The 482,500-nt window shown below is 39.8% G+C and overlaps 2 protein-coding genes, 2 non-coding genes and 3 pseudogenes across 4 annotated transcripts; 4 read left to right on the top strand and 3 right to left on the bottom strand.

Annotated features, from left to right (window-relative positions):
- The first annotated feature begins 12,454 nt into the window (after positions 1-12,454).
- On the top strand, positions 12,455-12,596 carry LOC130034849 (uncharacterized; annotated as a pseudogene).
- Positions 12,597-108,434: 95,838 nt separating this feature from the next.
- RAB32 (RAB32, member RAS oncogene family) lies at positions 108,435-124,543 on the top strand. The gene is made up of 3 exons (XM_056126186.1): positions 108,435-108,735; positions 122,720-122,997; positions 123,915-124,543. Exons 1-3 carry the CDS (start codon positions 108,471-108,473, stop codon positions 124,062-124,064), a joined length of 693 nt encoding a protein of 230 aa, XP_055982161.1. The 5' UTR covers positions 108,435-108,470; the 3' UTR covers positions 124,065-124,543.
- LOC130034845 (uncharacterized) lies at positions 120,431-120,552 on the bottom strand (annotated as a pseudogene).
- A 9,902-nt stretch (positions 124,544-134,445) lies between the features above and the next one.
- Positions 134,446-136,337, bottom strand: LOC130034500 (zinc finger CCCH domain-containing protein 15-like; annotated as a pseudogene).
- Positions 136,338-165,122: 28,785 nt separating this feature from the next.
- Positions 165,123-389,411, top strand: ADGB (androglobin). The gene is made up of 35 exons (XM_056126354.1): positions 165,123-165,222; positions 210,551-210,707; positions 211,245-211,337; positions 215,630-215,701; positions 218,876-219,085; positions 226,027-226,166; positions 228,826-228,912; positions 234,295-234,545; positions 252,559-252,693; positions 254,771-254,865; positions 259,514-259,688; positions 266,092-266,182; positions 289,063-289,192; positions 294,267-294,301; positions 298,964-299,152; positions 302,129-302,192; positions 310,255-310,357; positions 312,215-312,356; positions 322,940-323,054; positions 328,873-329,040; positions 333,676-333,808; positions 334,730-334,867; positions 336,576-336,669; positions 338,911-339,045; positions 340,212-340,365; positions 342,864-343,051; positions 346,857-347,041; positions 357,163-357,356; positions 358,713-358,824; positions 365,974-366,149; positions 369,438-369,614; positions 370,920-371,016; positions 383,555-383,642; positions 384,898-385,081; positions 389,141-389,411. The coding sequence occupies exons 1-35, from the start codon at positions 165,149-165,151 to the stop codon at positions 389,321-389,323; spliced, it is 4,764 nt and encodes a 1,587-aa protein (XP_055982329.1). The 5' UTR covers positions 165,123-165,148; the 3' UTR covers positions 389,324-389,411.
- Positions 301,800-301,906, top strand: LOC130034915 (U6 spliceosomal RNA). The gene has a single exon (XR_008794210.1). It is a non-coding gene; the product is annotated as a U6 spliceosomal RNA (small nuclear RNA).
- A 32,606-nt stretch (positions 389,412-422,017) lies between the features above and the next one.
- LOC130034879 (U1 spliceosomal RNA) lies at positions 422,018-422,183 on the bottom strand. The gene has a single exon (XR_008794193.1). It is a non-coding gene; the product is annotated as a U1 spliceosomal RNA (small nuclear RNA).
- Positions 422,184-482,500: the final 60,317 nt, after the last annotated feature.

The raw sequence follows: 482,500 nt of genomic DNA, 5'->3' as shown, positions 1-482,500 counted from the left end.
TATGAATACAAAGAAGGGACTTGGAAGTCACTACTTCAACTCTAATTACAAATAAAAAGTTAAAAAGAGTGAAAAACTAACTATAAGAAAGGCAAAGTCACAGGAAACTTACCACCTTATATTTTGAGAGGCAAAATGGGGCAAGTAGTTTCAGAAAAGAGTTGATTGGAGGAAAGATTCACAAGAGCAAACTGTGCTGGGAACCTTTGTTAGGATTAGGAAACATGACTGATAGTTTATCAAAAGCTACAAATTTCATGTGTATACATCTGGGAGTTCAAAACTCCAGGAAATCCCAGTTACAGAGGCTTTCACTATTTTGAAAGTTCTAGAGATTTACCCCAAGGAACTAAGCCAAAGTCGCATTGTGTGGATATTAGAGATATTTTTCTTATGCTTCCGATGAAGCAGAGGTTAAGGAACCATTTGCATCCTAGAGTACTTTGTTCTTAAGAAAAAACACCCTCAACAGAAAGTCTTTAAGCCTAAATCTGAGGTGATTTTACATGCTTCACTGGGAAGAGAAATACCCCATTCTAGACCTCACTCAAGCCATCCTCTTTCATCTAAAATGAAGAGGAGTAAAACATTAAAAAGAATCACAAAGCTCCAAGCCCAGAGACTTAAACCACTCAAAGACTGAATGTCAGAACTAGAAGCGTTAAAGATATTTATAGTGACATTAGGATATCAGAAGATAATTATGAGTTATATGCCATATTTTCTAATGTGATAATTAGGAGTCTTTTTGGTATATACAATAATGTAATTTGTGGGCCATGCATTGTCATCTTAAAAATTAGTCAAACATTGATTAACTCACACCTAATGTGATGGCTGGAAATGGCTTCTCTTGGGTGAGACATGTGATGTTCACTGGTATTGATGTTGCTACTCACGACTGCTTTTGCAGGTTGATGTTGTTCAGACTGAATCAGTTTTAGACGTTTTGAAAAGAACTGCTCACAATATCAGTAGCTCTGAACACAGATATTCAATGCATTTCTCCTCAAAGTGGGAAATTTTTGCTGTTTATGTAATGCTTATAGAAGTCAAGCAGCAGAAGGTTATTGAACCTGGCTTTCTGCTCATCATTGCTCTTAGCAGAATGATTTCATGTTGCATGTTATCAGGCACATCAGTTGGTTCCACATGGTACGATGCAGAAAAGATGTTCAATTTCATTTATCTATTTTTCATGTCCTTGAATCTTTCATTAAATGTCTCAAATGTTTCACACATTCATTGGATTATTCAAGTGCCATAGAAAGCCTTTTTTTCCTTCCAGAGTGGAAAATGCTCTGTATTATTCATTTCGAGTTGCACTTTTTGCAGCCCTAACTTAGCTTCTAATGAATTTGCATGGGAAGACAGGAAGCCAAGAAACTGGTTGGAGTTGCTGATTGAAGCTCAGCTCTGAAAGGTACTTGATAACTTCCTCCATAAAAGTTAGACCACGTGGCCATTTATCACCGTTGAGTTTTCTGAGGAGTTTTCATTTTCTCTCCATGAAATGCTTGATTTTATCCTACATTTTGTAAAATTTCATGAGCATTTTCCCTGAACTCTGCTACTATAGTAGCAGAGTATACTTCACAAGGATAAACAAGATCCTCATACTCAGAGTCAAGCTTATATACTCCCCAAACTGGTGATTATTAAACCCTACGCTTCTGACAGGCTGGAGCAATAGCACAGCGGTAGGCTGTTTGCCTTGTGTACAGCTGGCCTGGCTGAGCCGGATTCAATTCCTCCACCCCTCTTGGAGAGCCCGGCAAGCTACTGAGAGTATCTCGCCCGCACGGGAAAACCTGGCAAGCTACCCGTGATGTATTTAATATGCCAAATGCAGTAACAAAAAGTCTCACAATGCAGTCATTACTGGGCCCGCTCAAGCAAATCGATGAACAATGGGAGGAGAGTGCAGAGCAGTACGCTTCTGACAATATTTATATAAAATTCTACTACTGACATCACACTGTTCAGTCTCAACAATTGTGAACAGTAAACTTTCTTGGCATATCATTAAATTCCTTGGATCAAGAATGAGATAATACAGTTCCTTTTTGACAAATAAAATTAACATTGTGTGTGTGTGCGTGTGCGTGTGTGTGTGTGCGTGTGTGTGTGTGTGTGTGTGTGTGTGTTATCCAGCCATAGATGAAACTTGATCTGTATTAAGGCCTTAAGTTCTCAAATGTTGGCTCTAGCTTGTTCTTTGATTGAACAAGTTGTTGGAACAAGCCCTCACTTCTTGTAGTGCCATGCAAGGTTTCTAAGGGACAAAAAATCTTATTTGTCAAACTCTATAGTTATCCCATCAACAAAAATGACTACTTGGGTGAAAACTGTTATGTACACATCTTGTCGCAGCTAATGAAAAAGATTAGAAATTTCTTGCAGCAGAATCCTTTGATGTTTTCCAATATCATGTGTTAAATTAGCAATACTACCTAAGATGGTTCTCTTGACAAATTAATACTCAAAGAATTTCACTTTGTCCAATACCAACAGCGTCTCAACAGTCACCTTGCACATTTCCCACAAACAATCCCTCAGCTTGAGGATTTAGCTCTTTGAGAATCCCTCTCTCGCCATACAATTTCTCCAAATAAAACATGATCTTTGTCACAGTGAGATCTAGTGACAGTGACTGCTTCTGATTCTAAACATTGCTGAAGACATTGATTCTATCTAGAAGCATTTGACCTGACCTACCAATTTTTTTTAGTTTAGTATGTTTTGATCTATAATAATTCTCTTTTTTTAATTTCTGCAAACATATTATCAAAGTAGTAACCCAGATTTGCCTTTGACTTCGACACAATAATAAATATTTGTCAATTTTTATAGAAATATTAATACTCTGTGTCAATTTTTCTTTTCGATCATCATTTATAGGATGTGCTGGAGCGATAGCACAATGGTTGGGCATTAGCCTTGTGTGCAGCCAGCCCGGCCAAGATGGGTTTGATTCCTCTGCCTTTTTTGGAGAGCTCGACAAGTTACCGAGAGTATCTTGCCTGCACGGCAAAGCCTGGCAAGCTACCCGTGACATATTCGATATGCCAAACACAGTAACAAGAAGTCTCAAAATGGAGACATTACTGGGCCCGCTTGAGCAAATCAATGAACAATGGGAGGACAGTGACAGTGACAGTGATTTATAGGATGTCACACCACTTAAGTTTTAAGAACTATCCAGTAAGTTTAGAATCTTCAATGCAAGTATTTTGCTTTGGTCACCATTTTAAATCTGCACCTTGGATTTGGAACATATTCAGAGTCATACCAGACTCTTGTGGCATTTTCTCTGTACTGTAATTCTCTTTACTTTCATCTGACATTTAGTTTTTGATAGAAGTACTAATGGTGGGCATGTGGATAAAGATAGGGTAGGGGTCTATGTCCCCAACGTGACACCAATCCCCCGATGAGGATTGAGGATCATCTCACATTGGCCCATCAGTGGATTGCAGTTGCATCACAATGTATTAAACTTTTTCACTGTCTACACTCCCACACTTCCTTGCATTGACTGTCCTTTCTCTGAGTCACTACTATGCATGTAGATGGATGGACCATAAACAGCCAATGTAAAACATACATGTCTGTCCCATCATATATTCCAATATGTCCTATCTATCTCATAGTAAATAGTCCTTATTAGTCCCTCACAAGTTATTCTATTATGTCTCACTTAACATAAAGTTATGTTGCTACAGCAAAAGCTTCTGAATATATTGAATTTTGAGTTCCACATGTTATTGCTTGGCAGGGCCAAACAAAATTATTTTGTGGCCATAGATGGCCCACAAGCCAAACATTCTCACCCCTGCTGGAACAGATAAAATAACTTGCAAATGTAGTGGGGCATTGTATGTAACAAGATAAAAATCAGATAAATCAAAAAGAGATTATAAAGATTTAAAAAAAATTGGTTTAGAGGTGAAATGGTGACCGCAGTGGTTTAAAAGTCTGCCACTTCAAATTATCTTTTCGGCAAAAGGTAGATTTCACTGGAGGGTCTCGGAAGGCAGACGGAGATTGTCTTTGACATTTAGTAATAGAAAAATAAATCTAGACACAGACATCTCCTTTTAAAAACTAATTAAAAGTGGATCATAGAACTGAATAAAAATGTCAAACTATAAAAACTTCTAGAAAATAACAGAAGAAAATTCAGGTGATTTGGGGTATGGTAGTGACTTTTTGGTATAATATCAAAGATATAATCCATGAAAAAAATAATTAACAAGCTAGCCTTAATTAAAATTTAAAAATTCTACTCTGCATAATATAATGTCAAGAGCACTTAAAGACAAGCCTTCTAGTGGGAAGAAATGTTCACAAAAGACACAACCAAATAAAGGACAACTCTCCAAACTCTATGAAGTCTGAAAACCCAAAAGAACATTGAATTTAAAGAATATAGTTTTAAGAGAAGAAAACAATTTAGAACTGAACCAAAAACCTTCATGATAGAGGAGATACACAGAAATAATTTTTTTTTAAAAAGCAAATGGAAAAATGCGAGTCATTGCATATCACCAGGGAAATTCAAATTAGGACAATATTCAACCAAGACCAGTCAAAATCTGGAACTTTGGCAATATCAATAGATGTAGGATCAAAAACACTGTTTTTGTCCTTCCTGCATAACCCCAGGTAGTTTCAGTTTATTGGGTTGCTTCCATCACAGTGCTCCTATTCCTCTACCTATATTTGTAACTTCTTTCTTTGTGCTCTGTTGACTTGGAAATATTATTTTTCTCTTCTCCCTGAGTCCTTTGCATAGTTTATTCAGAGCAATGGTCCTTTTTGTGTGGACACAAGAAGAAATGCTTTTGTAATGTGACTCTCAGTGATATTTCCCTCCTGGGCATCTGTTCTCTCACCTAAGCCTCAGCTGCCTTTACTTCCCAGAAGCAGGGTCCTGATGAGGGACTGGATGGAACCAGGGAAAGCGGTAAGCTATGTGCCACCCTGGCATCGAGATGGGCCTGGCCAAAGTCCATAATGCTTAACTATAAGTTAAGAGCTTGATCATGGACAAATGATGTCATGATCCAAAACTAATAACTAGATTTGGATCCTGCTAGAGTTAGGAATGATTAATCTGGCCTGGGCTCTGTAGTCTGAGTCTGTGGCAAGATGGTCCCAGGAGAGCTGCCCTACAAGTCTTAATGTTAACTCTTACTGTGTCCATACAAAAATAGCTAGTATTTATATGTTGATAGTTATTGGACTGAGGAAAAGAGTAAAACACCTTAAGAGATATTTTGCCCCTGGGCAGTCAGGAATGGTTTTGGAATATCCTAGATGGGGTTCCCTTTGAACTTGGTGGACCCTCAGGAAGGGCTTTCTTATGTTGATTTGGCTGAGGGAGTTCAGTGTCAGCCCAGAGTGCTGGGAAGTTGGAGGCAAGAGAGTGGGAGAGAGATAGCAGGGCGGCAAGATGAACCAAGGAGAGACTAGCAAGGGGGACAGGGAGAGAAAGATGTAGAGAAATACAGGAGCAGGCACATGGAGAGAGAGAGCCCAGGCTGCAAGATGGAGCATGGAGAGATGAGCGGGAGAGACAGGAGGAGATGGCAATGAGACCGTGTGAGACTAGAATGGGAGGCTCAAAGAGACTGGGGCAGGCGCATGGGGAGAATGGAATAAACGCATCTGATCAATCAACCGGCTTGGCCATCATTTCCTCCACCATCTGTCCCTGGCCTTCCCTGGCTGGAAGAACAGGTTAGGCGCAACCTGAAAGCAGGCAGTGAGGGGGAGAGCCATCCAGGCCCCCCTGGCCTCCCCCAAAGATATTTTACAAATAGGTATTATGAACTTAAAAAAATTAAGGAGCTCTTCATTGCTGGTGAAATGAAAAATGGCTCGCTCCCATCATAAAATGTCTTGATGCTTTCTTACTCAACTAAATTAACCATTTCACAAGCAGAGATTTCCTTGGTGTTTAGCAAACGTACTTGAAAATGTGTGTCCACACAAAATTGTTTTGTTTGGGGACCACACCAGGCTGTTCTCAGAACTTGTTCCTTACTCTCCATTGAGGGGTCACTCCTTGTGGGGCTTGGGGGGCCACAGGGGGTGTCAGAGATTGAATCTGGATTGGATATGTGCAAGGTAATGACTCTATTGACTGTACAACATTTCCAGCTGCCATTCAAAACTTTTCACTGGGATATTTATCTCAGATTTATTTGTAATAGCTAGAACTTGAAATTAGTCAAGATGTTCTTTTGAAAGTTAATTGATAAATAAACCATGCCACATCAAGGTCATAAAAATTATTATTCTGCACTACAAATAAATATGGTATCAAGCCACAAACAGACACAGAAAAACTTTAAGTGCATATTTATATGTGCAGGAAGCCAATTAAAAGCTACAAAAATGCATTTTCAAGTATGATGTTCTTTAAAAGGCAAAACTATTTTATTTATTTATTTATTTTTCCTTTTTGGGTCACACCCAGCTGTTGCTCAGGGGTTACTCCTGGCTCTGCACTCAGGAATCACTCCTGGCGGTGCTTGGGGGAACATATGGGGTGCTGGGAATCAAACCCAGGTCGGCCACATGCAAGGCAAATGCCATACCTGCTGTGCTATTGGTCCAGCCCCGAGGCAAAACTATTTTAAAATGTGAAAAAAAAATCATTGATTTCCAAGTTGGGGCAATGGGGTAAAAAGGCAGAGGACAGATGATTTTCAGAATAGTGAAAGTGCTCTTTATGATATTATAATGATAGATAATGACACCACACATTTGTCCAGACGCTTAGAATATACAGCACCAAAAGTAAATACTAAGTATTAAAGTTCATTAAACAATGGACTTTAAAAAGATTCCAATGTATGTTGTTCAGCTGTATTTATGCCCCACTCTGGTGTAATCTGTTGGTAATGGGAGGATGTGCAAAAACCTCTATGTTTTCACCTTAGTACTAGTATTAATGCAAAACTGCTCTAAAAATATATTTAAAAGGATGCTAATTGTGTCAGAGGAGAAAATGGTATAGATGTACAAATAAGAATAATTACATTTGGGGCTGAGAGATAGTACGGCAGTTAGGGTACAAGCACTCAACACCACGTGTCTTGATAGCTGGCACCAGACAGTCTCCAAATATTATTAGATACAGGTTTAGAGCCCCTCTCCAGAACTGTCAGGGTGGCCTGTATAATTCACGACCGTACGGGACCTGAGCGGCACTGCATCTTCAGATCCTAGCATTAAATTATAGGCACAATTGCCTGAGAATTTCTGGTGGGACCTCTAAACATCCTGAGCACTGCTTAGGGGGACTCCTCCCAAACATATATCTCTAATAAGGTAAGTTGAAGTATTTTCTGATAAAATTTGCTGATAATATTTAGAGAATATCCACTCAAATCGTTCAAATGGACTCACTTCCCACAACTGCCACTGTATTCACTCCCCTGCTGGTATTGTCTCACCAATTCATGACTCCAAGGGGATGCAAGACAAGCAGTTAAAATATATGGACACACCAGTCCCATGGTTGAAAACTCTGTGGTACCCTTCAGAGGTGGGCAGGCTGAATATATCCTATCTGTCAAAGTTCGAGCAGCCACCCCCAAATCTCAAATCCACCACTTCACTAATGGCCCAGACCATAGATCCTGATGTCATTGGACTGCCTGTCTGTGAGACATCTCTTAATTCCTCAATACTGATATTCCAGTAGAAGCACAGAAAATTAGATGGGAAAGTAACATAGAAGATAACTAAACTCAAAAAACAAAAACAACACAGAAGGCTCAACTAAAGAGCTTAGTATATAAAAATCACTTATCACTTATCACTTAACTTCCCGTTAGTCATCGATTTGCTCGAGCGGGTGCCAGTAACGTCTCCATTTGTCCCTGTCACGTGCTAGTGTAGCCCAATGATATCTGTTCGTTCTGGGAACATGAAGAGCCTCAAACCAATCGCTCATGATCTTGAAGAAGAAGTCTGACCATCTGGTAGGTGGGCAGCCACGCGGTCTTTTGACATCCCATGGAATCCAGTCAGTAACAGCTCTAGTCCAGCGGTCATCTTTAAATCTCATTACGTGACCAGCCCATCTGATTTTTGATACCTTGGCAAATGAGACAGCGTCCCTGATTCTTGAGCGTCCATGGATGTCAGAACTCCGGATTTTTTCTCTCATTTGAGTGAAACGTGATATTCCAAGCATAGCTCTTTCTATTCTTCTTTGGGAAACCTGAATAGCGTTCTCATCCTGTTTGGGTAGGGCCCAGGTCCCTGAGGCATATGTTAATGCAGGAAGAACAGTGGAATCAAAGAGATGTGCCTGGAGCCGGAGGTTCTTCGTCCTCTTAGCTATTTTTTTTTCTTTTTTTATTAGTGAAAAACCATGAGGTACAGTTATAGGCTTACAAATTTTGTGCTTGGGTTTCAGTTATACAATGATCAAGTGCCCATCCCTCCACCAGTGCCCGTCATCCATCCCCATGGGTCCCAGCATCCCCCCCCCACCCTCATCCCGCCCCCCGTCCCATCCTGCCTCTGTGGCAGGGTATTCCCCCTTGTTCTCTCTCTCTTCTTTTGGGTACTGTGTTTTGCAAGAGAGGCTTTGAGTGGCAATCATGTTTGGTCTATCGACTACTTTTAGCATGCTTCTCCCACCCTGGGAGGACCCTCACAACACCCTTCATTTGGTACTCTCTTCTCTATCTGAGCTTCCTTTTCACCTAGAGCCTGTGGCTGGCCTTCCATTCATGGAGCAAAAATTCCTGGTACTAATCTCAGCCATTCCTGGGTGTTACTCTCCCTTTTTGTTGCTTTATGGTCCCCAGATGAATGCAATCTTTCTGTGTCTATCCCTCTCTTTCTGACTCATTTCGCTTCAACGTTCTTGAAGGCGTTCCAAGCCGTCCTTTTCCTCCTGCGCAGCTCGGGTGCCAGGTCATTTGTCATGTTGACTTCTCGACCTAGGTACACATAGCTGTTGCATTCGGAGATGATCGTTCCGTTGAGAGCGAATGGGGCATCAGGAATGAGGCTGTTTCTCATAAACATTGTCTTCATAAGATTCAGCTGTAGTCCTACCTTTCCACACTCACGGTCAAAGTCGGCCAGCATTTGTGCCACTTGGCTGATGTTTGGTGTTATTAAAACAATGTCATCAACAAAGCGGAGGTGGTGTAATTGCCGACCATCTATCTTCACTCCCATTCCTTCCCACTCCAGTCGTCGCATGATATTCTCGAGGGTGGCACTGAAGAGTTTCGGTGAAATGGTATCACCCTGCCGAACCCCTCTCTTGACATCAACGATCACTTCTTTGTAGAACGGTGAGATCCTGGTAGTGAATCCGCAATACAGCTCACGGAGGATCTTGATGTATTGGTCTTGAATGCCCTGATTGGCTAGGGCTTCAATGACCACTTCCGTCTCAACAGAATCAAAGGCCTTCTTTAAATCAATGAACGTTAAACAGAGCGGCATCTTGAACTTCCGAGAAACCTCAATGAGTTTGGTTATTGTGGAACCCGGCTTGCTCACATGGTTGTCCTTCATCTAGTGTTCTGCGAATCCTATTTAGGATGACTCGAGTGAACAACTTGTAGATGACAGACAATAGGCAGATAGGGAGATAGTTGCCAATGTCATGGATGTCTCCCTTCTTGAACAGTAGTACGGTCCTGCTGGTTTTCCATTGGGACGGAACCTTGCATTCAGACAGGTAGCGAGTGAAGAGCCGAGCCAGTGTATTGATGAGTACTGATGGCAGGTTCTTCAGGTGTTCAGGTCTGACCTTGTCTGGGCTGGGTGCTGTTTGTTTCTTTACCGACAAAATGGCGTGTTGGATTTCAGAAGGGAGAACGTTGGGAACGACATATCCATCCTGTGGAATTTGGTATGTCGGCAAGTGGACATGGCTATCGAAGAGATTTGAGTAGAAGTCATGGATAATCTTCTCCATTGCCGTTCTGGAGGATGTGATGGATCCATCAGGACGTCGGAGGGCAGTCATCTTGGTCTTGTAGTTGGCGAAGGACAGGCGGGCGTTACGAATACTTTTCCCGGCTTCTGCCGCATCTACCAGTACTTCTGCTCTTCTCTCTTTGAGGTCTTCCTTGATCGCATCTCTGCACTGCTTTGCAAGCTTGGACGTTAGTTTGCGGTTGCCTGAGGCATGCGCCAAACCATGCTGGCTAATGAGCTCAAGAGTTTTTGAAGACAGGTGTTTTTTTGTGGCCATCCCTCTCTTGGCATTCCTCACACATTCATGGAGGTGCTGAACCAGTCGATCGTATTCCTTGTCAATGTTGTCAACAATGGTATCTTCCTATGTTGCCGCAATAGTGCCAAAGAGTTCCCAGTTGGTGGTCTTTCTGGGAGTTCTCTTTTTGAACTTTGCAGCCCTTTCTCCCTGCTCTGTGAAGTAGAATTTTGCAAGAAGGAAACGATGGTCCGATCCCGTTCGAAATTTTGGGACAACTGTTACATCGGTCAGGCAAAACCGTTGATTGAATACGATTTGGTCTATTTCATTGTGGAATCGTCCACCGGGAGACTCCCATGTCCAACGTTTAGATTCTGCCTTCTGGAACTGTGAGTTACCATGGATGGTCCTGGTCAACATGATGAACTCAGACAGTCTCTCACCCCGTTCGTTCCATTCTAGGCCATGGGTCCCGATGTGACGTTCTTCAGCTGATCTTCTCGGTTTTATCTTAGAATTAAAATCACCCACAATTGGAGAGAAAGGGACACTCCTTCACTGTTGGTGGGAATGTCGACTGGTTCAGCCCTTCTGGAAAACAGTATGGACGATTCTCAAAAAATTAGAAATTGAGCTCCCATTTCACCCAGCAATACCACTCCAGGGAATATATCCCAGAGAGGAAAATATGTATAGTCGAAGTGACATCTGCACTTGTTTGTTCATTGCAGCACTCTTTACAATAGCCAGAAACTGGAAGAAACCTGAATGCCCAAGAACAGATGACTGGTTAAAGAAACTTTGGTACATCTACACAATGGAGTACTATGTAGCTCTTAGAAAAGATGAAGTCATGAAATTTACATACAAGTGGTACAATATGGAAAGTATCATGCTAAGCGAAATGAGTCAGAAAGAGAGGGATAGACATAGAAAGATTGCATTCATCTGGGGGATATAAAGTAACAAAATATGAGATTAATACCCAAGAATAGCTGAGATCAGCACCAGGAGGATTACTCCATAACTTAGAGGCCAGCCGGGTATCCTAGAGGAAAGGGCAGTTCAGATAGAGAAGGAAGCACCAAATAAAGGGTGTTTGGAGGATCCTCCCAGGAGGGGAGATGCATGTTGAAAGTAGACTATGGACTGAACATGTTTGCCACTCAATGCCTCTTTTGCAGACCACAACACCCAAAAGGAGAGAGAGAACACAGGGGATTGCCCTGCCACAGAGGCAGGGGGATGGGGGGGATGGGGGTGGGGGGGATATTATCCATGGTGGTGGAAAATGGGCACTGGTGGAGGGATGGGTATCTGATCATTGTATAATCGAAACCCAAGCACAAAAAATTGTAAATCTACTACTGTACCTCATGGTGTTTCACTAATAAAAAAAAAATCACCCACAATGATCTTGTAGAAGGTGTGGTCTTTATAGAACTTCTCAGCTCCATGTAGAACTTCTCGATTTGTCTTTCATCATAATGAGATGTTGGTGCGTAGACAATGAAGATAGAAACTGCAGGCAGTGAGCCACATCTATTCAAATGTAAACGTCCGATTCGGGTTGTTAGGCATTCAAATGAATCAATGCTCATGGTCAAGTTTGTGTTGACAAGGACACCAACGCCTCCGACACCTCTTTTATCGCATGTTCCAAGGAACAATTCCTCTCCAGTGTCGAAAACGGCATGGTGAGATTCGTGCCTTCTTGTCTCGGTCAGACCAATGATGTCGTACTTGATCATTCGCGCTTGTACCATCAGGTCCTCGATGGATGCATCTGATGCTAGCGTACGTGCATTGAAAGTACAGACCATCATTTTTGTCTTCCTTCATTGTGGCAGTCTTGTTCGGCCTTGAGATTTTGTCGGCCTCTCCCTTCTCATCCTTCTCAGTGCTGCCATGTCCGTGAAGCCTTCAGGGTCAGGTGAATGAGACCAGTTGTAGTTACTGGTTTTGGCATATCGAATACACAATGGATAGCTTGCCAGTCTCTTCCGTGCGGGCAGAATACTCTCGGTAGCTTGCCAGTCTTTCCGAGAGGGATAGAGGCTTTTGGGGCGACCTCTAATCACCCTTGTAGGTGTTACCATAATTGAACCCTATCAAATATGGTACGACAATTCCGGAAGATAGGTATTTAGTGTCTTATGATGTTTCGCACGGTCGCTTTGCGGCCGCCCGGGTCCGGAAAGCATCCTGGAGTGTGGCAACGGCTGGGTAGTGGAGGTAGTGTCGATATTTACCTGGCAGGGGAGACACCATGATCACGAAGGTGGTTTTCCCAGGGCAAGGCTTATCCATTGCACTCCGGATGTGCTGACCCCTGCGATTTCTCCAAATGTGGGAAACTCGACTGCATAATTTGTGGTAGTATATAAAAATAAAAGGAAATAAATAAAAGTAAATAAAAATAACCAGCCTAGTAAATTCTTAGACAAGGACTTATCAATCCCATGATGAGATATAACAATTTTTACATAAAAATTGATTTTCCAATACTTTTAGGCTTTATCATTGGAGTTTTGATATCTAATCAATTTCAGCTCTAGAACTATAAGAACAATTGTGTTCTACATCAATTTTTTAAAAGTTCAAATGTAAATAAAAAATTACTACAGAGTAAGAAAGTGTGGAAAATCTTGCTAACTGTTAAATAAGAATGTAAACATATAGGGAACTAGTATATTAATTTGAATACTTTTGCCTTATGGCTAATGGTACATTTTACTTTTGTTTTGCTCTCCTTTGGGAGAACACTTATAGCGCTGAGGACTTTTACCTAGCTCTGCACTTAGAGAACACTCCTGGTGGGGTTTGAAGTAAGGACCGTATGTGGTACTGGGGATTGAACCTAGGTGAACTGCATGCAAGGCAAATGCCCTACCCACTCTACTGTTGCTTTTGTCACCCAAGAAACACATTTTAATAACTGAAACAAAAAATGGTTCTGGGCATTGACTTCTGAAAGACCTCTACTTACAGTGTTATAGGACCCCATGTCTTTGCATGTGCAGGCTGAATAATTTCTCTGGGTTTCCAGAACTGTGTGGCTGTGTTAGTTCCCTACATTATACTCAAATGACACACTTTTTTTTTACCTCCTGCAGCAAACAAAGGGACTCAGCTGTAACCTGGGCAACACCTAGGTACTTTGTGCTTATATTAACTCATTTTTTGCTTCATCCAACTAGCCCACAAAATAACTCTCACATGCCTGCATGTAAGAAATAATAAAAATCTTAAATTATAGCTGGAGGAAAGGCAGGCCCAACAACAGTAAACATCTCCCTACAAGCTATACCTGAGCAAAACTTTACTGAGATAGATCAGACATGAACGAGAAGAATAACACTGAATTCCTCAGAGAGTTGCCTTGAGGGTTGTATCTGGGGTGAAGTCTATAGATACACCACCAGACTGAAAAAAAAACACCAGGAGGAAGACACATAGGATTTTACCAAGTTAATGAGTCATTATACTAGCCCAGAAGGCTCAAGCACCACTAATCAGTCTATAGCCTCACTGATAATGACTTTAGACATGCTAGCTTGAGGATGTGTAATGAGGTAAAAGAAAAAATTCTACAGGTAGTCAATAAAGCACAATAATCACAAGAGCAGAAATGATAAAACTTCAGTCAGAAGTGTTAGAACTAAAAAGTTTGGTGTGTGAAATAAAAAAGAAAACTCATTGGAAGTTCTTGGCAGCAAAGAAATAGCAGCTGAGGAAAAAAAATTAGAGAGCTCCAAGATGAGATACAGGAAATCTCTAGAAAAAAACAGAAGATGAAAAAAAAAACAATCTCACCAGAGAACTAGGAGATGAGTTCAAGAGGAATAATGAAAGAATCATTGGGGTTTCTGAAGTATAGGAAAATAAATTCGATGAACAGATTCTAGTAAAAAAAATTGTAAGTGATAATTTCCCAGAGTTGAAGAATGCATGTAACTAAATTCAAGAGGGCATAGGGTCATAGTCAAAATAGTCACAAATCAAAAAACTCAAGACATATCATAATCAAAATGACAAAAGCAAAAAACAGAGACAGGATATTGAAAGAAGCAAGGTCGAAGAAGTAACTAACATACTAATCACCCACATAAGATTCACAGCATCATGTACAAATTTTTTGTATATGACACAAAACTTCATATACAAACAATAGTTTAAGAACTTCATAGCTTTGAAAGTAGTGTTTCAAGAACTATTAAGAGGCATCTTTAAAAGTCAATTAAAAACATCAAAAACATACATAACTTCTATTAAATGATGGCAATAATTTCCATCATCTCAATAATCTCACTCAACATCCATGGCATGGATGCATCACAGTGGCAGACACATCAGAAAATTAAACCTGTTTCCACTGCCTACAAGAGGCACGTCTAAGTCAGGGCAAGTCCAGATCCAAAGTCAGAAGGTGAAAACAATATTACAGGCAAACAATTCCCTTATACAGGCTGAGGTTTACATAATGACATAAGACAATTTGACTTAATATTTTAAAAGGCTATATAAAATAGAATAATCATTTTTAATGATCAAAGGATCTGTGCTTTATGAAGATCTCATACTCCTAAATATTTAAATGTCTAATGATAAGCCATCAAAAATATTTAAAACAACTTCTAATAGACCTGAAGTAAGATACTGCCATAAACAACAGTAGTCGGAAAATTTAGCACAGCTCTGTAACCTCTGGATAGATGAAGTTGGCAAAAACCCAATAGAGAAACACTGACCCTGAAGAATGAAGTATAATAGATGTGCCTAGAAAATACACATACAGGGCCCTGAATCTTTCAAAATAGAGTATAAATTCTTCTCCAGTGCACATAGAACATTCTCAAAGATAGACCACATGCTGGGTCACAAAACATATCTCTATAGTGTCAAGAAGTTAAATTTCATCAACTATCTAGTCAGACCATGATGCTTTGAAAAATGTAAATTTATTAGAAACAAGTAAAAAATAGTTGGAAAGTAGCATTGTAGCACTGTCCTCCCGTTGTTCATTGATTTGCTAAAGCGGGCCCAGTTAAGTCTCCAGTGTGAGACTTGTTACTGTGTTTGGCATATGGAATACGTCATGGGTAGCTTTCCTGGCTTTGCCTTGCTGGCGAGATACTCTCGGTAGCTTGCCGGGCTCTCTGAGAGGGAAGGATGAATCAAACCTGGGCCAACTGGGTCGCCGCGTGCATGACAAATGCCCTACCCGCTGTGCTATCACTCCAGCCCTAGTTGGAAAGTAAGCATCTTAATACAAAACAACCAGTGGGTCAAAGGTAATACCAGAAATACAATCAAGTTTCCTGGAAATAAACAAGAATGAAGACATAGGTTACCAGGAGCTGTAGGATATAACAAATGATGGTAAGGGGAAAGTTCTCCTTTGAACATGTACCTCACTAATACCTCTCTGTCTGCCTGTCTGGGTTGCTTGCTTGCATTCATTCTTTCTTTTTGTGGGGGCCACACCAGCAATTATCAGGGTTTACTCCTGGACCTGTACTCATAAATTATGTCTGTTGGTGTTCAGGAGACCATATGAGATGTCAGGGATAGAAGCCATCAACAGCCTGCAAGGCAAGCTCCCTACCACTAAACTATCACTTCGTCCTTACATCTCTGTTTCTTTGCTGCTTATCCGTACTCTGAAGAACACTGTGTTGTCTCTTGAACACATATTTCTCCATTTTCTCTCTATCACATCTATTTTGCTCAAGAAAAACTACTTTGTTTCACAAAAAAAAATAAGAGAAAAAATGAGAGGGAAGTTCACAGTGGTGTAATTGCTCCTGTGGAAGCTAGAAAGAGCTCAAATAAATAACCTAAAAAAAAATAGCAGAACTCAAGGAACCATAAAAAGGCCAATAATAAGGCTTACCGCAGAAATTAATATTTGAAACTTAAACAATTCAAATGATCAATAAAAGCAAGAATTGAGTCTTCAAAAGAATAAATAAGATTGATAAACTATTAGCTAGTCACAAAGAAGAGAGAGTTAAGAAACAAAATCAAAAACGGAAAGGGGAATGTAGCTTCAGATACCTCGAAATTCAAAAGATCATCAGAGGTCACTATGAAAATGTTTATGCCATGAAATTGGAGAACCCAGAAAAATGTATAAATGTTTAGACTCAGTCTTCCAAGGCTGAGTGAAGAGGAATCAGTATATCTGATCAAACCAATTACTATAAGGTCATCAGAAGTCTCCTCCGAAACAAAACTTTAGCCTAATTGATTTACTAGTGAATTCTTCTAAACCTCTAAAGAAGATCTGCTGCCAATCCTTGAGACGTATTGCCAATTCTTTCCTGGGTATCCCAGAAAGGTAAAGAAATAGAAACTTTCCCAAGCAGGATGGATTTATGATGAAACATTACACTTATAGCAAAAGAAGACAGGTGTTGCGAAAAAATAAATGGGGGGGAGGGGAACTAGATGCTTTTATCCCTGATGAATATAAATCGAAAGACCTTTAACAAAATATTAGAAAAACAAATCCAACAACATGTCAAAAAGATCAATAAGTATAAATCCATGGCATTAATATACACAAAAATAAAAGGGAAAAATTCATAATTGTGCCTCAAAAATAAAGTGCTTTGCAATCAGCTTTTTAAAAGTGGTGAAGAATTTACATAAAATTACCAGACATCTCCTGTTTATGGAATGGAAGGATTAATGTTGTCAAAATAATAATCCTGTTGAAGCCCATATAAAAATACCATAATATTTTTTAACTACTATACCAATTTCTACTGAAATATATATAGAGTATAATCATCATGGTCCTCAGAATAATCGAAGTAATCATAGGAGAAAAGGTTGGAGGTTTTCATTTGCCAATTTTAAATTATACCATGAAGCTATTCTTAGGCCAGTGGCATATAACTTAGACCCCAGACACACATCTTTGTGTATACGAACAGCTAAACTTCCACAAAGGAGCAAGAATATAAAGTATATAATAGAAACCACTTCAACAAATGTTGGGAAACTCATCAGTCACATGTTCGAACTGAACTCAGACCCCTATGTCATACCATGCATAAAAGTCAACTTTAAATGAAATAAGTATCTTGATATCAGACTACAATCCATAAATTAAAGTGATGAATCATAGATAAACAAATGAGATTGTAGCAAATTAAGAAGCATCTGCAACATAGAAGAAGCAATGAATAGAATAATAACATACCTCAAAGGCTGGGGTAAAATATTTTCCCACCACTCATCTTATGAAGGGATAATATACAAGATATATAAGACAAGTGTCAATCTAAAATGAACCCACCAGAACATGGAGAGAAGAGTTGAACAGAAACTTCCCCAAAGAAGCCATGCAGGTGTCCAATAGATATATTAAAAAGTGCTCTGCATCACTTATCATCAGGGAAATTAAAATCAAAACAGTAATATGAGGTATTATATTATAATAATATATCTCAGTGAGACTGGCATACATCAAAAACAGAAACAACCAGTGTTGGACTGGATGTGGGGAAAATGAAACCCTCATTCACTGCTGGTGTAAATATTGGTATTGGTCCAACACTTTTGGAAAACATAGTATGAGAACTTCTCATGGAATACTACTTGACTACAAGAAAAGTGGAAGTCAGGCAATTTGCCACTGCTTGGATGGAATTGGAGAGGATCACTCCAAGTGAAGTCAACCAGAGGTAGAAGGAATGAAAGAGATTGATATTTCTAATATGTGGAATATAAAGATAGCAAGGAAAGAACAAATGGGAAAAAAAAACTAACCCAATCCGTGGACCGAGCTGTAGAACTGGATTTACCATGGTGGAGAGTTAGGGTGAGTGAAGAGAAGTTTTAAGTGGGAGACCCTGAGACCACAGTGGAGGAAATACACACTTTGACAGAGCATGTGGTGTTGCAATGTTGCACGTCTGAAAGCCTGTTATTTATAGTGTTCCAAATTGTAATGACTAAAATTTAAAAAAAAATTTAGAAGGTCTTAAAGTAAAAACTGAGCCTGGGGTTACAATTCTTCCTGGAGGTGATCAACTTGATGATAACCTTATTATGCCTAAGACTTACTCAGCATGTCAATAATTACATTAAATGCATACATTTTGTGAGATCACTTGATTACTTGATATCCTGTTACTCATCAATTTGCTCAAGCTGGCGCCAGTAATATCTTCATTCATCCCTGTCGTGTGCTAATGTAGCCCAATGACATCTGCTCATTTTATGAACATGAAGAGCCTCAAACCGATCATTCAGGGTCTTGACAAAGAAGTCTGACCATCTCATAGGTGGGAGGCCACATGATCTTTTGACATCCCATGGAATCCAGGTGGTAATGGCTTTAGTCCAGCAGTCATCTCCAAATCTCATTATGTGTCCAGCCCATATGATTTTTGATGCCTTGGCAAACGAGACAGCATCCCTGATTCGTGACCATCGACAAAGGTCGGAATTCTGTATTCTTTCTCTCATTTGAGTGAAGCGTGATACTCCCAGCATAGCTCTTTTGATTTGTCTTTGGGAGACACGAATAGCATTCTCATCCTGTTTTTGTAGGGCCCAGGAATCTGAGGCATATGTTAATACAGGAAGAACAGTGGAATTGAAGATATGTGCCTGGGGCTGGAGGTTCTTTGTCCTCTTAGCAATTTCTTCGACGTTTTTGAAGGTGTTCCAAGCCACTCTCTTCCTCCTGTGCAACTCAGGTGCCAGGTAATTCGGCATGTTAACTTCTCAACCTAGGTACACATAACTGTTGCATTCGGAGATGTTTGTCCCATTGAGAGTGAATGGAATGTCAGGAATGAGACCATTTCTCATAAACATCATCTTTGTTTATGTCTGGCAAACTCCCCGTGGCGTACCAAATATGCCAAATACCAGTAACAATGATGGGTCTCATTCTCCTAAATAGCCTTGAATATAATCTCAGGGCTAGGATGAAAGAGACGTTACTGGGGCCTGCTCGAGGCAATCGACGAATAACAGGATGATGAAATGAAATGAAATGAAATCATCTTTGTTAGATTCAGCTGGAGTCTGACCTTTCCACACACACGGTCAAAGTCAGCCAGCATTTGTGCCGCTTGGCCGATGTTTGGTGTTATAAGAATGATGTCATCAGGGAGTGGAGGTGGTGTAGATGCTGACCTTCTATGTTCACAACCATTCCTTCCCATTTTAGTTGTCTCATGACATTCTCAAGGGTGGCACTAAAGAGTTTCAGTGAAATAGTATCACTCTGCTGAACCCCTCTCTTGACGTCAATGATCACCTCCCTGTAGAATGGTGAGATCCTGGTAGTGAATCCACAATACAGCTCATGGAGGTTCCTAATGTATTGACTTTGAATGCTCTGATTGGCTAGGGCCTCGATGACTGCTTCATTTTCAACAGAATCAAAGGCCTTCTTTAAATCAACGAACGTTAGACAGAGCGGCATCTTGAACTCCCGAGAAACCTCGATGAGCTTGGTTATCATGTGGATATGGTCTATCATGCTGAATCCTTTTCAGAACCTGGCTTGCTCGCATGGTTGTCCTTCATCTAGTGTTCTGCCAATCCTATTCGGGATGACTTGAGTGAACAGACAACAGGCAGATCGGGCGATAGTTGCCAATGTCATGGATCTCTCCCTCCTTGTACAGTACTACAGTCCTGCTGGTTTTCCATTGGGATGGAACCTTGCATTCAGACAGGTATCGTGTGAAGAGCTGGGCCAGTGTATTGATGAGTACTGATGGCAGGTTCTTCAGGTGTTCGGGTCTGACCTTGTCTGGGCCAGTTGCTTTTTTACCTACGAAATGGCATGTAGGATTTCGGAAGGGAGAACGTTGGGAACGACATATACATCCTATGAAATTTGCTATGTGGGTAGGTGGATGTGGCTATCAAAGTGATCCTAGTAGAAGTCATGGATAATCTTCTCCATTGCCCTTCTGAAAGATGTGGTAGATCCAACAGGACTCGGAAAGCAGTCATCTTGGTCTTGTAGTTGGTGAAGGACAGGAGGGCATTGTGAATGCTTTTTCCAGTTTCTGCCACATCTGCCAGCACTGCTGCTCTTCTCTCTTTGAGGTCTTCCTTTATCGCTTCTCTGCACTGCTTTACGAGCTCGGACATTTGCTTGCAATTGTCTGAGACTTGCGCCAAGCCATGTTGGTGAATGAGCTCAAGAGTTTTCGAAGACAGTCGTCTTTTTGTGGCTATGTCTCTCTCGGCATTCCTCACACAATCATGGAGGTGCTGAACCAGACAATCTTATTCCTCGTCAATGTTGTCAATGACGGCATCTTCCCATGTTGCTGCAACAGTGCCAAAGAGCTCCCAGTTGGTGGTCATTATGGGAGTTCTCTTCTTAAACTTTGTAGCCCTTTCTCCCTGCTCTTTGAAGTAGAATTTTGCACAAAGGAGACCATGGTCCAATCCCTTTTGGAATTTTGGGAAAACAGCAACATTTGTCAGGCAAGACCTTCACCTTTGATTGAGTATGATGTGGTCAATTTTGTTGTGGAACCGTGCACTGGAAGACTCCCATGCCCAACATTTAGATTCGGCCTTCTGGAACTGTGAGTTACCATGGATGGTCTTGGTCCACATGATGAACTCAGACAGTCTCTCACCCTGTTCATTTCATTCTAGGCCATGGATCCTGAATCTTCTCAGTCCTATCTTGGCATTAAAATCACTGACGATGATCTTGTAGAAGGTGTGGTCTTCTTTAGAGAACTTCTCCAGCTCCATGTAGAACTTCTCAATTTCTCCTTCATCATAATTGGATGTTGGTGTGTAGACAACAAAGATAGAAACTACCAGCAGTGAGCCACATCTATTCATCCGATTCGGGTTGTTAGGCATTCGAATGAATCAATGTTTATGGCCAAGTTTGTGTTGACAAGGACACGACACACCCGACACCTCTTTTGTTGCATATTTCGAGGAAAAATTCTTCCCCAGTCACGTTGAAAACAGCGTGATGTGATTGACATCTTCTTATCTCAGTCAGACCAGTGATGTCATACTTGACCTTTCGCACTTGCACCATCAGGTTCTCAATGTATGCATCTGATGCCAGTGTACATGCATTGAAGGTACAGACAGTTATTTTTGTCCTTTTTCATTTTGGCAGCCTAGTTCGACCATGAGATTTTATCATCTCCTTCCTCATCCTTCTTAATGCTGTCATATTGATGGCTCTTTCAGGGTCAGGGGAATGAGACCCATTGTATTTACTGGTTTTGGCATATCAAATACACCACAGATAGCTTGCCAGGCTCTGCCGTGTGGGCAGAACACTCATGGTAGCTTGCCAGGCTCTCCGAGAGGGATAGAAGCTTTTAGGGCGGCCTCTAATCACCCTCACAGGTGTTCCCATGCTTCAATCCATATTTCAACGCATTCAAATATGGTGCAGTAATCTTGTGTTAAGTGTTTTAAGTATTAAGTTTGCCGCTGCGTGGTCTGGAAAGTGTCCTAGAGGGTGTCCGCAGCTGGATAGTGGAAGTAGTGGAGGTAATGGAGGTCTGTCGGGCTGCTGTGAGATAATACTATCTAATCCCTTAGGGTTTATTTAATATTGCACATAAGACTATATCATACTTTGTACTACCTGCATGTGATTTGATCTCACAAACAAGTTTTAATGGATGTTTATTTGATACAGTCACAAGCAAATTTGAGTTCCAAGTTAAAAGCATATCTATGGAAAAATGTTTATTACTGCATTGATATATGTCTGACAAAAGTATAAGAAATGTGGCCTCTTAGCCATAAGCATATCTCTAATAGTGAAACTGGTCCAGATCCATCTCTTCCTTGGCCTTCAGGATCTTCAAAGATCACCATATGCCATACAAACATGGTTTTGTGCATCTATCTGATGAGAATTTTTTTTTTACCAAGTAAATGAAGTAACAATGCCCAGTAAAAAGAAAGGAAGTCCTTTTAGAGGCAAAACATATATTTCCTGAAGTGTGAGACCATGTAACTTTGTGTCAAAGATCAGTTTTTTTAAAAAAAAGTGTGCTATACAGAAAATTATAAGTACAAAATGATTTCTTAGATTTTGGAAAGCATTGAATGCAATTTTTTTTAAAGAAAGCTATTTTTCTAGTCTAAAATTCTCTTTTTCCTGTATTCCTCTAAGGTAACTATAATTATTATCATCATCGGTAATATTTTAAAATATTATATCAAAAAACACTAAATCATAATTAAAGGTAATTTTAATAAGTCAAGTATTAAGTCGTAAATCAATTTTTAGAGTATGAATATATTGAAAATCCATAAAAATATGGCAGAAATTCACCTAGGATATAAAGAAATAAAAAGGAGTTGGAGAAATAGGTCAAAGATCTAAGAGCTTGCTTTTCTTGCAGGAGGACTGGGCTCAATCCCAGTACTCCTTGGTCCTCCAGAGCACTGCCATGAGTAGTGCCTGAGCAACAACATGTGCAACAACCCTCCTCCAAAGTAAATTAAGTAAATAATACATTTAAAATTATGAAAATTATTTTTGACTACCTTGCAGCTGATTCTCGTGACACAGCAAATTATAATTTTGTTTGTTTGTTTTTTTAATTTTTATTAGTGAAACACCATGAGGTATAGTCGTAGACTTACAAACTTTTGTGCTTGGGTTTCAGTTATACAATGATCGAATACCCATCCCTCCACCAGTGCCCATTCTCCACCACCACCAGTCCCAGTATCCCTCCCACTCCCCTCACCCCCATCCCACCCTACCACTGTCAGGGCATTCCCCTCCCTTATCTCTCTCCTTTTGAGTGCTGTGGTTTGCAAAAGAGACATTGAGTGGCAATCTTGTTCGGACTATAGTCTACTCTCATCACGCATTTCCCATCCTGAGAGGAACCTCCCCACACCCTTTATTTGGTGCTCCCTTCTCTTTCTGAACTGCCTTTTCCCCTAGCGTGTGCGGCTGTCCTCAAAGCCATGGAGTAAACCTCCTGGTACTTATCTCAGCTATTCTTGGGTGTTAGTCTCCTATGTTGTTACTTTATGTTCCCCAGATGAATGCAATCTTTCTTTGTCTATCCCTCTCTTTCTGACTCATTTCACTTAGCATGATACTTTCCATGTAGTACCACTTGTATGTAAATTTCATGACTTCATCCTTTCTGACGGCTATATAATATTCCATTGTGTAGATGTACCAAAGTTTCTTTAACCAGTCATCTGTTCTTGGACACTCAGGTTTTTTCCAGATTCTGGCTATTGTAAATGTGCTGCAATGAACAGACAACTGCAGATGTCACTTCGACTATACTTTTTTGCCTCTCCGGGGTATATTCCCAGGAGTGGAATTGCTGTGTCAAATGGGAGCTCAATTTCTAGATTTTTAAGAATCATCCATACTGTTTTCCAGAAGCACTGAACCAGTCGACATTCCCACCAGCAGTGAAGGAGGGTCCTTTTCTCGCCACATCTGCACCAGCACCGGTTGCTTTTGTTCTTTTGTGGGCCAGTCTCTGTGGTGTGAAATGATATCTCATTGTTGTTTTGATCTGCATCTCCCTGATGATTATCGATGTAGAGCATTTTTTCATGTGTCTTCCAGCCATTCGGATTTCATCTTTGATGAAGTTTCTGTTCATTTCATCTCCCCATTTTCTGATAGGGTTGGATGTTTTCTTCTTGTGGAGTTCACCCAGTATTTTGTATATCCTTGATATCAACCCCTTGTCTGATGTGTATTTGGCGAATATCCTTTCCCATTCTGTGGACTGTCTTTGTATTTTGGTCACTGTTTCTTTTGAGGTGCAGTAGCTTCTTAGTTTAAGATAGTCCCTTTTGTCTATCTCTGTTTTCACTTGCTTAGCCAGTGGCGTGACATCTTTGAAGACACCATTAGCTTCAATGTCACGGAGGGTTTTGCTGACTTTGTCTTCAATGTACCTTATGAATTCCGGTCTGATGTTGAGGTCTTTAATCCATTTTGATCTTACTTTTGTACATGGTGTTAGGCAAATATCTGAGCCCATTTTTTTGCATGTAGCCGACAATTTATAATTTGTTTTAACAACAGACAATGCTCTGTTCCCATACTCAGCAAAATAAAAATGAGAAAAATCTTCTTCATAGTTTACATTTTCCAGTTATTTATTATATGAACAAGCATAAGGGAAGTAGAAAGTTATAAAAATAAGTCCTTGATTCTCTGTACATTTATTCTTCACAACCGTAGCACTGTCTTTCCATTGTTCATCGATATGCTTGAGCGGGCACCAGTAACGTCTCCATTGTGAGACTTGTTACTGTTTTTGGCATATCGGGAAGCTTGTCAGGCTCTGCCCTGCGGGTGGGATACTCTCGGTGGCTTGCCAGGCTCTCCGAGAGGGATGGAGGAATCAAACCTGGGTCAGCTGCGTGCAAGGCAAACACCCTACCTTCTGTGCTATCACTTCATCCCTTCACAACTCTACTCCACCCCAAACAAGATGTTTCTTGATGCTCCTGATCTTTTAAGGTGAAACAAAAACTACGGTTATATTTTAAATAGAGTTGCACTTACTATTACCTTCTTTTTTGTATACTTAATCTTTATTATTTATTTGTGGTGTTTTGTTTTGGAGCCACACCCATTGGGATTCTGGGATTAATCCTAACTCATGGATCACTTCTGGCCCATCTCAGGGAACCACATGGGACACCAGGATTTGAACCTGGGTAGGCTGCATGCAAGGCAGGTTACTCATTTACCTATCTCTCCAGCCCCAATACACTTAAGGACTTGCTTCTGGAAGCCTAGCTACTCCAAGCATAACAATTATAGAATGCTAGTATCCTTTAGTTTTCTACTTCAAATCTGATCTCGTTTTTTATAAACCTAAAACGGTACAATGAAATGATTTCTGTAGAACGGAACTTGAAATGGTCAATCATAATCCCATCAGTATTGTACTACAAATAATTATCATTTGTTGAACAACCAGTAATTACTGAGCATGTCTCAGAAACTTTTCTACATTTTGCTATTTAATCATCACAACTCTGAAATACATATATATATATATATATATATATATATATAATCTCCAAGTGAATACAAGCAAGAAGTTCATGAAAGTTAACTACTTCATTTAAACTCTGTGGGAATTCATCTTTTCTATTCAGTATTAATTACAGTTGTTTCTTAGTTCTTTCTCTGTAAGGAATCTATCAACACTTCCCATTCTGTTCAACATATTTAGGCTGAGTTTGACCCTGTCTTGCCTTTTGGAAATAAAAATTTCCTATGACCTGGCCTAGCCAGAACATGTAGCATTTCTAAGGTAGGATCATATCCTAAGTTTTACCAATCTATCAGCATTAATGATGGTGTTCTGGGAAGGACATATTAAATGAAAAAATAATAATAGATTTTTCTGGAGTTCATTAGTGACCATCTTGATACAATGCAGGGAAAGCACAAAAGGCATGAGACAAATTTCTAAGGACATCAGGAATGTCTATAATCTGAGCTCTTCCTAGATTTGTTATATAAGTGGATAAATCCTTTTTTTCCTTTTTTAAATCTGTTGGTTGATCTTTTGGTTTCTATGCTGAAGTCAGCAATGAATGATATGATCACTTAGCTGATATTTGACAAAGCCAGAAATGAAACTTAGATTTCCCACTTTAATCCCTTTACATGGCAGTATTGGGATTTGATGTAATCCTTTGCTACTTCTAAAGAACCTGGACAAATTAGCAATATTTCACTATTAAAAAGAAACAGTGATTTAGTCACTCAAGGTCACCCAGAGATCTGTCCTAAAGAAAAGATTTATATTGGTATGGGAAAGGGAAACAGAGTCAGAAAGGAGGAAGAAACCTAGGAAAAAATTTTGGAGGTAATGCTGAAGTGCACATTACATGACAGAGTGCACTTGGTCTCAGGTGGGTGACTGAGTTTCCTGATTATAGCCACAGGCTACACCACAATGGAATAGAGAGACTACTCCAGGTACCTCTACAATTGCAATATTGGAGATATCACCAAAGAACCCAATGGAAGTCCTCTGATGTAAGGTTAAAGTAGAACTTGTTTCTTTGGTGTGGAATTTGTTTCCCATTTCATGGTCAGAAACTCCCACAACTCAATAATTTTCTTTGATGCCAGAGAGTACTTTCCTATCCACAAAACCTCTTTCCCACCAAACAAACGTAAACTCCACCTAGCAGAAATAACCTGGCTTTTACAGTGGAGAAACAATCAAGCTTATATTGATGACATTTTTTAATTAAAAATGAATTAACATTATTCCTAGCACTGAATTGTCTTCATGGGGCAAACTTCATTGGGCTCCTGAAAAAAAAAATCATATAGTGGTGAAGGTGTAGCCTCCACTCACAAAATGTGATAAATTAAAAAATAAGACCTACAAAGAGGTGACTACTCAATTAGTCCCTGAGTGTGGCTCCTACACCAAACTAACTGGTAAACAAATGAAACAAAGTTGAACACCAAAGAGGCACAATGTGTCCAGACATCCCGGAAGAGACCCTGTAAGGACACAGCAAGAAGGAATCCAGCTTCAAGTCAAGGACAAAAACCTCAGAAGAAATCAAGCATGCTGATATTTTGATCTTAGATTTCTGATCCAGATATCTGAGAAAATAAATCGTTGTTTATTAATATTAATATACTCAGTCTGTGTATTTTAAAGATAGCCTTAAGCATACATGCACTTGTCTTTCAAAACTGTTTCTTAGTTTCCCATTCCAGTATCCCATTATTTCTGATTTTGTGTAAGGAAATGACTGTACATAGGGAAAAAATTGCTTCCTGCACAGTATTTTGGGGGGTCACCTCCAGCGATGCTTAAGGGTTACTCCTGGATCTGCACTCAGGAATTACTCATGGTGGTGCATAGGGAACCATATGGGATGCTGGGGGTCAAATCCAGCTTGGCTGTGTGCAAGACAAATGTCCTACCTGCTATTCTATTGCTCAGCCCCTCTCCATAGTATTTTGGACTTACCATGCAAAGAATTTAAAAACAAACAAATCCAAGAAGAGAACAGAATTATTTTTCCAAAAGGAAATATTATAGAGACACATATTCCACATTCCCTGACAATGTAATCTCAGCAGGCAGAAAGTTATTCTTAAGACTATAGCTCAGAGAACACAGTAAAGTAAGCATGAAGATCAGACATAATAAAACCAGAACCCAGAGTTCAAGTACATTTGTTTTCAGAGAAAGAGCACAGGATGGGATAGAGTCAAAATGAAATTTCCCTTTGGTCTCCTGGGTCTAATTTTAGCTCACCAGCTGTATAAAAACTACTTATAAACACTAAATACTCAATAAAAATAAAAAAATCTTTTCATATCATGTCTATGACTCTGAAAAATGAATCTAGGAAATCAAAGTCATATATCTCCTTAAAATCGTCTTCCAAGGGAAATAATTTCTTAAATGATTTTTATTGAAATCCCAAGTGCAACAAATAAATCCAGAAAAGCAATAGCACTTTTCAAGTTGAAATAGAAAAAAAGAGTAAGATATTAGAGCAAATACAAGAGACACTATGTGCTTCTCTTCTTGAAATTCTAATGTTCTAAAACAGATAATTCTCACAGTAAACACAAAGCATCTTTATATACAAAATCCTCTTTGAACAAAAGAATCACATAAGAGAAAACATAAAGTTCAAGTTGAAAGAACTCATCAAAAATTTTGCCTAAGTTTAAAATTATCACATAATATTTCTTTTGTTTGCTTGAATAATAAATGTATTTTATATTATATATTTCTATGAATATAATTGTTGTTCTTCAATAAAACTTTAAATTTCATTTTTGTAGTGGCACCTCCACTACAGGGCTCAGGGCTCACGGCCTAGTTCTGTGCTCAAGGATTGCTGCCGAGGGTACCATCAAATAGGATGTCAGTGATCAATTAAGTTGCATTTTTAAAATAATTAATCAACAGTCATGAAAAATGCCAAAGCTGAGAATAGTTTGGTTTCCTAAATATAGGCTACAATTTAAAATATTCCAAGAAAAGACCCGGACTCAGAACTTTAGATCCACATGTGTTCTATATTTTTACCCTCTACTCAGAGCCAGGAAGACAAATTCTTTCAGACATATTTCTTCCTTGTCACTTGCACCAGTAGAAAAATCAAGCAATGTACTTCACACTTATGTGTATGAGCTGCTAGAGCCCGTGAGAGGACAGAAACCATATGAGCCTGTACTTTGTCTGGACTTTGGAAGTTGTCAACTAGGAGAAGTGACAGTAACTCATTAAACATCAATCCAGGTGTTGTTATGAAATCACTTTGTACGTAGAGTCAAAATTAACAAAAATTTGACTTTAAATAAGGGAAATTCACTCTGGGTGGACCTAATTCAATCCAGTGAGAGACCTTAAAATTAGAGTTGAGATTTCTCTCCTGAACAATATGGCCTGTGAACACAGCTTTAGTCCACATTCAAGAGGCTCCAACTGCCCTATTTCAACATGTCCTACAAATGTCAACGTTGCTTGCTTAGTCAGTCCCCACATCTGTGTAAAGCAATTCCTTGAGACAATAGCTTCAAACAAACAGATTCAACATTTTTAGCTGGCCTTTGACTCATATACCAATTATTTGAACAGAAAATATTTAATTCTGTTAAATATTTACTATTTAAATTACTACAGAAAATAAATAATTCTTTTAAACAATCACTAGCTGGGTAAGAAAGCTTTTAATTTGGTCAACTAAAAGAATAAAATGTAGGGACTGGAGCAATAGTATGGCGGATAAGGCATTTGCCTTGCAGGCAGCTGACCTGGGTTGGATTCTCAGCATCCCATATGGTTCCTTGAACACTGCCAGTAGTAATTCCTGAATGCAGAGCCAGGAATAATCCTTTGCATTGCTGGATGTGACCCAAAAAAGCATAAAAAAGAATAAAATGTCTTGGCATCATAGAGGTAGCAACCTATGGAAGAACCCAGGCATAAAGGACAGTGAGAGGATGGAATTATTAAAGTTTTTAAAGTTTGAGGCAAGAGCCTGAATCCTGGGACAAATATCTCAGTAGGCAATGCTGATGACTGGTACGGGATCTCAGATAAAGCAGTATAGGAAGTTCATCGATACAGAGTAAGTGCAAATTGACTGAGTTGCTGCTACAGGAAGCACCAGCTATGCCAGTGTAAGGAGTCAGTATAGGATGATGCCCATTGGTACACAAGCAGACAGATAAGGAGCAAAAAGGAAGGAGCATGCCCATTTCTTCTCCTTCAGTCTTCTGTTTTCTTTATAGTGTTTCCTATTTTTGAAACCTATGACAGATCTAGCTGGCAAATAAAATAGTTTTAGTATCTAATGCAAATATTCACAAAGAAAGAAAGTTAGACTCATATTTGCTGTTGTCTTATCAATCAAGAAAACTTGATTAGAACATGGTTCTAATGCAGAATATAGGTTTGACAATGAGAGAAAGTAGAATAATTATTGAAAGAGCATTTTTATTTTTCTCAGATTTGTATATAGAGTATATAAATACACAAATGCGTATATGTGTGTACATACACACAAATATACATGTTAGGAAGAATTTAAAAATGCATTTGAGTGGATTGAAGTAAGTACATTAGGTAAGGTTCTTGCCTTGTAGTTGACCTGAGTTTGATCCTTGGTGCTACACCTGGTCCCCTGAGCACTGCCAGGAATGACCCCTTATCCCAGAGCCAGGAGTAAGCCCTATGTATTGCCATAACTAACTCTTGTAACTTGAAGATCTCAGTCATGGGTTCCCTGCCACCTCCCTCTTGGGTAAGGCTAGTCCGACCATGTGGGGAGTGGCCTTGAACATGGCTGCGGTTGGGTTCTGAAGGTTTTGGGCTGCTGGAGTTCTGTTTGGGGTGGGAGGGAAAGGCTTACTCTTGACTCTGCTTAGGCATCACTCCTGGAGAGCTCAGGGATCATGGAGTATTGGGCACTGAATTTGGGTTGGCCATATGCAAGGCAAATGCCCTATCTGCTGTACTGTCACTCTAGTCCCAACATTTTGTTATTTTTTTTTGTAATTCTGGCAATAATATCCACTGCATTAAACATTTGAGGCATGCACTCTACCACTGAGTCATCTTTCATCACTATTATTTTTTATTAACTATATAAAAACTCCCGCCATCTAATATTTTTATGAAGTATTGAAACAATTGGAATGCCTTCAAGAGCATTGAAAAAATAACTAAGAGGACAAAGAATCTCCAGCTACGGGCACATCTCTTTGATTCCACTGTTCTTCCTGCATTAACATATGCCTTAGAGACCTGCACCCTACGAAAACAGGATGAGAACGCTATTCGGGTCTCTCAAAGAGAAATCAAAAGAGCTATGCTTGGAATATTACGCTTCACTCAAATGAGAGATAGAATCCGGAGTTCTGATCTCCGTCAACACTCAAGAATCAGGGACGCTGTCTCATTTGCCAAGGCATCAAAAATCAGATGGGCTGGACACGTAATGAGGTTTACAGACAACCGCTGGACTAGAGCCATTACTGACTGGATTCCACGGGACGTCAAAAGATCTCGTGGATGCCCGCCTATAAGATGGTCAGACTACTTCATCAAGACCCTGAATGATCGGTTTGAGGCTCTGCATATTCCTAGAATGAACAGATGCCATTGGGCTACACTAGTACACAACAGGGATGAATGGAGATGTTACTGGCACCCGCTTGAGCAAATCGATGAATAACGGGGGATCAAATGATCAAGTGATTGAAACAATTATGTGAACTTAACTATTAACATTTACTGTTTTGGTTTCCTTATAGTATGCTATACCAAGTCTTTTCCTTCTATGACTAATTCTTTTGGCTTCAGAGTGATACCACAGCGGGTAGGACGTTTGCCTTGCACACGGCCGATGCGGGTTTGATTCCTCTATCCCTCTCAGAGAGCCCGGCAAGCTACAGAGAGAATCCCGCCCACATAAGATCCTGACAAGCTGACAAGCTCCCCATGGCGTGTTCTATATGCCAAAAACAGTAACAACAAGTCTCACAATGAAGATGTTACTGGTGCCCGCTTGAGCAAATTGATTAACAATGGGAGGACAGTGCTGCAGTACAACCCTCCCAAGACAAAACAAAACAAATTGGCGTATGAGTGGGTAATTTGTAGCACAGAAGTTATTGACTCTTCTAGTTTATTAAATACAGGTGAACAGGGGAGACCAGAGAGATAGCACAGGAGATGAGGCACTTGCCTTGCACACAGTCACTTCAGCTGCAGTTCAATCCCCAGCACCTTCTATGACCCCCTAAGCATCACCAGAAGTCATCTGTAAGCATAGAACCAGAAGTAAGCCTTGAATACCGCTGAGTGTGGTCTAAAAATCAAAGCAAATAAAAAAACAATAAAATAAATACAACTAAATGTATCTACTGCTGAAGATTTTAGTATTCAGTATTTAGATACAGACTGCCTTTGTTTTGGTGAGCTTAAAAACTTAATTTTTACTCAAGACCTTGTCAACTGCTTTTTATCCAAATCTACTTAAAATCATAAATTAATCACACTAATTGACAAGAGACTTTCTAAAATAACAAAACTAAACGTTTGAATTGGATCAGAAGTAAGGATATAATAGGGGTAAGTACCATCTACTTAGGAGTAAGCAATACTCCAACTGTAAGTAAGCACAGTAGTAGGATTAGAAAGCACTATGATAAAATGATAAATGTTAGAAAGAAATGCTTGGAGCATGAATAACTAAAGAGGAGGGAAATCTAGTTTCTTAAACAGCGTCACAACTTCATGGGCCAAAAACTTATCACAAGGTTCGCCTTCTGCCTGAAATAATTCTCTTTTCTTGTCTTTCTAGAAACAATTCCTTTGTATTTCTCAATTTATGTCTTACTAATAATCTCCTTTGACACTCCCCATTCACAGTATTGGACAGTTCTAGAGAAAATATTTCATGCTTTGTATAAATAATACTTTGTGAAATTATATAGCTTTGACCTCCAGGCAAAGTCTGACTAGGGCAGCTGCATTTGTATCTAAGCACAGTATTATTCACTTTCTATTCATTTACCTATAGAAATATTATTACTGTTGTAATTATTATTATCCTGCTCGGATGCTAAAGTAAAGTTAATGTGACATCAGTGGCATCACCATTGTCATCCCATTGTTCATCTATTTACTGAAACAGGTGCCAGAAATGTCTCTATTCATCACAACCCTGAGATTTTAGCAGCTTCTCCTTACTTGTCTTTCCCAGCGATTTTCGCTACATCTTTCCCAATGATTGGAGGCTCTTTCAGGGTCAGAAGAATGAGACCTGTTATAGCTACTGTTTTTGGCATATCGAATATGCCACAGGGAGCTTGTCAAGCTCTGTCCATGCTTACGGGATACTCTCAGTAGCTTTCCAGGCTCTCTGATATATATATATATATATGATATATATATCACTTGATCACTTGACATCCTGTTACTCATCGATTTATTCAAGCGGGCACCCAGTAACATCTCCATTTGTCCCTGTCATGTGCTAGTGTACCCCAATGGCATCTGTTCATTCCAGGAATATGAAGAGCCTCAAACCATTTGCTCAGGGTCTTTATGAAGAAGTCTGAACATCTTGTAGGAGGGCAGCCACATGATTCTTTGACGTCCCATGGAATCCAGGTGGTAACGGCAATAGTACAGTGGTCGTCTCAAATCACATTACATGTCCAGCCCATCTGATTTTTAATGCCTTGGCAAATGAGACAGCATCCCTGTCTCTGATTCTCAATTGTTGACAAAGGTTGGAACTCTGGATTCCTTCTCTCACTTGAGTGAAACATGGTACTCCAAGCATAGCTCTTTCCATTCCACTTTGGGAGATCCAAAAGGTGTTCTTATCCTCTTTGCATAGAGCCCAGGTCTCTAAGATATATGTTAATGCAGGAAGAATGGTGGAGTCGAAGAGATGTGCCTGGAGCGAGAGGTTCTTTGTCCTCTGAGCTATTTCTTTGACACTCCTGAAGGCGTTCCAAGCAGTTCTCTTCCTCCTGCGCAACTCAGGTCAGGCCATTCATCATGTTGACTTCTCGACCTAGGTACACATAACTGCTGCATTTGGAGATGTTCATTCTGTTGAGAGCAAATGGAACGTCAGAAACAAGTCCATTTCTCATGAACATTGTCTTCTTGAGATTCAGCTGCAGTACGACCTTTCCACACTCATGGTCAAAGTTGGCCAGCATTTGTGCCACTTGGCTGATGTTTGGTGTTATTAGAATGATGTCATCAGCAAAGCACATGTGGTGTAGTTGCTGACCATCTATATTCACTCCCATTCCTTCCCATTCCAGTTGTCGCATGATGTTCCTGAGGGTGGCACTGAAGAGTTTCGGTAAAATGGTATCACCCTGCCAAACCCCTCTCTTTTTTTTTCTAAATTTTTATTAGTGAAACACCAGTTGTAGATTTACAAATTTTTGTGCTTGGGTTTCGATTATACAATGATCAAATACCCATCCCTCCACCAGAGCCCATTTTCCACCACCATGGATCCCAGTATCCCTCCTACACACATCCCCCCCATCCCACCCTGCCTCTGTGGCAGGGCATTCCCTTTTGTTCTCTCTCTCCTTTTGGGTGTTGTGGTCTGCAAAAGAGGCATTGAGTGGCAATCATGTTTGGTCTATAGTCTACTTTCAATATGTATCTCCCATCCTGGGAGCATCCTCCAAACACCCTTTATTTGGTGCTCCCTTCTCTATCTGAGCTGCCCTTTCCCCTAGAATGCCCGGCTGGCCTCTAAGCTATGGAGTAATCCTCCTGGTGCTGATCTCGGCTATTTTTGGGTATTAATTTCCTATTTTGTTACTTTATATCCCCCAGATGAATGCAATCTTTCTATGTCTATCCCTCTCTTTCTGACTCATTTCGCTTAGCATAATACTTTCCATGTAGTACCACTTGTATGTAAATTTCATGACTTCATCTTTTCTAACAGCTACATAGTACTCCATTGTGTAGATGTACCAAAGTTTCTTTAACCAGTCATCTGTTCTTGGGCACTCAGGTTTTTTCCAGATTCTGGCTATTGTAAAGAGTGCTGCAATGAACAAACAAGTGCAGATGTCACTTCGACTATACATTTTTGCCTCTCTGGGATATATTCCCTGGAGTGGTATTGCTGGGTCAAATGGCAGCTCGATTTCTAATTTTTTGAGAATCGTCCATACTGTTTTCCAAAAGGGCTGAACCAGTCTGCATTCCCACCAACAGTGAAGGAGTGTCCCTTTCTCGCCACATCCACGCCAGCATCGCTGAACTCCTCTCTTGATGTCAATGATCACCTCCCTGTAGAATGGTTAGATTCTGGTTGTGAATCTGCAATAAAGCTCATGGAGGATGCTAATGTATTGAGTTTGAACACCCTGTTTTGCTAGGGTTTCAATGACCACTTCAGTTGAGTTGAGTTCTCGACCTAGGTACAACAGGTCTCAATAGAATCAAAGGCCTTCTTTAAATCAATGATTGTTAGACAGAGCGGCATCATGAACTCCCAAGAAACCTCAATGAGCTTGGTTATTGTGTGGATATGGTCGATCTTGCTGAATCCTTTTCGAAACCCGGCTTGCTCGCATGGTAGTCCTTCATCTAGTGCACTGCCTATCCTATTTAGGATGACACAAGTGAACAGCTTGTAGATGACAGACAATAGGCAGATTGGGCCTTAGTTGTCAAGGTCGTGGATGTCTCCCTTCTTGTACAGTAGTACAGTCCTGCTGGTTTTCCATTGGGACAGAACCTTGCATTCAGATGGAACCTTGCATTAGACTGGCTCGTGTGAATAGCTGAGACCTATTGATGAGTACCGATGGCAGATTCTTCAGGTGTTCGGGTCTGACCTAGTCTGGGCCAGGTGCTGTTTATTTCTCTCTATGATTTGCTGTCTACTCTCTAAACCCTATAAAACATAGTGTAGTAATTATGGAAAATGGGTAGAAAGTGTATTATGATGTGTTGCGCAGTCATGAAGTTGTTCGGAAAGCGGCCTGGAGCATGGCCACAGTTGGGTAGTGGAGGTCATCTGCCAGGCCTTGATCCCTTGGTGCGGGGAGGGTTCTCACCAATCCCTCTCTCAGGCGCCCCAAGTGAAAAAAGCCTGGCATAGAGTCTGGTGGCATGCCCATGGGAACCTCATTTTAGGCTCCCTTCTGGGAGAAGCAGCCATGAGTTCTAGAGGGTAGCCAATGAAGAGATTATCTGGCACTGGCAGGGACTGGCTTATGGGTGTGACCCCTGGGTCACCGGAAACTGGAGGAAGCAGGCAGAGGATTGCTGCTCCTGGGTCCTGTTGAGCCCAGAGTCCAAGGTCACAAGGTTCCGCATTACCTGACTTTCGTGGGATTTCATCATGCGTGAGGCTTGTTGTAGCATCCAGAAAGTAGTCTGAAGCATGGCGGCAGTTAGGTATTGAAGGTTAGCTGTTTATGTGACATAAAGAATAGAAATTGATTTAAGACACTTCTCAGGACTAACAAATTGAGATCAAAACCCTGTCAGAACTGATTTCTTATATTGTCCTTTCCTGCCTTGGGGATAGTTCTCTTCTTTTTTTAAAATTTATTTTATTTATTTTTGATTTTTTCATTTTATAAAGTAGCTCACAATAATTGATTACATTTATATTCAAACACCAATCCCACCACCATTACACCTTCCCACCACTATATTTTGGTGTTTCCATCCTGAACCCCAAGCCCTGCCCCAAAGCAGAACTGAAATAATATAATATTTCCCTCTGAGGTCGGTTGCCTCCTACTTCAAATCTTGTCAAATGTGGTGCAGTACTCTTGGAATGTGGATAAAGCGTGTTCTATGAAGTATTACATGGCCCAGAAAAAGGTTGACTCGTGGGTGAGGCTCGGCCCAAGCATGTGGAGGATGGCCATGAGCATGGTGGTGGTTGCGTTCTAGAGGTTTTTGGCTGCTGGGGCCGGGTCCCTTGGGGCGGGGAAGGGTCTCACCCAACCCCCTCTGAGGTGCCCCGAGCCAAACAACCTGGTGTGAATTCCAGTGGCATGGTTTTCAGGGATAGTCCTCTTCTTGTTTTATACTCACATTGCCCCTTCTATGAATAAAAGTGGGGAGAGACACTAGTACCTTATATTCTCTCATTCTCTCTTCTCCTTACAAGAATGTTAGTCCTATCATACTAGGGTCCACATTTAAGACCTCATTTTATCTAATTGTTACCCAAAAGTCCCTATCTCTAAATACAGTCACTTCAGGGCTTAGAGATTTGAGGGAAATATTTCACAGGATTATGTTGTAGTCTTTACTGCTTCATTTTCAGGATTCTCCTGATTCATTTCCACTTGAATTTTCTCCTGATTCGTTTCCACCTTGATCCAAATTAATTTATGGTAAAAGTTTGTGTTCTATAGATCTGTATTGTACACTAGAGATGACCATTAATACTTTGCAACTGGCAGGTGGAGAAATGTTTTCTCTTTCTTAATTTGGACACGAATGATAATTTGAACAATAGATTATTGTAGAAATACTATTGTTTCAGGTCCTGTCTACATCTTTAGAAATTGACATTTTCTACTTCCTGTTTCTTGGAATACTGGTTTTGGACTCGAGCCACTTTACAAAAAAACCTAAGTAAATCCAGGGAAAAACGTATATAGGAAGAAGTCAAGATCTCTAATTGAGCATCCTGTTATTGGCTGGTATCCAGCACCAACTTAATTCTATCAATTCTATCATCATTAAGCAATCACTTAATTCTATCATCTTAATTGTGATTTCTCCAGTCCAGTTATCACATAGAGAAGACACATATTGCGCCTAACAAATTTTACTCAAACTCCACATTTTTGGCAAAATTATCAGTATCTTAGTTATGGAATGGCTTACAACCAATATACAACATTCTAACCCTCAATTTATTCTTTGCTTAGCACAGTGGCTGATTTTAATAATAAATATATAAAGGAATAGTGAACATTAAAGTTCTATCAAGTTCTATCAAGATGAAATGCATGTTAAGGACATGTTAATGTACAGTTTTGCTAGCTCTGAACTTATGGCCTGTTGAGAAATAAGTCATACATATCACTACAAGATATATTAGAACAAATCATATAAAATTTGAATCCAAAAATACTATGATACATGAAAAAATTCTAAGAACTATACACTTCAATAATCTTTAAGTTGGAAGCAAATAGAACACCTGGTATAAATTAGTTCAAATAATTTAAAATATAAGTTGAATAATATAAATACAAAATTCTGAAATGGGAATGTGCTTAGTCAGTCATGCACTAGTTGGTTCATCAATGTTGTTCAAGACCTACTTTCTACTATTTTCTCTTATCTACTCCTATGATTTCTTCTTTAGCCAAAATTTTTATTCCTTGTGCTTATTCCATGACAGCAATAGCTATGATAGGATGATATGCTTCATTTATATGCTTCCAAGAAGTTCAAAGGGAATCTTCACTAGAAAATCTTATAACTCCTCCCCTCAGAAGTCTCTAAACCACAAAAATAAATCTTAGCATCTCAGTCATGTGTCTGTTTATAGACCAATCTCTGTAGCCAATAATGGAATGGGATGTGCTTGGTACTTTAAAACAATCAGCAACCAATCCCATAGGAGTACTGTGAATTACATAAGGAGGTGGCAATGCATAATATTTCAACCTAAAGAAGGATAATCTCACCAGCATAAGGGAGAGTGGATGTTGCATAGTCAAAATTCCCAATAAATATCTATTTATAGAAGAAGCAATATTTGAAATAGGTTTTGAATTATGAGGGTATGGAGAGAAAGCATTGCCTATAAGGACACTGTAATTAGAGTTAGGGGTCAAGTACATTTTATTAGCTATTTGATAGAGAAAAACAAAGGTATGTTTAATCTAGAAAACAGGGGTAAAAGAATGTTTATGTGTGGATTTTTATGTAGGGGTAAGAGAATGTTTATATGTGGATTTTTATGTAGCTTTGAAATCCCCTATAGTAATGAAAAAGATGTTTGGTTTATGGATATGAAGGCATTATTCTGGGGAGAAAGTTTATATAATTTTTTTAAATTTTAGAAACAAAATGTCAACATAATTATTAATATGTGGATTCTAATAAAACAATACATTATTTATTTATTTATTACATTTATTTATTTACATTTATTATTTACGTTTATTTATTGAATAACCGTGAAAACAGTTGCAAAGATTTCAGTTTTAAGTCTCAGTCTTACAATGGTCAAACATCCATCCCTTCATGAGTGCGTATTTTCCACCACCAAGAACCCCAATATATCTCCATCCCATCCCTTCTCATGCCTGTGAGGCAGATGATTTCCACTTAACTCTCTCTCTACTTTGATTAAATTCACTGTTTCAACAAAAACACTCTAGCACTGTTCTCCCGTTATTCCTCAATTTGCTCGAGCGGGCCCAGTAATGCCTTCATCGTGAGACTTGTTACTGTGTTTGGCATATTGAATACGTCACGGATAGCTTGCCAGGCTTTGCCATGCAGGTGAGATACTCTCGGTAGCTAGCTGGGCTCTCCGAAAGGGGTGGAGAAATCGAACTGGACTCGGCCGGGCCGGCTGTGTGCAAGGCAAATGCTCTATTGCTGTGCTATCACTCCAGCCTTCGACAAAAGATGCACCATTATTATTTGGAATTTTACCTCAACAATCAGACTTGCTGAAAAGGCAGAGTGAAATAATTTGTTTTCTATTGCTGGTTATGAAGACCATATGATGTCTTGGATTTTGGATTTCTGATATTTTGCTAATTTAAGTCTGGAGGGATTTCTGCCAAAAGTCTCTGGGTCCATGGCTATGCTGGAGAGCCGCTCATGGGGGGGGGGGGGCAACTCATAGCCTCGGTGGGGCAGGAAGGATGTGCCAATTCTGCCCCCCCCATCTCATGAGGCCATAGTTGCCCCGTCACCACCCGCTCATACCTGGCTGTCCAACAAGCTCTGAGGCAGGGGCCACTTTGCCCCCGGGTGGGGGGGAAGGCAGAAGGGACAGACACCCTTTCCCTCTGAGGGGGTGGAGGGGGCATGGCGCCATAACTTAATGCATAGTCCATTCACATTTCTGCCAAAAGCTGCTGGATTCCAAATTAGATCCGTGTACCTCTGGGTCCATGGCTGAGCTGGAGAGTCACTCGTGGGGGGTAACTCGTGGCCTCCATGGGGCAGGAAGGACCAAAACAATGCATTTTAATGTGTCCTTTTATTGTAGTTCATAATGTTGTTCCAGCATTGAATTCTTAGGTACTTAAGTAAGCTTAAGTTCTTCATCTAATGAGGAAATTGAAATTAACTCAGTAAAATTTATTTTTTATTAAGAAAAATTAAAATTGCATTGCTAAAGATGCCATTTTTGTTTTATATAGTTTAAAAATGATGCCGTATTGGTGAGTCAATATTTCTTAGAACAAAATGAAACAGCGATTAAAAGCATAGCAGGGGAAAACTGCACAGAGAAAAAAGGAATATGTTGAGTGCAAAAGTTGGTGTTCTTCAAGCCCAGGATATACTATTTGTACTTAATTGAAAGGATGATATAGCTGCTCTAGAATGCATAGTGGGAGAATCTGCTGACTTGAATAGCAGATAACAAATTCAACATTAGGTTAAATTTAAAATGATGGTAGAGCAGTTCTTAGTAGAGAATGAGAAAGAAAAACTGATAACATAATAAGTGACGCTGAAGATGAAACTTGTAGAAGTTTCAAAACAGAAACTAACATAGTGATTAACCTGTGGGTGCTGTCAAAACAACAGATCCTAACACAGTCCGACATATTCTTTTATTGTAGTTTTAATATATGATTTTGTTCTAAGGTTCAATTATTGGGCTCTAAACTAAATTCAGGTTATGGCATCTAATGAGGACTCTGTGAGGGAAATGAAATTGACTTGTAGATTTCATATTGTACTAACAAAAATAAAAAATAAAATTTGCATTAATAAAAATTCAAGCTTAATTTTATATAATTTTCAAAATGAGATAGTGTCAATAACACACGTCTTACCATTGTGATTCTTAGATGATTTTTCTTTATTTTTGTTTTTTAGCAAACCAGCTTTTCTGGAGTCTTACTCCTAGTTTTGCCCTCAGGGATCGCTCTGGTGGTGTTTCAGAAATTCTACAGGGTGCTGTGAGGGAACCTGGGTTAGCCACATACAAAGTGTCTTAGCCCTTTCACTATCTGATTTCCTCTTGGATTCTTAAATCTGTAACATGACAGACTGTTTCAGACTAATTACTATTTGTTTTATGAGGTAGTACAACTTATTAAATACATTTTAATCTATAAAGAATATTTTACTGTAGAAAAATTCCAGAGTTATCAATACAGGTTTTCTGCCAAATTGATGATCAAGATTTGAATTTTTTTTAGTCATTTCCAGGTGTTTTTTAGAATAATAAATAATTTCATTGTATAACTTGCAATGCAGATAAATCACTGCAGTCACAAGGTAGAATGGGAAAGAAAAGAAATCATGTTATATACTTTTTAAAAAATTTTATTTATTTTTTTTATTTCGAATACCCATCCCTCCAGCAGTGCCCATTTCCCACCACCATGGATCCCAGTATCCCTCCCTCCCCCCACACCCCCCATCCCACCCTGCCTCTGTGGCAGGGCATTCCCTTCTGTTCTCTCTCTCCTTTTGAGTGTTGTGGTTTGCAAAAGAGTTAAGCCTGATTATCAGGGAGAAATGTTGGATGATTTACTTTCCATTGATCACTTTGTATATATAAGGAGATGTTGCGCGGCCGCTTACGCGAGCTATGCTTGTAGAGACTCATGGTCACCGGGGTTCCATTTGGAGAAGGCGGGATGTGGCAACTACCCCATCTGGGACCTCCCAGTGAGATCGGCTCTGTTTGGGACCTGGAGCATTCTCCAGGAGCTGTGGTGCCCTCCAGCAGTGTTCTTTGTTGCTGTGTGCTGTCATGTTATATACTTTTTCTGTGACGTTCAATTACTCTTGTAGTTTAATTTGAAACTACATGGAAGTGCTAAATAAAATAAAAATATTTGTTTCACTTGATCACTTGACATCCAGGTTACTCATCGATTTGCTCAAGCAGGCGCCAGTAATGTCTCCATTTGTCCCTGTCACGAGCTGGTGTAGCCCAAAGGTGTCTGTTCATTCCAGGAACACGAAGAGCCTCAAACCAATCATTCAGGGTCTCGACCAAGAAGTCTGACCATCTCGTAGGTGGGCAGCCATGCGAACTTTTGATGGCCCGTGGAATCCAGTCGGTAATGGCTCTAGTCCAGTGGTCATCTCCATATCTCATTATGTGTCCTGTCCATCTGATTTTCGACGCCTTGGCAAACTAGACAGCATACCTGATTCTTGATCGTCGATGGAGGTCTGAACTCCGGATTCTTTCTCTCATTTGAGTAACACATGATACTCCAAGCATAGCTCTTTAAATTCCTCTTTGGGTGACCCAAATAGCGTTCTCATCCTGTTTTCGTAGGGCCCAAGTTTCTGAGGCATATGTATGGAAGAACAGTGGAATTGAAGAGATGTACCCAGAGCCGGAGGTTCTTCATCCTCTTAGCTATTTCTTCAATGCTCTTGAAGGCTTTCCAAGCCACTCTCTTCCTCCTGTGCAACTCGGGTGCCAGGCCATTCGTCATGTTGTCTCCTTGACCTAGGTACACATAACTGTTGCATTAGGAGATGTTCATTCTGTTGAGAGCGAATGGAACATCAGGAAGGAGACTGTTTCTCATAAACATTGTCTTCATGAGAATCAGCTGTAGTTCAACCTTTCCACAGTCACGGTTGAAGTCGTCCAGCATTTGTGCTGCTTAGCTGATGTTTGGTGTTATTAGAACAATGTCATCAGGAAAGTGGAGGTGGTTTAGTTGCCAACCGTATATCTTCATTCCCATTCCTTCCCATTCTACTCATCACATGACATTGTCAAGGGTGGCACTGAAGAGTTTCAGTGAAATGCTTTCACCCTGCCAAACACCTCTCTTACCATGGATGATCACTTCTTTGTAGAATGGTGAGATCTTGGTAGTGAATCCATAATACAGCTCACGGAGGATCCTGATCCTGGTTTTATCACTTAATCACTTAACTTCCCATTAGTCGTCGATTTGCTCGAGCGGGCGCCAGTAACGTCTCCATTTGTCCCTGTTGCGTGCTAGTGTAGCCCAATGGCATCTGTTCGCTCCGGGAACATGAAGGGCCTCAAATCGATTGTTCATGATCTTGACGAAGAAGCCTGACCATCTGGTAGGTGGGCAGCCACGCGGTTTTTTGACATCCCGTGGAATCCAGTCGGTAACAGCTCTAGTCCAGCGGTCGTCCTGATCCTGGTTTTATAAGATAATTATTTCTCTGGCAGCCAAAGACCTCCAGGACCAGCCACCACCATGCTGAGACCACTCTCCGCACACATGAAGGTACTGGCAGAGGGACAAAGTCACGCGGGTTCCGGGGCCGAGATCTCCAAGCCTACTCGGATTTGGGCCGAGCATCCTCCACCCAGATCCTCCAAATTCCAGTAGGCGGGGGTCACAACCACCAACTGGCCCCCTGGTGCCGTGTAATCCCATCAGCGGCTAAGACTCAGAGACTAAAAAACCAGCTCCCGGAACCACGCGGCCGCATTCGCTGCCGTGTGACATCTTATTATGACATCTTATTATCTCATTCCTACTTTGGACAAACTGGCAGGTTACCGAATGTAGCCTGCCCACACGGCAGAGTTTGGCAAACTCCCCGTGGTGTACCTAATATGCCAGATACCAGTAACAATGATGGGTCTCATTCTCCTAAAGAGCCTTGAATATAATCTCAGGGCTAGGATGAAGGAGATGTTACTGGGGCCTGCTCGAGGCAATCGACGAATTTCTCAATAATTTATTTCTCTTATTTTGTATTTTACTTATTCAACCATAGAAACATCTTATCCTGCAATATATATCACTTATAACAAGTAACCTACAAATACCAACTTAGCACAAGGATCCCTAACAAAGCTTTTAACATTAGCTGATCTCTGCTTCATTTCAGAGTAGTGACAGTTTATATAAACATAAATACTCATGATCCTGTGAACTTACAAACAGGGTAAGAGACTCTGTGCAGAAAGACTAATTATCTCCCTCTATTTCAACAGTAATTCTAGTATGGGGCATCAGAGGAGAACTTTGTCCTATAGAAGATTCTTAGAGAACCTTGTCCAGATAGAAGATAAACGTGGCAGATGGTCTTTACCACTGAGAAGAGAATTTCCCTTCGTCTTGATACTAAAACAAAATTACCTTCATTATTATTCATTTAATCCTTGTTCATTTGCAAGGGAAAAATTATAGTATTTGTAAACCTTTGTGGTTTATTTATTGTGAATGGCAACTTCAGAACTCACAATCAAACATCACTGACTTCTCTGAATTTTAAATTAACTTATACCTTTTAGGAAAAAGATGAGTTTGGGAAGACATGGACTGTCTGCCGAGGCATACAGATTCCAAAGAATTCAACTAAGATTTTTTTTTTTATTTGATGATTCTCAGAGGCTACTCCTGACTCCTGTGCAAGGGTCACATGTGGCAGTGCTTGGGAGACTGTGTCCTGTTGGGGATCAAATCCAGGCTCCATGCCTGGATGTAGTATGATAGCCATACTGTGCTATCTCTCTGGCTCCAACTCAAGTAAATTTCATGGGGATTGTGAGAATGAGACAGCTGAGATAATAATTATTACATATAAAATTTGATCCATATATATTATATTATGAAATTATTTTTGGTTTACCAATACTTTGAAATGTTTTTTTAAAATTTTTTTAACTGAATCATTGTGTGATAGACCCTTACAAAGCTGTTCGTGATAAGATTTCAGTCACATCCATCCCTCCACCAGTGTACATTTCCCAGCACCAGTGTCTCCAGGTTCCCTTTCCCCACGGCCCTCACCCCCACCCCCAGCTTGCCTCAATGACAGTCTTTTCATCTTTCTCTCTCTCTCTCTCTCTCTCTCTCTCTCTCTCTCTCTTTCTCTCTCTCTGGGCATTGTGGTTTTCAATGTTGACACTGAAAGGTTATCAAGAATATATCTTTGCCTACTTGTAGCACTCAGATCTTGTCCAGTGTGATCATTCCTAGCTATTATTGTCATACTGGTGCCTTGACATGTTTTTTCACTCATTAGCAGTTTGTTCTTTTATAGGAAATAAGCAATCTCTTTTGTTTTATATATATGTACATGCATACATATATAGTCTCTTTTTTTTAGTTCCACAAAAATAAAGAACTCCTTCAGTTCACAGTTCTTTTTTTAATTAAAGGAAATACATGTTCCCTCTGGCTATGCTTCTTAACACTAAGAAAGTCTCCTAACTGAATTAAGGTAAGATTTCCTTTCACAACCCAGAGCTTTGCAACACACAGAGTATCCATTCTTAGGAATATTGCATTTGGCAGTACTCTCACTGATCAACCCTGGCTTTACCAAGAGCATGCAGACAATTTCATTTTTTGAGCATGGTTTCCTTGTATATTTATTGGCCTTGCAATTCCAAAGTGATTTTTTTAATCTACCGTTTTTCGCTGTTATTGTTGTTTTGTGTTTTGGGTCACATCTGGGTATGCTCAGGGGACAAACCAGACTCTGCACTCAAGAATCAATCCGGTCAGGACTCGGGAATATAAGGGTCCTAGAAATTTGACCTAGGTAGGATGCATGCAAGGCAAGTGTCCCATCTGTACTCTCCAGCTCTCTTAATAAAATCTATTTTAAATAATGTTCCAATGAAGATAGATAGGAGTTCTAATGACTTTCATTTTTTATATATTTTTATTTTTTTATTAAAGAATCATGATTTACAAAGTTATTGATAATTGAGGTTTAGGCATAAGGTATCTTAACACTAATCCCACCAACAGTGTCAACCTCCCTTCGTCATTGTTCCCATATTCCTCCCTCATCCCTAATTCCTGCCCCACCCCTCCCTGTCAATATAATAGGCACATTTCAAAGCTTCAGTGGTTGCAGCTTAGATCTTGTATCTACAATGCTGTTGAGTCTGCATTTGGATAGAAGATTCTTCCACTCCCATAACATCAATATAAATGAAACCCTGATGCCTTTTCACCCATTCTCATTTTCATTCCTTGTTGATTTCTTTCCTTTCCTATCCTTCTCTCTAAACACTGGGGTTAGGGTGATCTAAACACCCTTTCTTACATTTCATCCAGTATTCAATTGGCATAAGTAATTGAGATCATTCTTTGTTTATCTTTTTTGTTCTGGCTTAGTTCATACGACATGCGATCTTACTTGTGGCAAATTGCATGATTTCATCATTCCCTGCAGGTACATAGTGTCCCATTACATATGTATGAAATATTGAACTTTTTTTTTTTGCTTTTTGGGTCACGCCTGGTGATGCACAGGGGTTACTCCTGGCTCTGCACTTAGGAATTACCCCTGGCAGTGCTCAGGGGACCATGTGAGATGCTTGGAATCAAACCCGGGTTGGCTCCGTGCAAGGCAAATGCCCTACCTGCTGTGCTATTGCTCCAGCGGGGTTCACACCCACCAACTGCCCCCCCAACCCTCTTCCCCCTGCCATGTAATCCCATCAACAGCCAAGACCCAGACACTATAAAACCCAGCTCCCGTAAGAGAACAGCACAGAGTCTCCTGCCCCCGTGCCTTGCTGTCCTCGCCTGGTCACCTTGGAGGGGGGCGGGTTGAGTTTCCCTCCCCACCCCAAGCTGAGCCTTGGCAGCTGAAGACCTCTGGAACCAGCCACAACCATGCTGAGACCACTCTACACATGCATGAAGGTAATGGCAGAGGAACAAAGGCATGTGGGTCCCGGGGCTGAGATCTTCAAGCCTGCTTGGACCGGGGCTGAGCATCCTCCACCCAGATCCTCCATCTTCCAGTAGGCAGGGATCACACCCACCAACTACCCCTCCCCCCCCCCCCCCAGTAATCCCATCAATGGCCAAGACCCAGAGACTATAAAACCCAGCTCCCGTAAGTGATAATAAGAGACATCTTATTATCTCATTCTTACTTTGGACAACCTGGCAGGCTACCAAATGTAACCTGCCCAAACTTCCCGTGGTGTACCCGAAATGCCAAATACCAGTAACAATGATGGGTCTCATTCTCCTAAACTCGAAAGAGCCTTGAATATGGCACTTTTTAGAATCTCAGGGCTAGGACGAAGGAGAGATTACTGGTGCCTGCTCGAGGTAATCGATGAACAACAGGATGATCGTGATCGTGATATAATATATGGGCTGGAGTGATAGCACAGCAGGTAGGGCGTTTGCCTTGCACATGGTCAACTGGGCTGACCTGAGTTCAATTCCTCCACCCTCAATTCTTCTGCACCACTCAGAGAGCCTGGCAAGCTATCAAGAGTATCTTGCCCACACAGCAAAGCCTGACAAGCTACCTGTGATGATATTCGATATGCCAAACACAGTAACAAGTCTCACAATGTTACTGGGCCCGCTTGAGCAAATCGAACAATGGGAGTACAGTGGCAGTGATAATATATACACAGTATTCCATTGTGTGTATACATAACAAATTATTCACTACACCCACAATATTGTGGGACTCTTTTTATAATGCAATACTATAATGCAATTCTATAATGCAAAAAAAAGAAAGTGAAACGTTATTTGAGTATCGACTAATCAAGTCTAGTCCAACACTTATCTACAATACTTATCTACATGGCTTCAGGGTGCAATCAATAATTATTTTATTTATTTATAGTGCGAAAATTTATGAAATCCTCTGCCTCTGTAAACTAGTCATCAATTTCCCCATAAAAGGCTGTACAAATACAGTAACTGGATAAGTTTTTAATCCATACATAAAGGAACAGAATTTGGCTTCTTGTCACAGTAGCAGTAATGTTCTCAGAGAGAGGAAATTGTACTGTTATTCACAACATATAAAATGTTGTTCAATGTGAACAACATGGGCCAAACATTCTTTCATGCTTGAGTAACCCTGTTCAAACATGAAAAACGGCTAATATGGCAGTCAATGAAAAAAAGAGATAGAGTTAAAATATGTTAGTTTTAACTCTGCTAAATTGTTTTTCACAGAACACGTTTTATAATTGATATTTCTTAGGGAATTTGCAATATAACTGTCACTTTAATTACAGTGTTCTATTATAGACTTCTGAATAACTTTAGAGAATTATGCTGGGAAATGCTCAGAAAACTTATTTCTCTAAAATTCTTAAAGTTACCCTCTGATGTCCTGAAAATATTGATATTTTGTTGGTGAGTGTAGTTTAGTAACATATATGTTGACAAATTTTACCTATTAGCTATATACAGTCTTGCATATAAAAGTAAATGAATGAAGTATTTCATTGGGAGGCTTACTATTAAGACTTTGACTATATCAGATATGTTGGAGCTCTCTAAGTTCTCTTAAACTTGATGTCTTTAAAAATAGGAATATTCATAAAACATTAGAGTAGGGAGAATTAAAAGAAACAGAGAGAGAGAAAGGAGGGAAGGAAAACACTCGAAGTCTGTGTTGAATTAACAAAGAAAGGTAGAGGGCTCTTAGAGAGGAAAGGAGGGAGAGAAGAATGAGTTTTTTGCTCGTTTTCAATTATACTGTAGCACTGTCCTCCCGTTGTTCATCGATTTGCTTGAGCGGGCCCAGTAATGTCTCCATTGTGAGACTTTTATTGTTACTGTGTTTGGCATATCGAATACGTCACAGGGAGCTTGCCAGGCTTTGCCGTGCAAGTGAGATACTCTCGGTAGCTTGCCGGGCTCTCTGAGAGGGGTGGAGGAATCGAACCTGGATTGGCCGGGCTGGCCATGTGCAAGGCAAATGCCCTACTGCTGTGCTATCGCTTCAGCCCATTCAATTATATTACTCATCTAATTATTGCCTACTATGTAACTGAATCAGGATGGTTCATAGATATGGCTAAGATGAGGAGAATTCATTAATTCAAGTAAAGTTAAAGGTCTGCAGGTTACATATGAACTTGCTCTGTAACAGACACAGTTCTTAAAATCCTTGCATATAAATTTCCTTATTTTCAAAATGAGAATATTATTAATATACAATTACAACATAAAATTTTGTTGTAGAGAATAAAGAGTATTTACAAAGTTTAGAATGCTATTCGGGTTCTCTTTTTAAAGTATAAATCAATAATAAGCTTATCTAAAATTTAAACGTTTGACATATAAAATTGTATAAATTTTGGATTTACAAAATGTTGAGTTTATACATTTATATATTGTAAGATAATTAGCATATCTTTTTCTCGAGTCAACAAATTATAATTTCTTGTTTTAATGACCTCATAATGTTTAGACTTGGTTCAGAAGTCAGGCTTTTGTAAACAATAATTCTGTCATTCTTTGTTTTATCACTAATAGTACTTTCTTCTAGAAATTTGACTACTATAAGTTTTATTAACTTTATACATCTGAACTATGAAAAATTTAAGTGGATACATTTTATTTCACTTTGAAAATCTATCTTCATAGAAAATCCATGTTCTGGTATATATGGGAAGACAGATAGGGAAATTGATGTTTTTCATATTCCCTTTATGACTATCACAGTTTTAATGGTAGATGTTAAAATTTCTATTCAGGGTGAAAAAAAATCTTACACTTAGGGAGGTAAAATATCAATGATTTTCTAAACCTTTCAACTAGAGAAACCCTTTTAAAGATTAAAAAAAGTCATAATTATTCATTTTGACTGAGAAAATATATAGTGACATGAGTACCAAATTATTGTAGAGGAATTACAATTGGAGAAAAATAAATGTGGAAAGTGGATTGATTATTTCTTTCAGTCTATAAATCATGGTAAATATATTAGCCTGCATCTAGTCTTGTAATAATTTTGAGGATCTTTATAGCTTCTTAATAACTAGTTTGAAGAACAAAAAAAACTAATGCTTTCCCATTGATTATGTAATATGTTTTGCAACAGTTTTGAAATATTTGTATTTGAATCTTTCATTATTTTAGACTAAACTTATTGAAAATTTAAGAGCTTATGAAAATGAGATTTACTAATGCAAACTTTAGTACATCATTGCAGTGTTATTAAAATAAGCACTGTCTACTTATCTAGATTCTATGTGTTTTAGACAAGAAGACGTGAAGTCTCACAGTAATACTAAGAACTTACTTGTACAAGGCAGTGATTGACAGTTACAGAACCAACATTAATTATAGAGTTTTTTTAACAATAGAATTTATATTCTATCCATAGTAATATTAGGAAACACATAGTTACCACCAGGATTGATAAACCACTGGTCTTTATCTGATGAGTTTCTTTTAAAAAAATAGTTCTACAGGTCTAAGAATAACTGGAAATCATATTGCCTATGATTTAGTCTTAAAAACACCCTCTTAATACACATTTAAGGTGGTCTCCTGTTTTTATTCCCTAAAATGTTGTATAGTGATGGCTTTCAAAACTACTTCCCCATCTCTTTCTTTTTTTACATTTAAAGCAAGTAACAGAAACACATAAAGTTCTTACTTTTAATTTTTATCTACTTTTACAATTTATGCAATAGAATACAAGAAACAGAATATTTACTGCACTGTACTTTCCTAAAAGCAGCTCCTAAAACCCATTTGTTTAAAAAGCCTTTATTGTCTCATGGAAATGAACCAAGTCCTTATTCTTCCACTTACAGATACTACGAGGCAACCAGACTATTGTACGACTTGATTTAAAATGAAATTATTTCTTTGTATTCTTATTATTTTGCCACCAGAGCAGAACTGTTATGAAAAATGTCATCACAATTTAAGCCAAATGGGAAAAAAAAGCACATCAATTTAAAATTATTGGTATCACTGTATCACTGTCATCCCGGTTCATCGATTTCCTCGAGCAGGCACCAGTAACGTCTCCATTCGTCCTAACCCAGAGATTTTAGCAAGTGCCACATTGGAGGCTCTTTCAGAGTCAGAGGAATGAGACCCATCATTGTAACTGGGGTTAGGCATATCGAATATGCCATGAGGAGCTTGCCAGACTCTGTTGTGCAGGCAGGATACTCTTGGTAGCCTGATGGGTTCTCTGAGAATGAGAACTAGACAATAAGAGGTCGCGCTTCTGGGAGCTTGGTTTTACAGTCTCTAAATCTTGGCCATTGGTGGGATTACATGGTGCTGGGGGCAGTTGGTGGGTGTAATTGTCTAGCTACTGGAAAATGGGAGATCTGGGTGGAGGAGGCCCATCCCTATCTTAGCAGGCTTGGAGATCTCAGCCCCGGGTCCTGCACACCTGTGTTCCTCTCCGGGTTCCTTCATGTGTAAGACTCCTTCAAGAGTGTGGAGAGTGCTCTTGAGCATGGTTGTTGCTGGTTCTGTAGGTCCTCAGCTGCCGGGGTTCTGTTCTGTCGGGGTGGGGAGGGAAACTCAACTTGCCCCCCTCCAAAGGGCCCTGGTGAAGACAGCCAGGCGTGGGGGCAGGAGACTCTGCCGAAATTATTGGTAGATTTGGTAAAGTTCCTCACTACTGGTCATCTTATCTACAAGTGAAATGAAAACAGAATGACCATCAAAGAGTTTTATAATGGAAGAAGCTCTTATAAGTATGCCTGGATCTTGGGGAAATAAAAGTTGAATGTCAAAATGGTATCATCCTTGATTTCTGTTTCTAACCAAACAGAAATTTGAAGTTGGCATTGAGTGCTTTCAATGCTTTAAGAGTTAAGCATTTAAGATCTGCAGAAAGGGGGCTGGAGCAATAGCACAGTGGGTAGGGCATTTGCCTTGCACGCGGCCAACCCAGGTTCGATTCGCAGCATCCCATATGGTCTCCCAAGCATCGCCAGGAGTAATTTCTGAGTGTAGAGCCAGGAGAAACCTCTGAGCATCAGCTGGGTGTGACCCAAAAAGAAAAAAAGAAGATCTGCAGAAAGGATGGAGCCCCCCCCCCCAAGCATTCTCACCCTTTCTGTGAGTCTCAGCTAACCAGGCTGGAGGTTCAATAGGCTGCCCAAGCTCACAGAGGTATTCAGCATGGTGTTTCGGGGATTGACCAGTGGTGTTTCCGGTCCACATCAATGATGCTCAGGAGACCTTCTAGGCTATGTGGTGAGGTACTGTGTGGTACCAGGGATCTAATTAGAGGTAAGCAAGTCAAGTGATTTAACGTCATACACTATTTATTCATCCTAAAGAATAAAAAGCTTTTCAGTATTTAAATAATATCTCTAGTAGGTGTCAACTTTTGATACCCCAGTACTCATGTTTAGCAGACACACGATAACAGGAACATGTCATGCTGACGGTGCTGCTCTGATTGACGCTCTGGGTATTTATGAATTTAAAGCTATCATTTCCAAAAGTGGGTAGACCCATACGCATGACTTTTTCACTGAAATGCTTGATTTGAACCAAGAAATTACTGATATTTATTCAATAGACTTTATTAAGCTTGAATATGGATGAGAGGGTTAACACCTATGTTAATAAAAAAAATTAAAGGCCATAAATTCATTGAGTATCACTTGTGCCAATTTCTACTTAGAACTCTGGAGATACACTGAAGCTAAATTTTAAAAGTCAAAGTGGTCAAAATTTACCATGATGTACACAATGTTGGTGAAACAATATTTCTTAAGTTCTGGATCACACTTTTATATCCATTCAATCTTTTATTAATCCCTCCTATGTGTCCACAAAATGTATGCCATTTGTGCTGATTCTGTACGCTGAGTGGAATTTTAGTTTTCCATAGTGGGTAATGCAGTATTTACATCACGGTAGAGCCTAGCAAGCTACCTGTGATGTATTCGATTTGCCAAAAACAGTAACAATCATGGGCCTCATTCCCCTGACCCTGAAAGAGCCTCCGATATGGCAGAGTTGGGAAGGACAAGAAAGGAGAGGCTGCTAAATTCTCAGAGCTGAGACAAATGGAGACATTACTGGCACCCACTAGAGCAGGTCAATGAACAACAGGACTACAGTGCTATCGTGCATATTGGGTATGATGATCAACTTTGTTCCTGTTTTCAAAAAAGGAGGCTCTAAAGGGAGCATCTGGCTTCATTGCTGAAGAGATAAAAAATCCTGACCCACACAGGCCAATGCAGCTCTGGTTGTGCACTCATGCAGGATTTTCATACAGCTCATATGGTTTACATGCTTGACAAGCTGAAGAAAATTTACTGGTCTTCTGGGAAGACGCTGGAACATAATCCAGATTTTGGCAGCTCATGACAATGCTATTGTTGAGATGGTTCTTAAGAAAATTGTGTGTATAAAGTTTCTCTTATTATTTTCTCTTGGAATGTTGCTCCTTTCATGCTACAAGGCAGACAGTTGCTATTGGTATCTTAATAATAATGAATAAGAGGTTGCTGGAGTTGGCGAGGTCACCAAATCTGCTCAGAAAGCTGACAACCTAATAAATATTATCTGGAACACTGTACAAAATCTTAATTGGTTTTGGAAGAGTGGGTCAGAGCTCTTTATCTCACTTGGTCATTTCGATTTAATGGGAAAAGACTTGTTAATGATATAAAGGCCTTGTAAAATCTTTAGCAAAAAAGGAACAATGGAACATTTTACAGGTTGCATGTATATATGTGGGTGTGTGTAGAAGTTTTAAAAAATATTTCATAGAACTTTAAGACCCATTAAAACATAGAATTTTAAGACCTATTAAAACAAATTTCAATATTAAACCTGTTATTTTTGGTCAAAATCAAAACTTTCTATAGCACAGTTTAGTAGAAGTTTAGAGAAAATGCTGATTTTGATCTATGCCTGGTGTTCTTGTTAAAACTTGATGCATTGAACTTTTCAGCGTTAATTTTAGATATTTCAAAGTATTTTCAGAGCCAGGGTTGAAATGTATATATTTTTAATTGCTGTCATGATCTAGTTACCTATAGATAATAGAATCATTCTTTCTGTCATCCCACCCTTTCTTTTTCTTCATGTTGAAGGATTAGGGGTCACAAGTGTTTGTTGTGATGTTCTCCAGGGACCACCTATCTGTCTCTAGTGCTCAAACACTTAAGAGAGCTCAGTGGTGATAACACACTTTACAAAGGTGCCCACATGAAGCTATGTGCTGGAAATCACACACTATATGGCACTGGGTTCCCCCAAGTAGAGCCACCACGCTCTGGTGATTGACTTATCACTTCTGACTGCTGACCCGGGTTCAATCCCCAGCTTCCCATAAGGTTCCCTGAGCATGCGAGGAGTGATTCATGAATGAAGAGCCTAGAGAAATCCCTGAGCAGTGCTGAGTGGAACTTACCAAATTATGTAAGTTATCTTATAGGAGGGCTGGAGCGATAGCACAGCGGGTAGGGCGTTCGCCTTACAAGCGGCCAACATGGCCGACCCGAGTTCGATTCCTCCGCCCCTCTCGGAGAGCCCGGCAAGCTACCGAGAGTATTCGATATGCCAGACACAGTAACAACAAAAGTCTCCAATGGAGACGTTACTGGGCCCGCTCGAGTAAATCGACGATCAATGGGAGGGCCTTTACCTTTACCTTTATCTTATAGGAAAATCAATGTTCTGCAATATTTAAAACCATATAGCACAGCAGTAGGGCGTTTGCCTTGCACGCAGCCAACATGGCCGACTCGAGTTCGATTCTTCTGCCCCTCTCAGAGAGCCTGGCAAGCTCTCGAGAGTATCTCGCCCAAACGGCAGAGCCTGGCAAGCTCCCCGTGATGTATTCGATATGCCAAACACAGTAACAACGAGTCTCACGATGGAGACGTTACTGGGCCTGCTTGAGCAAATCGATGTTACATAATTTATTTTTACTTTTGCTGTAGTCTTACAAAAATTGAGTAAAGTTGATGTGATATTTTAAGCTCAATTAATTAGTTTTGAATGCAGTCTCCCATATATAAACACTGCAAGACAGCTTGTTAGATCCAAAGAGTTTGAACTAAAAGGTTAAGAACAATATACTGGTTTGCTTCTATGGGTTCATTCTAAGAAAATAAAAATATAAAAATACTGAAAATAAAAGCTGTTTCAGAGTTCTTTAATAACGGTACTTTTAGAACTAAAAATGGGAAATAAAAGGGCCAACATGGTAGTACAGTGAATAAGGCATTTGTCTTGCATACTGCCTATCCAGGTTCTATCCTGGGCACCATGTATGGTTCCCTGGGCCTTTCAGGAATGATCCTAGAGCACAAAGCCAAGATCAAATGCTGAGTACTTCTGAATGAGGCCCAAGGACATAGCAGAAGATAGAATTAGTAAACTAAAAATAAATTGAATAAATTAAATGCATGACAAGTATAAATAAAATAAACATACAAGCTGAAAGCACAATGGAGAAAGAAGGAAAGCCAAACAAACAAAATAAAAAAAAATCATGTGCACAACCAGTCAGATCAGGAAATGAGAGAGAAAAGTCAAAACCAGTAGGGAAAGCAAAATATATTATAAAACATCTCACATCTACTGAATGATAGAGACTATTATATACAAGAAAATCTGTATTCCCTATGTAGAGTAAAAACAAAAGAAAATATAGTCATGATAAATATAAAGGAGCTGCTAATGATAAAAAGAGGAGAGATGGTGAATAAAGGAAAAAGAGACAATATCGAATTTTTTAATTAAGTTACAAGTAAAGTAGCAATTAAAATATAAAATGTACAGAATTAATAGGAGACATTACAAATTGAAATTATATATATGCATATATACACAAATATATAAAGCTGGAGAATAAAATAACAGTTAAATAGAGGGCAGGAAAACACATCTACCTCCTAAAAATCTAATTCTTACTAATATACAAAATATTTTGATATAATTATACAACTACAGAAAGATCTTGTCTGCTATTTCTGTCTTGTGGAGTTCAGTTCTCGCTAGATACATTAGTTTATTTAGTCTTTACAAGTAACCTGATGAAGTAGGTTACTATCATTTATTATTCATATTTCACAATTAAACAGACAATCATATAACTCAGCCAATGTCACACAATAAAAAATCAGTGAGCCAGGACCTGAGTCCTGCATTCTGATTCCATTGACATTTATAAAGACCAATACGCTTAGTTCAACTTACTTAAAATTCTCTAATGGGCCTCTGGAAGTTGGGATCCTCATAGTTCAAGTTCTCACAATTCCTGAGTGGTTATAAAGTGATAGAAATAAATGAGCCATTCGGCTATGGTTATCTGGCTCTAAAGTAATCTCAGTTACAGTTGGAGCCCATCTTACTGCAATGTGCTACCTCTGGCCTCATCTGCCATGTGAGGGTAACAGACAAGTGTGTCACGTCCAGCTACAACCATTTTACATGAGAGATTGGGGGGATAACTCAGCAGTAGGACACATGCATCACATATGTCAGGCCCCAAGGTTGTTCCCTGGCACCAAAAGTAACCCGTCAAGGTAAGATGAAATGCAATTCTATTATTCCAAACACTCTCAACCAAGATTATTGCAGACTATGACTACTCAGAGACTGATCATTGCTCTTTGTACCAAAAGAATTTTATTTCATTTTTTTACAAATAATTTGATTTCTGAGCTAAGTTTTTTTGTTTGTTTGCTTTGTTTTGCTTTATTTTTAGCTGAGGCTGTGGAACCTACCTTATGTGGAAATTGTAAGAATGAAGGAAATAGCCTAAGAAAATCTAACATGCTAGTTTCATTTTTCTCTACTGTCATTATACGGGGTCTAGTCTGAAGACAGAAAATGAATCCTAATCCTCCTCAGCCTGTGACTTGATCAGAACAGGTTATGAACACTGCAGCGATTCCCCTGAAATCTTAAGTGTAGCGCTGTGCCCTTTAGGAACTGTGTCTAGACTAGCCCTGCAGTAGCAACAGACCAGTTACCTCCTTGAAATAATCAGGCGAGGCAGGTTCTAAGACATGTAGGTTTTCATCTTGACTGCAGATTTGCAGAATTCAAAACTGTGCTCCAAAATAGATTATATAACACTTGTAGGAAATCTGCTGGTTTAAATGATAGGTGGTATAGGAAAAGAAAAGGACTAATCTAGTGCAGGATTTTTGCACCTCATTCATCAAAAGTATAATGAAAATTGTAGCAAAGGATAGCATGATATTATCACCCTAAAACTTCTTCAAAGATCCTCATAGGGGGGAAAAAACTGCTCACATAAAAAGAAAAAAAAATGTCTCGGGCACAGCAGATGGCTTGATGTACTACCAGTGATTTGTGTACACACAGTTTCAAATGACAGGTTTTATTGTTCCCTGAGCATGGCTTTTGGTGACAGAAGCAAAGTCAAGAGGCTTAAAAATATGCAGACGTGTTAATATAATTTTATAAAAGGAGATTGCACTTCGTCTATTAAAAAAAATCTCAAGGTCAGTGCTTACCATATGCCAACATGTTACTGGCTTTACTGAGGGAAGAAAAATAAAATCCGGAAAAAGCTATCAGGCAGCAGCCACCAACTTCCAAAATAGAAGTCATCACAGAGAAAACCAAGGGACATCTATCTTTAAAAATACTCTGGTTACCAGGAGAATGCATCATGCATTCCAGTGCATTAATTACAAATGTAAGAGACAAAGCCAGAAATATTAAATAAAAGTCAATTAAAGATTACAAAATTTAAAGAAGCAAAAAGAGAACAAAGAGACTGTGTTTAAGAAGAGAACTCAGTGGCAGACTAGTGTAGTATTAGGGGGAATTTCAGATACAAGAGTGAAGAACTTTTAACTAATAAATATGAGCCAAACTGTGTTTGTGGGGGGAAGGGGGGAGAAAGGGGAGGTGGTTAATCTAAATATAAACTGGAAACATTATTTCTTACAGGGAATAAACACTCAAAGTGAGGGATGTACGGATGTAATTATTAAAAATTCCTATCAAAGGGGACTGGAGCAATAGCATAGCGGGTAGGGCGTTTGCCTTGCACGCGGCCAACCTAGGTTCGATTCCCAGCATCCCATATGGTCCCCTGAGCATCACCAGGAGTGATTCCTGAGTGCATGAACCAGGAGTAACCCCTGTGCATCGCTGGGTGTGACCCAAAAAGCAAAAAAAGAAAAAAGAAAAGAAAATTCCAAGTAAAGGATGTAAAATATTTCAATAAAGATAAAGAAAGCCAAAATCACATTTCTCTTCCATCTTGTATTTAATGAGTAGAAAGAACCAGAGAGTTCCAGAATTTAAAAACTATATTAAAACAGCCCCGACCAGGGCTCCGGCAGCCGAAGACCTCCAGGACCAGCAACCACCATGCTGAGACCACTCTCCGCACACATGAAGGTACTGGCAGAGGGACAAAGCCATGCGGGTTCCGGGGACGAAATCTCCAAGCCTACTCGGATTGGAGTCGAGCATCCTCCACCCAGATCCTCCAAATTCCAGTAGGCGGGGGTCACACCCACCACCTGGCCCGCTGGCGCCCTGTAATCCCATCAACGGCCAAGACTCAGAGACTATAAAATCCAGCTCCCGGAACCACGCGGTCGCATTTGCATTCACAGCCGCGTGACATCTTATCAGGACATCTTTTTATGACATCTTATTATCTCATTCCTACTTTGGACAAAGCAGGCTATTGAATGTAGCCCTCCCACAGGGCAGAGTCTGGCAAACTCCCCGTGGCATACCAAATATGCCAAATACCAGTAACAATGATGGGTCTCTTTCTCCTAAAGAGCCTTGAATATAATCTCAGGGCTAGGATGAAAGAGAGGTTACTGGGGCCTGCTCGAGGCAATCGACGAATAACAGGATGATGAAATGAAAATGAAAATGAAATTAAAACATAGATAGAGAAAAAAACAGGATAGATAAAATTAACAAATGTTTACACAAGAATAACATTTGGATCTGTCAATTATTGATTGTGCTGGAAAATCAAAAGGTGACTAGCTATCAAAAGGTGACTAGCTATTTATCAAATGGGGCAGTTGAAAAATAAATGGTAAAACTTTTTGCACGTTAATTGTTTTGACCCATTCTATTTACTTGATCACTTGATCACTTGACATCCCATTACTCATCCAGTGGTTGTCTCCAAATCACATTATATGTCCAGCCCATAGAATTTTCAATGCCTTGGCAAAGTAGACAACATCCCTGATTCTCAAACGTCAATGGAGGTTGGAAATCTCGATTCCTTCTCTCACTTGAGTGAAGCATGATACTCCAAGCATAGCTCTTTTGATTCCTCTTTGGGAGACCCGAATAGTGTTCTCATCCTGTTGTTATAAGGCCCAGGTCTCTGGGGCATATGTTAGTGCTGGAAGAACAGTGGGGTCATAGGGATGTACTTGGAGCCGGAGGTTCTTCATCCTCTTAGCTATTTCTTCGATGCTCTTGAAGGCATTCCAAGCCACTCTCTTCCTCCTGTGCAACTCAGGTGCCAGGTCAATCGCATGTTGACTTCTCAACCTAGGTACACATAACTGCTGCATTTGGAGATGTTCATTCCGTTGGGAGTGAATGGAACATCAGGAAGGAAACCATTTCTCATAAACATTGTCTTCGTGAGATTCAGCTGCAGTCTGACCTTTCCACACTCATGGTCGAAGTTGGCCATCATTTGTGCCAGTTGACTAATGTTTGGTGTATTAGAACAAAGTCATCAGTGAAGCAGAGATGGTGTGGTTGCCGAATATGTATCTTCATTCCCATTCCTTCCCATTCCAGTCGTCGCATGATGTTCTCAAGGGTGGCACTGAAGAGTTTCGGTGAGATGCAGCAATAAAGGAAGTGATGCAGCCAATATCAAGGAATTGGACCTGTATATTTCTTTCCTAACTTTGGCATAGGGGTAGTTCTTCCCTCACTACATGTATTTTGGTTATCCTCTTTATTTTTTGCAAAAATTTGAGAAGAACTGATGTTAGTTTATCTTAAAATGTTAGGTGAAATTTACCACCTGATTCTGGGTCTTTTTGGTGTTGTTTGGGATTTTTTGATACTAATTCAACCTTTCTACTATTAGCCTGCCCATATTTACCATGGCTTATTATTCAGTTTTGGTGCATGGTGTTTCTAGAAATGCATTGTTCTCTTTTAGGTTGTCTAATTTAGTGGCATGTAATTACTCATCAGTCTCTGTGATCCTTTTTATTTTATGAATTATAATGCTCCTTCTTTGACTTATAGTTTTGTTTTGGGGACCTTGTCTATTTTTCTTTGGTTAGTCTACTAAAGGTTAGAAAATTTGTCTGCTTCTCAGAATGTTCTAGATAGGCTACCTGGTTCAGGTAGTTTCCAGCAGCACTTCCGATTTATTTACCTTTCCCTTTGGGGTCATAAATTAGCCAACACAGTTCATCATCAGGCAGAACCACTCACTGAACTCTCTGGCAGGACAGTCATCAGCTTGATTCAAGCTATAAATTGAACTAAAAGATATGATCTCTATTAGGGAAGAGTTGAAAGGAGGAAAGTGCTGAGCAGTGATTGCTACAATTCACCCCCACCTCGGTGGTATCCATACTGATATTCCCTGTGATCCTCGTGATGTAAGACCACAGTGAATTTCTATCACTTTGATAGCTACTCTCAACGTGAGTCCCTATTCTCACTGGATGACTGGAACTCTATCCCAGTGTAGTTCAGCATGTGCTGGGTGGGGGAAGGGGCATTCTGCTCAAAGGATTGACTTTCCAACCCAAGGTAATCCTATGTCTTTGTGGTCACCCACTTGTGCTGAGATTTTCACAGTCATGTCTTGTACATTTGCTGATTGGAGTGTCTTTTAAGAGGACTATGAATTTGGGACAAATTCTTATCATCCTTGATGACCTACTTAATTCATCCAAACTCATCACATGGTGACTCCTACATCTATTTTTGGCTTGAAGGAACTTTGAGAGATTTTCATTTCCTTCAAAATGACACTCAAGGGGCTGGAGCAATAGAGCAGTGGAGAGGGAATTTGTCTTGCATCAGCTGACCTGACTTTGATCCAAGGCATTCCATATCGTCCCCCCCAGCAGACCAGGAGTAATTCCTGAGTGCAAAGCCAGGAGTAACCTCTAAGCATCGCTGGGTGTGGACTAAAACTATCCCTCCTCAAAAGAAAAATATAATGTCACTCAAATTTCCTGCTTTCAAGAAGTCAGAGAGAGTATTGTGAATAGGGTGCTTGCCTTGCAAGTGGACAACCCAGATTCAATCCCTGGAACCATATATGTTTCCCTGAGCCTCCCAGGAATGATTCCTGAGTGCAGAGCTGGTAATAAGTCTTGAGTACAGTCAGATGTACCCTCTTGCTCCTCACAATTTTCCTGCTTTCAAGATACTTAATTTCCACTCATCTTTTGTAAGTACCCACATCGTAATTTAAACTTTAGTTTCAGGGAACTGCTTTCATCTTCTTGATTAATCCAAGCTGAATCTCAAATATTTACTATTTATATTATCAATGATACTAATCTGTTTTTCCCTCAGTTTTGTCCTGACAAATTCATCTAGGCTTTACTCATATGTTTAGGAATGATTGAGAAATCTTTCAATATTTTGTTGTATGTTCTTTATGTTGATGCAACTTCCTGGGTCTCTCAATCACAGCTCTTACATAATGGTCTCATTCTCCCACCAGTTGGTAATAGCATCGATCAGTAAGGTCACATCTGCCCTGATCACTCTTGTGCTAACAATATTTGATACTCAAAAGTATTAGTTATTAATACTGTTGGATGAATAAACATAAATCTTATTAATGGATCCCTTTTATAAAGCCTGATATTAATTTGGTTATACTTACCATTTAAAGTTTTCCCATTTCATAGAACGTTTGGAGCATAGTTATATTTTTAAAGTCCATAGTTTATCTGAAATTCAAATTTAGTTAGGTGACAATATTTTTTATTTATTACATATGCACACCTATTAAATTTGGCATTTCTCTTATGGGGGGTTGGCAGTGGAGCCAAACCTGGGGGTGGTGATCAGGGGTTCTTGGATCTGTGCTTAGAGAATACTCTTGACAGGTTCAGGGGACCATATAGGGTCTAGGGGATTGAAATCGGGTTGGCTGCATGCAAGGCAAATGCTTCACCCACTCTACTTTGACTCCAGCTCCTAAATTTAGCATTTGTGAGGCTCTTTGCCATGGCCTTTCCAAAGTACCATTCAAAATACCATTCACATATTCAAATACCATTCAAATATTTCTAAAAACAATGCATTCCCCATTGGTTCTAATGGCAACCATGTTTACAATAACCACTATTCGTTCCCTGAACTGCTGAATCCTTATCTTTATTGTTTTGCTAACTCAGCTTTTGGATTTCCCCTTTGCATAACTTCTGCCATTCATTCACTTTCCCACTAATGTCTGTCCCCCTCTTTATTATTTTTTGTTTTTCAATGTTTAGCATTTGAAACTACCTTGTCTATTATCTCAGACTGCATCTGCTTTACTCCAATGCTGGAGCATCATACCTGAACCTTGGTGTGAGAGCTCACAAGAGTGTTACATTGGCAGACAGTTTTTAAGTATTCGGGTCTCTGTTTTTGTGTTAGACTAAAATTGTTTTCCTGAAGGCTTTGACTTTCAATTAGGACCATAAAGTTTCAATAAAGTTTGCTTTCCAAGAGTAGAAAAAGGTCTTTTTACTTTGTTATGTTCAGTATCTATGGGAGTGATGAGCTCTCGGAGGGTTCTCAATATTGCTGAATAAAAAGAGAAAATATTCTTTTCTTTAGATCAATGCCATATGAAGTAAATTTCTTATCTATAGACAGAATTCAAACATGTGAACAATATATTTTTTTTTCTTTTTGGGTCACACCCGGCAATGCACAGGGCTTACTCCTGGCTCTGCACTGAGGAGTTACTCCTGGCGGAGCTCAGGGGACCATATGGGACGCTGGGAATCGAACCTGGGTTGGCCGCGTGCAAGGCAAACACCCTACCCACTGTGCTATCTATCTCTCCAGCCCCAAACATGTGAATAATATTACAGAGGTATGCATGAGTCTTGTCTCTTGCATTTCTTCTTCCTTATATCACTTTTCATTTGAGAAGCAGTGTACTTGAAAAAGAAGAGGCATTTGATAAATGTTTGTCTACTAAGAATTCCTTCATACTTAATTTAGAAGTGGCAGATAGTAATATAAAACCAAAAGTGCTAGATACAGTTTTAAAATATAGGAGCCAGAGGGATATAAAACAAGAAGTAAGGCATGTACGTGGCATGAGGTCAACCTCGGTTTGATCTCTGGCATCCCATGTGGTTTTCCCAAGCACTGACAGGAGTAATTCCTGAACACAGAGCTGTTGTAACATCTGAGATCTCTGAATGTTACACCAAAACAAACAACTAAAGAATAAAACATATAGATATTACCTATAGATATTACCTATAGATATAGCATGTAGATATAGGTTGTGTTAAAATATTAGTAGTAAAAATTATCTAGGCAGCCTTCCAAATTTGATAGGAAATCAATCTTTAAGTGAAAAGTAGACATAAAATACATTGCCTAGATCTTTTAAAAAGGCACGCATATGCCTTTTTTAAAGGCATGCCATGAAAACCAAATGAGTTCATAATTCAAGATACTTTAATTTTGAAATGAAATACTCTAATTATTGTGATATATTAAAAAACACTCAGCAACTGTCCAATCTTACTGCTTTTCAATTCCCATACGCCATACGCATATGAGTTGTCTGGATATAATTCTCTGTTGCATTCCACATGTTATACTAGAGAATAATTTTTTAATGAAGTGCATTTTTCATATTCTTTTGAAATAATTCACAGGAAGAATGCTTATATCATCCCATTGTTATCTGGCAAAGAAATATGCAGAGAAAGGAATCAAAAAGAAATGGGGCTGGAATTATAGTACAGTGTGTAGGGGGCTTGCCTTGTACACAATGGCAATTGGTTTCATCCCAAACAACACATATGGGCCCCTAAATCCATCATGGGAGTGATTTCTGAGTGCAGAGCCAGGGTTAATGCCATAACACCATAGAGCGTGGCCACAAACAAACAATGAAATGAGAAACTAATCTAAAAATGAAATGGAAGAAAAATCACACAACAAATATCTGTGGTCACATGTAGGTGCTAGATACACCCTAATTAGGTCATCACATGGGATGTAGTTACCAACACATACTGAAAGTAACATAATTTTTTTCTTTTAATTCACTTATGAAAATTAATATCTATATTCATATTATATCCATATTCATTTAAAATGAATGTTTTCATTGGTCATTTACATTCAGTAGAAAAAAGCAATATTTTAAAATAAGTAATTTAAGCAAAAAATATTTAAAATAGAATGAATAAATTCGCAACCATCTTTTACTGATAACACATGAATTGCATAATAATCTATCATTTTTACTGTCTACAAAATATTAGTAAGATGGAAAAAGGAAATATTTATTCTATAATAGATTTGCTTAAACTCACACTACAAAAACAATGTCTAGATTAATAATTGCAGAATGTTCAGGTGTAATTAAATAAGTGGCAATAAAGAAATATTCTCTTAATCAGTCTCCCTTAAGCAGGTGTATTTTAAGCATATAAACGGGGAAAGTGTTGAATAGAGTTGTTTATAACACCCCCTTAATCAAGAGTTTCACCATTAAAAACAAAAGAAAGCTTTTTTAGAAAACATTTTTTGTGCAGGTACTCTGGGCGTGTATATATTTATACTGTGCCTGTGAGTAGGGGGGAGGAGATTTCATACACTGGCATGTTGGTTCTAAACCATAAAATAGCTCAAGAAATAATGTTGATTCTATAGCATGTGAAGCTACTTTTGTCTTAGTCTGTTTTGACTGTTAAAGCAAAGTGCCACAGACTGGATTGCTTGCATAAAAGAGAATTTCATTTTCTACAGGTCTGACGTCTGAGAAGTACAAGATCCAAAATCGAAGCGATGACAAAATCAGGATCTGAATCCAGGAATGGCTGTCTCCTCACTGTGTCCTTACATGATGGAGTAGATGAGACAACTCTCTGAGGTTTCCTTTATAAGGCAACTAATTTCACAAGGAAAGCAGAGCCCTTTTAACCCAATCTCCTCCCCAAAGCCCTGCCTCCTAATACCACCAAACTTGAAGCTAGGATTCAAGCAAAAATTATGGGGGAGGAGGAGGAATCTGGGACACAGTCCTTCCTAAGAATCTTCTTCCCGTCAAAAGCAGTAGATGTTGCATGCAAGCCAATGTAAGGACTTTCTATGTGCAGTTGCAGAGCTTGTGTTTATTTTCCCTAAAGAACTAAATGGTAGTCCTCCTGCTCCTCCCCTCTCTGTCACCCTCATGTCTTCTCTGCTTCACTTGCTATATGCTATTTTTTAATAGAAGGTTTGAGGGGGAATCCCTGGAGTAGTTTATAATAGGCTGCCAAGGGAAAAGCTTCTATTTTAAAAGAAAAGGCAGAAAAGAGCATATTTCCTGGCTCTACGATACTCCTAGCAAGCTGCAGTTGAAGACGAATCTGTTGCTCCTACTGCCTCCAACCATTTTATGGAAGATAATAATAAGAGAAAATCCTTTGTGAAGAAAATGTTTCTCTTTTGGAGATAAGTCCTATGAGAAGTGGTCAACTTGCCCTATGGGAACACACTAGCCAGGAGAGATATTTAAGATCCAAATCGACATGCAGAACTTCTCTGACTGTTGTCAAAAATGATCCTGACAGTTGAATTGCCATCCTTCTCACAAGGCTCTGCTGCCTTGTCAGAAATGAGGGAGTCTGAGGTCCTAAGGGTTTTCTTTACTTGAATTGTAGCATTTATTCAAGCTGTGTCCCAAAGCCCCTGACTGTGCTACTAAAAATAATATGACTCCTGAGACAAATAATGAGTAATACTCTGAAGAGTGCTATAGGAAAGAAAGATATTTGCAGCTGAGATTTGAAAAAGAAGGATCAGGAAGGGAGAGAGATTTTAAAATGACTGCAGGAGGTGATACGGTGATATAAGACATAGTGTTTTTCCATCCAGTGCCACTGATAAATTAAAGAATTGATCAAAGAGAATCTTGGAGTGTTGACCTTGGATAATTACATATTAAGATCAAGAAATTTGTAAAGTTGAATTAAAATTCTTCAAAGTGAAAATAGAGAATCCATGGACATTGTAAAATGTGACCATAAGAGGGTACAGTACAATTTTGTCTCAAAAATGGGAAAAACAGATTAATTGCAAAAGGTGTGATTCAAATTTGAACAGTTTGATGATGATGTCAGTGCCATAAAAATAAAACAAGCAAAAGAGCTTGCCCTGAGACTTAGTGTCACACCTCCAGAGAAGAAGGAACAGTCTAAATATATCCCCGTTTGAGTCGTGAAACAAAGTTTCCAGCTTTCCATCACACGGGGACAGTTGAGAAACCATAGAGTCTCTTATGAATAATTCTAAATGAAGCTCTGAAAAAGAGCATCAGTAATACTTAGCCATCATTAATCAGGAATTGCCCAATCAGTTAAGATGGATGAGATCGTTGTGGGAATTGTACTAGAAGTATAAAGGCCTAGTTGTATACTCCTGCATTCTTTCAGAGGAACTAATTCAGATAATCCTAATTCAAAGGACACTCATTCGTATTATTTTTTTTTTCATTTAAGCCATTAGTTTATTTAAGACCATTGTCCTTAGATGCCACTACTCAGTATGGATTCAGAGTGACTTTGATTGAAAGCATAAACTGCCAAGTAAAACTTACTTAAATATAAATACCCTAAATAAAAATTAACTCAAAATAAGCAAAACATTATTAAATTCAAAAACATAAATTACAGTGAAGAAAATAGAGCATACCACGATATTGACTTCAGAGATCATCTCCAATAATTCAATGATATTGACTAAAAATCAAACAAAACCCCACCAAATGGAAATACATTAATGAATACTACATTGGAATAAAAAGTAATATTCCTGATTAAATATGAAGAGAACATAAAATGTATTGTACAGTCTTTAGTAAATAAGCAGCATTCTATATTTTTAGCAGGATTGGAAATATCGAATTGGCAGATATACTGGATAGGCAAGTATGATCAAGTCAGTTGTCAACTTACAAACTTTAAAATTTTAAAGTTGAAGAAGTAATGAAGTGATTCAGTTGCATTTTTTAGATTCAATATTTGTTAATCACTATGTTATTAAACATAAGACTTGATGTTTTATCTTCAGAATCTTGAAAGAGATAAGTTACTGCAACAATAGAGAAATACTGTGTATTCAATATTCAATTTAAATTTTTTAAATTTTTGCTACCACCATTTCTTTGCTTCCACAGCCTCAGATAATTTTGTGATGAAGAACAAACAGCACAGAAGTGACAGAATTCGTCCTGCTTGGACTAACGGATGCTCCAGAACTGCAGGTTCTTCTCTTTATCATGTTCACCCTCAACTACCTCATCACTCTGACAGGAAACTTGGGGATGATCGTGTTGATTCTGTTGGACTCTCGTCTCTATACCCCCATGTACTTTTTCCTCAGCAACCTGTCTCTGGTGGACTTTTGTTATTCTACAGCTGTCACTCCCTCTGGATTTCTTTTATTATTATTATTATTTTAATTTATTTATTGAATCACAGTGAGAAAAGTTACAAAGGTTTTGGTTTTGAGTCTCAGTCATACAATGATCAAACACCCATCTCTCACAAGTGCATATTTTTCACCACCAAGGACCCCAATATACACCCCTTCTCACCCCTCCCGATGCCTGTGAGGCAGATGATTTCTACTTAACTCTCTCTCTACTTTGATTACATTCATTATTTAGACAAAAGATGCACTATTATTATTTGGAATTTCCCCCCAACAATCAGAGCTCCTGGAAAGGCATTGTGAAATAATTTGTTTTATATTGTTGGTTATGAAGACCATATGCTTTTGGATTTCTGATATTCTACTAATTAAGTCTGGCGGGATTTCTGCCAAAAGCCGGATAGTTACAAGATTGGTTTGTGTGCCTCTGGAGCCATGGCTGTGCCAGAGAGATGCTAGTGGGGGCAACTTGTGGCCTCGGCAGGACAAGAAGGACGTGCTGGTTCCACCCCCCATCCCATTAGGCTCCAGTTGCCCCGTCACCGCTGGTTCATACCTGGCTTTCCAATAAGCTCTGAGACGGCTGCCACCGTGCTGCTGGGGGTGGGGGTGGGAGGGAAGATGGAAGAGACAGACACACTTTCTCTCCCGGGGGTGCACGACATCATAGTTTAATGCATAGTCCATTCACATTTCTGCCACAAGCTGCTGGGTTCCGAATTAGGTCTGTGTACTCCTGGGGTCATGGCCGTGCCAGAAAGCTGCTCATGGGGGGCAACTCCTGGCCTCGGCATGGAGTGAAGGAGATGATGGTTCTGCCCCCCTCATTCATATTATTTTTAGAGTTAAAGAAGTTATGTTTATTATAACTTATAATTAATAAAACAATAATTTTGTAAGTTAAAATAATCATCATAAGACAAATTTAATTTAATAATACAGGAACAAAAGCAGACTTTTCCATTTAAATGAACAATATGGATTTTTAGGAAAGTTGTCTTAGGATTTAAAAACAAAAAATAATGTGACTTCCTATTCCACATATCTATTGCAATCTGAGCCTTCAAACGTTCTAATAAAATATCTTTTCTGATCATTATGACACCTATCCCAGGACATCTTGCAAGGGTTTATTATTTATTTTACATTAGAATTTAAATTTTATATCTTTATATAAAATTTTCTCTGTTTTTCACTTCAAATGATATTCTATTACTGGACCAACATTGTTTCTTCTATTATTATTAATATAGAGTGATGGACGCACATTTCCCCAAATACCAAACAGTGATTTTTAAATCATTGATCTACTGGTAGGAGATAACTAGGGGAATCTTTTCTCAAGGTATTCAGTGAAAATTTCAAAGATCATTACAGAACAATAAATCACTTGTAGAATTTAGTATCTTCATTCAGATCTACTTATTTGAACAGTCCCATTTCCACAGTAGAACTAGGATACGAACTTGAGAACAATGTTAAAAGTAAAGTTTGAGAGAAATGGCTGATTTCTACACAGTCTGTGGTGACCTTTGTATTACTATTGGTACATGTGGAGGCTCGATTTAGAGAACAGTTGAATTCAGTATTGTTAAATTATGTTTAAGAGTTAATCCAATGAGAATTATGTCCTATTTAAAGTTACCCATTGGAGTCATCGAATTGGAGTCAAGCATCTTCCACCCAGATCCTCCAAATTCCAGTAGGCGGGGGTCACACCCACCACCTGGCCCCCTGGCGCCGTGTAATCCCATCAGCGGCCAAGACTCAGAGACTATAAAATCCAGATCCCGGACGAGAGCAGTGCAGTCTCTGCCCCCGCGCCTCGGTGTTCCTTCCCGGAGTCCCTTGGAGGGGAGCGGGTTGAGCTTTCCTCCCCGCCCCGGCCAGGGCTACGGCAGCCGGAGACCTCCAGGACCAGCCACCACCATGCTGAGACCACTCTCCGCACACCTGAAGGTACTGGCAGAGGGACAAAGCCACGCGGGTTCCGGGGCCGAGACCTCCAAGCCTACTCGAATTGGAGTCGAGCATCTTCCACCCAGATCCTCCAAATTCCAGTAGGCGGGGGTCACACCCACCACCTGGCCCCCTGGCGCCGTGTAATCCCATCAGCGGCCAAGACTCAGAGACTATAAAATCAAGATCCCGGAACCACGCGGCCACATTTGCATTCGCGGCCACGCGACATCTTATCAGGACATCTTTTTATGACATCTTATTATCTCATTCCTACTTTGGACAAACTTGCAGGCTGTCGAATGTAGCCTGCCCACAGGGCAGAGTCTGGCAAACTCCCCGTGGCCTACCAAATATGCCAAATACCAGTAACAATGATGGGTCTCATTCTCCTAAAGAGCCCTCAATATAATCTCAGGGCTAGGATGAAAGAGACGTTACTGGGGCCTGCTCGAGGCAACCGACGATTAACAGGATGATGAAATGAAAAAATGAAAAGTTACCCATATCCCTATAGAATAATAGCTCATGAGAGTTTCTTTGTTTCTCCTAGTCTCAAAGTCACATTAAGGTTTGGAATCTAGGTCCAGAAATTGTTATATTTGCTTGGGGAAGAGAGGAAAAATTTAGAATTGGTCAGGGATTTATCAAAATGCATTCAACATTTCCTGTCAAGGGCTGATAGTCCAGGAGATAAGATAGTCCAGGAGGTAAGGCACGGGCCATGCTCAGAGCTGACCGAACTCTTATCCCTGGGACCACAGAGACTGAAAGGGGATTTTTCCTCCTCTGGGAGGTCCTTTTTTAATATCTTTTTTAATTTTATAAAGTAGTTCACAGTATTTGATTACATTTAATATTCAAACACCAATTCAACCACCATTGCACTTTCCCACCACATATTTCAGATGTTTCTACCCGAACCCCAATCCCTACCCCAAAGCAGAACAGAAATAATATATTTTGTATGCTTGTTATGAAACAACTGGAGTGATAGCATAGCGGTAGGGTGTTTGCCTTGTGTGCAGCCATCCTGGCCGAGCCAGGTTTGATTCCTCTGCCCCTCTCAGAGAGCCCGGCAAGCTACCAAGAGTATCTCGCTCGCACGGCAAAGCCTGGCAAGCTACCCATGATGTATTCAATATGCCAAACACAGTAACAACAAGTCTCAAAATGGAGACATTACTGGGCCTACTCAAGCAAATCAATGAACAATGGGAGGACAGTGTTTGTTTGTGTTTTGTTTTGTTATAAAAATCTGCAGAGAATGCTAGAATAAAAAAATATCCTTAGAGGAAAGAGTGTGAGGGTTGTTGTATTCCTTCCAGGGGCCATTAGACCCTTCTATAAAAGATCACTAACATGTTGTTAAAGGTTGAGTCTTGTGTTTAAAAAACTGTATATTTCCCTCTAAGCTTGGTTGCCTCCTATTTTGACTGCTGTCAAATGTAGTGCAGTAATCCTGGAGGATGGGTAAAGTATGTGGTTTGAAGTATCGCACAGCCGCATTTGCGGCTGCATGGAGTGGTGGGAGATTCTTAAGAACTGTATGAAAAAATTGCATACCAAACTCGGGAGATTAAAAGTTAGAGTGTATTGTACATTTTAAGTAGATGGGTTCAGGTCTTTCTCCATCTATCCAGGCCTCTCCTTTACCCATGAATGGCATCACAGATGCCATGAATGGCATCAGTCCTTGGTACTGCCCCATCTCATGTATGACCTCCCTGCCCTGTCCAACAAGGTTAACTCTCCTCCCGTGTACAATGGCCAGGTCCCAATCCTGCATCACTCTCTGTCCCATGCACACTTTCCCGATTTGAAATAGTATTCCTTTCAAAGGTCTTTCCTGGACTGGACCCCAGTGGTTCTCTGACATCTTGTCTTAACTTTCTTGGTCTTTGGCCATGGATGCATGCAAGTGGGTCTTGAGTCAGCCCAGAGTTGGACACTTATATGGCCTGCATATGCACTTTTGTGATACCCACCTCCCCAGATTTCACATCTCCAGAATCCCTGGAACCCACAACAGGAAACTACCTACCTGTCCTTGGTGCTAGCTAACCTCTGTCCCAGGCCTCTGTTACTTCAACATAAACCCACCCCGAAACAAGGCAGGTGTGATCCTCATTAGACCCTCTTCTGGCTTGCTACCCACATTGCCTGGGAGCACTCTCTTTCCAATAAATACCATTTCAGCCTAATTCTCATCTTGGACTCTGTTCCTTTCCCCAACCCTATCCTAGACCTTTCGGTGGCCAAGAGCCCTGCACTCTTTACCTGTTGTCCAGCCTCTCAGCTGAACCTTAGCAGTTCCAGTCATCCGGTCCCAAATTTCTTTGGTGCACATGGCTGGGACTTCTGTGTATGACCCTGCCTAAATATGCTATCTCTCTGGGTGTGCAAGGGCCAGACCTGACCTTGCATCCAGCCTGGACACATGCAGAAAATGGTGGGTGGGAGAAACAGGGGAAGAGGGGAGAGAACGAGAAGGGGCTGGGACCCCCTTTTATGTGCTGCTGTAAGGGTGAAACTGGTGCCATGACAGGCAGCAGAAATCAGCAAAATCAGGTAGAACTCAGATTCAGTTCATGGAACTGAAACAGTTTCAGTTTTCCAGAAATCAAACAATTCTTAACTAGCCAGCCTGGCACACCTGGAAAGTTCCTGGGCCCCAGCAAGTGGGCTCAATCAAACACAATGTGCTAGAAACCACAGAGAATGCAACTATAAACTGTTACTGGAAACTATTGTTTAACTGCTTACTTAACTTTGAAACCTATATAAACTGTTTGTGGTTTGGAGTCAGGATTCTCGTCAAGACTTCACTGTGTTGGATGAGACTTGGATCCTAGCTCCAGCTAGTAATAAAGTTCCTTCGCCTTTGCATTATTGTGTGTGGACTTGGTCTCTCCACAACTGGATATCTAAAATTCGGGCACAACACTGCCATCTCCCACCCCAGCCATCCCTTTATCTATTTTAGTTGGCTTCCTGTTTAATGGGCTTCCTGTCCTATAGGGGTGATTTAAAGTGACTAAATTCGCTTGGCACTCTACCCTTACACACATACACATACCCTTACACACATCACCAGGGGTCACTCCTAAACACAGAGACAACAATAACCTCTGAGCATGCCAACTAAGCCCCAATCCTATCCCTACTCCACCCAGCCTCCCAAAAAAGTATTTTTCTAAGAGAAGAAGCTCTGAGATATACTACGGTTCTTGAAAAACCGGGTAGATAGCTATTTTTGCTTATAGAGTTATAACACAATAAAGTCAGAACTGGTTGTGCCTATCAAAAAATTTCTTAAAAGCAGAGAAATGTAAATTTAGTCCCTAATTCCAGCAACTCTTTTGAAGAGGTCAATCCAATTTTACTTAAACATATTTAGGAAGCTGAGCTATGCCCTGTGATAAGCACTGTATTCGGGCAGTGCGAGCAAAGACATGAAAAGATTAATAATTAAATTTATCGGTATTTACCAAGTGCCCGAGTTAGGAGCTGCTGTGAAGCCCAAGCCTCCTCTAGGGCCAAATACTGATTTTCCTTCTCACAAGATAAAGGTTTCCAGGGCTGGCCCTGGGCCTCTGTTCGTAGCAGGATAGCCTATCCCATGAGGAAAGAGGGGAACGTCAGCAAGACAGCTTCAAGATCTTTCCTTGAGCAATCACGCTTGCTGGTGTTTTGTGTCTATAAATATTAGGGGAAGGCTGGTCCCTTTGTGTCTCAACTAAGGCAAAAGCAAATTGCAACTGTGTGCTGCCATGGATACCCAGATTCTATCCAGGGAATGTAAATAGAAATGGGGAGAACCCCCAGTCTCTGCAGGGGCTTCAAGTGGGCCTTGAGTGTGGGGCTTAGCTAGAAACTGAGGACTGAAACAGTCCTGGTTTCTGGGAGGCAGCTCCACCCCCTCCAGGTGACTAAACAGAGGAGCATCAGAGACAGTGCTGCTGAAATTAACCCAAGTTCCCCAAGGAGGACAAAGCTGGATAAGGCAATGGACAGTATATATACATAGAATGGAATCCTGCCTCCTATTAGAAAAGTAGAAATCTGAGCCTCTGTTCGTTTGCTTGCCTGTTTTTGAGCACAGTTACTCCTGGCTGTGTGCCCAAGGATCACTGCTGGCAGGGCTGGGGAACAATCGTGTGTGCCCTGGTATTTCTTTTTTATAATTTTCTTATTTTTTAACTTTTATTAGTCCTGGTATTTCTGGTGCAAGGAAAGCACCTCACCTGCTATATACTCTCTCTCTCTCTCTCTCTCTCTCTCTCTCTCTCTCTCTCTCTTTCTCTCTCTCTGGACCAAGAAAGATGGCCTTTTGCAGCAACCTGAATGGAACAGGAGGGCTGAATTTAAGCCAGAAGTTTGAGTGGGGAGAATCAGGAGAAAGACAAGTATCAAATTATTTCACTCCTATCCCAGATATAGAAAAGCATAGAGCAGACATTGTGGGCCTGAAACTCAATCATAAATAACTTAGTAACTCACAATGATACATAAAAACAACAAAGAAAGAAAAAGAACAGAAACCCAAGGGAGCAGACAACACCGAATAAGAACGACGGTGTCAGAGAGAAAAGGAGTTGAGAATATAGAGGAGAGAGTCCAGCAGGTTGTGGTGAAGGAATATTGGTAGTGATGCCGGTGGGGTCCCCGGGTGATCTGTGGGAAGTGGGGAGGAGAAAGGTTTCAGTCTCAGGAGGGGACTCTGCCACTTTCTCTCTACACGCCTCTGTCAACAGGGAGGACTAGGGGAAATCTAGAACTGCACGCCTTGCTCCTCGCAGGAAAATAAAGTCATCCCTGGACCTTACCTGGGCCTCTTAGGTTCTTGCTTTTCTCTGAGAAAATAATTTCAGGAGAAGGCAAGCAATGAAATATAACAGAGTTTTGGAACTTTTCAGGAAGGTGGTATGGGCAGGGGGGAAAGAGGGGGGGGGAGAGAGAGAGAGAGAGAGAGAGAGAGAATGCGAGACAGATAAAGAGAGAAAGAGCAAGAGAGAGCAAGAGAGAGAGAGAAAGAGAAAGAGAGAGAACAACATACACAAGAGAGAATGCAGATTTCACCAAAGTGGAGAGGGAGCCCAGTACACATCCCAGCATTAAAGGATGAAAGTCCACATCCAAGAGGGGAGATATGAGATGCAGGCAACACGTGTACTCAGTTACCAATGTGCTTGGCAGCTGCTCACGGGCACAAGCAGCAGCACATGGGCCCATGGAACCTATAGATGCGCTTCCTTTGTTCAAGTTGGCTTTTATAGGGATTCTCCCAAGCTGCCTCATAGGAGGCTTTCTACCTAGGTTAAGAGTCCGTTTCTAGGGTGGTTGCCAAGAGGTAGAGTTTGGAGAAGTTGCTGGTCTTCTTTGATATTCCTTCCCTGATCTCTGTTCCTACTGTTTGGGAGGGGAGGTCCAGCCTTCTCTGGGTATGTGCTGGTGAAAGTCTCCAGACAAAGGTCTTCAATACTAAGTGAAGGTTGGGGACTATTTATTTCATTATTTCCCAAGAGTTCATTGCCATGAGGGACCTTCCCTATCTACCTGCCTGTCCGCTTCAGTACTTCATACAGTTCGAAGTAATATAACATTGTACCCCTTCACGGTCTTGTAAACCAGCATTTTCTTAATTGAGAAAAGAATAAACTGAAAGATGTTTATCTGCAGCTGTGTGCTGAAAACATTGCAAGGAATTGCTGTAGAATATTTCTTATTAAGAATAAAATGGGGAATAAAAGAGTAGTGGAACCATTGGGTATTTCCCCTTAATGTCCTGTAATTTCTTTTGATAATATATTATTTTTTATCTTTGAAGCAGTGCAGAGGGGACCTGGGGCCATTCCTGGTGCATCTTAGATAACCTGGTCAGAGGTTGCATGCCAGGGCCCGATGATGAGCTGCACAGTCCCTGCAGTGCCCTGGGCCACCGGAACAGGCCACACCTGGGGGTGCTGGGGGACCACGTGGTGAGAGGGAGCACAGGCCTAATTCCTAAACGATTCAAAATGGAAATCTCAGTTTCCCCTCGCTGACGGTTATGGACAGCTACATTTTAATTGTCTTTATTTTATATTTTAAACATTCCTCAAATTTCTGGACTCCTTTTGAGATTTGGAAGTTTATAATTTCCCAAGATCATAAATTCTTCCTCAGATATTGCACTTACATGAGACTAAGAGATAATGGGTAATGCTGGGCAAATAGGTAATACCAAGTGTCTTAAATAAACAAATGGTCCCTAATGGTTCTGGTGGGAATAAAAGATGTTAAACTGTTAAAGTGGGCCCTCAAGGCATCACTGGAAAACAAATGAAAATCTTCTGAGACTTTGATTGATAAGAAACATGCATACCAAATTTTCCTATGAAAACAACTTACCAAATTTTCCTATGAAAACAACATGAAATGAATCATGCATAATTTGGTCCTATACCAAGTCCCTCCCTGGTCAAGCAAATTATTTCTTACTTTTTAAAAAATTTATTAATTTATTTCTTTTTATTTGTATTAGTGAGACATCATGAGGTACAGTTGTAGACTTCCAAATTTTTGTGCTTGGGTTTCAATTATACAATGATATTTCTTACTTTTTAATAAACTTTTCTACCTTTCCAACTTTGAATCTTTAAATTTAAATTACTTGATCACTTGACATCTCATTACTCATTGATCACCTCAAGTGGGCACCAGTAACGTCTCCATTCACCTTTGTCATGTGCCAATGTAGCCCAATGGCATCTAGGAACATAAACAGCCTCAAACCGATCATCTGACCATCTCATAGGTGGGCAGCCATGTGATCTTTTGATGTCCAGTGGAATCCAGTCGGTAAAGGCTCTAGTCCAGTGGTCATCTCCTGATCTCATTACATGTCCAGCCCATCTGATTTTCGACGCCTTGGCAAATGAGACAAGTCCCTGATTCTTGACCAATGATGGAGGTTGGAACTCTGAATTCTTTCTCTCATTTGAGTGAAGTGTGATACTGCAAGCATAGCTCTTCAATTCCTCTTTAGGAGACCCAAATAGCATTCTTATCCTGTTTTCATAGGGCCCAGGTCTCTGAGGCATATGTTAATGCAGGAAGAACAGTGGAATCAAAGAGATGTGCCCAGAGCCAGAGGTTCTTTGTCCTCTGAGCTATTTCTTTGATGCTCTTGAAGGCTTTCCAAGCTGCTCTCTTTCTCCTGCACAACTCAGGTGCCAGGTTATTTGTCATGTTGACTTCTCGACCTAGGTACGCATAACTGTTGCATTCAGAGATGTTCATCCCGTTGAGAGTGAATGGAATGTCAGGAATGAGACCGTTTCTCATAAACATTGTCTTTGTAAGATTCAGCTGTAGTCCAACCTTTCCACACTCCTGGTCATAGTTGGCCAGCATTTGTGCCGCTGGGCTGATGTTTTGTGTTATAAGAATGATGTATGATGTCATCTGCAAAGCGGAGGTGGTGTAGTTGCCAACCATCTCTCTTCACTCCCATTCCTTCCCATTCTAGTTGCCGCATGATGTTCTTAAGTGTGGCACTGAAGAGTTTCGGTGAAATGGTATCACCCTGCCAAACCTCTCTCTTGACGTCAATGATCACCTCCCTGTAGAATGGCGAGATCCTGGTAGTGAATCTGCAATACAGTTCATGGAGGATCCTGATGTATGATATTAAATTCCCTGTTTGGCTAGGGCCCCAATGACTGCTTCAGTCTCAACAGAATCAAAGGCCTTCTTTAAATCAATGAACGTTAGAGCTGGATCTTGAACTCCCAAGAAACCTCAATGAGCTTGGTTATTGTGTGGATATGATCTATTATGCTAAATCCTTTTAGGAAACCAGTTTGCTCGCATGGTTGTCCTTCATCTAGTGTTCTGCCAATCCTATTCAGGATCACTTGAGTGAACAGCTTGTAGAACAACAATAGGCAGATTGGGTGATAGTTGCCAATGTCGTGGATGTCTCCCTTCTTGTACAGTAGTACAGTCCTGCTGGTTTTCCATTGGGACGGAACTTTGCATTCAGACAGGTAGCATGTGAAGAGCCAAGTCAGTGTATTGATGAGTACTGATGGCAGGTTCTTCAGGTGTTCAAGTCTGACCTTGTCTGGGCCGGGTGCTGTTCACTTCTTTACCGACAAAATGGCATGTCAGATTTTAGAAGGAGAACTTTAGGAACAACATATTCATCCTGCGGAATTTGGTATGTGGACAGGTGGACATCGCTATCGAAGAGATCCAAGTAGAAGTCATGGATAATCTTCTCCATTGCCCTTGTGGAAGATGTGATAGATCCATCAGCACATCGGAGGGCAGTCATCTTGGTCTTGTAGTTGGTGAAGGACAGATAGGCGTTGCAAATGCTTTTCCCAGCTTCTTCCACATCTGCCAGCACTGCTGCTCTTCTCTCTTTGACGTCTTCCTTTATCACTACTCTGCACTGCTTTGTGAGCTTGGACATTCGCTTGAGGTTGCCTGAGGCTTGCGCCAAGCCATGTTGGTGAATGAGTTGGAGAGTTTTTGAAGACCGATGTCTTTTTGTGGCTATCTCTCTCTCTCTCTCTCTCTGCATTCTTCGTACAATCATGGAGGTGCTGAACCAGTTGATCATATTTTTATTCTTGAAAATATTGGAGCCCCTGGGAAATTATGGATTACTGAGACCCTCCCTCACCACCCATGTAATACTACCTACCCTACCCCTTTCTCTTTTAATTTGTGTCTCCTCAAGAACCAGACCTCAAAGATGTTTTTATCACAGATTTCCTACTCTCAGATTTCCTACTGTAAGATTTTCTTCTAATCTAAGGTGTTTACATAAATCAGATATTCATATTCCTTAAAGAACTTTGTTCTAACCAGAATCTATAAAGGTTTAACAAAGTACCAGTTTTATAAGATTTGAGACTCTAGCAAAAAAAAGGCAATACTAGAAAGTAATACTACAAAGTTATAAGTTCAAAACAGAATCCGGTCATTGTTTGAAGAAAAATTAACATATAGTGTTATTATGAAAAAAGAACAAAGATATTTCTTCTAAGATATGTGGGAAGCAATTAACTAATGGTTCACCACCTCATCATGGCAAAAGGGTGGCAATGGTGCCAACTGTTGAAGAGCTAACCAACATAGATCGTTACAACATGCCACCTGCAATGTAGTGCTTGGCAAGCTACCTGTAGTGTATTTGGTATGTCAAAAATAGTAAAAAAAAATAGGCCACATTCTCCTGATCCCAGAAGAGTTCCCAAATTGGCAGTGTTGAGAAGGATGAACAAGGAAGGATGCTAAAATCTCAGGGCTGAACTAGGCTCCCAAAATGAAGAAGGACTAAAATGACTATCTGCATTTTTAACACACACATGCTGGCATCAGAAGTATCCATCAAGGGCCTGATGGTGCAAGAGCAGAAGAATAAGTATGACACCATTGGATTGACAGAGATGAGAAGGCACCCATCACATCATGCCTCTTTTGACACTGGAGAAGAATTGTTCCTCGGAACATGCGACAACAGAAGCATTGGTGGTGTTGATGTCCTTGTCAATAAGAATTTGGCCATGAGCATTGATTCATTTGAATACATAACAACCCAAATCGGACAATTACACTTGATGTGGCTCACTGCTAGCAGTTTCTATCTTCATTGTCTATGCACCAATATCCAATTATGATGAAGAAGAAATTGAGAAGTTCTACATGGAGCTGGAAAAGTTCTATAAAGAAGACCACACCTTCTACAAGATCATTGTTGGTGATTTTAATGCCAAGATAGGACCAAGAAAATCAGCCAAAGAACTCCACATCGGGAACCATGGCCTAGAATGGAACAAACAGGGTGAAAGACTGTCTGAGTTCATCATGTCGACCAAGACCATCCATGATAACTCACAGTTCCAGAAGGCTGAATCTAAACATTGGACATGGGAGTCTCCCAGTGGACAATCCCACAATAAAATTGACCACATCATATTCGATTGACAGTTTTGCCTGACCGATGTTGCTGTTGTCCCAAAATTCCAAATAGGATCAGGTCACCGTCTCCTTCATGCAAAATTCTACTTCACAGAGTGGGGAGAAAGGGCTGCAATGTTTAAGAAGAGAACTCAGATAACGATCACCAACTGGGAGTTCTTTGGCACTATTTCAGCAATATGGGAATATGCCATCATTGAAAACATCAACACAGAATATAATTGACTGGTTTAGCACCTTTATAGTTGTGCAAGAAACACCAAGAGAGATAAAGCCACAAAAAGACACCAGTCTTTGGAAACTCTTGAGCTCATTCGCCAATGAGGTTTGGTGCGAGCCTCACGCAATCACAAGCTAACATTCGAGCTTGCAAAGCAGTGCAGAGACGCGATAAAGGAACACCTCAAAGAGAGAAGAGCAGTAGTGTTGGCTGATGTGGCAGATGCTGGGAAAGTATTCGCAATGCCCACCTGTCCTTTCCGAACTATAAGATCAAAATTACTGCTCTCTGATGTCCTGATGGATTTATCACATCTTCCAGAAGGGAAATGGAAAAGGTTATTCACAACTTCTACTTGGATCTCTTCTATAGTCGTGTCCACCTGCCCACATACCAAATTCTACAGGATTTATACGTTGTTCCCAATGTTCTCCCTTCCGAATCCATCATGCCATTTTGTCAGTAAAGAAGCATAAAACACCTGGCCCAGAGAAGGAGAGACCCGAACACCTGCAGAATATGCCGCCAGTTTTCATCAATACACTGGCTCGGCTCTTCACACACTACCTGTCTGAATGCAAGGTTCCATCCCAGTGGAAAACCAGCAGGATTGTCCTGTTGTACAAGAAGGGAGACATCCACAACATAGACAACTCTTGCCCAATCTGCCTCTTGTTCTTCATCTACAAGTTATTCACTTGAGTCATCCTGAATAGGATTGGCAGAACACTAGATGAAGGACAACCATTCAAGCAAGCCAGATTCTGAAAAGGATTCAGCACAACTGACCATATCCACATGGTGACCAAGTTCATTGAGGTTTTGAGAGAGTTCAAGATGCTGCTCTGTCTAATGTTCATTGATTTAAAGAAGGCCTTTCTGATTCTATTGAGACTGAAGTGGTCATTGAAGCCCTAGTCAAATAGAGCTTTCAAACTCAGTACATCAGGATTCTCTATGAGCTGTATTATAGGTTCACCACCAGGATCTCACCATTCTACAAGGTAGTGATCATCAACGTAAAGCGAGGGGTTCGACAGGGCAATATGATTTCACTGAAACTCTTCAGTGTCATCCTCAAGAATGTTATATGATGACTGGAAAGGGATAGAATGGGAGTGAAGATAGATGGTCGGCAACTACACCACTCCATTTTGCTGATGACATCGTTCTAATAACACAAATATCAGCCAAGCAGCACAAATGCTGGCTGACTTTCACCAAGAGTGTGGAAAGGTCGAACTGCAGCTAAATCTCACGAAGACAACGTTCATGAGAAATGAACTAGTTCCTCACGTTCCACTTGCTCCCAATGGAATGAACATCTCCAAATACAACAGTTATATGTACCTAGGTCAAGAACTCAACATAACAAATGACCTAGTACCTGAACTGTGCAGGAGGAAGAGAGCAGCATGGAATGCCTTCAAGAGCATCAAAGAAGTAGTTAAGAGGATGAAGAATCTCTGGCTCCTGACACATCTTTTCGACTCCACCATTCTTCCTGCACTAACATATGCCTCAGAGACCTAGGCCCTATGAAAACAGGATGAGAACGCTATTCAAGTATCCCAAAGAGGAATCAAAAAAGCTATGCTTGGAATATCACATTTCACTCAAGTGAGAGAAGGAATCTGGAGTTCCAACCTCCATTGACAATCAAGAATCAGGACCCTGTCTCGTTTGCCAAGGCATTGAAAATCAGATGGGCTGGACACATAATGCTATTTAGAGATGACCACTAGACTAGAGCTGTTACTGACTGGATTCCATGGGACACCAAAAGAATGCTTGGGCACCCACCTATGAGATGGTCAGACTTCTTTGTCAAAACCCTGAACAAATGTTTTGAGGCTCTTCGTGTTCCTGGAGCGAGCAGATGACATTGGGCTACACTAGCACGTGAACAGGGACGAATGGAGATGTTACTGTCGCCCACTAAAGCAAATCGCTGATCACTGGGATGACAAGTGATACAATTAATAAAATATCACTGAGTTTTGGAATTAAATTTTTAAAATAGCTATATGTTACTAAGGAAAGGATCAAAGTAAAAAATGGTGTGCCAAAATAAAAATAGAGAAAAAAATAAAATAGGACATTGGCTGATATATCTTGATATATCTTAGTGAATAGCTGAGGGAGCTTTTCTAGCTTTCAGAGTTTTATTTTGCCTCATCTACTAATCCAATATAGGATGGAACGCAACATGAATAAAACTGTCTAGTTCCTAGTTGCTGGACAATCTTAGGAAAATGACTGAATTAATCCCAACGCAGTGTTTTGTACTTCTCAGCAGGAAAATAAAGAGGAATGAGGGGATATAATAGTGCTCCTTTTTAAACAAAATGTTTTTTTTTAAAAAATACATGTGAAAATGGATATTAAAGGAAGTAGGTCAGGTGTTAAAGCATGTAAAACACACGTATATTACACTAGTTTGAATATCTGAGAAATGAAAATTGGATCTATCATGAAAATTAGAGTAGTTAAGCATGACTGAAAGGAGTCCTGTAGGCAGATATTCTCTTTTGGTATGTTTTTTCTTGGGGGTGGGGTGCACACCTGGCTGAATTCAGTGCTTACTCCTGGCTCTATGCACGGGGATCACTTCTGGGAGGCTCAGGGGACCATGTAGTCATAAAGTTCATAAAGGACAAACTGTGACTCAAAATGCATGTGTTTATTTCCCTTTACATAGTTAATTCGACTTTGAGTTTTACAAGCATATCAACTTTTTAAAATGAATTTGACATAGATAATTTTGATTAATTTGAAAAAGAATAACCACTGGATGCTAATTACTTACATGGTCTCTTGGGAGCTTTATGACCACATACATGTTACAAGTGCTCTGTTAAATAGCGTAGCAGTGACAGCCAAGAGATAGAATACTTAACTTTTAAACTTGAGAGCTTTTGCTTAATTTGGACAAAACAGGAAGTGAATGATAGCACTGGGAAGTTGAGTTTTCCTGCTTCTGAGACATAAATAATTCACTAATTTAGCAGTAGCTAGCTCTTACATGCAGAATATAAATCAAGAGACTTTATGTCAACACACTTGTAAATGAACAGGTTTTAGTTCCAGGATTAGATATAATAAAATAAATATTGAGTTCATAATATTTCCTACACACAAAACTTTTACACAATATTTTCTACATTGGAGAAATATAGGAACGAGCAAAACTAAACCCAGCTCTCAAAGGTTTACAGTCTAGAATGACAAAATAACTTATTTCAGACATACAGACATGAAACAGGAAGGGGAATAAAAAATGGAAAAGGCATGGATGCTTTTTTATGTATTAAATATTAGGGTAAACTTCTTCAGTAAGTTAACTTTTTTTTTTTTGCTTTTTGGGTCACACCCAGAGACACACAGGGGTTACTCCTGCCTCATGCACTCAGGAATTACTCTTGGCGTGCTCGGGGGACCATATGGGATACTGGGAATTAAATCCGGGTCAGCCGCGTGCAAGGCAAACACCCTACTTGATGTGCTATTGCTCCAGCTCCCAGTAAGTTAACATTTTAAGGAAGACATAAGTGTGGGAATATACTGGCTGAGAATATGTCAAACAGCATAAGCCCACACTTACATCTTCCAACCTTAAGAACTAAGATCAGAGAGGTGGGTTGTTCGTGTTGGGAAAAAAAGCAAAAATGCTGATGTGACTGGAACAAGCTGAGAGATAAGGGGGCTGTTTTTTTCTCTACTCCAAGAGGTTATCAGAGCAATTATTGTAGGATCTATTTCACATAGAGCCTTGAGGTTTTTAAAGAACTTTTGCTTGAAAGGGTATGAGATGCCATAAGAGGGTTATAAGCTGAAAAAATGTTTGATGTGATATTTATTTCAAAATAATTATTCTGGATGTTATGGAGATCTCAAAGTGATATGGGGACAAGGGGGGAAAAAAACCAAGGCCTTTATAATTCAGGAACATTGAGATGCTTTTGTTCAGGATACTAGGAATTTGAAAGTACATCAAGTTAAAAGTAACTTGAATTGTGGATCAATTTTAAAATCATCATAACTTGAGGCAGAGTCTCCTGCCCTCACGCCTGGCTGTCCTTGTTGGGGTTGAGTTTCCCTCCCCGCCCCGACCAGGGCTCAGGCAGCCAAAGACCTCCAGAACCAGCCACCACCATGCTGAGACCACTCTCCACACGCATGGAGGTACCGGCAGAGGAACAAAGGCATGCGGGTCCTGGGACTGAGGTCTCCAAGCCTACTCGGATCGGGGCTGAGCATCCTCCACTCAGATCCTCCATATTCCAGTAGGCAGGGGTCACACCCACCAACTGGCCCCCTGGCGCTGTGTAATCCCATCAATGGCCAAGACCCAAAGACTATAAAACCTAGTCGTGGCCACAACATCTTATTATCTGATTCTTACTTTGGACAAAATGACAGGTTACCGAATGTAACCTGCCCACACGGCAGAGTCTGGCAAACTCCCTGTGGTGTACCCAATAAGCCAAATACCAGTAACAATGATGGGTCTCATTCTCCTAACCCTGAAAGAGCCTTTAATATGGCACTTCTTAAAAAACCTCAGGGCTAGGACGAAGGAAACATTATGAGGGCCTGCTCGAGGCAATCGACAAACAACAGGATCGTCGTGATCATGAACTTGAGGAAGCAATTTTTGCTTTTATGTTTGGGCTAGAGCGATAGCACAGCGGTAGGGCGTTTGCCTTGCACGCAGCCAACATGGCCGACCCGAGTTCGATTCCTCTGCCCCTCTCAGAGAGCCCGGCAAGCTACCGACAGTATGTCGTCCACACGGCAGAGCCTGGCAAGCTACCCATGATGTATTTGAGATGCCAAACACAGTAACAACAAAGTCTCTAATGGAGACGTTACTGGGCCTGCTCAAGCAAATGGATGAACAACGGGAGGACAGTGACAGTGACAGTTTCTTTTATCTCATTTTATATAAATATTAGACACAATATAGTATCCAGAGTCAAAATTATGTATTTTTAAAATTTTGAATGATGAGGATAATTGAATTTTTATTTTGGGAATGAGATAAAGAGTCCAAGAAGATCCAGAATTTTTTCACTGTAGAAAGAAGTGAAGATGATGCTTACGATTGTGAAAATTTCAGGAAAACAAGTTGTCAGGTGAAAACTGAGACTTCAGTTTAGGCCATAGTAAATAGGTAAGTAGAATAAATATAAGATATTAGAGTTCAAGAGCACAGGTCAAGACAAACGTTTGGGAATCAGTAAAATCCACATAAAATATAAAACCATATGACTGAATGACTTCACCTGTCACTGTCCTCCCGTTGTTCATCCATTTGCTCAAGCGGGCCCAGTAACGTCTCCATTGGAGACTTTGTTGTTACTGTGTTTGGCATATCGAATACATCACGGGGAGCTTGTCAGGCTCTACCGTGCAGGCGAGATACTCTCGGTAGCTTGCCGGGCTCTCTGAGAGGGGCGAAGGAATCAAACTCGGGTCGATCATGTTGTCTGCGTGCAAGGCAAACGCCCTATCACTGCGATAGCACAGCGGTAGGGCGCTTGCCTTACAAGCGGCTAACATGGCCGACCCAACTTCACCTAGGAAGTAATATAAAAAGAAAAAGATTATTCTTGAGGAACACTTTAATATTCTGGTATAGGGGGAAAGGAGGATCACAACAGTTGTTTGAAAAAGAGCAAAAAGGAAATGAGAACAGAAAATGATCAGGGAGATTCCAGAGATGTGAGCGCCAGAGTTGTTTTGTGAATTAATGATGGAAAGATCACAGTTGCCCTTAGAACAGAGAATGAGGGAAATGCAAATGGAATGCTAGCTTTAGACGGCTTCGAGACTTTTCTTTTTCTGTAAACAGGGATAAAAGTGAAATATGGTGGTACCGGATAGCTTGCCAGGCTCTTCCGTGCGGGCAGAATACTCTCGGTAGCTTGCCAGTCTTTCCGAGAGGGATAGAGGCTTTTGGGGCAACCTCTAATCACCCTTGTAGGTATTACCATATTTGAACCCTATCAAATATGGTACGACAATTCCGGAAGATGGGTATTTAGTGTCTTATGATGTGTCAGCGGCCGCGCGGGTCCGGAAAGCGTCCTGGAGTGTGGCGACGGCTGGGTAGTGGAAGTAGTGTCGAGAGTGGAAGTCTGCCAGTGGGGTATTTATGTGGGTAGGGTGGGTCTCCTGTGCACAATTCGATCCCTGGGTGGTTGATGGAAGCAGACAGGGCAGGGTAGGGTGGGGCTCCTGATTAGAATCCCTTTGTCACCTGTGGTGGTGGGAGCAAGCAGAGAAGCTCTGTCCCTGGGTCCGCCGAGCCTGGAGTCCAAGGTCTCAGAGAGTTCCGCTTATCTTGTTCTGTGGGTCTTCAGTCGTGCGTGGGTCTCGGCCGGAGCTGCCACGCGGGTCCAGAAAGCGTCCTGGAGTGTGGCGACGGCTGGGTAGTGGAAGTAGTGTCCACTACTAGTGGAAGTAGTGTCACGTTTCACTCAAATGAGTGAAACAATATGGAGTTCTGACATCCATCGACAATCAAGAATCAGGGACGCTGTCTCATTTGCCAAGGTGTCGAAAATCAGATGGGCTGGTCACGTAATGAGATTTAAAGACGACCGCTGGACTAGAGCTGTTACTGACTGGATTCCACGGGATGTCAAAAGACCACGTGGCCGCCCACCTTCCAGATGGTCGGACTTCTTTGTCAAGATCATGAACGATCGGTTTGAGTCCCTTCATGTTCCCGGAGCGAACAGATGCCATTGGGCTACAGTAGCATGCGACAGGGACAAATGGAGACATTACTGGCGCCCGCTCGAGCAAATCGACGACTAACGGGAAGTTAAGTGATTAAGTGATTAAGTGATGGTGGTACCTGAGAGTCCTCAAGGGATTGGTTGAGATATTAGTCAAGTAGTAAATAATAAATACAAAATCTGAAAACAATAAAATATTTTGTGAGTAGAAAGAAAAGATGGCAATAATCCTTTGAATCTCAGAATTCTTTTACACTGATTTTCTCCCTGTAATAAAATTGACTGCATATACATTTGAGATTGTTCTCTACAGTAATAGCTCTAATTCTAAACTGTGTTCTTGCTTGTACAATGTAGCACTATAGCACTGTCCTCCCATTGTTCATCGATTTTCTCGAGCGGGCCCAGTAACGTCTCCATTGTGAGACTTCTTGTTACTGTGTTTGGCATATCGAATATATCACAGGGAGCTTGCCAAGCTTTGCTGTGTGGGCAAGATACTCTCGGTAGCTTGCCGGGCTCTCCGAGAGGGGCGGAGGAATCAAACCCGAGTTGGCTGTGTGCAAGGTAAGCGCCCTACCTGCTGGGGTATCGCTCCAGATATTTAGATATTGTACAATATCTAAAATAAACTAAGTGCCCTACCTGCTGGGGTATCGCTCCAGATATTTAGATATTGTACAATATCTAAAATAAACTAAGTGCCCTACCTGCTGGGGTATCGCTACAGATATTTAGATATTGTACAATATCTAAAATAAATAGCAAATGTTTTTTCCTTTTCCCACTCCTTTGTTTCTCTCCCTCCATTCATTTCCACACATATGTAGATCAAACGGCATAAATTCACCCTAATTTATCTGATGGCACCTTTGCTGGCCAATCCTTCTGTCATTTTTACTTGTACAGCTCAGGATTCCACAGCCTCCTTTGCTTGGGAAATGGCCCCTTCCCCAGACCTCCACTTCCAAGTCTTTCACTTAAAGAGGCAGAGGAGGTTCTCCTTATTACCACTCCCTGTCAGAAAGAAATCTCATAATTATCAGCCAACATCAAAAGCCTGGGAGGTGGCTAAATTGTTGCTGGGTTTTACAGAATCAACTATGAAGGATGACTTATTTAAAGCCAAGTAAATTGCTGTGAAATTTTTTTAAAAAATCATACTATTATTATTTCTGAAACACTGTCAGAGACACCTGAGCATATTAATTGGGATGGTTCTATAAAATAAACTCATCACGCAGAAAGAGGTAATAAACCAGGATACTGGAGAAATTAAAATCTAATGAGAAAAACATCTTCAATTAATTCATTTCACTGAAGGTTGCTTTGTGCAGGCACTAGCAGAGGTCTATGAAAAATATAACCAAATAAGAAATAGCTCCTAACTTCAAAGAAGGAAAAACAAAAAACAAGGAGAATGCACTCATTTATTCGCAGCAAGCAGAAATCCACATGCAACACAAAGTAGTTACTGGCCAAACTCAAAAAGAATTTTCACATAAGTTTTTTTCTGCCTCTATCCCAACTCCCTAAGGCCCTCCCCTTCACATTCTCTGCCTCTGAACTCTTACCAGATTTTAAGGTTCAGCTTCCCAGGGATTTGTAGATGTCTACAAAAGAGTTAACCCTTTGTCTCTCATTTTTCAACTGGATCATTTTTCTTGCCAGTTTGTACACAACTGCTCACTTAATCAGACTTGACTATTTTGAAACTGGGGAGCTGGAATGATAGTACAGTGGGTAGGGCACTTGCCTTGCATGCAGCTGATCTGGATTCAATCCCTGACTTCCCAGATACTTTTTTGAAGTTCATCAGGAGTGGTCACTGAAGGCAGTGCCAGGGATAGACCCTGAGCACCACTGAGCTGCCCCATGCCCCCCAAAATAAAAGAAACTACATTTTATCCTCTTTTTGAGTTTCTAGCCCATTGCTTTTACCGTAATAAGAAAATAATAAATCATTCGTGGAACTAAATTTTCTCAAATATTATCAGTCCTAGAGAGTTCACACAAGGTCCAAAAGCCTACAGAATTGCTGGCATCTTATGAAACATTGGCTAGAATTGATTAGACTTTGTCAATGCCAAGAACAATTGAAACTCTATCCAACTAGATACAGTAGTGCATTTCCTTAGATGCTCACAAAACTTCAATGTGGAAAACTTAGAGAGCCTTCAAAGAGGATAAGTAAACTTGGCCAGACGTGGCAGGGCTGAGATTGTGCCCTGGGCTCTGTTCCCAGCCAGGTTCCCTTTTAGGCACTAAGCATGATTGACCCAAGACCGCCTGCTCATTGAGTTCTCTTTGTGCTCCCAGCTTATTTCTAATGCTCTGCAAACCATCTCTTCTCCTTTGTCCTTTTCTTTCCTTCTTCTTCTTTTTTTATTGGTGTTCCTATTTTTTAATTTTTTTGTGCTGGAGCAATAGCACAGCAGGTAGGGCGTTTGCCTTACATGTGGCCAACCCGGCCGAACTGAGTTTGATTCCTCCGCCCCTCTCGGAGAGCCCAGCAAGCTACCGAGAGTATCTCGCCCGCACGGCAAAGCCTGGCAAGCTACCCGTGATGTATTCGATATGCCAAACACAGTAACAAGTCTCACAATGGAGTCGTAACTGGGGCCGCTCAAGCAAATCGATGAACAATAGGAGGACAGTGCTACAGTGCTTTGTTTTCAGAGCATGCCTGGCTGTGTTCAAGACTTACTCCTAGCTCTGTGCTCAGGGTATATGGTATATTTGGTATATGATGTATGGGGGGATCAAACTTGGATCAGTCACGAATAAGGCAAGGGACCCGTCTGTTGTACTAATGCTGTGGACCATTCTCTTCTCTTTTGTAGAGAGTAGTACAGTTTTCTGATCCTTATACCATAAACCATCCAATAGCTTAAGGCTTCTCTTCTCTGGATACTGGGGATCCTCCTTCTTAGGAACTTTCCAGGCAGCTGAGATGAAACCACTTGTCAAAGCACAAACCTCTACCTCATCCCTAGCCCAACTCACAAAGGGAAATGTTCTCCCGTCAGCCCATTCCCCTCATCCTGCCCCTCTCTTAAAATTATCGCCCTGATTACTGATTTGTTTCTTTATACTTCCTTTGCCAATTTTCATGATTTGTCAATCCAGTTTGCACACTTTACATTTTTTTTTAATGAAACACCATGAGGTACAGTTATAGACTTACAAATTTTTGTATTTGGGTTTTAGTTATACAATGATCAAGTACCCATCCCTCCACCAGTGCCCATCCTCAACCACCACGGGTCCCAGCATCCCTCCCACCCCCCGTCCCCCCATCCCAGCCTACCTCCGTGGCAGGGCATTCTCTTTTGTTCTCTCTCTCCTTTTGGGTCCTGTGGTTTGCAAGAGAGGCATTGAGTAGCAATCATGTTTGGTCTATAGTCTACTTTCAGCATGCTTCTCCCATCCTGGCTGGCGTGGATGTGGCGAGAAAGGGACCCTCCTTCACGGCTGGTGGGAATGCCGAGTGGTCCAACCCTTTTGGAAAACAGTATAGACGATTCTCAAAAAATTAGAATTTGGTCTCCCATTTGACCCAGCAATACCACCCCTGGGAATATATCCCAGAGGGGCAAAAAAGTATAGTGACATCTGCACTTGTTTGTTCATTGCAGCACTCTTTACAATAGCCTGAATCTGGAAAAAACCTGAGTGCCCAAGAACAGATGACTGTTTAAAGAAACTCTTGTACATTTACACAATGGAGTACTATGTAGCTGTTAGAAAAGATGAAGTCATGAAATTTACATACAAGTGGTACTACATGGAAAGTATCATGTTAAGCGAAATGAGTCAGAAAGAAAGAGACAGACATAGAAAGATTGCATTCATCTGGGGAACATAAAGTAACAAAGTGGGAGACTAACACCCAGGAGTGGCCGAGACTAGCACCAGGAATTTTGCTCCATGACTTGGAGGCCAGCCACATGTGCTAGGGGAAAAGGAAGCTCAGATAGAGAAGGGAGCACCAAATAAAGGGTGTTTGGAGGATCCTCCCAGGATGGGAGCACACTTTACTTTTCATAATGCTTCTTTTCCTTTTCAGGAGTTAAGTGGAGATTGGAGTGGGAATGAGTCCAAGTGGGGAGGAGCTGTTAATCAAACATGCAAGAGTTGCCCAGGAGTGGAATACACTGGGTTAAAGTAGGGATTTATTTTTATGCCTCTGATGGGGAAAAATTAAATACAGAAGACAGAGGATTTCTAATTGGTACAAGTAGAATATGGTTATCCTGAGGTGGTGACAAAATAACAGGTACAAGAAAGATGAGACAAGATTTGGAAGTCCTGGTGATTGACAGAAGGTGCAACATGATAGGAGAAATAGCTAAGGGTGGGCACTGATTCCTTGATGAGGAATCCAGGGCACAGATGGCCTAAAAGCTTCAGCTGGAGTCAAATCATCCTTTCAACCTCTCTGCTGTCCAAGAAAACAATTTGAGAATAACAGTTGCCAGTAACATGAGCGAAATACTGTCCAGTGCATTTAGAGTAGCCTTTAGTTATGGTATCCATCAAATTACTCTCAAACATTGGCATTCAATCACACTTTGCTAGTAAATCTCACACTTAAGAAAACCTTTCTCAAACTGTAAAACAACTGAAATTTTCAATATTAACACAGAGTTGAATTACGACACAAAACAATTTTATTCCCAGTGACCACATGAGCTTTCCAGGGAGACCGTAGCAGCTAGCATTTCAGAAATCATGTCGTTGATCCGTTTTGGAAAGATATTCTTCTTTAAACATATTATCCTTTGCTCTTTTTTTTTCCATTAGGCTGGTTTGGTTAAGAGCCATACCTGGAGGTGCTCAAGGATCACTCCTGGTGATACCTGAAGGATAATCTGAGGGTACAAACACCTGCTGTCTCTCCAGCCCCAGTTCTCCTTTGCTTTTATCCTGCTTCATAGTCTATCCTGAACTTTGCTCTTTCTTGAAATTTTTTATTCTTTTCTGTATTAGTATTTCCCCTGGGCTGGAGCGATAGCACAGTGGTAGGGCGTTTGCCTTGCACACAGCCAACATGACTGACCCGAGTTTGATTCCTCCGCCCCTCTCGCCCCTCTCGGAGAGCCCGGCAAGCTACCGAGAGTATCTCGCCCGCAGGGCAGAGCCTGGAAGCTCCCCGTGACGTATTCGATATGCCAAACACAGTAACAACAAACTCTCCAAAGAAGAGTTATTGGGCCCGCTCGAGCAAATCAACGAACAACAGGAGGACAGTGACAGTGACAGTATTTCCCCGGGTTCAATGAGATTCATTTCAAGCAACAATACAGATGCCGATGAAGTGCCATGTTTTGTCACTTAGAGGATGCAAGCAGCACCTGCTAGCAATGTGCTTAGGATTCTGCAGCACTTGTCAATTCTGATCATGGTAGAAAGAAACAAAACTCACGTTTCTTTTTCTTTCCTCCTGATCTGCTCTGTAGTTTTTCATATTTCATTTTTATTTTTTCCCTCTGGGGTGACTCAGAAGTAAAATTCAACCTTCTCATTCTTTTGTTTCAATGCTTCCTCTCCTTCCTTCTTTCTTATTCTCATTTCTATTGCCTTTTGACAATTTTGTGGGTGAAGAGCCTCCTTCTGAAAGGGTAGAAGCCCTTCTATCAGAGCACTTAGTTTAATTACCTCCAATGCAAGCTTATGATAATTTGTGCTTTTTTGCAATTCACTAGGGTGACTCTGGAAAAAGAGAGAGAAATAAATAGCAGAACCAGATAGTCTGTCTTTGTGTGAGATACAAACTAGAACAGTACCGGGCACACTGGAGAAACCTCATAAAAATGGTAAATATTTATTAATCTGGAGTGAGAGGATTTAATTATCCCCCTGCTATTATTCACTGTAACACAGACAAAGCGTTTTACCTTTTCACACTTGTTTCCTCTTAACAATACCTTTCGATAGAAAGAAGGACTGCAGTCATTTGTGGTGTATAAAACATGAGGCTGACACCTAAGGAGGGTAGATACATGGGACAGGAAGACTGCTCCATATCTGGAAGCCTGCCTCATGAGCAAAGGGGAGAAGGCAGTTGGAATAGATAAGGGATCACGAAGAAAATCATGGCTTGAGGAACCGGTCGTGATGGGAGATGTGTGCTGAAAGTACGTAATGAACCAAACATGATGACCTCTCAGGGTCTGCATTGCAAACCATAATGCCCCAAAGCAGAGAGAGAGTATGGGGAATATTGACTACCTTGGAGGCCAGGGGAGGGTGGGAAAGGGGAGGTATACCAGGGATATTGGTGGTGGGGAATGTGCACTGGTGGAGGGATGGGTGTTTGATCATTGTGTGATTGTAACCCAAACATGAAAGCTTATAAGTATCTCACGGTGATTCAATAAAATTTTTTAAAAAATACTTTTTTTTCCTACTTACTGTGTAAACTGGAATTAAGCTACTTAAAGTGTCTTAAATATTGCAAAATATATGTGTATGCATACGTTATCATGTTAATTCTAAGTTATGGTGTATAAACGACTTTGGGAAAAGTTTAAATGACTATTTCTCAACATAGATTTTTTAAATTATTTTCAAGGGGATACTAACAGTGTGTAAAGGCATATTTGGTTATGATGCCTGACTGCAAGATAAGTGTTGGGCACTTATACCTAGAAATATATGTTTGCTAAATGTCATACAATTCCAGAAGGTGACCCAACTCCCAACCAGACCTGGCAAAAAAAAAAAAAAAAAGAAACATTTTAAAATCTATGATGTGAATTTGATACATGATGATACATAGCATATATATAACGTGTACCTTACCAAATACTTTTTACAAGCAATTATATATGTATGTGGGCCCATCATATCTATGTACTTAGAACTATTGGAAGAATTCCCTATATTTCACAATCTAAATATGATATGCTCATTCTTTGTTTAGTCTCCTAAAAACACCGATCAACACAGCAAGACTTCGGATTTTCTTGCGTTTAAGAAATGAGAAGTGGGTCTACCAACCCCATCTCTCCACGGCCTCATGTACGCAGAAAGAACATGGCTAGTTCTGAGCAATGTAATGGGAATCCCAGGTGCATGTGTGATTTCAGATTCAGAGCATGACATAGTAGGTGCCCGATTGTCTGCTTTCTTCTTTTCCTGTTTGAAAATGACAGGAGTAGCAGGTAAAATGGCACCCAGCAGGAAGGAAATGACGTGGATTCCAGGTTATCTTTCACCTGGTGGACCAATGCTAATGTCACAATCAGATCCCTATCAAACTTGCTCTGTGCAAAGGATCAACCTGGTGCAGAGAAAGTTACATAGTTTGAAAGCTATTTATTCATAAAGTTTCTGCTAATAATGCTTAGATGGATCTTAACCGCTGTATTAATGAAAAAGACCACAATCATTACACTGAACATAGTAGACTGAATAATCCCCCCAGTGAAATAAACCTTCAATAAATAGGCTAAAGAATCATTGATGAATAAATGATAAGAGAATTATGAACACTGTAAGCTTGATTTTTAGAGTGTCTTTATCCAATTGTGACAAATATGTTGGTTCTGATCTCATGGTTTGGTTTTCCAAGGGTCAGATCCAGGAACAGTTCACTAAGGTTTATTGTGTTATATAATCTTTTAAATACTGACATCCCCTTGATCTCACTGATTCAAAATGCCATATGCACATATACTAGATAACCTTTGCCTGTGGTTTCATGGTATTTTTCTGCAAGGAATCTCCAGATAAATTCGTTGTGAGCTCCAGGATGTTGTCATTATTTACCAGAATTGAATTTGCAAAGCTTGCCCTCTTGTGGTCAAACAGTTCCAAAGTACAAATTGTTGCCCCAGGATAATAAAAGAGAACATTGACCCCCTTTAAGCCACTTACTGATGAGGGCTGAAATCTATTGTACTCCAAACTGAAAATCAGAGACTCAGAAGCTAGATATCTGGGGCCTGATATTATTTAGTTGGGTCATAGGTAAACTATTACCCTCAACAGTAAAAACTAATTTCCTCATCAGTAAAGCATAAAAAATAAAAGTGCCCTGTTATAGAACTCTTGAGTTAAATGTGTAAATATTGGGCTTACCATATTTGTCACAGAGATAATATTCAAATAAGGTGAACATATTTATATATAGTGACTCTAGTATCTGTACATTTCCTCAGATAATGCATATACTAATAAGCAGCTCTTATTCTTAAAGACTATACATTCTTTACTGATGGAACTATTTGAAATATACTTCAAACAGATCCGATCCAGTAAAGAATTCTAAAACATAATTTATGGCCAATGTGCCTCCTAAATCATAATCATATCTCCACATAGCAGTCTATCAAACTGTGAAGATAGTTTTATAAAGAAGTGGAAATCCAATATTTGTCAATATTCACATCATCTCAAATGACACTCTTGAGTGGTCAGAAAAAAGAGGCAATTGTTAACTATGCTTTCTCCCCTACTTTATATTCTCTTTAACACTTTCAGGAAATTGAGTAATAAATTTAGCAAGTAATTTAGAATAAAAAATTGTTACAGATGAAAGGAAAGATAAATTGATTCAAAATGAATGACTTTTGGTGGGCACAAAGAGGATTTTTAATTTTTTTTTTTGTGCGTAAGTGCCAATCTTGTTTTCTCACAAAAAAGGATTTCTAATTTAAGAATATCTCAGCACCTGGGGCTGGGGCGATAGCACAGCCAGTAAGGCGTTTGCCTTGTACGCAGCCAACATGGCCGACACAGGTTCGATTCCCAGCATCCCATATGGTCCCCCGAGCACCGCCAGGAGCAATTCCTGGGTGCATGAGCCAGGAGTAACCCCTGAGCATCGCTGGGTGTGACCCAAAAAAAAGCAAAAAAAAAATAATATCTCAGCACCAGCAGAAAAATCAGTAATAAGATTGAAAAAATAATACATTTTCTAGAAGACTGTGTCAATTAGCTCCGTGAAGAAAAAGTGGGAAAGTATAAGCTGTGTCCACCATGGAGCCTCCATATCTGCTCTTCAATTATAATCGCCTACAAATTGAAAAGAGATTAGAGCCTTATTTGGCTCTGTCATCTTGTGGATATTAGATTGTCCTGTGCCATTTGGAAACAGAAGGCAATAAAGAGAATCATACAAACTGACTAGAATTTTACTTAAATTTTTCCAAGCTGTTCGATATTAACCATTGAAAATGGTAGGAAATGAACATGAAATTAAAATTATAATGGTTAAATCAGAAAACATAGTCAATGGGAAAGCATGGCACAATTTAATGGTCCGACTACATTTCAAGTATTGAGCAATGCAGATATAGTCAATATTTTGTTGATAAAATTGGCATTTTGTGTTTTTGTGCCTAATAACATTACATGACTATGCACACAGAAAAAAAGGATACTGGTATTTAAATAAAAGAGCAGAGAAAACACACTTATACATGCGAAGCAAACAACATGGCGGGAGCACAGTATCATGTATTCAGAAGCTTCTTATATTAAGATGGACTTTTAGCATATTTTATACATGTATAAAATATTCTAAACATTAATGAATAGTTTCCAGCAATAATGTTGTACACAAATCGGGTACTATATTAACTCCATTTATACTATGAAAACAGGGACTAGAGATTACACAAGAAACAAAAGAACCAGAATCTAACTTTAGACCAGGTCTAAAACACTTCTATTCCAAAATCACAGTGAGTCAATGGATATATTGAGTAGGAATGCACACAGGTACTGTGCTCAGTCAATATGCAATAATCAAATATTTAATGAGCACCCACTACATAGAAACTAATTGTTGATGTCTTCTCAGTCAATAAAATGACACTGTTGCCCTAAGGTAGAGTGGGACACAGACTAGAGTGACCAATAAACAGATGTACTTGAAGAAGCAAAACAAGGGCAGTCATCTGAAACTTAGAGAACGTTTTTAGAGCAGATGATGTCTAAATTGAAGTTGAAGATTATTAGAAGTCAGACCAGGAAAGAGAGAGGTGGGTGGCATTTAATGCCTACTTCCCAAGACAAAAGAAGGTATGGCATTTTTAAAACTGGAATTAAATTCTATCATGATTGTGGAGTTGGTGAGAAACAAAAAGTGTCATCTTGTCATGTCTAAACTTCAGACTGGGATTTGTGGGAAACCATTGATGAATTTTACACAGGGTTGAGACATGGTTTTATTTTAATTTTATAAATGTCACTCTGACTTCTGGTTAAGTAAAGAAAACTGAACACAGGCATTTGTCAAAAATGTTCTTACAATTCCAGTAACATGATAATAGATTACTGAATAGAGTTGAAAAATCTAAGATATCATTATATTGACAGGAGGTAATAGTAAATGGGAAATGAACTCAAATATTTTGAATATTGGAAGAATTTTAAAATGGCTTCCAATGTATTAGGCAGGGATATGATGAAAAGGAAAACATCTTTAAGTTAAATTTATTTGTTTTGATTTTTAAAATAATTTTCATTTTTATAAAGTTGTTCACAATAATTCATTACATTTAATTTCAAACAGGGCTGGAGCGATAGCACAGCGGTAGGGCGTTCGCCTTACAAGCGGCCAACATGGCCGACCCGAGTTCGATTCCTCTGCCCCTCTCGGAGAGCCCGGCAAGCTACTGAGAGTATTCGATATGCCAAACACAGTAACAACAAAGTCTCCAATGGAGACGTTACTGGGCCCGCTCGAGCAAATCGACGATCAACGGGAGGGCCTTTACCTTACCTTTACCTAATTTCAAACACCAATCCCACCACCATGCACCTTTCCACCACCATAAGAGGAAAGTGTGTGAAGATTGTTGTATTTTGTCCTGGAGTCATTTAAGCCCTGTATAAGAGATTACAAACATGTATGTTAAACCCAAACAAATGTGTGCTACTTTTGTACATCACTAGATTATGGGAGGTCTCTCCAGGAATTCTGAAATTTAGAATAGGATTTAGAGCAGATTCACTCATGGGTAAGGTCTATGTCACTCTCTTCTTGGCCACTGATGAGATTATATGCCGCCAGGGGCAGTTTGTGTGTGTGACTGCCAAGTTACTGGAAAACTTGGGAGCTGGGGGGGAGGAGGCCCAGTCACTCTCTGAGTGACTTTGAAGATTTCAAAGGTCCTGCATACCTGGGTTTTTCTGCAGGTTCACTTGTGATTGAGGCTCCTCCGAGCCTGTGGAGAGAAGCCTTGAGCATGGATGAAGTTGAGTTCTGGAGTTTTTTGGCTACCAGGTTTCTGCTAGGGTGGGGAGGGAAACTCAATCCCCTCCTCCGAGTTTCCCCGGTGAAGATAGCCTGGTGTGGGGTCAGGACCTATTTTGATTTTTGTTTAGGGACTATGATAGAAGATGCTCAGGGGTTGCTCCTGGCTCTGAGCTCAGGAATTACTCCTGGCGGTGCTCAGGGGACTATATGGATGCTGGGGATCAAACTCAGGATGGCAGCATGCTATAATGTCCTACTTGCTATACTCTGATCCTGTAACTTAAACTTAGATAGCAGAACCAAGAAGAGGAAATAAATAAAATTTGAGATTTATATGAGAAATATTCTCTAGGAAAAAAAGTGTTGGTTAGGTGTGAAAGAGAACAAAACCCTCATACACAGTTGGTAGGACCGTAAGCTAGTTCATTTCTAGAAAACAGAAATCAAGTTCCTCAGAATATTTTTTTAAAATAAATCTACCATATAACCCAGCAATTATAATTCTAGATAGGTATTCAAAGGAAAAAATACTAACTTGAAAAGATATGTGCACATCTATGTTCATTGCATAACTAGCCAAGTACTGAAAATAACTGAAGTGCCTAATAACAAATGGATTAATGGATTAATTAATAAAAATGGATTAATAAAGAAATTGTGTTATATAAACACAATGGAACATTGCTCAGCTATAAGGTGAAATCTTGCATTTTGTCAGAAGTTTTTTATTGGAGGGAATAATAATATATTATTATATATTATATATTGTTATTATTATTATATTCTATACTAAATGGAATAAGTCAGAAGAAATACAAAAAAACAGATCTATTCAAAGACAATGAAAAAATAAAACAATATCCATTAAAAGCAAACCCTTGGATTCTGAGGACAGACTGGGATTACCTCAGGGTAGATCAGGGTAGATCATGGTTGGAAATGTAAGAAAAGGGTACAAGGGATAGTGGTGGAGGGTGACTGGTACTTTAATTGTACATGTGGCATGGCAATATTGTATTCGTATGAAATGTAAACATCTACTCTTTGTAAACCAGTGTTTGTACATTTTATTTTATTTTTTGTTGTGTTTGTACATTTTAATAAGAAATTTTTAGTAATACATTTTTACAATTAGTGAAAGAGCATTCCGTGTCAATAAAATGCAGTAAAGAAGAAAAGATTCAGACCAAGAGAGGACTCCTGACTTATCAGAATATTAAGCATAAAGAAAAGGACAAAACACACAGACTTATTAAGCAGATTCACTGTATCACTGTATCACTGTCATCCCGTTAATCATCGAATTACTTGAGTGCCAGTAATGTCTCTATTACTCCCAGCCCTGAGATTTTAGCAGCCTCTTCTTACTCTTCTTTTCCCAACCATTGGAGGCTCTTCAGGGTCAGGAAAATGAGACCTATTGTCGTTACTGTATTTGACATATTGAATATGCCACGGGAGCTTGCCAGGCTCTGTCTGTGTGGGTGGGATACTCTCGGTAGCTTGTCGGGTTCTCTGAGAGGTATAAATGGGTAGGAAGTGTCTAATAATGTGTTATATAGCTGCTTTGCAATCTGGAAAGCAGCCTGGAGCATGGCAGTGGTTGGGGAGTGGAGGTCGGCTGCAGGGCTGGGTCCCTTGGGGTGTGGAGGGCTGTTCACACAGCCTGGCGCGGAGTCTGGTGGCATGGTTCTGGGAGCCTTCTTTTATACTCCCATCTGGGAGGAGCATCCATGAATTCTGGAGGGTGGCCTGTGAGGAGATTATCTGGTGCCGGTAAGGTCTGGCTTGTGGGTATGAGCACTGAGTCACTGGAGACTGGGGGAAGCAGGCAGAGGATCTCTGTTCCGATCCTGTTGAGTCCAGAGTCCAAGGTCACAAAGTTCCACATTATCTGGGTTCCATGGGACTTTATTCTTGAGTGAGGCTCGGCCTGAGCATCCGGAAAGCAGCCTGAAACATGACAGTGGTTGGGCAGTGGAGGTCGACTGCCAGGGCTGGGTCCCTTGGGGTGTGGAGGGCTCTCACCCACCCCACATCCTGGCGTGGAGCAGATTACACATGAAAAATAGTCAACAGCATGGCATTGAAATTAACAAAGCAGTGCTAAATGTGAGAATTCAGTAAACAAATAATATTTTATTTAATTATTATTTATCATTTGATTTGGGAGGTTGCACTTAGCTGTTCTCAGAGTTTACTTCTGGCTTTGAGTCAAAGAATCACTTTGTTTGGGGTTTGGGGAACCCTATGTGGTGCCAGGAACTGAACCTGGTTCCACCACATGCAAGGCAAGCAACCCACTTGCTGTACTATCTCTACAGCCTCTGAACAAATATGTTAGACCTACAAAGTAGTTTTTAAATATTTGTTATTTAAATATTTTTTATTTCTAATACTAGTTTATTTAAAATTTTTATATATATTGATTGTATACTTGTGAAAAAATGTGCACTTTTCTAAATTATTTTTTGTTTGTTTGGGGGGAGCTGGAGCGATAGCACAGCGGTAGGGCGTTTGCCTTGCACGCGGCCAACATGGCCGACCCGAGTTCGATTCCTCCGCCCCTCTCGGAGAGCCCGGCAAGCTACCGAGAGTATCTAGCCCGCACGGCAGAGCCTGGCAAGCTCCCCGTGACATATTCGATATGCCAGACACAGTAACAACAAAGTCTCCAATGGAGACGTTACTGGGCCCGCTCGAGCAAATCGATGATCAACGGGAGGGCCTTACTTACTTTGCTAACTTACTGTTTGGGGGCCACACCAAGCGTTGCTCAGGGCTTATTTCTTTCTCTGTTCAGGGATCTCCCCTGGCCATCCTAAGAAGACCATAAGCAGTTCTAGAGATTGAATTGGAGGCCAATGCCTACAAGATAAGCACCCTAACTTCTATACTATTTCTCCAGACCACTTTTGTAATTTTTAAATAAACCCTTTTCATTAGAATGTAATTCATATAAAGTATGCAAATAATAAGTTTACAAGTTGATGATTTACTGAAAATTAAGTACCCATTAATATATCCATTATTGAGAGTTGAGTCTAGATAAAAATTTATATGCCAGAACCATAGAGTCAAAGTCTGTCCCATCCTGAATATTATTTCTTATGTTCCTCCAAAACTAAACACCATCCTAATGTCAATACCCATAGTCTTGCTATGTTTTGTAAGTGTAATCAAACTAAACTACATGAATTGAGTTGGGTATGATTTCTTTCCTTTAATATGTTTGAGATAGTTCATGTTGTAAAATTAAGTTTTTTTCTTTATAACTTTATTGTGAGATAGATTATTACATACAAAACTTATGTATTCCAATTTATAGACATGTTATGGTTTTAATTTTTCATTCATTTTTGTGAACATCTGTGTATATCTTTCGACAAATAGAAATGTAGGTCTTCTAACTTCAGTAGAAAATTACAATTTATAAAGTGGTAGACAAATTTACACCCTTGCCTCTAGTGTAAGTAAGCTTTAATTGTTTCACATCTTTGCCAACAAGTGGTATCATGGATAATTTTTAATTTTAGCCATTCTGATGATATAAAAAAGACACAGATTTGTAGTTAAAATTAGCCCTTCCATGATGAAAAAAGACTGATCATATTTCCTTATGTGTGGACTGTTTGAATCCTTTCTTCTAAAGAATTATTTATAAGCTTTTTTCTCATTCTTGTATTTTTATTATATAAAATTAAAATATTGTTCATATAGTCCACATTCAAAAACTTTATTTAAATATATTTTATATTTAGTATTTCCCAATCTAACATTTTATTTTTGGGGTTTTTTTTACTTTTTGGGTCACACCTTGCAATGCACAGGGGTTACTCCTGGCTCTGCACTCAGGAATTACTCCTGGCGGTGCTCAGGGGACCAGACGGGATGCTTGGAATCGAACCCAAGTCGGCCACGTGCAAGGCAAACGCTCTACCCTCTGTGCTATCCCTCCAGTCCCTCTAACATTTTATTTTTTAATTGAATAATTTTTAAAGGAAAAATGTTGGGCTTTATGTAGTATAATGATTTTATTGTAACTAATCATATTTATGTCTGTTTAAAGAAATTCAAATATTCTAATGTCATGAGAAGTCCTTTTAGGTCATGTTCTGTAATAGTGTTGTCTGGAACAGAACTACTACATGATCTCATGCCTAGGTATATTTCACAATCTCCAAAATATGGGAACAGCAATAGTTTAAGCATCTGTCAATGGATTGGTAGCAATAGATGTACAGATAAAGAGATGAGATCTGAGAAAGGAGATTTCTCTCTTTCTCTTCCTCTGTCTCTCTCACACACACTCCCTTGTGAATTATTTATTCATGAGCAAGAAGAAAATCTTGCTTTTTTCAGCAACACAAATGATACTTGAAAGTACTAGAGTAAGTGAAATAAGTCAGACAAAAACAGATATGCACTGTATGCAGTTACTTAGATGCAGAATTTATAAATGCTGAACTCAGAGAATGGAGTGTTGTTGTTATGAGGAGTTTGAGGTGCGTTAAATAAGGAGATGTTGGTCAAAGCATATAGACTCCCAACTATAAAATGAATGAGTTCTTGCATATAATATCCAGTGTGGGATCTATAATTAACTGTACTATATTATTTACTTGGAAGCTGCTAAGAAGGTAAAAATCTCACCACAAAAAAGAAAGGTAATTATGTGATGTGATGCAGGTGTCAAACTAACGCTATGGTGATGATTATTTTGAAATACATTAAATGTATCAAATTAGCACATCATAAACTTTAAACACACAATGCTTATGTGTAAATTTTAATTTAATAAAGTGGGGGGAAGAGAAGAAATTTCGATAATGGCAAAAATATTTTCTGTCAGCGCCAACCAACACAGTAGCCTACAATCATATTTAGCTATTGAACACTTAAGTTGCGCAACTGAGGAAATTGCTTGAAACTTTAATTTTAATTAATCTAAATTGCTACAGGTAGCTCGTGACTGACATATTGATATAAATCATTCAACTATCTTCTCATCTTAGAATAAGATCAAACTGGGGGAGAAAAATAACAGAAAGATCGCCAGGAGATCCAAAGCTATTTGGAAATTAACATAGTTCTAAGTACTCCATTGCTCAAATGAGAAATATTAATAAAATATTTAAAATAATCTCTACTATGGCCTGAGAGATAGTATGTGGGTAAAGGATTTTGCTTTCCACACCACAGACCCATCCTGGATTCATATCACCTTCTGGCACCCTATATGTTTCTGGAATCACACCAGAAAAGAACCTGGTGTAAACTCCAAAGCATCACCAGGTGTAGCTACCCAATCAAATAATAATGTTAATAATATTTTAAAAAAACACAATTTATAAAACTTCTTGGGATTAAGAAAACGGGAGCTTACAGGTTAATGTATAGCATGAAATATATTCATTTAAAAATAAGAGATATCTAAAACCTTTGGTTTTAGAGGTAAATATATAGCATCAAATATATTCATTTAAAAATAAAGATATCTAAAACCTTTGGTTTCTACATTAGAAAACTAGATTAAAACTTAGTTAAGCCTGTAGCAAGAGAAAGAAAATAAATAATAAAAATTACAACAGAAATTAGAAAATCAATAGAAAATATCAATAAAACCAAAAGCTTTTCCTTTAAATGCAACAATAAAACTCACAAATCTAGCCTCACTAACAAAGAAAAAGAGTAGAAAAATGACTTGTTTTGTATCTGAAAGATTAGTCATCATTAGAAAATCCATGTTAATATTAATGACAAAATAATTCTACTACTAATTCTCTGAATGTAAATTTGAGAGGTCAAATGGACCAGTTATTTAAAGACAAACAAAACTCACATAAATACCGATAACATGAATATATATACATATTTATAAAGACTTTAATTAGTTAATAAACTCTGAAGACTAAGGCACCGGGCCCATCACATCTTTTGCACAAAACAGAAGCAGAGTTCCTATTCCATTCTATAAGTTCAGAATTATCCTAATCTGAATTTTAAGATAAATTCTATGAATAAACCCATGAGCAGATGAGTGACCGTGAGTAGACAAATCTGCCATTCAGGAGGATTTCAAATACTGTAAGTACCACTTTCCTTTGGGAGACAGTTTACTGCTCCTCACTTTCTCAATATTGTCTATTCACAGTGACCTCATTTCCAAGAGAATCATGTGGGGATCAGGGAGAATAAGAAAGTTTACAATGGAGAAATCTGACAAGGCTGACATCAGCATTGATAAGTCAGGTGGATTTTAATTGTGTGTAATGTGATTTATGAGAGTTGAACTAGTTTATGTGATTTTTCATCCCCCAAATCCTGCTCTAATTTAATGCTGAGAAGTACTTCAGACAATTTTTAGTTGAGCTATAGCTTTCAAAATAGCTATAGTCATTTTTCTGAAAATGGATAAGGTAGAAACAGAAGACAAACCGGTGAGAATATGGTATAAAACTGAATTAGTTGGGAAAGACTCAGAAACAGTTGCATTCCATGGCAAAATATTATCCAATACAGAAAATGCAAGGCTGAACAAATACAACATTCTTTCAATCCTTTGAGCAAACATTTATGTGCTTACACAAGGACCACTCACTCATACACCCTGTCCTTGAACATATCAACACCATTCCATCTGTGATCACTTTCCATCTATAAAAAGATTTCTTCTTGCAAGTTTGGACATAAAGCACAGAAGCCTGTATTTCTTCCAACAAAGTTAATGAGGGTAGGACTCACTGACCAGTACATTATACTCTTCTTTTAATGCATTCAAGGCCTGGAGTAATAGCACAGCGGGTAGGGCATTTGCCTTACATGCAGCTGACCGGGCCGACCCAGGTTTGATTCCTCTGCCCCTCTCGGAGAGCACAGCAAGCTACAGAGAGTATCTCGCCCACCCGGGAAAGCCTGGCAAGCTCCCCGTGACATATTCGATATGCCAGACACAGTAACAACAAGTCTCACAATGGAGATGTTACTGGGCCTGCTCAAACAAATCAATGAACAACAGGAGGACAGTAACAGTGACATGTTATAAAAATTGCATCCACATGTGCCACAACAGTTTACGAATTTTTATGTCAGTGTCCAGAAGTAACATAATACTCCAACAGAGATTTCAGGTGATGCCTTGGTCCAGAAAATCATCACCCTACTAACTTCCATCGTCTCTAAAATTCTGTTATTACTTTCTCCCATTTCTGTATCTACATAACAGAAATGTGTGTAGGAAAGACACTAGCCCTTGGTGAATGGTTAGAATCAACCACAATGGCATGGAGGGTGGAGGGTAGGTAAGGTAGAGAAGGGAACAGTATGGCAGTAATAGCTAGAAATGATGATCATTTTGGAAAGGAACTGAGTGTTAAAAGTAGGTAAAGGGATATTCCTGGTAGCCTTTCAGTCTCTGTATTGCAAACCCCATTGCCCAAAAGGAGGGGGGAGAGAGAGAGAGAGAGAGAGAGAGAGAGAGAGAGAGAGAGAGAGAGAGAGAGAGAAGAAAAGGACCTGCTGTAGAAGCAGGCTGTAGAAGCAGGGAGGGAAACTGGGGACACTGTCGCTGGGAAATATACACTGGTGGACGGATGGGTGTTGGAGCACTAATCACGAGCAACTTTGTGTCTATTTCACAGTGATTCGATATTGTTTTTAGACACTAGTCCTTCTAGAATCTAGCTTCATAAACTGGGTTATATACCTGAAAGCTGCAGTCATGAAAAAATTGACAACATTAACATTTTTCTGAGTGTACAATAACCAAAAAGTAATTAAAAATTGAGCACAGGATGAATTCAAAGCATTTGGGACAGTTTTCATCTGTATTGCATTTCTTTTGTTCTTTCTTCCTTCCTTTTTGTTTTTTTGTTGTTTATTTGTTTGTTTGTTTTTGGACCAGATTTGGCAATGCTCTGGGGTTACTCCTGGCTCTAATAGTCAGGAGTTACTCCTGGTGGTTCACGGAGGGGACCATATGGGATATAGAGATAAAACCAGGGTTGACCACATGCAAGGCGAGTGCCCTACTCACTGTACTATCTGTCCTATTCCATTTCTTAGACCAAGAAGAAAAACAGTGACAAATGGACAAAGTTTTAGAAGTTAGGAAGCTGATGATATAGTACAGGGATTAAGGAATCCGCTTCTCATTCAGGCAAACCGGATTCTAATCCCATTATCTCACATGGTCCCCAGAGCACTGTCAGGAGCCCTGAATACAGAACAAGGAATAAGCCCTGAGCGTAGCTGATGTGCCCACACTGCCCCCCAAATAGAAGTTTCTTTGCGTGTGTGCTTTTAGTATATTGCTTGCCTTACTGGAAACAGTGCTGGGCTGGAGCGAAAGCACAGCGGTAGGGCATTTGCCTTGCACACAGCCAACATGGCCGACCCGAGTTCAATTCCTCCGCGCCTCTCGGAGAGCCCAGTAAGCTACCGAGAGTATCTCACCTGCACGGCAGAGCCTGGCAAGCTACCTGTGATGTATTCGATATGCCAAACACAGTACCAACAAAGTCTCCAATGGAGATGTTACTGGGCCCCCTCGAGCAAATCCATGAACAACCGGAGGACAGTGACAGTGACAGGACTGGAAACAGTGATACTGCCTTTGACTTATGCTTGCACTCTGATTCTTCAGTGTATATTCTGCTTTATTAAACTATTTTCTATCATTTTTTTTTGTCTGACTCATTCTTGAGTGCTTTTTTGGGTTGACAGCATTAGCCCTCGCTGGGCTTTTCCTACAATGGAATCAGACACTAGAAAGTCTGAGAAACTGTTTAAGACAAAAGGAATCTAAGCCATGTGTTGACCAAATGCAGCGTGTTCGCCTAGATGGGATTCAGGCTGGCAAAAGCAAGTTCAGTCAAAAAGAAGTCAGGCTGAACAAAGTACAGGTTTGACTTCATGTGCCTATATTGGGTCACTAATCGTTACGGATGAACCATACTAAGTTCATAAATTAACCACAGGTGAACTTGGTATGAGGGACAAAGGAATGCTATCTTTGCAAATTTCAAAATGTCAAAATTTGTAAATCTAAGACAAGTTTTCATGAAAACTTCATGACATGAGGGGGATGTGTTGAAGTTTTCTCTCGAAAAGTAGGTTTTAGCATGTGGCTTGTCAGCAAATATTGGTTATAGCTCTGAAGTCTAAAAAAGTCCAAAATCAAGATCAAGAAGCTGGTAGATTTGATTTCTGATGCATCCAAAGTCTTAATTCATTGGTGACCGTCTACTTGTGATCTCACATAGCAGAAGGAGCAGGAGACCTCTCTAAGGCTTGGAAGCAGACCCATCTCATTCTCGAAAGCTCTCTTCTCATGATCTAATTACTTCTGGGAGGCCCATCTCTAACCTTTTGGCATTAGGATCTCAGCACATGAAGTTCGAAGAACACTCACACTCAGTCCTTAATACCAGCTGATATGAATTCACATGCCTACTACTGAATTATAATCGAAATCACCTTTTGGCTGGAGCGATAGCACAGCTGGTAGGGCGTTTGCCATGCATGCGGCCGACTCGGGTTTGATTCCTTCATCCCTCTTGGAGAGCCTGGCAAACTACTGAGAGTATTCTGCTCACATGGCAGAGCCTGGCAAGCTTCCCGTGGCGTATTAGATATGCCAAAAACAGTAACACCAAGTCTCACAATGGAGATGTTACTGGTGCCTGCTCGAGCAAATCAATGAACAATGGTAGGGCAGTGCTACAGTGCACCTTTTGGCATTAGGATCTCAGCATATGAAGTTTGAATAACATTCACACTCAGTCCTTAATACCAGGTGAGATGGATGTACAGGTGTGTGCTGACTACTGAATGATAATCTAAACCCTTGGTAGCCAAAATATAGCCTTCGTACATCACTTGGGAACTTATTTAAATCTCTAAATTTCAGGCCCCACACCAGCTAGGAGTAGAATCTGCACTTACACAAAACCCCAGATGATTCTTAGGAGCTTGAAAGTTTAAAATGCAAGGGCCATGTTTCTAGTGGACCCACCAGATCAGCAATACCTAGGAACTTGTTTGGAATGTGTGTTTCCTGGCTCCATCCCAGTCCTAACTGGCGTAGAACCCTCACTAAATGAGCATCATCACCTATTTTAACAAATTCTTAAGATCACATTTTAGAACCATAGAATCGAAGCCACTGTCCTGCCTTTAGTTGGTAACCACTTCTCATTTGAAACCCCTTACCAAATACAGTTTTTGACAACACAATTCTATTCCTTAAGTCAGCGGAAGCAGGAAAGTTAGAGCAGAGGGAACTTGACGAAAAAACAAAAGCAAAACTGGAGGAAGACACAGTACGCAACCATATGGCGTAACGGGAGGATTTCCTCTTTCCCCAAGCTGAGACACATCTTGTAAGGATTCTCTATGTTGGGACAGCAGAAAAGGCACATATAACGCTTCCTGGCTATCCAACTCGTTTAGAGACAGAGCCATCAATTTTCAATAGTCATCCAAAGTTTCACTCCCACCTTTACCCTTAAGTTTGTCAGGGGTGGGGGTGGGGGTGGGGTGGAGGGATTACAGCATGGATTGCGGCATTAGCAGGTGCTTAGATGATTTCTGAAAGCAATGCAGAAATTCTCTCTCTCTCCTCTCTCTCTTTTCTCTTTCCTCTCTCTTTCGTCTTCCTCTCTTCCCTTTCCTCTCCTCTCTCCTCTTTTTCCTCTCTCCTCTCTCTTTTGTTCTCCTCTCTCTTTCTCTTTTTCCTCTCTCCTCTCTTTTCTCTTTCTTCTCTCTCCTCTCTCCTCTCTTCTCTCCTCTCTTTCCTCTCTTCTCTGTCCTCTCTCCTCTCTTATCAATCTCTCTTCTCTCCTCTCTCTCCTTTTCACCTCAAATCAGCCACCGTGGGGTTCCAACCTATCTGAAAACAAACCAAAACAAAACACTGTCCTCCCATTGTTCATCCATTTGCTCAAGCGGACCCAGTAACGGCCCCATTGTGAGACTTCTTGTTACTGTGTTTGGCATATTGAAAACAAATCAACACCAGAAAAACTGAAGTCGGTACAACTTCAGGACTATTACTTCCCAGGAAATCTGCTGCCCTCGCCTGGGGAGGGGACCTTCCCTATCCACTCGCCCGCTCCACCAAGTCCCTTTGTGACGCTTGACTGCTCTGTGGCTTTAACCTAGGTCAATAAAAACTTGAAAATCACATAATGCAATCCGACGCCTCGTTTTCACCCGCCTACATCAGCTTTCCTAAACTATACTGCTTCCATTTCATTTTGTACTGGAGTCTCACCGGGGTCATAATCCTGTTGGTCCCCTGGACTCTTCCCAGCCCCGCCCCTCAGGCCTGGTCTGTGGGTCGGTCTGGACACTCGGGAGCGGCTCCCGCGGATTGCAGTTCCCCCGGCGGCCACCAGGGGGGCGCGGGATCCTGGTCCCGGGAGGAAGTTCCCCGCTCTGGCCGCCCGGGCCTCGCCCCGCCCCGCCCGCCCGCGCGGGTTCCGGGTCCTGTGACCGTCAGGAGGCTGCGGCGGCGGCGGGGGTGGGGGCGGCCCAGCTCACGGCAGCCGGCGGGAGCGCAGCGGGCGCGGATGGCGGGCGGGGGCGCCGGGGACCCCGAGCGGCGGGCCGCCGGCTCCGCCAACGCCGCGGCCGCGGCGCCCGAGACCCGCGAGCACCTGTTCAAGGTGCTGGTCATCGGCGAGCTGGGCGTGGGCAAGACCAGCATCATCAAGCGCTACGTGCACCAGCTCTTCTCGCAGCACTACCGCGCCACCATCGGCGTCGACTTCGCCCTCAAGGTGCTCAACTGGGACAGCCGCACGCTCGTGCGCCTGCAGCTGTGGGACATCGCGGGTAAGGAGAGCCCGGGACGCGCGTGCGCGTGTGCGTGTGCGTGTGTGCATGTGCATGCATGCCTGTGTGTGTGTAGGTGTGCATGCCTGTATGCGTGTGTGTGTGTGTGTGTGTGTGTGTGTGTGTGTGTGTGCGCGCGCGCGGTCCCTGCAGCTGTGGGACATCGCGGGTAAGGAGGGCCCGGGACGCGCGTGTGCGTGTGCGTGTATGTGTGCGTGCATGCCTGTGTGTGTGCATGCCTGTATACCCGTGTGTGTGTGAGAGAGAGAGTGTGTGTGTGCGAGTCCCTGCAACTTTGTGACAGTGCGGGGTAAGAAAGACACACGTGTGTGTGTGTGTGTGTGTGTGTGTGTGTGTGTGTGTGTGTGTATGCATACCTGCAGCTGCGGGACTTTGGGGTAACTAGGGGCCCCCAGGGGAAGGGCGGCCGCTGGGTTTCCGCAGCCCTCTGAACTTCTGTTTGCTTTGCCTTTACTTTGTCCTCAACTTGAACTCGCCTGCATGGGCACGCTTGACTGTGTGCGTGTGTGAATGCTTGCCTGTCTGATTGTGTGCGTGTGTGCGTGTGTGTGTGTGTGCATGCCTGTGTGTGCATGCCTGTTTGCCCGTTTGTGTGTGGGTCCCTGCAACTTTGGGACTTTGTGGGGTAAGGAGGAGCCGGGACACGTGTGTGTGTATTCATACCTGCAGTTGTGGGACTTTGGGGTAACTAGGGGCCCCCAGGAGAAGGGCAGCTGCTGGGTTTCTGGGTTTCTGTTTGCTTTGCCTTTACTTTGTCCTTAACTTGAACTCGCCTGCATGGGCACGCTTGGCTGTGTGCATGTGTGAATGCTTGCCTGTCCAAGTGTGTGTGTGCGTGTGTGTGTGCGTTTGTACGAGACCGATCCCTTAGGGAGATGGTTCCCCCGCCCCCGGGACTCCTGTGAATTCAGGACAGCCCAAGTTGAATGTTAAAATCGGGCACGGTAAACACATATGTGCCTGAGTAACTCAACCAGATGCTTCTGCTAAGTCTGTGGATTTTCCTTTTTGGATAAGTGAGCTCTGAGACTGAGTTCCCTCTCGGACAGTGGAAAATCCGTAGAGGCCATTGGAAAATCCGCAGACAGCAGTGGAAAATCCGTGGAGGACTTTGCCAGAAGTTTCCCCCTGAATCATTGCAGTACTCCCGGGAGAGGAGGGGAGAGGGCAGGTCTCCTCATTCTTTTTCAATATCCCTGAAAAAGTATCACTGATTTAAACAAAGTTACATTCCTAGCTATACATGGAGATGAGGAACCAGGTTAGTTTATTCAGTTTTATTTTGTTTTGTTTTGTTTTGAGGGGACTCACTGGGCAATGATCAGGGTTTACTCCTGGCTCTGCACTTATTCTCCGTTCTTCAAATGCCTTGTTCCCTTCCCTTCCTGGGTCAGGTTAATCGAGTGAAATTTTTCTAGGCGTTCCTCTCAAATTGACACCAAGATCATAGTATAACTGAAACCCAAGCACAAAAAATTTGTGAGTCTACAACTGTAACTCATGGTGTTTCACTAATAAAAATTTTTAAAAATTAAATTTAAAAAATTCCTACACACACAAATACACACACACATACTATCATAATTTTGTGGCCTCGGCTTTGGGTTTTTATTTAGAAGCATAGTATCTGTCTTTGGAGGCCTGGCAGGCAGGAGAACATGTCTCTTTGCTGTAAGTTAGGGGTGTCAGTTCTGGCAGGCGTGTGATCATTTTAACGCGAAGATGTTAGCTCTGGAAAGTTTCCATATGGAAGTGGTGCTTGGAGTGTCCCTGCTCAGTCATTATAAGTGTCAGAGAGCTCAGCCCGCAAAGGAGCACTTGAGTGCCAGCATGTCAGGGCCTGCCGCTGGTAGCAGAGTGTGTGTGTGAGGTTGGGGTGCCCACGGGCTCCTCAGCTGTGACCATGTGGAAGAAAGCGCTGAATAATTATTACTCATTTAAGAACAGAGTTCTCTACCACATGGATGTAGGAGAATCCATTACAGCACTTTTCCACCTCTAGAGAAAGGGGGATTGATCTTTCTACTGTGGGCACCTTTTATTTTTTTTGTTTTTTTGTTTTCAGAATACCAAAAGTTCGTTTGAAAAGTCATCTTGTGAAGCCAGAGGCTTCTTTCAAAATACTTCCTGTTGTTTCACAGTGCCCCGACAGGAGTTGTGCTGCTTCTAGATAAAGCCAGGGATTCTTCTGGAGTCATTCTCAGGAACTTCCATGTCGCTGTGCATTTCCATGCAGATGAGTTTTAAACTCCATCTAGGCAGGCTCTTCACCATATTCTTCATGGAAAGTTAATGTGGCGTTTATCTGTTATGACCGGATCCCGCTGCCTTTAGAGAAATGAGTTTAGATAAACTCGATTCCATGTCATAGTATGATTTTTTTTTTCTTCTCCCAGCCTTGAGGAAAAGTGCTTCTTCTCGATCCTTCCAGATCAAACCTCCCAGGGGTCTGACGCTGGCACATACCTGTCTGCATGAAGTTACCTTGCAATTTTGTCTAAATCTAAAGTTTCAGCTTTGCCAAGGAAATCAGACTTTTAAGATTTCAAGAGAGGGGCCAGAAAATAGGATGGAATGTAGGGTGCCTCCACAGCCCCACATGGTCCCCTGAGCATCACGGGGTGCAGCTTCAAAGGGTGCACATCATGACATAGGGCCCAAGCAGCTGTCATATCCTTGAACCCTTGAGCTGAACTGCACACCTAATGAGGGAGAATTTTCAGTCTCCTGAGCACTTACTTGGGAGGTCAAAATAAAGCAGCAGAGAGATCTCTGGGGTTGTAGAGGCTGTATAGTGGGCAGAGCATTTGCTTAGCACACAGCCCAACAGAGTTTCATTCCCTGAACCCCATGTGATTCCCGCATCCTTCCAGGAGTAAGTTCAGAGCACTGCTGGGCGTGGCCCCCTACCCCTCAAAAAAAATTCAGTGGAAGTCCTGGATATTTATATCAGTCAGCAAATACATGTATCAGTGAAGTGAATATGATTAGAGGTCAATTTAGTTTTTCAGCTATTATTAGGATAAAAGGCTTTGTAAATAGACTTTTTGCCATTTTGGAGGGAGGGGGGTTTACCCAGAGATGCTCAGGGCTTACTCCTGGCTCTGCACTCAGGAATTACTCCTGGTGGTGTTCTGGGCACCGTATGGGATGCTGGGGATAGAACTCAGGTCGGCCACATATACGGCAAACACCCTCCCCACATACTATTGCTCCAGTAAAGGGCTTTTGGAAGTGGAGACGATATATCTGGAAATTGAGAGCCAGAGGAACTTATTTTTAAGTTATACTTTATAAAACGGCATGATATCATGAACTTAGTTTGGTTTGACTTTTGCATCTGCAAGTGAATCTTAGCTTTTGTGCCATTTGAATTAAAGCCTAATGATATAATGAAGGCTGAGGCCACTTGAAAAATTCCCCTCATGGCTAAACATTTTTGCCGTATGCAGTAACAAAGTATTTAATCCTCAGAGGATAGAAATATTCCTAGATTGCACAATAGTATGTAGATCTGGTCTCTGGATGTGACTCACTCCGCTGTTACTGGTTAGTTTTGTTTTTGTTATTCTAGAGATGGGAAAAATGGTTACTGATCCCAGTGTTTATGCCTGAAAACTCTGAGAGACAAGAATTTTCTAGATATTTTCTGTCAGTGTTGCCTAGCAGTTTAAGCTAAACTTAAACTTTAATTTAAAAAAACATACTATTTCCAAGGCACCCTTTCTGATGGTGTGAAATTAGTAGAACTTTAACGTACAGTTGCAATTTATTTCAACTATTCTCTTAATTTATACCCAATTCAAGACTGCTTCTCAAAACATGACTGACATCTACCAAAATATTGAAATCTTTTGTAAGGTTTCTAAAGAGGATTTAATAAATGCCTAGGAAATGAAAATGCAGTTTGAAATATCTCTGATCTCTAAATGCATAATATAGATGAAGTAGTGCTGCACATATGTTTATTGTATGCTTCTTGGCAATTTTATAGTCTTTCAGGAAAGTTGAGTGACTGGCTTAGGCTTAAATTTTTTTTGGGGGGGAGGGGGTGGCAAACCAGATGATTGCTCAGGGATCACTCCTGACTGGTTCTGGGGGGCCATATGTGGTACTAGAGATTTGACCCAGTTACCACATGCAAGGCAAGACCCTACCCGCTGTACTCTCTCACTGACTCCTTTGTATTTTATTTTTAAGCTCATTCACTTAGAGCTTTTCCAAAAAATACAGTTTAGTCTTTATGTAATCTTTGTCTTTGTTGCGGAGTCAGATTTTTCCTTCTCCCCTCTAAAGAGTTTTAGACAGGGCTTGAGGATTAAGTTGATGTAAGACAACTCCCAAGGAAAGTTATGCCGGTATGGTTTATAAGTTTTACATGACATAGAAGCCCTCTGATATAAAACAAGGAAATGAAGACCCAAAGCAAACTTAGCTTGTCAGATGTTATCACTGAGTTGAACTTGAGTGGTAATTGTGAAAAATAATAAGCCACTGAAATATAAAGAGAGGCTGTGGGGAGATCAGGGTGATTTTATCAAGGTCAGTAGGTATGGAATTCTCCCGTCACAGCCGTCTACTGGTGAGAATAATTCTTCCTGGCACAGGCGTGAGCTGTAGCTCCTGATTTCAGAAAGAAACAGGGAGATTAGGGCACCCTTCTTACAGCTGCTAATTTTTTTTTGTCCTTTAGCATGTTTTAAATTTTATTTTATTGTGTTCGGGGGAGTCTCTTCACTGGGGCTCACGATTCCCCACTGCACTTCCTGCTACTTGTCCCAGCGAGTGGTTTGATGCTAGGGCTGAGGATGTGGTTCTGCTGTGGGGCCTTGCAGTGCCAGAGACTATTATCCAGCCCCTCCCCCAGCCATGCTCTGGGGCTCCCTGAGCCACCCCCAGCAAGGCTGGGGGAGAGGAACCTAGGGTACCTGTGATGGAATGAGAACGGGCTGTATGCACATCACACACCTTGACCCCTGCCCTATCCTTCAAGTCTTCTAAGTGCCTTTAGATTAATCCTCGGCCCTCACTTTTCAGCATCAAGTTTCCTTGAAAAAAAATCAGAGAAAATTTTCTTTCCAAAAATCAAGCGCTCATTTGGACTGAAGAGCAAACCTAAAATACATGGGTAGAAAACTCACTGCATTAGAGAAACCACATTTGTGTACGCTTTTTAATTTGGGGGTACCCATCCTCGTTAGAACAGTGGTTCTTATTTTCTTAACTCATCTTGCACCTTGCTAGTTTCCAGACCTAATGATTTACTCTAATCTAGAACATTACCCCCAAGTACTGTGTTTGGTTTTGTTTTTTTTTTTTTTTTTTTTTTGCTTTTTGGGTCACACCCAGCAATGCACAGGGGTTACTCCTGGCTCTGCACTCAGAAATTACTCCTGGCTCTGCACTCAGAAATTACTCATGGTGGTGTTCAGGGGACCATATGGGATGCTTGGAATCGAACCCGGGTTGGCTGTGTGCAAGGCAAACGCCCTCCCCATTGTGCTATGATCCAGCCCCACCCCAAGTACTTTCTATGGTTGTCTTGTTTGGGGTCACACCTGGCAGTGCTTAGGGGTTACTCCTGGCTCTGCACTCACGAATTTCACCGGGTGGTGCCACGGGAACCATATGGGATGCTGGGGATCGAACTTGGGTCTGAGGCATGCAAGGCAAAATGCTCTATTGTACTATCACTTTGGCCCCCTTTTTGTTTTGTTTTATTTGAGGGGCTTGCTCCTGGCTCTGTGCCCAGTGATCCCCCCTGACCACATGGCACGTGCGAGTCCATATGGTACGCTGGGAAGCATCAAACCCAGGCTGGCCACGTGCAAAGCAAGCAAACCCCTTACCCCCTGTACTCTCTCTCCCCCAAGTGCTATCTTAATTTTCCAAGTATCACTCAGGGATTATTAATAGTCAGGTTTGTTGTAAATATGAAAAAGCAGTGCATTGAGCTATTGGCATGTGTTATTTGTAGTCTCTGCTTCTTGATGTTGTTATGAGATCACAATTGGCTGTGCTTGCTGGTCGGGATGATGTGGTGTCAAGAATTGAACCCCAGGCCTCCCATGTACAAAGCACACTCTCTATCACCATGTGAGCTGTCTCCTCTGCCCCTGTTTTCTCTGTGTCAAACACTTAATGCCACGGTGACTTCCCTGGGTTTGTGGCCACCTAATTTAAGGAATTTAAAAAATCTTTATTACATTCAAGCTCTGTCCATGAGAGGTCAACTTCAGCTTTATTCAGACTCTCTTACTACCCTGACTCATTCTAAGCAAATTCTATTGTTCATTTTTATATCAGTAAATAATTTCTCAACAAGTGAGTTCAGGGAGACCATTTGTTCTTGCCTGTCTGTTCCATCCGAGCACAACTGACCGGCAGAATAATCAACTTAATTGCATACTTGTGCTAACTGCACCTAGAAATTCCCCCTCATAATGATATGCCTCTTATGTTGTCTTTTTTTGAGTGTGGGCTGTCTGATTGCCTCCATCAAAAACCCTAAACCTTGACTTTGCTTCCAAACGTTTGCCGAGTAATCCGACCATTTGAATTGAATCCTAGACTTTTATCGCTTCCATGACCTAAATACTGAGAGCTGTAGAAAAGCTACACCAGGAAATTTTAGGTCATCCGGGACACTATTCAGGGCCTGTTTTGATTCTGAGATAGGGAAACAAGTTCTTGATAGCAGAGAAAGTTTTTACTCCATTGCTGTCAAGGCAATCATGAATTTTCATCTGTCTTTTCAAATGCTCTGGTTATCCTTATATTCAAGTGTATACTTATATTTTATACCCTTTACTCATTTTTTATTCATTGATTTGCTCAAGAGGGAACCAGTAATGTCTCCATTGTGAGACTTGTTGTTACTATTTTTGGAGCGATAGCACAGCCAGTAGGGCATTTGCCTTGCACGTGGCCAACCCAGGTTCGATTCCTCCGTCCCTCTCAGAGAGCCCTGCAAGCTACCACGAGTATCCCGCCTGCATGGCAGAGCCTGACAAGCTCCCCGTGATGTATTCAATATGCCCAAAACAGTAACAACAAGTCTCACAATGGAGATATTTACTGGTGCCTGCAAATCGATGAACAACGGAAGGACAGTGCTACAGTGCTACTCATTTTTTATGCTGTTCTAGTTATTATACTTAATTGGGGCTGGAGCGATAGCACAGTGGGTAGGACGTTTGCCTGGCATGCAGCCAACCCAAGTTCGATTCCTCCATCCCTCTCAGAGAGCCCAGCAAACTACCGAGAGTATCTCGCCCTCACAGCAGAGCCTGGCAAACTGAGGGCCATGGCATATTCGATATGTCAAAAAACAGTAACAGCAAGTTTCAAAATGGAGACGTTACTGGTGCCCGCCAGAGCAAACCGATGAACAACAGGAGGACAGTGCTATACTTAATTGAAAAGCACGCCATTCCAAGTTAGTCTTTCTATTTTTCATTTTCTCCTTCACTTTCCCCTCTGCAATTTAAATGATGTTTTCATTCACATTGAATGAAACATGTGGACTTGTTTGAAGATCAGAGCTGTTTAGTAGATAGTTGCTTAGCACGTCCTGGGAAAGAAAGCACAGCAATGAACACAAATTGCCTGCTCCACATGGGATGTCAGTGATGAATCCAGTAAGCCATGCATTATTCCCTTCAGTGTTAATTTTGAGGATGGGGGTAGAATTTTCAGCTACACGTGACAGTCCTCAGCACCTGTTCCTGTCTCTGTGCTCAGAGTGACCTCAGTGGTACACTAGGGACTGTATGCAGTGCTGGGAATAAAATCAGGGTGGGCTACATGAGAGACAAGTGACGTTCCTCTTGTATGTCTCCAGCCCCCATTCTGTGCTATTATGAAATACATTTTAGGAGAAATTATATCCATCATGGAGATGTTACCCTGACCTTCCAATTTTTTTTCATTAAGCTTCTGCTATGGAAATTCTAGGGATTCTTGCTCTGTGTTAAAATGTACCTGATATTGTTTTTATCCAGATCTGGAGAGAAATCTCATCAGTGGTGATGGCCATTGAAAAGATAGTATTGGGGCTGGAGCTATAGGACAGCAGGTAGGGCATTTGCCTTGCATACGACCAATCCAGGTCCCATCCCCGGCATCCCATATGGTCCCCCAAGCATCACTTAATCACTTAACTTCCTGTTAGTCGTCGATTTGCTCAAGCGGGCACCAGTAACGTCTCCATTTGTCCCTGTCATGTGCTAGTGTAGCCCAATGGCATCTGTTCGCTCTGGGATCATGAAGAGCCTCAAACCGATCATTCATGATCTTCATGAAGAAATCTGACCATCTGGTAGGTGGGCGGCCACGTGGTCTTTTGACATCCCATGGAATCCAGTCAGTAACAGTTCTAGTCCAGCGGTCGTCTTTAAATCTCATTACGTGACCAGCCCATCTGATTTTTGACACCTTGGCAAACGAGACAGCGTCCCTGATTCTTGATTGTCGACGGATGTCGGAACTCCGGATTTTTTGTCTCATTTGAGTGAAACGTGCATAGCTCTTTCTATTCTTCTTTGGGAGACCTGAATAGCATTCTCATCCTGTTTGCGTAGGGCCCAGGTCTCTGAAGCATCGCCAGGAGTAATTCCTGAGTTCAGAGCCAGGAGTAGCCCCCTAAGCATCACTGGGTGTGACCCAAAAAGAAAAAAAAGAAAGAAAGAAAAGAAAAAAGTAAAGTATTCCTCACTGTTCCAGAATGAGGATCCAGGGCCCTAGGGGAACACTAGGGTTAGTAAAGAACAGAGCCCTGTTTTTTTGTTTTTTGTTTTTGCATGAAGAAATAGGGCAAATTAGGTCAACTGAGCAAGATAAGAATTGGATAGGTCGAAAGATTTTAGTAGTTTCTGAGCAATAACGTGACCCCTCTACCATTGTCTATGGCCTAGCCATGAAGTGTTTTTGATTAGGAAGCTAAGTGTTCTGGACTGCAAGAACCTGAGAAGTGGAGAAGAATCTGGACTTGAAATTTGTGTCTTTTGTGTATCAGAGTTGTGCTACCAGCAAGTTCTTTGATATCTCAAGGGGCTAGATAATCTGGGAGGGCAGTTCTTGCTCTGGTCTGCAAGGCCTCTAGCTGTCAGAATCTCTGAAGACATGTGGAAATTTTCATGATCATATTTCATTCCTAGATACTTATTAAAATAGATGAAGAGAACATGTTCTTCCTAAGTTTGGAGGGCGTCGACTTGTAGCGCAGTAATAGCAGATTCTTAAAATAGTTAGAATTTCACACTTAATCAACACCTAAGTAATAGCGAGTGGGTTTAGTTGGCAAGCTCTGGTGAGATTCTAGTTACAGAGATCTTCTCTTGGACAGTGAAATATGTGCGAACATTTACGTGTGTGCATACTGCTGAAAGGTGAGATAAAAGATTTGGAGAAGGGTGCTGTTGAAATCAGTTGTCTTTTCAGAAGAACTTCAGTACTTTCTGCAGTCCAAAAAGTCATGGAGATGTCAGCTCTTCACTCTTCTTGTGAGACAGATCTGAACAATAATTGGATACCGGGTTTTGTTTTGTTTTCAAGGATCTCTGTTTTATATTCTTGTTTATATTCTTTTCACTTCTTCCTGATAGTTTCCTGAAGTGTCTTCTGCTGTGATAATTTTTGAAACTTCTTGAAATTAAGTTAAATATATCACGTGATCACTTGACATCCCGTTACTCATCGATTTGCTCGAGCAGGCACCAGTAACGGCTCCATTCGTCCCTGTCACGTGCTGTTAAGTTAAATATATATTGAAGTATTTTCGGTGTGATTGTTATGGAGACTTCATCAGAATTTTACCTGGGGTTCTCCAGATGCAGACTTTTTAGCATATGGTAATTGGTCTATTTCATTTCAGCTCGTTAATATCCCAGATAGTGTGGGTCAGCCAGAAAGAAGTTCATTATCCCCGCCTAGAAAGTTTGGACATGGATGTTTGAAAGCATCCCCAGGAAAGCTTTAAACTGCTGTTCTACGACTGGGCTATTCCTAGGCATTTGTCTTTGCTGTCCAACCGAGTGGACAATCCTATTTTCAAAGGCTTCTGGGAAATCTAGGGGTTTTGTATTATTTGAGATGAACATTACTTGTGTTTCTAAGGCGCAGGGGGACAGGCGACTGGCAATCCTCTCTACTTGCCAAATCAGAATTCCTAAGAAGTAACACCTAGAAGTTAGTCCCTTAAAAGGCACAGAGGGTATTCTGACTTATACCCATGTTGAGAATTACCATTCTGCTATCGGCTTTACTGTACCTGGCAATTGACCCAGAGTCACTGTCTCTTGTTCTCCACTGAGACTAGTCTGCTGGTTCCCGGGCTTCCTCTCATTCATCTCCCGTCTTCAGTTTCTTTCTCAGTTTCCTCTTACCTTCTCTGTCTAACAAGAGCTTCCTTTGAAGGTGTATAAAATACAAGGGCAAGAGAATTTATAGGGTAAAGACAGTCTGTTTCTCACTCTTGTCAAATTAATTGGTTAAGAAAGAACACAGCAACATATTAAACTCTTAAATTATATCTTTGGATGTAATAAAGTCTCGTGCTTTACATACATTATACATATATAATTGTATTTATTTCCAAAATATAAATATCTATATATATTTATATAGATATAACTAGATCTGTCCCTCACTCCCTTTAGTGTTTTTTGTTTCGTTTTGTTTTTAGGTGAAAATAGATATCAAATGTAGATGAAATTCCATAACTAGAAACATTTTTGGTGTTGACTCTCATAATAATAAACATTAAAAGTATTCCAGTGTCCTTTGTTTTACTTGCCTTCTCAATTAAACTTAAAAATTTGGAGAACTTTGCATGATTCCAAGTTTACAGATGAGTAAACTGCAACTCAAGAAGGGTAAGAGGTTTTTCCAAGACCTACAGACCTATATAACTTGAAAAATCAGGGCATGGATCCAGCTAGTTCTCTTCCCAAACATTTAACTTTCATGTGACATGATACTGTCTCCTCATCTGAGCTATGATGAAAGGAAACCAGATAATTCACTGCGATTATAGGAAGTCATGTGCATCCTTTAATTTCTTAGTGGTCAGAATGAAACTATGAATCTCCTAGTTTAATAGTGCGTATTTCAAACCCAATGCTAATTTGATGGCTTCTCTGTTAAACTTATTTTATCTGAGAATAATAGAATCACTTCTTTGAAAGAAAATTGTGCAAGTCAGATGAAAAGTAGGAAAATTAGCAGTATTCTACTTTTAGTTACATTGATGTCTATGTTAGTGTTATGTTAGACTTTTTAAATGTAAAAAAAAATTACTTCTAATATTGCTTTAATTTTAGCATGTTAAAGTATAATTCTGGAAGTAATTTAATGACTTGATAAAGTAGTAGTATCATGACTCAACTTGATGTCCTTGAAAATTTCTAGCTGTCTAATTGTAGTGTGAGGTGTATGTGTGTGTGTGTATACATATATATGTAAGATACAAATTATATTATAATGATATGCATGGCATTTATAAATAAGTAAAATTAAAGTTCATGTGTTTTCGAATCAGTGGCTTTTAAATAAATTTTTACCACTCAGGAATATTTGTGTAGCACTGAAGAATTACTACAGAAATTATTTACTTATTTTTAGTCAGGGTTGATGACCCCTTCCACATCATAGGCTGCTCTGCTCCACACACCAACCATGTAGAACCTCCAAATTCACTCTGAGGAGCACTGCCCAGTCCCGCAAAGGCAAGAACATGCACTTGTTTAAAGAATTTTTTAAAGAATGTTTAAAGAATTTTTTTAGAAGAAGTTAATAACTCACTAAAACAGTCTCACAATCTTTTTGACAGATATGCTAACCCCCCCCCCCCCCCCAATTCATAGACTTATCCTTTTGATGCTGGATTATTTCTCTTTGATCCCCACCGCTGTTGCTGTCTGGATTCATGACTTTAGAATCTTTAGGAAAACAGTAAAGCATAAAAGGTTGTAACACAGAAGCTGCAACTTGAGAATGTGAGAACTGGAAGGGCTTTCGGTGATTCCTGAAGATCTCTACAGACAATTGACTTTTGCAGGCTTGCCTGGAGTGGGCTTGCCTGTTGGCGCTTGATTTTTTGACTTTCTCCTACTTGCTGTGCTTTTAGCATGTTCGCTCTTGTTCCTGTGCCAGCTTTTTGCAGCTCCACAAGTAGGACCACCTAGCTAGTTAATAATCCACAGGGCTTTGTCTTCCTTTACTGCTGTCTTCTCCTGCCACCCCACCCCCACACTCCCACTATTGCATTAAATTATCCAGTACTTGGACTGCTAACAGCTGGCATTTATGCAGTGCCTACCATGGATCGGGCATTTTACACTTTTTTTTTTTGGAAACTGTTGTATAATTTATAATTTGATGGTTGACAGTAGAAGTCAAGACAATTGCAAGAGAGTTCAGAAAATTCTGGCATATTCCATTTGGTATGTGTGAGTCAGAAGACATGGGTTCTAGTCCCTGCTTCTTCTAGCACTGTCATCTCGGCCAAGAGGCACTGTGTGTGTATGTGTGTGTGTTTCCCCTGCCAGATGAAGATAAAGGTCCTTCCTAGGCCAAGCAGTGGTAGAGATTTCAGATAAGCAAGAGGAAACTTTGCAGAGCTCTCTAGAATAGTTCAGCCAGTGAGTCAATCATTCCCCCCAGAGTTTCCAATGGCCCCGGTTATGTTCAAAATAAAGTGATACTGAAGCATTCTGCAATTCAAACTTTTTTGTTTGTTTTTCTTTTTGTTTTTTTGGGACTCACACCCGACAGTGCTCAGGGATGACTCCTGGCTCTACACTCAGGAATTAGTCCTTGGCGGTCCTGGGGGACCATACGGGGTTCTTGGAATTCAACCCTAATCGGCCTCGGGCAAGGCAAACGCCCTCAAACAGTGTTTAACACCACAGCGCTCTCTTTTTTTTTTCCTTTATTTTTTTAATTTTTATTAGTGAAACACCATGAGGTACAGTTATAGACTTACAATTTTTTTTTTTTTTGCTTTTTGGGTCACACCTGGCAATGCACAGGGGTTACTCCTGGCTCATGCATTCAGGAATTACTCCTGGCGGTGCTCAGGGGGCCATATGGGATGCTGGGAATTGAACCTGGGTCGACCATGTTGGCTGTGTGCAAGGCAAACGCCCTACCCGCTGCGCTATCGCTCCAGCCCCGACTTACAATTTTTTGTGCTTGGGTTTCAGTTATTCAATGATCAAGTACCATCCCTCCACCAGTGCCCATCCTCCACCACCACCATGGGTCCCAGTATCCCTCCCACCCCCCATCCCCCCATCCCACCCTGCCTCTGTGGCAGGGCATGCCCTTTTGTTCTCTCTCTCCTTTTGGGTGTTTAATACCATAACTCTCTTGCTGTCTTTTGGTAGATTCGTTTGCATGTGTCTGTCTCCTTTGAGGAACTCCATTTTGCAGACTGAGTCCAAAGTAGCTATAGGCCCGTGAGGTGATGGAAAGATGAGTTGAGTACAGGAGCCCTTTCCTCATGCCCACTCCTAATCTGCTCAACTGGCATTTTACCCACATTAATACATATCTCCTTCCTGCAAGCTTCATTTTGTTCTATTCTTGTCCTTTCTTCCTTCCTCTCCCAGCTTTCCTTTTCCTTTTAGCGTCTCTGATCCCTTAGAGCAAAGAGAACGCAAGGAGAAAATGATGGACCCTGTAGCTTTAAGTGCGATGTTTGTGTAGAACGGGGGCGTCTAGACCCACAGGACATAGAAACGGTTAATCATCTCCCCAGAGCACGAGCTCCACCACTTCTGCTTTATGGGTCTTGTTTCTGTGTCCCAGTCCTTAATTCCACCAACTTCTATTTGCAATAAAATGGGAGATGCTTTTTTATAGCCTTATAAACGGTTAGAAATAAATGTAAATTCTGTCTACAGTCTATATATGGACATCTCTGATCTCAGCATTGTAATCTCCTATGATTAATTCTTAGGGCAGGAGCGGTTTGGCAACATGACCCGAGTATACTACAAAGAGGCTGACGGTGCCTTCGTCGTCTTCGATATATCAAGAGGTTCTACATTTGAGGCAGTTTTAAAATGGAAAAGTGATCTGGATAGTAAAGTCCATCTTCCAAATGGCAGCCCAATTCCTGCTGTCCTTCTCGCCAACAAGTGTGACCAGAGGAGGGACAATGGCCAGAGTCTTCCCCAGATGGACCAGTTCTGCAAAGAACATGGCTTCTCTGGGTGGTTTGAAACCTCTGCGAAGGTGAGATTTGTTGTGGGTTTGTGTCTGCTCTGCGGTAAATTTGCAAACTAGGGCTGTAACTACAAAGTACTTAGATAGATTCATGTGAGTGGTTTGGAGACGCCTAGAGAAATTAAAAAAAAAAGAACTGCAGCATAATAGGAATATGGTATTTTCTTTCAGTGAGCAGCAGGAATGCTTTCAAAGTTGGCTAATGGGGAGGTGAATGGAAGGGCAGATTTTACATTCCAATTAAAATGGGCTATTATGTAGACTCTAGAACAAAGGTTTTCTGTGAGTTTGAGTCTTGCAGTGAGACCAGACTGGAGCTTATGGGGCTTGAATGAAGTATCTCATCAAGCACAAGGACACATGATTTTATCGAAGGCTCAACAAAATAGCCAGAGCCATGGCCATGGTAAAGGCAGAAGTCATGGGCAAGACTCCCCAAAGCATTGAAAAGGTCAGGCAGATGTTTTCACATGATGCTTGAAGGTCTTAGGCCCCCTGTGTTCAAAAAAAAAAATAGAACAAGTCTGAAATATGCTTTATCTCGAGTAAGACTTTTATCTGTGATGAGAAACGAGATAAAATTTATTTTAAAGACAAACAAAAAACACATAGGTCAGCTGGTGAATAGCTTAAACATCTAGCTATGAAGATAGCAGAGATGAAAATCACAGGCAAAAAAAATGGAGGCTTGAGGTGTTTGTGTTTTTGTGTTAAAAGTTTCACATTGGAGAGTCAAATAATATCCTTATATAATGACAGTGTTGGAGAAGTTGTGATGATACAATTAAGTCCATAAATTGAGTGTAATCTTAACCCCATTCCAACTTTCGATATTCAAGACAGTGGAACCCAGTATATCATAAAAGCCCCTCGGATGAATTTTTCAAGTTCCCTGCATTGGTGGTAACCTCATCTCTTCTCTGCAGGATAACATAAACATAGATGAAGCAGCTCGGTTCCTAGTGGAGAACATCCTCACAAGCCAGCAGAGCTTTTCGAGTGAAGAAAAGGATGTGGATAAGATCAAACTGAGTCAGGAGAACATCACGGCAGAGAGCAAATCCCAGTGTTGCTGACTGCTCACTCTTGTCTGTCTCCTATGGGATGTGGCCTTGCCCCATTCAGAAAAGGTCCCTATTCTGAGAATAGCCTACAGTGGCAGACTCCCCACTCTGTGAATCTCCTGGGCTGTACTTCCAAGTGACAGTAATGCCATCCTGGGGATTCCACACTAAAGTGGTCCATGGGTGGAGTGGTCTGGCTATACCTTAGTGTATGGGCCTTAACCTGTCATCATTGCCATTGTGTTCAGGATAATGTTTACATCCCTTTAAATATCCTTTTATTTTTTTTCTTTAATGGCATCTCCTCGGGATTCAGTAAGACTTCAGAGTTGTAATTTGTAGGATACGCGCTGGGGTGGTAATGAAACTTTACCTACAATCTGACAATAAATTTATGAGTCTATTTCTATATCCATAGTCCCTACTCAGTTGCCAGTGAGGTTTTTTAGACTATCAGCCAAAGGAAAAATCAGAGTTACTGTTTAGTCATGTTTTCTCTCCAGACCTTTGTGTTGTTCTTTTTTTTTTTTTTGTAGAGTTATTCTTAAGTATTAAAATTTACCTACTCCTAGTTAGTGTGGCATGTGATTAGTACTCCACTTGAATGTCAACCCTTCCTAATATCTCAAAAATCACTCACATCAGGCTGGCAGCCGTCTCTGGTTCCTACCAGTTGAAACAGTACAAACGAAAGTTTGTTCTCTCTTCTTTCCACGTGTTTGTATTTCTTTCTGGGATATCTGATGGATATTTCCTTTATGGTTCTCTCTAAGTAGAACTAGTGTTTTCAACTCTACACTATAATAGTAATAGTCAAAGAATTTATTTCAAATTATAAACAGTTATCCCATAATTCTTGTTGTTCTTGTGTGTGTGAAAGAAACTAGGCCTAGTGTGGTTTTCATACAAAGTTTTGAATTTAAAATATAATACATGAGAAACAAAATGTCAGATTCATGATATTTCTACTAATTACCATGTAACTCAATTAAGAAAATGAAGAAGTATTTTCAATGAAACTTTGGTTCTGGATTAATGTTGTTCCAGAAAGATAATGTGGGACATGTTTTCTACCTTCAAAAACTGTTCGCCTGTGTCTTCTATTTTTTAGGTTCTTACTGATATTGTGTGAAAGAGCCTCTTAATTCTTCCAAAGAAAATTTAAAGTCCTTTGTGACATAATCTAGAGTTGGTGCAAATGAGTCATTGAACAGATTTGTCTTATGTATGTATTACTGTGAACTTGATAAAAAGGCATCCATGAATTTATTGAAAACAGGAAAATTCCAGCCTAGAATTTCATGTGCTCTACTGGAAATGTTTGAGGAGTGAAAATTAGGAATTGTCTTTTACACAAACTGTAATCAATCTTTGAATTAAACCATTGAAACTTGTCCAGGAATCATAAATATGTTTCTATGTTTTATATTGAAATAAACTTTTTGACTTCTTTGGACCTGTTTTTTTTTTTATGAAATCACATTTTCTGAGATTCAAGAATAGAAATAAAATCCTAATTTAAATAACATATCTTTAGTAAATTAAAAATATTAAATACATTTTCCCGAAATAGTATGTCATGCTCTAATAAACTTTCTAGTCTCGGTACAGAGCAGAACTTTTGACCTTTCTGTAACTCTAAAAGTCCAATCATGTAAATTGTATAAGATGTTGGTCCTATGCCAAATTGTTAAAAATATAAAGCTTCTTAGGGAAATAAGCTTTCAAGAAAAATCCCCTCTCTTTCTCAGAAAGAGAGGGAAAGAGAGGGGGATTTTTCTTGAAGATGTCTTTTTTATATGTGGGCTTTATTTTTTACAAAAAAGGCACCAGAGACTAATAGGCAGAAAGATTGTAATTCCTATGCTCCTCTTTACAATATATGTGTGTAAGTATATATGGGCTACCTCCAGAAGTACTCAGGGATTACTCCTGGCAATGCCCAGTGAACCATATAGAGTGCAAGGGGCTGTAGGGGTAGGTTTTGGGGCGGGGGGGGGGGGGGTGATCAAACCCAGATTGGCCACATGCAAGGCAAATACCTTACCCACTGTAGTATCTCACTGGCCCTCATATTTACCGTATTTTCTCCTAGGATAATTTTGAAGATTGTCAGTATTTTTAAGTTTTTTCCGTAAATGATCAGAGTTCTGTATATTGATGAAAGATAAGCTTTTGTTCTGACAATTCACAAATAAAAACAAGTAACTATTTTGCTTTATTCCTAAATTCTTGACACAATCTACATTGGGAATATAAATGCAAAGTTTTGAATTTAAGGTAAATAACAACAGTGGTTAAAGTATTTGATTTTCTTGGGGCTGGAGAAATGGCACAGCAGGTAGGGTATTTACCTTACATGGGGCTGATCCAGGTTCAATTCCCAGCCTCCCATATGGTCCCCCGAGCACCGCCAGGAGTAATTCCTGAGCGCATGAGCCGGTAGTAACCCCTGTGCATTGTTGGATGTGACCCAAAAAGCCCTCCGCCCACAAAATAAAACCAAATTAAGTACTTGACTTTCTTATTCATTTCATTGCTAAGCAAATAATCATGAGCCTTACTTCAGATTTACAGTAACAGTTTTCACAGGATAGACTTCCAAATCTGATTTTTTAAAAAGTGGGAGCTTAGTACAGTGGGTAAGGTGCTTGCCTTGCAGGTTGCCAGCGAATGGTTGGCCTGACACTCCATATGGTTCCCTGAACGTGCAAGGAGTGATCCCTGAGTACAGAGCCAGGAGTAAATCCTGAGTACAGCCAAGGTATACCCCCAGTATCCCCCTCTCCCCTGAAAGGGAGAATATCAAGATGGCCAAATAGGCAAAATTTGTATTTACATCCTTATATGATCACAGAAAAATCTGTACTGAAACTTGAATTAATTTGTACAGAAACAATGTGAAATATTGGTAAGCAAAGGTTTTAAAGCAAGGGATAAAAAGACGTCATTCCAGTAGGGCGGAGGCAGAAAGGTAGAGTGTTTGCCTTGCACATGGCCAATGTGGATTCAATCCCCAGCACCCCAAATAGATCCTCTGAGCTTTCATGAGTGATCCCTGAGCACAGGGCCAGGAGGAAGCCCTGAACACCATTTGTTATAGTCTCAAAAACAGAAATTTTATAATTGCATATAAAGAAGTAGCCAAGATTTTAAAAAATCAACTAGTAGCACTGCAGCACTGTCCTCCCATTGTTCATTGATTTGCTCGAGTGGGCACCAGTAATGTCTTCATTGTGAGACTTGTTACTGTTTTTGGCATATTGAATACGCCGAGGGGAGCTTGCCAGGCTCTGCCTTGTGGGAGGGATACTCTTGGTAGCTTGCCGGGTTGTTGGAGAGGGATGGAGGAATCGAACCTAGGTTGGCCGCATGCAAGGCAAATGCCCTACCCGCTGTGCTAACTGAGTCTTCAAAAACATTTTTAAGGTAATGGTAATAGAAAGTTGCTGTGGTCAGGGTTTGGATAAATTAACATGAAGAAAATGTTAACTTGTTAGAATGAAATCTAATCCCCTTCTACCCCCTCCATCTACCTGTCTCTTTCAAAGATAACAGTCAGTATTCAGTGTGATGGTAAAAATAATAAACAGTGCTATAATATATGTGTATATATGTAGATATATATGCTTCATCCATGCTAATTTATTTAGTCTATAATAATCCCTGTAACAGATACATGATAAAGGCACAGGCATGTCTCAGTACCCAGAAAGGGAATCTAAACTGCTGTGTGTGTGAAATGCTTTTTTTGTTGGAAGTACTAATAGTTGAGTAGTAGAATAAAGAGATGAAATGAAATTCCTTTCAGTGAGTAGCACTCCAATAAGGAGATAGAGAGAGCTGGGAAATAAAGCAGGGTGGAACAAAGATCCAAATCACAGGAGGGCGGAGGGAAGGAAAAGTCAATAAGCCATGGTAAGTAGTTGTCACTTTATTCTACAGATGAAGGAGTGTGATTGCCTCTTTAGGGGAAGGTACGATTGGGAACATAAAGACCAGTCATGAAAATCAGTTTTAGGAGCTGGAGAAACAGTACAGCTGGTCAGGCATCTGCCTTGCCTGCCCTGACCCAACTTTGGTCCCTTATAGTACAGACCCCAGCACTGCCAGAAGTGAGCCGTTGAGCACAGAGCCAGGAGTAAGCCCTGAGCACAGCAGAGTATGGGCCTACCATCCTATGTCACATGCACATTATAGAAAAAAGAAAACTTATTAAAAATTACAGGTCGAACCCCTGATCTGCGTGGGACGGGCACAGAGGCCCAGCTCTGGGCAACAAAGCTGAACGGTTCCAATTCCAACAGGTACAGCCCGCCCCCAAGGGCCTGGGTCCCTTTCTGGGCACGCGCAGCTAGAAACAGCCCCTAGACAGCCGGTTTTCAACCCCTGATCTGCGTGGGATGGGCACAGAGGCCCAGCTCTGGGCAACAAAGCTTAACGGCTCCAATTCCAACAGGTACAGCCCGCCCCCAAGGGCCTGGGTCCCTTTCTGGGCACGCGCAGCTAGAAACAGCCCCTAGACAGCCGGTTTTCAACCCCTGATCTGCGTGGGACGGGCACAGAGGCCCAGCTCTGGGCAACAAAGCTGAACGGCTCCAATTCCAAACAGGAGACCTTCCCAACTCCTCGCCCAGTGCCAGGGACTCTTTCCGGAGCCGCGGCCGCGTCATATTTTCCCACTACATATGTCATAGGAACCATAAGCTAACTTCTTAGATGGAAACTTCTCTATTTTAGCTCAGCCACTAGAAACACAGTACCCAATAACTCATAAGCCTATCTTAACTCACACTGCATATCAAGCAGAATAGTAACAGTGAACGTGAAGGACTAAACTACACCTCTCACAATGGTAAAGCAACGCAAAAGCCCACCAAACTTTCATATTGAAGAGTCGAGCCCAGATGACACCAACAGTACTGTAGTGTTAGACAACCTCTCTGACAAGGAATTCAGGAGGGAGCTACTTAGGATGATTAGGGAATTAAAAGAAACAATGGAAAGCAATGCCAATAGAAGACAAGAGGATCTAAAGGCAGAAATGAGGAAAATGAAATCAGAAATGTCAGACCTGAAAAATCTCGTAGGCGAATTGAAAAGCTCAGTAGAAGGCCTCAGCAGCAGAGTAAGAGCGGCTGAGAACAGAATCAGTGAGCTCGAAGATGAAGTTCAGAGACTATCCAGAAAAGAGCAGAAAATGGAAAAGAGACTCAAAATTCGGGAACAGATGGCAAGAGAAGATCGTGATGAAGCCAAGAGGGGTAACATAAGAATTATTGGAGTCCCAGAGGGAAAGGAAGAAAACCTCGATGAAGAAGAAACTGTCAAAGAAATCATTGCTACAACATTTCCAGAGCTGAAGAAAACTTGTGACCACATTCAGGAGGCCCGAAGGGTACCAGCTAGAAGAAATCCGAATAAAAATACCCCAAGACACATTCTGATCAAAATGACCAAAACCTTAGACAGAGACAAAATTCTGAAAGCAGCAAGATCGAAGAAAGAAATCTCTTACAAAGGAGCATTCTTAAAATTCACAGCTGATTTTTCTGATGAAACCCTCATGGCCCGAAAACAGTGGTGAGACATAGTAAAAAAACTCAATGAAATAAATGCCTCCCCCAAAATACTTTTCCCAGCAAGACTCTCATTCATAATAGAAGGAACAACACACAGTTTCACAGACAAACAACAGCTCAGGAACTTCATAGACTCAAAACCATGGTTACAAGAACAACTAAATGGGCTACTTTAAGGCAAGAAAGGCCCCTCAAATACACCAAACTTTAACAGAACAATGGGACAAAATCCCATAACAATAATCTCTCTCAATGTCAATGGGCTAAACACACCAATTAAAAGACATAGAGTGGCAGGATGGATTAGAAAATTGAACCCAACATTCTGCTGCCTGCAAGAAACGCATCTCAATAGTCAAAGCAAACACAGAGTCAGAGTCAAAGGCTGGAAAACAATCCTACAGGCAAACAGTTCCCATAAAAAAGCTGGGGTAGCCATCCTTATATCAGACCACATCGATTTCAGAGTGAGGAAGGTCATAAGAGACAGTGAAGGCCATTTCTTATTGATCAGAGGATCTGTACAACAGGAAGAACTTACAATAATAAATGTATATGCACCTAATGAGAGACCAGCAAAGTACTTAAAACAACTACTCATAGATTTGGAAAAAGACATCAATAGCAACACAATACTAGTGGGAGACTTCAACACTGCTTTGTCACCTCTTGATAGATCAACCAGACTCAAGCTTAGCAAGGACATACTTCATTTGAGGGAAACAATGGAAGAAAGGGACTTAGTAGATATATACAGGACACTTCATCCACAAAAAGCTGAATACACATTCTTCTCAAGCGTACATGGAACATTCTCCAAGACAGACCACATGCTGAGCCACAAAACATGCCTCCATAAAATTAAGAAGGTAGAGATTGTATCAACAATCTTCTCAGACCATAATGCGCTGAAATTAGAAGTAAATCACACACAAAAACAGAAAACTAAATCAAACACCTGGAAATTAAACAGCGCACTATTGAACAACGAGTGGATTAGACAGGAAATCAAAGAGGAAATCAAAAGATTCCTAGAAACGAATGAAAATGAGAACACGAGTTACCAAAACTTATGGGACACAGCAAAGACTGTGTTAAGAGGAAAGTTTATAGCTCTACAAGCATTCCTCAGGAAGGAGGAGCGAGCACACATAAGTAACCTAACCTCACAGCTTAAGAGCTTGGAGAAGGACAAAAAAAGGAGCACAACCCGAACAGGAGAAAGGAAATAATAAAACTCAGAGCAGAGATTAACGAGATGGAAACCCAAAAAACAATCCGAAAGATCAATGAAACCAAAAGCTGGTTCTTCGAGAAAATTAACAAGATCGATAAGCCTCTAGCAAAACTCACAAAGAAAGGGAGAGAGAAAACCCTAATAAACCGAATCAGAAATGAAAAGGGGGTCATTACAACAGAAACCACAGAAATTCAGAGGATCCTCAGGGAGTACTTTGAGAAGCTTTATGCCACGGAACATCAAAACCTCGAGGAAATGGATAAATTCCTAGACTCCTACAGACTCCCAAGGCTGAATCAAGAAGACCTGGAATACCTGAACAGACCTATCACCATCAAGGAAATTGAAATGGTAATAAAAAGTCTCCCCAAGCACAAAAGTCCTGGCCCGGATGGATTCACTAGTGAATTCTTCCAAATCTTTAAAGAGGACTTACTCCCGATGCTCTTTAAGCTTTTCCACGAAATTGAAATATCAAAAACACTTCCGAACAGTTTCTATGAAGCAAATATCACACTGATACCAAAAGCAGACAGAGATACCACAAAGAAAGAGAATTACAGGCCAATATCCCTGATGAACACAGATGCAAAGATCCTCAACAAACTACTAGCAAATAGAATCCAACTACTCATCAAAAAGATCATACACCATGACCAAGTAGGATTCATCCCAGGGATGCAAGGATGGTTTAACATTCAGAAATCAATCAACATAATCCACCATATCAGCAAAAGAAAAGATAAAAAGCATATGATCATATCAATAGATGCAGAGAAAGCATTTGATAAGATCCAGCACCCCTTTATGATGAAAACCCTAGCCAAAATGGGTATAGAGGGGACCTTCCTCAACATAATTAAAGCCATCTACCACAAGCCTACAGCAAGCATCATCCTCAATGGGGAAAAACTGAGAGCCTTCCCTCTAAGATCAGGGACGAGACAGGGATGCCCACTCTCTCCACTGCTGTTCAATATAGTACTGGAAGTACTTGCAATAGCGATTAGGCAGGAAAAAGATATTAAGGGCATTCAGGTAGGAAAGGAAGAAATCAAGCTCTCACTATTCGCAGATGATATGATACTCTACTTAGAGAACCCAATAACTTCCACCAAAAAACTCCTAGAAACAATAGACTCGTATAGTAAAGTTGCAGGTTATAAAATCAATACCCAAAAGTCCATGGCTTTCCTATACGCAAACAGTGAGAGAGAAGAAAGCAACATGAAAAAAACAATCCCGTTCACAATTGTGCCCCAGAAAATCAAGTACCTAGGAATCAGCTTAACTAAGGAAGTAAAGGACCTGTACAAAGAAAACTACAAAACGCTACTTCAGGAAATAAAAGAGGACATGAGGAAATGGAAAGATATCCCCTGCTCATGGGTCGGGAGACTTAACATTGTCAAAATGGCAATACTACTGAAAGCATTGTATAAATTCAATGCAATCCCTATAAGGATACCCATGACATTCTTCAAAGAAATGGAGCAAACACTCTTGAAATTTATATGGAACAATAAGCCCCCACGAATAGCTAAAGCAATTCTTGGGAAAAAGAAAATGGGAGGAATCAACCTCCCGAACTTCAAACTGTACTACAAAGCAGTAATAATTAAAACAGCATGGTACTGGAACAAAGGCAGAACTGCAGACCAATGGAACAGGGTTGAATACACTGACATCTCTCCTCAATCATATGCTCATCTAATCTTTGATAAAGGTGCAAGTAATGTGAAGTGGAGTAAGGAAAGCCTCTTTAATAAATTGTGTTGGCATCACTGGACGGCTACATGCAAAAAAATAGGCTCAGAACTCTGCCTAACACCATGTACAAAAGTAAGATCAAAATGGATTAAAGACCTCAACATCAGACCAGAAACCATAAGGTACATTGAAGATAAAGTTGGCAAAACCCTCCATGACATTGAAGCTAATGGTATCTTCAAAGATGCCACGCCACTGGCTGAGCAAGTGAAAACAGAGATAGATAAATGGGACTATCTTAAACTAAGAAGCTTCTGCACCTCCAAAGAAACAGTGACCAAAATACAAAGACAGTCTACAGAATGGGAAAGGATATTCACCGAATACACATCTGACAAGGGGTTGATATCCAGGATATACAGAATACTGGTTAAACTCCACAAGAAGAAAACATCCAACCCCATCCAAAAATGGGGCAATGAAATGAACAGAAACTTTCTCAAAGAAGAAATCCGAATGGCAAAAAAGCACATGAGAAAATGCTCTACATCATTGATCATCAGGGAGATGCAGATCAAAACCACAATGAGATACCATCTCACACCTCAGAGACTGGCCCACATTCAAAAGAACAAAAGCAACCGATGCTGGCGTGGATGTGGCGAGAAAGGGACACTCCTTCACTGTTGGTGGGAATGTCCACTGGTTCAGCCCTTCTGGAAAACAGTATGGACGATTCTCAAAAAATTAGAAATTGAGCTCCCATTTGACCCAGCAATACCACTCCTGGGAATATATCCCAGAGAGGCAAAAATGTATAGTCGAAGTGACATCTGCACTTGTTTGTTCATTGCAGCACTCTTTACAATAGCCAGAAAATGGAAGAAACCTGAATGCCCAAGAACAGATGACTGGTTAAAGAAACTTTGGTACATCTACACAATGGAGTACTATGTAGCTCTTAGAAAAGATGAAGTCATGAACTTTACATACAAGTGGTACAATATGGAAAGTATCATGCTAAGCGAAATGAGTCAGAAAGAGAGGGATAGACATAGAAAGATTGCATTCATCTGGGGGATATAAAGTAACAAAGTATGAGATTAATACCCAAGAATAGCTGAGATCAGCACCAGGAGGATTACTCCATAACTTAGAGGCCAGCCGGGTATCCTAGAGGAAAGGGCAGTTCAGATAGAGAAGGGAGCACCAAATAAAGGATGTTTGGAGGATCCTCCCAGGAGGGGAGATGCATGTCGAAAGTAGACTATGGACTGAACATGTTTGCCACTCAATGCCTCTTTTGCAGACCACAACACCCAAAAGGAGAGAGAGAACACTGGGGAGTGCCCTGCCACAGAGACAGGGGGGATGGGGGGATGGGGGTGGGAGGGATATTATCCATGGTGGTGGAAAATGGGCACTGGTGGAGGGATGGGTATCTGATCATTGTATAATTGAAACCAAAGCACAAAAAATTGTAAATCTACAACTTTAAAAAAATAAAATAAAATAAAGGGAAAAAAAAAATTACAGGTCATGGTCACGGTCCTCTCCTTGTTCATTGATTTGCTGTAGCGGGCCCAGTAACGTCTCCATCATGAGACTTGTTGTTTCTGTCTTTGGCATATCGAGTACGTCACAGGTAGCTTGCCAGGCTCTGCCCTGCAGGCGAGATACTCTTGGTAGCTTGCCGGGCTCTCCGAGAGGTGTGGAGGAAACTAACTCGGGTTGGCCATGTTGGCCACTTGTAAGGAAACGCCCTACCACTACCACTTCATTCTGCACTTCATGCCAATTCTTAAGTGCATAATCTCTCTCTGTGCAGTGCTCCAACCTTGTAGAACCTGCATTCTTTTTTTGGATTTTAATGTAGGATGGTCTTTATTTACAACTCTATTGGTGAAAAAGAGGGGACAATTTAAAACAATTTAACAATGGGCATTGTAGATGATCTTATCATTAAAGAGGTTTCATTTTAAATATCCATCTGACTGACCAAAGATGTACAATACTGAATCTTCTTATTTAATTCCTTTTATTAAGTACAGTACTCATATTTTAGGCATCCTTTTAAACATATAAATACAAATCATTCATTACAAACTGTATTGAACAAAAGGTATCTAATTTCAAATATATGTTTGTCTTGTAATACATGCCCAATGGCAAAAAAAAACCTGAGAAGCAGTAACACTCCCTATATGAATAAACATTTACAACAATCATTTTCTGTAATGACCCATTATATTTTCAATTTATCATGAACTACTCTTAACTTACTATGAGCTGTGTAGCCAAAGTTGGAAGACAAGATGTAGGAATATCCTTTTTTTGGAGGAAACTAAGCCCTCCATATTCAGCATGGGAAATAAACATCCTGTTGAAGAATTCTAGGTGAAAAAAAAATACTGTAGTCAATTTCAACTCATGCTGAGCTGACTTAATTTTTCATCAGTTTGTTTTGTGTCAATCTTCTAAGTCAAGTGTGTTTAATTCTTCTAGTTCATCCAAATCTTCTCCAGTAAAAAGATTTTCATCAACAGGAACAGCATCAATGGCTCCATTTTCCTGTCCCTCCCCTTTGTTGTCCTCTTCCAAGTCACTTCTTTCACCACTTTCAGCCCTACCACCTGATGCTTCACTTAATTTGCTTTCATCCTTTTCTGAAGTGTATGTACTAAATCTTTCAAGACTTGCTACAGTAATACCCGTCTCATCTACAACTCTTGGTATATACAGGCTTAAATCTATGTTATTTACGCTCACTGAATCTTCAACCTCATCACTACCTGCTCCCTGGGTGTAACGAGTATCATCTGCTTCCTTGTCATCATCGTCAACCAGTTCAGGACGAAATTCAAATACTTCACGACCACTGATCTCTAGCGTTTTTCCTGCTTTGAAGTCTGCTTTCCTTCTTTCCGTATCTTGCTCAAGTTTATCAATCTTTTCTTGTCTTTTTCTTTTTTCCACGCAAGAAAAGATTCTAGAGTGATTTTGGTAACATTTGGTCCTAGGGCAGAACGCTCTCTTTCAATTAGATCTTCTAATGAAATTTCATCTTCTTTCTCTTCTTTCTTTTTATCCTTCTTTAATACAAATCCTGGAGGAAGTCCATGACGATGCATGCAATTATCACCCCCTCCTGGGCGTACCCAAAACCAGACATATTTGTTATTTTTAATAACTTCAAGGAAATGCTTGCAAACTATTTGAGTTTTTGTTTTTTTTCTTTTCCGCCTAACCGTGCTTCTTGTTCACTACTTATTCCAATTTTTTCTCATCCCAATTATCCATTGTATCTTTCTCAAACTCTTCATCTCTTGCATCAATATAAACACTTTGCTTTTCACACTTTCTCTCCAGAGTTAAGTCATGAGAGAACTTACACTTATCTCCTTTAGTACACTGTCCTTGCTTGAAGAATGCACATACTACAGATTTCGGATCTGCACCTTTACTTATTTTTTGAGCAGCAACTACTGGCTTGAACAGTTCATTTAGTTCTTGTAATTCTTTCTTCTTATCATCTTCAATTTCTTTTCAGCTTCACTTTGTGCTACCTGACGAGGATTTTGTTGACCAAATTTAACCTGATACGTGACAGCCTTGATAAACTTCTGTTGCTTTGCTCCTTTCTTATTCTTTAAGCCAAAAGTCTTGTCTTCGATAATCTTTTCCTTCTTCTGCTCCGCGTTTTTGCTACCCCCAGCCTGAGCCTGTTTCTTGGGGGGCATGGCGGAGACCACAGACGGCGCTGGCCAGTCTCAGGAGCGCAGCTGGACACCGTCGGACGGCGGGGGCAACCGGCCCCGCGGCAAGAGTAGGACAAGGACGCGGGCCACCGTAGCTCGCTTCCCACAGCCGCGTTCTCTTTTTTTTAAATTTATTGTTTATTTTAAAATTTTTTTTGAACCTGCATCTTTAAGGGAAATTTCCTTTTTCCCCCCACCTTCCTTGTCTCCCTTTTTGGTGAACCCCATGTTTCCTTAGAGTTAGTGTTCCGCCTCAGTAAAATGATTTTACTTCAAAATTAGCAGAATGGATCATGTAATTTGTGAAATTGCTAACTTGATCACTTCACTTGATCACTTGACATTCCGTTACTCATCAATTTGCTTGAGTGGGCACCAGTAATGTCTCCATTTGTCTCTGTTGCATGCTAGTGTAGCCCAACGACGTCTGCTTGTTCTAGGAACACGAAGAGCCTCAAACCAATCATTCAGGGTCTTGACAAAGAAGTCTGACCATCTGGTATGTGGGCAGCCACGCAATCTTTTGATGTCCCGTGGAATCCAGTCGGTAATGACTCTAGTCCAGTGGTCATCTCCAAACCTCATTACGTGTCCAGCCCATCTGATTTTCGACACCTTGGCAAATGAGACAGCATCCCTGATTCTTGACTGTCGATGGAGGTCAGAACTTCGGATTCTTTCTCTCATTAATTGAAGCATGATACTCCAAGCATAGCTCTTTTGATTCCTCTTTGGGAGACCCGAATACCATTCTCATCCTGTTTTCATAGGGCCCAGGTCTCTGGGGCATATGTTAATGCAGGAAGAACAGAGGAATTAAAGAGATGTGCTGGGAGCCAAAGGTTCTTTGTCCTCTTAGCTATTTCTTCGAAGCTCTTGAAGGCGTTCCAAGCCACTCTTTTCCTCCTGCACAACTCAGATAACAGGTCATTCGTCATGTTGACTTTTTGACCTAGGTACACATAACTGTTGCATTCGGAGATGTTTGATTCCATTGAGAGCGAAAGGAACGTCAGGAATGAACTGTTTCTCATAAACATTGTGTTCGTGACATTCAGCTGTAGTCCAACCTTTCCACACTCACGGTCGAAGTTGGCCAGCATTTGTGCTGCTTGGCTAATGTTTGGTGTTATTTTAATGATGTCGTCTGCAAAGTGGAGGTGGTGTAGTTGCCTACCATCTATCTTCACTCCCATTCCTTTCCATTCCAGTTGTCACATGATGTTCTCGAGGGTGGGACTGAAGAGTTTCAGTGAAATTGTATCACTCTGCCGAATCCCTCTCTTGACATGGATGATCAATTCCTTATAGAATGGTGAGATACTGATAGTGAATCCGTAACACAGTTCATGGAGGATCCTGATGTATTGAGTTTGAATGCCTTGTTTGGCTAGGGCTTTGATGACTGCTTTTGTCTCAACAGAATCAAAGGACTTCTTTAAATCAATGAACGTTAGACAGAGCGGCATCTTGAACTACCGAGAAACCTCAATGAGCTTGGCTATCATGTGGATATGGTCGATTGTGCTGAATCCTTTGCGGAATCCGGCTTGCTCTCATGGTTGTCCTTCGTCTAGTGTTCTTCCAATCCTATTCAGGATGACTCGAGTGAACAGCTTGTAGATGACAGACAATAGACAGATAGGGTGATAGTTGCCAATGTCGTGGATGTCTCCCTTCTTGTACAGTAGCACAGTTCTGCTGGTTTTCCACTGGGACAGAACCTTGCATTCAGACAGAGCCAGTGCATTGATGAGTACCAACGGCAGATACTTCAGGTGTTCGGGTCTGACCTTGTCTGGGCTGGGTGCTGTTCACTTCTTTACCAACAAAATAGAGTGTGGGATTTCGGAAGGGAGAACAGTGGGAACGACATATGCATCCTGCGAAATTTGATATGTGGGCAGGTGGACATGGCTATCGAAGAGATCCGAGTAGAAGTCATGGATAATCTTCTCCATTGCCCTTCTGGAAGATGTGAGAAATCCATCAGGACGTCAGAGAGCAGTCATCTTGATCTTGTAGTTGGCGAAGGACAAGCAGGCATTGCGAATGCTTTTCCTGGTTTCTGCCGCATCTGCTAGCTCTGTTACTCTTCTCTCCTTGAGATCTTCCTTAATTGCTTCTCTGCACTGCTTTGCGAGCTTGGACATTTGCTTATGGTTGCCCGGGGCTTGTGCCAAATCTAAATAAGCTTGAGCAAATAAGCTCACGAGTTTTCGAAGACAGGCATTTTTTTGTGCCCATCTTTCTTTGGCATTCCTTGCACAATCATGGAGGTGCTGAACCAGTCAATCATATTCCTCATCAATGTTGTCAGTGACAGCATCTTTCCATGTTGTCATAATAGTGCCAAAGAGCTCCCAGTTGGTGGTCATTCTGGGAAATCTCTTCTTAAACTTTGCAGCCCTTTCTCCCCACCCTGTGAAGTAGAATTTTGCACGAGGAAGACGGTGGTCTGATCTTGTTTGGAATTTTGGGACAACAGCAACATTGGTTGGGCAAAACCCTCGATTGAATCTGATGTGGTCGATTTCATTGTGGAACTATCCACCCGGAGATTTCCAAGTCCAATGTTTAGATTCAGCCTTCTGGAACTTTGAGTTACCATGGATGGTCTTGGTCAACATGATGAATTCATACAGTCTCTCACCCTGTTCCTTCCATTCTAGATCATGGGTCCCCATGTGGAGTTCTTCAGCTGATTTTCTCAGTCCTATCTTGGCATTAAAATCACCGACAATGATGTTGTAGAAGGTGTAGTCTTCTTTATAGAACTTCTCCAGCTCCATGTAGAACTTCTCAATTTCTCCTTTATCATACTTGGATGTTGTTGCATAGACAATAAAGATAGAAACTACTGGCAGTGAGCCTCATTTATTCAAGTGTAATCTTCTGATTCAGGTTGTCAGGCATTCGAATGAATCAATGCTCATGGCCAAGTTCGTGTTGACAAGGACACCAACATCTCTGACACCTCTTTTGTCACATGTTCCGAGGAACAGTTCTTCTCCAGTGTCAAAAATGGCGTGATGTGATTGATGCCTTCTTATCTCAGTCAGTACAATGATGTCGTACTTGATCTTTCACGCTTGTACCATCAGGTCGTCAATGGATGCATCAGATGCCAGCGTATGTGCATTGAAAGTACAGACAGTCATTTTTGTCTTTTTATCTAATTTTGCATTCCTAATTAATATTAGTTAATATTGATAATTAAGCCATTATTGGTTAAAACCTATTAAAAATCTAATATCTGAGGATTCGGTCTGGGAAATAATAGTCGAAAAAGATTGGAGTGAATTCCAAGAAATGAGGTATTTGAAAACAAACTTTGCAAATTTCTGACAAATTCTGGGAATATATAAGACCTCTACAAATATTCAGGACTGTGTGTGTATTCAACGTTATTTGTAAAGGCCTTAAGCTTCCATTTTGGGGTCTTATGTCCTGGGGGAAAAGGAAGATAAATGATTACAGCTTTCAACTTCTACTGTTTGCATTGAATACATGACTCAGAACAAGGACTGGAAAGTTTTGTGGTTCAATGCATTTAAGGAAATCTTTGTCCAATCATTAACTGGTTACTAACTTAACAGAAGAGCTCGTTAGTGGTTTCACGTGACAAAGGATACATACTTTCCAGAATTAGTTTGCAAAACTCATTGAGCAAGCAACCAAGTAAACAAAGAACTACTACAATAAAAGCAGCAGGTCATCTGGGAGTTATAAATGCAAGAAAGTATATTTTTGGAGTTAATCAATCTTAATATTCTAAGTGTGCAGTTTTCAAGAAAAAAAACTTTCAAAGTATGTCAAGAAACAAAAACACTATTTCTGAATAAACCCAGGGAATGGATAGCTTAGAAAAACTCTAAATTAACTATTTTAGGTACATTCAAAGTGGTAAAGGGAGTAAAAGAGTGTACAATGGGTAGTAAGGGGCTTGTGGTACATGTGTCAGATTTTGCTTCAATTTCTGGCCACACAAATGGTTCCTCAAGCCCACCAGGAGTGATCCCTGAACACAGAACTAGGAGTATGTCCTAAGCACCATCCAGTGTGTCCCCCCAAACAAGGCAAACAGCAATAAAGGCGGTGGAGGAAATTTCATATGATAAACTAAAGACTCATGAAATAATAGAATATGCATAAAGAAAATAAGTTACAAAATTTGAAATTCCAGACTTTCAAATTGAAATCCCAGAGTTAGAAAGTAAAATAACTAGTATGAACTATTGGTTAGAGAGAATTTCTTATTTTGTTTTGGGGCCAAATCTCTCAGTGCTTCGGGATTACTCTTGTGTCTGTGCTCAGTGATCACTCCTGGCATCCTTGGTGAACTATGTGGGGTGCCCTGGATTAAACTCAGGTCAGCTGTGTGCAAAGCAAGCACCTCACCAGCTGTATCATTGCCCCAGTACGGATTAGGATGACTTAATGTCATATTTCCCAGGAAGCAAAAAGAATCAATTACCTTCAAAACTGAAAGCACCAAACAAAAAGAAAGGGAAAAGGGAGGACAGGGAAATGAATGGAACTTCAAAGACCTGTGGGGCAGCATATAAATATTTGAAATCCCAAGAGTAGAAAAGAGAGAAAAAATCAGAAAGTTTATCTGAGGTAGTCCCAAAGCCCCATTCTGATTATATGAAAAAGAGTAGCACATATATAAAAATACACAATAAAATTCAAGTAGGATAAACTTTAAAGTTTAAAGGATTCATACCTGAATGAGCTGCTTAAGCCATGATCCCAGAGACTCAGAAACAAATCTCAGAACCGAGCGGCTTTTGGTAGAAATGCATCCAGACCTGGAATTAGGTGACCAGCCCCAGGTCACCCCACGTGGGAAAAGGTGCCGATCCACTGCCTGGTCCTCTGGCAGCTCCGGTTTTGCCATCTTCCAGATTCCAGTGGACATCCAGGTAGGGGCCTGCAGTGACAATACAAGAGGGGTCTCATGGGATAGGGGTGGGGCCGGCCCTTTCCTCCCCTGCCCCAACAAGACCCTGAGTTGCTGCCCACAAACAGGCCCTCTGGCTTCTCAACAAGCTGCCTAAGGTATGATCCCAGAGACTCAGAAACAAATCTCGGAACCCAGTGGCTTTTGGCAGAAATCCCTCCAGATTTAATTATTACGATTTTACTATCACTGTCACTGTCCTCCCATTGTTCATGGATTTGCTCGAGCCGGCATCAGTAACATCTCCATTGTCAGACTTGTTGTTATGATTTTTGGCATATCGAATACGCCATGGGGAGCTTGCCAGGTTTTGCTTTGCAGGTGGAATACTCTCGGTAGCTTGCCAGGCTCTCTGAGAGTGGTGGAGGAATCGAACCTGGGTTGGCCGCGTGCAAGGCAAACTCCTTACTCGCTATGCTATTAAGATTTCAGAATTCCAAAGTTGCCTGGCCACTACCAAGGCCGTACCACATCATATGCTATTCATTATTAGCAATAGAAAACAGGTTGTCAAATGTTGCCTTTTCGGCAGATGTGAGTATTGGGGTAAAATTCCAAATAATAATGGTGGGTCTGGTGTCAAAATATTGAATGTAATCAAAGTAGAGAGAGAGTGCAATGTGGAAATCATCTGCCACACAGGTAGGTGGAGGGCTTGGGATGGGAGATATACTGGGGTTTTTGGTGGTGGAAAATGTGCACTGGTGAAGGGATGGGTGTTTTATCATGTATGACTGAGACAAACCTGAAAGCTTTGTAACTGCTCTCATGGTGATTCAGTCACTTGATCACTTGATCCCCAGTTATTCATCGATTTACTCGAGTGGGTGCCAGTAATGTCTCCATTTATCCCTGTTGCATGCTAGCATAGCCCAATGGCATCTGTTCATTCTAGGAAAATGCAAACATTGTGATTCAATAAATAAATTTATAAAAGTAAATAAATATATAAAGGATCCATGCTTAAGACCAGAGAAACTCAAAGGGATAGTATAGCATTTGCTTTGCATGTATGAGGCATGGTTTAATCCCCAACACCGCATGGTCAACATACCCTAGAGAAGGAGCCTGAGCACTGAAATCAGGAGTATCCTCAAGCATTTCTAGGTATGCATCCTCAAATCCATTCTTTTATAGTTAGGACTATTATAACTATTCCAAAACAACATAGCCTTAAAGCAGTGAGAGAAGTAACTTATTATTTGCAAATTTTGCTCAAAAAAATAAAAATAGCAGCTTCCCAGTAAAAACTATAGAGGCCAGAAAAAAATAGGAGAGCATATTCAAAAGCATTGAAGAGAATTTTAAAGTTCCAAACAAGAATTAAATGCCTGACACAATTATTCTTTTGAAACGAAGACCAAATTAAGCACAATCCTAGATTTCAAACAAAACCAAAAACAGCTATGAGAGTTTGTCTTACTGGCTTGTCACAGAGCAAATGACAAGTTTTTCTAATGTAATTTATTGTTCAGTGTTATTTGGGCTAAAATGAAAATAGATTTTCCAGAAACCAGGAGCTAGCCCAGAAGATTTCATTACATATTCCTTTCAGCATCATCTGGGATGGTCTTGGAGACTCGGGGGCACTGCAAGAATGACCTAGGTAATCCTCAGCATTGCAAGGCCCAAGCAGCACTACAATTTCAGATTTTTTCATTGAAACACTGGTCTCATTGGCCAAGAATCAGGGCCAAAGAGATAGTACAGTGAGGAAGATGCTTGCCTTACATGTGAAACTAACTGGGATTCAACCCCAGTCACCATATATGGTGTCCCCAGCCTCACCAGGAGTGATCTCTAAGCACTGAGCCTGGAATAAGCCCTGAGCACTACCATGTTGATTATTCAAAATAAAACAGCCAACCAACAAAAAACAACAAAAAAATCCACCGGTTCCTAGGAACAAGATCACTTAATTTTTTATTGAAGCATTAATAAAAGATAATTAATCAAAAATGAGTTTAAAATATATCCGAATTTTAAAACAAATAAAATTATTCCTAGAAATCAAGTTATTTCTATTTGTATAAATAGATTCTCAGTAATTATCTTATATCATCTACAAAAATTCTGAAGAAACCACTAGAAACCTGCCATGCTAGTTTCTACTAAACTAGTTCAACAAAGTGGCAGTATACAAAATCAATATACAACATAGATAATTGATTGTTTCTGTATACAGTGAAAAGTGAATAATCTGAAAATAAAGTTGGTAAAACGAGTACAATAACAATATCATCAAGGAGATAATATTGAAGAATAAAATACTTAGGAAAATACGGATAAATTTCACCAAGAAAGCATAACATTTATACACTGAAAACCACAAATCATTCTTAAAACAAATGAAAGAAATTCGAATGGCAAAAAGGCACATGAGAAAATGCTCTACAGCACTAATCATCAGAGAGATGCAGATCAAAACCACAATGAGATATCATTTCACACCACAGAGACTGGCCCACATCCACAAGAACAAAAGCAACCGGTGCTGGCGCGGATGTGGCGAGAAAGGGACCCTCCTTCACTGCTGGTGGGAATGCCGGCTGGTCCAACCCTTTTGGAAAACAGTATGGACGACTCTCAAAAAATTAGAATTTGATCTGCCATTTGACCCAGCTATAGCACTCCTGGGAATATATCCCAGAGAGGCAAAAAGGTATAGTCAAAGTGACATCTGCAATTGTTTGTTCATTGCAGCACTCTTTACAATAGCCAGAATCTGGAAAAAACCTGAGTGCCCAAGAACAGATGACTGGTTAAAGAAACTTTGGTACATTTACACAATGGAGTACTATGTAGCTGTTAGAAAAGATGAAGTTATGAAATTTACATACAAGTGGTACTACATGGAAAGTATCATGTTAAGCGAAATGAGTCAGAAAGAGCGGGATAGACACAGAAAGATTGCATTCATCTGGGGAACATAAAGCAACAAAAAGTGAGAGTGACACACAGGAATGGCTGAGATTAGTACCAGGAATTTTGCTCCATGAATGGAAGGCCAGCCACAGGCTCTAGGTGAAAAGGAAGCTCAGATAGAGAAGAGAGTACCAAATGAAGGGTGTTGTGAGGGCCCTCCCAGGGTGGGAGAAGCATGCTAAAAGTAGTCGATAGACCAAACATGATTGCCACTCAAAGCCTCTCTTGCAAAACACAGTACCCAAAAGAAGAGAGAGAGAACAAGGGGGAATACCCTGCCACAGAGGCAGGATGGGACGGGGGGGGGGGGGGGGATGAGGGGGGGGGGATGCTGGGACCCATGGGGATGGATGACGGGCACTGGTGGAGGTATGGGGACTTGATCATTGTATAACTGAAACCCAAGCACAAAATTTGTAAGCCTATAACTGTACCTCATGGTTTTTCACTAATAAAAAAAAAAGAAAAAAAAAATAAAAAAAAATAAAAAAAAAAAAAGAAAGAAGACCTAACTAAATAGTATATCCTGTGTTCATCGATTAGTAAACACACTATAGATAAAATGATAACAGTACCACAAATGATCATTACATTTAATGCAATCCTCACCAAATTTTCAATAACCCTTTTTTTTAACAGAACAAAGGAGAACTTATACGATCTTAAAATTCATGAAAAACTGTAAGAAACTACATAACCAGAAACAATCTTAGAAAACAATCAAGTGAGGGAGCCCACACCTCCTAATTCCCACACCACTAAACTAAAACAGTCAAGATAGTCATCAGCTCTCCAAAGAAGTACAGCAAGTAAATTCCTCTTCACTAAACACAGTAACATTATTTGGTAGGACATTTTAAAAATATTAATTTTGGAATAAAATGGAAATGCTAATGAAAAGGAAAATAATGAATTTCTAGCTTAGATTTGCAACACAAAAATTTCACATATGTTGAGTTTGCTCCTATAGGAGTTTATTTTCTTTAACACTTAAGCTGTTCCTTTTTTGGGAGCAGAGAAAGAGGTTATCTTTGCAGTTTGCAGAGCTCAGTTCTAAGCTGCAAGTCTGACATTGTGGCTTCTTTCTGTTGCTATGGGCAAGTTGCTTGAATGACTTCAACAGATTCTTGAACTGCAATTGCTTCCCACTCAGTTATAATTTTACCAGGCAGAGGCTAGAAATTGGGAATAAATAATGGGAAAAGGTCATTCAGGTTCACATTTAATGCACTGTGTGGGATGTAGCTGACGACTGGAGAGGGGAAACGTGACCTTGTGGCAGAAAGATTTTACTTTTATGATCTGAAAGACATTCTGGCGTCTGTGACTTTAATTTCTCATTTTAAAAAATGGGCGAAAATCTATCACAAAGGAACAAAAGCTATAGCTAAATCTTGGTCATTTAAAATTTTATCTCACAGGGCTAAAGAGATGGAACAAGATGGGGGGCACTTGACTTGGATGTGATCAACCCAGGTTTGATCCTGGCACCATAAACGGTCCCCCAAGACCAGTTAGGAGTAGACCCTGAGGACAGAGTCGGGGTAATCTCTTTGCCCCAAATTTAAAATAAAACAAAACAAAACAAAATAATGAACTTTTTGTTAGAGAGATGATAAGGAAAAGCCAGGAATATGGAATTTAATTTGATAATGACTTGCAGCAGTTTTTTTTTTCCATAAAACTGGCATATGATTAAACTCAACCTCGAAGAAATTTGAGAACAAACACTATCTCAAAATAAACCTTTTATATAATCTAGAATTTTGTACAATTGAATATAATTGATGAATTCAAATATAGCCACAATTTATTTGCATCTCTCTCCTTTGAGATATGAAATTTATTTGTAGTTCACCTGACTATCATTTGGTTCTGACTGCTTAAGCAACCAATTATGGCACTGTGAAATCAATTCCATTCTAGGTGTTGCCTTTTAGAGTACTGGCAGGTAAATTATCTTCTGTCATCTGGGAATGCTCCACCTAATTCTATGCCTCTTGGAATTCAATCTCCATCCTGTTAAAAGTCAAAGTCACATTAAAATGCATGGTTTGGTGCTATGATCAGTGCACCTAGCTCCTCTCCCAGAACTTAGCCAACACCATTGTTAGCCATGGAGCGCCATCTTGGATGTTTTACTCTAACAGAATTTTTCACTGTCTGTGTCCTCAGGTGATATGCACTATTAGAACTACCCAGGAAATCTCTATTATCCCACAGAGTGAAAAGAATGATGAAATGGTTGTTCATCTGTTAAATTTTGGTGGGTTCATTATAGTTCTCTAAACAATCATTTTGCATAAATATGTAGACTGTTAGTTCAAAGTGAAGTGTTAAAGTTGGCACAGCAAATGAAAAATTAGCAAATTTGACCTGTAAGAGACTCTTCAGTACTAGTATTTAGTATTTTAAAAGACTGCTTTCAGTCTTGATCTCTTTGTCAAAAGCAAGTATATAGTCCACTAGGGTCCAGGAAAAAGGATGTGACATATCCATGAGGAGGTCCAATGATATCACAGATGGTCTCTTCTCTAAGCATCAAGCATTGAGGCAAAACTCCAATTGTTTACTTATACCTTAATATCAGTGCCATTTATTTGTTTTTAAAATATTAAAAAATGTTAAGAAGTAGTTTTTATATTTTTTTACTCTCATGGTATGTTTTAAAAACATTAAAACAAAATAAATCAATTCCAAACATAATGAACCTAGTTATTTTAGGTTTAGGAAACTATCAACAGAAGTAAGTTTTTCCACATAGAATGGAACATTATTCTAGGCCATTGGTTATATGAATATGTAGCACTGTAGCACTGTCCTCTCTTTGTTCATCGATTTGCTTAAGCAGCCACCAGTAACGTCTTCATTGTGAGACTTGTTACTGTGTTTGGCATATCAAATACGTCACAGGTAGCTTGCCAGGATTTGCCATGCGGGCGAGATACTCTCAGTATCTTGCTGGGCTCTCTGAGAGAGGCGGAGGAATCGAACTTGGGTCAGGCAGATGGGCTGCGTGCAAGGAAAATGCCCTATTTGCAGTGCTATAATATTAGATCATTGAATAGAAAATTGCTTTTTCTATCAAGCCACATAAGCTTGATAGAAATTATTTTAATAACCTATATATTCCAATTTTATTTTACTTCAGCTCCTATAATTCTTACTTTGTTGCCTCTGGAACAGTCACACTTAACTCCTTGGTATTTCTACAAATGCCTCCATTATCATTGTATGTTGTTGTTCCAAGTTGTCAGTCAGCAGTGACCTAAGGGTCCTCTGGTGCATTCGGAGCAGATCACTGTCCCCTGACTGGCCAACAATGAATGAAGGAATGGGCCACAGGCAGGATAGCAATCAGTTACAGAGAAATCATGAAGGGTTGAGGGGAGCAGTTAACATCCTCATAAACAATAAATAGATGCAAAGCTCTTCCTTCAGGCGAAGTTCTTCTAAGAGATCCACCCATGGACAGAATCTCATCTAGGGGCTTCCAGCGCTCCATATTTCTACTAGGAGATCAGCCTAAGGTCAGAATTTCATCTAAGGGCATATTGCTTTCTCTTTTCCTTTGTTAGTAATCTATTTAAACAATCATATTAAATGTACTTCTTAGTAATATTTCTATTCATTTTGTATGAACACAGTAAGAGATATATTAAGCTTACAAAGTGGCTCTTCCTGGGGACATCTTGCTATATATACCAGCCTATAGTCTTCAGGCCAGATTTGTTTTTCCTAACCTCCAACAGTATCCTTAGTCAGTAACTTCTTTTTGGGTCATCAGCTTGTCTCATGACTGTGCTCTTAACTTATTATACTTCTTATGGGACTACCTGAAGCTCAGGGAAACAATCCCAACGAAAAAAACACCGTCAAACAAATCATTGCTGAAAAATTCCCAGAGCTCCGCAATGCAGCCATTCAGGTTCAAGAAGCCCGAAGGGTGCCAGCTAAAAGAGACCCCAACAAAAACACTCCAAGACATATCATAGTTAGAATGATCGATACTGCCGACAGAGACATAATACTGCAAGCAGCAAGGGCAAAGAAGGAAATCACATACAAAGGAGCACCCCTTAGATTCACAGCAGACTTATCAGAGGAAACCCTGCAAGCCTGAAGGCAGTGGCGAGATATACTCAAAAAACTCAGTGAAATGAATGCTTCACCAAGAATACTCTATCCAGCTAAACTCTCCCTCAAAATCGAAGGAACAGTACACTATTTTCTACATAAACAGCAGCTCAGGAACTTCATAGACTCAAAACCAAACCTAAAGCAAGGGCTAAAGGGGCTACTATAAGACAAGACAAACCCTACAACCACAACACACCCGCACAGAAAATGACACAAAACCCCATAACCATACTCTCTCTCAATGTCAATGGTCTAAATTCACCATTTAAGAGACACAGAGTGGCAAAATAGATACAGAGACAGAATCCAACATTCTGCTGCCTACAAGAAACTCACCTCAACAGCCAGAACAAACACAGACTCAAAGTCAAAGGATGGAAAACAATCCTGCAAGCAAAGCTCCTTCAAAAAAGCTGGGGTGGCCATACTAGTATCCGATAACATTAATTTCACGTTGAAAAAGATTAGAAGGGACAGTGAAGGCTATTTTCTCCTCATCAAGGGATACGTACAGCAGGAAGAAATCACACTCTTAAATGTATACACACCTAATGAGGGAACAGCTAAATATCTAAAACAACTGCTAACAGATTTTAAGGAGGACATCGCTACCAACACAATAGTACTTGGAGACTTCAACATTGCCTTATCAACTCTGGATAGATCAACAAGAACAAAACGCAGCAAGGAATTATTGGCTTTGAAAGAAGAAATAGAAGAGAAAGGGCTTATAGACCTATACAGGGCTTTACACCCCAAAAAGAAAGAATACACAATCTTCTCCAGTGCGCATGGAACATTTTCCAAAATAGACCATGTCCTAGGACACAAAACATACCTCAACAGAATCAGGAAGATAGAAATAGTATCAGCCATCTTTTCAGACCATGATGCACTGAGGATAGAAGTGAATCACACAAAGACATGGAGAACAAAATCAAACACCTGGAAATTAAACAACTCGATGCTGAACAATGAGTGGGTCAAGAACGAAGTCAAGGATGAAATCAAAAGATACCTGGAAACAAATGAGAATGAAGACACAAACTACCAGAACTTATGGGATGCAGCGAAAGCTGTATTGAGGGGAAAATTTATAGCTTTGCAAGCATATCTTAGGACTGTAGAAATGATGCACATAAAAAACTTGACCTCACAGCTCAAGACCTTAGAAAAGGATCAACAGAAAGAGCCTAAACCAGGCAGAAGGAAAGAGATCATAAAACAGAGCAGAAATCAACGACATGGAAAACAAAGAAACAATCCGAAAGATTAATGAAACCAAGAGCTGGTTCTTCGGGAAAATAAATAAGATAGATAAACCACTCGCAACACTCACAAAGAAACACAGAGAGAGAGCCTTAATAAATCGAATCAGAAATAAGAATGGGAATATCACAACAGAAACTAAAGAAATTCAAGAGATCATCAGAGACTACTTCGAAAGTCTGTATGCCAAGAAACAAGAGAACCTAGAAGAAATGGATAAATTCCTGGATTCCTATCATCTCCCAAAGCTGAATCAAGAAGATATAGAGTACCTGAATAGACCTATTCACATCAAGGAAATTGAAACTGTAATCAAAAGTCTTCCCAAAAACAAAAGCCCAGGTCCAGATGGATTTACTAGTGAATTTTTCCAAACATTCAAAGCGGACCTATTGCCAGTTCTTCTCAAGCTTTTCCAGGAAATTGAAAAAACGGAAACTCTCCCAAACAGTTTCTATGAAGCCCATATCTGTTTAATACCAAAAGGAAACAAAGACACCACAAGAAAAGAAAACTACAGGCCGATATCCCTGATGAACACAGATGCGAAGATTCTCAACAAAATACTAGCCAATAGAATTCAGCAACTCATCAAAAAGATCATACATCATGACCAAGTAGGATTCATCCCAGGGATGCAAGGATGGTTCAACATTCGGAAATCAATCAACATAATCCATCATATCAACAAAAGAAAAGATAAAAACCATATGATCATATCAATAGATGCAGAGAAAGCATTTGACAAGATTCAGCACCCATTCATGATGAAAACCCTTGCGAAAATGGGGATAGAGGGGACTTTCCTCAATATAGTTCAAGCCATCTACCACAAACCTACAGCAAACATCATCCTCAATGGGGAAAAACTGAGAGCCTTCCCCCTAAGGTCAGGGACGAGACAAGGATGCCCACTCTCTCCACTGCTGTTCAATATAGTACTGGAAGTACTTGCAATAGCGATTAGGCAAGAAAAAGATATTAAGGGCATCCAGGTAGGAAAGGAAGAAATCAAACTCTCACTATTCACAGATGATATGATACTATACTTGGAGAACCCTAAAATCTCTACCAAGAAACTCCTAGAAACAATAGGCTTGTATAGTAAAGTGGCAGGCTATAAAATCAATACCCAAAAATCCATGGCTTTCCTATATGCAAATAGTGAAAGAGAAGAAGTGACATGAAGAAAACAATTCCATTCACAATTGTGCCCCAGAAAATCAAGTACCTAGGAATCGCCTTAACTAAGGAAGTAAAGGATCTGTACAAAGAAAACTACAAAACGCTACTTCAGGAAATAAAAGAGGACGTGAGGAAATGGAAAAATATCCCCTGTTCATGGGGAGAATCAACATTGTCAAAATGGCAGTATTTCCCAAGGCACTGTACAAATTCAATGCAATCCCTATAAGGATACCCATTACATTCTTCAAAGAAATGGAGCAAACACTCCTGAAATTTATATGGAACAATAAGCCCCCACGAATAGCTAAAGCAATTCTCGGGAAAAAGAAAATGGGAGGAATCAACCTACCTAACTTCAAGCTCTACTACAAAGCAGTAATAATCAAAACAGCATGGTACTGGAACAAAGGCAGAGTTGCAGACCAATCGAACAGAGTTGAATATACTGACACCTCCTCCCAAACATATAATCATCTAATCTTCGATAAGGGGGCAAGAAAAGTGAAATGGAGCAGGGAAAGCCTCTTTAATAAATTGTGCTGGCAAAACTGGTCTGCTACATGCAAAAAAGTGGGCTCAGATCTCTGCCTAACGCCATGCACAAAAGTAAGATCGAAATGGATTTATGACCTCAACATCAGACCGGAATCCATAACGTTTACTGAAGACAAAGTTGGCAAAACTCTCCATGATATTGAAGTTAATGGTATCTTCAAAGATGTCACGCCACTGGCTGAGCAAGTGAAAACAGAGATAGACAAATGGGACTATCTTAAACTAAGAAGCTTCTGCACCTCAAAAGAAACAGTGACCAAAATACAAAGACAGCCTACAGAATGGGAAAGAATATTCACCAAATACACAATTGACATGGACTGGAGCGATAGCACAGCGGGTAGGGCATTCGCCTTACAAGCGGCCAACATGGCCGACCCGAGTTCGATTCCTCCGCCCCTCTCGGAGAGCCCGGCAAGCTACCGAGAGTATTCGATATGCCAGACACAGTAACAACAAAGTCTCCAATGGAGACGTTACTGGGCCCGCTCGAGCAAATCGACGATCAACGGGAGGGCCTTTACCTTTACCTTACCTTACACAATTGACAAGGGGTTGATATCAAGGATATACAAGGTACTGGTTAAACTACACAAGAAGAAATCACCCAACCCCATAAAAAAATGGGGCGAGGAAATGAACAGAAACTTTCGCAAAAAAGAAATCCGAATGGCAAAAAGGCACATGAGAAAATGCTCCACATCACTAATCATCAGAGAGATGCAGATCAAAACAACAATGAGATATCATTTCACACCACAGAGACTGGCCCACATCCACAAAAGCAACAGGTGCTGGCGCGGATGTGGCGAGAAAGGGACTCTCCTTCACTTCTGGTGGGAATGCAGGCTGGTCCAACCCTTTTGGAAAACAGTATGGACGATTCTCAAAAAATTAGAATTTGATCTCCCATTTGACCCAGCTATAGCACTCCTGGGAATATATCCCAGAGAGGCAAAAAGGTATAGTCGAAGTGACATCTGCAATTGTTTGTTCATTGCAGCACTCTTTACAATAGCCAGAATCTGGAAAAAACCTGAGTGCCCGAGGACAGATTACTGGTTAAAGAAACTTTGGTACATTTACACAATGGAGTACTATGTAGCCGTTAGAAAAGATGAAGTTATGAAATTTACATACAAGTGGTACTACATGGAAAGTATCATGTTAAGCGAAATGAGTCAGAAAGAGCGGGATAGACACAGAAAGATTGCATTCATCTGGGGAACATAAAGCAACAGGAATGGCTGAGATTAGCACCAGGAATTTTGCTCCATGACTTGAAGGCCAGCCACATGTGCTAGGTGAAAAGGAAGCTCAGATAGAGAAGAGAGCACCAAATAAAGGGTGCTGTGAAGACCCTCCCAGGGTGGGAGAGACATGCTGAAAGTGGTCTGTGGACCAAACATGATTGCCACTCAATGCCTCTCTTGCAGAGCACAATACCCAAAAGAAGAGAGAGAGAATAGGGGGGAATGCCCTGTTACAGGGGCAGGGTGGGATGGGGGGGTGGACGGGGGGGTGGGAGGGATGCTGGGACCTGTGGTGGGGGAGGATGGGCACTGGTGGAGGGATGGGTGCTTGATCATTGTATAACTGAAACCCAAGCACAAAAATTTATAAGTCTATAACTGTACCTCATGGTGTTTCACTAATAAAAAAATAAATAAATAAATAAATAAATAAACAAAAAAAAAACAGAAAAAAAAGATAAATACAGAGAATTAGGAGTGCCGGGTGGAATTGGGTGTGCCTTGGGAGCACTGTGGTGGGTGTAACTCAATAAATCTAAACTCCATGAGAGGGCAGACAGGACAAACCAATGTTACTTCTTAAAATTCTTAGACCTATAACTCCAAAATTGTATTATTGTTCTTTTTTATTGTGTTTGCACAGTGGTCTACCCCAAGCATGTCTCATTTTTCACTCTCTTGAGATGTTTTCTCATATATCACCAAACATTACTACAGACAATTTTATGTAAATAAACTTCCCACCCTGCTACATTTTCATTCAGTTTATCTCTGACATTACATTTCTGTGTTGGACATCCCACTTTATTCCTGGTGATCTGGTATGACACCTACTTTTCAAATTCCTGTACTCTTAAAAAGTATCCTGATTAGGAAAATACTTATCTACCTACACTTATTCTGATGCATTTTTTTTCAAGGCACTTACCAATGAGTGTTGTGTCATATTATCTACATTCACTTATTTCTTTTTTATCTCTTCAAAGGAATTACAAATTCCAAGTGATCAATTTAATTTGTATTGCTGACTTTCCTATTTTCAACAACTGGTACATTGTCCAGAACATTTTATTCAGTCAATATATGTTGTATTAAGTAATCCTTAGTGAGTATATTAGCTGACTTTAAGAAACTCACTTTGAGTTTTAAATTTTTTTCTGTCTTCAATGTAAAACAAAGTCCTAGATTAAAGGAAGTTATTAAGAACATCCTAGCTCTAAAATAAAATGATTGCAAAGAAACATCACCACTTTGTCATACATTTCACTATTTGTATAATATCATGATACACATAAAAGAACTTTATCATGAAATACACATTTAATTTAAGACAACAGCTACTTTGTGTATAGGGATAACACTAGAACAATGTTTTTAATAAGTTGGAATAATCATCTAAAGCAATAGCAGACACTGTTCTAAGTGGGATTTTTTTCTAAGTAGCAGATTGATTAGAAGTAATAATTAGGGTGACTTTACTTGTAAAAATATTCAAGCATGAATCCTGATTAATAATTTTATGGGTTAAGATTTATCTAATCATCTTATAATATTTAAAAAATTATAGGTGATGGGTGAAGCTATTTAGGGTATTAATCTTATGATAATGATAAGTACATCTTGGTCTTCAGTTCAAATTTGTCATTTGAACTCCAAACTCAATTCATATACTCACTGCCTATATAAATTCTCAGCTTGTGCTTTAAATAGATACCTCATCAAACATGTTCAGACTCCTAATTTCTTTTTCAAACTTTTCATTCTCAAAGGTTTTCTCATTTCAATATCTACTAAAATGAGGAATAGTTCCACCTTTTTAATTGCTTAGGCAAAAATCCTGGCTTGTCATTCTTGATTTTTCTCTGATCTTCTACCCTGTATCCAGTTTATCAGCATCTCCTTTGGGCTGTATCTTTCAATACACCAACAGGTCAGATCTGGTCCCTCCATACATGTTCAGTCTAGTGTAGATATACGCATCACTTTGAAAGCCCATCAGAGCGTGTTGACCATCTTCCTAGACTCTACCTTCCTCTCACCTCAATTCTCATGTAAGTCTATTTTCTACAAAGCACCCAAAATAGTCACGTAAAGAAAGCGTAAATCAGATCACATCCCAGATCTCTTCCCAAATTCTCTAACTGCTCCCATCCCACTCAGTACACAAACCATGTGTCTGACAGCAGTCTCTGGATTCAGCCACTGGGTTGTCTCTCTGGCTTCCTGCACACTCAGATCTAATTTCTAATGATTGCCCTCATTTGTGGAATATAAAAAAACAATATGAGACTATTTCCCATAGACAGTAGAAAAGGCCCTGATGATTGCCAGTAGTTGGAGACTTGCCACGAGTGTGGGGTTGATGGCAGGATAGGAAGGATGGTTAGGATAGAGAAGGTACCACTATGACAATGATAGCTGGGAATGATCACTATGAACTAGAATTGAGTACTGAAAGTAGGTAAAGGGATCTACATTATAAAGTTTCAGTACCTGTATTGCAAACCATAAGGCCCAAAGAAAAGTGCCTGTTGTAGGGGCAGATTTGAGGTTGTGGGGGACTTGTGGTGGGAGGGAAACTGGAGACATTGGTGATGGGAAATGTACACTGGTGAAAGGATGGGTGATGGACAATTGTATGACCGAAAACCAACCATGAATAACTTTGTCATCATGAATCTCAAGTAGGTGATTTACTAATAAATAAATAGTTTTAAAGAAAACTTGTTTAAGAAGATAAAAAAATGTGCAAGTGCAAATACTGTAAATGCCCAATCTTACTTGCAATCATCAGCCTCTAGCTAATAAACACATACTTGGAATCTGTAGCACTGTAGCACTGTCCTCCCGTTGTTCATCAATTTTCTCGAGAGTGCCCAGTAACATCTCCATTGTGAGACTTGTTACTGTGTTTGGCATATTGAATACGTCACGGGGAGTTTCCCAGGCTTTGCGTGGGAGAGAGATACTCTCAGTAGCTTGCCAGGCTCTCAGAGAGGGACGGAGGAATGGAACCTGGCTCGGCTGGGCAGGCGGCTTGCAAGGCAAACACCTAGAATCAAGGATGCATAAATAAAATTCCAGATCAACCCTCCTTTGCTGTCAGAGAAGAGGGATGGCTGGTAGGATCAAGGTATTTTGATGCTTTCTGGCATTGCTGGTTTTTCCTGCTGTTTTTTTCTGCAAACAGTGCCCAGAGTGGAAATTCTTAAGCTACTTCTAGTTTAGATATCCCCATTGCAAATTTCCTAGCAGGATCTTCCCCAAACTGTTCTTTCATTTTGGATATGCAGACATTTGTGTCACACTAAAAGGATCTGAAACTTCATCAAACTCACCCTTGATGATTCTCTTAAGTGAGGAAAGTGGAACTTTCGAAGGTAAAAGAACCCTCTAAAACCACTCAAAACTGGCCCCTCAAATCAGACCTCCAGTTCCAGGTTCCCATTAATCTCCAGTGTCTTGTATCACATTATTTTAAGAATAAAGAACTTTGAAAGTTCAACAATAGATTAATATCTATGTATGTTTCTAATGGTATCCTGCATGGCTATTAAAAATCATGGTATATAAAATTATTTACATGCATAACTATTTGCTCGAGCGGGCCCAGTAACGTCTCCATTGGAGACTTTGTTGTTACTGTGTCTGGCATATCGAATTATTATTGGCAACAGAGCTAAATGAAAAGACTCGTATAGAATGATTTACATTTTATAAAATATATAAAAATGTGAAAAAATTTTTTGAACTTTAAATAAAATTTTTTATTTATTTATTTATTTCTAATGGAATCACCCTGAGATAGACCCCCACCAAGCTGTTTATGGTTGGGTTTCAGTTATACAGTGTTTTATTACCTCTCCCTCCCCCACTGTACATTTCCCATCACCAATGTCCCCAACTTCCTTCACACTCCTCCCCCAACTCTCTCTTCCCACTAGACTCTATGGCAGGCACCTTCCTTCTCTCTCTCTCTCTCTCTCTCTCTCTCTCTCTCTCTCTCTTTCTCTCTCTCTTCCTCTCTCTCACTCTCTCTCTCTCTGTGCATTATGGTTTGCAGTACAGGTGCCAAGAGATCATTGTGTTCGTTCAGGATGTTCAGTATTCTTATAAGGAAGGTATATATGGAAAATATTATTTTTTTAACTGGGTAGCAGCTTTGGGGTATGGATGTGACTGCTGGGGCTTCTGGAGGTACAGGGAGTTGAGGGGAGGTATCCATCTCAACCTCAAGAAAGCCTGGAGATTTCAGTCACAAAACCTGCAATACCTAAATTTTCAGCAGATTAATATCATGGTGATGTCCAACCCAAGATGGTGTGTCTGGCCAGGGGTACAGTAGCAATTTTGGATTGTGAAAACAAGTGGCTGCCTGGGGCTCTCTTTGGGTGGGCATCTGATCAACCCTGTTCTGTTCAGCCTCGTGCAGGTACTAGATTAATTGCAGCTTTTGATCGCTTTTGAAATTTAGAAAATGTGAAATTTTTATACATCAAAGCGTTAGTACTGGTTATTTTTGGAAGACTGCATTAGAGAGTTTTTGATAATCTTTACCCTATTGTAGTTTCAATATTGATATTCTAATAATAAAATATTTTAACTTTTCAATGTGCCACATTTTTATTAACCTATGGACAATATGATTTCCCACTAAGAGACCACACCCGATATTTCTCAGGGCTTACCTCTGGCTCTGTGCTTGGGGATCATTCTTGGCAATGCTCAGGAGACCACATTTGGCGTTGGGATCAAATCAGGGTCAGCTGTGTGCTTTATGTGTGGTTCAGACCCTGCATTTAAAACTGCTACAATAATAATCTGATATTATATTTGTTTAGGAATCATGTCAAATATATTTCAATAAAAATGCAGGGAAAATTATTAATCTTCAAAGAAAAAGGTAATTTCTAGAACTTAAGTAATAGAGGAAGGTTGACCAAATAAATCAGGTATGTAATATAAGGGTGTTTTAAGGGAAATATACTCGTTATTATAAACATTAGACCTTGCTAATTTTCCTTATTATCTCATTTTGGGTTGACTTTTAATTCTACTGTTATTGAATAACATTTGATTACATCTGTTTTATTATATCATAGCAACATATATCTAATTATATGTAAAATAATTTACTGTATATTAATATTTACACAATATTTAAACTATGGGCTGGAGCGATAGCACAGTGGGTAGGGCATTTACCTTGCAGGCAGCCAACATGGCCGACCCGAGTTCGATTCCTCCGCCCCTCTCCGAGAGCCAGGCAAGCTACCGAGAGTATCTAGCCCACAAGGCAAAGCCTGACAAGCTCCCTGTGCCGTACTCGATATGCCAAACACAGTAACAGGAAGTCTCAAAATTTGTTGTGAGATGTTACTGATGCCCGCTCGAGCAAATCGATGAACAACGGGAGGACAGTGCTACAGTGCTACAGTTAACACTATATTTTCAGGTGTTCATCCTTAAATGCAACATGTGTATAGACTGCATTCAATTCATTATTTCTGTCTATCACCATGTTACCACCTGATTTACTACAGTGTGTATTACCCTATAGGTTACCCAAACAGTTTAAAGTGATGTGACTTCATGTTTTTCTTTATTTTTTTGAAGAGGGGTTGGATTTGGGACCATATCCAGTGATGCTCAAGGCTTACTCTTGACTCATCGCTTAAAGAGCACTGCTGGAGGAGTTTCAGGGGACCATATGTGGTGCTAGGGATCGAACTAAAGTTAGCCATTGAAAAACAAGTGCTTTACCCTTTGGACATCCTATTTATCTAGATAGTCCCATGTTTTCCTTCCTTAAGCCAAATAACTATTTTCCACTATAGCCCTGCAAGCTACCGAGAGTATTTCGCCCACATGGCAAAGCCTGACAAGCTCCATGTGGCATATTCAATGTGCCAAAAACAGTAACAACAAGTCTCACAATGGAGATGTTACGGGTGCCCACTCAAGAAAATCAATGAACAAAGGGAGGACAGTGCATAATATATATACATAATATATATTACAATGAGGATTGTAAATATGTATATGTGGGAACATATATATACATGTAAAACATATATATTATATATTTTGAATTGGATTGTAACTTTATCAATCATCCAAAGATGGGAATTTAAGTTTTTACAGCTCTTGATACTGTAAACAATAATGCAATAAATCTAGAGAGTATCTATAGCTCTTTAAGTTAGTAGAACTTTTTTTATTGGGATGTAAAGATGCTTAGTTAAAACATCCTGAAAATTAATCATATTTTACCATCTGAAAAGTTTTAAAAATCATTCAAAATGTATTTAAATCAACATAAAAAATTCTACAATTGTATTTTTTAGATTATTTTATCACTTTCATATAGGTAACTATGGTCCTTCATTTGAGAAGACTGTTTTTAGATTTATTTTGTTTTAGTTCAACAGTAACAACAAGTCTCACAATGGAGACGTTACTGGTGCCCACTCGAGCAAAATCAATGAACAACGGGAGGACAGTGACAGTGACAGTTCAACATTTGCATCTCAGTCAATTTTCCCAATAATCAGTTTATAACTATTCTTTTTTCAGGTGACTAAAATGAAGTTCAGAGGATCTAAATAGCTTTTCTAAAATCATCATCAGTACGTAATGGGGATCAGTTGAAGTCTGAGTACAGATGTCAATAAATGAATGCTATGCAATGTACACAAAATCTTAATGAACTTAAATGTGTTTCTTAGCGCACATGAGAAAATGGGAAATTTACTATCATTTTCTTCCATTTACTTTTTCACTTTAATTAGGTCCCTCATTAAACTAGTTTGCATTCTCTAGAACTTCTTGCTACAGAAAGCCACATAGACCCACTCCATGACCCATATTTAATTCTCAGTCCCATGCGTCACAGTGGATCTGTCCTGTGCCTGAGTCCCGTGCTCTTAACCTCAGCTTGAAACAAGTTTCTCATTAAGCTGGCTGATGCCACTCCTTTGGACTCTTTACTTCAACTTTCCTCATTCACATCTTCCCATAAAATTCTTTGCATGGGTTTGGCAGTATCTATCAGTCCTAGTTTCTGTTTGTTTCACAAGATTGTGAGATTTTCAAGAGTAGGAAACATATCAATCATCTTGTCATAAATACTCAATATATAAAACGTAAACTCCAGATAAGCGGCATTCAATTGACATACAAAAGAAATAAATCATTGGTATTCATAATATATTATACCAGCACCAAACAATATAAAATGAACAATGACCTGCAGCTAATAAAGAAAGACTGCAGTTCAGGAGGAATGTGCCATTCCACTGGGAAGAGAAAAAGAAATCAACTGAAACTGACCCAGGAAAAAAAGTAGGTGATAGTTTGAATAGATATGGTCATTAAAACACTGAAGTAACTGTGTTTTTGTCACAGTTTGAAGATGGCAAATGCCAACAAGCAGCTTGGTCCTTATAATGGTTATTCTCCTGCACCTTTCACAGGCCCAAGATTTATTTGCTGTGTTATCCTAGTACCCTGTCCTATTTTACTACAGATTAAAATAGAACAGCTGCAATGTAATCCTGATAATGTGATAAACACCCCAACAGATGTGGGTGAGCCCCACAGTCTCATTTTAAGACCTTTCTATGTGATTTTTTTTTCAATCCAGCTATGATATCCTTAAGTGTGCTTTTTTGCTTCATGTTTACAGGACTTTGAGTTATTGATTTGTGAATTTATAAGCTATTCAAAAGCTTGGGGATTTTTGTGGCATGAATTTCCCCTTTAGTTTCCCATATTCTCCTCTCTTACTATTTCCTCTCCTGTTCATTCAGAATCTCCAGACACCCGTGTATTTGTCCAGTGCAGTTGCTGGGTTGCACCATCATCTTCTCTCTTCTTTTTGTAGCAGGGGTGGGAGAGGAGAGGGAGCTGCCAGAGCATGCTAGCCAGTGAACCATGCCAGACACCTCAATGTGAGGACCTGGCAATGTGTGTTGTTCATACCTAGGGTTGCTGGGGCATGCTAGAGTCATACTTGTGGTCTTTGGGAGCCATGCAGTGCTGGAGGTGGAATTCAAGGCCTGGTCCAGGCAAGGTTCACATGCCAAACTTTCTCCCCAAGATTTACTTCCTCCCCAACACTTTTACTATGGATGATTAGTTTTATTAGTTAAGATTTTTAATTCACGCTCCTCATGGACCTTTCAATAGGTTATAGTACCTTCGAAGGGCAAGAGAGTTCCAGCTAAGAATAATTTTACTTACTGTGCTCATAGTTTTAATTTACTTTTTTTTGAAAAACTTGAAGTAATAGTGCATTGCAATATGACCATCACTGAATATCAACATGTGTTCAGACCTCAATAAGTTCAAGAATAAAGGTTCAATTCTGTATTTCATCATACAGTTGTTTTAGTTCAACTGAGCTCCTTATTCCCTTTTTCCATTTCTCTTCTGATGATTCTAATGATCATTAATTTGTCTAAAGAAACTTATTCTAGATAGCACATCCAAGTGAAACCATATATTACTTGATTTTGTTAAAAATTTTGGGGAGGGGATAAGAAGGCTGACCTTACCTACTGGTACTCAGGGGCTATTATTGTATTATTGGCTCTGTGCTGAGGAATGATAGTGACATTCAAGGGACCATTTGTCTTGCCAGGGATCAGATCCAAGGGTTCTACACGCGAGACACATACCTTACGTTCTGAGTGCTCTCTCTCTCTCTCTCTCTCTCTCTCTCTCTCTCTCTCGTTCCCTTCCTTCCCTCCCCCAACCTCTCTCTCACCAATATTCTCTTTAGGAGACTTTTTGTTATTTATACTGTCCTTAGATTGCTACGTTCTTATCAATCTGTTCTTTTGAAGCTGTTTAGACCTAGGATCCCGGTCTTCTGAAAAAGATAAGGACTCGCTCATTCTATAAAAAAATAAGTAAATAAAAATTTTAAAAAGTGTAAATTTTAAAATTTAAAAAATTTTTAAACACTTTAAAAAGTGTTTCAGATTCAACTGTATTAACTTGTTTCTTTTTACTGGTTAATCTTCAATTTCAACAAAGTGGTTACTATTTTCAGAGTCAATATGGGTATTAAAAATTGAGTAAACTCTCTGTCTCTCTTCTCAGTGTCACCTTTATCTTCTCTCAAGCCAGAAACTACAAGGAAGATTTTAACAGGTGACAAAAAGAGCCCTAAAGAAAATGAGGAATTAATGTCTTTTAAAAGAGAAGTGACAAATTAGGCAAACCAGAAAGGAAAGTTAACCAGATATGTTGCCAAGCAAGTAGAATATCCACGGGATCATCTGACTCCTTATATTCAAATTCACTTCATAACTGACTAATTGCAAAGAGGTGGCTGAATTGGGCCACTTGTAATCTCTTGTGGTTGTGGGACCAAGTGTCTGAAGCTGCCCAGAGTCCAGCTTTCAGGCACAGAAATGCTGTCCTCTCCTGACTCACTCCACCCTCTTCCTCCCGGTGATTTGGGAATTCTTGCAGTAGGTGGAGATTTGGTTACAGAAGTAATAGAGTACACTTCTCCTTTTGGGTAGATCCCTTAGTACCCCTAAGAAGGAGCACCCTGCACTTTCTGTTTCTGTCAAGAATGGGGAAGTGAATATTTCTAACCACTTCCCTATGGACCAAGGGTTACTTCAGCCTGAAAGTTCCTTTCCTTCTCCGTGTTCCAGTTTCTTCACCTGAAAAATAATGGTCATCTTAGGTATTTTTGAGAACTTAGGATCTAAACACATTTGAAGTAGTAGTTGTGAATCAAGAAAACGGGATTCAGAGAACTTAAATAACTTGCCTAGGTCAAATCAACCAGTAGGAGTTAACATTTATAGTTAGGTCTATCTGCAATGTCTATGCTCTAAGATTCTGGCACCTTTGCTATTCTTGGCATGTAGCAGGAACCCCATAAGTAAGAGCTATTACTAAAGTATACAAATGTCATTGAACACATTTTGTATTAGCACATGAGACATGGCTTAAATTCACACAATTAAAAAAAATGCCCTTTTCATGTTGCTGTCTGGAAAACCATCTTCCAACTTATAGTGGAACATACTTGCCCCCTGGAATCCTAACCTGATCAGAGTTTAGCTCCAGAAAGAACATAATTTTTATTCATGCATGTTGCATATCAAACACTAAACTTTAAAAAGAATAAAAATTTACAAACACTTTATATTTTTCATAAAGATGACTTTATTCTGCCCTGAAGTCAACTCTCAGTACTTTAATCATCACTGCCACTGTCACTGTCACCCCGTTGTTCATCGATTTTCTCGAGTGGGCCCAGTAACGTCTCCATTGTGACATTTGTTACTGTTTTTGGCATATCAAAAATGTCACGGGTAGCTTGCCAGGCTCTGCCGTGCGGGCAAGATAATCTTGGTAGCTTGCCGGGCTCTCCGAGAGGGGCGGAGGAATCGAACTCGGGTGGGCCATGTTGGCTGTGCGCAAGGCAAATGCCCTACCGCTGTGCTATCGCTCCAGCCCATCATAATTTCAAAAATAAAAAGCAGTCTCTGAGTAGAATATCAGTTGCTTGGCTTAAGTCAGTATTTTTTCCTCTAATGGCTTTAGTACGTTTCACCATTAAGTGACTGTATGCTTTCTTTTACATTAAATTTCTCTTGGTCTTGGTTTTTTTTTATTGACCTAATATACTGAACACCAGATCGTTTGATTTCCAAGATTTTTCTTCACTGATCTTTTTCTGATCCAGCAATTTTTAACAAGAGCTACAGGATGCTTCTGGTTCATGATGAAACCCATGTGTCCAGGGCAAGTTGCTTAAAACTGTCTCATTTTGCTCAATACTCTGCCTATGCTTAGGATACACCTTTGGTTATTCTGGTAAGATTTGCTACTAAACAATATATAATCAAACTTGTCTTTCCTCTTCTAATAGGAGATTGGCAATCTTTTTTTTTTTTTTTTTTTTTTGGTTAATACTAGAGCAAGCAAGGCACACATCTGCATTGTCTTCAAGAGATGCTTATAGGGATCTTCTTCCTCACTGTAAGAACACCATGGATTTACTTAGGAATAATTCAACTAGCACTTAGAAGTCCTAAGTGCTAATTAGTACTAAGTGTGTAATTTCCATCTGATGGCCCTCTCTGTAACTTCCAATAATTGAAATGGTCTGACAAAGCAAAGGAGGAGTGGACATTCACTCATCTGAGTAGCTGACATACTTCTTTGCAGGAAGTTGCATTGTCACTGCACAGTTGGGCCTCTGAGTAAGCTCAGTCTCAAGAGTTGAAAGGACTTCTTTATTTCAAAATTATTATTTCCAGACTAGTAGGAAAAACTGAATCCTGGTCGATGTCCTACACCTCACCTTCATAGTCAGATCTCTCTAAGTGACTCAGTACTGGCCTAGACAAAATTTGTTTCAGCCCGTTTTAAAGTTTTACGGGTCTGGGTATTTGTTTCCTTCTCTTCTATCCCCTACTTGTTCTCTGGTACCCTTTGAGGTCCCATTTCTTCCAAGAGCTGCCCTTATAAACTCTACTTTCCCTGGGTGTGAGCGATGCATGCTATTTTGCCTCCAAACAAAAGGTCACTGGGTTATGACCATCTCTTTACCAAAGCTGAATAAAACAAGACTCCAAAGGGAGAATTGGGGATGTGAGCTAGTACAAGATTTAAGGTGCCAACCTCTGCTCAGTCCCTCACACAATGATCCTGAGGGGGTGTTAGTGCCTGTAAGGCCTCCAAACCCGTGGCCCCAGGCCCCTGAACACTACTCTGGAATTTCACCTGCAAAAAGAGAAGACTTCCTTTAAGGCAAAGAAGCAGAGATTCCCTGAGGGCTTGGGCGACCCTTAGGTTTCACACCAAACAGCTCTTGTGCGTGGCTCCTTGATAAACTGGTGTCCACGGGCTGTGGTATACGTGGTGATGACCCTGCAGGATCCCTCAACTCTTAGGGGTGAGGCCCCGTGGGCCCCGGGTGCAAGCCTGAGCATCACAGCATCTCTGGGTTAGTCCTGAGCATCACAGCATCTCTGGGTTGGTCCTGGACAGGCACCCCGTGAGCACTGCTTGGGAGCACCCTCAGGATCCCCTTCCCTTGCAAGGGCATTGAAGTAACCGAGTTTATCCACCATCGCCAAACCTTCCTGCACTCGGTAGCCAAGATCTCATCCCCTGCCCTGCTTGCATGGATTGGTCAGACACCCACCAACTTCTCACTGAAAGGATCAATGTCCATAATGTGCCCATAATGTGCCCTTGGTTATCCCGGCAGGGCCGGCTCCCGGGCGAGAAGATCAGGGGTGCAGGGACCTTGCCAGAACATTCCTATTGCAAAGGCCAAAAAAAAAAAAATCCCAGAGCGAGACTTGCGGGTCAGAGGGGGGCGACTCCCGCCCGCTCTTGTCCTGCAGCCGGGCGGGATTCCAAGACTCCCCGGATCACACCGCTGGCCGCGAGCTCCTGGCGCCCGCACCAGCCCCCGCTCCGTCTCCCGGCAACAGCCGACGCGGCTCCGAGGCTCCCAGCTCGGCCATGGCCTCCAAACAGATCCGAAAGAAAGATGTGCACGGCATCAACTCGGCGCACAGTTCCGATAAATCCAAAGAGTAAGGAAGGGGCGGTGTTAGGGCGGGGGTGGGGGGGGGGTGGAGCCGCGCTCTCGTTCCCCCGGGCTGTCTCCCTCCTGGGGGTGCGTCTCCCTGGCCTTAGCTTCTGCTTTCCTGGCCTCGACCCACTTCCCAGTCAGTATCTGGCTCTCTCCTGCCGCCCCAGCTCGACCCATTTGCCTGGATGCTTCCCGCGGGGCTCTTGTCACCTCTCCAGCCCACCCGGGCTCTTAGCAGAACCTCCTGAGTCCCCTCTGCCCAGCCCCACCACTCAGGACCAAGAGGGAGCAGGGTGCAGGGGGGGCGCAGAGGGAGGGGACTTTATTAGCTCCAGGTTCTGTCCTCACAACTCCTAGGGAGGCAAAGGTGAGAGCACCAGCAGAGCAGGGAAGAAGTCAGGTTTCAGAGGGTCTCCAATTCCCCTGGTGAACACAGTGAACATCAGACACTCAGCCTTGTGTGGTTGCAGTGCAATCGGTTAGAGTTGGAGCCCAGGCCCACTGCACTCAGTAACAAGAGTAATAGTAGTTCTGCTATTTTAATAGCATACTGATCTCAGCAAAGGCCATGAACCTATAGGCCAGAATTTATTTCATTCGCAGTGTAGGGCTGTTTATTAATTTCTTCATGATTTTCCACACTTCACGCGCCATATCTCCCTCCCTCCATCCCCTTCTCAGGAAACCTTCGGTTCATTTATCTGCGGGTTCTCTCGTGTGTCATCTCCTCGCGAATTTCCTTACGTTATATTGTCCACGTAAGCGAAAACATCCAAATGCTTTTGTCTATTGACTTATTTTGTCCTGGCCATTTCTCTAGCATTTCTTCCATTTCACTGTGAATGGCAAAAGGCCAGACTTTCTATAGCTGAACAGTGTTCACATGTTTGTCAATCACCCACCGACAAGCACTTTGGGGCTTCCATACTTAGCTAGTGTGAAAAAGACTGCATTAAATATTGAGCTGAATATAACTTTTTTGTTACTGATGTTTCTTCCTTCCTCAGATTGATACTCAAAAGTGAGAATGCTCTATCCCGATTGGTCATCTGTATATTCTCTTTGGAGAAGTGTTTACCCAGATAGTCTATTTTTTGATAAGGTTGTTGCTGTTAAATTATTTATATACTGTGGTTCTTAACCTTTTACGTAATGTCTGGGTGTCAATATCCTTTTCCCATTCAGAATACTGTCTGTTTATTTGTGTATTTTATTACTCTTTGTAAAAGATTTCCATGCGAATACTCCCAGTTATTTATGTTTATTTCCAAGGGCAGTGGATTTTGGTTTCCCAAAGCCATCTTTAATGCCAATGTCATGGAACATCTCATACATGTTATCTTCTATGTGCTTAATGATTTCAGGCCTCCTGTTAAAGGTTTTCATCCATTTTACTTTGATTTTTGCTTATAGGGTTACATCAGTCCTGTTCCGTATTGCTGAGCAGACAACATATCATCTTAGATGATTTGTCATAAGGGCAAATTCTTTTAGTTTAAACTATTTTTATTTTTATTATTTCTTTATAAAGACCTGTATTGGCATGAATTTTTTTTCTGAAAAGCATTAAGTTTTGGGGGGAAATTATTGTTATTGGGCTCATAACTTTGTGGGATGGAGCGATAGCACAGCGGGTAGGGCGTTTGCCTTGCACACAGCCAGCCTGGCCCAGCCAGGTTTGATTCCTCTGCCGCTCTTGGAGAGCCCAGCAAGCTACCCAGAGTATCTCGCCCGCAGGTAAAGCCTGGCAAGCTACCCGTGATGTATTCGATATGCCAAACACAGTAACAAAAGGTCTCAAAATGGACACATTACTGGGCCCGCTCGAGAAAATTGATGAACAACGGGAGGACAGTGACAGTGACAGTGACCTTTGTGGTGCTCAGGACTAACTCCTGGCTTGTGCTAAGGGATCACTCCTGGTGGTGCTGAATATATCATACAGGGTGCCAGGGATGCAACCCAGGTTGGCAGCGTGCAAGGCAAGAACCCTTGTACTATCACTCTGGCCCCTTGCTTTTAAAAACTAGAAATATTTGTTGTCTAACATGAGAATTGCTGTACCACCTTTTAACATTGCACTTTTCGGGTTCGATTCCTCTGCCCCTCTCGGAGAGTCCGGCAAGCTATCAAGAGTATCTCGCCCACATGGCAAAGCCTGGCAAGCTCCCCTTGATGTATTCGATAAGCCAAACATAGTAACAAGTCTCACAATGGAGACGTTACTGGGCCCGCTGGAGCAAATCTATGAACAATGGCAGAACAGTGACAGTGATAGTGACTTTCAACCTTTTACTCAGCCTGTATTTGCTTTGAAAACTGTGTTTTCATCTGTAAAAACATTGGATTTTTTAAAAAAAATTCATTCTGATACTCATATGCCTTGTGTTAGACAAATTTGTACCATATTACTTAAGGTAATTGTTAAAAATATTTATGTATTTGTTGTCATCTTCTTATTTGTTTTATGTTATTTGATTTATCATAGTTCTATTCTTATATTTTTTAAAGCATTATTTTCTCATCAGCTTCACATGTTTTCATCCATAGATTTTGTTTAACACAGACCCGTGAAGTTCAGTGCTCGTGAAATATTACATTGGTTTTGCATTTGTTTTGGTTCATTTGCACTCTTCTTTCCATGTGCCCATACATTATATGATTTTGGAGTCTTATTGCCTGCTTTGCTTTTTGCTTCCTGATGAATCATTTAATATTTCTTGTCAAGTCACTGTGGTGGTGATGAGCTGTTTTAATTTTTGCTTTTGTTTTTATTTCTTCCTCTTTTATTTTCTTCTGCTACCCACGTAATGCAATATTGTTCCTCTTGATGTGGTTCCATAAGACTCTTACACTGTTTCACATTAAAGTGACAGCAACAACAAGAAAATACAACTTCGTGGACAGGGCAATAGTCTTATACTTGACCAGCTGGGATTCGAACTCTGGCTTCCATTTGGTCCCAGCCCTGCCAGGAGTGATCTCTGAGTGCAAAGCCAGAGATAAGCCTGGAGCACCATCAGGTGTAGAAAAATCAAAACAAACAAACAAAACCAAAACCCACGCCCCCCCAAAAGAAATCCCACACCCCCACTTCTCTCTTTGTGATGAAATTCCACTGTCATACTTTCCAACACAGCTCTATCAACCCTTTCTTATGTTGTGTTTTTCAGTTCATCTACTATTTGTTTGTTTCTTTTTTAGCATTTTTCTGACCTTGTTGTAAGTCTCATATTCTTTATCCCATGTTTCCTCTCTTTCATGTAACATTGTTACAGCTCTTGTTTTAAACATGTTTTTAAGCAAGCTTCTCAGTTTTGTTACGCATGAACTTTACCCTTATCAGGCCAGAGCTTCTGTTTTGTTCAATGACTGGTGATGAATGCCTCAACTTCCTCATTTGGTTGAATATTGCATGTTAATGAGGAACTGGTTTCCTTCAACTGACTGTGTAGAGTGTAGGGTACTTGTAGTCTGGCAGGATGTAGTAGCCTTCAAGAACTGCCATGTGGCAGGATTTAATTCTAGGATATTTACCCAGGTGGTGCTATATATGCTGCATTACAGCCGGACAGTTCTGCATCTGTTTAGATGATAGGAGGCCAAGTGTCTATACTGGGTAGAAATAGAAGCAGCAGAGAGATTAATGTTGGAGGGAACATTGAACCCAACAGCACTAGAAAAAGATCATCCAGCAACTCCTGACCTCCAATTCTACCTTCCTTAAGGTGAACGGTCACAGAAAGCAACCCCCAACTCTACCTCAGGGAACTACCTCTCCCCTGGATATTTCAGAGCTCCCTCCGGGAACAGCATCTCCCATTTAAGGAAAACATCTGAGTCTAAGGGCTAAATCCTGCACCATCCATCTCGGGACAGTTCTGCCGTCCTGGCTTTCCCGGCCCCTTCAGTTTAGCATTTATCCCTCTGTTTACTCCTTCCTATGGGCAGTCTGCTGCCTGAGTTATTCACAGGAGTGCAGAAAGGAGCTGAGACTTTAGCTGACCCTCACTGTGAGGGTGATTCTCACATAGGTGCCTTCAGCATGAATTTATCAGCCTGACGCTGAATTTAATTCACTTGCTATTGACTCTGACGAGAGGTGAGAAGCGTTATGGTTAAATGAGTATTGATTGCTATATGATTACCATGTTATTATAACATTTATCTTATATTACCCCATATTTAAGAATCTATGTTCATCACAATGTTGCATTTGAATTTTTATTATTGCATGCATAATGCATGTTGTATCACAGCACAGTAGCACTGTCCTTCCATTGTTCATCGATTTGCTTGAGTGGGCCCAGTAACGTCTCCATTGTGAGACTTGTTGTTACTGTTTTTGGCATATTGAATACATCATGGGTAGCTTGCCAGGCTTTTCCATGCCGGCGGGATACTCTTGGTAGCTTGCTGGGCTCTCCAAGAGGGGAGGAGGAATAGAACCTGGGTTGGTCATGTAAAAGGCAAACACCCTACTCACTGTGCTATCGCTCCAACCCATTGTATTGTAGAATATGATTAATATTAGAATGGCACCTGTTCTATCTCCAGTATGGCTAGAACAGATTTTTGCAGAATCCATAAGCAGATGAAGGCAGAGCTTTTGATGTGGAGATCCCAGTTGGTGTTGACTGAATTTTCAGCAAGCTCTGAGTTTGCAAACTCAGGGCTAGAACATCAGTTGCACACACCCTGGGGTCAGAGGCTAAATTGCCAGTGTGAATAAGGGCTGTAGACACTATCTGAAGGGCTCAGGCATTTTTAATTTTCTGTTTGAGCTTCTTGGTTGTCTTGTTGGTTGTCTGGTTTATCATTGCTGGTATCTAATCTAATTTCTTCCCTTGCACTTAATTTTGGGGTTCAGTTTCCAAATGTTCCACTGTTCTCCAGAGGGAAGAATCTTTGTTTTGCACCTGGTCATGCTCTAGATTCATAACCTATCTTTCTCTTTCAAACCCTGGTACCCCGGGGCATACCACGTGATCTTGTTAACAATTTTTCCTCACCTATTCTCTCCTCACCTTTCCCTCACAAAACAGTTTCTCCAGACACTGGTCTTTCTTCAGGGCCTATGAATGGATTCTTCGATTTCTGGATGCCTAGTTAGTCAACTCCTTCCTCACCTGAAAGATTCCACATTGGATTTTTTAGTATTTATACTTCTTACTTTCATAAACTTCAACACTCATTGCTATGTCTGTGTTTCACCAATTCAGTCATCTCTCACAGGCAGCCTTGTTTCCAGCTATGTGGAAGTGCATGTGTTCATTTTATTAAATTGAATTTCACTGTATTTCTGTGTGTGTGTGTGTTTGTGTGTGTGTGCGCACGCGCACGCGCACTGGAAATCTATTCTAGGGCCTTGCATATACAAACAAGTGCTTTACCATCAAGCTACATACCTCCCTAAAATCTGAAATGTAATATTACATTCCGATGTAACATTATACGTGAAGTTATAGTAATAGTATTCTGCTACCTCACAGAAAGCTAGATGAGATTGTTTCAGCATTTTTAATGGTTTCCAGTTGTAAGTAATTTTTGTTTCGGTCCTCCAAGGTCCTCAAAATGAACTCCTCTTTTACTTTTTTGGACTTTACGTCTCCTTGTTCTCTATACTAGCCCAGCTCACCACTCCTTACATAGCTCAGTGCTTTAGTCCAATTCCTATCTCAAGGAATCACTTGGAGTTTCCTCTACTGAAAGCTCTTCTTTCAAGGTTTCCATGTGTTTTTTTTTTATCTCTTAACTCCTTTAGGTCTTTTTCTAAATGCAGTATTTTCCCTCCCTGTATACTTTTGTTTTCTTTCTCTTTTATTTCTCTTAGTTAACATATCATATATTTGTGTCTTCCTAATAAATAAATAGTTTCCATGAAGGAATAAATTTTCATTTTTTCTATTTTATACACTATTAAATAAACTACCTAGAATGATTTCTGGGAGATATATATGTATATATATATTCAAATATGTTTCTTTACCCTGGTGGACCTCAAATTTTATGATCGGTTCTCACCCATGACAGCAACATTGTGTAACGAATAGATGACAACAAGTACAATATAGAATATTCTGCCAATATTATATCAGAATAAGGTTGCAAAAGAACTTTTGATTCCACTAAATAAACTTAGTTAATGATGATTATAATAAATCTATGTTAAAGTTTCATGGGAAAATCCTTGACTTTAATAGTTTCATTACTGAAAGAGAAAAGATTAACTACGATAAAGAAACTGATCAAGACCCAGTGTCATAAACAGTTCGTGACTCTATCCCAGGACACTGGCATCACATGCTAGAGATAAGGTTCTGCATTAGCAGATAACAGTGGTACTGCTCTTACTGAGCTTACTGAGATGTTCCATTTCTTTCTGAAATGATGTTATTTTAATATATGCTTTAACATAAAATATCTGAGTTGAGACTATGTTAATAAATTTTTATACAAGTTTTTAAAAATAGATGCATAGGATAAATACATTTATAAAATCTAGGTATTGCTAAAATTAAATCTCATGTGTAAAATCACATGTTTTTCTTAAGGTGTTATGTATGATGGGTATGAAGTCTATTGCAAATCACATCTAGCTTCTGTGTTTTTTTGAAGGGTAGGAAGGTTGTTCCCTGGTTGTCTGGGAACCACTCAGGAGGTCATGCAGTGAAAGGGATCAAACTTGGTGTTCCATACATGCAGGGCATGTGTTTCAGCTGACTTAGCTCTCTCTTCCTTTCTCCAGTCCCACTCCTTACTTTACATTTTACTTGAAAACTAACTATAGATACCAGGGAAATTAGAAAGAAAAGACAAGGTAGAACCTTGTATGGTTCTAGGGATCAAAGTCCAGAAAGGATCCCATGTACCACTTAAGATATACTGGGGATGGAGGTTCTCTCCATGGCTCAGAGGCCAGCCACAAACACTAGGGGAAAAGGCAGCTCAGATAAGGAGAGCACCAAATAAAGGTGTTAGGAGGATCCTCCCAGGATGGGAGATGCATGCTGAAAGTAGACTATAGACTGAACATGATTGCCACTCAGTGCAAACCAAAGCACCCAAAAGGAGAGAGAGAACAAAGGGGAATGCCCTGCCACAGTGGAGGGGGGGTATGGGGGGTGGGTGGGAGGGATACTGGGATCAGTGGTGGTGGAAAATGAGTGCTGGTGGAGGGATGGTACTCGATCATTGTATAATTGAAACCCAAGCAAAAAAAAAATTGTAAGTCTACAACCATACCTCGTGGTGTTTCACTAATAAAAGTAAAAAAAAGATATACTGGGGATATTTAGAGTAAGTCTGTATGTGTCATTTTACTATACTTTCAGAGACTTGAAAATGACTGTCCCATAGAATCTCATTCTTCTAGAGCTATCACATGCAACACAGCACTGTTATTCCGTTAATTTGTTCCATAAATTAGTTTCAACCTACTAAGGTGGGGGGCTAGCACTTAAGTACTCAACATTTGTTTATTAATTGAGCTCAAATTCTGCTTAGCAAACTTGGTTTTTATTCCTTCTGAATTTGAGGCACAATTCTCTTTATCTTTTTCACCTTAAGTTCTGTTAGCAAATTTAAAAACACTAAGATGTCCAGTTGAGAAAGCAGAATCATTTACATCTACCCATTACCAAATCTGTAGGAAAACATAATTTTGATTCACGAAGAAACCTATGCCTATGCTCTTTCAGTTTTTATAGTAAATTAAAATACTTATCTTTTAAATTTCAGCCAGAATTTAACTTCTTTCCTGGGGTTACTTTCAGCACCAGTATTTTGGTGACATTGAATATATAAATTTGAATATATAAATAAATATAAATATATAAATTTTTATTCTAATATTTAGTACTCAATCAGAGAGATCGTTCAGGGACTAAAACACTTTCCTAATCTCCTGAATGATCCACCCGAGCACAGAATCAGGATTAATTAGGTTTAGTAATCAGGTTTAACATTTGTGTATGAATACACAGACAAGTAAAACTTTAGTTTTTTTTAAATTTATGTTTTAATGGAACAGTGAATTACAAACTTACAAAAATATTTACAATTTAATTATAAATATCTTTGTAATTTAATTACAAAGTTACAAAGATATTTACTACTGATCAAATTTCAGGTTACAATATTTCAACACCAATCCCTTCATCAGTGTCCACTTAGACAAGTAAAGCTTTTATCCAGTAGTATAGGAAAAGCAGATTAAGGCCTTTGTGTGTGTGTGTGTGTGTGTGTGTGTGTGTTTTGGGGTGGTGTTTTTTTCCAATCATCTGTTGGCATTTCAGTTGTTTCCAGATTTAGGGATTATAAATAGTGCTGCAGTGAATATAGATAGGTATATCATCACAGTCACAGTCCTCCCGTTGTTCATTGATTTGCCCAGTAACGTCTCCATTTTTGAGACTTGTTGTTACTGTGTTTGGCATGTTCAATACGTCACGGGTAGCTTGCCAGGCTTTGCTGTGCGTGCGAGATACTCTCAGTAGCTTGCCGGGCTCTCCAAGAGAGGTGGAGGGATTGAACCCGGTTCGACTGGGCCGGCTGCGCGCAAGGCAAACACCTACCACTGTGCTATCTCTCCAGCTCCAGATAGGTATCACTTAATCACTTAATCACTTAAATTCCCGTTAGTCTTCAATTTGCTCGAGCGGGCGCCAGTAATGTCTCCATTTGTCCCTATCGCGTGCTAGTGTAGCCCAATGGCTTCTGTTCGCTGGTAACATGAAGAGCCTCAAACCAATCGTTCACGATCTTGATGAAGAAGTCTGATCATCTGGTAGGTGGGCGGCCACGCGGTCTTTTGACATCCCATGGAATCCAGCTGGTAACAGCTCTAGTCCAGCGGTCCTCTTTAAATCTCATTACATGACCAGCCCATCTGATTTTTGACACCTTGGCAAATGAGACAGCCTCCCTGATTCTTGATCGTCGACGGATGTCGGAACTCCAGATTCTTTCTCTCATTTGAGTGAAACGTGATATTCCAAGCATAGCTCTTTCAATTTTTCTTTGGGAGACCTGAATAGCATTCTCATCCTGTTTGCATAGGGCCCAGGTCTCTGAGGCATATGTTAATGCAGGAAGAACAGTGGAATCAAAGAGATGTGCCCGGAGCCGGAGGTTCTTCGTCCTCTTAGCTATTTCTTCGACGTTCTTGAAGGCGTTCCAAGCCGCTCTCTTCCTCCTGCGCAGCTCGGTTGCCAGGTCATTTGTCATGTTGACCTCTCGACCTAGGTACACATAGCTGTTGCATTCGGAGATGGTCCTTCCGTTGAGAGCGAATGGGGCATCAGGAACGAGGCTGTTTCTCATAAACATTGTCTTCGTAAGATTCAGCTGTAGTCCTACCTTTCCACACTCACGGTCAAAGTCGGTTAGCATTTGTGCCGCTTGGCTGATGTTTGGTGTTATTAAAACAATGTCATCAGCAAAGCGGAGGTGGTGTAGTTGCCGACCATCTATCTTCACTCCCATTCCTTCCCATTCCAGTCATCGCATGATGTTCTCGAGGGTGGCACTGAAAAGTTTTGGTGAAATGGTATCAACCTGCCAAACCCCTCTCTTGACATCAATGATCACTTCTTTGTAGAATGGTGAGATCCTGGTAGTGAATCCGCAATACAGCTCATGGAGGATCTTGCTGTATTGGGCTTGAACGCCCTGATTGGCTAGGGCTTCAGTGACCGCTTCCATCTCAACAGAATCAAAGGCCTTCTTTAAATCAATGAATGTTAGACAGAGCGGCATCTTGAACTCCCGAGAAACCTCAATTAGCTTGGTTATCGTGTGGATATGGTCGATGGTGCTGAATCCTTCGTGGAAACTGGCTTGCTCGCATGGTTGTCCTTCATCTAGTGTTCTGCCAATCCTGTTTAGGATGACTCGAGTGAACAACTTGTAGATGACAGACAATAGGCAGATCAGGCGATAGTTGCCAATGTCATGGATGTCTCCCTTCTTGAACAGTAGTACAGTCCTGCTGGTTTTCCATTGGGACGGAACCTTGCATTCAGACAGGTAGTGTGTGAAGAGCCGAACCAGTGTATTGATGAGTACTGCTGGCGTTCAGTACTTCAGGTGTTCAGGTCTGACTTTGTCTGGGCCGGGTGCTATTCATTTCTTTACTGATGAAATGGCGTGTCAGATTTCGGAAGGGAGAACATTGGGAACGACATATCCATTTTGTGGAATTTAGTATGTCGGCAAGTGGACATGGCCATCGAAGAGATTTCAGTAGAAGTCATGGACAATCTTCTCCATTGCTGTTCTGGAGGATGTGATGGATCCATCAGGACATTGGAGGGCAGTCCTCTTGGTCTTGTATTTGGCAAAGGACAGGCGGGCATTACGAATACTTTTCCCGGCTTCTGCAGCATATACCAGCACTTCTGCTCTTCTCTCTTTGAGGTTTTCCTTGATCGCATCTCTGCACTACTTTGCGAGCTCAGACATTAGCTTGCTGTTGCCTGAGACATGTGCCAAACCACGTTGGCGAATAAGCTCAAGAGTTTTCGAAGACAGGCGTTTTTTTGTGGCTATATGTCTCGGCATTCCTCGCACAATCATGCAGGTGCTGAACCAGTCAATTGTAATCCTCGTCAATGTTGTCAACAATGGCATCTTCCCATGTTGCCGCAATAGTGCCAAAGAGCTCCCAGTTGGTGGTTGTTCTGGGAGTTCTCTTTTTAAACTTTGCAGCACTTTCTCCCCGCTCTGTTAAGTAGAATTTTGCACGAAGGAGACGGTGGTCCGATCCCGTTTGGAATTTTGGGACAACGGCAACATCGGTCAGGCAAAACCGTCAATTGAATATGATGTCGTCTATTTCATTGTGGAATCGTCCACCGGAAGACTCCCATGTCCGACCTTTAGATTCTGCCTTCTGGAACTGTGAGTTACCATGAATGGTCTTGGTCGACATTATGAACTCAGACAGTTTCTCACCCTGTTCGTTTCATTCTAGGCCATGGGTCCCGATGTGAAGTTCTTCACTGATCTTCTTGGTACTATCTTGGCATTAAAATCACCCACAATGATGTTGTTGAAGGTGTGGTCTTCTTTATAGAACTTCTCCAGCTCCATGTAGAACTTCTCAATTTCTCTTTCATCATAATGAGAAGTTGATGCTTGGACAACGAAGATAGAAACTGCAGGCAGTGAGCCACATCTATTCAAATGTAAACGTCTGATTCGGGTTGTTAGGCATTCGAATGAATCAATGCTCATGACCAAGTTTGTGTTGACAAGGACACCGACGCCTCTGACACCACTTTTATCGCATGTTCCGAGGAATAATTCTTCTCCAGTGTCGAAAACGGCATGGTGAGATTTGTGCCTTCTTGTCTCGGTCAGACAAATGATGTCGTACTTGATCATTCGTGCTTGACCATCAGATCCTCGATGGATGCATCTGATGCTAGCGTACATTCATTGAAAGTACATACGATCATTTTTGTCTTCCTTCTTCGTGGCAGTCTAGTTCGGCCTTGAGATTTTATCGGCCTCTCCTTTCTCATCTTTCTCAGTGCTGCCATGTCGGTGAAGCCTTCAGGGTCAGGTGAATGAGACCAGTTGTAATTCCTGGTTTTGGCATATCAAATACACAACGGATAGCTTGCCAGCCTCTTCCGTGCGGTCGGAATACTCTCGGTAGCTTGCCAGTCTTTCCGAGAGGGATAGAGGCTTTTGGGGCGACCTCTAATTGCCCTCTTAGGTGTTACCATATTTGACCCCTATCAATTATGATAAGGCAATTCCGGAAGATGGGTATTTAGTGTCTTATGATATGTTGGTCCTGGTAGGGGTAGGGTGAGTCTTCTGTGTGCAATCCGATACCTGGGTCTCTAGTGGTTGGTAGGAGCAGACAGGGCAGGGTAAGGTGGGGCTCCTGATTAGAATCCCTTTGTCACCTGTGCTTAGTGGGAGCAAGCAGAGAATCTCTGTCCCTGAGTCCATTGAGCCTTGAGTCCAAGGTTTCAGATAGTTCCAGGTAGGTATATATTTTTTTAATTTGTGTTTCTGTTGTGTTCTTGATACCAAGAGGTGGAGTTGCTTGATCATAAGGAAATTCTTCTTTGTAGGTGGGGTGGTAAGTTTGGGCAACACCCAAATTATGTTGGCTTGTAGTCAACCCAGGTCTGATTGCTGTCACTCCATATAGTCCCCTGAGCTCACCCAGGTAACTCCTGAGTATAGAGCCGGTAGTAAACACCTGAGCACCACAAGTGTGGCCCCAAAACCTAAACAAAAGTTCATAGTCTCTGGTTATCACAGAAATGCAAATCAAAATAAGACTGATAAAGCTTCACACCAGAGAGAATAAATTTGATCATTGTAGTATCAAAAATGTCAGAGACAGGTGCTAGAAGAGATATTAAAGAAAGGAACTCTTTCCCTATTTGTGGGATTGTAAACAGGCTCAGTGTCTATGGAAAGCAACATGGATTATTCTCGGATACCTCTCAAAATAAGAAAACTAGAACTTTCACATAATTGAGGTCAGAGCCATAATACAGCAGGTAGTGCACTTGTCCTGACTGTGGCTAACCTGGGTTTGATCTCTGGCAACCCAGATGGTCCCCTAAACACCAGTAGTGATCCCTCAGCTCAGAGTCAGGAGTAAGCCCTGAGCATTGCTAGGTGTTGCACAAACACCCCTCCCCCCACCCCACAAAAAAAAACTTCCATAGGATCAAGCATCTGTCCTGAGCATTGTTAGAAGATTAAGGTCTTTGAACTCTGTATAAAGGGGATACATAGCTTTTTGATAATTATCTTCAGAGAATTTAGGCTGGATTAAGAATAATAGTAGCAAGAAATGAGATGTTTATTTGCAATAATGGGTGCATACTTGACTATGAATAAAATTCACAAGATATTGGAAAACACTTAAAAAGGGTGGGTGGTAAGAGCAGATCTGTGAGATAATTGTGGTTAAAGTCTGCAAAAATATAAATTTCTAGAACTGAAGTGATAGTATAGCTGATAAGGCACCTGTCTTGCACTTGGCTGACCTGGGTTTGATCTCCCATCCCAGAATCTCATACGGTCCCATGAGGATTGCCAAGGGGTTCAGAACTAGGAGTAAACCCTGAGCATCATCAGAGGTGGCCTTCAAAAAACTGCCAGTTGAATGAAGGTCTGGAATTTTGCCATTGTTTTCTTCATGCACATTAATTGTAATCTAAAAATTTAAAACATTTTTTGGTCGTGCAGACATTTAAAACATTTAAGATAGTCAAAACTAGGTCATGTTGTTTTATCTTTTGACTTCATTGACATATGTGTTTTATTTTATTAAAATATTTATGGGCTAGAGAGTTGGCACAGCAGGTAGGGTGCTTGCCTAGCATGAGCCCGAACTGCTTTGATCTCTGGCATCCCATATGTCTCACCTGAGCCTGCCAGAATGATTCCTGAGCACAGAGCCAAGAGTAAGCCCTGCTTACGTCCAGATGTGGCCCAGAATTAAAAAAAACATATATTTGCCCATAAACTTTTATGGGTATTGAATTTTTAAGTTGTACTCTTTATCGATTCCTCTAACTCACTGTGAATACGTATATGAAGAAAATGAAAATTCAGTTTTTATTCTCAAACAGAAAAATTTAATTAGAATAACAAAGTGAATGGGTAAAGCAAGTATTTTTATTGGTACAGGAGAAGTAGAAAATTTGCTTCCAATTTGGAAAATCAATGATAACTTCATGGAACAGTAGACCTAACAACATGGACATAATTGTAGCACTGTCTGTAGCACTGTCCTCCTGTTCATCGATTTGCTTGAGCGGGCCCAGTAACATCTCCATTGTGAGACTTGTTGTTACTGAGTTTGACATATTGAATACATCACGGGTAGCTTGCCAAGCTTTGCCGTGTGGGTCAGATACTCTCGGTAGCTTACCGGGCTCTCCGAGAGGGACAGAAAAATTGAACCTGGGCCGACCAGGTCAGCTGCGTGCAAGGCAAATGCCCTACCTGCTGTGCTATCGCTCCAGCCCCTTTTCCTTATGGAAATAATTAGGGGTAGGAAAAAGAGAATGGGGAATAAAGGATGAATAGAAATAGTATGTTATTATTAATTTTTAATTTAATAATTACTATCATATTCATTTTGTTCTGGATTTATTTATTATAGGTTTAATGTTCATTTTGTTTTCAGTTTCTTAAGATGGGAATTGAGCATATTGTTTTGAGTATATTGTTTTGAGACCTTTTCTTTTTGGATATACACAATAAGAATATACATAAACATTTATAGTGCTATGAATATTTCTTATTTTACTCTTGTACTGGTATCTTATGGGCTGAGTGATAGCACAGCAGTAGGGGATTTGCCTTGCACGTGGCTGACTTGGCGGACCCGGATTGGATTCCTCTGCCCCTCTTGGATAGCCTGGCAATCTACCAAGAGTTCTCGCCCACACGGCAAAGCCTGGCAAGCTACCCGTGATGTATTCAATATGCCAAAAACAGTAACAACAAGTCTCACAATGAAGACGTTATGGGGCCCGCTCGAGCAAATTGATGAACAATGGGAGACAGTGCTGTGCTACAGTGGTATCTTATATAATAATGCATCCTTTAATTATTTAAAATTTGTTTCTTATAATATTTTTGCTAGTTAGGTAATGTTCCTTCCAATTTCTTATTTATCAGTGTGGATTTTTGGCTATTCAGGGTGTTTTATGATTCTCTACAACCTTTGTTAGTGACTGTACTAGGTCCTTGAAGAATGTCCTCTGAATTTAGATGAGGATTGTATTGAATCTTTATAACAGCTTTACTAGAATAGTCATTTTGACAATATTGATTTTTCCAACTCATGAAGTATTTTTACACTTCATAAGGTGACTTACAGTTTTCAAGATATAGATCTCTCACATCTTTTGTTAAGTTGATTCTTAGGTACTTAATGTTTTTGGACAATATTTTGCATGCAGTGGACTCAGATCTCTTTCTCTGGTTAATTATTTGTATGTTGGAATGCACCAGATTTTTGTGTGTTGACTTTGCAGCTGGCTATTTTGCTGTATTGATTTATTGTGTAAACTCAAAAAAGGGCACAGCTGAGGCGGCGGTGGCTCTGTCTTTCCCGCCGCCCGCGTTCGGTAGTCTCACCCTGCTTCCCCCACCCCAGGAGGCCGATGGCGATGGGCAGATGAAGGAAGGAAACGAGGGCCAGGCTGGTTGGTCTTAGTTGCAGTTTATTCCTATCCTCTTTCCCTCCAATCCAGTCTCTCTTCTCTGCCTCTCCTCCTGCTTCTTCCTCCACCATGCTACTTCATTCTCCTTCTCCATGCCCCTTCATCCTCCTTCTCTGGAGTCTGGATTCTGATTCTCATCCCCCAGCCCACTCTTACAGTCTAGTTAAATCCCAAAGCACAAGGGGTTGGGGTAACAATTATACATAGGTGCTATCATAATCAATAGGGGTAGAATTCTTTCCCTCGGGGACATCCGCTCCTAGGACAGATCCTCATTATCAGATCAATCTACCTTAGAGCGGATTCCCCTGGGTGTGTTTCTCCTCTCCTTGTCTAACAAACCTATAAGCATATATAATATAAATCATTTTGTATGGATACAGTAAAAAATACCTTAAACTTATAGAATTGCCCTCCTAGGACCATCTCGATCTCAGACTACGGTGCTCAGGACAGATAGTCTTTTTTACCCCTAGCAGGATGCTAGTCTCATCATTACCTTTGGATCATGACAGCATTTGAAAAACTGAAAGCGTTCCCTCTGAAATCAGGCACAATAAAAGTCTGTCCACTGTCTCTACTTTTATTCAATATGGTATTAAAAGCACTAGCAACAGCATGAGGAAAACTTAAAAAAAAAAGAAAGGAAATCACAAGGATTTCCTTGTGCATAGCAAGTGTGTCCCTCACCCCAACAAACAAACAAAATGGGTTTATTGTAGATGTTCATTACTATCTTCATTTAAACCCTTAATTTATAGTTCAGAATTGTGGCACTCTGGCCTAGCCCATTTTGATGCCAGGGTAGCTCACCGCTTGCCCTGGGTCCATTCAGTCCCTCGTCGGGACCCTGCTTTTGGGGTGTTAGGAACTAAGGGCAGCTGAGGCTTAAGTCGAGAAAGCAGATGCCCGGGAGTGAATAATTTTCGAAGCCAATTAAATCCTAAATTACAAAGCATAATGTTAATGGTCTTCCTGTATCTATACAAAAAAAGGGCATTGCTTTAAAGTAAACTATTCATAAGGCATAAGGAGAGGAGAAAGGCAATGTTACACTCATACATATAAAATCATAGATTTCTGAGGAATCTAACCTTACAAGTTAACAGAGTCTGATTAGGGGGAAAGCTGATGAACTGGTTGGGGAGGAGAGCATAGGGAAGAATTTACAGATAAACACAATGGAATGGAAGTGCCTCAGGAGCACTGTGATAAACCTGAGTTCCTCATGGAGAAAGGGAGAAAGGACAAAGCAATGTCATCCTACAGTTTATAGTTTCTAAGAGTCTTTTAGTAGATTCTTTAGGGTCTTCTCTGTGTATTATGTCATCTGCAAATAGTGATTGTTTGACTTTTTCTTTTTCCAATTGGATCCCTATGATTTCCTTTCTTTTTTTAAGTTTTCCTCATGCTGTTGCTAGTACTTTTAATACCATATTGAATAAAAGTAGAGACAATGGACAGCCTTTTATTGTGCCTGATCTTAGAGGGAATGCTTTCAGTTTTTCATACTTCATTGCTGTTGGGGCAAGAGTGATAGTACAGTGCATAGAGTGTTTGCCTTTCATTTGGCAGACCTAGATTCAGTATCTGGAATTGCATATAATCTCCTGAGCACCAACAGGATTGATTCCTGAGTGTAGAGCAAGAATAAACCCTGAGAATTGCAGGTGTGTCCCTCACCCCAACAAACAAATAAAATGGGTTTATTATATATGTTCATTACTATCTTCAGGAAGGCTCTTTTCAACTATATTTTGTAGAGTTTGTTTCTTTTATCACCCTTGTGAGTAGAGGTTGGATCTTGTTGAAATCTTTCTCTGTATCAGTTGATGCCAGAGTGCCAATACAATTTTTTGTCTTTTCTTTTATTGATGTAGTATATTATTTAATAGACTTGCATATGTTAAACTACCTTTGCATGCTCATGATGAATCCCACTTGATGGTAGTATATGATATTTATATATGCTGTTGGATTCAGTTTGCCAAGATTTTGCTGAGGATTTTTGCATGTGATTTTTCATCAGGGAAATTGTTCTGAAATTTTCTTTTCTAGAAGTTCTCTATCAGCTTTGAGTATTGGTATAATTTTGGCTTTATATAAGTTGATATGAAGAATTCCTGCTTCTTCAATATCTTGGAAGAGCTTAAGGAGTACAGGTAGTAAGTGTTCTTGGAAGGTTTGATAGAACTCATCAGTTAACTATGTTATAAAACTATGGAACTCAAAGCAACATGGTACTGGAATAAGAATAGACTTTCTGACCAAGGGTTAAAAGTGAAGTGATGTAATTTACAATACTGTTTATGTTAGTTTCATGTATCCTAACATCAACCCACCCATCACAAGAGAGGCCAAATTCTTCCATCAGTTTCCTCCCTTGACCCCCATCCTCTACTCTGGACTCTGTTTATTATTATTATTATTATTATTATTGGGCTGGAGCAATAGCACAGCGGGTGGGGCATTTGCCTTGCACGCAGCCAACATGGCTGACCCAAGTTTGATTCCTTCGCCCCTCTTGGAGAGCCTGGAAGCTACCAAGAGTATCTCGCCCACACGGCAAAGCCTAGCAAGCTACTGGTGACATATTAAATATGCCAAACACAGTAACAATTGTCACAATGGAGATGTTACTGGGCCCATTCGAGCAGATCGTTGAACAATGGGAGGAGAGTGACAGTGATAGTGACATCATCATTAGTGGTAGTAGTAGTAGTAGTATTTTTGCTTTTTGGGTCACACCCAGCGATGCACAAGGGTTACTCCTGGCTATGCACTCAGGAATTACTCCTAGCAGTGCTCAGGGGACCATATGGGATGCTGGGATCCAACCCGGGTCTGCTGCGTGCAAGGCAAATGTCCTACCTGCTTTACTATTGCTCCAGCCCTCTGGACTCTGTTTTGTAATACAAAATGTCCTATTATTTTGACTTTGGCCTTTTGATGCTACCTTACTATGTATATTTATAGCACACATATGAGATAAATTATTTTGCATATGTTCTTTTCCTTCTAACTGAATTCTAGTTCCCACCACATAATGGCGAACTGAATGAATTCACCTTTTTTACTGCTGCAGTTTACTCCATTGTTTAAATTTACCTTAACTTCTTGATCCATTAATTTTTAGTTGGACATCTGAGTTGTTTTCATATCTTAGCTGTGGTTATAAGCATTGTAGAGAAGATAGGTGTGCAAGTATTCTTGATTTTATTTTGTGTCTGCACCCAGTATTGCTCAGGGGTTATGCTTGACTGTGCTCTCAGGGATTACTTCTGGTAGGACTCAGTGTACCATATGAATTGCTGGGAATTGAACCTGAGTCAGATGCAAGCATCCTACTGCTATACTGTGTTTCTGGTCCTTGTTTTGAATTAATTTTTTGTACTTTGGGGGTAGATGACGACAAGTGATGTTTCTGGGTTGTATAGAGTTCTATTCTTGCCTTTTCAAGAGATCTCTATGTTTCTTTCCACAATGTTTGAGAGGATGACGTGACCACCAACTGTGAATGACTTCTTTTTTTCTCACCAAGTCTCTGCAAACGTTGGTTATTTTCATACTTTTTAAAATATATATATATACAATATATATATTGTTCTCCTTAATGTGAGATGGTACATTTTTGTTGTTTTGAGTTGTGTTTTTCTAATTAGTGACAAAGAACACTTACACATGCTTCTAGCTATCTGTGTGTCTTTTATGAGAAAGTTTATATTCATCTTCTCTCCCCTTATTTGGATATATTGTTTTCTCTGTTGACATTGTGCGTGCATATAAATCTTGGATAATAGCCCTTTATCTGATAATGCATTTTATGCAGATATTTTCCCATTTGTAGGGTATCTTTCTTTTGACATGCACAACCTTTTCTTTCTTTCTTTTTTTTTTTTACAAATTTGGTTTAGTTCAGTTTTTTAATTTTTGTTTTTCTTGTCTTTGCCTCTGTGGTCTGCTTGTTGAAGCCACCTTGGCAGTCCATTTCCTGGAGAATTCTTCCTGTGTTTTTTGGCAATATATTTTGGGATTCAGAACTAATATCAAAGTCTTTAGTCATAAAGTTATTTTTAAAAATATATTTAAGGTTATTCACACCAGTGGTGCTCAGGGGCTAGTTCTCGTGCATTGTTTACTATTTTCAATACTTGTTTTGCGGTCAGAGAGGTAGTACAATGGGTAAGGCACTTGCCTTGTATGCAGCTGATGTTGTTGTAACCTCAGCATCCTGAGTCTCACTAGGAGTGATGCCTGGGTGCAGAGCCAGGAATAAACCTTGAGCACTGCTGGGTATAGCCCAAAAACCAAAAAGTTTTTTTTTTTTGGTTTTGATTTATCTTTGCAAGGTATGTACTATTTATTTTTGACATTATTCTTCATAGATAAAATTAATTTTTGTACATAGCATCAAGTTTAGACATTTCCAGCAATTTGATCATCTATTTTAATTCAGGATTTTTTACCACTCACACTGCATAAATCTGTTAATATGATCTTTGGGGCCTGTGGTTATATATTTACTGTTTCTCTTTTGCATCTGCCATGTTTTATATAAATAATTTCTATGTTTAATTTAACTCATTTTGGGCTTTTATCTATTTCTTTTTTGCATTTTATGATGATCCATTTACAGTTCATGGTAAATACCTTTTAACATGTCATGCTTGACCTTGTCTGTTTTGAATACTGAAGCAACTGCATTATCAGAAACTCATATGAAACTTATCATATTAATTTCAATTGTCCATTGTTGAAAGTACAATTTTAACATTCATCATTATAGGAATGGTGTGTTTGCCTTGCAAACAGCAGACCCTGTTCTCAATCCCCTGAGTATCAACAGGAGTGATCCTTGAGCACACAGTCAGGAGTAAACCTTGAGTTGGGGGCCACGTTTGACCCAGAAGTTTCTCCTCAAATCGTTACAGATCTGCCCCCTGTCTTGCATGGGGCAAGATTTGGGTTCTGTTCCCACCACCACAGTTAGCTTTGGCAGCCCCTGAACACTTCTGGGGAAGTAACCCCCAAAGAATTAAAAGCAGCATTTGTACATAATACCTTACTTTTGATATCATTTAATTTAATCTTTTTTGTAAAAATGAAATATCTATATCCACCCCAACTCTATGCTTTTCTCCCACTTTTCCCCAACTATTACACCTTTTAAAAATATTTTATATATCACTTTTTGTAAATTATGACAAAAATAGTAAATAAATAGTAAAACACCTACTATATCTATGTAGTTATTACTTCAAATTTCCTTCTTTGTAATAATACAAATTACTATTAGGTATCATTTTATCCTTTTGCCTAAAGAAATCCATTTTCTTTAAATTGTGATGGTGATTTTCTCTGATGAATGCTTTCAGTTTTTTATGTTGGAAAAATCGGGATCCTCACATTTAAAATAGATATTTTAACTAGGTATAGATGTTTAGCCTGCCATTTATCGTTAGTCTTTTAAGATGTTTCTTAGTAGTTTGCTTTGTTTTTTCACGCAACACAGAAAATTAAAGCAAAACTTGCTACTCCACTGTTTTTGTTCTGCATACCCTGTGTCTTTCAGGGTGCCTTGTAATATAAACCATTTGTATTGTACCTTAGCATAGTTTGTATTTGTGTGTGTTGAATCTGTGGATTGGTATCTTGACTAGTTTTTTTAAAAACTTTTGAATATTGCTTCTTTTATTTTCCCTGTCTCCAACTTCTTCTTTGGTGACAGAAGCACTTAAAAAAATTGACCTGAAATTACTGCAGAATTGACTGTATTTTCAAGTTCATTAATATTTAGTATAGTGCTGCCTTTAACAAATTTCTTGTGTATCTTAGATATGAATTAAGGTTTTAATCATTTAAAGAATAGCATGTGAGTAAAAATCTACCCCAAAATAGAGAAAATGCCCCATAAGTATTACTCAAATAGTCCCAGGAACAGCCCTGTTATTGCTAATCACAATTCAAAGTTGGAAGAATAAAATAAAGATTAGAGTAGAGGCGAATCAAATAGATTAAAAAATAATACAAAAGAACAGTAAAATCAATAATTGCATCTTTGAAATATCTAGAAACATTATAACAAAGAATACAATTACTAAAATCAGAAATAAAAGTATAAATGTTGCTGTCAATTTTATGCAAGTTAAGAGGATTACTAGTGATAAACAATCATGCATTAAAATTTTGATAACCTGAATGGAATACTTTCTAAAATCACTGAACCTATCAGTTTAGATTATAGAGAAATACAAAAATTAAAATAGATATCTTAACAATTAAGTAATTAAATAGCTCTATCCAAGAAGTTCTGTGCCTGTCTGTCCAAATGAATTCTACCAAGCATTTCAAGAACTCTCCGAAGAGAAGCACTGTCCTCCCGTTGTTCATCAATTTGCTCAAGCGGGCCTAATAACATCTCCATTTTGAGACTTGTTGTTACTGTGTTTGGCATATTGAATACGTCATGGGTAGTTTGCCAGGCTTTGCCGTGCGGGCGAGATACTCTCAGTAGCTTGCCAGGCTCTCTGAGAGGGGCAGAGGAATCGAACCCGGTTCGGCCTGGCTGGCTGCGCACAAGGCAAACGCCCTACTGCTGTGCTATCGCTCCAGTCTGCTTCAAGAACAAATATAGGTAAGGTAAAGGTAAAGGCCCTCCCGTTGTTCATCGATTTGCTCAAGCGGGCCCAGTAACGTCTCCATTGGAGACTTTGTTGTTACTGTGTCTGGCATATCGAATAAGTCACGGGGAGCTTGCCAGGCTCTGCCGTGCGGGCGAGATACTCTCGGTAGCTTGCCGGGCTCTCCGAGAGGAGCGGAGGAATCGAACTCTAGTAGGCCATGTTGGCTGCATGCAAGGCAAATGCCCTACCGCTGTGCTATCGCTCCAAGAACAAATATAATTTGAAAAATTTTACAAAACCCTGTAATGGAGGGAACAGTTCCTCCTAAATCAGTTTACAGAACCAATGTACCCTGACACTGAAATTAATATGGTGATTTTCAAGAAAATTAAAACACAGTTCACGTTTTCCTATAAAAATTGATGCTAACACCACCAACAAAATTTTAGCAAACAGAATTCAGCAACATTGTGGTCAAGTGGGATGTATAACTGAAATGCAGGGATCTTTTAGCGCATGAGAATTTAATATGCTACAGTAAGGAATATAGAGAAAGTTATGATGATGCTAATGGTACAGATAAAGCAGTTAGCAAAACTCAATGCTCTTTCATGATTACAACATTCAACAAACAAGGAATAAAAGAGCTACACAATAAAGTCACACATACAAAATCCATAATGAACATCGCACTCAATGTTGAGAGACTGAATCTGCTTGTATAAGTCTAGGAACAAGGCAATGGTGTTCATGGTCATTATTTCTGTTCAGTGTACTGCTGAGATTTCTACCAGAGTAAGTAGGAAAAATGAGAGAAATACCCTGAATTTGTAAAAGAAGAAGTATGTTTCTATTTGCAGTGATGCAATCTTATATGTAGAAAACCCTAAAGTTTATACTTAATGATTAGACTGTGAGTTTCAAAAGAAAACCGTGGGTTCATGAGGGTCTTGAGCATTGGGTGGCTGAGAGCCATTCAGTGGATGGATGGATGAAGGACCAGGGAACAGAGAAACGGGGCCCCAGGCTGGTCAGTAGTCAATTTCTTTCTTTCTCCTCCCCAGAGAAGTCCTATCTTTCCCTTACAACACAATTGTGGCATAGTTTTGGCCCAGTCATCATAGTTCCATCACCATTGTTCCATCCTCCTTATCATCCTAGTCCCTTTCCTCTTAGTCCTCGACTTCTTCATTTCTTCATTGTAAGTCTCTTAGTTCTAGTCCTTATGTTCCTCTTCTACTTCCCTCTTACCCCTTACAGCATAGTTATATAAAGAAATCATCAAGGGCAGGGGTACACCAACAAAACAGATGTAGAGCCCCTCCTTCAGGGGAAGTTCCAGGAGATTAACTCAAGGACAAAATCTCATCTGAGGGTTCAGCATTCTAGGTTACTAGGAGATCCACTCGAGGGCGAGATTCCATCTAGGGTGTATTGCTTTCTCCTTTCCTCAGCCAGTAATCCATTTAAATAGTCATAGTAAATTTACTTCTTACTACTTTTCTATTCATTCTGTATGAACACAGTAAGAGATATATTAAGCTTACAGGGCGATTCTTCCTGGGGAAATCTTGCTACATATCCCAGACTACAGTCCTCAGGCCAGTTTAGTTTTTTCTAACCCCAGAAGGGTCCTTATTCAGTTACTTATTTTTGGGTCAAGACCAAGTTTGTTCCATAACCATGCTCTTAATGTATTATACTTCTTATGGCACTTAGCTTGTCCCTTTCTTGTCCCTTTCCAATGCCAGAGTAGCTTAAAGGTTGCCCTGGTGACATTTCATTCAGTCACTTCATTGGGCCCCTCCTTTTGGGGAGGTTAGGAAGTAAGGGCAACTGAGGTTTAAGTCAAGTAAATATGATGGATGCCCAGGAGTAAATACTATTTGGAGTCAATTACCATGCTACAAAAGCATATCATGGACTTTCTTCCCTTGTATATACAAAAAGGACATTGCTAAACCATGCAAGTGACATAAAGGAAAGAGAAAAGCAATATAGGATTATTAGTGCTTGACGGAATTGGGTGTGCCACAGGGGCACTGTTGTGGGAGTAACTCAATAAATCTAAGCTCCCTGAGGGAGGATCAAGGATAACCCAATGCTATCCAAAAGACTTATACCAACCAATTATGTTGGAATTAGTCAAAGTAACAGGAGACAAAATAAACATACAAAAATGCAGTTGTGTTTTCTTATAAAGGCAGTGAAATAGTATTTAAGAGGAAAAGTATGTAATAATTTCTATTTGTGATGGCCTCTGGAAATGTAAAGCTTTTAGTAATTAACCAAGGAAGTGAAGAATTTGTACAACTATCAAATATTACTGAAATAAATTAAAGACATAAATAAATAAAAGCACATTTCACGCTTCTAAACTAAAAATCTTAATGAACCTTTAATGTCATTACTACCGAAAGCAATTTAGAGATTCAGTGCAAACTGTTAAAATCTTAGTATTTTTTACAGAAAATGGAACATGCAGCCTAACATTTATATTCAGTAGGGGAACCCTCTGAAAATGTTGAATTTTATCTCTGAAGCATTGTCCCTCAGGACTGTCTAGCAGATGCTTTCTGCCTCGCTCTCTGCCAGACTCAATCTTCTTTTAGGGATACTTTGAGTCTCCTGGGATGTACCTGAATTACATACATCTTCACTGAAACATAGAAACTCTCATGGCCGTAACGATAAGGATCGCTTGTCTGTTGTCTTTGAAAAATCATGTTCTGTCTTAGCTTAATGATTATATCTTTAAAAACAATTTTCTGTTCTTTGATCAGGGTGAATGGTAAATTCCATTCTTGCTACTCTAAAATGTACATCATAGTACACAGTTTGTGACTTAAAGATTACAGTTTCTAAATATTAAGATTAGGAATTTTAAATCAACATTTGTAAGTGTCTCTGTCACTGTCCTCCCGTTGTTCATCGATTTGCTCGAGCAGGCCCAGTAACATTGTGAAACTTGTTACTGTGTTTAGCATATTGAATACATCACAGGGAGCTTGCCAGGCTTTGCCATGCAGGTGAGATACTCTCGGTAGCTTGCCGGGCTCTCTGAGAGGGGCAGAGGAATCAAACTCGGGTCGGCCATGTTGGCTGCTTGCAAGGCAAACGCCCTACCCACTGTGCTATCACTCCAGCCCATTTGTAAGTGAATGCCTATAAATAATATATTTTGAATGTGTATAAAGTCTTTCCCTACAAATTTAGTCCAAAATTGGATATAGTTGCCAGTATATATTATGTTTATAAAATTCTTTTTGATGGTATAAAATCTCTGATATAAAACATTTAATCAAAGGATTAAACTTCCATATATGACAACTGATTATTGTAAATCAAACCTTTGTAATAATTTTCACTTTTAAGATGTGTTGTAGGGGCTGGAGCGATAGTACAGCGAGTAGGGCGTTTGCCTTGCACATGGCCCACCTGGGTTCGATTCCCAGCATCCCATATGGTCTCCCGAGCACCACCAGGAGAGGATTCACAATGAGTAATTCCTGAGTGCAGAGCCAGGAATAACCCCTGTGCATCGCTGGGTGTGACTCAAAAAGAAAAACAAAAAGATGTGTTGTAACTTTAGTGCTCCTCAAACTTTCTGTTTTAAATCAATGATCCCTTATGAGTTTAAAGATACCTATCTAAGAAAGAAATATTTGTTTCCTCTATAATGACAAAGTTGAGCCTTACTAGAAATAAGATTCAAGCTTCTCAGCAAGATCTCAGTGAGCAATTCCTTGCTGCCTTGTATTTTCTTCAGCCTATTCTACACTACACCTGTGGCCACATTTTATATGCTCAATCCTACTGTTCTGTGCCATGTGGTTTTGATGATGTTCCTGGATGATTTGCTTCTACTGCTGCTGAAATATAATTGGATTCACTACTGAAAAAGACATGCTAGCTGTTACGGTACTGAAATATTTCTTTGGCAAGTATATAATTTCTTGATTTCCCCAAGGAATACCCTGGTCTCCATACATCCTTTGAGAACTCTGGAAACTATCTCCAGTTTTGCTGCATCATGGTTAATCCTCTATTTCTTTTGGACCACCTATTATTTTGGAAAGTATGCATTGTTTTTATACTGTAAGTTGGAGGGGTTGACACTTGCTTCAGTTCAAGGTAAGGAGCACATGAATGACTCTTGCTTTGTTTCTTTTTAAGACTGTTTTTCATCTCCTGAAGTTTTTAGGGTAAATTTAGATCCCTGACACCCCTGAAATAGTCTTAGAGACTTTTAACTTGGACAACTACTGCTTAAATTCAGTTTCCAGGACCTGCTTCTGTTCCTACTATATCGGCACCTACTATACTTTCTGTTTTTTTTTTTTTTTAACATTTTTTTTTATTAGTGAAACACCATGAAGTACACTTATAGACTTATAAATTTTTGTGCTTGGGTTTCAGTTATACAATGATCAAGTACCCATTTCTCCACCAGTGCCCATCCTCCCCCACCACGGGTCATAGTATCCCTCCCCCCCCCCATCCCCCCCCCCCCCCCCCGTCCCACCCTGCCGCTGTGGCAGGGAATTCCCCCTTGTTCTCTCTCTCTTCTTTTGGGTGCTGTGTTTTGCCAGAGAGGCATTGAGTGGCAATCATGTTTGGTCTATAGACTACTTTTAGCATGTCTCTCCCACCCTGGGAGGGTCTTCACAACACCCTTTATTTGATGCTCTCTTCTCTATCTGAGCTTCCTTCTCACCTAGCACATGTGGCTGGCCTTCAAGTCATGGAGCAAAATTCCTGGTACTAATCTGAACCATTCCTGGGTGTTAGTCTCCCGTTTTGTTGCTTTATGTTCCCCAGACGAATGCAATCTTTCTGTGTCTATCCCGCTCTTTCTGACTCATTTCGCTTAACATGATACTTTCCATGTAGTACCACTTGTATGTAAATTTCATAACTTCATCTTTTCTAACAGCTACATAGTGGCTTTCCTATATGCAAACAGTGAAAGAGAAGAAAGTGACATGAAGAAAACAATTCGATTCACAATTGTGCCCCAGACAATCAAGTACCTAGGAATCGCCTTAACTAAGGAAGTAAAGGATCTGTACAAAGAAAACTACAAAATGCTACTTCGGGAAATAAATGGAAAAATATCCCCTGTTCATGGATGGGGAGAATCAACATTGTCAAAATGGCAATACTTCCCAAGGCACTGTACAAATTCAATGCAATCCCTATAAGGATACCCACGACATTCTTCAAAGAAATGGAGCAAACACTCCCGAAATTTATATGGAACAATAAGCCCCCACGAATAGCTAAAGCAATTCTTGGGAAAAAGAAAATGGGAGGAATCAACCTACCTAACTTCAAGCTCTCCTACAAAGCAGTAATAATCAAAACAGCATGGTACTGGAACAAAGGCAGAGTTGCAGACCAATGGAACAGAGTTGAATATACGGACATCTCCTCCCAAACATATAATCATCTAATCTTCGATAAGGGGGCAAGAAAAGTGAAATGGAGCAGGGAAAGCCTCTTTAATAAATTGTGCTGGCAAAACTGGACGGCTACATGCAAAAAAGTGGGCTCAGATCTCTGCCTAACGCCATGCACAAAAGTAAGATCGAAATGGATTTATGACCTCAACATCAGACCGGAATCCATAATGTTTATTGAAGACAAAGTTGGCAAAACTCTCCACGATATTGAAGTTAGTGGTATCTTCAAAGATGTCACGCCACTGACCGAGCAAGTGAAAACAGAGATAGACAAATGGGACTATCTTAAACTAAGAAGCTTTTGCACCTCAAAAGAAACAGTGACCAAAATACAAAGACAGCCTACAGAATCGGAAAGAATATTCACCAAATACACACCCGACAAGGGGTTGATATCAAGGATATACAAGGTACTGGTTAAACTTCACAAGAAGAAATCACCCAACCCCATCAAAAAATGGGGCGAGGAAATGAACAGAAACTTTCGCAAAGAAGAAATCCGAATGGCAAAAAGGCACATGAGAAAATGCTCTACATCACTAATCATCAGAGAGATGCAGATCAAAACAACAATGAGATATCATTTCACACCACAGAGACTGACCCACATCCACAAAAGCAACAGGTGCTGGCGCGGATGTGGTGAGAAAGGGACCCTCCTTCACTGCTGGTGGGAATGCAGGCTGGTCCAACCCTTTTGGAAAACAGTATGGACGATTCTTAAAAAATTAGAATTTGATCTCCCATTTGACCCAGCTATAGCACTCCTGGGAATGTATCCCAGAGAGGCAAAAAGGTATAGTCGAAGTGACATCTGCAATTGTTTGTTCATTGCAGCACTCTTTACAATAGCCAGAATCTGGAAAAAACCTGAGTGTTCGAGAACAGATTACTGGTTATACTTTCTGTTTTGATGGGTCACACTCAGCAATGCTCAGGGGGTGTTCCTGGCTCTGCACTCAGAAATTATTCCTGGCGGTGTTCTTGGGATCATATGGGATGCTGGGGACTGAACCCAGGTTGGTTGTGTGCAAGTAAACATGCTCCCCACTGTGCTAATGATCCAGACCCCACTACTTTAAAGTCCTGATCTACCAGTGTAGTTTTTATATTGCATACTGATATTTTCAATGAATTGGAATCATGGTTAAGACATTTTAAATTGATATAGATATAGATATAGACTGTAATTGAAATATGCATGTCATCCTAACACCTTTGCATATGACACAACTTTTTACTATGTATATATATATGCACATATATATTATGTTTGAAGTGATTTACAAAATTGTTTATAATTTAGTGAGATATTCAGTGTTACACCAATCTCATCATGAGTGTGACCTTCCCACCACCATTGTTCCCATTACTCATTTCCCTTCTTAAAGCTTTACCCCTTTGCAGGCACAAAATAATTTACTTTATATTAATTTTTACAATATGGTGTTATTAAAATCATTTTCTAAGTGTTTGCTGACCTGCTGGTGCTAGATGAGCCTTCTGTGACTTTATTTTTGCTCATCGAGCTTAGTGGGATTCTACACAACTTTCACATCTAATTTTCTCAGCTCGTCCTACTGGGCTGTCAGTACTGTGAAATTTGGAGATGTTCAAATACATGGCCATGTGCTCCAGGGATGATTCAACTGCATGGCATTTCTGCTGGACCATTTATATTGGTGGAAGTTGGGTATGGGTGGAGCACTGGACCAACAGGATAGGACCCAGCCTACCCCTAACCCAAAAAGGCTCGAAAGATCTGGTCCAAATAACCTGGACATGTCTGGATCAACTTATCTGCAGTGTCTCTACAGGCCAGATTTTAGTTTATGAGCTTCTTTCCTCACTTTTATTAACAGATATTTTAAAACATCTCTATTTTTTTGTCTATGTAGTCATGCACCATTTGCCTGAAGACTTGATTTTTAATTTTTTTTGTATTTTTGGGGGGCACATCTAGTTGTTCTTAGGGTTTACTCCTGACTCTGTGCTCACTCCCACTCCTGATGAAACTCAGGGTAGCATATGGTTCTGGGGATTAAACCAGAATTGGCCTTATACAAGGCAAGTGTCTAACTCACTGTACTATCTCTTGGTCCTTACTGTGTGCTTAAACATATATTGATCTTTGAAAAATTTTAATATAACCTACAGTTTTTATGAATTATTAATTATTACTTGGATTTAATACTTTGAAATAATGTAACTATGTATATCCCTGATTTTTCAGTGTTGCACTGAAATATCTTAGAATGTTTGAATTTTCCAAAATTTCACAACATTTATTTCCCAATAATATCAGTTACTAAATACTCAGCAGTCATGTGTTGCTTTTGTGTGTAAAGACTATCTTGTTCTCACAATTAAAGGGACCTGAATTAATAATGTTATTTGAACAATTTAAAGGAGTTCAACTGTATTAGAAAAATTCACTATCAGTACTACATGCTGATAGTAAATTGCAAACACGTATTGTGTGGAGGGTTTTAAAAGCAAGATTTAAGAGAGGTCATTTGTATTCTGTATCTATTTGATATTGGGCTGTGTTTGGACATTTGTTTATGTTGTGTTTTGTGCTCTAGGTGTGGTAATGGACTGGTGTAAGACAATTCTAATGAATCTTTTTAAATGGTCTTCAATATACATGGAGACAAATTTGACATTTTACAAGGAAAGAAGGAAAATTAGCAATAAAGCTTTGCAGCTTAAGGGAGGGAGTAGAACACTTTGTTACACTTGACAGGATGAGGTGGTAGGCAAAACAACCACAATCTCAGTAGTTCTCATATATTTTTTTTTTCTTAAGAATTAAGATTCACCTTTTTCAAAAATATATTTTAAGGTTATGAGTCCCTTTCATGAAATAATTTTTATTATTGCCCTGATGGCTACAAAATCAGCAATTTTATTTTTGGGGGCTTTGGGAGGTCATACCAAGTGTGATTGCGGGGTACATAATGAAAAAAATCAAACTGAACTTTCCAGCATACAAAACTATTTGAGTTCTTTCTGCAGCCACTAATTTCTTTTTACCTATTTAGGATTAAACTGTACCCAATAAAATAAATACAGATAATGTATTATTTTAGAACTTGAATTTTCTATGAATATATTTTCAAAAAATCCTCCTTCCCCTGAAAATGTCTCTGATCATCAATCTTTCTTATATTTTCTTTTATTAAAATTTTGAGGTTTTTCTTTGGGGGGTGGTTAACTGTGTTGAGGTCGAGGTCTTACTCCTGGGTCTGTGCTCAGGGATCACTCCTGGTGGTGCCTTGAGTACTAGCCAGGGTGTCATAGAGCAAACCCAGATTGACCAAATGCAAATTAAGTGCCCCACAGTCTGTACTATTTATCCTACCCCTTTTTTTGATTTATTACATGATGCTTAAAACATTCCTTTATCACGATCACGATCATCCTGTTGTTTGTCGATTTCCTTGAGCAGGCACCAATAACATCTCCTTCCTAGCCTTGAGATTTTAAAAGAGCCATATTCAATGCTCTTTCAGGGTTAGGAGGATGAGATCCATCATTGTTACGCATTTGGCATATTGAGTACGACACAGGAAGTTTGCCAGACTCTGCCATGTGGGCAGGATACTTTTGGTAGCCTACCAGGTTCTCCAAAGGAAAAAATAAGATGTTGCACAGCCGCATTTGCACTTCTGGGAGCTGGGTTTTATAGTCTCTGTGTCTTGGCTGTTGATGGGGCCAACCTGGCGCTGGCAGCAGCTGGTGGGTGTGACACCTACCTACTGGAAGATGGGGGGGGGGGGGTTCTGGGTGGAGAATGCCCAGTCCCAATCTGAGTAGGCTTGGAAACTTCAGCCCCAGGACCCGCATGCCTGGGTTCCTCTGCCAGTTCTTTCATGCATGAGGCCCGTCCAGACGTGTGGAGAGTGGTCCCAGCATGGCCATGGCTGGATCCGGAGGTCCTCAGATGCTGGAGCTCTGCTTGGGGCGGTGGGGGGCAGAGAAACTCAACCCTCCTCCCTCCAAGGGGCCTTGGTGAGGACAGCCAGGCGCGGGGGCAGGAGACTGCGCTGTTCTCTGGGAGCTGGGTTTTACAGTCTTTGCGTCTTGGCTGTTGATGGGACCAACCTGGCGCTGGCGGCAGCTGGTGGGTGTGACGTCTACCTACTGGAAGATGGCGGGGGGTCGTCTGGGTGGAGAAGGCCCAGTCCCAATCTGAGTAGGCTTGGAAACTTCAGCCCCAGGACCTGCATGCCTGGGTTCCTCTGCCAGTTCTTTCATGCATGAGGCCCGTCCGGATGTGTGGAGAGTGTATGTTGTAATGTATGATATTTATACCTTCTTTTCTAAGAAGATGTGGATTAACAATTTTTAGATGATGCTTATAAATACTTACATTGACAATATAAAATATCTCACAGACCAGAAATGACGTATCTGAAGGTCAGACAGAGCGTTTTTCACTCTAAGCTACTTCTCAGAGGAAATTAGGAATCTATTGTTTAAACACATATTGGGCAAAGCCTTTAGCCCAACATGTGTTTCTTCCTAAAATGGAAAGACTGTATGCTCTAACCACAGTGAAGGCTTATTTTTTTCAGAGGGTTATTCTCTTTTAAAAGGTGAATGAAACATTTCACATAAGTACATAGGATTTTAAGAAATCTTTTCTTGGTATTTGTGTTTGGAAAAAAAAAAGAAAAGAAAAACGTCTTTGAGAAATGAAAACGTGTACTGAAATTTTAAAACGTTGCAGATCTAATTTTAAAATACATATGAGTTCCTGAATGGTTTATTCATTTGGGATCTTTGATAAAAGGAAAATCAATGTTACATTGAAAGGACATTCCTTTAACACTGGATCCTCTTGGGGGGAAAAAGGATTAGAAAGGAAGAAAGCTGTGTAGAGAATGAATTCCCAAAACACAAGAATATATTGATGATAACAGACAAAAGAATCAAAATAGTATGCTGAAGATAAAAATAACCTGTAAACAATGTTATCATACATCATAATATTTTATCTTAATCTTATATTGGATATATCGTATATTATACTATAAATACATGGCAAACACTTATATCCTAAAATTTGCATTCAATATATGCTCACTTCATATGCTTTCTCCATGGAGAAAGAATGATGTAATGCTAGCTTCAATATCCCTCTATCCCCAGGTAAAGGTAAAAAAGGCAAAGGCCCTCCCGTTGTTCATCGATTTGCTCAAGCGGGCCCAGTAACGTCTCCATTGGAGACTTTGTCGTTACTGTGTTTGGCATATCGAATACGTCATGGGGAGTTTGCCAGGCTCTGCCGTGTGGGCGAGATACTCTCGGTAGCTTGCCGGGCTCTTCTGGTCAGCCATGTTTGCTGCGTGCAAGGCAAACGCCCTACTGCTGTGCTATCGCTCCAGCCCTATCCCGAAAAGAGGCTAAATTTTCAGCATTTATATTAGCATCCAAGTAGAAATTTAGTAGGTTTTACAGGTGCTAAATAAGGATTTTTGGCTCCTACCATCCTGAGGTGGGATGGAGTGATAGCACAGCAGATAGGGAATTTGCCTTGCATGTGGCCGACCCAAGTTCGATTCTTCCATCCCTCTCTGAAACACCAGCAAGCTACTGAGAGTATCCCGCCCACACAGCAGAACCTGGCAAGCTCCCTGTGGTGTATCTGATATGCCAAAAACAGTAACAACAATTCTCACAATGGAGATGTTACTGGTGCCTCTCGAGCAAATCGATGAACAGTGGGAGGACAGTGCTACAGTGCTACCATCTTGTGGTATTGTCCTAAGTTCTTTTCCTATGGTCTCCTGATAGGATTGCGTTATTCATCAAGCAGAGAGAAATAAGTGCTCACAAAATGCTTTATGAGCCTCAGATGACTATAACACATCCCCCCACACGCTGTTCTGTAGAACAATGTTATCAAGGGCTAGCCAGAGATAAAAAGAGGGTATGGGGAATATAGAAAACTGAAAATGCAGTTGCTGGTCCTCTTATCACTTTCTACCTACACACACAAAGTATTAAAACAGTCATAGGTATGATGCAAATGAGCTGTAAAAAGTCAGCTTCTATTTCATGGAAATAGAGTACCAATAGAAATTGTTGTTGTTGTCCTGTGTTGTCCAGGCATTGTGTTTATGTTATCCAGGCATTGAAGAGAAAAATGACATGGAAAAACCCATATTTCTACTATTTGGGAAATTTCCTACATGAGTAAACAAGAAACACATAAGTAGTGAGATAATTGGCAAGTGTTATACACAGGAAGGAACATTAAAGAATGCAGAGAGGAATTAGGGTATTCTAATCATTCACTCTAATTCTTGCTGCTAGATGGAGGACTTTGTGAAAGACCTTAATTTTTTTTTTTTTACCAGTGAAGCATTGCTCATGCATTTATTTCTTAAACAAATAAAATAAAACTGCATTTCTTTCAGTTTCATCAACACTCCAACCTCTTTAGTAGGGTCTTAGGGTTCTTGCCATACACTGTGCTTCCACCTGAAAAGAGTTTCCGGAAGTCTGGAAAGCTGCACCTCATTGTTTGGATTTCTGTGTGAAGGCAGGATTCACAAATGGGCTTTGCTTGATTATTTTTTTTTTCCCTTTATTGTATTTTATTTTTTTTTAAAGTTGTAGATTTACAATTTTTTGTGCTTTGGTTTCAATTATACAATGATCAGATACCCATCCCTCCACCAGTGCCCATTTTCCACCACCATGGATAATATCCCTCCCACCCCCATCCCCCCATCCCCCCTGTCTCTGTGGCAGGGCAATCCCCTGTGTTCTCTCTCTCCTTTTGGGTGTTGTGGTCTGCAAAAGAGGCATTGAGTGGCAAACATGTTCAGTCCATAGTCTACTTTCGACATGCATCTCCCCTCCTGGGAGGATCCTCCAAACATCCTTTATTTGGTGCTCCCTTCTCTATCTGAACTGCCCTTTCCTCTAGGATACCCGGCTGGCCTCTAAGTTATGGAGTAATCCTCCTGGTGCTGATCTCAGCTATTCTTGGGTATTAATCTCATACTTTGTTACTTTATATCCCCCAGATGAATGCAATCTTTCTATGTCTATCCCTCTCTTTCTGACTCATTTCGCTTAGCATGATACTTTCCATGTTGTACCACTTGTATGTAAATTTCATGACTTCATCTTTTCTAACAGCTACATAGTACTCCATTGTGTAGATGTACCAAAGTTTCTTTAACCAGTCATCTGTTCTTGGGCACTCAGGTTTCTTCCAGTTTCTGGCTATTGTAAAGAGTGCTGCAATGAACAAACAAGTGCAGATGTCACTTCGACTATACATTTTTGCCTCTCTGGGATATATTCCCAGGAGTGGTATTGCTGGGTCAAATGGGAGCTCAATTTCTAATTTTTTGAGAATCGTCCATACTGTTTTCCAGAAGGGCTGAACCAGTGGACATTCCCACCAACAGTGAAGGAGTGTCCCTTTCTCGCCACATCCATGCCAGCATCGGTTGCTTTTGTTCTTTTGAATGTGGGCTAGTCTCTGAGGTGTGAGATGGTATCTCATTGTGGTTTTGATCTGCATCTCCCTGATGATTAATGATGTAGAGCATTTTCTCATGTGCTTTTTTGCCATTCGGATTTCTTCTTTGAGAAAGTTTCTGTTCATTTCATTGCCCCATTTTTGGATGGGGTTGGATGTTTTCTTCTTGTGGAGTTTAACCAGTATTTTGTATATCCTGGATATCAACCCCTTGTCAGATGTGTATTCGGTGAATATCCTTTCCCATTCTGTAGACTGTCTTTGTATTTTGGTCACTGTTTCTTTGGAGGTGCAGAAGCTTCTTAGTTTAAGATAGTCCCATTTATCTATCTCTGTTTTCACTTGCTCGGCCAGTGGCGTGGCATCTTTGAAGATACCATTAGCTTCAATGTCATGGAGGGTTTTGCCAACTTTATCTTCAATGTACCTTATGGTTTCTGGTCTGATGTTGAGGTCTTTAATCCATTTTGATCTTACTTTTGTACATGGTGTTAGGCAGAGTTCTGAGCCTATTTTTTAAGATCCAGCACCCCTTTATGATGAAAACCCTAGCCAAAATGGGTATAGAGGGGACCTTCCTCAACATAATTAAAACCATCTACCACAAGCCTACAGCAAGCATCATCCTCAATGGGGAAAAACTGAGAGCCTTCCCTCTAAGATCAGGGACGAGACAGGGATGCCCACTCTCTCCACTGCTGTTCAATATAGTACTGGAAGTACTTGCAATAGCGATTAGGCAGGAAAAAGATATTAAGGGCATTCAGGTAGGAAAGGAAGAAATCAAGCTCTCACTATTCGCAGATGATATGATACTCTACTTAGAGAACCCAATAACTTCCACCAAAAAACTCCTAGAAACAATAGACTCGTATAGTAAAGTTGCAGGTTATAAAATCAATACCCAAAAGTCCATGGCTTTCCTATACGCAAACAGTGAGAGAGAAGAAAGCAACATGAAAAAAACAATCCCGTTCACAATTGTGCCCCAGAAAATCAAGTACCTAGGAATCAGCTTAACTAAGGAAGTAAAGGACCTGTACAAAGAAAACTACAAAACGCTACTTCAGGAAATAAAAGAGGACATGAGGAAATGGAAAGATATCCCCTGCTCATGGGTCGGGAGACTTAACATTGTCAAAATGGCAATACTACCAAAAGCATTGTATAAATTCAATGCAATCCCTATAAGTATACCCATGACATTCTTCAAAGAAATGGAGCAAACACTCCTGAAATTTATATGGAACAATAAGCCCCCACGAATAGCTAAAGCAATTCTTGGGAAAAAGAAAATGGGAGGAATCAACCTCCCGAACTTCAAACTGTACTACAAAGCAGTAATAATTAAAACAGCATGGTACTGGAACAAAGGCAGAACTGCAGACCAATGGAACAGGGTTGAATACACTGACATCTCTCCTCAATCATATGCTCATCTAATCTTTGATAAAGGTGCAAGTAATGTGAAGTGGAGTAAGGAAAGCCTCTTTAATAAATTGTGTTGGCATCACTGGATGGCTACATGCAAAAAAATAGGCTTAGAACTCTGCCTAACACCATGTACAAAAGTAAGACCTTAATTTTTTTTAATTTCCTCGTCTTCCTCCTCATCCTCCTCCTCGTCCTCCTCCTCCTCCTCCTCGTCCTCCTCCTCCTCCTCCTCCTCCTCCTCTTCCTCCTCCTCCTCCCCCCCCTCCTCTTCCTCCTCCTCCACCTCCTCCTCTTTCTCCTCCTCCTTCTGTTTTTGGGCCACACCCAGAGATGCTCAGGGCTTATTCCTGGCTCTTCACTCAGGGATTTCTGACAGTGCTGGGACATCTTATGGGATGCTGGGGATTGAACTTGGGTAGAGGCTTAACATAGTCCTACCTGCTGTACTATATTTCCAGTCCCCAATATCTTAATTTTCTTTCCACTAAGTTCATTATCTATTTTTTGTACTTTATCTTGTTTGATTTATTAGTAGTTAACACAACATTTGAATCTGTTTCTCATTCTAATATTTATATTTTTACTCATGCCCTGTGATTTACACAACAATCTTGGCATTAATGTTTTAGGTATATGATGTTGATATACTACACAGCCTTCTTTCATTTTTTTCGCCTATAATTTGATATATTCTTTGCACTGGTTGGGGGTTTAGCCTCTTCTTGGATGCACCCTCTACATAAGTTTTCTTTGAGATTACCATGTAGTTTATCTCTGAAGTTCTGTGTCTGTATTCCCTCTTAAATTTGAAGCCAATGAGATTCCTGTGTGTTGAACATGGTTCTGTTATTCCTCTCTTCCTACATTATGATCTCCAAGCAGGGTTCCTTTGTCTTTTAAAGGAGACAGTTTATTCTCTCAGGCTCTTGCTTTCAAGCACCGATTCTCAGATTCTTGTCCACAGGGTCAGAATTGAAATCAAGTGACCAGAGAGTACAAGTGAATAGCCAAAATTAGAAATTATTTTTCTTAAGAGAAGGCAAATGAAGGGGAGAAATATCAGGGAAGCTTTTGGAAGAATGGGGAGGTCTCCTTAAGCAGAATTGCTTTCTCATTTGATATCCTTTTAAGAGGGGAATGGCTGGGTATCAGCTTTGCCTTTGGCAGTGGGCCCGTAAAACAGAGGTTTAGCTGTTGAACTTTATCTTCTGGTGCCTAGTCATAGTTACTCATATAATGGGAAACATCCTGGGCCTGTTATTGTGACATTCCATCCCAGTAATTCCTTTCCTTAGGGCCCTATTCCTGACCTGGTCCAGCCTATTCCACTTTGTCCCTAACACATCTTGCAAAGTTGGACTCATGGATATGAATTTCTGTAGCTGTTATTTGTGTATGAAACTCTATCACTTCTTTGAATTTGGATCATAATTCAGCCTGGTAGAGTATTTCTGTTGGGGCTCTTATTTCATTCATTCAGTTTGCTGTGTCAAACCATTCTCTTCTGCCTGTAGAGTTTTGTTTGACAGTTTTGGTATGAAAATTACCAAGACTTCCATTATATATGTAAGGGTCTTTTTTTGATTTGATGGTCTCAGGGTGCTCTTTTATTTTTATTTTTTTTGTATAATTTTAACTATAATATATCTTGAAGTTATTCTTCTGAGTTTATTTTTGAGCTTTGGAAATTGGGGATATGACTCAGCCCTCAAATGGGGAAAGTATTTGCTATATTTCTTTTCTTTACTTTTTGTTGTTGTTGTTTGTTTTGGGTTACTCCCAACTGTGATTAGGGCTTATTCCTGGATTGTGCTCAGGGTTCACTCCTGGTAGGTTCAGGGAATCATATGTGGTGCAGGAGATTGACGTTGGGTTGGCTACAAGCAAGGCAAGCAAGCACCTTATCCACTGTCTTATCTCTCTGGTCTTTGGGCTGTACTTCCTTGACTAATCATTTCTCCCATTCTATCTTACCTTTCTTTCAGAGACTTTTCTGAATGTAGATGCTTTTCCTCTTAATACTGTTTCATAAATTCATGATGCTGCCTTTATTTCCTTGAATTTTTTTCCTTCTATTCTGTACTCATTTTATGTATTCTATCCTAAAACACAATGATCTCTTCTTTGGCTTCTGTTACTTGACTGTTGAGTCCATCTGGTGAGTTTTTCACTGTTCATCAAACTAACATTTTCAGTTCAGTGACGGACTGAGGTTTATTCATATTGCCACTTCTCATACATTTTTTAAATTTCAGTGCTCACAGAAAACCATGAAAATTTATTCAGCTTTAGGCTTATTATTCAACGAAGCTGGTGGTATCATAAAACACAAACACCGTCCTCCCGTTGTTCATCAATTTGCTTGAGCAGGCCCAGTAACATCTCCATTTTGAGACTCGTTGTTACTGTGTTTGGCATATTGAATACGTACGGGTAGCTTGCCAGGCTTTGCCGTGTGGGTGAGATACTCTTGGTAGCTTGCTGGGCTCCAAGAGGGACGAGGAATCAAACTTGGGTCAGCCAGTGGACCGTGTGAAGGGCAAATGCCATACCCGCTGTGCTATCACTCCAGCCCCAGCTAACACCTCAAATCCAGTTAATTACTATTTCTATTTTTTGTAATGAAAAAAATTGAGATCTACTCTTAGATATTTGAGTAATGTATATGCATATATAAGGTAAAGGTAAAGGCCCTCCCGTTGATCGTCGATTTGCTCGAGCGGGCCCAGTAACGTCTCCATTGGAGACTTTGTTGTAACTGTGTCTGGCATATCGAATACTCTCGGTAGCTTGTCGGGCTCTCCGAGAGGGGCGGAGGAATCGAACTCGGGTCGACCATGTTGGCCGCTTGTAAGGCAAACGCCCTACCTGCTGTGCTATACAGTATTATACTTTTATATATTTTAATATTATATTTATATATTAATTAAATGTGTCTATTTTTATTGAATCGCTGTAAGATACACAGTTGCAAAATTATTCATGATTGTATTTCAGTTATCCAATGTTCCATCACTTGTTCCTTCAGCAGTGGACGTTTCCCTCAACCAGTGTTCCCAGTTTCCTTCTTGTCTGCTTCCTCCAAGCTGCCTTTATGGGAGTTACCCTTCCTTCCTTCCTTCCTCCCTCCCTCTCTCCCTCCCTGCCTCCCTCCCTCCCTCCCTCCCTCCCTCCCTTCTTTCCTTCCTTCCTTCCTTCCTTCCTTCCTTCCTTCCTTCCTTCCTTCCTTCCTTCCCTCCCTCCTTCCTTCCTCCTTCCTTCCTTCCTCCTTCCTTCCTCCCTCCCTCCCTCCCTCCCTCCCTCTCTCCCTTCCTTCTTTCCTTCCTTCCTCCCTTCTCTCTCTCCCTTCCCTCCCTCCCTCCCTCCCTCCCTCCCTCCCTCCCTCCCTCCCTTCCTTCCTTCCTTCCTTCCTTCCTTCCTTCCTTCCTTCCTTCCTTCCTTCCTTCCTTCTTGTCTCTTTATCTCTCTCCTTTTGGGCATTATGGTTTGCAATATAGATACTGAAAGGTTATCGTGCTTCTTTTAATGGAAGTATTTTCTATTGTTTTTCACAATTTGTGAAACTTCCTCACAAAGGCAAGAATGGCCCCTTTCAGAACTTCATCAGAGAGGTTAAAGCACTCTTGGATGCTTAGGGGAAAGGGGAAATGACAGAGCTTTTGTCATTGTCCATTTTCTGGTGGGGTCTAGAGGAGGTTAACAGGCTTGGATATCAACTTATCTTCACATTTGCCAATTCACGTTCACCAGGGCCTGTTGCACATTCACCAGGGCCTGTTGGGCTGAGTTTAGCACAGCTTCCTGAGCTGCTGAGACTTTGCAGTGCTAACTGGCATTGCTGTCTGCATCGACAGTTCCTGTTGCCTCCGCTCTCCCCTCATCTTGGTCTCTGACAGCTACATTCAGCAGAACCAGCCTTTTATAGTCCTTGGATCAATTCTCATGTCTGAGTTAGATTGAATGCCTGCACTCAGCCAGAGGCACTGTGGAGAAGCAGTGACTTTAGTTTCCATCAGGAGCAGGTGGGTGACTGTCTGCCTGACACCTTATTCCTGAATATTGCTGGTTGCACACTCCTATGAATACCCAGCTGTCAGTGCCAGCCTGGGACCCTGCCAGCCCCAGGTCCAGACTCCCACTAAGAAATTATGAAGGCAGAGATTGATTCCACAATAGGTTTCATTCTCTCATTTTGAAAATAATCATTCTATTTGGCTTTCAAGGCACTGTACTGTGTTTGCCCCCTAATTAACTGATTTTATTTTATTTATTTTTTGAAATTTTATTTTCATAAGGTTGTTCACAGTAATTCATTACATTCAATATTTCAATGTGGATCTTGCCACCATTACACCTTCCCATCACCATTATTTCAAATTTTCCCACCACCATTCAAGTCTGCCTGCCAGGGGCAGATGCTACATAATTTATCTTCTATTGCTTATTATGAATATCATGAGAGGTCCTGGAATTCTAATATTGTAAATGGTTGGGGTCCGAAGACATCTTTGTAGGGAGCTAATCCATTTTGAGATTCATTTGTGAGTCTCTTGATCAGGGCTGTTAATGCACTAAGATGGTGTCTGGAGGCAGTTCGTGGGCATGACAGCCAGGACCCCAAGTGGGCAGGGATATGGGAAGGAATGGCCCATGTCTGATGCCGCCATGTGGCCTGGAGTCTTAATCCTTGATCCCACGTACTTGGATTTTTCTTCTGGAAGCATGTGGCCATCGGGGGTTCATCTGGAGTACACAGAGAGGAAACACCTGGTCCATCTGAGATGCCCAGGATCTAACTGACTTAGAGCCAATACTTAAAAAAATGGTAACTTGACACAGGAAAACAGTTATTTGTTTGTTTGATTTTTTTGTTGTTCTTGATGCCAGATGTCCTGAAATTTATTCCACTGAGCTAACATCCGGTGGGTTCTCCCATTCTTCATCGATTTGCTCGAGCGGGCCCAGTAATGTCTCCATCGTAAGACTTGTTACTGTGTTTGGCATATTGAATACATCGTGGGTAGCTTGCCAGGCTTTGCCGTGCAGGCGAGATACTCTCGGTAGCTTACTGGGCTCTCTGAGAGGGGCAGAGGAATTGAACGCGGCTCGGCCATGTTAGCTGCGTGCAAGGCAAACGCCCTACCCACTGTGCTATCAAGTTCAGCAAGTCAGGCTTCCTTTCTGGAGACTAGAGAACTCACTTCCTTGCCTCTTTTAACAAATGGTCCACATTCTTTGGCTTGTAGTTTGCTTCTATCACCTTTAAAATCTGCAGTTTTGCACTAGGTGGCATGAGTCACACCTCCCTCTGAACTTCCAGTCTCTTTCTTCTGCTAGGACCCTGGGAATCTTCTTAAGTATACTCTCAAGGGGAGTTAGAGAGATGGTATGGTAAGTAGGTCTCTTGCCTTGCATGCAGCTGATATGGATTCAACCACTGGCATCCCATATGGTTGGAGTTGTGCCTGTGTGCAGGACCAGGATTAAGCCCTGAATCCCTCTGGGTGTGGCCCAACCCTTTCCCCCAGACCCTTTCAAGGATCATGGGGATTACAGTGGACCCAGATAAATATAGGCTAATATCCCTATCCCAAGATACTTAGAATAGTTAGAAATTCTCTTTTGCCATAAAATAGAATATAGTGGTTCTGAGGATTAGAATGTAGATACATTCATCATGGTGGTGGTGGGGCATTATTTTGTGCCCCACATTCACTGATCACATTTCTCAGTTTTCTCTTTGGTTTAAATATGGAGAACCAGGGTTGAGTTATGATCTTATTTGCTGTTAGCATATTAAAGTATTTTCTATTGATTATATAGACTATAGCACAGTGGATAGGGCGTTTACCTTGCGGCTGACCCAGTTTCAATTCCTCCGTCCCTCTCGGAGAGCATGGCAAGCTACCGAGAATATCCTGCCTGCACGGCAGAGCCTGGCAAGCTCCCCATGATGTATTCAATATGCCCAAAACAGTAACAACAAGTCTCACAATGGAGACGTTACTGGTGCCCAATCGAGCAAATTGATGTGTTATCCTGCTTAGTACTTGATGTGCATATAGAGTACATAGCAGAGCCTGGCAAGCTTCAAGTGATGTAATTGATATGCCAAAAGCAGTAACAAATTATGGGTCTCTTTCCCCTGACCCTGAAAGAGTCTCCAGTATGGCACCATTGGGAAGAACGAGTAAGGAGAGGCTACTAAAATCTTAAGGCTGGGATGAATGGAGACGTTCCTGGTGCCCATTTGAGCAAATCGATGAACAACGGGATGATAGTGATACAGTGATATATACACTAGCCTTACCAATAACCTTACCAATAAATCTGAACCCTTGACATCTCACCCTTGTATCCTGGCCCACTTCGAGGTCCTGTCTTCCTTGTCCTACTACTTATGCAAGCATGTTTTCCATAGAGAGTAGTTCTGAGAACACTGACCTGTCTTCCATTTAGCTTGGTCTAGACTCACTGCTTACCAGATATGCGTTTTGAATAACATCCAAAAATGACTCTTCCTGATAAGTGTTATTTCTTTGGTGATTTACTCTACTCTTAAGATTTTATCATCTAAATGCTGCCTGCTCTTAAATTTTTATTTTAGTCTAATTCTCATAAACCTCAGAATTCTAGCTATCATGAATATCTAGAGTGCAGTTCATTCAAAGATGAGGTAATGCTTGATTTCCTGCTCAACCATGAATCTTTTCCTATCTCATGACTTTATGTGACCTAGGAAATTTCATCTCAATGTACTTTCTTTGCCTTAAATAATTACAAAGAGGACTATTTCTAAACCTTCTCCATCGTTACCAATGTGGTCCGGGTGGAGCGATAGCACAGTGGTAGGACGTTTGCCTTGCACGCAGCCAACATGGCCAACCTGAGTTTGATTCCTCGGTAGCTTGCCGGACTCTCCGAGAGGGGCGAAGACGTTACTGGGCCCGCTCGAGCAAATCGACCATCAACGGGAGGGCCTTTACCTTTTTCACCTTTACCAATGTGGTCCAAACCATCAACTTTCACCAATTATGATAAAAATTTCCAAATGTTTTATGTTTTTCAGTCTTTTCTCAACACAGCAGAAAAGTGATGTTAACATTTTAATTGTGTTATATTTTACCTTGCTTTGAAGTTTTATTTTAATTTCTCACCTTTCTCAGAATAAATATCTGTACTCTTCAGTTTAGCTTCAATTACCTTAATAATTTTTGTGTCCCATTATTTCTCTGATACCATGTTTTTATCTTCTGTTTAGTTGCTCTAACCTTATTCTTCAAATAAACTAGAATGTTGTTTATATATGGACTATTCTTCCTTTGTTTTTGTGCATTCTTTCCCATATATCTAGAACATTCTTTCAAAATATCTATGTAAATTAATCTTTTTTGTTTCAAAATTTGCTTAAGTATTTCTTTATCTGGATACATTCATTAGTCACTCCATTAATAATTGCATGTGTTAATTCTCCACTTACACTTTCTGTTTTATGGTTCCCACTATCAGTTTTTACTTTTTAACACACAAGATATTTTAATTCATGTTGTTTATTTTGTGTCTCCACCACTAGAAAACGAACTTCAAAACAGTAGAGATTTTGGTTAGATTTGTTCTCTATTAATCTCAGGTATAAAAAGATTCTAATACCATAAGTAGTTATGATGAACTATGAAAGAAAATGTCTATTTGCACCTTAAAAAATCATAAAATGAAGAAAGAGTAAAATATTTAGATTTCTCTATTAAAACTGCAATATGCTAATGGCATGAGTACAAAACATGTTCAAATTTTCCATAGAAAATATTTCAAAACATGCTATAAACTTTAAATAGATAATATTTTGATGTTATAAATTATTAATGAAATAATGATGCATGTAAAATTTTGGCTTATTGAGTAGCCATCATCATTTTTTTTGCTTACTAATCATAGCAAAAAAAAAAAAAAGTAAAGAGAGCAAACCTGTAAGTTTCCAAGTACAGACACTTGCAAACAAAAATATGATACAGTCATACAATTGGATAGTATACAAACCCCAAATTGGTATTTTGATAATCACTAATGGCATTGAAAATATAAACAATAAGTGGACAGAGCCTTCTGAGAAAGAGAATACACTGAAATGAGACAGTTTTGAAGGTGGGGAAATTTGGACCTACCTGGCAGTGTGGTGGCCAAACTTCTCAGATTCCTCCTAACTAGGCTCAGGGGATCATACCTTGTGCTGAGAATTGAATTCGGAGCAGCCTCGTGCAAAGCAAATCCCCTCCTTGCTGTACTCTCTCTCCAGCTCCTGAAATGAGACAGTCTTTTCTAATAAAAGAGGTCTATCCTTTATATTACCTGAGAGGGTAGTTATTGTTATTGCGCTTTATAAAATAGGGTGAGTATGCCTATTGTATTTAAAATAAGATTTGCATATTTAAATTTTTCTTTTAAAATGATGATCATGTAGCATTTATATACTGGGGTAAATAAATGACATTACCCTTGGATTGAACTTCAAAACGCTATAACATGCAAATGATTTTAGTGTGAATGGGCTGGAGTGATAGCACAGCAGTAGGGCTTTGCCTTGCGCTCAGCCAGCCAGGCCGAGCCGGGTTCGATTCCTTCGCCCTTCTCAAAGAGCCTGGCAAACTACCAAAAGTATTCAACATGCCAAACACAGTAACAGGAAGTCTCACAATGGAGACGTTACTGGGCCTGCTTGAGCAAATTGATGAACAATGGGAGGACAGTGTTTAGTGTGAATGGTATATAAATATTCCATTTTATAGTATTATTTTGCTTATGACAATACTATGTACTTAGTTTTAACATCTTCCAATAGTAAATAGAGAACACTGCTCAAAATTTGTTTATATAACCATCTCTTTTAGATTATTTTAATCTTTAGAACTCTAACCATGTGGAAACTCTGCTATATGTATGGAAATATATATATGTACATATATATTTTTAAATCTATTTAGCAAAGCTGTTGATAAAATGTTTTACTTCGCATAATTCAGTTAGCCCTATATTTTGCCTCTGAGATTTATATTAGAACTCACACACTGTTCTTCTCTCTCTCTAGTCAGTACTCTTTAGGTGGTGGTGGACAAACTTCTGGTGAACAGAAGGGGAAATTCTCAATCTGGCCAGAATGGAATGAATCTGACATAAATTCAGAAAAATGGGATGCAGGCAAATCTGGAAAAGATAAGGAAAAAACAGGAAAGAGCCCATTAGTGGTAAGTAGACAGAATGTGACTATATTTTATATTGGTCTGTAATTATATAATGGAACTAGATGTATTGCAAGAAAATTTTCTCATTCTTCCCCACAATCTGCACTCAAGAGAGTAATCATGTCTTTGTTCACATGGCTTCTGCGATTAAAATTAGTCTCAGTCTAATTTTCCAAGCTTTAGTCTGAGCTTTGGTGAATCCGTTTGGGTAAATTGGAAGAGTTACAACTTAACAAAAAAGAAAATTGGCAGAACAGGCAATTTTTGGTTAAAGCTGAAAGTTATACAACTTGAGAGGCTAGTTTGATGATGAGCCCCAATAGACCAGTCAGCTAGTATCTGAGGGGTAAAAAACTTGGTTTGGTTTTGGACGTGTTATAATTGTTAACTTTAATTAAGAACTCTAATATAACTTTGATCTAATAGACAACTGCTTCTTTATTTCATATATTATTTAGTAAAAATCTCATACAAATTTTATTAGTGCTGAGCTATTTTTATAAAAATTATACATAGAAAATGAACATATTTTTTATGTAGCATTTCTTTGAAGACCCTGAAGGAAAGATTGAATTGCCGCCATCATTGAAAATTTATTCCTGGAAACGTCCACAAGATTTTCTAATTAATCAGGTCAGAAAAAATTTTGCTATTAATCAAGATAACATATTAACTGTGAGATATAGTATTCTACTTAAGAATATCTATATTTTGAAGCAGTCTAAGGTAATTTTTCCTGTGGCATTCAGTAATAGTAGTTGCTTATTTTGTTATTTAAATTAGATATAAATGTTTGTCAATAAAACTGAATATTTCTTGAACTTGTCTTCAATAGAATTTTGAAATTTTATACAATCTTGAATTTTCTTCTTTGCCCGATAGACTCAAATGTTGTTAGGAGTGATCCATTAACTTCAGATATTCTGTTAAATCTCTGCTTCTAAGCAACAACTTAGGAGATGTGATTTTTTTTTAAGAGATATGTCCAGAACCATTCCAAGGCATTTGCACTTGGATTACTCTATTCTAGGGATTTTTGAAACTATTTCCCAAGGTAACCTTCATTTCTGGACTTTGTGCTCAGCCATTTGAATCATATTGATGGGCTATCACCCGGAAACCTTCATTTAAAATAGCATTTTATATACATGAAATCTTTAGACCCGTTGGTGAGTCTTCCTAATAGCTGTGTTAGTTTGATTGTTTGGTGTTTCTAATGGTTTAATTATCACTAATGTCTTTTTTCTCATCTTAAATATCCAACTATTTTTGTTGAAGGCATAAAAACCTGTGGCTAAATTAGTTACTTAGTGCCAGTCACATGTAATGAAGCTAATTCTTCCGTATAAATGAAGTCCGTTGAATCTCTTTTCTACACAGTGATTTTATTTCTAAAAGTTTTAGCTTTGGTAAACACTGTTACTAATGCAAGAAGACAGAGTTTTCCACCATTTTTCCTCACTGCTGTTACTTGTTGAGAAAATTGAATACTCTGAAATTCAAACTATTTAGTAAAATGAGAAAATAATGTATATCTTTGCCCATTAGAGTATCAATGAAATGACTAGTGGTAGGACACTTAAATGAAATAAAATATGTGTCAACCATACCTTAAAATTACTCTTGATATTTATGTAAAGAATGTACATTCTGATGTTAAAATAATGCTCTTAATGTCACTGTCACTGTCCTCCCGTTGTTCATCGATTTTCTCGAGTGGGCCCAGTAACGTCTCCATTTTGAGACTTGTTACTGTGTTTGGCATATTGGATACGCCATGGGTAGCTCGCCAGGCTTTGCCATGCGGGCAAGATACTCTCGGTAGCTTGCCGGGCTCTCCAAGAGGGGTGGAGGAATCGAACTCGGGCCGGCCATGTTGGCTGTGTATAAGGCAAAAGCCCTACCCGCTGTGCTATCACTCCAGCCCAATGCTCTTAATATTAAATTAAAAATATTTCATTCAGCAAAGCAAGCTTATATTTCATGCAAGTAAAGGCTACAAATCCCACAAAGCGGTAGTGTTATAATTTTGAGTAGATAGAAACTTTTATATACCAATATATTATCTTTCTTTTTATCATTTCTAAGTTCTAATAGACACGCTTGTACTAAAAATAAATTTGTCATTGTTTGTTCATGACATTTACACCTGCATTTTTATGATAACTTTGCACTTCCATCTCATTGTTCTACTTCACTTCAGCGCTGTCTTCCTTCGTCTCCTATGATTTAGTATGAGCAAAAATGCCAGAATTCAAAGTCTAACTGAAGAGGAAAGTCTTATAATAGTGTTATTTAAATGTTAATATCTAAATTCAAAATCGTAATTACATCTTGCATTAAAATAGATTCTGTATATAAAATTTAGGCAACTTTACAAAAGCAATAATTTTCCTATGTAAAATTTACTCCTAGTTCTCATATATGTAGCACGGTAGCATGGTCCTCCCGTTGTTCATCAATTTGCTCGAGTGGGCCCAGTAGCGTCTCCATCATTAGACTTGTTGTTACTGTGTTTGGCATATTGAATACATCACGGGTATCTTGCCAGGCTTTGCCAGGCAGGCGAGATACTCTTGGTAGCTTGCCAGGCTCTACGCGGGGGGCGGAGAAATCGAACCCGTCTCGGCCATGGCCATGCCAGCTGCATGCAAGGCAAATGCCCTACCACTGTGCTATCGCTCATGTGTGTGTGTGTGTGTGTGTGTGTGTGTGTGTGTTTGTGTGTGTCATTGAATGACTGTAACCTACAAGTTACAAAGCACAATTAAACTTGAAAACATGCTCCATATAACTCTAAGAAAAAGTGTATTCAAATAAAATGATTTAAATGCAAGAAGTTCAAGAAAATAGAAATAATACTCCAGTATGACCCAATGATACCTCTTCCTGACATCTACCCCAAACTACAATAACATTTTATTTGAAAGGATATATATATGTGTGCATATATATATAAATATATATATATATATTAGTGTTCATCAAAACACTAGCTATAAGAGCCAAGGTATTGAAAAAAATCAAATTTCCAACTATAGATAGATGCACCAATATGTTGTTGTATATGCACAGGGTGAAATATTCTGCAGTTCTAAGGAAGAACCAACTCACTCAACTTGCTGCAACATGAATGAACCTAGAAGGTATCATGCTGAGTGAAATTAACCAGAAATAAAGGAGTAGATAGAAACAGAATGAAGTCTTTGTTATGTGGGGCTTAAAGATACACAGCAGGGTAACAACAAAGGGCCAAATGAAAAACTATGGGAGAACTGCTCCATAGAATTGAGTCTTTGTTTATTTTTTGGGGGGTGGGGTTAAATCCCAGTACCTCGAGCAATAATGAGAGTTTAAAAAACACATTATTTTAAAAGTGAATAAAAACTGAGAGGAAAAACTTGAAATACAGGTATAGGCTATTGGAGTCAACATGCAAGCAAAGTTAAGGTGAGAATCATAATGAGGATGATCAGATCATTCTGTCTGTTACTGAGAACCAGGTTTTTGATAGCTCAGGACTATATACTTTGCCTATACTGAAAAGTAACATATGAAGGTTTACGTTCCTCCAGATAAAGGAATAGGAAAGAGAGGGAAATGCTATGTGATACTTTAAGCCCTCTGCCTTACAATTGGCAGTTCCTCTTTTTTATTAATTGACAGCTGACTACTAATTCTAACCCTTCTTTCTTAAGTATCCAATACTTGTCTATGAATAATTAATGCAGTTTGGCACTCGCTGAGAAGTATAGGTATTTTACAAAAATGTCCTAACATTCAAATAAAAGTATAGAGTCCTAACAACTATGTTTATAAATTATGAGTATAAGAGTCAAATCAGACCATTAAGATAGTCATATATAAATATTTCTTATACTTAACAATTGTTTTGGGGTTGGAGTGACAGTAGAGCGGCTAGTTCATTCGCCTTGCATGTGGCTCACCCAGGTTTGATCTCCAGTATCCCATTTGATCCCTGGAGCACTGCCAGGAGTAATTCCTCAGTGCAGAGTCATGAATAATCAATCCCCTGAGCATCTCCAGGTGTGACCCAAAAAGCCAAAAAAAACCAAATTGTTCCAATAAATTCTCAAGTTGGTGTCTGTACAGATTGAGAGTAATTGATAGCTATAGCTTTCATTTAAAATCTGTTTTTTCTAATCAAAAGCATTTCATGTTAATTTTACATGATATATAAGCTTGATATGAACGATTATTTCTGAAACCTATTGTAGTTCTTCTATTTCCTATTAGGTTTCTTCTTTTCTAAATAAATAAGTATACTCTATTAAATAATTACTACTACTTTCTAAGATAGGGTTAAAGTTGAACTAATTTTTAAAAGCTGTTCCTATTATATTAATATTTTAATCTGTGATGAAGATATTTTTTCAGCTCCCAGATATTAACTTAGCTTCAAACTAAATTTGAATTTCAAATCTCTTTTTCAACTCTAATAATTTGTGTGTATGAATGCTAAGGTCACATCTTCATACTACATCTTGTAACAGTATAGTTGTTTTGTGGAGTGGGAGTTGAGTTATATCACTGATGTTCAGAGATCAATCACATCTCTGGACTGAGGGATCACTCAAAGCAGTATTTAGGGGAAATATGCAATGACAGAAAGCAAACTGGGATAGGTTGCTTGCAATACAAATGCCTTAACCCCTGTACTACTTCTCTGGCCCATTTGTTTGTATTTTAATATACCAAGTCTTTGTAGACATCATGAATAAATTAATGTCACCCAAAGCTCTAACAAGATTATAAGAAATGATGTGCTTAAAGTTTAGTTCAGTTTTGGAAACACTTTTTTTTTCTAATGTTCGCTTCTAACATTTCAGCACTTGAAACATAATAAAATTAAGCTACTTTCCCCCTAAAGAATAATATAGGTTTTTCTCTTTTTCTCATTTCAGGTTCCAGTTGTTGTGAAAAATGAAATGGCATTTGACTTGTTATCAGAAAATGAACATTTATTTTGCAGTGAGGTATGCTGGGAAGTAGGAAATGAAGTCACTGCAGGATGCCTTCCAGGATGCCTGAACAATTCCTAGTCAATTTCAGTTCTCATACACTTCTGTTTTTATCCAACTGAGAATTTTATGATGCCAGACATTTAAAGGGGAAGACAAGTCTCTTGGATAGGGTTTGGGGTACATATTGGTGAAGAAATATTCCTATTGCCATTCATAGCTTGTGACTCTGTTTTCCTTCCCAGGATTCTCTGGCAGCTGGATTTTTTAAAAATTGAATTACCGTGAAATACAAAACTTTTATGTTTGAGTTTCAGTCATACAATCATCGAACACCTATCTCTCCACAGTGTACATTTTCCACCACCAATCTTCCCAGTATAAGCCTCCCACCTTTCCCGCCCTTCCCCTGCCTCCATGGCAGACAATTTCCCCCATACTCTCTCTCTATTTTGGGCATTATGATTTGCAATACAGATACTGAGAGGCTATCACATTTGGTCCTTTATCTACTTTCAGGACACATCTCCCATCCCAAGCGAGCCCTCCAACCATCTTAGTGATTTCCTCTCTATTTCATCTGCCTTCTCCCCAAGATGAGACAGACTTCCAACGATGGAGCAATATTCCTGGCCCTTGTGTCTACTGTCCTTGGGTGTCAGGCAACTGGATTCTTTGTGTGTATTTCCACCCTCTCTTGTGCCTAGCATGGGCATAAGTAGCCACAGGTCTTGCAGTGCATCATGTCCCAAATTAGGGTGATGGATGTTGTCGTGCTCATTTAGGGGATATCATTGTTTGCAGGGTTTTTTTTTTTCTAACACATTATCTAAACAATCAGATTTTCGGCACAACATTGCTTTCTTTCCTATAGATGCCCACCTCCCCTGCTTCCTGACACCTCGTTTCGCTAATTTCTTCCTCTCACACATCCACTTTTGGTTTCATCCATCAGAGAAAACCTGTTCTCCCCTATGGTAGTGTTGTCAGAAACAGGCTTGTCTTAAATCTCTTAAATAGACTCATACTCATAAGCTTTCAGAAGCCAGAGAGATACTATGGCTGGTAAGGCATTTGCCTTGTGCTGTCCCCAGAACCCACCAGAGAGATCAGACAGAGTACAGAGTCAGGACTTAGCACTGAGCACAGTTGGATGTAGCCCCAAATTTAAGCACAAAGCTAAAACAAATACTTTCACAATATTTTCTCCTAAGATTCAACCAAAGCTGTTGGGTGAAGGAAGGGGCTAGAGCAATTGTACAGTGGGTGGGGCATTTGCCTTGCATGCGGCTGACCCGGGTTTGATTCCCAGCAACCTGTATTGTCCCCTGAGCACCTCCAGGAGTAATTTCTGAGTGCAGAGCCAGGAGTAACCCCTGAGCATTGCTGGGTATAACCCCCCAAAAAACCAAACTATTGGGTGAAATCATTATTGATTAAAACACATCATCTTTTTTTTTAATATTTTGAACAATAATGAAATAAAATTTTTTTGGCCATTTTCCTATCATGTACTGAGTTGCTGGCTTTATTGTTAATTGAATTAAATTTTTTTTGTTAAAATATACTTATTTTATGAATCATATACATACACTGACTTTAGCTTTTACTTCTACAAAGTAAAAAAAAAGTATAAATATACTATAGTCATACTTTCATATATACAAAAGTACTTTAAACTAAGTCAAAGTAATTTAAGAAATTTTCTAGAAAAAAATTGATAAAAACACAGATATTATGATGTTTGTATCAAATATATAATTTCTGTATAAGCCAGGAGACTAAACCTGAGCTGAATATTTCAAAAAAATGCCACATTATTGAGATAGTTATGGCTTTATTGAACACCCAAATGTGAGAGAATTCTTATATATCATTTCTATTGCTTGCAAAAATACTGATAATAGACACTAAAATATATGCATATGCATGAAAAACTACACTCAAGAGAGGCAGAAGAAACTAAGCTCTCTGCAAAAAATTTGCAAAACAAATTCCCTTAGAGAAGTTCCACACGTAGAAATCAAGGCATGCAGTAAGAGGTTGAGCTTATATTTAATTGTGTGTGCGATTTTAATTATTTCCTTCTGTAATTTTCTTGATTGACATGGAAAAAAATTTTCTTCTAATTTCAATATTTACACAAGAGTATAACTTATTCATTTGTGAAAAGTCAATTATAATAATTCCAAAACAATATTACCGTTTTAATACCATCATGATTCCTCTCAGAAGCATTCAGTCTCCTGCCCCTACCCCATATGTATGTGTATACACACACACACAAACACACACACACCACACACTTGAAAGAAAGGACAATGTCAATTGAAGGTCAATATCAAATCACTGACATTGTTCTCTGGAAGATAGCTCTCAACTAAGAATATATTTGATATCCTATTATTGCTACTTTCTGAAAACAGAAGCTACACATGATTTTTCTCTGTAGCACTGTAGCACTGTCCTTCTGTTGTTCATCGATTTGCTCGAGCAGGCAGCAGTAACGTCTCAACAAATTGTGAGACTCATTTTTACTGTTTTTGGCATATCAAATACGTCATGGGTAGCTTGCCAGGCTTTGCCATGCGGGGATACCGGGCTCTCTGAGAGGGGTGGAAGAATCAAACCTGGGTCACCGGCATGCAAGGCAAACGCCCTACCCGCTGGGTAAAAATGTCTTGAAACATGAACCAAGTAAAAATAAATAAATAAATAAAAATAGCCAACATTTATCTCACCTGATTTGCTGAAGGGTTAGTAAGCACATCACAGATTATAACATGATCTATTAAGGTGATACCATTTAAATAAATCGCTAACACTAATTTTCACTAATGTACTATTATGGAAAACAAAAAAAAGCACATTTTAATGAATACATTTTGAAATGCGGGAATTCAAACTCAAAAACTGGATACAGTCTTTTGTCCACTACTAAGTATATCAAAAGAAAACTTATTTTGAATAGATTTCTTAATATTTCAAATAAATACAACCAAACAAATAGAAATCCAAAAGTTAAATTTTTTAAGTCAAAAATTGTCAAAATTTCTCTGTAGGTCATCAATATAAATAAGGGACACATACTTTAGAATTTAATATTACTGTTTGATGTAGGTGTTACACCTCCCCACAATTACAACCAGTGAAAAACAACGAATCAACACTGAGGTTTCTTGCCTTTAGCTAATGAGATGGATAATCAGTGAAATTTATGCAGTCTGGAGGATACGCAATGGAAATCCTTCGAGCAACACAACCAGAACTACTCCAGCAGACCCACCCGTTCTCTCCTGGAAGCCCTGGGAGCACATATACTCCCTGTGCAAGGCAGTAAAGGGCCACATGCCATTGTTCAATAGCTATGGAAAGTATATTGTGAAGCTCTACTGGATGGTAAGTCCATGTTTCTGTGCGTTAAAATCCACGGGTCTTTCCAAGTGTAGCTTTCCTGCTACAGTGTGTGTTTCCTTCCTCAATGGCTTACATGCTTGTTACCCTGTCTGATCCGAGAAAATGAAGTTCCGTTAAGATAGCAGATGTGTATAGCTCTGGGAGGAAACGTGCTACCTGTGTAATTCAGTAGGAAACACTGTGGATTCTCTTGTGATAACCAAACACCTCTTCAAAGAGAGACTACAGAGAGGTGGCCCTCTCTGTGTCAGCCTCAGGAGGTGGGTGGCCTGAATGGGCCCTGGTTTGTGGAATTCTCGTCCTCTCTCCTCTGTATACCACAGAGGTATACTGGCCATGGAAAGGTGAAGGAAAGGGGTTGAGGAGATGCTGAGTGTCACCCTGTCCTTCTCTCTTAGTGTTTACTGATTCCATCCCAAGCTTCTCTGACAAGATTGAGATTTTGGTTTTGCTTTTCTATAGGGGTGCCATGGGTCTGTGTGGCCACATCTGGAGGGGCCCAGGGGTCATGCTCAAGGGACCATATAATTCCAGTGAACTGATCTAGGTGCTACATGTAAGACAAGGACCTTACCTCCTATATTATCTCTCTGGCCGTGTAGAGGTTTATTTTCATGTGAACAATATTTATTCTGACATTTCAAGTTTTTATCTTTGCCTGTTTGAGCAAAAAAAATTATCAGGAGCATTGTCACTGTCACTATCCTCCCGTTGTTCATCAATTTGCTCGAGTGGGCCCAGTAACGTTGCCATTGTGAGACTTGTTACTGTGTCTGGCATATCGAATACACCACAGAAAGCTTCCCAGGCTTTGCCATGCAGGCGAGATACTCTCAGTAGCTTGCTGGGCTCTCCAAGAGGGGCGGAAGAATTGAACCCAGGTCGGTCGGGTCGGCGATGTGCAAGGCAAACGCCCTACCCACTGTGCTATCACTCAGTAGCATTGAAGGAACAGAAATTGAGGATTGCAATTCCCTTCGTTAATGTGTCCTGGGAGATTCACGCCCTTTAGCAAGGCTAGATTATATTAGACATCTTTGGGTTTTTAATAGTGAGATGCTGTTCTCTGAAGGACCAGTATCATCATGGTCAGGACCAGATATATGATTTGCAGAGCTCATTGTATTAAGAGTCTCAAGACCGTAATAGCAGCATTTTAGACTGAACACAGTGCCCTTCTAATCTAAGTGTGTAGTCCCATGTGGTTTTAGAGACCTGAGGAAAAAACTGTTCTTTAACATTCAAGAAAGCTGCATGAGTGTAAAACTTTGATTACCCCATTAAGGAACATGACATTTTCCTACAGAAGACCAACCCATCTATCTTCCTCGGAGGGGAAATATAGAAAGGCCAGTGCCTAGGAATTAATAAGATCATTGCAGCAAGGAAGTAAAGGTAAAGAAGGAATATTAGTCTCTGATAATGGACTGGGTGGGTGTTGTTGATATTCACAGCCATGCAGTGAACCTTAAAAGTCAAAACAGTTAGGCAAGAAAAGCAGCTTGTGAATTACCAGAGATCTCTCTATGTGGAGCGATAGCACATCGGTAAGGCGTTTGCCTTGCACGCAGCCGACCCGGATGACCCAGGTTCGAATCCTCCGCCCCTCTCAGAGAGCCCAGCAAGCTACTGAGAGTATCTTGCCCGCACATGATGTATTCGATATGCCAAACACAGTAACAACAAGTCTCACAATGGAGACATTACTGGACCTGCTCAAGCAACTCGATGAACAACGGGAGAACAGTGCTCTCTACGTGACAGGAAGTGTTCAGAATTTCAGGCCTTCATTAGTGTGTCCTCTATATAAGAAAAACAATAAAACCTATTTTTTCCACTTTGCATACTAAATAAATAGCTTTAAGATTTTTTGACATTGGCCAGATACGAAGATTATTGAAGAGCATTAACAGCAGTTTTGAGACAGGGAGCAGTTTCTTCCTTTCACATTGCTGTAACAAAACAGCAGCTGGTCTACATACCATTTCATCAGGTACTTTCCAATTTCAACATTCCTCTGGCACCATTATGGGGACAATGAAGCTCTTGCTCCCCACTTGAAATACAGATATTGCTATTGGCAGGCGTGCTCAGAATAGCTCAATGTTTGAATTAGTCTGTAAATAAATAGAAAATGCACCCACTGCTAACCATCCTCAGTTGTTAATCAATGTAGTGATAAGAGAAAAAGTATTTGCTTTTGTTTTTGATTGACCCTTAGCCATTTCTTGCTCAGTATTGTAGAATGCAAAGTTTCTTGTAAGGGCGTGTACAGAAAAGCATCAGGAACAATACCCCTTCTGGTGATCTGCCCAGATCACCTGAGACAGCCTCTCTGGATTGAGGCTGCGGCGTGACATTTGCAGCTAACTCTCTCACCCACTGCAGAGAACCATGTTTACAGCATATACTACTGTGAATAATGACTATTTTACTATAGCACAATTACCTTTTCGCCAAATGAGAGCTTTTTTATTCTCCTTTCATTTTTAGTGACATTTTGCATGCTTTTAGTAAAACACATTCAAACTCGATTACCTGCTCAAAATAGAAAATTAGTTTCCTGTGACTCCATCATACATAGTAAATGATTATGTAAATCCTCCTACATCTATTATATTCTCTCTGTATGAATGTACTATAGAACATAAATGTCTTCCAACAATAGGATCGATATATTTAATGTTCTGTAGACTATATTTCCTCTAACAGTAAACACTAAGTGCTAACCAATACAAATCTACCTTGTGGTTCATAATATAAATGTGAAAATAGAGGTATTTCACACATTTCATCTCAATGGGTACTTAGGTTACACCCAGAGGTTTTACCAACCCAAAGTTTGTGATAAAAATTTTATATGCACTTATATGTATATGCATTTCCCCCAATTTCTTGTATTTTTTGGTAGAATGTATACATACGGAATTGTTTAATCAATATGATGTGAAAATTCTTAATTTCAAGAACTATTTCCCAGTTCATTCTTGCTCATATTTTCTGCACATTTGATTTAATTGGGTAGCTTTTTATTTTATCTATTCTCTCTATATCTCTGGATTTATCTGTTTGCATTTTTCCTTTGTCTGTCCTCTTTTGTGTTTCTTGAGTATTCCTTAGAATTCCATTTGCATGTCACTACTGTTGTTGAGTGTATCTTTATATACTGTTTTCTAGTGTTTGACTTAGAGATGAAAATATTCATGTACAGTTAGTTTATCATAGTTCAATGGTATCATTTACCACTTAAAATGGAATATGACTTGGTCAGTAAGTAGGGCCCTTCATACCCTTCCCTTTATAATATAATTGACATATAGTTACCATGGGCTGGAGCGATAGCACAGTGGGTAGGGCGTTAGCCTTACAAGCGGCCAACATGGCCGACCCGAGTTCGATTCCTCCGCCCCTCTCGGAGAGCCCGGCAAGCTACCGAGAGTATCTCACCCACACGGCAAAGCCTAGCAAGCTCCCCGTGACGTATTCGATATGCCAAACAATACGTAACAAGTCTCATGATGGAGACATTACTGGGCCCGCTTGAGCAAATCGATGAACAACGGGAGGACAGTGACAGTGACAATGACAGATCTAATAGTTACCATACATACTCCCTTGGCCAAATTGAGGCCTTTATCATAATTCTGCTTTTAAATGTCATAAACAATTAATAAAATTTACGAGAACATTTCTCTCTCATGTCTTGCCGTATGTTTTACTTTCTCCTTTGCTATTTTTCTTTTTGATACCCTAAAATTTCTTGCATTCTCATATTTCCCTTCTCTCTTTGAACAAAGAGAAAATTAATTTCCTTTCATCATTCTTTCAAAGCCAGTCAACTTACTGCCAGAGATCTTTCATTTATTTGGAAATGTTTTAATTTCACTCTTATTATCAAAGGGAATGTTTGCTCAACAAAAAATTTCTGGGTTGACTTGCATGGTTTTTGTGATTTCCCTGGATGGTTATTTATTTTTCTGCTGGTTATTTTGGGCTTTTTCAAAAGCTGAAGGTGATATAAGTGGGTGGGGATCATTTGGAATTATCTTGCTTACAGATTTTTTTGCATCTTTAGGATTATGTTTACGGAAAACCGTAAGAGAAATCTGGGAAATTTTTCAGCTTTATTCTTTCTAATATATTTGTAGCTCTGCTTTCTTTCTTTCCTATTTTTTGGGATGCTAATGTTTTAACATTATTTACCCTAAGACATTTACTCAGTATCTCACAGAGCCCTAGAGCTCATTTCACTTTCTAATAACTATATGTCTTTGATTCTGATTCTCAATTGTCTAACTTATGTTTATTAATTTTATGCCACCTTATTTCAGCTATTGATCTCATTCAGTGAGACATTTGTTTCAGTTCAAATTTTCCATTCTTATATTTTCTATTTTTTTGACTTGGTTTCCCATCATTTTTGCATACTAATATCTGCTTTGAGAAGCCTTATTATCAGAGAATTCTTATTCTAAGCTTGCAGTAGTTTTCTACTGTAATATATTGATTGTGTTTTTTCATCATAATTGGAATTTAGCTGAATTTTGGTATGTTGCATAATTTTGGATAATTTCTTGGACATTAAATCTAACATTTAACCACTATAAATGCAAAATTCAGTGACTATTAAGATTTTTATACAATAGTTTATAACAATAATCACTTTTTAATAGTATTTAATCATTCTGAATATACCCATGGAACAATAATTTTATTTTTCTCCAAGTCCCTAGCAATTCTATTAATTTGCTTTTTCAAGGTACCTCATATAACTGAAGTCATACAATATTCACCCTTTTGATTGCATTACTTTACTGTGTTATCCAGAGAACATTTTACTTGAAATTATCAGTGATTCACTAAGCACCACTTACAAATATGTGGAAGGAAATCAAAGATAAATTTAACTACTATATAATATATAGTATATATATAATATATACTATATAATGTATAGTTCAGTTACAAGTATCATACAATGAAACAATTTTTACTGTTGTTTCCATTTACTTAAAAAAGTATACTATTCCCTGAATCTTCAGTTTGAAGGATACTCCTGTTCTCATTTCCTTCAACATAGCTACATGATGCTTTCTGAACCTTGATCAATTCAGACATATAATATATTCTAGTGCTTGCTCTACATACCTTTCTGCACAGACTGTAAGCAGTTCAGTGGTATAAAATATGAGTAATGCAGCTTTTGAGGATCACAGTATGCAAGTAATTTATTTCATGCTGAGGTATTTCTTGGGAAAAGACAATGGGTTTTTAATAAAACCTGGTAGAGTAAACAAAAGTTAAAAAAAGCTTTGGGTGAATTCACAATAAATGTTATTTTTCTTCAGTTTTTATTTATGATATGAATAGTTGGGTACATACTGATTATTTTGAGTGCATATGATTTTGTTGAAGTATTAATTAACTCAGTGTTAGTGAATTTTAAATTAAACCTTTCATTAAGAGTAAGAATTTATTGGGAATAAGGGACAATATGGTAATTTGAAATATGGAACACAGTCAATCAGCATAAACTAAAATTGTGCTAAATTTATTTTTATAAAATTTTCTTTCTTTTTTTGGGAGGGTCACACCCGGCAATGCTCAGGGGTTACTCCTGGCTCTGCACTCAGGAATTACCCCTAGTGGTGCTCAGGAGACTATATGGGATGCTGATATTCGAACCCGGGTGAACTGCGTGGAAGGCAAATGCCCTACCTGCTGTGCTATTGCTCCAGCCCCAAATTTTTGATATTAATTTACGCTCCAGGCTGTTTTCACTTGGGGCGCCCCAGAGTGGGGGGGACGGGTGAGAGCCCTCCCAGCCCCAAGGGACCCAGCCTGGGCAACCGACCTCCACTACCCAACTGCTGTCATGCTCCAGGCCGCTTTCCACATGCTAAGGCCCAGCGTCACGCAAGTTAACATATTCCTGGACCGCGCAGTCACATGACACATCATAAGACACTCCTTACCCATTTTTCGTAATGACCATACCATATTTGATAGAAAATACACACACACACACACATATATATATATATATATATATATATATATATATATATATATGCTTCTCAGAGAGCCTGGCAAGGTATCGAGAGTATCTCACACGCATGGCAGAGACTGACAAGCTACCTGTGGCATATTTAGTATGCCAAAAACAGTAATAATAATAATGGGTCTTATTTCCCTGACCCTGAAAGAGCCTCTAATATGTTGGAAAAGATGAGTAAGGAGAGACTGCTAAAATCTCAGGGCTGGGACAAATGGAGACGTTACTGGCACCCGCACGAGTAAATCAATGAACAATGGGATGACAGTGATACAGTGATACAGTGATTTTACTTAGTTATTTACTCATGGTCCAAGGTATTATTGATTATACATTACTTTGTTTATGCTATTTCAAGCTATCTATTTCTGGCGTTATGTAGAATGGTCACTGTCACTGTCACTATTCTCCCATTGTTCATCAATTTGCTTGAGCAGACCCAGTAACGTCTCCATTGTGAAACTTGTTGTTACTGTGTCTGGCATATTGAATACGTCACGGGTACCTTGCCAGGCTTTGCCATGCGGGCGAGATACTCTCAGTAGCTTGCTGGGCTCTCCAAGAGAGGCGGAGGAATCAAACTTGGGTCAGCCAGGTCAGCCACATGCAAGGCAAACGCCTACTGCTGTGCTATCACTCCAGCCCCCTGTAGAATGGTACACCCAAAAATATCTCATAAGTTTGATGCAGGTGAAGATTTAGCATTTAAAATAAAATAAAATTATCAGCTAGAATAATACTTAAAATGAGTGTCATTCTCTAATATGTAAGAAGTTAAAATAAAATTACAAAATAGTAATATGAATAGTATGAAATAATGTATAAAGTGAAATAACATGAATTACTACTATATTCCTTCTCATTTTAGGGTTGCTGGAGAAAGATAACTATTGATGATTCTTTCCCTTTTGATGAAGATAACGTTTTGCTACTTCCAGCTTCAACTTATGAATTTGAACTTTGGCCAATGCTTTTGTCTAAAGCTATTATTAAGCTGGCAAATATTGAGTATGTAAATGAATTGTTATTTACTCTATAAAAGGGAAAGAGAAAAGCAATACCTATTTATATTTAATAGTTTTTTAAAAGTGAATTCAAAAGGCACTATCAACTTACTAATATCAAAATAAGAATAGCAACCCTACTGACTTAATGTATTTGGTTAGAAAGAGGAGAAATAAAACACTATGATTAAAATGTCAATAATGGAAAATAATGTTTTATATTAATGGGAGGAAGATGTCTTATGGCAAAAAACAGTTCATTAAATACTAATATATACTGGAATCTATATATTATTTTATAATGTTTATGTAGCTATTAATTAGTAGCTTTGAAAAATCTAAAGTTTTGGAAACATTTGAATGCATTTCTCAGGCTTTTGGCAACAGGTCTTTTTAATACATTCATGATAAGCTTTCTAATATTTCCTTCTATAGTCTAATGATTTCTGCATGAAGTACAATAACATTTAGAAGATATGCTTGTAGTGTGCTGACCTTCTGGCCTTCATTCCATCTTGTCCCTACCAGTGATAGATGCTTGAGTTACTAAGGCATGACAACTTCAGATTCTAGCTCAGTTGAAGAATCCCAGCTGCCCTTGACTGAATTTTACACCCGCCCCACTCCTTCAGAGTGTAATAGCATCTCAGTATTCAACCAAACACACCCACATGCTTTCACAGACTATGATCAGACTTTTGTCTTCCTGCTCCTAAAAGCATTGCAAGTCAACCAGAAGCTAGCTCTGTTTCTACATATGTTTTCTTATTCTCTCTCCCAAGGCTGTGCAATTAAAGCAGTTATCCCTATCACCCTTCCTATCAGTTTATTCTCTTCATTTTGTTTTATTGTATTGGAAATTCAGTTCATGAATCCCAGAGCCCTTAACTTCAGTGAATACAAAAAGAAGCCCTCCTTTCTACTTTCCACCACCATTTGTTAGGTAACAATCACTAAGTTCTCACACTGGTGACAACTATAGTTGCTTATTTTGAAAGAAAATAATGCTGCTAATTCTCACACTTTTGCTTGAAGTTTTAAGAACTAGAGTTGTAAATCCAGTAATGCATTAAATTCAGGAACAGCAGAAGGTGTTTGTGTTTGCTGACGTGATTTTATAGCAACTTGAGTTATGGTTATTCATTTTTTATTTTGTTTGGGGGCCCTCACCTGGCTATGCTCAGGCTTACTCCCAGATCTGCACTCAGGCATTATTCCTGGGGGCATCAGAGGGTCATATGTGGTGATGGGGATAGAAACGATGTGTGTCACCTGCAAGACAAGTCCCCTACCTGCTGTACTATCTCTCCAGCACCTGTTTTGGTTTATTTCTTTATGTAAACGAATCGAGCTTGAGAGTAGACATAGTGAAGCATGTTAGGCTTACTAGAAAAACACACTCTACATGCAACAACTTATATTTGTTTTTGCATTTTCTCAGATTTTTATATTCCATAGTGATCACAATTCATATCCCACATTGAAAATTACTCTGGAGTTGTAAGAAAAGTGATGAAAGAAACACATATAATTTCTGGGGAGTTTGCACAGTTACTTTATAAATGTTATTATAATTATTCAAGGAAAATTGAGACTACCCCATGAAATGTACCAATAGATATTTATCTATAAAAAGAGTATGCACACACCAAAATTCATAGTCAGATCAACTCGCTCATGCAAATTTATAAATAATGAAACATTTGACTGACAAAGTTAAGATTTCTTTAAAAGACCATGTTCATTGGCCAATAATATTCATCACCACCATTGGCACATAGCGGCTAAAGCTGTGATGTCCATGTGGGACGGACACATGGCAATTCTGTGTTTTGATATAAACAGATTGATAACCTCAGAAAAACTATTTAAAATGGGAACTCAAATAGGGAGAGTGATGTTTGGTCACTTGTGATGTTGCTTGACTTGATGGTGTGGTGGTAAACCCTCTCACATGGGACAGATCGGCTGTTTCCAATTTCTCTGCAACTATGAAAGATTCCATGAAAGATTTCTAATACCCATCTTGACAAGTTACGTGCAAACCTGCCTTAACACAGTTTCCTAGAAATTTTAGAATTATTGCAATCAGAAAGATTAGACAGTGCCCTATTTTAAAACAACAAGATAGTATATATACTCCGTAAAATATAAGTTGCCCACATTTATGTTTCATATTATTTGCACTATTAATATGCTCTATATTTCCTAAGCCCTGATGGTCTTCCATGGATTTTTAGAAACTTCTGCTTTAAGTAAAACAACATAGAAGGAAAACAGGTCCTTCAAGAATGTGATTTTATTTAAATTTAATTTTTGATCAAATTTATTGAAAAATAAAATTGAACGAAATATTACTTAGGACCTGCTCCATGTGTCATTAATATTAATTGTATATTCTATTCATAACATGTATGAGCTTGTTTTGTAACTATTTATGAACATCATTAATTAGATCTACTGAAGTGCCTTCATAAAATAAGTCATTTGTCCTTTGGAATAGCCTGTTCTTGTATAATAATGTACAGCCATTATAAAGTCATTATAACCCATATGTTTATGATCATCTTAGTTGTAAGAGGCATTTCTATTCTCATTACAATATACCTCTCTGTAGTTTCAGAATTTACTAACTCTACTTTTATGCTTTTTTTTTTTTTTAGCATCCACATAGCAGAGAGGAGAGAACTGGGCGAGTTCACAGTTATTCATGCACTCACAGGATGGTTGCCTGAAGTCATTACTCTTAGGTAGGCTTGAGCCTAAGAAAAGACAATAATGGGGCTGGAACAATAGCACAGTATGTAGGGTGTTTACCTTGCACGAGGCCGACCTGGGTTCGATTCCCAGCATCCCATATAGTCTCCTGGGCACCATTAAGGGTAATTCCTGAGTGCAGAGTCAGGAGTAACCCCTGTGCATCGCCGGATTTTACCCAAAAAGAAGCAAAAAAAAAAAAAAAGAAGAAGAAGAAAAGACAATATCTATGACCATCCTAATGATCAGTAATATCTGTCTTTAAAGGAGACAAATTTAGTATTGGAGAAACTTTAAAGAAGCGCAACATTTCTTTAAATTTTTATACCACAATGTTTTGGGAGAACAACATTTAGACTATTGTATAAAATTTCTTGAGAATATCAAGGATTCTATTTGAGATGTATTAATTTTAATCCTTGTATATCTGAATTGCAATCTTAAGATAGTTGAATAAGTTATGATGTATAAGATTTCCAGGTGACGTTTTATACAAATATATATATATATATATATATATATATACACATATGTATATAGTACAAGGCAATCATGTGTTTCAACAAAGATATTTTGGTAATTCAACCACCAGAAGTTTCAATTTCCCCATTTGCAATGTGATATACCTATATAAAGAATCATTAGGATATTTAAATAAGATAATCTTTCAGGGCTATGGTTACTGATTTGAAAAGCATATTAAAGTATTTATTGTCTAAATATGTGTTTTAATATATTTTTAAATTATTTTAAATTATGTGGCTAATTAAATACTGAGAAATGCATTCAAATGTTTCCAAAACTTTAGATTTTTCAAAGCTACTAATTAATAGCTACATAAACATTATAAAATAATATATAGATTCCAGTATATATTAGTATTTAATGAATTGTTTTTTGCCATAAGACATCTTCCTCCCATTAATATAAAACATTATTTTCCATTATTGACATTTTAATCATAGTGTTTTATCTCTCCTCTTTCTAACCAAATACATTAAGTCAGTAGGGTTGCTATTCTTCTTTTGATATTAGTAAGTTGATAGTGCCTTTTGAATTCACTTTTAAAAAACTATTAAATATAAATAGGTATTGCTTTTCTCTTTCCCTTTTATAGAGTAAATAACAATTCATTTACATACTCAATATTTGCCAGCTTAATAATAGCTTTAGACAAAAGCATTGGCCAAAGTTCAAATTCATAAGTTGAAGCTGGAAGTAGCAAAACGTTATCTTCATCAAAAGGGAAAGAATCATCAATAGTTATCTTTCTCCAGCAACCCTAAAATGAGAAGGAATATAGTAGTAATTCATGTTATTTCACTTTATACATTATTTCATACTATTCATATTGCTATTTTGTAATTTTATTTTAACTTCTTACATATTAGAGAATGACACTCATTTTAAGTATTATTCTAGCTAATAATTTTATTTTATTTTAAATGCTAAATCTGACAAGCTACCTGTGGCGTATTTAGTATGCCAAAAACAGTAATAATAATAATGGGTCTCATTTCCCTGACCCTGAAAGAGCCTCTAATACGTTGGAAAAGATGAGTAAGGAGAGACTGCTAAAATCTCAGGGCTGGGACAAATGGAGATGTTACTGGCACCCGCAGGAGTAAATCAATGAACAATGGTATCGAGAGTATCTCACACGCATGCCAGGCTTTGCCATGCGGGCGAGATACTCTCAGTAGCTTGCTGGGCTCTCCAAGAGAGGCGGAGGAATCAAACTTGGGTCAGCCAGGTCAGCCACATGCAAGGCAAACGCCTACTGCTGTGCTATCACTCCAGCCCCCTGTTAGAATGGTACACCCAAAAATATCTCATAAGTTTGATGCAGTGAGCTGCAGTTAATGATTTGAGGGTTACCTCTAAGTACAGGCATGATCAAAATGTGGGTGCTTGCTCTTTAAGGAATAAGTATAAGAGGAGGCAAGAGCATTGGGAGAACTCTGGAGAAATAGGTCACTTGTCAACCATGTGCAAATAAAAGGCAATTTTAAAGGGTCTGCCAACATTATCTATAATAATAGATTAAAACCACAAAAACTTAGTATATTTGCCAGAGAAGGGAAGAATAACATAAAGTATTATTAAATTCCTTGCTAAAGTCAAGTGAGATGAAGATATTTTACATACAAATAATGATAGGGATATGCCTGTCATTTAAGGAATGTGCAATGAAGTGTGATTTTTCCATGTCATGTTAGTAATTACTAGAACACCACTCTCCATCAGATTAATTAAAATTAAAACAAAATCACACTGGGAGAATTAGGGATAATCACTGATCAATCATTTCTTCCTCTTGCTAACCTCTGTCAATAGTATATCCTCCACTCACTCTGAGATTAGTTATTGCTTTCTATCTCTCATCACCATTATAGATCAACTCCCCACCACTACTTACATTAAATGGCTACTCAAAACTGGTCCTCCTGTATCTTCCTTAACTTATGCCTAGTTAATTCTTTCCATAGAAGTCAAAGGTTTTCTATACCATAAACTGCCCTTGCTCATAATACTTCTCTTGTTCAAAATCTTTGGACTGGTGACCATTACAGAGGAAAAGAAACTTTAAAATGTTTATGCTTGTCCCTAGAAATCTGCATCCTTGATCCCTTGCACAGCTTCTGATCACATCCTTCTCTGTCTAATCTGTTTCTTAGCAAAACTAGCTGGCACTTACATCTTTATTGTGTTTCTCAACTCTATGAAACCATTGTGTCTTAGGGTCTTTAGATGAATTCTTTGTTTTTGTTATGCTAGGAAAGATCCCCCTTTATATAAATTACGTCTCACCAAGCTTAAATATCTAATACCTAGACAGGTTTTATTTGAGGGGTAGTGGGTAGCAGGATCCTATCATTCATGACTCAGGGTAAGCCACCCCTAGCTGTGCTTGAGTCATTCCAGCAATGCTAGAAATTGGACTTGGGGTTGCCACATGCAACTCATACTCTCCAGTCCACTGAGAAATCACCTCCGCCTTAGAAATCTTTGTTGATTATCCCATATAAATTTCTCATTCTACAAGTTATACTATTTCATCATTCATTATCTCAGATTAATTTTAATGGAACATTTCTCTCTGTCTCTCTTTCTGTCTCTGTTACTCTCTTTCCCTTTCCCTCTTCTCTTTCTCTCCTTCTCTCCTGGTTACCTTCACTTAGAAGGTAAGTTCATAAGAATTGGAGCTCTTTTTGAATTTTTTCAACTCTTAGGAGACTCTGTTTCTTGCTCAATATTGTATCATCTGTACTTAGAATACTGACACCAAATGATTTTCACAGCATATATTCTCAATATATACTTGATGATTGATTCACTTTTAAGTATTGGTAAAGACAATGCAGAAGGGTCTAGCTCTTGGTGAGCTCGTAGTTGCAGAGACAGGATATACAGCTTAACCCCCCCCCCCACACACACACACACACAGAATAGATCACTTCAATTTGTTTTAAAGCATTAGTGCAACTGATTAAAGTAGGACAGAAATCTCAGCTGAAAATAGTATGGGTGTATAAAAAAAAGAAAAGTATGTGGTTCTACTAGCTCATGTCTCTATTATGAGCTGCTGGGTGGTAGATTTATAGCATGGAATGGAGAAGTAAGCAGTAAAAATTACATAGACAAAGGTCTTTTATGCTGTTATCAGTGTTTCACAACATCCTCATTGTGCTAAGAGTATGACTGAAGAACTTAAAACAGGAAGATGATAAGACCTATGATATTGGTATATTTCTTAGAACAGGAGAGTAGATGACAAGACTGGAGCAGGAGATCTGCTTACTGTGCTAGTCCAGAGGGATCGGCCAGGAATTTCTAAAACTGAAGTGGTGAAAAAAGTGGAGAAAAGGCTATTGATTGCAATAAGAGGTTGAATCAAAGGGAAAAAGTGTCAGACTTAAGAGGCTTAGTCTAACTTTCTAAATAGAGAAAGGCAGGACGTTTCTGCTTATTGACATTTTATTCTTGATAGATGTCTACCAGGTAGTTGTTTACACAGGCTTGGGTATTTATAGAATATTGAGCTGCAGTTAATGATTTTGAGGGTTACCTCTAAGTACAGGCATGATCAAAATGTGGGTGCTTGCTCTTTGAGGAATAAGTATAAGAGGAGGCAAGAGCATTGGGAGAACTCTGGAGAAATAGGTCACTTGTCAACCATGTGCAAATAAAAGGCAATTTTAAAGGGTCTGCCAACATTATCTATAATAATAGATTAAAGCCACAAAAACTTAGTATATTTGCCGGAGAAGGGAAGAATAACATAAAGTATTATTAAATTCCTTGCCAAAGTCAAGTGAGATGAAGATATTTTACATACAAATAATGATTGGGAAAATGCCTGTCACTTAAGGAATGTGCAATGAAGTGTGATTTTTCCATGTCATGTTAGTAATAGCACATTAATCTCACCCGCTGTACGTGTGTACAGTCATGCATAATTTCTTGGTTCATTTTTTGTGTTTTTTTATTTTTATTGAGGTCTAATTGTCATGTTGCATTATATTAATTTTAGATAAATCACAAGTCAATATTTGCACATAGTACAAAATAATTGCTATAGTAAATACTACACAGCTAATTTTTCTTTGATAAGAACTTTTAAGATCTACTTTCAACAATTTTCAAATATACAATATAATTTTATTGCCTATAATCACCATTATGTACATTGCTTACTTGAAACCTATTTAATTTATATTTTTAAATGTGTATTTTCCATATACCATAACTCGCTGGTGCATTCTTTATTCAGGTGTTTTTAAAAAAATATTGAATATATATTAAAATAGATTGTATTTTAATTAATAAAAAAGGTAAAAGGTAAAGGCCGTCCCGTTGATCGTCGATTTGCTCGAGCGGGCCCAGTAACGTCTCCATTGGAGACTTTGTTGTTACTGTGTCTGGCATATCGAATACTCTCGGTAGCTTGCCGGGCTCTCCGAGAGGGGCAGAGGAATCGAACTCAGGTCGGCCATGTTGGCCGCTTGTAAGGCGAATGCCCTACCCGCTGTGCTATCGCTCCAGCCCTTTTAATTAATAAAATATTTTAAATAAAATATAATATATATGTAGATTTTCTGTGTACTTAGGGAAAAGGGAGTTTGGAACCCACTGTTTGGAACCAAAACACCTTATTTGGTCTCTGCATTAGCAAAACCTAGCATGTTGTAGACAACCAATCAAGCCTGTTCAATAAATGAAAAAAAGATGGTACCTTTTACTAATATTTGAAGTAAATCATTGAAATTAGTTTTGTGAATTACCAAATTTATTTCTTCTATCAGAAATTTGAGATTGGGAATAAAAAAGAGCTTTCTGTTTGGATATTAATCTTCGTATGTTTTTATTTAAAGCCCAGAATATATGGACCAGGTTTGGGAGCTCTTAAAGGATATATTGCCTAGTTTTAAGCTGCCTGATGATTCCAACTATGAAAACAAATTAGCAGCACTAGAAAACAAAACTAAAGAACAAGGAAAAGAGCCCAAGGAGAGCAAAGAAGTGAAAGAGGGTAAAGAAGTGAAAGAGGGCAAAGACTCCAAATTGGATACTTCAGCAGCAATGTTAAAGCCAACCCCGGAGAAAAGCGACAAAAATCCAAAGGGTGATATTTTATATCCTAAAGGTATTTACATTTAGTATGAATAATGTATGTCAATGCTTTTCAGTCATTGCTGAACATGATGCTTCTCTATGAACGATCATTTGGTAACTTTGCTTGGTTTGGGGGCCACATCCAGCGGTGCTCAGGGCTTACTCCTGGCTCACTCCTGGCGGTGCACAGGGGACCGTGTGTGGTGCTGGGATTATAGTCACAGCTGACTGAGTGCAGGGTAATCACCTTTCATTCTCCCTCCAGTCCACATTTGATATTTTTAATGGACTACTGCTCACAATATCTATTAAATGTAAAAACAACTCTGCCTAGAAATTTCTTTCTAAGGCTTTAGATAGAACGTGTGACTGGTTTGCTATGTGTTAATTATTGTCTCATAATTTGCTTTCTTTAAAAATCAAGACAATTATATATGTTCATCCTAAATTCCTATAGCATTAATGTAGGAAGAGGCATTCAGCTCTGTGAAGTTTGGAGCTGTCATGTGGGCACATATATGGCAAATGTGGCCAGGTGTTTCAAGAGCTTTGGAGCTGTGATGATCAGTTGGCAAGCATCTCTCTGAACTCAGTCGTGAAACTGGGCCATTTCTCTGGGGGCTGGATGTGGGTGAGTGGAGTTCAGGACCTTTGGCAATACAGGGAAGGGACTTGATCTTCCTTTATCCTCTGAAGGCTCCAGAGATCTGGACATGGTGGCAGCAGATGAGTCTACCTGGAATAAGTCAGTTGTCAGAAGCTCTCCAAGATCAGATCAGTTCCATTTCTCTATTTTTTTGGAGCAGGGACATGCCACATTTGGTAGTACTCAGAGGTCACTCCTTGCTCTGTGCTTAAGAGTCACTCCTGGGAGACTTGGGGGAACATATGGGCTACCAAAGACCAAATCTAGGTCAGTCACATGCAGGTAAGTGTCTTACCCACTATATTATCTCTTTGTTCCACCCTATTTATCTTTTTAAAGAGGGAATTGGATTATTATTGTATTTTCCAGAATATTTCATAGACTACAAATTAACAATTAAACTTGTATGATAGAGTAGAATTAAAAATACTAGAGGAACTGGAAAGATAGTAAGTGAGTAGGGCACTGACTTGGGTATGATCAGAGGCAGCCCATATGGTATCATGAGTTTGAGAGGAGTGATCCCTGAGTGCAAATCAAGGAGTGCTTCCCGTAAAAAAACCAATGAAACTATAAGATGATGTTCATCTTCATTTCAACAACTTTTACAAGTCAAGAGCATCAACAATAATATTTCAGATATTTACATTTTGTAAAATATTGTTATATAGTCCAAATTATTTCTTATCTAGACATTATCTTCCAATATTTTCTACACAATAATGCACAAAAATTATTACATATATACTCCTCAAAAATATACCTATAATAAAGTGTGTGAGTGATATGTTTACATAAGCTATTCTTTTTTTTTTCTCATTCTTTGTGTTTTTGGCTTCATGAGGCTGTGCTCAGGGTTTGCTCCTGGCTTTGAGGTCATCAGACACTCTTGGCAGGACTCAGGTCTATGTTTTTTACAGGGGATCAAACCTGCACCAGTGGCATACAGGGCAGTCACCTTACCCACTCTGCTATCTCTCTGCCCCCTGCACAAGCTACTTATGAAATGCTCTAATGTGCAATAGTAGCACATTAGCTTAATTAAATTTGTCTAATCCAGTATATTTCAAATTAATTTTGGTATTAAGGCTTTTCACATGTATCACAAAATAACCTTTATCTACCATCTGCACTTACATCCATTCATCTGTCTGTCCATTCATTCCAGTATAATTATCACTTATCACTTATCACTTAACTTCCTGTTAGTCGTCGATTTGCTCGAGCGGGCGCCAGTAATGTCTCCATTTGTCCCTGTCGCGTGCTAGTGTAGCCCAATGGCATCTGTTCGCTCCGGGAACATGAAGGGCTTCAAACCTATCGTTCATGATCTTGACGAAGAAGTCTGACCATCTGGTAGGTGGGCGGCCACGCAGTCTCTTGACATCCCCTGGAATCCAATCAGTAACAGCTCTAGTCCAGCGGTCGTCTTTAAATCTCATTACGTGACCAGCCCATCTGATTTTCGACACCTTGGCAAATGAGACAGCGTCCCTGATCCTTGATCGTCGACGGATGTCAGAACTCCGGATTCGTTCTTTCATTTGAGTGAAACGTGACATTCCAAGCATAGCTCTTTCTATTCTTCTTTGGGAGACCTGAATAGCGTTCTCATCTTGTTTGCGTAGGGCCCAGGTCTCTGAGGCATATGTTAATGCAGGAAGAACAGTGGAATCAAAGAGATGTGCCCGGAGCTGGAGTTTCTTCGTCCTCTTAGCTATTTCTTCAATGTCCTTGAAGGCGTTCCAAGCCGCTCTCTTCCTCCTGCGCAGCTCGGGTGCCAGGTCATTTGTCATGTTGACCTCTCGACCTAGGTACACATAGCTGTTGCATTCGGAGATGGTCGTTCCGTTGAGAGCGAATGGGGCGTCAGGAACGAGGCTGTTTCTCATAAACATTGTCTTCGTAAGATTCAGCTGTAGTCCTACCTTTCCACACTCACGGTCAAAGTCGGCCAGCATTTGTGCCGCTTGGCTGATGTTTGGTGTATTAAAACAATGTCATCAGCAAAGCGGAGGTGGTGTAGTTGCTGACCATCTATCTTCACTCCCATTCCTTCCCATTCCAGTCGTCGCATGATGTTCTCGAGGGTGGCACTGAAGAGTTTCGGTGAAATGGTATCACCCTGCCGCACCCCTCTCTTGACATCAACGATCACTTCTTTGTAGAATGGTGAGATCCTGGTAGTGAATCCGCAATAGAGCTCACGGAGGATCCTGATGTATTGGGCTTGCATGCCCTGATTGGCTAGGGCTTCAATGACCGCTTCCGTCTCAACAGAATCAAAGGTCTTCTTTAAATAAATGAACGTTAAGCAGAGCGGCATCTTGAACTCCCGAGAAACCTCAATGAGCTTGGTTATCGTGTGGATATGGTCGATGGTGCTGAATCCTTTGCGGAACCCTGCTTGCTCGCATGGTTGTCCTTCATCTAGTGTTCTGCCAATCCTATTCAGGATGACTCGAGTGAACAACTTGTAGATGACAGACAATAGGCAGATCAGGCGATAGTTGCCAATGTCATGGATGTCTCCCTTCTTGAACAGTAGTACGGTCCTGCTGGTTTTCCATTGGGACGGAACCTTGCATTCAGACAGGTAGCGAGTGAAGAGCCGAGCCAGTGTATTGATGAGTACTGACGGCAGGTTCTTCAGGTGTTCAGGTCTGACCTTGTCTGGGCTGGGTGCTGTTTGCTTCTTTACTGACGAAATGGCGTGTCGGATTTCGGAAGGGAGAACGTTGGGAACGACATACCCATCCTGTGGAATTTGGTATGTCGGCAAGTGGACATGGCTATCGAAGAGATTTGAGTAGAAGTCATGGATAATCTTCTCCATTGCCGTTCTGGAGGATGTGATGGATCCATCAGGACGTCGGAGGGCAGTCATCTTGGTCTTATAGTTGGCGAAGGACAGGCGGGCGTTACGAATACTTTTCCCGGCTTCTGCCACATCTACCAGTACTTCTGCTCTTCTCTCTTTGAGGTCTTCCTTTATCACATCTCTGCACTGCTTTGCAAACTCGGACGTTAGCTTGCGGTTGCCTGAGGCATGCGCCAAACCACGCTGGCGAATTAGCTCAAGAGTTTTCAAAGATAGGCGACTTTTTGTGGCTATCTCTCTCTTGGCGCTCCTCGCACATTCATGGAGGTGCTGAACCAGTCGATCGTATTCCTCGTCAATGTTGTCAACAATGGCATCTTCCCATGTTGCCGCAATAGTACCAAAGAGTTCCCAGTTGGTGGTCATTCTGGGAGTTCTCTTTTTGAACTTTGCAGCCCTTTCTCCCCGCTCTGTGAAGTAGAATTTTGCACGAAGGAGACGGTGGTCCAATCCCATTCGAAATTTTGGGACAACAGCGACATCAGTCAGGCAAAACCGTCGATTCAATATGATGTGGTCTATTTCGTTGTGGAATCGTCCACCGGGAGACTCCCATGTCCATTGTTTAGATTCTGCCTTCTGGAACTGTGAGTTACCATGAATGGTCTTGGTTGACATGATGAACTCAGACAGTCTCTCACCCTGTTCGTTCCATTCTAGGCCATGGGTCCCGATGTGAAGTTCTTCAGCTGATCTTCTCGGTCCTATCTTGGCATTAAAATCACCCACAATGATCTTGTAGAAAGTGTGGTCTTCTTTATAGAACTTCTCTAGCTCCATGTAGAACTTCTCGATTTCTCTTTCATCATAATGAGATGTTGGTGCGTAGACAACGAAGATAGAAACTGCAGGCAGTGAGCCACATCTATTCAAATGTAAACGTCCGATTCGGGTTGTTAGGCATTCGAATGAATCAATGCTCTTGGCCAAGTTTGTGTTGACAAGGACACCGACGCCTCCCACACCTCTTTTATCGCATGTTCCGTGGAACAATTTGACACGATCATTTGACATCCCGTTATTCATTGATTTGCTCAAGCAGGAGCCAGTAACGTCTTCATTTGTCCCTGCTAGTGTATCCCAATGACGTTTGCTCGATCTAGACAAGAAGAGCCTCAAACTGATCGTTCAGGGTCTTGACAAAGAAGTCTGACCATCTTGTAGGTGGGCGGCCATGTGGTATTCTGAGGTTCTGTAGAATCCAGTCGATAATGGCTCTAATCCAGTGGTCATCTCCAAAACTCATTGCATGTCCAGCCCATTTTATCTTCAACACCTTGGCAAACGAGACAGCATCCCTGATTCTCAACCCCCATGATTCTCGACTGTCAATGGAGGTTAGAATTCCAGATTCGTTCTCTCATTTGAGTGAAGCATGGTACTCCAAGTATAGCTCTTTCGATTTTTCTTTGGGAGATCTGAATAGCGTTCTCATCCTGTTTTCATAGAGCCCAGGTCTCTGAGGCATATATTAATGCAGGAAGAATAGTGGAATTGAAAAAGATGTGCTCGGAGCTGGAGGTTCTTCGTTCTCTTAGCTATTTCTTCGATGCTGTTGAAGGCATTCCAAGTTGCTCTCTTCCTCCTGTGCAACTCAGGTGCCAGGTCATTAGTTATGTGGACTTCTCAAACTAGATACACATAACTGTTGCATTCAGTGATATTTGTTCCTTTGAGAGCGAATGGGACTTCAGGAACAAGAGTGTTTCTCATAAACATTATCTTGGTGAGATTCAGCTGTAGTCCGACCTTACCACACTCACGGTCAAAGTCGGCCAGCATTTGTGCCGCTTGGCTAATGTTTGGTGTTATAACAATGATGTCATGAGCGAAGTAGAGTTGCCGACCATCTATCTTCACTGCCATTCCTTCCCATTCCAGTCCTCGCATGACATTCTTGAGGGTGGTACTGAAGAGTTTCGGTGGAATGGTATCACCCTGCCGAACCCCTCTCTTGACATCGATGATTGCTTCCTTCTAGAATGGTGAGATCCTGGTAGTGGATACGTAATACAGCTCATGAAGGATCCTAATGTATTGATTTTGAATGCCCTGTTTGGCTAGGGCTTCGATGACTGCTTCTGTCTCAGCAGAATCAAAGGCCTTCTTAAAATCAATGAACATTAGACAGAGCAGCATCTTGAACTCCAGAGAAACCTCAATGAGCTTAGTTATCATGAGGATATGGTTGATCGTACTGAATCCTTTTCATAACCCGGCTTGCTCGCATAGTTGTCCTTCATCTAGTGTTCTGCCAATCCTATTCAGGATGATTTGAGTGAACAACTTGTAGATGACAGAAAATAGGCAGATCGGGCTATAGTTGCCAATGTCATGGATATCTCCCTTCTTGTACAGTAGTTCAGTCCTGCTCATTTTACATTGGGACGGAACCTTACATCCAGACAGGTTGCGTGTGAAGAGCTGAGCCAGTGTATTGATGAGTTCTGATGGCAGGTACTTCAGGTGTTTGGATCTGACCTTGTCTGGACTGGGTGCTGTTCACTTCTTTACCAACAAAATGGCGTGTCGGATTTCGGAAGGGAGAATGTTGGGAATGACATATCCATCCTGCGGAATTTGGTATGTGGGGAGGTGGATGTGGCTATTTAAGAGATAAGAGTAGATGTCATGGATAATCTTCTCCATAGCCTTTCTGGAAGATGTGCGAGATCAATCAGGAAGTCAGAGGGCAGTCATCTTGATCTTAGAGTTGGCAAAGGACAGGCGGGTGTTGCAAATGCTTTTCTCAGCTTCTGCAACATCTGCCAGCACTGCTGCTCTTCTCTCTTTGAGGTCTTCCTTAATTGCTTCTCTGCACTGCTTTGCGAGCTCGGACATTTGCTTGCGGTTGCCTGAGGCTGCACCAAGCAACGTTGGTGAATGATCTCAAGAGTTTTTGAAAACAGGCATCTTTTTGTGGCTCTCTCTCTCTTGGCATTCCCAGCACAATCATGAAGGTGCTGAACCAGTCAATTGTATTCCTCATGAATGTTGTCAATGACAGCATCTTTCCATGTTGCTGCAATAGTGCCAAAGAGCTCCCAGTTGGTGGTTGTTATGGGAGTTCTCTTCTTAAACTTTGCAGCCCTTTCTCCCCATTCTGTGAAGTAGAATTTTGAATGAAGGAGAGGGTGGTCTGATTTCATTTGGAATTTTGGGACAACAGCGATATTGGTCAGGCAAAACCATCCATTGAATATGATGTGGTCAATTTCATTGTGGAACCATCCACCGGGAGACTCCCATGTCCAACGTTTAGCTTTGCCCTTTTGGAATTGTGAGTTACCATGGATGGTCTTGGTCAATATGATGAACTCAGCAGTCTCTCATCCTGTTTGTTCCATTCTAGCCCATGGTCCCATGTGGAGTTCTTCAGCTGATCTTCTCGGTCCTTTTTTGGCATTAAAATCACCCACAATGATCTTGTAGAAGGTGTGGTCTTCTTTATAGAACTTCTCCAGCTCCATGTAGAACTTCTAAATTTCTCCTTCATTGTGTTTGGATGTTGGTTCCTAGACAACAAAGATAGAAACTGCCAGCAGTGAGCCACATCTTGATAACTTGATCACTTGACATCCCATTACTCATCGATTTGCTTCAGTGGGCACCAGTAGCATCTCCATTCATTCCTGTCACGTGCTAGTGTAGCCCATTGGTGTCTGCTTGTTCTAGGAACACGAAGAGCTTCAAGCTGATCATTCAGGATCTTAATGAAGAAGTTTGACCATCTCGTAGGTGAGCAGGCATGAGGTCTTTTGATGACCTGTGGAATCCAGTTGATAATGGCTCTAGTCTAGTGATCGTCTTCAAACCGCATTACGTATCCAGCCCATCTCATTTTTGATGTCTTGGCAAACGAGACAGCATCCTTTATTCTTGACTGTCTACTAGGGTCGGAACCCCGGATTATTTCTCTCATTTGAGTGAAGCATGATATTCCAAGCATAGCTCTTTTGATTCCTCTTTGGGAGACCTAAATAGAGTTCTCATCCTGTTTTTTAGGGGCCAGGTCTCTGAGGTATCTGTTAATGCAGAAGAACAATGAAATTAAAGAGAGATGCCCAGTGCCGGAGGTTCTTCATCATCTTAGCTATTTCTTTGATGCTCTTAAAGGCATTCCAAGCCCCTCTCTCTTCCTCCTGCACAACTGAGGTTCCAGGTCATTCATCATGTTGACTTCTCGGCCTAGGTATATATAACTGTTGCATTCGGAGATGTTCATTCTGTTGAGAGTGACTGGAACATCAGGAATGGAACTTTTCTCATAAACATTGTCTTAGTGAGATTCAACCATAGTCCAACCTTTTTACACTCACAGTCAAAGTCGGCCAGCATTTGTGCCTCTTGGCTAATGTTTGGTGTTTCTGGAAGAATGTCATCAGCAAAGCGGAGGTGGTATAGTTGTTGACCATCTATCTTCACTCCCATTCCTTCCCATTCTAGTCCTCACATGACTTTCTTGAGGGTATCACTGAAGAGTTTTGGTGAAATGGTATCACCCTGCCGAACCCCTCTCTTGACATGGATGATCATGTCTTTGTAGAATGGTGAGATCCTGGTAGTGAAACTGTAATACAGCTCATGGAGGATCCTGATGTATTGAGTTTGAATGCCCTGATTGGCTAGGGCTTTGATGACTGCTTCCATCTTAACAGAATGAGCCACATCTATCCAAGTGTAATTGTTCGATTCGGATTGTTAGGCACTTGAATGAATCAAATGCTTATCGCTAAGTTCGTATTGACAAGGACAGTGATACCACCAACGCCTCTTTTGTCGCATGTTTCAAGGAACAATTCTTCTCCAGTGTCGAAAACAGTGTGATGTGTCTGATGCCTTCTCTTGGCCAGACCAATGATGTCATACTTGAGCTGTCGTCCTTGTACCCTCAGGTCCTCGATGGATGCATCTGATGCCAGATATGTACATTGAAAGTACAGACAGTCGTTTTTGTCCTTCTTCATTTTGGCAGCCTAGTTCTCCCTTGAGATTTTATCAGCCTTTCCTTCCTCATCCTTAACACTGCTGTATTGGTGGCTCTTTCAGGGTCAGGGGAATGAGACCCATTGTATTTACTGGTTTTGGCATATTGAATACTACACGGATAGCTTGCCAGGCTCTGCTGTGCAGGCGGGATATTCTCAGTAGCTTGTCAGGCTCTCTGAGGGGGATAGAGGCTTTTAGGGTGGCCTCTAATCACCCTTGCAGGTGTTCCCATGGTTCAAACTATATTTGAACCCTATCAAATATGGTGCAGTAATCTTGTATTAAGTGTCTTATGATGTGTTGTGTGGCCGGTCAGGAAAGGGTCCTGAGCAGGGGGGGGGGGGGGGGGGGGCTGGGTAGTGGAGGTACTGGAGGTCTGCCGATGAGGTATTAATCTGGTAGGGTGGGTCTTCTTTGTGGAATCCCTGGGTCGCCAGAGGGTTGTGGAAGCAGACAGGGCAGGTTAGGGTGGGACTTCTGATTAGAATAAAAATAAATATTCCATGAATTAGGGATTACTTGCTGAAAAAATCAGTGTAAAACTTAATAAAATTGTGCAATAACTGAGATTAGCACTAATTAAAAAGATTGTTATCACTGAGTCTGGAAAGAAAATCCAGACACTGGTAAGGTTCAGTGTTGTGAAATCAGAGAAGAATTTTATAAAATTTTTTGAGCTGTATTTACAAAAATTATATATAATATACGATTTGAAGAGGGCTGAAGTGATAGCACAGCGGGTAGGGTGTTTGCCTTGCATACAGCCAACATGGCCAAAGCGAGTTCGAATTCTCCGCCCCTATCGGAGAGCGTAGCAAGCTACTGAGAGTATCTCGCCCGCACGGCAGAGCCTGGCAAGCTACCCATGACGTACTGATATGCCAAACACAGTAACAACAAAGTCTCCAATGGAGACGTTACTGGGCCCGCTTGAGAAAAATCAATGAACACCGGGAGGACTGTGATGGACTGTGATATATAATATGGAGAAGACTATTGGGGAAAGAGCTCTTACCAGGTAGAGAAGGAATAATAATGTTTTGGCAGACCTAGTAGAAGTTTTGTTTAATTGGAGAAGAAAATGTGAGGAATAAAATAGATTGAGAAGAGCCTGGAAGGTAAGTGGGAGGGTGATTGTTTCAAATCTTTTAGGTTATGTTAATTATCGTTCTTTGTCCTAAGAATAGTTGACAACTGATCTCATCACACTTTCAAGAGACTTCTCTGATTCTATAAAAATAAATCTTGACCTTGGGATTGGGATAAAGGTGGGTAAAGTGACATGAGGAAAGGACCAATACCTAACATATATGAAATATAAACAATATGTTTCAAATATTTGTGTCAACAATGACAAACAGTAATACTTAAAAAGTGGAGGAGATGCACAGTCCATACCCAATATATACATGGGATGGTCAGCAGACATAGGCAAAGTGTTTGTTATCACCTACAATTAGGGAAGTGCAAATCAGAACAGCAATGAAATAAATGGCATATATCAAATAGCACATTCACTTAATCACTTAAATCACTTAACTTTCCGTTAGTCGTCGATTTGCTCGAGCGGGCGCCAGTAACGTCTCCATTTGTCCCTGTCGAGTACTAGTGTAGCCCGATGGCATCTGTTCACTCTGGGAACATGAAGAGCCTCAAACCGATCGTTCATGATCTTGATGAAGAAGTCTGACCATCTGGTAGGTGGGCGGCCACGCCGTCTTTTGACATCCCGTGGGATCCAGTCCGTAACAGCTCTAGTCCAAAGGTCATCATTAAATCTCATTATGAGACCAGCCCATCTGATTTTTGACACCTAGGCAAATGAGAGAGCGTCCCTGATTCTTGATTGTTGATGGATGTCAGAACTCCAGATTCTTTCTCTCATTTGAGTGAAACGTGATATTCCAAGCATAGCTCTTTCAATTCTTCTTTGGGAGACCTGGATAGCGTTCTCTTCCTGTTTGCGTAGGGCCCAGGTCTCTGAGGCATATGTTAATGCAGGAAGAACAGTGGAATCAAAGAAATGTGCCCGGAGACGGAGGTTCTTCGTCCTCTTAGCTATTTCTTTGACGTTCTTGAAGGCGTTCCAAACCGCTCTCTTCCTCCTGCGCAGCTCAGGTGCCAGGTCATTTGTCATGTTGACCTCTCGACCTAGGTACACATAGCTGTTGCATTCGGAGATGGTCGTTCCATTGAGAGCGAATGGGGCATCAGGAACGAGGCTGTTTCTCATAAACATTGTCTTCGTAAGATTCAACTGTAGTCCTACCTTTCCACACTCACGGTCAAAGTCGGCCAGCATTTGTGCCGCTTGGCTGATGTTTGGTGTTATTAAAACAATGTCATCAGCAAAGCAGAGGTGGTGTAGTTGCCGACCATCTATCTTCACTCCCATTCCTTCCCATTCCAGTTGTCGCATGATGTTCTCGAGGGTGGCACTGAAGAGTTTTGGTGAAATGGTATCACCCTGCCGAACCCCTCTCTTGACATCAACGATCACTTCTTTGTAGAATGGTGAGATCCTGGTAGTGAATCCGCAATAGAGCTCACGGAGGATCCTGATGTATTGGGCTTGAATGCCCTGATTGACTAGGGCTTCAGTGACCGCTTCCATCTCAACAGAATCAAAGGTCTTCTTTAAATCAATGAACGTTATACAGAGCGGCATCTTGAACTCCCGAGAAACCTCAATGAGCTTGGTTATCGTGTGGATATGGTCGATGGTGCTGAATCCTTTGCGGAACCTGGCTTGCTCGCATGGTTGTCCTTCATCTAGTGTTCTCCAATCCTGTTTAGGATGACTCGAGTGAACAACTTGTAGATGACAGACAATAGGCAGATTGGGCGATAGTTGCCAATGTCATGGATGTCTCCCTTCTTGAACAGTAGTACAGTCCTGCTCGTTTTGGGACGGAACCCTGCATTGAGACAGGTAGCGTGTGAAGAGCCGAACCAGTGTATTGATGAGTACTGATGGCAGGTTCTTCAGGTGTTTAGGTCTGATCTTGTCTGGGTCGGGTGCTGTTCCTTTCTTTACCGATGAAATGGTGTGTTGGATTTCAGAAGGGAGAACGTTGGGAAAGACATATCCATCCTGTGGAATTTGGTATGTTGGCAAGTGGACACGGCTGTCGAAGAGATTTGAGTAGAAGTCATGGATAATCTTCTCCATTGCCATTCTGGAGGATGTGATGGATCCATCAGGAAGTCAGAGGGCAGTCATCTTGGTCTTATAGTTGGCGAAGGACAGGTGGGCGTTACGAATACTTTTCCCGGCTTCTGCCACATCTACCAGCACTTCTGCTCTTCTCTCTTTGAGGTCTTCCTTGATCGCATCTCTGCACTGCTTTGCAAGCTCGGACATTAGCTTGCAGTTGCCTGAGGCATGCGCCAAACCACGCTGGCGAATAAGCTCAAGAGTTTTCAAAGACAGGCATTTTTTCGTGGCTATCTCTCTCTTGGCGTTCCTCGCACAGTCATGGAGGTGCTGAACCAGTCGATCGTAATCCTAGTCAATATTGTCAACAATGGCATCTTCCCATGTTGGCGCAATAGTTCCAAAGAGCTCCAAGTTGGTGGTCGTTCTGGGAGTTCTCTTTTTAAACTTTGCAGCTCTTTCTCCCTGGTCTGTGAAGTAGAATTTTGCACAAAGGAGACGGTGGTCCGATCCCGTTTGGAATTTTGGGACAACAGCGACATCGGTCAGGCAAAACCATCAATTGAATATGATGTGATCTATTTCAATGTGGAATCGTCCACTAGGAGACTCCCATGTCCAACGTTTAGATTCTGCCTTCTGGAACTGTGAGTTACCATGGATGGTCTTGGTCGACATGATGAACTCAGACAGTCTCTCACCCTGTTCGTTCCATTCTAGGCCATGGGTCCTGATGTGAAGTTCTTCAGCTGATCTTCTCAGTCCTATCTTGGCATTAAAATCACCCACAATGATCTTATAGAAGTTGTGGTCTTCTTTATAGAACTTCTCCAACTCCATGCAGAACTTCTCAATTTCTCTTTCATCATAATGAGATGTTGGTGCGTAGACAACGAAGATAGAAACTGCTGGCAGTGAGCCACATCTATTCAAATGTAAACATCTGGTTCGGGTTGTTAGGCATGTGAATGAATCAATGCTCATGGCCAAGTTTGTGTTGACAAGGACACCGACGCCTAAGACAACTCTTTTATCGCATGTTCCGAGGAACAGTTCTTCTCCAGTGTCGAAAACGGCATGGTGAGATTCATGCCTTCTTGTTTCGGTCAGACCAGTGATGTCGTACTTGATCATTTGCGCTTGTACCACCAGGTCCTCGATGAATGCATCTGATGCTAGCATACGTTCATTGAAAGTACAGACAATCATTTTTGTCTTCCTTCGTTGTGGCAGTCTAGTTTGGCCTTGAGATTTTATCGGCCTCTCCTTTCTCATCCTTCTCAGTGCTGCCATGTCGGTGACGCCTTCAGGGTCAGGTGAATGAGACCCATTATAGTTACTGGTTTTGGTATATCGAACACACAATGGATAGCTTGCCAGGCTCTTCCGTGCTGGTGGAATACTCTCGGTAGCTTGCCAGTCTTTCCGAGAGTGATAGAGGCTTTTGGGGCGACCTATAATCGCTCTCGTAGGTGTTACCATATTTGAACCCTATCAAATAGCACATTAAAAAATGAAAATAATAATTGTCAGAGGCTTGTCATGAAAAAGGAGTCCCCTTTCATTGGTGGTAGCAGTGTTTCTGACTCAGTCTCTATTGAAAAGAATATGGAGATTCCATCACAAAATAAGACTAGAATTCCTACATGACCCAGCAGTTTGGCCACATCTTATTATTTATCCCCCAAACATGAAAGCACTAATTTAAAACAATAATTTACACTACATATATAAAAGTGTTTAATTCAGTAATCAGGATATAGAAACATCACAAATGTCCAACTATAGATAAATGAAAAAGAAACTGTGGTTATATATAAACAGAATGAAGTATTATACAGTTATAAAAATTAAACCACACAGTTTATGACTACATGCTTGGAAATGGAGAGTATCATGCTAAGTGATATAAGCCAGAGGTAGAATGAATACCTGATGATCTCACTCATTTGTGGCATATAGATATAAAAAGTAGACAGAATTCAAAACTGACAAACTCATGGCCTCAGATTATAAAAATTATTGACAGTGAGAGGAAAGTGGCCAGAGATGGCAGTTGCAGAATAAAGATCAGACAAGAGATGACATAAGCATAATGTTGGAGAGTCACTGGCATTTAGATAGTGGTGCTATGCAGTAACATCGTACAATACAATTAACTTTAATACTATTATAATCAAAGTACCTAAATTGTAATTTAGAAAATTACAAAGAAGACAAAGCAGTTAGGGTACCATTAGATTGCCTTAGAGATAAGAGGTAGAGTGTATAGTCACAATCTAGAGGCAAATCAAGTGTTGCATTTGAGAGATTTAAAACAAAATGGTTGGTAGGACATTGGGATTAAGACACTTGCTTTGCATGTGAACTAACTTGTTTAGATTCATGGTACCACATATGGTCTCCTGAGGACCACTAGGAGTGAACCTTGAACACAGAACCAAGAATAAGCCAAGAAAACTTAGGTGTCTCATCCCCCCCCCCGCCCACACACACACAGGTAAAAAAGAAAGACCATACACAGATGATTTATAGGGTTCTGACCTGCAGAATGAAGCCAGCAGTGATATCTTGAACTGGATAATCCTAAAAGTGAAATGGAATGACTCAGTTAAGAAAGATTATACAGTGCTTTTGAAGATACAGAGTTTGAATCACCTTTAAGAAATTCAAGATCTTTCTTTGAAGAGCCCAGACTGGCGAGATGTATTTGACAGTAATTGAACAAATGCATGATTGACATTGCCAAGGAGAACACATAAAGTTAGAAGAGTAGTTAGTGAGCTTGACAAGGTTCTTTTAGAGAAGCAAACAGTTGAGACCTAAATACAAATGGATGCTCTGGTGAAGGAGGTCAAGGCAGGACCAGAGAAGCAGTATAAACAATCCTGTTCAGAACCGTGCCCCAGAAAATCAAATGCCTCGGAATCAGCCTAACTAAAGAGGTAAAGGACCTCTACAATGAAAACTACAAAACGCTACTCCATGAAATAATAGAGGACACGAGGAAATGGAAACATATCCCCTGCTCATGAATAGGAAGAATTAACAATGTCGAAAAGGCAATACTCCCCAAAGCATTATAAAGATTCAATGTGATCCCTATAAGAATACCCATGAAATTCTTCAAAGAAATAGATCAAGCACTCCTGAAATTCATATGGAACAACAAACACCCATGAATAGTTAAAGAAATTCTTGGGAAAAAGACATGGGTAGGCATTACCCTCCCCAAGCTCAAACTCTACTACAAAGCGGTAATAATTTAAACAGCATGGTACTGAAAGAAAGGCAGGTCCTCAGACCAATGGAACAGGGTGGAATATATGTACACACAACCCCAAATGTATGAACATCTAATCTTTGATAAAGGAGCAATAAATGTGAAGTGGAGCAAGGAAAGCCTCTTCAACAAATGATGCTGGCATAACCGGACAATCACATGCAAAAAAAAAAAATGGGCTTAGACCTTGATCTAGCACCATGCACAAAAGTCAGATCAAAATGGATTAAAGATCTCAACATCAGGCCAAAATCCATAAGATACATCGAAGACAAGGTAGACAAAACCCTCCACGATATTGAGGCTAACGTTATCTTCAAAGACTACACTCCACTGACCAACCAAGTGGAAACAGAGATAAACAAATGGGACTATTTTAAATTAAGAAGCTTCTGCACCTCAAAAGATATTTTAGTGATCAGAATACAAAGACAATCTACAGAATGGGAAAGGATATTTACCCAACACGCATCTGATAAAGGGTTGATATCAAGGATATACATAGCACTGGTTGAACTCCACAAGGAGAAAACATCCAACCCCATCAAAAAATGGGGCAATGAAATTAACAGAAACTTTCTCAAAGAAGAAATCCGAATGGCTAAAAGGCACATGAAAAAATGCTCTACATTACTAATCATCAGGGAGATGCAGATCAAAACAACAATGAGATATCACTTCACACCACAGAGACTGGCCGACATCCAAAAGAACAAAAGCAACTGGTGTTGGCGCGGATGTCGCAAGAAAGGTACTCTCCTTCACTGCTGGTGGGAATGCCGACTGATTCAGCCCTTTTGAAAAACAGTATGGACGATTCTCCAAAAATTAGAAATTGAGCTTCCATTTGACCCAGCAATACCACTCCTGGGAACATAGCCTGGAGAGGCAAAAAAGTATAGCTGAAATGACAACTGCATTTCTCTGTTCATTGCTGCACTGTTCACAATAGCCAAAATCTGGAAAAAAACCTGAGTGCCCGAGAACAGATGACCAGTTAAATAAACTTTGGTACATCTATACAATGGAGTACTATGCGGCTGTTAGAAAAGACGAAATCATGAAATTTACATAAAAGTGGTACTACATGGAAATTATCATGCTAAGTGACTCAGAAAGAAAGGGACAGACATAGAAAGATTGCATTAATCTGGGGAATATAAAGTAACAAAATAGGAGACTAACATCCAAGCATAGTCAAAATAAGTACCAGGAGTCTCCATGGCTTGAAGGCCAGCTGCACATGCTAGGGGAAAGGGCAGCTCATACAGAGAAGGGAACACCAAGTAAAGGGTGTTGTGAGGATCTTCCCAGGATGGGAGATGCATGCTGATAGTAGACTATAGACTGAACATGATTGCCACTCCATACCTCTTTTGCAAACCTCAGCAATCAAAAGGAGAGAGAGAACAAAAGGGAATGCCCTGCCATAGAGGTGGGATGAGATGGGGGTGATGGGAGGAGTGGGAGGGTTACTGGGATCATTAGAGTTGGAAAATGGGCACTGGTGGAGGTATGGGTACTTGATCATTATATAACTGAAACCCAAGCACAAAAACTTGTAAGGTCAGCAACTGTACCTCATGGTGTTTCACTAATAAAAAAATAATAATAAATTAAAAAAAAACAGATACCAACAGACATGGTTACCGCTGAAGGCAAAAAAGTGATTCCAGAATCAGGTAGAACAGCTTCATCATTTGAGAGCTTTTCTGCTGGATTTTGCTCTGTGGAGGACTTTCCACTCTGGTAAGGGACAGGATGAAAGACATATTGGAGAATGTTTAATACACAGGTGGAAGAAAAAGAATGTATTAATGACCGTTTAGAAGTTCCTGAAAAAACGGAGAGCTACAAAATGAAACCAATAGGTAATAAGTGAAACCCATAGATGATATTTAGAGTTAGAAACTGATGAGAGAATCAGTGTCTCTAAGTGATGTTTGGGATGATGTATTTGAAAGTCACCTGGAAAACTTTCTGTTAAGGCAGAAGATTCAGAACCCAGATGGAAGAATTGAACTTACTGAGGGCGCAAACATTCTCTCATTCTGGTCAATGAACAGATAGAGACATAGTTCAGTGAGTGAATTTGTTTAATAGAAAGACATTCATGGCTTCTGGAAAAAAGCTCTAATTTTAATCTTTATAGACATTGGAGAGTGTGGTAGAGGTGGAAGACCAAGGTTCTTATGGTGATTTAAAATATATTTGGCAGAGGTTTGCATAATTGGGAAGATTATCTCCACTAGGACAGACACTAATTTTATCTGGAGAGGGGTTGACAATATGGATGGGTAAAATGGCAGAAGAGCAACACATTTATTTAAAGTAAGGTAAAAAAAAAGGTAAAGGCCCTCCCGTTGATCGTCGATTTGCTCGAGCGGGCCCAGTAACGTCTCCATTGGAGACTTTGTTGTTACTGTGTCTGGCATATCGAATACTCTCGGTAGCTTGCCGGGCTCTCCGAGAGGGGCGGAGGAATCGAACTCGGGTCGGCCATGTTGGCCGCTTGTAAGGCGAACGCCCTACCCGCTGTGCTATCACTCCAGCCCTATTTAAAGTAATAAAAGAAACACATTTTAGTAGAGAATGTTGCATATTATACAAATACATGTCTATATTAAACTGTATTTTCCTATTTGTTATTTTTGTTATATACTATTTCTACTAATGAATTCTGAATATGCATTTTATGACTTTGTACAGTTTTGTTTTAATGTGATACAGAAAGCCATATATTGCAGTCTAGAATTAGGCTAAATTGGAATATTTATGAAAAATGCATAATGAAATTCTAATAGCTTTTAAAACTACTTCTTTTCCATTTAATTATCTGATTCTGTGCTTAATGTTGTAGTTTTCTTGACTTATGTACCTAAAATAACAATGTTCAGTTTACTCTGGCAGTTTCTAATTAGAGGTGAGTACTGTCTTGAGAAGTTTGTAGTTGTGATTTTACATCTAAATTGTACTTTTTCAGCCTATGTTTCAACACAATGACTAAATACGAAGTAGAGTCTGAGATTTTTGTAGTTAAAAGATTGTATTTTTTTTAATACAATAGAGAAAGCAGAGCCAAAAGACATTGGGAAAAAGAGGAGTAAAGACGGAGAAAAGGAAAAGGAAAAATACAAATGGTCAATCCATGGCTCAAGAACCTCATCCGAAGGCCACCACTCTCTACAGTCTGTTTCAGAATTTAAGCAATCAGTCTTCGAGAGTAACTATTCTAGCTTTTCAGTAAACTGGTGGAGAACATGAAAAATTACAAGAGTAGTGTTTATGCTAAGGAAGGCACACCAAGAAACTTCATTGCCTGCTAGTATAGAAATATGTCATATATTGTAGTTCTTATATTATAGAATGTATTATGTGATTATATAAACATATAATTCTATTTATAAATATATATTATTTTATAGCATATAATATATATTAGTATACATCTTCTACTTTATAAACTATATATAAATTATTTATAGATAATATACATCGTAATTGAAATATATACATAATATTTAATATTAATATTAATATTAATATTAATATTTAATATAATGATTGAAACAGCTCCATTTACCTCTAACATTCTGCTTTATCTGGCTTATTTACTTGATTTCTTAATGCTTTATTATGATTTTTGTGAGGACCTAATGATAATTGTGGCTTTTTCTTGACAGAACTTGTTAAAGAAATTTGTTACTAATTTATTTTATCTTTTCTTTTTTTACTGAAGCATATATATTTAAGCATATATATTTAAAGGAATTTACTTTAGAGAAATGTGAAAGGAGAGAAAGAGAGCTGTGTTCACGAGAGAACACAGGTTCCTCCAGAGGAAAAAAGAGCCACAACGTGTCACTAATTCTATCTTTTATTCTTCACTAAAAATTATCTCCTGTATCATGGCTTTAAGTGATTTTTTTAAAGGGTTGGCATAGTATTCCCCAAGTAACTAATGACTTACAATCTTTTTTTGAAAATCACTAAATCTTTACTGGGTTCCTTTGTGAGAGCTAAATGAGCAATAGTTCCATTTCTGCAAAGTTTACAGCTTATGGGGCTGAAGTAGGATCTTCCAGGTTCAATTCCAGACACCACATGACCCCTGAAGCATCACCAGATACAGTTTGGAGGGTCCTGAGTACCGCCAGAGTGCCTATGGCGTCCCTAGTACTGCAGGACTGCAAGAGCATCTTATTCTCTGGTCCTTGCTCTGAACTGACAGCCTGGTTGTCTGAGAATCAATTGCTGGTAGAGTCCTAGGACTTCCTGAGCACCGATTGGGAGAGAGTGACTGTGAAAGCAAGAGTGAAAGCAAGACTGAGAGAGAAATATTCATAGTCTAATTCAATCTCAAAATTCAGAATGTAGTTCAGACTTGAGGCCATGGAGTAAAACTGGGTTCATGCCTCACGCAATGAAAATATACAAAGTTAAAATTTTTGATGTATAAAGTCTATATATGTTTGTAATAAACTTAATCCATTCCAGGGCAATTTTTTAAAGAATATATGGTCATATATTTTATGGTTATAAAGATATTTTCTAATAAGCATTGTCTAGTACATTTCAATTTACATGTATGAGTTTTTAAAGGAATAGAATGAAAGTTTTAAAAATAAATGCAAGAGGAAAATTAATTGCCTAACACTATTTTTGCCAGGATCACAAAATATCAAAAGCAGACTGAGTCAAATGTGGTAATTTAGGAATGCAAAGAGACATAAACAAATAACTGATGCTTTAAAGCAAAATCTACAAAGATGAAGTATTTCAAACTAAGTTATGTTTTTCTTCTTTGTGGAAGGTCCATTTGTTCACTCTTTCTTCTTGAAATTACAGTCTCCGGGACTTCCTTAAATTGAAAAACTTCTGTGAAAGTTAATAGTGTCTCAATTTTCAAATTATTCCGATTATTATTATTAATTTTCAAATTATTATTATTAATTTTCAAATTAACACGATCACTCATAGATCATCCTAAATTCTGCTGACTGATAGCTAGAAATTTTGCATAGTTACATTTCTACAGTGATGGAATGTTTTTTTTTAAGTAATTAAATGAACAACTATGAAGGCAAACTAATAAGTCAGTATAAGTACATATTTGATTCTTATCATTTACAGGATACATTTAAAAAAAGTTATTTATCTTTTTTTTAATTAGCAAAGATAAGTTTATTCATAAATTTGGACTATCTGGGAGGACCTACTGACTGATAGGAACTCAGGAAGTAGAACCTCAGTGATACAATTTATGTTTGGCATTATAGGTTCTGCATTATCACAGTCTCCTGATATGGCGGTATATGCTACCTACACACCGCTCTACTTGTTTGAAAAGAAGATCTTTGCACTAGAGAATATGGTAAGCACTTTAGACAGGAAATGCAATATTACTTATTGTGAGACTTTAATTCGATGATAATTCTCTTCCTGGATAATATTTCTAGAGATTATCTCAACAACAAAAATTTAAAGTAACTCACATCCAGAGCTGGTAAACATCCAGAGCTGCTACAATCTCTTTATATCTTAAAATAAAAGAGACAAAAAAAGTTAATTAATTTTTTTTTCTGATAGATGTCATAACTTACAGAAACGTACAACTGATAGGTAAAGGGAATAAAACTAAAATATTGATAGCTTCTATACCTAGGCACTGCTAACATTTTGGCATATAATTGTTTATTTTCTATGTATACCCATGGGCTTCCAAAAATATTTTTAAATAAAATAGTTTTTGTTGAGAAATTTACTTAGAAAAATGTAAGGGGAGAAAAGAGAGGAAAAAATGTTCAAGTGAGGACATGGGCTTCTTCAGAGTGGAAAAAACAGAGGTGAATAATGCATCTTCAAGAGAGAATGTGGGCTTCTCTGGGGTGAAAAATAATTTTCCAAATCTTTTATCTTTTGTTCTTGGACATACATTGTAGCACTGTCCTTCCACTGTTTGATTTGCTCCAGCAGGCACCAGTAACGTCTCCATTGTGAGACTTGTTGTTACTGTTTTTGTCATATCAATTACGCCTCGAGGAGCTTGCCAGGCTCTGCCGTGTGTCAGAATACTCTCAGTAGCTTGCCAGGATCTCCAAGAGGGACTGAGGAATTGAACCCAGGTTGGCTGCATGCAAGGCAAACATCCTACCCTCTGTGCTAATAGTCAGTTATTTATCTCTTTCACTGAAAAAAGTGTTGCATGCAAGATTACTCTTCAATCTATTTAGACAAATATACTATTGCATTGGGCTGGAGTGATAGCACAGCGGGTAGGGCATTTGCCTTGCACGTGGCCTATCCAGATTTGATTCTTCCGTCTCTCTTTGAGAGCCTGGCAAGCTACAAAAGTATCCTGCCCACGCAGCAGAGCCTGGCAAGCTCCCTGTGGCCTATTCGATATGCCAAAAACAGTAATAACAAGTCTCACAATGGAGACGTTTTGGTGCCTGCTCGAGCAAATCAATGAACAATTGGAGGACAGTGTTACTATTGCATTTGGAGCTTATTAAATAAATCACCCCATGGGGAACATTATTCCCTGAATTTCATGTGTTCCAAAACCACTACATTAGTATATAGGAAGGTCAGATGGGGCAATAAAGTACTTATTTATAAATGTTTATTTGGTTAATTATAAACATCTGAGTACTAAAAACAATGGAATTTGATTGAAACATAAAAATCAAATTTGATGATTATTACATTTTACTCTGTATTATATTTACTTCGAGAAGATTTACTCAAAGGACTTAGTTTTTCTGCTTCTACCATTCCTCCTCTTCTCCTTCTTTTGAAGATAGAAAGCTTTTTTCTTTCTGAAATAGCCTTCTTAAAATGGAGGTGGGTAATAGGTAAAATTATCAATATAGAGGTAGCAAAAGGTCTTATGCTATAATTCCAAAGTTAATAAGCATTGTGATGGCTAAATTTAAGTGTATTTCTAGCCCTCTCCCATCTTTATCCTCTTGTTAAGACTAGATAATACGTAGAAATGGTTTAAAGAAGCTGATCCCTTGAAGAACCTCCCAGTGTCTAAATCAATTAAGAGATAGACTTCAAGGATAACACTGACAAGAGCATCATGAACACCCAGTCTTTGCTTATGATTATTTTTTTTCATATTAGCTGTTAGGATGAACAAGTTTACCTGATAAATATCAGACTGTAATGGGAATGCCATATTTTATCTATCTATCTATCTATCTATCTATCTATCTATCTATCTATCTATCTGGACTACACCTGCTGTGTTTAGGGCTTAATTTTGGTTCTGTGCTCAGGGATCATTCCTGGCAGCACCACGTATTGAACCAGGTTGGCTGAATGTAAGGCTGTAATATCTCTCCACTTCCTCTAAGTGTCACATTTCATAAGTGAAGCTATGGAAAATAAATCAGTCTAATGGAATTTTTCAGAAAGGACTACCTTGTCAAAATTATAGCTAAAGTGAAACTAGCATGTAAAATAGACAATATTTATTTAACTAGCCAATATTTAACAATATTTATTTAACTGGCATGTAAAACAAAGACAACAATTATTTAACTAGCCAATAAAGAATGCAAGAAATAACAGTTTTTGTAAAGGAACGAGTTGTCACAAATTGGCCTGTTTTTTCCTTAGCCTCTTATGGATGAATATTCCAAATGAGTTGAATTTTACTTGAATAGGTGATTTGGAGATTTTTAAAAAGACTTCAACTGACTTAAAGCCCCTACTTTACATCCTTTCAAATGTTTTGAATTTGGACTTGCTGAAAGTCTGACTGAAAGTATCAGAATTATTCAGTATTTCTTGAGTGATTTATTTGTAAGATTTCACCAAAATTCTTAATGTTCTACATGTCACTTGGTCCCTAATTCCAATCCAAGAAAAATTGAAATCCTATAAGAAAGTTTTTCACCATGAAAATATAACTTTTTCACATGACTTTGAAGTACTGTATAGTCTGTTGGAAAAAATTAAATATGAAAAATTGGCTTGCATACCTTAAATCAGGCAACTAATTTTATAGATCATTTAAACAAAAACTTGGTCTTAATACCATGATTATGGTATTAACTAAATTAAATATTAACATAATTATTATCATTTAAGTATTAACGCTGTCTGTCCTCCCGTTGTTCATCGATTTGCTCGAGTGGACCCAGTAACGTCTACATTTTGAGACTTGTTGTTACTGTGTTTGGCATATCGAATACGTCACGGGTAGCTTACCAGGCTCTGCCATGCAGGCGAGATACTCTTGATAGCTTGTTGGGCTCTCTGAGAGGGGCAGAGGAATCGAACCCGACTCAGCCGGGTTGACTGTGCACAAGGCAAATGCCCTCCTGCTGTTCTATCGCTCCAGCCCTAAGTATTAACATAAATACTAAAATCATTTTGTTTTCTAAAGTTCAGAAGAGAAATTAAGTAAAGTACAACTTTGGTTGCCTGTATAGAAGTGAAAATATGGAGACCCAAATTTTATAACTTTCATTCTATCTAGAAATTATTCAACCTATCAATATTACTTTGGACATGACTTCTACTTTGGATAATTCTTAGTGCAATTTCTATATAATGTACTTATAAAATGTTTTGTTTGAAGCATTGTCTTACTAAATAACATTAATACATTTCCGTTTGCATGGAAAGGATGATATTCAAGTGTCCAGAAAAAAATGGTAGAAATTGTGAATTTAGAGTTTAGAGCTCTATGAAAAGAAGTTTTTTTTCAGCCACTGTAAGACAATTTTGGACCTTTCAACACTATTTTCTCACAAAAGTAATACAAAGAGGAAAGATTTTTTTCTCTTTTTAATTGGGCATTTTAAAAATGAAATCAAATAAAATTATTTTTGCTTTGCTTATTTTCAGCTCTTCTAACTGACGTTCCTAAATGCAGTAGTGCACTGATTTACTTTAACTTACAACTCTTGATTTTTACAATTATTAATTAATCGCTGCCTAAAAAATATGCTGTCTCTTGAATACTCCTTGTTATTTTATGTCATGTTGAAATACAAATTGAGCTTTGGGAAATAGTCACAGAGCAAGGCTGCCTCTAGCTTTTGTGATAGGTGAATTTGCCCTGTAGATTTTGGTAGGTGAGTTAAGGGGCCTCATTTATAATTTGCTTCATAGACCTGTAGTTTCAAGTATTGTCATTTTTACTAAAGTCAATGATGCAAGATCACTAGGAAGAAAAACCATATTGGAAAAATTAATTTTAACTTTAATAGACTGATGGTTTCATTTTAATTCCAATATTTCAACTTGACCTTGTGAATATAAAATTTTTCTTTTTGTAAAAATGACTTAAACTTCCACATAACTTGAATATTTTTTTCCTTACTGCATCTTTCAGTCACTAATCAGCAACTGAAAGTTCTGTCTAAATCTTATTCTGAATTGTTCCCAAATGCAGTGAGTTCAGGAGAGCTGCACGATTTGGATATGGGGGAAACGTTGAATATGGGGGACATATGCCTGGGAGAGAAAAGACAGCCCCTGGCTTCCAGGAATGAGTTCATTGTTTTCCATTGTCAGTGTGATCCTAGGGACTTTTCTCTGAGGGAGTGAGCGTTTCAAGGGAGAGGAAGAAAACATAGACAGGGAAGCTAGGATGTTTTGATTGATCTGCCACACTGAGCAGTAGAGATTTTTTTTTAATGTGCTACGGTTAAAGCTAACCATCACAGGCTACGCATATAGCATCTGTGTTAGAACTTAAATCTGTAAAAGAGTGATTGATGTGTTGCATTTTATGCAATGCCATAGAATATTGAATTTTCAGAACTGAAAAGTGACTTCCTGTTCTCTTTTGTAATTTTGTAAAGAAAAGGCCCTAGAGAAAATAAAATTTGCAATTGGGAGTGGTGCTTTCTCTAGGAAGACAGAGATATGGGTAGTTATTCTGCCTTTTTAAAAAAATCACTATATATAGAAGGAATGGAATTCTTACAATGTCAACCATTATTTTACATGTCTTGCGACCTTATAAGAATCTTTTATACTTTATTTCCACCATTTAGGCCAGTTCTGCTGAGAAGCTTAGAGAATACGGTTTTTCCCACGCCTACAGTCATCCTGTACTGTTGACTAGAACTCGATCCTGCCCTCTTATTCCACCCCCAAAGCCATCTCAAGTACCTGCCTGGAAACTCTTTCGCCAGAAGAAAGAAACTGTTATAACAGATGAAGCTCAAGGTATGGTTCATATTCTTGGACAAATTTTTTCCTAGTAAATACTTATTTAAAAGTGGCAGGAGGCGTACTGGGAACATTGATGGTGGAAAATGCACACTGGTGGAGGGATGGACATTCAATCACTGTATGACTGAAACTCAATCATGAAGGCTTTATAACTGTATCTCACAATAATTCAATTAAAACAATTATTTAAACTAAGTCTAATAGTTTCATGTGTAATGAGCAATGTATATCACAGTAAATCACCCAATAATTGTTAGGGCACAGATCGTGATCTCCCTTTAACGACAAAGAGATTCCAGAGACTGCAAACAGCAAGCAAGGTTTATTGTAAGACTGGCTAGCCAGGGTCAAGCCGCCTACACAGACACGCAGGTCAGTTAGGTGAGGCAAGACCCCGAACTTCTTCAAAGGGGATCTTATATAGGCCTTCACTGGCCGTTACAGCAAAGCCCGCGCATTTCATAGCCAATAGATTTGTAACATCATATGCTTTCTTAACCAATCCAATTAAGGGTACATCACTTCTTAGCCTATAGTTTAAAGATCATCATTTTGCGTCAGTGCTTAGGAACTGACAGGTTTTTAAGGCAGTCCTGGGTCTTGCAACATGGGTCTCATGAGAGACATCCGGTTATCTGGTCTGACCCCCACCCTTCGAGTACCTGTATCTGAATTCCTTGCTCAGGGGCAGAAAAACCAGTTATTTTGCAGTGCAGGTTCCTATAAAGTGGATCTGAAAAAGCTTATCTAGACCTGTTCCTTGAAAAACAAGTGATTTTGCAATGCAGGTTCCTATTAAGCTGAGCTAAATTAATTCTGGTGGTAGTCCATTTTGGGCCTGTCCCTTACAATAATATCTAAAGTCTACATTACTTTTTTATCCCAATGATCACCCCATTAATTAATTAAGGAATGAATTCTGCTCCTCCCCCAAACTCAACAGCTTGGTTCACTTCCATACTGACCAGATGCATCAAGGTTATGGATGATGGAACTGGGTAATGGAATTGTTGTTATTGTGGTGGAAAAGAGGGTTGCAACAAATAAAATCTGAAATAGCATGTGTCAAGTCACTAGAGTGAATTTTTAATATGCAAATCTACTTAAGGTACCTTAGAGGACATATATATATATATAATATCTCCAGGGCCAGCCAGGAGGAGGACGTGATGGCTCTCCCCCTAGCCGCCTGGATTCTGGAGGGCCCCCTGGGACCAGTTGTCCAGCTGGCGTGGCCCAGGTCATGGGGCAGACGATGGAGGAAATGAGGGACAAAGCTGTTGATTGTACAGATGCCGTTTATTCCATTCTCTCTATGAGCCTGCCCCAGTCTCTCTGAGCTTCCCATTCTAGTCTCCACTTCTCCTCATTCCCATCTCCTCCTGTCTCTCCCGCTCATCTCTCTGTGCTCCATTTCACAGCCTGGGCTCTCTCTCATCATGTACCTACTCCTCTTTCTTCTACATTCTTCTCCCTCTGTCCCCCTTGCTAGTCTCTTCGCACTCCATCTTGCTGCCCTGTTCTCTCTCCAGCTCTCTCCCTCTCTTCAGATCTCTTGCCACTCCAACTCCCCAGCACTCTTGGCCTATACTACCCAGTCCGGTAGCAAAATCAACATAAGAAAGCCCTTCCTGAGGGCCCACCAGGTTGAAAGAAAACAACACCAAAGAGGTATTTCAAAGCCCTTCCTGACAGCCTCAGGCAAAATACATCTTAAGGTGTTTTTCTCCTCTCCTCAGTCCAATAATTTTATCAACATCCTAATACTAGTTATTTTTGTATGGACACAGTAAGAGATACACTGAGGCTTGTAGGGCAGTTTTCCTGGGAACATCTTGCCTCAGACTCAGACTACAGAACACAGGCCAGATTAATCTTTCCTAATCCTAGCAGGGTCCGAATCTAGTTAGTACTTTTTGGATCATGACAGTATTTGTCCATGTTCAAGCTCTTAACTTATAGCTAAGCATTGGGCACTTTGGCCAGGCCCATTTCGATGCCAGGGTAGCACACAGTTTACCGCTTGCCCTGGTTCCATCCAGTCCCTCCTAGGGACCCTGTCTTTGGGGGTTCTAGGAAGCAAGGGCAGCTGAGATTTAGGCTGAGAACAGATGCTGAGGAGGAAACTATCACTGAGAGTCATGTTACAAAAGCATGGCACATACTGTCTTCTTGAGTCTGCACAATAAGGACATTTCTCTGAGTAAACTATGCAAAGGACTTAAGGAGAAGAGAAAAACAACATTTACAAGTCAACAGAGCACAAAGAAAGAAGTAGCAAAAAAAACACACACAGGAATGAAAGCACTGTGATGGGAGCAACCCAATAAACCTAAACTACCTGAGGCTATGCAGGAAGGACAAAACAATGTTATTCTACACACATACTCAGTAAACTTGGTTTTACTTGAAACTTCTATAGGAAAAAAAATTTCTGTCCTGGACTAGCTCTTATTTCTTATTGTCTATCAGCACTCAGTGGCAGATATAAATAGACAAAACTAGGTTCATTTTGGGCCAGAGATGCTGGTACCTTCTTCCTCTTATCTTCACTGTTCAGGAGTTCACATCCAGATTCCTCACATTTCATATATAATTCTTCTTCAATTGTTCTCTACAAATATTTATTCTTCCTGTTTTCATTTACCATTAAGTTTCAATGTAAGATGGTGAAAGAAGAAATGGATAAGATATTATTCATCTTGACAATTGTTTTATTAACAACCAGAATTTATTAATACTTATATTAATACAAATTGTTAATAATTATTCAAATTACTTAAACTACAATAATTAATATTAATAATGGCATTGCTACTAATAATAAATAACATTTAAATGAATAATAAAAGTAATTAAGGCAAAGAAGAATAACTCATAATTTGTTTATTAATGTAATCACCTTTCCATAGCTGATTTGGCACTGTATTTTTTAATTAAGGATGAGAAGTAGCTGGAGTGCTCTGCATATATGTGTGTGTGTGTGTGTATTTTTATGTGTGTGTAATTTCAAGAAGGATAAACGCTCTAATTCAAAGCAATCATTTGTTTTGTGTTTTGTCTTTATTTCCTTACTTTTGCATTCACTCTTCTTGTCTTTTCTAAAGCCTCTTCCTCTGCCCCCCCCCCCCAATTATATTAGTAGCAGTGCATCATGTACTACAAGTTCTTACATTTAGCAACTGTGCTCAAGGGTCTGTGTCCTGAATGAAAAATGAAGGCAAAGTCACAATCGACAAGCTAGAGCTAATTTCAATGGTGGATCCCCAGTGAAATTTGTACTTATGCTTTAAGTGTCTGGTCCCATGAACTACTCTTGTCTCTTTCTGTTTTTTCCCTAAGCTTAAAGATTGATTTTATTTATTTATTTATTCCTTTTTCATGAAACTGAGGGATACAAAGTTACAAAACTGTTTATGGTTGGGTTTCAGTCATACAATGTTCCATTATCCAATCCTCCACCAGTTTACATTTCCCATCACCAATGTCCCCAGATTCCCTCCCACCACTTCCCCACTTGTCTCTATAGCAAGTGCGTTTCTTCTCTCTCTCTCTCGTTCTCTCTCTCTCTCTTTCTCTCTCGCACGTGCGCACTTGCTCGAGTGCATGTGCGCACACACTCCCTCTCTCTCTATCGGCATATTGGTTTGCAATACAGGTATTGAGAGGCCATCCTGTTTGTTCCTCTACCTACTTTCAGCCCACAGTTTTATTCCGAATGACAATTTCTAACTATCTTGTCATAGTAGTCCCTTCTCTATCCCAATCGCCTTTTCCCCTAGCACTTGAGGCAGGCTTCCAACCATGGACCTACCCTTTTGACCCTTGTTTCTACTGCTCTTGGGTATTAGTCTCATATTATGTTTTTTTAGTATCTCACCCGCATGGCAGAGCCTGGCAAGCTACCCATGATGTATTCTATATGCCAAACATAGTAACAACAAAGTCTCCAATGGAGATGTTACTGGGTCCGCTCGAGGAAATCGATGAACAACAGGAGGACAGTGACAGTGACAACTATTATATCATTGTCTAGAAGAGAATAAGCTATAAGCTTTTTGGATTATTCACCTGTTACTTACTTTGAGATCTCTGAAAACACTAATAATATGTAATGGCATCACATTTCTTCTGCCCTATTTATTTCTTCAATAAAATTACTTCAAAGTGAAACTTATTACTTAACCCATGGGCCAAAGACTGAATGCTATATTAGCAGGTATAAAAATAAAATAAATGTCTTTATCATCTCCATAAGACCTCTTGGGTTACCAGATTTACTGTCAATAAGTAGTAATGGTTTGAAAGGAGTTTTTTTTTTCCTGGGCAAGTAGGTCCCAGTAGCAGATTTCAGATATTCAATAAACTATATGATAAACCGATATGCTATTTTTATTCACTTATAAGGGGCAAGTAGAGTAGGTTTAACATAATTATTATAAGGATCCTAGGCTTTTCAGGATGGCAAATAAACACTGACCTATTTAAAGTCAGTTGGCTTGTTCTTTGAAGCCATAATTGACTTCTCCATTGCTGTGAAAGGTCTAAATCACTTCTCCAGTATATGTCTGTTTGCTCTGCACTGATTATCTGTTTTGAGGTATAGCCACCTACATCTAATTTCTTAGCCAGATATTGCTGGATAACTTGCTGTCACTTTATGTTTACACTGGCCGCTTCACTTTGCATATTAATGCTGTGTGTCTGACTTCTTCATACACTTGTATTTCATTCGGAAGCCATTAAGCCCTTGTCTGAGTACATCAGGGGTATAGAGTATGAGGTGTCACTCCAAGAATTCTAAAATATTAAACATGGTGATACAGCTGAGGTAAATTTAATTTTTTTTAACTTGATGGTGACTTTGGGGTCCAGAGGCATCTCTATGGTGTGTTGCTTTTGTGTTTCTCTTTTCCAAGTGATTTCCATAAGTCTCTGGATCATGCCCACTAATGAGCTTTAATGGTACCAGAGGCAGTTGATGGGTGTGACTGTCAGACTACTGAAAACACAGGGAGATGAGGGAAGCTCACCCATTCCTGACTCTGCAAACCCGGAGATTTCAGTCACAAGTCCTGAATACCTGGGTTTTTCTGCAGATTCATTCATGGATGAGGCTGATCCAAACCTGTAGAAATCGGTCATTGAGCATGGCAGCAATTGAGTTCTGGAGGTTTTTGGCTGCTAGGACTCTGTTGGGGCTGGTATGTGTGTGTGTAGGGTGAGGGGACTCACCCACTCCCTTCCGGGTTTATTAGATAGCCTGGTGCAAGATCCAAAGGCATCTCTGTGGCATGTTGCTCTGTGTTGCTCTCTTCCGAGAGATTTATTTCTGATTCTCTTTTATCTTTCTTAAACTAAGGTAAACTCTGATATCGCTTGAAAAGGAAAATATACTTCTACTTTTAGTTTTTATTTAAGTTAAATACATAGATTTATACTTTAAATATGTGTTCACTTGGAACATTAAGAATAACGAAATGAGAAGAGAAAAATTGAACATACACATATTTTCTGATTTTGCTTCTGGTGGTGGTTATGGAATCTATGTAAGTAATGGCTCTTTTATGATCTTCAGGAGAAATCTAAGGATTTTTAGGATTCTAAATTTGTTACATCCTGGCTACAGGTTCGCCATATAATGATCTTTCTTCTGTTAGATTTAGTATATAAAAAGGAAATTAGAGTAGGAAGTGTAAACGTTTATTTTGGAGATTACCACAGAACAAGCCCAGGAAAGTCTTGTGTATTTAGTAGTCTTAGCTTCCAATTTCCTCCCTCCAATGGACATTACTTCATGGTTGCAGAATATTTCATTAAAACAGTCACTCCTGATGTTTAATGTTGGGATTAACTGTGCTGGTGCATGAGATGTGTTCCTTATCTACTGAAAGCTTTACTTCTTATCAGTTTCAGATGCTTTGGAGAATTCCCAACTCATATCTAAGCAACTTTCTTTTCTACTCATAAAATTTGCTTTATTGCATGGTATGTTATTCCCTTAATATTTGCCTCAGTTGATTATCTGTTCTTTGTTCTTCATATCTTGAAAAAAGTTGGTTTAACTCTGAGAACACATCCTCAATAAAATATTTGGTGGAAAGCTATTCCTGTATCTGAAATTGCAATGACAATGGACAATAACTTTATAACCTGTTGTGTTCTAAGATGCCATTATTTCTGTCAAATTTGGAAATCAACTTTAAAGTAGACTAATGAAATCTAGAATTGGTATGATTTTTGAAACTATTTTAAACATAAATTCTAGTATAGCCCTACTTAAGTTATGTTGAAATTTTCTTGATAAGCTAATTAAATAAAAGTCGCATCAAGTGTTCTGCATGTAATCATAGAAGAATTTTTTTTAAAGAATATCTCACTACCTATGTCTTTTTAGAAATTGTAATAAAGAAGCCTGAACAATATCTTGAAATATCAAGTCCATTTCTGAATTATAGGATGACTCCATTTATAATTCCAAAAGAAACGTGAGTATATGACCTTCTTTCCCACCACGGACTCTCATAATCAGAAAAAAAATATTTTGTGGGTTTTTGTATGTAAAATTAACACTAAATTGGTACACTTTAAAGAATAGTAATTGTGTGTGTGTGGTGGGGGGAGAGTCAAAATCTATATATTAAATCTATTTAAGGCTGCTTTTGTGAACTTGCATGACTTGTAACTCCACTAATTTCTTCATTTAATCAATTTTGTTCCCTTGGTGTATATGCCCTGAACTGATTGCTTGTCCCTCATATAATTCACATTTAAACTCTAATGTCAGTGTAGCTGTACTTTGAAATGAGGATCTGAAGATGTGATATGAATGAACGTGGGCCTGGAAACAGTGCCGGCCTCAGAAAGCTTGGGAGAGTTTTTTCCTCTTTCCCCTTCCATGAACCAAGAGCCCCGTGAGGAGACAGGGAGAAGGGGGCTTCTTGCAGACCACAAAGAGAGAACCCTGCTGGAAAATGACCCTCCTGACATGCTGGTCTCAGAATTTCTAGTGCCCCAAATGGCAAGAAATGAGTCTGTGGTTTCAGCCTTACACCTGAGCTCTTATTAGTTATGACATCCTTGAGCAGACTGAGACTACAAGTTCTTCTACTTCTCTTGACTGTCCAGAGAGGAAACACGTCCTGCCCCACCTAGTCATCAGCTTAGGAGGAAACTAAATATGGAAGTAAATACCTACAACAGAGTGTGATAATTGCCATTCCACGATCGGTTTCAAACACTGGAGTATTCACTCTGGAGTGTACAGTATGCCAGGTTCTATAGCGGTAGCTCAAAGAACTGGTTTTGCAGAGGTCAACTAGAAATGTATGTTTATAATCATAATTATATGACATTATATGATTCTCATACCAGCTATAGAAAACAAAGTATTTCACAATGCCTTTTCAGGAGTTCTGATTGTTGGTGAGGGGGGAATTCTAAACAATAATGGTGCATCTTTTGTCTAAATAATGAATGTAATCAAAGCAGAGAGAGTTAAGTAGAAATCATCAGCCTCACAAGCATTGGGAGGGGTGAGAGTGGGGTATTTTGGGGTTCTTGGTGGTGAAAAATAAGTACTGGTGAAGGGAAAGGTGTTTGATCATTGTATGACCGAGACTTAAACCTGAAAGCTTAGTAACTTTTCCCACAGTGATTCAATAAATAAATATAAGAAGAAAAAATGTATATTTAGAAGTCCTGATGTCAGTTGTTGGCAGGAGGGGGAAGAAATTGCCCCCTACCTGTGCTGCAGATGATTTTGCTGATTGTCATGATTCCCCACCTTCTTGGTGTCCAGAGAATATTTGGTGTTTGAAATTCTGCCCAGCTTCCCTTCCCCATCGCCTGTGTGCATCCTTTGATTTTAAAACTTCACATTAGGACTACTTGGCTTGAAGGGAAATGTGGAGTCAGTTGCTCTGTAGTGATTTCATAATTAGCTTACCTGCGTTTTTTGCAGCTCTGCCTGTTTTTCCCTAGCAGCTACCTGCAACGTTTTATTGAAAAGGCGTCTGTTTGTGCCATCGCCAATTTTGAAAGTCCTCATGTCATCTTATGGGATTGTGGGATTCGTTGCCTCGTGAGATTTTTATCATCAGTCTACACTTAGCTTCATCTAAGGAAGACATTGGAGTTCTAGCCTTGGTACTCTTGTTTGGCTAATTCTGCTTTTAAAAAATGTCACCTGAAACTGCAGTGGTATGAGAGGGATGAGAAGGATACATCTGCAATCAGTATCTTACCTTGAACTAAGATGTATGACTGATTATGATTTCCTTTGCTCTCATTTTCCATAGCTGTTTGTTTCTCTTTCGTCCTTACTCGAGATAAAGAGCATAGTTTACCTTGGTTTCCTCCATGTTTTTAAATTTCCTAAAACCAAACAAATACCAAATGAGAAATACACCAGCGTTTTGGGAAATATGAAAGATTTTCTAATCATTTCATAGAAAATGTGGCGACTGGAGTGAGAGCAAAGCGGATAGAGTGTTTGCCTTGCACATGGCCAACTTGGGTTTGATTCCCAGAATCCCATATGGTCCCCTGAGCACCGTGAGGAGTAATTCCTGAGTGCATGAGCCAGGAGTAACCCGGGTGTTACCCAAAAAGAAACAAAAATAAAAGAAAATGTGTTTAGATGGAGTCATGAATTATACTTTGGTCATATTTGAGCAACCCCACTAATACTACAGTTATCTCAAATCATTGTTCCACTAGGGATTTCAGTTGGCTCTCACACCCACTAAGTTTCCCATCATTTTCCTGTAGGTCGCCTCTGCCTTTTTTCATGCCCCCACTTCTCTCCTTCTTATGCTTAGTTCTCATTAAGAGAGCAAGTGGGCAAATTTGAACAAAAAAGCCTGATTTAAAAAAAAAAAGCAATGCTTCGTTTTTAAAACAAAAGTGCATGCTTCACACATTTGTGGAATATGAAGTAGCATAATATGAGACTAACACCTAAGGCAGTTGGGATGGAGAGGGAACCACTAAGTAAATGATGGCTGGAGGGATTGCACGGGATGGGAGATGTGTGCTGAAGGTAGACCGAGGACCAAACACGAAGGCCACAGAGTATCTATAATGCCCCAAATTAGAGAGAATAAGAAGGATGGTACCTGCCACAGAGGCAGGGAGGGGGGCGATATGGGGATGGAGAGGCAAGACAGTGGGAAAAATAGTGGTGGAAAATGTGCACTAGTGGAAGGATGGGTGCTCGAGCATTGAGTGACTGAAACATAATCATGCAAGTTTGTAACTACATCTCACAGTAATCCAATAAAACTTCTTAAAAAAACGTGCTTGCTTCTAAAAAGAAGTCTGGTAGAAAAAGCAATGGTTTGGTTTTATTTTTTTATTTTTTTTCCCTTTATTGTATTTTATTTTTTTTTAAAGTTGTAGATTTACAATTTTTTGTGCTTTGGTTTCAATTATACAATGATCAGATACCCATCCCTCCACCAGTGCCCATTTTCCACCACCATGGATAATATCCCTCCCACCCCCATCCCCCCATCCCCCCTGTCTCTGTGGCAGGGCAATCCCCTGTGTTCTCTCTCTCCTTTTGGGTGTTGTGGTCTGCAAAAGAGGCATTGAGTGGCAAACATGTTCAGTCCATAGTCTACTTTCGACATGCATCTCCCCTCCTGGGAGGATCCTCCAAACATCCTTTATTTGGTGCTCCCTTCTCTATCTGAACTGCCCTTTCCTCTAGGATACCCGGCTGGCCTCTAAGTTATGGAGTAATCCTCCTGGTGCTGATCTCAGCTATTCTTGGGTATTAATCTCTTACTTTGTTACTTTATATCCCCCAGATGAATGCAATCTTTCTATGTCTATCCCTCTCTTTCTGACTCATTTCGCTTAGCATGATACTTTCCATATTGTACCACTTGTATGTAAATTTCATGACTTCATCTTTTCTAAGAGCTACATAGTACTCCATTGTGTAGATGTACCAAGGTTTCTTTAACCAGTCATCTGTTCTTAGGCACTCAGGTTTCTTCCAGTTTCTGGCTATTGTAAAGAGTGCTGCAATGAACAAACAAGTGCAGATGTCACTTCGACTATACATTTTTGCCTCTCTGGGATATATTCCCAGGAGTGGTATTGCTGGGTCAAATGGGAGCTCAATTTCTAATTTTTTGAGAATCGTCCATACTGTTTTCCAGAAGGGCTGAACCAGTGGACATTCCCACCAACAGTGAAGGAGTGTCCCTTTCTCGCCACATCCACGCCAGCATCGGTTGCTTTTGTTCTTTTGAATGTGGGCTAGTCTCTGAGGTGTGAGATGGTATCTCATTGTGGTTTTGATCTGCATCTCCCTGATGATTAATGATGTAGAGCATTTTCTCATGTGCTTTTTTGCCATTCGGATTTCTTCTTTGAGAAAGTTTCTGTTCATTTCATTGCCCCATTTTTGGATGGGGTTGGATGTTTTCTTCTTGTGGAGTTTAACCAGTATTTTGTATATCCTGGATATCAACCCCTTGTCAGATGTGTATTCGGCGAATATCCTTTCCCATTCTGTAGACTGTCTTTGTATTTTGGTCACTGTTTCTTTGGAGGTGCAGAAGCTTCTTAGTTTAAGATAGTCCCATTTATCTATCTCTGTTTTCACTTGCTCGGCCAGTGGCGTGGCATCTTTGAAGATACCATTAGCTTCAATGTCATGGAGGGTTTTGCCAACTTTATCTTCAATGTACCTTATGGTTTCTGGTCTGATGTTGAGGTCTTTAATCCATTTTGATCTTACTTTTGTACATGGTGTTAGGCAGAGTTCTGAGCCTATTTTTTTGCATGTAGCCGTCCAGTGATGCCAACACAATTTATTAAAGAGGCTTTCCTTACTCCACTTCACATTACTTGCACCTTTATCAAAGATTAGATGAGCATATGATTGAGGAGAGATGTCAGTGTATTCAACCCTGTTCCATTAGTCTGCAGTTCTGCCTTTGTTCCAGTACCATGCTCTTTTAATTATTACTGCTTTGTAGTACAGTTTGAAGTTCGGGAGGTTGATTCCTCCCATTTTCTTTTTCCCAAGAATTGCTTTAGCTATTCGTGGGGGCTTATTGTTCCATATAAATTTCAGGAGTGTTTGCTCCATTTCTTTGAAGAATGTCATGGGTATCCTTATAGGGATTGCATTGAATTTATACAATGCTTTTGCTAGTATTGCCATTTTGACAATGTTAAGTCTCCCGACCCATGAGCAGGGGATATCTTTCCATTTCCTCATGTCCTCTTTTATTTCCTGAAGTAGCGTTTTGTAGTTTTCTTTGTACAGGTCCTTTACTTCCTTAGTTAAGCTGATTCCTAGATACTTGATTTTCTGGGGCACAATTGTGAACGGGATTGTTTTTTTCATGTTGCTTTCTTCTCTCTCACTGTTTGCGTATAGGAAAGCCATGGACTTTTGGGTGTTGATTTTATAACCTGCAACTTTACTATACGAGTCTATTGTTTCTAGGAGTTTTTTGGTGGAAGTTATTGGGTTCTCTAAGTAGAGTATCATATCATCTGCGAATAGTGAGAGCTTGATTTCTTCCTTTCCTACCTGAATGCCCTTAATATCTTTTTCCTGCCTAATCGCTATTGCAAGTACTTCCAGTACTATATTGAACAGCAGTGGAGAGAGTGGGCATCCCTGTCTCGTCCCTGATCTTAGAGGGAAGGCTCTCAGTTTTTCCCCATTGAGGATGATGCTTGCTGTAGGCTTGTGGTAGATGGCTTGAATTATGTTGAGGAAGGTCCCCTCTATACCCATTTTGGCTAGGGTTTTCATCATAAAGGGGTGCTGGATCTTATCAAATGCTTTCTCTGCATCTATTGATATGATCATATGCTTTTTATCTTTTCTTTTGTTGATATGGTGGATTATGTTGATTGATTTCCGAATGTTAAACCATCCTTGCATCCCTGGGATGAATCCTACTTGGTCATGGTGTATGATCTTTTTGATGAGTAGTTGGATTCTATTTGCTAGTAGTTTGTTGAGGATCTTTGCATCTGTGTTCATCAGGGATATCGGCCTGTAATTCTCTTTCTTTGTGATATCTCTGTCTGCTTTTGGTATCAGTGTGATATTTGATTCGTAGAAACTGTTCGGAAGTGTTTTTGATATTTCAATTTCGTGGAAAAGCTTAAAGAGCATCAGGAGTAAGTCCTCTTTAAAGATTTGGAAGAATTCTCTAGTGAATCCATCCGGGCCAGGACTTTTGTGCTTGGGGAGACTTTTTATTACCATTTCAATTTCCTTGATGGTGATAGGTCTGTTCAGGTATTCCAGGTCTTCTTGGTTCAGCCTTGGGAGTCTGTAGGAGTCTAGGAATTTATCCATTTCCTCAAGGTTTTGATGTTCCGTGGCATAAAGCTTTTCAAAGTACTCCCTGAGGATCCTCTGAATTTCTGTGGTTTCTGTTGTAATGACCCCCTTTTCATTTCTGATTCGGTTTATTAGGGTTTTCTCTCTCCCTTTCTTTGTGAGTTTTGCTAGAGGCTTATCGATCTTGTTAATTTTCTCGAAGAACCAGCTTTTGGTTTCATTGATCTTTCGGATTGTTTTTTGGGTTTCCATCTCGTTAATCTCTGCTCTGAGTTTTATTATTTCCTTTCTCCTGTTCGGGTTGTGCTCCTTTTTTTGGTCCTTCTCCAAGCTCTTAAGCTGTGAGGTTAGGTTACTTATGTGTGCTCGCTCCTCCTTCCTGAGGAATGCTTGTAGAGCTATAAACTTTCCTCTTAACACAGCCTTTGCTGTGTCCCATAAGTTTTGGTAACTCGTGTCCTCATTTTCATTCGTTTCTAGGAATCTTTTGATTTCCTCTTTGATTTCCTGTCTAATCCACTCGTTGTTCAATAGTGCACTGTTTAATTTCCAGGTGTTTGATTTAGTTTTCTGTTTTTGTGTGTGATTTACTTCTAATTTCAGCGCATTATGGTCTGAGAAGATTGTTGATACAATCTCTACCTTCTTAATTTTATGGAGGCATGTTTTGTGGCTCAGCATGTGGTCTATCTTGGAGAATGTTCCATGTACGCTTGAGAAGAATGTGTATTCAGCTTTTTGTGGATGAAGTGTCCTGTATATATCTACTAAGTCCCTTTCTTCCATTGTTTCCCTCAGATGAAGTATGTCCTTGCTAAGCTTGAGTCTGGTTGATCTATCAAGAGGTGACAAAGCAGTGTTGAAGTCTCCCACTAGTATTGTGTTGCTATTGATGTCTTTTTCAAAATCTATGAGTAGTTGTTTTAAGTACTTTGCTGGTCTCTCATTAGGTGCATATACATTTATTATTGTAAGTTCTTCCTGTTGTACAGATCCTTTGATCAATAAGAAATGGCCTTCACTGTCTCTTATGACCTTCCTCACTCTGAAATCGATGTGGTCTGATATAAGGATTGCTACCCCAGCTTTTTTATGGTAGCTGTTTGCCTGTAGGATTGTTTTCCAGCCTTTGACTCTGAGTCTGTGTTTGCTTTGACTATTGAGATGCGTTTCTTGCAGGCAACAGAATGTTGGGTTCAATTTTCTAATCCATCCTGCCACTCTATGTCTTTTAATTGGTGCGTTTAGCCCATTGACATTGAGAGAGATTATTGTTATGGGATTTTGTCCCATTGTTCTGTTAAAATTTGGTGTATTTGAGGGGCCTTTCTTGCCTTAAAGTAGCCCATTTAGTTGTTCTTGTAACCATGGTTTTGAGTCTATGAAGTTCCTGAGCTGTTGTTTGTCTGTGAAACTGTGTGTTGTTCCTTCTATTATGAATGAGAGTCTTGCTGGGAAAAGTATTTTGGGGGAGGCATTTATTTCATTGAGTTTTTTTACTATGTCCCACCACTGTTTTCGGGCCATGAGGGTTTCATCAGAAAAATCAGCTGTGAATTTTAAGGATGCTCCTTTGTAAGAGATTTCTTTCTTCGATCTTGCTGCTTTCAGAATTTTGTCTCTGTCTAAGGTTTTGGTCATTTTGATCAGAATGTGTCTTGGGGTATTTTTATTCGGATTTCTTCTAGCTGGTACCCTTCGGGACTCCTGAATGTGGTCACAAGTTTTCTTCAGCTCTGGAAATGTTGTAGCAATGATTTCTTTGACAGTTTCTTCTTCATCGAGGTTTTCTTCCTGTACCTCTGGGACTCCAATAATTCTTATGTTACCCCTCTTGGCTTCATCACGATCTTCTCTTGCCATCTGTTCCCGAATTGTGAGTCTCTTTTCCATTTTCTGCTCTTTTCTGGAGAGTCTCTGAACTTCATCTTCGAGCTCACTGATTCTGTTCTCAGCAGCTGTTACTCTGCTGCTGAGGCCTTCCACTGAGCTTTTCAATTCGCCTACGAGATTTTTCAGGTCTGACATTTCTGATTGCATTTTCCTCATTTCTGCCTTCAGATCCTCTTGTCTTCTATTGGCATTGCTTTCCATTGTTTCTTTTAATTCCCTAAGCATCCTAAGTAGCTCCCTTCTGAATTCCTTGTCAGAGAGGTTGTCTAACACTACAGTACTGTTGGTGTCATCTGGGCTAGACTCTTCAATATGAAAGTTTGGTGGGCTTTTGCGTTGCTTTACCATTGTGAGAGGTGTGGTTTAGTCCTTCACGTTCACTGTTACTATTCTGCTTTGATATGCAGTGTGAGTTAAGATAGGCTTATGAGTTATTGGCTACTGTGTTTCTAGTGGCTGAGCTAAAATAGAGAAGTTTCCATCTAAGAAGTTAGCTTATGGTTCCTATGGCATATGTAGTGGGAAAATATTTCGCAGCTGCGTCAGCGGCTGCGGCTCCGGAAAGAGTCCCTGGCACTGGGCGAGGAGTTGGGAACGTCTCCTGTTTGGAATTGGAGCCGTTCAGCTTTGTTGCCCAGAGCTGGGCCTCTGTGCCCGTCCCACGCAGATCAGGGGTTGAAAACCGGCTGTCTAGGGGCTGTTTCTAGCTGCGCGTGCCCAGAGAAGGACCCGAGCCCTTGGGGGTGGGCTGTACCTGTTGGAATTGGAGCCGTTCAGCTTTGTTGCCCAGAGCTTGGCCTCTGTGCCCGTCCCACGCAGATCAGGGGTTGAAAACCGGCTGTCTAGGGGCTGTTTCTAGCTGCGCGTGCCCAGAGAGGGACCCGAGCCCTGTTGGAATTGGAGCCGTTCAGCTTTGTTGCCCAGAGCTGGGCCTCTGTCAATGGTTTGGTTTTAAAACAAAAATGTTTTTAAAAAGAAGTCTGGAAGAGAAAGCAATGTTTTTTAAAGTGCACATTAAAAGCAATATGCAGGCCGCCCAAGCCGAGCTGGTCTCATCTCCCCACCCAGGTCAGCTTTCCAGCCGCTTCTGGAACCCGGGACTTAGATTTCACCGTGCAACCCCCCAGGCTCCCCCTGGATGCCGGAAGACAAAGCAGATCTGAGCCTCTCTGCCTCTCCCTTTCTGACGCCCAAACCGAGCTGGTCTCTTCTCCCCACCCAGTCTTTACTCCCTGGTCACACACCAGGTATCCATGGGTGTGTGGCCACTTTAGAAGTGGGCGTTGCTTTTAAAGTGGGCGTGGCCTAATTTGGGCGGGCCAATGCTTACAAGGCCACAAGTAGTTTACTCAAACCAAGAAATCTAAGCCCTACACCTACACACCAACATGAAGAAACAACGCAAATCCCCACCACAGGGAGACGACGAGGAAACAAGTCCAGAAGGCTCAGTAGGTGCCAGCCACCTTAGGGATCTCTCTGACAAAGAATTCAGATATGAAGTCATTAAGATGTTCAATCAACTCAATGAAACAGTCAGACAGATATCCACTAAATTGAAAGAGGACATAAAAGAAACAATCGATCGCACAATCGACAAAATACAGGAAGAAATGAGAGCGGAAATTGGAAAGCTTCGCACAGAAATGGCATGGATCAGAGATTCCATAGATGAAATAAAAAACTCAGTCTGTGCCCTCAAAAATAGAATGACCACAGCTGAGGAAACAATCAGTGAGCTGGAGGATCAGCTGCACCAAGCCAACACGCAACAACAAACAATGGCAAAGGACCTCAAAATAGCTCTACAGAAAATCAGAGTCCTAGGAGACGATTCCAAAAGAAACAACATTAGAGTCATTGGACTACCAGAAGCTCAGGGAAACAATCCCAATGATAAGCTGGTTCTTCGAGAAAATAAACAAGATTGATAAACCACTAGCAACACTCACAAAGAAACAGAGAGAGAGAACCCTAATAAACCAAATCAGAAAGGAGAAGGGGGATATCACAACAGAAACCAAAGAAATCCAAAAGATCATCAGAGACTACTTTGAAAGTCTGTATGCACGAAACCAGAGAACCTAGAAGAAATGGACAAATTCCTGGACTCCTATAATCTCCCAAAGCTGAATCAAGAAGATCTGGAGTATCTGAATAGACCTATTAACATCAACGAAATTGAAACTGTAATCAAAAGTCTCCCCATAAACAAAAGCTCAGGTCCAGATGGATTCACTAGCGAATTTTTCCAAACATTTAAAGAGGACCTGCTTCCGGTCTTCTCAAGCTTTTCCAGGAAATTGAAAAAACGAAAACTCTCCCAAACAGTTCCTATGAAGCCCATATCTCTCTAATACCAAAAGGAAACAAAGACACCACGAGAAAAGAAAACTACAGGCCGATATTCCTGATGAACACAGATGTGAAGATTCTCAATAAAATACTAGTAAATAGAATTCAACTACTCATCAAAAAGATCATACACAATGACCAAGTAGGATTCATCCCGGGGATGCAAGGCTGGTTTAACACTCGGAAATCAATCACATAATCCACCATATCAACAAAAGAAAAGATAAAAATCATATGATCATATCAATAGATGCAGAGAAAGCATTTGACAAGATCCAGAACCCATTTATGATGAAAACCCTAGCCAAAATGGGGATAGAGGGGACCTTCCTCAACATAATTCAAGCCATCTACCACAAGCCTACAGCAAGCATCATCCTCAATGGGGAAAAACTGAGAGCCTTCCCTCTAAGATCAGGGACGAGACAGGGATGCCCACTCTCTCCACTGCTGTTCAATATAGTACTGGAAGTACCTGCTATAGTGATTAGACAAGAAAAAGATATTAGGGGCATCCAGGTAGGAAAGGAAGAAATCAGACTCTCACTAATTGGAGATGATATGATACTATACTTAGAGAATCCTAAAACCTCTACCAAGAAAAATTCTAGAAACAATTGGCTTGTATAGTAAAGTTGCAGACTATAAAATCAATACCCAAAAGTCCATGGCTTTCCTATATGCAAATAGTGAAAGAGAAGAAAGTGACGTGAAGAAAACAATCCCGTTTACAATTGTGCCCCAGAAAATCAAATACCTAGGAGTCACCTTAACTAAGGAAGTAAAGGACCTGTACAAAGAAAACTACAAAATGCTACATCAGGAAACAATAGCGGATACAAGGAAATGGAAAAATATCCCCTGCTCATGGATTGGAAGAATTAACATTGTCAAAATGGCAATACTTCCCAAAGCACTGTATAAATTCAACGCAATCCCTATTAGGATACCCATGACATTCTTCAAAGAAGTGGAGCAAACACTCCTGAAATTTATATGGAACATTAAGCCCCCACGAATATCTAAAGCAATTCTTGGGAAAAAGAAAATGGGAGAAATCAACCTCCCTAACTTCAAACTCTACTATAAGGCAGTAATAATTAAAACAGCATGGTACTGGAACAAAGACAGAACTGTAGACCAATGGAACAGGGTTGAATATACTGACATCTCCCCCCAAGCATACGAGCATCTAATCTTTGATAAGGGGGCAAGAAAAGTGAAGTGGAGCAGGGAAAGCCTCTTTAACAAATTGTGCTGGCAAAACTGGATGGCTACATGTAAAAAAGTGGGCTCAGATCTCTGCCTAACTCCATGTACAAAAGTAAGATCTAAGTGGATTAAAGACCTCAACATCAGACCGGAATCCATAAGGTACACTGAGGAAAAAGTTGGCAAAACCCTCCATGACATAGATGCTAATGGTGTCTTCAAATATGTCACACTGCTGGCCAAGCAAGTGAAAACAGAGATAGACAAATGCGACTATCTTAAACTAAGAAGCTTCTGCACCTCAAAAGAAACAGTGACCAAAATACAAAGACAGTCTACAGAATGGGAAAGGATATTCACCAAATACACATCTGATAAGGGGTTAATGTCAAGGATATACAAAGTACTGGTTGAACTCCACAAAAAGAAAACATTCAACCCCATCAAAAAATGGGGAGATGAAATGAATAGAAACTTTCACAAAGAAGAAATCCGAATGGCTAAAAGGCACATGAGAAAATGCTCCACATCATTGATCATCAGGGAGATGCAGATCAAAACCACAATGAGATATCATTTCACACCACAGAGACTGGCTCATATCCACAAGAGCAAAAGCAACCTGTGCTGGCGCGGATGTGGCAAGAAAGGGACACTCCTTCACTGTTGGTGGGAATGCCGACTGGTTCAGCACTTTTGGAAAACAGTATGGACGAGTCTCAAAAAATTAGAAATTGAGCTCCCATTTGATCCAGCAATACCAGTCCTGGGAATATATCCCAGAGAGGCAAAAAAAGTATAGTCGAAGTGACATCTGCAATTGTTTGTTCATTGTAGCACTCTATACAATAGCCAGAATCTGGAAAAAACCTGAGTGCCCAAACAGATGACTGGTTAAAGAAACTTTGGTACATTTACACAATGGAGTACTATGTAGCTGTTAGAAACGAGGAAGTCACGAAATTTACATACAAGTGATGCTACATGGAAAGTATCATGTTAAGCGAAATGACTCAGAAAGAAAGGGATAGACATAGAAAGATTGCATTCATCTGGGGAACATAACGTAACAAAATAGGAGACTAACACACAAGAATGGCCGAGATTAGTACCAGGAATTTTACTCCATGGCTTGGAGGTCAGCCACACATGCTAGGGGGAAAGGGAGCTGAGATACAGAAGGGAGCACCAAATAAATGTGTTGAGAGTATCCTCCCAGGATGGGAGAAGCATGCGGAAAGTAGACTATAGACTAAACATGATTGTCACCCATTGCCTCTTTTGCAAACCACAACACCCAATAAGAGAGAGAGAACGAAAGGGAATGCCCTGCCACAGAGGTAGGCTGGGATGGGGGAATGGGGTTGGGAGGAATACTGGGATCCGTGGTGGTGGGAAATAGGCACTGGTGGAGAGATGGGTATTTGATCATTGTATAATTGAAACCCAAGCACAAAAATGTGTAAGTCTGCAACTGTACCTCATGATGCCTCACTATTAAAAAAATAAATAAAATAAAAGCAATATGCAGTGTTGGAAGTGGGAGTCTCCGTTATCTGCAGTGAGGAGTGTCTGCTGTGTTTGGGAGCGTCTTCCAAAAGGGCTTTTGAGGTACTGCTCACATTAAACTCCCTTCAACTGAATATCAGGGATTTATGTGGTTCCATTATTATGACCTCTTTCCTTTGAGATGTTTCAGCAAAGCTGTATGATTTGTTTTACCTTGTCTAATATGATTTTAAGCCTCAATAAAAAGGATGCAGTTATCGGCATCTTATATTATGAGTCACACCCATGAAAACCATTAGATACTGTCTTAGCTTTCTGTTGTAGCTATTAAAATCCATGATAGGGATATAATCTGATGAGACAAAGGCAGTCAAAATCGAGACTTGGTCTTGTCCATTAACGTGTCCTACTTATAGAGCATCTTTATATCAGAGCAAGTTGATGTACATCTTTATAAGCTCTGAGCTGAGACTATTAGGAATACTTTCATATTTTTTACTTTTTTTATTTTCACATTTTTTAATTTTAAGACTACTGTTCATTCTCTATGTCAATGATTGAACACTGAAGAGTGAGTAAGGAGAGGCTTGGGAGCCTCTGGTGGTTGGTTAAGCCCCAAGGGACAGCTCATAGACACAAAACACAATTCACTGCAGTTTGATTTTATACCATTGTGACTGTTCAAATTTATAAATTGTTTTTAGCAAAGCTTTATTACCTTAACTCTTATTTTTATACACAATCTACTAGTTTTGATAATACGTTTTAATTGTAGAATTTATTTAAATGTTTTATTTTGTGAAGCAAAGTGAAACTCATATGTTATGATACAATATTGCTTCAGTAAAGATCTATTTTATTTTTCAAATACTTTAAGACACACGTATGGTATACAGCAAGTGAAACCTTGATAATTATCTTTCTTCCCCTCTCCTTCCTTCCTCCCTTCCTTCCCTACCTCCCTTTTCCTTCTTTCCTTCCTTCCTCCTTCCTTCCTTCCTTCCTTCCTTCCTTTTTTCTTCATATTTCTTTTCCTGTCTTTGTTTTAAATATTTCTTAGTTTGGGGTCACCAGAGTAGTTGAGGGTCATACTTGCTGGCTTGTCTCAGCCATGCTCAAGCCATGTTTAGAAGACCTTCTGGTGTTGGGGAAGGAACCCCGGGCTTCTACATGCTAAGCTTGTGTCTTCCATGGCCTGAGTATCTCCCTGACTCTTACTAAGTATTTAAATGGTCACAAAGTTTAAACAATAAGTTTAAGCTCATTAATTTTAGAAATATATGTTTACATGCCCTGTGTACTTATATATTTATTACTCTCACAAGTCAAAATCATCTTGGTTTTTGTTTTTGAGCCTCCTTAGAGGTGCTCAGGTCTTATTCCATGCTTTGAGCTCAGGGACCACTATCGGTGGGTCTCAAGGGACCATATAGGGTGTCAAATTTGAACTAGGGTCAAAGCAAGTATTTTATCCCTTGTACTATCTCTTCTTCCCTACCAAAATAATCTCTTTTAACTTAAGCAAAAAACTAAAATTAAATATTAAATCATACATTTTAGTATGAATGACTGGATTAACTCACATGCTAAATTCTTTCAGAGATTTATAAGTACAAAATGACACAAATAGAATTTTTTCAAACTTAAAAATGTAAAATATTGATAGCATTTGTAAATTTTATGCCTAATGTGGCCAATCAAAACATTGATTTTACTATTCCAAATATTTTTGTTATGTTTCAGCTGATGAAGGGTGCATGCTTGTGAATTATTAAAACTGGAGTTCTAAAGCATCAAGAATAATTTCCTCATGACTCAGAATACCACACCCAGAACCAAAAGGGGTTTTTAATACCCACTGGAACCACACATGGGTTGGTTTCATAACCTTAATTCAGTTTCTCTCCTTACTTGATTTCTTTATGCAAAAGGAAAACATTATTCACTTTCAGTACTAGTTAAGTTTGTTAAGTTCTGTAACTTAAAAACAGATGATTTGTACCCTGGACTGGATTCAGCTTATTAAGCCACTATTTCAGCTTATTTAACTATTATGAATTCATTTGATTTTTTTTTATTGGACTGAACCCAAAGCAAAGATATGATGGATTTAATCTTACATGAAAGAAATGGTCCTTGTCCAGCTTGGCCATACACAGATTTCTCAAGGTCAATTTGAAAGTAACTCTTTTTCGGATAATTTCTGGATAAATGACTATTTCAACTAACTTTCATGGAGATTATGTCACGCTGTAGCAGCAGTCTTATTTATCAGGTTTTTAACCAAGAATGGTTTGCTTTGTTCTAGTCACTTGAAGAGTCAAAGATATGGGTGTGCTGCCCTCTGGTGTCTATTTTAGGTAAATCAGATATTGAGCTGAAAAGAATCTTTGCTGAAGCCACGTCTGCCAGAAAAGCAATCTGAAGGTTCAGAAAGTCTCCAAACATGAAGTTTATTTTTTTTCTTTGAATCACACTTAGCAAAAAATATATATAAATGTTTCCAATTCACATATGTAAACTTCTAGCCATGGCAATGGTGATTTGGGGTTACCAGAAAATCCTGAAAGAAAATGTTCTACATTTGGACAGTTAATGGGATTGCTACATTTTAAATGCTCAAGACATACCACGTTTTATAAATTTTACTTTCCAAAGGCATTCATAGTTGGAATTTAGATATACAAGGTTCCATCACCATTCCCTACCCCAGTGTCAACTTGCATTTCAGCAGGCACCTTTTTAAGTTTGTTTACTTAAGTTAGGGTCTCATGATTTCAATGTTGTTAATTTGGTGGTTTGGATATGTAGTTCTGTTATTCACCCACTCCAATCCCCTCCCCTTTGTTGCCTTTCTTTCTTCTCCTCCCTGTACTTTGGGACCAAGAGCGATCTAGGCATCCTCCCTTTAAACCATTGAATTTTCTCATTCAGGCTCTCTAAATAACACAATAAGAGATATCATCCTGTGTTTATCCTTCGCTTCTGGCTTACTTCATTTAACATTTTATAATATCTTTCAGTTTCATCCACATTACAGAAAAGTGTATGATTTCATCATTTCTTACTGCTGTGTAGTATTCCACTGGGTATGCATACCACACTTTCATGATCCACTGATCTGTTGTTGGATGTCGGGGTTGACTTTAACTCTCAGCTATTGTACTGAGTTATGCAAAGAATAATGATGTGCATAAGTCCCTTTGAACGAATGTTTTTTTATGTCCTGTCCAAATCCCAAAATGGAATTGCTGGGTCATATGTCAGCTCAAATTTAAGTTTACTGAGAGCCCTCCGTACTGTTTTCCATGCGGGCTAAGCCAGACAACATTCCCACTAGCAGTGGATGAGAGTTCTTTTTTCATCACATACTTGTCAACATGGGTTATTCCCAGAATGACATGTATCATTCTCACTGGTGAGAGATGGTATCTCATTGCTGTCTTGATTAGGATTTCCCTAATAATAAGTGATGATGAGCATTTTTTCATTTGTCTGTTGGTCAACCATTGCTCTTCCTCAGAGAAGTGTCTTTTCATTTTGAGTTCAAATATTTTCCCCACTCATTTAGATGTCTTTTAGTTTTAGCCCTTGTCACTTTTGCCATAAAGAAACTTTTTACTTTGACATAGTCCCTCTTGTTTAGCTTTGATTCTGTAGTCTCTGCCAATAGCATCTTATCATTGAAGACTCATCATATCATTGAAGACCTTTGAGGTATAGGTCTTGAAGCATCAGACCTATCTTTTTCTCAATGTGCTTTATAGGTTCAGGTATGATCTCAAAGTCTTTAATTAACTTTGTGTAAGATATGAGATATAGATCCAGCTTTAATTTCTTACACATGGTTATCTATTTCTCCCAAAACCATTTGTTTTGTTTTGTTTTTGTTTATTTGTTTGTTTTCTTGCTTGCTTTTGGTGTCACACCCGGCAGTGCACAGGGATTACTCTTGGCTCTGCACTCAGGAATTACCCTTAGCGGTGCTCAGGGGACCATGTGGGATGCTAGGAATCGAACCCAGGATGATCGCGTGCAAGGCAAATGCCCTACCCTCTGTACAATCACTCTAGCATCAACCATTTGTTTAGCAGGCTGTCTTTATTTCATTTTATGCTCTCATTTCCTTTGTCAAAAATTAACTGTCCATATATATGGGGTCTTATCCTTCGTCTTTCTTTGTTCCAGTTCCATGGTGTTTTGATCAGTATGGCTTCATAGTATAACTTCGTTATAACTCCTTTTCTTATTTACATACTATAACCTCATTATATGACTTTATATTATATAACTTCATAGTATAACTTCGTTATGACTCCTCTTATTTACAATATGATTCTGACTATATGGGGTCTTTTGTGATTCACACAAACTTTAGAATTGACATTCTAAGTTTCTTGAAGGTTGTTGAGTGAATTTGGATAAGGATTGCATTAAATATATATAGTATTTTTGGTAATATTATCATTTTGTTGATATTGATTCTTCCAATCAATGAGCATGGACTATTTTTCTATTTCCTGAAATCTTCAATTTCTTTCTTAATGTTTTGAAATTTTTATGGAATAAATCTGTTGTCTCTTTTTCTTAATCGATTACCAAGTACTTTTCACACTATTTTTTATGGGATAAACTATTTGATTTCTTTCTCCTCTGATTCATTACTTGTATATAGGGATGTGACCTATTTTCATGTATTGACTTGGTAGATGACCACTTGCTATACTGATTAATTGTTTCTAGGAGCTTTTTAATGAACTTTTTTTTTTTTTTGCTTTTTGGGTCACACCCGGCAATGCACAGGGCAATGCACCTGGCTCTGCACTCAGGAATTACTCCTGGTGGTGCTCAGGGGACCATATGGCATGCTGGGAATCGAACTCAGGTCGGCCGCGTACAAGGCAAACTCCCTACCGGCTGTGCTATTGCTCCAGCCCCCTTAATGAACTTTTAAAGGTCTTCAGTCTATGTCCTCATGTTATCTGCTAATAGAGATAATTTTACTTCCTCTTTTCCAGTTTGAATCTATTTGATTTCCTTTTCTTGACTTATTTGCAACATTAGAACTTCTAATATAATGTTGAGTAAAAATGTGAAGACAGTGGACATTCTTGCCATGTTCCTGATCTCAGTTTCACCATTAAAATTGTTTCACCATTAAAATAATATTAGCTACGGGCTTTTTTATAGATTGCTGTTACTATATTGAGAAAGGTTCCGTCCACCACTATTTTATTGAGGGTTTTAATCATGAATAGGTGTCTGATCTTGTCAAAGGCTTTCTTTGCTTTGATTTATATGATCATATGATTTTAATCTTTCTTTGTGTTGATGTGATGTATTATCTTAATTTATTTGCATATATTGAACCCATTTGATTTCTGGGATGAATCCCACTTGATCACAGTGCATGCTTTTATTGATTTAGTTTGCTAAAAATTTTGTTTACTAAGATTTTTGCATTGGCATTCATCAAGAAAGTTGGTCTATGGCACTCAAAAGGAGAGAGAGGGAAATGCCCTGCCACAGAGGCAAGGTGGGATGGGGGCTGGGGGGGGGAGGGGATGCTGGGATCCGTGGTGGTGGGAAATGCGCACTGGTGGAGGGATGGGTGTTTAATCATTGTATAATCGAAACCCAAGCACAAAAATGTGTAAGTCTACAACTGTACCTCATGGTGCCTCACTATTAAAAAATAAATAAATAAAAAAAAATTTAAAAAAAAGAAAGTTGGTCTAAAATTTTCTCTTTTTTTGTAATATCCCTGTCAGCTTTGGGTATCATTATCTGTTGTAATGTTATCTTCATTGAAGGTGTTAAGAAGTATTCCTGCTTCTTTGATATTTTGGAAGAACATAAAGACAAATGGTAGTAAGTCTTCTCTTAAGGCTTGATAAATCTCACTCATAAACCCATTTGGACCAGGACTTTCATTCTTTTGGTGTTTCTTAGTTACTCTTTCAATTCCCTCAGATTTGATTGACCTGTTCAGGCTTTCTGTTTCATCCTCATTCAGTTCTGGGAGATAGCATGTTTCTAGAAATCTATCCATTTCTTCTTGGTTTTTCAGCTTAAGATAGTAGTAAGTTTTCATGATATCTTGAATTTCTGGGGGTTCTGTTGTAATTTCTCCCCTTTCATTTATGATCCAATCTATTTGAGAACTTTCTACTTTTTTTCCTCATTAGTCTAAACAGCAGTTTGTATATCTTGTTTATTCTTTCAAAAAACCAGGTCCTGGTTTCATTGAATCTTTGTATTACTTTCTTGGTTTCTGTATCATTTATTTCTGTGCTGGTTTTTATTATTTCTTTTTTTCAACTAGCCTTTTGGATTTATTTGTTCTTGGTTTCCCAGGAATTTAAGGTTTGTATTTAAGATTGGAGAGTCTATCTTTTTCTTCTCTGATTTTGCCATATTTCTATGAGTTTTCTCCTAAGTGTAACTTTTTCTGTGTCCCATTAAGAACTTGTTTTTTTTTTTCACTATCATTAGTCTCAGTGAACCTTTTTATTTCTTCTTCAATTTCCTCTTTGATCCAGCTGCTATTTAGCAGTATGATATTAAGTCCCCAAGTATTAAAATTTTTCCACATTTTCTTTTTACAATTAACTTCTATCTCCATGGCATTTGTGGTCTAATAGGATACTTGGTCCGGGATCTGGACGATCCCGGACGAGAACAGTGCAGTCTTCTGCCCCCGTGCCTGGGTGTTCCTTCCCGGGGCCCCTTGGAGGGGGAGCGGGTTGAGCTTTCCTCCCTGCCCCGACCAGGGCTCCAGCAGCCAAAGACCTCCAGGACCAGCCACCACCATGCTGAGACCACTCTCCGCACACATGAAGGTACTGGCAGAGGGACAAAGCCACGCGGGTTCCGGGGCCGAGACCTCCAAGCCTACTCGGATTGGAGTCGAGCATCTTCCACCCAGATCCTCCAAATTCCAGTAGGCGGGGGTCACACCCACCACCTGGCCCCTGGCGCCGTGTAATCCCATCAGCGGCCAAGACTCAGAGACTATAAAATCCAGATCCCGGACGAGAACAGTGCAGTCTTCTGCCCCCGCGCCTGGGTGTTCCTTCCCGGAGCCCCTTGGAGGGGAGAGGGTTGAGCTTTCCTCCCCGCCCCGACCAGGGCTCCGGCAGCCGAAGACCTCCAGGACCAGCCGCCACCATGCTGAGATTCGCGGCCGCACGACATCTTATCAGAACTTTTTTTAATGACATCTTATTGTCTCATTCCTACTTTGGACAAACTTGCAGGCTATCGAATGTTGCCTGCCCACAGGGCAGAGTCTGGCAAACTCCCCGTGGCGTACCAAATATGCCAAAATACCAGTAACAATGATGGTCTCATTCTCCTAAAGAGCCTTGAATATAATCTCAGGGCTAGGATGAAAGAGACGTTACTGGGGCCTGCTCGAGGCAATCGACGAATAACAGGATGATGAAATGAAATGAAATGAGGATACTTGGTATGATTCTTCTATCTGTGAATTTATATAAGTTAGACTTATGTCCTAAAATGTGATCTGTCCTGAAGAATGTTTCATGTGCAATAGAGAAGAATGTGTATTGAGGTTTTTGAGAATGAAAGACCCTGTTAAATTCATTTAGTTCCTCATGTAGGCTCTTTCAGGTTTATTATATTCTCTCTAGTGGATATATTTTTTGGTGACAGTGGGGTATTGAAGTCTCCCACTACTATTATGTTTCCATCCATGTGTTTCTCTAGGTTTGGAAGCAAAAACCTTACAAGCTGACCCAACATTTGGTACATATATATTGATTAAAGATAGTACTTTCTAGTCAATTGCTCATTTGATCAATAAATACTGTCTATTCCTGTCTCTAATTAATTTCCTTAAATCGAATGCTATTTGGTCTGATATAAATATGGTGGTCCCAGTTAATTCTTTCCCATTTGATTGTATAATTGTTTTCAATACTTTTACTCTGAGCCTGTAAAAAGTCGATGTTTCGAGATAATATTAATATAAATGGTTATATTGTCATTTTCCTGTGTAAGACTGTTGCTTCTACAATTGAGTAGTTAGCTCATGCAAATAGCATTTCAGCAGTTAATTCAGGGCTTGTTTGGTTATCATAAATGTTGCCAACTCTTGTTTGTCTGAGAATGTTTTTATCCCACTCTGCCATCTAGAGAATTTTGAAGGGTAGTGGGCTCAAGGCTGAAATTTTCTTGCATTCAGTAATTTGAATATGTCTTTCCATTCTTTTCCTTCCTATACCATTACATATGGGAGATCCATTGTGATTCTAATGTTATTTCACTTGTATTTATGTGTTTTCTTATCTCTTTCACAATTTCTTCCCCTTTCCCTTTTTTCTCACCTTCTGCTTTTCCTAAAATCCAGTAATCTTCTTGTCTTTGTTCATGAAGTACCTTACATTTTCTTCCATTCTTTTGTTTCTCTTTTCTTTTTCAACTTCCTTATCAATACTGGCTGCTGGCCTGCATTTTTTCTTCAAGTTCATCTAGATGGTTTTCCTCCTATGAGATTCTGCTACCGTGGCTTGCTAGTGTGTTCTTTAGGTCTTTCAGTTCCACATCTCTCATCCTCTGGGAAAGTCCTTCTTTGAGTTGACTGTATTTCTCTTCTAGTGATTGCTTAGTTTTTCTGGCAACTGCTTGCCTTGTTTCCGTTGCCAGTGCAGTGAATTCTGAGGTTAGGTCTTCACTGAGCCAGCTAAAGCATTTTGATGGGCATGGAGACTTGCCTGCGTTTCTGTCCCTATCTGCAATTGCAGCTGTATTCCTTAGTTTCCCCATTGTTCTTTGAGTTTCTTGGGTGTTAATTGTGGAGCTTTAGATTATCAGTTACTTGGAACTATTCTGTTGAGATATTTATACCAGACAGCTACTAATGATACCTTTCCCGTTATTTGCTGGTTATAACCTGTTCAGGTTATTTTCCTTAATACGAAGTGTTACTTGAATATGCCCAGAAAATTTTTGACTAGTTACTGGATTGAGTTAACTGAGGTTTAAGGCTGTTTACTGCCTGGGAAATAGGAGTTTCACCTGCCTCCAATGTAAGAAATGTATGTAGTAACATTTTACATGGACATACTTGCATCCATGCAGTTTTGGGTTTGGAGGATAGACTGACATAAGAGGGGACCAATGCCTGCCCTCGGAGCAGAATATGATGGGCTCAGACTGAAGGAGATGGTCCCCAGGCCTACTGGGGTTTTGGATGGGGAGGTACAAGTCCTAGTTGAGTGAATCTTAAAAGATCTCATCACAAGGAAAGACATAATTTTATGGAAACTAATATTAGTTTCCCCTTGGAGGGGAGCAGGTTGAGTTTTCCTTCCCGCCCCAACCAGGGCTCCGGCAGCAGAAGACCTCCAGAACCAGCCACCACCATGCTGAGACCACTCTCTGCACACATGAAGGTACTGGCAGAGGAACAAAGGCATACGGATCCCCGGGCTGAGATCTCCAAGCCTACTCGGATCGGGGCTGAGCATCCTCCACCCAGATCCCCCAAATTCCAGTAGGTGGGGGTCACACCCACCAACTGGCTCCCTGGCACCGTGTAATCCTATCAGCAGCCAAGACTCAGAGACTATAAAACCCAGCTCCTGATATCTTATTATCTCATTCCTACTTTGGACAAACTGTCAGGCTACCTGCCCACACAGCAGGGTCTGGCAAACTCTCCGTGTCATAACCAGTATGCTAAATACCAGTAACAATGATGTGTCTCATTCTCCTAAAGAGCCTTGAATATGGCACTTTCTTAAAAATCTCAGGGCTAGGATGAAGGAGACCTTACTGGAGCCTGCTCAAGGCAATCGACGAATAACAGGATGGTCGTGATTGTGAATATTAAGTAGACTTCTTGTAATAATTTAGGTAATGTGAATAATATATGAAAGTGTATATACATACATACAAATATAAAAATTGTATATGTAGTCCTGCAAATATTGAATCATTATGTTATGTATTGGTTTTGTCAGCTGTTTTTCAATATAAAAGCATAGCTATTTATTAATGAATTTAAATGATATTATTATAACAAAAGTTTGTTTTTTCCATTAGGCATTTTGTACGGTCTATAATTAAGAAAGGAGTAGTTCCAGGATCTGGTTTACCTGCCCATATCGAAATTGATGAAACTACAGCCTTTAGCCAGATGGACATAATTCAACTCAAAAAGCCTTCATCAATAGTAATTATATTACTTTTATTATTTACCCTAGTCTTAGCTAGCTATAAAACATTTTTCTTAAAATGTGTACAACATGCAGAATAAAATACATTAAAATTAATTTCTTCCGGTGACTTCACCAGTGTTTGAAAAAGAAATATTCTATTATAAGAGTTCCCCAGGTATTTCTTCTAGGTTGTGTTTCTTTGTCATTCAGTTATTGACTCCTCATGCCTCAACTTCACCAATTGGAGTATATGTCTAAATATATGACTTAGGTTAGTAGTTGTATACTTTTGAGTGAATTCCTGTTATAAGAAATGTTCATCCAGGGTACTTTCATTTAAAAACTTTATAATAGATCTCTTATTACATGCCATAATTCATTTCACTGGTGAAAAATATTTAATGCCTAACAAACCTATTTTTCATTTAGTCTCTCACAGTGTGTTGATGTCCATATCTATTGCTTCTTACTACTGAAACAATGGTGCAAAACTATTTTTTAATATTTTAGTGTTTTTTAAAAAATACAGTTGTAATCGAATCACTGTAAGATACACAGTTATAAACTTGTTCATGATTGAGTTTTAGTCATACAATGTTCCAACACCCATCCCTTCACCAGGGTTCATTTCTCAACTGCAATGTCCCCTGTTTCTCTCCTACCACCATGTCCAACTCCCAATTCCAGGCAGGCTTTTTTTTTCTCCTCCTCCTCCTCCTCCTCCTCCTCCTCCTCCTCCTCCTCCTCCTCTACTTCCTCCTCCTCCTCCTCCTCTTCCTCCTCTTCCTTTTTCCTTTCTTCTTTTTCCTTTCCTCTCTCTCCTTCCTTTTAAGCACGGAGTACACAACTACTGAATGTCTCTGTATACATGCGTAAGAATTTCATTTGTTCTAAGGTTATTTTTTGGTTTATTTGGGGGGCAAACTGAGCTGTGCTCAGGATTTACTCCTTGTTCATGGATCACTCCTGGAGGGGCTTAGAGGATGATACAGGGTGCCAGGATATTGAACATGGGTCAGCCTCATGTAAGGCAAAAGGCCTATCAAATATACTGTCTCTCCAGCTCTTTTGTCCCAAGATTTGTATGTACTATGAGTCTCTGTCAATTTTCTAAAACTCCAGCACACCATGAAAACAACTCTTCTCTTTATGTGTATTGGTTGAATACTGTTGACAGGAAGCAATAGGAAGACATATAGCTGTCTATGTTAATAGTATGAGAGCCCACAACTTCATTATTAGGTGATTTAATTTCTCTGAAATACAGTTTCTAGTTTCTGGATGTTTGGCTAGTTATAGGTAGTAGATTATCTGTAGGAGAGAGTATTTGATCACATGTTATGTAATAGTATACTTATGAACAGAACAGTAATTTCAAAGTAGTTATCAGCATAAATGATACTTTAAGATATTTATAACAACTATAACTGTCCTGTGGCATTGTCCTCTCCTTGTTCATCAATTTTCTTGAGCAGGCACCAGTAATGATTCCATTGTGAGACTTTTTGTTACTGTTTTTACATATCGAATACACCACACGCTCTCCCGTGTGGGCAGGATACTCTCGGTAGCTTGTCGGGGTCTCCAAGAGAGACAGAGGAATCCAATCTGGATAGGCCTCATGCAAAGCAAACACCCTACCTGCTGTGCTATCACTCCATCCCAACAACTATAATATAATGAATAAATTTTGATTTCCTTGATGGACAAAAGTCATTCTTACTGCTAGCAGCATTTTTCTTCATTGATATATATTTTTTTGAGACTTGTTGTTACTGTGTTTGGCATATTGAATACATCACGGGTAGCTTGCCAGGCTCTGCCGTGCAGGCGTGATAGTCTTGGTAGCTTGCCAGGCTCTCCGAGAGGGGCAGAGGAATCGAACCCGGCTAGGCCAGGCTGGCTGCATGCAAGGCAAACGCCCTACCACTGATTGATAGATCAATTATTAAAAATAGTCCTGAATTCAAAGACATGATTTTTTTAAACCATTCATTTTTATGGCTTCCTAAAATCTAGCCATAGACGCCATCAGTCACTAGATTAGAAAGTCCTTCTCTAGAACATAGATCTGGAAGTATAACTGATGGATCATAGAGAATGCAATTTAAATTTTGAATAAATTGCCAAGTTTGGGGCTTAAGTTTATTAATATTCTCACCTGTGTGCACTGGGTGAAAAACGTTTTTTTGTTCCTTGTTAGTGTGAATACTATTGACTAAAATTTTAAAAACTGACCCAAACCAGTGTAATAAGCATGAAAGATTATTTTAAATGGGCAATATGTTCATGGACTGGAGCGATAGCACAGTGGTAGGGCGTTTGCCTTGTTCACGGCTGGTCAGCCAAGCCGAGTTCGATTCCTCTGCCCCTCTCAGAGAGCCCGGCAAGCTACCGAGAGTATCTCACCCGCACGGCAAAGCCTGGCAAGCTACCACAATGTATTCAATAAGCCAAACACAGTAACAAGTCTCACAATGGAGATGTTACTGGGTCCGCTGGAGCAAATCTATGAACAATGGGAGGACAGTGCTACAGGACAGTGCTACAACATGTTCATATATTGAAAAATAATAATACAAGGCATTTGTTAAGAATGCATTTTCCTCTTAATGTACTCCTGTTTCCCTACTCCACCTGTCTAGGAGAGTTACTTTTTTTATTAGGAAATGAAGGATTTTATTTAAATGTCAAAAATAAAAGTCAAAAATAAGATTTTCATGCCAGAGAGATAGGAAGGAGGTAAGGGTCTTGCCTTGCATGTGATGAATCCAGATTCAATCATGGCAACAAAACTGGTCCCCTGAGCACAGTCAGGATCAATCTCTGTAACAAAACTAGACATCAGTTCTAAGAACAGCTGGATATGACCCTCCAAAACACCAACAGCGGGGCTGGAGTGATAGCACAGAGGGTAGGACGTTTGCCTTGCACGTGGCTGACCTGGGTTCGATTCCCAGCATCCCATATGGTTCCCTGAGCACCGCCAGGAGTCATCCCTGAGTGCAGAGCCAGGGTGAGTGCAGAGCCAGGAGTAACCCCCGTGCATCGCCAGGTGTGAACCAAAAATCAAAAAAAAAAAAAAAAAAAAAACAAGAATTGATAGGAAAAAACTTAGGCATCAGTTCTTTTATTTACTTTGTAATACAATTTATCACATATTATTTCAAATCTCCTGCTTACTGTAGCACCAAACAAGGCAAGGCAGAAGAAATCCAGTCCCAACAACTCTCTAAAAATCATATCTTAATAGATAATAAAAAGATGTCTCTCTAATTAAAGGACAAGGTCATTTGTAATGGAAGCTCAGAGTAGGTCATGAAAACAGAAGCCTAAAAATTAAAAAAAAGCTGGGATCTCCCCCAAAGGAATATATTTCCTTTATTCCTATGCTTCCTTTATTCTGGACTATTCTGCTCTGGAATTTTTTATGCAAGACTACAGGAGAAGTGATTGACCACTGCACCAAGCAGAAATGAAAAGGAGCAGCCAGAAAAAAATGTGTGATGTGGCAGATGCTGTATAAACCATAGTATAAATACTTTCAGTTTCTTTCTTTAAATAAATATAGCACTGCACTGTAGCACTGTCCTCCCATTGTTCATTGATTTGCTCGAGTGGGCACCAGTAACATCTCCATCATGAGACTTGTTGTTATTGTTTTTGGCATACCAATATGCCATGGGGAGCTTGCCAGCCTCTGCCGTGTGGGAAGAATACTCCTCGGTACCTTGCTGGGCTTTCTAAAAGAGATGGAGGAATCAAACCCGGGTCGGCCGTGTGCAAGGCAAACACACTACCTGCTGTGCTATCAGTACTACAAAAATACAATGCCACACACGTAAAATGTTTCACCAATTCCTCTTTTTCTATTCTGTGTACAGTTTAACAATGAAAAAGAATTGCTTTGACTGGCTAGATAGCAAAAGGAGCTAGCTTTGCATGCAGTTACCCCCAGTTTGATTCCCAGCACCACCTACGATCCCTGAGCACCACAAGAGGTGATCCCTGAGCACAAAGTCAGGAGTAATCCCTGAGCACTGCTGCTTGTGGCCCACTCATTCCCCTCCCCACCCCCACCCCCAATTGCTTAATCAGGGTCAAGGATATAGCTTAAAAGAGTGGAACATTGTATGCTTGAAAGTGAATCATGAATAACTTTGTAATTTTATGGTGACTAATTTTTTTTTTAAAAAAGAGTAGAACACATGCTTTGCATGGACGAAACCCAAAGTTCAATTGCGGAGCCAGTCTCCTGCCCCCCCCCAAGTTTCACTAGGTCTAGCTCTGGTGGCATCCCAGCACTGCCTGGCATAGTCAGAGTCAAACCTTCAGGCCTTTACACCTAGGATTGCTGTAAGTACCACCAACTATTGTCTGATGTTGTCTCTTAGCATTGAACAATTGCTAGGGAGGCCCCTAGAGAAATTTATTTAATAAATACTGGAGAGAGCATTTACTTTTCCCTAAAGAGTATCTTTTATTTTCAAAGGTCCTTCTTCCACTATCTGAATAAACCATAGTTTATTTCCCTCAACCTCTATAAATGATCTAAGATAGTTCGGAGGGGATATGTCACCAAACAGTGTACTCTCTAGTGAAGAGGTGAAGCTAATACATAGGATATATTATTAGAGGAATAAATAGACTTCAACATTTGTTAAAAAAGTGTTTTAAATTTAAATGATGGCAAGCCATAGTCTATTTTTTTTTAATTTTAGTTTTAGATCCACACCCAGTAGTGCTCAGTGCTTATTCTTGGGTCTGCGCTCAGGGATCACACCTGGAAGTGCTCAAGGATCACTCCAGGGATGTCGTGGATCAAACACAGGCTAGACTCATCATAATTTTAAGCAAGAGCCCACCACTGTGCCATTGCTCTGGCCTCAGCCTATTTCTTAACCTCCTAGTTTTAAATGTTATGGCTAAAACTTTTTTTCTTAATCTTTTAGTGTATATTTGCAGAAATCTATTCCTTTAGTGCTTAAAGGATGGTTGATTTTTTTTTAAAAAAAACTTGGTACATTAGATAACTGTGTAATGTTTTATTGATTTATGGTTTCTTAAGGCTCTCCTTTGCATTTTCAGGGTATTTTCACCTCACAAGTTATACTTGGAAAAGGTAAGTAATCTGATGATATATTTTCCGTGGATATCAGAGTACCAAAGGATGTCTGCTTCCTGACAGGTTTTAGCTCTTTTCTCTTAGCTCAACGTATCCCCTGAGAGTATTCTATAATCTTGATCCAGTCTGCTCTGTGTCAGAAAAAATCAGAAAATTTTGCTTCCTAAATTCAAGCTTAATTTAAATATTTAAAGGATTGGTAACGTAATTCAATAGGAGAGTGTCTGATTTGCATGTGGGAAGTTGTAATTTCAATCCCTGAACTAAAAGGAAAAGAAAGATTTCCTTGGTTGATGGCCCATGAGTAAACTTCATGTATTGTGATGCATGAACACTGTGGTCAGAGCATTGAAAATTTCTCAATACCTGAAAAAAAAAATAGAAAAAGTTTCAAATTTGAGTGTTACTTCACATAATTATGTATGGAATTTTAATTGAGAAAGGCTGTAAAAATATTATGGGTTTTCGAATCAGTAATGATGTGGAGCAATTAAGTGGCTTAAAGGAGAGGCCGACAAAATCTCAAGGCCGACGTAGGCTGCCACAACGAAGGAAGACAAAAATCATCGTCTGTACTTTCAATGCACGTACGATAGCATCAGATGCATCCATCGAGGACCTGATGGTACAAGCGCGAATGATCAAGTACGACATCATTGGTCTGACCGAGACAAGAAGGCACGAATCTCACCATGCCGTTTTCGACACTGGAGAAGAATTGTTCCTCGGAACATGCGATAAAAGAGGTGTTGGAGGCGTTGGTGTCCTTGTCAACACAAACTTGGCCAAGAGCATTGATTCATTCGAATGCCTAACAACCCTAATCGGACGTTTACATTTGAATAGATGTGACTCACTGCCTGCAGTTTCTATCTTCGTTGTCTACGCACCAACATATCATTATGATGAAAGAGAAATCGAGAAGTTCTACATGGAGCTAGAGAAGTTCTATAAAGAAGACCACACCTTCTACAAGATCATTGTGGGTGATTTTAATGCCAAGATAGGACCGAGAAAATCAGCTGAAGAACTTCACATCGGGACCCATGGCCTAGAATGGAACGAACAGGGTGAGAGACTGCCTGAGTTCCTCATGTCGACCAAGACCATTCATGGTAACTCACAGTTCCAGAAGGCAGAATCTAAACGATGGACATGGGAGTCTCCCGGTGGACGATTCCACAACGAAATAGACCACATCATATTCAATCGACGGTTTTGCCTGACTGATGTCTCTGTTGTCCCAAAATTTCGAACGGGATTGGACCACCGTCTCCTTTGTGCAAAATTCTACTTCACAGAGCGGGGAGAAAGGGCTGCAAAGTTCAAAAAGAGAACTCCGAGAATGACCACCAACTGGGAACTCTTTGGTACTATTGCGGCAACATGGGAAGATGCCATTGTTGACAACATTGACGAGGAATACGATCGACTTGTTCAGCACCTCCATGAATGTGCGAGGAACGCCAAGAGAGAGATAAGTAAAGTAAAGGCCCTCCCGTTGATCGTCGATTTGCTCGAGCGGACCCAGTAACGTCTCCATTGGAGACTTTGTTGTTACTGTTTCTGGCATATCGAATACTCTCGGTAGCTTGCCGGGCTCTCCGAGAGGGGCGGAGGAATCGAACTCAGGTCGGCCATGTTGGCCGCGTGTAAGGCGAACGCCCTACCCAGATAGCCACAAAAAATCGCCTATCTTCGAAAACTCTTGAGCTAATTCGCCAGCGGGGTTTGGCGCATGCCTCAGGCAACCTCAAGCTAACGTCCGAGCTCCCAAAGCAGTGCAGAGATGCGATCAAGGAAGACCTCAAAGAGAGAAGAGCAGAAGTACTGGTAGATGTGGCAGAAGCCGGGAAAAGTATTCGTAACGCCCGCCTTTCCTTCGCCAACTATAAGACCAAGATGACAGCCCTCCGACGTCCTGATGGATCCATCACATCCTCCAGAACAGCAATGGAGAAGATTATCCATGACTTCTACTCAAATCTCTTCGATAGCCATGTCTACTTGCCGACATACCAAATTCCACAGGATGGATATGTCGTTCCCAATGTTCTCCCTTCCTAAATCCGACACGCCATTTCGTCGGTAAAGAAACAAACAGCACCCGGCCCAGACAAGGTCAGATCTGAACACCTGAAGAACCTGCAGTCAGTACTCATCAATACACTGGCTCGGCTCTTCACTCGCTACCTGTCTGAATGCAAGGTTCTGTCCCAATGGAAAACCAGCAGGACCGTACTACTGTTCAAGAAGGGAGACATCCATGACATTGGCAACTATCGCCCAATCTGCATATTGTCTTTCATCTACAAGTTGTTCACTCGAGTCATCCTAAATAGGATTGGCAGAACACTAGATGAAGGACAACCATGCGAGCAAGCAGGGTTCCGCAAAGGATTCAGCACCATTGACCATATCCACACGATAACCAAGCTCATTGAGGTTTCTCGGGAGTTCAAGATGCCGCTCTGTTTAATGTTCATTAATTTAAAGAAGGCCTTTGATTCTGTTGAGATGGAAGCGGTCATTGAAGCCCTAGCCAATCAGGGCATTCAAGCCCAATACATCAGGATCCTCCGTGAGCTGTATTGCGGATTCACTACCAGGATCTCACCATTCTACAAAGAAGTGATCGTTGATGTCAAGAGAGGGGTGCGGCAGGGTGATACCATTTCACCGAAACTCTTCAGTGCCACCCTCGAGAACATCATGCGACGACTGGAATGGGAAGGAATGGGAGTGAAGATAGATGGTCGGCAACTACACCACCTCCGCTTTGCTGATGACATTGTTTTAATAACACCAAACATCAGCCAAGCGGCACAAATGCTGGCCGACTTTGGCCGGGAGTGTGGAAAGGTAGGACTACAGCTGAATCTTACGAAGGCAATGTTTATGAGAAACAGCCTTGTTCCTGACGCCCCATTCGCTTTCAATGGAACGACCATCTCCGAATGCAACAGCTATGTGTACCTAGGTCGAGAGGTCAACATGACAAATGACCTGGCACCCGAGCTGCTCAGGAGGAAGAGAGCGGCTTGGAACGCCTTCAAGAACATCAAAGAAATAGCTAAGAGGACGAAGAACCTCCGGCTCAGGGCATATCTCTTTGATTCCACTGTTCTTCCTGCATTAACATATGCCTCAGAGACCTGGGCCCTATGCAAACAAGATGAGAACGCTATTCAGGTCTCCCAAAGAAGAATAGAAAGAGTTATGCTTGGAATATCACGTTTCACTCAAATGAGAGAGAGAATCCGGAGTTCTGACATCCGTCGATGATCAAGAATCAGGGACGCTGTCTCATATGCCAAGGTGTCGAAAATCAGATGGGCTGGTCACGTAATGAGATTTAAAGACGACCGCTGGACTAGAGCTGTTACCGACTGGATTCCACGGGGATGTCAAAAGACCGCGTGGCCGCCCACCTTCCAGATGGTCAGACTTCTTCGTCAAGATCATGAATGATCGGTTTGAGGCCCTTCATGTTCCCAGAGCGAACAGATGCCATTGGGCTACACTAGCACGCGACAGGGACAAATGGAGATGTTACTGGTGCCCGCTCGAGCAAATCGATGACTAACAGGAAGTTAAGTGAGTGATTAAGTGAACTGAGATACATTTAACCCATTTCTCTCCTGGTATCTTGAGTCATTCCTAATTATATTGACGTTTATGTTTATATACCTGATAAGGTTTTTTTGCTGGTTTTTTTTTTTTTTTTGCTTTTTGGGTCACACCCAGCATGCACAGGGATTACTCTTGGCTCATGCACAGGAATGACTCCTGGCAGTGCTCAGGGGACCATATGGGATGCTGGGAATCGAACCCGAGTAAGCTGCATGCAAGCAAACGCCCTACCCACTGTGTTATCATACCAGTCTCCAGATAGCAGGTTTTAATGGCAAATCCAGATCTATATTTCTCACTGAGGAGCTATATGACCCCCTCTGTGACCCAACGATATTCCAAGGGGAAAGCAGATGAAAATCACTTAAATGGGAAAAGGAGGATGGTATGAGATGGTGATGATGAGATGATGAATGAACCCAACTGAAGGGCATAAGAAGCAAGGGCATAAGAAGTGGGTCACAGTGGGAAAAGCTTGAAAACTACGGTTCTATTTTATTTCTCTTATAACTTAATGATGACTCAGAATTTGTGCTCACATTTATGAAAGTGATTTTGAAATTTCTAAGTACACTGTAACTCATATAAGTTACAATTAGATTCTCCTGGGGCTAGAGCGATAGCACAGCAGTAGGGTGTTTGCCTTGTGTGCGACGGGCTCGGTTGAGCCAGGTTTGATTTCTCCGCCCTTCTTGGAGAGCCTGGTAAGCTACTAAGAGTATCTCGCCAGCTCGGCAAAGCCTGACAAGCTACCTGTGATGTATTCAATATGGCAAACACAGTAACAATAAGTCTCAAAATGGAGACGTTACTGGGCCCGCTCGAGCAAATTGATGAACAACTGAAGGACAGTACTAAGTGCTAGATTCTCCTGAGAGTATGGTGTTTGTCTGTATGGAGCTCCAGCATTTGAAGCTCAATAAATATTTTCACAAAAGTAATCTGTGACATGAAGACTCTTATTTCTAATTCTCCATATCTTAATAGCATGACTTAATTAGGTGTGTTTGATATGTTTGTCTTCTCTGACAGAGGAACAAGTGGACTATGGTGTGAGTGAGACTACCAATCTAAATGATGCAGTTGGCTTGGAAAGAGAATTAATTAGCCAGACAACAGCAACACAGGAGAAATCTCAGGAAGATCTTGTAGCAGTAAATGCGACTATTTCTAAAGAAATATGGTTAGATTTTGAAGATTTGGGCATATGCTTTCAGTAAGTATGCATTGAGAATACGTTATTGTAGTTGTAAAAACTAATTTAGCAATTATTTGAGTGTAAAACCAATACTAATCTGGTATAGGTATAATCTCAAACAAAAGTTTAAGAAATAAAAGTCCCTAAGAAAGATGAACATATTGTCTGCATAGAATATTAATAGTCGCAATAATCTCAGCTTATATTCAGTTTCTCACCAAATATCTATTTGTTAATTAGGATGAAGACAGTTTACTCAGTGGGAGAGTTCATTTTATCCCTTTACAGCAAATCCTTTGAGTTGATTTTAACTTTTATCAGTGTCTAATTAAAAATATGATTCTATGCTATTCAAAATATGATGAATCGACAACATAGATGTTGTAAAAGATTATATCCATAAATTAATTAATACCATCATCTCAGATTTATTTACCATGAAACTGTCTTGTTCAGAACATTTAAGATATACTCTCTTAGGGATATAAAGTAGAGTTGTGTCAAATATAAACACCATGTTACACATGATACCCCCAGACCTTATTCATCTTATAATTGTAAGATTATGCTTGTCTCCAACCTATTTCCATTTCTCCTATGACCCAGACTTTGATAACCACTGTTATGCTCTCTGGTCATTATTATTTTTTGTGGGGGGGGGCAGAGTGGGCTTTAAAGCAGGACTCAGGAGGCTTGATGCGCCTCTTCCCAGTCATCCTCAGCCAACTGGGCCAATAGTTCAACACAAGGACCCAAGGTATGGTGCTGTTTGTGTCCTACAGTGCCACAGAATACTTGGGTAACATCAGAGTGCTAAGAGATCTGGGGGCCACTTAGCTTGTGTTATGGGTATACATGGTGGTAGTGGCAGTAGTGGTAGTTGGACTTGGGGACCTTGTGGTGCTGAGTATTGAACTGGGATAGTCCACACATCCCTTATACTGTCTCTTTTATTGACATTTTAGACACCGTGAGTTACAAATTTATTTATGTTTGGGTCTCAGGATTACAGGGTTTCAACACCAATCCATTCATTCACCAGTGTTCACTTCCCTCTACCAATCCCCACCACCCATATTTTTCCTTCCTGCCCACCATCCCCCCACCCCCCACCAGTCTTCCACTATGAAAGGTCCTTTTTATAAAAAATCACTTTTGGCGCTGGATTGGAGAGATAGCACAGAGGGCAGGGCATTTGCCTTGCATGCAGCCAACATGGTCGACCCGAGTTCGATTCCCCCGCCCCTCTCAGAGAGCCTGGCAAACTACCGAGAGTATCTCGCCCGTATGGCAAAGCCTGGCAAGCTCCCGGTGACGTATTCAGTATGCCAAACAAAGTAACAACAAAGTCTCACAATGGAGACATTACTGGGTTCACTTGAGAAAATTGATGAACAACCGGACGACAGTGACTTTTGACACTGTGGTTTACTGTTACGGATAGGGTTTCATGCATTGCACTTTGATTACACTTTACCACCTTTCAGTGCCCCCTCCTCTTCCTGATGTTCTTCCTTCACCACAGTTGTAATCCCTTTCTTGTTCTATTCTTCCACCCCTACTCTAAGTGGCATGCTTCCTGCTGAAGAGCTGAAGACCAACTCTCATGTTCTTTGTTTCCTTCATTGCTTTTGTGCATTCATTATTCCACCACCATGCTTTCTTCTACCCTGCACATGAGAAAGGTTATGCTGTAACATTGTCTCTCCCTCTGACTGTCTTTATTCAGTGTGATATTCCCCAGACCCATTCACGTAGCAGCACATTGCATGATTTTTATATTTTCACACAGGGGGGTAGGGCATTTGCCTTACATGTGGCTGACCCAGGTTCAATTCCTCCGTCCCTCTCAGAGAGCCTGACAAGCTACTGAGAGTATCCCATCCGCATGGCAGAGCCTGGCAAGCTCCCCATGGCAGTATTTGATATGCCAAAAACAGTAGCAAGTCTCACAATGGAGACGTTACTGGTGCCCACTCGAGCAAATTGATGGACAACGGGAGGACAGTGCTACAGTGCTATGAATAAAAAGAATAGCAAACAGTATTCTTTTGTGTTTATGTATACCATAGTTTCTTTATTGATTCATCTATTCTTGGACACTTGGGTGGTTCCCAGAATCTGGCTATTGTGGATAGTGCTACAAGAAACATTGGGGTGAAAATATCTTTTCTCCTTTTTGTTTTTGGGTCTTTGGGATATACTCCAAGAAGTGGAATTGCTGGATAAAATGGGAGCTCAATTCATAGTAAAGGTAAAGGTAAAGGTAAAGGCCCTCCCGTTGATCGTCGATTTGCTCGAGCGGGCCCAGTAACGTCTCCATTAGAGACTTTGTTGTTACTGTGTCTGGCATATCGAATACTCTCGGTAGCTTGCCGGGCTCTCCGAGAGGGGCGGAGGAATCGAACTCGGGTCAGCCATGTTGGCCGCTTGTAAGGCGAACGCCCTACCCGCTGTGCTATCGCTCCAGCCCTTAAGTAAAGGCCCTCCCGTTGATCATCGATTTGCTCGAGCTGGCCCAGTAACGTCTCCATTGGAGACTTTGTTGTTACTGTGTCTGGCATATTGAATACTCTCGTAGCTTGCCGGGCTCTCGGAGAGGGGCGGAGGAATCGAACTCCGGTCGGCCATGTTGGCTGCGTGCAAGGCAAACGCCCTCCCCGATGTGTTATTGCTCCAGCACATATACTAAAATTGGAACGATACGGAGAAGATTAGCATGGCCCCTGCGCAAGGATGACACGCAAATTCATAGTACTTTTAGAAATATTTTTCAGAAAGGCTGGCCTAGTAGACATGACATTCACACCTGCAATGAATAATGGTCCTTTATCCACTGCCACGTGTCTCACACCAACATTTATTTTTCTTGTTTAATTTTCATTTGTCATTACTTTGTCTTGCCTATAGTTATTTGGCTCTACAGAGCTTAGTATGTAGTACTAGTCTATTACATGCTATGTTAATAACCTATTATAAATGATGCTTTTTCAGGCATATCTACATTTTCCATAAGCCGCATTCATATTACATTAGCACCCAAAAATCGGAATTCAAGGTAAGTTTATTATGATCTCTTCTCTTTCCTTTCTTATACTTTAATGTTGTTATTAGCTAGTGAAAACCCTTTACATTTATCAAATATTTCTAGACATACAAGATGGTTACATTAAAAAATTCTTAGGCTCTCCTATTCAAAAATAGTCCAAGCTTGGCCAAGTAAAACAAGATTACTATATGTGTTCCTCATATTTCTCTGAATATTTTCAGGTGTGGGTGTGGGGCAGCAGCCCAAGACAGGAGGCAGATTCTGGCAGTGTTATTCCTGGCTCTGTATTCAGGAGTGAACGCTAGTGGTCCCGAAGGACCAGATACAGTGCTAGGGATTTGATTGGAGTTTGACCAAATATAAGGAGCTGTCCTCCCGTTGTTCATGGATTTGCTCGAGCGGTCCTAGTAACATCTCCATTGTGAGACTTCTTGTTACTGTGTTTGGCATATTGAATACTCTCGGTAGCTTTCCAGGCTCTCTGAGAGGGGCGGAGGAATCGAACCTGGCTCGGCCAGGCTGGCTGTGTGCAAGGCAGACACCCTGCCGCTGTGCTATCGCTCCAGCCCAAATGTAAGTCAAGTATCTTACCTCCGGGACTATCTTTCCAGCCCCCTGAACAGTTTATCGGACGTGACTCTTTCATGGAAGCAAACACTATTTCTGGAGGTTACTGGAATCAAAACTTGAAATAGAATGGTGTTTTGACATTAGAACATCATATTTTTAGTGGCTGCAGACCAAGTTGCAGGTATGGGGTCCAAGAGTTCTCTGAACTCAGACAATCCATTGTTGTTGGGTTGGTGCAGTGATAGGAGGCTCTCAGAGCTGTCTCCTGCTGGCATTAGGGCAAAGTTCCATGTATCATTCGACCTCTTGGACCACACTGCCCCTGCCTCTAGTTCTCAGATTCTGCAAAAATGCCCTTGGAGGTTTATACCCTGAGCTGACAAATAGGAGATCCTTCATAGTTTTAGACATGAAACAACTTTCTATATCACTGACATGCTATGGGAAATGGGAACCAGAAGGGGGTAGGGGAGGACTCATCAAATGGAAACAGCTAGAAATTATTGGGGGAGTCCATCATTTAAAGCCACAAACCCAGCAATTCAAGAAATCTTGTCTTACTTGATTCAAGATAGCAAAGTTTCATTTTTCACAGCTTTAGACACTTTGCTTTCAAATTATAACTGGTTATCAAATACTAGGTTAAAATTATCTGAAAATTCCTCTCTGGAAAGAAAGATGGCGGCCGCACGGGAGCCTTGTGGAAAGCGGGTTTGAGCCGGGCTCGGGGAAGCGGCGGGGACCTCATGGGAAGGGGGGCTTTGTGGGCCGTCCCCCACGCCCCACCGAGGTCGCCAGCTGCCCCCCACGAGCGGCTCTCCGGCACGGCCACGGCCCCGGAGGCACAAGGACTTAGCACAGAGAACCAGCCGCTTGGAGCAGAAAAGCAAATGGACTTGTGTTGATCCGCGCCACCAAGCCTGCCCGGAGGGGGAAGGGCGTTGACCGGCCCGCCCGCTCCTCTCTGGAAAGAAAGATGGCGGCCGCACGGGAGCCTTGTGGAAAGCGGGTTTGAGCCGGGCTCGGGGAAGCGGCGGGGACCTCATGGGAAGGGGGGCTTTGTGGGCCGTCCCCCACGCCCCACCGAGGTCGCCAGCTGCCCCCCACGAGCGGCTCTCCGGCACGGCCACGACTCCAGGGCACAGAAATCAATCTCTTAACTAGCTAACTTTTAATAGAAATTCTTCCAGGGTCAATAAGTAAAATAGCAGAAATTCAAAACCGCGCGGCCGCGATAGCGGCCGCGCGACATCATTTTATTCTTAAACCAAGTTTTAGAAAGCAAATCATTTCACAACGCTGTTTCAGCATGTCTGATTGGGGGGGGGTGGGTCGTAAACTCTAGACGATAGTTGTGCATCTTCTATCGAAATAATCTATCTGGTCAAAGTAGATAGAGTGTTGACTGGAACTCATCTGCCTCATAGGAATTGGGAGGGGTGGGAGGTGGGGGTCTATTGGGGTTCGGGGTTAAGAATGAGTGTTGGTGGGGGGAGATGTGTTCGGTATCTGCATGACTGGGACCTGAGCCCGAGGGCTCTGTGGCTTTTCCCACGGTGATTCAATAAATAAATAAATTATAAAAAAAAAATTATCTGAAAATTATCTGAAATTAAAATTATTATTTAAAGTAAACCAAAAATTAAGTTCATTAAAGACAGTACATGCCTTCCTCTCAAATTTATGCTGTTGCACTGAGAATTTGAAAGACAATAATAGGGCAATAGTGGAGAGCACTGATATTGGAGTCAGGTAGGTAAATATATATGCTGTGAAGAACTACAAATAGAAAGGCTGCTTTTTGCTCTCCATTGCTTGAAGATTATTGTGACCTTTGGGAGATTATTTTCTCTGTGTCTGTGTCTCTGTCCATAATGTATGCATTAAGAATATTCATACAAAATGCAGTCGTATTGCACTCATTTATGGAATATAAAGTAACATAAAGGAGACTAACACCTAAGGATAGTAGAAATAAGGGCCAGGAGGATAATTCCATGGATTGGAAGCCAGTCTATGTGCTGGAGTGTAAAACCAGATGTGATGAAGAAGGGACCACTAAGTAAATGCTGGTTGAAGGGCTCATTCAGGATGGAAGATGTGTGCTGAAAGTAGGCTATGGACCAAACATGATGGCCACTTAGTACCTTTACTGCAAACCATAACACAAGAGAGAGAGAAAGAAAGAGAGAGAGAGTAAGAAGGAATGTGTCTGCCACAGAGGCCAGGGTTGGGAAGATGTGGGGGTGGTAGGAGGGATACTGGAAACATTGGTGGTGGAAAATGGGCACTGCTTTAGGGATGGATACTCGAACACTGTATGACTGAAATGTAATAATGAAAGTTTGTAAGTCTGTTAAGAAAGTAATAAGAAAAGGTAAAGGCCCTCCCGTTGATCGTCGATTTGCTCGAGCGGGCCCAGTAACGTCTCCATTGGAGACTTAGTTGTTACTGTGTCTGGCATATCGAATACTCTCGGTAGCTTGCCGGGCTCTCCGAGAGGGGCGGAGGAATCGAACTCGGGTCAGCCATGTTGGCCGCTTGTAAGGCGAACGCCCTACCCGCTGTGCTATCGCAAATAAAATTCAGTCATATAAGATGTACGTCAAACAAGGTTTTCATCCTTGGCACCCCATATGATTCCCCAAGCCCACCAGGAGCGATCCCTGTACTCAGAGCCAGGAGTAAACCATAAATCTTGCAGGGTATGCCTATTCTCCTAGCCCTTGTAAAAGAAAAGATGCATGACACCCTCCTGAGGTCCTTTTAGAGGAGTTTGGTTTTGTTCAGTCCTTTTTGGTTTCTCCTAAACAAAAATCTATATGAAGGCATTAGCATGCAATGGCTAGATTACTGGAAATGTGAAAAAAAGGAATAAAGGGTTTGTATTACATGTTCCCCTATAAAATGCTAATAGGCATTTTCATTCTCTGCTGGTTACCCCAGGATGATGCCTCTACTACACAAGATCTGTTCTATGAACACTTCTCATTCTTGGGTCTATTGTCTCTTCTCCCTGTATGGACAAGCATAATTCTCTTCTGTGTTCTGGGAGAAGAGCTTTGAGCCCTCTTTAAATGGAGCCAATCCTGTTCATTCCTGCAGACTTATCTTCCATAGACTAGTGCTAACCCCTACTGATGAAGTTCTTCTCTCATCAGTCTGTGAAATACATACTGTGCTCCCAGTAAGAGCATGAGATAGTAATTTCTCTCTAAATCTCTAGCATTTTTATTTATTTTTCCTTTTTAGACATTTTTTATTAGATGTTCATGTTTTTACCCATTACGCTTGAGTACAGCTGCTTTCTTGTAGCCATCATATAAACCAAAGGCAATGTCCCGGTTGGTGGTTGTCCAGGAAGCCCTTAAATCTACTAAGTGAAGCTGGTGCGTATGAAAGGCAGGATCTCCAACTCGAGTAGAGAGATCCTCTTCAGCTGTGCGATTGCTATGCCGTTGGTAGGTGAGGGAGGACAGGCTCAGTAGGTGGGTCTTTGTTACCAAGAGATCAAGACAGTGATCAGCGTTCTCTTCGGTAGGTGAGGCCATCAGGTGGACAGTCACCTCACTTAGGTCACTAACCATCTGCGTTATACTCCAGTCAGAGATGAGGCGCCGCATCACTGTGCCTGCTTGAGGTATAAGCCACTGAGTTCCCCGAGTGAAGACATGCCCCTGACTGCACTCAATCTGGATGCCCCGTTGCTGAGCAAATGAGGCCCAATAATGCACCTGTAGCTGCGGAAAGAGTGCAGTATAGGAAAGCTGCTTGTAGTGTTGGCCAAGTTTCTTCTTACTAGGCTTCAGATTATTGAAGAATTTTCCCCTGCAGATAGGTCTAGTGACGCTAGTCCAAGTAGCCCAGAAGTTCTGCATCCAGCGCAACGTACTACTATACAGCAGAATTCGGGGCTGGGATATTGTCCCGCTATGCCGAGTCAGATCCATCTTGATGGAAAGATTGAGGTTCTCAGAACGGAAGGCCCGGTAGGAGTCATGAAGTTGGCCCAAGGGCACCTCAGGCAGGAACTCTGGGGCCCACAGAGTAACACTATGGTGATCATGGGGGTTCCCATGGCACAGCCACTGCAGGTCCAGTGTCATGCTGAGGTCAGGCAGGTGTAGGAAGCAGCAGTCATCATACTTAGAGGCTGTTCTCACGTTGACGTCCAAGTCACCCTTGAACACAAACTGACCAGGTTTCCAGTGAAATGACAGGTGGTTCCACTCCCAGTGCATATTTTCAGTTGTGTTGTATGGGTCCTCAGTAGCGAGCTGGTGCAGATTGGCCTGTTCAATGTCCATGTGCCAGTCTCCATGGAACAGAAGACGGCTCTTGTCCCACCAAGGCAAGGGTGGGCTAGGGTCAGCTGAGGGTTTGGTCAAGAGGTCCACAGATTGGCCAATCAGTGTCCAGGCTGGATCCCAGCATGGGCCCCAAATCACTGTATACTGGAAGATTTCCGAGCGGAAGTCATGGTAGAACTTGAGTGCGGGCATGTTCCTTTCCACTGCCACATTACCCCAGGGAAGCCCCAAGTGCAATATTTGACGCCGACGGGAACAAGGCTGACCGCTCTGCTCAGTGCCCACAAGCCGACCATTCAGTCTCCAGTCATGGATCTCAAACAGGTACCGGGGATAATCTCTTATCCGAACCAAAAATGTCTTGACATTGCACTTGATCATACGGCACCACTGAATAACAAGATCGATTCCTTCTGGAGGAAATGGGCTGACTGGATCAAGTTCTCGAACCTGCTCCAACACACGTTCAGGCCCATGGAAAGACGCGTCTGCCAAAGCCACCAGTTCTAACCCTGCCAGGCTCCAAGTGAGCAGTGCTCTGCGCATGGGCGTGTTGCCATAGAGACGACGGGAGCGCTGGATGTAGATTTCAATGTTTTTGTGTTCCAAAGAGGCATAAAGCTCTTCAATTTTGCGAGCTGGCAGTAACTCCCCATGCTGCTTTCTCAGGGCAGCTACGTGGTTTGGCGCATGCCTCAGGCAACCGCAAGCTAACGTCTGAGCTTGCAAAGCAGTGCAGAGATGCGATCAAGGAAGACCTCAAAGAGAGAAGAGCAGAAGTACTGGTAGATGCGGCAGAAGCCGGGAAAAGTATTCGTAAGGCCCGCCTGTCCTTCGCCAACTATAAGAGCAAGATGACTGCCCTCCGACGTCCTGATGGATCCATCACATCCTCCAGAACGGCAATGGAGAAGATTATCCATGACTTCTACTCAAATCTCTTCGATAGCCATGTCCACTTGCCAACATACCACTTGCCAACATACCATATTCCACATGATGGGTATGTTGTTCCCAACGTTCTCCCCTCCGAAATCCGACACGCCATTTCGTTGGTAAAGAAACAAACAGCACCCGGCCCAGACAAGGTCAGACCTGAACACCTGAAGAACCTGCCGTCAGTACTCATCAATACACTGGCTCGGCTCTTCACTCGCTACCTGTCTGAATGCAAGGTTCCGTCCCAATGGAAAACCAGCAGGACCGTACTACTGTTCAAGAAGGGAGACATCCATGACATTGGCAACTATCGCCCGATCTGCCTATTGTCTGTCATCTACAAGTTGTTCACTCGAGTCATCCTGAATAGGATTGGCAGAACACTAGATGAAGGACAACCATGCGAGCAAGCCGGGTTCCGCAAAGGATTCAGCACCATCGACCATATCCACACGACAACCAAGCTCATTGAGGTTTCTCGGGAGTTCAAGATGCTGCTCTGTTTAACGTTCATTGATTTAAAGAAGGCCTTTGATTCTGTTGAGACGGAAGCGGTCATTGAAGCCCTAGCCAATCAGGGCATTCAAGCCCAATACATCAGGATACTCCGTGATCTCTATTGCGGATTCACTACCAGGATCTCACCATTCTACAAAGAAGTGATCGTTGATGTCAAGAGAGGGGTGCGGCAGGGTGATACCATTTCACCGAAACTCTTCAGTGCCACCCTCAAGAACATCATGCGACGACTGGAATGGGAAGGAATGGGAGTGAAGATAGATGGTCGGCAATTACACCACCTCCGCTTTGCTGATGACATTGTTTTAATAACACCAAACATCAGCCAAGCGGCACAAATGCTGGCCGAATTTGACCGTGAGTGTGGAAAGGTAGGACTACAGCTGAATCTTACGAAGACAATGTTTATGAGAAACAGCCTTGTTCCTGACGCCCCATTCGCTCTCAATGGAACGACCATCTCCGAATGCAACAGCTATGTGTACCTAGGTCGAGAGGTCAACATGACAAATGACCTGGCACCCGAGCTGCGCAGGAGGAAGAGAGCGGCTTGGAACGCCTTCAAGAACGTCGAAGAAATAGCTAAGAGGACGAAGAACCTCCGGCTCCGGGCACATCTCTTTGATTCCACTGTTCTTCCTGCATTAACATATGCCTCAGAGACCTGGGCCCTACGCAAACAAGATGAGAACGCTATTCAGGTCTCACAAAGAAGAATAGAAAGAGCTATGCTTGGAATACCACGTTTCACTCAAATGAGAGAACGAATCCGGAGTTCTGACATCCATCGACGATCAAGGATCAGGGACGCTGTCTCATTTGCCAAGGTGTCGAAAATCAGATGGGCTGGTCACGTAATGAGATTTAAAGATGACCGTTGGACTAGAGCTGTTACTGATTGGATTCCACGGGATGTCAAAAGACGGCGTGGCCGCCCAGCTACCAGATGATCAGACTTCTTCGTCAAGATCATGAACGATCGGTTTGAGGCCCTTCATGTTCCCGGAGCGAACAGATGCCATTGGGCTACACTAGCACGCGACAGGGACAAATGGAGACGTTACTGGCGCCTGCTCGAGCAAATTGCCGACTAACGGGAAGTTAAGTGATAAGTGATGTTTTTATCAACATGATTTCATGGCATATGAACAATGGTTTCCACAAGAAAAAGAAAAAGTACTCTATAAAAATATCTCATATATTGACTCCATTTGAGAAAAGTTAAGAAACAAAAACAGTTCTAGTGGCTGGAGTGATAACACAGTGGACAGGGCCCTTGCCTTGCACAAGGCCAGCCCGAGTTCGATTCCCAGCATCTCAAATGGTCCCCCGAGTAATTCCTCAGTGCAGAGCCAGGAGTAACTCCTGTGCATCGCTGGGTGTGACACAGAAAGCAAAAACAAAAAAGCTGAAATTATAGTAGAAAATATTACAAACTATAAAGTATCAATTTCGAAGAATTTTGAAGCCATTTTTGTCTTTTAAAATCAGACAGGATTTCACTCAGCTACTTTACAGAACATAGAGAAAACTGATACTCTCTGAACACTGAAATCTGCTACTAACCAATTTAGTTATCTTTTTGAATATTAGCACTGTCTTTTCGTTGTTCATTGATTTGCTCAATGGGCACCAGTAATGTCTCTATTGTGATACAAATCTCTAGCATATTTAGGAGATGAAAGCCCTGCATCATAGACTACTACTAAGAACATGGTTCTGATTTGTTCCAGTTCTCAGATGATCGTGTGCTTTACTATTTATTCGTGGATAGTCTGAAGCCTATTGAATTGCTGGTTAGTTTCTCTGCATTGGTACGCTGGGGAGAATCTGGAGGTAAGAGAAAAGCAGGGTCCTACACTACTCCACATAAGTGCTCCTCTACCTGCTTATCTTCCTTCGCTGGTGTCGTACTAGTATTGGTTCAACTCACCACTCTGCCCAATCTGTGGTTGCATCAGAGCAGCTGATTTTAGTAGAGGAAACAAAACAAAACGAAAATCAAAAAAGACAAAATATACGACTTAGCCCCATTTTAATCTAAAAAATCACAAATTTTGAAAAGACTTTCCAAGTTCTGCTAACATATCCCCCCATTCATTCTCCCTCTCTCATTCTCATGGATGATTATTTCAACCTCTCTCTCACCCCCCTCTCTCTCTTTCTCTCTCTCTCTTTCTCATACACACACAGACACACATAGCATTATCACTCATTTTCAATTTATGTTTTCACTGAGGAGAGAGAAGAAAATAAAAAATAACTTGATTTCTCTTTCCATGATGAACTCTTTCAATCTAGTCAGCCATCCCCCTTCCTCTAAAGGATGGACTCTCCCTGGTCTTCTCTGAAGCCAGCCTTTGCACATACATGCACATATGCACAGAACGTTATTCTTTAATACTTTGACCTGTTGTATTAAAACATAAATTTCTCCCCTCAGTACCCAGCACAGATGATTTTAAAATAAATATTTGCTGAATGCTTATATTGACTATTAATTCAACTAAAAGGGCAGATAATGTTATTTTATACCATGATACACCCAATATTCATGTATAGCTTCAGGGAGTAAAAAATATGCAAAAAATTTCCAAACATCAGTGGAATCAGCTTGGTATGTCTACCTACCCAATAGCTCATAAGCTAGAGCATGTCATCAGTGTGACTTTATGCTTCAGGGAGTAAAAATATGCAAAAAATTTCCAAACATCAGTGGAATCAGTTTGGTATGTCTACCTACCCAATAGCTCATAAGCTAAAGCATGTCATCACGGTGTGACTTTATGGCCTCAGCCTGAGTGTTATATAAAAATAAGAGGGAAAAGGTATTTGTCCTCTACTACTAATGAGGAATAGTCCGTGTTATTTATTCATTTGAATGAAAGAACTTTATATGTTAAAAAATATGTTTTTTTGTTGTTGTTAATGAGGTATTAATGGGCCCGGAGCGATAGCACAGCGGTAGGGCGTTTGCCTTGCACGCAGCCAACATGGCCGACCCGAGTTCGATTCCTCCGCCCCTCTCGGAGAGCCCGGCAAGCTACCGAGAATATCTCGCCCACATGGCAGAGCCTGGCAAGCTCCCCGTGACGTATTCGATATGCCAGACACAGTAACAACAAAGTCTCCAACGGAGACATTACTGGGCCCGCTCAAGCAAATCGATGATCAACGGGAGGGCCTTATTAATGAGGTATTATTTCTATCCACAGTCAGTGCTATAAGTTAAAGGTAAAATGACATCCATGGGGTTTATATGTATTATCATTCATGTGGGAACATCTCTTATTTTCTCAGATGAGGGGATTTTATTCTTTGAAATTACATCTAGAATGATTTTGTAGCTGTTACTATAGATGATTAAAGTGATGATGTGCCACATACAATAAACCCATTTCTCCTCCTCTCCCTAATTTCCTCATCCCTCACTACTTCATATGAGAGGTAGGTTATAAGAGGAAATTAAGACACCAGAGACAGTCTAGATTCCATTTGAGTAATTATTGACCCAGAATAACTTCCAATATTTTTGAACAATTTTAGGCTGTCTTTAATTCCTGTCTTTAATTTCATTTGTGTTATCATTTTTTCTATTATTAATACTGATATTGGATAAAACAACAATGCCATTGATATTAATATTTTCACAATCAGATTTTATTATTTATTTATATTTTACTTTTCCTAAAGCTTTAAGTAAAGACAGTCCCCTCCCTGAGCCTGGAATACTCACGGCTGAATCAGTTAATTGGAAATCTCTAAAACCAGGCAACCTTGTTCTGAAGATCCACACATATGCGACCAAAGCTGCTATGATTCGTCTGCCTCCTGGGTATGAAGTGATTTTATTTTCCCTTACTAGAAATTATTGAAGACTTATGAACTATTGGCTGTTAAATAATGAAATTATATGGCACCTAAAATAATTTTCACTGACACAAAGCCACAGCTAGAAGTGTTCAGGAACCATTCCTGTCTCTGTGCTCAGGACTGATCCCCAGCATTGCTTAGGGTATCATATGTGATGCAAAATATCAAACAGGGGTCAGCCACATGCAGACCAAGTGCCTTAACCCCTATACTATATCTCTAATCCTCTTCGCTTAAGAATGGTAATTCCATTAAAAAAATAGAGGATGTGCTGTATACTGAACTTTTGGAGATAGTGACTGACAAATCGTGTATTAATTTATTTAATAAAAACGTGGTTTCACCTTCGGCTGGAGTGATAGCACAACGGGTAGAACATTTGCCTTGCATGCGGCTGACATGGCCGACCTGAGTTTGATTCCTTCGCCCTTCTCGGAGAGCCTAGCAAGCTATCAAGAGTATCTTGCCTGCATGGCAAAGCCTGGCAAGCTCCCTGTGACATATTCAATATGCCAAACACAGTAACAAGTCTCACAATGTTACTGGGTCCGCTCGAGCAAATCTATAAACAACGGGAGGACAGTGACAGTGATGGTTTCACCTCAAATTTTATAAAAACTAATCTGTTAAAAATCACTTTTGGCAGTAAATATTACTCTATTACTTAGCAAGAAGCTTGAGTTCTTTAAAATCAACTTGAGATGCATGGCATTTCACCTCCTAATCTAGACTTTTTCCTATAATGTTTCATTGAATTTTAAAAATAAAATTTGTTAAGCATATTAACAGATACGGACTACAACAGTGACCTAAGAAGTCTCGCTTGGGGCTGTGTGTGGGGGTGGTTTGGGATAAAGATAGGCTCACGATGGTAATGGTGTGTCAGTACTGCAAGCACAAAGTGATATCAGTATCAATAGTGCAAACTGTGATCCTTCCAGATCCAACAATTTGGAAAACACAGTATATAACTGAGAAGTTTACTTGATACAAGTATGTTCAAGATACTCAGATGAAATAAATACTAATGCCACATTTCTCAAAAATCTTGCTAACTCTGTATGACCAGAAGGAAGTTCTGATTTCTTTCACGGAAAGGGAAGCTTAAGCAACAAATGAAAATGCTTGAATAAGTCCATCCAAACCTACCTGTGGAAAGGAGGGGCCTGCAAGGTGCTTGGCGTGATGTCAGGGCTGGCTTTTGGACCCAGGTGAGCCATTCTCATCTACAACATCATCTAAACCTGCCCACAGCTAAGCATTTCTTCACCACTCCACAACTCATCATAAACATACAAAGACATCCCAACATAAGTTCTTAACCACACAAAAAATGCAAGAAACAACTCCAAACAGCAAAGGTCACATTAATGTTAATGTAACACAGAGACTTGGTGAAGAAGGTAGCCCAGTTAATCCACCCAGTAATGATGAGCTATATAACTTCTGTGATAGAAATTTAGAATGAGACTATTAAGGATGCATAAGAAGCTCAAAGAAACAATGGAACATACACCCAATAATAAAATACAGAAGGATATGAGAGCAGAAATGAGAAAAATACAAAATGAAAATCCAAGCAGAAATGGCAGATCTGAAGGAACTGGTAAGTGAGATGAAAAACTCACTTGAAGGCCTCAGCAGCAGAGTAACAGCGGCTGAGGACAGAATGAGAGAGCTCTAAGAGGAGGTGCAGACAATTTCCAGGAAGCAGCAGAACATGGAAAATAGCCTCAAAATAAATGAATAGATGACAAGAAAACATTGGGATGAAGTCAAATGGGACTTGATAAGAATCTTTGGGTTATCCAGTGACCAAAATACAAAGACAGTCTACAGAATGGGAAAGGATATTCGCCGAATACACATTTGACAAGGGGTTGATATCAAGGATATATAAAGTACTGGCTGAACTCCACAAGAAGAAAACATCCAACCCCATTTAAAAAATGGGGCAATGAAATAAACAGAAACTTTCTCAAAGAAGAAATCCGAATGGCAAAAAGGAACATGAAAAATGCTCTACATCGCTAATCATCAGGGAGATGCAGATCAAAACCACCATAAGATACCATCTCACACCTCAGAAACCGGCCCACATCCAAAAGAACAAAAGCAACTGGTGTTGGTGTGGATGTGGTGAGGAAAGGACCCTCCTTCACTGCTGGTGGGAATGCTGACTGGTTCAGCCCTTTTAGAAAACAGTATGGACGATTCTCAAAAAATTAGAAATTGATCTCCCATTTGACCCAGTAATACCACTCCTGGGAATATATCCCAGAGAGAAAAAAATATATAGTCGAAGTGACATCTGCAATTGTTTGTTCATTGCAGCATTCTTTACAATAGCCAGAATCTGGAAAAAACCTGAGTGCCCAAGAACAGATGACTGGTTAAAGAAACTTTGGTACATCTACACAAAGTCAAGTTGATCACTTGACTTCCCGTTAATCATTGAGTTGCTCAAGTGGGTGCCAGTAACTTCTCCATTTGTCCCTGTCACGTGCTAGTGTAGCCCAATGGTGTCTGTTCACTCTAGGAACACGAATAGCCTCAAAACCGATCGTTCATGATCTTGATGAAGAAGTGTGACCATCTGGAAGGTGGGCGGCCACGCCGTCTTTTGACATCCCATGGAATCCAGTCGGTAACAGCTCTAGTCCAGCAGTCATCTTTAAATCTCATTACGTGACCAGCCCATCTGATTTTTGATACCTTGGCAAACGAGACAGTGGCCCTGATTCTTGATCATAGACGGATGTCGGAACTCCGGATTCTTTCTCTCATTTGAGTGAAATGTGATATTCCAAGCATAGCTATTTCAATTCCTCTTTGGGAGACCCGAATAGCATCCTCTTTGCGTAGGGACCAGGTCTCTGAGGTGTATGTTAATGAAGGAAGAACAGTGGAATCAAAGAGATGTGCCCACGCTGGAGGTTCTTCGTCCTCTTAACTATTTCTTCGACGCTCTTGAAGATGTACCAAGCCGCCCTCTCCCTCCTGAGCAGCTCGGGTGCCAGGTCATTTGTCATGTTGAATTCTCGACCTAGGTACACATAGCTGTTGCATTCGGAGATGGTCATTCCATTGAGAATGAAAGGGGCGTCAGGAACAAGGCAGTTTCTCACAAACATTTTCTTCGTAAGATTCAGCTGTAGTCCGACCTTTCCACACTCACGGTCGAAGTCAGCCAGCATTTTTGCAGCTTGGCTAATGTTTGGTGTTATTAAAACAATGTCATCAGCAAAGCGGAGGTGGTGTAGTTGCCGACCATCTATCTTCACTCCCATTCCTTCCCATTCCAGTCGTCGCATGATGTACTCGAGGGTGGCACTGAAGAGTTTTGGTGAAATGATACCACCCTGACGAACCCCTCTCTTGACATCAATGATTGTTTCTTTGTAGAATGATGAGATCTTGGTAGTGAATCCGTAATACAGCTCACGAGGATCTTGATGTATTGAGATTGAATGCCCTGATTGGCTACGGCTTCAATGACAGCTTCATCTCAACAGAATCAAAGGCCTTCTTGAAATCAATGAACGTTAGACAGAGTGGCATCTTGAACTCCCGAGAAACCTCAATGAGCTTGGTTATCGTGTGGATATGGTCAACGTTGCTGAATCCATTGTGGAGCCCGGCTTGCTCGCATGGTTGTCCTTCATCTAGTGTTCTGCCAATCCTATTTAGGATGACTTGAGTGAACAACTTGTAGACAACAGATAATAGGCAGATTGGGCGATAGTTGCCAATGTCATGGATGTCTACCTTCTTGAACAGTAGTACAGTCCTGCTGGTTTTCCACTGGGACGGAAACTTGCATTTAGACAGGTAGCGTGTGAAGAGCCGAGCCAGCGTATTGATGAGTACTGATGGCAGGTTCTTCAGGTGTTCAGGTCTGACCTTGTCTGGGCCGGGTGCTGTTCGTTTCTTTACTGACGAAATGGCGTGTTGGATTTCGGAAGGGAAAACATTGGGAACGACATATCCATCCTGTGGAATTTGGTATGTCGGCAAGTGGACATGGCTATCGAAGAGATTTGAGTAGAAGTCATGGATAATCTTCTCCATTGCTGTTCTGGAGGATGTGATAGATCCATCAGGATGCCGGAGGGCAGTCATCTTGGTCTTGTAGTTGGCGAAGGACAGGCAGGTTTTACGAATACTTTTCCCGGCTTCTGCCACATCTACCAGCACTTCTGCTCTTCTCTCTTTGAGGTCTTCCTTGATCGCATCTCTGCACTGCTTTGCAAGCTCGGACGTTTGCTTGCAGTTGCCTGAGTCATGTGCCAAACCATGTTGGCAAAAAAGCTCAAGAGTTTTTGAAGACAGTCATTTTTTTGTGGCTATCTCTCTCTTGGTGTTCCTCGCACAATCATGGGGGTGCTGAACCAGTTGATCGTATTCCTCGTCAATGTTGTCAACAATGGCATCTTGCCATGTTGCCACAATAGTTCCAAAGAGCTCCCAGTTGGTGGTCGTTCTCGGAGTTCTCTTTTTAAACTTTTTGGAATTTTGGGACAACAGTGACATCGGCCAAGCAAAACCGTCAATTGAATATGATGTGGTTTATTTCGTTTTGGAATCGTCCATCGGGAGACTCCCATGTCCAACGTTTGGATTCGGCCTTCTGGAACTGTGAGTTACCATGGATGGTCTTGGTCGACATGATGAACTCAGACAGTCTCTCACCCTGTTCATTCCTTTCTAGTCCATGGGTCCCAATGTGAAATTCTTCGGCTGATCTTCTTGGTCCTATCTTGGCATTAAAATCACCAACAATGATCTTGTAGAAGGTGTGATCTTCTTTATAGAACTTCTCCAGCTCCATGTAGAACTTCTCAATTTCTCCTTTATCATAATTAGATGTTGGTGCGTAGACAACGAAGATAGAAACTGCTGGCAGTGAGCCATATCTATTCAAATGTAAACGTCCGATTTGGGTTGTTAGGCATTCGAATAAATCAATGCTCATGGCCAAGTTTGTGTTGACAAGGACACCGACGCCTAAGACAACTCTTTTATTGCATGTTCTGAGGAACAATTCTTCTCCAGTGTCAAAAACAGCATGGTGAGATTCGTGCCTTCTTGTCTTGGTCAGACCAATGATGTCGTACTTGATCTTTCGCGCTTGTACCATCAGGTCCTCGATGGATGCATCTGATGCTATCGTACGTGCATTGAAAGTACAGATAATCGTTTTTGTATTCCTTCGTTGTGGCAGCCTAGTTTGACCTTGAGATTTTATCGGCCTCTCCTTTCTCATCCTTCTCAATGCTCCCATATTGGTGAAGCCTTCAGTGTCAGGGGAATGAGACCCATTGTAATTACTGGTTTTGGCATATCGAATACACAATAGATAGCTTGCCAGGCTCTGCTGTGTGGGCGGAATACTCTTGGTAGCTTGCCAGTCTTTCCGAGAGGGATAGATGCTTTTGGGGTGACCTCTAATCACCCTTGCAGGTGTTGCCATATTTGAACCCTATCAAATATGGTACAGCAATTCCGGAAAATGGGTATTTAGTGTCTTCTAATGTTTCGTGCAGCCGCAAAGTGGCTGTGCGGGTCCGGAAAGCGTCTTGGAGTGTGGCGGCGACTAGGTAGTGGATGTAGTGTAGGTAGAAAAGACGAAGTCATTAAAATTACATACAAATAGTACTATTATGAAAAATATCATGCTAAGTGAAATGAGTCAGAAAGAGAGGGATAGACATAAAAAGATCTCATTCATCTGAGCAACATAAGGTAACGAAATAGGACATTAATACCCAAGGATAGCCGAGATCACTACCAGGAGGATTACTCTATGGCTTAGAGGCCAGCCGGGTATGCTAGGGGAAAGGGCAGCTTAGATAGAGAAGGGAGCACCAAATAAAGGGTGTTTGGAGGGTCCTCCCAGGAGGGGAGATGCATGTTGAAAGTAGACTATGGACCGAACATGATTGCCTCTCAATGCCTCTTTTGCAGACCACAACACCCTTTCTGATGGCCTGTAGCCAGGAGTTCAGGCTCTTCTCCTTTCCTTAGTACAATTACTTAATTAACATTGCACTTAACATTTTAATTCTACTTCTTAATATTAGTTATTTTGTATGGACACTATAAGAGATACATTAAGCTTGTAGGGTGGCTCTCCTGGGGACATCTTGTTATAGATATCAGACTACAGTGCTCAGGCAAGATTAATCTTTGCTAACCCTAGCAGGGTTAGGAAAGATCAAGTACAACATCATTTGTCTGGCTGAGACAAGAAGGCATCAATCACATCAAGCCGTTTTTGACACGGGAAAATAACTGTTCCTTGAACATGTGACAAAAGAGGCATCAGTGGTGTTGGTGTCCTTATCAAAACGAACTTGGCCATAAGCATTGATTCACTGGAATGCATAGCAACCCAAATCAGATGATTACATTTAAATAGATGTGGCTGACTCCCGGCAGTTTCTATCTTCTTTGCCTATGCATCAACATCCAATTATGACAAAGGAGAAATTTAGAAGTTCTACATGGAGCTGCAGAAGTTCTATAAAGAATACCACACATTCTACAAGATCATTGTCAGTGATTTTTATGCCAAGATAGGACCAAGAAGATCAGCTGAAGAACTCCACATCAGGACCCGTGGCCTAGAATGGAATGACTGTCTAAGTTCATTATGTCGACCAAGACCATCCATGGTAACTCACAGTTCCAGAAGACCGAATCTAAATGTTGGACAGGGGAGTCTCCTGGTGGATGGTTCCACAACGAAATTGACCACATCATATTCAATCGACGGTTTTGCCTGACTGATGTCGCTGTTGTCCCAAAATTTCAAACAGAATCTGACCACTGTCTACTTTGTGCAAAATTCTACTTCACAGAACAGAGAGAAAGGGCTGCAAAGTTTAAGAAGAGAAGTCCCAGAACAACCACCAACTGGGAACTCTTTAGCACTATTGCTGCAACATGGGAAGATGCCATTGTTGACAACATTGACGAGGAATATGATCGACTGGTTCAGCACCTCTATGATTGTGAGAGGAACACCAAGAGAGAGATAACCACACAAAAACGCCTGCCTTTGAAAACTCTTGATCTTATTTGCCAATGTGGTTTGGCGCATGCCTCACGCAAAAATAAGCGAATATCTGAGCTCGCAAAGCAGTGCAAAGAATTGATCAAGGAAGACCTCAAAAGAGAGAAGAGCAGCAGTGCTGGCAGATGTGGAAGAAGCTGGGAAAAGCATTTGCAATGCCCATCTGTCCTTCACCAACTACAAGACCAAGATTACTGCACTCTGATGTCCTGATGGATCTATCACATCTTCCAGAAGGGCAATGGAGAAGATTATTCATGACTTCTACTCTGATCTCTTTGATAGCCCCATCCACCAGCCCACATACCAAATTCTGCAGGATGAATATATCATTCCCAATGTTCTCCCTTCTGAAATCTGACACACCATTTCGTCGGTAAAGATGCAAACAGCACCAGGCCCATACAAGGTCAGACCCAAATACCTGAAGAATCTGCCTTTGGTACTCATCAATACACTGGCTCGGCTCTTCACATGCTACCTGTCTGAATGCAAGGTTCCATCCCAATGGAAATCCAGTAGTACTGTACTACTGTACAAGAAGGGAGACATCCACGACATTGGCAACTTTCGCCCAATCTGCCTATTTTCTGTCATCTACAAGTTGTTCACTCAAGTCATTCTGAATAGTATTGGCAGAACACTAGATGAAAGAAAACCATGTGAGCAAGCCAGGTCCTGAAAAGGACTCAGCATGATTGACCATATCCAGATGGTTAACCAAGTTCATTGAGGTTTCTTGGGAGTTCAAGAAGCCACTCTGTCTAACGTTCATTGATTTAAAGAAGTCCTTTGATTCTGTTGAGATGGAAGCAATCATTGAATCCCTAGACAAACAGGGCATTCACACTCAATACATCAGGATCTTCCATAAGCTGTATTACAGATTCACTTCCAGGATCTCACCATTCTACACGGAAATGAACATTGACATAAAGCAAGATGTTCAGCAGGGTGATACCATTTCACAAAAACTCTTTAATGCCACCCTCTAGAACGTCATGCAACAACTGGAATGGAAAGGAATGGGAGTGAAGATAGATGGTTGGCAACTACACCACCTCTGCTTTGCTGATGACATTGTTCTAATAACACCAAACATTAGCCAAGCAGCACAAATGCTGGCCAACTTTGACCGTGAGTGTGGAAAAGTCGGACTCCAGCTGAATGTCACAAAGACGATGTTTATGAGAAACACTCTTGTTACTGACGTTCCATTCGCTCTCAATGGAACAACCATCTCTGAATGCAACAGTTATGTGTACCTAGGTCGAGAAGTCAACATGACAAATGACCTGGCACTTGAGTTGCACAGGAGGAAGAGAGCATCTTTGAGTGTTGAAGAAATAGCTAAGAGAGAGCCTTCAAGAGTGTCGAAGAAATAGCTAAGAGGACAAAGAACCTCTGGCTCCAGGCACATGTCTTTGATTCCAATGTTCTTCCTGCATTAACATACGCCTCAGAGACCTGGGCCCTATGAAAGCAGGATGAGAATGCTATTCAGGTCTCCCAAAGAGGAATCAAAAGAGCTATGCTTGGAGTAACCCACTTCACTCAAATGAGAGAAAGAATTTGGAGTTCTGACCTCCGTTGATGATCTAGACTCAGGGACGCTGTCTCATTTGCCAAGGTGTTGAAAATCAGATGGGCTGGACACATAATGACATTTGGAGACGACCTATGGACTAGAGCCATTACTGACTGGATTCCACAGTACAGCAAAAGATCACGTGGCCACCCACCTATGAGACAGTCAGACTTATTCGTCAAGACCCTGAATGATCGGTTTGAAGCTGTTCATATTCCTAGAATGAGCAGACATCATTGGGCTACACGAGCAGTTTACAGGGACAAATGGAAACATTACTGATGCCCACTCGAGCAAATCAATGATTAATGGGATGTCAAGTGATCAAATGTGACCCCGAGCATGGTCCTAATCTAGTTGCTAATTTTGGGGTCATGGCAGGATTTGTCCATGACCGTGCTCTTAACTTATAGTTAAGTATTATGGTGCTTTGTCTGGACCCATTTTGATTCCAGGTTAGCTCACAGCTTACCCTGGATCCATCCAGTCCCTCGGGACCCTGATTTTGGGGTGCTAGGAAGTAAGGGCAACTGAGGCTTACGTGAAGAGAACAGATGCCCAGCAGTGAATATTATTTGGAGCCAATTAACTCCCAAGTTACTAAAGCATAGCATTAACTATATTCCGTGTCTATACAAAAAGGACATTGCTCTGAATTAACTATGCAAAGGACTTAAGGTGAAGAGAAAAGCAATATTTGCATGTTAACAGAGTCTGATTAGGAGATAAAGGTGATTGATCACTTGTGGAAGCAGAATAGAAAGAAAGAGTTTACAAATAAACACACAGAAATGGGATCACTGTGATTGGAGTAACTCAATGAACCAGAGCTCCCTGGGGCTAGGCAGAAAGGACAAACCAATGTTATCCCACACTATGCAGTCCCAAGGATCAAACCTGGATCTGGTATATGAAAGTAATAAGTCCTAAAGCTGTACTCTATTCCTCTATACTCCTGGCTCTGTGCTCAGGGATCACTCCTGCTTTTGCTTGGATATGGGCTGTTAATGACTGAACCAGGGTCATCCTCATACAAGCCAAGCACCTTACCCACTATACTGTGGCTCCAGTCCCACAACTGAAATTTTCACAATGTTTTAGATTTAGGGCAGGTGTCCAAACCAGGAAGTAAGTGGCATTTTTGTAGATACTTGATGCTTTTGGAGTAAATGATCTTGTACTTAGAATTTTGAAGGAAAAAAGCAAAATTAAATTGGTATTGTCCTTTTTATTAAAAAGTGGGTGATGGTGAATAGAACTGACCCTAATGTTTAAATGATGTGATAGCATACTCAACATATTTTAAAAATTTCTATTTGAATCTTGTATAGATGTATAAGTAAGAAGTTATCTGTTTCTCCCCCATTTTTTGTCTAGATTTAACTCCATGATTAAATGTTAAAATGTATTAGTTGGGCATTGAGTCTAAAATGATCTCTCCAATGGGACCAGAATGATAGCACAGAGGGTAGTACATTTGCCTTGCACATGACTGACCTGGACTCGATCCCTGACATCCAATATGATCCCCCCACCAGGAGTAATTCCTGAGTGTAAAGCCAGGAGTAATCCATGAGAATCCTTGGGTGTGACCCAAAAAACAAATAAATAAATAAATAAATAAAAATAAAACGATTTCTCCAAATATGTTGTCAATAATAATAATTATTATTATAGTAATGAAAATACCACTCAAACCTACTGATTGTCTCTAATATTACAGATGTAGGGAGAGATCAGGGTTGGAAATCTGACACGACATTGGGAGTCATCTTGCTAATATTGGACTGTGAACACAAAAGGTCAAGGCATTAACAGACACGTGGTTTCTTTCAAGACAAAATGATCTTGGTCCTCACCTGTTGTCCATTCTGTTTAGGAGACACATGCTGCTGCTCACCGCCAGTAGTCCTGTAGCGCACACCTTACACTTCTGCAGCATGGGGAGCTTCATGGTGGGGGATGAAGATAGCGTGCTGCCCAACTTCGAGCCGGTAAATATTTTAGCACTCGTGATTTTTTTTCCTGCCTGATTTTCAAAGATTTTGAACAGAAGCTACTTCTTTTTTATAAAAGTACCTATTTTATTTGAATGTTCAAAACAATCAGATGTATCCTGCAAGGGACTTCTTAAATACAGGGTGTATGATAAACCATCTGACCTCTCTGGAGGAAACAGAGACAAATCATTTTAGGAGGGTTTGAACAGTTTCCTTGACCTCTGCTCTGTTGAATCCATCCCCATTCTCGGCTGTTAAAGACTTAAGAATTATGGGCTCTTCGGGAATTATGAAGGGTCAGAACATTTCTTAATGTAGCTTCCCTGGAATGGGAAGGAATGGGAGTGAAGATAGATGTTTGGCAACTACACACCCTCCACTTTACTGTGACATCATTCTAATAACACCAAACATCAGCCAAGTGGCACAAATGCTGGCCTGTATAAACTCAAAAAGACCCTAGCGGTCTATCTCTCCCGCAGCCCGCATTCCTTAGTCTCACGCCGGTTCCCCCAGCCCCGGGAGGTCGATGGTGATGGGCAGGCGAAGGAAGGAAATGAGAGCCAGGATGGTTGGTCTTAGTTGCTGTTTATTCCAATCCTCTCTCCATTCATTCTGGTCTCTCTCCTCTGCCTCCTCTTGCCCATTCTTACAGTCTCATAATATCCCCCAGCATGAGGGGTTTGGGTAACAATTACAAGTAGGTGTGGTCATAATCAACAAGGGTAAAGTTCTTTCCATCGGGGAAAGCCGCTTCTAGGACAGATACTCTCTCAGCAGGACAACCCACCCTAGAACGGAATCCCCTAGGTATGTTTCTCCTCTCCTTGTCCAACAAATATATAAGCATAGGGCTGAAGTGATTGCACAGTGGTAGGGTGTTTGCCTTGCACGCAGTCAGCCTGGCTGAGCCAGGTTCAGTTCCTCTGCCTCTCTCCGAGAGTCTGGCAAGCTACTGAGAGTATTCAATATGCCAAACACAGTAACAAGAAGTCTCACAAAGGAGATGTTACTGGGCCCGCTTGAGCAAATCGATGAACAATGGGAGGACAGTGTTTGTAATATGAATCATTTTGTATGGATACAGTAAGAAATACTTAAGTTTATAGAATTGCTCTTCTAGGGCCATCTCGATCTCAGACTAGTGCTCAGGCTAGATAGTCTTTCCTATCCTTAGCAGGGTCCTAGTCTCGTCGTTACTTTTGGATCATAACGGAATTTGTCTATGATCAAGCTCTTAACTTATAGTTAAGAGTCGTGGCACTTTGGCCTGGTCCATTTTGATGCCAGGGTAGCTCACAGCTTGCCCTGTGTCCATTCAGTTCCTCGTCAGTATCCTGCTTTTGGCATTTAGGAACTAAGAGCAACTAAGGCTTAAGTCGAGAAATCAGATGCCCAGGAATGAATACTGTTCAAAGCCAATGAAATCCTAAGTTATAAGGCATGATATTAATGGTCTTCCTGTATCTATACAAAAAGGACATTGCTTTGTGAAAAAAGGACATTGCTTTCAACTATTCATAAGACATAAGGAGAGGAGCGATAACACAGTGGTAGGGTGTTTGCCTTGCATGCAGCCAGCCTGTCCGAGGCGGGTTCGGTTCCTCCGCCCCTCTTGGAGAGCCCAGCAAGCTATCTAGAGTATCTCGCCCGCACGGAAAAGCCTGGCAAGATACCCGTGATGTATTCAATATGCCAAACACAGTAACAACAAATCTCAAAATGTAGATGCTACTGGACCCACTCGAGCAAATCAATGAACAATGGGAGGACAATGCTATACAGTGCTATAAGGAGAGGAGAAAGACAATATTTCACTCATACATATAAAATCATAGATTTCTGGGGAATCTGACCTTACAAGTTAACAGAGTCTGATTAGGGGAAAAAGCTGATTAAGTGGTTGGGGAGGAGAGCATAGGGAAGAGCTTACAGATAAACATAATGGAATGGAAGTGCCTCAGGAGCACTGTAATAAACCTGAGTTCCTTGTGGCAAGGGGGAAAGGACAAAGCAATGTCATCCTACACTGGCCGACTTTGACCGTGAGTGTGGAAAGGTCAGACTACAGCTGAATCTCATGAAGACAATGTTTATGAGAAAAGGTCTCATTCCTGACATTCCATTTGCTCTCAATGGGACGTACATCTCCGAATGCAACAATTATCTGTACCTAGGTCGAGAAGTCAACATGACAAACGAATGACCTGGCACCTGAGTTGCACAGGAGGAAGAGAGTAGCTTGGAAAGCCTTCAAGAGTGTTGAAGAAATAGCTAAGAGGACAAAGAACCTCTGGCTCTGGGAATATCTTTTCTTTTTTTTTTCATTTTTTATAATTTTATTTATTGAATCACCATGAGAGCAGTTACAAAGCTTTTGGGTCTAAGTCTCGGTCATACAATGAAACACCCGTACCTTCACCAGTGCCCATTCTCCACCACCAAAAACCCCAGTATACTCCCATCCCACACCCTCCCCCTACCTGTGGGGCAGATGATTTCCACATTACTCTCTCTACTTTGATCACATTCAATATTTCGACACCAGACCCACCACTATTATTTGAGATTTTACCCCAACACTCAGATCTGCTGAAAATGCAACAGTAGACAATTTGGTTTCTATTGCTGGTTATGAATAACATATGACGTCACGTGGCTGCAGTAGGGCCATGTGAATTTGAAATTCTGAAATTTTAACACTTAAATCTGGAGGGATTTCTGCCAAAAGCCACTGGGTTTTGAGATTTGCTCCTGAGTCTCTGGGATCATGGCCGTTGAGCAGCTTAATCAGAAGCCAGAGAGACCGTTTGTGGGCGATGACTTGGGGTCTCATTGGGACGGGGAGACCAGGACCAGCTCCACTCCCATCTTGTGAGGCCCAACAAGTTTTGTCACTGCGGGCCCAGACCTGACTGTCCAATGGATGACGACCACCAAGCTGCCAAGGGGGATCGGTCTGAGGGACAATACCCTTTCCACCCTGGGGTAGCCCGGCGATAGTAACCTACTACGGGGTCCGGACACCTTTCTTTCAAAAGCCGCTGGGTTTCGAGACTTGTTTCTGAGTCTCTGGGATCAAGGTCATTAAGCATCTTGATCAGGAGCCAGAGAGGTCGTTCGTGAGCCATGACTTGAGGTCTCATTGGGTTGGGGAGGACAGGCCCAGCTCCACCCCCATCCCGTGAGGCCCAACAAGTTTCATCACTGCGGGCCCAAGTCTGACTGTCCAATGGCCTCTGGAGGATGATGACCACCAAGCCAACAGGGGGAAACAGGCGGAGGGACAGCACCCTTTCCCCCCTGGGGTGTCCTGGTGACAGTAACCTACTGCGGGGTCTGGACACATTTCTGCTAAACGTCGCTGGGTTTCGAGATTTGTTTCTGAGTCTCTGGGACCATGGCTGTTAAACAGCTTGATCAGGAGCCAGAGAGGCTTTTCATGGGCGATGACTTGGGGTCTTGTTGGGGTAGGGAAAACAGGCCCAGTTCCCCCCACCATCCAGTGAGGCCCAACAAGTTTCGTCACTGTGGGCCCAAGCCTGACTGTCCAATGGCCTCTGGAGGATGATGGCCACCGAGCCGCCAAGGGGGAGCAGGCAGGGTGACAACACCCTTTTCCCTCTGGGGTGGCCCAGCAACAGTAACCTACTGTGGGGTCTGGACACATTTCTGCCAAAAGCCACTGGGTTTCAAGATTTGTTTCTGAGTCTCTGAGATCATGGCCATTAAGCAGCTTGATTAGGAGCCAGAGAGGCCGTTTGTGGGCGATGACTTGGGGTCTCGTTGGGGTGGGGAGGACAGGACCAGCTCCACCTCCATCCCGTGAGGCTCTGCATGTCTCGTCGCTGCGGGCCAAAACCTGACTGTCCAGTGGCCTCTGGAGGATGGCAGGCACCCGGCCGCCAGAGGGAACAGGCCAAGGCATGAAACCTATTCCCACCTGGGTTGGCCCAGCACCGGTAACCTACTGCAGGGACCAGATGCATTTCTGCCAAAAGCTGCTGGGTTTCGAGATTTGTTTTTGAGTCTCTGGGATCATGGCCATTAAGCAGTTCAATCAGGAACCAGAGAGGCCATGCCTCCAATTATATAGCTGAGCCGGAGGTGGTTTGTGGGTGTATTTCCCACATACCTAACTTTTGGCCGTTTACTTTCTTGGTAAACTTTGCCCCAAGTTTTTGGGGTCTGGCCAGAGGCACAGCAGCAATTTTGGGGTATCTATAAGTCTGAAGGCACCATGAGGCTGCTGATGCACTCGCCTTACAGGTACAGATTGACCTGCTGGCGGCACCATACCCCCTGGGCACATCTTTTCTATTCCACTGTTCTTCCTGCATTAACATACATCTCAGAGACCTGGGCTCTATGAAAACAGGATGAGAACACTATTTGTGTTTCCCAAAGAGGATTCTGAAAGAGCTATGCTTGGAGTATCAAGCTTCCCTCAAATGAGAGAAAGAATCCAAAGTTCTACCTCCGTCGAAGGTCAAGAATCAGGGACTCTGTCTCGTTTGCCAAGGTGTGGAAAATCAGATGGGCTAGACATGTAATGAAATTTGGAGACGACTGATAGTCTAGACTCATTACCAACTGGATTCCACGGGACGTCGAAAGATTGAGTGGCCACCCACCTATGAGATGGTCAGACTTCTTCGTCAAGACACTGAATGATCAGTTTGAGGTTCTTCATATTCCTACAACAAGCAGACACCATTGGGCTACTCTAGCACGTGACAGGGACGAATGGAGACTTTACTGGCGCCAGCTCGAGCAAATTGATGAGTAAGAGGATGTCAAGTGATCAAGACGTGATCAAGCTTCATATATGATGGCATTAGTTCCTTTTATCTTTTCCTATCTTAAGGGGTTTGGTATGTTTATTCTTTGGATTCAGGGAGAGTGGATATATGGAAAATCCCCTAACTTACCTCTCATCTTCTCAATTTCCTCTTGTCTGTTACTTTCTCTTACTGTGCTGATTTGATGTTTCCGAAAGAAAACATGAAGTAAATGATACTAGTGTCTTTTCTGAGGTTCTAAATTGTCTTTAGATGTTCTCTAAAGACAACCTCTTCTGTTATGTATTTGGGAGTTGATTTGCATAGTCTTACAACTGTGCAGTTTCCCTTTCTTTCTTTCTTTCTTTCTTTCTTTCTTTCTTTCTTTCTTTCTTTCTTTCCCTTCTTCCATTCTTTTTTGAGACTCAATAATACTTCATTTTCTGGTGATTCATGCACAGTGCGTATAGAGGCACATGTATCTCATAGATATTGTGTTATTTCTATTATATATATTCTCTGAAGAGGGATTCCTGGTCGCTCTATTATATGGAAAAAAAACTTCATTTTTATTTTCATGTATAACCATTTCTTCCTTTTCTACATTTGTTTTTAGATTTTAATTGCCAGAAGGAGCTAGTATCTCAGAATAGTTTATCACCTTTATAATTAAAAAAATTTCTCTCTAAATCCTTTTCTTCCCCTCAGTTCTTAAACTGTTGGCTTTTGTCATGCAAACCCCTAGACATATTTCCATACTAATTCTGGGAACCAATGGTAGTAGAAAATTCTCCCCTGGACCCCAAGAAGTCACAGTGTTCCTCCTCTGTGTTCTCATTTTAACAGCATTGGCATTGTTTGATATCTCTGACACCATGACACTACTACAAAAAATGTGTGAATCCTTGCTTCATAAATAACACTTGAGTCAGTCATAATTGGAGGTTTAATAGATTAGCACAAATTAAATTTTTGTAAACTTAGTGACATGTAAATATAGCAAGACTGCATAATATGCTTTATTTTCACAGGAGAGCTTACGATTTACAGAGCAGGCTTTACTTATTTTGAAAGCCGTTGGAAACGTGATTACTAATTTCAAAGATAAACAAAAATTGCCTCAAGCTCTGAAGGAACTCCAAGCAGCTCACTACCCTGTGCCCCTTCATGACAAACAGTTAACTACACAGCACTTCAAGGTAAGCATATTTAAGACAGCTTGTTCTTCCAAAGCTACTGAAGTGTCTCATATTGAATTCTCTAAATCAGATCACATGAACCATATATCTCATTGTTACTCATCTTTTTGTTTCATTAATAATAAGAGGTAATAAGAGTCTTTTTAGTTGATTGTGGGAAGGAGCCAATATCTCAGGCTATATTTCCCTTTTGCCTTTATTAATAAAGTTTATGATAAAGTCTATCTGTTTGTGTACTTTGAAGAAGTGTGCATTAAGTTCCTCTCGTTTTAAAAAATTCCAGTTGCTCTTCTTATCATGGTTGAACTCTTCTTAGTTCTTGGTATATTTTGAATAGTAATCATTTGTCAGCTATATGGATGTTAAAGTATCTTGTCCAATTCAGTGGGGTGTCTTTTTATTTTGATCTAGGCTTCTTTCTTTCATCATAAGTAAACATTGTTGGAGGCAACATCATTTGCTTCTGCTTTTATTTACCTTGTCAATGGATTCAACTCTTTGAACATATCTTCAGGCTGATGTCAGGAAACATATCGTATTGCATACGTTTCTTATCTCGGTATTTTATTGCTTCAGATTTTATATCCAAGTATTTAATCCATATTTAATTAAATTTTATGTAGGGGTCGAGTTTCCTTCTTTTGCATGTGGCTGTCCAGTTTTCCTAACATCATTTACAGAAGACACTTTTCTTGATCCATTGTAAATTCTTGACTCTTCCTATTTTGTTCCACCAATCAGTGTGTCTGTTTTTATGTCACTGCCATGCTGTTTTAATTGCTATCACTCTGCAGTGTAGTTTGAAGTTTGAAATTGGGAAGTAAAAAACTTCTACCTAAATTATTACTTCCTTGGAGAATTTTTTGCTAGTTGGGTGAGTGTCTTTGGAAGTTCCAAATAAATTTTATGATTTATCTGTTCTGTTTTTGTAAAGATTCTTCTGAGGTATCTGGTGAGAATTCATTGAATTGTTTGGTATATTTTGGTGTATAATATATTTGGTATATAATATATTTTGGTATATTTCTTTGGTAACAAACCCATCTTAAGACATTTTTATCATTCCAGTAGAATATTGTTTCCTCTCTTTTTATCTCCTTCTCCTTTTAAACAGTATCATCATGTTATATGTATAGGAGTTTTATTTCTTTGATTAATTTTTTTCCAAGGCTTTTGTTTTGATGCAATTATAAGTAGGATTATTTTACTTATTTCTCTTTATTTGATTATAGATATACAATAGGATTTTAACATTATCCTGTAAATTCATTATATTATCATTTCTTGCATTCTTTATTTGAGTTTGGGGATTTTCTTTGTGCATTATCATGACATCTGCAAATAATAGTGGTTTTATGTTTTCTTTTCCAATTTCCTTGCAAGGAATCCCACCTAGTATTGACTAATAGTGATGAAAACAGGTATCCTTGCTTTGTTTCTGATCTTAGAAAAAAAATCTTAATTTTTTTACAACTGACTGTTGGTCTATTATGTTTAGCTTTTACTATGTTGAAATTATTCCTTCTGAAATATTTATTGAGGATTTCTATCAAAAATCGATTTTAACTTGTCATTTGCTTCTTTCGCATCTTTTGAGATGATCATATTTTTCCCTTCCTTTTGTTCGTGTAGTTTTTCATGGTCATATCAATGATGTGTATTTATGCTTAACAATCTTTGCATCTCTGAAATAAACATTTATTAATCATGACAAATGCTTTATGTACTATTTAGTTTGCTTTAAAACTATTTTATTGACTATTTTTGCAACCACCTCATCAGATTTTCTGGTCCAGTGCTTTCAGTTCTTAGCAAAGCTCATCTGATTTTGCAACAAGAATAAGGTTGTCTTCATAGAAAGTGTTTAAAACTTTTTCTTTTTATTCCACTGATGGACAAACTTGCAAAGGATAGGTATTAAATATTCTTTAAAAGTTCAGTGTAATTCACGTGTTTAATTCCTTAATTTCTTTGTGAGTCTTACTAAAATTTTCTATTTTTGTTGCCCTTTCCAAATAACAAGTTATTTGCTTTGATCATATTTTTAATAATTTTTACCTTTATTTCATTAACTTATGCTCTAATCATTTTCATGTTTTCCCCTGCTAGTTCCTTTTCTTTTCTCTAATTGAATGCTTAGAATAATTTATTTGTGATCTTATAATCTAATGAAGTACGCTGTATTTGTAAAAGTTTTCCATTTAGTATTGCTTCGCCTGCAACTTACAGAATTTCATAGGTTTAATTTTCATTCATTCTAGATTCTGTATCATATGTATATTTTGCAGATATTTTTCTTCCAATCTATGGCTTCTTTTCTCAATTATCTTGAGAATTATTTTTCACAGAGAAGATTTTGATTTTAATCAAGTCTTTGTTTTCTGAATCATACCAGTTTTGCTGCTTCTATAAACTTATTACCATACCTAGCATAAATTTTCTCCTATGCTATCTTTTAAGAGTTTTATAATTTTTACTTGATATTTTTATCTGTAATCTATTTTGAGTTCATTTTTGAAAATAAGGTCTTTGCATAGAAGCATTTCATCTACTTAAAATTTAATATTATATAAACAAACCTGATCACTTGATCATTTGACATCCTGTTACTCATAGATTTGCTTGAGCGGGTGCCAGTAACGCCTCCATTTGTTCCTGTCCCATGTTAGTGTAGCCCAATGGCGTCAGCTCATTCTAGGAACATGAAGAGCCTCAAACCAATCGTTCAGGGTCTTGATGAAGAAGTCTGACCATCTCGTAGGTGAGCGGCCACACAGTCTTTTGATGTCCCGTGGAATCCAGTCGGTAATGGCTCTAGTCCAGCGGTCGTCTCCAAATATCATTACATGTCCAGCCCATCTGATTTTTGACACCTTGGCAAATGAGACAGAAGCCCTGATTCTTGACCATCAATGGAGGTTGGAACTCTGGATTCTTTCTCTCATTTGAGTGACACGTGATACTCCAAGCATAGCTCTTTTGATTCGTCTTTGAGAGACCCAAATAGTATTCTCATCCTTTTGTCATAGGGCCCAGGTCTCTGAGGCATATGTTAATGCAAGAAGAACAGTGGATTCAAAGAGATGTGCCCGGAGCTGGAGGTTCTTTGTCCTCTTAGCTATTTCTTTGATGCTCTTGCAGGCATTCCAAGCTTCTTTCTTCCTTCTGCGCAACTCATGTGCCAGGTCATTTGTCATGTTGACTTCTCGACCTAGGTACACATAACTTACATTCGGAGATGTTTGTTCCATTGAGAGTGAATGGAACGTCAGGAACGAGAGTGTTTCTCATAAACGTTGTCTTTGTGAGATTCATTTGTAGTCCGACCTTTCCACACTCATGGTCGAAGTCAGCCAGCATTTGTGCCGCTTGGCTGATGTTCGGTGTTTATTAGAACGATGTCATCAGGAAAGCGGAGGGGTGGTGCAGTTGCCGACCGTCTATCTTTGCTCCCATTTCTTCCCATTTCAGTCAACGCTTGACATTCTTGAGGGTGGCATTGAAGAGTTTTTGTGAAATGATATCACCCTGCCAAACCCCTCTCTTGACGTTAACGATCACCTCCCTGTAGAATGGTGAGATCCTGGTAATAAATATAAACAAACAGTATGTATAAAATAATAGACATCTCCCCAAAAATGTTCTCCATAGGGTTAAAGAGAAAGAAGAAAATTTTCTTGTTGAATATTAAGTTGAAGCTAGAGTAAGAGGATTTGCATAATCATGCATCTGTCTAATTTTTATCTCTGATTTGAAACATTTATGTTATTTCTTTATCAAATGACGGAAAATACATCTAACTGACTTAAGCCACAATAAAGAGCTTGATGTGTTGAATTACTATTAGAATTGTATTACTATAATCATCATCATTATTATAAGATTTCAGGGACTTCTTGGTACTTAAAAATACAAATAACCAAGAGAAAAACTGTGAAAAAGGGGGACAGAAGAGCCTTAGATCATATTGTCTTTTGTTCCATTTAATTTTGAGACTTGTTTTTTTGGATAAGTTCAGCTCATAAAAAAATATGGCCCCTATATTTTCTCTGTATTTTTCACAAACAATTTGCTGTCTTAACCTTGATTTCAGGTTTTTATCATTATTACCAGCTGATGGGGCCAAAGGGAGCACGATTAGGAGATTTGCTCTCTGTTTCTGTATTCAAGAGGAGTTTTCAGAAAATGTGAATAAACCAGGATATATAGTAATCCTATAGCTTTGAAGGGAACATTCTATCAGCAATTCTAAGATGTGCATTTCTTTCTCATTTTAGCATTAGAATGAAATCAGAGCCTGTTTGGTAATTTGTAGTTCCTGACAACCTTTGTTGGCCAGGAGACTTCTAGGATTCTCTGTGAATTTACTCACAAGAGTTCATGTTGTCACCATTTCAAATATATATGCATTGTCTGACCAAAAAAAAAATTTAGGGGAAGAAAATGAAATGACCTAATGAACATCTGCAAGGAAGGATAAAGGGAGAGAACTTTCCCTGAGTGCCGGATGAAGAGATCGGGGAGATTGTCCCTGGCTATTGGTCACCCAGATAATCCCTCTAGTGCATTTAAAGCCTTTCTGGTTAGTTATTATATATTTCTTAAAAGTATACAGAAACTTTTCCTTTCTCCCAGGTCTTTGAAGTTTCTTTATGGAAGTTAATGATAAATTGTCAAAGCAGCAAACTTCCAAACTTCAAATTTGCATTCCGTGCCCTGGTTTTCAACTTTGAACTGTTGGACTCAACCGCGGAAGAGATTTCTTTAGGTAATTATATGACAGAGGGATTCCTGGAATTGATGGATAAATGCATTTGAGTGAAGTACCCTCAAATTTTTACCAGTGTAGGTCTAACAGCTCTGGAAAGACAGTCGTAGAGGAACCCAAAGATTTGTCAAATGTCCTCCAGCCCACATCTTTGCAGAAGAACCCAGAGGCTTTCTTTTTGTTGTTGTTGTTGTTATTTTTACTTTTGGACCACACCCAGCTCTGCTCAGGACTACTCCTGGCCCTGTGCTCAAGGATCACTCCTGGTATGATTGGGGAACCATATGTGGTGTTGGGGATTAAACCTAGGTTGGTCACGTACCAAGCTAATGCCCTACCCACTACACCAATTCTCTGCTCTGAGAACATGGAAATTTTACACATTATTTGTTCCTGAACTTAAAAAGTATGAATGCCACTAGTCAATTAAGTATGATTTGAGAAATTCCATGAAAAATATTTTATCCAAGGAACCCCCCCCTCCCTTCTCTTGCTCTCCCATACAGTTTTAATACTTTCTTTCCATTTTGAGAGCATCGTTTTACTGCTGCCACCATGGTGAATCTGCAGTGCTCCACCATGATGTCAATTCTAGAGTTTATTCCTTCGCTAGATAGTCTATCCTTTAAACAAGACCTTTAGAAATCAAGAATGAGATTTAAATGGCAGAACACTGAGCTTCCATACACAGAGTTGATTTCTGGAACTTGTATGACCCCCTGAACACAGTTGAAAGTGGCCTCAAATAGAATAAAATCAAATGTGAAAAAAAAGACAACCCACAAAAAGCAATTTAAAAAAATAACAAACCTATCCTTCGTGGTGCTTCACATGTCAGAGGGTTTTATTAGCTAGAAGGTGTTCATGTGGGATAAGGGTTAGAGAAAACTTTTAATCCAAAATTGTTTTTTCTCTTTCCAGGAGAGTTGACAGAGAATAAAAATGTCAGCTTAGCGAAGGAAAAAGACTATGCTGTGCAGCACGAGGTAGCAGCAACTAAAATCCAGGCCTTATGGCGAGGGATTTATGTCCGAATGCTGATGAAGGCTAGGACCCCAGGTAGAGTTTTTAAGTCATTAGTGGGATAACTATGTGTTTAGCAAGATGATCATTTGAATTTATTATGTGTTAATAAAAATATTTTAGAATCATCCAACTTTACTTTATGACCTAGATGATTATTTTTAACTCTTTTTTTTTGGGGGGGAGGGTCATACCCGGCTCTGCACAGGGTGTTATTCCTGGATCATGCACTCTGGAATTACATCTGGTGGTGCTCAGGGGACCATACGGGATGCTGGGAATTGAACCGGGTCGGCCACGTGCAAAGCAAATGCCATACGCACTGTTTTATCGTTCCAGTCCCAACCCTTTAAATATTAAAATTTCTTGAGATTCAGATTTTTGTTAGCACACTCACCTTTTTGGTGCTAGAATTGAACACAGAGCCTGATGATCTTGTAATCACGTAACAACTATGAGGGACAAAGAGAAGAGAGAGAAATATTAGCTTTTTTTCCCCAGTCTATTGTGAATTCTTTAAAAATGGGGAACTGTTCTCTGCCTCACTAAATTTCTTGTCACATAAAATGGTTGCAGCAGTCATAGATGATTTTATATTTTAGACCATTTTTTAAAAATAAAATGAATAAATGGATGAGTTTGTGAAGGAATTAAAATATTCTATGTGTGTGTATAGTGACATTAATTTAGAAGGTATAAGTGAGTTTTAGGTATATTGCTACACATATAGGACATATATGTGTATCTGGAAACAAACCATTTTGTGAAAAAATTCTTATTCTTATACTGGATTAAAATAAAATTTGTAGAGAAAAAAATTATAAAAAAAATTGTGGTAACTTTCAGAAGAAACGCCTTATTCCAATTGAGTTCTTCTGTGTTGAAAAATTTTGTCTTAAAATTTCTGTTTAAAATATTTAGTGAGATTATTAATCAAAGTAGTGAAAAAGAATTGATTTCTTGATATAAAACAAATTTATATTCATACAACTCCTTTCTTTTTTGTGATAAAACCTTGTAAAATTTAATTTCTTAATATCTGCACGTTTACTCATCATGTGTATTTTGAAGAACTGTTGTACTCTATATTCTAGTGGTATAGAAGTTAGTAAAATATATGAGTTTTTGTTATGATGAATCTAGTGTCCTAGTGGTAGTCAGCACACAGTAGACAAGGAACTTTATTGAGATATAGTTAGATATCTTACTAACTTCAGATACTGAAAGTAAGATAAGGAAATTTCAACAAATACTAATCTTGGATACGTTAAATTTAAGCCACTAACTATGGCTTTGCATTCCCCCCTCCCCCGGCATCACAAATTCTTAAGATATTATAGATTATAGATTATGCTTTAGATTGGGTTTCAGTGGGGGTTTATGTAGTCATTGGTTTCTAGGGGGAAAAAATGGGAAGATTATTTTTACTGACATAAGTGCTATCAAGTGAAATTTCTGGTGCATAGAGTAACTCTAGTGCAAATTATTTCATCAGTGTCTTCAATTAAATCAAAGAACTAAATTTGTAATTTTAAAACTAAAGGGGAGTTGCCTAAATGGGAAAATTTTGCATGGGACTCTCAACTAGAGATTTGCAACTTTGTCTTTTGTGCACGATTTGACTTTTAATCAAGTTTATGACTTTGAATGCCACATTAGTTGTAATTTTCAACTTCTTTATACAAGAGGTATTTGAATAAAATCTTTCAGACACTTTTATGTAGTTTCTTATTGCTATTTTTAGACTCAAAAGAAAATGCCGCTGCTGCAGAAGTTCTACAGAAAACCTGGGCTATGGTAGAACAGAATTTAGAACAGTATGCACTTTATTTTTTAAGGTAAGACACTTCGATGTTGTTTCTTTCTATTGCAGTATATTGTGATCTTTGAGGTTTCTGTTCAAATTTTCCCATGTTCCTTGAGTTTTCTCTGTAGCACTATAGGACTGTCCCCCCGCAGTTCATCAATTTGCTCTAGCAGGCACCAGAAATGTCTCCATTGTGAGATTTGTTGTTACTGTTTTTCGCATATCAAATATGCCACGGGGAGCTTGCCAGGCTCTGCCATGTGGGCAGGATACTCTCAGTAGCTTGCCAGGTTCTTCGAGAGGGACGAAGGAATCGAACCCGGGTCGACCACATGGAAGGCAAACACCCTACCCGCTGTGCTACTGCTCCAGCATGAGTTTTCCCTAATGACTGCAATTGGAAATGTATCATGGCCTTCACCTGAACACCCTCCATTCTATACCTGGCACATTTCCATGGGTACTTACTAATTTTTGTTCCTCTTAATCACACTTATCTTAAGTTAGGGAAGGGGACATTAAGACAATGGAGGAAGGGGAAATTACCTGCTTTAGAGGCAGTTTGGGAGTGGGGAGAGAAATCAGGGACATTGGTGGAGGGTAACAGTCACTAATGAAGGGATTGGTGTTGGAACAATGTACATCTGAAACTCAACCATTTAAACCTTTAAGGCTTTGTAATTCACCATGATCCAATAGAAATACATTAAAAGGATGTTAACAGAAAGTCTCTGAATATAAATTTATTAAGGTTTTATGGTTGTGTGGAAAATTGTTCATGTTTAGTTGTCCCCATGTCCCCAGGGGAGGGGACACTAAAGACATTTATTAAAATCCTTAGGATGCAATAGAAACAAAGACAAATCAGAAGTAGTAAAACCTGAGGAAAACTGAGCTCTAATTATGTTTGAGACAGAGACTAGGGACCCAGAAAGATAAAGAAACCTCTGGTTAGGGGCTTGCCTTGCACCTGTTTGATCTGGGATCAATTCTCCCACACCACATATGGTCCCCTAAGCACTGCTTGGAATGATCTCAGAGCACAGCCAGAACTAAGCCCTGAGCACTTTCAGGTATGCACCAAAGACCATAAAGGGAAAAAATCCAAGGTGAAGAAAATCTGAAAATTATCTGAAACAACAGCTAATTTGATGTATATAAATGTGCATTCATAGTAATTGCTATGAAATATACATGAAAAGAAGGAAGCTTCCTTTGATAGAATCTCTAATTATGGAAATATCAAAGAAAGTAAAGAAAAGAGAAATATAAAGAAAATAATAGGGAAAAATAAACAATAGAGTAATGATGGAAATGTCTAAGAAAATAAGGAATAGAGATAGAAAAATATAGCTTAATAGTATATGATAACTTAAGAAAAGCTGGATGAAAATGTCATGAAAACTGCTAAAATAAAAAATATATACTACTGGATTTAGCAGCAGATTAAGCAAAATAGAAGAAATTATCACTGCATTTGGAAAGGAATCAATAAAATATAGCTAACCCTTGTCTAGGGAAATATTGGAGAGAAGAGTTAAATAACTTAGGGATGTGAGGAGCTTGCTTATTAACTCATATAAGTATAGTCACATATTGTGAGCATATAAGCTGAACACTTTCCCAAACTGGTAAAATACATTCACCAATGTTTTCAAACTGCATGCAGGGAGGACACAGAAAAACAACACTTCTCTGATCATCTTACTCAAACTGCTGGAAAATGAAAGGAAAATCTTCAGGTTCTTTTAGAGAAGTAATATCTTCTAAGAGCAACTTGACATGATGGAAGAATTTCAGATCATGTTTAGAACCTTTGATAAATACAGTTCATGGTTCAGCATAAAAATATACATAAATACATGGGGCTGGAGTGATAGCACAGCGGGTAGGGTGTTTGCCTTGCACACAGCCTACCTGGGTTCGATTCCCAGCATCCCATATGATACCCCGGCCACCGCTAGGGGTAATTCCTGAGTGCATGAGCCAGGAGTAACCCCTGTGCATTGCCGGGTGTGACCCAAAAAGCAAAAAAAAACAAAAACAAAAACAAAAAATATATATACATAAATACATAAAGTATATAAAAAGTATAAGTAAAATACTTCTCTACTCTAGTTCCATCTATATAAATCTTCCAGCCCTCCCTTGTGAAAGATTAAATCCAGATATCTATATACTATAGTATTTCATAATGTTCTTTGCTTATGCCTATTTTCTAAAATATATATTTTTAAAATTGGTTGTCTCTAAATTATGTTTGTACTTTCAGACTAATGTTTAAAAGCAACTGCAAGTCCATGGAATCTTATCCATGCTTTCAAGATGAAGAAACTAAGGTTGCTTTTTCTGACTACACTGTGACTTATTCAGAACAGCCACCAAATACGTGGTTTGTAGTGTTCAGGTGAGACTGTTATGTATGGGATGTGATGGAACTTTTCATTACTATTCAAAGGTAAAGGTAAAGGTAAAGGCCCTCCCGTTGATCGTCGATTTGCTCGAGCGGGCCCAGGAACGTCTCCATTGGAGACTTTGTTGTTACTGTGTCTGGCATATCGACTACTCTCGGTAGCTTGCCGGGCTCTCCGAGGGGGGCGGAGGAATCGAACTCGGGTCGGCCATGTTGGCTGCGTGCAAGGCAGACGCCCTACCCGCTGTGCTATCGCTCCAGCCCCTATTACTATTCATTATTCACATATTTAGAGTTTTAGACATGATTATGGACCTTTAGGCTGTTTTCACAAATTAATGTTTCTTCCACATTGGTTTGAAGAAGCATTAGTTATATAGAGTTTTAGTCGTACTTCTTCCAAATAACAGATGGGGCCAGAGAGGAAGCTCAATGTGCTGAGCACATTCTCTGCATGCAGGAAGCGTTGTTTGTATTCCTACTACTGTGCACCATCCCCACAGCACCATCAGGAGTAACTCCAAAACAGAGAACTGGGGGTAGCCCCTTAACATCTGGGTAAAAACATAGAATGACAACAAACAGCAACAGCACAAGAAAAGAATATCTGAAGTTAATTGTTAGAACTTTTTACGTATAGTAAACATCATAAACTGATATTCTTTCAGTATGGAAGGAAATCATTACATAATAGGTAAAATAGGAGATAAAACCGTAAAGTAGATAGTTTGATTTTAGAAGGTCTACAGTGTGTAAAAATGAGTATAGTAACAGTAGTTAGAGAAGAAAACAGTATCCTGGGACCAAAGAGATAGTACAGAGCCTAGAGTGCATGTCATGCCTCGCCTACTTGGCTTTGAACAGGTTGCATAAGGCCTCCCAAGAATTGTCAGATGTGGCTTGAAGCTCTGCTAACACCATGCGGCCTCAGAGGCCAACGAATCCATGTGAGCATGGTCCTGAGGCCCTGTGCATCTCTGGGTAACCAGCTAATTCACAGCACTGCAAGGCTAAGCACCACGGGCCCCTCCCCCACTAGAGAAAACAGTGTGAGCACTTTGTAGATTTCCAGTTTTAGACTTTCTTTTATTGTTCAGCATAAATCCCAGTTTCCAATGTTATGACTCACATCCAGGAAATTCATGTATTTATAATTACAGGGAAACATTTTTGGTTCCTCAAGATATGATTTTGCTTCCCAAAGTCTATTCTGTACTTCCAGTCTGTATACTGCATGTTGTTGACAATGATACTTTGGAACAGGTGCCAAAGGTGTTTCAAAAAGTGGTCCCTCATCTTTATACTAAGAACAAGGTAGGTGTGCAAAATTTCTCCTCCCTGTTCTTGACATTGAGAAACCAGCCCCTTATGTGGGTTTTAGGATGAACTAGCACATATATGCTTTCATGACACGGAATATGATGGAATCTGGAGAAATATGATTCTGGTGTGTCTGCACTGAGGCCCCATATATTAGACACAGGAGTGCACTTAGAGCATCTAAGAAGCACTGTCCTCCCATTGTTCATCGATTTTCTCGAGTGGGCCCAGTAACGTCTCCATTGTGAGACTTGTTGTTACTGTATTCGGCATATTGAATACGTCATGGGTAGCTTGCCAGCCTTTGTCGTGTGGGCGAGATACTCTTGGTACCTTGCCGGGCTCTCCGAGAGGGGTGGAGAAGTAGAACTCGGGTCCGCTGCATGGGCTGCATGCAAGGCAAATGCTCTACCCACTGTGCTATCACTCCAGCCCACTTAGAGCATGTGCAAGAATATTCATTTCTCAGTTCTTTCTTCTCTTTAGAGAAAATAAGACAAAAGAAAAGCATTCCATTGATCTTTTTTTAAATTAATTAATTTATTTATTGAATCACTGTGGGAAAAGTTACAAAGCTTTCAGGTTTAAGTCTTGGTCATGCAATCATCAAACACATTTCCCTTCATTAGTACTTATTTTTCACCGCAAAGAACCCCAATATATCCCCCTCCCAACCCTCCCAATGCCTGTGAGGCAGATGAATTCTAGTTAACACTCTATCTACTTTGATTAGATTCATTGTTTTGACAAAAGATGCACCATTATTATTTAGAGTTTACACCCCAAAATCAGACCTGCTGAAAAGGCATTGTGAAATAATTTGTTTTATACAGCTGGTTACAAGAACCAAATGATGTTGCGTGGCCGCAATAGTAGCCTGATATTTTACTTATTAAGCCTGAAAGTATTTCTGCCGAGAGTCAGATAATTATAAGATTGGTTTCTGTGGCTCTAGAGTCATGGCCGTGGTGGAGAGCCGCTCGTGGGGGGCAACTCGTGACCTCGGTAGGGCGTGAAGGACAAGCCAGGAATGCCCCTCTTCCCATGAGGTTTCGGTCGCCCCGTCACGACCGGTTCATACCTGGCTTTCCAAAAAGCTCCGAGGTGACCTCCATCTTGCTGTCCAGCGGGAAAAAGCTCCATTGATCTTTATAAAATCATAAAATCTTGCAAACCATTAAAACGGGAATGGAGCTAAGCACTCACATAGTTCCATACAAATAAGTCCTCAAACAGGTCAGCTTCTCTATTTTCTCCTGGGTTTGACTTATTCCCAAATACTTCCAAAGATTGTGGTTACATGAGAGATCTTCACCCACCATTCCCAGTCTTGTGTAGGGCAACAGATTTCATCCAGGCTTGGAGCAATTGACACTTTATTCCTACTGAACAGTTATTATCTTCCGCTGTATAACTATATGGCTTTGTACATCTTCATTTTTTTCTCTTTAATTTTCTCAGAAAAATTCTCAGCAGTTGGTCTCTCAAGTTGATTTACACCTATGCATTATTTTTGTATAAATTAATAAGCAACACTAAAAACTCAACAACAGTAAAACAAACGACCTAGTTTGAAATGGGTCAAAGATCTTCAGATATCAAACCAAAAATAGGTAGACAGATGGGAAATAATCATATGAAAAGATGACTCGATATGTTGAAAGAGGAACTAAAGCAGATGAAATAGCACCACATATTAGAATGGTCCAATTTTGTAGCACTGCCAAAAATACCAAATACTGTGTAGTAAAAGGATCTCCCACTTATTGCTCCCAGGAGTGAAAAATAATGCAGTCACTTTACAGGACAGTTTTACTGGGGGGTGTTGTTGTTTTATGCGAAATAATTCTTTCTATTTGATGCAGTAGCCACATTTCTTAGTACTTACCCAAAACATTTGAAACCTGGTGGCCACAGAAAAACCTATATATGAATCCTTGTTGGTGTTTTGCTTATCCTTGTAGAAATTTGGAAGCGTTCAAGACAGCCTTTGTTTAAGTCACTTAATAATCCATGGCACATCCAATAAATGGGGTGTAGATCAAATGCTTTTTTATAATGAAAGGAGTCAATTGGAAAAGCCTGTATAGTGTATGATCCTAACTTCATAACATTTGTGGAAAGGCAGAAGGTTGTCAGGGATTGAGGCATCAAAGGAGCATTGAATTTTGTATTGACAGTAGGGGAGCACTCTGTTGGTGGGGGAAAAGGGAGAGGTTTTGCAGTGAATCTTGGGCTTTCAATTTTGCAGTGAAATTAAAGTTGCTGTCAACAAGTAGTTAAAAAATCCTTAAAATTTTAAAAATGTTTTAATAATGTTTGCAATCACTCATTCATAACTATTAGCTACTATTGTTCATTAACTTGGTATGCCTAATTTTTTTTTTTTATAAAACTGCATATAGTCATAGTCTTGCACTGAGAAGTCAGATAACTGCACTTGGAGAGATTTGTAACAGCACAACTTATTTCCATGTAATCCTTATCTGCAGAGAGGATATACATTCGTGGCTGAAGCATTTTCTAGTGACATGTATGTATCATCCGGAAGATGGAAACTGCGTCTCATTGGCTCGTATACTCCACTTCCAAACCTCAACCGAGATTCTCCAAGCAATAATTTTACTGTAAAGGAATTCAGAGATTACTACATACCCAATGATAAGAACATTTTATTCAGGTAGAAGTATATGACAGAATGAGAGATTCATTCCTTTTAAAATAGTGCTTGTCTTTTATTCAATATTTTAGATGTCAGTGTTAATTTCTTCTTTGAAACTTTAATATTGAAACTCTGATATATTTCAGATACTTAGAAATAATTCCACAGAATAATCCTTTTTCTCTTTGATAAACTGTGGTTTAAAATAACGAGTCAGTTTTAAATTATGGTTTACGCATTCTTTTGGAATGCATCTATTTTCCTGTCTAACTTATTTCCTTGGTGTGCTCAATCTCTGTTGGGTCTTTTGTGTGGGTTTCTCCTGAACTGACATCATTTTATGTTTATCTCCATACTTTCCATAAATAGCCTAACCATGGATTCCACTTTCTTTCATTAATCCATTATTTCTAATTTTTATATAAGTTTTTTATGCATGATAAATTTTCAATGTCCCTTGCCACCTTAGGATCTCATTAAATTTTGTTGGTAGAAAAGTATGTCTGGAATACCAGACATTGTTATATGCCTATTTTAAAATTCTTTCTCTCTTGCTCTCCTTTCCCTAATATATATCCATGCCTTATTACTAGAGTAAATATATACATATGTATACATATTACAGTGGGTAAGGCAGTTGCCTTGCACACAGCCAACCCAAGTTTAATTCCTCAATCCCTCTCAAGAGAGCCCGGCAAGCTACCGAGAGTATCCCGCCAGCACAGTAGAGCCTGGCAAGCTCCCCATGGCATATTCGATATGCCAAAAATAGTAACAAATCTCACAATGGAAACATCACTGGTGCCCGCTCCAGCAAAATTGATGAGCAATGAGAGGACAGTGCCACAGTGCTACAGTGCATACATAATATACATCTAGTATACCTGATAGTACTCCATACCATTAGTTTCTATTGTTTATTTACATTACATTTCCATTTAGTTTCTTGAAATCATAGTAAATATCTAATTGGAAGCTTTGGCAGACATTTTTTATCTATAGGAAATTGGAAAGAATCCATATTAATTCTAGCAACTACTGCTTAAGCTTCTGAGTGGTAATTTTATAATGCAGAGCATGGTATTAATATAAAAAGCCTATTTTTGAAAAGTAATTTTGAGATCATCTTGTAAACATTTTATGTAAAAACTTAGTCAACAGTGGAAAAGTCTCCAGTTTTAATTTTGAAAATTCTTAAATTAGGACAAACAAGTAACAATTCTAATTTCTGGATCACTAAACCTCAAAATTTCAAATATAAGTGAGTTATCTAGTAGTTTAGATTTACAGACTGCTGGTGGAATCAGATAATTTATACTAATAAATATAAAAATAATCTCTGCAAAAGTATAATACAAAGTATTCTACAAGAACATAAATATGATAATAAATGTCAGGCATACAGATAACTCAGTTTAGTTTATAGAACTGCAAGCAGATAGGTACTTGAGGCTTAGTCAAACTATCTAGATTCAAGGCTGGAGTGATAGCACAGCGGTAGGGCATTTGCCTTACAAGCGGCCAACATGGCCGACCCAAGTTCGATTCCTCCGCCCCTCTAGGAGAGCCCGGCAAGCTACTGAGAGTATTCAATATGCCAAACACAGTAACAACAAAGTCTCCAATGGAGACGTTACTGGGCCCGCTCGAGCAAATCGACGATCAACGGGAGGGCCTTTACCTTTACCTTTACCTTTACCTTATGTAAATGAAATGGGTTTTTAGTTTGTTCCTTAAGTCTCATACTATAAAACACATTTTATTTTGTACAGATATTTTTTAAATTTTTATATTGATTAGATTTCTGTGATTTGCATTACTATCAATGGTTTCTCATGCACATAAATCTACCATCATACCTATCACCAAATATTCCAACATCCCTACCTTTTCAAACTCTCACCCCCAATACAAACTCTGTTATGTGAATCAGTTCTCTCATGTTGCCTTTGACCTTTAGTAAAAAGATTTTTAAAAATTAGTATGATCAAAATTAGCCCATCTATGTTTATACATCCTATATTATTTATAAATATCACCTTATCACTAGTAATTATATAGATAATGCAGTTTCTATGTTACATTTATTTTATTAATATTTATATTAAATTGTTCCTTAAGTTCATATTAATTCTTATAATTTATATAGTTGTTTCAATTTAGCTAAGAAGTAGTTTATTTTGATTTACCATATTCAGACTGTGCCTGAATGTTCAGATAAAGGATTTATTTGGGGAGAGCATATGGAATTCATTTAATTTGAAGAATAATCAGAGTCAAGAGAATCAGTTACTCTAATATTTGCCATTGCTTTTGTTTGCCAGTAATAGTTGTATTAATTCTTCATGTTGAGCTGCTTGTAAACTAATTGCCTTCACATTACTTTCCTGGCCCATTGCAACACTTTATAGAGTTTAAAAGACCCATATACTAAAAAGATGATATTGTGAATTAGTGGAAGCTGGAATATCACCTACCCATGGCCAAAGGATGCCCAACAGCACAGTGATACTAGAATTAGAATGGGAAAAAAAAGTTTATAAAATAATCTACTAAGTGAACTTGCTGTGTTGGATGATTAGAATTCTTGGGGTGTTGAACTTTGAACCCTGGCATGGGATATACCACCTGCCCAGACAGAGGTGCTAGGAAAACAACTCCAATTGCAGACTAAGCACTAAGAAAACATTTCATTTTGGAGCATAAATTTTGACAATGTCCAAATGCCACTGCATAGAGTTCGAACTGGAGATACAGACTGGGAAACACTATTTTATCAAAGTATATGCAATGAAAGTTAGCCCCGAGAGAGAATATGAAGATTTTTTTTGGAATGTCACTGGGACATAACTCTTTGTTTTTAAACACCTCCAAATATGAGGCACAAGGTTATTATGCTTCTAGGAGAATTGGTTTTACTTCTGTCAGATTCTCCTGAGAAATTGAACAAGATGAGAGCTGAAGTTTAATCTATAGGGTGGTGACCAGCTGCCTGAAACCCCATCCAGAGAAAATTTAGGACCACAATTGGGGGCAGAGAGGAGTGTTGGTAGTGAGGGGGAAACGATGAGACGAAGATAGCTAAAAGAGGAAATTTTCTTTTCATAATTAGGGACTGGGATAGAGGAGGGTGATGAGTGAAATAGCACTTTGCCTGCAGACTTGGTTGAAGATTTCTTGTATTTTATTTTACGTTTCACTTTGATTTGCATTTTTTAAACGGGTAAAAAGGAATGAACCCCAATGGTTGTGTCGAATGTGTACAAAAGCCAAAAATGAGAACAAAAGCAAGAGATTTAAGCAGAGGAGAGAGATGATAGACAAGCAAGTTTCTGGAGCAATTGAAACTTGATGGGGGAACTGAGCCATTTGCAAACTCTCTTCAACTGCATTAAGGAAAGATCAATTCCAGCCCTTATGGAAGAGGAGAGGACACGTGGGAGGTCTGCTCTTGCCACTGTTAGCACGCTCTCCTGCTCTTTGTCTGTCCTGGCAGGAGGCTTTCATGGAAAGGCTTGTGGTGGCTGTAGTTTACAGACCTGTCAAGACTTGTGAGTGCTTACTGTATCTGAACAAAAAGTCCCACAATCCTTCTCTGTAGGATACTGCTAAATGTGTGTACTCAGCCCATTTCAAAAAAGGCGTGTGGGTAATCGTTTGCCCAAAAATTTCTACTGTCAATAGTATCTCTAGATTTTCAGAGGACTTCAGTGGATTTTCTTGGAGATTATGGTATCAGCTAATGATACTGTTTGCATGTGACTGAATTGAAGGAAAGACCAAGACACTCACATACCATCACATTTTTTTTAACTCTTCACAGGTATTCTATTAAGGTGGCATCACCACATCCTATTACAATACATGCGCGCACTTCCAAACCCGATGCATTCATCAAACTGCAGATCCTGGAAAATGAAGAAACTGTAGTGAGCACCATTGGGAAAGGCCAAGCCTTAATCCCAGTCATCAACTTCTTCGGAGGTGAAAAAGCTTTGAGTCGCCAATGTTAGTGTGATTATTTTGTGTGTAGTTATTTAGATTCACAGATACATTTTAACGTTCCTAATTTTCATTTTTTCATGATTATTGTGGTTTGGATGGCATGACTAAAAGAGTGGTAGCATTTATGGTATTAATCTATACAATGACCTCATCTTGCTGCCACCAAAATTAAATGTGCAACACCTTCCACCAATATCCTTGTGTTCCGTCATCATCCCTCAATCCTCTGCCTCTATCCATTCCCTTCTTTTCTTGGCGTTCTTATTCGATGCTACCTGTTATTTTTCTTTTTTTTTTTTTGTTACTCCATAACCAACAAATAAATAAAAGTATCCAGTATTTGTCCTTTTCCAACTTAATCTCAATCTAATTGTAGCAGACAACATGATTTCATCTTTCCTTATGAGTGGCAATTTTTTTAAATTAAAAAAAAAATTAATTTTAAATTTTTTTAAAAAAATTTTTAAAAATGCCACAAATTTTAAAATCTATTTTCTCTCTTGGAACACTGGCTTGCTTTCATTTCCCCCAAAACATAAAAAATATTCATTTGAATAGACAAATGCCCACCTAAAATCATGACAGTATTTCGTAGAATAGCCAGCATATATGGATGACTTTCAAAATGTTGTTTTAAGACAAAAGAACTAGTAAGCCTTTCAATCTATAGAACTTGTGATTACAGCAAAAATTTTTCCAAAGCTTTTGTATTGTATGCGTCACCATCAAAGTAATCTCAAAAAATAAATAGAATTAAAATTACACTTGAAATGCATTTTAACTATTTGCCTTTTTTATTTGTGAGCAACATATAACATTTTATTATCTTAAAGTGATCTCACTTCCAATTCACTATTTAAAAAATAGTCTAATTAAAATTTACAAACACTTTATTAATTTCAGCAAAATAGTCCTGGGTATTGTAATAAAATCAAATTATTTCTGAATGATAGTGATATGTTTACTCGTTTTAAATATTACAGAACATTTTTAAAGTTTATTATTTGAACTTCAAAACTTAATGAATTTACTTTTCTTTCTTTTTTTTTGGACCACACCCGTTTGTACTTACTCCTGACTTCTGTGCTGGGGAAAACTCCTAGCGGATTTTCGGGGATCATATGATGTGTCAGACATCACAAACCCAGGTTGGCTGCATGCAAAGCAAACCCTCTACTTTTGGCATTATATCTTTGTACCCCAAAACTAATAGATTTTCAAGGGATATGTTTATATTTGTTTATACTTACCTTGAACTACTTTAAATTCATTATTTACTTTAAATTAATTTTTATGACTTTGTTTTAAAAATTATCAATTGTATACCATGTGTTTTTATTTAAAAGTGAGAGTTAAATCTGTCTTTCAAATACATCTGAATTATAGAATTTCTTGTAATTCTACACTTTTCTGAATATATTTGTACGCTGATCTTTAAATATTCATGTTTATTTGTGTTTTTTTATTTTTTATTTATTTGCTTTTTGGGTCACACCCGGCGATGGTCAGGGGTCACTCCTGGTTCATGCACTCAGGAACTACCTCCTGGCCATGCTCAGGGGACCATACGGGATGCTGGGAATCGAAGTAGGGTCGGGCCACGTGCAAGGCAAACACCGTACCTGCTGTGCTATCATTCTAGCCCTAGTGTGTTTTATTTTTTTTTAAAGTCATTGATCAGACTTTTCAGAAGTTTTCCTCCTTTATCAAAGAATGAACTCATGGATTCATTAATGATACTTTATCACTCTTTATACATATATATATATATATACATAAACCTACTTTATCAGTTGTGTTCATCTTTTTTGTTTTATTTGGGGGTCACATCCAGGGATTACTCCTGCTTCTGTGCTCAGGGATAAGTCCTGGTAAGAGTCACTGTATGGTGTGCCAGGGATGAAACCCAGGTTGATTGCATGCAAGGCAAGTGTCTTAGTACCTCTCTGGTTTTTCATGTTCATCTGTTTAATTTTTCCTCTATTTAAAATCTTAGTCTAATGTTTTTTTTCCATTTCATCAAATGAAATTCGTTCATATTTTAAGTCTTGCTTTAAATTAAATATGTTTAGTGATATGCACGTTTTCTGAGCTAAATGTAATAAATTATAGTGTAATTTTATAAAGCCATGAAATTTCAGAAAAATGTGTTGTATTGAATCACCGTGAATAACAAAGATATTCATGATTGAGTTTCAGGCATAAAGTGTTACAATACCAATCCCTACTCCGGTGTCCACTTCACTCCATCAGTATCCCAATATTTCTCCCGTTCTCAAGCCTGCCTCTATGACAGGTACTTTCTTCTTTTTTCTTTCTTCTGCCCCGCCCCCAACCCCATCCTCCTTTTTAGGTACTGGAATTTGCCCTCCTATTCCTGATGGGTATCATGCATGTCACTTTCCCTTTTTACAGCACTTAGTTCCAGTTCAGAGTGACTACTTGCCTCTATCATTGTTGTGGTGGTCCCTTTCCTGCCTGATCCCACTTCCCTTTAGCGCCCCACCCCACCCCAGTGCAGGGTTCCTACTAGGCCAGTTCTCTTGCTCATTATTTCTATCTCCTTTCAAGTCTTGAAACTTTATATGCAGTGTTATTAAAGTTAGCCATATTTTGTGATTTTTAAATTTTTGGCTGACTCGAAGATGTATAAATGTTTAAAATTTTCAAGTAATAGTTCAGCTATATTTACTATTCCTATATAATAGAATTTTATAAATCATATATTTTTATATTTTATATTATATTTTATATATTATATTTTTATATTATATTTTTACTTCTTATTTTGATGTTTTATCTGTGGCCTGACTCAAATGACTTTTGATTAGTGTTTCACTGAAGATTATAAATAATACTTATGCTTTATTTTAGAAGTAAATGGTTTGATATCTAAGCACCACACTAATATTAAGAAAAGCCTTGCTATTGTGACAACTAAGAATCTCAAATATTGTGTTTACATATTATTTTATGAGTATTAGGTAAGTTTCAGAGACTGTATGTTAAGATCCACTTTCATTTTTAGGTGTAAAACATTTATTTCTAATATATTTTCTTATTTCTATGCTCTCCTGTATAAAGTTCCAAAGTTTATTATTTAAATTTTCTTCATAGGCTATATATTAAAAATTAATATAAAAAGTCTTTATTCAGTTTTAATAAATTGATCCCAACACTGATTCTTTCATTTCCTTTCATTTGTCTAGTTAATTTTTGTTTATCCAATAAATTTTTTAAAAAGTCTCATATTAGGGTTAAAGGGGATAGTATAGCAGGTGGAGTGCTAGCTTTGGTGGTGCCTTACCTGGGTTCAAAACCCAACACCTCACGCGGTACCCCCAGTCCCACCAGGAGTGATCCCTGAGTGCAGAATCAGGAGTACGTCCTAAGTTCCACAAGGTAGGGCCCAAAAAATTGAAGAGAAAATATTTTTTGTCTAAAATTGTTAATTTTGATGCAAAGATTCTAGTCTCTAATTAGAACAGTATAATCCACTTATACTTATTTGAATAAAATGCTATTTTCTAAATCCATTTTTTTTCTTTTTTGGGTCACACCTGGCAATGCACAGGGGTTACTCCTGGCTTTGCACTCAGGACTTACTCCTGGCGGTGCTTAGGGGACCATATGGGATGCTGAGAATTGAACCCGGGTCAGCCGTGCAAGGCAAATGCCTTACCCCCTCTGCTATCGCTCCAGCCCCTCCTGAAGCACTTTTTAATTGATTCTATCTCCTGTTGACATTGTGTAACTATCCATTTTTCCTGCTTATGCTTTTCAACAAATCGGGCTTATATTGATTTTAATTACATAATAATAAAGAAAACTTCTTAAAGAACATATTTTAAACCTATTTCTACCTAATACACATGTGATATGTGTATATATATGTATATGTGACTAAGTCATTTTAGCTCCTTTTGTTCTCTTTTGTTAAATGGAGAATATATGTATATGTCATCATAACCCAATATGAATGGGAATTTGGAGGAGCAGAAAATTGAGATGACACCACATATGATAATGCAGACACTGCACAGATGTAGTGATTTAGTCTGGAAGGTGGGGAAATGCACTATATTTTATTAGCAAAGCTGAGTTTGGGTAAAATTACAGATTAAGCAGTTGTTTAATTTTAAAATCACAGTTTCTTTTACCCTATCATTAACCTGTTGTTTCTTACTATTTCATGGGTCATTTTCAATATTTAATGTATATTCATATTATGTCATTTTTATTTAAAAATGCCATATGCAATTTCTGTATCTTCCTTCAAATATATCAAGACCCTTAAGGTAAATTTCCCCTGTCTAAATTGCTCTTCCTCTTTTTTTATTAATTTTTTAAGTTTTATTTTTTTAATTGAACATATATATTTTTAATTTTTATTAGTGAAACATCATTAGGTAGAGTTGTAGACTTACAAACTTTTGTGCTTCGGTTTCAGTTATACAATGATCAAGTACCCATCCCTCCACCAGTGCCCATTTTCCACCACCAATGATTCCAGTATCCCTCCCAACACCCCACACCCCACATCCCAATCCATCGCTGTGGCAGGGCATTCCCTTTTGTTCTCTCTCTCCTTTTGGGTGCTGTGGTTTGCAAAAGAGGCATTGATTGTCAATCATGTTTGGTCTATAGCCTACTTTCAGCATGTATCTCCCATCTTGAGAAAATCCTCCCAACCCCTTTTATTTGGTGCTCCCTTCTCTATCTGAGCTGCCTTTATTCCCTAGTGTGTGCGGCTGGCCTCCAAGCCATGGAGTAAACCTCCTGATACTTATCTCAGCTATTCTTGGGTGTTAGTCTCCATTTTGTTGCTTTATGTTCCCCAGATGAAAGCAGTCTTTCTATGTCTGTTCCTTTATTTCTGACTCATTTCACTTAGAATGATGCTTTCCATGCAGTACCACTCGTATGTAAATTTCATGACTTTATCTTTTCTAACAGCTACATAGTACTCCATTGTGTTCATGTACCAAAATTTCTTTAACCAGTCATCTGTTCTCAGGCACTCAGGTTTTTTCCAAATTTTGACTATTGTAAACAGTGCATCAATGAACATAGAAGTGCAGATGTCATTTCGACTGTACTTTTTTTGCCTCTCCGGGATGTATTCCCAAAAGTGGCATTGCTGGGTCAAATGGGAGCTCAATTTCTAATTTTTTGAGAATCGTCTATACTGTTTTCCAAGAGGGCTGAACCAGTCGGCATTCCCACCAGCAGTGAGGGAGAGTCCCATTCTCACCACATCCACACTAACACCGGTTGCTTTTGTTCTTTTGGATGTGGGCCAGTCTCTGTGGTGTGAGATGATATCTCATTGTTGTTTTGATCTGCATCTCCCTGATGATTAGTGATGTAGAGCATTTTCTCATGTGCCTTTTTGCCATTTGGATTTCTTCTTTGAGAAAGCTTCTGTTCATTTCATCACCCCATTTTTTTGATGGAGTTGGATGTTTTTTTCTTTTGGAGTTCAACCAGTACTTTGTATATCCTTCATATAAACCCCTTGTCGGATGTGTATTGGGTGAATATACTTTTCCATTTCACTTGTTTGGCCACTGGTGTGACATCTTTGAAGATACCATTAGCTTCAGTGTCGTGGAGGGTTTTGCCAGCCTTGTCTTCAATGTACCTTATGGATGCCGGTCTGATGTTGAGGTCTTTAATCCATTTTGATGTTACTTTTGTATATGGTGTTAGGCAGAGATCTGAACCCATATTTTTGCATGGAGCTGTCCAGTTTTGCCAGCACAATTTGTTAATGAGGCTTTCCTTGCTCCACTTCAAATTTCTTTCTTTTTGATGAGTTGTTGAATTCTGTTTGCTAGTATTTTGTTGAGAATCTTCGCATCCGTGTTCATCAGAGATATCCACCTGTAGTTTATTTTTTTCTTCTGGTGTTTGTTTCCTTTTGGTATTAGAGAGATATGGGCGTCATAAAAACTATTCGGGAGAGTTTCTGTTTCTTCAATTTCCTGAAAAAGGTTGAAAAGAACTGGCAATAGGTCCTCTTTAAATGTTTTAAAAAATTCACTAGTGAATCCATCTGGACCTGAGCTTTTTTTGGGGGGGGAAGACTTAATTAGTTTCAATTTACTTGATGTTAATAGGTCTATTCACGTACACTAGATTTTCTTGATTCAACCTTGGGAGATTATAGGAAACCAGAAATTTATCTATTTCTTCTAGGTTCTCTTGTTTCATGGCATACAGACTTTCAAAGTAGTCTCTGATGATCCTTTGAATTTCTTTGTTTTCTGTTGTGATATACCCTTCTCATTTCTGATTCGGTTTATTAGGGTTCTCTCTCTCTTTCTTTGTGAGTCTTGCTAGTAGTTTATATATCTTGTTTATTTTCTCAAAGAACCAGCTCTTGGTTTCATTGATCTTTTGGATTGTTTTTTTGGTTTCCATGTCGTTGATTTCTGCTCTAAGTTTTATGATTTCTTTCCTTCTGCCTGATTTGGATTGTTTTTTTTTATCCTTTTCTAAACTCTTAGCTGTGAGGTCAAGTTGTTTGTGTGGACCCTTCCTGAGAAATGCTTGCAGAACTATAAATTTTCCCCTTAACAAGGCTTTAGCTGCATCCTATAGGTTCTGGTAGCTCATGTCTTCATTCTCATGTGTGTCCCAGTATCTTTTGATTTCGTCCTTGACTTCCTTTCTTGACCCACTTGTTGTTCAACTTTGAGTTGTTTAATTTCCAGGTATTTGATTTGGTTCTCCGTGTCTGTGTGTGATTCACTTCTATTCTCAATGCATCATGGTCTGAAAAGATTGTTGATACTATTTGTATCTTCCTGATTCTATTGAGGTATGTTTTGTGGCCTAGCACCTGATCTATTTTGAAAAATGTTCTGTGTGCACTGGAGAAGAATGTGTATTCTTTCTTCTTGGGGTGTAAAGCCGTATAGGTCTATAAGCCCTCTCTCTTCTATTTTTCCTTCAAAGCCAATGTTTCCTTGTTTGTTTTTGTTGATCTATCCAGAGGTGATAAGGTGTTGCTGAAGTCTCTGGCTACTATTGTGTTGCTAGCAATGTCCTCCTTAACATCTGTTAGCAGTTGTTTTAAATATTTAGCTGTTCCCTCATTAGGTGCATATACATTTAAGAGTGTGATATCCTCCTGTTGTACATATCCTTTGATGAATAGAAAAAGGCCTTTGCTGTTCCTTCTAATCTTTTCCAACCTGAAATTTATGTTGTTGGATACTAGTATGGCCACCCTATCTTTTTTGAGGGAGCTGTTTGCTTGCAGGATTGTTTTCCATCCTTTCACTTTGAGTCTGTATTTGCTCTGACTGTTGAGATGAGTTTCTTGTAGGCAGCAGAATGTTGGGTTCTGTCTTTGTATCCATTTTGCCACTCTGTGTCTCTTAATTGGTGAATTTAGACCATTGACGTTGAGAGAGATTATTGTTATGGGATTTTGTGTCATTTTTCTGTAAGGTTTTGTTGTTCTTGTATGGTTTGTCTTGTCTTACAGTAGCCCCTTTAGCCCTTCTTTTAGGTTTGGTTTTGAATCTATGAAGTTCCTGAGCTGCTGTTTATGCACAAAATAGTGTACCATTCCTTCGAGTTTGAGTAAGAGTTTAGCCGGATAGAGTATCTTGGTGAAGCGTTCATTTCAGTGAGTTTTTTCACTATATCCCACCATTGCCTTCGAGCTTGGAGGGTTTCCTCTGATAGGTCTGCTGTGAATCTAAGGGGTGCTCCTTTGTATGTGATTTCCTTCTTTGACCTTGCTGCTTGCAGTATTGTGTCTCTATCAGCGGCATTGATCATTCTAACTCTGATATGTCTGGGAGTGTTTTTGGTAGAGTCTCTTTTAGCTGGTACCTTTTGGGCTCCTTGAATCTGTATGGCTGCATTGTCCAGCTCTGGGAATTTTTCAGCAATGATTTGTTTAACTGTGACTTTTCACTGGGATTGCTTCCCTGACCTTCTGGCACTCCAATGATTCTAATGCTGTTCCTCTTGAAATCATCTCCTAGGACTCTGATTCACTCTTAAGCTATTTTGAGGTCTCTTGCTATTGTTTGTTGTTACCTGTAGGCTTGATGCAGCTGATCTTCCAGCTCACTGAGTCTGTCTTCAGCTCTGGCCATTCTATTGTTGAGGACACAGACTGAGTTTTTTATTTCATCGACAGAATCTTTTATTCGTGACATTTCTGTGCATAGCTTTCCAATTTCTGCTCTCATTTCTTCCTGTATTTTCTAAATTGTTTCTTTCATGTCCTCCTTTAATGTACTGGATATCTGTCTCACTGTTTCATTGATTTCATTGAACATCTTCATTAGTTCATATCTGAATTCTTTCTCAGAGAGGTCCCTTAGGTGAGTAACACCTAGTGAGGCTTCTGTACTGTTTTTATCATCCTTCCCTCATGGTGGGAATTTGCGTTGTTTCTTCATGTTGGTGTGGAGGTTTGGAGACTAAGGTGTTCCTTGAGATTGCCGGGTATAAGTAGATTATCTGCGGCTGCGTGAGCGTTTGGCAGGTCAAAATTAGGCCACGACCACTTCTACAGAATCCACATCCACCTTTGAAGAGGCCACGCCCCCTATGGGCACCTGGTGTGTGAGGAGGGCTCAACCTGGGGGAGGAAGAAGACCAGCACAGCGTTGGGGATGAACAGGAAGAGGATCAGGAATGATGAGCATCCCAGGGTCCTAGAGGACGCCTGGGTGCGGATGTGGAGAAAGCCAAGTCCCGGGTTCGAATCAGTATTTAATTAGTACCTCCTCTTCCTCTTTAAGGTGCTTTTGTATGCTTTACAAAGAGTGACCTATTGAAGTTTTAGTTTGATTATAAAATGTTAGCGGGAGTCTATATGCACCTCCCCTTTGCCTCGCTTTGTACTGGGTCTTACAAATTTGTTTCCAGAAATTCAAGCTTCAATCTGAACTGTATACAAGCTGTTGACTCTGGTTTCTGCTCTATGCCAGACATGGAAAACGTGCTTCCATGGAGGCGGGGTTGGGGGAGGGGGCATTCTGGAAACTGAGAAAATCTTATGTATTTTTTTACTCTCTTCCAAGAATCACAATCCTGGATGAGTAAACACAGGTAAATTATATATTTTGAGTGGAATTGAAATTTCCTTTTCATTTGCTCGTATTTTTAAATGAATATTTAATGAATTAATAACTGTGAGCATGTTTCAATCTTTGTCCCCTCCCATAGATAATTTTTATTATCTGTTTATGATTAGATAATGCATGTAGAAATTAATGAAATGAAAATGTTTGGGGTTTGGGGCCTTCACGAGGATTAAGGCACTTGCTTGCATCTGTCAGTACTGTTTCAAATTAGTTCAAACCCCTGTATCATTGCATTTGTTCTCCCTAAGTGTTACTCCTTAGTTCAGAGGCAGAAATAGCCCCAGAGCACTGCTGTGTGCCAGTCAAAACCAAATAAATAATTGATAAAGTACGAAAAACAAAATCAAAACAAAAATAATGTGAAAATGTTTTATTTGTGTGACAGCACACGTGGTATAAAACGTGGTATCAAACAAATCGGACTGGTTTTATTTCATGCAGAGAATGAATAAGAAATTGTTAAGTTGGATATTCTTTTAGTATTGCTGATTGTTTAGTATTGCTGATTGCACATATATACTGCTTGCTTTATGCAAGTTTTTTACAACTATATGTTTCTTTGAGAATATATCCAAGAAGTTGATGACATTTTTAATTTTTATCGTATAATAACCAATTAAGGGCTGGAGCGATAGCACGGTGGGTAGGGCATTTGCCTTGCACGCAGCTGACATGGCCAACCAGAGTTCGATTCCTCTGCCCCTCTCGGAGAGCCCGGCCGTCTACTGAGAGTATCTCGCCTGCACAGCAAAGCCTGGCAAGCTTCCCGTGACATATTCGATAAACCAAAAACAGTAGCAATGATTCTCACAATGGAGACATTACTGGGCCCGCTCAAGCAAGTAACCAATTAGATTCATGTGTTTCTTCAAAAGTTTTATAAAACTTTTAAAAAAACTTTTTAAAAAACAGTCCTATAAACTGTTTTATAGGACTAAATCATAAAGTGAGCAAGGACTTTGCATCCACAGACTGTATCTTATACTTTCTATTTCTTTGATTCAGCTAGCAAGCCACTTTTTGCATTTCATTCTTCATCCAAGAAGGATCCAGATTTCCCTAAGAAGAAGAGCACTCCAGCAAGTCAGAAAACCACTAAGGGTAGATCCGGAAACGTGGTGATGGAATCTGTTCCTATCGTGGATGAGGAAACCATATTTATGCCCTTTACAGAAGAAACTACCAACACTTCACAGCAGGTACCTTCATGTGTTAAAAGCTATTCAATCAGTGAAACAAGATGAAAAAGTTAACAAGCAAATAATATCAATAATGAATACAAATATAATCACAAAGTTTTCTATCTTGAAAAAATCATAGACCAAAGAGACAGTCAGGATACACCTAACATACTATCAAGAGTGAATGGTTTTAACAAGGCCACGTGACCTGTTATTATCTAGTTCTTACTCTGGAGAACCTGGCAGGCTACCAAAAGTATCCTGCCCACACTGCAGAGTGTGGCAAACTCCCCGTGGCATATTCAATATGCCAAAAACCAGTAACGATGATGAGTCTCATTCTCCTGACCCTGAATAAACCTCAAATGTGGCACTTTCTACAATCTCAGGGCTAGGATGAAGAAGACGTTACTGGTGCCTACTTGAGGCAATCGATGAACAACAGGATAACAGTAATACATAAAGTTTTCTATCTTGAAAAAATCTATAGACTAAAGAGACAGTCAGGATACACCTAACATACTATCAAGAGTGAGTGGTTCTAACAAGGACCAGGAGGACTGGCCCATGATTAGAAGATCACCACAAAGGTGGTGAGGGAGTAATTTTAGAATTACTAAAGAGAAGTTACCTTTTAGAGAAGGGACCACTATGACAATGATAATTGGAAACAGTCACTCCAGACAGGAACTGAGTGATGAAAGAGGGTAAAGTGATATGCATGATACCTTTCAGTAACGGTATTGCGAACTATAGTGCCTAAAAGGAAAATAAGAGAGAGAGAGAGAGAGAGAGAGAGAGAGAGAGAGAGAGAGAATGAGAGAGAGAGAGAAAGAGAGAGAGAGAGAGAGAGAGAGAAAAGAAAAGTGTCTGCCACAGCAGCATCTGTGGGTGGGGCCAGAGGAGGCATGTGGGATGGAAACTGGGGACATTGGTGGTGGAGGAGATTGTGCACAGGGTTTTGGAATATTGTTGACCGAAACTCAATCATGAACAACCCTGTAATTGTATATTATGGCAATTCAATAAAATTTTTAAAATAATTAAAAATAATGCATAGGTCTAGAAAATAAAATAAAATACCTATTATGAATTTTTGGGGTGGCATGTCACCCAGAAATTTACAGGGCTTACTCTTACCTCTGTCCTCCAGAATGACCCTTGGCCAGGTTCGAAGGACCATATAGCATGCTGGAGTTCAAACCCAGATTGGTCATGTTCAAGGCACATACAGAATTTTTAAGAATATCTGCTTCCATATATTAATTTTGATAAGTAATCCAGAGAAATATTTATTATAGGCCGAACACAAGGTGTTAAGCATATATATGTTTATTATCAATGTGTGCTTAAACATTGCATTTTATTTCACAGGTTTATAAGTATATTGTACAATGTGTGATATTATATAATAGTTGGACTCTCAATGAAAGTCAACTGACATTCATTCAAGCAATAAAAGAAATAGAGAAAAGTGATGCTAAAGGTATGTCACTTGAATGCATTTTATATCTTATATGAATAGTTGACAGTAAAATGATAATGAAAAAAAGAATACTATTGCTTACAATTTATGTTGTATATCCTGTCATTTGATATCACTCTCTATGTCTCAAAACTTTTACTGTTTGATTTAAAATAAACAGCAATTACCTACTACATAATTTTTTAGCCTAGTTTAAAGACATGTGTCCAGTTAGTAAATATAATTTGATGATTTATAAGAAAGATACAGAAAACTTGTTTAGTTATAAAATTATACTTTTCCATGTTAGTGGGAAAGTCTCTTGAACTGAGTACCTAATATTTAAAGGAAGGATCATTTCCTAGAGGCAGAGGATTCATATTTTTTAAAAAATTTTCACAATAGAATTTTCTCTCAGTAATGCTAGTTTAACACTTTAGAAAAATAATTTCAAATAGCCTCTATTCCTAAGTTCAATATCATGTTATTAATATAATAACTGAGTCTGAAGGATTAGTATTTTAAACTAATGTTCTTTTAAATTTTTAAGCCAAATTACCTAAACTTAAAAATATGCAGAATTTTATTGAGTATAATTGGTTTATAATTTTGTAAAACTGTAGAATATCTCCTTACTTGGGCTGGAGTGATAGCACAGTGGTAGGGCGTTTGCCTTACAAGTGGCCAACATGGCCGACCCGAGTACGATTCCTCCGCCCCTTTTGGAGAGCCCGGCAAGCTACCGAGAGTATCTCGCCTGCACGGCAGAGCCTGGCAAGCTACCCGTGATGTATTTGATATGCCAAACACAGTAACAACAAGTCTCACGATGGAGACGTTACTGGGCCTACTCGAGCAAATCGATGAACAACGGGAGGACCGTGACCGTGATCTTCTTACTTGGAAACAAATGAGAATGAAGACACAAGCTACCAGAACCTATGGGATGCAGCGAAAGCCGTATTATGGGGAAAATTTATAGCTCTGCAAGCATATCTCAGGAAGAAAAGATGCACATAAACAACTTGACTTCACAGGTCAAGATCTTAGAAAAGGATCAACAGAAGGATCCAAAATCAGGCAGAAGGAAAGAGATCATAAAACTTAGAACTGAAATCAATGAAATCAAAACCAAAAAAACAATCCAAAAGATTAATGAAACCAAGAGTTGGTTCTTTGAGAAAATTAATAAGATAGATAAATCACTAGCAACACTCACAAAGAAACAGAGAGAGAAAGAGAACCCTAATAAATCGAATTAGAAAAAAGAATGGGGGATATCACAACAGAAACCAAAGAAATCCAAAAGATCATCAGAGACTACTTTGAAAGTCTGTATGTCATGAAACAAGAGAACCTAGAAGAAATGGATAAATTTCTGGATTTCTATCATCTCCCAAGGCTGAATCAAGAAGATCTAGAATACCTGAATAGACCTATTAACATCAAGGAAATTGAAACTAATCAAAAGTCTTTTCAAAAACAAAAGCCCAGGTCCAGATGGATTCACTAGTGAATTTTTCCAAACATTTAAAGAGGACCTATTGCCAGTTCTTCTCAAACTTTTCCAGGAAACTGAAGAAGCAGAAACTCTCCCAAAAAGTTTCTATGAAGCCCATATCTCTCTAATACCAAAAGGAAACAAAGACATCACAAGAAAAGAAAACTACAGGCCGATATCCCTGATGAACACGGATCAAAAGATTCTCAATAAAATACTAGCAAACAGAATTCAACAACTCATCAAAAAGATCATACACCATGACCAAGTGGGATTCATCCCGGGGATGCAAGGATGGTTTAACATTCAGAAATCTATCAACATAATCTATCATATCAACAAAAGAAAAGATAAAAGCATATGATCATATCAATAGATGCAGAGAAAGCATTTGACAAGATTCAGCACCTGTTTATGATGAAAACCCTTGCCAAAATGGGAATAGAGGGGACTTTCCTCAATATAGTTAAAGCCATCTACCACAAGCTGACAGCAAGCATCATCCTCAATGGGGAAAAACTGAGAGCCTTCCCCCGAAGATCAGGGATGAGACAAGGATTCCCACTCTCTCCACTACTGTTCAATATAGGACTGGAGGTATTTGCAATAGCTATTAGGCAAGAAAAAGATATCAAGGGCACCCAGGTAGGAAAGAAAGAAACCAAGCTCTCACTATTTGCAGATGATATGATACTATACTTAGAGAACCCTAAAACTTCTACCAAGAAACTCCTAGAAACAATAGACTTGTATAGAAAGTTGCAGGCTATAAAATCAATACAAAAAAGTCTATGGCTTTCCTATATGCAAATAATGAAAGAGAAGAAAGCCACATGAAAAAAACAATCCCATTCACAATTGTGCCCCAGAAAATCAAGTATCTAGGAATCGCTTAACTAAGGAAGCAAAGGACCTGTACAAAGAAAACTACAAAACGCTACTTCAGGAAATAAAAGAGGACATGAGGAAATGGAAAAATATCCCCTGTTCACGGATGGGAAGAATTAACATTGTCAAAATGGCAATACTTCCCAAAGCACTGTATAAATTCAGCACAATCCCTATTAGGATAACCATGACATTCTTCAAAGAAATGGAGCAAACACTCCTGAAATTTATGTGGAACAATAAGCCCCCACGAATAGCTAAAGCAATTCTTGGGAAAAAGAAAATGAAAGGAATCAACTTCCGTAACTTCAAACTCTATTATAAAGCAGTAATAATTAAAACAGCATGGTACTGGAACAAAGGCAAAGCTGCAGACCAATGGAACAGGGTTGAATATACTGACATGTGCCCCCAAGCATATGATCATCTAACCTTCGATAAGGGGGCAATAAAAGTAAAGCAGAGCAAGGAAAGCCTCTTTAACAAATTGTGCTGGCAAAACTAGACAGCTACATGCAAAAAAGTGGGCTCAGACCTCTGCCTAATGCCATGTACAAAAATAAGACCAAAATGGATTAAAGACCTCAACAACAGACCGGAATCCATAAAGTTCATTGAAGATAAAGTAGGCAAAAACCTCCATGATATTGAAGCTAATGGTATCTTCAATGATGTCACACCACTGGCCAAGCAAGTCAAAACAGACATAGACAAATGGCACTATCTTAAACTAAGAAGCTTCTGCACCTCAAAAGAAACAGTGACCAAAATACAAAAACAGTATACAGAATGGGAAAGGATATTCGCCGAATACACATCTGACAAGGGGTTGATATCAAAGATATACAAGGTACTGGTTGAACTCCACAAGAAGAAAACATCCAACTCTATCAAAAAATGGAGTGATGACATGAACATAAACTTTCTCAAAGAAGAAATCCGAATGGCTAAAAGGCACATGAGAAAATGCTCTACATCATTAATCATCAGGAAGATGCAGATCAAAACAACAAGATATCATTTCACACCACAGAAACTTGCCCATATCCAAAAGAACAAAAGCAACTGGTGCTGCCGTGATGTGGCAAGAAAGGGACCCTCCTCACTACTGGTGGGAATGCCGACTGGTTAAGCCCTTTTGGAAAACAGTGTGGACGATTTCAAAAATTAGAAACTGAGATCCCACTTGACCCAGCAATACCACTCCTGGGAATATATCCCAAAGAGTCAAAAAAGTATAGTCGAAGTGGTATCTGCACTTGTTTGTTCATTGCAGCACTCTTTACAATAGCCAGAATCTGGAAAAAACCTGAGTTCCCGAGAACATTTGACTGGTTAAAGAAACTTTGGTACATTTACACAATGGAGTACTATGTAGCTGTTAGAAAAGATGAAGTCATGAAATTTACATACAAGTGGTACTACATGGAAAGTATCGTGTTAAGTGAAATGAGTCAGAAAGAGAGGAATAGACATAGAAAAATTGCATTCTTCCGGAGAACGTAAAGTAACAAAATAGGAGACTAACACCCAAGAGTGGCCAATATTACAGTTTTTTGGAGTTTTTTTATTACAGTTTTTTATTACAGGAATTTTGCTCCATGGCTTGGAGGCCAGCCACACATGCTAGGGGAAAAGGGAGTTCAGATAGAGAAGGGAGCACCAAATAAAGGGTGTGGGGAGGATCCTTCCAAGATGGGAGAAGCATGCTGAAAGTAGACTTTAGACCAAACATAATTGTCACTCAATGCCTCTTTTGCAAACCACAACACCCAAAAGGAGAGAGAACAAAAGGGAATGCCCTGCCACAGAGGCAGGGTTGGATAGGGGGGATGGGGGTGGGAGGGATACTGGGATCCGTGGTGGTGGAAAATGGGCACTGGTGAAGGAATGGGTACTTGATTATTGTGTAACTGAAACCTAAGCACAAAAATTTGTAAGTTTACAACTGTACCTCATGGTGTTTCACTAATAAAAATTTTTAAAAAACTGTAGAATATCTTCTCTTTCTCCCCCCTTTCTTTTCCTTCCCTCTGTCAACTGTTAAGAAACCTTGGATCTTGTATTCATGACAAGGAGTTTCAAGATTCCTTACCACTTCATTTCCTTTATGAATTCATATTCTATATGTGAACAAAACAATCTAGTGTTTGTCCTTTGCTTACTAATATCCCTCTTAATAATTCCATTAGGAACCATCTATTTTGTTCCTAAAAAGTACAGTTTCATCTTTTTAATGGCAGAGTAGTATTCCATTTATGCTGTGCTTATTGTTTCCAGTTTTACCTGTAGGACCATGACTCAAAACAAATAGTGCTGAAAACCACTGGAACTCACATGCATGAGATTATGGCCTGACAAAGAGGCAGTTCTGCATAGGTTCATAAAGACACTGTGGATATGCTTCATGACTAGGCAGGAAAGAGAAATCCCATGAGAAAACCCCTACCCCATGCACTTACCATGAAGTATACCAGTTACGTACATGAAGCATTCATGTCTGGGGAATTAACTTCTACTTTTCTATACAACTAGAGTAGTTTCTGTACAACGAGAATAGAATAATTTTATTATTTTTTTAATATTAGTGTAAAATGTGAAGTTGTTTTCTTTATGTTCTGTTTTCAAGTTAAATGTGTCCAGTTTTGACTCATCCTATCTATCACATTCATATTTGAGCTTTCTTTAATCTAATTTTACCTTCCTCCACAGAGTTTTTTGTAATTACATGTTCTTGTGACAAGGTTTCCAAGCAATCATATGAATTCCTTGTTTGCCAGGCAAGCTCCCCGTGACGTATTCGGTATGCCAAACACAATAACAACAAAGTCTCCAATGGAGACATTACTGGGCCCGCTCGAGCAAATCGATGAACAACGGGAGGGCCTTTACCTTTTACCTTTACCTGCTTTAAACAAATATCAGGCAGCGATAACTCAAGAAATTCAGATAAGTGAAAAATTCAAGAATGTACCCGTGGAAATGACAGAATTAGCTTCTTAAAACACTGATGTACAGAGCTGGAGTGATGTACAGTGGGTGAAGGGCTTGTCTGCATGTGGCAGGCCGGAATTCAATCCCTAGCACCACATATGGTCCCCTGAGCTCTGCCAGAAGCAATTCCTGAACACAGAGTCAGGAGTAAACCTTGAGCATTGCTGAGTATGGACCCCTTTAAAAAAGAAAGAAAAGAAATGAAGAACAAAATTAATTAAAATAAACTTTTTCATAACTTGGAGAATTAGCAAAGACTTTGTTGAATTAAAAACAGTTGCATACCTTTAAGAGCAGTGAGATTTTTCATGGAATTTTAATTTGTCCTTGCACCATCTATCTGTTGTTTAGTCATGTCCTTGGAAATGCATAGCCACTATTTCTCATACAGTCATCAGAAAGCAGTCATCAGAAAAATTAAATGGAACAAAAGTCTTGAAAATCCTTATTCTCAAATGCTTATCAATGTTTGGGTTGTCTGATGACTTCCTGAAAGACTCAGCCTTCAACATTAATTCAAAACTAGCTCATCATGGGAAAACTCTCCAGGTTATGACATAGTTAAACTGAGATTATGAATTTTGAAGAAAAAAATTAATGGAGGAATGAAGCAAAAAGATCAAATTCTCTGAGACTTTTAAGAAGCCCTCCTGCCTGCAAATATATACATAATGGGGAAATAAGGAAATTATAGAACGTCATAATGGCTGATAATATACCAAATTTCACCAAAATATTAAAACTTTTGTTTTATAAAACATCATGATTTACAAAATTATTAACCAAAACATTTTATTTGCATATTCAAACAGCTACATACACTCGTTAGGATAATCTCAGAGATCCATTTCAGAAATCATCAATTATCTAAAGCAAAGTCACAGAATCTCGAAAGAGAAATAAAGAGTGACTTGCCACATCCTTCCGGAACATTGTTACCTGTACCCCCCCTTCAAATACCCTCAGATGCCCTTGGTGGTCCCTGGAACCAGAGTGCTCATTAAGTAACACATTCATTGGGATCTCACACAGAATGTCTGGCCCATTTGGACAACTTTCACTGGGAGTGTCCTGTTCCCCCAAGTACCACTGTATGGGAAATTCAAAGCACATCAATAAACAAAATCAATTTAAATCAATAACTGAATACTCCATAGCACTGTAGCACTATCTTCCCATTGTTCATCAATTTGCTCAAGTGGGCACCAGTAACGTCTCCATTGTGAGACTTGTTATTACTGTCTTTAGCATATTGAATATGTCACGGGGAGCTTGCCAGGCTCTGCTGCTTGGGTGGGAAACTCTTGGTAGCTTGCTAGGCTCTCTGAGAGAGATGGAGGAATCGAACCTTGGAGGGCCGCATGCAAGGCAAATGCCCTACCCACTGTGCTGCTGAAATATTCTATACACCACCAAACTTTAGAAGACTAGAAATCAATAAACAACATACGTTAAACAGAAGGAAAACAAAAGTTTGCTATTGTACTGGAGATACTAGCCAAAGCAATTAGACAAGAATATGAATATAGACTGAAAGCATTCAATTAGGAAGTGAATTGGTCATGATGCTTGAAAGACCTACATGTACTACTGAATTAGGCATTTTACTAGTGTATGGCATGTAAATTATGCCTCATATTTATAAAAGTCATATAGATTTCTATAAAACATAAATTTATTGAAAATTGAATCTAAACCAATTTTTTATGACTTGTTTGACTTGTTCCTGTATGGCCTGAGCTTCTTTGTTCTATTATGACTTCTGGTTTTCATTTTTCATCTCTTAGGAAGCCACGTAGAGAAACATGAGGAGTCAGTTACCTCGGGAAGTCCAGATTCTCATACCATCAGTGAGGGTCAGAAGTCTTCAGGATCTTCCAAACCATCAAGGAAAGTCAAAGAAAAGTATTCGGAAAAAGATAAGGCAGTCAAAGAAAAACAAGCCCCTCGCCCTGAACCCCAGGTGGGTGTAATAATTTCTCTTATTGAAAACATTAATAAATTAAACTAAATGTATGGATTTAAGTTTATTTAGTCCTTACTTATCTGTTTCTCCTGAGTACCCAGATTATGAAATGTTTCATCTCCCTGATAGAATAATTATTTTGTCCTTTCTCTAAGTCCTTCCCCTTAGGGATGGTCAGGAATAAATAAACTTCAAGTATAGAAGACACTGTTCTTGGGGTTTAGCTCAACTTAAGCTAAGTTCTCAAAAAATGAAGAGCATAGGGGAAGTATTAGGCAGTTAATATAGACAAGTGTCAAAACACCCAATTCTGACAGAATAATGTTCACTTAGAGAATTATTTTCAGAAATGATTAAGTCACAATAAAAACACTACTGTTAGTAAATAAAGCTTTTGTATTTCATAAATAGTAGTTGCAAAGTTTGGAATCATTCTGCCTCCAGTGGAAAGGGTGTTGATCCATATACTGCCAGGTTCAGGGACTATTTCTCACTCATCCTGAGCGCCCCCTGGTGGCACTTCATAATTCATCTGCAGATCTCCATGACCCATACATCAGAGATGAAATTCTGTTTGGCCTTTATTCTACATTGTATTTTATCAAGTCATCTTAATTCATCTTAATGTGGATAAAAATATATCAGAAAAGCAAAACATTTATAGTACAAATCAGAAATGAAATATTAAACCATTGAATATGGTAAACAAATTCTATAGATCCTGATTTCCTAGCTGATCGCTACGTTCAGAATATTGTTTATATATCATGTGGAAAGAAAACAAATTTCACTGAACACCTGCGATTCTTCCAGGTCTCCTAAATAAAGAATTTCTAACTTTCTGGTTCCATGGAAGTCACATACTTTACATTGGTGGACTTATTCCCAAATTAAGATGCTAAAATAATCAGAAGAACAGAAAAATGTGATTAGAACTCAACATACAGCACAATCAAAGACAAAGAGGGGAAAATATTGTGCACCTTTGAAATAGAAAATATTGCAAGGATAACTATTGATGACAGGGCTTAGGCATTAGTTCAAGTAATGGGAAAATATAACCCAAAGCTCTGCATTAATAGATTTGAGAAACTGACTTTTCATTTCCCAGAATTCCCTGAGGGAAAAGGAGTAGCTGCCAAGGAAAGAATTATTCCATATTTATTATGGTTGGAACAAATTAAAGGTGCCTCTCTAGACTGTGTAGTTCAATAAATCTGGGATTTAATTGGTTGCATGAATCTAATGAAAGGAAGACAGATTAAAATTCACAAAATGGATTGTGGAAGAGCAAAGGGTATGGTTACTGAGAATATTAACTTTCTATCTCAGAAAACAGTTCATCAACTCTTCAGTGTATTTCTCATCCAAGTACAGGGACCTCACTTAACATAATATAGAAATATGTATGTTGTATCATATAAGATCCTAAGGTAGCTCTCTTAGGTACTATGGTAAAAATATTTTGCTCTTTTATTAACTTTTCAGTAGTATTAGTATGGTAAAATGCCAAAAGTGTTTTCAGAAACTATTAATTTTCCTGGAGTCATCTCTGCCTATTTAGAAAGCAGTATAAGAGACAGGAGGACCTTAGAGTTTCAGCTGATACTCCATGGTACCATATAGAATTGAGGCAGGAAATTAGATGCAAGACCTCTGACTCCTTAGGAGCATGGAAAGGATAAATAGGTCATAAATCACAAAGGAATGACAACAGAACAAGTGAGCAAAACTGATCCAGATCAGATTGCTTGAGCAAGAATAGAACAGTGTCAACAGAAATGATTAGTAAATAAACATATAGAAATTGAAACTAATTGCATTAATCATTGTATTAATACCAACTATGCATACACAATTGCAACCATATGTATCTTAGATGAAAAATGTGTCTCTAGAAATGAGGTCACCTGCATCTAGTCTATTGAAGCTCCTTGAGAACTGCTTTTTAAGCTTGATGCATTTCAGCAATAACCAGGTTGAGTCCACACACATAATTAATACTGATTCCCTCTCTAATCTCTCAAGCATTTGCACTTATTTCTTGGTCAGATTTCTGTAACATTGTGTTCATGTGGGAAATATCTTCAACTAGATCACAATTTGGGGCTGAAGTGATAGCACAGTGGGTAGGACATTTGCCTTGCACATGGCTGACCCAGGTTAGATTCCCAGCATCCTATATGGTTCCCTGAGCACTGCCAGGAGTATTTCCTGATTGCATGAGCCAGCAGTAACCACAGTGCATCGCAGGGTGTGACCAAAAAGCAAAAATAAAAATACAAATTGCTTCCAAATCAACCTTTGGCTAGATTTCCTACTAAGGTTCATAGAAACTCTGGAAACAGGATATTAGGACAAAGAGGTGAGAAGCACTAATTAACACAGGCTTGAAAATTGTCATATGTTATCTACAGTGCTCCATGTATAGAAGTTCATATCATATAAGATAATCTATTGTCTCTTGGTGCCTATGTTTTACTCAATACTATGTCATAGCTCTCCAAGGAGGTCAAAATCAGATACAATTCAGGTGGGAGAGTTAAGCTACATTAAAAGGATGGAAAACTTACAAAAACATTCATGAGTATCTTCAAGTTATACTTAATCCCAAAATCTTTATTAATTTGAATAATCTTTGGAGTGAACTTTAATTTTTGGCAATATATGGGAAAATCATTACAATTTTATAAAGAATGAAAAGAATGATATTTTGAATAGAAAGGTCATCAAGAGTTCCACTTTTTAGCTTTATCCATTCACATATTTTATTAATTTATTTTTTCTTAAAGTTTTTGCAATTTTTCCATTCTTTTAATGTACTTAACTCTTCCACCTTAATTTTATCTGATGTTTCATTTTGACCTCCAGGGAGAGCTATGACATACTATTGAAAATTTACATAGCATGAAAAGTATTCTGTTTTATTTATATATATATACACACACACATATAGATGCATATTTATGTTATATTCTTTTGTGTGCAACTGATTTATCTTAGAATAATGTACTTTGTAATACACCAACAGTTTATTACATGTTAATAGTTGGGTAAAAATTATATGATATATAACAATATATTTATTCATCAAGTTGTTAGATACTTTATCTCTTGCCTTTTATGGATAATTTTGTGATGAATATTTTATCCAAATATTTTTGTGAATATACGATTTCATTTTACTTGGAAAATACTTAATAATGAAGTTATGAATCAGCGTGTAAAATCCAGCCCCATTTGAATGGTGGAAACTATTTAACTCGATGGTTTTTACTTTAGCAGTTGCCGCCAGCTCATTCCCAACAAGAACACCCAGATAAGCCACACTGGGTTTTGAAATTTGTCACTGAGCACAGTGATGGAGAATTCTTAGAGGTGAAAAAGGATACAGAACGTGCTGATGAGATCCGAGCCATGAAACAAGCCTGGGAGATGACTGAGCCTGGAAGAGCAATCAAGGTCACTATAGTTTGAAAAGTGGTTCTTTAACCTTTCATCTTTAAGCATGATCTGAAATAAGAACCAGGCGGTAAAACTGCTTGATCTTTCCTCTAGGACTGTTCTCTGAAATTTTGTCAAACATTCAGTAACTAAAGTAAAGACCACATTTGGACTCACATTGAAATGTTTCTGCCCTGATACCCAGATAATTTGTACAAAGCAAAACACATCATGTTAAAACTTCTAGACCCAAACTGTGTCAAGACCCATCCTTGCACATAGTCTGGATTCATTTCCACATCTCTCTTTGCATTCCCAAGTGAGAAAAATTAAGAATTTAATATATACTTTTATGTGTTTTGTGTAGCCACAGATAGATTTGAAAAATTGTGCTGCCTCTTGTGAAATATACAGAACTCACCCCCATCTCCTTTCAATGTTAAACATAATAGTAATTGTTATCTCCAAGGAAGGGGTGCATATCTCTATCTTAGAAATTTGTCAGTATCTCAGCTTGAAATATAGACTTCCCTTATCCCCTGGTTCTTCTCTTATGGTTTTCTAGTAAAACTATTTTACCTTATCAAAAAAGAGAAGAAACTTTATCATCATGAATTAGAACCATTTCTATCTGATTCATTTCCTAAAGGGGACAATTCATAAGCAGCTTCAGGATTGCTTCTTCATTGGTCCTCAAAAATAATGATCAAAATCATAGATAGTTTTCCAAGAAAGTTAGTCTGGTCAAAAATGCCCATTTGAGGCTGAGATTAGTACCAGAATTTTGCTCCATGACTTGGAGGCCAGCCACACGTGCTAGGGGAAAAGGAAGCTCAGATAGAGAAGAGAGCACCAAATAAAGGGTGTTGTGAGGAACCTCCCAGGGTGGGAGAAGCATGCTGAAAGTAGTCTATAGACCAAACATGATTGCCACTCAATGCCTCTCTTGCAAAACACAGTACCCAAAAGAAGAGAGAGAGAACAAGGAGGAATGCCCTGCCACAGAGGCAGGGTGGGACAGGGGCAGATGGGAGGTGGGAGGGATGCTAGGACCCGTGGTGGTGGAGGATGGGCACTGGTGGAGGGATGGGTACTTGATCATTGTATAACTGAAACTCAAGCACAAGAATTTATAAGTCTATAACTGTACCTCATGGTGTTTCCCTAATAAAAAAAAAGAAAATACACAAAAAAAAGAGTAGATGCTCTAAAAAAAATGCCCATTTGACAGTCTAGTCAAAATCTCTGTTCATTCACATGTTCACTGCTTTGTTTTGAGTAATATGAATATGCTCTTTCCTGTTGATAATGTTTGTATTTTAGGCAAGTCAGGCTCGTCTGCGTTATCTGAACCAGTTAATTAGGAAAGTGCCTGATTATGACACTTCAGCTGAAAAACAAAAAAAATCATTGGATGAAGGTCAGTCAACCCTTCCAGTTGCCTCAGAATACAGGGTTGTTATTTGCATCTCTTAAGAGTTAGTCTATGTCCTTTGTTTGGTGCTCCCTTCTCTATCTGATCTCCATTTTCCCCTAGCATGTGTGGCTGGCCTCCAAGCCATGGAGCAAAATTCCTGGTACTAATCTCAGCCACTCTTTGGTGTTAGTCTCCTATTTTGTTACTTTATGTTCCCTCTCTTTCTGACTCATTTCACTTAACATGATACTTTCCATGTAGTACCACTTGTATGTAAATTTCATGACTTCATCTTTTCTGGGCTGGAGCGACAGCACAGCGGTAGGGCGTTTGCCTTGCATGCAGCCAACATGGCCGCCCCGAGTTCGATTCCTCCGCCCCTCTCGGAGAGCCCGGCAAGCTACCGAGAGTATCTCGCCCACACGGCAGAGCCTGGCAAGCTACCCATGATGTATTCGATATGCCAAACACAGCAACAACAAAGTCTCCAATGGATACGTTACTGGGCCCGCTCCAGCAAATCGATGAACAACGGAGGACAGTGATCACAGTGATCACATCTTTTCTAACAGCTACATAGTACTCCATTGTGTAAATGTACCAAAGTTCCTTTAACCAGTCAAATGTTCTCGGGTACTCAGGTTTTTTCCAGATTCTGGCTATTGTAAAGCCACAAAACCCAAAAGGAGAGAAAGAACAGAGGGGAATGCCTTGCCAAAGAGGCAGGGTGAGATAAGGGGGAGGGTTACTGGGATCCATGGTGGTGGGAAATGGGCACTGGTGGAGGGATGGATATTTGATCATTGCATAATTGAAACCCAAGCACAAAATTTGTAAGTCTACAACTGTACCTCATGGTGTCTCACTAATAAAAAAAAGTTAGTTTATGAATAAGCTTGGTAAAAAGAAAATCTTTCCAAGCCTGTTTTCTATTGGATTGTAAAAAGTCAATGTACAGTCCTTTAAGAAAACTGATTATGATATTCTTTCCTTTACGTGAACAAGTTTTCTTTATTTTTCCTCAAGTAGATGCCATTTCCTTATTTAAAAAAATGATGAACAGGGGCTGAAGCAATAGGACAGCAGGTAGGGTGCTTGCTTTGCACACGACTGAACAGGATACTCAGCACCACAGATGATCCCCTGAGCACTCCCAAAAGCACTTATTGATCCCTGAGCACAGATCCAGGAGTAAGCAATACCTGAGCACTACTAGATGTGCCCCCCAAAATAAAATAGAGATAGATAGATAGAGAGAGAGAGAGAATAAAAGAAAAGATGAGCCAGATATTATATCAGGAGCTATCTAATTAAAAGGCAATCGTGTGCAAACTTGACATCACTTTTTAATAACAATAATAGTACTATACATTTGGCATTGTTATAATATTAATAAATAGTACAAATAAGAATCATAGTAATAAAATGAACTACTGCTATAAAGTTATTATCTAGACCTGTAATTGTGTAGTAGAAGCTCTAACTTCACATAATACACACATCAACCCACTAGCACATAATAATATTTCCAATTTACCAATAAAGACACTGGCCCAGAATAATTTGTTCTGTAATTTGCTAAGCTTACAAACTAACCAAAGACAATTTTCAGACAGCTCTCCAGAGGACTAGTTAATGACTTCTCATCATCAGTTGACTTTATGTGCTGATTACTGGACTTTAATCCTTTATGAAGGATAGAGACAGTCACATCTTAAAACTCATCTTTCCACTTTTACATCAAGAGTTTAATTCACTAAGAATTTTAGAAACAATATCCCTTAACTTTTCCTATGAAGAATATATGTAACAAATACTCCTGTAATATGGTTATCCTCAAATGGCACTCTTATTTTTTTATTAGTGAAACACCATTAGGTACAGTTTTAGACTTATAAACTTTTATGCTTGGATTTCAATGATCGAGTACCCATCCCTCCACTAGTGCCCATTCTCTACCACCAGTGATTCCGGTAGCCCTCCCACCCCCCAACCAATTCCCCCATTCCACCCTGCCTCTGTGGCAGGGCATTCCATTTTGCTCACTCCTTCCTTTAGGGTGTTGTAGTTTGCAATAGAGGTACTGAGTGGCCATAACATTCGGTTTGTTGTCTAGTTTGAACACGCATCTCACATCCCGAGCGAGTCCTCCAAACATGCTTTACTTGGTATTCCCTTCTCTATCTGAGCTGCCTTTTCCCCCAGCTTGTGATGCCAGCTTCCAAGTCCTGTAGCAGACCTCTTGGTACTTATCTCAACTATTCTTGGGTGTTTGACTCCCATTCTGTTACTTTATATTCCCCAGATGAGTGCAGTCTTTGTTGTCTGTACCTCATTTCACTTAGCATGATATTTTCTGTGTAGAACCACTTGTGTATAAATTTCATAACTTCATCTTTTCTAACAGCTGCATAGTATTCCATTGTGTAGATGTACCAAAGTTTCTTTAACTTGTCATCTGTTCTCGGGCATTCGGGTTTTTTCCCAAATTCCTACTATTGTGAACAAAGTTGGCAAAACCCTCCACGACATTGAAGCTAACAGTATCTTCAAAGAATGACATACCACTGAGAAAGCAAGAGAAAACAGAGATAGACAAATGCGACTATCTTAAACTAATAAGCTTCTGCACTTCAAAAGAAACAGTGACCAAAATACAAAGACAGTATACAGAATGGGAAAGTATATTCTCCCAATACCCATCTGACAAGGAATTGATATCAAGGATATGCAAAGCACTGGTTGAACTCCACAAGAAGAAAACATCCAACTCCATCAAAAAATGGAGTGATTAAATGAACAGAAGCTTTCTCAAAGAAGATATCCAAATGTAAAAAAGGCACATGAGAAAATGCTCTACATCACTAATCATCAGGGAGACGCAGATCAAAACAACAATGAGTTATCATCATCACCACAGAGACTGGCCCACATACAAAAGAATAAAAGCAACCGGTGTTAGCATGGAGGTGGTGAAAAAGGGACTCTCCTTCACTGCTGGTGGGAATGCCGACTGGTTCAGCCCTCTTGGAAAACAGTATAGACGATTCTCAAAAAATTAGAAATTGATCTCCCATTTGACCCAGCAATACTACTCCTGGGAATATATCCCAGAGAGGCAAAAAGAAAAAAAACAGTCAAAATAACATCTGCACTTCAATGTTCATTGCTGCACGGTTCATAATAGTCTAAATTTCGAAAAAAACAAAAAACCGAGTGCCCAAGAACAGGTAACTGGTTAAAGAAACTTTGGTACATAAACACAATGGAGTACTATGTAGCTGTTAGAAAAGCTGAAGTCATGAAATTTACATGTAAGTGGTTCTACATGGAAAATATCATGCTAAGTGAAATGAGCCAGAAAGAGAGGGACAGATATAGAAAGATTGCACTCATATGGGGAATATAAAGTAACAGTGGAATTCGAACACCCAAGAATAGTTGAGATAAGTACCAGGAGGTCTTCACATGGTGGGGTAAAAGGCAAATGGCACTCTTTTAAAGTGCCCGAAGTTGATTATCTTACTTTAACCTATGCAACTATGAGACACACATTGCCCTTTCTAATAAATTTATAAAGTGACCAAATCTCGAAGATACACTTTGTTTTTCCTAAGTCATGTATCTATAGAGCAATTAAGTGGGAATATGAGTGATTTCTAGCCACTAACATACTTAGATAGTGACAGTCTAATATAACATTGAAAACTCAGTTTTGTCAAAACATAGACTAGCTTTTATTGTAATGTTTTTAGTGTTGTATGAAGTAATAGGCAAGAAAGTGAATTATTTCATTTGACAGTTGCTAAAAGTGGCAAGGAAGTTTTATTCAAAACTTGAAGCAGGCGAGGATGGACTTAATTCAGTACAGCAGGGGCAGATTGGGGCGTTTTTGGCCAGTAGAAAGGGAGAAGTAGTTGGATAATTACTTAAAAGAACTCTATTAGCTATCAGAGGTCATGGCAGAGAAGTTTGATTGCATATCAAGGAGTGGAATGAGGAATAGAAGCATAATTGGATATCAAAGATAGCAACTAAGAAGCAGGAGGCTTTTTAATAAGGTAGTTCAGCAGGATTCTTTGAAAATACTGCTAATATATTTCCAGGCCATGGAGAACAGCTAGTGGAGAACAGGGATTTAAAGGACCAAGACTATTTCCTATTTGTGCAATGAAGGCACAAATCTTAATTGTAGCATTTAGTCAATCCCCACATATATAATAGTCACATAATAATCACCATCAGAAAAAGTTATCAATGACTAATTCTAAAACTTCATTTCCCTTCCCGGTCATTTCTTCTCCTGAGGTAACTACTAGTCTGGCTTCTGATCCTTCATTAATTTTGACTTTTATTGAACTCTATAAATTTTAACTAAAAACATTTGCTTTACATACTTTTCTATTTCTTTTTCTATCAGAATTAGCATGTGTTGCTAGCAAGAATTCATCTCGTTTATCTAAAATAAAGTTTCCTGGAAGATATTTCCCCTTAACTATCTTTATGTCTTCTACCGATCTTTCTCCAAGAGTGAACCAGTTTTACTCTTTGAAAAACACATCTTTGACCACTGAATGACTGCCCTTTTATTTTGATACTCTCCAGTTCTTTTTAAGAACTAATCTATTGCCACCTTTTTTTCACAGCTGTCAATCATAGGCGATTGATAAGTAAGATGGGGAAAGTCTGCATGACATGCATATTGTAGTTGATGTAGCAGTTTTCACAGGCATTTGGATCTGAAGAGAGGGGGTAGAATTAACAGCAAAGGGAAAGGAACACCGTCTGGGGTGGAAATTCATGAGCAAGAGCCCTTTTCAAATTTATTTTAAGGAGAGTTTAGATATGCTTCCACCCACAGGACTTTCTCCAAAGAATTCCATCCAAGTCCTCACAAAGGACAAGTAAGTGCATTTTCTGCCTTCTCCCGAATCCATCCTAACAGCACTCCCAAAGGTTCTGAGATCCCATTACTCAGAACCCTTGAGTAATTCTTAGTCCCTAAAATTCTCTATCTTCATATCTTGTGGCAGCTTTGGATACTTTGACTCACCTTAGTATCTTCTGATATCCCAGTAACTGTGTTCTAAAACATCCCTATTTACAAAATGCTACACAACACATTTTCCTATTTACCTTTTATAGCAAATTAAATTTTTAGCTTCTAAAATGTTGGAAGAGAAAAGTTTTCTTCTTTTTAAAAAATTATAGTTAAAGAAAACTGGATTACAATATTATTCATATTTATCTTTTGTTCAACAATTTACTGCACCATTATGATTAGAAAAGTGCCTAAACCTTCCACTTACTTTCCTTTTGTTACTTCTGGTACCCCCAAACTTGCACTCCCCCCAAGTTGGTAATTCCAGTTCTGTATTCAAAAGCTAAGTTTATCATTATTAAATAATATTATAATGACATGCTCTCTATTCCTTTGCTTTGCTTCCATTTATGCCACATGTGAGTGAGATCATCTGGTATTTGTTGCATTGTGACTTATTTCACTTGACAAAGAACTCTCTAACTCCATCCACATTGCTGTCAAAGTTCACATTTTATCTTTTCTTATAGCTCTGCAGTATTTTATTGTGTGTGTATATCTACTTCAGCTTCTTTATACATTATACTGCCATTGTACATTTATTTTTATGATATGGGCCCATATACTTGTTACTAACAAAGAACATCATTACACATATTCTTTCAAATGGATTGTTTTGTGTAGAATTAGGACAAGGAGTGGCATCACTAGATCCCATGATAGTTCTACTTTTAACCTTTTGAGTCATGGCCATAGAAGTTGAAGCAAACCACACAATCCTACTGATAGTGACCAAGCCATTGCTGGTTCTTCAGGTCTTTTTGATATATGCCATTCTCATAGTATGAAGAAAGAGCTCACTGTCATTTTGATTTCCATTTCCATGATAGTAAATGATGTTGGAAGCTTTTTCATATGACTATTGGCTATCCTAGTGTTGGAAGAGAGCATTTATCAATGCACATAAGCCATACTGACCTGATTTTTTGTGTACAATATGGTTTTATTTTTATTAGTTAAAACTGTTATTGAAAAATGTCTTTACACATTCATTTTCACCTCAAGGAGAGAATCTTTCTAAATGACTCTTGGTATTTATGTCTCTAGGGAGGTTTGATATCCCATTTAATTGATTCCTTTGCAAAGAACAAATTGGGTTGCCCATGGTAAGCCTGATTCAACTACTCACCCCTGAGTTGCAAACCCTACTTATTATGAGTGAAGTGTGTGTTCAAATGGATTTACCAGTCCTTGAATTCGCTGCTTATGGCATCCTTAACTCTCACAGATTTGCATTTTCTAATTATGCCAGTATCGGGATTAGGATTGCTGCTAACCTGTGAAGTTTCTATTTCCAAAAATCACTGCTTAACGTAAGTTTCTGCTTTGTGCTTCAGCATTATCTGGGTGTTACTATGACTTTACACCAGATAATTTTCAGAAAATTAGAACACAACACAATTATTTAACACCTGTAACTCAAGAGAACAGAACAACCAGAAATAAGATAAAATGCTGACATGTAGCAACAGCTAAAGAGAAAGATCAATCTGAGCCACATGAGTAATAGAAGAATTCAAGGATGAGGTGTGACTAGTGTCTAGTGTCTAGAAAGTAGGCATAAACATGTAGAATGATTCACAAACCTTTGCAGACAGGACAATCAGAAGTTACGCATGTGTATTGTGTGTTTGAAGGTTCTGGGATAAGAAAGCATGAAATAAATGTGAAGAGTCCAAATTTCAGTGCCTACTTAGAAAGCAGGGATTACTAGTTGAAGTGTAAATATTTCTAGTAGGGAGAAGGAAGCTGAGAGAGCGAGTTTTGCCATCTTGATTAAGGAAAAATTATTTCTGGTGAAGTATCTATCAGGTAACTGAAGGTAAGAGAAAAGATAAGAACAGAGAATCAGAGTTGATTACTACTAGTATGAAAATAATGGAAGCTTCATTGAAGTGATAAAAATGAAGAAATATAAGATCAAAGTCTGGGGATGTAGCACATATCTCAAACATGTGGTACTTTGGATTGGATCCTGACCAAAAAAAGGGGGGGAGGGCGGAAGGAGGAGTTAGAAAAAGTTTCTTAGTTAAAAGGGATATGAAACTGAGACAAAGAAAAACAAAGAAATCTAATAGACATTCCACCACCGCTGCCATTTAACATTTAAGTTAATCTGTCAGCCCTGCCTCAGAGACTCATGATTAACTCTCAAATGAGATCAACTAGCCACAAAAAATTCTTGTATACAATTTCTCAGAAGTCCCAGCTGAGACCTCCAGGGTGATCTCGGGCTGGGGGCCAGGGGGTGACTTGCGCCTTGCTGAAGCCTGGCAGCCACACTCACACCCAATAACTGCCACCATGCCTACAGCCAGACCACTGCCTCAAGACTGAGATCTACAGAGATGCCAGATTGCTGGAAATTCCAAATACACTAGAGGTTTTTTTGTTTTTTTCTTTTTAATTTTTATTAGTGAGACACCATGAGGTACAGTTGTAGACTTACAAACACTAGATTTTTTTGGCTGAAAACTCCAGAACCTTTCAGACTAATGGTGGGAAACTTCCCCCCATTCCCATATCTGGAATCCCTGGCAACCACACCCACATGCACCACTGCCCCAATAAATATTCTAGATTTTCTGGTAGCACAGGCCCTGCCGAGTCAGGTTCGATTCCTCCACCCCTCTCTGAAAGCCCGGCAAGTTACCGAGAGTATCTCCCCCGCACGGCAAAGCCTGGCAAGCTACCCGTGATGTATTCGATATGCCAAACACATTAACAACAAGTCTCACAATGGAGACATTACTGGGCCCGCTCGAGCAATTCGTTGAACAACAGGAGGACAATGCTACAGTGAGTGCTACAATGCTACCAGTATCAGTAATACAATCTTTCTCTTTATTTCTTTACTTCTTGGCTTGTTCAGAGCCCAGATAGGAAGAAAGGGAATTTATTTTGGAAGATAGTATCCTCAGACACAATGTTCCTCAACAATGCTCCTCAAAATTAATCAGTTTGGGAATTATGAAAAGTATTCTTTTACTAGAATAATAGTAAATTCTGATATTTTTGAACCAATTCTAAAAGTTGAAAGTCAGCCCTCATTAGAGTCGCAGTAAAACTTATTAGAGCCATACCCTATACAGACAGGGTGGTTTGGGATATATTATCCCACTTGAGTATCTTTGAACTAGAAGAGCATATACTGATTTTTCTGCCTCAAAAAAATGGTGAAATTGAGAAATGACTCACTAAGGACAGGAAGCCAAACATGATTCAGACCCTAATATTATTGATTCCACCCATTCTGAAACCTAATACGTCACTAACTTTTCCCCACCCTTAGTTGAAGATCTGAAAGATGAAATTACAATCAACATGAATTCTTATGCATGTTTATAAATCAACAAGGGATCCGTTGAGTAGAAAAAAATAGAATGTAGCCATTATTCTTCATACTGGGGTAGTGTGACACTTTGGTCATGGCATATTCTCCAGTCCCCTGCCTGGAGTCTAAGCAGGGGTGAGGGACTCACACTGCATTGCACTGCCCTCTCTCCTGCATTCTATTTCTTCGCAGTTTTAACGATCACAATCCTCAGACATTTGCATCAAAGTTCATGTAGCTATAAAAGAGTGTGCTCTGGGGGTAGTGTGAACTGGGTAGGAAGTATGGAGGAAGAACAAGAGTGAGCAGGAATGGAGCACCTCAGTAAAAAAAATCCTGTTCTCAAAAGAAGGAAAATAAACGGTCATGGTCACAGTTCCTCCCATTATTCATCTATTTGTTCGAACGGGCCCAGTAACGTCTCCATCATGAGACTTGTTGTTACTGTGTGTGGCATATTAAATACATCATGGGTAGCTTGCCAGGCTTTGCCATGCGGACAAGATACACTCGGTAGCTTGCTGGGCTCTCTGAGAGAGGCAGAGGAATCGAATCCAGCTCAGCTGGGCTGGCTGCGTGCAAGGCAAATGCCCTACCGCTGTGCTATCGTTCCAGGAAAAGAAAATTCTTTAAAAATGTTAAAGAAGTTTTTGACATTTCTTAAGCATGATAAAGTGAATTCTACACAGATATCAAGTACAGCTTATCTCCAAGAACAGGTCCATCATTCCGTAGTTCTAGACCATCAGGTAGCACTCAATATCATATGTACCCCTAGGTATTGTGGTTGTAGAATCTTGCATGAGGATCAATGGCCTGAGTGTCATTGCTTTCTGGAACCCTGTCTTTTGCTTCCTCTCCAGCTGTGAGTGCATCACAATTGTCCTCTCTCCTAGAGAAGCATGCCCCTGAGAGATTAAAAATGCTTTCAGAGGAGCTGGAACAATAGCACAGCAGGTAGGGCGTTTGCCTTGCATGTGGCCTACGTGGGTTCGATTTCCAGCATCCCATATGGTCCCCCGAGCACCACTAGGAGTAATTCCTGAGTCCATGAGCCAGAAGTAACCCCTGTAGATCGCTGGGTGTGACCCAAAAAGCAAAAAATAAATAAATAAAATAAATTTCCTTATAAAAATATTAAAAATACTTTCAGAGCTTTATATGCTCTAAACCCTGCATTGTCCTAATTATTTGTGACTCCCTCTCTTTCCTCAAATTACTTCTTACTACATCCTGCTTTCATATAATAAGGAACTAAGAACACCTTTCTTCATGATGTCAGAAAAGAAGCTGATCATTTCATTACAGATTTCATCCCTAAACCAAGTCATCAACAAAAAACAAAGAATTAACATACTGCTTTCAACTTCCTTTTGACAGCTGAGGAAAATCTGGAAAATGCATCTTCTAAGGGGGGGGAGGTTTTGTCTCCATTTTCAACCTTCCTTTGCCAGGTTTCATAGCTGTCTTATTCCTCACTGTATCTTTGAAACAGTGATTCTCATTCTACCTATGAACAAGGGTTCTACAATTTTCACATCTGTCACAAACTGCAACTTTCATAAAAGCTAATGAAATTATTCTCTAGTGGAAAACTGTTGCAAAATATTTCTAAATTCACACTCTGTTAGAACTAACTCCGTAGAGCAGCATTTTTCAAATAGGGATCATATGACTTCCTGTGGGAGAAGGGGTCCTTAAACTATTCCAAGGGGTCATAGGTGATAGGAGCCATTGCATGGGACTAAAAAGTCAACTAGTGGGACAGGAAGTCACAAAGGAAGGAAAGAAAGGCAGGAAGGGGACACAGTTGGATAATGGTTAAGAAACATTGCTATTGGCCCAGAGAGATGGTGCCGCAGATAAAACACTGGCCTGACATGTTGACCAACCTTGTCTACCTCTAGTATCTCACATAAGCCCCAGAGCACTGCCAGGAGTTATTCCTGAGTGCAGTTCCTAGAGGAACCCCTGAACATTGCTGGGTGTGCTGTCCACCTCCCCACCCCAGAAGAAACACTTCCATAGAACGCCTGCTTACCAACTGAAATGTCCACAGATATTTAGTCCAAGACCATCATATCCCAGTCTGGTTTGTAGTTGAACGTAAATTTTCACCTTCTTTGGACTCTTGTTGGGCCTCTTTATTTAAATACATGATTTTTATTGTACTTAATGCTTAATATGTCATATTCTACTGTAGTTTTTCATGGTATGTAAGAAAGCATAAACATGAATTTACCAGAAATATAATTTTCTACTCAGTCAAGTTGCTGCTTATAAAAATCAATCTGAATGGTGGAATACTGAAAAAATACTTAATAAATAGATTTTTTTATATGAAATGCAAAGCAGCATTACAATTCAATATCTGTCACAAAAAAAACTAATGGAAAGTTTTTACTTTTAACATTTTAGAATTTATTGTTAATATAACAATAAGTGAGATACTATGAGTTGAACGTTTCCCAAAAATTAAGCACAATTTTACTTCATAACTCAGCACAAGTTTACTACATAAACTTATATGAAAAATACAAGTTAGGCAAAATTATAGAGACAAACAAATATTTGCCTACAGCTTGTGGTAGGGGCAGAAAGTAGCTTTAAAGGAACAGAAGATATCTTATTTGGATGATAAAAATGTTTGAAAATGGGATTTTGTGTTGATTTAACAACTATAAATGTGCTTAAACTATGAATTATATTCTCAAAATGGGTAAAGTTTAGGGTATCTACATTATACTTAAGTGGTTTTAAAAGACTTTTAAAAATTATTTTTAATGTAGACAAAGCCACAACTGTTGTATGATTCTAGAATCAAAATTGATTAGAGAACAACGTTTCAATATTAAAATTGAAAGATTAAAAAATCAAGTTTTTAATGTGAAAATTGGTGCTTTGCCAGAAGGTTGTTATGTCTATGTCTAAGGATTTACTACGCTGTTTTATTGCTAGTCGAGACTTCTGATTTTTTTATGTTTTTGTTTGCTGAGTTTAGTGGCTTTTTTTGCTACTTTTTCATCTCATTTGCTGTGTTCCCATTGGAACTTCAGTTTTATGTAATTAGGAGGTGTTCAGAGACTTCAGGATCTATGGTCTGGACCAATGAGTTGACATGGCAGTGGACGTGGGAGGTGGGCGTGGTTGCCATGGTTTCCGAAAGTAGAGTGGGGGGAGGCTGCTGGCCCCAACTCCAAGAAAACCACAGAGTTTTCCACGTAAACCCCAGGGTACCTGAAAATTTTCGCGGTCTCTGGAGAGTATTAGTGACGCTGTAAAACTAAGTGCTTGAGATGGCTGCAGCAGTGGGGTGTGCGTACAGCTGCCGGAACTTTGGCTGGGTGAGTACCTGGCCCACCCCTATCCTATGGTTCACTGCAGAATTTTTACAGAGAGGAGACCAAGTTTTCCCATGAATTTTAGCTGTTTGGCTTGAATCTCCTCAGAGATTTAGTTGTGAGTCAGTAGAGCAGGGCAGGTGAATGAGTCAACATGGAGACTGCTCATAATATTTTTTAAAAGATCTAGAAAAACTGAATGATTACTATATTAGATTCAAAATCATTTACAAAAATCTTACAAAAATCGGATCTTGGGCCCCAGTGATAGTATAGTGCTTGCTTTGCATACAGTGGACGAGATTCCATCTGTACCACTGCATGAGGTTTCCTGAGCCCTGCCAGGTGATCCCTAAGCTCAGAGCCAGGAATTAGCTCTCAGCACCACCTTCCAGGTGTGACACCTCCCCCGCTCCCCCAACAAAGCAAAACAAAACAAAATTCAATTCTTGTTTGGTTCACTATTAGTTTATGGCATAAAAATCTCCATCTATTTTGACTTTTAGTGTTTACATATAAACTTTACTAGACTGAAAATATCTTAAAGTGTGCTGTTATGTCTAATATCATTTTTATTTATTCCATATACATATTTACATTAAAATTGTAGTAAAATTGGAAATCCCATGCAATGTTTTCAAACAGAAAATGGTTTCAATTACAAAAACTATTTTCAAGAACAATGAGATATAAACATAATCATTTGATGTTTTTGTTGATTCCTTTTGAAAGCTTAGAATTGATCTGTTTTCTCTTTGTAAACAGGGCTTCCTGGACGATCCCCAACAATAGAATTTACACCACAGCTTATTCATAAAGAGCTAGAAAAAGTAGACTTAAGTCAGTATGTAAGGTGAGTTTGCCTGGAGCAATAGCACACCGGTAGGGCGTTTGCCTTGCATGCAGCCGACATGGCCGACCCGAGTTCGATTCCTCCACCCCTCTCAGAGAGCCCGGCAAGCTACCCAGAGTATCACGCATGCACGGCAGAGCCTGGCAAGCTCCCCATGATGTATTTGATATGCCAGACACAGTCACAACAAAGTCTCCAATGGAGACGTTACTGGGCCCGCTCGAGCAAATCAATGATCAACGGGAGGGCCTTTACTTTACTTTTTAACTAACATTGATATCGACACTAGAAGAATTTCGGATATAGTACGAATAAGTGGTTGTAAAACCATTGAATACTTAAAATCAAATATTTAGTATACCTCCAAAATATCTAAACTTTTCAAAACATAGTTTTCTATCAAATTTAACAAAAATTTTAAGGCAATATTAAAAAATTTAAATGTTATATAATATGGTATATGGGTCTTGGCCGTTGATGAAATTACATGGCGCCAGGGGCAGTTGGTGGGTGTGATGCCTACCTACTGGAAGATGGCTGAATAGTACTCTATATTCCGTTGTGTATACATCCAACTATCTGCCCCTCTTTCCCTCCCTCCCTCTTTCCTTCCCTCCCTCCCTCTTTCCCTCCCTCCTTCTCTCCCTCTCTCTCTCTTTCTTCTTTCTCTCTTTCTTCTTTCTTTCTTTCTTTCTTTCTTTCTTTCTTTCTTTCTTTCTTTCTTTCTTCATCCTTAGCCTCTTCCTTCTCTCCTCATTCCCTCTTTCTTCCACCCTTGCTCTCTTTCTCATCTCTCTCCCTGTACATTACCCCTTTATTTGTTGTGCCTCTTAGCGGTGCTTTGGGGGTTCAGAGGTCAATCCCAGCAGGTGATTTGCCAACCAGGTCAAATGATTTGATATTAGTGCCTGACAATGCAGTGAAATTGCATTTTTAATATACATTTTTAATATTCTGAGAAATTTTCATACTGATTTCCGTAGAGACAGAAGCAATTTACATTCCCAAAAATAATATATAAGGGCTTCTTTTTTCCCCACTTAAAATTATTCTTAGTATTCCTCATATTTTATTTTATTTAGACTTAAATTTTATTTGGCTTTATTATTTTGATACGATTTTGTTCTTGTTTTCTATTTTATTTGGTTTGTATTTTATGTGACTTAGGAACTGTTAAAATAATTTTAAGTTTGGTTCTAAAATAGAATTTATCCAAGACTTCCTCAAATAATTTATTTCCATGTTTTATACGAAGGAAAACAGATGCTGATTCTATACTGCAAACAGAAGAGCTCAATCAGCAGTATGCAATGGAAAAATCAGAAGAGGTTCACCAGTTCCGACAGTACAGGGACAGAGTAATTAGTGTTCGAGATACTGACCAAGAGCAACGGGGTAGAAAAAACAGTGAAGTCCTGGAGATGTATGTAAGCATGCGGGTGAGTCTAAAAGAAATTAGACTAATCACAGTTGGGAAGTATGTATTATTGAAAGCAAAAATATAGAATCATGTAGTAGATTTATTTCTGGACTCAGGATTTTTATTTTATTGGCTTTATTGTTTTGATTCTGAATTCCTTGATGTTGTTACCACTATTGCTGTACTCTGTAACATAGTTAGAGGTTGATGAGCCATCATGATGTCTCTGTTCCTATTTTTCTCAGGATTACCTTGGATATTTGGAATTTTTTTGTTCTTCCATACAAATTTCTGTAACATTTGTTCTATTTTTTTTTCAATTATTATTATTTTTTTCCCTTTATTTTATTTTATTTTTTTTACAGTTGTAGATTTACAATTTTTTGTGCTTTGGTTTCAATTATACAATGATCAGATACCCATCCCACCACCAGTGCCCATTTTCCACCACCATGGATAAAATCCCTCCCACCCCCATCCCCCCAACCCCCCTGTCTCTGTGGCAGGGCAATCCCCTGTGTTCTCTCTCTCCTTTTGGGTGTTGTGGTCTGCAAAAGAGGCATTGAGTGGCAAACATGTTCAGTACATAGTCTACTTTCGACATGCATCTCCCCTCCTGGGAGGATCCTCCAAACATCCTTTATTTAGTGCTCCCTTCCCTATCTGAACTGCCCTTTCCTCTAGGATACCCGGCTGGCCTCTAAGTTATGGAGTAATCCTCCTGGTGCTGATCTCAGCTATTCTTGGGTATTAATCTCATACTTTGTTACTTTATATCCCCCAGATGAATGCAATCTTTCTATGTCTATCCCTCTCTTTCTGACTCATTTCGCTTAGCATGATACTTTCCATATTGTACCACTTGTATGTAAATTTCATGACTTCATCTTTTCTAACAGCTACATAGTACTCCATTGTGTAGATGTACCAAAGTTTCTTTAACCAGTCATCTGTTCTTGGGCATTCAGGTTTCTTCCAGTTTCTGGCTATTGTAAAGAGTGCTGCAATGAACAAACAAGTGCAGATGTCACTTCGACTATACATTTTTGCCTCTCTGGGATATATTCCCAGGAGTGGTATTGCTGGGTCAAATGGGAGCTCAATTTCTAATTTTTTGAGAATTGTCCATACTGTTTTCCAGAAGGGCTGAACCAGTGGACATTCCCACCAACAGTGAAGGAGTGTCCCTTTCTCGCCACATCCACGCCAGCATCGGTTGCTTTTGTTCTTTTGAATGTGGGCCAGTCTCTGAGGTGTGAGATGGTATCTCATTGTGGTTTTGATCTGCATCTCCCTGATGATTAATGATGTAGAGCATTTTCTCATATGCTTTTTTGCCATTCGGAGCATTTGTTCTATTTTTAATGCCATTAAAATTATTATAGTTCACATTGAATCCAGGCCCCAGGAGCACACTTTTTGTAATTTTTAAAAGTATCCTGGTGCTTTACAAATGAGATTTCTTTTCCTTCTGTTAAAATTCTCAGAATTATTTCCTGAGGCAAGTTTAAAAGTGATTCATTTGGTTATTATTTGTCTGAAAAGCTCTTTTTATTCCTCTTTTAAATATGAGTGATAGCCTAGCTGGGTAAAACATTCTTAATTAGAGGTGTTTTCCATTAATTATTATATAAGGTGCATCAGCATGAAAATTTGAAAATATTTTCACTAGAATCGAAACTATAGATGAACAGAAAATTAATTTTGATTCATAATTAAATCCTGATAATTTTGAAGTGTGTTTGCTTCAAGAATTTTATTTTATATATGAGTTTATGAATTAATAATTAAATGAATTTTAAAATAATACATGTCAAATGTAGTTTCAGTTGTTCTAAAAACTGTGTGTTGAACAGATGAATATATAGAGAGGTACATAAAAAGTATAGATCATGAGCCAGAGCAATAGTAAAGCTGGTAGGGTATTTGCTTTGCTGCAGCTGACCCAGGTTCAAATCCCAGCACTGCAGGCGGTGCCTTGAGCCATGCCACTAGTCACTTCTGAGCACAGAACCAGGAATAAGCCCAGAGCACTACTGGGTGTAACCCCCAAACAACAAAAATAGAAGTCTGTAATGAGACAACAATCAAGTGCCACATAGTGATGTTTTTGGTCAAGGATGGTCCATTTATGCAATAGTGATTCAAAAATTTTTCTTGACTAGTGACATGTAGACAACCCTTTCATGATATCATAGTGCTTTACTCCAGCAGCAGTCTCAAACACCTGGAGTTTATAACTGTTAACCTTCACTTACGCTTGATTTAATCTCAAATTTTGTTTATTAAAGCTTCTAAACTTACAAACTCTACCGCTAATGTTGCCTTCATGCTGCGCTAACTTAGTTAAACTCTCATTCTTTAGAATATGTCTCCATTATTATTTAGTTATTGCTATGTTTGGACCATACTTGACTGTGTTCAGGGATTACTCCTGACTCTGCACTGAGGTATTACACTTGGCAGACTCAGGGGATATCAAGCCCAGGTCACTTGGATAAAAGTCTAATGCCCTACCCACTGTACTATCACTGCAACCCTTATGTCTCCATTATTAAGTAGTGCCTAACTGAATTGCTTTGAGTAAAAGGATGGAATTAAAAGGCATTGTACTAGGTGAAGTGAAGAGAGGATGATGGTTCACACCTAGGTAAGGTGAAGGTGATGAGAAACAACTGAATGGTCTATAGATTTGGAAAGTTTCATCAATTGCATTTCCAGATTATTAGTATAATATGAAAAAAAGGAGTCAAAGAATTTTTACTTGGATACTTTGCACTGTAGCACTGTCCTAGCGTTTTTCATTGATTTGCTCGAGCGGGCACTAGTAACATCTCACAACAAATTTTGAGACTTGTTGTTACTGTTTTTGGCATATTAAATATGTCACAGGGAGCTTGCCAGGCTTTGCTATGCGGGGGAGATACTCTCAGTAGCTTGCTGGGCTCTCTGAGAGGGGCGGAGGAATCAAACCCGGGTTGGCCACGTTGGCCTTGTGCAAGGCAAATGCTTTACCTGCTGTGCTATTTACCCCAAACAATTGAGCTGTTTCAGTTGCTGTTACATTTGAAATATTGAGGAAAGATGAGAATTTCAGTTTTGGACACCCTGATATTTATTTATTAAAATAGACATTTTAATATATCAGTTAGCTAGCCATGTGGAAATGTTGAATAGAAATTAGATGTATAATTCTGTAATTTGGAGGAGACTCTAGCACCTAGCTAGATTTGGAATTAAAAGCCATTGTACTGGGTGAAATCACCAAGGTTGAAGACATTGCCATTTCTATATAAGAAGAAGAAAACAATGAAGCAGTGAAGGGACTGGCAAGAAAAGTTAAATAAGTTATAAGAATGATGTGAATATAACTAGGAATTCAAGTCAGTTAATTCAGGAGGAAAAAATATGATAAAGAAGAGCACCAAAGAATTTTTTTGGAATTAAAATTATTTATTAAGATGTTTAACTACATATTTCAATGTCCTTTATAAATTTGAGGTTGTTTTGGGAAGGGTGGGTTTATAGGTTTTATATTTTGATTTGTTTGTTTTGTTTTGCTCTTTATAAATTTGGGAGTATCTTAGGGAGATGGGTTTGTGGGTTTTGTGTTTAATATTTTTAGAAGGAAGAATAAAGTTCAAATTGACTATAATAAAGATGACAAATTGGTTAAGTGTTATTTGAATATTTTTCAATTTTATTTTAGATATAGTTTGTTAGGGCTCAACTATGTGTAGTGACTTCTATTGATCACAATTAATATTGGGATACATAGGGCTGTGTATCTTTGTAACAAATGTTTAAATGAATTTAAAGCAGATAGTGGCTTTTTCAACATCTCTATTATTTCTTCTTTCTCTTTTTATTCTTCTATTTTCCATTATGTGACAATATTATGTACCCTTTTTGCTTATATCTTATGTGTTGATAAACACACTTGACGAAAACCTGATTTTCATCAGTCCTCAATAATTTTCCCACATGAATCTATTGGCATAAAATTTGCATATTGTATGGCAATAGAAACCTGGATCAGTGGACATGATTACATGTTTGGGTTTTTGCTTTACATTAGGAGGCCTTAGATGATTACCGGCAAAAGGTCTTCAGCATTCGGGAAGAATACCGAAACAAGCTATTGGAAGCTGAGCGCCTAAGGTTGGAAGAATTAGCTGCACAAGAAGCAGCCATGCGGGCAGAGACAGAAAAGAAGCTCCAGTCTGATGCACAGAGGAAAAAGAAAAAACAGAAGAAATAATCAGGAGTGGCCCCATCCGATCTCTTTGAAAGAGAACGTATTTCTTATCCAATTGGTGATAACCTATAACTTTGTCAATAAATGGAACACTAAGCCAATTAAAAAAAGAATGTGCCCTGTCTTAGAAATAGTTTAGGCATGTTCAAGTTAAATTTTTTTTCTTAGAAGCTACATTTTTAAGTCATTAGCAGTTAGCTTGAAAATTTAATTAAATGTTGTCTTACAATATTTAGATTGCAATAAAACTTAAGTTGCTCATCCTGGACCATAACTGTAAGCTTTCTTTGAAACTTAAATCAACAGGGGCCAGAGAGAGAGAGTACCGCAGGTAGGGCTCTTTCCTTGCTCGCATCAGATCCGGTTCCACCCGCCCCCCCCCCCCCCCCAGAACACGATAGAGTTCATAGAGCCTGCCAGAAGTGGTCCTTAATCACAGAACCAGGAGAAAGCCCTGAACACATCTGGGTGTGAGTCCCAAACAAAACGAAACAAAAATCTTAGTCAATGGGGGCTGGAGTTGGTTAAAGGGAAGTGGCAGTTTGCCACTACATAGGATAGATATGAAAAGTGTCATGCTTAGTGTCACACTAAGAGAGACAGGCACACAATGATGTGTCTCACTTATGTATGATATGAAGAAACGATCACGATCACGATCACGACCATCCTGTTATTTGTTGATTGCCTCGAGAAGGCCCCAGTAACGTCTCCTTCATCCTAGCCCTGAGATTTTTAAGAAAGTGTCATATTCCAGGCTCTTTAGGAGAATGAGACCCATCATTGTTGCTGGTATTTGGCATATTGGGTATGCCACGGGGAGTTTGCCAGACTCTGCCGTGTGGGCAGGTTACATTCGGTAGCCTGCCAGTATGTCCAAAGTAGGAATGAGATAATAAGATGTTGCGTGGCCGCATTTGCGGTCGTGTGCTTCCAGGAGCTGGATTTTACAGTCTCTGGGTCTTGGCCATTGATGGGATTACACGGTGCCAGGGGACCAGTTGGTGGGTGTGACCCCCACCTACTGGAATTTGGAGGATCTGGTGGAGGATGCTCAGCCCCGATCCGAGTAGGCTTGGAGATCTCAGGACCCGCGTGCCTTTGTTCCTCTGCTGGTACCTTCATGAAGAAACTTAGACAGAAAATAACAAATGGCCAGGGGCAACAATGTGAAAACAGTTTACAGAGTAAAAGCATACAGTGCTGGGGCCAGGGTGGGAAGAGGGGAAATATTAGTGAAGGGAAACGTTTAGTCAGTGGTAGAGGAAAGCAATACTGATGGAGGGTATGGTTCTGGGAACAGGATATGCAAGAAACCCTATCATTAACTGCACTGTAGCACTGTCCTGCCATTGTTCATCGATTTGCTCAAGCGGGCACCAGTAACATCTCCATTGTGAGACTTGTTGTTACTGTTTTGGTCATATCGAATATGCCACGGGGAGCTTGCCAGGCTCTGATGTGCAGGCGAGATACTCTTGCCAGGCTTTCCGAGAGGGACGGAGAAATTGAACCCAGGTCGTCTGCATTCAAGGCAAATGCCCTACCCGCTCTCCTATTGCTCCAGTCCATCATTAACAATATTGTAAGTCAGGGTGCCTCAATTAAAAATTTTAAATACAGTTTAATTGCAGATTAAATTTTAATTGCATATTGCAGTTATAATTTCACATACATATATTAAATTATCAAATATACTTTAAGTAAAGTATAATACGTAAAGAATAAGTAGATGTGCCCCCAAAGTCTATAAAAACAAAGTTAAAGTAATAACCAAAAAGTAATAATTATGGTGTATTGTGAGATTAGGATGTATTGTGAGATATTGTCCCTAGGAAAGAGCCCGGCAAGCTACAGAGAGTATCCTACCCGCACAGCAGAGCCTGGCATGCTCCTCGTGGCATATTCGATATGCCAAAAACAGTAACAAGTCTCACAATGGAGACATTACTGGTACCTACTCAAGCAAATCGATGAACAATGGGAGGACAGTGCACAGTGCTACATTGTGAGATTTATAAATAAATATAAATAAAATGCACGACATAACGATTCAAGGTACAAAAGAGGAGAGATATAAGTATATTATTGCAATGTTTTTAATAGAAAGTCTTAGAAACACATTCAAATAAGGACTTTGACAGCTTCCATAAGAATAGTATAATAAAATCCAAAACAAAGGTAAAATGTCATTAGCGAAATGCAGAACTCATAAGTCAAGTAATCAAAATGTAGGTTGGAACTAAAGAAGGAAAAGAAAGGAAAACTGGAAAGAACAGAAAAACATAAACATTCAATTGATTTAGCAAGATATTTTCTAGTAAATGCAAAATACATTTCCTAACTTTTGAAAGGAGGAAAAAATTTTCAAATGGTTATAATAAAATACTATGCCTATCAGTAACTAACAATAAAATAGCTTCAAATAGGACTAGTTTGCAGGTAATGTTTAATTGTGAGTCAAATATTTGACATGTGAATGCTATTGGTTATATTTTACAAAATGGTGAACAACCCTTAATAAATTTCAAAAGATAATAAATCTAGCTTTCTTTTATTATACACAGTTATTACATTCTTTAAATACTCAGTAAAATTCAAAGCTATGCAAGAAAAAAAACACTTTAGTTTTATAATCTTTCAGAATTAGACTTTGGGTCATTACATAGCTTTTAAATTATATAAATGATTGGCCATTTAGAAAAAAAAACTAACGGTTTGAACATGACTTTAAAAATTTGAAGAATACCTAGACAGCAGTCGTTCTCCCTATTATTGGGGAAAAAATGCTTCCATATATTTTCTAAATATTCTCTTGAGATGACCTTGTCTTCACTGAGCACATTATGTCCAAGAAGAATAAGAGTGAATATTGCTGAGAAGCATCATCTGTGGCTCATAATTACTACATGACTTTATTAGAAATGATACCCATATAAATGCCCTCCATTGGGTTGGGTCAGCTAAGTAAAGAATTATCCATAACATATATCACAGTTCCTACCATCTGGGCACATTGTCTTTGACAGAGGATATAGCCACGCACTCACTTTCTTTTACTTAAGTCAGTTACCACCTACTTCTTCATTTCCCCCAAATGTTCAAAAATCATTTTTATTTCCTGTGGCTTTTGTCAGAGCTGAAAATAAGTTCTCTCCAGTGATGAGAGACCTGCTTTCAGTCAATAATAACAATCCCCAGGGTAGCTCTGGTGATAATGAGACATTATTGTAATAGCAATTTAAACTAAGGCAATTTACCTATTACCTCCCAGACCTCTACTGCTCTACTGTACAATAGTATTGTGGACATTTTTTCAAAACCAAAATGTCTACTGGGAGTTTTTAAATATATATAAAAAAAGAAAATCTTCATTTAAATGAAGCAGTAAAATGCTGACAACTTCAATAAACTTAACTGGCTGCTATTCATCAAATTTTAAAAAAAAAATCAATTTTTCTCAGACTCCCCAATTATAGATAGACAATTCTCATGCAAACATATGTTGAATAATATTTTGTGTCAGCTGATATTTATCTTTTGGTGGTGTCTCATTCAAAACCCTTGTATCCTTGACCCTTCTAAAATAGAAGAAGTGGTTTCAAGAACCACAGAGTAATTGAGTTTGTTTTAGAGAAAGAACAATGTTCTCTACCACATCTTCAAACACCAGTGTGGGTTGTATCTCTGAGATTATTTTTAATAGAGTTTGTATGTTTGCAGTGCTACAGATTAAACCCATGGTATTACATATGTGAGACAAGTGCTCTACTGCTGAGATGTATCTAAGACGCTATTTCTAAGAGAGTTATCAAAGTTTTCAGTGAACTTTAGAGATGATATGAAAGTAACATCATAAAAGAACTTTGTTACTGGATGTTTCTATAATAAATTTTTATCTAATATATTATTAGATTAGATTAGATCTAACCTAATATATTATACATTATAAGGCTGGAGCGATAGCACAGCAGGTAGGGTGTTTGCCTTGCATGTGGCCAACCCCAGGTTTGAGTCCTCCGTCCCTCTCGGAGAGCCCAGAAAGTTACCAAGAGTATCCCGCCCTCATAGCAAAGCCTGGCAAGCTCCCTGTAGCATATTTCATATGCCAAAAACAGCAACAACAAGTCTCACAATTTGTTGTGAGACGTTACTGGTGCCCGCTCAAGCAAATCAATGAACAACGAGAGGACAGTGCTACAGTGCTTATACATTTTAAAAGGATTTTACTCATCTTCCTTTAGAAAACTTTTCAACCACTGGGGTTTCCTGAAATAATTTTCTTATCTATTGGAGATTTTTCAGATTCTTAGACCTTCTGGTTACAATTTTTTGTTTTTCACTTTTTTCCTGTGGACACAGATAGCAACATCATCACACCCTATGATTATATTTAAAATCAAACATGTATACACATGTATATACATACACACATATATACACATCAAAACCGTTCTAATATGCCTTAATTCTAACTTTATTAGTATAAAATAAATCTTGTTATACAAACTCTAAAAGTTCACTTACTTAGCATATAAATCCCTTTCCCATCTCGCATATGATTTAATGACAATCTTTGTTTTCAATGTTTATCAAACTCCTGATTTCAAAACACCAATTCAGATAGCTTATGATGTTTCATTTCACTGTAGGTGGTTGGTATATTTAGACAGCTGCAAAGAAAAAATCTTTATAAAATTATTTCTTTGTGCAAATAGTCATATAAATTTGTGGAAAGACGTATGTAAATAGACTTTTTCAGAGAGATTTTTATCAGGAAAATTAAATTAAACTTGTGCAAGTGCCAAAATCAGTTATACAAAACATCATCTATTAACATTCTAATGATTAGTAATAGAATATTAAACTTGCAGTACAATTTTATGAAACAATTTTGTTTGCATGTATTTTCCATGAATTTATTTGCTACCCAGTGACTTTAACAGAACACTTATAAAAATTTTTTTCTATATACATAGCTTTATTTAGTTATTTAAATTTTATTAAATCACCGTAAGATAATTACAAGTTTTCATGTTTGGGTTACAATCACACAATGATCAAACACCCATCCCTCCACCAGTGCTCATTCCCCACCAACAATATCTCTGGCATATCCTTTCCCACCCTCTCTCTGCCTCCACGGCAGACATTATTCCCCATAATCTCTCTCTACTTTTGGGCATTATTGTTAGCAATAAAGACACTGGGGTTATCATGTTTGGTCCTTTACTTTCTGAACACATCTGTCATCCTGACCGATTCCTCCAGCCATCTTCTTCTTAGTGATCCCTTCTCTATTCCGACTGCCTTCTCCCCTTTGCTCATGAGACAGGCTTCCAACTATGGAGCAATCCTCCTGGCCCGTGTATCTACTGTCCCTAGGTGTCAGTCTCATGTTATGTTGTTTTGTTCGATTCCTCCGCCCCTCTCGGAGAGCCCGGCAAGCTACCGAGAGTATTCGATATGCCAGACACAGTAATAACAAAGTCTCCAATGGAGACGTTACTGGGCCCGCTCGAGCAAGTCGATGATCAATGGGAGGGCCTTTACTTACACTCCACAAATAAGTGCAGTCTGTCTATGTCTGTCCCTCTCTTTCTGACTCATTTCACTTAGCATGATATTCTCCTTGTCTATCCATGTATAAGCAAAGTTCATGACTTCATCTCTCCTGACAGCTGCATAGTATTCCATTGTGTAGATGTACCAAAGTGTAACACTTATAATATTAATATTTTCAAGATATGTTGCTTCAAGCTGTTACTCTAACATGTTTTTTAAAATTATAAAACATATTTTTCATCTTAATTTAGAGAAGATTATTTCCAACCATGGGTGTATTTTACAAAACAGATTCATTGTATAGTGAGGATCTTAACAAACACAGTTTATTTAAACACTGTGGTTTACAAAGTTGTTTGTGAGGATTCATTACAGGCATTCAGTATTTCAGCACCAATCCCACATGCCTCCCTCATAGTAGGTCCATTATAATTTATTTTACATTGTTTTTTAGCATTAAATGGCTAATGAATGATCCAAAAATATTTTCCTTTTTTTGATTTTTATTAGTGAAGCACCAACCAAAAATATTTTCATTATATGAAAATGTGTGAAAATTATTTTATCTCACCATGGGACACTAAGTCTTTGACGGTTTCCTAAGCTACACTTGCAAGTTAAGCCTTCTGTGTTAATGCTTTTGTTAGTCACTATTGGTTGGCTTCTAGATTACATCCCATCCAATCTGGTGTGCTACTACTGTGGTGACAGTGTTGTAGGGTTTGGAGATGTTGAAAATCCAGAATATTTAACTGGGCAATTGGACCAGAGACATGATGTCGTCTTTGGGTGTGGGAATGACTGCCTGGGCTTCTTTTGCAGGAGGGCAGGAATTAGCCCACTCCCCTCCCAAAATTGTCCCAGAGGTCTCAGTCAGGAACTTGTATCTGATAAATTGGGGGGGGGGGGGGTAGGTGATTTTTTTTTTCAAAATTTACGCATCTCTGGAACAAGACTGGCAGATGTATATTAAGGGTTTCTGCATGCCATTAGAACTTCAAGTCAAACATCCTTGTGTTTTTAACTCACTTGTTCCCAGATTGAGGCTTTACAATACTATATTTTACAATTACATCCATTGGAGCAGCTTTTGTTAAGTAAAGTTTTTCTAAAGACCATTATTTCAATATAAAATCACCTTAAGTTGTTAAACTGTTCAAAATAAACTTTATAATAATAAAAGGTAAAGGTAAAGGCCCTCCCGTTGATCGTCGATTTGCTCGAGCGGGCCCAGTAATGTCTCCATTGGAGACTTTTGTTGTTACTGTGTCTGTCATACCAAATACTCTTGGTAGCTTGCCGGGGTCTCCGAGAGGGGCGGAGGAATCGAACTCGGGTCGGCCATGTTGGCTGCTTGTAAGGCGAACGCCCTACCTGCTGTGCTATTTATTTATTTATTTGATTGATAAATAATTCTTCAAGTTGTAATATTTTAAAATGGTATTTTGACTGGATCCACTCATTTATTTCCATTTCTTTTTTCATTCATCAACATTGAAAAGGTGTCTAGTTCCATAAGAACAAGGAGAGATCAGGGGAAAATAAGAATATTTCCATAAGTAGTATGAAAAAGTTATTTTAAAAATATCTCTGGGAACAAGTTAAGCCTTATCTTGAGATGTTCATGCATCATTTAAAGTTTTCAATAATTGGCCTTTGAAATACCATGGATGTTTCAAATTTGGCTGGTAAACTTAGTTCTTCAGTTGTGTCATTACTATTTTGGTTGTCACGTTTAAATAATGTATGCTGCTTTGTATAAAAATTTAATTTCCCTATTCCATAGTATATTGTTTTCTTAAGTGCAATAACTATAAATTAATTTTCTTACACATTTTAATTAACTACAGAATACAGAACAAAACATCAAAGAAGTAGATCCTCGGTTGATAAAAGTTAAATAAGGTACATATCAGTTGCATTACTTTTCCTTTTGTGATGATGTTAAAATAGGTCTATGTTAAGCTTATTACTTTCCAAAATGCACAAGTTTGCTATTCAAGCAAAATTATTGAAAAATATGGACCATAGAGCTTAAAAATGTTTATACCCTTAAGAATCTATGATAATAACATCAGATTGTCAACAATTATACATGGCAATGTTCACAGAGGGAGATACATATCATAGTCTAGTTGAGACAGATTCATCTTTTAAATAGGGTCTTAATTTATACTACTCAATCACTCACATTTATTGATCCAGAAGATTGTACTTAGACAGTTATAGCGTGAATGTTCTCAAAGGATCTGGAAATGTCTATCTTTGACTGATGTCTTTAACCTAAGGACATTCCTGTTTTTGTTTTGTTCCTTTTGTTTGGTTTTGCACCCTTCCACACACAAATCCTTTACAAAATTGTGGTTGGGAACATTGTGTACTTAGCAAGTAAATAGTTCAGAAAGGGGAAGACAGGGACATTCTGTTTCTAGGAAACCTGAAAACCCTAGTGGCTGATGTTCTAAATGTCCTCAACAAAAAGTGGAGAAGATACTAATGAGGGTCTTGTTTGTACTTCAGAAAGATCTTCATATCTCCTGGTTCTGTCTTTTGAGAATTTCTTTTCATATATTATATCCTTTGATCACATCTGACTTTATTTAAAAGTAAGTCTTCTTGGAGGCTGACCAGTATTTATAGCCTGACCCTACTGAATGCTTTTAGATAAACAGTATATGTAAATAGATGGGTAAGAAATAAAGTATTAATTATAACCATTGTAAATACATGAAGGTAGTTAATAACAATAGTTTTCATTATTATTTTCTCAGAAATATATGCATAGAACTTTTCTTTAATGTGTTTGACTGGTGGGATTCTTTCTGCTGTTTTTGGTAACAGCAATAAAAGGGTAGAGATTGACTCATACACAGCGCCAAGAGACTGTCCTTTACATTAGTATATTCTCCCGAATTTATGGTTATTTATAGCTTGGGTTTTTCTTTAAATCTGTGAGTTGCTTAAATATATCTCTAGAAGTTTGTTTTAAGTTTAACCAGAATTTGTTTCTTTTATATCAACAGATATAATTAAACCTCTTTTTGATTCTACTTCCTAAATTATTCCCTATTTGAGGGATTTTGAAATTTATGAGACATTCTAGAAGTTTTCATGTAAAAGTGTCAACATTCTAAAGCTAAGGTTCTTACTATGGGACTTTTTGGTGGTCTTAAAGTGTGACTTTCTTGCAATGTTACATATACATATATATATACACATATGTAAGTATATATAAACCTATAGCTTTTTTCAGATTTTTAAAGGTATACATAACTATAAAATACTAACAACTAACTCCAGAAATCTGTTATCAGTTTTTCAATAGCATAGGTGTAATAAAAAATAAATAAAAGACCTCTAATACAAAAATTATTTTCCTGTCTGAAAAGAGGCCTAATATCCATTCATCTGGATAGTTTCTTTGGAAAAAATCAATGCTCAAGTTTGAATGCAACTTCCAAAGATACCATGAAGTTATATTTCTCTGTATATTTATAAATGTAATGTTTAACATGTCCTTATTAAAAAGATTATGTTGGGGCTGGAGGGATGGTACAGTGGGCAGGACATTTGTCTTACACACAGCAGACCTCGGTTTGATCCAGACATTCTGTGGGAAGCTGGCCCTTTAACTGACCAAGGGCTTACGTGCCTGTGCTATGTACGATTATCTTGCCTATGTGACCCTGAACAAGTGGGTCCTGACTTGCGCAAATCTGGTACTGCGTCTGCTCTTACCGTAGCCTATGCATATCCTGAGCTATGTATGGTTATCTAAAAGAAAACATTTGTCATAGCTAGCCCAAGAATAAGAAGTAACTGACGCTGACTAACCAAGCATATGAAACATGTAGTTTTTGTAACTCTCCTAACCATATATGATATGACCTAGTGATGTAATTACCTTCTGTGATGTAAGCACAGTTTCCTGCGTCGCAAAATATATAATACCCCTGCTGCCCTGAATAAAGTCCTGTCCTGTCCTATCCTGTCTGCTTTCCTGTCTTCTCTGTCCTGTTTTCTCTGCATTATGTCTTTTGTGTCTTGTGTTCATTCGGTCAGTCCCTCCCTGCACCTGCGGACCCTAGGGCCACCTCCATGGGCTGGAGAGTGGTCTGGCGGGGCCCCCCGCAACATCCCACATGGTCCCCTAGGCAGTGCAGGATTAATTACTGAGTGTAGAGCCAGGAATACCACTGAACATCAGTGGGTATGAGCCAAAAATCCAATAAATAAATAATAAAAAGATTTAAGTTGGTGGGGCCCTACTGATAATACTGCAGGGAAGGCACTTGCCTTGCATGGAACCTCCTGACATCTCCTATGACTCCCCAAGCATCAGTGGAACTGAGGGATGAGTGAAGAACCAAGAATAAGCACTGAGCACCACTGGATGTGGCCTTCAAACAAAAAAACAATAAATTAAGTTGGTTGGATATCTTGTAAATTGGAACCCTACATCTTTAGAATTCTTCGTTTTGGGGGAAAAAAAGAATGGCCTCCACAATCATGTTAATAGTGTCACAAATAATTAAGGAAATAAGAGCAAGGAGATTTAACCAGAAGGTGTTCAACTTAAAAGTAAAAGTGGAAACAGCAGTAGACCTATTGTAAGGGAGAGAACTGAGATGAATACAGATTCATCCAATAGGTCTAGTATCTTCAAATGTTTCACTTGAAAATGTCATCAGAGTTGCTTTTTTCTGCTAACAATTAGATTTCTTTATTTTCATAAAAGCAATAAAAAGAAAACCATGACAAGGGAACTAGGTTTAGGCAAGAGATAAAAACAGAGTGGTGATTCAAACACAAAGCCTTGTGGTGGTAGTATTAATTGGGAGAGATAATCAGTTGAAAAGTGTTTCATTTCTTGGCTATTCGGGAGAAATTGGCCTTTTTCTCAGTGAGCCATGCTGTTTGACTAAAGACAGAACATGAAGAAAAATACATATATTGTACCCTGCCAAAGAAATTTGGAAGATTGACATACTTCTTCAATTAGAATTTCACCCAGACTCTATTTTTTTATAAAAAAGGAAAGAAGCGTAAGCATTTTAATAAAGTATAAAAACACTGGCTGCTTTGGGATATGACACACATTTCCCAGGCCTTGAAATTTCTGCTCAATTCTTCATGAAGGGTCAAGAACTATTTTTGTTAATCACTGCCTTTTAATCATTGCCCTGGAGCAATAGCACAGCGGTAGGGCGTTTACCTTGCACGCAGCCAACATGGCCGACCCGAGTTCGATTCCTCCGCCCCTCTCGGAGAGCCCGGCAAGCTGCCGAGAGTATTTCTCCCGCACGGCAGAGCCTGGCAAGCTCCCCGTGACGTACTTGATATGCCAAACACAGTAACAACAAAGTCTCCAATGGAGACGTTACTGGGCCCGCTCGAGCAAATCGACGATCAACGGGAGGGCCTTTACCTTTACTTTACTTTTACTGCCTTTTAAAAATTTAAATAAGTAGGCACTATTCTATTTTTCCCTAAATTTTATTTTAATACAGAACCATGATTTACAATGCTATTCACAGTTGAGTTTTAGACACACAACGTTACATCACCAATCCCACCACCATTGTCAGTTTCCCTCAATTATGACTTTTAAGCTTGTTTTTGGTTCTTCCACTAAGCACATTCTAGTATAAACTAGAAGTATCAGAGTAACCAGAGAACTTAAAGTGATGTGAGGGTAAGCTGATTTGGGACCTGGAAGAAAAGCAATCAATGGGATATCTTTTCTTCCCAGACTCAACAGAAAGACCACAATCCCCATGAATTTATTATTACCAAACTCTCAAAAGAAAGCATACAGATATGTTTATTCTTCTCCCTCTATTCTATTGATGAATCAGTCATGTGAACACCACAAGGATTGTCCACTGGAAGCCTGTTACAGTAAGCAACTAGAGAAGTCATTCTTTGTTGTGCAATTGGTGACCTCTTTTTTTCCTTCAAATACCAAGGCAGAGTCCATTTGAGAGACCGTGCTATAGCTGGTTTCTGGAAAAGAAGGATCTCTGCATATTGTGGGTATTATTAAGGTTCAAGCACTTGAGTAGCTGAAATAATCAACAAAGGAATTTTAAGCCTCTCTATTATCAAAAGACATGATTTGGGATTTGGACAGCATAATAGACGTAAATCAATGGAAGAAAATAGAGAATCCAGCCATAAATCTATCCAAAGTACCCAAATGAGTTGATACCACAACTATTTTCATCACAAATCACAACAAATCACAACCATCCAGTTATTCGTCAATTGCCTCGAGCAGGCCCCAGTAACGTCTCCTTCGTCCTAACCCTGAGAATCTAAAAAGTGCCACATTCAAGGCTCTTTCAGGGTTAGGAGAATGAGACCCAACATTGTTACTGGTATTTGGCATATTGGGTACGCCACGGGAGTTTGCCAGAGTCTGCCGTGTGGGCAGGTTACATTCGGTAGCCTGCCAGTTTGTCCAAAGTAGGAATGAGATGATAAGATGTCCCACTTTCGGGAGCTGGGTTTTATAGTCTCTGAGTCTTGGCCGTTGATGGGATTACACAGAGCCAGGGGTCCAGTTGGTGGGTGTGAACCCCCCCACCCCCCGCCTACTGGAATTTGGAGGATCTGGGTGGAGGATGCTCAGCCCCGATGCAAGTAGGCTTGGAGATCTCAGCCCCAGGATCCGCGTGCCTTTGTTCCTCTGCTGGTACCTTCATGTGTGCGGAGAGTGGACTCAGCATGGTGGTGGCTGGTTCTGGAGGTCTTCGGCTGCCGGAGCCCTGGTCAGGGCTAGGAGGAAAACTCAACCCACTCCCCTCCAAGGGGCCCTGGCGAGGACAGCCAGGCGTGGGGGCAGGAGACTCTGCCGCTGTTCTCTTCTGGGAGCTGGGTTTTATAGTCTCTGAATCTTGGCCCGCAGGGACCTGGGAGCTGTGGGCACCAGGGCTGTCACCGTGGTCACTGGACCTGCCATGGCGTTCCGGAGGACGAAGGGTGTGTCCAACTATTTTCATAGAGAAAATATAATACTTATTGTTAAAACAATTGATTATGCATTGATGGAGGGAAAAAAGTGGAAGAACATCAACCTAAGTTCCAGAGAAACATGACTTTAAAAGGATCAGAGAACAAAATTGGAAACTAGAACTATACTTCAAAAAATAAGAATATCTTCAGAATTTTTGCAAAAAAATCCTTATAATTTACATAAAAATCACAATCTGCAAAAAAAAAAACATAACCCTGTTTTTTTATGAAAAGCAAAACTTCTTGTAAAGCAACACATGGAAAACATTAAAAAGTCAGGCTATACATGGGGAGACAATCTGCCTATCACATCTCTGAAAAATAACTGACAAAGAAAATAGATAATTCAAAATTCCACAATAAACAAGCAATGCAATTAGAAAAAAGGATGCATGGCAAAAAAGCTTATCACCAGAGAACAGAGAGATGCGAAAATAGCACAAGAAAAAAATATAGCATCAATATCTAGCATAATTATCAACCAGGTAAGTACAAATATAATCCACAGTATAACTCCACAAGCATAATCAAAGTAACTAAAATTTAATAAAACTTAGTGGCAAAGAAGAAACGAAGTCACTCATAAATTGCCTGTAATAGTACAACACCCCACCCTACCCCATTCCATCCCCACGCCCACGGCTATCTCCAGCTCTGGGCCCTGTGTGGCAATCACGGTGGCTTCTCCAACAGATTGAGCTGCTTAAATGGCTCCTGTGATCCTGTGTTCCCCAGCTGGGGAAAGAGCTCCCTCACATTCCCCCTGTCTGTGTTCTCCAGGGCAGAATCCACCACAAAACTCCGTTCCTTCAGTGAGTGGGGTTGACCCTAGGGAAACCAGCAGCTCCAAAAGAATGACAAGAGCAGGTGACCATGGCCGCTCTCCTGGTGCTCTGTGGAACACTGATGGAGAAACAATTCTGCTGGGGAGTCAGTATTCTGGAAAGGCACCTGGGGCACAGGGTTACCTGGGGAGGACAGGGATCTGGGGCAGAGCCCCAGCATGGAGAAGACATGGGGAAGTACAACTTGTGTGTGAGGGGACCCCAAGTCACTATGACTTTAGAGCAAGTGGCAGCTGGGTGGAAAAGAGTGACACTATAGTGAGTGCTGTGTGCAAGGCAGTGACGGGGGAGACACCACGCCACAGTCCAGCCATGGAACTTCTGTGCATTGTATAAGGAAATGGAAATGTGTGCACATATTTACATGAATATTCATATGGATTTATTCATAGTAGTCAACATTTTGAGTCAGTCCAAATGGATTTCGATACTGAATGATTGAATAAGTGGTGGTAGACATACACACACACACACACACACATAACATACATACACATATAGCACATATACACATCACTGTCACTGTCCTCCCATTGTTCATCGATTTGCTTGAGGGGGCCCAGTAACATTGTGAGACTTCTTACTGTGTTTGGCATATAGAATATATATGCCAGGCTTTGCCGAGTGGGCGAGATACTCTCGGTAGCTTGCTGGGCTCTCTGAGAGGGGCGGAGGAATCGAACTCGGATCAGCCGCATGCAAGGCAAACGCCCTACCCACTGTGCTATCACTCCAGCTGCATATATATATCTATGCATGTTTATAAATACATACACACATGTATCTAGATCACATACATGTATATACATATATGTGTGTATACAAACAAGAGCTCAGTATCTGGCATGATAATGATGATGCATTACATGCTAGAGAAACATCGAAGATGAGAGCATTTTCTTTAAAATTCAAGAGAAACGGTCATTGGTGATTGAATTCTCACTTCATATCCCTATTTTCCAAATTCAAGCATTTGGAATATACCCTGCTATTTGAAACCAGAATACTAATCCTAGCTTTCAAAGATAAAGCAGAGCTTCTCATTAGTGTTCCTTTCCAAGTGACTTTTCCCATCTGTTTGCTTTAGCTGGAATTGTGTGTGTCAAAACACAGAGTGGAGATAGTCAATTATGAGTCAAGTAACTTGACGCTAAGTTTAAAGATTATTGGAGTGTGAAGTAATTCTCAAGCCTCAGATACCATGCTGAGTTACAGAATGCCCGGAATAGCTCCTAATCTGGGAAGATTTCAAGCTAAGGAAGGTCAAGGGGAAGAGACTTTGATATTACAAAATGTTTTATTTTAATTCTCTGCAATATTATATGGCTCATTAAATTTTTCCAAGAAGAGAACAGGGAATAGAAACTTTCTTTATAAATATGCAGTGATTAATCATCCTCTCCTCAACTTTTCCACAGTATTCCCCCTTTCATTCTCACTCTCCACACATCCTCCATGTCTTGTATAAATACATTTTTTTATATCTGTAATCTTTGTCAACTTTATAAGAAGACCACTCTCACCGAAGAACATTTCCTCTTGATATATAATATGCATCTTGGTGTTATTTAGGTTGATGTTATTTTAGCTTTCTCTTAACCCTTACTTATAACCCATATGGTATTCAATCAATGATGTGGACAAGGGAGGGATTTGACATCACTTTTCCAGGTGTTTCCCAACTTCCTTATCCAATCCCATTTGTCACTCCGTAGAAGGCAATCAAATGGAAATTATGAACTCAAGCTTACCACATTAACGTTGTCTCGAGACCAAGTATTCCCTTTCCTCAAATGTGTCAAAGCAAAAAAAGCAACATGAAACACAGGCAATGACCATAAATATACCTACCTATGTGAAGATAAATACGTTCCACTTATAATTTTATTTTATTCTTGTTAATTATTTTTTATTTGAGGACCATATCTGGCAGGGCTTACTCCTGGCTCTGCATTCAGGGAAAACTTTTGGCAGCCTTAGAGGACCACATAAGGTGCCAGGGATTGAACCCCCCCTGAACCATGTACAAGGAAAGCACTGTACCTGATGTATGATCTCTCAGACCTCCCACTTATCATTTTAAATGAAAGAATTCTAAATGAAAAGACCTACTTATCATAAGAGTCCGTGCAGGAAGTAAAAATAGAATAAACACTAAAGCCAAGAAATTATGGTCCTTTTTATGCAAATATATAATGACATTTACTCAAAATCTGTGGCAGGAAATAGTCAGTGTAGGATAGGAAAAGCTTCCAAAAATTTTAGCTCAACATGTATATTTATTTAAATTGTTTAATGATTCTTATAAATGTTTGATTTAATCTTAAAAGTACTTATTTAGATATTTAGAACAATACAAACGTAGATGTTTCCTAATATGTCTAGAAGCTGATTTTTATAATTTACTTATCTCAATTGTCTGTAGTTGTGAAATTTCACTACATCTCCTGTGAGGACAAGTAATTATTATCCATTATATTCAGATTTTTTTAAATGGTGTAAAGGAGGCTTATGTTGCTGACGAGTTAAAGAGCTGGGATAGTATATTTTTCATTTATCCCAGTATCTTACAATGAATGACTAGTATGCTATATAAACACAGATGTAATGACAATTATCGATGTCATTTTAGAGTCTGGAAAGATAGTGTAGTGGGTATGGTGCTTACCTTGCCTGTAGCCAACCCAGGTCAATCCCCAGCATGTAAAACTCAAGCCAAATGGATCAAGCATACCGCAAGATTCACAGCAGACTATCAAATGAAACTCTGTGAGCCAGAAGAGTATGGAGGGACGTAGTAAAAAAGCTTAACAAAATGAACACCTCACCAAGACTCTCAATCCAGCTAGATTATTACTCAGATTTGAAGGAACAATACAGAACTTCATGGACAGGCAACAAATTAGGGAATTCACAGCCTAAATACTAACTTTGCAAGAAACATTAAGAGCTTCTGTAAAGGGAAGGGCAAACTTCCCAACATGTAGCATTGATTTTCCTTTCCCAACTCAGAATTCAGAAGACAATATTTTTCAGCCGCCAATTATTTATATCTGGTTTCTTCAAATGAATGTCAGCCATTGTGTTGTATGCAAAGCAGAAAACTCCTTTGACAATGACACATTTTACTTCTTCAGTTGTGCAGATGATGGTCAAGAAGATGAGAAACAGGTAGATAGTTAGATATTTATTCTAAATAAAAGGTATTGGTTTGGACCTAAACAATAGCATGAACAAATATGCACTTACTGTTGAATAGAAAATAAAGCGAAACTTAACTACCAGTTTAGAATTAGAATAGTATTTACAATTAGGCAGGGGAGAATTTGGCAAGATCAAAAGAGAGTGTAAGATAGTAATATTAAATTTAAAAAAATCTTTAATTTTTTCTTAAATAATGGTCACATTGACAATGCTCCAAGTTCTGCATAGTGCTTTGATTAAATATATATTCAAATGTATTTATGTATTAATAAAATTTATTTAAAATTAACAAAAATTAATATATTACTATTATCAACAATAATTTTATATCTCTTTGAAGTGTTTTCCACTATGTGTTGGTATACATAGATTTGGCTCATGCAATTTTTTTAATTCACCAAAATTTAATTATTTTGTAATCATTACTGACTTATGGTCTTAAACCATGGCTATCCAATTTTTTTTTCAAGTTTTTCCCCCTTTACTACAATACTTTATATTCTAGAACAAATTACTATTTTAAGACAAAAATGATTTTAGTTTTCTTAAAAGCAGAAACACTGTTGCATTTTTTTATAACAATTGCTCCTAAAATAGTCTCACCAAAGCATATTGCAGCTTTTAACTACAGTAACTACCTTCCATTTCTTAGAAAAATCTGCAGTGTGTATAATTGATGACAGTCAATTACTCGTCAGTATTTGAACAGGTTAATAAAGTTCGTAAGTAGACACAGCTCATTTTATGACATACTTGAACAATATTTTCTTGCTCATGCTGTTGTCTGGATTCTGCTTACTCCTGCAGTGCTGTTATAATAAATATATACTTTACTACTTTTTTCCAGTGAGAATTGGCAGTGGCAAACTATCTGAGAGCTTTATGGTCCTTGGGAGTTGGGGAGTTTGACTGCAAAGAAATTCCTACATCTTTTTCGGAACATGGCTTCATTAGCTTTTGACAATTTTGTTGATAAGAAGTCTGACATTAGTCTAATTGTGATGTTTTTGTACACAGTGTATTTTTTTTTTCTTTTTGGGTCACACCCGGCAATACTCAGGGTTGCTCCTGGCTTTGCATTCAGGAATCACTCCTGGCGGTGTCCAGGGGACCATCTGGGATGCTGGGAATCGAACCCAGGTCTACCCTGTGCAAGGCAAATACCAAATGCCATACCCTCTGTGCTATTGCTCCAGCCCCCACAATGTAATTTTTTAACCCCTGAGTTGCCTTTAAGATTATATCTTTACTCTTTCTGTAACTGTACCCCCATGTATAGACCATAATTTAATTGCTATTTATTTTGATCGTTCAGTATTCACTCTATGTCTTCAATTTCATAAATTTTTATTTTTAGCAAACTATATCACTTCAGATACAGATTTATAGGATGCGCAGAATAGTGCATCTTAGGTATTTACTCGAAACTTAATTGTGGGGATTTCTATGAGATACAGATTGAGATTATTTCCATGCAGCACTACTGTTAACATCTATTTCATACATTTTATTTTTCAATTTGCCATGCCAATCTCTAGATAAATTATTCAGTACTACTTCTCTGGGCCATCTATCAACCATATCTTGTTGAAGTGTATCCTGTATTGGGATATTTCCAAGGTCCTATTTTTTATTCCCAAGATTTGAAATTGATTCTTTTTTTTATTACATATATAAGTATATTTAAATTCAGAATTCTCATTCCTTTTGATTTTATAATTTGTAATTCTTATTAAACTGTTAAAATCTTGTTTCCACCGATGGAAACTATTGCCACAGATTTCATCTCTAATTTCCACTGTCTTTTGTTTTTGCTTTGTTTTCTTTCAGGAATACTTAAATTCTAAATGGGCCACACTTCTTTAATTATTAAAACAAATTTTTATTTGTGACAAATTTTATGGGCATCACAGCCCAGGACCTGAGTGGGGGATATAGCTGATTGTCAGATGACAGGGAAGAGGCATTTTCTTTTCTTGAAGGGCAGATGTCTTGAAGATCATCCAAGTTTCCTAGAGATGAGCTGCAAAGATTTGCGAGCAAACACTACACAAGAGAACTTTGAGCTTCAGGTCTGGCTAGAGGCATCCGGCACTGGACTGCAACTGAAACCAGAGCCCCCAAAAACAGTTTAAATATCCCCAATCAAGTTCCAAATTAAAAATTTTTAACAAGTTATCCCTAGGTGAAGAAGCACCAGGAAGATACCTGCCTTCACCTATCCAAAGCCGCCTCCTCCTCCAGTTCAGGATGCAGAAAGGAACATTTTACTTTCCACTTTACCCAACATGTTTTTTTCTGTTAAATAACCAGTTAAATTGGAATAGAGATAACTGACAGCTTAAAATTAGAAAGCTGGTTACTCATAACTAAATAAAAAGAAATGGCATTGCATATTTGTTGAAACCATCTCCATGATATTAATTCTATGTTAAATATATAGAATTTAATATATGTATAGAATATTTTAACAGGATATGAAAACCAGTTATTTAAAAACCTGGAGATGTAATCAAAACCAGCTTGATTCCACATAAGACACTTCCTTTCTGTGTCTGAACTACAGGGTCCTTCCTAAGGAGTCCACTTCACCCCCCCCTCCCAATTCCTTCCCCCCTCTCAATCCATCTGGTGCCTTCTCTCCCTGTGTGAATGTTATACAATTTGCAATACTAAATGAATGTGGATTTTTCCCCCTAAGTTTTTTATTTTTTAATTAGTGAAGCAAAAGGTTTTTTTTAAAGGGAATTGGGAGCAGGGCAATAGTACAGCGGGTAAGGCGTTTGCCTTGCACGTGTTTAACCCAGTTCAATTCCCAACATCCCACATGGTTCCCTAAGCACTGCCAGGAGTAATTCCTGAGTCAAAGTCAGGAGTAACCCCTGAACATTGCAGGGTATGACCCTAAAGGGAATTAGGGGAGAGAGAGAGAGAGAGAGAGAGAGAGAGAGAGAGAGAGAGAGAGAGAGAGAGAGAGAGATCTTTAACTTTCTAACTTTTATATCAGTTCCTCTGCTGCTTGCTCTCCTTGGAGAATGCAGTCTGTTCCCACGTGTGGTTTGGCCAAGAACTAGGACTTGCCTGTGTCCAGTACCTGTGGGTTCTTGTTTCTAACTTTCAGCCCCATGGATTGGTGCCCTGACCCCCCAAAGCAAGTGGCAACCTGGTTGTCAGCTTTAGTCATTACAGAACATCAGAAGTTCCACGTGCTCTTTGTCCTCAGCAATGGCTTCTGCCAGATAGATTCCCTGAAACACTGGCAGTGCCATCTTCCACTCCCGATTTCTTTAGGAGACTTGAAATCCGTCCCCTCAAGGTCTCCCCTTCCTCCCACTCCCATCGCCCTCACCAGCTCAGCCTCCAAGGAACAACCAGTCAACCACAAAAACCAGTTTACTAGAAAGCTGATCTCAGTATTTTCCCACATCTCTCCTCCCCTAATTCTGGAATTGCCTTATTTTTTTTTTCGTTTACTTCTAGTTATGAATTCATCAGTCACAGTATTTTAGCTTTTGTGTCATAAAGGAAGATGACTGATTTGGCCCTTTTCCAGACTTCACTCATAACTTATTCTCTCACTCACTCATTGGTCAAACATTACCATGTCCCATTATGTGTAAGGTTAAATGCTATATGCTGGGAAGATAAAAAACTAGAAAAACATGTCTCAACCTTGGTAATATAATCACCTGATAGCGTTTTTGGGTTTTTTCTTTCTTACCTACTTTATTTTATACTTTAGTGGTACAAACTTTATGGTTTCTTTGTACCATGAATTTCAATTCCAGAGTTGAAATTGTTTAGATAACAAAACTCCGATATTAAAATTAATAAGTATTTTAAAATCTATGTTGTATGTAAAAATTGTTATGTCTCATCATGGGGTTGTGAAGTCTTTATCTGAGAATGACAAAGCTGTTTGTTGCTAGTTGAGTCTTCTGTATTCTTATTGTTTTTTTGCTATTATTGACTTAAGTGGGCTTCTATGTTACTTTCCCATCGACGTGTGTGTGCTCCTACTAGAATTTCAATCTTAGGAATTAGAAGGTGTCCAGAGACTTCAGGATCTGTGATCTGGGCCAATGAGTTGACAAGACAGCATCTATGGGCAGTGAGCATATATGATGGGGGTTCCTGGAAGTAGAGTGGGGGCATGGCTTTTGGAGAGGCTCACCACCCCAATTTTGAAAAACAGAGTTTTTAGCCTGGGCTCCAGCGTACCTGAAATTATCTGCAATTTGGCATCTTTGCAAAGAATATTCTCAATTCGGTGGAGTGGCTGCAGTGATGAGCTGGGGCTGCAGCAGACCGGGCTTCCACAGGGTGGGTACTCTCCTGCCCACTTCTCAGAGTTTTCAGCGTAAAAACCCAAGTTTCCATCAGTGTTATCTGATTGGCTTGCATCTTCTCGGAGACTGAATCAGGAATCCATAAAGCAGGGCCAGTAGGTAAGTCATACCCATACACCAAGAGTACTGCACCAGATTTGATGGGGTTCAAAGTAGTAGGCAACCAATCTTAGAGGATAATATAAATATTTTTAACATATATATATATATAAACACACAAGGCTCAACCTTTAACAACATGCTAGTGATCTCTTATAGAAGGGCTTAATGGCCCCTGTTGAAATAGAATAATTCTCACACTCTTTCCTCTAAGGATACTTTTTTGTAGCATTTTCAGTGTTTTTTTTCCCACAACAAACAATACAAAATATATTATTTCAATTTGGTGTTGGGACAAAGATTGGGGTTCGGAATGGCAATATCTAAAATTATGGTGAGGAGAAGGTATAATGGTGGTGGATTGGTGTTTGAATATTAAATGTAATCAAATATTGTGAACTACCTTATAAAATAAAAAAATTAAAAATTAAAAAAAAATCCACAGCTCTTCAAAAAGATTCTCCAACCTCACTCCCAGAGCTTCTCCTTTGATCATCTGGGACAGACACAGAGCATCAGGAATTCTTATGATTTTTAATCATCATAATTTAGGTAGCCTGCTGGTGCAACAGTTATCATAACACTCACAGTTATCACCACCAAAGCGTCCACCGCTGTCCTGTCACTTGTAAGCCTTCTAAACTAGGAACACGGGAGATTTTTATTTGGTTCTGAGGCCACACCAGCGGTCCATATTACTCCTAGCACTCGCTCCCTCTCCAGCCCCGCAGCGTGACTCTTTAAAACTCCCTGAGTGACTCTTCAGTGTAGCTAGGACTGAGAACCAAAAGGAGAAATGAGCATACATTTTGGATGAGCACTCAAAGGCCAGGAGATTCGCAAAGAATCCGAGTGTTCTGGGGGTGCATGTCGCTGTGGGGCATCTGGTCTCTGTTCCACCTGGCCAGAGTCAGCCTCGGGTCAGGCAAAAAAAACATCTCAGTAGCAGAGGCATGGAAGGAGACAGTATGTTCCCAGGTGGGCACTGACGGAAGGTGCACTGGCCCGCAGGGAGGCTGGTGCTGCTACAGTTTCCAAACGTAGGTTGCTTTGAAAGGGATAATTTAGAGACAAGACTGGATCTCTCCGGAGTGTTAATTGCTAAGTAAGGGCAACAGCTTTTCACTTCAAGGAAGAAGATTGTAATTCTGCACAAGTGGTGGACAGTTTGCCCAGATAATAAGTGGGAACTAGTAACTAGGGCATTACTTATACCGAAAGTCTTTCTGTGATGGGCAGGGAATGAATCATATTCCTCCTGCGCAAAGGAATCCACACCCAGGGTCCTTTCTCCATGCTCACAGACCCGGGGAATGCCTCTCCATCCCGCTGTGCACACAGGCTGACCCTACACATAAAGAGAGAAAACAAAAGGGAATACCCTGCTACAGAGGCAGGGTGGGATGGGAGGGAGAGGGGTGGGGTGTGGTGGGCGGGTAGGAGGGATACTGGGATCATTGGTGGTGGAGAATGGGCACTGGTGGAGGGATGGGTACTCGATCATTGTATAACTGAAACCCAAGCACAAAAATTAGTAAGTCTACAACTGTACCTCATGGTGTTTCACTAATAAAAATTTTAAAAAAGCCGCAGGGAGTAACGTGACAGCGAGCCTTTCCTAAGGCAGAAACTGTCTACAGACAGATGTCCCCGTGCGTGCTTTGTTCTGCCTACCTCAAATGGACGGTTCCTTTTCCCTCCTAGAAAACGCCCTGCAGGAACGGCCCAGGGAGAGCACTGTCTGCTGCAGAAAAGCCCGGGGAAGGACGTCGGCCAAGGTGCGCTTTTTGAGTTACTCCACCAGGGGGCGCTGACGGCAAGCGCGTGCGGGCCGCGGCCCAGGGACAGTTACACAACACTTAAGGCTTGGGCCGCCTAGTGCTTGACGCAGGCCGGCGTTTGCAACTGAGGCAAGTCCGAGGCCCTTTGCGGGCCCTTTCCCCTGCAAGGGTGACACTTTCCTCTTTATTCTTCACCCTTCCCAGAAATCTTGGAAGCACTCAGTAGTTCTGATTGGCAGGCTGCTGCCCAGGGCTGCCAGATGTCTGTGAACCAGGTGGCAGATGCTGTGTGTGTGTGTGTGTGTGTGTGTGTGTGTGTGTGTGTGTGTGTGTGTGTGTGTGTGTGTTCTGGTTTGGGATGAAGGGCTGTTGCTTTAGCCTCCATAATAATGTTGTTGTGGGCCTTCCTTCTGGAGAAGTAGTCACGCACCTCTGCCGTGCCAGGTGTTGGCCAGGCCAGCGGGTCTGGCCCTGCATCCCACACCAGGGGGCCAGTGAGCACCAGGACAGGGGACTACCCGACTGGCACTGCCTGAGCTGCAGCTTGTCCCGAAAGGAGCCCTAGGAAGGAAGCCAGCCCTCCTTGGCCGGACCTCTCAGAGAACCACAGGAAACACCGTTGTTTTTGTTTTTGTTTTTGTTTTGGAAATAGGTTGCATCCTGCTGCTGCTGGAGAGAGAGAGAGAGAGAGAGAGAGAGAGAGAGAGAGAGAGAGAGAGAGAGAGAGAGAGAGTGTGTGTGTAAGGTGTGGAGGGGTAAGTGCGCTGCTGTGTGTGTGTGTGTGCATGCTTGCTTGCTGGGTGTGTATGTGTGTTCTGGGTGTGTCACTTGCTGCTGCTGTGTGTGTGCGCTTGTTTCTGGGTATGTCGGGCGTGTGTGTGCGCCCTGGGTGTCAGGGTATGTGTGTACACTGCTGGGTGTGTGTGTGTGTGTATGCTACTGGGTGTGTGTCTTTGTGCTCTGTTTGTGTGCTGTGTGTGTGCGCGCTGCCGTGTGTGCACACTGGGTGTGTATGTGTGTGTGCTGCTAGGTGTGTGTGTGTGCTTCTGGAATTGTGTGTGTGGGGGGCGGTTTCATTTTCTTCAAATGTCTAGATTATCTTTTATAGATGGTATTGTAAAAGAGAATTAGGACTTTGTTGGGCTTTTGGGTTTTTTTTTGTTTTGTGCATTTTGTGCCAGACCACACCTGGCAGTTTTTAGGACTTGCTCCTGGCTCTGTGCTCAGGGACCACACCTGGAGAGGTTGGGGATCATTACTGGGGCGGGGCAGGGGAATCAAACTTGGAGCCTCTGTGTAGGAGACAAATGTCCAACCTGCTGTAGTATCTCTCCAACCCTATTAAAGACATTCTTTCCGATAGAAAAATGGAGCTCCTTAAAATAAAAAAAAAATCTTTAAATGATGAAGTAAGGAAACCATAAAATTAATTAAAAAAATAATAAAGAGCCTAAAAACTGAGCATACTCCACATATTAAAGGATTGAGAAAAAATAATTTATGGGGGAAGCAGGGAATAAAATTTACCCATAATCCTTTAAATCTGCAGTGACTGTTATTTAATTTAGCATATGTATGATTACCTTCTACCAAATATTCTACGTGCTTTTCTACAAAATGTTTTAATATTGTACATAGTAGTTAAAACTCTATTGTTGGACCCAAGAAACAATACAGGATTAAGGCACTTGCTTTGCAGGAGCCAGGGAGAGCCAGCCCGGAACACAGCCAGTCATGCCCCCTACCTCCTGCTGCTCCTCCTCCCCAAATAAAAATCAGTTGTTTTCCAAATTTAAGGTAGCACTGCACTGGAGCACTGTCCTCCCGTTGTTCACCAATTTGCTTCAGCGGGCACCAGTAACGTCTCCATTGTGAGACTTGTTACTATTTTTGTTTTAGTTTTGCTTTTTTGGATCACACCTAGCGATGCTTAGGGGTTACTCCTGGCTTTGCACTCAGGAATTGCTCCTGGAGGTTCTCAGGGACCATATGGGATGCTGGGAATCGAACCCGGATCAGCCACATGCAAGGCAAACAGCCTACCCGCTGAGCTATTGCTCCAGCCCCTGTTGTTATTGTTTTTGACATATCGAATACACCATGGAGCTTGCCAGGCTCTGCCATTCGAACAGGATACTCTCGATAGCTTGCCAGGCTCTCTGAGAGGGATGGAGGAATTGAACCCAGGTCGACCGCATGCAAGGCAAATGCCCTACCCACTGTGCCATTGCGCCAGAATATTTAAGGTATTGCTTTGATTTTCATATGTGCATATTATTCCCTATAGATAATATATGTGTAGCATAATGACCATGCTAAAGAAGGGCATGAAAGCTATTTCCACTTTGTTACAATGATAAACATCAACAATGATTTTTATACACAGTTGAATTTCTTTAGGAGAACTCTCAGAAGAGAAATTGATCATCAACTAGCATTCTAAGATTCTAAGATCCTGGGTATGTTTGCAAAGGCCCTTCCAGAAGCACTATGCCAATTTGTACTTCAACCAACAGCTATGAGCCAACACTGCCAGAGTTCCTTTTTCAATGCTTTGCCAATTTTATAGGTTACAAACAGTATTTCCTTGTCTAATTGGTATTCCTATGCCCTTTTCTCTTGAAGTTCTTAGAGTTTCTTAAAGAATATTTTCAACAGGTTTAGACATTGCTGTAAAAATCAAAAACAAGGAGAGTGAGTTTCAAGCAAAGAAATAAGTGAGGTGAGAAACATTGACATTTAAGACATTCTAGACTAAGAAACAAGGACCCGGGCATAAAAGACGCATTTAGAGGAACTCATACTACTTGATGGGGTTCACAATCATGAAAATTAGGGGGAGCTGTTGACTGGAATACAAATTGTAATCACCTAAATGTTTGAATCCGTAAGGAATGTCATCCTTCAATGTTTTAAATAACTGTGAGAGACATGGGTTCCTGTCCAATGAAGAGAAAGATCATTGGGAGATGGCTCAGCTTCGGGGATGCAGGTCGATTTACTGATTCATCAGTTTCCTGAAATAACTGTATCACTGTCATTCAGTTGTTCATCGATTTACTTGAGCGGGCACCAGTAATGTCTCCATTCATCCCAGTCCTGAGATTTTATTATTTATTCACTTAAATCACTTAACTTCCTGTTAGTCGTCGATTTGCTCGAGCGGGCGCCAGTAACGTCTCCATTTGTCCCTGTCGCATGCTAGTGTAGCCCAATGGCATCTGTTCGCTCCGGGAACATGAAGGGCCTCAAACCGATCGTTCATGATCTTGACAAAGAAGTCTGACCATCTGGTAGGTGGGCGGCCACGCAGTCTTTTGACATCCCCTGGAATCCAGTCGGTAACAGCTCTAGTCCAGCGGTCGTCTTTAAATCTCATTACGTGACCAGCCCATCTGATTTTCGACACTTTGGCAAATGAGACAGCGTCCCTGATCCTTGATCGTCAACGGATGTCAGAACTCCGGATTCGTTCTCTCATTTGAGTGAAACGTGATATTCCAAGCATAGCTCTTTCTATTCTTCTTTGGGAGACCTGAATAGCTTAATAGCGTTCTCATCTTGTTTGCGTAGGGCCCAGGTCTCTGAGGCATATGTTAATGCAGGAAGAACAGTGGAATCAAAGAGATGTGCCCGGAGCCGGAGGTTCTTCGTCCTCTTAGCTATTTCTTCGACGTTCTTGAAGGCATTCCAAGCCACTCTGTTTCGACGCTCTTGAAGGCGTTCCAAGCCACTCTCTTCCTCCTGTGCAGCTCGGGTGTCAGATCATTTGTCATGTTGACCTCTCGACCTAGGTACACATAGCTGTTGCATTCGGAGATGGTCGTTCTGTTGAGAGTGAATGGGGCGTCAGGAACGAGGCTGTTTCTCATAAACATTGCCTTCGTAAGATTCAGCTGTAGTCCTACCTTTCCACACTCAGGGCCAAAGTCGGCCAGCATTTGTGCCACTTGGCTGATGTTTGGTGTTATTAAAACACCGCACCCCTCTCTTGACATCAATGATCACTTCTTTGTAGAATGGTATTATTTATTATTTTATTTATTTTTAATTTTTATTAGTGAAACACCATGAGGTACAATTGTAGACTCACAAATTTTTGTGCTTGGGTTTCAGTTATACAATGATCGAGTACCCATCCCACCACCAGTTCCCATTCTTTACCACCAATGATCCCAGTAGCCTTCCCACCCCCTCCCCTCCCCTCACCCTGCCTCTGTGGCAGGGCATTCCCTTTTGCTCACTCTTTCCTTTAGGGTGTTGTAGTTTGCAATAGAGGTATTGTGTGGCCATCGTGTTCAGTCTATAGTCTACTTTCAGCATGCGTCTCCCATCCTGCCAGCCCTGAGATTTTAGCAGCCTCTCCTTACTTGTCTTTCCCAATGATTGGAGGCTCTTTCAGGGTCAGGGGAAAAAGACCTGTTATTGTTACTGTTTTGGGCACATAAAATATGTCATGGAGAAAGCTCTGCCGTGCAGGCAGGATACTCTCAGTAGCCAGGCTTTCCTATGTATATGTATATGTATATGTATATGTATATGTATATATTTCCCTCTATGATTTGTTGCCTGCTGTCTGAACCCTATCAAATATGGTGTGGTAATTATGGAAAATGGGTAGGGAGTGTCTTATAATGTGTCCACAAACATGTTCACTCATGTGTGAGGCTTGGCCCAAGTGTGTCTGGGGCGGCATGGAGCGTGGTGGTGGTTGGGTAGTGGAGGTCAGTTGTCAGGGGCTGGGTCCCTTGTGGCAGGGAGGGCTCTCACCCGCCGCCTTGTTGGGTGTCCTGAGTGAAAACAGCCTGGCACGAAGTCCTGAAATAACAGTTGACAAAGCCTCTAATTTGCAAACTATGGAAGATGTTTAAAAATCTGCCACCATCTTACCCTATGCTTTGTTCTCTCTCAGTCTCAGACGTTTGCCCAGTCTCTTGTTGGTTGAGGGCCCAGGTAAGTTCAGAGGAAGGGCAAGGAGCTAAACTAAAGCACATAAACAAAACCCTCAAGGGATCAGGAAGTTGGTCATTCCTGAAGTTAAGTTTAGTAAATTGACCTTCAGTGAGCTGGTCCAGAACCCAGCTTGAGCACCTTCTCTAAGAAGTGCCTCTTTTTCTGTTTTCAGTGCTCTCCAGTGCAAACTCGGCATTTACCAAGGTGCTGGGGTGGTGATGGTTTCAGCACTCACCTCTGACTATAAGATGGAAAGATGTGTTAGTTAGCAAAGCATTTTGTGGAGCCTGAGAGAAACTTTAGTTGTACATTTGAAGGTCCGTAGATGATGTTGACTTGGAAATAACTACGTTCACCTTATTCCAACCTTCTTTCCAGATCCATTATTCATCACAGGGCCTTAGTGATCCCCTTGGTTGGACAGGGAGCGTCCTCATCGTTGCCCTACATACCGTTACGTAAAGCCTCTGGAGAATCCTGATCATACCCAGTGATTGAAGATGATTGAAAATGCATATTGTTTTCCTCTTGGTCGTCAGCATAGACTCGGTTCCCTGATCCTCAAAGACACCTATTGTGCCTGGCGTCCCCCCAAGTAGTTTCCAGAATGTCAGACAATTTGGACTTTGCAGTGTTCCCACTGGGAGGGCAGCCCCAAGAAAAACGATGATTTCTTTCAAAGACTGCATGTTCAGTTGCATCATTCTGCCATTTTCCTTTCACTTTGTGAAAGTCAGGGTCAGCTTGTGAAAAGTTGTTAAACAACTTGCTCAAAGGGAAGCATCAACGCTCACACTAAACTTCCCCGGTTTAGAGCAACAAATGAAGAAATCTTTGAGGCTATCGACTGACTTTCTATCTGGGTATTCCATTGAAGGGAGTTTGAAAGTTATTGTCTGCCCGTGTCCTACCTAAAATACCATGGTTGTTTATGCAAAGTAGCTTTAATAAACCTGGATACAGGTTGGCTTGGCCCAAGTAAAACATTACCCTCTGTCCCTGAGGTGAATTACCAGGTATTTGTCTTTCAAGGGACAGAGGCCTTTGAAAGCCCAGAAATGGGTACAAGGACAAGCCCCCTCTAGATGATCCAGCCTGTGGAGGAGACTAAGAGATTAGCAGACATTTTGCATGGACATTAGCTTTTTTGTCCTTGCATACATTCTCCCGGAAAAAATATTTTTTCTTCTCAGCTTTATTACATTAGAAAAAGTTATAATTTTTTTCTACAGTTGTCTGTTGGATAACATTGGGTTGTCCTTGCTCCTCCAGAAGAGAGCTTACGTTTATTGAGTTATTCTCACAACAGTGCCCCTGCGGCACACCCAATTCTATCAAGCACTAATAATCCTATATTGCTTTTCTTTTTATGTCACTTGCATGGTTTAGCAATGTCCTTTTTGTGTAGGCACAGAAAGGCAGTTCATGCTATGCTTTTGGCAATATGGAAGTTAATTGACTCCAAATAATATTTACTCTATGGCATCCATCCATATTTACTTAACTTAAGCCTCAGTTGCCCTTAGTTCCTAGCACTCCAAAAGCAGGGTCCCGAGGAAGGGACTGGATGGACCCTGGGCAAGCTGTATGCTACCCTGGCATCTAAAGGAGACATGCTAAGCACCATAAGTATAATAATTTAAGAACATTGTCATGGAACAAACTCTGCTAAGAGAGGTAGAGGACTTTGAGGTCTACGAGGATGACAAGGAGGAAGAGGAAGACTATGAGCACCAGGATAATGGAACTATGATGACTAGGACTACGACCAAAACTATGACTATGATTGTGCTATAAGGGGAGAGATAGGACTACGCTGGGGAAGAGAGAAAAATAAACTGTCCACCAATAAGCCTGGGGCCTTGTTCCTCCATTCCCGTGGTCTTTCATCCTTCCATCGCCATGGACCAGCTCGGGGGGGACTCTCAGCCACTGAACGCTAGCATACCCATGCATACCACCCTACCTTCCTTTTGAAACTCACAGTTATCTATTATAGGCTTACTAGATGCTGGATTCTAGAGATCAAAAGTGATGGGATGGTAGGGCCTGAGTGATAGTACAATGGGTAGGGCACTTGCCTTATATGTGGCGGATGTGGGTTCAGTTCAGAGTATGCCATATGATCCCATGAGACCTGCCAGGAGTAATCACAGAGTATAAAATGAGAAGGCCCTCTGCAGGTGTGGCAACATACTTAAAAAAAAAACTGATGGGTGGTAAAATCTGCCCTTGCCATACATTTCATACTAACAAACGTTGACAATCTTGATAGTGTGAATGTATGAATGTAAGACAATGTATTAATGTATGAATGTATGAAATGCGTGAATGTATGAAATTCCATACATGCCATACTAACAATTATTGGCAATCTTGGTAGTGTGCCATTCTGCTTTCTCTGGTGAAAGGACAAAGTTTGTACATGTACAGAGGTATTCTAAAATATTTATAGGGCTTCAGCACAAGATGGTACGTATGCCATGGCGAACATAAACTTGACCAGAGCACTGAGGATGCAAGCGGAGAGGGCAGAGGAAACAAAATGCTGAAACAATTAAGGAAGATGGAGGAGGAGTGGATGGTTATGTCAAAGGATAATATATAATAGAGAAGCAATATCATGGAATAAGGATGCAGAATGTTTTCATCCATCATGGTGGAAATTAGGGAGTGACCTATTTAGCATTAATCCTATAGACTTGGGTAAGTTTATCTGCAGAGATAAACCATACTTTCTCTGGACCATGCATGAAAACATATTTGAAAAGTAGCCTTTGTCCACCTTGGACATTGACCCACATCTCCACCTGAGATGTGTACTGTTGCTTTTTTTTTTTCTTTTTTCGGAAAAGAATATGTTCCCTCATAACACACATTTCTTTCCCTCCCCTCACACTTTCCTAAATAATTTTCTTTAAATAAAACAAGTTTGCTTAAGCACAAAGTAAATAAATAAGAATATAAAGTAGTCTTTAAAACAAGTTTTTATCGCTAGATTGATAGCTGTTGACTTAGATATTTGTGACTCAAAATATAGCAAACTATTCATGTTGCATTTTTTAAAACCTCATTCTGCCCAAACAGAAGGATTGATTTCACACTTTACAAAAGGCAGCGTCACCTCTGATCTGTGAACCATTTTATTTCTTACACAACTTACTGTTACAATTTGGTCTACTGCTTGGTTGGGAAAAGGCCTTTTCCTATCTCACTCACTGCAGAGCAATCCAATTTTCTTGTAATATCCATCTGGTGTTTATATCCATGTAGGGGCTCCTAGAATTAGATCAGAAATATTCCATGTACAATGAAGCCAAGATTTATGGCACTGGGAGAGAGAGAGAGAGAGAGAGAGAGAGAGAGAGAGAGAGAGAGAGAGAGACTAACTGAGATAAAGACAGAGACCAAGGAAAGCTAATATTTCTACAAGAGGCAGAATGGATATCCATACATATCTTTGGAAGGCTAGCCATGCATTATTCCTGTTTCCTTTCTTGCAACATTAACTGTGAGGTTCCAGTTGGTATTAACCTTCTACCCAGGGCTGTAGCATCCCTGACCTAGTCTAATATAGACCACATGGTTTGCTCTATCTAGAATTAGCAGAATAACTAGTTTGGAGAAACTGTATCATTAAGAAATATGACACAGCCTCTTCAGCCCTAAGCCTCGATACTGCACTTATTTTTTTTGGTCTATATTGATACTAGAAAATTATTTTTTTCTTTTAGGGTCACACCCAGCGATGCACAGAGGTTACTCCTGGCTCATGCACTCAAGAATTACTCCTGGCAGTGCTCAGAAGACCATATGGGATGCTGGAAAATGAACTCTTGTGGACCGCGTGCTAGGCAAATGCCCAACCCATTGTGCTATCGCTCCAGCCCCGATACTAGAAAATATTTTTAAGAGGACAAACCATTTTATTTTATTTAGAAGTAAAGCTTAAGTAGAGTGGTTGGGGATGAGGGTATGTTATTCTGAGCTCAGTTCTCTCTAGGATGAGCATCTAGCAACTGGTGTCCATGTAGAAAGACAAAGCTTCTGGGAAGGGCATCTTGGGAATCCCATGGAATATTGAAAAGCCATTGGAAGCAGCAAATCTATGTGGGCATTTGGCTTCATCCCTGGCCTTCTTTTTTCTGTGTAGTGTATGTCAAGCCAACTTTTGAACATTTCAATGTATCCAGTACAGCTAAAAACTGAATTGTTTTGCATTACTTTCTAAGTATATAATGATTTTCTAATTTACTCCTGAAAATTTTCTAAATAATTCCAGTTAAATGGGACTTTTTTTTTCCTCTCCCATTACATACCACTGCTGCTCAAAACTCATTCTAGTTCTCTAGCAGTGGATATGTAAAGATGAGGGGTAAAATTATGATAAAACTATCACAATATCATGATGATAAAACTGTCATGATATATGGAACCTTCAAGAGAAAAGGGCTTCAAGATGACCTTGAAGACTCTGAACTAATGCAGGAATTCTCCTTGTAATTTCCCTATGATTTGGCCAGCAAACTTCCTCCTGTGTATTCACTAGGACTGAGAGTCGCCAGGCCACTGTGCTGCCTCATACTAAATTATAGAAAGATTTTTGATATTTGAAGGGAAAATATACCTCTGTAGAACTTGGTTGATTGTCTTCTATTTACCCAGAAAGCAGTGAACTTCCATTAGCATCAGTGCCCTTGGACAGATAATCAACCAAAATACAGAAAGCATCCTGCTTGGAGTTTCTGGTGTGTGCAGATTTGCTCTGCTTACAAATCAAAAGTATGACCTGCTCTTCCATTCAATTAGCCTTTTCTTAAGTATTTTTTTTATCAAATTATTGAATTTATTTTTCTTTTCTTTCCTTTTCTTTTTTTTTTTTTACAGGAAAGAGTGTGAATGCAGTTCCTCACTACCACAAATTATGCATTTGCATTTCCCACATTTGGGAAATCACTGGGCTCAGCACATAAGGTCAGCACAATAGATAAGCTTCCCCTTGGGAAAAACGCCTTCTTGATCATGGTATCTCCTCTGCCAGGTAAAGTATTGAACTTTTCCTCTAAGGAAACTTTACTGGATCATTTCTAGTGGATTATTCATAACCAGCCATACAAAATTAATTGTTTCGGTTCTGCTTTGGGGGACACGATTTGGGATTTGGGGTGGAAACATTTGAAATATGGTAGTGGGAAGGTGCAATGATGGTGGGATTGGTGTTTGAATATGTAATGAATTATTGTAAACAACTTGATAAAAATAAAATGAAAAACCCACAAATTTATTTATTTCTTTATTTAGCATTTTTAACCACACCCTACAGTGTTCAGTGCTTACCCTTAACTTTATTCACTCAGGACTTACTCTGGTCAGTGTTGAGGGCCCACATGGGGTACCAGGGATTAAACTGAGATTGGCCACAGGCAAGAAGTGCCCTCTGCACTGTATTATAGCTCCAGCCCAGTACTGAATTTGGTCTTTCAAGATCTGTATCTACATGTCAATTGGAAAGTGGGGTTGAGGGAGGGGAGTTTTTATTCAGGACCAGAGAGATAAATCAGTGGGTCAGGTACATATGGCTCCCGAGTCAGGCCAGGAATGATTCCTGAGCAATTCTCAAGAAATCCTTCACCACAGTAGGTATTCCCCCTCAAAAACAATAAAAACCAAATCTAAACTAAATAAAAAGTTGTTTAATTCCTCTTCCCTCTGTTTTGTTGAAGTCCATCATGGGACTTCCCACACATGGGGCTGCTGCCCTTACACTTTAGTGGTGATATTAGAACACACACTATTAGAACATACAATATTAGAACACAGAGACCATGGTCTGGCTGCTCTGCCCCATGATGCCCAAGAGAGGTGCCACGAGAACAGACTTCAGCACCGAGAAGGAGGTTCCTGCAGGCATCAAACCCAGTCTCATATTTGCAAAGTGCCTCAGAGCTATTTGCAAAATACCTCATGAGGAAAAAGCCTGGGGGAACGCTTCTCCCAGATGGGGTTTAGAGGACCCAGCTAACGCCTCCTCCTGGCACTGCTACTCAAAAACCTCCAGGGTATGGTGGGCACAGTGGGGCTTACCTCAGGGGGCCACGAGTTGCCAGGGAACAAACCCATGTCTGCACATGCTAGGCATGAACCCTGACCACTGTACCAATGCCCCATTCCATCGAGTGAAAAATAGTTCAGCAAATTCAGTTCTTTTGGCTTGAGATCCCATCTCGGGTGCAGCTTTCACTTTTTGCTATGGAAAACTCCAAACACATACAAGAGCCGATGGGAGAGTATAATGAATGCCCCTGTTAACACTCACTATAAATATACCAACTTGTGATCAATCTTACTTTATCTTCGTCCTCATATACTTTCCCACCTCCCTGCACTTTTTTTTAAAATAAATCCCAAATACCACATGAAATCATTTATAGTCATTAGGTTTCTCTAAAATATGACTTTTATTTTATTCTGTTTGTTTGTTTGGAGGTCACACCTGATTCGGGGCTTACTCTTGGTACTGAACTCAAAGATCACTCCTTGTGGTGCTTAGGAAACTATAAGTGATGCCATGGATCAAAACGGTGTCTATAACATGCAAGGCAAGAATCTTGAGGCTCTGTACTATATTCCTTGCCCAAATTTGACTGACATTTAACAACTGTATTTTTCTTCCCAAATGAAAAATAATTTCTAAATATCTTCAAGCCTATAATCATTGCTCATATTTCTAAAACATATTATCCTAGCTCTGTATCTCTTTCTAGCTCTTCATTTTTTGGAACCAAGATATAAATCAGGATGTCCGCATAAATATTTACCATTAAAATTGGATTGTATATTGCTTGTCTCTTCTAATCAGTTGCTGTACTATTCATCTCATTTCTATTTCTCCTTCCAATAAATTTATTAAAGAAAGTATATGCCATCAAAATACAAATGATATATTTGTAAACAGATGACCTTTTTCATTTTGATTTTCATTTCCACCAGTGTGGTTTTTTGTAGTTTTGTTCCAGAAGTGTGATTTCTGAATCAAAGGGTAAATGTATATATGCTTTCAATTTCTTACAATATTGTCAAATATAGTAACATTGCAAAAATTGTCACCAAAGATATCGTGATACTTTGCTTTTTTTAACTATCTAACAACCATACATGAGGGATATTGCCCTGAGGCCATTTTGCAGCTGAGAAAACTAAAATTAAAGGAGAAGTATTTGAAGAGAGCTTCTAGATTTCGATGAATCTTTCCTCCTAGTATAAGCTTATTCTGTTTCTTGCCCACATGATAATATTTGATTTATGTTTATAGCAATTAGTAAAATTTTTCAATAAGATTAGAATACCTTAACAACTACCAAAGTACTTGCTTCCAGACTGACACTGATTGAGCATCTTGAATTTATCTTAATGTCTATCTTATATATTCCCACCAACTACTATGAGATTATATACAATGCCACTAAAAATAAAAATGCACCTGTTATCAGTGCCTTTCTCCTAAAATACCATGTTGGATATGTGATGTGTTAGTTAAGATAGTGACCACTGAACTCAGACAAATAGAACTTGCGTCACATCTCCATCATTCGAATGTTTGTTGGATTGGTTGTATAATCATCTGTGACTCTGCTTCATCATTTGCAGTATCAGTGTTTAATATTTTAAAAGTATTTGCTGCGGTGTGATGCATTGTGTGTCATGACAATTATAGAACAACAATACATTTAAAGAACTTAAAATGGTACTTCACACGTAATAAGTTTCCCAAAAATGTTGGTTAAGAAATGAAAGATATTTGTGGCCACAAAGGACCAAATCCAACACAATGGATGAAGTAATATAACTGAGTTTACATGTATGTGTATGTGTGTGAACGGGGGGTGGGAATGGGGCAGGTTTGGGGTGGGGGAATGGTGTGAAGATAGAACGGAAGGGACATTGGGGTTCTTGAGGGACACTGGTTATGAGTAGTGTGCTATTGGAATTATGTATATTATATATATATATATATATATGTAGGCCATTTAACTTCACCTAATCTTTCTTCTCAGTTTTTTGTATTCACTATGATGACCATATGTTTTGAGCCTCATTTGAGAAGTGAGGCTAGAGACAGAATCCCTCAAATCCTCCCAAGATCTGGGAGAGACTCAAAGGGTTGGAGCAAAGGTTTTGTATATAGAAAGCCCCAGGTTCAGCCTCAGTACCACACAGTCCCAAGAGCACAGCCCTGGAAGTGGACCCTGAGCACCATCCACGTGACCCTGCCTTCTCCTCTAAAAAATTATCCAGGAGACCCATGTTCATTAGAAGGAATACTTTTTATGAGAGAGACAGCAGTGAGTTCCGGAAGATAGGCGCTTGCAGAGATCTCTCTGGGCCGCATACAAAGTCAATTCCACCGGGGCATCTCAGGTGGTGCAGTGTGCCTTCTTCACCCACTTCAGATGAAAGTGGCCACAAGTTTCCAGAAGCAAAACCCAGGCTTCAGGGACTAAGAATCCAGGCCTCATAGCGGCAGCAGGGATTGGCCATCCCTTCCCATCTTCCTGCCCACTTGGGGTCCTGGTTTTTAGGCCCATGATCTGCCTCCAGGCGCCATCTCAGCACATTAATGGCCTGGTTGAGACTCCCATATGAATTTCAAAATGGATTAGCTCCCTACAGAGATGTCTCTGGACCCCAACTATTTACGATTTTGGAATTCCAGAAGCGACCTCTCATGATATTCATAATAAGCGATAGAAAATAAATTATTTAGCATCTGCCCTGGCAGGCAGGCTTGAATGGTGGTGGGAAAATTCCAGCAAACCATAATATCCAAAAGTAGAGAGAGAGTATGGGGGAAATTGTGTGCCATGGAGGCAGGGGTAGGGCTGGGATAGGGGGAGGGGGATACTGGGGACATTGGTGGTGGAAAATGTGCACTGGTGGAGGGATGGATGTTTGATTATTGTATGGCTGAAACATGAAAGCTTTGTAATTGTATCTCACGGTGTTTCAATTAAAAAAACATTAAAACAAAATAAAGAATACCTTTTTCAACATTCGGATGACTAAATTTTGATTTCTTCATCAACCCGATTTAGTCAGATTGTCTGCACATGCAAGAATGCAAAAAACCACCACTGTCCACTTTCGGCAAACAAAGTACCATTATATAAACATTTATTAATAATAGATGGCACAATGAACCTAAAATGAACTCGGAAAAATTCCCAGGTACTTTTCAGAAAATAATTCCCATGATCAGCTTTGCCTTTGAAGAGTAGAATGCATTATCTCACTTGGAGCTGAAGAGACTTGTACAAGCCTATGGACAAAAGCAAACAGTGATTAGATAAACCCCCTGATCTCCTCCTTACACACACACACACACACACACACACACACACACACAGTGTAAATAGTTGTGGGAGAAGCCCCTGGCCAGGCTAGGCCAAGCCCCATAGAATATGCTTCCTTAGAATAGAATATTCTCCCTGAGCTCTTCCCAGTAGAAATGCAAAAGACGCCCTATGAAAGCTACAGAAATTCAGTTCTTGGTTTTTTGTTTTCCATTTGAATGTTGGGTAGGTTTGAGTTTAGCTGATTATATGAAAGGTAGGGATTTTTTTTTTCAGGGTACATTATTCAACCATAAAGTTCAGAGATGATACTAAGATTTAAAGGCCCAAGCTGACACAGGACATAGTTTATAATAAGAAAAAAAATCACATAGTCACTAAAACAAAATCTCAGACTTACTTCTCCCCCCAGACCCTTTTATAGATCAGGACTTGACATCTATTTAGCTGTATCAGTCCTCAAGGACTCCAAAGACTGGTGGCATATGGGCCTCTGGTGGAAGCTTATAACCCTGAATGTGAGTTTATGTACTAAAATGAATGACATACAACTGGTTTTTGAGTGCACAGGTCACAGAGAGAAATGTGACTAGTTTCATAAGTCTGATGTTCTAGATATCAAAACCACGAAACAATGTGTTGCACCCCAGAGGAATGATCATTAGGGCATTTGTGTTACAAGTCCCCGCCAATATTTATGAGAGGCACTGTTAACAGTCCTGTAAAAGGAGGGGAAATCATGTCACATTTTATATCACAATGCGGTAAGTTTAGAATCCCCACAAATTTTTATTAGAAAACTCTCCAGGACCACTGTTTTCAATTTCTCTTTTATAATTTGCCTAAGAACACTTTGGACTTCATTCCAAAGTGCTGATACTATCCAAGAAAGCGTAGCAGGTGGGTTGGAGAGAAAGACGGAACCTAACGCACTAGAAAACTGACATCAGGCTCTATTGTCAGGGATTGACCTGCCTGTAGTTTCCATTCATGGCCAAAGGCTTTGCTGCACTGAAATAACCATTGCAATTTTACCTGGCCCCTTTTCATGAATTTCTGCTTGTTAGTTGGTGTTAGTTCTTGCCAGCAGATCCAAAGACAAGTGATTAGATGTTAAAAATCAAAGTCCTTTCCTAAAGCATTTGCTTCATGGAATCTCTGGGGACTCTCAGGACAAATGGATGCGTGTCCTGCTTCAGGATTTGGGAGCAGGGCCTTAAAAAGGGACTCGGAATCCTGTTATATTCTTCTCTCAGGGAAGTACGTGTCTCTTCAATATGCATAGCCCTGGGAATTGAGGGTCACCCTGTGCAGAACCAAGATTATCTGCCCCAGGTGCCTTTTCTTGTTTGTTTTCTTTTTGTTTTTTTGGGCACACCCAACAGTGTTCAGGATTTTCTCCCGACTCTATGCTCAAAGATCACATTTGGCAGAGTCAAGGGAACATATAAGGTGCTCTGAGCCCATGTGGAATCAAAATGCAGGTCAGCCACTTGCAAGGCAAATATCGTAAGGGCTATATTATCACTTCATCCCCTGTTCCAGGTACCTTGCCTTAGGACACTGTGCTTGTGAGAGAGTGTGTATGCTCCCAGTCAACACCTGAAAGTCTTTGTCATGTCTTTGCTTTGCTATTCCTTTTCTAAAAGTGAAGGGTAGAAATATGCTTTGGTCATATCTTTGCTTCAGCTCATGTTAAATCGTGTGACCTTGGAGAAAGCATTTAATTGAATGAATAGGAATTTTCCACCTTCTATATTTAATAATTCAGAATTTTAAAACTTTTAGCTTCAGGATCTTTTTCTTTTTTCACTCAAATCTTAACACATATATACTTTTACTGTAATGGTTTTTGGGCTGGAGCGATAGCGCAGTGGGTAGGGCATTTGCCTTGCACGTGGCCAACCGGGGTTTGAATCCTCTGCCCCTCTGGTAAAGCCAGGCAAACCACCAAGAGTATTGCGCCCACCCGGCAAAGCCTGGCAAGCTACCCGTGACATATTCACATATTCGATAGGCCAAAAACAGTAACAAGTCTCATAATGGAGACGTTACTGGTACCCGCTCGAGCAAATCAATGAACAATGGGAGGACAATGAAGGTGACTGTAATAGTTTCAGCTATTACTAACCATGACTTTCCCTTCTAAAATCAGGTCTAATGTATGACTTTGAAACCCTAATTTATCTGACTTTAAAAACAATCCAATTAGTTTAGTACTAAGCCTAATAATATACAGGAATTTGTTTTGAACCTAATAACAGGCTCTTCGTCACTTCAGGATCAAAGTGCAGAGATATTTAAAGTCAGTTACCTTTTCCTACATAGTCTGCAAAGAGTCATCATAGCAAAATTAGGGCATTGTCTCAGAGGAGACTTCTTCAGAGTGGATATGACATAATTGTATATCCCAACTCTGACAAATATTTCAAAATGTGCTCATGGGGCCAATGTCTGCTCTCTGGAAACTAACGCCAAGCTCAGCCATCTTCTATTCTTTTACCCATCCACTTTTTCCACTCATTTTGATTCCCTTCTTAATGCTTAAGTTTCAAATAAAAGGTTTTCCTTTGTGGTGTTTACTTTTATGTGTCGCCTTGATAGACCCTGGGTGTTTCTGGATGAGATTAGCATTTGAACCCTTGTTTGCTAGAGTGCCTTCCCCAGGTGAGAGTGGATTCTCTAATCCAAGGTGAACCCAGTGCAGGGGCAGTCAGCAGGTCTTGGTATTTGTCCGATGCTTCCGGGTTCTTCAATGTTATCAAGAGTCGGAACATTGAATAAGAAAGATGCTCAGACTTAGAGTTAGAAACCGAAAAGTTTATTGAAAAGTTATAGAAAAACTCCCTAGCAGAGAGGAGCCTCATATAGGACTACTTAAATTGGACTCCTTTTTGTTGGATTGTAAGAGGAAAACTGAGTCTTTGTGTAACCTATCAAGTGACATGAGTATTACAAAGAGTTCAAGGGTTCCTACATGTTTACAGAGCTTCTGGCTCACTTAGAGCCTTTGTGTAGCTAAGTATACTTTTTCTAATTCCAAGTAGGATGTTGAGGCTGTTTACTTATATATGGCTGTTTGAGCATTTACCCAGCTATTGCTGTGTATCCTTTAGTCTCCTGTAATCCCAAGGTCTGGAGCAGAATTTATGATGTTTGGAAATTGTGAAATTCCCATTATCTGAAAGAGCCCAGGAACTGGTAGGAATGTTTAAGATGTGGAATAGAGATGGCTAAAATGGAGTTGTTAGTAGTAGCTGGCCAGGGGAAACTGAGGCTTCCTCTTTCAGACCTGAATAGAATAAGAGGCAGAAGAAAGAAGGAATGTTTCTTTTTTATTTTTCTGCTTTATTATTTTGACTAGAACATTTCACTTCATCTCTGGTTTTGAGATTTTAGCAGTGGTTTCCCTGGTTCTCAGTCTTTAGACTTGAGTTGAATACCACCACTGTCTTTCATAGGTTTCAACTTAGTAATAGCAATTGTGAAACTTCTTAGTGACCAAAATCACATGAGTGTACTCCTATTAAGATAATGTTTATACATATAACATGTGTTTTATATATTGCATGCATATTCTTACATGTGGATTGAATACTGACGAATGCAAGTAGAACAAGGGACAATAGAAAAAGGACAATATCTTTCTATTCATGCTAAGTGACTGGCAATTCACTTGAGCTGTTTGAACCACATTTTCTTCATCAGAAAAATACCCTAGTTGATATCAAATTTTCTTCCATATTTGGAATTCTATGGACTATGAATTCCAAACACTCAAATTCTTAGACTTGCACACATCCTTTGAACCATTCCTATAACTACATTATTAAATATAAGCACAAATGTCTACAACTTATATGCAGTTCCAGCTGTAACTGATCATCGTTGTGATTCTCAACATAAAGCTTTTGCCACTAAGAATCTTCTGTACCTCCAAAGAAACAGTGACCAAAATACAAAGACAGTCTACAGAATGGGAAAGAATATTCGCCGAATACACATCTGACAAGGGGTTGATATCAAGGATATACAAAATACTGGTTGAACTCCACAAGAAGAAAACATCCAACCCCATCAAAAAATGGGGCAATGAAATGAACAGAAACTTTCTCAAAGAAGAAATCCGAATGGCAAAAAAGCACATGAGAAAATGCTCTACATCATTAATCATCAGGGAGATGCAGATCAAAACCACAATGAGATACCATCTCACACCTCAGAGACTGGCCCACATTCAAAAGAACAAAAGCAACCGTTGCTGGCGCGGATGTGGCGAGAAAGGGACACTCCTTCACTGTTGGTGGGAATGCCGACTGGTTCAGCCCTTTTGGAAAACAGTATGGACGTTCCTCAAAAAATTAGAAACTGAGCTCCCATTTGACCCAGCGATACCACTCCTGGGAATATATCCCAGAGAGGCAAAAATGTGTAGCCGAAGTGACATCTGCACTTGTTTGTTCATTGCAGCACTCTTTACAGTAGCCAGAAACTGGAAGAGACCTGAGTGCCCAAGAACAGATGACTGGTTAAAGAAACTTTGGTACATCTACACAATGGAGTACTATGTAGCTCTTAGAAAAGATGAAGTCATGAACTTTACATACAAGTGGTACAATATGGAAAGTATCATGGTAAGTGAAATGAGTCAGAAAGAGAGGGATAGACATAGAAAGATTGCATTCATCTGGGGGATATAAAGTAACAAAATATGAGATTAATACCCAAGAATAGCTGAGATCAACACCAGGAGAATTACTCCATAACTTAGAGACCAGCCGGGTATTCTAGGGGAAAGGACAATTCAGATAGAAAGGGGAACACCAAGTGGGGGGTGTTTGGAGGATCCTCCCAGGAGGGGAGATGCAGGTTGAAAGTAGACTGGACTGAACATGTTCGCCACTCAATGCCTCTTTTGCTGATCACAACACCCAAAAGGAGAGAGAGAACAAAAGGGAATGCCCTGCCACAGTGGCAGGGGGGGATAGGGGGATGGGGGGATGGGGGGGAGGGATATTATCCTGGTGGTGGAAAATGGGCACTGGTGGAGGGAATGAGTATTTGATCGTGGTATGACCGAGATCCAAGCACAAAAATTTGTAAATCTACAACTGTACCTCATGGTGTTTCACTAATAATAATGAAAAAAAAAGCTTTTGCCTTTTGCTCTAATCTCAACTGCATCAGGTACTTCAGAGCTACAATAACAATCTGAATTTGAGGATGAAGTACACTAGAAATCAGCCAAACTAGTTCCAGTTTTGAAATTAACTCTCTTCCATGCCTCATTTTTACTGTAAAGGGAAGACTAAGGGGAGAACGATAAGTTTAGTTTTTCAGAACTTTATTTTTTAGCTGATTTAACTGTGTCATTTCATAAGTACACTGAACTTGCCACAAGATCCCCGAAGCCCATCACAAATTACGAACAGGAACAGTAGGTTAGGGCCCTAAAGGGATATAGTTAAAGGTGATTGATTGTTTGCTTCATGGACTCCTGCTATAACTGTTTTTTTTTTCTTTCTGCCTTCTGAAACAATACTTCCTTTGCTGTGCTTGTGTGAACTTATCGAGCACCAGGATGTGAGCTTGGGGGGCTCAAACAAATTATGAAAATCCTTACAGAAGGGCTCTTGCACCAGGATATGCATTATCCTAATAAAAGGCCAGGGGTTCTGCTGTGAGACTCCTGCCTCACAGGACAGCCCACCAGATGGAGTCAATAAAGACTCCTCCAAATTCTAATTTTTTTTGGTCTCTGGTGGTCTTTTGATGGCGACCTCACATTACCACCTTTAAAGTGAACATAGCACATTCTTCAATTTATGATATTGCTGAGAGGTGCTTAAGCCCACCAAACTCTTTTTTGCTTTTTTTTTTTTGCTCCACCAGGTGCCAGACTACATAACGTTGCCCTAGAACAAAAACCCCTTATCATTATCACTGTCACTGTCACTGTCCTCCTGTTGTTCATCAATTTGCTCGAGTGGGCCCAGTAATGTCTCCACTGTGAGACTACTGTTACTGTGTTTGGCACATTTAATACGTCATGGGGAGCTTGCTAGGCTTTGCCGTGCGGCTGAGATACTCTTGGTAGCTTTCCGAGCTCTCTGAGAGGGGTGGAGGAATCAAATCTGGCTCGCCTGGGCCAGCCACGCACAAGGCAAACGCTCTACCGCTGTGCTATCTCTCCAGCCCCTATAATTATTAAAGAAGTGATAATCCTACCACTATTAGTTTTGTTTTTTTTTAGGGCCATACTCAGCTCTACTCAGGGCTTACTCCTGTCTCTGTACTCAGGGCTTACTACTGGTAGTAAAAGAGGAAGCCTCGGTTTCTTATTGATAGCTGCTAGAACCAGTTCCATTTTTAACTGCATCCATCCTAGATTTTTAACATTCCTGTGAATTCCTGGGCTCTTTCTGATAAATCGGAAGTTAACAAGTATCTAATGTCATTAAATTCTGCCCCAGAGCTCAGGCTCACCAGGAAGCTCAGATAATGAGCAATACCTAAGGCAGATGACCAAATCACTCAGAGGATTCTTGCATTTTCTGTAATATTCTTTTCAACTGATAAGAAATGCAGAGTCCGATTTTTATGGGACTACAGACAACAACTCATATCTTAACTTCCCTGTATTCTCTGTCACAATCTTGTCACTCAGTAACATAAAGACCCAGTTTTCCTACAAAAAAAAACCCACAAAAAGAGGAGCCACAGTAACTTAGTCTGATACTAAGTCCTCCCTACATGGAAAGTTCCTATCCCTTTCTTTTTTATTTCTCAATAAACTTTTTTGAAGTTTCTAAGTGCTTTAAACTTTTTTAACTACTTTCTCACTCTGAGTCTAAGCACCTTTAGTACTCAACGTTTTCATTCTTGAAAATATTGAAGAACCTGGGAACCATGGATCAACAGCTACCCACCATCATCACTCCTTCATCAGCATACCTGGGACCTACCATAGGCAATGCTTGGATGAAATCCAGCTCAGCAAAAATGCAAAATAAGTGCCTTTACCTATTGTACTATCTCTCCAGCCCTGGAATCCTATAAAATACTTTATATAAACACCATGGATGACATAGTTCATAATACAGTTGCTATGGACTTTCAATGTTCCAACACCAACCCCATCATCAAAGTGACTTTCCCTTCACCATTGTCCCCATTTTTCCAGATACTTCCCAAGCCTTTGCCTAATAGCAGGTAACACAATAATTTATTTTACATTAAGTGTTACAATTAAATGGCTAATAAAACTATCAAAAACTACTTCAGTGGGGCTGGAGTGATAGTACAGCAGGCAGGGCGTTTGCCTTGCATGCGGCTGACCTGGGTTCGATTCGATTCCCAGCATTCCATATGGTCCCTGAGCACCGCCAAGAGTAATTCCTGAGTGCAAAAGCCACACCCCTGTGCATTGCCGGGTATGACCCAAAAACAACAACAGCAACAACAACAAAACTACTTCAGTAAAAGAAAATTTATGAAAATTGAAGCTATGGTAATAGGCAATACTTACCACCGGGGGTCATGAAGTCCTTGTCTGAGCAACAACCAGCTTAGTAAATCAACAGACAAGGGCTTAGAATCCTATTCTTATCTTGACTTACCTTGGTTGGTTTGTTTTGTTTCTTGGGCCCACACTGAATGGTGCTGAGTTGTTCGTCTTGGTTCTGTGCTCTGTAATTGTCCTGGGTGACTCTGGAACTAGGGTTGACATGTGAAGGCAAGTGCCCTCATGCCAACCCCAGTTCCCAATTCAACTTCCCATACTATCTCCCCGGTCCTGCTGCTTATCTTGGAAGTGAAAAAGGAAGAGTCAGTTCTCCCTTTGCCAGTAGCTTCATTTTAGCGGTCCCCATTCTACATTTTAAACATTCCAATAAATTCCTGGGATTTTTATGAGACTGGCAAAATTTACAATTAGACAATACCATAAATACTGCCCAGACCTTTGACTGACAGCAGACTAAGATGAGGTCAATATCTGATCATACTGTGATATATATAGCCTTATAGACTTAAGTAAACAGTCCTGACCAGCATAAGTCAGTCACCGTCACGGTCCTCCCGTTGTTCATCGATTTTTTTCGTGTGGGCTCAGTAACGTCTCCATCATGAGACTTTTTTGTTATTGTGTTTGGCATATTCAATATGTCATGGGAAGCTTGCCAGGCTTTGCCGGGCGGGCGAGATACTCTCAGTAGCTTGCTGGGCTCTCTGAGAGGGGCGTAGGATTCAAATCCAGCTCAGCCGGGCTGGCTGCGTGCAAGGCAAACACACTACTGCTGTGCTATCGCTCCAGCCCAAGTTAGTATAAAAATGTTAATATTATCTCAGCAACACAAATAAGTCCTAAATTAACAAGACATCTCTGGGAAAGAAATAGGAATTTTCTGGTACTTCGCTTAATAAGTAACACAGACACCCAGTTTTTCTATAAAAATGAAAAACAAACAAACATAAAATAAGCTACAATCAGTCCTCTATTAAGCTCCTCCCATGCTGGGGAGTTTCTTTTTCTTCTATTTTCAAGTCAACTTTTCTAATTTATAAGTCTGAGTCTGAGCATCTTTATTACTCAATGTTTGACTTTTGAAAATACTGTGGAACCTGTGGATGGATGGACACAGAGATTTTTTTCCTACATCATTGGCCTTATTTAGCATCCATATTTTACCTGGAGCAATAGCACAGCGTGTAGGGCGCTTTCTTTGCACACATCAGACCTGACCCAACCCTGGTTTGATTCCTCTGTCCCTCCTGGAGAGCCCGACAAGCTACCGAGAATATCGCGCCTGCATGGCAAAGTCTGGCAAGCTAACCGCGATGTATTCGATATGCCAAAAACAGTAACAAGTCTCACAATGGAGACGTTAACTGGTGCCTGCTCGAGCAAATCGATGAACAACAGGACAGGGCAGTGCAGTGCAGTGCTATTTTACCTGATATATTTTTATGCAAATACATCCATATCATATACTTGCATAGATATGAAAATATCTGTGCTATTGTTGATTTGCTGCATGTATATATCACTAAACACCTAGTAGAAATGTAAATTATTATTTATAATTATACAGTAATCATTTTTACTATTTATGTGAATTTTTTTCCTTTTTGAGAGTTTGTTTTTCTTCAATATATAACTGCCCAGTAAAAATCCACACTACTGAGCTGGAGTGATAGCACAGCAGGTAGGGCATTTGCCTTGCACGTGGCTGACCTGGGTTTGATTCCCAGCATCCCATGTGGCCCCCTGAGCACTGCCAGGAGTAATTCCTGAACGTAGAGCCAGGAGTAACCCCTATGCATTGCTGGGTGTGACCCAAAAAGAAAAAAAAATCCACACTACTTAAACGGAGGGTTAAAGTGAATGTTTGGAGTGTCCATGTATAAACTCTGAGATCTTTCATGTCAATCTCTACTGTGGCTAATTTTCCAGGTTGTATTATTTTTCCTACAATTGAGCTGCTCCTGAGGGTCACTGGATTCTGCCACATATATTTTCATACAGTCTCAAAGAAACTAGTCTATTAAACTTCACACTTACTCAATAAATACTCAATACATAATTGATAAAGGATAAATGAAAACAGACTCATGAGCCCAGAAATCATTTATTGGTTGTATAGCTTGCTCGATTTGGGACACTATTTGTTTCCAGTAGAATTGAGCACATTTTTAGATTTGCTTAAAGTGGGAATTCACATGTACCTTATGTCAATAAATCTATAGTCTCTTGGGGCCGTAAAAATGAGTACAACAATAGTACAGTGAGTAGGTTGCTTGCCTTCACACTTACGCAGGTTCAATCCCTGCACCCCAATTTCTGCCAGGAGTGTTCTCTGAGAGCAGAACCACATTTAAGCCTGGGCATAGCCTGATGTGGCCTCCAAACAAGCAAAACAGCAAAACACTTTCAGCTCCCTGGCTGCCACAGAGTTCATTCTATTTCTGAGCATATATGTTGGGCTGAAAGCAGAGATCTTAATAATAAGACAGCACATTTTAATAGCTTCTTGGGAAATAAAAGCACTCTTGAAGGTTATTTTATTTTCCTGAATAAAGTCAGCTGATGCAGGTAGAAAAAGCATTGTAATTAGAAAAGATATTATTCGGTTCTTTTAAATCATAGCAGTGGTAAGTGATAATTATTGAATTCAAAGCAATAATTTTAGGCATTTATTTCTTTGCTCTTCCCTTTGTTATTGTTGCAATGACTCTGATTCTCCTTGCTGACAGGTGGTTGCACACTTTACTTGTGTTGCTCACACATGTGTGTGTGGGGATCATTTGTTGAAAGTATCATTAGTGAGATGCTCAAATGTATGATTTAAGCAGCTCAATGACTTCATCTCTATTTTGCAGATGAGGAACCTGTCATAAAGTGAAGTGATAGCAAGTAAATTGATAATGTGGTCACAATTCTATTGGACTTTGGTACTGGGACATAAACTTTTGAGGAATTTCCAAATAAGATTTCCCTAATACAAGACTTCCTTAACCTTTGATCTCTAAGGCATTTCAAGGGATGGTGGTTTTGTTGATTAAACACCCACCAACATTTGGTTCACCTTGAAATTAGTACTCTCCATGCTAGGGGGAAAGGCAGCTCAGATAAAGAAGGAAACACCAAATAAAAGCTGTTGGGAGAATACTCCCAGGATGGGAGATGCGTGATGAAATTAGACTATAGACCGAACATGATTTCCACTCAATGCCTCTTTTGCAAATCACAGCATCCAAAAGGAGAGAGAGAGAGAACAAAAGGGAATGCCCTGCCACAGAGGCAGAATGGGATGTGGAGGATGGGGGATGGGAGGGATATTGGGATCAGTGGTGGTGGAAAATGGGCACTGGTGGAGGGATGGGTACTCGAACATTGTATAATTGAAACCCAAGCACCAAAATTTGTAAGTATACAACTATAACTCATGGTGTTTCACTAGTAAAAGAAAAAAAAAAGAAAAAAAAAGAAATTAGTGCTCTCATACCCTCTAAACTCTCTACTTTCTTTCCTTAAAAAATAAACTGTGTTTTCAACAACAATCATATATTTTTTTTAATTAAAGCATTTTGTCAAAACTCATGGAAAAACAGGCCCCATGACCTTTTGCATGAATTTCTCTAATCCTTCAGGTCATAGTAAAAGCCCAAGCCTTAAGGATGCCTATTTCTAGGTTGGGAGGCTCTTAAGTTGGCTTGTACTACACTGTCCAATATTTGAGGCAGGATGTGACCTTCCAGCCACTTCCACTTGCTAAGAGTCCAACGTCAAATGGGTCGTCTCTCATTCAGCAAAGGAAGCCAAAAGAGTGACTCTAAAGGGTTGAACACTAACCTAGGAAGTTACTGGGGAGCATCAAGGGAATGAGGGCTGCTGCTGAGGGACCCCGGGGCTCCATACCCAGAGAGCAAGCCCCATTCCTAATCAGATGCATTGCTTAATGGAAAATGCCACCTGAGAATTCCTATCAAGGAAAAGGTCACACACATGGAACTGAAAACATGGCTAGATGTTTAATCCGCCACAACAGGAACTCACTGTGACTAAGTGACCTTTAAACTGTCACACCATGAAAAACTGCACTCATCTTGTTCTGTCACCTAACAAAGCCCTAATGAGCTAAACGCTGAATGCAGTGTGTCTCGTCCCCTAAACAGCCCCAGAGGAGCCCTTGCAAGGCAACTGGTTTTTTTACACCATGACTTAACAGCGCCATCTGTTACTTAGCCATTAGAGAGGCAGATTTTTGCTCATTTCAGGAATTTCATCGACTTTGGCAGTACTGGGCATTTTCCTGTTTATGCCATTCACCATCATTTTATTTCTCACCCCAATGCCCACAAGCTATCCTTTTCTTCCAGTGACGCATTCGTCAAGGCGCACAGCATTAATCTCAGTGAAGCATGGAGCCATCCTGAAGTCTTGAAAACCAATGACCTCACACTGCACTAGACAGTAAAATTCAGGATAGCCTCAGGGAGAGAGTTTGGCAAAGAAAGAAGCTATAAAAAGATTTTTCTTCAGATTCCTTTCCTTCTATAACCCAGTCAGGTCATATTTTATTGATGCTCATTACCAAGGCAGAAAGTGATAAGTGTGGAAACCATGGAAACGTGTTATGGCAGATTGAACCTGCTTCAAAACCCCAGTGACTCATGCTGTGGAACTCTACGCAGCAGCCGAGGAGGTGCTGCCTGGACTTCTTTCAGGAGCATCCTTTGCATGCTCATTCGAAGTTTAAGCTCAACCCTAAGCTCAACAGCAGAGTGACTGTGCAATCGAAGCAAAATCCTTGTCAGTCACCAGTTTTTCCCAGACCACTGAAGAGATACCATGAATTACACTTCATCCTTGATCAGTTTCATTCATCTTAATAACTTGAATTATGAAGGCTATTTAAATTGTGCTGAATGTGAATTGATGACAGCGTCAGCTTGCTCTCCCTTCTTTCTTTTGCTTTCCTTATTTCTCTCTTTTGTCTTCCCATCAAATCCAACTATTTGCCTCCACTTTGTTTTTTTATTTTTATTTTTATAAGATTTTTCTCAATAATTTATTGCATTCAATATTCCAACACCAATCCCCCACCTTTACACCTTACTCATCACCATTATTTCTAATTTTCCCAACTCCCACCCAAACCTGCCCCTATATCATTTGTTTTGTATTGCTCGTTCTGAATAATTCTCAAAAAATGATCAAAAAATTTTCCTTAGAAGAAAGTGTGCAAAGACGGTTGTATCTCCCCTGGAGACATTGAGCCCTTGTATCAGAGACAACTAACAAGTTGTTATAGGTTGAGTCTTGTATGCTAATACTTATTTAATTGAGATTGGTTGCCTTCTACCTTACATCTCATCCAATGCAGTGTGCTACTCCTGGTACATCAGTGGTGTTGAATATGAGATGTCACTCCAGGAATTATAACATTTTGAATAAGCATGCAATAATCCTACTGAAAGAAGTCTGAGCAGCACCTTAAATTTATTTCTTACATAAATTTTCAGGATATTTAAATATAAGCAATATTTTTGAAATTTTAATGACTTTTTGATAGAATAAGCTATTCAAAGTTTCTGCAGCATAATGAGATATAGTTGGAGTTAAATTTTTAACTGGGTGGTGACTTTGGGGTCTGAAGCATCTCCGCAGCTTGGTAACCTCTTCCGATATTTTTTTGTGAGTTTCTGGATCATGGCCAGTTAATGAGCTTCTGTGACACTAGAGGCAGTTTGTGGGCGTGACTGCCAGTCTCCTGGAAGAACAGGGGAATAACGGGAGGTCATTCATCCCTGACTGCATAAGACACTGAAGATTTAGGTTACAAAATCCTCATACCTGAGTTTTTCAACAGATTCATTCATGGATGAGGCTTGTCTGAGCCTATGGAGATGGGCCGTGAGCATGTTGGCGATTGTGTTTTAGCTTTTTCAGTTTGGGGTCACACGTGGTGGTGCTCAGGGGTTACTACTGGCTCTGCACTCAGGAATTACCTCTGTGGACTCAGGGTACCATACGGGATGCTGAGGACTGGACCTGGGTTGGCCACATGCAAGGCAAGCACCTTACCAGCTGTGCATTGGCTCTGGCTCTTATTTTCCTCCACTTAAAAAATAATTTCAAATATCAGTATATTAGAGGCACAAAACTATTGGATTTCACTGTTCTCTACCTGAAAAAATGAATTTCAGTAGATTATTCAGTTTTGTGAGCTTCCCAAATCTATGAACACATAAAGCCATCAATCACTTCAAAGAGAACTGCCTAAACAATTAAAGCAAGATTTATTTTTAGTACATAGCCCTAGAAGCCAAATTTATTCCTTACACAAACTTTCAAGATATTTAAATATAAGCAATATTTTTGAAATTTTAATGACTTTTTTGTCAGAATAAGTAATTCAAAGTTCCTGCAGTATAATCGAATAAAGGTTAAATTTTCAAAAATAAGTGGTCAAATGTTTGTTTATTGCCTGTGTTCAAAGGACAATGTTTGTTTATTGCCTGTGTTCTTATTCAGGTGACGTCATCATTTTTTTTTTAAGGTGATGTTCATGGGTTACTCCTGGATCTTCATCCAGGAATTACTCCTGGCAGTGCACAGGGGACCTATGGGCTTCTGATACCAAACTTTGCTAGACTTTGTGCAAGGCAAGCACACAGTACCGGCTATACTATTGCTCTAGTCCCTTAGGTGAGGTCATCTTAATGTAATGTAGAACGGTTCCAGAACTGAACAATTCTGGTAATACTTGACGACTTCTGGATCTTTCCATCCTCTCTTTTTAATGCAATATGCAAGACGTACAAGTCTTCCCCAGTCACAGCAAATCAATACTAGATGACTGATTCTTTTGATGGTGGCATTTCAATTTGTGGCTGAATTTGAATCATCACTTAAATATTGCTTATAGAAACACAGCTGAACTGGAATAAACTTTTTCACATTTTGTGTATTAATAACCTCTATCTTTTCAATATAATTACTGAAAATGTGCTTGCTTTGTGCAGATAACTTTAAAAAAAAAAGAAAAGTCCTAGTTACTTAAATCTGGCACTGATGGGAAGTCATTTCTATTTTGCAATTTGCTAGATTTTATTATGCATTTCATTGCTTGAGTCTATATCTTGAACATTTACTCTTATCAGTGTTTTTTCTGTGACATTTTCAATGATTGATTAAATGGAACTCTAGATTAAATATATAATAAAATTTATATACTTTCCTATCTAAAGTACTTCTAGATTTCTTTAAATTGTCATTTTTATGCACTGTGATGATTAGATATTTTTAACGTTGACTCAACCTTTAATTATTTACTTAGTCTAGACATTAATGCAGCTAGGTCACAGTGTGTGGAATATTTAAAGTCTGGGAAATCTATTTTCAGATTTCCTTTTATTTCAGGTGCCATCCTCCTCAGCAATGTATGAATGTCTCAATACCGCATAACCTAACTGACACAAAGTTTTATGGATCATTCATTTACTGAATAAAAAAATTATTTCATTGTTGTTTCAGTTTGCACTTATCATATAACATTTTATTCAGTTGTTTATAAAGAACCTATATGAATTCTTTGTTTTTATTTTCTCTTTTGCAAATACGTGAAAATCTATTTTTTATACTATGGGGGCTTTTACTATACATGTAACGTTTTCACATATTTAGCTCAGTTTGTCATTTTTTCCCTTTAGTATTGACTATTGCAATAAAATCATTTTAAAACCTCATCAGAATTTAATTTTCCTTTATATTTTATACTATTTAAGAGCTAAAGATATGGACTCAGTGATAAAATGCATACCTTACATGAGAGCTGGGTTTAAACTCTCCTAACTCAACACACGCCACACACACACACACACACACACACACACACACACACATGCGCGCCTGCACGTACCCATACATTCCTGTGTTTTTTTTTATCTTTTGTTTTCAAGACTTTCTTAACATCCAAGTTATTTGTTAATATATTATGGCATCATTTTTATTTTTGTTTGCATTTTGGTTTTAAATCCATTTAAATTTAAATTAATTTAAGTATAAAACAAAAGTGCTATTGTATTTTGCATCAGTGTGCACAAAGAACATTATAATTTTCATGAAATCATTGGGAAAACCGAGGAGGCAGGTCACAGTGAGTTCATTGGCTACTGTTGTCAGTATGTCAATATCGTATCCCAGCTCATCTTCAATGAATTCCCTCATGCCATTGGCACTCCTGGTATAAGGCATGTTAAGACATCATCCTTTTAAAAATAAAACATTCAAGTTATTGAATAATTCACTCTTTCTCCCCACTAATTTGAAATGTGATTCTAATTATGCATAGAAAACAATTTTGCATGGGCTTTGCTTTAGTGTTTCTGCTCTTGCTGATCTGAGTGCTTAATGGCACACTATCACACCATCGAATGTTCTATAGCTTTGTAACATGTTCAAATATTTGGTAATTCAAGTTATAGTATTTAAACTTGTTTCCAAAGCAGAAATTCTCATCTGTTTACACATCAGATGAAATTAAGAAAATTTGTAAAGAATTCAAATGTTTGAAGGAGATTGCATTAAGTGTAAAATTCCGGAGAACATTAATATCTCACTAAATTTTGTTTTCTTATTCACAAACATTTATTTAACTATCCACGTCACTCTCAATGAAATTTAGTAATTCACTCTCTATAGTTAGATATTATTTAAAGGTGCCTCTTAGCCTGCTTCTATTTTTGTTATCATTTTAATTGTATTTTTCCCATTATATATTCTAAATAGTATTGGCATAAAGAAATACTACAAACATTTCATTCGAGTACAGTCATCAGATCATTAAATTCTGTCCATCTGCTTTGCCATGTTCCATTTGTAAAAACACCAGACACTGAAGGAAAACTGTCCTTTGATAATAATGCTGTAACATACAGCAAAATTTCAGAGCAGAATTGCAAACAGTTGATTTGTTTTCGAAAGTATTTGTACTAGAATACTTTATTAAAATATGGAATCATCCATTTTTTCCTTCATATTCAAAATAAAATTTTCAGTCTTTCAGACCTAAATATTATAAGACATAGTCTTAGAAATATAAAGATATAAAGGGTTGGAGAGATAGTACAAAGGATAAGGTTCTGGTCCTGTATGCAGCTGACTTGGGTTTGATCCTAGTATTATGTGAGAAGTGATTCCTGAGCACAGAGTCTGTGGTATGCCCTGAGTATAGATATGATTCCAATAGAAATATAGATAGATACATGCAAAGGTTGACATTTCAGTACAATTTGTAGAATTTATAGATATTGGGATTTTAAAAAATATGTCTCCATTTTTAAAATTTTTTCCTAATTATTTGCACACTGAAAATATTTCCACCAATATTCTTTGTGATGGTACTAGAGATGGTAATTATAACAAGTGTTTAATATAGCATAGATTATATTACATATGTATATACATACAAATATATAAGTAGTACACTAAATTAACAATGTACAAAATGTACCATGTACTAAGTGTACAATGATTGGGTACAAAAATACAAAAGTCTACAATATACAAAAGATTGGGTACAAAAATCTTTTTCTATAGCGCTACCAGAAGTTAAAAAATTGAATATTTTCATTAAATATTTTAAGGAATAAAATCAAATCCTCAGTTCAGGAAGCAAATGACTCAAATTACTTTTTCTTCAAAAATTGTGCTTAATGAAAGTGGTTGGGAATATGAAATTTTATTAGCATCTTACAGAGGGCTGAATGTTTTCCAGGTTTACAGACAATGTGCTTTAGAGAAGGGGAGAGAAATCAGCAGAACTCCAACTTTTCTTGGGATCAGATACTTAAACAAGTTACACTCAGCTGCTTCAGGTTCATGAAAACTACCGTCAGTCTTTATTGAATTGCGGGTTAATACACAGGAACAAAATTAGCTTTATAATTTCAGATGCCCTTTGTTAATGACTCATTCTTTCTGTCAATAAAACTGGCAACAGAGACCAGCAGAGTTCCTTTGCCTACCTCTATTCTGCTTTGATGAGTCACGGTGTTCAGTGTCATGCAGCCAGATAGAGGCTGTCACTCTGTACTGGCGTTTTTGTGGAAATAAGATTAGAGCAATGCAGTCTGCACAAATTCGAAAGACTTGCAGCAGACATGAGGGGTAGCATCAGTCATCCACCATGCATTCCCTAAAATGGTGTCCGTGATAGAGAGGACTTTATTTGTGAATTAGAGATGAAAGACGTCTCTTTTCAGTTAAATCGTGTCCCTTTGGTATGGTATTTCCTTCACTGACCTCTGAAGCTCTTAAAGATTCAACTAGTTTATCTAACTTTCATTTCTGAGAGTAGCAAAGACTCTGAACTGAAATAAGGAAGTCAAGTTTAACCACGAAATTGAGTCATCTAACAAATTTGCAAAATGAGCTCTGCAAAGGAAAGCCTCCAATAATCCTGTAAAATAGTTTTCAAAAGTTAAAAAAAAAATAACCCTGAGCTTTATTCTGACATCTTCCCTCACTGATGTCAAGCCAGTCACTTATTGATTAATGTCTCCAAATAGACTGCATTCAGAAATATTTTGGCATTTAAAGAGAGATAACAAAGGGAAAGATATAAAAGCTCACCAAAAGAGTCACACAGTGATATGAATAAAGCAATCTTTGTAATAATCTACTTCACACTGTCATGCCCCTCCACTTTTTGAGGAAAAAGATGAAGAGGTCCAGGAAGATTATGATACTAAGTGCAAATATGGTGACCCTCTATATCACCAAGAAATGAATACATTCTAACTTTTGCTAAATAATTTTAATAAAAATAAATATGATTTAATACTTAATTTTAATTAAGAGATGTGTTACTGATGGTTTTTAAATCCTATGCCATTTCAAGTAAACAAAACTGACTTTTCAATGAGATGCTCATTTTCATTTCAAAACAAAAAAGTAAAGTAGAATAATTGAGATTACACATTGCATGGATATAAATTGACAATGCTTTAATTTTTTAATATATTTTTATTAAGATACCATTATTTACAGGCTGGAGCGATAGCACAATGGGTAGGGCATTTGCCTTGCATGAGTCTGACCTGGGTTCGATTTCTCTGCCCCTCTCAGAGAGCCCGGAAAGCTACCGAGAGTATCCCGCCCACTCGGCAAAGCCTGGCAAGCTACCTGTGATGTGTTCAATATGTCAAAAAAAGTAACAACAAGTGTCACAATGGAGAACTTACTGATACCTGCTCTAACAAATTGATGAACAAAGGGAGGACAGTGCCACAGTGCAGTGCTACCAATATTTACAAAATTGTTCACAACAGAGTTCTTTCAGGCATACACTGTTCCCACATTAATGCCTCCCTCTGACCGTGTTACCTTCCCTCCACTAGGGGTTCCCCCCTACCCACAGCTTACCTCCTTGGCAGATGTGTAACAAACTTATTTCATATTATTTGCTATAGCAAAATGTAAAGAAATGAAAATGGAATCATTAGACAATAAATTAATAAAAGTTAATTAGTGATAATTGATTGCATTATGATTTTAACCTGTGTAAATAAAGACATGAAAATCATTTAAGACAACATAATAAAATGCTTATTCTCCTTTACATAAGTATTAAACCCTGGCATCTAAAATAGATAACGTTAAATTTTATTTTGTACTGGATCACATTACAATGTAATTCTCATGACTTAACTGTCATTAATGAAACTTTAAAAAAATTGTGCTTATATGTTTCAGAGTTTACAAGAAATAGGTTAAAACTACAGAATGTAAAACTTAATAAATTTGGAGAAAATTAAGAAAGTTTAAAAGGAAAAATATGAGTAGGACTCTAAAAGTACAAAGTAGTTTTTTGTGTGTTTGTTTGTTTATTTACTTCTTTGTTTATTTTTGGGGTCATATCTGGAGATGTGACACTGTATGGAATACTGGGAGTCGAACCCTGGTTAGGTGCATGCAAGGCCAGTCCTTACCCACTGTACTATTTCTCCAGCCTCAAGAGTAAAAATTCTTTATCCTAAGAAAGGGAATATTAGTAACATATAAAATATTTTATATACTTCTTAACTGTCTGCATTAATAAGTGAAAGATTGCTTATAAAAGGTCCTACTAGATATTAAAAATTTTGGTTGGTAAGATGTAGAGTATATAGATTGATATTATGAAGATGTTGATTAATTATTGAAAAATGTATAAAATCCCTTAGCGAGCTAGGTATCAACATACATTCGTTAATTTAGTCGAGGGTAGCCTTATGCAAATACATGATTGCTAAACTCAGTACCATGTGCCATGTGAGATGTCTGACCTGTTCTTCAGAGAAATTCCTTTAATGCTTTTTGCAAACTTGGTTTCTGTATTATAAATTTTATAAGATGTTGTCTGTCTATAAAACTTGATATCATTCTTTCAAATCTGTGTGATAGTCTGGATCGATACAGTATTCATAAGGATGTGTTCATTTCATTGAGTTTTTAAACTATATCTGTTCTCTTCTGACTTGTGAAGTCTCATTTGATAGATCTGTTATGAATATTATGGGATGTCCTTTGTATATTAATTCATTTTTTAAATTTTGCTGCTTTCAACACTTTCTTTGTGCCTTTGGGTTTTGTCATTCTGAGCACAAGGAGTCTTAGGATCTTCTTAGTTGTCATTATTGCCAGGACCCTCTAGATCTCTTGTATTTGATTGTCTGTATCCCACAACTCTTAAGAGAAACTCTTAAGTGTTATTACATTTATCATGAATTCTTCACAAAATTCTTCTTCTTGGTTCTCATGGACTCCAGTTGTTCTTAAACTACTCCCCTTGAGATCATCCCATAGTTCTTTAGTGTGCATAGATTTTTTTTGGGGGGGTGGGGGAGGTCACGTCTGATGATGCTTAGGGGTTACCCCTGGTTCTGCACTCAGGAATCACTTCTGGTGGTGCTTCGGAGACCATATAAGATGCTGGGGATCGAACTGGGGTCAGCCTCATGCGAGGCAAATGCCCTACCTTCTATACTATCACTAGGGATCCCTACATTTCTTTTCAAACTTTGTCCCATTATCCATTGCTTTCTAGAGGCTTCCTTCATCTCATCTTTCAGCTTCCCAGGTTTTTCCCAAGTTCCTCAGATGCTGTAATTTTGCTGCACAGAGCAACAAATGAAATTTCTGTCTTTGTTTTTTTTGTTCTTTTTTCACACATCACTTACCATATTCCTCACTTATGCTTGTAATTTTCTTATTTCAGCTTTCATAGTTCCTTGGGCCTTTTTTCTGTGCTATTGTTTCTTTCTACACCCTCATCATTTTGTCACCAAAGTCATTTTCTGAGAATATATAGAACTATTTGGTGTTGCTTGTGCTGTTCTTTGTTAGTTTTTGCTCAATGAACTTGATGGGCTTCTTTATGTTTTTCCCACCAGTTTTCTAGTGTTTGTGCTGTGCTGAGGGAGAGTCTTTGTAGTTAGATCCCCCCGGAAGATTCTGAGGTTTTAGGCTGGGTGTTGCTCTTCTTTTCTCATCTTCACTCAAGGACAGGAAGTATGAGCTGTGTGAAATTTGCTGAGTAGATCGTTCACTTCAGGAGCCGGGTGTGGCCCCATTAACTTAGAGGCTGTTTGTCTCGGACCAAGCTGGAAGGGAGGGCTTCTGCTTTCTGCTCTGAGTAGGGCAAGTGAGCTCAGCCTGAGATCAGTCTCAGAGGGAAGGGTGGAGAATCAAGCAGAGGTATAGCCATGATTTCTTTTTAAGCTAAATAACATACTTATTGAACAGAGTAAGGGAAGGTTTGCATTCTCATCCACTGCCGTCCTGAATATAAATTTTATGTCTAAATTCCTATGCAGATAAATTTAGTCGTATCTATCAAAATACAGATGTACCCTATCAGTTCAATCAGTGAGTTCCAGTTTGAATTAGTCTACTTATACTCTTACCAATTTAAAATGCCGTTTTACAAATATTTTAATGGAAGGTTTGTTGAAAATATGCCAAAAAAAATCAGGGGAAGGCATGCAATGTTTACAGTATAGGACTAAGACATTATGTTTATAAATATGTAAAATAAATTATCATATAGATTTTTAAGAAAAATAAGGCAAATAAGTATGTAAAAATTTCAGATAGTAAAATGCTAATTATAAAGCCAAATGTGTAACCCTTTTTAAAATATCACACTTTCTTCTAAAAAATATTTTTAAAATTATAATTTATTTTGGCTTTTTTTCAACTTTTTGTTGAAAGCAATGCACAGGGATTACTCCTGGCTTTTCACTCAGGAATTACTCTTGGCAGTGCTTGGGGTACAATATGGGATGCTGGGAATTGAACCCGGGTTGACCCTATGCAAGGAAAATGCCCGACCCTCTATACTATCACTCCAGCCCCTTAATTTACTTTAAAGTAGTAAAATGTCACAACCCATGATACATCTAGAATTAAAATTGATTATATAATGAAGCTCCGTATTGAAGTCAATAAGTACAAAAATTCAATTTATGTGAAAGTAGTTATATTTGATCAAGGGGTTGTTAAGTCCTTATCTAAGAATTTACTAACTTGTTTGTTGCCAGTCAAGGCATCTGTGATACTGTTTTTGTTTGTCAAGTTCAGTTAGCTTCTATGTTACTTTTCTATCTAACCTGGTGTGCTCCTAGTGGAATTTCAGTACTGATAAATTAGGAGGTAGCCTGGTCCAGAGACTTCAAGTTCTGTGATCTGGGCCAATGAGTTGACATGGTGGCAGCTGTGGTAGGTGGGTGAGTCTGCTGGGGCTTTCAGGAGTATGGTGGGTTAGAAAAAAATCTCCCCACCCCAACTCTGAAAAACACTAGAATTCTCAGTCTAGGCACTGGGTACCTGAAATTCTTAGCAGTTTCGTGTCTTTGCAGAGAATATTAGTGACCGGGTGGAGTTGAGCCCTTGGTGGACTGTGGGTGTGGCTGCCAGGGCTTCAGCTCTTGTATTCAGTCAGGGTGCTGGGTAGTTTTCAGCTGCGGGGTCAGTGATTCTCTACATGTAATAGTTTCTATACATGTAATAGTTTCTATATATGCTTAGCTGTACATAAATTATCTGTAGGGGAATAACTTAAAAAAATAACAATGGCTGCATATGGTGACAAAAAATGTGAAAATTTAAGTTTATTTCATGTATGGAGGTCATCCATGCAAAAATATTAATAGTAATAGAGAAAGATATGTAAAATAATTTTCTATGTACAGTCAATTCGACCTGATGAGTAAAGTGCTTACAGTGTGCAAAGCAATTGACCTCCATTAGGAATTGTTCTCTTTTTTATAGGAATTCAGAATTTAAGAGCAGTTTTGCATAGTTGGTGCCAAGGGATCGATATTTAAAAGTTTAAACCCATGCTTGCACATTGCCTAATGGTGAAAAAATAATTTTATCTCTTCATACATTTTATGTTTTACTCTTTGGACTATGATTCTTGGGAGCTTGAGAGAAAGTATATTTTAATATTAATAATTTTACTTGGGCTGGGGCAATAGCACAGTGGGTAGGGTGTTTGCCTTGCATGTGCCCAACCCGGGTTCTATTCCTCTGCCCCTCTCAGAGAGCCAGGCAAGCTACTGAGAGTATCCTGCCTGCATGACAGAGCTTGGCAAGCTCCCCGTGGTGTATTCGATATGCAAAAAAAACCAGTAACAACAAGTCTCACAATGGAGACGTTACTGGTGCCCGCTTGAGCAAAAATCAGTGAACAAAGGGAGGACAGTGCTACAGTGCTAATAATTTTAATTAAATATTTGCTTTTTTAAAGAAATATTTGATTTTTTAAACTATTTTCTTCTCTGATTTTTTTCTGACTTCAGATGATATATTTTAGCTACTTCTAATCTCATCTTACTTTTTATTAACAAGTTTCAAAAATAGCCTTTATTTAGCTCGCCCCTGACAATGCAGTTTAATTTTTTACCCATTGTTATTTTATTTCATGCAACTATTATGAGTCTGCCTAATTAATCCTTAAGTTACCCTGGGAACTCCGCCCATATTACAGTTCCACCATATTTTTCTTTCTCACTAAGCCAGGTTTACAGTTAGACTGCTGTTAAGTTAGTACTGCTAAGGCCAGGCACTTCTGTCAGCCCTAATTAGATTCTGTCTCTCAGTACAAGCCTATTGTGGAATATGCTTCCATAATAAAAATTTAGTCCTGAAATAGACTGTAAGCTAAAGGTCAAACTTAGATAGACTTTGGTTTCCCCCCACACTGTAAATTGACTTTCTAGTTTATGAATCTCCTCCTTTATATTTGGAGCCTGGCAGTGAAACCTCAGTGAAAAAGAATCATGATTATCTAATCATTCTCTGTACTTCTACTGGATTGAATTGTCTGAAATTCTTGCTATCCGAAAATTAGCTAATCAAGGTCATTGTATGGCCTTGTCAGATTCTCCTCTGAGGCCCTCCCCCTTAGCTGGATTTGCTGTCCTCCTTCCTTTTGTTTAATATATAGAATTCTACTCCTGGATCTGACTTTGATATATTTCTATAACATTAGTGCCACAGGGAGTGGGAAGCTCTTCAGAGTATTGATTTATAAGAGATAACCAGACCCAAATAAGTACCCAGGGACTATAGTGGAAGTATGTCTCAATTAACAAGCTTTTACTGAGTACCTATTATTTAGCTTTAAATACCATATAATATAGCTGGAGCAAAAATATATGAACTCATGAATAAACTGTAGAAAGAACAGACTATAAATTATGACTACCAAATAAATGGTAAGTGAACTAAAATATCTTGTGATTGCCTAATCAAACAGCCATTCTGCCCTGCTGTGCTAAGCATTAAAGACTTCTCAGACAAATTCAATTGATTTTTTAAGACCAGGAAGGATTGGGGCCATTGTAATTGGGAAAGAGATACTTCCAGTTGAGGAAAAAGCATAAACCAAAAATGAAAACACAGACCACATAAAATGGTTTTGAAATTCAATGAGCACACATAGATCACACAAGTTCCCACTGACACATTTAAGGTAAGGGTTCTGGGGCACAGCACTATAGCACTGTAGACAAAATGCGAAATTACTGTTTTTGGCATATAGAATACGTCATGGGGAGCTTGCCGTGTGGGCGAGATACTCTCGGTAGCTCGCCGGGCTCTCCCAGAAGGGTGGAAGAATCAAACCCAGGTTGGCCACATGCAAGGCAAATGCCCTACCCACTGAGCTATCGTGTCAGCTCGGGCAAAGCACTAGACATAAAATTTTACCCATAACCTGGGATAGTATAGAAATATTTTCACAATATCTCCTTATCCACATGGTCAGAGTCTATGTGCAAATGAGCTAAGGTGGTGTGTGTGTGAGGAGGGGGTTGGAGGGAGAGAATACATCACCAAGCCATCCTGCCTTTCAATATAGGAGCCTTCTTTTCAACTTTACAAGCTGCAGGATTAAATCTATTTACAAATAATACTACAAGAAGCACACAAAGTCCCTTTTATAATTAGAGAAGACACAGGCAAGCAGAGGGATTAAAAACTGGCCTAAAAACTGGCCCTCAGCGTCTGGAATTGAATTTCACTTCCTCTTGTGCTGGCTGTACAACTTAGTGTCACTAACTGTTCTGTCTTCAGCTTCCACCTTCTCAAATGAGGATGATACTCATTACAACTGTATCTTGGGGTTGTTAAAGAACTAAATATAACTTTTTAGAAGACAGCACAGCAACTCACAGCATTGCACTGTACCACTGTCCTCTCATTGTTTATCGATTTGCTCAAGTGGGCTCAGTAGCGTCTCCATTGTGAGACTTGTTGTTACTATGTTTGGCATATTGAATACATCATGGGTAGCTTGCCAGGCTTTGCCGTGTGGGCGAGAAACTCTCGGTAGCTCTCCGAGGGGGTGGAGTAATCAAATCAAGATCAACTTGGGTTGGCCACGTGCAAGGCAAACACCCTACTGCCATTCTTACAGAATAATTTAAACATGGTTTAATAAGTATTGAAGCATGGGGCAGGAGAGGTAGGACAGCAGGTAGGGTACTTGCCTTGCATGTGGCCAACACAGGTTTGATCCCAGCATCCCATGTGGTACCTTGAGCTCCACCTGGATTGATCCCTGAGACCAAAGCCAGCAGTAAATCCTGAACACTGCCAGGTGTGACTCCAAAACAAACCAAAAAAAATTAAGTAGAGATCTTTTTTCCCCCCAAGATCTTATAAAAGTGAAGCAGCTTTTCTATGTCACTTGGACTATTTCCAGCCAGACCTCTTCTGGATTTATACAATGTGCTAACGTTTTTGTGATTAATCTGTGCTGTGACAGGGAGTGCTGTTAGCAGGATATAATCAAAATATAAATTTTTAGGAGCTGGAAGGATAGCACAGCAAGTAGGGTGTATGCCTTGCATGCGGTGACCGACCCAGGTTCAATTCCCAGCATCCCATATGGTCGCCTGAGCACGCCAGGATCATTCCTGAGTGCAGAGCCAGGAGTGACCCCTGAGTATTGCCAGGTGTGACCCAAAAAGAAAATATATATATATATATATATATATATATATATATATATATGGTAAAGGCCCTCCCGTTGATCTTCGATTTGCTCGAGCGGGCCCAGTAACGTCTCCATTGGAGACTTTGTTGTTACTGTGTTTGGCATATCGAATACTCTCGGTAGCTTTCCAAGAGGGGCGGAGGAATCGAACTCAGGTCTGCCATGTTGGCCGCTTGTAAGGCGAACACCCTACCGCTGTGCTATCGCTCCAGCCCCATATATATATATATATATATATATATATATATATATAAAACTTATATAAATTTATATATAAATGTAAAAGAAATTTAGAATTTCTTTCCATTCCTGATACTGTTCAACAGGAAGAGAAAACTACAGGATCTTGACTCAAGAGCATAACCCCCCTAGGAGAACAATGCCAGGGAGTTCCAGCATCCACCCTCTCTCAACGTGCAAAGCTATATGCTTTTTTTCTACACAGCCCATTTGAAATGAGGAAGAAAATTACTCGGGACTCAATTCTTTCTTTGCAAGGAGCAAGCAAGAGTCAGCCATCTGGAGGTTGCATCAATGAGGCATCTCGGAAATGACTTGCTATTTTCAATTCTCTAAAACAAAACGGCAGCAATACCCAAATCAGGCCACATTAAACTGACAGTCACATACTGCCCTGAGTCTGGTTCTAGTCCTGCTCCACTTCCAGGTCATAGGAGGCTAACAACAAAACAGGATTCTGGGAGGCTAGTGTTCTTGGGGTGCCAGAATGCTACTTCACAGAGAGTTGGGGAGAGAGAGTTGGAGAGCAAAGACTATGAATCAGATTCCGGAGGGTGATTAAGAGTGACAAGGTCTTTAACCAGTCATCTGTTCGTGGGCATTCAGGTCTCTTCCAGTTTCTGGCTATTGTAAAGAGTGCTGCAATGAACAAACAAGTGCAGATGTCACTTCGACTACACATTTTTGCCTCTCTGGGATATATTCCCAGGAGTGCTATTGCTGGGTCAAATGGGAGCTCAGTTTCTAATTTTTTGAGAATCGTCCATACTGTTTTCCAGAAGGGCTGAACCAGTGGACATTCCCACCAACAGTGAAGGAGTGTCCCTTTCTCGCCACATCCACGCCAGCATCGGTTGCTTTTGTTCTTTTGAATGTGGGCCAGTCTCTGAGGTGTGAGATGGTATCTCATTGTGGTTTTGATCTGCATCTCCCTGATGATTAATGATGTAGAGCATTTTCTCATGTGCTTTTTTGCCAGTCGGATTTCTTCTTTGAGAAAGTTTCTGTTCATTTCATTGCCCCATTTTTGGATGGGGTTGGATGTTTTCTTCTTGTGGAGTTTAACCAGTATTTTGTATATCCTGGATATCAACCCCTTGTCAGATATGTATTCGGTGAATATCCTTTCCCATTCTGTAGACTGTCTTTGTATTTTGGTCACTGTTTCTTTGGAGGTGCAGAAGCTTCTTAGTTTAAGATAGTCCCATTTATCTATCTCTGTTTTCACTTGCTCGGCCAGTGGCGTGGCATCTTTGAAGATACCATTAGCTTCAATGTCATGGAGGGTTTTGCCAACTTTATCTTCAATGTACCTTATGGTTTCTGGTCTGATGTTGAGGTCTTTAATCCATTTTGATCTTACTTTTGTACATGGTGTTAGGCAGAGTTCTGAGCCTATTTTTTTGCATGTAGCCGTCCAGTGATGCCAACACAATTTATTAAAGAGGCTTTCCTTACTCCACTTCACATTACTTGCACCTTTATCAAAGATTAGATGAGCATATGATTGAGGAGAGATGTCAGTGTATTCAACCCTGTTCCACTGGTCTACAGTTCTGCCTTTGTTCCAGTACCATGCTGTTTTAATTATTACTGCTTTGTAGTACAGTTTGAAGTTCGGGAGGTTGATTCCTCCCATTTTCTTTTTCCCAAGAATTGCTTTAGCTATTCGTGGGGGCTTCTACACAATGGAGTACTATGTAGCTGTTAGAAAAGATGAAGTCATGAAATTTACATACAAGTGGTACAATATGGAAAGTATCATGCTAAGCGAAATGAGTCAGAAAGAGAGGGATAGACATAGAAAGATTGCATTCATCTGGGGGATATAAAGTAACAAAGTATGAGACTAATACCCAAGAATAGCTGAGATCAGCACCAGGAGGATTACTCCATAACTTAGAGGCCAGCCGGGTATCCTAGAGGAAAGGGCAGTTCAGATAGAGAAGGGAGCACCAAATAAAGGATGTTTGGAGGATCCTCCCAGGAGGGGAGATGCATGTCGAAAGTAGACTATGGACTGAACATGTTTGCCACTCAATGCCTCTTTTGCAGACCACAACACCCAAAAGGAGAGAGAGAACACAGGGGATTGCCCTGCCACAGAGACAGGGGGGATGGGGGGATGGGAGTGGGAGGGATATTATCCATGGTGGTGGAAAATGGGCACTGGTGGAGGGATGGGTATCTGATCATTGTATAATTGAAACCAAAGCACAAAAAATTGTAAATCTACAACTTTAAAAAAAAATAAAATAAAATAAAGGGAAAAAAAAAGAGTGACAAGGTCTTCAAAGTCCCAGTTTTAGGGCTCTTCTGGTTGGTTCGCATTCTCCTCTAGCAGTCTTGCCTTTCACAGAGGTCGTCTTTCTTCTCAGGCCCTCAGTGTGAGTTTTTTCTGACTTTAGGCTCGCTAAAGCCTCTTAAGTGCCCACACTAAAAACTCTTGAAAAGCAGCGTTAGAGGCATCTGCCTGCAACTGTGCTCTCAATCACTCCCCTGTCTCTGGTTTACTGTCGCTGGCCAAAGCAAGATCTTCACTTCCATGAATCGGCTCTGGCTTAAAAACCCCTTTCTGGACTGGTTTCAGTTGTCCACAATCTTCTCAAGGCAGCTGAAAAGGCTGCATCTTTCTGAAGTCCCTTGGTCAGGTCTGGCTCTTTTAGAAGACAGTGTCTGCTCTTCTGTTGTTTTGCGAATCTCAGGAAAATTGAAGAGGCTGGAATTTATTGCCTTCCAGCTATGACCCTCCTATCACTCCACATTTTCTTCTGACCTTGATTCCTTATTTTTGCATTAATTTGCCATTCTGCTTTCACTGGAGGGTTATTTGCCATTCTTCTCTCGGACTTCCTCCTTCATGGTAGACTCTCCATTTGGTTGGGGTATACCATGAAAACACTCTCCTCTCTGCATATCTTTAAAAATCTGACAGTCTTCACTTCAGACTTGTTTATAATTAGTTTTCCCCAAGCATGCTGCTTTTACTTCCTCTCAATTCCTAGTGACACAACATTAGATAATATACAGGATGATAAACATGATGCTGATAACCTTAATGAATAATAGATTGTTTCCATTTAAGCAGAAGCTTGAAGTGTGCATAGCAATTTCACATATAATATCCTATATTTATAGTGTTGTGATTAACATTATTGTTGTTTAGGAGAAATTATGCCCTGGTGACCATTCTTTCTTTCATCTCATATATATTTTAAGTGCTGCTTAGAATGAATTTTTTCACTGTATACTTTCATCCCTCTCGGAGAGTCCGGCAAGCTACCAAGAGAATCCTGCCCACATAGCAGAGCCTGGTAAGTTTTTCATGGTGTATTCAATATGCCAAAAACAGTAACAAGTAACAGTAATGGAGGCATTACTGGTGCCCGCTTGAGCAAATTGATGAACAACGGGAGGACAGTGCTACAGTGCAGTGCTATAGTTTTATAAATGGATTTTTCTATTTGTCCTCTTCTCTTCTTGCACTAAAATCTGGGATGATCAGTCTTCTTATCCTCCACCCCTCTAAGAAAATTTCCCTGCATCAAGCTGCAAGTAACATCTGAGCACTGTCAGCTTCCATCCTAGAAAATGCAGAGGAACAACTGAATAGAAAAGAGGACGGAATGTGGGAAGTACAGTTGTCAGCACTGGCTGGAGAAGTTCCAAAGGGTTGGAGGATGGGCCTGGTTTCATGTCCAGCAGATACAAGTGAAGTCTTGACTTATATATATTCGAACAGTTCTTCAGGGAACTCAGACAGGAGGGAGAATTAGGAGCATGGACAACTGCGCCCATATAATGAATGTACAATGCATATGCAGAAAGGGATGGAGAAACATTATTAAGTGTATTTATTATTATTATTATTATGGCATTGAAGAAAAGATGGATAGCAGTTGAGGAGAGCTTTACTGAAGTCTCCCTCAATCAGAACTCTCCCACCAAGGGCCTGGTGGCATCCTTAGAAATGCAATCGTGTTCTGAAAGTTTCACTGTGGTCCAATCAGAGCCAAGGGAACACACGAGGACAGTTTTTCCCAGAGAGAGATTGTCACAACCTCCACACTCGAAGTCATAGGCTGCTCTGTTTGAACTTTTCCTAACTTGAGAGACGCTTTCAAAACTTGGAGTGGAGGTTGAGGTAGAGAAGGGTAAAAGAGAAGGAACAATATTGCAAAATTGTTTGACATCAGTAGCACTGTAGCACTATCCTCCCGTTGTTCATCGATTTGCTCAAGCAGGCCTAGTAATATCTCCATCGTGAGACTTGTTACTGTTTCGAATATATCACAGGTAGCTTGCCAGGCTTTGCCGTGCAGGCAGGATACTCTCAGTAGCTTGCCGGGCTCTCCAAGAGGAGCGGAGGAATCAAACCAGGGTCGGCTGCATGCAAGGCAAACGCCCTACCTGCTGTGCTATCACTGCAGCCCTTGACATCGGTATAAAGCAAAAATTATTTTTTAAAGTTTGGGCTGATAATTTGTTATGCGCTTTCCTTGAGCATGGATGGTACTCTAGGGTTTCTTTTGGCTTAGTATTCAGGAGTCACTGCCGGTAGTACTTGGGGGCCCATGCCAGGGATTTAGTGCATGCAGGTGGTGGCACATGCAGAGAAAAGACCTCAAGCCCTGTACTATCTTTCTGGCCCAACTAACAAGAAAGTTTTATGATAGAATTATGCAGAGGGATTACTTTACAAAATCATCAGGAAGTGAAATTCAAAAGAATCATGTCCAAAGGGTCCCCTGAATGTTACATATACCTCCATATCCTTCTTAGGATAATTTTTAAGGATATAAAATTAATATAACAAAAGATAAAATATCTCAGAACCTTAGAGCCTTCATCACCAAACTCAGGAAAGACACTGGTCACTGGTTAGACTGATTATCAAGTCTGGCAGAAATATCTTTCACTGGTAAAACTGTGCACATAATTCAGGCAACAACTTCCAAATAAATGGTCCACAATTACTATTGCATGAGGGATAAAAACTCTCAGACAAGACAGTGTGGGTTTTGCATTTGTAAATCAGCACTCTAAAATAAAATATTCAATCTATCACAGTATTTATTGAGAAATCTTAATATTTGAGCATTAACTACTAAATACAAGTAGAAGCTACTTGGTTTTTTCTCTTAATTCAGCAAAATAAAAGAAATTGAAGCGTGCTACTCCAGAAAATTTCCCTTTTGGAGACTAGAAAGAAAAATCTGGCAAAGTTAATCTTGCTACTCTTGTTGGTATCATGACAGCCCTCTGTCTTTCCTACACCTTATGCTTTTTAAAAAATTCCTTTTGTGAAGGCAACTAGGTATGCCTCATTCACACTATAGAGGGCTAGTCCTACTAGGGCACAGTGAGTAAATCTCCAAGGGAAAAGAAATGATCACAGGGACTGACTGAGGAGTGTCTGGGGATGGCACTTTAAATTGTTGACATAAAGAACTTTCATATTGAAAAATGGAAAATAATTGTAGGATTAGTTCTAAAACTCCACTTCAATTTACCAAATGTTAATTTTTATTGCAATTTCTATCCCTAAATATAGATCTATAAAGATTAAAAATGTGGCATATATATATACATATGCACATATGTATATATATACACATATGTATATATGTATATATGCATAGTGGAGAGACTCACATGTAAACCTAGAGGTAGACACACACATAAAGACATCTATTATATGTGTGTGTGTGAGGCAGTTCTACAGCACAATTTCTCAAGTAAGTTGTAGACATTGTGACACTTCCACTCTATTTCAGCATGCCTTTAATCAAAACAAGGATGTTTTTCCTCAAAATCTCTCTACCATTACACTCTCATTATCAGAAACATTAGGTTTTGGCTTTTTGGATGTGTTTCAATTACAAGTGAGCTTGTAATTTCTCAATAGTAAAGAAAATGACTCTTATGATTCAGAAGCAACATAGGGGAGAATGCTTCTTTTATAATAGATCTTTTCGGGTCAGAGAGATAGGTTATTTCTCTCTCCCTGATCCTGGTTTGCGTTCAGGGGTCCCACAATCAATACCAGGTACCACAAGGTTCTCTGGACACTGACAGGAATAACTCTCAAGCCTCTAGACACCGCCAGGTATAGCTCCTAAACTAAAAACAAACAAACAAACAAAAACCCGAATTCTTAAAATGATGCATCTCTCTATAATTTTTCACCTATTTTAGCATTCATTGGTGACTGAATCAACTATTATAAAAAATAAAATTCTTTAGCTGGAAGATAGCATAAGGGTTAAGCTACATGCCTGGCATGTGGCTAACTTCTGTTATATCTTCAATATCACATGCCCCCCTCTCCCACCCCCAATAGTCATCACTGGCCTCTACCCACTTCAGTGCATGCTCCACTCATCCCAGACTCACCGGGACCCAATCAGGACTTCATCCTCAGCCCCTGGCATTGAACCTCTGGCCTGGTTGGCAAAGATCTCTAGCAGAGCCCGGGACCTTCTATGCATGCTCGGAAACAAGCATTATTTCTATTTACTGGTGAGGAAACCAAGTTGGATCTTGACCATGTTGACTAAGATGTGACTAAGCCAAGCTTCAACCTCAGCAGACCTCATTTGATGCCATAAATTGGCTCTATCTGGAATCATCCTGCCCCATTAAGGTGAAACTAAGATTAACCCCCAATCCTGTGTTATGGTCTCTTGGGCATCCTGATTCATCTCCCTGACCTTGATGAATCAGTATTTCTTGTTCCACACTAACCTAAACTTTCTATGCAGGTTTTTTCCTGCTTTTTATACCCAAAAATGCCTCTGTAAGGGAGACATTTTACTGAAGGTCAGTAGAGATATGAAGGAAAAGGACATGGCTGACTTTACTGCCTCATTAGAAATTTAGATGAGCCTTAGACATTTTTGTTCTTAAAAGTCTTACCCCACGTTCCCAGTCTCACCCACCCAATGCATCTGTATTCTTTCTCTTGTTCTTATGAGCATGAACTTCCGTACATATCTACATGGAAAATAATTCAACCCTTCCTCACCTTTGCAGTGACTCAGCTGGCCTGCCTCCCAAAGTGTATTCAGACTCAGCCAAAGCTTTAAATATATGGTGTCCGTTCTCAGGTGTATAAAGGTTGAAGAATACTGTGTTAAATCATACCTGGCGAAAGTTTGATTAAGCTTATTGCTTTTTCCTCAGTCACCTGAGAGAAATGCGAGGTTAAAAACTGTGGCATTCTTGTGACATCAAATGGGAGCTGAGCCCCAGGAAAGCCAACCAACCAATCCTCCCAAGGCCCTGACAGAAAGTTAGAGCAGAACTTATGTGCTTGGGGGTTTCTGTGAGGAGCCCCACTGAACTTGAATGGGAGACCAGAGAAACTGTGACAGGTTGAAGAGTCACACAATAATATTTTGTAAATATTTTTAGGATGCTTTTTACATTTGTTATATAAAACCCAGCTCCCGGTAGAGAACAGCGCAGAGTCCCCTGCCCCTGCTCCTGGCTGTCCTCACCGGGGCCCCTTGGAGGGGAGCGGGTTGAGTTTTCCTCCCCGCCCCGACCAGGGCAGCCGAAGACCTCCAGGACCAGCCACCACCATGCTGAGACCACTCTCCGCACACATGAAGGTACCAGCAGAGGGACAAAGCCACGCAGGTTCCGGGGCCGAGATCTCCAGACCTACTCAGATTGGGGCTGGGCATCCTCCACCCAGATCCTCCAAATTCCAGTAGTCGGTGGTCACACCCACCAACTGGCCCCCTGGCGCCGTGTAATTCCATCAACGGCCAAGATTCAGAGACTATAAAACCCAGCTCCCGAAGCGACATCTGATTATCTCATTCTTGCTTTGGACAACTTGGCAGGCTACCGAATGTAACCTGCCCACACGGCAGAGACTGGTAAACTCCCCGTGGTGTACCCAATATGCCAAATACCAGTAACAATGAAGGGTCTCATTCTCCTAACTCTGAAAGAGCCTTGAATATGGCACTTAAAAAAAAAAATATCAGGGCTAGGATGAGGAGACATTACTGGGGCCTGCTCGAGACAATCGACAAATAACAGGATGGTTGTGATTTTGATTGTGACTTTTCCAATAGCCTTCCTCCCATTTTAATAAAGGCTACAATGCAAACATATATATATATATATATATATATATATCAGAAATCTAAACACTTTCTATGTATGCTTTAAAATTTATTTATATATCTAAGTAAACTTTTATAGGTGGTAACATTAACATGTTTCATTCAAATTGGATAGGGAGGGGAGGAGTACCAAGTAATCTAGTTCCTTTAATTTGTTATTTTAAGCTCTGCCAACATGAGGGGTAGGCAGTGGGATAGACCATGGGAATGGCTCAGGGGCGGGATTCTCCTTTAAGAACACTTTAAAGGGAAATGCAAGTCAGGAACTTCCTCTTTGATCCTCAAGGGAATCCAGGCAGAAGGCAGGAAAGCAGCAATTCTCACCCCTGTGGCCTGAGAACAAGGGAGAACTGAAGGCATGAAGAGAGCAGTGGGGTGTGAGCTTTGAGGGGCAACCAGGGAGTCCCCAGGACAGACCACAGAGCAGGAGACAACAGACCCAGGAGGACAGCAAAGGACACAGGGTCTCTGGGGCAGTGTAGGACAGAACAAGGAACACTGGCCCCTAGAAACTTCGGGGACAGGTTGAGTGAACTCATCCCCTGGAAAGGTCAGTGAGGGAACAAGACAAGTGAGGTTGAAGATGGGAAGCAGAGAAAGAGAAGGAGGCCTGTACATCAGGGAGAGAGATCTAGCATACTGACTTAAACCGCACAATAAGAGTATCATCAGCACAGAGAGTTTAGTCTGCTAATTTTACATACAAAATTTAAGGACCCTCTGAGGAACAAACCAGTTTTCCAATGACAAAATGATATTGCCTAAATGTTCTTCCAAACAGAGCCTGTTCCCAAAATAATCACCATTCCCAGAACTCTCACTTACTCTAGGCTTTTTCTTTATCCTGTGCAACTTTGGGGCATCAGACTGTAAAATATCCAGATTATTTCAGACAGGATCTTTTCCTGTTTTGAAGATGAACACATGAATGCCGATTACCACATTCTGTCTTGTAATGGAAGAGAAATCAGAGATTTTATTTTTTTTTCTGACAGAATACTGTATTAACTTGTTTCAGAAGAACAAATGCATCTCGTATTAGAGACAAAGTCCCCAGTTCCTTCTGCAGGACCCCGGAAGTCTTTGAGATGACCTTAGTTGCACTCTGTCTCCCTGCAACCTGGGGGGTCCTTTCACCCCCCTATTCTCTCCTACCACTTTTTGCATTTCTATTTTCCCAACCAGCTCTGAGAGAGTTTTCTGCCCTGTTGAAAGGTCTGTGCCAGGATCGATAAAAGTTTTGCAACTGCTGTGACTCTGCTGATTCCATCTCAGGAGAAATAACTCAGACAGGAACTGCTCCTAAGAGGGGGACAAAAAAAAGTCAAGGAGAATTAAGTTAAATTTAAGGCACTCGTCATTTGAAGATCTCTCCTTGGCCAGAATCAAATGAACTATTTCCTCCCTCAAGGCCCCTCCTCTTCTAATTAATCTCCAGCACACAGACCTGTTCCATTTTTATCTACTTCTTGAAATTAAGTGGACTTTACTTCTAGAAATTAAGTGGACTGTAAGGAACTGTCAGAAGGAGAATGGCAAAAATAAAAAGTCCAGGGTCAGCCAAAGGATGACTTTACAAGACTGGATGGAAGATAAAGGGAAGTGTTGTTAGGTTTTTGAAGGGGAATTTCAGAAAAGTAAGGAGAGGGAGAGGGACTCACAGCTGGTTATTGCTGGTTTACTGCTAGAAACCAAGTCCAAATGCTTCTCGACAAACATTTAAGTGGAAAAGTCTTATTCATTGTGCTTTAAAAGATTTTATTTCCTTCCTGGGAATAGAATATAAAACAAGCTGCAAACACGTAATTTTTTAAATGTCAAAGCAATTTCTTAGCCTGATAAAAACAACTTGCTAAAGTTTTCAAAGTTACATAATTACCAGCGTGCAAACTTTTAGGACATACTCAAACCCCAACACAGTCAAGGATAGAATCAGACTTTCAGTGAATAACATAGATTTTTATGCAGAGATATTGATCCAAATCGTGGAAAGCTGAAACCTCCATCATGTTCTAAACCTTGTCACATCAATAAAGTTTTTTGGAGGAACCTTCCCTTCTGAATGTGAACAAGAAAAACTTCAAATGAAAGACTTAAAATCAAAAGTCACACCACTGAAATATTTATCTCTGACTATCTGATCTTCCAAGATCATGGCCGGGTTCATTCCCACTGTACTACTGTTAGGCCACTTTTAGGCCAAACAGTGTTTCATTTGATAATGAAAATTTACCAAATATCCTTTGTAATGAAAATGTAAAAAAATTTAAAAAAAGTCACCGAGAAAGGGTAGTAGAATCCTATTAGACCTAGGTAGCAAGGAAGCTAAGCTAAGTTACTCTTCTCCCATCTCCATGAATACTCTTGATCAGAAATTGATAAATTGATCCAATTGGGATCAAGGAAAAGAAGAACTGCAGGGTATTTTCTGGAGAGAAAGTCTCTCACAAACCTTACTAAATGCGAAAGGGCTCTCTCTGAGGAGTTCACATTAGGACTGAGAAGGAAAGAGAACAGACGACGCTGAGGAGAGCAAGGCTGACTTAGAAGAGGGAAGTGGGGATTCCTGGGTTCTACCCGGAGAAAGCGACCTGGCTTTGTTATTGGTGCATTCAAGTGCAATGCATCTGGGTCCTTAATTATTTACGGCTCTCTGCTTCGGTTATGCCTTCTAGGGTAAGTAAACACCGTCCACATTTTCCAATCAAACTGGCAAGCATTTTATCTTTCTGTTTACTCTCAGTCAACGGTTTGTCTTTGATATTTCAACTGGATCAGTGTTCAAAAATAGAACTTTAGAGAATCAAGACCTTTCACCTCACATTAATTCCTCCACTCTTGACAATACCAGAAATAACAGTGCAGATAACACTCAGGACCCCTGCTGCAGACAAATTAGCTGATATCTATATATATTTCATGGAAAATTGTGATGAAAAATGGTCACAGTACCTAGGTTGTTATCCCCAAGTATCTAGTAAAGCTTTGATTTTGAAAACTCGGGCATTTGGGGGAGCTGGGAGTTGGAGCGAGGAAGTATGTGTGGTTGGATTATACCCAGTGGTGTGAGGGCTTACTCCAGACTCTTGTGTTCAAGGGTCACACCTGGAGTTGTTCAAGTGACCTTATGCAGTGTTGAGAACTGAACCCAGGTCAGTTGCATGCACCCTGTACTATGTCTCTGTCTGCAACCCATGTCATTTTTACAAGATAAAAATTTAATTTCACAAAATAATTTCAGATAGAATCTGATACTTTGGTTATTGCTTGGGGGCTAGACCTGGCAGTACTCAGGGCTTACTCCTAGCTCTCTCTGTTCAGGTGTCACTCCTGGGAGAGCACTGGGAACCATACAGTGTGCTAGGGGTCAAATCCAGGTCAACTGCATACAAAGTAAGTGCATTACCCCTCTGTACTATCTCTCCTGCCTTCAGGACCAGATTTAAAATATATAACCAGGGATGTTTCTTTAATATATTGTTTTAGAAAGTTGGGAAGAGTATTGAGAAAATAATTACAAATCTGACTTAGAAAATCTTAGCTTACTTTCTGGTTCTCTCTTGGCTTTTGGCAATTTTCTACCTCCACTGGCCTAAATCACGTGTCCTGCATCTTCTAGCTGAGCCTCACAGTCCACTGGACACTCTATTTAACCTCATCACTCACCCCAATCAAGATAAATCTCGAAATCATGATAAATCTTTTTCATCCTGCTTTGTGGTGTACGTGAGCAATCAATCTATGCCGAAGGATTCTGAAGAAGCGACACTTAACTAATATCTATTCGCATTTACCAGAGTTCTCTAATTGCTTCTTAGTACTGACATGTATATGTACATCACAGAAATTGGGGACCCTAAATGACCTTCTTAGTCTCTATCCCTAGTTCTCACAACAACAGGATAGCCTATGTACTCCCTCAAATTCTGTCCCTAGGTTTCTCAGTCATTTATTTATTTATTGAGGAAATCTCACATCAATGAGGACATGTCCATCATCACTGGGGGTGGACCACATATGACTGTGCTCAGGGCTTATTCCTGGCCCTGTGCTCAGGGATCACTCCTGATGGTGCTGGGAGTTGAACCAAGTAGGTCATATGCATGATAATGGTCTTACTGTATTCTCTCTCCTGCTCGTTCTTGGCATTTTATCTGTATTAGCTTCTTGACTTTGCTCTCTGTGGTTGCTGTTTGAGAATTTTATCATTCTAAGAAACAGAACCACAAAGAAGGAAAGGGATGGAGTGAATTAAAGAAGCTCGAAACTCTTTTCTGATGTAAAGACTAAAAGAAGCAAGCTGGCCTAACTCTACCAACTCTTTTATACTAATGCAATTCCAGCATGCACCAATGAGTTTTATGTTCTGCTTATATCTGAAACAAGGGTGCATATTAAAACTATCTTCAACGCTTGCCCCCACCTTCCCAAAATATGGAAAATGTCAGTGCAGTGTGGCATGGCAGGGAGAGTGTTCTCAGAGCAAGTTGGAGGACATCCTTCAGAGGTACTCTGCTAACCACATGCAGATGAGCGTTGGTCTCACAGGGGAAACTGGATGAGACATGGAGACTGATGCAAAATAGATGGGTGGGAAAAATAAAATACTCATCAGTCACATGTAAAAAAAAAAATTGAACTCAGACTCCTTACCTCACAAAATGCACAAAGCTCAAGTCAAAATGGATTAAAGACCTCAATATCAGACCTGAATCCATGAATTGACAAAAACATAGAATAAACTTTCAAGATATTGACTCTAGAGGCATCTTTAAAGATACAATAATAATGGATAAGCCAATGGGTACAAAGATGAACAAATATGACTGCATAAGAAGCTTCTGTGTCGCAAAATAAATAATGCCTAGGATAAAAAGACTTGGAGAAAATAATTACCGACCACTGATCTGAAGAAGGGTTAATATATGAGATATATAAGGAGCTTGCAAAACTTAAGAAAAACAACAACAGAACATCAAAATGTGCTAAGAAGAGATAAAGACACTTATTGAACTACATATCAATAGCCAATAGGTACATGAAGAAATGCATTGAATCATTTATCACTGGGGAAATGCAAAGCAAAACAATGAGAAATCACCTCCAATCATGAGACTGGCATATATCACAGAGAATAAAATCAGGGGTTGATAGCACAGGAGGTAAGGCATTTGCCTTGCACGTGGCCTATGTGGTTTGAGGACCAGCCCCACATATGGCCCCCACAGCATCACCAGAAAAGATCCTTAGGCACAGAGTTAAGAATAAGCACTGACCACAGCCAATGTAGGTGGGAATGGCCACTCATTCAACCTCTTTGCAAAACATGGGTGTTTCTGAAAATCTAAGAATTGAGCTTCAGACGTCCCAGTCAATAGTTCACATTTTGACATCTTCCCCAAGAGCTCCACACAATATTCAAAAAAATTTTTGTGCTCCTTTCTTTATTATAGAAATATTCACATTCACACTAGCCAAGATCTGAAAACAAACCAAGGATCTAAGAATAAATGATCAGATAAGCAGACAAAGAAAAACTAGGACATATACACACAATAAAATACTACTTGACCATAAGAAAAGAAAAATCATGAAGTTTACTACTACCTAGATGGAGGTGGAGGATATCATACTGAGTGAAATTAGCCAGAAGGAGAGGGACAGACAAATTATGATCTCTTACATATGCGTATGTGGGATATAAATAAACATAGTAAGGAATCAACAAATGATCAAAGGCAATAGAACCTGAGAACTCACCCACGAAAGAGAATTTACCAAGAGCAAAGGGTTGGGTGGGGATGTCTGGTGGAGGAGTGGTGGGAGGGGACCTTGGGACAGTGGTGAATGGAAATGGATACCAGTGGATGCTGTCTGCAAGAAATCCTGTCACTAACAGTAAATCATGGTGCCTTAAATAAAATTTAAATTTTAAAAAGGCTACAAATAAAGTCTTTCACTAAAGAGAATCACTAAGTAATATATTTCCTCATCAGTGGTTTTCAATATTTTTTATATAGACATACAGGAAATATGGAATCCCTGAGGGATTGGGAGATGAACACCCAAGAATAGTTGAGATAAGTACCAGGAGGTCTGCTCCACGGCTTGGAAGCCGGCAGCACATGCTGGGGGAAAACGCAGCTCAGATAGAGAAGGGAACACCAAGTAAAGGATATTTGGAGGACTCGCTCGGGATGCGAGACGTGTGCTGAAAGTAGACTATAGACCGAACACAATAGCCACTCAATACCTCTATTACAAACCACAACACCCAAAAGTAGAGAGAGAACAAAAGGGAACGCCCTGCCACAGCAGTGGAGTGGAATGGGGGGATATGGGAGGGTGGGAGGGCTACTGTGATCACTGGTGGTGGAGAATGGCACTAGTGGAGGGATGGGTACTTGATCATTATATAACTGAAACCCAAACACGCAAGTTTGTAAGTCTACAACTGTACCTCATGGTGACTCACTAATTAAAAAAAAAATCTGGTTCAGTACAGTGCTGGCATGCATCGCTAATAGGTTCTTCCATGTTACTCATGCCCTCAATCCATGAGTAGTCTGCCCTACAAATTTTGTCCTTACTACCTCCACCCTGGGTGCATCCACCCCTCACTGCCCCTACACTGCCCCTATCCTCTCCTACCTCTAGCCTGGACCCTCCGGGGCCCTTCCACCCCTCACTCTACACCGCCTCCATTCTGCATTTCCCTCCTACACTATCTCATCTCTTCTCTATCTCTATGCTTTCCTGCCTCACTCTCTTCCCCACTACGCCCTGCATTGCCTCCAATTCCACATGCCTCTACATTAGAAAGTTGTCTGGGCACGGGACCAACTGTCATTCAGGCAGCTGAAATCTATTTTTTTAATCTCTGGAAGCCAGATAAGTATGAGGAGGAATTTATAATTGCCTCATTAAAAAAAAAAAAACTTGCTTCCTTCATCCACGTGAAGTTTTATTCTCACTACATCCATTTCATTGGCTTATTCCAGCCTCTAGGTGGCAGCAGCAGTAACCGCTTCCTTCTTCCCAAAGAAAAGAGCAATGTATGTTTCAAAACAGAAACAAAATAAGTTAATAGCTCTGAGCAGGCCAACATTCAATGTCACGCTTAGAAGGCATGAAATGAGGAGTGTCTTGGGAGTACTGAGGGACAGACAACACATGCCCATGCCATCTATCTGCCACCAACTCATTACAACTCACTCAAAATAAATTGAGTTTTTTGGTTGTTGCTTTGGGTTTGAGTAATTATTTTCTGCTATTTAGTTGCACTTCTCCTCCAAAAGCAAAAAAAAAACAGAGTGCAGATGAGAATAAGGATTGAAGACCAGATCTGCATCTTTTTTAGACTCCTATTTCCTTGGCAGTGAGGTCATGGTCACGGTCACCGTCCTCCTGTTGTTCATCGATTTGCTCAAGCGGTCCCAGTAACGTCTCCATTGGAGACTTTGTTGTTACTGTGTTTGGCATATCAAATACATCACGGGTAGCTTGCCAGGCTCTGCCGTGCGGGCGAGATACTCTCGGTAGCTTGCCGGCTCTCCAAGAGGGGCGGAGGAATCGAACTCGGGTTGGCCATGTTGGCTGCGCGCAAGGCAAACACCCTACTGCTGTGCTATCGCTGGGGGTAATTGCCTGAATATCTGGAAAATCTTCTATCAATTTCCTTCTGGATCCCATCAACAGAGCTTGTTCTACCATGTGCTCTGTTGCCCACTTTCAAAATTCCCAATATGTATCAGAACTGTTTGAATGATACAAAGATAATCTTTGTAGATTTTCCAAGATTATATAAACAAGTGTCTCTTGCATACTCTTAGATGGAAACCATCATATTTACACAATGCTAAAGGGTTTCAAGAATCTTGCTTTCCAAATTTTCACCCAATATGTATGAGCCAACTTGATTATTCAGTAAGTATGTGTTTGTTGGGCCAAGGTGTGTTTAGGGCATCACATTAGATCCTATGGTAGAGAACTTCCTGGAAAACAGAGTTAGCATCATCAAGGAACTGATTAGAAAAGTGAATCTAGGACCCCAGCTCAAAGTTGGTGGCTAGTGGACACTTCCTAACAATCTGCATTTAAACACTCTAAGTAATTCTACTATTGGCTAAAGTTTGAAAAGGCACTCCTATAGAAGATTGCAGGGAGTATTAAAAAGATGATTACAGGTGGAGGGATGCATGTTGAAGCAATGAATGACTGAAACCCAATCCAAGAAAAGCTTTTTAACTATGTGCCTCATGGTGATTCAATTTTTTAAAACTATTGTAATTCAGAGTAGATTAGCCAAGAGTTCACATGGGATTTGATCTTATGAGGCTGCATCATCTCTGAAGTACCTGTGTGATCCATCATAGGAGATCCATGGAAGAACACAGCCCTTGCAGTTGGAGGATGACGAAAGGACACATGAAGGAGATGGACTAAATGAAGCAGAGCAAAGACTACATTTTTGAAAACACAGAGCAATGGGGAAAGACAAACGAAGCTGCAGAAACAGCCAAAGCAAAAGTTTCGAGAGAGGCTAATAGTTAGTTCTGGGAAACTCTGCATGATTGGAGAGAGGCTTATGGTTAGTTCTGGGAAACTCTGCATGATGAGTCAAAAGAGGCTTAAAGATGCTTCAATATGGGAAATTTCGAACACTCTGCTCGATAGTTTATTCCCAAGGCAAAGCTTCATAGGTTTTTGAGGAGGAAAATAACTCCAACTGACTTGTACTTTAGAAAAATCACCCTCAGAACAAGGTGAGGGATTTGACGTATAAGAATTTATGTTAGGTAATATAGTTACTTTTTGATGATTGTGTCTACTTTCTAATTTAAGATCTTCAATGTTGCTCAAAAACTGCTGTATTGAAATAAAATTGCCTTGTTTTAATGAGAAATACTGTCAGTCTGATTGCGTGCTGATGCATACCAGGCATTGTTACATAACTATAAATAATTTGATTAAATTAATAAATGCTTGAGTGCTCTTTATTTGGTGTTACAAAACAAAATTAAATGGGATGGTGTTTCTCTTCCCAGATTTCCTTATTAAACAAAATATGTTTTCAGTCCAGTGGTATAGTGCTTCTCTATCATCCAAAGTTTCACTTTTTTGGTAAGATCATTTTCCTTCTTTAGCAGTCCATGCAATGCACTTATGAGTTTCACCACTGTTTATAAGTTGAATCCTATTTGGAATTTCCCTACTGGCAAAGGAACACATGATTCTCTAGTAGTTCACTTCCAAATCACCTGAAAATCACCCATAATGTTGCCTTTGCCAAATTCTAAACCTTAAGGCATCCTTCAGCTTGGAAAGGATTACCTTGGTAGAATTAGTCAATTTAATGTAATCTGAAGTGTGGATAATATTTGATCTGCATAATGGAAGGAATAGAGGCACTTGAAATATGATGAAAATTGCTTTTGTGTGTTTGTGTGTGTGTGTATGTGGCGGGGGGGGGGGTAACCTGTGCTTATGTACTGATTACTCCTTTAAAAAATTCTCAACCAAACTACTCACTATCTGATCTTTGGTTTCATTGTTTTTGGAGGGACTGGGCAGAAGAGGTTTTCTTGACCATTGCAAGCAGTTCTCTGTGGGCTAATCAATCCTTTCTCTGTGCTTAGGGGTTGCTTCAAGCACAGAGCATGCTCTGTAGGGAACCCTGTGGTGCTGGGGATCAAATCTGAACCTCTTGCAAGCAAAGCATGTGTTTATCCCACTGAATTAGCTTCCCAGCACTGGTTTCTCTTTATTCTTTAGTTTTTCACATCCTGAACGAGGATAATCCTTAGGTTATAGTGGAATATTATTATTAGCATAAGAACTGTTATCAGTTCTAAATTATGTCAAGCAGATTGAAGTTCCACAAAAGGTATCAATATTTGTCAATGGAATCATTAATAATGAAAAAAATTTATTAGATTTTTATAATTCACTGGTACGTGCCTTATTCTGGGTATCTGAAAGGAGAAAAGGCTATAATTTGTTCACTTAATACACAAAGGAGTGAAACTTACTCCCATTATACAGTGGAAGCACAAGAATTCTTAAAGAAAAGATACTGCTCCTTTATTAGTTCATCTCAAATATAGGGAATGATACCACAAATAGTTTGCAAGAAATATATTTTAGTGTCTACTGTCCCTGTAAATCAAGTAAGCGTTTTGTATTTTGGTTTTAAAAGAACTCCCGCAGCCACACCCATATTCCACAGTTGCTGCCATGTAAAAGGTTCAGCTTCACAGCTTCAAGGCTTATCTCAGAAGAGGCTAGCCAAGTTGCTAAAACTCACAGGTATACCAGTTTGGGGACTGAAACTCTGGGGTCCCCTCAGTGGGGAGCAGGAAGGCAGATCAAGACAATGCTCTACAAAGGTCCCCAGTAGACACGCCCAGACCTACAGTAGCTTCAGTGCAAACAGCCCAACTTCACTGCTTCACAATTAATCTCTGAAGAGATGCCAAGTCAAACAAACTCCCATTTGCGGAAAGAAGGTCACTCTGGTGGTGTGATTGGTGTTGCAACACTGAATGTTCAAAACAACTGTATTATGAAAAACTCTATAAACTTCAGTGTTTAAATATTTTTTTAAAAAATACAACAAAATGTTTACAAATTAAATTTCATCTTAGAATTGGAATTCAATAAAAACGTTCGGCTGTATAGACAATTACTCAATTGCATATTAAAGAAGGTAGAGCAGGTAGTGAAAAGTTAAGATAACTGATTAAAATCACAGCATGTGAGTGAAATCTCATGAAATTAAACTTGAGTCACCAAGTTCAAAGCTAGATGATAGAGCAAAGAACAAAGGAGGTTTAAGGCTGTTATAACTTGTATGATACAGTACTAATAGCTACATATAGTGTACATTTGTCCAAATTCACAGCATGAATGTATACCAAGAGTTACCACTAAAGTAAACTAAGCACTTGAGGAGATGATGAAGTGTCAATGTAAGTTTATTCATATTTTTATGAAGTACCATTATGGAACCAGAGAGATAGAATGGCTCATAAGGCACTTGCTTTCCATGTGGCCAACCCTATTTCAATCCCTGGCACTATATGTAATCCCCTCAGAACTTCCAGGTGTGATTCCTGAGGACGCAGCAAGGAGTAAACCCTGAGAATCGTTGTTTTTGACCCAATCCTCCTCCAACCCCTGCATTACTCCATTGTGGTGAGTAATGTTGAATATTGGGAAATCTATGTTTACATGAGGGCAGGAAGCATAAGGAAGTGTTCTTTCCCTTTTCATAATTCGATAATTGGTGGTTTAGGCAGTGATGAGAACTACAGAGAAGTACTCATTGTGATTTGAAAATGATAAATAAAATATATGTTCATTAATTATCACGTAAAACCACAAATTCATTAAGATACCTTCTATGGTATAAAACCTAAAGGCCAAGGTCATAGATGGCAAAGTCATGAAAAAAATAGAATACTTTTAGAATTTTGAGATAGCGACCTGATTGAATTCATATGGGATCTCAAAAGTGTCTCATTAGAAGAAAGGTTATCTATTATCAGGAACAAAAGAAATCAACATTTAGGCTGGAGCGATAGCACAGTGGGTATGGTGTTTGTCTTGTACGTGGCCGACACGGCCAACCCAAGTTCGATTCCTCCACTCTTCTCGGAGAGCCAGGCAAGCTACCGAGAATATCTCGCCCAAATGGCAAGCCTGGCAAGCTACTCGTGATGTAGTTGATATGCCAAACACAGTAACAAGTGTCACAATGGAGATGTTACTGGGCCCGCTCGAGCAAATCAATGCACAATGGGAGGACAGTGACAGTGACAGTGATAGTTAAAAAAACAAGTATGACCTTGGAGACCTTAACTATTGAGTGGCCCAAATACATTTGGTTTTGTTGTATCACCAGAAACATCAGTTTTGAATGTTAGAAAGTTAAAGATTCTGACAGGTACTAAATTGTCCCAAATCAGGATTTCACTGGGCAGGAAATATAGGAGTACTAACAGATGAAATCACTGAGAGGGGCTAAAGTGATGCACCATGGGGTCCAAGCTGGGATGAAAAAATACGGCAAATACAAAGAAAGGATGATGGAGCGGGAAAATAACAGAATAGTAAAGGAGGAAAATATACTTTCAATGGGCTCAAAACACAGTTGGAAATGTCCTGCATTGAGAAGGATGATAATGTAGTACTCTTACCAAAAACAGGGCCTTGGGAGACCTCTGAGTCTGTAATAATGAGGGGTAAAAGAGAGGAAAGATGAGGGTTCTGAATTTAGATTTTTTAAAAAAAATTACAATAGTTATGGTTTTTTCATGCATAATTGTTAGGAATAAGAAGCACAACTGGAAAAGAGGTTTGGGGAAGAGAAGAGGTTACAAGCAGTGCTTTCAAAGAATGAGAGAGAGAGATCGAATGGGGGAGAGGGAGAGAGAGATATATAGGTATTTGACAAAGGAGTGAGACTTAAGGAAAAGTGATAATTTTGTTGGAAGTTACAAGTTGAAGAGCAAGAACTTTTTCACACAAGAGGAACATGTGTGGCCTAAAAACTGTTAAGGATAAGAAGAATGCTGTATAAGCTTCTGGTGAATTGGATGATATCCACATGGACATGCAAAGTCACCATAGTGAGTCAAGTCCCACAGGGTCCTCTGAGTGCTCTCAGAAGTAGTCCCCAAGTGTAGAGCCAGGAGTGAGCCCTGAACATTGCTGAATGTGGCCCCCAAACCAAAAATAAAATAAAATGACCAACTGGGGAACAGACAGAAAGTACACCTGGTAGGGCATTTCTACAGCACCACATAATATTTCCTGAACTCTGCCAGGAGTGATAGTTGAGCAGAGACCCAGGGATAAATCCTAAGTACTGCTGTATGTGCTCCCCAAAACAAACTAATAAGGAAGTTATTCACTAGATTACCTAGTGGCCCTCCTCTTCTCCACTTCCACCAGAACAGAAGAAAGAAAACCATAGAAGTGTGGGGCTAAAATAGAGATGAACAGAACAAAGGAAGAAGGACTCCTGTTTTGGACTGTGACCAAATAGCAGTTGCAGGAGATATTTGTGACATTGGGCCCTAAAGAGTGGGGAGGATTACTATGAGAGCAGTATGGATGATGTTTCCACCATGACAGGAATTAATCATGCTAGCCTGTGTTGTCATCCTGCTAGAGAATCAGGGAATTTGAACTACATTTGTTATGAGAGAGACCTAAGAGGAATGGAGATGTTGAACTGGGATGGAAGAAGGCGTTGGCACTCTGTGTGGGCCAGCATTCTCTTACCAGTAGGAAGCCTTAAAATCAAACCCAGAACCCCTCCCTCCTTCTGACCCCTGCCCAGTGCAAATTTAGGGACACAGCCATGAGTACTTCCAGACTCCACAGGCAACCCTGAGAACGCTGCTTGATCATAATAGCAACCACTATGGGAAAGAAAAGGGAAAAGTTTATTTTATTTTATTTAGTTATATATTTTTTAAAAAAATTTATTAATGAAACACCATGAGGTAAAGCTGTAGACTTACAAATTTTTGTGCTTGGGTTTCAGCTACACAATTGTTGAGTACCCATCCTTCCACCAGTGCCCATTCTCCACCACCAATGATCCCGGTTTCCCTCCCATTCCTCCAAACCCCCCATCCCACCCCACCTCTGTGGCAGGGCATTCCCTTTTGTTCTCTCTCTCCTTTGGGGTTTTGTGGTTTGCAAAAGAGGCATTGAATGGCAATCATGTTCAGTCTATAGTCTACTTTCAGCATGCATTTCCCATCCTGGGCAAATCCTTCCAACACCCTTTATCTGGTGCTTCCTTCTCTATCTAAGCTGCCTTTTCCCCCAGCATGTGCGGCTAGCCTCCAAGCCATGGAGCGAACCTCCTGATACTTATCTCGACTATTCTTGGGTGTTAATCTCCTATTTTGTTACTTTATATTCCACAGATCAATGCAATCTTTCTATGTCTGTTCCTCTGGAAAAAGGAAAAGTTTAATGGAACTAAGATACCTACTTTTTTTTAGAGTTGCCTCTCAAATAACCCTGAAGCCGAAGGCATGCTAACTGCTCGGTTCCTTGAACACTGTAGCACTGTCTTCTCGTTGTTCATCGATTTGCTGAAGCAGGCACCAGTTAACATCTCACAACAAATTGTGAGACTTGTTGCTACTGTTTTTGGCATATTGAATACTCTCGGTAGCTTGCGGGGCTCTTCAAGAGGGGCAGAGGAATCGAACCTGGGTTGGCCATGTCTGCCGCTTGCAAGGCAAACACCTTACCTGCTGTGCTATTACTCCAGCCCCTGAGAGAAATCTGAATTTCTTCTCTTTTCCCTCCTGGAACTCACACATCTTGGAACATTCCCTCATGTGAATACTGGAGCCACTTGGGAAGAGAGCTGTGCCTGTACAAGAGAAGATGGGAATCTTTCCTTATGCCCATCACTCTGTATCTTGAAGCTTAGCAACCAGAGAATTGGTGATTTGAATCCAGAGGGAGAAGATCTATGGCACTTTGTTGTAATGCACTGTAAAATGGCAGAGTAGCCCTTCACCAAATCTGCTGTGGGATTCTTTTGAAAAGATAGCAGTTCTCTTTGTGTATCCTGCTTGCTACTCCTGTCCTCCCTCTGCTTAAAACAATATCTCACCGAAGCAGACTTTCTGAGAAGAGATAAGAGGATTTGGGATTGTCAAAGGCTGTGCAGACTGGCTTCTTATCGCTTCAGATTCTTCTGCCTTCATGAACTATTAAATACTAACCTTCCCTATTTAACAAGAAGAGGCTTGAATTTTCCACAGGCTGATGAGAAAGATGAGTGGGTTCTACCAAGGCCACGTCTTTCATATTTCTGCCTTCTGGAAGATACCAAAAAAAAAGCTCATTAAATATTTCTCACCACTGTTACCACTGTTATGGCAATTTGCCCTTCTTTAAATGTGGAACTGCTCTACAGAATTTGACGTCCTTTGTATCTGAAGCAAATCTGTTCATGAGGCCCATGGAAAAAAGGAGGCAGTGCTGGTGGTCTGAGGGGTTAAGTTCTAGGCATCTTTGCCTCAGAGGGTGTTCCAAGCCTATCTCTCTAATCATTTCTCTTGTCATTCCTCTTTTAAACAGTCTGAATTATTATGGTTTCAATCAGACCCTTACAATAGTATTACCTTTATAGTTTTGATGTATACAGTTACCTCACCTCTACCTCGTACAAAATGGACCAATCCCCTCCACCACTGTCCTTGTGTTACTTCAGTTCGATTCATCGGTCCTCCCTTCCTCACCCTTCACTGCTTGGTAATCTGAGTTTTGTAATCCAGAGCCAAGAATTTTTTTTTTATCGTTTGATACTGATACTCCCTTGTTTTGTTGCTCTATATAATACAGATGGGTGAGTTCATCCAGTATTTGTCTTTCTTCTATGACCTATTTAGCTTAATGTGAAATACTGTCCAGTTCCAAGTCAGAGTCAGCTGCATAATTCCATCTTCCCTACTTGCATTCTCTTATTTTTTTTAATTGTATGTTTTCTGCTCCAAAGTTTTTGAATATCGAATGGTGAAGAGCATCTAAATCTGATAACGGAATACTATAATTCATGAAGCAAAGTTAAGCAAAATCATACTGAGAAGAAAATCATTAGGAACAATAGCAAAAGCTAAATCTTTAGCAAAATGATCATAAACAGTTTTTTGCCTGTCAAATAATCTGATTATAACTTTAGTTTTGCTAATTAGGTCCCGAGACCAAATATTAATCTAGAAATTCTGCTGACATTTCAAAGTCTAGTTTAAAAATATTTATCCTCTATTAAGGAGAGAGGTTAAACCACCATGAACACACTTGATCTATCTAAATAATTCAGTTCTGATCCCAGATGTGTCTAGCTTTCTGTAGACATAACACTGTGACCTTAGCCAATTCACTGGCCTCTGAATCAGGTTGAAAATGCTTGATTATAACCTGATCCTGAGTCTTAGAAGGCTCTACACTCGTCCACAAAGTCTTAACAAAGTAATTATTCAACTCTTCCCTAGATAAATTCCAGGAAATATGAATCCTTCTGCTTATTATATTTCCATTTATGTCTTTGCACTCAGTGACATTTAGCTCTTCTCACAGATGGATGCCCAGGGAGGTCTACCTTTTGACTCAGCTCTGGTGAAAACTAAGTTTCTGAGATGCACATAATGACCATTTTTTATTCTAGATAGCAAGCAAACAACAAGGGAGTACTGTCACAAGTAACAATATTATGTTCAAAATTGGAAACAAAATTGAGCAGTTTTGATAACTCAGTTTTCTTTTTACTAATGTTTAATGTCTAACATTGATTAATGAAAGCCTGATAAATTTACCAAACAACTCACAAAAAGAGATATTTTTGACAAAATGTGTTTTGATTTCCACTAAAGACTAGTTTTCAACAACAAGATAATGCATAAGTAATTAATCATTTTCAAGGTTTGGATAAATTTAAAGTACATAAAATATATAATGGTAGAATAGTTTTATGTTTCTATCATCTAATCTACCTATCATTTTATGCCTATCATTTGTACCTTATGTACCTATCATTTTTATCACATAAATAATTTCGTCTCATCAGACCCAGAACCTCTCCTACTAACAAGAATTTGAACATCTGGAAAACTTGTAAAGATAAATTCATAGATGATGAAATTCCAATTACATCATGGACAAATATTTTTGGAAATTTTAAAGTATATGCCTTGGCAGTCTCTGCCCCCGCGCCTGGGTGTTCCTTCCCGGAGTCCCTTGGAGGGGAGCGGGTTGAGCTTTCCTCCCCGCCCCGACCAGGGCTACGGCAGCCGAAGACCTCCAGGACCAGCCACCACCATGCTGAGACCACTCTCCGCACACATGAAGGTACTGGCAGAGGGACAAAGCCACGCGGGTTCCGGGGCCGAGACCTCCAAGCCTACTCGAATTGGAGTCGAGCATCTTCCACCCAGATCCTCCAAATTCCAGTAGGCGGGGGTCACACCCACCACCTGGCCCCCTGGCACCGTGTAATCCCATCAGCGGCCAAGACTCAGAGACTATAAAATCCAGATCCCGGACGAGAATACTGCAGTCTCTGCCCCCGCGCCTGGGTGTTCCTTCCCGGAGTCCCTTGGAGGGGAGCGGGTTGAGCTTTCCTCCCCGCCCCGACCAGGGCTACGGCAGCCGAAGACCTCCAGGACCAGCCACCACCATGCTGAGACCACTCTCCGCACACATGAAGGTACTGGCAGAGGGACAAAGCCACGCGGGTTCCGGGGCCGAGACCTCCAAGCCTACTCAAATTGGAGTCGAGCATCTTCCACCCAGATCCTCCAAATTCCAGTAGGCGGGGGTCACACCCACCACCTGGCCCCCTGGCGCCGTGTAATCCCATCAGCGGCCAAGACTCAGAGACTATAAAATCCAGATCCCGGACGAGAATACTGCAGTCTCTGCTCCCGCGCCTGGGTGTTCCTTCCCGGAGTCCCTTGGAGGGGAGCGGGTTGAGCTTTCCTCCCCGCCCCGACCAGGGCTACGGCAGCCGAAGACCTCCAGGACCAGCCACCACCATGCTGAGACCACTCTCCGCACACATGAAGGTACTGGCAGAGGGACAAAGCCACGCGGGTTCCGGGGCCGAGACCTCCAAGCCTACTCGAATTGGAGTCGAGCATCTTCCACCCAGATCCTCCAAATTCCAGTAGGCGGGGGTCACACCCACCACCTGGCCCCCTGGCACCGTGTAATCCCATCAGCGGCCAAGACTCAGAGACTATAAAATCCAGATCCCGGAACCGCGCGGCCGCAGGAATGACATCTTATTATCTCATTCCTACTTTGGACAAACTTGCAGGCTATCGAATGTAGCCTGCCCACAGGGCAGAGTCTGGCAAACTCCCCGTGGCGTACCAAATATGCCAAATACCAGTAACAATGATGGGTCTCATTCTCCTAAAGAGCCGTGAATATAATCTCAGGGCTAGGATGAAAGAGACGTTACTGGGGCCTGCTCGAGGCAATCGACGATTAACAGGATGATGAAAAAAATGAAAATGAAAATGCCTTTTAACTTTCAATTTAATTGCTCTAACTTTTAAAGATGAGAAAGAACTAATTTTCAAAGAACTTTTGAGGGGAAGATTGAGTGCATTTGCTCAATAGAAGCCAATTTTGCTAGACAATTGCTTAACAGTGGACACCATATAAGCTAATATGAAAAGTTTAGATCAACAAAACCATCATGAACTCATGTCTTGAGGACCTCTATCTGAACTTCTGTCTTGAGCTCTCAGAACCATAATCTGTCACTGTCCTCCCATTCATTGTTCATCGATTTGCTCGAGCGGGTCCAGTAACGTTGTGAGACTTGTTGTTAGTGTGTTTGGCATATCGAATAAGTCACGGATAGCTTGCAAGGCTTTGTTGTGCAGGCAAGATACTCCCAGTAGCTTGCTGGACTCTCTGAGAGGGGCAGAGGATTCCAACTCGGGTCAACCGTATGCAAGGTAGACGCCCTACCCGCTGTGCTATCGCTCGAGCCCAACCATAATCTGAAAAGGGCTATTTACTAATGAGCTACATTCAAGACCACCACAAAAAAAGGGATACTCTGGGCTGGACTGATTGTACAGCAGGTAGGATTCTTGCCTTGCACACAGTCATCCTGAGTTCAATCCCCAGTATCCCATATGTTCCCCCAAGCCCACCATAAGTGATCCCTTATGTACAGAGCCAGGAGTAAGTCCTGAGCATTGTTGAATGCACCCCCAAATCAAAACAAACAAGCAGAAAGGGGAGATTCTAAAAATTACTTTGTCTGGGAAGCAGATGGAGACATTGGATATGTCTTATTTTGATTAAAAATTTAAAAGTTGGAAGAAGTAAAACTATCTTCAATTACTAAATCTATGTTCATGAAAATGGAACTTATTTTGTAAATTAAAATACATACACTTTTAAAATCCTTTTTCCCCCTTTATTTTGGTATAAACTAAATGATAGACATAACAAAAACTTTCATAGGCAACTCTATGATTGGGGTCATTGCAGTGGTACAAGGTAAAAATACCTTAATTCATACTCTTTCTCTCTGGCACCAGATACTTACTATTTTTTAAGGGGCTGATCATCAAAACTCTAGATTCATAAAGTCAGTAATACTAGATGTAGAAATTAAAATGTTAAGCATAATTAGTGGCTGGAGCGATAGCACAGCGGTAGGTCGTTTGCCTTGCACGCAGCCAACATGGCCGACCCGAGTTCGATTCCTCCGCCCCTCTCGGAGAGCCCTACAAGCTACTGAGAGTATCTCGCCCACACGGCAGAGCCTGGCAAGCTCCCCATGACGTATTCGATATGCCAAACACAGTAACAACAAAGTCTCCAATGGAGACGTTAATGGGCCCGCTCGAGCAAATCGATGATCAACGGGAGGGCCTTTACTTTACTTTACTATCAGGATTATATAGATGAGGAGGACTGGAGCAATAGAACAGAGGATAGGGCGTTTGCCTTGTAGGCAGCCAACCCAGGTTCGATTCCTCCATGCCTCTTGGAGAGCCAGGCACTACTGAAAGTATCCCTGCTGCACGGCAGAGCCTGGCAAGCTCCCCATGGCATATTCAATATGCCAAAAATGGTAACAAGTCTCAAAATGGAGACTTACTGGTGCCCGCTCAAGCAAATTGATGAACAATGGGAGGACAGTGCTACAGGACAGTGCTACAGATGAGGATTTTTTTTTTTGGTTTTTGGGTCATACCCAGTGATGCTCCTGGCTCTGTGCTCAGTGCTTGGGGGATCATGTGGGATGCTGAAGATTGAACCCAGGTCAGCTGCTGGCAAGGCAAATGCCTTACCCATCATACCCACTGTACTATCTCTCCAGCCTGAAGGATTATTCTTAATGAAAAAAAAAAAAGGATAACTAAGTCCACAACTTGAACTCTCCATCCAAGAGGGTTAGACTATTAAGGGTATCACTTGTCATCCCGTTGATTATTGATTTGCTTGAGCGGGCACCAGCAACATCTCCGTTCATCCCTATTGTGTGCTAGTGTAGCCCAATGGTGACTGCTTGCTCCAGGAACAAGGAGAGCCTCAAACCATTCATTCAGGATTTTGACAAAGAAGTCTGACTATCTTGTAGGTGGACGGTCATGCATTCTTTGACTACAGATAGTCAATTTAGTCCTTCTTCATTTTGGCAGCCTAGTTTGGCCCTGGAAGTGATAGCACAGAGGTAGGGCGTTTGCCTTGTGGGCAGCCAGCCCGGCTGAGCTGGGTTCGATTCCTCCGCCCCTCTCAGAGAGCCTGGCAATTTACCAAGAGTATTTTGCCTGCGCGGTAGAGCCTGGCAAACTACCCGTGACATATTCAATATGCCAAACACAATAACAAATCTCAAAATGGAGATGTTACTGGGGCCGCTCGAGCAAATCGATGAACAACAGGAGGACAGTGACAGTGACAGTTTGGCCCTGAGATTTTAGCAGCCTCTCCTTCTTCATCCTTCTCAAAGCTGCCGTATTGGGGGTTCTTCCAGGGTCAGGGGAATAAGGCCCACTGTTTTTATTGTTTTTGGCATATAGAATATGCCACGGGTAGCTTGTCAGGTTTGCTGTGCGGGTGGCATGTTGTAACAATTTGTGTTGTTTCGCTCTCCACCGGTTGGCACAGTTGGCACGCGTCTTTCCATGATGAGGCAGTGAACTATAGAGGTCGGTAGACCTTCCTACTCCACATTTCTCTACAGTAGCTGGCCCCCACCCTACTCCTCCCTTGTCTACAGTCCTATTAAGGGTAAGTATGCTTTATTAAGGGTTTGTTAGAAAGGCAGTATGCTTCAAAGTAATTGTGTTATCATTTCCAGATCCTTGCAGAAAGCATTGTATGGGCCCCATTTGTTGACTTTCTATGAATAGGGGCACTTCCATGCAGCAGAGACTGGTTTCAAGCACAAATGCTGAAAGGAGCCTAAACTCTCTTGTAGTAACCCTTTCCTCTCCAACATTCTGGGCTTCACTTTTGGAATATGTTGCTTCCACTTTCAAATATAAACACAAGAGGGAATGCAAATGGTTCTAGACAGGCTGTCACTCAAGCACAGGTCAGTCACACAATGCAGAAAAAGAAAGGACTTCAGAACGTGGCCCCAGTTAAGTTTAAGAGGTAGCTTCATCACTTAGCAGTTATGTAACACTGGACAAATATCTTCAAGTCACTGCATTTCTTTCCTGTATCACTGTATCACTGTCATTCCGTTATTCATTGATTTACTGGAGGGGGTGCCAGTAACGTCTCTATTCGTCCCAGCCTTGAGATTTTAGCAGCCTCTCTTTACGCATCTTTCCCAATGATTGGAGGTTCTTTATGGGCCAGAGGAATGAGACCTGTTATCATTACTGTTTTTGGCATGTTGAATATGCCATGGGGAACTTGCCAGGCACAGAGTATCTCACTGTGAGAGTGAGATACTCTCGGTAGCTTCTCTCTATGATTTGTTGCCTAATGTCTGAACCCAATATGTCTGAATCAAATATGGTGTGGTAATTATGGAAAATGGGTAAGAAGTGTCTT

Source organism: Sorex fumeus, unplaced genomic scaffold (genome assembly GCF_029834395.1).
Source record: "Sorex fumeus unplaced genomic scaffold, SorFum_2.1 ptg000061l, whole genome shotgun sequence".
NCBI classification, from domain to species: Eukaryota; Metazoa; Chordata; class Mammalia; order Eulipotyphla; family Soricidae; genus Sorex; species Sorex fumeus.
The sequence above is the reverse complement of the archived record's forward strand: the minus strand, read 5'-3'. Positions and strand labels throughout refer to the sequence as shown.

Bases quoted from the DNA above. Each gene is read 5' to 3' on its own strand.
- ADGB (XM_056126354.1), top strand. From the start codon at position 165,149: ATGGCCTCCAAACAGATCCGAAAGAAAGATGTGCACGGCATCAACTCG. The intron at 215,702-218,875 runs GTATGCTGGGAA...TCTTGCCTTTAG, and splicing joins AACATTTATTTTGCAGTGAG to CTAATGAGATGGATAATCAG. The intron at 371,017-383,554 runs GTCAGTCAACCC...CTTTGTAAACAG, and splicing joins AAAAAAATCATTGGATGAAG to GGCTTCCTGGACGATCCCCA.
- RAB32 (XM_056126186.1), top strand. From the start codon at position 108,471: ATGGCGGGCGGGGGCGCCGGGGACCCCGAGCGGCGGGCCGCCGGCTCC. The intron at 108,736-122,719 runs GTAAGGAGAGCC...ATTAATTCTTAG, and splicing joins GCAGCTGTGGGACATCGCGG to GGCAGGAGCGGTTTGGCAAC. The intron at 122,998-123,914 runs GTGAGATTTGTT...TCTTCTCTGCAG, and splicing joins GGTTTGAAACCTCTGCGAAG to GATAACATAAACATAGATGA.